Source organism: Diuraphis noxia, unplaced genomic scaffold (assembly GCF_037042655.1).
Source record: "Diuraphis noxia isolate RWA-SAM2 unplaced genomic scaffold, SU_Dnox_SAM2 contig0004, whole genome shotgun sequence".
Classification (NCBI taxonomy): domain Eukaryota; kingdom Metazoa; phylum Arthropoda; class Insecta; order Hemiptera; family Aphididae; genus Diuraphis; species Diuraphis noxia.
In genome coordinates this window covers 28447585-29024300 of record NW_028301714.1, presented here as the reverse complement: position 1 = coordinate 29024300, position 576716 = coordinate 28447585, and the positions used below count along the sequence as shown (strand labels likewise).

The 576716-nt window shown below is 27.9% G+C and overlaps 33 protein-coding genes, 2 long non-coding RNA genes, 1 other non-coding gene and 2 pseudogenes across 64 annotated transcripts in view; 20 read left to right on the top strand and 18 right to left on the bottom strand.

The window, feature by feature from the left end:
• The window catches only part of Hacl (2-hydroxyacyl-CoA lyase), a 5614-nt gene extending 438 nt beyond the window's left edge, over positions 1 to 5176 (bottom strand). Inside the window, exons 1-11 of the mRNA XM_015511247.2 lie at positions 4770 to 5176; positions 4465 to 4691; positions 4214 to 4395; positions 3978 to 4154; positions 3463 to 3887; positions 2869 to 2944; positions 1632 to 1721; positions 1421 to 1568; positions 646 to 753; positions 449 to 572; positions 1 to 10 (exon numbers count right to left, since the gene is read on the bottom strand). The exon at positions 1 to 10 is cut by the window's left edge and continues 438 nt beyond it. Of these exons, the coding sequence (XP_015366733.2) occupies positions 1 to 10; positions 449 to 572; positions 646 to 753; positions 1421 to 1568; positions 1632 to 1721; positions 2869 to 2944; positions 3463 to 3887; positions 3978 to 4154; positions 4214 to 4395; positions 4465 to 4691; positions 4770 to 4832 (1630 nt within the window). The 5' untranslated portion in view covers positions 4833 to 5176. The remainder of the gene's footprint in view (positions 11 to 448; positions 573 to 645; positions 754 to 1420; positions 1569 to 1631; positions 1722 to 2868; positions 2945 to 3462; positions 3888 to 3977; positions 4155 to 4213; positions 4396 to 4464; positions 4692 to 4769) is intronic.
• Positions 5177 to 89594: 84418 nt separating this feature from the next.
• On the top strand, positions 89595 to 275730 carry LOC107173168 (uncharacterized). Of its 4 annotated transcripts, XM_089227487.1 has the most exons (26): positions 89595 to 89861; positions 122720 to 122749; positions 219002 to 219029; positions 246812 to 246915; positions 259480 to 259671; positions 259906 to 260178; positions 260643 to 260779; positions 262851 to 263011; positions 263122 to 263263; positions 265785 to 265995; positions 266392 to 266559; positions 267912 to 268241; positions 268460 to 268545; positions 268806 to 268901; positions 269267 to 269337; positions 269401 to 269456; positions 269524 to 269657; positions 269712 to 270239; positions 270297 to 270475; positions 270585 to 270740; positions 270801 to 271222; positions 271288 to 271476; positions 271874 to 272057; positions 272139 to 272277; positions 272370 to 272467; positions 274399 to 275730. In XM_089227487.1, the coding sequence occupies exons 2-25, from the start codon at positions 122720 to 122722 to the stop codon at positions 272419 to 272421; spliced, it is 4068 nt and encodes a 1355-aa protein (XP_089083613.1). In that variant the 5' UTR covers positions 89595 to 89861; the 3' UTR covers positions 272422 to 272467; positions 274399 to 275730. The 4 variants fall into 4 exon arrangements, with proteins under 4 accessions (XP_089083613.1, XP_089083614.1, XP_089083611.1 ...); XM_089227488.1 differs by lacking the exon at positions 268806 to 268901; XM_089227485.1 differs by having other exon boundaries at positions 269267 to 269456.
• On the bottom strand, positions 153706 to 154374 carry LOC149055927 (uncharacterized). Its single transcript, XM_089227196.1, has one exon. It carries the CDS (start codon positions 154303 to 154305, stop codon positions 153757 to 153759), a length of 549 nt encoding a protein of 182 aa, XP_089083322.1. The 5' UTR covers positions 154306 to 154374; the 3' UTR covers positions 153706 to 153756.
• On the bottom strand, positions 233138 to 234870 carry LOC149055926 (uncharacterized; annotated as a pseudogene).
• On the top strand, positions 263375 to 265778 carry LOC149055925 (uncharacterized; annotated as a pseudogene).
• Positions 275731 to 276379: 649 nt separating the features above from the next.
• Positions 276380 to 280592, bottom strand: LOC107173135 (uncharacterized). 3 transcript variants are annotated; one of them, XM_015523532.2, is made up of 3 exons: positions 280238 to 280592; positions 279908 to 280165; positions 276380 to 278312 (listed from the first exon to the last, which is right to left on the bottom strand). In XM_015523532.2, the coding sequence occupies exons 2-3, from the start codon at positions 280088 to 280090 to the stop codon at positions 278139 to 278141; spliced, it is 357 nt and encodes a 118-aa protein (XP_015379018.1). In that variant the 5' UTR covers positions 280091 to 280165; positions 280238 to 280592; the 3' UTR covers positions 276380 to 278138. The 3 variants fall into 3 exon arrangements, with proteins under 3 accessions (XP_015379018.1, XP_015379020.1, XP_015379019.1); XM_015523534.2 differs by having other exon boundaries at positions 279908 to 280233; positions 280386 to 280592; XM_015523533.2 differs by having other exon boundaries at positions 280386 to 280592.
• An 85-nt stretch (positions 280593 to 280677) lies between these two features.
• Positions 280678 to 281959, top strand: mRpL18 (mitochondrial ribosomal protein L18). The gene is made up of 4 exons (XM_015523531.2): positions 280678 to 281030; positions 281096 to 281209; positions 281532 to 281643; positions 281720 to 281959. The coding sequence occupies exons 1-4, from the start codon at positions 280828 to 280830 to the stop codon at positions 281837 to 281839; spliced, it is 549 nt and encodes a 182-aa protein (XP_015379017.1). The 5' UTR covers positions 280678 to 280827; the 3' UTR covers positions 281840 to 281959.
• Positions 281960 to 284670: 2711 nt separating this feature from the next.
• Positions 284671 to 286961, bottom strand: Ak6 (adenylate kinase isoenzyme 6). Its single transcript, XM_015523537.2, has 4 exons — positions 286461 to 286961; positions 286184 to 286338; positions 285971 to 286116; positions 284671 to 284954 (listed from the first exon to the last, which is right to left on the bottom strand). The coding sequence occupies exons 1-4, from the start codon at positions 286489 to 286491 to the stop codon at positions 284759 to 284761; spliced, it is 528 nt and encodes a 175-aa protein (XP_015379023.1). The 5' UTR covers positions 286492 to 286961; the 3' UTR covers positions 284671 to 284758.
• A 3515-nt stretch (positions 286962 to 290476) lies between these two features.
• LOC107173128 (uncharacterized) lies at positions 290477 to 295817 on the top strand. The gene is made up of 4 exons (XM_015523523.2): positions 290477 to 290631; positions 291917 to 292880; positions 292957 to 293600; positions 294755 to 295817. Exons 2-4 carry the CDS (start codon positions 291932 to 291934, stop codon positions 295655 to 295657), a joined length of 2496 nt encoding a protein of 831 aa, XP_015379009.2. The 5' UTR covers positions 290477 to 290631; positions 291917 to 291931; the 3' UTR covers positions 295658 to 295817.
• An 8450-nt stretch (positions 295818 to 304267) lies between these two features.
• On the top strand, positions 304268 to 345077 carry LOC107173157 (protein diaphanous homolog 3-like). Of its 2 annotated transcripts, none has more exons than XM_089225141.1 (24): positions 304268 to 304452; positions 311795 to 311930; positions 323486 to 323601; positions 325606 to 325780; positions 331573 to 331606; positions 334206 to 334356; positions 336138 to 336758; positions 337872 to 338072; positions 338198 to 338259; positions 338353 to 338541; positions 338636 to 338736; positions 338810 to 338880; positions 338944 to 339051; positions 339125 to 339195; positions 340082 to 340208; positions 340292 to 340544; positions 340630 to 340736; positions 340795 to 340927; positions 341011 to 341157; positions 341687 to 341855; positions 341922 to 342193; positions 342254 to 342399; positions 342476 to 343302; positions 343393 to 345077. In XM_089225141.1, exons 2-24 carry the CDS (start codon positions 311864 to 311866, stop codon positions 344174 to 344176), a joined length of 4932 nt encoding a protein of 1643 aa, XP_089081267.1. In that variant the 5' UTR covers positions 304268 to 304452; positions 311795 to 311863; the 3' UTR covers positions 344177 to 345077. The 2 variants fall into 2 exon arrangements, with proteins under 2 accessions (XP_089081267.1, XP_089081266.1); XM_089225140.1 differs by having other exon boundaries at positions 304270 to 304452; positions 342251 to 342399.
• A 913-nt stretch (positions 345078 to 345990) lies between these two features.
• On the bottom strand, positions 345991 to 357659 carry LOC107173162 (hypoxia-inducible factor 1-alpha inhibitor-like). 3 transcript variants are annotated; one of them, XM_089225143.1, is made up of 7 exons: positions 357114 to 357460; positions 356202 to 356446; positions 350347 to 350495; positions 349800 to 349945; positions 349569 to 349739; positions 348134 to 348241; positions 345991 to 347443 (listed from the first exon to the last, which is right to left on the bottom strand). In XM_089225143.1, exons 1-7 carry the CDS (start codon positions 357219 to 357221, stop codon positions 347396 to 347398), a joined length of 975 nt encoding a protein of 324 aa, XP_089081269.1. In that variant the 5' UTR covers positions 357222 to 357460; the 3' UTR covers positions 345991 to 347395. The 3 variants fall into 3 exon arrangements, with proteins under 3 accessions (XP_089081269.1, XP_015379068.1, XP_015379067.1); XM_015523582.2 differs by lacking the exon at positions 357114 to 357460 and adding an exon at positions 357501 to 357659 and having other exon boundaries at positions 345991 to 348241; XM_015523581.2 differs by having other exon boundaries at positions 345991 to 348241; positions 357114 to 357457.
• On the top strand, positions 350721 to 356188 carry LOC107173163 (adenylate kinase 7-like). The gene is made up of 16 exons (XM_015523583.2): positions 350721 to 350933; positions 351805 to 352206; positions 352265 to 352409; positions 352477 to 352598; positions 352665 to 352769; positions 352837 to 353003; positions 353062 to 353236; positions 353427 to 353579; positions 353839 to 353961; positions 354092 to 354342; positions 354425 to 354588; positions 354651 to 354840; positions 354897 to 355072; positions 355131 to 355249; positions 355547 to 355705; positions 355770 to 356188. Exons 1-16 carry the CDS (start codon positions 350721 to 350723, stop codon positions 355878 to 355880), a joined length of 2775 nt encoding a protein of 924 aa, XP_015379069.2. The 3' UTR covers positions 355881 to 356188.
• Positions 357660 to 357997: 338 nt separating the features above from the next.
• Positions 357998 to 368364, top strand: aux (cyclin-G-associated kinase). Its single transcript, XM_015523592.2, has 22 exons — positions 357998 to 358315; positions 358384 to 358445; positions 358750 to 358809; positions 358873 to 358987; positions 359047 to 359186; positions 359803 to 359928; positions 360120 to 360345; positions 360402 to 360594; positions 360667 to 360783; positions 360871 to 361045; positions 361117 to 361242; positions 361305 to 361438; positions 361602 to 361700; positions 366062 to 366167; positions 366221 to 366396; positions 366482 to 366710; positions 366768 to 367052; positions 367111 to 367207; positions 367279 to 367395; positions 367453 to 367679; positions 367740 to 367910; positions 367998 to 368364. The coding sequence occupies exons 1-22, from the start codon at positions 358186 to 358188 to the stop codon at positions 368085 to 368087; spliced, it is 3201 nt and encodes a 1066-aa protein (XP_015379078.2). The 5' UTR covers positions 357998 to 358185; the 3' UTR covers positions 368088 to 368364.
• On the bottom strand, positions 362649 to 365738 carry LOC149055924 (uncharacterized). 2 transcript variants are annotated; one of them, XR_016191302.1, is made up of 4 exons: positions 365218 to 365738; positions 364310 to 365142; positions 364005 to 364242; positions 362649 to 363929 (listed from the first exon to the last, which is right to left on the bottom strand). It is a non-coding gene; the product is annotated as an uncharacterized LOC149055924 (long non-coding RNA). The 2 variants fall into 2 exon arrangements; XR_016191303.1 differs by having other exon boundaries at positions 362649 to 364242.
• An 839-nt stretch (positions 368365 to 369203) lies between the features above and the next one.
• On the bottom strand, positions 369204 to 376225 carry LOC107173169 (uncharacterized). Of its 2 annotated transcripts, XM_089225144.1 has the most exons (3): positions 375868 to 376225; positions 375710 to 375740; positions 369204 to 371833 (listed from the first exon to the last, which is right to left on the bottom strand). In XM_089225144.1, the coding sequence occupies exon 3, from the start codon at positions 371795 to 371797 to the stop codon at positions 371258 to 371260; it is 540 nt and encodes a 179-aa protein (XP_089081270.1). In that variant the 5' UTR covers positions 371798 to 371833; positions 375710 to 375740; positions 375868 to 376225; the 3' UTR covers positions 369204 to 371257. The 2 variants fall into 2 exon arrangements, with proteins under 2 accessions (XP_089081270.1, XP_015379075.1); XM_015523589.2 differs by lacking the exon at positions 375710 to 375740 and having other exon boundaries at positions 375868 to 376224.
• A 1584-nt stretch (positions 376226 to 377809) lies between these two features.
• On the bottom strand, positions 377810 to 402270 carry LOC107173150 (uncharacterized). 5 transcript variants are annotated; one of them, XM_089225142.1, is made up of 14 exons: positions 400025 to 400435; positions 399258 to 399965; positions 399026 to 399150; positions 388080 to 388162; positions 387852 to 387940; positions 385957 to 386352; positions 385594 to 385744; positions 383150 to 383266; positions 382987 to 383067; positions 382591 to 382698; positions 382343 to 382399; positions 382144 to 382278; positions 379227 to 380512; positions 377810 to 378102 (listed from the first exon to the last, which is right to left on the bottom strand). In XM_089225142.1, the coding sequence occupies exons 1-13, from the start codon at positions 400130 to 400132 to the stop codon at positions 379308 to 379310; spliced, it is 3363 nt and encodes a 1120-aa protein (XP_089081268.1). In that variant the 5' UTR covers positions 400133 to 400435; the 3' UTR covers positions 377810 to 378102; positions 379227 to 379307. The 5 variants fall into 5 exon arrangements, with proteins under 5 accessions (XP_089081268.1, XP_015379040.1, XP_015379039.1 ...); XM_015523554.2 differs by lacking the exon at positions 382591 to 382698 and having other exon boundaries at positions 382144 to 382275; positions 400025 to 402270; XM_015523553.2 differs by lacking the exon at positions 382591 to 382698 and having other exon boundaries at positions 400025 to 400439.
• Positions 402271 to 402403: 133 nt separating this feature from the next.
• On the bottom strand, positions 402404 to 407719 carry LOC107173131 (leucine-rich melanocyte differentiation-associated protein-like). Of its 3 annotated transcripts, none has more exons than XM_015523528.2 (7): positions 407658 to 407719; positions 407207 to 407357; positions 404469 to 404696; positions 404257 to 404396; positions 404049 to 404172; positions 403144 to 403267; positions 402404 to 403062 (listed from the first exon to the last, which is right to left on the bottom strand). In XM_015523528.2, exons 1-7 carry the CDS (start codon positions 407702 to 407704, stop codon positions 402983 to 402985), a joined length of 894 nt encoding a protein of 297 aa, XP_015379014.2. In that variant the 5' UTR covers positions 407705 to 407719; the 3' UTR covers positions 402404 to 402982. The 3 variants fall into 3 exon arrangements, with proteins under 3 accessions (XP_015379014.2, XP_015379011.2, XP_015379012.2); XM_015523525.2 differs by lacking the exons at positions 407207 to 407357; positions 407658 to 407719 and adding exons at positions 405554 to 405654; positions 405722 to 406093; XM_015523526.2 differs by lacking the exons at positions 407207 to 407357; positions 407658 to 407719 and adding exons at positions 405554 to 405654; positions 405722 to 406058 and having other exon boundaries at positions 404058 to 404172.
• Positions 407720 to 413034: 5315 nt separating this feature from the next.
• ND-75 (NADH dehydrogenase (ubiquinone) 75 kDa subunit) lies at positions 413035 to 417296 on the top strand. Of its 2 annotated transcripts, none has more exons than XM_089225971.1 (14): positions 413035 to 413049; positions 413373 to 413549; positions 413610 to 413717; positions 413783 to 414006; positions 414062 to 414203; positions 414298 to 414519; positions 414577 to 414747; positions 414800 to 414965; positions 415022 to 415173; positions 415382 to 415561; positions 415623 to 415803; positions 416425 to 416600; positions 416669 to 416803; positions 416871 to 417296. In XM_089225971.1, exons 2-14 carry the CDS (start codon positions 413388 to 413390, stop codon positions 417033 to 417035), a joined length of 2184 nt encoding a protein of 727 aa, XP_089082097.1. In that variant the 5' UTR covers positions 413035 to 413049; positions 413373 to 413387; the 3' UTR covers positions 417036 to 417296. The 2 variants fall into 2 exon arrangements, with proteins under 2 accessions (XP_089082097.1, XP_015379006.1); XM_015523520.2 differs by lacking the exon at positions 413035 to 413049 and adding an exon at positions 413144 to 413268.
• Positions 417172 to 420929, bottom strand: LOC107173136 (uncharacterized). Its single transcript, XM_015523535.2, has 6 exons — positions 420652 to 420929; positions 419796 to 420307; positions 419425 to 419729; positions 419180 to 419368; positions 417699 to 417927; positions 417172 to 417626 (listed from the first exon to the last, which is right to left on the bottom strand). Exons 1-6 carry the CDS (start codon positions 420805 to 420807, stop codon positions 417563 to 417565), a joined length of 1455 nt encoding a protein of 484 aa, XP_015379021.1. The 5' UTR covers positions 420808 to 420929; the 3' UTR covers positions 417172 to 417562.
• A 69-nt stretch (positions 420930 to 420998) lies between these two features.
• On the top strand, positions 420999 to 426363 carry LOC149055923 (uncharacterized). Its single transcript, XR_016191440.1, has 2 exons — positions 420999 to 421642; positions 425119 to 426363. It is a non-coding gene; the product is annotated as an uncharacterized LOC149055923 (long non-coding RNA).
• A 404-nt stretch (positions 426364 to 426767) lies between these two features.
• On the bottom strand, positions 426768 to 433823 carry Polr1A (RNA polymerase I subunit RpI1). 2 transcript variants are annotated; one of them, XM_015523577.2, is made up of 9 exons: positions 432793 to 433766; positions 430010 to 432687; positions 429560 to 429679; positions 429219 to 429494; positions 428802 to 429150; positions 428614 to 428711; positions 427728 to 427955; positions 427339 to 427669; positions 426768 to 427257 (listed from the first exon to the last, which is right to left on the bottom strand). In XM_015523577.2, exons 1-9 carry the CDS (start codon positions 433384 to 433386, stop codon positions 426991 to 426993), a joined length of 4941 nt encoding a protein of 1646 aa, XP_015379063.1. In that variant the 5' UTR covers positions 433387 to 433766; the 3' UTR covers positions 426768 to 426990. The 2 variants fall into 2 exon arrangements, with proteins under 2 accessions (XP_015379063.1, XP_089082096.1); XM_089225970.1 differs by lacking the exon at positions 426768 to 427257 and having other exon boundaries at positions 427405 to 427669; positions 427780 to 427955; positions 432793 to 433823.
• Positions 433824 to 434065: 242 nt separating this feature from the next.
• On the top strand, positions 434066 to 437225 carry CCT1 (chaperonin containing TCP1 subunit 1). The gene is made up of 3 exons (XM_015523521.2): positions 434066 to 434403; positions 434472 to 434600; positions 435602 to 437225. Exons 1-3 carry the CDS (start codon positions 434251 to 434253, stop codon positions 436982 to 436984), a joined length of 1665 nt encoding a protein of 554 aa, XP_015379007.1. The 5' UTR covers positions 434066 to 434250; the 3' UTR covers positions 436985 to 437225.
• A 1202-nt stretch (positions 437226 to 438427) lies between these two features.
• babo (TGF-beta receptor type-1 babo) lies at positions 438428 to 448199 on the bottom strand. 2 transcript variants are annotated; one of them, XM_015523549.2, is made up of 9 exons: positions 447716 to 448199; positions 447527 to 447638; positions 443997 to 444148; positions 441918 to 442169; positions 441621 to 441851; positions 441389 to 441556; positions 441148 to 441320; positions 440832 to 441071; positions 438428 to 440760 (listed from the first exon to the last, which is right to left on the bottom strand). In XM_015523549.2, the coding sequence occupies exons 1-9, from the start codon at positions 447783 to 447785 to the stop codon at positions 440623 to 440625; spliced, it is 1536 nt and encodes a 511-aa protein (XP_015379035.1). In that variant the 5' UTR covers positions 447786 to 448199; the 3' UTR covers positions 438428 to 440622. The 2 variants fall into 2 exon arrangements, with proteins under 2 accessions (XP_015379035.1, XP_015379034.1); XM_015523548.2 differs by lacking the exon at positions 443997 to 444148 and adding an exon at positions 443573 to 443724 and having other exon boundaries at positions 447716 to 448195.
• A 1129-nt stretch (positions 448200 to 449328) lies between these two features.
• Spg7 (SPG7 matrix AAA peptidase subunit, paraplegin) lies at positions 449329 to 453833 on the bottom strand. 2 transcript variants are annotated; one of them, XM_015523530.2, is made up of 11 exons: positions 453579 to 453833; positions 453253 to 453456; positions 453030 to 453167; positions 452687 to 452923; positions 451437 to 451753; positions 451137 to 451353; positions 450873 to 451032; positions 450496 to 450806; positions 450221 to 450340; positions 449965 to 450150; positions 449329 to 449500 (listed from the first exon to the last, which is right to left on the bottom strand). In XM_015523530.2, the coding sequence occupies exons 1-11, from the start codon at positions 453732 to 453734 to the stop codon at positions 449348 to 449350; spliced, it is 2199 nt and encodes a 732-aa protein (XP_015379016.1). In that variant the 5' UTR covers positions 453735 to 453833; the 3' UTR covers positions 449329 to 449347. The 2 variants fall into 2 exon arrangements, with proteins under 2 accessions (XP_015379016.1, XP_089083909.1); XM_089227783.1 differs by lacking the exon at positions 453579 to 453833 and having other exon boundaries at positions 453285 to 453419.
• Positions 453834 to 455238: 1405 nt separating this feature from the next.
• On the top strand, positions 455239 to 459658 carry LOC107173140 (protein Cryzl2-like). The gene is made up of 6 exons (XM_015523538.2): positions 455239 to 455995; positions 456063 to 456305; positions 456361 to 456552; positions 456618 to 456802; positions 456876 to 457025; positions 459204 to 459658. Exons 1-6 carry the CDS (start codon positions 455840 to 455842, stop codon positions 459355 to 459357), a joined length of 1080 nt encoding a protein of 359 aa, XP_015379024.2. The 5' UTR covers positions 455239 to 455839; the 3' UTR covers positions 459358 to 459658.
• Positions 459659 to 459807: 149 nt separating this feature from the next.
• On the top strand, positions 459808 to 461219 carry LOC149055922 (uncharacterized). 2 transcript variants are annotated; one of them, XM_089227786.1, is made up of 4 exons: positions 459808 to 459991; positions 460237 to 460436; positions 460631 to 460810; positions 460874 to 461219. In XM_089227786.1, exons 2-4 carry the CDS (start codon positions 460238 to 460240, stop codon positions 461011 to 461013), a joined length of 519 nt encoding a protein of 172 aa, XP_089083912.1. In that variant the 5' UTR covers positions 459808 to 459991; position 460237; the 3' UTR covers positions 461014 to 461219. The 2 variants fall into 2 exon arrangements, with proteins under 2 accessions (XP_089083912.1, XP_089083911.1); XM_089227785.1 differs by having other exon boundaries at positions 459808 to 460436.
• A 7469-nt stretch (positions 461220 to 468688) lies between these two features.
• LOC107173167 (uncharacterized) lies at positions 468689 to 498957 on the top strand. 2 transcript variants are annotated; one of them, XM_089227784.1, is made up of 6 exons: positions 468689 to 469057; positions 485150 to 485201; positions 493794 to 493862; positions 496225 to 496360; positions 496423 to 496576; positions 498367 to 498957. In XM_089227784.1, the coding sequence occupies exons 1-6, from the start codon at positions 468758 to 468760 to the stop codon at positions 498463 to 498465; spliced, it is 810 nt and encodes a 269-aa protein (XP_089083910.1). In that variant the 5' UTR covers positions 468689 to 468757; the 3' UTR covers positions 498466 to 498957. The 2 variants fall into 2 exon arrangements, with proteins under 2 accessions (XP_089083910.1, XP_015379072.1); XM_015523586.2 differs by lacking the exon at positions 493794 to 493862 and having other exon boundaries at positions 468691 to 469057.
• Positions 498958 to 501290: 2333 nt separating this feature from the next.
• Positions 501291 to 501402, top strand: LOC149055921 (U6atac minor spliceosomal RNA). The gene has a single exon (XR_016191838.1). It is a non-coding gene; the product is annotated as a U6atac minor spliceosomal RNA (small nuclear RNA).
• Positions 501403 to 501444: 42 nt separating this feature from the next.
• Positions 501445 to 533468, bottom strand: spg (dedicator of cytokinesis spg). Of its 3 annotated transcripts, XM_089227933.1 has the most exons (29): positions 533158 to 533468; positions 533009 to 533092; positions 532893 to 532933; positions 532758 to 532813; positions 532599 to 532695; positions 532046 to 532194; positions 512374 to 512458; positions 512258 to 512293; positions 512021 to 512169; positions 511856 to 511937; positions 510977 to 511727; positions 509012 to 509293; positions 508404 to 508695; positions 507822 to 508065; positions 507554 to 507743; positions 507138 to 507388; positions 506612 to 507047; positions 506321 to 506555; positions 506217 to 506234; positions 505737 to 506148; positions 505482 to 505676; positions 505264 to 505405; positions 504682 to 505205; positions 504473 to 504615; positions 504165 to 504386; positions 503974 to 504101; positions 503853 to 503911; positions 503603 to 503774; positions 501445 to 503527 (listed from the first exon to the last, which is right to left on the bottom strand). In XM_089227933.1, exons 1-29 carry the CDS (start codon positions 533192 to 533194, stop codon positions 503463 to 503465), a joined length of 5577 nt encoding a protein of 1858 aa, XP_089084059.1. In that variant the 5' UTR covers positions 533195 to 533468; the 3' UTR covers positions 501445 to 503462. The 3 variants fall into 3 exon arrangements, with proteins under 3 accessions (XP_089084059.1, XP_089084060.1, XP_089084061.1); XM_089227934.1 differs by lacking the exon at positions 506217 to 506234; XM_089227935.1 differs by lacking the exons at positions 532046 to 532194; positions 532599 to 532695; positions 532758 to 532813; ... (1 more) ...; positions 533009 to 533092; positions 533158 to 533468 and adding an exon at positions 513156 to 513225.
• Positions 521574 to 526015, top strand: Inx3 (innexin 3). Of its 2 annotated transcripts, none has more exons than XM_015523545.2 (5): positions 521574 to 521780; positions 523322 to 523522; positions 523983 to 524392; positions 524453 to 524869; positions 525081 to 526015. In XM_015523545.2, the coding sequence occupies exons 2-5, from the start codon at positions 523360 to 523362 to the stop codon at positions 525267 to 525269; spliced, it is 1179 nt and encodes a 392-aa protein (XP_015379031.1). In that variant the 5' UTR covers positions 521574 to 521780; positions 523322 to 523359; the 3' UTR covers positions 525270 to 526015. The 2 variants fall into 2 exon arrangements, with proteins under 2 accessions (XP_015379031.1, XP_015379032.1); XM_015523546.2 differs by lacking the exon at positions 521574 to 521780 and adding an exon at positions 523092 to 523251.
• A 1014-nt stretch (positions 533469 to 534482) lies between the features above and the next one.
• On the bottom strand, positions 534483 to 540691 carry Pex19 (peroxisomal biogenesis factor 19). Of its 2 annotated transcripts, XM_089226864.1 has the most exons (3): positions 540559 to 540691; positions 535746 to 536295; positions 534483 to 535661 (listed from the first exon to the last, which is right to left on the bottom strand). In XM_089226864.1, exons 2-3 carry the CDS (start codon positions 536276 to 536278, stop codon positions 535445 to 535447), a joined length of 750 nt encoding a protein of 249 aa, XP_089082990.1. In that variant the 5' UTR covers positions 536279 to 536295; positions 540559 to 540691; the 3' UTR covers positions 534483 to 535444. The 2 variants fall into 2 exon arrangements, with proteins under 2 accessions (XP_089082990.1, XP_015379026.2); XM_015523540.2 differs by lacking the exon at positions 540559 to 540691 and having other exon boundaries at positions 535746 to 536456.
• On the top strand, positions 536622 to 538551 carry LOC107173121 (E3 ubiquitin-protein ligase RNF181-like). The gene is made up of 4 exons (XM_089226865.1): positions 536622 to 536865; positions 536939 to 537145; positions 537793 to 537902; positions 537965 to 538551. The coding sequence occupies exons 2-4, from the start codon at positions 536941 to 536943 to the stop codon at positions 538097 to 538099; spliced, it is 450 nt and encodes a 149-aa protein (XP_089082991.1). The 5' UTR covers positions 536622 to 536865; positions 536939 to 536940; the 3' UTR covers positions 538100 to 538551.
• Positions 540692 to 543242: 2551 nt separating the features above from the next.
• Positions 543243 to 546429, top strand: LOC107173164 (protein interacting with PRKCA 1). 3 transcript variants are annotated; one of them, XM_089227873.1, is made up of 9 exons: positions 543243 to 543411; positions 543922 to 544048; positions 544109 to 544223; positions 544288 to 544416; positions 544500 to 544773; positions 545270 to 545403; positions 545462 to 545655; positions 545818 to 546112; positions 546200 to 546429. In XM_089227873.1, exons 1-9 carry the CDS (start codon positions 543306 to 543308, stop codon positions 546380 to 546382), a joined length of 1557 nt encoding a protein of 518 aa, XP_089083999.1. In that variant the 5' UTR covers positions 543243 to 543305; the 3' UTR covers positions 546383 to 546429. The 3 variants fall into 3 exon arrangements, with proteins under 3 accessions (XP_089083999.1, XP_015379070.2, XP_089084000.1); XM_015523584.2 differs by having other exon boundaries at positions 543258 to 543497; XM_089227874.1 differs by having other exon boundaries at positions 543268 to 543411; positions 543545 to 544048.
• A 755-nt stretch (positions 546430 to 547184) lies between these two features.
• Positions 547185 to 548714, bottom strand: nclb (PWP1 homolog no child left behind). Its single transcript, XM_015523585.2, has 2 exons — positions 547978 to 548714; positions 547185 to 547876 (listed from the first exon to the last, which is right to left on the bottom strand). The coding sequence occupies exons 1-2, from the start codon at positions 548496 to 548498 to the stop codon at positions 547213 to 547215; spliced, it is 1185 nt and encodes a 394-aa protein (XP_015379071.2). The 5' UTR covers positions 548499 to 548714; the 3' UTR covers positions 547185 to 547212.
• Positions 548715 to 551652: 2938 nt separating this feature from the next.
• Positions 551653 to 561839, top strand: Neurl4 (neuralized E3 ubiquitin protein ligase 4). Its single transcript, XM_015523570.2, has 18 exons — positions 551653 to 552136; positions 552212 to 552412; positions 552512 to 552740; positions 553061 to 553148; positions 553205 to 553657; positions 553721 to 553923; positions 553986 to 554397; positions 554462 to 554733; positions 554793 to 554959; positions 559458 to 559600; positions 559679 to 559772; positions 559830 to 559976; positions 560059 to 560223; positions 560301 to 560480; positions 560548 to 561001; positions 561066 to 561290; positions 561355 to 561430; positions 561489 to 561839. Exons 1-18 carry the CDS (start codon positions 551972 to 551974, stop codon positions 561694 to 561696), a joined length of 3882 nt encoding a protein of 1293 aa, XP_015379056.2. The 5' UTR covers positions 551653 to 551971; the 3' UTR covers positions 561697 to 561839.
• Positions 561748 to 563973, bottom strand: LOC107173156 (polynucleotide 5'-hydroxyl-kinase NOL9). Its single transcript, XM_015523571.2, has 8 exons — positions 563532 to 563973; positions 563284 to 563472; positions 562996 to 563212; positions 562757 to 562896; positions 562461 to 562659; positions 562299 to 562400; positions 562103 to 562242; positions 561748 to 562034 (listed from the first exon to the last, which is right to left on the bottom strand). The coding sequence occupies exons 1-8, from the start codon at positions 563845 to 563847 to the stop codon at positions 561820 to 561822; spliced, it is 1518 nt and encodes a 505-aa protein (XP_015379057.2). The 5' UTR covers positions 563848 to 563973; the 3' UTR covers positions 561748 to 561819.
• A 3174-nt stretch (positions 563974 to 567147) lies between these two features.
• Positions 567148 to 569281, top strand: LOC149055920 (THAP domain-containing protein 3-like). Its single transcript, XM_089226475.1, has 2 exons — positions 567148 to 567674; positions 568438 to 569281. Exons 1-2 carry the CDS (start codon positions 567592 to 567594, stop codon positions 568679 to 568681), a joined length of 327 nt encoding a protein of 108 aa, XP_089082601.1. The 5' UTR covers positions 567148 to 567591; the 3' UTR covers positions 568682 to 569281.
• Positions 569282 to 569523: 242 nt separating this feature from the next.
• Positions 569524 to 574774, top strand: LOC107173130 (uncharacterized). The gene is made up of 3 exons (XM_089227136.1): positions 569524 to 569965; positions 570849 to 570936; positions 572688 to 574774. The coding sequence occupies exon 3, from the start codon at positions 572860 to 572862 to the stop codon at positions 574189 to 574191; it is 1332 nt and encodes a 443-aa protein (XP_089083262.1). The 5' UTR covers positions 569524 to 569965; positions 570849 to 570936; positions 572688 to 572859; the 3' UTR covers positions 574192 to 574774.
• The last annotated feature ends 1942 nt before the right edge of the window (positions 574775 to 576716 follow it).

Below are 576716 nucleotides of genomic sequence, written 5' to 3'. Positions count from 1 at the left end.
CACTCGTATCCTATTAAAAACAATTAATCATATCAGTGTGCTGCACAATTCAAGTATGTATAGTATGATTATGATATTCAAGGGTTATTAAATATATTAGCAGTTAGCTTTCATAATAAGGCTTATAATATTAATATATACTCAGTTATTTCAATAAGTACAATCTGTGTTAAGATCTTTATTATTATTATAATTAAACAATTTTTTCCTATTTAATATTAAGAATATATTTACCTATCAATAAATTTAAATAAAATATCATGTTCAGCTATTAAATATTTTACAATATTTTAATACTAAAGCAAATTATAAGATTATTTAAGTGTTGTTAGGTAATTAAATACTATACTATTTTGATTATGTAATAAAAGACAAGGAGAACAAATCTGTCTGTATGGTCATTTAGCCATTATTTTTTTTTTTTTTTAAACAAGTTAAATATATTTACCATAAAAGCTTTTTTTACTGCATTGGAAACTTGTTCAACAGTTGTGCAAAAATATCCTTTGCGACCAAATAAAGTCAACATATTTTCATAATGTATGTTTACAGATAGGCAATTTGGGGGAATACTAAAAATTAAAAATCACCAAAAACAAAATATAAGTTAAAATATATAACATATTATATTATCTGTATACATACACTCCAGCTAAGTTATCAGAATCTTGCACCAAAGACCAAGTGGACTCATCAACACCTCCATATATGCCATTATTGTTGACAACGATGATGACAATTGGTAATTTATACCTAAAATTATGATATCAAAAACTTAAAGTATAATAATATTTATTAAAATCATTAAAACGATAGTTGATTTTTAAATTTAAATTAATAATTAGCATCTATCTAAATTTTATAGAATTCAATTTTATGAAAAAAATAATTTTTTATTTATTCAAGGGTAGAAAACTCAATTACAAAAAATTTAAAAATTGTGTACACAAGTATATAAGCACGAAAACAAATAAAATTAGAATACCTAATAGTCATAGAGTACACATGAAATAATGATACAATAACAAATAAAAATTAAGCTCAATATTTATATTTTATTTAAAAAACATTAAATAATTTAATAAAACAAGAATTAGAGTTAAAAAATTATATTTTTACATCATTAACAATGGACATAATTATATTTATAGGGCTCATAGAAGCAGGCGAGTGGTTAAAGCATAATTTGTTTTGTATGAGTAAATATAAAATGTAAATTAAAGTACTTAGTTTTAAAATAAGTAATACAGAAATTTAAAAAATAAAAATAACTGGACAGACTACAAAATCCAATAAAAAGTTTAAACAAAAATCATAGGTTGTCTAACATCCTTCTAATTTCAACATATTAGAAAAAATTAGCTACTTAACATTTTAGTATATAGCTAAATTTTAAAAAAAACTTATTTTTTTGACTAACCTGACCATTGTTTCCACTTCCATTCCAGAAAATCCAAACGCTGAATCACCTTCAACACACAAGACTCGTTTTCCAGGTTCATACTTTTGACACCATAAGGCTGCAGCAATAGCAAATCCTAATCCAACTCCCATTGTACCAAATGTTCCTAAAAATGAAATTATTCATATTAAATATTGATAACATTGTTATCAACTAGTATTTATCTTACCAGCATCAAGTCTATGTCTAGGTAAATTGTTTAATAATACAGCTCTACCAATGTCCATTGTATTTGCTCCTTCGCTTACAATCATACAATCTATAGATAAATAAATTTCTTGATTTTTAGTTTTGTAATTTGTATCAGAATAAGGATGTATCACTAATTTGGTGGTTAATTTTTTTCAAGTTCATCATGTTATTTTTTTCTCACATACTCTTGTACTAAAATATAGAAGTGTTACTTATAAAAATGTTTAATAAATAAAATTTTATCTCAAAGAAAGAGTAATTAATATCTTTTTACTAGGCTTACATATTAACGGAGTTTATGCCATATAAAAGCATACATTTTAAATTTTTGTTCCCATATTATGTAATTAATAAATGAATGAAGAAGTATTAAAATAATTACTAGATAAAGAAAAATTTGAACTCAGTTTTTTAATTCAACTTATTGGGCATAATATGTATAAACTACTTTAATAATACAGTAGTCTTTATAACTCAAATTTTTTTTTGTCCCTAGGAAATTCCTATACACTCAATACAATATTTGTCACGATAAGTTAAATGCAAAATTAGTTGAGCATAGATAACTCAGTCATATCTTAAATTTTATCATTAGAATCCAACATTTGTTTTAAAAGCAGAAAATTGTTCAGAAGAAAAAACAGCAAAGAAAGAGCAACAGTTTTTTTAGGATCAGATACGACTGGTACAAATAAAATTAAACCACTATTAATTAATTAATAAATGCATTTTATACAGGAAATTAATTTTGAAATGTAATCTAGTAATTGCAGTTTATAAATATACATATGATACATGTATAACTCGAATTAGTTCATATCTTAAGAAAAATTTGAATTATATAACTTTAAAAATATATAAGTCGAATTAATTTTTATCTCCCTTGAAATTCGAGTTATCGAGACTCAACTGTATTAATCAGTATGTGGAAATAATAACTATAACATTTTAACATTTAAAATTGTATAGTTTTGCTTGAAAAATATTATTTCATTATTTTTTTTACAAAAGTTGAATTTTATGTTTCAAACATTTAATACCATTATGTAAAAAAAAAATATATATATGTAAATTACTAAATCTCTGTATTATAAATACTTCTTAATAGTTAATATTATTGTATTATTATTAATTTTTTTAACTATTAATACATTAATAATGAATTTATACACCACAGGTTTCAAAAAGTTATAAATATATGAAATAAAACCAACCTTTTGGAATATTATCATATATATGTTGAAAAACTGTGTAGTAGTTTAATGGTATAGATGTGTCTTTCATCATTGACTGAAAATAAAAATAAGCTTTATTTTTTACACACAATTTGGTATTTATGAAAATATAAAATTTGTACTTTGTATTTATACTTAGTGTAGTTAATAAAGTGATATAATGATGATTGTAAAAACTTTTGAAGAGTATATGATACCGATAAAAAAACTATAAGAATTATCTATTGAACCAAGTTCCTATGAATAATGGAATTGAAATGCTAAACATAAAAACTTGAGTGGCTTGGTCGTACGCTCTATCTACGGAAACGCACTGAACGTATGTACCGGCCGCAGTTGCTAGCTCCCGCATGGGTGACCACCCGGGATTTTTAGCAACATATCCTTGCCACACATACACAAACACGTGTTACAACCCTACCCACTTAAAAACCTACAAACAAATATACAAAAATAACCCCTACCGTACCACCCCACACCCAATGCCCTATGTTGCCACGGGTTCTCCTTACAAAAAAAATAAAAATAATAAGAACTTGACTTAAACTAATGTTTATTTATATAATGTCTTACCTTTACATATTTTTTATTTGACAAACATTTTTCTTTAAGTTTATCTAACCATTCGCTTCTTGTATTTTGCCATTTTTTTTTAGATAAACAAACATTCAAAGCATTAACTGCAGCATGCATATCTGCTTGAATTGCTACACTAGCTTGTTGGCTATTATGCAATTCTTCTGCACTTATATCTATCTGAATGAACTTTACATCTGCATTAAACCGTGGTGGTTTACCAAAATGTAGAATCCAATTTAATCGAGCACCAAGCAACAGTATAACATCAGCATTTAGCAAGGCATAAGTACGTGCAGATGCTACACTCATAACATGATCATCAGGCACTACACCTTTACCCATTGGTGTGGCTAAAAACGGTAAGCCAAATTGTCCGATGAAATTTCTTATAGCATATTCTGCATGTCCATAAGCAGCACCTAAATACATAATATAAATTATATATATATATATATATATATATATATATATATATACTAATATTATATTTTTTAGTATAATTTGATTACCTTTGCCTATAATAACAAGAGGACGTTCAGCATTTATTAACAGTTCAGCGGCAGATTCAATATTTCGAAGATCAGGAAAAATTACTGGAGGTTGTGAGATCATTGGTTTGTTTATAACCCTATCTACAGAAATTCGAGCTGATAAAAGATTGGCAGGAAAATCTAAATACGCAGCACCTATAAACAAAATTTAAGTAATTATGGATTTTCTTAAAAAAAATTATAATTGTTATCACCTGGTCTACCATAAGTAGTATAACGTATAGCTTTCTCAACATGAACAGGTATAAGAGCAGCATTTGGGGGCCTTGCACTGTACTTGCAATAAGGTCTGCTGAGTTCGACTTGGTTACATTCTTGAAACCCACCGATTCCTTCATGATCTTCGGCACAAGAGCCGCCAATTACTAATAAAGGCCTAAACCATAATTATTTTTATGAAACAATTTTTACATCACATATTATTAGAGAATTCTAAGTAACAGACCAACAGTTTATTTGTGCATTGGCCATTCCGGCAGTGACATGAAGCAATCCGGGGCCAGACACCACTAGACATACACCTGGTGTACGAGTAAGATATCCGATTGCTTGGGCTGCGTATACTGCAGATTGTTCATTGCGCATTCCTATATATTTTATACCGACTTGTTGCAGGGCCATGCTAAATTCAATGACTGGAATACCAACAATGCCAAAAACATATTGGATATCCTATACATTTGGAAACAAAACCGTTTATTTAGCTAGAAGCTATCCTGGCATACAAAATATCATGAATAAAAGACTAACTTGATGTTTTAATGCTTGTGCAAGAATGTTGTTGCCATCAATATCTTCCACATCGTTTGACATATTTTTGATATTGGATTTTGAAGGATAATATAGCAAAAAAAGAACGACTACAATATTATACTAATAAACTACCATTAAATTAAAGGTATGAGGGAAAATATAATAATCCAATTACTAAGAACTAAATATGGTAGTAATGAATAAGCAATTATTATAATTTAGATTTTAGAAGAACAGGAAATAATTATAATAATTGTTATGATTATTATTATTGTTCTATTGTAGTGAATACTGAATTACTGAATACTGATTGTAGTGATAGTACGCGATTACTGGACAGTGGACACAATTGACAATTGATAACACTAATGAGCAACAGTACTCGCTGTATTTTTTCTGACATTTCTGTAGTTATCGGCACATTGCTAACGTTAGCAGACTGAAAATTGACATTGACGTATTACAATTAATGTAATTATAATTATTATTTATCATAACAGGTTAATGGAAAATCTAGTTTAAAATTTTTTCCAAGGTCGTTCGATTTAATAGTATATTGTACCTATAATAACATTGGTAGGTACTGATTACTAGGTACATAATACCAATTACCAGGGTTGTCTTAGCTAATAGATACAGTGCCTAGGGCCTACCTTAGACACAGACTTCTATATTATATATTATTCTATATTATTCTATATTATATAGAAGTCTGTGACCCTAAATCATAATATATGATCTAAGGGGCCTACGAAAATGTGCTACGATTTTTAGTAATATTTTTTTTATATTATATAATAAAAATATTTATACCGTAAAATATTATGTATAAGTAGGTATAAGAATTTACGCTGAAAAAATAATAATATTACATCGTATATTTACATTTTACCCCCAATGTTGCTTACCTATAGGCTAAAGACTATCATAATTCGTAATAACCTAAAGAGCTAAAGAAATCAGATCGGATAAACCATAAAAACCAATAAATTGAACTGCATGACAAATTAAACCCCAATTACTGTTAACAGTATTTCAGAAAATATTTCTCAACTCATATACATTTTATCTTATTAATTTGATTGAAATCGTAGAGTACTAGAGTATAATTATTATACTATTATATAGTTTTTATAGTCAACATTATTTCGTATTATAAGTTATAACATTTCATTATTCTAAATCCTTGTCAGTTGTTCGTATAATATCGTTTATCCCCGATATCGAAAATTTTGAATAGTTAACATTACAAGGAATAATTTAAAATTAGATATTTTAAAATTAAAATTAAAACATATATTTTATGTTAGAATTGCTAGATGTATTAAATAATTACATATTACCATACTATATTATTTTTATACAAATATTAGTATGAGGTACGTACGTCGTGTCTCAATATTTTAAATGATGAATAATTGTTTTTTTTTTTTTTTTTTGACAAAAATATTACACGTAAAAAAAACTTAATCCCTGAGTCCCTCACTGTGGACTCTTCCAAATCCATCCCGTCATATGCTACTACTACTTCTGGTTCTAAACCGAATTTTAAGCCACAACATTTTAATTTTAATTTAGCTCTTTCAAAATTCCTCTCCTATTTAACCTCAATTATAAATTTCTTTCATTTAGTCATATTAAATAACAAATCTGCATCTATTCCAATCATTTTTGTATTACATAATAATGTTTACACTAATATTGTGTCTTTTCTTATCTGACTTATTTATCATAGGTATTTAATATTATATAATTGCCTCATTACCATTTATTATTCACTGTTTCAGTGGCGCACACGTAGGGTACCAAGTGGTGCAATTGCACTGGTTTCTCGTAGGTCCCGCGGGGCCTACATACATTCGGTGGCCCCACTCTGCAGGTCTCTTGATTAGACACTATAAATACATAACATCTGGTCCATCTGAATATTTAGATCGTTGAATAAAGCGTAAAGAGTTGGTAGTGCCAAATATGCAAACAAATAAATTTGGGGGCCCTATAGTTATAACTGCACTGGTTCGTGGAAAACCTGTGGGCGCCACTGCACTGTTTTATACAATTGTACCACTGTTATAATTTTAATTGTTGAACTATTATAATAGTTATTACTGAAAGTTCAAAATAATAATAAAAAAAAAAATTAACAAGACCGATAAAAAAAAATGAATAGGTAAGACATATTTAACGTTCAGTGCTAAATATTTTTGTAAAAATAGTTATTGTTTGTCGTCTACTACATAATCTACATCCACGATCCACCCCGAAAATATTATAATTAATAAATTCCTCCTCATAATATGTGATACTATGATTTAATATATTTAATATAATATAATATACGACGGAGCGCGTGTGGTATATATTATCATTATTTATTTGCGAGGACAATACGGAACGTGCGTTTACTTGCATCTATATATTATAAATTATGGTCTCGGTGGCATGACTAATATTTTTGGGGTAGCGAAGATTTTCAGACCAACCACGCCCCATCTCTAATTTAGCGGTAATACCACAAAATCTTAATACTCGCCTATAACACAAACCCTCCCTTCTTACAGACCACAGAATTATCGACCGAATACCATTTAAAAATTATATTTTTTGTCTTTAAATAAATAACTGTACTATGTATTAAACATTTTAATTTACTTAACTAAATTAAACTTTTATTAAACAATCGTTGATAATGTGTATTGGTTAAACTTTATTTGAGTAGTAAATAATAATATATATTATAAAATTCTATTGACAATGTTTTGTATTTCATTGTTTTGAATCGTTCAATTGTATTTGTATAATATTCAGGCAGCTAATCCACGAGTCATGTCATGTACGATATACTTACCGCATATTTTATGTCATAGTTTTTGGTTAAAATGGTTAAATAAACAAAAAAAAGTTACTACAGATTGTTTTGGTAGACAACTCTGAGTATGCTCAGTGCTCACCCTAATTATTACTTTAATAATTAATTCATTAAAACTCTGATTTTTTTAATTTTCAAGAATAAGTCACCATAAGTATTTTTAAATATTTAATTTTTTTTAAAGATTTTTTTGATGATACTAAATTATTATTTTCAAATGATGGAATCAATTTTTTTTTTGTATTAAATATTGTTAACCTAATGAATTTTCGAAAATGCTGATAAATAAATAAATGAATAAATAAATCTGTAAAATTCAAACTAGAAGGTTTTGAATTATTTGACTTTGTGTAATGTATTGATAATAATTAATGATTAATGATTTTAGAACATTTGGAAGCTAAAATTATATAATAATTACAGTAATAAATGTTAATCTAGTAATTTTTTTTTATTTATTAAATTTTCTTTATATGTACAATAAATCTTTTAAATAAAGAAATATATCTACTCCTTTAAGCCTAAGTTTGCGATGGAGTAGAGAGTTAACAATAGAAATAACAGTAATTTAAATAGCAACATTAGAATAAACAAAAAAGATTTGGATAGGTACATCCTATCGCAAAAAGAAAAAAAATTCTCAATAATTATGTATAAAATAAGAATAAAATATGAATACAAAATCAGTCATACTAGACTAACCAGTTAAAGTTTACAACACAATACAGTTCAATAATATATATGAGAAACAAAACAACATCATAAAATATATAAGAGAGAAACGTGGCAAGATTCAAAATATTCGTTTTTTTCTTTTAAATTTATAGTGAATATTAATAATATTAATAAACAAAACAGATTAAAATAAAAAATCATTATCACTGAAATCACTGAAATGGCGTACTCTTATTTAAGGAGTAATTAATTCTGCAAATAGCCATTTATATAGACGATTTTTACACATTAACTAGACCTTCATGAATATTTTTTTTGTATAATGTCAGCATCTGATTAAAATTAGTAGAACCTATAAATAGTTAACAAAAGATTGATCAAAGACCAATAATATATTATAAAAAATAATATTATATATAACTAAATTATAATGATAAATCCTATATATTGTATTACTTATATTATTTTATATTTTTATAAGACCTTCCGATTTTTAAGGTTTCATCCTTAGTTTATTGTTTAAATAACTCAAAAACTAGGTAGGTAATTGTCTGAAGTTTGAACTATAGATACATCACAGTTATTGACAAAAATCAAATATGCTAAAAATGTATTGTAAAAAAAAAGGTTGATTCTCATTTGAAAAAAAGAAGGTTGTATCGCCACAGGAAAATTCTTCATATAAAATCATAAAAAATTGAAAATACAGTCCTTAAGTATATAGTATACTTAAAAATTCCAAAACTTAGAATTTAAATAAGTTAATTATTAAAGAAATAAATAGAGGTGAGCTAAGTGAAACACTCCAAATATTTTTATTTATTTAAAAAATTTACTTATTTTTAATAAAGTTTTAAAATTCAATGTTAGTAAGTTATAAACAAGTACCCAAGATTTAAGTATCTAAAAAAAGCTTATAATATGTTTTCACACTAGGTATTTATTGCTATTAGAGATCGCATAATATTATTGCATTTTTTAATTTTTGCTCCTATTGCTCTAGTAATCTAATATGATGCTAGATTACCTATGTATATATTACCTATTTAGTTTCTTAACGTTTTGGTCGATTTACAACATTTTATTTTGGTTTAGGTTTACTAGTATTTTTAATGCTTCTGTCTATTTTGAAATTATTTTGCAACTGTTTTTCATTTTTAATATTAATTATTATATCTTAATGTCTATATGGGATGAATTGAAATAATTTAACTACCTAATTGCAATTTTAATTTGTCAATATTATATGGTTAAGAATAATTATAAATATTGAAGACTTGTAGTAGGTGGTACAAACAAGTACAATTAGACGTATATAGTAGTATTAAATCAACAATAATTTTTTTGTGTATATGTGTAATATACCAAAAAAGTGTAATTGATCTTACAACTTATTTCTTTGTTAGCTTTAGTATAACAATCAAACTATTTAAAAGTTATATAAAAAAAAAAATTAAAAATCAGACAAATTCTAAATAAAAAACCTATTACTAGTTATCCATTTATATTATAATAGTAAATAATATTTTTTATATTATCAATGAGATCGAAGTCGTGGTGTATAGGCAATTCTGGTATTCTGGTGTGTAGGTAGCTTCCAAACGGTATCCCGTCGATAAACGAATTTAATAATTTAGGAAATCCATGGGATTATATATTAAGTTGTGATGTCAGCAACTTTCCAATACAATCCATTTGAATACGCTTGACTTTGCACTATTTTAGATTTCATAATAAAACAAATAGACAATAACGATGTTGTAATTCAGTTTATTTACCTTATAAGAAATGCCATTTCGACGTTGAATGAATTGTAATAAAAAATGTAAATTATTTAATCATATGATAATTGAATTCCTATTTTATTATTAGTTTTTTTATTGTCTCCGATCAATTCATTTATTTTAGTTTTATTTATATTGACAAAAAAAATAAAATAAAATAACAAAACAAAAAGTATTTTTTTCATTATATATGATAATATTTTTTTATGCGTGTATAAATATTTTGGGTAGTGAACGATACTAAGCATTTCGTTTCACAATAATAATAATAATATACAACCTATGCAATCTATACAATATATATTATATGTTTATCACTAGAGCTTAGATATTTTAAAATTAAACACTCATTATGTAATTCAAATTCATTAAATACATTAAAATTATTTTTAAAAAAACTAACAGTTTTCGAGGTAGGTAATAAATAAATAAATCAATGTTTATTGTTTAAAAAAAACGCCAGCTTAAGAAGCATCTATTTTTGTAGTGATGAGTGTAAAATGTTCGTTATTTTCTTTTAATTTTTGAGTTATATTCATGTAATCAAAAAAAATATGATCATATAAAAATATATTATGTGTATATTAAATATATTATGTACTTATATTTTCTCGTAACGCCCAGCTTAACCATACACAATAATCAATAATCCCACATTATCTACCCATCATATATTAATAATAATAATGATATATTATATTATAAGAGCTGTGAAAATATTAAAATAATCATTGTAAATAAATGTTTAATTTAAAATTATTTGTTATAGTTATATATATACAATTAAAACATTTTGATATTTAAAAATAATTACTATTTTCAGTAATTAAATTTGATTTTCAGGCAAACAATATCTTTTTTAATATATACTCGTGTGAATTTACCAGCTCTACTTATTTTTTTTCCTGTAGAGACGGTTATTTAATTCAGGCTTTCACATAATTCTACGGAGATAGGTATCACAGATACTGAGTAGAGGTACAAAAATAATTTAATTTAAAAAAAATTAAATTTACCTACCCAAGATCTGCGAGCTTAAAGTCTTGCCGTACACAAAATATATTTTTATAGAGATTGTTTGATATCTACCAAAGTATCAAATTTACTTAATGTACCTATTGCTGTATAAAGCATAAGATATTATATACAGAGTAATTCGCTAAGAACGCTCACCTCAATGTAGAAGATATATCATAATATAAAAAAAAAAAATGTATGATAAAATATGATGAAGAAGCGGCTTAATTAAAGATAAAATAATGTTTAAAATGTTATATTGTGTTTATCCAGTAGCCAATTAGTTATTTTCTTATTTAAACTTTTAAAGGATTAATATTTTTGATGTCCAACGGTAACATATTATATACTTATATACTTTTGGTCCAATATACAAGTAAGTAAATTATATTAGTTTTCTGTACATTAAAGATTAACCAATATCAGAAAATTGTGTTGTGCTATATCCATGTTTAATACCGGTAATTGGTTTATAATGTGTATACATAATAATTACTGACGCTTTATAGAACAGTTTTTTATTTGTGGTACCTACATTAAATTCTTTGCATAGATATTCCATGTGACATAAATGATTCTCTTTTAAAATAATTTTTATTATTCTGTTTTATTTTCTCATGGATTAGTGTTGTACTATCGTAGGCACTTCCCCTAATAGTGATACTTATATAGTAAATTATAGATTCTAGTGATTCTACTAATGCTTAATGTACAATTTTAATTTTCTTAATTTCTTGTAAATTGACTAATTTTTTGAAATCATATATTATTTTTCTTAGTTTTATTTTTTATTGTTGTCAATAATAATTATTGTTAATAAGTCATCTTGTACGTATGAAAAAAACCATGTCACTAGAGTTAACCTCGACAAACAAAACAATGTGATCAGCATAACAGACTAGTTTACCATCTACCTTATGTCATTTATTTTGTTTATTTGAATATTAGTTAGGGTGGTAGAAAGGTTGGTACCATGAGGCACTCCATACAGTATTCATGTTTCTTGACTTAAGGAATTATTTATTTGAATTCTTTGTTTCTTATATATTTTTAAATGTCACTTTATGTCTTCATATATGAATTTATAATGGGTATAACATAAATATAAAATAATTTACGTTATAATATAATCGTATAATGTGTGAAGTATACAGCATAGAAGTTAGGTCTAAAAACCCCGTGGTCATCTTACATAATATAATATTATTATAAAAAAAATGAATTATAGATTCATTTTAAGGAGAGCTGAACTTAATGTGCATTAATAGTATTCATAAGATATAACTTCAGAAGCCTCTTACCTGAATATTACGAACATGTCGATCTAGAAATTGATCAATATGCTAAATAATTTTGCAGTTTTATATTATTCGATTTAGACTTAATGTAATGTCGAAATATTAATAGTTATTTACAGTATAAGCTAATGACTACCATGTAGTTATTTCAATAATAATAATATATATATATGATGCGTTTTTTAGACTTTTAGTATTACTAATGTATACGTTATATCTATTATTACTGTTAATTATAAATCAATATTTATATACTTCTGGAAAAAGGTTTTTTTTTTAAAGGAAAATGTTATTAGTTTGTTTGATGTCTTGGGATTTTATGTATATATTAGGTGCTACAACATATAATGTTTATTATTTTCCCTATGTATAATATTGGATTTTATCGCTACTGCGGAAGAGTATTGTTTATGATCTTAGCTTATAAAAAAGTTCTTAAGTCGCAATAACGTTTTTTAATTCAGATTTTGAAATCGCAAAATTTTCCGTAAATCGTCTAATACATCGTTCCGTTAGAAACAAATATCATCAACACCAAGCCCGGTATATTAAAGTCATTAAAAAACCGATCCGCCTTAAGAGGCCTTCGGTTATCGGCCAATATATATTATATGTTATACTATTTTATTAAAGTATCTAAACTGCTGTTACACGATCGTAAACCACCGCTATTTTTATTAATGGTAAATTTCTCCCTCTCTCTCACACACACATACTTATATATATATATTCATATTATAAAGCTTAATTTTTAAAAATATTCACATCACATAGTACATAGTAGTTAACGGGTGAGAAGGAATATTTTAAACGAGTTACGATGGTTGATTTATTTTTTAAACGAAATAAAAAACTTATTTGCGCTGTAAACAATTCTTTGTTCCAAAATTTGTTTATACACATAATATTTTATTATCTACTCATCAATGTATACCTACGTAGTGTTTGCGAGCGTGAAACATGGATCATCTGTAGATTACCTGTATGTGTATTTATTGAATCTGCCTTTAATTTTGTGATAAGCGTTTACTCTCGTCTTAAGTTTTTTTTATGTTTGTTGTAAATTTTTATATACCTACTTTAATTATAGAGTGTTAAGTCAAACCAGCAAAATGTTTGATGTCTAAAGTAATATAAAATATGTATAACTCATTGTATAATTATAACATAGATGTTGACATTTGAGAATCAATAATTTATACAAAATTCAGTAAAAATAAAGGTAAAACCATGATCACAATAACAGCATAAAATTTGAAATAATCTTCAATTTTATAAATTTAAAAAAAAACAAGCCAACTTAATACCTTCTGAAATAATATTTTTTAGGTGAAAAATAATCACTTTGTCAGCATTATATAGTCTGGATAAAGGTATTAACTGACTTTAAAATGTATAGGTACTTGAATAGTTCTAGTGTGGTTGAGAATAAGATCAAAGTAATTTTGTTTAAATTAATAAATATTCATTGGTATCTATATGATTAAATGCAATACAATCGAGGCAGTCAAAACAATGGAGTTGATTTGATTAGGTGCAATAATGAGCATATTATTATAGGAGAAATTGTATGGAGAGAAATAATAATTTCGTTTGATATGGTTGGTATTTATAATAGTGACTAATTTATTCACAAATTATTTAAGTCACAAAGTTTGATATATTATAATATAATATTATTAATGTGAAATAAGTCATCATTAAAAACATTCTTTTGATTGATGTAGATTCTGCACCAAGGAAATTATGCATGAAAACTGAAAAGCTGGAAATCAAATGAAAATATTTTGTAATTAATTCAATCCTAAACCATTAGTTATTAAAAATAGACTTAGTTTCAATAACGTCAATTTAAATTATATTTTGAATACGCAGTTATTTTTATACAGTCAAATCAATTTAATTGGTAAGACGCTATACGGCTATACAATAGCATTTGTTTTCTTCGTCTTACAAATGCATAAAAAAGCAAATTTACGTTCAACAGATCACGTTTAGCTCCGTTAGTTAAAAAATTTGATTGAATTGTCCTATTATGAAACTTGATGGTAAGAACATTATCAGTATTTGTATTTGGATTTTCTACAATAGTTCAAGTTTTGCGCACCTACCTATATATCGTAGCATAAATTAAAAATTCTAATAATTCATTTAAAAAATAATTATAATTTTATTGTAATTTTTGCGAATTGTCGTTAAAAAAAAACCCACATACAAACACAGATAATATTTTTACCATCAAGGTCTAAATGACACCACTGTTCAGATCAAATTGATTCTAAAATATTTTCACACCAGAAAAATTATAATTAAAAAAAGCAGGTAAGTCGTGGATGTTGCTTTGTTGTACAGTAGGTTACAAGTGGGTTACATTAATGGATGGAATTAAATTTGAATCCAATGATGTTATATTATCATTGTATATGAAAAACGATTCTGAGCGAAGACGGTTTATCTGTCTAGGATATATTATAGATGATAAAAAAATTTCAAATCTTAGATTTAAAAATACATATTTTTATGAATTTTTAACTTAAAATAATTTACGAATTTTCACGATTTTTACGTATTTTGTCAAAATTTGAACTTAAATGTTATAAAAAAAATGTGTGACTATGAATTTATTTTATTTTTCAACTGCTATTGTAAAAATATGTTAGGAACCTTGTATTAGATTTTCAAGCTTTTCTACCCAACAAATAAATTTATCTATATTAATTAAAAAAAAAACTGATAATAATCGAAAATTGCATATGCCTATGAATAGTTCAACTCAAGTCAAACATTTTTTAAAATTGCATGGTGCATAGAATATAGTTATATTATAAAGATTCGGTGAAAATTTCATGTATCTGTGGCCATTTGTTTTAAAGTTACATCAAAAACCAAAATCGATTTTGTCGAAAACTGATTGTACGTAAAATTTCCCGTTTTTCCGTTAATTTTTAGTTTGTTTATCCCGATTATTTAGAAAAATATTGGAATAATTTTTTACTTTTGACCCCCCCCCCCCCCAAAGTACCAACTAGATTCACTTTCTGATCGAACGAGGTACTGAAGTCAAAAATTGAAGCACTTTTACTGCCCCAAAACGTGATGATAGACACACAAAAAAAACACACATCATGGTAAAATCAATACATTCCTCGTTCCGCTCAGAATCTAAAAAAAAACCATCAAAGTATTTGTAAATAGAAATAATTTATACTATTAAGTATTAAGCATAATATAATTTTATAAATACATATTTTTTATTGTATTTTAACTCTTAAGGAACAAGGACAAGCCTGTAAAAATATTTATATATTATAATAGATAATACGTATAAGGTGGGGACGAATAGTAAAAGTAAACAATAAGACTGCAGAAGCCATGACGTAAGTGGGGTTCCAATGACTCTAATGCATAATTCTAGGCTGTTTTAAGTTTTTAAATATTTATTTTTATTTTTGAGTAAGTCCCTATGCCAATTACGCTTAAGACGGCATAGTAGGTTAGCAGAAGTGTAAGGGAGGACATTTTTAAAATTAGGGGATTTGAATTATTGAATGTTTTTTTGTGAAATGGCTTATAATTTGGCTAGTGAATGAATGGATATTAATTAGGTACCTATGTTTTGATTGCATAAATATTATGGTACACTTCAAACCACGGATAGTACTTTATTTTTATTTATATAACATTGCGTGTTGTGAACAGTTTCCGCAGAAAAATGATCCTCTCAAGGTTTATGTTTTGTAATTTGGCTCTTTTGAGGAAATTTCATTAAAGTTTAATTTAATCTCTATTATTTTATTCAGTCAAAGGGTTTTCCTAAACCGTAATTATACGTCACTAAAAAAATGAGAATTATCCTTACTGGAAAATAGGACTACATATAAAATGTTATATTTAAAAAAAAAAACTTTTACCAGAACTCTTTGGTATTCATGCTGGCACTGCAATGGTTACGTATAAAATTTAACGTAATAAAAACGTGAAATAAAACGAATGAAAATCGATAATTTTTAATAAGAAACGATATCAATAACTTCGAAATTGATTGTGTATAAAAATGTTCACGTGGATGCATCACAATTGTATTACTATTGTACAATGTAGTATAAAATAAAATATGCAATCTATATGATAGGAAGGTTTCGACGTTTCGCATTGTTGGATTCTTAACAAAAAAATTTTATGTTTTCGATAAGTTCTAATAAGCCATCGTGAATCGTCAGATAAATATGTAAAAAAATATGATATTTTTATTTATCAGCATTCAACATATTTTATTTTATAATCTGTGAATGAGATGGTTAAAACAGCGAGAATCAAGAATGTCTCGTCGTTGTCGACGGTTAACTAATTTCAGCTACGCTTGGTAAAGACGAAGCTTGACAAGAGGCTATTATCAAAAAAAAAAAAACCTAATAAATTAAGGATTTTACACTCAATATGACAGATTGCGTAAAAAGAAAAGAGGAAAAAAGGAGGGGTAAATATGATAGCCTAATATCAAAAAAAAAAAAAACTGTTTGATATTCGATATGGATAGTTCCAAAAAGTATTTTGTTCTTAAGTATTAAAATAAAAATAAATATTGGAGTTTGAATATCAAGAGTTGATAGAGAATTTATTAACAGACATGAGTAAACATAATAAAATAAAAAGTTAAATAATCTTAAATTTTGTAAATTTAAAAAAAAGCCTACGCATTTTATTGACTAGACTCAAACCAGATTATTAATAAGAAGAAAATCTAATAAAATACTTCGAAGGTTAATACACCTTACCTCACAATAGCAGATCGCACAAACAGTGGTGGGGAGGAGGGGATTATAACGATGATACAAAATCAGTACAATAATACGAAGTTTAGTAGGTCATCGTTTTATTTTGAGCGTTATTCAATGAATTTGATGCAAACAGAAATTTATATATCTGGATGGCGTTGACGTATACCTTAAATTTAAATTTAATGTATTCGTAATGACACTACATGTCTGCTGTATAAATACGCCGGTGTAAATTGTATTCATTTTCGTAGGGTTAGTTAGGGTTTTCTGTTTCTAATTTAAATTAAGACTTGATCCAATTATATATTCTATTTATGTTTTCTCGTTAATACGTAGAGACATAGATTGAATTTCGACAACATAATAAGCCTCGCATGTACGTACTGTGCACTTCCACAGAACTAGGAATTATTAATATGGGACAAAAGATCCCTAGGTTTAGGTAGCTAGGTCGATATATATATGCATTTTCATGAAAAAATATTTGACAAACGTTATGATATAATATTATATTGTGATAGAATCATATTACGTTTATTTTATGATTGTTTTATTTTTTTATTTTTTTACGAACTATTATGATATTATTATTATCTACCTATCAATTGTGTTATTATTTTAAAATTATTTTATAACTATAATTGTATTTGCTTTATTTCAAGTTTATTTAAAAGTTAAAACATAGGTAGGTGAAAATTATGTAGATGATTATTACCATTAGGTCATTCAGTTTTCCATTGTTATAATCTTGGTGATCTGTGGTAATTACTAACAATTCAGAAATTTGGAAATTTTATAAGTACCTATTATGGCTAAAATTTGAGAGAACTTGAATTCGGAATGACAAATATTTAAGCAGGTATAATTCTTTTATTTATTTAAGTAATATACCTAGGGATTTAATTATCTTGTATTTTTTATAAGCAAGGAATTCAATTTTATCTGCTAGGTAAATTTAGTCTATGGTTTTAATTTAATAAATATAAGTTAAAAATTAAAACCATTATAATTAATTTACGAATATTACCAAATATTGGTCTTTCGTGAACTGAATATATTGTACGAGCTGCGCTTCAACTACATAATATATCTGTTGGAAAATGTTATAACTGGTTCCGAAATATACTCTAAATGTACTTTAAATAAAATCATATAACTGTTGGAAAAGTGGTCCCCAAGATAATTAGCATAAAAAATTTCCATATTTTTTCTATTTTCATATAAATTATACATTTAGTTTTATAATTTTTTGTTTTATTTTAAATAATAAAAAATAGCACGAGACATAAAAAAATCAAGTTATACATTATACTTATTTAGAAGACATGTAAATGTACGCACGTTATAGTAGTTCTCTTATTGTATTCCTTTATAATTTTAACTATATTTTATGTTTAAACAGTAGGCAGATACCAATTAAACATTTTAGCAAATTCTTTTTAAAGTCTTTTAGTAAATATTCAATTATTTAGTAATATGGTTTATGATTTTCTATACCTATAATATATTCCGTACATTTTATAATAATATACACTAATGGTTTGACAGTAAAATGGTTGAATGATTACTTAAAGAACCGTGTTCAGTATGGTTGGTGTCACTGTGTCAGTAAACAAAGTGCTGTTCCATGATTCTCGATGTATTTACACTTCCACTATAACATCTCAATATATTTTCTTAGAAACTATTATTTTCGACTCTAGTGTTGATTATTTTATTATATTTTTCAATTAAATTCTTGGTTATTATAAATTTAAATGTAAATTTTACGATTATATTTACCTCGGACATTCACAAAAACAAAAACAAATTCAATTATTATTTTAGTATAAGTACCTAACCGATGTTAAGCAAACTAATTGAAGAAATTATCTATTTTTTAACTTAATTTATATAATGTATTATTATTATTATTTTTTTTTATTGGGGTTGAGGCATCTACTGCAAAGATCATTAGCCTGTGGAACTGTGGGGGGAGGGAACTGTTGGTTTGAACACGTGGATGTTTGGCAGAATTTAGAATGGACACCCGTAGGTTTCTGCCATGCCCGATGGGGTGGGGAGGGGGGAGGTGGCGGCCTCTCTTTCCAGACAGCGTGAACTGACCGGAAAGCGATGATGCCCATGACCGAGATTCGAACCCGCGACGGCGCGTGTCGCAACCGACGCCTTATCAGCCCGGTCACTTACACCCCCTATGTAACGTATTTATTTTTATTTTTATGAGCAAAAACGAAAATTACTTTTCTTTAAATTTGTATTTGATTTATCAATAATGATAAAAGTGTTATATTTTATGTGTTGTATCAAAGAGAGTTGTCTAAAAATAATTTATCATGAATATCGCCAAAAAAATATGATACGTGAGCTATTCAGTGTTTAAATTGTATATTTTTAATATATCGTTTTAAAACCCCGTCACTGGGCAGTTTAATTGTGTGGTTATACATGAACAAAACGTTTTTAATGTAGTTTAAACCACAACTCGTAAAAAGTGGGGTCGTGATGCGCAAAATACTTTTCTAGCCTCTAGCGGTGACGACAATCCTAACAATAGCAACAATAACAAAAATATTCTTGTTTATTCTTATAGATACCTACGATATGCGTTAATACTTATTACCTTACATATTTCGATCTAATGTAAAAAAAATCTATATTCGACTGTAACTGCGCCGCCGGCAAGTAACTTAAACATAATATATAAAACACATAAACAAAATACATTAACCAAACATGTTTATCTCTATATTTTTATTTTAAAATACATTTTGATTCTTAGAATTTTCAAGTATACTTAAAGGCCATACTTTTAAATACATATATTTTGCCTCAAAATGATAAATATTTAAGCGGTTGATTTTTTTTTAAATATTGGTGCATCTAAATATTTTAAATTGTAATTTGAACGAGTAGTTTCTATGTTATTTACCATTAAATACTTGGGAATCCATAATATGATAAATTAACGATTAGAGATGTTTGAAGGATATGAAGTTACGAAAATTATATTCATTTTTAAACCTTTAAAGATTTATTATTTGAAAAAAATAAGTTTGTGCCTACCAGCGTATGATACCTACTCCTTAAGCGGTAATATTATCTTTCAATATTAAAAAAAAAGGCGGGTAAGTCGTGGATGTCACTCTGCCGTACAGTAGGTTACAAGTGGGTTACTGTAATGGATGGAATTAAATTTGAATCCAATGATATTATATCATTGTTTACGAAAAACGATTCTGAGCGAAGACGGTTTATCTGTCTAGGATATATTATAGATTTTATTAAAAATTTTCAAATCTTAGATTTAAAAAGAAAATTTTTTATGAATTTCTAATTTAAAATAATTTGCGAATTTTCGTGATTTTCGTGATTTTTACACATGTTGTCAAAATTCAAACTTTGAATGCTTGTAAAAAAAAATTGTGACCATGAATTTATTTTATATTTGAACTGCTATTGTTAAAATGTGTTAGAAGCTTTGTATTAAATTTTTAAGCTTTACTACCGAACAAATAAATTGTTATCAATATTAATTTAAAAAAAATTTCAAATCCCTATGAATAGTTCAACTTAAGTCGAAATTTTTTGAAAATTGCATGGTGGATAGAATATACTTATATAAACATTCGGTGAAAATTTCATGTATATATGGTCATTTGTTTTAAAATTACATCAAAAACTAAAGATTTTGTCGAAAAATGAGTGTGCGTAAAATTTCCCATTTTTCCCTTAATTTTTAGTTTGTTTTTCTCGATTATTTAGAAAAGTATTAAGGATTTTTCACTTTTGACCCCCCAAAGTACCAACTAGATTCACTTTCTAATCGAACGAGGTACTGAAGTCAAAAATCAAAGCACTTTTACTGCCTCAAAACGTGATGACAGACACAAAAAAAAAAAAAACACACACATCATGGTAAAATCAATACATTCATCGCTCCGCTCTGAATCTAAAAATATACTTAAATAAGAATTAAAAAAAAAAAAAAATACATTATTTAATGATAGAATTGGAGTAAGCTAGATTGGTGAATTTTTCTGATAATGTGATCGTAAACTCGTGTACGAATTTTATATATTTACTAACTGCTTTATGTAAAATAAACTGTTATCATATATTTACAGTTTAACAGTGCGTATGGTACAAGATAGTGAATTTGTGTGTGTGTAAGAGAGAGAGAGGGAGAGAGAAAGAGAGAGACATGTGACAAAAATCTAACCGGTAACAAATTATCTGATTAAGCCCGTCTGACCTGCAAGCTACAAAAGTTCAGATCGGTCGTAACAGATTATTATTTACACACCTATACTATACTACATTATATCAGTGGATCGCAACCTTGTATGAAATAATATCCCTAAGTTAATTTACTGTCAACCACTCAACACAATTATGTACTTACATATAATATTATTCATGTGTTACACATAATGTGTATCATATTTGTATTTGTTTACTTTATAAATAAACTTTAAGGGCTTGTAAATATTTTTTTTCATAAGTTATTCTTTACCCAGTAATAGGGTTACATTTTGGTACTCTCAAGCTATTCAATATGTATTAAATGAATACGTTGGTAAATTACGTCTATACGTAGGTATACATTTTAAAATCTATATCGACTTACAAATTTGAAATTATAATTAATTAATCTATATTATGTTACTAGTAAACAAATTTTTTAAATCTATTCCTACCTATAAATAAATTAAATTTTTTATATACATTAATTATAAATTAATGCACGTTTGTATGGGATTTTTTTTTTTTATCCCGCGGCAACTAAGGCCATTGGGAAGGGGGTAGTACTGTAGGTTCTTATGGAACTGTAGGTTGGTTTTACACGTGGGTGAGAGTTGTGGCAGAATTTCTATTGGGGCACCCGTAGGTTTCTGCCATGCCCCGGAATGGGGGATGGCGGCACTTGTTCTCCGGACACCGTGACTTGCCCGGAGAAAAATGCCGCCCGATGGTCGAGGATCGAACCCGGTCCGGCTGAGCCACAGCCGACGCGGTAGACCACTCGGCCACCTCGTCCCCCTGTATGGGATTTATACACCTGCTGGAAACTAATGAACTAGTCTACACTAAATATTGAACACATAATATTCCATGTGACTAAGATAGTGTTTATAATTTAATTTTTCAACCCCTTTATATTATGTTCAGCGAGAGAACATGCTAACCCTATCGAAATCGATTCTCCTATATGTTAGAAGTTATTGATAGAGTACCTATACGTATTATAAATATAACTTTTTTTTATTACTATAGTAGATTATTTAGTATATTTTATAAACTAATACTTGACTTAACACTTATAAAATTAATTCAGACTGAATTGGCTTTTCATTTTTGTTGTTGACTATCCTTTCAATACCTACTAGTACTCTCTGACTCTTTTGGTAATATTTTATACGCTACAGTATGCGTCAAGAAAACGTGCCACCTTACCTATAGTGTGCTGAATGGTGGTTTTTCCATAAACCAGCGAGTTTCAATATATTTTCCACGTGAAAGCTGACGCCTAAGATGCATGTTACTATAAAAAAATGACTTGGTTTACCGACCACAAATGGGAAATCGCCATCACCTTCGCGTTTTCGTGACGCATAACGTCGAGCGCCGTCTACCCAGTTCACCGAGATTATTATTAAACTATAAATTAAACACACATTAATTCGATTTTTTGTTACATTTTGTAATTTTGTAATTTTGTATAAACTTGTTTTCGGTTAAGATGCATATTGACTATAAAAAAATAATCGTTTTCATGGTCACAATATACTTAAACCTACCTTCATCGTCAATTAAAACGCTATATGATTACTTACTAGGACTATACTAGGACTAATGAATTCCAAGGACAAGTCGCAGTCACCATCTCTTGGAAAGTTGGAAACGTATTCAAGTGAATCACTAGCACCATAGAAAATGTAAACTTCTACGACTTTTTGCTACATCAATAACAGGAAATACTGAGTTTTACGATCAGGATGATCATCCATATCTTCTTATTTTCTCATAAAATTTTCACAATACAATTTTTGCCTAATTGTTTCATGGCTCCTCATCTTAAATTGATTTTGCTGCAAGGTTGGCTTACAGGGGTATACTAATGCAACCCCAATAGTCAAAAAATGATTTGTTCGAGATCAATATTATAGTTGCAAACCAATTAAAATGGTATTATCTTTCAAATATTTTGTAGTGACAATAGATTTTTTTCAATAATGGTCAGAACACATACAGAATATGAAAAACAAAATGAGGAGAATAACCTTTTACAAAATTCGATTTCTTAATAAATCAATTATAAGACAAATTTATATGGCACTGTGTAATTCGATTCTATTATGCGGCATAACATGTTGGGGAGTCACTAACAGAACAGATATCATCACATTTCATATTACACAAAAAAAATTATTCTAAAAGTAGCAAACTCCCTACAAATAAAATACCCATCAGAGGAATTATTCAACCACACTAATATATTATCTGTTTATAAATCATGCATTAGGCAAATTTTAGTTAAATCCATACAAAACCATTCACTCAAAGCTACAGAAATAATAGATAAAAGAACAGGAAAATACATTAAACCGTCATATACGTTATTGACTAATTCTAGGAACTCTCCCAATTACACGGGGAAAACTATTTTCAACGATTTAAATAATGAAGTAAAGAGTCTAATAAAAAGTTTATGTGAAAGTCAATCCAATAACACCAATGATTTGATTAATAAAATCAAAAAGTCAATAAATAAAATAGTTAGTGATGTTGATGAGAATGTGTGTATCAATAAAATCATAAAAAGTCCTTATTTCAGCATATTAGATTGACGGTAATTTCAAGTATTTCAATACCAGGTGTACCATGGTAGTATGTATGTTCGCAGTATGTTCTTTTCACCGCCACGATGATACCATGAACAAGCGCAAATGTCCCGCTCAAAGGACGTCCATTACTACATTATTATAATTGTTCACCAACTATAATTTCCCCCCACACAATAATATTCACTGCATTGCGTTTTACAGGAAAATTTCACAGTTTTAGTGAAACCATACCAAATTCCCGTTTTTTTTTTCTCTAAGATTCTACATTATACAGTGCGGGTAAGTAATAAGTATAATAAGTCGCAAATAGGTAGCCTATATTATACCTACTACTATATGGAGCAAGGTGGATTGATATATATACCTATATTGATATATCAATCCACCTTGATATGGAGAATCTCAGAAAAAAAGTGGATTTGGTACGGTTTCATTAAAGTTCAAAAGGTCGAATACAGCATTATGACAAACCAAAACGACGAAAAGACTTAGGTATAGTACATGCCTGACATTAATTTTATTTCTCAGTTAAATTTACAAGCGGTTCAATGATATACTTATGTGTGTCTGAAACCATTTAAATCAATGTTATGCATTTTAGAAGCGTCGATATTGTTCTTATATTATATTCATTAGGGAAATATCGTCAACAGTATTTATAAAGAATAAGAGAATAGAGAATACTAAAATATAAGCGTTGATCGTGATGATCAGTATCACGCCGTTTTAATAAGCTCCAAAAACGACGATCATCATTGACACGAAAATAGCCTATAGGTACAATGCGTTTCGCGTGTGACGAACAGATCCGAGTAAGAACTATTTATTATATCCATCGTCACGTCATGTCAAGTTGTCGTGCGTTGGCAAACAAATTATTATTATTATTATTTTCACATTACGTGTTGCGTTGACAGATTGAGCGCGTTACGATAAAACCGAACGGTATTCAAATGGGACCCTGGAAATCATTGTCGTCATCGAAACCATGAACATTTTAATGTGGAAATCCACAATGTGTAGATTTTGTTTCAAGACAGGTACGTCGTATATAAACATTTGGTAAATTGCATACGCTATCGGCAAGTTTTTATCGTTGCCGTTCAGCAGTTATCACCGGTCGGAGTTTGCCTGCAACATGAACTGCCCGCGTTTAGCGACGTTTAATAATTTGAAAAACTTTTTCAGCGCAACATTAAGTTAAAAGTTCCATTTGTAACGATTGAATAAAGATAAAAAATAAAACACTATTCACGTATTAAAAATAAAACGTTCGGGATGTATATAACATAAGGTGCTTTCGTTGTTATTTGAACACGGAAATTACGTGATATAATGTTGTACCTACGGTCTGCAGATATAGGGATTAAATATATTACATAGACCAACGTTTAAGTAGGTATGCAATTAATTTCAAAAATATACGTTTTATAAAATTGTTCAAGTACCTATCCCTACTTTTTAACATAAAAAATTTGTAAAAAAATGATATTATTAATTTTAATTATAATAAATTATAAATATATAAAATAAAATATTTAATGTTAAAAAAAGCGGATTAGTAAGTGCAGGATATATCGCTCTGCAGTACAGTAGGTTACAAGTGGGTTACTGTAATGGATGGTATTAATATCATTGTATAAGAAAAATGACAGTTTATCAGTTTAGGATATGTTATAATATATTAATTATATTGTTATAATTTCGAAAAAAAAAAACGTCGTCTGTAATTATTTAATATTATAAAATCATAAAATCGTACGTTTTTTCTTTTTTAACTGCTTTTATTTCGAGTACCGTTTCGAAAATCGAAAAATGACCTCTCTAAGTACCAACTCAAGAACATTGCCTTTCAGAAAAAATGCTACACTTGATACTTTTGAGCAAGTTTAGAAGGAGAAAAGTGTTTAAAGAATAAAAAAAAAAGAAATAAACATCATTGTAAAACCAATACATTCCTCGCTCCGCTCAGAATCTAAAATAAGTGGTAAAGGCAAAGTTTGCCTTATAGTATAAACAATAACTAATTCGAATTTCAACTCTGTAGTACTATGATAATAATCCTTAAAATATTTCACATAGTATATTACTACGAACATTAATAGTGCTGACTTTTTATTTTATTTTTTATCAACGCGTTAAACTAGTATTTGGGTGTATTATTGGTTCGTACATTAATTGTTTTTAAACTGTATACATTTCAGCTGTCCAAATTTAGATTAATAACAATATTATGTTTTCAAATTATTAGCACAATATACGTCCATTAGTTATCGGTACAGACGTACAGTGAATTTATTATTTATTCATAAAAATAAGAATTTTAGAGGTAGAATATATACCTAAGTAAAATGTTATGCACAAAAATCAACTTAGAAGATAAGAAATGGAATCCGCAAATGTTTTTAAACTAAAATTAACATTTATAAGTACTTCTTATTTCATATATATGAATAAAATATTTTAAATACTAATTAAATTTTAAATGCACTTATACTTTACAGTCTTTATCTTTATTTATATTAATATATTCATATATTATTAAAACGTGAGACGATTTCTTATGACAGTTATATTTGTAGTTCTTCTGGGCTTATTTTCATGATTTCTTTTTCTAAGCCATCAAAAGAGTTAAGTCCAAAAAATTAATTATTTAATTAGTTATTACTTATTAAAATTATAAAGTTTACCGTATTGTTACATAGTGACGGGCATTGCTTGCCCACCGCGCTCATACATCTTTACAACTTCCCACACCTCCTACTTCTGCTGAAATATTTCTGTGTCGTCGTCGACAGTCGCGACGTGAATTACTGCAGCCTGGTGTATACGTTATATTGTTTATACGTTTGTATTGTGGCATTGTGCAATAACAGTTGAAATCGCTAAATAATATATTAATATTATATATAATTTTGTTTTCAATTTTTATGACAGCATTTGAACATAATGTCTATATTATAACATACGGCTCCGAACTTGGCGCATGGTGATAGACAGACTAACTAATATTACCTACAATTATTACAAGATATTAAAATAATAATAAAAAAACGGTTACATAAAACATAATAATAATTTATTATTTTTATTTTACAATTTGAAATACACATTCTGTACAACATCGCACAATAAGTATATATGATAAACGTTATTATACTATTATATATCACTAGTTATTATAAACGAGCTAAGAATCAGAAACTCTAGTGAGTCTAAATATCTCGGTCCCTAATTAACATTTTGAATTGATTTTTTTTATATGTCTGTTATCAATTTATCATATTATAATTCTATCAATTTATACAAATATATAATGTGAGTGTAACGACATTTTTTTAATAAGTAATTTTATTTGATATTGAATACTTTTGTTTTGCCCCTCCCTCCACAATAATTTGAATTACTTCTGATTCGCTGTTTTTAGGGGGAGACGATATGTATGTGTGGCAAGAATTTGTTGCTAAAACCAGAGGGGTCAACCAAGGTGCTAACAACACCGGCCGGTACGTACACTCAAAGTGTTTCCGCAGTTGGGTGTACGACCGTGCCATCCCAAGCCATATATTTATTCATCGGTGGCGTATTTAGAATTTTGTCAAATGGAGGATATATGTTAGCAAAAATTTAATTTCCTTAAGAGGAGGGAGTAGTTCAGTTACCATCGAGATCAAAATATTATACTTTAAATAATTAACAAATAAGAGACCAAGGTAGAATATATTATTCCCCTATTTCCTCCGTAAATATGCCACTGTTATATGCATAATTATTCAATAATCTTATTTTTTTTTTAAATACTTTAACCCGAGATTGACGGATAATACAGCTTTTATTTTAACCGTTATCTATCTACATGTATACAAATACACTGCTAGCATAGTCATAGGAAATGAATTTGACACACATTTTGAGGCATATGAGAGGCAAGATTTTTAACGGTCTACGAAGTGCACGGGTGCAGCTAGTACTATATAATATTCTATACTATTTAAAAGTTGTTATAATAAAATAAATATTGTTAGTAAAATATTTTGAATACCTAGAATATTCATTAACTTTTTGCACAGTTGATTAACTTGACAATATAATACAAGGTCTTATAAGTTATTCTTAGTGCAATTTAAAAAAAGTTGAGTGTAAATTCACAGTATATTTTTATGAGCATAATATGAATTTTCATCATACCTAATCATTATAAAATGTGCAAATTAAATGATTTTTTTTTTATATCAAGGATTCAAAAATTTAATTCAAGATACCTCAAAAAACTAACTTAAAAAAAAAAGTTTATCAGATAATCAAATTGTACATTTTATATTTTCAAATATTAATTCATTAACTTTTTATAATAATTTGGTGTTCGAAATTGAACGAAATTAGATATTACCTAATCAATCGTTTAATTAAATATTTTAATAGTCAATTCGTCATAATAAACGTAAGTACATTCAAAAATTATATATGGTTTTTAAAACTCATTATAATAACTCTTACGTATCTAATTTTTTTGCCTAGGTTACATAATTTAAATAATTAGTTTATTTTCCTGATTACAATCTTCCCCGTGTTATTTAATTTTTATATAATTTAAATAATCACATTAAAAAACGATTAAGACAGTTTTCAACCTTTTTAAATAGCCTAGTTAAATAGATTTTACTTTTTTAAACTTATGATTGTTTATAATAACATCTTCTTTATGAAAAGGACATCAGATTTTTTCATATATTTGTCATTTTTTATATTTATATTCGATACATAACTAAGCAATTATTTTTTAATAACATTGAAAATAATGACTGTTTTTATTATTTAATCATATATTGACACGTGTCCTACGATGTTTTTTCCTTCTTAATTTTTTTCTTTTCAAAATCACCCTGTATATAAAATAAATGTAACTGTGTGATGTATTGTTTTTCTGCAGTTTAGGTATGTGTGCTTTGGTAATGCCTTACCTGATCCCGGTTTTAGCGTGAAACCATCCAAACGATACCAATCGTATCCTTTTTTTGTGGCAGAAATTACAGAAAGACATCACAGCCGGACGTCCATTGTTCAACACACGTAGTTGTGGAGGATTGGCGTGTTCTGTGTGCCGACGACAACGTATACAATATGAAGGGCGAATAAGGACATCTTCGCTGGCACCAGGATGTCTGCAATGGGGTGAAAGTCCAAATTCCATTATGGTTATGTTCGATGTCGTGATTAAATATTTAAAAAGTTTAAAACAGTCGTGCCTAATCGTCTTTAAATATTATGTTAAAAATTGAATTATTTTATATAAATTAATTTATTTACCTGATAACATGTTATCAGGTAAATAAACTAATTACTTAAGTAAAGTAACCTAGGTGAAGACATATATAACACTTTTTAATTTAACATTAAAACTAATGAAACGGAGAAAGAACCTATTCACCTTATACTTTTTTCTGTAACTTCATTATTTTTCATTCAATTGAGCTAACTTCACGATTAAAAGCTCTCGAGACTAATAAAATAAATGGGGAAAAAAAAACTAAAATCCCATTAAAAACCTTTATTTCTAGATTCATATGGTTCATATAATCATATAGCGCATTTCATAGAAAAAATATTAGAATGAGCGTCATTATAACCACGTTAGTCCTAAATATTTTGAGTTGGTACCTATTTAATTTTTGGTTAGAATAAAATATATATATATTAATTTCATGATAGGATAACTGTTTTATCAGTTTAAACTTTTAGCCATGATCTATTTGAACATTAACGTTATTAAAATCTTAGATTCAATCAAATAACGTTATGGGCATCGTTAATTTATTGTTGAATATTTTAAGTATCTTGTTACTCTAAAATTAGTTACTCAACTTGAATATTAAGTATATTTACTATTTACCTATGACCTCGGAAACGTTTGACAAACTACTAAAAACATTTTTATGATAATGATGAACACAACACACTATTCACCATAATTTGATAAGCTGATTTTAATTTCACAATATTTGGTTATATTACTACTACTACTACTAAGATCCTTTTGGTCTTACGGCATCGAATTATTAATGAGACTCAGCCAAAATGTCCAATACCAATTATATTCCTTACGAATCTAATAAATTATCTTCGTCCAAAAATATCCACTTTTATCAAACTAGCAAAGCTTCATTTTGACTATGATAGTAATTACTATAAACTTACTTAATATTCCAGCACGTTCTTAACGCCCAAGGGGCGTCACAACAGTCTATGTAAATGAGCGTAACATGACCAACGGTTACATATTAAATTAAGTGTTAGTTACAAATTACAATTCGCAAGTTATTGAGTATTATTCCGAAATAATTATAATTTATTATAATATTTTCGATTACATTATATTGTTTTCTTATCCTTAGGTCTTTGTATTTTTGAAAAAAAATTGTACTTGTGTATTTTATTATTATTTAAGCGCCTATTACTGTATAGGGTGGGAACATAAATTAATATTACGCACAGCTGGTCATCAAAATACTTCGTACGCTGCTACCACTGCACTGACCGAATTTAATTATTGGGGGTGTGTGGTGTGTAATCAGCAGTGGTCGAGATTGTTGGACAAATATTGATGAGCTCTGTGTGTATGCTGCGGGTGTGTTTGTTGTGTGTATTATAATATTATCATAATAGATGATTAACTTATCGAGTAAACAACAAGAAAACCACGTATATTCTGTAATATAAATTGTAAATACAATTGTGAGCAAGCTAGTAATTGGTCTTAGCTGCTGATGTTATTTGGATAGAAAAAAAAAGGAAAAAAAGGAAAAAAAGAACGATCAAGTTCTATTTATTTATTTTTATTTTATCGTGGATTTCACCAAATAAAGTTTTTTTGGGTTTATTTTTAAAAACACACCGTGCGTGTAGCTTGTTTGTAACACATGATAAACCAATGGATTTATTTTAAAGAGAATATAATATAATTTTGATATAGGTACAGTTTCTAATCATTAATTTTTAATTTTTATCATGACCAACAAATAAAAAAAAAAACAAATTTACTTAGGTATATCGAGTATTAATTTATTGTTGAAACTAAAACATCTCAATTTGTATAGTTATATACTTCTGTTATATTCTTAAACACTGTTCAATTGTTTATACTTTCGAATGTTTTATTGTAATTCTGGATTTTTTTTTCTATAAATAATCTTTATTGAAATTGAATTAGAATAACAATTGGTTTTATAAATCTTAAGCATGGCATACGCGTGACATTTTTTTAAATAAAAATAACCACCTCCTCCCCCCCCCCCCCAAAAAAAAAAAAAAAATAAATAAATAATTAGAAATGTAATTTCACAAGCATATAGTCTAGTGATGTGCTCGCAAGAGGAAAATACGAACTATACTATTTTATATTTATAATATACATAAGCACTGACAAAAAAATAGTTTGAAAATTTAATTCTGAGTAGATATTATATCTATCTAAGATCTTCAACGGTACACAACTTGAACGCTTTGTGTATCAATTTATTTAAAATAAATCGTGTTTATGCATGTAATATTTACTTGAATTATTATAATGCCTACATGAAAACAACGCTTGTCTGCCTTAAAGTAGTGGTCCAGTTAATAGTTTTATGTTTATCGTGATTGTCACAAGCAGTGAACTATAACATCATGCAAATTAAATCAGCCACCATCACAGGGCTGTTTCATTTTGTATATTTATTTATAACTTATACAGTATATACGCACGTTAATTCGTTATATTATATCCGGTCATGGATACTACCCTCAGTTTTTTATTCGAATTTTCTCGAGTATGGTGTAGTTATAATTAATAATTTCCGGTACAAATACCACGTATAATGTAATTCCTGCGTATATTATAAAATTAGAGAATAGCAATATATGAATAATTATTTCAAATCGATTGATTTAAGTGTCTGTTGATTGTTTCAATAGTATATTATTATAATGTGCTATGATCCATGATTAACCATTATATTATAATATATTAATATTATACATGGTCGTTTTCATTATATTATTTCTAATTAATTTCGCTGTTTTAATTCAATCAACAAAATTCAATCAATCTAAAGATATATATAACCATTTATTATGAATACTATTTTTAATCAATGATAATATAACGCTTAAGATTACAGAAGAATTATAAACTAAACGGGTAATAAGCAATTGTTTTGATTTGCTCACATACGTAAAAGTAAGAGTGGTATATATTGTTGTTATTGATTATGCATTTTAGTAAAATATGATAGATCAGTATGTTTTTAAAAATCGATGCTGAAATGAGATCGGTGATGACCTAAATATTTCGGGATATAAATGTATAATAATTGAAATTTTTTCGTTAAACTTTTGTGATTAAAAAATTCAAAATTCATAATTTTGAATCTTTTAGTGTTCTATCCATTTATTTAAATAAAAAATTTAAAAAAGAGCTAACATTATTTACTATTACATTGATTACCACATACGTATGTTTAATAGCATACAATTTTTTTGATTTTGATAAGTTAAGATTTTAAATGCTTACTAATAGTGTAAAAATACATAATATAATATTAATTAATCCACCAACAATGTTATGTTAATTTTGACAGTTTTTTCTAGTTCAGCGAATTAGTATACATTTTATTATTTTAATATTTTAATAAGTCATTCTTAAACATTATATAAAATACACTGACATAAAATATTGCTAAAAAACGTAGTAAGTACCTATATATATATATATATAGTTTATGAATCCAAGCAAATAAATAACAAGAATTTAAGTACCCACCAAGTATTTTTCTCGCACCAGGCTTTGAAAATTCTTTTTCTCGGTCATGTGGGTGCTTTTTATGATTTATTCGTTTTGTCAACATGTTTTTTATATTATAGGTACACATAATTTCTTTTTTTAATCTTTTCCTTTTCCTACTTCGGAATTGAAACAATTACAGGTTTTATATGAATATTTTGTATTGCCAAAAATATTATTTTATATCATAAAATAAAATTTTAATCTTCATTAATAACTAATTTGCAATAAATATTGATCATACGACTTAGATGTATTAGTTTATCTGAAAAAAAAAATGTTCATGTATGGTATAAAAAGTGTACCTACTTATATATTCTATTTAAAATAATTAAATATAATATTGATTTTGAGCGGGAAAAGGGTTGTTCATAATACTTATTTGGATTTAAAATAATGAGGAAATTGAATTTTAACTTTTAAATTACTCAGCCCATACTTAATACATTTTAACTATAATCCAGTTCCAGTATGTTGTGCTTAAACACACAGTATGGTTAAATATTATTTATTTTATTTGGTTAATGCGTATAGTTGGTTATCCCCATTACCGAATCGAACGACGCTTCTGCAGGAAGCTTAAAAACTTATATAATATATGCTTCCTAACTAGTAACTTTCCAGTTATTATCAGCCAATGTCATTATTTGGAGTGCCTATCTCACATTCTCACAGTAACAGTAAACGAAGAAACATATTACTTCCATCCGGTTTTAAGGGATAAAATTAGTTTCTACAAGTAATTTTCTTTAATAGATTTGTATAATATTTAGATTAATATGTTATTATTAAGTATTATTTTAAAATTTTTCATTCAAATTAGTTTTATAATGATTTTTTATAAAGTGATTTCTCTATCCAAAATTACTTAAAAACATATTTGGGCGATAAAAAAATATTAAATCATAAAATTCATACATGGTTAAAATTTACTACCTATAATATTTCAGTAAAATTCTGTCCTCTAAACAGGTAATGCCTGTATTAATACGGCCACAACAATTTTCTCCATTAATTACAAAGATATCAACAACAAATTTTAACAAAACATTAAATCATAACAAAAATAATATCACATAAAACAAAATCATTCAACTAACTAGTCTGTCATCATTTAAAACAAAAACTATTGCCGATATACACCCTACCGGCCTACCATCATGACAAAAAAAACATTGTTGTCGTGAATAATTTGGTACTGATTTCAACATATTCTGAAATTTTGAGGTCTCTACACAGTCTACACTCTATACGACTATAGTCTTCTTTCGTGAGTTAATTATGCCATTCTATAATTTGTGTAAAATATAAATAAATATATATATAATTAATTTTATAATATTTTATTTTTACACATATGTGTAAAAATGATGTCAAAAATAAACTCCAAATTTTTCTAATTTAATATCACACATTTACAGATTATAAGTATATTAATTGTCCATAACAATCATAAAAAAGTATATTTCAATTATGATAATAAATATTAAATATAGTAAAATTTGATCGGAGTATTTGACTGTTTCATGTTTGTATGATTCATATTAATTGTATGAACATCTTCGTAATAATAATTGTCTTATTAATATTATTACGGGTTCTAGCTATTACAATAATAATGAATAAGTATAATAATATTATGTTGGTTTGACAACTATCTCGTCATATATATGATTAGCAACAGTATAATACTGTTAAACTAACATAGCTTTTTTTTCAATATGACCTAGATTTACAAGTTTATGGTAGGTTTGAAGCTAGTTCTGATAAATTCAGACTTGAATGATTTAAATATTCAATATAATGCATAGGTATTTATAACAAAAGTATTTTTCGGTATTTATCACAAATAATAGGTATAATTCCAATCATAATAATATGGTGTTATTATAGTATTTTTTTTCCACATAATAATTTGTATGTATTTTAATAATATGATAAATAATAGTAACAATACAATATCGGTAACTTGTTATATTAGATCTCTGAATATTATATTAAACCTAGCTACGGCTAATTTTTCTAACCGTGATATTTAGCGCACCGCAAAGTGGTTAACCGAGTTTCATCTTGCAGGTATAATAGCAGTTAAGACCACATAAGTATTATATTATGGTTAAGTTAGGTTAGAAATATAATCCTTCGTGAAAATGTATTTCCACAAAGTGACCTTCTCCTCTATAATATCAGCGTAGAGTGTACTTTCGGTAAAACTATTATTAGCACTACCAGCTCCAAACTAAAATCCCGTGTGCGCTATTGGCCTCGATATTATGACATAATACACCCTCATTTAAAATAAATAGTTTGCTCACGATTTTGTTAGTAAATGTGGAGATTTTTTTCCAATGCGATTTGAATAATCTCGACGTGTATAATAATTGGTCATGGATTTTGTCGACCTTATCGGATCGGCTTTACATATAATGTACCTACATTACATGTAGATTTAATGTAAATAGGTCATTTAATAATATAGCTCTCTAGCGAGGGGAGAAGTATTCGCCGTCGTTTTGTGTTGATAAAATATCTTCGTCCACCCAACGGTACAACTTATGACCAAGAGTTAGGTCGGAAGCGTTAGAATTATTGCGCAGCACTCGGTTCCGCCACCCATCATGTTAGTCCGGTCCATATATTTTGCAGTACTTACTCGATGATTATTATAGAGAAAATGCCGTTTTTGTGTTTGAACAAAAAGTCGTTTTTTTTTTAATCCAGCTCTGGAATTGGTTTTACGGTATTGTATTACCATCATGTTAGTTATTATATTTTCAATTTAAATGATTTGGCCAATGGTCGTGACTTGTTACGCAATCGGGATTTTACGGGACCGAGGTAAAATACATTTATGACCTTTGAATTCCATCTTTAAAATAATAATTATTGCACATGTGTCTACCGTGCGGCATCACCAACATTGTATCCAGAAGGGAAGATATTGAAACTACCCTCACCCACTCGCTCACCATCGCATACAATTAAAACATGCCTAGGTATGTTTAAATTTTTTTTTTTAGTTATAAATTTAATATTCAGTTCGTGTTCGACTCCCGTCCGAGCAACACGTATGTTAACGCTTAGTACGCCTTTATAGCTTCGATAGCGTAAAGACCAGTCTTCTTCGATACAGGTAATATGATATTATCCTCCCGTTATTTCAGCCCGTAATTTCTAACACACACTCAACTGCCGCACTACCTAGTATACGGCCGCCGACCGCGCGCGGTCGTTACCGGCCCAAGGCCACCCGACACCGCTCAGCTTATCAGTTTTCGTAATGAGTTCAACATCTAAAACTAACTCCGCTGCCACAAAACCGGTGGAGTACGATTGCGCGCGTTTTACCTTTTTAGGCATACGATTGCGCGCGGTGCCGGAATAACAAAGAACATGCTTTTGACTATTCAAAAGCGTACGATTGCGCGTGAAATTGGATGCGTCGTTGCCAATTTATTATTAAAATTTAAAATTATTATTATTATTAAAAAAATTTGTTATTTGTCGTATATGTTGTTATTGTATTTATTTCTAATAACATTATAAACGTGGCATCGAAAAATAATCAAAAATAGTACAAAAAGTTACAAATAGTACAAATAGTTACAAAAAATAACAGATACTTTATATTCACACTTATAGTTTACCTAAAAAGTTCGGATATTTACCATGCACGATGCACCTATAATCTGTATATTTGGCAACTTTGCTTAGAAGCAAAAATAATTTATCACGCGCAATCGTACACCTAAAAAGGTACCGTTGATAAGCACCGTGCGCAATCGTATTGCAGCCCACAAAACATACCAATAAACCTCTATCACCGTTAATTCTCGTTTAAACTATAATATCACAAACAAGCAATAAGTCATACGACGACTTTTCCGACAGCGATGATATCTGGCAAACAGTAGACTCAAATAAACGAACCAGATCACCGCTTACCAAATCTCCTCCACACAAAAAAGCAAACTCAAACTTATTCATCACAAGAAACCGATATGCACCGATATCTCCCACTACCGAAAATGAACCAATGGACAGTACGAATGAACAGCCCACTGATAATGCCGCCGAAATCAACACCAATAAAATTAATCTTCCTCCTCCAATATTCATTCAACCTCAGCTAAACTTCAACACATTCTGTATCAAATTAAAAGAAATTAACGACTCCACAAGTTTTGAATACAAAACTACAACCAAAGGTGTCAAATTACAAACCTTCAGTCCGGATTCATACAGATCTGTCATTAAATTTCTAAAAAAAATTTCCTCTCCGTCTACCTCTCTTCATTTGTAAATGAGCTAAAATCATTAATCAATCCACTAATCTCACTCGTCACGACCCTCATAGAAAAACTCGTACTCAATGATGGCCGCCGTTAATAACTCCAGTCTCCCACTCTTAATCTTATTGTGGAACGCTAACGGAATACTAAATAACACCAACGAATTTCAATTCACCATCAATGAAAACAGAATCGATATCGCAAAGATATCAGAAACTCATCTCACCCAGAAAAACTTCCTCAACATCCAAGGCTACGAAGCACTTAGAGCAGATCACCCGGATGGCTCCGCTCATGGAGGAACTGTTCTACTTATCTCGCGCAGAATATCTCATGTTCCCTTCTCCCCTCATACTTCAGACAAACTTCAAATCATTGCTTCTTCCATAGTTCTTAACTCAATTACAATCTCATTTGCTTCTGCTTACCTTCCTCCAGGATGCCAATTTCCTGAAAACGAACTATCAACCTTCATACTCTCCCTAAATCACACATTCGTCATTGGAGCCGATTTCAACGCTAAGCACCTAAATTGGGGATCCAGATATACCAACACAAGAGGCCGTTCTCTTCTCAGGGTCATGTCCTTCTCACACGCCAAAACTATCACTACGGATGCTCCTACATACTGGCCTACGCATGCCAACAGACACCCGGAAATCCTTGACTTTTTTCTGTCAAACCCGCCAAACCACCTCAAAACTCAAACAACCAACCTAAATGATCCTGCTTCAGACCATACTCCAGTTCTATTGCAAATTAATACCCAAGCCCCGAGCAAGCCCAGTTTTAAACAAATAAACTGGCCCAAATTCCGTAATATCTTATCAAAAAACACTAACCTAAACATAAAATTAAAAAAAAAAGAAGATATTAGTATAGCAATCACTTCTCTTACCGAAAACATTCTTCTTGCAAAAAACAATTCACTTCCCTTACATTAAATAGGAAAAGCTAATATCATATAACACTTGAAATAAGTCAACTCATTATTGAAAAACGTCGAGCCCGCAACAAAATATGGCAGCACTCCCACTATCCAGACGATCAGCATATTTATAACTTGTAACGAGTACAAAACTCACGACGCGCCATCAAGTGGCAAAGTGGAAACAACAGTGTAAATATCGCTCTACGTACCGCTACCACGGCCGACAGAGAGCGTAGACGGTCGATCCGTAACATACAATAAGCCGGTACCTACGACCGTTAGTATATATTCTAGCCCCAACTTCTACCCCGGACCAGATACTGTAGAAGTCGATATAACCAGCGAAGCGCAATAGCAAAAGTGTCATTTTCATTTACCGACTACTCGGCTCCTAGATAACTGGCTAGTGTCGGATCGTTTTCTCGGCCACCTGTAATAGGAAGGCTAGAAGGCGATCTGACATTCGGACTATGTCTATAGAGTAAAGTAGTGAGTTTGGAAGAATAGTGCAGTCATAAATAGTTTCGTCGTGTAGTAAATAGTGTCGTTGTGTAGTGATAGTGCCGTCGTTTCTCCTTCGTTTGTGTTGTCTTCGGCCACCTGTAATAGGTAGGCTAAGACCGCACCGCCGCCGCAAGTGTTAGCGAGTTCTCGGCCGCCGATAATTCGGCAGGCTAGAACAGCGCCGCCGCTGCACACGCCGTCGTGTATACGGCCACCGTTATTTGTGTTAACTTCGGACGAGATCAGTGCATCATCAATTCCACACAGGTGTGTACCATTGAAGAAAGACTTCGTGGAGATCAACTGATACAATATAACCGTAAGTCATTAATATAATGTTCTTGGTGGGAATGTGAGTAATAATTATAACATAGATGTGTATGTCATAACATTTCGTTTATTCTTGATAAGACACTGTCGTGCAGTACGTAATATCGTTATAGATTGTATTACGCGTCCAACTCATATCTATATTTTACCCGACCGCGTTGTATTCATTGTCACGCGGCCGATTATTGTTTATTTTCATTCTACGCGTACAACTCATATTTATATTATATTCTACGCGAACACTAAGTATATTCATACTACACGTACAACTCATATTTATATTATATTCTACGCGAACACTAAGTATATTCATACTACGCGTACAACTCATATTTATATTATATTCTACGCGAACACTAAGTATTTTCATCTTACGCGTCTAACTCATATTTGTATTTTACGTGAACGCGTCGTATTTATTGTTACTCGGCCGACTATTATATATTGTATTACGCGCCCACCGCAGATGTGAATTCTATTGTATTTTTTTTTTTACAGTAATTATATATTTATTAATGATCAAATAATATTAATGTTGTTATCAAATTGTATAATTTAATATTGTTCGAAATAAAAAAATATTACAATTATTAAAGAACAATTTCTGAATTTTTGTAAGAACCGTAGATAACCATCAGCGTATAAAATCTACCTATTACAAACTCACTTTCAAACAAACTTAAAAAGCTTCTCAAGAAACATAAAAATGTTCTTTACGATTCACACTTATCATCACTATCGCCAAATAATGGTTCCCTATGGAGAAAAACAAAATCCTTACTTAGACACAAGACAATTTTCCCTCCTCTTCAACGTCGAAACTGCAACCTAGCTGTCTCCGCTCAAGAAAGGCTGAATTATTAGCTCAACATTTTTCCAACGTTTTCAAACCACACTCTATCCTTCCAGACAACTCTAGATCAAGTGAACAAATTTATCAATTAACCACTCCCTATGTCCCTATCCGCCAAATACACCACCCCATATGAGATTTATTCAATTATAAAAACACTCAAAATCAACAAATCACCAGGCCACGATCAGATAAGTGATAAAATTGTCAAAAATATCCCAGCCAAAACAATTATACAACTTACACATATTTACAATGCCACCCTTCGTCTATCATACTTTCCTTCAACCTGGAAGTCAGCAGTTATTATTCCAATACTTAAACCCAGCAAGCCTCCTGATAAACCTGACTCATATAGGCCAATTAGCCTGCTACCAGTGTTCAGAAAAATCTTGGGAAAACTACTCCTCAAGAGACTATTAAAAATCTCTAACGAACAAAATGCGTTACCAGATTTCCAATTTGGTTTCCGCCCAAACCATGCCACTTATCACCAACTACATCGTGTTGTCGATTTAATTGCCTACTCCCTCGAAACGAAAAAATAATGTTCCGCAGTATTCCTTGACATCGCCCAAGCATTCAACTCGGCATGGCACGCCGGCCTGCTATGCAAATTAAAAAAATCTATCCTGCGCCAAACTATCTCTTACTTAAGTCATATATCGAAAACAGATCATTCAATGTTAAAATAGATTCCACTTTCTCCGACTCTTACGATATACTTGCTGGCGTACCTCAAGGAAGTGACATTGCTCCGTTTTTGTACATCATATTTACAGCTGACAATTGACATTCCTACCACCGAAAACACTACTATGGGTACATATGCAGACGACACTGCCATTCTCGCCGCTGACTCCGATCCAGACTATGCATCCTTTGCTCCCATCATCTCCAAAACCATCTCAACATGCTTTCAAAGTGGCGCAACACATGGAAAATCAAAGTAAACGAACTCAAATCTACACATATCACCTTCACCCTCAGACCTAAGGACTGTCCTGTAGTTTATTTTAACAATTCAGTAATCCCTCATGCTAGAGAAGCAAAATACCTTGACCTGCTACTCGATCGGAGACTCACCTGGGGTCCTCATCTCAAAAACAAAAGGAAACAGCTCAACTCCCGCCTAAACGTCATCAGACCTCTCCTCAAATCAAACATGAACCTGTCATATCGTTTACTTTTATACAAAAGCCTCCTTCAACCAATATGGTCATACGGTATCGCCCTTTGGGGCACTGCCAAACCATCAAACCTTCGGACAATCCAAGCTTTCCAATCGATATGTCTTCGCATGGTCACAAAAGCACCTTGGTATGTCACTAATGCCGCTTTACATCAAGATCTCAAAGTCCAATCCATCAACCAAACAGCAATTTCATTCAACTCAAGACTTCACTGCAAAATTCAAGGCCATCCAAACAAATTAATATCTTAATTAATATCTAATCTTCGCTCAAAACACCTTCCCGGCAACCTTACTCACTGACTAAACAGAAATTGGCCCAGAGATCTTATTTAAATCTAATAATTCCATTATATTCCATTATATATTCTAACTAGATTTAAGAATCATTAAAAGGTAGCTCAACTGTGAGCTTCCCTCCACTGCCCCATCATTGTCATCCCTCCCTCCAATTTACTCATTGTACAAAAATTGTATAGATTGTAAATTTTTCAATAAACGCTATTTAATAATAAAAAAAAATTTAATATTGATATTATTTTACAATATCAACTAACATTAATGTAACAACCAACAGGTCATCAATGTTATTATATTATGTTGTAATATTTAATTAATTAACCTATTATTTCCTATAATTTAAAAACCTACCCTTTTCATATATTATAATATTCTATATACATTTTAAAAGATTGTAACAATAGTTTTACAGATTTATAAAACAGGTTAGAACATATATTTATTTACCTGTACATAGATATAGTTTGTTAAATGTATATAAAAAATCACGTTAAAGCATGTTGAATTTAAAAACTTCAATAATCCTTAAATGCTCTAACTTACCTTAAAATTTAAAATCGTCAAAAAATACAAATTAATAACTTCTTATTTTTATTCATAAATATGTATACTTTATACTTGTAAAACGAACTACAGGTTTAAGAACCCATGCAAAGTGCATCTCATTAATATAGTATTATTTAATACATACAAAAATACAGCACGTTTTGTTACCTATTTGCTGGATTTGTTGGATAGTAATTCAGTAAAATATACCAACATACGAGTATAACTTATATTACTTATTCAATAATGGTTGTTAAGTAAAAAAATATTTTTACACCCTAATAAAATCAATGATTATGCCTATACCAACCCACTTAAAATTGTTTGGGTGGAAATTTCCTCCAAAAAGTATTGTAAACATCCGTTAACTTGGGGATATGGCGTCATGGGTCTATGCGGTCGGGTTTAGTGGTAGAGCAATCGCCCGGCAAGCGAGAGATCCGAGTTCGATTCTCGGTCAGGTGGCTAGATTTTTGACGTTATTTCCCCGGGAGAAGTTAACAGTATGTTTGTGACGTCACTGATGAGTGCCAGCTATAATATTTGATTGGACTTAACCGTGTACAGGACACTGACGGTTAATTGTGCGACACTGCAAATGTGCAAATGTGCAATGGCTGTAATTGTAAGAGCGTTTGAAATAATAATAATTACGTAGGTAGTGTGTTCGACAACCATCGATTAGAAATTGCAGTGCTGAAATTGGATTCGATGTATCCAAAAGCGGGTATGATTAAAAGACGATTTATGTTCTAGGTGAAGTGGATTTAAATTTTATGAGTGTTTAGATAATATTGTTTAATGTGGTACGCGTGAGGATTCGCATCGGATTCAAATATGTCAACACGGTAACCATCACATACCCGACCAAAAGGTCACAGCCACTCTGACCGCGTGACCTTAACTCCATTTTCGGCATCTACCTACCTACGCACGTAATCATAATATCATGTAGATGAACCTAAAATTACATATATTTTATAATGTTTATAACTATTTATATCCGTGGATCATTTAGACGTGATAATAATACATTATTAATTGTAATCACGAGTGATGAGAAGAAAACATATCTTCTTTGATTTCAGCAGAATATAATATAATAATAATATTATTATTATTATTTGTATGGTAGGTAGGTATGATTTTCGTGGTTGTGTACATGATAGGCGCTTAAAGTTTGATTGAAGCAGTGAAGCAACTTCGAAGTATTTCCGCTTGTGTTGCGGTTTATTGGATTATAATATTACAATATTATTTTGCGTATAATATGTAACTCGCGGCGATAGTTGCAAAGTCTTGTAAGACTTTCCGTTAACACGTGTGCGTGGCATGTGGTTAGTGTACTGCCACTTAACTCATATATATTTTAATGTGTATTATAATTTATAATACAGTTAATATTAGTACCTATCGTAGACAGATTTTTTTCTTCCAAAAACGTACAGACGAAACGTAAAAGACTATTGCAATAGCGTAGTTTAAAAGAGGGGGCGTGGTGAGTTGATCGCTCTATCGTTTTCTTTAATGAATTTATAATTGTATCTATAATATTATAAAATAGTTAGTATTCATAATACTGACGGGTGCGTTACGATTGCGTATGGATCTTTTTCATTATTACGATTGTGTTCATTCTACCTACCAATACTTAGTGCAACGTTGCCGTTGTTCAAAATCGTGAAAATTTGTAATATAACTTATTTTAGGAAACGATTGCTTATACTCGTATTTCGATGATGTCCCGGCAAAAGGGTCTAAGCGACATAATTCATAGTTTTCAGGAGAGCAAAAAAACTTTATTTTGTGATTTTATGTTTTTTTTTTTCTAAATAAGCAATAACTTTTTACCAGTAACAATACGGCATTTTTTCGTAGAATACTTTTTTTTTGTTTTTATGTCCTTAAAATGTATACATATTTTTAATTAGCTTCTGATTATTATTTACAAGTTAACGGCAATTTTAATAAGTTTGTTTATTAATATTGGCGCTTATGCCCTAATTTTTTTTTTTACTCAATTTATCTACGGCGCTTATGCCCTATTTGTTTTACTTTATTTATACCCATTATATAATTATATTGTTTAGTGATAATTATTTTGATTTGAGACCAATAAAATAATTTTACTTCACATGTTTTTCTACAAAGAAGATGTAAGTACACAATACACAAATATTTTCTGAAAACAAAAAATATGAAACTTTATTAAAATATTATTATGATAAAAATGACGTAAAAAAAATGTTTATCCTTTAAAATAATAACATAAAAAGTTACTTTTTCTCACATGAGACTTGATATTGATTGTACTTAAATACTATTAAACAATGGTTAAAAAATAAAATAACATAAAACAACTTAAGTTTTTAATGAATAACATAAACAAATACTAATCCCTTGTAATAACTTGGGTAAAAATTGTATAAATAAAATAAATAACTTAAGATAAGAATATTATTATAAATCGATGTCGGTTGTACTACAATCTTATCATATGTTTAGAAATATTAGCTGTACAAATGTTCGGGTATAAGCACCACGTAATTTCCATAAACGTCGCCGCTTGTCCCCTAAAAAATTATGCTAATGCGTTTATTCCCTATTATTGGCGTTTAGACCCTATATTTTAGAAGACAAAATATAAAGTGTCGTTTAGACCCCAAACTTAAAATTCTAATTGTCATGATTATAAATGTCACAGCTGTTTTCGCGCACGCGCAATGGACGTAAAATATATTTTTCTATCCAATGGTATAAGCCTTGTCGCTTAGACCCAAAATGTCGCTTAGACCCAAAATGTCGCTTAGACCCTTTTGCCGTGTCACCATCGATTTGATACAATCGCATAAACGTTACCGAGACTATTATTTCCAGGCTATGTATTAAATAATTATATACAACCTAATTGTATATTTCCAACTAATATATGGGCTGAAGAACCTTCAATAAATAAAAGGTATCATATTTTTATAAATTATAAAAAAAGTTTAGAAGTATTCTTGTACAATATAACTTTAAAGTTTATGTTCTGATACATAAAAATAAAGTGTCATAAAATATTTAGATTATTATTAATTCCGTAATTTTTACGTATTTTAATGTCAGAACAACAAATGGTCCAGAGAGTTTCCACAGAAATTTTGACGCTGAATTCTATAACTCACATCCACCAATATACTTTGTGCTTGAGGCATTGAAAGAAATGCAGGCTGAAACCAATATAAAAAAAATATATCCAAAGCTATTCCACCTCAAGATATGCAAAAAATTAACCACGCAATAAAATTATACGACCAATTTAAAATAGATGGTAATATATAAAAAATTTTATCAGGAACTGGTTATCGATACCAACGTTTTAATTTATAGCTTATGAGTATTATTATTGTATTTTATATGCCTAAATATTTTATATTGTTTTTAATTGACTATAATATTATAATAATGATTTTTTTTTAATTATATTATTTTTATTTTTAATTAAATTTAATTTAATAGTACATGTTGGCAACGTTGCACTAATTTTCGTACGCAATCGTAATGTTTTAGAGTCCTAGGTAGAGAAATCATACGTAATCGTAAAAACGTAAGCAATCGTTTTACTAAAAGGGACAATCGTACGCAATCGTATATCACCGAAACTGACATTTGTCAAAATCGTAAATATTTTGCTAATAACTTCACGTTGAAAATGTGTAAAATTGTTATTGCATAAGTATTGAGAATTCGAAACAAGATTGCACGTTAGTAGTTATTTCTGTAACCAAATAATATATAAAAACAGGTTTTTTTATGAACTTTTTAAGTTAAAATTTGGATAAAATTAAATATTTTAACGAAGAATAACGATTTTAGTTGTTTCATTGAAATTTAAAAATATTATTCTTAGTTATTGAAACATTCTACGTACCTTTATTATTATATTTTACACAAACAATGACATTTCGAATACAATGTTTTTGACAAAAATTAATTCAATCTACTAAAAAATAAAAATAAATTATTGTAATACCAATATAAATATATCATACTTACATTCCTACAGTATACTTATATAGATTGACAAATCATTTTCACTCAGAATCGTTTTTCGTATACCAACAACGCTTACAACCATGGTAGGTACACATAATATTCATTACAGTGACCCACACCACCCACTTTCTCACATTTCTTTCTTTCTTGTAATTGTATTCTTGTGTTTATTGGTGAATATTTGATTTTAAAATAAGAAATTATATTTTTGAGATCAAATAGTTTAATATAATAAATATCAATTATTTAATCTCTAGTTGGTAATTTTTTTACTATATAATTAATTTAAAACTACACGTGGAAAGAGTCAAGAGATTTGCTGTGCATCCAACTGCAATGAACTACACCACTCATTTAAAATTTAAATGAATATCATAAAAAATAAATATAGTATAATATAATATATACGGTTTTTATAATAAAAATATATAATTTTATAGATTATAAAATAAAAAATATTTGAAGATAAAAAGGAATACAATATTAGAGTAATATGATTCGAAAAGAAAATGTACAAAACGTCAACAATTTTCGAAAAAGTGAGTTGCAGTAATAACTGATATAAAAAGATGTTAAAACTTTTCTATTAATATTCGTTTCAAAACTCAACGAGTTCAAAGTTTTTCGGGGAAATGCTTTCAAAAACTGTTTGATTAGGCAGACATGCATATTATTTCTATTGAAGCTGATTACACTAACTGTGAAATTGAAATTCATATATTTTCTAAAAACACGTGGTGAATTATTATTAAAGTGAATTCAATTATGGAGCACTTGTACCGTATTATGATTGGACGGTGAGTCATATTTCGAAGATATAATCTTAAACTCAAATAATTTATATATTATGTTACATACAATGTAGTTGTACAAAGTAACTAGATTGTACAAGTTTCATTATTCAATTCGCGATGTGTACAATAATTACTGTACAAATTGCGAAATGTACCTTCATTGTTCAAATCACAAGATTACTGCTAGTTTTAAAATCTTAATTATTATTAACAAATAAATAGAAATACTCGATATTTTGATATAAAGTTATATAATTTACAATATAATTAGTGGTATGTTTTAAAAGTATTTTCTTAACAAATATTACATATAAGTATATCATATAAAAAAAAAATTTTAAATTAATATTATTTTCAAATTCACTCATTTTGCCCGATTGTATAATACCACAGAATAGATAATATATAATAATATATGATAATACTATAATCACACTAATTTAAGTTGAATATTGCAGCAGTTCCGATTACAATGCACTAGTCCGTATTAAAATCTGTCTAGTCGTTTATATAAACTTTATCATTTTTATTGCATTATACCTTTACTAATATGTTAGATTCCACATAACGTGGGAAAAACAACTCATACGACTATACGAGATGAAATTATACATCTTATTATAGATTCACGTATTTTATTTCATATCACAATGTGTACTGTGTATTGTGTACAGCAGTGTTTCCCAAACTTTTTTATCTTACCGCCCACTTCCAAAAAAAATCCGACAAATGTCCCCTTAAAAAAAAATTTGTTACAAAAGTATGCAATGAAAAAATGAAATTTATTGTTTATAAATATATATTATGTATAAGTGAAATATAAAGTATAAATAGTATGAAGTATAAATGAAAAAAAAATATCTTAATGAGATGGATGTGGTTATGTTAGGTTTGCTTCATTTGAAAATACTTTTTAGCAAATGAGACACATTGTGTAATATTTGTAGGCAATTGAATAAAATCGTTCTTCAAATATTCAATATTATACTGCCTAAATTTTTACTTTGATTCAGCCATCATGTGATAAAACGTTTAAAATTTAAATAAAATAATACACAACAAATACGAAAATTATTATAAAAACGACAACTAATAAGGTCCGCATTCGCGAGTGTACTAAATACAAAAATAATTTAGATAATGTAGATCACGTACGTTGTTTCTGTTATCGCTATAACGACAGATTATCAAAGAATATTGATAGACGACGAACGATTAATCTAAAAATACAAAATACACAATTCAGATAATTTAGATTACGCCCCCCTTTTGTAATGAAGTGCCCCCCAATTAAGCTTGTAACTTCCATTGCCCCCCTGGATATCTCTAGCGCCCCCGAGGGGGCGAAATCACCCACTTTGGGAAACACTGTTGTACAGTAATATATGTAGTTTTATACTTACGATTTGTAATTTTTATATGTTTTTAAATTTTGTGATTTGTTCGATGATTGTAATATACTAATACGTAAAGACCAAAGGTGTATCTAATTATATAATATATGATATACTAATATGTAATATTTGTTAAGAAAATACTTTGAAAATATATCAGTTAATTATTATATTGTAATTTATGTTTTTAAATTTTTTGTTTTTACAATGAAGGTACATTTCGCAATTTGTACAGTGATTATTGTACACATCGCGAATTGTATAATGAAACTTGTACAATCTAGTTACTTTTTGTACAGCAACATTGTACAATATTCGCGATGTGTACAAAAATCACTGTACAAATTGCGAAATGTACAATTCCGGACATTTTATGTAACATATATACATATATTACATCTTGTTGTTCATCCAAAGCATAAGGATTATTTAACAAAATTAATTTTATAAAGTAAAAGATAGGTTATGTGTTTTCATGTGGAAAAGTCAATATAACTGATTATTGATTATGATTTATTATGGTTCTGATCCTAAATAACATATTACGTACGACAACGTCTCGTTCAAAATATATATTTTATACCACTCTAATATTGATAAATTATTTATACATAGTACATAGAAATAACCATTATACTGATATAAATTCAAATCGAAAGAGAATATTAAGTTCTATAGGAAATAAAGTACCTTTGAGAATATTCATTCAGTCTGCAGACGTTCAATTTAGAGATATTTTGTGGGTTTAGGTAATTTGGGTGGCTGTTTAGTGGTGTCCGAGAGTGATAATAATTGTCGAATAATATTGTTGTTTCGGGAGAGTGTTTACTCTCCTCTTTGGTCGTTCCCTAGATGACTGTATTGTTGATTTTTAACATAAGAATATCACATGGTGACAATAGAAAAATAGTTTTATGTTTTAACAGTAAAGTACATTTCTATGTAATGATTTTAATTATAGTTTTTCCTTGGTCTCTTATGTTTTGGTTGTTTAGCCATAATTGGTAAATTTTAACTATTATGGTTTATATTTATAATACTGTACATAGTATGAGGAAAAACAAAATATTAACGTTATAAGCCAAATCGCGCATATGTAGATGGAAATCATTTAAAATGAATACACACATTCGTTAGATACTATTATGAAAATAAGAATAATAAATGAAATAACAATAAATGAAATAATTCTGTTTTTTCAAACATTTATCACTTTGATCATTCACATCCAAAATAGGTATCTTTAATGATGTTTCATTTTTAGAAATATTATATACTTTTTACATGGTTAGTGATTTCAGAAACAAGACGCTTTTCAACATAATATGATGATTGATTATCAGTCACTGACAATCAATATTGTTGATTGACACTTTCAATAGTTGCTTGACTATTTAATATTTTTTTGATGTTATTAATTTCTCTAGAAGCAAGAATTTGCATTATTGTGATAGACTTGAACAGAGATGTGGTAACATGTAAATCATAAATTGATTTTTTTGTTTTTTATTCATGGTACAGCTTCAACTGCTAAATTTATTAGCTTGAAACAAAAATGAAGGTATTTAGTTACATATAAATGATACAATAGTTTCTTAAGTTAGTTTTGTTTATAAATTATTTTTTTGTTACATACAAATGTACAATAGCTCATTAAATTAGGTTGTACATATCAATTTGTTTAAGAAATGAAATTATTTTGTTGGTATTGTTATAGGTTGGACTAAGGGCTTTGAAGAGTTTATCAGGCATGTCTAGTCTTTTTCTGATATCTATATGGTTAAGACATTGGACATGGTGGTGCTTGACTGTGAGAGGTTCTACGTAGATTTGGCACATTGCAGGTTCTTCTATGAGCATTAGATGTACATGGGACATCTTTGAAAATTGAATTTTGTTATGTAAAACGAATTTAAGAAACAATCGTATCATTTATATGTAACTAAACACCTTTATTTTTGTTAAGCTAATAACCTTAGCAGTTGAAGCTGTAACATGAATAAAAATAAAAAAAAGAATAATAAAATATTCACTAAGCTCTGCAGTTTGTTGAAGTTAGCACTTTGTCAAGACCAGTGATTTATGATTATCAACCCGCAAGAAAAACCTGATAAATAATTTTGTTCTAAATACAAGTAATATTTCTTCAAACAGTGAAAAGCCATATTAGTATTGGTTTTATTTTTACAATAAATGTACGCTCCTAATTCATTCGTTTTTAGTGAAAAACGGGTGGGTTACTAATTTTACTGCGTCGTACATGTAAAAGCACGTTAGAAAACGGTGCCGTAGATTTTCGTATTATGCACAAATGTACAGCGTCATCAATAAAGAAATCTACTGAAATGGGCAGCTCGAAACGTATATAAATGAAAACGTCGACATGGTCGAAGAAAGACGTCATAAAGTACTTTCCGCCGGTCATATGCAGAACTCGACGAACGTCCGGCTATTGAAATGGAACCGGAGCAAGTTTTTTTTACACATTTCAAAAAATGTATTCAAAACAAAATTATTCTTGTATAACGCACCGGGAAAATCGTGAAAAGAACTAATGGAAAATGTATGAGCGTCGAGAACAACAATGAATAGAAGAAGAAGACGAAGAAGGAAATGTTTTAAAATGCCAATATTCACACAGGGAATGAGAATCATCGTATATGTATCGCGTTAGATGAGACCCATCTCTCAGACTTTCCATCAGCGCATTCGTATATATGTATGTCAGAAGAAATATGTGTACGGTGGCTGCAGGGAAGGGTGAACGAGGGAAATGAAGGATACAACAAGGCTTACAAGGTTTAGATTATTGCCATGAATTCGGGTGTTTGAACATATATACCTATTCAATATTCATAGTCTGTATAATAACATATTCACACGTTAATATTTTTACACCGGTGTCATCGATAACCAATGATATTAATATATAATATTTTTATAGTGAGATTCTAACGTTATGTATAACAATAACGGAACTGTAACAGTTGTAATAAGTGTATAATAACTGGAGCGTAGCTCTAAAAATATAGCTTCACCTTAAAAATGAATGATTTATACATTTTTAACTACAAAATAATTTGTGAATTTGCATGGTTTTCATATATTTTGTGAAAACTTGAAACGTATTATGCAAATATTTTAGTTTATTAAATAATGTCATAACCATGTGCTGAAAATAGATTTTTTTTAACAGGAGTATCTATATTTCATAAATATTTCAATTTTTCGGAATTTGATGTAAGTTTTTCCTCTTGTGCTCAAATAAGTTAAAATCAAATCAAAAAATTACCATAAATAACCAAGTATATATATGTTTTGAAAACGAAATACATAAAACATTTATAAGATTACTCTACTAAAAATCATTAAAATAACATTATTCTAAAAACAACACATTTATTGGTTAAAAATAAACCTAAAATTAATGTTGCATAATATATAAATAATGTTATTTTGAATAAAGAATCTTTCATTCTAACAATTTTTACGTAGATTATTAAATTTGATTTCCGTTAGAGGGAAAAAACTCAAAAAACAATACTTTTAAGAATTCACTTTATTACTGTACGCCTATACTATAACAACATTGTTCATATACATAATAATTTACAGCTGTACATCCATCAGTTTATTACTATACAGTAGAATAATTCAGTAACGTACCTAATTCTATTAATTTTATTATATTTAAAATGTTTTTTTTCCATTTATAATTTTAAGTAAAAAAAATATTCTAATAACTTATCAAGTTGTTATTTATAAAAAAATTAAATTTTAAGGTAATGAATGAAAATATAGTTAGTGTATTCCTGCGTAGGGTTAACACTCGCTGAAATTCCCAGTGGATTACAGGAATGGGATCGAAACACATTAAAACATTTATTTTTGTGTTATTTCCATGGTACCTACTTTATAATTTTATATTAAAATTTAATGATATTAAAGATTTTTTTGTAAGTAACTCTAATAAAGAACACGATATCTATGCCTGAGTAAATAATGTCTAACAAATAAATAGTAGATATGAATCGTTCCAATATTATATACTTTACTAGGTAATTTAACCATTATTGATTTTCAACTAAAATACTTAAGTAAATAGGTAAACAATTTCATACAAATATTGTGTCTTTTTCCCTCCTTTAACCGAGAGCAGGAAAGACTGTTTGAACAATACTAAGTACTCAAGTATTATGTCTTGGATATTATAGATTCAATCACATTAAAAAAAAAAAAAAAATGTAGTATTGGTTCTTTGATCAGTCTTAACAGTAAGACCAATATTTTGAAGTCTACAAATATTAGAGAAAATTATTGTTTTTAAATATATGCCGGTACGCCAAAATACTAAATAAGACGCAAATCGTTGCTTCTAGATTAAATGAATAATTCTTATTATAAAGTCAATTTTTAATAAATTGCAAGTGTATACGTTTCATATGCAATTAATTGTTTTAAACTATTTGTATGGGTTTTTAGAAACACTGAAGAAGTTTGAAGAAAGAGAACAGTTTTGTATTTTTTTTATACTGTTTCCCATTTTTTTTGTTAACTTCATATTACAATTTATTTTTCACAAAAATTAATAGAGATGACATTTAATATTTGAAGCAAATAAATACGTAATAAAACTAAACCTTAAGTATAAATGGTACCCATTGTTTTTAAGTGTTGAAGTGGGGCAGTAAAATATTTACTATCATATCCGTTAAAAGTAATACTGCTATTTCAGTATTGTATTTTTTAGCAATTTATAATCTACCGATGTACGGACATAAACTTTTGAAACTACTGCTATAGCAGTGACGGCACACGTGTACGTGTCTGTGTTATTTTTCATATTATAAAACCGTAATAATAATACATTACATCATGGAAAATCAGTGCTCGAATTGGAAATATAATAGAAGGGGTGCTAAAGGACTTATAAAAATTTAGCGTTCCACTCAATGATTTAAACCAAACTAACCCGTGGGGGGCTTCGCCCCCCACACCCCCCATGTAGTATTTTCAACACAAGTCAAACAATCATTAAAATTAAACAAAGGTTACACTACAACAATAAATAAATATTATTAAATTACAAACAAATCTTTTATTTTATTTTAACATATTTTATACATTATTTAAATTTTTAAATTTTTAATATAGTTACTAGTAAGTATACAGTATACTATAGTAAGTACAATAATTTATTAAACACATGTCATAAATTAACCAACGTTTATTATCTTGTGGATGGCAGTGCAGTCATAGATTTTATCATGAATACAAGAATATTCTAGTCTTCGTAGATCTTATATATTATTCCATAATATATATTTTCCAGGAAAATACTATTGTTTGAAACATTATATGTAAATAAGTATTTATCTCATAATAAATATTTTTCACATACAATGACTGATGATACTTTACTATAATATGATTTCATATTCATAATTCATGCTAAATTATTTAATATGATTGACATAATATTAGAAATTTTTTTATTATTTGGATATCCATAACAAATTATTTATTTATTTTATTTCCGAATAAATTTAATTATAACTTTATTGAGAATTAACATCAACTAGGCACATAGTTACATATACTAGGCACATATTTTATTTTCACATTTATTTGAAGTGTTAGTGTTTTGAAATGATAAACTTATAGAGCAAAAAAAAATTATTATATATATATATATATATATATTTATGGTAGATTGCGGTTTTCTGAACAAAATGTTTTAGAACAATGACAATAGGATGACAGTTGTATTTTATAAAAATTGAGTAGGTTTATGATGTGCATTTAGAAACGGATATACTTTCATAATGGATCCTTCATAGCTACAAACAATTATATTTTAGTTGTGACAACAATATGAGAAGAGAGTAGGTACAATATAAAAACGAGGTCCTTAGTCTGATTGATTTGTAAACGTCAAAATGTCAATAATACTTAAAACTAAAAAATGTGGAGAACTTTTACTTAATATTTAATGCAATTTTTTTTCGGCCAATAATAAAAATAAGAAGTTCTATCGAGCTTATCTCATTGATTGACTTCATAAAAGTTGACTTGACATAATAATTTTTGAATTTTGTTTATTTGCTGTCAGTATAATAATTGTGGTTATACCCATAAAAATACGAAGGAGCAAAATGAATAATACATTGAATTATTTATCACTACTTTATGTGCATAAATGTTAATATTTTAGACTCCGAGCGTAGTATGATATGTGATTACTTCATAATGTTATTGTAATTACAGTTTAATCATAGTGATGACGATGATTTATTAGCTACGGCTTTAGTATACATTGTATTGGTAAATGGTAATCATCTATACTGCGTTGATGTGAATATTATTTTAATTTTTGTTAAATATATTTCAATATCGTCTATGAAAAAACATTTTATTTTTGATTCATTAATGTAAATAATTTGATTATTATATGGGTTAATGTTTTGTTAGTAACTTAATTACATTATAAATACTATAAACTAGGTAAATAAGAAATAAAGTTAAATTTATATTACCAACCTTTCACCAATAAGAATTTTGCCATAGTTATATTAGTTATATGGCACTTTATTTATTATTATTGCACAACTATCACTAGATCGACCGTAAATGTCTTATATATGTCCACAATAAATAAATACAGTAAATATTATTTAATTTACTATGATTTTTTGCAATATTTATACCACGGCTAATAAATAATCAATAAAATCAATTGATTTCTAAAAGATTCTTTGATCGTTGTTTATTGATAATCTCTTCTTAATATATTTATTTAATTTTTATTTATTGATTAAATTGAATATCAGTACTATATTATATTATAGTGAATACTCATAAATATTAATTTTTAACGATACTCTTAAATAACATTTATACCTATATGCATTTGACAGTATATTTACAATTTCGTATCACTTATACAGCATGAAACTAGATAATTTTCAATAGAGTATAGAATAATAATTAAATTTAAGATAAATATAAGATACTGATAAGTGATAATAAATAAAATGTTTGAATCAGAATTCGTAAAAAAAAAAAATATCTCAAAATAATAGAATATAATGATATTACCTATGTCTTTAGAAAGATTTCGTACCCATATGTATTGACTATGTCGTTATTGCATATAACATAGCAGATTTTACGTTAAGAAGAATGTATTATATTCTGATATCTTTAATAATTGAATGAATCATTAAATTTAAGGATGAGAATATAGTTCAGGGCTCCACGAAGTTTTTTGTTGATATTTTTAGTATGAATCAAAATATAAGCATTTTAAAATTTACATAGAGTTTATAACTTTAAAAAGTTTATAATCAGCTGAAAAATTTAAATCATAAAAGCCATGTTTTGGCTTGGATAATATTCTTACTAAAATATTTTCTAATTGGTAAATTTATTATAATGTTTAAAAAAAAACAAAGTAAAATGAGGTCTTCTGATCGTAAAATTTGATGTTTTATGCATTAATAACATGTAGAAAATACTTGTGCGTGTATTTCGCCCTCTCAATTTCTAACCGATGAAATTGTGATAAATTATTTGACGAGTTCACAATAATTATTCACAATGACTTATTATTATAATACTGCACATAACACGGATGCATCGATTTCACCTATTCGGTGCGCCGTCATAAGCAATTTTTGTAATAATACGTCATATTATTTGAAAATATTTAAATGCATTATTCAATATTACTTTTTACTTTAACTAACATTCATATTATATATTTTAAAACCAGTTATTACGAGGTCATAGTAAAATGCATGACGACGAGACAGCTAAAAACTATATAACAATTCCGCATCTAAAAATGGAGACATACCAGATACAATGGAAATAAAATATAATAAGACAAATGGTTGATGAACGCAATATTACGCAAATATTAAGTCCTTCGTCGCACTGTGGGATTATGACTTACTCTCTAACCGGACACATAGTCATATTTCATGGAAGCCGTCAAATAGACCATACAATAATTATTACACACACACACACACACACACAAATTTTGGTAGTTATATTATTAAAATATGTTTATTTTTATCCGAATAAATGTATGGAAAATAAAAATAATTGTAATATAATATCGATGTACCTACCATATTGATATTAAATATTATTCCCGTTTAATGATGCACAGTGATTCATTCAAGTTTTTATGGTGTGTAAAATATATTTCCTAAGGCACTAAGCTGTTGTCAAGACGCTGATGTGTTTGTCTCTTCGTCTCTAGAGAATTTATCAAACATTTGTCTACGTTAACTGAATTATTAACTATACAACATGCAACAATTACGATTGCTGACAAATTTGCTATACATATTATATCGGTAGTAGAGTTTAATGAGGCATCGCGTAGGGTTTGCCCTCAACTAAAGCATATTATTACCAAAGTTAACTACATATGGGGCTTTGAATCCATACTCCGTTTAAATATTCATAAATACTGTTAGAAATATATTTTTTAGATAGGTAGATACTTAAATCGTTTTAAATAAAATATGAAGAACGAAAATCCACAAACGTAAACACGGTATGCGCTGTATTTATGGTGGTGGTAAACGACTGGTGATGAAGGGTGCGTGAAATTTAAATCGTAAACGTCATATTGCACTCACCCATGAGAGAGAAAAAAATTATAAAAGTGCTTTCTTTACAAAGAGTAACTCAATATACCTTTATTTTATTACCGTTTACAGTCACGAAATACATTATACCTAGTGTACGATCTTCTTAAATTAACTTTATGTTATTCTCGTTTTCATAAAAATAAATAAATCAAAGAAAATTATAGGCAGCTGTAATTATTAAACATGAGATAAAGTATTACATATGTATCTGTATAGTGTGATTTAATTACATTTTTATAGATGATCGCATTTGTAGTTTACGTCTCTCAAATAACTATTTCATAATTTTTTTATTCATTCGTTTTTAAACGGCCATAAGTGTATCTTGATTAAAATAAATAGTGTTCTTATAATTTAAAATAAATTCTTAGTAGGTGACAATAATTATAATTAAAATAGTTCCATATAAATTAACAAAAATCTTTGTTAATGACATAACTTTCAAGCATCAACATTATTTACTCCTTCTATTATGTAATTCTAAAAAAAGTTTTGATAAATTAATTGTTTATTTTTGTTTTTTGTTTCCTGTAATTTTTGGGATAGTAGTAAATATTTTGCCATGTAGTTTTTAACTTAAAACAGGCTCAACAGAGTAAAATTAAAAAATAAATGGAAACGTTTCAATAAAAAAAGAACGCCATCTTATTGTTAAACTTAAAGTGATTTTTACTAATTTATTTCCGACAATGATAAATGGATGTTTGTGAAACGATGATCGAATAATTTTTGGCAAGTACTATAAATTACAGTTTGGTGTAAGTACATTTAAAATTTATCACGGTTTGATTATCCATACATAAATCTATAGGTAAAGTCAGTTTAAATTTAAACTATTTTGTAATGATTATTTCCGACTCTATACATGATATTATTATGCGTTCAGTGCTTACAATAGAGAAAGTTGTTGTGTTTGCGATGAAGAAACATTAAAAATTAAAAATTATTTCAAGACTACTATTTGTATACAATAAGAAAGACACCGATGGCAAGATAAGAAAAGCGCGTGATAGGGTGTTTTACTAATAGGGTTTTGTAAATGGATAAATTTTGAGTAAATGAAAAAGCTTAATCAATTCGAGTTAAAGCTTCCCGTAGACGTTATATAATTATACACATAAATAGTAGCACGAGTAATGTTGTAGGATTTATTAACGATTCTTGCCAAATGAACCGTGTCAAGAGCACTTAAAACATCTTTTATGAAAATTTGGCTTTTGTCTCATTATTCATGTTCGGTCATTGAGATATCGTCGTCAAGCGTGCGACACATCGGCTGGTAACTATGGTTACCACGAAAAGGAATTGGTCGCTACCTAAAACACTAGCCGAGCTAAAGATGTCTAATACAATTATGGACCACTAACCAGGCAAGGCAATGATATCGTCGTCTTTATTTTTACTCTTTATTAAAAACGATAACTGTTGCTACCAATGTTTTTAACGAAGATCTAAATCCAGCGTGGTATCCATATTCGCAATAAACGTATAGCTAAACTTTATACATTTCAGACAATACATAATACTTTCATTTACCAACCTGTTACCACCATCACCAACATGACCATACATGTGCCAAAAGATTCATGATTCGGTGTGATAATGCAGTTAGAAACTATTTTTTCCATATTAACTATTGCTTTACAAAAAAATCAGCCAGTAACAAAAACGTGAATTCAGCCCAATTCGTATTTATTAAATATTTTTTTTATTTACTTTAATACGATTTTTCAAGCAACCTACTTTAAAGTGCTTCACTTTTCAACAATTATAGAAATACAGGAGCGTCCTTGGAAATCCAATTATAACAGTTTGTTTATTCTTAAGCATTAAAATTTACAAATTACTATTATAATAAAATACAATATATATTATAACCTATTAGAAGTACCAATTTACAATAATGGAGAGATTTTAAAACTTTTCAAAGATGCTGACATGTTAAAAATATTCAAACTCAACGTTAATTATTTGGACATGTCTTAATTTCGAGTCCCGCACGTCATCGTACCTCGGAGAACCCCATTTCACATACTTACTCATAATTATGTAAATTACTTATAATTATATTACACTCTTATGCTTATAAGAGTATATGCTCTTAAGCTGTTATGCTTTCGCTAAACACAGAACATGGAACTAGAGAATAAAAATAGTATGATGTATAACGCTATAGATGATAAGTTCACCTTTCGCCTTCAATCTTAAATGACAATATTCTAAAATAGATGGTATCAACCATAGACTATGAATTAATAAACATTACAGCAATATCGTTAATCATTATTGTTCAAAAGGTGATTGAATCATAATCCTGTTTAACAAAATTTAAAATGGTCAAGCTCAAAGACTGTATTGACTTAACTATATACTGTCAAGTTAACATCAAATCGTCATGACATTAAATTTTAGCACATTTAATGCAATTATTGTGATGTTCATCGTATTGTAAGCAGTATATATGTATAGCATGATATGTCGATATTATATTATAACCTATATACGTGAAAGTGTAAGAAACGCTTGACAACTCAAATTAGAACACATTAGGTCTGTAACATTGATAGATAGGTACATGTTGAATGTACGTGATTGCGTGTACTATATGATTTAGAGTTAGACGATCCAAGTATGCCATTATAATATAATAATGTTAAAATTGTATTATTTTGAAATTGATGATTTAGTTTTATTTATATATTAATGTAATCATTGTTTCGTAAGTAAAATTATAAATGTGATATTTAATCAAACATTAAAAATGTTCAATAGGTAACTTCTTTTTTATTGAAATAATTATGTACAATAGCTAGTAAAATCGATTAGAACTATGGATAGTATAGTTAAACATTTTGACAAAACAAAAAATGTTATTCATAATTTACTACCCTAACCATTTAATTTAAACTAAACATTTTTAATGATTTCTATCAAATATTAACATGTTATCTGTGTCCAAATTCAACACAAATTGTTATCAACCTAAGCTACATCGCTGTAAGTTTAATTTTTCAAAAACTTATGCTTATGAACTGAGTTTAAGCGCCATCTGCACCATGTTGGATTACATATTATTAACTACATTTTTCCATGATTATGTTCTGAAACATTATATCTGTTAACTCTAAAATACAACAATTGTCATTTATAATGATATTAGATAATATTGTGAGTAATGTCTGACGCAGTCTAAAATTCTAAATTACAAAATTGTGAACGTCAAATATGTTTAATATTTCTGTTGTCAGTTGTCCAGCCATCTGTCAGTGGTAGGTAACTAAAAAATTGAAAACAAATTAAATTATGTTGGTAAATGTCAATTACTACGAAATATAAGTGCCTGTTATTTAATTTAATTTTAGTCATTGTTTATTATTGTCTAAATTTTTAGTAGGTATAAGTAACAGATTATCTCGAAAACATTTTTTTTTTTTTAATTATCCTAATATTTCGATTACCTAAATTACTTAATTATACTTAACTCAGATACCATTATTTAATTATAGTTATTTTTAATTAAAATTATCATTAGTTACTTATTTAATTAATTAATTACATTATGGCAATATTACATGATTTACATTTTACAGTCATAAAATAAATTTACATTACTTAAAAAAGAAAATTTTGATGAATATTTATAATATTGGAGTTTAGACAAATTTCTCATCTTGAAAAAATGGAATCATATAGGTAAAGTATTAGGTATTAAGTATAGTGTATATCTAATATATGTTTTCATTAAACTCAATAATCAATTAATCCATACGAAAAACGATGGGAGACATTGAGTGGTAATATTTCAAACGATTTTTCATGACTAATTTACAAACAAGATTCTATAGTAATTTGTTTTAGTAAATACGGTACGTTGAATTAATTTTTGTCAAAAATGTTACGTATCATTTATAATAATATGAATAGATTCGTGGTTTAAGTAGATTAAATATTTAAAAAAAATTTATTATATAAACTGTCTAGAAAATAATAGTCAGTAATAAAAAAAAAGTGAGTAAGTGGATATCGCTCTGCTGTAAGTAGTTACAAGTGGGTTACTGTAATGGATGGTATTAAATTTGAATTCAATGATATAATATCATTGTATACGAAAAATAATTCTGATCAGAGACGGTTTGTCTGTTTAGGATATTTTATAGTTTTATACTATATTAATCATGTTATTATTATTTCAAAAAAAAAATGTAGGTACCCAACCATGAAATAAACTCCAAATTAATCAAATCAGATTCGTTATGTACCAGATTCACCCAGTCATTCATAGTATTTACAATTTATTTTAAAGCATAAACATAAGTAATTAACGGCATCAACTATTAATATTAGAATATAAAAAAGTATACTCTAGCCCTTTATGTGCCCACGAATCATGTTTTTAAATTAAAATAATATAACTAAAATTGTTATTGATGGTTATTGATATTTCAAATGTCTATAAATAACTTAAAATTTTTGAAATATTTTGAAAATATTATCAAGTATAGGAATAATTAAAATAAACAAATGGTGTAAATTTCAAGTTTCTAGTTATTCGTTTTTGAATAACAACAAAATATGAATATCTTTACAAGAGAAATTGAGTGAATTTCCGATAAAAATTTTTTATTTGATAAAAGTAGATAAACCCATAATGAATCTTGTATTGAATTTTAAAATCTTAGATTTTAAAAGATACATTTTTATGAATTTCTTACTCCAATTAAATTGCAAATTTTCGCGATTTTTACGTATTTTGTCAAAATTTGAACTTTCAGTGCGTATTAATAAAAATTGTAACTATGTATTTTTAAAATTTTATAACTACAATTGTTAGCATAGTGATAGTATATTAGGAGCCTTGTATTAAATTTTGAAGCTTTTTTACCCAATGAATAAATTTTATTGTCATTTATAAAAAAAAAAACTAAAGAGATTAAAATTTTCAAATGTCTACAAATAACTTAAAAAGATTTATAATATTTTGAAAATTTTATCATATATATATATATAAAATGACATTATAAACATTCAGTGAAAATTCCATGTGCCTACGGTAATTTGTTTTAAAATTACACCAATATCTAAAGTCAATTTTCTCAAAACTTTATTTTACGTAAAATTTTTTTTAAAAATAACTGGAAATTTCAAAATTTCACCTTTCCAAATGCACCAACTAAATACACTTTTCAAGCGGAAAAGCTACTGAAGTTGAAAATCGAAGCACTATTTTGACAACTTATCATGTACACAGATAAACAAATAAAAAAGAACACACATCATTGTAAAATCAATACATTAACTGCTTCACTCAGAATCCAAGAAATGTATGTATAGAAATAAATTATATAAAATATCCATTTAAATCACAATACTGCTTGCCATTTTGTTTAATTCATTAAAATCCATTAATATTTCCCTCAACATTTCCTCCATCCTCAACTTCAATTCTGAATATTATGTCGTCAATATTACTATCAATTTTATACTGGATGCTGGATTTATCATATAATTTTTAAGATAATTGTTTTAGATTCTGAGTGGAGAGAGGAATGTATTGATTTTACCATGATGTGTGTTTTATTTTGTGTGTCTGTCATCACGTTTTGGGGCAGTAAAAGTGCTTTGATATTTGACTTCAGTATCTCGTTCGTTCAGAAAGTAATTCTAGTTGGTACTTTGGGGGTCAAAAGTAAAACATTATTCCAATATTTTTCTAAATAGGTAATCGGGATAAATAAACTAAAAATTAAGGGAAAAACGGGAAATTTTACGCACAATCAATTTTCGACAAATTCGATGTATTGGTATTTGATGTACTTTTTATTTACTTTTTTTTTTTTTTTTTTTTTACTTTTTTTTTTATCTGTTGGGTAGAAAAGCTTGAAAATTTAATTCAAGGCTCTTAACATATTGTTACAATAGTAGTTGAAAAATAAAATAAATTCATGGTCGCAATTTTTTTTTACAAGCATTCAAATTTTAATTTTAACAACATACGTAAATATCACGAAAATTTGCAAATTATTTTAAGCTAGAAATTCATAAAAAAATTTCTTTTTAAATCTAAAATTCGAAAATTTTAATAATATATAATAAATCTTAGACAGATAGTCCGTCTCCGCTCAGAATCGTTTTTCATATACAATGGTATAATATAATTGAATTCAAATTTGATTCCATACATTATAGTAAACCACTTGTAACCTACAGTACAGCGAAGCAACATCCATGACTTACCCACTTTAAAAAAAAATGTTTGTACTTATCTAATACAATATTTTATTGTTAAATTAACGTTATGTGGTATACATAATTTTTGAACTGTAATATTATTGCTAAAAGTTAATATATAAAAACAAAAAAAAATACAATACAATGTTTTTGCTAAGAATATTTTTTGGTATATTATAATCAATTATCATTGATTTAAGATTATCGCATTAATTCTAGTGAACTACACAATACCTACATTACGAGATACACTTGGAATACAATTCTAAAATGATTTGCTCGGTTTTTTATGTTATATTGTTATACGCAAATCACATTATAATATATAGAATATATGTTATATGAAAAGATAATTATTTTTTATACAACCAAAAGTTACTAATTATAAGATTTATTAAAGGTATGCTATTTACTTCTATTCTTTTTGGCTATTTATTTGTTGAGAATAAATTACAATTAAAATGTATTTTTATTATTACATTTATCATTTTGTTAAACAATATTTTATATTATTAAAGAATAAATTATTTAAATAAGTTTTCTTTACTTATCAATAAATAAACTGAGTTGTTTAATCAGGAATAAGTAATTCCAACTAACAATTTATGTACAGTGACCCAGTTTTCAAGAACACGGGTGTATTATACCATAATAATATATACTTATATATTTATGACTATTTGTGAATAAATAAATAAAAACATGCAACTATAATCAGATTTAAAATACAATAGTTATGATAAATAAAGATAGGGAAAGGGTATTGGTTGTTGAGTACCTCTTCTTGGTAAATCAACCCTTTAAGTGGGACAGATATTGCAATAAATTAAAATTTGTGAAAGTAAATGATTTTTGAAGTGGTTAAAGTTAACAGATCTAGAAACCAAGAACTGTTTGGGAACTCTGATAAGTTATCCAATTATAGAAACGAGGTTTTCTCCTTATTTTCATAACATTTTCAAGTTATAAACATTGAATAATTTTTCTACATATATTTTTTTACGATTGCTATTGTTTTCAGCATATTGTGTGGAAATTATTCTGATGAGAAGGTCTTATGAATGTGTTAGATACCTATTATTTACTATTAAATGTATGAATCATGAACGAAATAATTAGTTTCTAGATATTAAAATGGCAATCATCAAGTTTTTTTTTTCATTTTTTATATTGATTGAATTTGTGTGGTATTGTAGATTAAAATGTTAGTTATGAATCTTAAAAATATTTTAATGTAGGTATTGTATAAATCATAAACTCATAAAGCAAATGCATAACTATCAGAAATATGCAATTAAAAAAAAATATATATATATAAGATTTATTAATGAGTCTTTTACAAGTATCTTTTTGTTTGTAAAATGAATGAATAATATAAAACTTATTGTTACAATTTTTTTTTTTGTTCTCTATATAATGGATCAAATTTTAATGATAGAATATATATTACCTTTATATTATGAGTAGGAACTTTAAAACAATAATACATTTCTTTGTTTATTATAAATATTATGATTGATAATTTTATTTTTAAAATTGTATCTTAGTATTAAATATTTGTATTGACAATTTTTTATTACAAGTTCATATAAATATAAATACAATAAATTACCTGTATTATAAAAATATCTGTGTTTAAAACAACATTATACGTATTTGAGAACAAAGACTTTTATGCACCAAAATTTATTGAATATGGATTAAAAAATATTATGCATTTAGTTATACCTACACCAAAAACTTTAAAAATCACATTTTAAATTTACACTACAAATTACATTTTTTCTTTGAATCTTTATTGAGATAGTATACTATAGTTAAATATGTGTCAATATTAAAATATGAAATATTTTATTTATTTTAGTTATTTTACTTAATTATATTATATTATTATTTCTATAATATTATATTATGTACACACGACACACAATGAAAAAGATAATAATAATAATAACACAGCCAAATACATCTCATTCTTCATTCAAATATAATATAAATATTGACCTTTATTCATAAAAAATATTTCGAAATGCTAGATTTTCGATAAACTATCAAAATACGCGCTAAAAACTTTGAGTATTTAATCACAGACGTTATGAAATATATTGTGTGCTTACTAAGCACACCATGCAGTTAATCGGAAAAAATATGCAAATGCATAAAAATCCTTGCTCTAGTTAAAATGTATTAATAATATTCCAAAATAGCTGTATAAGCTATATTTCAATGTTATTATATTAGGAATTTTGAAGAATATTATATTAAACAGTGTTCAAATATAAAATACTGTACATTTACAGTACAAAACATTTTATATAAAAAGAATTAAAATATTACAAAATAATTTCGTCGTATTGATTAATATTTATCAGTAACTATCAGGTACTACAAGCAGCCAGACATTTTATTACATCAAATAAGTTTAAATATTTGATTAGATTAGATGATAAGCTTTTTGACAGTGACCGTTAAAAACAGACACGGCCCAAATGCTATCGGAAAAACAATGCATTTTATGGGCTGCCGAAAATATATATAAATGATATAATAGAAAATTCACCAGATTCTACAGTGGGGGGGGGGGGGCATTGCCACTTGGCCCCACTCCCTTGGATCCACGTCTGCGATGATTGATGTAAATTTAAATTTAATAATTAATAATAAGCGGATATAATAATAGTTTAAATGTCAAGTCGTGGAAGGAATTAAAAATTACAAGATAATAAAATACGTGAATATAACTTAGGTTAAAAAAATCGGATAGTGTTTTAATTTATTCAGCTATCTTTTTCATTTATAGTGCATTATACATTTTGTTATTTTAAGAAATATTTTATTTTTTGTTAGTCCAAAATGAAACTAAATAATCTTATTTTCATTTATTTCTTTAAAAGTAATATCTTTTACTTCTTCTACAATTATTATAATATTATATTTACAAAATATAAAATGTATATGAGCTTATATAATAATATATACTTATTGAGTGAATTTGAAAATTACATCAATAATATTCACTTTTATTAGACAATACATTGAATAAGTTTATGAAGATTTTTTATAAATGCAGTTATTTTTAAATGTTAAAATATATTAGTTGTTTTCATATTATGAAAATTAGGAAAGTTCGAAGGTAAATACTTCTTTTTATTTTTCCTCGAAAAAGGAAATTGATGGAAGTCATCACCCGCTTTCTTTATGACTCGACATTTTTTGTAGGTACATACTACATAGTATAATCATCCACGAGCTCTGCTCGGGATTGATTTTCGGATTGAAAAGTAATTAGCATTGCTTTCAAAGTTGAAAACACTTATCCGAATTTCCTACATATACTTATAATTGCGCTGTTATAAACTTTTTTAAGTTTCTCCGACGAGTTTTTATAAGATACCTATTGAATTTAGAAAGTTCGCTACCTATACCTTCTCATCAATTCAACACGGTAAAGCTAAACTTCTAGTAACGCCCTCGTCCAACTGTGCGGTTTTACGCCGACCAGGATAGGTTACGATATCAACATAAACCTTAATGTATACATACCCATACTTTCTGTTATATACATATATATATATATATATATATATATTGTATGAATACGGTTATCGTGTCGTAAGTTCACTTCTTCTATGCGACGTCTTTGACTTTATACCTACTGCTCAGATGTTTGCTAGTACTTGTTTGGGCACGTCTTCCCTCCGAGCCAGCCGAGGGCAGGCTAGAAAATAATTGATGTTCGACGGACTAAATATACTATATGGACGCAGTGGCGTCATCGCGAATGTCATACCAATCATCTGCGCGTGTGTCTGTTTGCATTCATTATATACCTAATACATACGCATTATTATAGTCCCGCCGACGCCACCGATCGACAGTGGCGGCACAGCGACCGCGGAGGGAGAGCAGGTTAAATCGTTCGCATTGATTGCCGCCGCCACTCTGCCGCCGCTGTCACCGTTAGTGAACTGTGAGGACGGACGTATATATTATTATATACGCGTAGACTGCGGCGGACGAAGGACCAGCAGCGGTAGATGAATGCGTCGTGTGACGAGACGTCACGCTGCGGGCGGTTTTGGAACTTTTCACTTAATCCCGCACAACCCACCCACCGGCGTGCAGTGTGTGCTGCTGTACTGAGTGGGCTGTCGTGAACAACGTTTCCCGAAAAAAAAAAAAAAAAATGGGTCGCACGGCCGAAACGCGTTTAACGCACACAAAACGCACGTGTGAGCACGTATACAGAGTGATGCGCATTTAACGTAAACGCCGTGTTTTGCCCCGAGTCGATCCAACAATAACATTATAATTATTTCCTATGGGTTTGTACATGAGCTATGGCGTTGCATCGATAAGTCACTGAAAGAAATTAATTAGCGATATATTGTTCTATTATAGGGGGTTGTTCTTCGTTTAAAGCGATTGCAAACGGACAATCCTTAAGGGGTATAGGCAATATTATTGCTGTTTACGATCGGGTCTTATATCAATAAGTGTATACATCTTCTCTACCAATCATTCACATTATACGTAATCGACGTACACAGGATGCACATGCCATTTTAGATTAAAATATTCAAAACCGATTTATGAATGTGAAATAGCTTATAGCTAATACCTACAAGTTTGCTTTGGATATATCTGTTATATTGCTGTTAGTACAACAAATGGATAGGAGAGTTTCTTTAGAACATATAATAATGTCCAGTTCCATAGTTCAAATCCTTCTATTTATTTGGTCAAATCAGTTATAAAGGAAACACAAAAGAGATTTGCACGAAAATAGATCAGCATCTAACGCGGACGTTTCAATCAAATGGCCTCAGCGAACAAACGACGTTTTGATAACAAAATAAACAAATGTAATACAAAATATAATAAAAAAGTTGTCAAGTATTTGTATAACAAGTACCAAGATATCAAATTATAATTGTATTATACAATTTATAATAATTTTTATATGACTTTTTAAGTCCAAAAACTTTTTTAAACGAATTGTCAGTGATAAATAATCAATGACAACGTTTCACAGAAAATCGTATGTAATCGTATTGTTTTTGGGGTCATTTTGACAATCCATTGTTTGATCGAAATCGAACAAAGTCGAGTTCTCGAGATAGTAAAACGCACGGAATTGTTCTTTACTGGTTATTAAAATATAAAAATTATTATTATATTGTTATAAAAATAAGTTTTGACTAACGCAAAGTTAACTTGTTAAATTGTTTATGAATTCAAACATCTTTAAATATTGTTTAAAATAGAACCGTTATAAGTACTTTCTTTAGTTTTTGTCTTTTTTAGATTCTCATTCGATATAAAAACGAAGGTAGGTATCGAATGCGAGTATTCACCACTATTTAGCGTATTATTTAAAATCATTCAAATTTTATACCTGTATTGTACACGGTTTTAACAGGAATAGTTAAGTTAGTTGCTGCTGTTGTAGAAGATGCGGTATACCGCGAAATCGTGTTACCAGATAGTTATGTACTTAGATTATCTAACCTTTAAAAACTTATAAATTATTAGAAACTATTTACTATTAAATATTAATTCGCCGACGTTCTGCGAAGAAGGAATTATTACGGACTGTATTCTGTAATTCGTCGCCAAAAATAAAACAACCGAGAAATCGGAATTACACTTTCAATATATTTTGTTGTTTCAAATAAACTATATACGGATAATACAACATAAAGTGACAACGAGATATGAGTGAAGCACGTAAAATATGAATCACCGTGTACACGCAATATATAAAATATACAGACGAATACAAAAACAGTATATGTTCGTTTCATTTTTTTATAAACATCAGATTGGCCATTTCACCGTTTTTCGTGACAAGGTTGACCGAATTATTTAACTGGAAAAAAGAAGAGATGACAACCGACGGGCGACGAAGCAAAAACATTTACGATGATATTGCAACGTCGGTATATTTGTAAAATGTTGTTGTTGGTTTTGGTACCCGACGAGATTTTAACGCTAAATGTCTAAACAGATATTAGATTGTATGCAATTACCTGCTACGCTTCACTCACATTATAATAGTAATAATAATTTTTCCTGGCGTCTGGTCTGCAGATATATCTATCGTAGTGCCGTAGTGTTGTATTGTACATTATGGTGTAATAATTCCTTCTGTCTCTTTCCTCGTTCAATTATATTGTTAGGAATCTCACTACAGTAATGTGTCCCCATATAATAATAATTAAACTCGTACCGAACATAATACCCACACCGTACTTACATCTATGCATAATATGACTTCAACTGAAAGATTATTATTATTATTATTAAATTATCGTGCAATGTAATACGTGTATGCGTGACGCGCGTGGTGACTCTTGTGTGCAACGAACAATATTATTTAAACACTGGCCATGAAGTTAATATTCAATTAAAACTATGATAATAAATTAATAACACACTCACGTACACACACACACACACACACACACACACACACACACACACACACACACACACACACACACACACACACACACACACACACACACACACACACACACACACACACACACACACACACACACACACACACACACACACACACACACACACACACACACACACACACACACACACACACACACACACACACACACACACACACACACACACACACACACACACACACACACACACACACACACACACACACACACACACACACACACACACACACACACACACCTGTGTAAAATATAGTTGATCCGACAGATATACTTTGTATGCTGATCCGTAGTAGTTGGAAGTTGGACGAGGCGAAAAGAGACTTGAATTTCTGGAAACTTTACACTTGACTATACTTTTATGTCGCACTACTAATAAAAGAAAAAAAGAAAAAGCACCTATGGGTAGGTAAGTGTAGGCATTCGTTATGAGCTCTGTAACGCGTGTAGTGCGTGGCAGTGTAATTGATTCCGACACGACTCGTAATGCGTGCCGCACATTTTTTATATTTATTTAGTGTTTGTATTTTTCTAAAAACACTTACGTATGTGTCATAAATCAAACGGATTCATACAGAAAAAGTGAGCGCAAATGCACTGTGTACAGGGTGATACGCGTGTTGACCCAACGGTTCAAATAAAGTGTAAAACGGACATTTTCAAAGGAGACAAAAATCTGTAATTTTTTTTCAGTTCCCTTGATTTTTCATTAGAACATTTTTCAAATGGCTCCCGTCTTGCGAGATATCGTAAACAGTATTTTAAATAATATAATATAATAATTATAATTAATATATTTTTAAAACAATCACCTATCTGATTTGTGTATGTAATAAAGTAACGCATTAGTCCGCCAGCATCGTCAGTTTTTTTTCAACACTCACTGCAGTATTAAAGCAGCATTTGGGGGGGGGGGGAATGATAGCGAATGTTGCAAAATATTGTAAGGAAATTAGGTATATAGATATATAGGTACATGTAAACTGTTAAAAGTATAATAATATATTATATAGATATTCGCAATGAAAACCCTGGAAATAGATTTTTTTCTAGTTTTTTTTAATGATACGGTTAAATAGACTACAGTTAATTATACCGTTTTGTTTGGAATAAATATAGTTATTTTATCTGATCCGGTACATCCATAGGCTTCTAATAAATAAAACACAATTCTAAAAATTAACATAACAATTATGAAGAACCATTCTATTTAATTACATTGGAATATAAAAAACAAAATTGAATATAGTTCCAATAATAGAGTTCATCTGGAATTATATTATACAAATATGTGAAAATTGTATTTTTAGGAAAATTTGAAATAAAATACAAACTTTTCATTATAAATGCAACATTTCGATGAGAAATTTAATAAAACTGTCTAAAAATGTCATTAAAAAAAACGCGAAGAAACTAGATCTAAAGTGGGTGGTAGTTTATGCGATTTATTTGTCTGTGTGAAACGTGATAGAATTTAAGAACCCAGTCACGACTAAATTGATTATGATTTTACTCTGTAACATCTTAAATAGATGTGTAAATATTTTTTTATTTATTTTTTGATAAACGTGACATTTTCTTCGATTAAAAACAGTTCGGGTAAAATTCTACAATGTACTCGTAATAGCTTAATAGAGTTTTCCATTAATTTTAAATGTATGCAGCTAATTACAATATATTCAATTGCAACATTCAACTTTTCAACTTGAGGAAATTCTTAACAAAGTTCTGTCGAGCCTTAAGCCTATAAGATGGGTTATAACTTTGTAGTTAAATCACAAACGAAAATTTGTATTATTATCATTTATTGAAAGATCAAGGGGTACAAGATGATTGTTGTTCGAAATATAATTTTTCTTATCGATATTATTCATTCACAATAAATTATGATTATGAAACAACTAATAACATGATATTTTTTTTCTAGTTACTTTCCTGTTTTAATCCAATAAAGCATCCTTAATGTTGCATCATCTATATATTGAATACCTACCTATATATTGAATTCAGTAAAAAATTGAATTTAGTTTTTTAGCTTAAATTAAAATAATTTAATGCAGGAGTCCCTCAAGGTGAAGCCATTGCTATTTTTTTTTAAACTATTTTTGTAACTACCTAACCCACGTTATTTATAGTTTTCTTTTTGGAGAATTTCCTGACGACAAAGCTCTAATATAGAGATGACCCAAACTTGCTTTCTCAAAAAATGGTACGATGAATTGGAAGTGTTGTATGCGCCAACCAGTTTGGTGCACACAAAAGTAAAATAAAATAATAATAATATAAGACTGTCAAATAGACAGTATTTTATTTGTATCATAGGCCAATGAAGAAATTGAGCTGAGACATTACATTGTAAATAATATTTAAGGATATGAGCACCGTGCTAAAATGGCAATGCGGTTTTCAAGTGATGCATTTTTAAAGCTTTGATAGTAGATATATATGTATTAAATATAGCTGTATTACCTGACTTCACGCGTATTAAAATGTGATATTACACATTTCTATCGTTTTCCGTTTTGTTCCAGTTAATAAATATAAGCTACGAGCTATTAAAAAAATAAACGTAACATAATATTTCTACTAATATTATAATATTACCAATCGAATCTGTAACCAATGGCAAACGTATAGACAAAAAAAAATACGATTTTAATGAACTAAAACTATAAATTCATACATAATCCAGGGAGGATTCAGCATGAAGCAACACATAGGAAACAGGGGTTGATAAAATAACCTTCTAAAGCTTTCTAAGTCTCAAGGAATCTATTAATAACATTTTGATTGGTGTTGATTCACTGACATTCTGCTGATTTAGACTGCCAAACATTCCTCTAGCTTATCCTGCACGGCCGCGGCAGTGGAGTTGCCCATTTAATGTTGAATTAAACATTGTCAATATTTCAGATTAAAATTATTATGTTGATTTATTATTTTTTAGACATTGGGCGCTTTTGTGACAGCCATTTTTAAATTTTGAAAATAGAAGATTGGTAATTACTAATTAGTAATTACTTAAAGACAGCTGTCACAAAATAAGTTCATTATTATTATTTTTATCTATACGAACAAAAGGAAATAATTATTGTAATATGTAAGTCTATATGTATGTGATACACAACAAAATCTACCACACATGGTTAAGACGTTTTGTGTATAAGATTTGATTTAATAATAATATACAGATCAGCCATTATATTGTTAATAATGGCAATGGCTAATTGCATTCAGCCGTTAGACGTCGCTTTATTCGATTGCATTCAAGAGGGGTAAACATAGGATGAGTGCTGTTTTGCTATACCTACAATAGCCGGTGATGTTCTATTTTTAGTAATTTTATTTTGACTGTTGATACATTTTTATCGGACGACAAAAACAACAATGTTTTGAATAATTGAGTGGCTACTATACGTAGTGTGACAATGTAATAAATTTTGAAGTATAGAAATATTATCATTGATTTTGTATAAAATATTAATTTTATTATTATTCTAAAGTTATAAAGCTGTTCCACATTCACATTTACAAACACGACAACACCAGTAGTTATAATGTCTGTTAATATCTGTCACCATGTGAATTGCAACAAATCGAAAATAATTTTCCAACATTGAAAATGTTTCGATTTCCGAGAGATGAATCTAAATTAGACACATGGACATTAATTTAGGTTAGAATATTTTGAATCTCTGAATATTATGTAAAGATGATTTTATAAACTAAATTAGTTGATTTAAAAAAATCAGTGTTTTGATTGTATATTATAAAATCAATGGTATAACTGTATAAGTAATCCTGGAGATGTGCACATCCAAGCTAAAATATATTAAAATTTTGTATTTTAAAAAAGCGCTAACACTTACATTTGATGGTTCACAAAACAAATATTTGCTTATATATTATTAAGTTGAAATTGGTTATAGAAAATGAAATATTTACTATAAATTATAATATAAATTGTTATAATTTTAAACCAGTAATGGCAGAAATTTACTTTTGGTCAAAACCACTCAAAAGTCTGCATTAAAAATATAATATGTAGTTTTCATTTAACAGAGTTTAAGATAGAGTAAAAAATATTAAGATAATTAAATTTTTATATTTATATTATTAATTTTTGATCACTTTATATCTAACTTTTAAATTATATTTTTCTTTTGTATAGGTAGTCAATATTATTTTATGCACATACAAATAGCAATTCTATTTCTACATTTATATATCTTAAAGTATTGAAGTGGAGGTTAAACTTTACTATTCCTCATTTCACATAACATTTACATTTGTATAAATATATAATATCATATTATATTGTTAAGGATGTAGGTAACTACTAACTATATACAAACACACAGATATAATTAAAATGTCTATGTTGTTCAGTATTATTTATGTTATGGATAGAAATATAGAAATCATAATAGGTAAGTTTCTTAAAAGAAGTATATATTTAGAGGTAATATTAATATTTTATGCAGTTATAAAATGAAATTATATATATATTTGTACAGTTACAGTGCCAATATTAACGAGAACAAGATCAATAATCAGGTGGTAGATTTAATAATTTTTATCTTATCAAAGAAATAATAAAAATAAAATAGAAACCTATAAAGAAATCGTATATAGAAGAGTATTTGGAGTGGTGAACAATGTAAAAGAATTATTTTGAGTGACACGTTCAATAATATATAATGGCCACTTTACTTCAATGATTTTTCTTGTCATACGGTTGATATGGGTAATATACAGTCAGCGAGATGCCGTTTGAGTTTAAACAATTAGAGACTACTGCTCAGAACTGTGAAACTAGAGGTAATATATTTGCCAGATTTATCAGCTTATAAATCCTTACGGAACGACACTATTAATGTGAGCGCTCTATGGGTCGTATTCATTCAGTCCGCGAATCACACATCCTCGACCCCAGTCAAAGTAATGATTAATATTTTCCCAGATATCTACCCTGAAAAAATATTACTAAATTGGAGTCAGTGTAAAATATATCTCAGAATGTCGAACACGCATTTGTGCTCATAAGATACGAGTAATAATATAACTGAAATACGGAAAGTCTGTATTGAGAAAAAGTACTATATACATAACTATATATATTTTTTTTGTTAGTTTGGATATAATAATATAGAAAATATATTCTTGTATTACGTTCAGTTAAAAAAAAAAAAAAACATTAAAAACATTATAGCTAAAAATAAGTTACAACTATATGATACGTTTTCAATGAAATCATAATTTTGTTGTATTTTACTACGTATTTCATTGTGTTCTGAATGTGATTGACCTATTTTTAAAAATACGCAAATACAAATCATAATTTAATTTAAAAATGAGAGTAGATGCTGAGTTATGTCGATGTCATGAAATTTCAAGAGTTTCATTTTATTCAAGTATAGTTCAATCATTTAAAACTATGTTATATTAATAGAATATATTTTGTTTATTTTTATTTTATTTTTATTTAGAAATATGCCTCAGCTGCCAGGGTTATTGGCGTTTTAGATATACATAGTATAATTTAATTTCAATTTACATAAGGATTATAAAGCATAATAAAGAAAAACAAAAAAGATGTATATAAGATAATTAATATGATACAAATATATATAGATAATAATATGAATTGTATGTGGTATGTTAAGTATTCATGTTATATTTTTTGCAGCAGGTTCATATTTTGTTTATATTATGATATAAAATTACTTAAATCCACGAAGGTTAAAATATTTTACAATATCATATAGATTCAAACCAATGGTGGATTAGGCTGTTAGGATGAAGCAATATTATTTCTAATTTCTAATACGAGTATTATTCATTTCGTCTAATTTTGAGGAAAATATGTATTTTATTTTAACGGTATTGGACATTATCTAAAAACGTACACCATCTACTCAGAATTGTTTTTCTAGTATAAAGATAAATACCTATATATCATTCAATCATTGCATTAAAATTTAACAAATCCATTTCTGTAAACTGCTGCAGTGACTCACTCGTTGTGTTGTATTGTAATGTACTAAAAAAGTATTTGGAGAAGAGTATTTGAATACTTTTTAAGTACTCAAATATGATTTTATATTTCTTTTTAAAAGTATCCACATTTAAAATAAAATTGTAATTTTTAATTACTTAATACATTTTTTAGTTTATGTATTTTCTATTTTAATGTTGATCACGTAAAATAAAAATAAAAGTCGAATACTTGAAAAAACATCAGATATTTTGATAAATAACAGTTGAGTATTTTTAAGTTCCACCAAATGATACGACGTAAAATCTATTCTATTTATATTAAATTAACGTAAAATATTTAACTCGGTTCAGTCGATTTATAAGGTAAAAAATAATTATTTTATAAAAAAAATGTAAAGTATCTTTTACAATACTGGGTTGAAGGTATAATTAAAATACAGCATTAATATGATAAATGATAATGATTATCATGAAATGATAAAACTGAACAATATTTTCAATATCGTGCACGGACTATAAAAACAAATGCGTATCTACCATAATTATTATCTACCTGTTAAAATTATATTAAAGTATAACTTATTAACTTGTTTTGTAATGGAATCGCCAAGCACCAACTGATTTTTGGTCATAAAGAAATTTTTGTTCAGGGAGATTAAAAATGTAAACGGATTATTTGTTTTACGAGACTTAGTTATTTTACGCTGTAAAGAGATTTCCGTCTCTTGGAGTGTATTTTATACAATGGTTGGGGGAGGGAGGTTATGTAATTATCTACCTTGTTAATATAACAAATTATATTTTATATGTTTCCATATATACTATATATTATGTAAGCGAAAAGGAAAGTTGATTTTCATTTATTAGATACACAATATATATATTTTATTTAAAATGTAAAGGCATCACGGAAATATTATCTTCATTAATATATTATTATTGTGTGCTTATTCATAGCATATTCATACTTTTTATACTTGATACATTTTAAGCTTAGAAAGATATTTAAAATATATATTTAATACAATTAATTTATTATTAATTAAATTAATATTTACATATATTATAAGTAAGAGCATTTAATGTAATGTACCTAATGCATGTATTTGGCGTGACAAAATGCATATTCTTTAATTTTTACACCACCACGGGGAATTACAACTTTATAGGGGTAGGTAAATAATGATGTAGTCGATAAGATGCTCTCTCTTTTTAAGTGTGTGGGTATAATGATCTGTTGAAATGTTACAGAAGACGTTGCCTGCAACTGACATTCGTATACTTTGTCGCAAGTGTTCCAATAATACTATATCGATGGGTATACATATACGTACTAATATTATTAGACTGTCATGGATATGTTATTATTATAAGAATATTACCTACGTGTTTCGGAAAGTGTTGAAATTGCATATTGTGGTTAATATTTTTATTGATTAATTATAATAATAAAACCCTATAACTGTAACAACAATTTTTCAGTATTGACTTTAATATAGAGCCTGAAAATCGTACTTATTGTGTGCATAGTTACATGCGCATAAATAAAATCATATTCGCCGTTGTCATCTGCCGGTTTTATGTGTCACAAATTGATATGGTATACCTAATATGCATTTCTTGTGTATACAGCATGCACATTATAGCGACAGTTTCTCGCGACTACAACAATATTACTATGAATACTATGTACTTAATGGCTGCTCTATAGACTAGCGTTGCCAAACATTTATATTTTATAATATAATATTATATTATAAGCATATTTATTTATGTACATGCACAGCAGTGACGGTACGGTAATAATAATATTATTTCCGAGTGTTGTCAGTGATGACGACCATTACAAAGGTACATAATATACCTACCTACCGGATAAGGAGACGTCGCTACTTTTGTCTTGCAATCGGTTTGATTTCTATACGCCGTTGATGCGCGCTCATTAATGTTATTATTATTATTATTAGAGTAGGTATCTCTACCTACCTACTTGTATTTAGATGAAACATGAAAACTGATGCAGCGAAGCATTATGCTCGCTTGTCTGGAAACGTATATTATTAAAGTCAAAATGGATACCTATATATGCGGTGCAGTCTTTATGCTGGTCATTTTCGTATAATTGTATAAATCATTTGTCTCGACGACGTTCCTATATCACAAAATACAATGTGGTTATCAATGTTATCACTCGTCACACACGAACGAAATGGACAAATTGCGCTGCCGTTTTCAAAGCGTGTCTGTGTACAAAAGATCTTCAGTAGTGTCGTCTACCCGTACAATCGGTAGAAACGTAGCTATTGTTATTTAATTTTTTTTCGTTTAGCTTTGAACGATGACATAATATAAGGATGAGGATGATGGTTGGCTGTGATTTTCTCAGATAGTTAAAGTAAAAGGTTGCAATTGTTTCCGAACACGTGCGCCAAATATCTAATAAGAGTTCAACTTGAAATGCTTCAATAATAATAATAACGATAAGTTACCCGCCTGTCCATTCTTAACCATTTGTGTATATTGCACGGGTGAAATAGCTGCATGGATAGTTCAGTTGCGTCTAAAACAACATTTTTGTTTTAGTAATTATTAGTAAGTCAATTATTGTGATTATTTTTTAGTTTTTCGTATAAAAAACTATGGTTTTGTCCAACTTGATTCTATCAACTGAACTGTCATACGACATGAAATATATTATAATATTACATATTACAATATTATATTATAATAGTGTATACACAATAAAATAAAAAACTTAATTTTCTGTTTTCCAATTGAAATAATATTTTTGTATTAAAAAACTAAAATGCTTATCATACACTGGGTATGAATTTGAGTGGGTACCTATTAAATATGAATAAAAGTTTTTATTATCGCAAGCTATATTTATCTGCCAGTAGTCTAATCGGTAGGTACGTCGCACCGCACTGTTTGGTATAACATGAGGTAACATAATGATGAAAATATTACCTACTATACGTAATGATACTTTCATATTTTCAATAATTGTAGTTTATTTTTATAATATTATGGTTTTTATTGTTGTATATTTGTATTTAATTTAAATTACATCTGTACTGAATAAAAATAATATCAATATTAGGTAAATTTTTTTTAATTTAAAGCACTAATTACTGTTATTTAACGCTTTATAAAGCTTATTATTGTTATTTGTCAACCCTAAAAATAACGCACGCAACTCCTGGTTTATCGGCATTAAATATTTTGTGAGAAATTTGGTAACGAGAATGTCATTTTAAACGTAAAACGACTTGCTATTTCGTCAATATTTTTCATATTTTATCAGAAACTGTGGACGGTTAAAGAATATTTTCTCAAAAATATAATGTTTTCCTTCTAATTTTGATTTATAAATAAATAGTATAATATTTTTTCACTGCACGAGAAACGAAAAGAAAAAAAATCAAATAACATTATAGTGGACATGATATTACGCCAATTAACTAGGTAGGTATGTTCTATTTTTCCTTAAATCTAATTGATAAATTTACGCATTTTCCAGAAACCAATTATGTCTAGTGTAAAAAAATTGTTTGTTTCTTTTACTTATAGCAATAAAAAGTAATATAAGTAATAAACAGAGAATCCTTTGCTTCTTTTAAAAATCGTTAATACGCTTTAAAACTATTGAAGCTTTGATAGAAAATAAAATTTGTCTTTTAATTATTTATTTTGGTTTAAGTTTACGATTTACAATGAATTATCATTAAAAAATATTATATGACATAACTATTACTTACACAAAAATATTTTTAATTATTCTTCAAAATTATTTTGTTTTACACAAAATATAATAATATAATAGTATAGTAATATCATTAATTATTATAACATAGAATTGATAGTCATAGAATTTAAGATAAGTATAAATAAATAATAATTAGTTATAACTGTAAGATGAAATATACGGTTTAAAAGCTTGAAGCTAATAAGATTGTTCGTTCGGAAAATAGGTATCCTTGATATCCTAACCTTGCATATCAGAAATTTAAGTCTAGCATAAAAGTAAATATTATAATTATTTATTCAATACCTAAATTCCATTAAAGTAATACAGAATATTTCATATATCTTACTTATCATAATATACACATTATCCCTCTATTTTAAACCAAAAATATCATATAAATAATTGAATACACAATGGAGATTAATAATAGTTATCAATTAAAAATATTTTAATAACTTACTTAGCTCCATAAATTAAATAATTCAGATTTCAAAAATACCCAAAATAAAATAAATTACCATTATATTTTATATTTTTTACGTTTGGAAAACCAAAAAATACATTTAATTATAATATTATACAAGGTAAATTATCTAAGCGTGATAATATTTTTTTTAAAGTTTTATTATATCAATAATTTAAAGAAAAACTACGGTAAAATGAATTAAAACTTTATAGAATAGGTACTTATTATTATTATTTTTTTTTTTATTACTTTAAAGCCTCAACAACTAAGGTTATTAGCTTATCTTATTATTTTATATCACCTTATAACTAAATCATTGAGCTGTATATATCTATTATATAAATGTGAAAATAAAAACCTTTGAGGCCTATGTTCTCGGAAACTACTGAACCGATCGTTATAATTTTTGTTTTTAAATTGAAGAGCTCATTGTGGAGGTTTATGGCATTTGATTGATTCTCTAACTTAATAAACAAAGGAGTTATCAATTATTATATATAATGATTAATGGCCTGTTACGTAGACTTGGCAACATGGCAAGCATTCTGGCCACAATCACAACAATTCGATCCTCCCTGACCACCGGCCGACGGTTATGCTTATGATGCTAGGGTTTCATTTTTTTTTAAATTCATTAAATCCATCCGGTCACCCCCCCCCCCCCACACAAACTTGATTTCAAAATTGGTGCGAATTCTCATCCGAAATTTTAATGCTCCCAAATTGTGCAATGGAACAAGATTAAAAATATTGTCTTTGAAAAAAATCTTATTGAAGCTGAAATTCTTACCAGCTCAGCAAGTGGTCAAATTGTATATATCCCAAGAATACCAATAATAACAAACGAGTATCCCTTCGAATTTAAACGTGTCCAATTTCCTATTAAACTTTGTTTTCTTATGTCAATTAATAAGACACAAGAACAGATAATAAAATTTGCAGGAATTGACATCAGCGATCTCTCTTTCACTCATGGACAATTTTATGTTGCCTGCTCCCGTGTGAGCTCAGAAAAAAACTTATACACATTTGCCCCTGATGAAAAAACTAATAATATTGTTTATAAAGAAATATTGGTTAATTGGTAGTTATGTAGCATTTTTCCAAAATAATAAAAATTACTTTTCAAAAAACGTAGTTTTTTTTTTAAGTTTAGTATAAAACGCGAGGTATGAGTTTTATTAGTTGTCAGCCTATTTCAATTTAGATATCAAGTTGTATTCACCGCTTTCTTTTGTCGTATTTTTTATTTTAATGCGCATGCGTTAGCTAAATTTTTATATGCATCAGACAGAGACAGTTGTCATCTACAAATGCGTATTAGCATTATCAAAATGGAAAATTCGACGAAAGAAAGTGACTATAACTTACAGTTAAATCACTATTTTTTCCCGCACAACACCGGGTAATTCAGCTATCTATTTATATGTATAAAAATATACTGCTAGTATAATCAAGGATTTAGTATTAATTGATTATATTAATTCGCCGTTAGTGGAATTAAATAAAAATGACAAACTTGGTATAACTTTAATACTTTAGACTTGAGTTTAGAGTTAAGTACACTTACCTACGTATAAACGCACAAGGTCCGCGATCTATCGCAGGTAGATTGCCTACCTGATAATATTATACTTCTGGGAATCATAATTTTTATTCCAGGTAACGGAAAAGTTAAGATAAGTTTTGAACACCATGCACTGATTATTAAATAACGAATTAAACAAAGTTTGAGTCATATAGAGTTAGTAAATTTAACGGGAAACGAAGTGATTAGAAATTTAAAAATTAATTAAAAGTATTTTCTAAAAGCAGGGGAGTGGAATGGCACAAAATAATTGTTTATTACAAATTAAATAAATTGTCTCATACGTTCTAATTTTGTAAGACGGCTATCTTTCATTTTAGTTGAAAAACGATCATAACCGACTGCAGTTGAAAATAAATAACATATTTATTTTAATTTTTGCTTAATTATTATAAGTATTTTATTTTATCTCATTTCCATAAATTATATGATGATTCAATGATTGTAGTTTTTGTGTTAACAATAAACTAATAACTACTAACAATGGATGCGAATCTTTAATTTCAATGTAAATAATATTGTAAATATAATTATTGTAGTCTGCTATTAAAGAATTATTCCTATTAAGTATTTTTTTTTTTTATTAAAAGAAACTTTGTAAACAATTAGCTTCGACAATTATGATTATAAATATTACATATGAAAGCAAGATTAACAACAAAAATAATATTACAGATAAGTTAAATTTTTAAACCAGTCTGGTTGAAGATATTAAGTATTTTAAGGAAACAATTTTTAAATTTTTGGAATAGCTTCCATGAGAACTTATCTTGTTATCGGCCTGTTGTCGAAGAACTAAGGAAATATTCAAGAAATCTAGGTTTTGATAGAGCAGAGCTCATAATTTTTGCTGATCTTTAATTTAAAATTTAACATCGAAATTCTCAATACAAGTATAATACACACTCACTTTATATTATTGTTATGCCTTTACATCTCTTGAGTCAGACGACTCAAACATCCGTGATAAACAGTGAACCCTATGTATAAAATGTATTGTAAGTATCAATAATAATATTATAATTAAAAAGACTTTGTGAGTTTTATCCCAATAAATCAATTTATAATCATAATATATACCATATTTATTATTGTATAATTACTTTGACAAAGGCTAACATTAAATAAACAATTGTCTTCCTGTTATTATTATAATTAAAAATTTATTAAAACAAGCCATCTTTACAGTAATGAACAATAGGTAACTGCGATGTACTTTATTTTAAATAGAGATTAAAATAACAAAGATACTAAATTATAACATCAACATTCATCATCAACACACAAAGGGAATATTAGATATTCAATACTTCATAGTATTCGTGAAGGTAATGTACCTATAAACTATTTGTTAACCACCAAATGGTTAAGTATTTTATTTATTTCTAATTTGAAAATATACACTATAAAAATATCTAAAGTAAAATTAATCATTTAATGGCAATAACTTGAGAGTTGTTACTTAATTTTAATCCATTTTATAATAATAAATAGATATAACTTTTCTTTCATAAATAAAGGTTATATAATAATATTATTATAGACTCACAACAATTAAAGAAACTTATTAACTATAATTAAAAGAAGAGAGTTGTAATCAGAGATAAATTAATTTATAAAAATAAAAAAGTAGTTTTAGTTATATTGTTATTAAAAATATGGTGCATTTTGAATTCTGTTATGGTAAAATACTACTTTAGTATCAATTTTTATTCAATATAAGTGCATTCACACAAGTATATAATTTATGTTACTTATAGTATATTATTTGAATTCTCATAAAAATTATAAAGAATAATCAATAAATATATTAATAAATGATTAAATAAATTGTAGTGATATATTTCTAGACTTAAATATTATTAAATGTTGTCTTTGACGTACTTTTTCATATTTCAAACAAGTTTCTATAGAAACGTCAAGATATGGGATGGAAATTATTACTGTAGTTGGCTAGCTATACAAAATAATATATCATCGTTTGTTTTGTATTTTGGTATTTATCATCACCATGCCTTCTGTATAAACCTAGATTTATAAAGACTTACCTCAGTGTCATAAAATTGTTAACAAGCCGACATAATTAATTAAATATTATTGTATTGTCAATTTTTCACTGTAATGGAGATTATTATCATTAATAAATCTGATGTATTTATGGCTATACAAAACGTGTTGTTAAATAATATATATATATATAAGCCCAGCTTATGGTATTTTCATTAATTACAGTAATTTGAATTGAATCATCGGAATTTATTTAGTGCTTTTAAACATTTTCAAATCTTCACAGATTTCTTGATTATTATTATTTATGAAAAATGGTTAAATATAATTAAATGAATATAAAAAAATCTAATATTTGGTAATTATTTCAATTATTACTTTTTCAAAATTACAGTATGGAAAATTAAAACCTGATTAAACCATAGAATAATATTACTCAATGGATTAAACGTCATACCAACCAAGACGGGTCAGTGCAAATTTCCACAAAATAATGGACATTTACCATATATTATCCTGAGTAAATAATACGAGTATAACTACAGATTACACACTATGCCATGGAGAACATTTCTAATACGCATTTTGTTTTTTTTTTCATATATCATCTAACACACGTTCAAATATTGTCAAGTACTCAAATTGAAGTATACCTAATTTTACTGACAAAGATGAATATTTTATAAGAAATTATTAATAACGACTGACACTATCAAACAATTTTGAATAATGAATAATTTACGAGCATAAACGTTGACGTATACTTGTAGTGAATGTGCTAATAAATCATACAAATCGTAATACAATATTTATGAATAATTTAAAAAAGTATGCACATAATATAATCGATTTATTTTAACAACGTTAGATTTATTAAAAAAATATTTTTTCGTGACTGAAAATGTGGATCTACGAGTAATAGAATAAAACACATTTATAAATTATAGGGAAATATCTTACGTAACACATATGCTTATACTAAAAGTATCTTCACAGATTGAATATTTTCAAACAATTATTTTTTTTTTCAAGACATAATCTTTAATTATTATTTTACAATAAGCATATATCATCATGCAGCAGGTAACATGACTTGAAATATTGGAGATTAAGAGCCATACATTGGAAGAACTTAAGGATAGAAGTTTGTTTTTGGAGCATTTGTAAGATAGAATGAGATTGAGTAGGAAGGAGAAGGAGAGAAGTATAATCATTACTTAGCAGATCACGACACCAGGTACGTTTAAGTTGCCTTCTGGGATCATCGCGGGAATGGCTTTGTTGGATAGTTCGGAAATCAAAGAATTGCGATGATAATGAAATTTGAAGTGAAAGTGTTTGAAGAAAGTTTTTGCAACGTTTTAGACAGTTGGTATGGGCGTATGGCTAGGTCTAAATGATTAATGAAAATAAAATATATCATACATATCTAAACAGCTGGTTAACTGTTTAAATAGTTTTGAGTTTTAAAAGTAAAAAGCATTGATACGTGAAATTATTGTAGTTGCATGTAATTATCATAAGGTTTATTTTACATATAACAAAATAAGTAATTTTTAAATTTGTATGTATTATATAATTTTAATCAAATTAATTGTATTGTTTATTAAAAGTGTATATCATTTATTATATGCAATGTTTATAAAAAAACGAAATTTTTTTAAGTAAGCCGATATGTATATATATTTTTTTAATTTAAGTAGAAAACCTCGATTATGTGACCATTGATTTGTTTTACATATAATGTGTACTTAAATAATTTAAATTAAATTTTACAATTTGATATTCTTCAGAAATAATAATTAAAACTTTTAAATCATTATAATAGTAAATTATATCAACATCCCTTTAACAAAATATGATAAATCGTTAATTTAAAATAATTATAACAAAATTAATATACGATTTTTCAACATAGGTACTGTTTTATTAAGCTGTCCTATTTTTTTATTTTAACATGGTGATTAAGAGGACGTTATACCTGTATGTGTTGTTTCCGTCTTACAAGTGCGTAACATAACAAATTTTACGCTTAGTAAATCACGTTTAGTTGAGTTTAAAATTTAGAGTTAATAAGAAAAATTAAAGGTAACATTACCATCGAGAGCTTCTCATAGAATTGTTATCATATTTTAATTTTAGAGCGAGTTATGAGTATTTTAAGGTATACAATAATTTACAATTTTAAAATACTTATAACTCGTTTTAAAATAAAAATATAATAACAATCCTATGAGAAGCCCTCGATAATACACACACGCACATACAAAATTAGATATAAGGAGCTCCATCTTTAGTTACTGGGCCAGACGTGTTGTCATCGTTCTTTTGGTATAAACGATCATAAGCGAGTGTAAAAGATCGTTTATACAGAAAGACGTAATATTGTTAAAGTTGAAAATATATATAAAATATTATGTGTATTAAAAATAAATTAATAAGTTAATTAAAAGTATGTGTTTATGTGCATTAGAAATACATTGAATAAAAGTAATATTAATAGACCAAAGAAAAAGGTTTTATTATTTTAAAATACAAATCGGTTACCTCACCTTGTATCTCAGACGCTAACCACGGTTTCAATTGGGAAGTCAATTTAAGAATTGAAAAGGTAATATAATATTTATAATAACCCCATCTTTTTCAATCATTATTCATTACACTGTTATACTTTTAATTGTCAAAGTTTTGTGACTAACTAATCATAAAATAAAAGAACATTGATTTTTTTTTTTAATTTTTATTAAAATTCAACTTATTTGTTCTCTAGCCATCAAAACCTTTGCGTACGACAGTAATATGAATGACCCATTTTTGCTATACTTTTCATTGCATGATTTCTTATGTAGAAAAATCAAGTAACACATTCCTTTCCTTTTTTTTTTTTTAAATTTTATTTATTATTAAAGAATTTATATTAAGAAATGTATTTATTTAAAAAAAAAATCAAAATACCAATAAATCAAATAAAGTGTATCCGTATAATATGTTGTTATCGAATGTAATATAACATAAAATATTATCCACTGAATTGTCTACCTTTAAAACATTTACAGTTTATTAAGTTAGGTATTTTTACAGGTATCAACCAATAATATTTTTTTAACTTTATTGGATACGACAACTGGTATTAAAATTAACAATTCCTACGTAAAGACAAAAAATTTATATTTAAGAAGTTTTTTGACTCACTAATTTTTGTACTATTTAGTATGTAAATGAAGTACTTTCAAAAGAGAAGAATATTGAATTAAAAATTTAAGAAAAGATTATGAGATAAGTAAAGTTAGATTTTTAAATATAAGTTTTATCACTATGTTATTTTGTTTTTACTCCTTTAAACTTTTTACAAAATATACGATTTATAAATTGTACCGATTCATTGTTTCTTATAACAAATAATAGTTATTATTAGATTATTACAATTGTATAATATTTTAATACATAATAATTAGGCGCAACAACATTTTAATATTTTTTATAATAATATTATATTGTAGAATTATGATATGAAATCGCGGCGATTTCTCAATGTACACTACAATAATGAGATTTTTGTCATTTTTAAGTGGAGTAATCTGGTATAATTCCGATTGTGTATGTACGTGACTATTTGAGATTTATCCTTTTTCAAAAAAAGCTATTTTGGAAAAAAACGTACATCGTTGTAAACCAATGATTGCACGGATCAGCTATATAACGATTTCAAACGATATTTCTTGTGCGATTGCAATATTATTACGCCCGTTGTGTTCAAGTTATTGGTATATATATTATTATTATTATACACCTCGAACTGTCATTAACATGCCACTTAAGCTTACTGTGTTATTGTTGATTAATTAAAACTCCATTAATGTTTCTGAAGCGTGACTAATCCTTTGGAAAAGTTCTAACATCTAGAACTTATGATGTCGTATACTGTTAAATTTCATTGGCCAACTGGAGTTTTTTAAATCAAACAATATACGATATTATAATTATTATACAATATAATAATGTATTTATAAACGTGCACGTTATTTATGGAATATTATTATTATCATTATCATACATACCTAAAGTAAGTTGATTTCAAAAAAATACTATTGTTTTACCTACACATATGGATCCACCAACCAGTGAAATAATGGATTACTTTTTTTTATTTACTATTCGTCTACCTATAATGTTATCGTTATTGAATGGTATCGTAAAAAATAATGAGAAACCGATGTATGATGACCGTCTGTGGCGTTGGGTTTGTAGTTTTTACGATGTATATTTTCAATCAAACTGTATCTCATAACAATAATATGGCTTTGGTGCAGGTTTGATACGGACTTTACGTTATTTATTATGACATTACGTCGTCGTCAAAATTATCACGTAAGGTGGGTTTGAAAGCGGTTTGAACTGTGCAACGGCACAGGGTCCCACTCAATTCAAAGGCTCCAAAACTGTACAAAAATAAATCATATGATCCGTACCTATAGTTATCATTAGATCCAGATTCGTCGATATGCTTAAAATCAGACCGTCTTTGAGGTTTAAAGTAGCGTCCGACATTTACTAAATAGGTTCAGCAAGAAAATTTCGCATTTGGACCTATCATTTACCAAACCAACCTACGACCCTGTGAACCTGTGATACATATTATATCATACAGGGGTGGCGAACCTTTTTCTGGTCACGTGCCTACATTTTTAAATCAAAGTTTTTAAAAGTTGTACGTAATTCTTATTATAAATTTTATATCTCTAGATGATGGGATTTTTCAAAAATTCAATAAACATTTTTTAATATCGGGTTGGTCTAACGCCTTATTCAAACACGATCGAAAAAATGAGCTTCATCCATCCATGCATAATATTATTTTTTAGTGCGAACAGTACACACCCTTGTATATTATAATATATTGTGCAGCGGTTGACAGTATGCTATTTCCGATTTCCGGACACGCGACTACCAACACTATGATTCGTTTGTGTCGGTATAATGTATTTATCCAGCCGCTATAACTACCTACGCGTAACGGGCTAATAATACATATCGTTACATAGTTGTAAATTACAGTTGTAATAACAATTATTGTACGTGTTCGTCGTCGTTGATGTCGACTCTGGATTCGGAAATCCTGCAGGTCGAGATATTTGACGAACGCGTGATTTCAAAGTTTTCTCGTAGGACAACTATTATATAGCTACGGAGGGAATGCGACAGTAAATTATTATTACTACTTCTGTTGCTGGTGTTGTTGTTGTTGTTATTATTATTATTCGCACGGAGAAACCTTTGAAATGCGTGAGTGAGCTTGTCAACGTGCTCATCACACCGGAAGTCTTACGCACCTAATTATTTGTTGGGTTTATATTACTCGTCATATACACACGTATTATGATGATATATCTACTCGGCTTTTATTATATTACGGGATATGATATATATATATATATAACATTATTTATAGATGGTTTTTAGTGGTTGGAGGAGGTCAAAAGTCACTGATTTAAAATGCAACGTCAATACCATAATGCAGTGATGCTACAATGGCATCAGTGCACTTACGTAAATGCAGGCAAATATATTATTCTTTATGGACAACTTTTTTTAAACTTCTTAGTTGGAAAAGCAATACCTATTACAACAAAAGCCCTAAATCCCAAGCACTACAAATGTTCAAATTTCCAATGTTCACTGTATAACATATTTCACATTTCTTAGAGCACGAGTTAGGAATACCACAATATAATATATTAGCAATTTCAAAGTTTTGTTGCGTGATGTGTAAAACTATATTGGTGAAATGTATACCTACCTAATAAATTTATATTATTATTATACTGGCTAGGAAATAAAATAAACTATTTTCTTAGCTATAAAATGTTAATTCTTATAAAAAATAAAGTGTCCGAGAAATTGAAAATCGCGTTGTTTACAATGGAAAATCGTAACGTCGTCGGTCACGCCTAACGGCACACTACACATGCGAAGAAAAAGCAAATAGCGACCACTGATTATTATTATTATTGAGGTTATATACCTTGTAGACGGCAGTTCACGAGTATTTGATGTATAGGCCATACGTGTATGATATATATAGCGAGAGAGGGGAGATTGAGGGGGTACGGAGGAGAGAGTCAGGCGGACAGAAGGAGACACACATGAGCGCATATACATACATATAGTATGGTTCGGGTGGCGAAGATCGGGGAAAGACTGCAGTGCGGGGGATCAACCGTGGTGAGGTCGGACCGACGGGGGTGGCGGTGAGACTTTTGGCCGGGGGTGCGTGGCGTCGCGCTTGCGTCCCTCCGCCGCAGAATCTCACCGCGCGCGCCAGCCGTTTCCCGCACGCACCGATGAGGAGAGTCAGTCGTCCGGCGTCCTGCGCCGTGAGATATCTCGCGAGCGCACCGGTCCGCTCGATACACTGCTCCAAAGTTGCCGCCGCCGCGAGTTCAGCAGATACGCGTGTGTATAAAATATATCGCTACGGCCGCCGCCGCCGCGGAAGACGTTAGAAAACGGACCGGACGTAGTATACGGTATACCAAGTGTTTGCAATCGAACCACATACTCGGTCGCAGCTATTGTGCAGTCCGATTACGTCTCACACGCACCCACCGCCGTCGATTCCCGCGAGTATACCCAGGTATGATATTATGATAGCACATTTTTGTCGCCGACGAAACGAACCGAAAATTAGAATAATAAAAAAAAAAATAGTAAAAATCTACAGCAAAAGAAATCCTATTCTAATGCGGTCGTGTGCCTTACCCCTCATCCTGCAGTCACCGTGTCGTCGTCGCCGAAGGTTGCTTTTAAAAACACATTACGTGCGCTATATAATTACGACAACGACGCCACGGCAGGTGTCGGCAGGGCGGATGTGACTATAGAAGGACAGTGACTAATTGACACCCACGAGTTTGAGGGGTTTATAATATACCAATATTATCATCATCATTAAGTGTATTTTCAGTGGTTTATTTGTATTCCAACCGTTTTTTTTTTTAAATTTTTGTTCTTAACTAGGTTACGTTTTTTCGCTCCTTCGTCCGAACCGATCGCAGTATGAAACCACTTATATGAGTTTAGTTTTTGCATACAAAGAGCTCCCCACCTTGAAGTATTATTAATACACGCGTGCTCCAAATATTAATATACGAGTACGTCGATATACTTACCTATTAGAGTACACAACAAATTAATTAATAAATACCTACGCCTACTTATACGCACACTTTGAGCGTTGCGCAATATTTGACATCACAAGGTTCGCAATGATTTCCGCAACAAAAAATGCAGACCAGTAAGTTGTCGTATATACTTATAGATAAGTGAATAATGCTTATATCTACCTACGCCGCCTAATAATAACAATAATAATTATAATAATATTATAAATACGAAACGTGGTGTACTTGTACAACAGCAGCGATACGAAGGGGCGTTCCACATATGTACATCATGCACTAGCTTGTATAGAATAATATGGCCAAAGTCCAATTTTCTCGCTTCCGAAAATCGTTTTTGGGGTCGAAAAGTCGAATTGTATACCACTCAGTTCTTGCCAACGGAGATGGTCGCAGCTAGTCGAGTCAAAATATAACTAATAAGAGAGGCGATGTAGCTTGTAGTAGGTCGAATCTTATTGTCTATTTGTCTATCTTATTGTATATTGATACACGTTATTATTATATTTTAACGCAATGACAATTTTTCCAATCGTATTATGATGATGATAATAACAACAAACACATACGTCATACTTATATTAATATTACGTGTTCGGAGTTTCGTTACCGGTCACGATATACACGTGGGCGAATAATAACAATATTATTATTATACATTTATACATCACCATATATGTTTATGTTATTGAAAAATATTCTTATTAACTCTGTTGTAATGTTTAAATATTAATTTTTCTTGCGTCGTTTTCTCGCCTCTTGACTTACTCCCAATAGGTTCAACAAAGTAGTCTCCACCCATAACTAGTTTTTTCCGGATTCTTAAGTACGGTCGAGTATTTAAGTTTAATCAAGCGTAATACGAATTAATAACGGTACGAATAATATTTTTTATTTTATTAATATTATGCTACATTATAAGTTGTTTTTACAATGCCTTATTCCGAAAACATTACTGATTGAAACGGTCAGAAAATTCGACTTTAACGCATTTGGTATGAAAAAATGAAATACTATAATTTCGGTAATATTTATATAATATATATATTTTTTATTAAAATGTGTAATATAAAACTATTGTGTATAATAATATACAATTATATGTAAAGTGTAAAAATTGAACATGTGAAATCATTAAAATACTGATTTAATTGTCCTTTTTACTGTATGAATATAAGTATTTTTAATAATATTTAGAATTTTGCTTATTTAAATATTCCCCATAATTTGTATTCATCAATTACTATGCAATATATAATATTATGCATAAATGTATAAATATTATAAAAATAGTATGAATTTTATCACAGCATGATATCTTAGAGTATATAATTCAACAATAAAATTGTATATCAAAATGTCTTTATTCATTATCAGAATAATTGTAAAATATTTAAAAAAGTATAGGTAGGTATAGGCAGGTGTACTTATAATCATTAGTTTTTTGATAGGATCTAAAATTTCAGCTTTAAAAGATTTACGTTATAGTAAAATACTTTCTAAAGCTGTAAGATGATATCTACGGAATATGAAAAACAAATTATCCATGGAAAGTATAATGTTTTTCACAAAACCAGATAAATATACAAAAAACATTATTGTTTTTATTTTTGCAAAATTCTTGTGAGAATTGACTTTTTAAAGAAGAGACGAACATTTTTTTCGTATTTTATCACAGAAATATCAAAATGTGGATCTTTTTTATTCCATTTCCATGCGTTAAATAAACACAATGGTTAATTATTTTTTTTAAATGTAAAAATTTACGGAAAATTATTCCATTATCCTTTCCACAAAATATACCTACTTATAACTTATATGCAAATACTTTATATAAAAATGTATATCTACAAAAAGTTTCATTCCAAATTACTTCATCATCCAAATCCTCTGATTGCAAATCAACATTCAGCCACAATTCCAAGTAACCCCTCTCGTCGCCTCAAAAGACGTTGGTGTGTCGCGACCTCCTAAACTGAAACACCACTCCATGTCCTAAACGTCTCAACTCAAAAGGGTCCTATCACTGGATAGCTTCCCTTCTCATGTATCCAAAGCAGTGGCGGACTGGGAGAAAACCACAGCCCGGAAAAATCATAATTGTAGAGGCCCTCAATATACTAACGGCCTTTTAAATATATAATATATTTTTTATACGTCATGTGGATGTTATAACAGTCTATACAATACCTAATAACTATTTTAAATTTTAAGCGGAGCGATGAATGTACTCGTAATGTTTTTATAATGATGTGTGTTTTTTAATTTTTTTTTGTGTCTATCATCACCTTTTAGGACGGTAAAAATGCTTAGATTTTTTTCAACATTATCTTTTCTAATAGGAAAGTAGTGAATCTAGTTGGTAGTTTTTCCAGTAGCTTTCAAAAGTGCCGTGAAAAACAAAAGAAAAATTATTTTTATTTTTTGATGTAACTCTAAAACAAATGACCATAGATAGATGCAATTTTCACTGAATGTTTATATTAGCATTTTGTATACACCAAAACATTTTCAAAATATTTTGACTTGTTTTGAACTGTTTACGGCAATTTAAAATTTCATGTTTTTTCTATAAATATCAATAAAATTGTATTTGTTGTCCCAAAGTGCGTGAAAAGGTAATGAGAAAGACTCCTCATATATTGTTACTATAGCGGTTGAAAAATATTAAAAATGCATAGGGACAAATTTTTTTATAATCATTTAAAGTTTGAACTTTGACAAAATGTATCAAAATCTTGAAAATTATCAATCATTGTAATTAAAAAATTATGAAATGTTCAGTTTTTATAACTAAGGATTAAAAATTAAAAATATAGATTCTCATAAATTGTTCTTATTATGGCCAACAAATCTAAAAAATATATAAACACAGTTATTTCTAATAGACATTTTAAATTCAAATTGTGAATTTTTATTTCTTTATTTTAAATAAAATTAAATGTTTTAATTACATCTAGATTAGTATTCTTGCTCTACGATAATAGGTATTACCTCAGTGTATAGAGCAAATTATAGCATATGTTAACCATACACTTTGTTCACATTTATCAACTACTTGCAATAAATAAATTTATTATTATTAAACAAAAATTTGGACGAAATTACATATTAAATCCAATAATATCGATTTTGGTTATTTTGTTGTAATTTAAAAATAAATACCTATTATTCATGGATATAAGAAACTTTTAAGAATATATTGACATATTATTGTATTTTATACACACAATGACATTTTCAAATGTATTTTTTTGGGGGGAAATGAATTTAACCTACTGTAGAAGATACTAATGCCTAATACTAAAATTAATTACTTTAATCACAATAATATTATAAAATATGCCTATTGCCTACCTATAGTAATATTATAAACATACCGTCTCAAAATCTCGTTTTTCATACACAATAATATTATATCATTGAATTCAAATTTAATACCATTCATTACAGTGACCTACTATTATTGTAACCTACTGTAAGCCTGGTCTGGCGAACACAAGCCAGTCCCGCATTTTAAAATACCTAATCAGAAAGCTAGGTTTTTATGTTTAATAATATTTGATATTACATAGGTACTTATTAGTTATTAGATAATATTTTAATTTATTATTTCACCATTATAATATTAATAAATATATATTTTATACCAGCAGAGGCCCACCGGGAAATTTCCCGGTATCCCGGTCGTCCAGTCCGCCACTGATCCAAAGTCACTATTATAATTGTAAACATATTTGCTTATTGTATTTTATTATGTACAGATTGTAAATGTTATTTTGTTAATAATAAAAAAAAAAAAATGTATAATACATATATTATATATGAAAGTATGTAGACTTGGAATTAGAAATCTAAATGAAGTACTCGTAAAGCTTTTCAAGTATTTTTAACACTTTTATAGTATTAAAATAAAATGTTTAGTTACAATATTTATTTTTATGTTGTGAATTAAAAGTTGTCACAGTTAAGTTATATAAAATATAAATGCAGTATATTTAATTATATTTTATCATTAACCATAATATCATTTTTTTAATATTTAAAACAAAAAATATCTTAAATACTTTTATAGTATCTTATGGTATATTGAAATCTATATTCGTTATACTATATTTCATAAGTATCTGAGTATTTATTCCAAATACTTTTTTTAATTTTTTTTTTTTTTATCTCAAGTCTGTAAATATATACAGCAATGTCGAGATTTTGAATGATATTTATTAAAATCATTGTATATAGTAATACTTGTCTCTTTGTAAACATCCTTATAAACGTATTAAGTATTATATTATTATAAAATATTTAATGTTCTTTATTTAAATATCTATTTTTTTTTATAGTATATTTTTCAAATTGATTTTGTTGTGGCACAACTGAAAGAAAAAAATCATTTGACGTCTAACGAACAATTCAGCTCAGGAGGTGCATTATACGTCACTGAATTAGTGATTGTTTAGATTTGACTTGGTAACCTAAGTTTTGAAGGTAGTAATAATTATAAAGTAAATACTTTTTTCAATTTTTTTTTAACCTAGTTCTCTTCTATTAGTTTCACGATTTTGGTATTTTTCTTTTTTTAAATAATGAATCTATTATTTTCTTTTATCGTATATTAGAGGAAAATTTTTCTTGCATTTTAGTAATATTATGCTGCATTAGTTAGAATTTTTTTTCCTTTATGACAAAAACATGCAATCAACGTGGTTCAAGTTATGTTTACTTGGATAATTAAATACGGTAGTCATAAATTATTTACATATCATTTTTATTCTATACTTTGCCACTATACTTCATAAACGATATTTGAATAATGAAAAATATGTTGCTAATTTAAACAATGGAAATATTAACACCAATAACTTATTTAGATGCGCACTCAGTTTTATTATGTTGTATTTTCTATTCTCCTTTTTTTTTTTTTTAATAAAGTATAGTTAATTGTGATGATTATAATATATTTCGTCCCATAGCAGCGTGTAAATAATACCTATAAGTGACCTAAATAAACAAACTAAATGTGTAAGATAAGAAAACCCTGTATCTAGGCTAGCTTATAAAAGGATTTATATTATGAAGTAGGTATATGATACTTGGTTAATTTATATATTTAGGTTACCTTAGCTGTAATATGTATAATAACACTAATCTGTTTTCAAAACGTTAATATTATGTGAAAAAAAAGGATTTGCAATTTTATATTGCGCAAACAAGATTTATTTTAAAATGTTTTATATTTCATTTAAAATAGATTTAAATGTATTTTGGAAACAGTATTTAAATAATATTAGTTTATTTACTATCGATAAAAAAAATATGTATATACATGGACTATAAAAACACATAAACATTAAAATACTTAATGTTAAATATAATATTATCTTTAAATATTATAGTTGACTAGATATTAAAAAGGCCACGCATAGGCGCAACTAGATCTCTAAAGCGAAATCTGTAAATACGTCACAGAGCCGTGGGGAGCAAAGCCTCCCCACACCCCCTACACATAGACCAACATTAATCGATACATCAAAACTTTAAAATATATATTAAGACTTTTTACAAAATTAAAAAAAATTAACAATATTTATAATACTCTTTTTTTAATACAATATCAAAAACATATTGAAACATTTTAATTTCATAATCCTGTTTAAATAAATAATAATTTATACATTTGAAATCATGCAATATTTATTCAAAATAGTTTCAGTGTTTATCTGATTGATTAAATCTTTTTCAATATTCAACAAAGATAAATAACGAATTATATTATACGACCAAACAGTTATATATTTTTTTCAGGAAATGTCTAATAATTTAAAAACATAAAATTCATAGTATTATGTTTATAATAATAATTATATATAAAAAACAAGAGATGCTAAATTTTAACTTGGGTGTGCTAAAGACCTTTTTGCACTCGCCTCCCCTTGTTGCGCCACTAAGATCACGTGATTTAAATATTATTAATGTTGAAATACATATTTTTATTAATTGTTAGTTATAACTTTATTGTTAATAATTGGGTATCGAGCAAGTCAAACAAATACATATATTTATACACAAATTATAATGATAATTTTATAAGCTTAGTACCTAGATGGATTATTGTAAAAATTAGATATTAACATATTTATCAGATTAGTAAATTAATAAAGTGTTATGTGAAATAAATAATAATAAAAAATATGTTATGGTAGCTGAAAACCGATAATTATATTTTTTAAATGCCGGTAAACGATGGAGTATTTCTCGAGCTTTGAATTCAAATTAACGTAATAATATTATATGGGTAAGCTAGGTTAAAAGGTCAACTATTAAATATCGATTACAAGACGATTAACTATGTTATCATATTTATAATGAATTATGATGTACCTATATTTTATAGATAAAAACATTTTTTTTTATTAATATAAATAGATTCATGATTATAGTCAGGGATGCCTGTTGTAGCACATTAAATTATATTTTTGCTCTTTGACTTTTTATTTATTAAAATTTAATAAATGATTAAAAGGTAGTTTTAAATGAATACCTGCATTATTCGAAAAACTGTTGTAGATAAAAAAAAAAAAAAAATTTAAGTTTTTTTTAGATTTTATCATGTTACACGTCTTTTAGATTCATCTTAATAGCTTTTAGTTTCCATCTTCACTTACTTTTATATTACCTATCTTTAAATTTTGTATTGTTATTTCAAAATTAACAACCATGGCTAATTTAACAAGCAGAGTTTTAAAATACGTAATCATTATAAGAATTTTGTTCACTGGATTTATTGGTAAATGATAAATGTTTTGTTAAGAAAAAGATTTTCTAATAATTCGTTTACAATTTTAATTGAATTAATTTATTATTTTAAATTAGAATACTAATTTTTTTTTATACGATACTTTGAAAACTACTTCGATATTATTTATGTTTACTTAAATAAATATCAATACATCATGAATTAGAGTAAAATTTACTCATATAATTTTTAGTTGAGTATTAGGAGATTAATCGGATGAATAAAAAATGTATTATTATTTATTATCATATAAGTTAAAAATTACAATTGCTTAGCGGTTGTCGCACCTGTTTTCCTAATTGTTTAAATGTTTAAAATTGTAGTTGACAACATTGTGATCAATAGTCAATACAACCGTTACAATAGTTCTCTACGTTCACCGTAAATGTCTAAGTTTAACGGGAACGAAGGAAAACCACAGAATTGGTTTCGTTTAAATGTGGATTACTATCAGTGAGTCACATATTCAGCATTCTCATCTATCTTCGGGTGGTCATGGTTGGTCTACATAATTTAAATTCATAAACATTTGTTTAGTTCATAAATTATTTCGTGATGACGAAATAGCGTTATTATACTGATATAGATAACGGATTACGCTGAAATTTATAATTTTAATATTGTTTATACTAAGTTATTGTGATTCATGGTTTGTTAATTAATTAAGTATAAAAATCGCATATTCCTTACTTCCCTAGGCTGAAAATATATTTGAGTTTATTGCCTTGAAAGAACGACATGTACGATATTTTACAATATGTTTTTGAATAATAAACAAGATATCACCAATCAATACCTAACTAAACCTAATTAGGCATCGCTACAAAGTTTAAATATATTATAATAATCAATTAGAGTTATTTCAACTCGTTTAAAATAATATAACTTTTTATTTTATTGGCATGTTTTACAATGTATTCCATGAAAAGTTGTATGAAAGTGCCTATACATTAAAATTAAATATAAATTATGTTTGTTGTTACAGAAAAGATATTCACTAACAATAAAGAATTATTCTGTAATAGGAATAGACCGAAAAAATATGTATAGAAATACAAAAATAAGCATTTCAATAACATATCGTTTATTGCCCTGTTTCACATAACTTATAAAAAATAAAAATAAATATTTTTCAAGCTATAGGTAGGAGTAAAAAAGTTTTTAAAATTAGACCACGAAGACATGTATTAATTTATTGTACACAATACACATTATCACTTATGTATGCAGTTAAAAAAGGTTTTAAATGAACCATTTATAATAAGAAATACACGAAATATGGATATTATTATTATACATTTATTGTGTATTTGAAATGTTTTAAGTTTTGTTAAAATTATGTTCATTTCACATCTTTTTCTTGGGCTTATGATTGTCAAACGGTTAAATATAATAGCATTATACACATATTATTATAATGTGTTGTGTAGTTTGTATTTTATAAATTATTTTTCATAGATGTAATGCATACAATTATTCAGATAAAAGTTGAACAATATAATGTACTCTCGAAAATAACGGCATCCATTAAACATTCAAGAGTCACTATTGCTTGCCTTGGCCATTTATAAATCGAGAGAGTTGTGTTATAAACTCTTGTATAGTTTCCAGAAAAGCATAGTTGATGGACAAGTTTTTAAAGTTTGATCTCATTTTACCATTTTATCCATTGATTTTTTTTCTTATTGGTATATCTTGAAGGGATTTATTTGCAAAGATTTTTTTCCCAAAATTCAGTATCAAAATTATGATTGCTAATGGTATGACTAAACCAATACTTAGTGAGTCGTTGAAATACAAGTAAAAATTTTTTTTTCCATCTTTGAATTGCTGGATTTGGAGAAAAACTGTCGTTGTTTTGCTATCTTTTTTACATTCGACCCTTAGTGAAGGCGAAGAAGATAGCATTAGGTCGAGATCAAAATGGAGCCGCGAAACCAGAAAAAGTAATAAGTGAAATGTTGAATAGTAAGTGGAAGAGGGAAGTTATCGGTTAATAATATATAGATTCAGTGTTGATTACAAGTGAAGAGGGAAAATAACGACAGAGAGGTAACCAGTAAATTAGGAATATATGGCAATAGAAATGGGAAAACGTATGTCATATAATCATATTAATGTTAAACATGATTTGTGATAACATGTTTTCTTTTTTATGCATTTGCGGGGAAAGAACTGCTCAATAAGGAAAAGTTTCCCCAGTGTTTGCGATTTAAACTCACACAAAAATCTAGTGTAGAAGGAGTAGTAAAAATAGTATAATAGTAATAATAACATTAACAGTAGAAGCGGAAGCATGCTCATGGGAGGATAGTGCCATATCCCCATTTCGCCTTAGTTTTCTTGTCATATAAAATATATGATAAAGCAATGAAAGCATATTTAGCGCTAAATAGCGTGTAGTGTGAAAATAGTCAAAAATTCATATTTATTCTTTAAAAAAGCTGAGCACGCCACTGAGTAAAGTATTTGTAGTGGTAGCAATAACAATCTTCCCATGTGCTTGCAACAACGATTCACGATAAAAAAAAAATGAAAAAAGTCTGACATAGTATAATACATATAATAAATATTATTAATATCGGTCGGGGCGATACGTGGCATTTTCCTACGCTTCCCATACGCCGTACATTATTCCCATAATATAGTAAAAAATAAAAATAATATCTATATTAGACAGTAGTAGCGGCAGTAAAAATAATAGTTATATCGGTGAATATTCCATTAATAATAATTACTTTTGCCGTGTCATTGTTTTCATTTAACCAGAAGAGTGATAAAATATTTACTTTCAACCTTGTCGGCGTACGTTGTATTATGTAATCGTATGATTATAATGTAGACTATATAATATAGTATGCTGTAAGGTACACCATTGTTTAAACACATACCGTATTTTATTATTTATACTACACACCGATAAACACATAGGTAATAAAGGCGAAACGAATCAAAATTCCTTCGCCACACGATATGTCTTAAAATTATTGTGATAACTACATACCTAATTAAACATAAAATACCGTTGCTAAAATGAATTACCTATAATATAGAACCCGTGTAACCACAAAGGTTAAATAATTGTAATATGTTTTGGCTGAACCGAAATAAAACAACTAGGTATATTACTATATTTTACCATTGACTAACGAGTATGTATACATTTATTTAATAAATTCTTTTAGTTTTAAATGTATGTAGGTATCAATGCTATTCTTATGTATTATTATGGCATATAAAAATTTTTACTTATCAGTTACCATTTAATTATATTATTATCATGGATAAAAAGAACCTATTTGTATCCGACATTATATGTATACATATATAGAGTCACAGTTAGTTATTACATCTATAATTTGAAATTAAAATTACTATTTTTTTTTTTTTTTGATACAATATCCACTTAGGTTATAGCTATTATAAAACGTATAAAAATATTGTGTATAATGAATAATTGTATAATTATAATGTCCCGTGTTTATTTTTGGAAAATTTTTGAATCATAAATTATTATCATTGTAATTTCACATTTGACTTTGTTCATCGCCAAAATATGTAAATTGTATTATCGACTGCTTCAGATGCTAGTATTTTAAGCGTTATAATAATATCAATCGACGAACAAATATTTTCTCGTAATGCAAAAAAATATTTTTTAAAAAAAGGCCAAGTCCATCATATCACCACCAATCTTCTCTTCCCACAACCCGCAAATGTGACACTGGCAAACTGAGTTTATATAATGATATGATTTATGAAATCCAATAAATAGTTGGTTGAAATGTTTTTATTTTATACGTAACAACAATGATACGTTTAACGAATCCATATAGCGCTTACAAAATTAGTAACCTAATTTGAAGAGTTCCTAGTTTGGGGGAGGAGGGTCCATGATATATACTATATCAATATACCAGTACTTCATTTAAGTGTTTATAACCATCATTGGTATATTATTATTATTTAAATTTTTTATTGAAAGACATAAAAACTTCGGAAACTGTTGCCAATGATTTGGCAAACTAAAAATTATTGAATTATGGAATTATATATATTATTACCATGATACATAGGTTATACTTTTTTTGGATACATATTTTATTCTTAAAGATAATTAAGTTATGAATAGCGTCGGAGCAATTGAATTGGCTCCCCAATACAGGTAGGTAGTCAATATTTTACCCTTACTAAGTACCTTTGAATTGGCTCCCAAGAATTTACTGTTGAATTGGCTCCCTACCGTTTTTTTTTCAAAAATGTATTGATTGCCAATATGTTAATAATTTAATTTTTTTTATTTTTAAATCCAATTAACAATTTTCAAAACAAAAGAAAATATGAATAAAATAATATCCTTTTTATTTTATCCATGTTACCTCGTATACCTTATAGGCAACGTTAATATTTGTATAGCACAGGTATACCTACTTATAATAAAATACCGAACAATAGTGTACAATAGCACAAATGCGAAATATGTACGTGTATCCATTTACAACGTAGGCATTTAAGTATTAGACTTTTATCCTTATTCCTTAGTATTTCAAGTAGAATAACTCTGGAAGTTTTCGTTCGAATTTTGATTGCAATATGTCAAAATTTTCAGAAAAATTAACTGAATCACATATTGCTTTAAAATATATAGGTTGTCGTTTGAAAAACCAAAGTTAGTATCGCTACAGGATACTCCTTAAAAGTTGTGAAAAATCCAAGTACTCAAAAATATCGCCTTTAACTACACTTAAATATTCCAAAAATCAGAATTTGAATATATGCATAATTTAAGCATAAAAATGGGGCGAGCATACTTAAAAAATCACCCTGTATATAGTTACGACTGATGTGGAAGTCAATATATATACGTACATTACATTATAATATTATTTAGTATGTAAAGGTGTAAATTCTCGCACATTTTATTGTAGGCAGATGGTGAGTGAGAGCAACACGAATTTATGCTGAAAAAGTATGAAAAATTAATATCGTTCCGATTCCCGGGGATGGATCCTTCTATGGACGTGTTATCCGAACTCGACGCGGCACCCCGTTGTTTTATATAATATACATAATTTATAATATTACGGTCACTGTATGTCTGCTGTAGTATAATGAAATGTAAACAATATAGGGGATGTCGGATATTTGCTTTTAATTAACCCTTCCCGGAACAAAGGGAACCCTAATACGGTTTAAGTTATTGGACTTTTGGTGTTTGGGTTTTTTAAAATTTTTTTTTTCTATTTTGTTCTCTCTCGTCTCGTTTGTAAACATGATGTGGTTAGCTAACGGTAAATATTGTATAATGTGTATGCGTGTATATCGATACGCAATAACTCAATGGATTCCTAACGGATATTACACTATAATAGTATAATAACCTACTTATTTTAAGTTATGGGTACCTACGCCGTTTTAAATTATAAATTATAGTAAAAGGACGATCGACTGTGGCAAAAAATGTCACCCAATCTAACTGTAAATGAAAAAAAAAAACGAAGTATAGCGTATTCTTATGTAAAGCCGATTAAAGTCGGAATACGAATCGATCGTCGACGTGAACAGTATAGGTCGTATAGGAGCTATACGCCTGTACACAATACTACTCAACAACGGCTGACTCCAATAAACGAATATTATAATGACCTACTCTTTTTTGGTGTACTTGTGCTTTTTTAAATAACAATATCAACACGAAGATTGCAACAAACTAAATGGAAAAAAATAAATAAATTTGCGCGTTCTTGCTAAACGGCCGATTAAAATTGGAAAACACATCATTCGTCAAAAGTGAGCAGGCAATACAATTGCAGGTGTGTAATAATATATCAAGAAATTTTAGCTCTTTAAAACTTTTAATATCAATGAAAGTACGACAACTTAACTTTTCACTACTCATCTGTGTATGTCGCATAAATTGTTAATGGGAATTTATTACTTCATGTTGAGTTTGATTTTTTTTTCAGTCTTGTGTACAAAAAAAAACTTACTTCCATCACACAAACGTACCCATTTATTCATCGATATATTATATGGAAACGTCCGTTGGTATAACTTTGTGTTTATTATATTTTATCAATTAAGTACGTTGTATTATTTTTCTTATACTTACTATAATAATATTATATTGATTTTAGATCTATATCTTGTACTAAGTCAATATATATATATTTTTTTTAATTAGTTTTTTATAATATTAAGTATGTGATTTAAATTATATAATACATAAGTTACATGGTTTAAAAAACAATTTGACCTACGACTTTTATTGTTTAAATAAAATACTTACCTATGATACATTCGAAAATCTCATTATAATATAATAATTTGTTAAATAAACTTATATTATAAAACATATATTCAAAATATCAAAAACAGCTGCAGTTTATAACAATCAAAATATATATAATTTTATGATTTATGTTTGACTGTCAAAGTTTAAAAACAAATCGAATTTATAGAGTAGGTATTATTTATATACGATTTAAATTGAAATAAGTTCACACATTATAAACAAAAACCGGGTGTTCGAATTTTGTCTTGATTTTTTTTTAAATGGCATGTACCTCACATTCAATAAACGATTTTAAATGAACCCCGTAAAAGTGCATTTTCGGTTATTGTTTTAAAACTTTGTATATTATTTTCATTTTTCCCAACATTTTACGCGTTTGTCAGTAGTTTTTTTTTTTTTTTTGATAAACAAAAAAAAGGACCGAAAAAATGTTCAATGAAGAAAAAAGTAAATAAAACATCACTCCAAAACCGATACATTATACTCACATTACAAAATCTAAAATACGAGTAGATAGTGAAACTTTTAGATATCTGCAGTATCAATGTTTCTGGAAATAATATTAAATTGTTATTGCTTATAAAATATATTTAATTATTATTGTTCTTATGTTCTGTAATAATAAATAATTTGAATAAATTATATTAAAATATAATGAAATTGATTTAGTATCAAAATAATTGATATTAAAGTATTAAATACTATTGCGTTAAAAGTAATATTTAAAATAGTTAAAATAATCAAAATATAAACTAATCGCTTAGTAAAATGTAACTATAGATTATAAAATGAATCATCATTTAAATTTTTATATATAATATTATATACTTTTAGTTTGATAATATTATTTACTAAAATATATCATTACAGTTTTACTTTAACACTATTATTAATTAGTTTCAACAAATATAATCAAATTAACTTAGATACCATTTGGGAGTAAAATATATAAGAAGGTACTTACATACAGTAAACTTATTACTTTTATACAAAGGTATACTTTGGACGGTCGACACAGAATTATTTAAAAAGTCTGAGAATTTGTTTATATATCTTAAATACTTTTTAATAAATAGTAGTGATCCAGCAAAATAGCAAGTTTGGATAACATTGTGTGTATATACATTGTTGTTTACATTGTTTGAATCATTGACAACTGATGAGAATCAGGAATGAATTTTGGATCTATTACTTACTCAAATATTCAGCAATATTCCTAAAATAACACTAACAATATAACAGCAACAATAAAAATACCCCGGATTGACTTATAATACAATCAAATTATATTAGTGAAAAATTACGGGACTTTTTCAGACATAACTTAAACATAAGTTTATGGAAAATATTACTTATTAATGGTACCTATGTATATAGAGCAAAGACCGAAAATTGAACTATCAACATTTGTTCAATTAAATTTCAAATCTAATCCATGATTAGGCGATCTGTATTATTGTGTTGTCGCTGGTAAGTAAAAATAACTAACTATATTATAAATTATAAATTGTAACAACCATATTTACTTTAACTGCCAATCGATTGTAAATTCTATTATCAGTCATTAATCAAATTATTACCGATTGAATACACATGATTGTATTTTAGGTTAAATTTACGATTTTCATAAATGTAAGTAGCTAGAAGATAGGTAAATTTATTTTAATGTAAATAAAAATAAGTATATGGTTCATGATAATTTACCTTTATTTATTAAAGAAGTATTATAGAATAAATACCCATAAAAATATTAAAATATAGTGAAGCATATCCATTTATTTATCTCTTCGAATTTAAATACTGGTTTAAAAATCTATATTATGTTTCGGTCTATAGAAATATTTAAAAGAAAACTTCTTTTATTTTTTCTATTTTCGTGGTATACAATATTAAGATAAAAAGTGTCATTAGACAGATAGGGCTGTCTTTTTCTTTTAACCCGTTTAGTCTGTCAATCCATTTTCCAAAGTGACTGTTTCGCTATCGATCAAACGGTGAATCTGAAGATAAAAAAAAGGCTTGAAGCTTTTTCTATGGAAATCGACATAAGACGATGATTGATGAGTCGTTTTCACAAGACAACTAGTTGGTAGTCCCTAACTTTTCCTTTCATTTTCACCTTGCATAGTTAAATGTATAGAACAGTTATTAAAAATTGTTTGCCAAAATTAAATAATGTTCTGGAAAATTCTATTTATTTTTTTTTAAATATAAACAATAACAATTTTTATTCATTACAATTCAAAGTTCATTAAAGTTCGTATTTTATTTTAATGATGTAAGATATTTACCGTTATTATATTAATATATTGTTAGCTGATGACTTCGATTTATTTTATTTTGAATTTAATTTGTGTAAGGTATGTAATTATAAATAAATTAGGGTTATTTTTTTTATTCTAAAAAATTTTGTGCTGACAGGTAGATTATGTAACGAATGAGATGGGTTTACTTCAGAGTTTTCTATTTTCATTCAACTTTTATTTTATATTGTAAAACCAACAACATTTTATATTTTACTCTTCAATAGGCTTAAATGTAATAAAATATTTTGTAGTAAACATTATTTAAAATATACTTATTTAATTTTGATTTTTAGCAAAAATGTGAAGAAAAAATTTCATTGTTTGTGATGCACAAATGTATATTGTAAATTATTTTGCAGTAATTTGAGCAAATTCGATTCAGAATAGATTCCAGTAGTCTCATAAAACCATTACTAGTAATGATATCTTAACATTTACATATTATTTATTTCATATTTATATATATTTTGCATATTATATGAAATCAGAAGTATGTAAAAAAATTACGCAGAACCAATTCACCAAAACGCAATAAAGTGTTTTAAATTTAGTATAACTTCATGATTATTTCACCCAAGAAGTGCCATTTCTAAAAAAATAGGAAACCTTTTGTAACAATAGCATTATACTGCATACATTTTTATTAGTAGTACTGTGTGTACAGGGTAGTATTTTATTATATGTTTAAATTAATTCTACTGTCAAAACTATTGACTCGAATGATTAAATTATTGAAAAAAAAAAAATTTAATTGCTCACTTTTTTTTATAGCAATTATCAGCTCCTTTTATTTATGATTTAGTGTTTTAATTTATACTTCCATTGTATCATAGTTGGTTTTCATTATTTATCTTCACTTTGATATTTCAGAAGAAAAATATAATTAAAAAAGTTAGTATCCATCCAGTTTTATTAACGATAAGGGTTGTCGGTTTCTGTTGAGATTTTTGTTACTAATCGTTGCTGTTTTTCTTCTTTAGCCACCACGTCATCTTGTACTTTATTTGTTATGGTTAGTAATTTATTTTACGTTGAATTCATTCCGGTATTTGAGATAATTAATTGGAGTTACGATTCCTAAGTTTAAAGTGTGTCGTTTTCGTGAATTAATGCATTTAATATTTATAAGGAATAATGTTTGAAAATTGAAGAATCACTGTTCCTCAAACACTCAACATTTCCTACGTCGTGACTTGTGAACAAACCATTGAAAGATTTTAAAAAAATTAAATGTATTGTATTTGTAAAAATATTTAGTGTCAATTAGTTGGTCAAGACAAACAAAATAAAGTAAAATAGACGATGGTAAAAATTAACTATACTACAGTATTTTATATTTTTTTTAGCGATATCTTCCTATTTTGCTCATCAAAGGGTCGAATGCGACTTGAGAAAAATTCAGTATTATATGATGATAATAGTTATTCATAACAATTAATATTATATTATTATATGAAATTTGATATAAAACAACTATAAGAAGAATATAAAGTATCTTATTCGATTTACTTGGTTTAGTATACATACCTAATCTACCTATATAAAATATATAATTTGCCTATGTAATTGATAATAATCTCAGTACGTTTTCTTGACAAAATGCAGAACAGCATTTAATTAGAAACGTTTTGTCCATTTATTAAACATTCGAAATGTCTTAAAGAAATATATAAATGTTTTAAGCAATGGAAAATAAATAAGTACCAATGAAATATTAATTGAAACTCTAACTAACTCTTAATTTAGGTAATTTTTAAAGAAATCAAGTTTATGTTTGCATCCAAAAATAAAATGTCAAAAATATTTCCCTTATATTATAAAATAATTTATATTGTATAGGTATGTAAAAAAAAAACTTAACTTTATTCCAAATTACATAATTATTATGCCGTTATTTCTTGAATTGTTTACAGTGTTATAAATGTAGTTACAGTCGCTCGTTGTTACAAAATATGACGCAGTAGTGAAATCATCTCATGGCAGTGGCGGCTTGAACTTTTTTTCCCTCGAATCACGTTTAATATTTTTACACCACCCACCCTAAAATATAGTTATTAGTTATTACTTATTATTGTACATTATCTGCTGAGTACACATATTATATTTATTATTTATAATTTAATATTTAAATACCAACCTGCAAAAATGGTCCAATCTACCTTTTCCAACCATAAGACCTACCCACCCAACCACCCATTAATATATTTGTGAATCACGTGATTCAAATATACTCCCTTCGAACCGCCACTGTCTCATGGTATTATAATAATATATTTCTACAACTTGCGGCACGTACCTATCAGTTAAACACATTATGACTGAATGTCTATCATATACCGATGCAAGACTGGAATCAAATCTTCCTGAACACCTGGCAGAATCACTCGGTCACAACAACTCTTCACTCGCAGTCACATTCAACTTTATTTCTTTGGCAGAACTTCAAAACAAAATTTAAAGAAACAAAGTACACTTATTCAAATGTAAATATTGTAAATTTTAGATGTAAATAACGGAATTCCATTGTTCCCAATGGCCGATGTCGCCGAGGGTTCTTAATAAAAAAAAAAAAAAAAAAAAATATATATATTTCTATAATATTTTTCATCGTGAAAAAGTCGAAAAGGTTGAGTTAAAAATATATGCCATAATCACAATGTGTATAGTTGAGTAAAATACTACGGAGCACTATCATATATTTCATACAGATGATGATGATTCAACATGCATGTTCAATACCATTTTTATTTTTATAATGAATTTATTCAAATTCTGATTTTTAGAATTTTCGACATACTTAAGGACAATTTTTTCAAGTAAGTAGGTATTTTTTGTTGAAATTAATGACTGCTTTGTGGTTTTCCCAACTTATTTCTGCAAATAAAAATCACCCTTTTCTGTCAATTATTGATTGGAAATGCATTTTTGGAAAATATTAATGTACTTAAATCAGAAGTTCTTAAGTTAATTAACTTTGTGCACTTAGAAAATATGCCCAAAATAATAGATTTGGAAAAAATGAGATCATATATTATAATTTTATTAATACTAAACTATCAAAATTACATTGTTTGCAAAAGTAGTCTGAAAATAATAATTACTAATAATTACTACTAATTTTACTTCTATAAAAACTTTATAAATATTAATTCATTTTTAAATCATGAAATCATTTTTACGGACTATATTTATCCTAATATTCTTAATGTATATATTTTAATAACAAAGAAAATACTAGTCAATATTTTTAATTTATATAATAAATATATTTAAAATTACTAAATTATATATAAAAAAAATATTTGATAGTTAATTTACAGTAAAAAGAGTAGTTTTGGTCTGAATTAATAAATCGGTATCCCAAGACATTTTTTAAATGAAAAAAAGTCTAAGTAGTATCAGTACTTTAGTGTAACATGGATCTTAAAAGTTTTTTTTAGCTTCCGAAAACCAGAATTGGAATGAATTTATTATTAAAGGAAAACACGGGAGTGAGCATGATTGGTGAACCATTCCGTATAGCGACACACCGGGTCACAACTACTACAATATTTAATATCGCCCAACACTCGGCAAAAGCCAGAAAATAAAAACAGTTATAGCACAATATTATAGCTCTGTTTTATTATCCTATATTATTCATAGTGCTTTCAGTTTTTTTTTTATTCATCAGATACAATGCGAGCAAAATCTTATTTTTAGCCAACAATGATTATTTGCTATCCTTTTTTTTTTTTGCTCTTCAAAGTTGTGAGGATTTTATAATTTTGCAATAATGTGGATATTATACAGATTATAGTCAATTTATGACCCAGATAATATCCTAACTGCAAGCACAGTTTATATGTAAAATTAATTTTACAGACTCATAGTTTTGGGTGATGTGTATGTCAGAAAATCTTTTAGTCAATAGGTAACATTGTGAGCAAAATCGTGTGTTGACGGTTAAAGCAACATTTCTTTTTTAAAATTTAAAAAACGGATGGTACATTTAAAAACATCCAGTTTAATCATAATCCAAAGTGGTGAACTAAAAATGAATTATAATATTTATTTGAGATTTATGAATGTTTAAACAGAATATTCGGTATAATAATATAATATTATTAGCCGGGTAATGCACTTCATTGAGCTTCATTTTTTTTTTAATCATACTCACCACAAAACAGTACTTATATTCCCATATTTTACATATAATATATTATATATATATTGTAATAATTGAGTTAATAATAAAATGAAGGTGCAGATATAGTGAATTTATGAAAAACGAGTTATCAGAAAATGGTTAAAATTTGTTCAACGTAACATTACGGAACAATAATAACACATTGTCGAGTAATATCAATCGTATAATATTCACAGATATAGTTATCTATTTGTGGAGAATAATATTTAAATTTAAAGATTCTTGGTTGATATTTCATTATGCTTCTTTTCATACATCTCATACTTAATTATAAGAATAAAAATCCTGCTTGTTGTCTAAAATTTGATGTTTACAATATAGCATAGTTAAACAATGCATTTAAAAACTATGAATCCTTTAGAAGTGGAACAATTATATCATTATTATATAATATTTTATTGTAACCGGTGCATCAGCTCATTAATTAAAATGTATATTGAAATAAAATGTCCAAAGGGTAAACCTTTCAACTGAGTTCTATTGCCCGTGCAATAACCGTATTTCATGCTTCAAATGTTTTAAAAAAAAAATTAAACAACCATTTTTATTATTCATTAAATTTAATTATTATAGTTAATACACTTTACACTGTAAACAATTTCACTTTTGTAATAATTTGCCGTTTTTTTTTTAAGCCTTGATTAATGGTTATTCAGATACGTTGCATATGTATTATTGATTTAGAGTTGTGTGTATTCTAAAAATGACGTTAATGATAAAAAATTAGTTATACTGAAAATCGTCTGAAAAAACACTTGACACCTGTTGGAAGACTGTCTCGTTTTTTAAACTTTATATTATTAAAATAACATAACTGTCAACTAATAGTCACTCGATAACATGCCAGTGATTGATAGTGATTAGATGTTATGCCTATATAAATTTGAATGTTTGTATACTATTACATATTAATTGATTGGATGATGAAGAGTATGATGTGCAGAGAACTATTAATTGAATAAATTAAATTAGCTTGATCATAATAATATTAGTATAATAGAGAGGATATTAATTTTGTGTATGGTTTAAACATTGCGCAAATCTGATAACATTTTAATTAAGCTTTGAACACGCTTAAAAATATCTGAATTTTACGATTGGAAAGGTTATGACTATAATTATATGTTAGTTCTCAATTTCATATTATGGAAAAGAATACGACTTAATAAATCCAAACAAACTTTTAAATTGAAGTTAATTTCTACAATTGATTGTGAATTTTAACTCTCTCTCACTCTCTCTCTCTATATATATATAATATATATATAAATAATACAAAGTAATACCTATTTCAGTTTTTCTTTTACAAACATTTTTATACACTATTTAAATGCATTTTTCTAACTAGTCAATTAATTTTTTGTATATTATTTTAATTTCTCATATGGTATGATCAAATAAACTGATTAAAATTAAATTAGAAAAGTACACCATATAGATACTAATGACTAGCATATAGTTTAATTGTTATGAATGAAAATATATATTTTTTTGAAATGTTAACAAAAATAATTGTGCCCGTATTTAATAACATTATTATGTTCACCGTAATATCATACTATAAATTAGGTAAAAAAGGCAATCAGATTTACATTATATTAAGTTAAAATGAGTACTTAATACGTTACATTAAATACGTTTTATTTAAGTTAATTTACTTGGCCATCATTTTTTGAAAAATAATAGGCATGAACAATCATATTTTATCCAACTAGAATAAAATTAAAAATAACATACTATACCGATAAAAACATTGATAACTGTTTTTGAAGAAGAGAGAATGTAGAAACTTTGGAGATCGATATTACCTAATACCTATAAGTAATTTTTTTATTTTTCTCATTAGTTGTTTTGATAACGCAAGGAATAAAATAACAGTCAAGTTACAATTTGAAACTGAATACAAATACAATTTAAATCGAACTTTATATCTCAGACTTATTTTATTGAATCATAAAATGCATCATTGCCTTCAAATTGAATACTGCAGCCCACTACACCTTGTACCCAAGTGAGAGGAGTAAGATGATTGACCGATTGTTACATCATGGTTTGTATCCAGTTTTTACTTTAGTTAAGTTTATTTTTTAAATATTGATTATTATCCTAATTTAAAAACCATAAGGATATTACCCAAACTAAATTAATTTAATCGTTAATTTGATGTTAATTGTTTGTACTGAATAAACTAGTAATTTTATCATATTTTCTAAAATGTCCTTTAAACAGTTTAAACCAAATATTTTATTTTATTATAATTCAAGTTTAACAAAATAAATATGGACATTGTTCACGTCTCACGTTCTTTAAATCGTTTCATTTGCTGGACATTAAACATTTTTTTTTAACTGACCGATAATAGTATAATTTCATGATGAGATAAAATTTTCAGTTTACTTTCATATTTAAATGTAGAAGTTTTTATAAACCTTACTACTTAGAAACATTAATCATACAATTTAATAATAGTTTTGGCCATTGACTTTTTAAATTTCAAAATGACGTAATATTATAAACATAATAGAAATTTCAAAACTGTATAAAATGAAATACTAAGTTCATTATTTTTATTTTTTAGATAATTCTAGTATAAATGTAGAATATAATAGAAAAACACTAATTTGTTTTTTCGTTCTTTTAAAAAACCCTGATTGAACTTTTACCTAATAACCGAAAAGGTTCGTAAACATGTTTTTGAAACATCCTTCAAATCATATCTTCACTTTCAACGCTACAAGCTTAATTACATCGAAGTCGAAAATTGCTTTGAACGATCGGTGAAAGTCCAAAGTTTGTATAGTTGACCGAAATAGAAGTTTTCAAACGGATTAATTTAAATTTCTTGAAGTAGAGATGTTTGGACTGGAAATGACTCCAGAGTCTTGTTGGTAATATTATCCATTTATAACATTTAATAGGAAATCATCTACAGCTATGGTGAGAATTCTAATAAACCAATTGCAAATGTAATATTCTATGAAATCGTACATTTATATTGCATATTTTAGATTTAATTTCAGATAGAAATAACTGTTTATTTTATTTATATAGACCTATAAAAGGTTAAAAAAATATTGCAGTCAATACTAATACATATTAAAATAAGTATACACATATCATCATGCATTAGGGCTTATTACACAAGAAAGGTAACAAAAGCAACGTGTATGCTCTGTAACTCTGTATATTAAACAAAATATATTATTTATTTATAGCCCTAAAGGTTTTTGAAATTATATGAATTATTATTTTCTATGTACAGTGAAATTTTCAAAATATTTAGGTATAATTTTAAGCTAATTATACCACAAAACTGCTCACATAATAAACCACATGACACCGTAACATCCACATTAACATTGCATGACACCCCGATTCATAGAGAATATCAATATAATCCGTAATCGTAATTTTGTAATTTTGATAGATACAATAAAGATATCTTATAACGTTATAAGTTATAACTTATATTGTATTTTGTCCAGCCTTTTCGTTTCAATAAAAACGTATTGATATTTTGAACAGTTCTAGTTTTAGCCTTAAGCATTAATTATTGTGTGATCAGTAATGAATTTGAGCGGAATCAGAAAAACTATTTGAGAACCTCTGATCCAGTTAGTTAGTTAGATAGATATTGCTAAAATTAGGATAAAGTTTTTCCAAACAATTTTTGAACAATTTTTTTATATGAACAAAACGCTGCTCTGTATTTTACTGTATAGATTTTTTTTCAAATACTGCCTGTACATTTTTTGAATTATTTATTTCTATTATTCCTCTTGTTTTGTTGATTCCTATAAATAATAACAATATCGAAAACAAATCAAGAATATTATAGTGTTTTGATTAATTACTAGGATACAAGAAATATCTAATTCAATTTGATATAATTTTTTTTTTTTTTTTTAATTATCCCGCGGCCACTAAGGCCATTGGGAATATTTGACATAATATATTTTATTTTATAGCATTTTTAATCTTTTAATCGTGATTGATTTTCTTTATGTGTATAAATTAATAAATGATAGCAAACAGAATTTTAAAGATTTTAGTAGCTTATGCAAACAACACTTTTTTCTCAGGAATTTTATTCGATCAACGCGCTTTAAATAATTCAGATATGTTTTGCTCATAGAGTTATCTCAAAAGCATATTTTTTTAAGATTTTATCACTGCAAAGATTTGCTTTTTCATATTTGTTTTGTTTTTTTTTTTTATCAAAATAACTAGAAGATTGTTCAAATATTATTTCGTTCGATTATTATTTATTATGTTATTATAAAAATCTATTGGTGTCTCGTAATTCCCATTGACTATAATATAACGTATGTTTACAGTTTCATTGTAAAAAAAACAAAATTAAATTATAAGAATACCCCTCTAGCCCTTTTGTGGGCTTCTTTTCGCGCCTTTGTATTATATTCCAGTTGTAAGATCAAATTTATTTATTGTAAACAGAATATAGATTATAAATAAATAATTTAAATAGAGAGAGAATATTCTTAAGTATTTTTGTATTCACTATGTACACTGAACATCTTATAGTTAGTTATTAAAACAAACAACGACGTTTGTTGTACAGAAATTGATTTTAAATATTATTGAATCATCATGTTTGTTGATTAGTGGTCTATTAATAAATTTATTTTTATTTACTATTAAAAACAAGTCAATTCATATTCTATATACACATAATTGAACAACAAGCATATGTGATAATTAATAGACCAGAAAACATTGAATGAATGTCACAATGTGGAAATCACGCATTTGTAATACCTCTTAGTCGTTAATAATTGGTCTCTATGCTATATTTGCGTTTTGAACTGAGTGGTCGATTTTGTTGATTTAGTATGGATTTTACAATAAATTAGTTATATTTGTGTTAAGGCTTTGTCGAATACTGAATTACATGATAAGTGGGCTTATACTCGTAATAACTTACTTGATGAGTTTATTTATGAATTAGGAAATTTAATTTATCCAATTCAGTACTCACGGTTTTTTCGATAGTTAGAAATCTTGCACGGCTTAAGAATAATACAATTTTTGCATAATTGTTTTAGTATTTTGAGTTTTATGTTCAGAAGAATTACCAGCTAATGCAGTGGTTTAACAGGTTTTCATGTAATTTAGAACAACGGCTAAAGAAACCATATAAGTATGAAGTTATCCAGTTGTTTTTAGTTGTATTGACGAGACAGATTAGTATTGGATAGAAGATGAATCGGGAGAGGTGTTGAGACTTTTAGATGTTACTCAGTGAGTCCGGATGTAATCATCATTATTACGTTTGTGTACACAATTATATTAGTTCATGGGGTAAGGGTTACTCTTGAGACAGAGTTCCCAGTTCCCATTAGTAATTTTTAATGGATGTATCGCTGAATGCACATCAGATTTGTTGATTGTCGTCAGGATCTATATCAATACGTAGAATGATTCAATTTAATATAACGACGTAGTTAAATGAAGCAATAAAAAAAAAATATTAAGTCTTACTTAAAGGCCACCAGACCACCGTTGAAGACGTTCAGAAAATGTTTTGAATTTGTGGTTTTTTCTCACTTGAACGATAATATACATAATTTAAAAATATAAGATGTTGGCAACCTAGAAATAAAAGTAATATGACCGTAATAAATAAACGTAAGTGGAAGATAAGTTGACGTGGAAATTGTTTAGTATTAGTTTCCACAATTATTATTTTTCAAATAAAAAAATAATTGCTACCTATATTTGAATAAAAATCGAATAAGACACAATATGCATAATATACAATTTTAATTTAAAAAATAATATATATATATATATATATATATATATATAATGTAAAGTAGTTACACGAAAAAAAAGTTAAAGTTTTACTAAAAAAGTCGAAAAAGCAATCCAAGTATATCATAAGAAGAATAAGTGGTTTCACTTAGATAACCGAATACATATATAAACTATAAAAGTGCGTTTGTATTTATTGTACATTAAACGCTTATATATGATTTAATATTAAATGCATCGATTACCGGTCACTGGAGAATTATATTTATGGTCATATCTGCTGTAATTTGTTGCTTTATACACATAAAATGTTTTATATAGTTATTTAATTATTGTATTACTATCATTATTATTTAAGTTTCAGTGCACTTATATTTTACAAATGTATATCATATATATATTGTTTAACGATTTTAGTAGTTTTATAAAATATCCGGGAATTCAATTTTAACACATTTGTGGTACCATCGTAATATAATTTATTATCAACATGCATATTAATAAATTGATATTGCATAGAATTTTGAAATTGAAATAGACGAATCAAGTATTTTACATAAAAAATATGCAAGAATAATTTAAAAAAAAAAATCGCTCATTATTATTTTATTCAATGGCTTCCGATGTAATTACGCTACTAAATTATTATATGTAATATAGATATTTTTCATAATACCGATTTGTTATGTATCTAGATCGTTCTTATTTAAGATCTTACTTTCTTTAAACGATTGATATTTTTATAATTAAATACAACTAAGTAAAATATCTTATGAAAACAATGATGTATAAATTAAGAATATTTATCCGATGTTGTTTTATTTTTATAAGCAAGCATTTTTACATATTTTAAGAAAGGTGTGAATCGGTAAATGATATCTATTATTGTACTTTATACTGATCACATGTATAATTTATCATACAACGAAATGTTGAATACAAAACCGTATTTAGCATAAAAAAGAAATATTAAATTATTAAAATATTCTTTCTGCAAGTCCTCTTAGAAAATCTAGTGGAGATTATGATCGTTATTGAATATTGATTTAATAAAAACAATTTCCACCCCCGTCGGTTTATAAACCAAGAAATGTCATATTCAGTGTTTGTATAACATAATCGAATGTAACGATGGGTTTTAAAATCACAATAGTCTTGTAGGTATTTGAAAGGTTGCCATTTCGTAAGACACTTAAACATAAAAAGATAGTGATATCCAATTTGTTTGTGGAATGCATTTTCGGAATAAATGGAATATACTTTTTTCACTCGAAATCAAATTTTAAGTACCTTATAATGATTGGTGTTCTATTAGCGTTTTGACTTTTTTTTTTTTTTTTTTTTAAAGTAATTGTTCTGATTAATAACTTAAACTACAATACAATCTTCAATTGTTTTAAATTAATATTAAACCCATTAAATTCTAAACCTAATAGATAGTTTAGTTACCTATACATTACTATGATAATATATAAACCGAGTACAAGTACAATAAATACACACAATTAGGTACATACGTAGTTCTATAATGTTTAATGACTTCAATAATTGATCATTCGAAACCTTATTGAATCTATTCATTCACACAAATTTCATTTTCTTATGAAAATATTAATTATTATTTTATAACTCACTATACTTCATTGGGATAATTTTAAATTATTATTTTTATTTTTATATAATTTGCTTGTGCAGGTGGTATGATAAGTTTTTCTTAAACCTATACAACAAAAATGTTGACTATGTCTTTCTCAAACCAATTTTTAAGCAAAACATATTTTTGTTAGTTGTAATCTTATGGATAGTTATTGTTATTATTGTTTAAACCTATGCAATTTATCAACTATTAATTATAAAACAAAACATATCAAAATATATTAACGCTCAATACAGCAAATAAATTGTAAATAAATTCTATTTTTTTTTTTTAATTTCTATATTATAACTAAATCTAAAGGAAAAATTTCATAAAGAGATACCTTTTTATTATTTTAGTGCTGAAATGTAAATGTGGTAAAATTATTCCAATGAAGTACTTCATTAAAATGAAACTGCTATATATATAGGGCTTAAAGTATCAAGCATCACATTTCTATATTTAAAAAAAATATGGTTGGTTGGTATAGATTATAGCCATAATATTATATCGCTCGTATTTTATATAATAAATGCGTTGAAATAATCAGTCGAAATTTCTTAATAAATTTTTTGTTTTTATGCACAAACATATATTTTAGATCATATTATACTATATTTTTAACTTTTTCATTATTTATTCTCCATATACTATTTAAATTTTGTGATTTCTTACATTATTTATTGCTAAAAGTATGCACTTAGTTTTGAACAATTTAATAATTTACTTTAGCTTATATATATTACTTATTTTAATACTCAATACTATTTTGACATTATTATTGCACATTGTAGATAATTGAGTCATATTTTAATATGACTATTATGTACCAACTAATACATAAAATGTTTACTAAAGTAATATTACATATAGTATCAAAAACATTGAACACAAATATAATGCTATGATAAGGACTACAAAGCAAATAATATTAAAAACAAATATGTTTTTGCATTGAGTTAATGCCATATATCCTAGCATAAGCATGTTTTGCAACGATATTGTAACTTTAATTTAAATAAAAGAAATGTTAGATACCTAATATAATAAAGTAGGTATTTTATTTGGATTTTATTATAAAAAAATGTTAGCCCATATTACTTAAAAATCGAGGTTAAACTTTTTTGTTGATATTATTAAGAAAACAGGATAGGGTTCAATCCATATACTGTATACGAATAAATAAATAAAACTGTGTAATAAAACAGTGATTTTCTTATTGAATAATCAAATAGTATTCAATTCAGATTTTATTAGCTGATATGTAATACTACTGCTGTAACTTCTTATAATCAAAATGTAATACTTTTTTGTAATAAATACGGATTTATTATCAAACCTGAATAACTAAGAAATCATTTTTAAATTTATATTTTTAAGTACTCTATGTTTACTTTAATTAAGTTGTAAATGAGGTGTATGTGCTATTATAATTGCTATGATTTCAACTTATAATAATGGATCTATACACTTACTATATTATGTTTATGTTCAAAATCATTGAAAGCGCTTAAATTTATAGTATTAAGACTAATAAATGCAAGTTTTTTTTTTTCATTTAAATTCATATTCATTTTTGTACAGTCAAAGTTGAAATGATATAAATTAAAATGTATGAATCAAATAACTCATTAAATAAAATTGTCAACGAAAAACTATGAAATTCACTTTATAAAAAATATGAGTGGACTCATAATATAGGCTAAAAACATATGTTGGAGGTAACAATTCTGATGACAGCTATAATTGTGCGACATATAAAAATTGCGACGAATAAGTGTTAAGCGTTAAGTGTAATATAAAAGCTGGATATCTTTTCATTTTAAAGCAATATAACCCGTTGTTATTGTAACTGGAGATCAATGTTGCTACCAAAAAATTTCAAGACTATGAGAACTGATGTTTTAGATTCTGAACGAAGTGATGAATGTATTGATTTTACAATGACGTGTGTTTTTTTTTGTGTATCTGTGTACAGCATAACTAGTCGACATAATGCTTCGATTTCAAACTTTGGGGGTGGTTTCCGATGTAAAATTGAAGATCCTTGGTGCATTATAAAGGTCAAAAGTAAACATTTTCCAACAGTTTTCAAAAAAATAGAGAAAAACAAAAAAAAAACGACAGAAAAACGGGAATTTTTACTCAAAACCAGTTTTTGACCAAATCGATTTTTTTATATGGTTGTAATTCAAAAACTAATCACTGCAAATACTTGAAATTATCACCAAATGTTTATGTTAGTGTTATCTATATACAGTTTTTTTGAGTTATTTATAGACCACTGAAATTTTCGATTTTTTTGAGAATTTTTTTTAAGTGTCGGTAAAAAAATGTTGGACGACCAAAAAAACTTGAAAATTTAATACAAGGTTCCTTATGATTTGTTCTTATTGTAGCTAAAAAAAATTAAAAATCGTAAGTCACAATTTTTTATAATAAGCGTTTATAGTTCAAAATTTTACGAAAACGCGAAAATTTGCAAGTAATTTTGAAATTGAAAAATCATAAAATTTTTTGCTTTTACAACTAAGTATTAAAAATACAACACTAAGTTTTCCATAAGTTTTCCTTCTAGTAGCTATAGAGAAAACTCGAAGCATTATTAAAGGAAAAATTTTAAGTGCGTTTGAATTTAAATTTTTACGAAATAGCGTAACGATAACGATTTACCCTGAAACGATTTTAAAATATTTGTTATTATTCAAAAAGTATAAGTCGTAGATACTTGAAAATTTTATCAGTTATTAAGATTGGAATTTTCTTTACATGATTTAATTTTCAAAATATTTTGATATTTTTTGAGATATTTATAGACGACTGAAATTTTCAATTTGTCTGAAAATTTTTTTTGAAGTGTCGATAAAATTTTTATAGCCCTATCAAAATACTTGAAAATTTAATACAAAGTTCCTCATAAGTTATTCTTATAGCTAGTGATTTAAAAATTATAAAAATACATAGGCACGATTTTTTTTTATTAGCATTTGAAGTTCAAATATTGACTTAATACTTAAAAATTACGGAAATTTTCAAATTATCTTAGATTGAAATTCATAAAAGTTTTTCTTGTTAATTCTAAGATTTGAGAATTTAATACAAGGCTCATAATATAGTTTTGCAATAGCAGTTTAAAAATAAAAGAAATATATAGCCACATTTTTTTTTTTACATGCATTCAAATTTTAATTTTGACAACATACGTAAAAATCACGAAAATTCGCAAATTATTATAAGCTAGAAATTCATAAAAAATTTTCTTTTTAAATCTAAGATTTGAAAATTTAATACAAGATTCCTTACAAATTCGTCAATCTTTATCACAAAAAAAAATGTCCACCGGAAATTCAAATTAAATTAGCATTTGAATTTCAAATATTGACAAAAATTCGTCAAAACCATGAATATTTGCAAATTATTTTGTAGTTCAAAATTCATAATATTGTTTGTATTTATATCTAAGGTTATAAAATTTAACACCAAGTTTTCTATAAGTTTTGCTTCAAATAGCTATAGAGAAAATTTGAAGCGTCATTATAGGAAAAATGTTTTGAGCGTTTGAGTTTTAAATTTTTATGAAATCGCGTAATGATAACGGTTTATCCTCAAACCAGGTATTCGTATATATATGATAATATAAGGTATTATAAATTATGATAACTACATGATAACTATACTAATTGATTAACCATGCCTTATGCAAAATGCGTCTTAATTGAAAAATAAAATATTTGTTTCAAAATAGAATATATGACAATATTTAAATATAATATATCCTAAACTGACAAATCATCTCCGTTCAGAACCGTTTTTCGTATACAATGATACCTATCATTGCATTCAAATTTAATCCCATCCATTACAGTAACCTACTGTACAGCAGAGCGACATCCACGATTTACCCGCTTTTTCTTACATTGCTTTCATATTTTAACAGCTTTCTAGAAAACTATTGGAGAATTCTAAAAATGACTTGTTTGTAAAGTGCAATCAATGTTTAACACCCCATATAAAGCAATGGTACTAAATAAAACTTATTGAGGTATTTTACTCCCTTAAATAGTCCTAGATACTTGAAAAAAATATGACATCATTGTAAAATCAATAACTTACTTAGTGTGCTTCTGAAAAAAACATGCTATTTATTGGCAATACATAAGACTCAATAAATATTTATGTATATTATAATATAATATAATATAATATAAGACGTACATACATTATAAATGTTAATTGTGTATATTATAATAATATATTATATATATATTGGTATAAGTATACACACAATATTATGTCCCTTCGAATGTATATTTTATTTTTATTATGTTTAGCTTTTGCTGATAACAGTTAACGTACCTATATAATTATCTCAACCATGGTAAAAATCATTAATTCGCTTAACTTACTATTATTAGTATAACAAATGAACGTAAAAAAGTAATTTTTTTATCTACGTTTTAATATAATCATAAATCAAATGATTTCATTTTATTATTTACCGTCTTGTAGTTAAATTCAAACACACAATATATTAAGTATAATCAACGTATCACAGTTTTTTTAATCTGAGGTAAAATAAATTGTATTTTAAAAATAATTAATTTGAAGCGAAAGAATGATGTCGTAGAAATCACTTGTTTTAGAAATGCAATATTGATCTCCAAAGTTGATCTTTTTTAAATTCATATAAGTACATAGTTCGCATAATTTTTTTATTCATTGACTTAAGAGGATGCTACACAACCATTTGTTGTCTCCATCTTACAAGTGCATAACATAGTAAATTTACGCTCAGAAAATCACGTTTAGCTCCGTTAGTTTATAAATTAGAATGAATCGATCTATTATGAAACTTTATATTAAGAACATTATCAGACATTCTGTGTTTATATGTGGATTTTTTTCGATAGTTCAATATTCTAGCAAGTTATATAATAAGTGTAAATTAAAAATGATCATTACTCACTCAAAAATTAAGTTATTTAAAAAAACCCACATAAAAACACAGATAATTTCCTTACCATCAAATTTTTTTATAGGTCAATTTGCTCTAATTTTTAAACTAACGGAATTAAACATGATATGCTAAGCGGCGTAAATTTGTTATGTTACCTACTCAATTGTAAGACGGAGACAGCAAATATGTGTTAAGCGTCTTCTTAATCGGACTGTTAACTTCAATCTATTTTCTGCGCATTACTCTGCATAATTTTTGGTTTTTATTTCTCTAACTCAATTTCTTTATTTTTTATGACGTACATTTAATGTAAGCTGAATCATTTTATAATATTAATGATTTATTTATTTTTGATTTCAGATGACGACGCCTGTTTTTGTCTCGTCGAGGGTATGTATTTTTATTATTTAACATAATATAAAATTTTTGTTAATTTTTAGTCTGTCATATTCATTTTTATAATATATTATATGTTTTATCGGAAATGAAGATTAAACTGCAGCTATTGAATTAACTGATCACGATACCATTACGATCATTTAAATTTTTGTATTATCAGTGACGAATGTGAAGGATTACAAATAGTAATATTTCTCTAGCCCTTATTTAGTCATCAAACGTGTATTACAAACAATAAAGCAACAAGTATTTAAGTCATTCTATTTCATAATAATACTGATATAGTGATATATAATCATTCGTTATTTTAATATTATAATTATAACCTATTATAGTGGTTAACTAGAATCTATTTACTAGGTCCTTCAAACATCAGTATATAACTGTGCTGGGAAATTTACCAAAACCACATTAATTATTGTTTCACTATATAAAGTGTATATTATAAACGAAACAAAACTATAATTTGATATTCAACACCGTTCGGAAGAAATCATATTTTTGTTACATTGAACTTGTTATACACATGTTTATTGTATATATTACCGTGTGTATAACGATGAGTCATTTATATTTATATATATATATATATAATATAAGAATCTTTTATATATATATGGAAAGCATTCAACGGCACTAACACACAAAATACAATCACGCACAGTCATCAGTGGGTAGAAACAACAAAGCCATAATAATATAAATAATACTGGATCGATTTTTGAAGTTATATTAGAATCTACATTGTTCTATAATAATAATAATAATAATAAAAAAGCATTCGGTCCATTATCGAGTGCATAAAATAGGTCTTTGTGCGTTATGAATGCCAACAAATAATGAAAATTCGCGTGTGAATGAACAGTAGTTTGTATTGTAATTTAAGTGCTACTTAAAAGGCGGTGGTGTAATTTTTTATGAATTAATTATAATACCACAACGTATGTTCAGTATTGTGTTGTAATTTCTAAATGATTTTTAGTGTGGCCTAGTGTAATGTGTAAAGTTGAACTATTTTAGAAGACCCTAAAATACATTGACAGAAATATTTATGGTTATGCAATCAAATTAATCATCGTTGGTTTCCGGTAAATTATTATTTTTATATTAAACATTTTGAATGATATTTGATTATGATTGATTCTGAAATAATTAATTTTATAAAATGAGTGAAAATTTATGCAAGATATTATGTAAAATTAAAAACTCGAAAAACAAAACTTTAAGTCTCTTATAAATTCCTGTTATTATACAATATTATATTTATTAGTATATTACCTAACTATTATTCTTCTATTATTCTTATCACATTGTAATGATGTTATATTCATTAATATCTTTTCACTTCACTTCTTATTTCATGCTTTTTTTCGTTAGTAAAATAATACATTTTGTCCTGGTTATTCTGTATTTCCGTTTTCTTTCAGTTGAAACATATAGTACAATCACAATTACAAAGATTAATATTATGATTTTCCACTTCTCAATACTTGACATATTTTTTTTATGTTAACACATCAAAATTAATACTCCAACGAATAGTTAAAACTCGACGTAAATTCAATATTATTAAGGTTGATATTCATCCTTATGTATTTAAATCAGATATAGATTTTCTAGAATATTAATAAATAAAATCATAAAAGTAATGGGTGTAGCTGTGTACATGAATATTTGATACAAGTATGAAATGAGAATGCGCTTTTAATATTTTTTTAGTTCATTTATAGCTGTAATTATTTGTCGACATCTGTACGTCATTATGACAAGTATTGTAAACTTATCAGTCTGTTGAGTGTTATACCTAACTTAAATGTATAAAATGAGAAACGTCTAAAACACTTTCAAAATGTCATATTTGTGTAAACGACAACGATAATTAGATTTCGCAAGTTATGAATCTGATTTTAGTCTAAAAGCAGGCACATACAATATTAAAAATTATTAAGTCTAATAAATTAATTAACAAAGTCTTATAAGCCAACGCTTATAAGTATTATATTATTATTTTTAATGATTTTTTTACTAGCCAATTGAATGTTAATATTTCATATTATAGGCACTTCATTTCACACCTTAACGCTTATCTATGAAACAATCTCCCTGAATAGAAAATGGATTTTGAAAATTACATCGATAATATTGGTGAACCGTATTTATTTTCTTTATGGAATGAACGTTATATAACTTTTCAATACATAAGTCCTCTGCATCTTATCAATCGTAGTTCACAGTTTTTTCTTAAACGATAAGTGCTTTTATACGATATATAACATGAGTCGAATTCAGTCATTTAGTAACGCAAAAATACTAAGTTTGTTGGTGGATAAAGTTACCAAAACGGACTGTACCATGACTTTATTAAAAAAAATCGTTAACATAATTTTAATATTTTTTCAAATAAAACTTAATTCAAAGACTAGAGATTAAAATAAATAAAGAAAGAAAGAGAGTAATAAGGGATTGTGCACAATATTTCCAAACTTAATAAAAAAATCCAATATTTAATTACGTATACATATATTATAGTTATGATAATATTATAAAAACTATATTATGTGAAAACTACTTGATTTACTCTAACATAATATAACCTGTGTTATTTGACACAAAAAATCACAATATATTTAAGCTTTTGAGATTGATTTTAGATTTAATTTGTTTATATTTTTGTTCTGATAAATATTATCTATTACATTATTGAATCTCCAAAAAATATTTGGTCAGGAATAATTTAATTGTCATTTTCATATAAGATTGTCGCATTTTGCAGAAACTGTGATAGTTATATTGATATAACCTATATAACTTTTTTTTACATTAGGTACCAAGGGCTGGGGCTGGCACTGACTTCAGTCCTTTCACCCCCCAGTCACCATCGTTTATTGAAAAAAACAATTTTATAATTTAGGTGGTCGCGCGCAAGGACAAGACCCTTGATAAACGAACCGAATACACATAAACTTGCTAATTTTTTTAATGCCGTTATATACTTCCGAGTTAACTCACCCTGGCTCTATGTACGTTGGTTAAATATAAATCTTTCATTCGCTACAAGATGACGTGGTGAATATATTTCTTTCAATTTGAACACCGATTCTTCGTATGATTTTGATTATGAATCATCTGGCAAACAAACATCTTTTAACTGACTGTATTATGCTTCCGATCCAATGTATGCGATCAAATAAGATTTTTTGCCCGCATCTTTAACTTTTAGAATGACCAACTGAGCGTTTAAACGGTATAAATAGGTATTAAATGATCCCGAACCCAATATGTGTTGAGATATAAAATTAAACATTACAATTTTTGTTCACAAAACAAAAATAAATAAATACATTTTTTCACTCCATTTTTTCGTCGCCAAATGTTACGTATTTCACTTATGACTGATGGGGACACATATCACACGCATTGACAAAGTACGACTGATTTATTGATATTAACGCACGACGGTGGAACAAATAATTATGTTATAAATATATATACAAGTAATCATCACTGATAACATATAGTGCTCACCGATAGCGTATTGTACAATGTATATACATAACACTTTCATTAAATTATGAGACTGAATCTCAGACCTTTAGTTCAACTACGTGATAGAAATGTGTATATGCACCCGTGCCGATCAGCCGTGCAGGTTTTAAGTCGATTAGTTGTGGAATTAGTTATTTAGTTAATGACATATTCACGCGGGTGAATAACTTAATTAATCTATTGAATCTGATCTAAAGTTGAATTTAATTAGACTTAAAACTATCAATAAGGTACAAGTATGATACCTCGAATTGGATATTAAGTTAAAGATATGTGCAATAATATTTATAAAACGTTTTAAAACCATTATTTTTCAATTTTAATGTTAATGTATTTCCGTAGATTTAAAAAAATTGCAAGAGAATTCCTCAAGTTTTGTTTGTTTTTTGCATTAATACAAAATTATGTTATGTTTAATGTATTATCTAAATGTAACATTTGGAACGAAATATATTGAAATTAAAACTGTTTGAAAAAAAAAAACGTCCACAGTAATTTAATAATATAGATTAAAAAATTAAAAATATCACATTATGATATTTGCACTTAATCACATTTTTTTAAATATTGATACTTAAAAGTAAACATACTTGTTTAAACAAACAATTAAAGGGAGTGCATTTTTTAAAATCATCTCATTTCTCCAAAAATCTGGGTTTGACAAAATTAAAAAAAAATGTATTATCTTGAATTGATAATATGAAACAATTTTAGCACATCTACGTATACAACTTTTAAATATCAAATTTATTTAAGATTAGGTAGTTAAATCTTAAAATTAGTTAAAATATATATCATGGTCCTTGAATTCAGCAATATGTATTTTTACATCTAATAACTAAAATTATATTTATAAAACTATTAATACAACATAATTTTAATAGATTTAAAATATAGTTAATATCCATAATAATGAATTTATACGATTTTCAACACAAGCAATATGCAAAAAAATTTACATTGTTGTTTAATTTTCTGTTAAATGTAAATAAAAGCACTTAAAAATATTAATTTTAATATAGGTATGAAAAGAAATTCATTTAGTACATAATATTATGCATTATGACTTTTTATTACAATAATCATCACATCGAATTTTTCATAAATTTTTTTTAGCTAATTTACTATTTGTATATAGCTGAAGCATAACATAAATATTAATTTTATTTTCGTGCATTGTGGACAAAAAAAATATGGGGTTAAATGTACAGAGATATTTTCAATAAAGCTCGAGTAGAATTTTATTTTATTAGGAATATAAAATATATCGTGTTAGCAATAATCTACTCAACCATTTCACAATACCTACTCCAGAGAAAAATATTTCCTTACAAAATATATAATTTCAATAAATACCAAATCAGAGTATAATATTATATTAATTTACTGTAATATTGTTTAGTCTCTAAAATTCAGACTAATTAATGATTATCACTAGGAATTAATGTATGTTACTGAAATAAACCACAGATGAGAAACTGGAAATCAAAATTTTGTATTTTGAACACAACTGGATATAATTATGTACAGTATATACTTCATATAATAATTGTATATGACATATTTTTAGAATGAATATAAAACAGATATGTACGCAAAGCACCGCATTCTCGCATTTGACACGATTCTGCTATATTGTTCAAATAAACATCGTCTATGTGTTAAGTTTGACTGGATTTCAGTCGATTCACGGCCCATAAGACTTATCCTGACACCCACTACGACCAAGAAAATTACTTAGAATTAACATTAAAAGCGCTTATGTCAATTTTTTTTCAACAGTGAGTTTAGTACTTACTAAACTTTTGCTATAGTTGTATATACTTTTTTTTAAATCGAATATTAAGTACATTTAAATGAGTTTCTATTAAGTACAATAAGGATAACACGGCGTGTTGGATAGGCAAACTAGCTACATGATCATAATAATTATTACATCAGTTTTCGGCTGTTTATTCTTATTTTTGACTGTCTTGTGTTTAATTTGAGTAATATGTATAGACTAATAGGTTGCTAACACTAATAATAATAAATCAACAAATTTGGCCAGATAATATAAATTAAATAGACTGTGTTATAATATTTCCTCACACGACATAACAATAACATGAATTTAATACAAATAGATTATAAATAATAATATTAATCACATATTCACATAGGGGTGTAGGCGCCCACCTACTATATAGTATGAATATTGGACCAATCACTTATCATTCAAAAATAATAATAATAAAATAATAAGACCGTGACTATAATGATACAATAAACCCCACAAAGGCCACAACAATATTGATATAATGTCAAAACCAAGTATCTATACAAATAACAATGGGATAATATGGAATATAGATTAAAACCACGTATCAAGCATTATGATACTGCGTTACCGATCATTGTCGACCACTCGATCGCCCATATGACTTCATATAAATGTATATCGAAGATCACCCCGACGTCTGCTCGCCTCGTTCAGGTCCCGCGACCCACACGTTGATTGCTGCCCGAATGTCCGACGTCCTTTTGATAACCGATTGGATTGCACCCACGCACGATCACTATTGAATCGCTGGTCACTCCTTACGTGCACGTTTTTTAACACTCGTTGCACCCACGAAATAAAAACCACATGCCACCGACGACAACTAACTCCAATTTAATAGCGATTTTATTGTGCGGCAATGCGATGCGTAAATATATTACGTATACAAATACTGCGACAACAACAATGGATCGGTAAAATTGTATTTAGGTAGCACGACGACAGACTCGACAAATGACGACTGAATACTACTAAGATATGTAACGTACTAGTGACCCGAGGCGATAGACCTTTGTTCTGGTGGTGGGACCTGGTTCTGCACGGAACGGGAGAAGGGAGTGAGGTTCTTTTTTAGAAGATTCTGTCCTCTAATGGCGGAGACCCATGACCAAATAACTATTGTCACTGCTAGAGTCGGTACCGAACACTTATATCAGATATAGCAGGGATGGGCAACTCAAAGTAACTAGCGGGCCACTTTTAAATACTTTAAAATCTAGCGGGCCGCAGGAGAAATCAAAAAAAAATTAAAATTTTATTTTTTATTTTTATTTATTTATATTTACAATTATTATTTAATGTGATACTTGAGGATGAGGTTTTTCAATAGACAATTTAGTAAAATCCACTTCTATTTCTGTAGCGCGGGCCAGATAAAAAAGGTACGCGGGCCGCATGCGGCCCGCGGGCCGCCAGTTGCCCATCCCTGAGATATAGGACGTACTTATATTATTATTTTTGTCTTTTACTATAAAGTTCCAATAAAATTAATATAAATTAAGAATATATTATGATGATATAATATATTTACAAAGATTGTAGGAATAAGAAAAAATTACATTTAATTCATATTTAATTAATTCTATTTTACAGCTTACACTGTAATACACGTGTAACTTAAGTTAAAAATATAGTGGTACCTATTATATTCCAAATTATGATTTAAACTATTCGATAAAATGTGGATATTTAAAAAATATCTAATTAATAAAAAATAAATAATTATTATTGTATAGTATTCAAAATGTAACTTTAAACCTATTAACAGACAGCTTGAATCACTCTTCCTTTTTTTCTTATTCCACTGTATAATATTGTGCTGAAAATATAATAGTGGGAGTTAAGCGCTGCCGAATTAACTATTGTATTTTTAATAGAGTTAGAAACTTTATCTGGTTGTACAATTTTATATTATTTTTAATAAATGGTACATGAATACCATAAAAAAAACTTGTTAACTGGGTACGTTTGTAGTGATGAAATATTATCAAGATGCCATCTGAAGTGTAGTATAATAATTATTATACCGAAATATTAGTTTATTATAATAAAATCTGTGTTAATAAAAGTTCATACCTACTAGCTAAAATGTAATAATAATTCGAACTTATAAATATAAGAACATTTTTATAATTGTTTACAAGCATTTACAAGAAACTTAGAAACTAAATCGTACTACCTGATATAGAAATGAACAATTATAAATGCACAATTTAAAAAATCAACGTTCAGTGTTGGTATTAGCTATTTAAAGTCTTATTGATATTGATTTGATAATAAAATAATATAACACATTTATCAAGTGTTTAAAAAAAAATCTATATGTACAATATGTACATAAACTCAACACACAACGCAATAAAAAAAAAAATTGTGAATAGTCAATAGATGCATTATATTTAAATTGGTTGGTTACATAAAAAAAAAAAAAAAAAAAAAAAAAAACACTTCAAAAATAAATAACCATAATAAAATGCCAATTGCAGATAAATATATTAAAAAACAACAATAAATAATGCATAATATGATTTTTGTTTAAATCAATATATATACACTTTAAGAAGATTACACTAATACTGCGAAATATTATCGGAATTATGTTTCAAAGGAGTATATATTTCGTGAACGTATATACATTATTTATATATACGGTACAAAACTTTATATTATAAGCGTCAAAAGCAGATGCAAAAAATTGTAAAATCTTTAAAGGAAATGCAAAACCAAATAAAATAGAACAAATAAAGGAACAACAATATAAAGGTAGTAACACACGACGTTGAACATAATATAAGTATTACCTATACATAAACGATTCCCGTAACTTGTAAGTCATATTATTAAAAAATATTGCTGGGGATATTTGTGAATAAAGTAGATTAGATTCGTCTATAAATTATATGAAATAGATTATCTACTGTAGATAAATATAATAAATTATATGATCATTGTACGTAAGACGTAAGTCTCAAATGGTTGAAATGCCACGAGTACGCACATGACGGAATAAATGGATTCACTATGGGAGAAGGATAATGTGTCGAATACGTTATTTGATTTGGACTGTTTGATAAAAATATCATTAACGTGTTTGAATTTTTAAGGGTTCTGTGCTTTTAAAAGTTTTTGATTTTTTGAAACATTATAACTTTATTGAAGATGATTTATTCTCTAAAAAAATTTCGACTTTGGATCAATTATTGTTAATATAATATTATAATCTAAGTATACAGTATACTTTTTTTTTTTATTTCCACAATAATATTGTTGTTCTGCAGTACATTATATTATATTTATTAATGGTAGATAGTATAGCTATCAGAAATGTTATTTTTTATTTTATCATAGGTATATAATATGAGATAATAATATATCGTCATATCAAATCAATTATTTACCCCACCAAATATATTTTTTGATTTTTCTATAAATGTTGTGGAATCTCGATAATACACGGAAATTGGGAACATTATTTTTTTCAATTATTTTCAAAACTGTATAAAAAATAAGTTAAAAATAATAACTAAATATATTATCATTGAAGTTATTTTATAATATACATAAAACATAAACAAAAAGGTCTCGAAAATATAAGTAGGTCACACACTCTATTAGGTACAAAAATACCGTTGGCAGGTATCCAAATTAACAATCTTCCATTTATAAGCAACCATCAGATCATAATGGAAATTTTAGCATGTTTTGGTAAACAACATTTACCTAGAGAAATAATAAAATGCGTTATCAAAAACCAGCATTCATACTCCATCATCATATGTCGAATTGTTTGTTTTCTGAAAATGTGTCCCAGAGCCCAATCACAGAAGACCACTATTATATTGATCCTATTATACTATGAACTACAGACTAAAATCTTAAAGGATTATACAACCAGCACAAATACCGCTTAAAATCTGCAGCGACTTCGCTCTGGATTTAGATATCTAATTTTGAAGGGAAATATTTTTTCGACAAAAAATAAATGATATAGTTGGTCTTATAAAATTTACCAAAAATTTCAAAAACAATACAATTTTATCAAGCCTTTTGTTGAAAAAATACACAATGACATTGTTAGTAAATAGCATGTACAACATACTCACTGATGTCTATATTTACAATAATTATGGTAAACGTCATACGTTAATATAACTTATTAAAGTATTATTATATTAATTAGTTTGGTAAATGCTAATACACTATTCGATGCTAAATACGTAATATATTAAACAAATTAAAATGTATGTATATATTTGTACTTAGAATTTTTTGGAGGATTAATAAATTTAATTTATTATTATTATTTAAAAAAATAAAAATAAAAGAAGAGATGTTTTACAAAATATTATAATATTATTAAATATGCGTATCATGTAGTACTATATCAAGATCTATTTCAGAAATTAAATGTTCCACATGGCTAATTATTGCTATCTTATCTCAATTTTATTTACTTTTGTAAAGTAATCAAATATATTGATGAGGTGGCTGTAGTCCCTTTGTAAATATTCAATGTGACGATGACGTTTCATTTGGTCACACACTACCTTTGCTACCAATCGATGTTAATGACATTTATTTAAATTTTAAATATATCATATTATATCTATATATCTTAAATACTTTTAAGTTCCAATTATAACAATTTACGAGGAAACATTATGTAGAAGGTGGCCACGCAGTAATTAATTTCGGAAAAAATTGTTTAACGTACAAATATATTAGAATAAATAAACTACTAGAACTAATTAAAACGAGTATGCAGTGTACAGATAGAGGAATCAAATTAAAAGCATTATTTATATTTTATCAATTTACCTGTGGCGAGGATATGCTTGGCTGAGTGGAATCGATGTGCCGATCACAGGTATGAAAGTAAAACCGGTGGACTTAACGTAGTCATTATAATTTTTTTTTTCAAAACAGTTTTTTTGTAGTTTACAACTGTCCATTTTATCGTTATACCTTATACTACAGCAGCTCCATAATAAATAATATTTTTTTAGGTACTTAAAATTGTATACGCATATTGATTTTTGCTCAAAGTAGGAACTTTTTTATTCGATTGGGGTAATTAAAAATATAAAAACTTTACGACCCATATCTTCGAGTATATGGTAATAAAAATAAACAATTGAACATTTTTTAAAAAAAGGAAGTTTTATGCACTTCATGAAAATCCATAATATTAAAACATTTTTTTTTCAAATCTCAAAATTTGACTCACAAAATCAGACTAGCTACGTGACGGATATAGACTGATCGTCATCTTTTGTTTAGCGCTCATCCGTGGCAGAGGCACTCACCCCATAATAATGGTTATCATTTTTTATTTCTTCTCGAATGAGGAGCTTATTTATTTACCTAGAATATTTAAAAATATAAAACCAAAGAACCCTACAAATGATGAAAAAAACAATTTTAGTTCTTAAAAAAATTAAATGTTATAGGTACCTAGTAATATAATAACGTTTCATTCCATATTAAAACGTTATTTTTTCCAAATGCCAAAAAAATCGCCTCGGAAAGTAATAATTTGTCTAGCCGCAACCCGTGACATGTGAACAGATCTCTAAACCACCTCATTTGTTCTTCTTTTTCGTCTTCGTCTTATCATTATCATTATTATTATTGTTGACATTATCATCTCAACTGTATAGAACCGTTGCCGGACCGAAGGCGCCTGCGTTAAAAGCCGGGACAGCTTTGTTCGACGCTCATCCGCAGCGGAGGTGCTAGTCCTGCGTATAATGGACGCGTTGTTCTCGTCCATTGCCGCCGCGTGTATAATAACATTAATAATCGGTGAAATGGGTCACGTTCGGAGTCGCTTGCTATATTGCCCTTGGCGAGACGACAGTGGTGGTGCCACAATCATAATAATATACGTATAATATATTATTATATACGCGCATACGACCATTATATTATTATTATTATTATTATTATATATAAATGTACGGGTCCTACCTTTAGCCCCGCACTGAGAACGCGCCTGGGGTCGGGAGGCTGACAAAAGGCGCTCGCTCAAATTTATAATCGCTTTCCTCAACCGCCACCGTCGTCGTCTTCTCCCCGGCGACCCTAACGACAAACGACCCAACAGAAACGTCAAATCTATATATACGTAATATATAATAACAATATCATACTTCGCCACGGCTATGTGAAAAATGATGCACCAGGATTTCGACTTTTGACGATTACGTCTACCGGTTGTATATTATACGTATATAGGAGCAATTGTGTGCGATATCATCCGACTAATAATATAATATCGTAAGACGGTATATTTTGTATAGTGAGAAAAATATGACGGCAGATGGCCGATGGGTGTTATAATATATCACACAGCAGGCACGGGCAATAACTGTAATTTTTAAAACGCAAAAAATCATCTGATTTCCACATGCCATTAATTCGAAGGACACAATAATTTAATTATTTATCATTATTATGTTGTACGTCGTATTATTAACACATTGATTTTTGCGCATCTAACATCACAGTTGTGCTTTGTTTTACTTATTTATTTTGTTTGTTTTTTAATACTTAACTCAAAAACACTTTGAAACAGTTAATCGATTTAGAGGTTCATATTAAAATAATTTTTCTAAAAATGTTTTAATAAATAACGCGGCATAAAAATATAACGCATTATTATTATTTATTATTATTTATAATATTTTAAACCATTTTAAAAAAAATATATAATCCAGCATTATGCTTTATTATGAAAGAAATTATAAAATTAAATAATGAACAAAAAAGGTAGACTGCTGGCACATGAAGTGAACGCCACGCTTTGTCTGTCTCGGTGGTTTTCTACGTAAACAGACGACGGTGGCGTGCTTTTACGACGAATCGTTACACAGTATGTCATTATGAGCTTTTCTTGAATTTTTTTACGTTTTTTATTGCACTACTGCTATAATATTTCGCATACATATTGCATTATATACTAGGTGAACATGTGTACTGCAGGTACGATATACAGCTGGCCTTTCTAGATTCATGTATAAGAACACGTTAAATCCTATAGTACTTCCGGTACGCATGGTGCACCGACCGAATCACGTCGTGGAGATTTATGGATGCATTGTTGACATTTTTTGATGGCCAAGATATTTTCTCATTTCCCCGGGGCGAAACCCCCACGATGGCATCCTTTAGTCTTGTATTTTATTTATATTTTTTTTAGTCTTTTTTTCATGTCCCACAACGGCTAAGAATAGCGTGCTGATGACGGTTAAAAAATATATATATATATTTAAAGTTATTCCGCGGCAAGTCAATCCTTTTAAAAGAAAAAAGAGTATTGTTTTTAACAGTAGAGGCCACCATACTACAACGTCTTAAACTTTACTCCCATGTTACGTAAAAAGGTTAATTATACGCGCACTTCGCTATTAGTGTTTTTTAAAAATGAAAATTATTTACGTCGTGAGTTGGCCTTGTCAAATATACCATAAACGCAAAGTACTTTCAAAATAATTTTTAAAGTATAAAGAGGTTCACGTGAACCTTTTTAAGTTTATCCTAATAGTATTAATAAAATATGATATTTTGTTGAGCAACGAAGAAATATGGCAGAGTTATATGTTATATCCCTCATAATAATAATATTATTATAAAAAATTTATATCACACATTTGTGCATGGTAGCAGTTCTTCATACGCTGAAATTAACATAACGTCCTTATTATTATGGGACTGGTCCAGTTGGTTCATACTAAAGTATCTAGTGCCTGTATAAAGTAGGACGCACACATTTTTTTAAAAAATACAATAACAACTGCATTGGTTATCGCATAGGTAGGCACAGAAGATTACTACGAAATTGATGCGTGTGTGTGCACAGGACATTATATTGCACCGAGAGGAGAGGCTGGTGGTGTGTGTGGCTAGGGTCAAACGAGAGGGATGATTGGAGTGGAAAAGGGGACGACCGAAATCAATACACGAACACATTTTGTAGGGGCCAAAGGTGGTTCCGTGTGGTTTGCAATATTTTTCTACGACATTCGAAGGATGTCTACATGGATGCATACGAGAAAAACGAGAGGAGAGACGTATAAAAAATAATATACTGTTTAACGATACCGAGAAACATTCATATATCGAGCACGAACGAGATCAACCAAACACGATATAATATAACTATCGTCTCGAAGATTTTTTTTTTGTGAGATAATGAAAATCGTGAATAATAAGGCTGCGTATGAGTTGATCCCCGGATACCTGTTTACCTGCACCGATACCGTTGAGTTGATTCCCGGGTGATTAAAAGCTACGTACGAGTTGATTACCGGGTGATTATATATTTTTTTCAATGTTTAGTAAAATATTTAGCCTATTAGCATAACCCAAGAAACACTACCAGAAGGTTGGCTGACAAGTTTCTCAAAAATGTTGTTTTTTTTAGTTTTTTCATATTTTGAAAATCATTCAATTTTTATTTATTAATTATTTTTTGTATTATATTATATTATATTTATAATTTATTAAAAAAAATATTTAAAAAATTTAGTAATTAGGTGAAAAAATACAAAAAAGTTTAGTAATTTAGCAAAAAAATATAAAAAAAATTAGTAATTTGGTAAAAATGCCTATCACATTGTTCTTATAAATTGCAGGTAGGTATCTACAGATAATGAGATTGTATAACAATAGGGCATCAACTCATACCTACCTCTTAATGACCCGAAAATCAACTCGCACATACCTAATAATGACCCGAGAATCAACTATTACATAAAAAAAGGTCTCGGGAATCAACTCACCTATCGTGAATAATAATATTCATGATGTTACGGTTTAAGATATACACTTCATGTAATAGTACGATTAAAAATAATTTAAAAATATTAATATAGATCATCTGTGATTGTAATTCCCTGCAAATGATAAGTATCACTGCGCCGAGGTTTACACTGTATTTTTTATTCACGTGCATAATAATGCATTAACTATTTTGGTTCATTTATTTATAACGAGTACAATTTGATCCTCGTGCATCGGAATTTCTATGCTTAAAAATAACCGAACTAATAAAACATCAATTATTGTTATTGTACACGGCTAACGACCGTGTACGATCGCGATGTGCCAATGGTGTTTGTTTTTCTCCGCATTGCAGTTGAACACATAGGTATATGTATACTGTATAAATTGTAAACACACGAGCTTATACGTTTTAAAACCAACTACTGGGCTAAATCAACGACTCAAATAATTATTTAACTTATTATTATTTTTAACAATACTATATTATACCATCTTCCCCCTCGAATAATATAAATGATAGATTATGTCTGTATATATGGAAAAATCAATAACATGGATATTAATTTATACCACGCATTTTATATTCGGCAATAAATTGTGAATTCCATTAAGCGAATATAATATTTCTTTTTAATATAATGACATCGTCGCATTGTATGCGTCTATAAAATATTTAATATTTTCTAACAGCTATCTGCAATCACTAACAATTTTAAATGAAATATATCTACGTACTTAGTTAATTTAAACCCCATTGTTATGTTATAAACTATATATATTATTACTTGAATTTGAATTTATTATTATTATTTAATATAACGTTATATCTATTTTGTTTTTTTTTTTAGATTTTTGACTAACCATACAGACGAGATAAGAAAATATGTTTTCATCATCATTATTTTAGCATCAAATTTTACGTATTATATTGAAAAGTTGTAGGTGTCTTTGAATAGTATTTCATAACACGCGAGGATAAGGCGTAGACAAATCATGCTATTATATTAATAATGTAAAGCGTACATTGTACATAGCAATATACCGTAAATCGCACGCTTCCGATGTAAGTTGTGTGCAATACATTATTGACGCGTGCATTGTTTTCATATTTCGTGTGCGATGTAACATAATCATTATTGTCATACGTCACACACTACATATGACTACATGATACCAGTATACCTATCATCCAACACCATCCATTACAAGCTGGTTTAATCAATAATCATCTGTCCCGATCGATTGCACTCTTTCGAAGGCCACCCATCACACGTCATCGGCCCGATATTTCGTATTCGAACGCGGCACTTATACACTACAACAACTATAACTCAACGATATTTTACTTTTTGTTTAGAGTACGATAGGGGCCGTGATCGCAATACATCAGGAGGGGAAAGAACCCCCGCTAACAATCCACTTGGGTTCTCGATTCACGGACGGATGTGTGTATATTTCGTTAACCCAAAAACCGCAGATTCCTATACTCGTTTATAATATATACTTTGCACGTAACTTTCGTGCACGCGTTGTACGACTTAGCCACATGCGAATTTGTGATTTCTGAATCGAGACTGTATTATGATTGCACGATGCGTAGAACACTATTAATTAATAAAATATTATAAAAAATGTTATTTATATAGCTAACGAGCGGAGAAATAAAAACTAATTTCAGAATTTTTTGTCGTAATATAATGATTCATTGTAAAAATTATGATAATAACACTCATATATGACGTGCTTGAAGTTAGCACCCTAAATTTGAGCAATCGACTTCAATCCGGTGCCAATATTTTGCAACAGATTTGAAACGATTTACATCTCAATTTAGAAATGTTCAACATAACTCATTCTCCGGGAAAATCCGATTTATAGATGGGAGTTCGAATTCCACGTAGCATCTACTTATTTTGAGCTATTGACTTAAGACCAGTGCCAATATTTTCAACAAATTGCAACACTACATTTCTTTTCTTTTTTCTAATTTTTTGTAACTTTTAACCCTGATTTTAAAGTTTTATAATAATGAGCTCCGCCGAACAATTTGGTATAAGATTCCAAAATAAATATCAATACATACCTAATACAAATTTTGATTAAAATAGAAATAATATGCCCATGTCATAACACTTATAACCATGTAAGTAACACACAACTTAACTTGATATTTCCTTATATAAATAGTACGGAAATTTACCATCGTTAATACCTTAAGTTAAAAGACTTAGAAAACACTCGTCAGATCCATCAAAACGTAAAAACAAATCATTTTAAACAATGATGTTTTCACCGAAATTGCTTAAATGACCAAAAAAAAAAAAACAACCTTGATGACTACTCGAAAATATGAAAGGTAATCACATATTAAATTTATGAAATTCCAAAAATAAGAAATTAAATATTTTTTAATTCCAAATGTGGCTAAACGTATTTGATGAATCATTTTACATTGGCAATACAGTTCATATGAGACTTGCTTATAATAGGTGTAACAGAAAATCATTCTATATGTTGATGATAATAAGCTGTTTAATTTTTTTTTATAAACGTACCTAACCTTGGTAATTATAATATTTATTAAATGACTACGGCAGTCCATCAATTTACATAAATCGATCGGAAAAAATAAATGGTTTTGCTACCTAGAAGTAAGAATCATCTGATTGTTGATGGGTTCTTAAATTATACATGAACATGTGATCTATGATTATTTTAAAACGAATTTCAGAAGTAATTTTTGTATGTTAAAAATAAATACTATATACGAATAACATCGTAATCACATTCCAGCAACGATAAAATACTATTCTAAATAATAATGTTGATAAATTGTTTTTAAAAATATTAAGAATTAGGTATGCACGTGTACAACTAAACATACAACTTTATTTTGGTAAATAGTTATACACCAACGGTAGAACATATCTAATTAAATCTAATTGTATGAACTGGTAAACGTAGTTAACGTTTTATCAATTAATACTTACAGCACGAACTATTCACATATTTAGCGATTCTATACAAATGTAAATGACTTATTTAAAACACAGTTAGTACTATTATAGCCAATCGACGATTTGCCTGTATAAACGTCATGGAATATATTATATGATTGTACACGAATACTTGTTTAATATACACATAATCCTCAATATAACTTTAATTACGTTTTTTTTTTTTTTTTTTTTTTTTTTTTTTTTGTAAGGAGAACCCGCGGCAACATAGACCATTGGGTGCGGGGTGGTACGGTAGGGATTATTTTTGTATGTTTATGTGTAGGTTTTTAAGTGGGTAGGGTTGTAACACACGTGTTTGTGTATGTGTGGCAAGGATAAAAATCCCGGGTGGTCACCCATCCGGGAGCTAGCAACTGCAGCCGGTACGTACGCTCAGTGCGTTTCCGCAGATTGAGCGTACGACTGCGCCTTACCAAGCCACTTTAATTACGGTTATGTATACCTATGACTGTAATAAACGAAAATTGTATTACTACGATATATGTTCAATTTAATTAAATATTTATAAAATGACGTATAGAGAATCAGGTAGGTAACAAAATGTCAAAATAATATATGAACTACTCTAAATATTTAGTAACCGACGAATGATACAATTCAACGGTATTGTTTCTGATTTGAAATAAATAGGTGCAATGACGATTATTAAACTCAAAATTTTTTAATAAAATACTGAATGAGTAGAAATGATAAAGTTACTTTTTTTTTAAAACAGTAGATAGAGTTATATAATGAATTACCATTATAAAAAATCCTATTTATTATCTAATTAATGTAATAATAATATAGGATATATTTTTTTTAAATTGAAATATGCTTAAAAAGTTCAGGACTATAGGTATTTCGTAGTTTTTTGATTTCAGAAGTTTTTATTGTGAACGTTCGAAAGATTTTCAGTAGAACAAAACTGTGTATAAAATATAAGTAGATTCAAAACTTTTACAATTTCTATAAAATATATTCAAATTGTATAAATCCAGTTTTTTCTTTATGAAGTCTTATGGAATCTTCATATTCAGCCATAAAAAGTTTAAATTATTTATATAACTTAGTTTGTTCAAGTTAGTTTGATAAAAAGTTTAAAGAATATGTTATATAATCCATACACAATTATACTATTTCTAGCCATTTTGAAAATAAAATCGTTGCATTGACAAAAATCCAAAGTTTAAATACTTCAATTTAAGATCATCAAAATAAATTGGTAAAAATAAAACCATTTCAGAAAAATGACATTGATTTTGATTGTAAAATCTTTTTTTATTTATTAAATTTACTAACTTCTCAACACTACAGTCAAAACACTATTGTAAATAATTTATTGGTATTACACAATAAATTATGGAACATAATATACTCTCTGGCAAACTAAATCTATAGTATTTTTATGATTAAATGATCGGATTATCGCTCACTAAGTTTCCCTTGTTAACAAGATTCAAAGCTTTTAGTTCAGATACTAGATTTGGGTTAGTGGATTTTAATATATAGATTATTCACAGTGGGAATAAATGCAAATTTATTTAAAAATATTTATTTTTTTCTTAATTAAATATTAATTAGTAATTACAACACTATTGTTACCATGTACTGCACAGATACCGTTCCTTAACCTACGATGTTACTACTTTATCATGGTTACGTGTTTCCATACTTGCATATCACTGACTGTTACAAATTTCCCCGTACCTGTCATTAAAACTATTTCCTTAATTCTTATGTCATAATTAATATTGTACTATCACCATCACAGCTATTTGATGTATTCGAACTTCAGAGGTTCTTATACACATTTTAATTTGTACATTTTTTTTTTTTTTAATTTTAAAGACATCTTACTTCATTACACCACTGAATTTTACAAATAAAAATTTGATTTTCCTATAGTGCGTGTGCCTTAGAGATAATTACGAGTATTATGAATTTCGTATTTTATTTTAAAGAATTTATTATTTTTGGTTGCCCGTTTTTGAGTAAAATCCTGTACTCTATACCAGCTGTGCACTAAGCTATGCAGTCTTACAGGCTGATATGGACTTAGTGTAATATATTTTAAAATGTTTACTTTATAACACTAAATTCTCAAGAAAATATGTGTTATATATATATACCACAGATTTGTAAACAAGTTTCTTAAATTATTAATTATAGTGAAAATTTATTTTTCAACGATAGTATTATTATTTGAAAGTAATCTTTAGTTTTAGATTTTTTAGAAAAATCTTTAATTTAAAAAAAAATTAATTATTATTAATTTATATACAATTATATGCATTAAAATATATATATATATATATATTTATTATAATATTATAATAATGTTAGGTTCGATTTTAAAATTGGTAATTTATAATATTACTACGTTTTAGTATAATGTAAATTATATTCTAAAGTGTTACTCTAAATTTTTTTTATTAATTTTTTTTTTAGAATAAATGTTAATTTTTATATAGCAGATGTATGTAATTGGATTCCTTGTCATTTTATCTGATTCTTTAAAATCATTATTACTACAAAACATTATTTAGTTTTTTAATTTATTTTAAGAAATTATATACTATGAATCATATATTATGTTTTTCTTTTAGTTTCATCATAACTAAACCGTGTATTACGTGAAAATCATGTAAATTCTATTATATATTTATAACTTTATATTATTATGTATACTAAAACGTAGTTAAACTATTATATAAATATATAATATTATATATATAACATATTATGTCATGAAAATAAAACAAAGTATATGCATTAAAATTACATTCTAGCAAAATGTATCATCATAAAAAGAATAACTTTATTCTTAGAAGTTATTTTTAATAATAATCATAAGTTGTATTCGAGTATTACATAATAGATTTTAAGTATAGAAAATTATATTTATTAAAACTCTATTTTCAATCTGTAAGTCTATAGCTGCTGTAGACATTGCTTTGGAATGTATGTAAATAATTGAAAGTAAAAAACTTGCATAGCCGTAAAATTAAAAAAAACAAAAATTAAAACTATGAAATTGTAAACTCAATACTGTGTACATAATTTGAATTAAAATTGTTTAAAAGTTTAAAATTATTAATTTGTTAAAAGTTATACCAATAAAATTCCTTGATAGAACAAAACAGTAAAAAAGTTTTCGTAGGTAGTATAAGAAATACAATAAAAATAATTGATTTGAAATCAAAAATTTACTAAGTATACAACCAAGGTTTTAACATTAGATATTCAGTAAACAATACACTTTTAAAAACCAAATTTAATCGAACACTGGTGTATTTTTATTGAACTTGAAAATTTTAAAATTTCTATATAGGTACCTACTCACTTTTTATTTAACTTTAAAACTTTAGTGTATGTTTAATTAGGATTAAAATGTTAACAGAAAAAACAATGTAAATTATAATATTTTCAATAACAAACTATTTACAAAAAAAAAAAAAAACTGTTTGAACCAAAAAATAATTCTATTGAATGATTTTTTATATTCCTAACATCAATTTTATAAAAAGACAATGATAGCTGTAAACTAGCATAACATAATAAAACTATAGTAATGACACCCTACCAATCAATAGATCAATGTTGAAAATATGTATGAAATCTAATAAACTACAGAAACGCTGTTTTACTATTTTATACTGCTTAGATTCTTCATAAATGCTCTTAGTTAAGTAATTTTTGTTTTATCACAGTAATATTCTTCTTTGTGATTAATTTTTTTATTAGGTATTTTATATTTTTTTTTTGAAATTCGTGTTATTATGAAATAGATACTGTACAACGTACATAAATTATTTATTTAAACTATAAGCATTTAACTTCTAAGCCTAAGTTTATTTTATTTTTAGTGTCATCTATCTTATAATCTGAGATCCAATAATGTTCTGATTTCTGATTTCTTGATATCATTATAAAATAATTATTAATTTTCATCAGACAAATTTATTTTGTTCGATCTGTAGGCTAGTAGAGTATGTAGGTAGTATATTATTTATATAACGTACAATAATATAGTAGACAAGCATTGACATACGATGACAAATATGTTGAAATACCCGTTATACGCCCTTTATACTATGCATTTATGCGTAAAGCAACTAGGATACTCGCCAAAAAGAAAATTTAAAGTTTGTGAAAATAATATTTTTTGAATGAAAATTGTTCTGAAAGTGAAATATATAGGATCTTCAAAATGCATCAAGGCCATAAATTGTTTCAGTAAAGAAGAGCAGGAGTATGTTTTTGATACGAGAATTATTTTTAAGGCCAAGGCATTCTTTTATCTTGATCAATTAAACGCAGTTACAGCCGTAAATTTTTGCACGCAATAGAGGGTCTTCGTTATTATAATATATGTTTTTTTTCTTTTCATGTCCGTTCTGAAAACCCCTGGTAACTATTATAATCATTCACGAAAAGACTTCAAACATAAAATGCTAAAAAATAAATTAATACCGAGCCCACACTTTTATTTAAATTTTCTTTAGATACCCACTTATAACACTTGAAGTTTCTTTTTTCACATTTCGAAATTATCCCATCGACGCGCGATGTTGTATAATACAGCGTATACATGTATAATATCACACCTGCGTGAAACTTGCAATAACAATTTATCTTTACGAATGAAAATTGCCAAGTATAATATAGTGCGCTCTGTAAATATTTAATTTCACAGAAACCCCGATTATCTTGTTATCCCATTAAGTAGGTATTTCGGGCGCGAACAGTCTTTTTGAGTGCGCAAAAATATACTTAGTCTATAGTGCAGCAGGTATACGTCTATAAAAACGCACACATGCGCACAAAAACGGAGGAGATACAATGGAAAAGTGAAAAAAATATATAAAACGATAACAAAGGGGCGAGTAATTAAGTTTACAGTCAAACTTGTATCTATATAGCAAGTATTATGTGGTGAAAAGAAAACGTTACAAACGTTCCAAACCAGATATTATCCGCAGGCATATAATATGTTTGTGAGTTTGTTGCAGTGTTATGTGTGTGTGTGTGTGTCTTAGAGTGAGTGTAACTCTTTAAATAATATATTGTATGTATTATAGTAGGTATGTTCTACTCCGGTTCTAGAGATTTTAGCTTGCACTTTATAAGAATGACCTCGTGGTTTTATAATCTCTACAGTGATTTGTATCAAAAACCTATTTTGCGTTTTCCAATATAAAATTGACAGTTGTCATTGTATTTATGGTAAATTTAACTGGGTACTTACTTAATTATTGTTAAGTGCTCTCTAATTGTTAGAAAATATTAATGAAAAGTAAATTCTCCTAAGCAAATTTTCGCCCACTCTCCACCTTCCTCACCCCCCCCCCCCCCCACTCATCGTCGTCAGAGAGGATTTGCGGGACGAAAACACTCGTGGCGTCTATAATACATAGGATCGTATGGTATTATATCGATGTTTATTTGAAATTAAATAGTATGGCCGTCGTAAATGAGCTTAGATATCCCGCATTTATATAAAGTAAATCGTAAATGGATTTTGGGTTCTATTTACGGTAACTGCAAGCGAGATCGTTCTCAATGTCTGTGTAAAAAAAAATACCGGAAACACCTTGTACGACCGTAAGAAAACCAAACGTACGAAACTATATTATTAATATAATAGCTTCGGGGAAAAAGGCAACCGATGAACACAACGCGGTAGGTATATTATTGAATTTGTACAACTTTCTGTGGATATTCGTCTACTGTGACCTAAGCTATGACGGCGACCACGAATAATATTATACCACATCAGCGAAAACTGAGGCACACACCACAACTGTTTTACGAGACCGTCTGTTTTCTTCCTCGTCTTCTTCGTTTTCTTCTTCGTTTTCTTCTTCTACTTCGTCTTCTACTTCTCATGGCTGTATAATAATTTATGTGCACCGTGTATGTTTTTTAAGTACCCCTCCCCCGCCGTCGCGAACATTGTCCGTGAAACTTAGAAATCGTTAAATTTTATATTTACATTATATTTGCGTTTTTATACACACGCGCCTGAATTTATTATGCACGTATAACAATTTAAATATATGCAGATGGTAGAGATGGTTGAGTGGGTGGGTGCGTATACCTATGACCGCGAACGTATCGTTTTCTTTGTTTAGCATTTTATCCAACATAATCCTGCGACAGATAATATAACATAACAAACACAGAACACGTATTATAGATACTCACGGTGGATATTTTTTCTTTTTTTTTACTCTTTCTTTTTATATAAATTTTTACGATGCTTGAAAATTTAAAAAAAACATTATGACGTGGGTATATGCGTCGTCAAATTAACTATATACATACGTTCATTGTATAGCCTCCGGCTTGTACACACGTATAAGTATTTAGCATAATATATCGTTATAGTAAATGTGCATTCCTTATTTCCAATATGGTTTAGGTGTTATTTTATTGGAGTTATAAATATTTATCTATAATCGAATTTCTAGTTAATGACTCCACATGCATCCAGCACTCCATCGTGCGGACTTTTTCATTATTTCAACCTTAATGTGAACTACAAGTGAACGCAAATATAATAATAATATGATTCTCTAAAATGAAATGCCCAAAACATATTAAAGTCCAAATGGATGGAAAAAACATACTAAAAAATGTAGTCGAAATTCTCGGCTTGCATTTTGACACAAAAATGAACTTGATCCAGCATCTAAAATACTTAAAACGGATATAAATCAAAGATTGAATTTAATAAAAATTATAAGCCACGTCCAATGGGACGGGAAGAACAATCATTAATCGGTACATATAGACAACTTATCAGGGCAAAAATAGACTACGGATCAATCTTATATCAAACAACCAATCACACACATCTAAAAATAATAGACAGCGTATTAAACTCTATCATAAAATTATGCATTGGTGCTTTCAAATCTAGCCCTATAGAAAGCATAAGAAACATAGCCCAAGAAGCATCTCCCGAGTTAAGAAAAGCAGAGAAAACACTACTCTACGCAGCCAGTATCATTAGAAATACAGGTAACCCTGCCAACAAACACATAGTTGAATCATAAATTAATGTACCAATGAAGATAAAATTCAACTGGGATCTATAGTCGAAACAAAACCTTACAGCTTCTCACCATGGTCTACCAAATTGTATTTTATTTTCTCAAATCAAAATTGTTTACCCAATTATAATTGAAAATGCTATGTGACTACAAACATATTTAACACTCTGAAAGTCATGGGAAACGTAGATAAGTTGAGGGAACAAGTTATTCATCATAAAGCTAAATTATGGAATAATTTATTTAAATATTCAATTAAAAAAAACTTAAAATCTCAATGTTCAAAAATAAATACGTACCTATGATGAAATCAAACAATATCGAAGTAATATAATTTAAACTAATAAATGATACGATATGAATTTATACCAAATTATTATTTTTATTTTTTGCTTCAACTCGTATTCTTCTCTCAATTTTTATTGCATAAGATATTATTAAAATGTAAATGTATATACAATTAATGTAATGCTAATGGTAATAGAAGTAAAAGTAAAAATTTATGATTCCGATTCCAGACCAATAATTAAAAAAAAAAAAAAAAATACATAAAATAGGTAGATTAAAATATCTTTCATGGATTCGTCATGATTAATTAGAATTCTGTTCACATTATTGTTTTTATCTGGCGAATAGAGAAAATAAATGAGGAGCTTACCTACTAAAAATTTAAGAAAAATGTATTTGATATTTTGTGTTATATTTTCCTCATTCCTCTCAGGATTTAAAAACGACTTAAAATGGTTTCTTTAATAGTTGAGTAGTATTATAATATATACCATATTATAGTCATAAACATAAATTCTGAAAAAAAATATTATTTTTTTAACCCGCTAAATATGATTAACTGTATACCTAATAATGAATAACTATACATAAAGTAGGATTTTATAATTCGTTTTAAAAATATTTAAATACCTAAGTATTAATAGTTTTAGACGAGTCACGAGTACAACTGTGTAAAAATACGTAAAAGTAACGCATGTACGTAACTCTCCCAATAAAAATAAATAAAACTATTTTAATTTTTGGCAGTTTTATAAGTTTGCTTGAGAATTCCCGAGATCGAGAAAATTCTTATTCAGGATCGTCACAGAAATTTCCGCGAGTGCTAACCTTTTAAGGATTAAGTACTTACATATTATTCTAAGTATTACTATTATAAGTGATTTAATTACTTATGCGATATTATAAACTGTAACAGTTACTTTAATTGCACTATACTGTCTATATGTCTATACTGCGCTATACTATAACTGCAGCAGTTAAAGTTAGGTAAAATAATTTATAAATTTGTTTAGACGTTATAAATAATAATCCGTTACTAGGGTTAAAATATTTGAATAAAGTAGATAGCTGTATCTGTAATAAATTAAATATAATAAGCCACAAAATACAGTATTGTTCCATATAATTAAATTATCGTATATTAATTATAAGATATAAGAAATAGTAAAAATATTTTGTTATATAATATTATTATGATAATTACCTGCGTATTTATTTACAAGAACAAAAAATAATAAAATTTTTTCTTTCAATATATTATGTATTTCTATGTAACCTAAATTTATTTATTTTATTGCCGTATGCCGATCCAATAAAACATGTAATCATTACAGTTGATCTATTTTAAATCATAATAATCAAACCTTAACGATCAACTTATTCTTATTATCCACATTGTGGGTCAATCTAGAGCTTACCTTATAAATAAGCTGTGAAATAATGTATTCTATAATAGTTTCAGAAATAGTGTACCTCTAAACATTACAAACTTTTCATATTATTTTATGCATTTAAAAAAAAAAAGTAAATGCAATTTTTGTCATGAAATATACATAATAGTAAAAAAGCACATTCTTCACATCAAACCGTTCAAAAACTAACATTTTCGTCTGGTTGTTGTTTTTACAATATTTGTTTAAAACACTTTTTGTTATCTCGCGATAGTGGAAGAAAATATTTAATATATAATTTTCTGAAAGTTGAAGTGAAATTACAAGTTCTAATGCTTCACAATCATAAAAAAATTAATACAAAACACAAAATATTATCCACAAGTTATTTACATTTTAAAATAGGGTTTACTTTTACTGTGTTAGTTTTTGACAAAATTGTATATTTATTTTTACCATAGTCTATTTAATTTACAGTATAACCCAAATTTCTTTTTAGATTTTTTTTAAATACTTTTAATTTTAATTTTAAAAATTAGAAATACAATGTAAAATTATTCCAACCTATCAATTAGTATTATATTTTTATCGTTTATGACAAAATCTCACCTGAATGTTAGGATTCTTACACCATAAATAATAAAATACTTTTAAATTCAAACATCGACTGGACGACGCTCCCACGATAACAAATAATGCCATTGTGCTATTATGCATTTTTATGTAAACCCTCTAGATTCTCGTCCATTCTCTCTCGTCAATATTAATAATGATACCATTATATTATTAAGTAGATACTATCAAACGTATAATATTTTTAGTTAAATACGTAAATTATATCAATAGTATTAGCCAACCCATAGGATTATCTATTATTATTTAGACAACGTTATACAAATATATAATATTATTTACATACATACAAATATATAATATAATTTACATACGTATAAAAATGAGTTTTAAATAATATTATTGTTAGAGAGTGATATCCGCACTTTATTTCAAATGTTTTTCTTTATTGTAAATATTTTAAACTATACAAATTTATAGTATTTTTCTATTCTACTTTCTTTTACATAGAAGCATTTAAATTTATTTCGCTAATTTAAAAAATGTGAAGTAGATATGTTCTTTATAATTTGTTTTTGTTCATTCCACAAATGGTTTATAACATTTAAAAAATGTCTCGTAACTACGATATATTATTATCTGTAATCATTTATTGATTACTGAAAATTAGGTCAATTGAATTAAAAACAAAACATATAAGTAATAATGAAGATAAATAAAAAGAAAAGTTAAACCTAAAATAAAGATAAAAAGGTTGCACTGTTGTAAACTCGCCATGCAGTGAAAAGTATCCTTATTATGGTCCATTTGGGACTTATTTATGGGTGCAATACTTCTTGTTATTTCAACCCTTCTACGTGGCTAATAAAATAATATCCAAGAAGAAATGTGACCAAAAACAAATAAATACATACCTAATAATAAATAAGCTATTTAAGTTGATGTTATTATGATACCTTATCCAAAGAATGCGTTTCCATTTCGAACACTAAAATGAAAGTACCTGCCCGTGTATCAAAAGATAATTTATTTGAATGCATAAAAATGAAATGTTAGAAGAAGGCGTGAGGAATGGGTTTACGGTTCACAGGTGTTCCAATTTGTAATAGAAATTCAATCGTTTACGAACAAACAATATAAAAACAGATATATCTTTGATCGTTTTACAATAAAAAAGAAACGAAGATTCAAGTTGATTTTTTTTCTCGTCTGAAATAAAATCAATTTTAGGTAAAGCGATTCTGAAAATGATATTCGAATCTTCTTTAAACGAAGGTGGCTTATAACTTGAAATTATTGTTGGTTGAATCGAATAGTTTAATGTTATGTAAAAATAATAACTTTAAATTATGTGCTATAATTTTTTTTTTTTATTTATTTATTAAAGCCGCAACAACTTAGGTTATTGGCATATTGTACAATGTAAGAATTAAATTAGGTCCTAAATAACTTTATGAATATTAAGTATAATGCAGATTATTTGTAATAAAGGTATAACGTTAAAATATATAAATACAGCATTGGTAGTGAGGAAAGATACAAATAAAAAATAAAATACAAATGTCAGATAAGGATATACAATAATTTGGTTATTTTAAGAAACTTTATGATTTTGATAGTGTTTTCGTGATCGGGTCCAAGTGCTTCATATAGATGCTCAGGTATACCTAAGGCTGTTCTGGTGTCTGCGTAGTTTCAACAGTATAGGAGGATATGTTTAACAGTTAAAGCTTCCCCACAAGTTGTACATAGGTCTGGGTCTTCTCGTCTCATGAGGTGACGATGTGTAAGCCAGGTGTGTCTAATTTTTATTCTTGTTAAAAATTATAATCCATATAAACCCATATACATAATATAATGTAAAATGAAATGTATACTATTCATAATACATAGTTTAAGACTATTAATAAAATACAAAATGTAGCTATGAAGAGATATATAAAATAATAGCTTAATCATTTATCATAAATTATAAACTCAATTACATTTTTTTTTTACGGGAATGTTTAAAAATAGAATACCACTTTTATTTTGAAGAAATAGTAATACTTTAAATTCGTATGATTTTACATAGTTTCTATAATAATTTATGATTTTTTTTTTTAATGCTTTTTTCAATCTTATACTCTAATATAACTTCAAATCTCAATTTTGACTTACTTATTATAGCATAGAAGGATTATATAAATATTTTAAATTAAAAGTCTATAGTATAAAATGTTTAAGTTACAATATTGAAATGGCGCATTGTCTGTTAGGTCAGTAATTTTCTTTAATGTATTTAAAGTGATTAAATTGCATGACAAAACCTCAACCGTTAAGCATTCCCATTTAAATAAGACTTCGCAGACATTTATTTTGTTAACTATAATTAATGCATAATTGAAGAAATTTAAAGGTATGTCTCGTTCACAATAATAAATTTATTTTAAAATGGAATTTTATAATGTAATCATTATTTTACTATGAATAATATGTAGATAATATTAAGCTTTAGCGTATATAATTAGATTACATCGAATGAACATATTTTATACTGAGAATTTATCTTACCAAATATATTGTAAATTTTTTTTTAAATTTGTATATACCCTAAACAAACTAGTAAATCTGCCGTTTTTCTGTTTAATTCTAAAGAATAATACATGTACATTAAATTTATGGTTGTATTTTTTTAACACGTTAGATGCCATTGTTGATTAACTATGGACAACAATAGCCTGGACACAATTGTTTAACAAAATCAACATTTTTCTTGAGATTGTAACTTGTAATTAGATTTCAATTCAAAAACAAACAATATTAATTGTGATTCTGATAACATGATAAAAATATTATTATCAGAGTACACATTTCATTTAAACTCATTTCCTCAGTTTCATTTAGTGCATTAATGAAAATTTCGAAACAATGAATTATTCTTGAGAACTTAAGGTCTATGTAGGAGCACTTTCATTACATTTAATTGGCAACATTGTGGTCTGTTTCGATTTCACTGAATTAAAGACTATTACTTGGCTTTTTATATACCTTAGTTCAACAGACAACAATCACTGTTGGTCATTGGTCCCATATTTTTAATTATAGATCAAAAATTTCCGAAAAAAAAAAAAACAGTTTTTTGGAAAAAATTTAGAAAGTTTAGTTGCATTTAAAATTTTCAGAAAAAAATGTGTTTCAGAAAAAATTTGAGTATTTGATTAAAAACATAGTGTTTTGGAAAAAACGAAATTCTTAAGAATTGGAAAAGTGTAAAGAAAATGATAATGCATTCATGCATCATAATTTACAGTGAATGAATCTTAATAATTCATAACTTTCAGATTATATTAAAATATTATGTAAGTATTTTATTTAATAATTTTCATAATTTAGTATTTATAATATTAAATGTTAAGTATTTAATATTTTACAAGTTTACACAGTAACTACTTATTAGTAATTATTCACTGAGTTTAAAAATATTTAAACTACCTATTAAATACTTACATTTGGTATCTGTTTATCTTATTTATATTTCTTGTTATCAATAAAGTATCTTAAATGGTCGTTTAAAACATAAAAATAAATGTATTCTAACTTCTGATGATGATTATCTAATGTTTTGCAGAAAATTACGAACTTCACACATTATGACATGTATACATAAAAATTAAAAGGTACCTAATGTTATTTTAAGAAAAAATATCTATATTAATGTTATACCGATTGGCGATTACCGATTGTAAGCACTAAACCGTATCCATGAACTGTTCCGTTTAATGATAATACCGTTGGATCGTTGAATGTTCAATCACAGATTAAATTTATGGTTTAATACTTAAAATAATTTTAAGTATAACTAATTAAGTAAATACAAATTTTTAATTTTCTGAAAAATCTTTTCTTTACTTTTAATTTACAGAAAAATTTGTGTTTTTTTTTTAAAATATATTAATTTAATAGTCTCCAATATCTAAAAACCTGAAAATTTCGTGAAACGATGATTCCTTATATTTTATTAGTTAAAATCCAATAGAATATATAATATATATAATTAATACAGATTACATAATAAGATACACTTCAAAATTTCTATAGACATATTATTATTATTTTGTGACAAATATACCTAATATTTTTTTTTACTACGTTTGTCATGGATATAAGGTTCTTCAATCAGTGTTTTTGCGGTCTAGGACATTTCGGCGTGGCCATTTCGGCGTGGCCATTTCGGCGTGGCTGTTTCGGCGTACGGCTGTTTCGGCGTACGGCTGTTTCGGCGTAAGGCCGTTTAAGCGTAGAGCCATTCAAGAAATTAGGTAGGTCACCATAAAATATAAATAAATAAATAATTTTGTATAAAAAACTGTATATAATAATTAGGTATATTTAAGTATAATAAAACAAATTTAATTAAAATAATTAGAATGCTAAAAAAATTGTATTAAATATATAAATAATTTTTGTATAAAAAACTGTATATAATAATATTAAAATATTAAAAATATAAAAATAAGGAGAATGCTATTAAAATCATGAATAAAAATATTCAGGTCATCATACTTAAATTATGTGCTATCCCTCTTAAAAAGCTCATAATATTACGATTATCATAATCGCAGACTAATTTTAAAATACGTTTATCGACGTCGATGTATTTTTTTTTCTTTTTTGGTGGACTTTTGCCTGTTTCTAATTGGCAAAAGAAGGTGTCTCGGCCACTTTGTATTCTCCTTAAACATGATATAAATGCCCATAGTGTCGGATGGTCAACTGCCATTTGTAGATTAAGACGACGATTTGCCGCTTCTGCATGATTATTTGTTCGATCGTCTTTATTAAGTACGCGATCATGAACGTTCCAAATTATAGGGGGGAAAAGTGGGTTTCGACGACGGTTTCTTACAACTGTACCGATGTAGTTTTCTTCAAACCATTCCAAGAGAGGAAATATTTCTTCAGGCAGTTCATCATATAATAAGTTTACACTATTGTAAATGTCGTCAATTTTAACAAAAGCTAAAGCCAAAATCATTTTAATATAAATTGAAAATTCTGCATTGTTTTTATACTTCGAAAATAATTCTAGGTCACCCATTTTAAGTCTAAAATTTTTTGTCAAATGAAATAGACATCCGTGAATTTGAACTTCAGGAAAATTGTTTTTAATTGCTTTGATCGCAGCTTGCTCAAAATCGCAAGCAATTGATTTTGGTTTTAACCCTGGTTTTAATTCAATTAATATTTTAAATAGCCGTTCATACGTTTGGTTTTTTTTATCGGGTAAAAGAGCATAAATAAGTCAAAATCAAAATCATTTTATGAAAAATTACTACGCCGAAATCGACCCACGTCGAAAAGGCTGTACGCCGAAACGGCAACGCCGAAACGGCCACGCCGAAATGGCCACGCCGAGATGGCCACGCCGAAATGTCCGGATCCGGTGTTTTTGACACTGAAACAATGACTTAGCTACCTAACTGTATTCATACGCGTTGTTCTTAAATAATAATGATACATTTTATTTAGTCGAAATAAAAGTGCACAGTATCATACTATCATTAAAATTAATTTTAGTCGTACACGGTTTTTAATGAAAGAAAAAGCAGAAAATAGCTCAACAGAGTTCGTAGCGCCGCATGGTATGGAAACAGCTGTTTTATTTCTCGTAATTGATTTTACGTAATAAAAAGGAATATAGTAGACTTGGAAGTAACAGCCTAAAAATAAAATTGGATGCATACTAATTTTATCTTAATAACATTGAATCATGTTTAAAACATTATATTTTTTACGGTTAAATGTGTATAATTGTATAAGATTTATGTTTAATGACAAAACTTGCAGATGTAACAATCGGCGTTTAAGCGACTCGTCTTTCTGCTACAAATTTGGATGATATTTTGTAAAAAAAATAAAAAAAATAAAATAACTTTCCTTAACCAAACCCTATTATTATAATACTCAGGGAAATTACTTTTATTTCGGGCATGTAACACCGAACAACACTTACATTATGCATTTATGCGAATACGAGTAAAATAAATGGAATATAATATATTATACGTATATACACATTCATCATTACTCTCGGACTTCACATGCAGTCTCAAATCTCATTATTTTTTTTTTTATCGATAATAACAATTGAACCCTGAATGATTAATAATATATTCGTTTGAATACAGTTTTAGAATAATAATGGCATGTTTAAATTGATTGCATTTTTTTTTGTGTGTTACAATACTGACAATGAAACATTTACTTTAATGCACATATCGTTAAATACTTTATTTTCGTATATGTTTAAATATTGTATACGTTCATAATTTTATCATGCTTAAAATTTGATCCCTAACGAATAATGATTATCCGATTATGATTTTTTTTTTTAATTTTATTCTTTTTTAAATTAATTGTTCATCGATTGTCAAGATCGAATCAACATTTTTGGGCCTGACCATGTCAAATAATGCTATTTGGATCAACAAAATTTGAACATACCAAAACGTCAATAATATAAACAACAAAATATTGAACCAGTAAGTACGTGTTTAACTCTCGTAGACGACCCACGTGTGTTTACCATTTCAGTCGCTTATCGTGTGCACGCATTTGTAATGCTTCAGAAATTGTATTGCAGCAACAATCTATGAGAACAAGGTATGAGCCTTTTAACTATTTTATGTGTACCTAAAATCTTCGACAAAAGGAAAAAAATTATTTCTCCATTAATATCTCCCAAAGAGGTAACCCAAAAACAAATTGTGAACTCTCGAACCACACAATCACCTAAAACACCAATTAAAACTACCACTATACATTAACTAACCACGAAATCACTAAAATATCTTCTATGAAATCAAAAATCACCCAAAACACGATACAATCGAACAATATTAATTTGAAATCATCAAATCCAATAAACGAAACGGTTAAAGAGAATAATAAGCCAACTCCAAACGAATCAACCACGAAAAGCACTACAAATCATCCAGAAATAGCACAGACCTTTGCCACAGCCACAGCGACAGCGAAAAACAATATAAAAAAAAAAACCAAGCAATAGTCAAAACGCATACACAATTTCGCAAAAAAATTACACAATGGCTATAGCTAAATAAATATTTTACCAAAAAATATATGCGTTATTAAAACTATATGTGTTCTTTTTATTTAGATCTTATATTTTGTTTTTCTTTGTATGATATTAAATGTAATGGTAATGGCCTTTGTGTTGAAGCAGAAATTATTAATTAATTTCAAGACCAATGAGAAAAAAAATATCGAACATTTCATGAATCTAGTTTAAGTGTAGAATTTAAAACCCATTAAACTCTTAAAACACCGTACTTGAATTGTAAATTAATGGAATTAATCAGATAATAATATATTACATGAATAAAAACATCAACTAGTTTAGTGTTTTATAATTAAATTTGCATTTATAAATTCAACGAATACAAATATTTTTGTCAACTGTATTTCAAATAGATTAAAAAATACGGAAGTGCTTTATCCATATTAGGTATATATTTATTTATTGTTCTTTAATTGTTTATTTTTCAATATAAAAGTAATAAAATGATAAAATAATATATAGGTACGTTTCAACATTTGTATTTAATTTTTCTCTTTGTTAAATAATAATTTGGATTATATGTAATATTTTTTAACAAGAGGATGCTCATACAAATACATTTTAGAACAATTTTCTTTTAACAAAAAAATTTGACTTACAGAGAATCACTATATCATTGTATACTTTTTTATATGCAATGACGGTTGTAATTTATATATATTACGATTCATAAATAAGATAGACATCTATTCGAAATCTAATTAAATATTATTACTATGCAATGTATATAAGATATTATATCCATTATCAGCGAGGGTGCACATCTTCTAAATTTAATAAAAATAAATAAATAATTAATATTGTTTGGACGTTATATATTATATTTTTATTATTGAAAATAAATATGACATTAAAAATAATTATTACCTCGTTTTGTATTTTAAAATTAATATTTAGCGAAAAAATATGTACCTAATATTGTGACAGTCGTAAGAAATATCAGTACTTTTTAATACGATGATTAAACAAATAAGATGAGCCCCTGTATTATATCATTATAGTAACAGTCGAATGAAGTGTGCTATAACATTCAAAATAATTAATATGTGTGTTCCGATGTAGAAAAATACAAGATTCATAATTTCAAAATTGTTATCATATTTAATTGTTTAATTTATAACTTCAAATTTATGTAAGAAGCGTTTTATTCTCAGTTTTCCGAAAAAATCATTTCTTCTCTCATAGTTTATTCTAAAACAACTAATGTAGGTACGGTAGTGGGAATATCTTGGAAAGAATAATGACTCACTTGAAATTCCTTTAGGACTATCCTAAAATGATGAAACTGTGGCAAAATGTTTCTTAAAGTATGAACAAATGTCTCTATGGATAGCATAAACGCCATAAACAAATATTATTTTAAGGATTGAATGAAAATTACCTATTTAAATTAACTACTTAGAATAACATGAAAGTGTTGTATTTGAATTTCTATATTTCTATGTTTTAAATTATATTCAATAATTGTTTTAACTAACTGTATAAACAAAGTTAAAAAAAAAAAAAAAAAAAAATTATGATAAAATTTATCACGCATACTATCAAACCAATTTTTTTTTGATAATAAATAACAAATTGAGATTTTATCACGTGTAGACGAACAATCGATAAAAAACAACAACTAGTTTTTCATAATACATATTCCACGGTAAATAATTATGAACAAAAATCATAAATTAAAAATAAACAACTTAAAGTGATATGGTACAAATCAAAGCAAAGGTGTACACTTTTTTAAAACAATTACGAGCCAATTCAAATTCATTAATGTGAAATAAAAGGGGGTGATAAAGATAAACGCTCTTCTGTACGATAGTAGCTGCCTAATGCATCTCGTCATTGATCAAGTCACAGTAATTTATGTGTTAAATTTTGAATTCAATGATAAATCATTGGATACGACAAACAATTTTGACCGAGACGGTCTGTGAGTTTATGCATAGTTGATTTATGTGGTCATTTAATACATAATTATATAATTTAGTTTTAACATTTTTGATTGTACAGTGACATTTATATAGCAACTAACAAAATATACCTAACCTAAACTTCTTTTTTTTTATAATTATGTTATATATATATATAGTATACCACCACTCCCTTCTTCACCAGTAGGACCATAAGTGATGCATAAATATATTATTTTTTTATCTGCTATCAATATTTAATTTTAAGTCTATTTTATGATGTACTTAATTGTATCTCATAATATCGAAACAATAACAAACACCAACAAGATCACCCTTTAGGTAAAGTCCTCAAACATAATGTGTAAAAGCTGGAAAACTAAAATCAATGATTTAAGAAACAGTTGTCATATTTAGGCTGCATCACTTTCCACTTCACTACCTCTACAATTTTAAATAAGTCCATATACATTGGCAACCATCTGTTGAACACTTCAGTACTACATTAGACAAGATGCTAGCCTGATGACCTTATATGTTCAAATATTCTTACTAAATCTCAGCAAGCACATCATCACCAGTGCTTCTCGATGTTATTTCCAATAGCAAACAGAAAATGAGTTATACACAGACAATTGTTGAATATTAAAAAATATAAGCAACTACTTACGACTACTTACTCGTATTACACGTTCAATGCTCCACCACCATCTCTGTCACATATACTCTTGTCTTATCTAGGATAACTGTTCAACTACGTACAAAATAAATAATTAAAATTTTCAAAACAAACACCACTATTCATACAAAACCAAACCAAAAACCTTACACAATAAGGCCTCCAAATAAAAAAATAAGAAAAATAATAACAAGATAAGTACTCTGACTGTAAATGTCAATAGTTCACTATACTCATAGATCAACAGGCTTAATCAATTTTAATTTATGTAATACGTTTACAAAATCAAAGACGCATTGACGCTGTCGTCCATATTATGATATTATTAGCTATTCATTTATATTCTATTATATTTACAATAATGTGAATAGTATAAACGTACAGTATATTATACGTCATGCACAAAAAGTAAAATAAAAATTGTATATATATATAATATATGTATATATATATAATGATGGTGGTAGGTCAATAATAAAGGTAAAATTGTCCTACTCAGTGAGTATAATGTTTCAACTGATAACCGTGAAATAATGAGTACTAAATATGCTTGCACTTGTGCGCTATAAAAAGTACAACATTTTTTTACCCACAATTTTAATAAATAGAATTATATTTTTATTTTATGCTTCTTACTAATAAACAGTGTCCGTCAACAAAGGATTTTAAAAATATAATTATACCTAATAAAAACCTCAAAACTCTAAAAGTAAAATTATTTTAATGTACTTATTATTCTTTATTGTCAAATCATCAAATTTGTTTATAAAATTATCATAAATTATGAAATATGCTCTTAAAAGTACAAAATCACTATATTATATGCAAAAATATGCACTATAAACTTTTACGATTATATTCGTATTGTTGGGAAAATCGAATTCAAGCTTACTTAGTAATAAATCTAATAGCCCTAAAAAAACATGAAATGCAACATGGATTGTAAACTTCGAAATGTCGAATCAGATTTAATCATCCGACATCACAATACTTAATTTAAAGTTATCAGTGATCATTTTCACTGCACTTGTATAAAGTACTGTATTACAGGCGTTTAATATTGCATGTGAAATAAGCGTATATTATAGGAATGAAAAATTAATTACAGAATTTTTACATCACTGTATATTTATGTATCTAAATTACATTTTTTATCTCTACACTATTATTTGTATATTATATACAATGTAAAATTAAATGTATTTTTATTGTTATAATATTAATTTAATTATGTAAATATTCATTAATTTTAAAAATTGATTTAATGATGATTTATTTCCAGAATCTTTAATTTTGCTCGTTCAACAAAACTTTACAAGTTTTTCTGTCACAAACAAAATGTTTTTATCAAAAATGAACTTATATTGACTGTAGCTTAAAAAAGTTAAATACTAAAAAAGTATTCATTAAAATTAATTTCAATAATGCTCAAATCTCATTTCATTCGCTTATAATAGATATTATTGTGAACACGATGTTTTTAATCGTACCTACTTACTAGTAGTTGTAAATAAAACTAGGTTTCGAATTTTTATATTTATAGTATACCTACTATCGGTTCCTAACTAATCGAGTTTATATTAACTATTAATTGTTTTAATAGATACTTAATTTTAAATCAAAGAAATATTATCTTACATTTTCTGTCAAATATGAACTTCATAAATACCCGATTAATTTTAATCCAGCAAAAATATTATATTAAATACAATAAATGTATACAATAGTACATTGATACAGTTTCAAAATTTATATTGAATAATAATGAGCTTGTGTTTAAATTGTAAAATAACGCTATTTTAACATAACAACATTTATAATTTACAGAAAGATCGTTTGTTCAATAATATCCGATTAAAAATACTGAGCTTTTTATGAACTTAAACATTTAGTTTATTAATATTTTACATAAATAGGAAGTGTTTACTAACAAAATGGGTCAAAACGAGAAGATCAATACTTAAACTAAATGAAACCAACTTATTACTTACACAGTAAAATATATCTTTTGTAAAACTGATTTTCGTGGCATAATAGACAACCATAGATACTTGTTTATCTTTGAAAATTAAAATTTATCAACCCAAATGCAGAGGGATAAAACAACATTTTATATAAAATATCAAAGTAACTGCATGCAATTGGGTTTTGTACAATTTGTAACAATAAAACGACGGTTTATTAAAAATAACCTGAATTACAACTTACAGTGGAAAATGTATAAGATTTGAAAATTTTACAAAACTTAGAATTTAAATTAAGTAGATACTGATTATGTAAGTATGTAGATTGATTATTTATTCAATTTATACGCTTAAACTTTCCCAACATATTTAATTAAGACACGACATACATTGTGAGCACAAGTAAGTCTTAGGTAATTTTATTTATTATTCTTACATCAGACAAAAAAGTAAATATTTTATTATTTTAATATGAAAAACTATAGGATTATTTATTTATTAACACCTGTTACACAAAATTCCTTTGTTCTATATGTTATAAATTACAATTATATAACACAATCACATTACTAAAATATAATTAAAAATTCAGTACCTGATATATATATGTTATTTATAAATTTTTTAATTAAAAAAGATTCTTTTGTGGAATAATAAGAATAAAGGTTGAATGTTTTTTAGTTATCACCATGGCTCACATGGCTACATATACATTTTGAGTGTTATTTAATGAACGTGTTCACAGCAATGAATTTTGTTATTTATAGTTAAACTTTAAATTATTAGAATCACCTTTGTGGTAATGAAAATATACTTGTGTTAGGTCCTTTCTCACATATTAAATGTCTGGTATTTTTATCGTTTGAATACTTAAATTGTCCTTGCAAAGTTTTCCTCTATTAACTAAGCCCCTAACACTATATTCGGACGCTATACATATAAGTTATCACAGTAGTCAGTAATTTAATATAATATAAATCATTCAACTACACTTATTAGAATATATGCAATCGTTATTTAAGCTGATCTTAATTTAAAATTATTATATTACTTTAGTGTTGTTTTGGGCTGTGTGGAAACGACTCCTAAGACTATAACTCCTAGGCTATGTATCATTATTTTGCAGTAGTCACCAGCTTCAACTGCTGTCCAGTATTGATTCCTATCAGGATTCTAGTGGCTATCAATAAAACTACTTCTTATTCCATTATTAATTTCATTGTCACCGCAGTTTTATCTACATTAAAACGAAAAATTAACCATAAGAATTAATGCGATATTATCTATGTATACAATTATTACTTATTAGTTATTATCTTGCCCCCAATTATTAAAACAATTTTAATCATAATTATTGTTCTTATACACATGTATTTGTAATTTGAATTCTTGTACGATTGACAAAAACTGTTCTTTCAAAGTTAATACTATCAAATACAATATTACTAATTATTTTCAATCTATCAAGTAGGAAAATCATATTATATATTACTTTAAATAAATGTATTTACACTTTCTTAGATTTCATTCACTGTAATTTTTATTTTTTATCAAAAATTAAAGCTTTGACGGCTTGGTCATTAGCTTACGTTTACATTAATATCAATTATATACTTAGATAAACTATTTGAAATTTGGATCATTGTTATAAGTATAATTTACGATGAAAAAGAACAATCTTAAATCTAAATTATTCACTGAAGCAACACTGTGGTAGTTCTGAGTTTTTTGTCCTTAGATATAAAACAAAAATCAATATCAGTATTACCTACCTACAAAAGAAAGTTTAACAATGAGGGTGATAATTATAATAAACAAATTAATGCTATTCTTTTTTATACACATTTATTTCAGGTGTAAAAATATAATTTTAAATTTTTTTATATCATCCGATATTTATTATAAAGATTAAATTTAAGTGTATTTAATATTTTAACCTGAGTTTATATCTATATTTATTTTATTTAAGCTTACAAATTACAATCTAAAAGACATTATTTTCCCCTATATTTAATATTTTATGAATTTGATTTATACCTAAATATTTTAATCAATTTTCGATATTTCAAACTTTAATGTACACGGTTCGATATAACATTTGTGTTTTGTTAGTGAAGTATGGTAAAACAACAAAAGGTAACCACGTGTAGAATATTTTAATGCATTTATTATTGATACTATTTTATCTTGATTTGCGAGAATATATAACCAGTACAGAGCAAAAATAATAAAAAGGGCAAACAAGATCAATTGAGTACTGATTTTTGAGAATACAAATTGCATTAGGTATCATGACCTAACAATACCTACCTAGTATAATGTACCTAACATGTAAATAAATAAATATTAAAACCTTTATAGGAAATAAAAAACTTTATAGGGACTAGACTACGCACAACAACACATAATATTTATCTATAAAATAATATTTACCTATTATAAATAGTTAAAAAGATTAAGCTAAAAGAAAAAATGATGAATTTATGGAAACCAAATTAAAAAAGGTATAATAACATAGTAGGATATTGGAACAAATATTTGTAACAAGCTATTTTTATTCATGAATATTTATACTGCGGATAAAATTAATTTGGCATATTTTTACTGAAGGTATTATATAAACACAGACTATATAGCCTACAGCTTATGATACTTATAGAATAATCTATTGATCGAATTTTCCTTCCCATACAAATTTACTAAATTTGGACCAAATGTTTTCTTTGTTTTGCATTTTTTGTGTTATTTGTTAATTAACAGTAAAGTATAATACTATGACCTATTGGCTGTTAGTAACAAAAATCCAAACTATGAAATACTATTAAACACGATATATAGTAAATTCAATTTTATTTATACATAATTCAAATAAGTACTTATAACAAATAACCTGTAGCATTTTTTCAATTAATATTATCAAATAGATATCACATTACAACAGTGTATTAAATATAATTTAATGGAATTTGCGTAACAAATTTAATAACATTTTCTTAAATATATTATTATAACAAGAAGTTATTGTATACAAATTATATTAGCATTGTTGTATAAAATGATGTTGTATATAAAATTCCACAATATTAATTCAAAGGGCTTTATTCACAAACAGTAAAAAGTAAAAACAAAATTTGAATAGTACTTATATGGTGTAAATAACGAATAAAATAAAATACCAAAGACTTTTGTATGCTTGCAAATCTCATGTTACACGACTATTGAGTTTGAGCATTTATGCACTATTTATGCACTTAATTAATTATCTGATTTTTTAGATCTACTATAAGCATGTAGTGGTTTCTGTTCATATATTATTATAGGACACATGTAAAAAACAATTCTCATCGCATTTAGCTACACTCTAATATAATATTATTATGTGCATTTAACCAAATAACTGCCAAGTTTTTTTTTTTGGTATATACAAATTTATCGACGACAGAGTTCTCTCATTTAATCCCTTGGTTGCCCTCGTACAATCGATTGAGCCGGTGTCAACTTGGCAAGATTTACGATGGTTATAATATACATATATTTGTATTTCACATAAATGCAGTTGAAAAAATGTCTGAATCAGTATCCCATGATACAACTTAATTTAATGGGATCAAATATATGTACTGAAATCTCTAACGCATTTACGACAACTCGATTGATATTGTATGCCAAATAATTAATGATGCCATAATACGTATGTGGAAGAATTAACACCATTAAACTTATCTGACTGTTTAAATTTTAACCTAGACAATGATACACAATGCACTAATTCCGTATTTTGAATTTAATGCATTTCATAAAAAAAAACCATGGATTAATACTTTTTTACTTAATTTAAAATATTTTATACTATTTTAAACCAATTTGTTCGTATCAGGCTTAGTTATAATCATCGCATACAATAATTGTGTGTCTATGTTTTATATAATTTCCACGTCAGATGGGTGTCATTCTGTGCTAGGATACACCAGAGGTGCAGCAAGTCCATATGCATTCACGTGTCTGATGATGCATATCTAAGATATCTTGACATACAAAAGTATACCTTTTAGTGTATTCTGTTTAGTCATGCAGCATACATCTTAGATATGTGACCGCACTCTTGAAGCGGAGTTCAATAAATTGCGTGGCTATAATACATCACCCAAACGGCCACACAATATGTCAATATCAGTGGCGTGTCGAAGGGGATAATTGAAACTTCTCAGTTTCTTAAAGAGTGGTTTGTGACTAATGGCCAATAGGTGATAATCTAGTATTATCCATACTGTTTTAGTATTAACATAACAAGTAGTTACAACTTACAATTAATATGACAGTGAATGCCTTTTTCTTGTTTTTGGCATTCTGGGTTAGATGAAATATTAGACTAGACCCTGAAAAATGTAAATTGCATCACACACCCATATGCAATATAATAAAGCGTTGTATTTCAATCTTAGTTGTACACAGTTTACCATAAAAAATATTCCAAGGATGTATTAAGGGATGTATAAGGTGTGGACAATTGTAATCATCTGTTTATTTTAACTGGTTGTAAAATTCCCTAGACCAATAAAATCTTTGAATGATTTATTCTATCCTATTCTGTATTAATAGGTTTATTATGAGCCTAGGATATTATTACCAAAAGAGAAAGGGTAAAATAAACATAGTCTATCTTTACGGGGTTAAAAATATACCGTGTATTAGAAATCGATGACACCATGACATCATATTATTAAACCTTAATCATTTTAGTTCATCTTAAACTAAAACTGCAACTTTTATGTTTTTGAAAAAAGTGTAGTTTTTGGTTTTGACAAATTTTATATTTATTTAATTATCTTATCGTGTATATTTTAAAATTATCTGTTTTTCGACTTAAAACGTGTTATTTATCCGAGATTTTGCATATTTTTTTTACCAGTAAAGATAAATTTTTTAAATAATGATTTAATATAACTCCCTATTTTTTGATATACATGCATAATCAGGTGGCTATCAGTTAGTGTTATGTAGTTAGTAAACTAACTTGGGTTCATATTCAAGTTCATATAACATAATATATATAATTATATGTCCGTCCAAATGAGCCAAGCTAAAGAGTCAGTGAATTATTTACATGAAATTAAATCTGGTTTAATGCATCAGGTGAAATAATGCAGAAATCTACCTTAAACTAATCCATTGTAAAAAATAATTATATCATAATATGCATAAAACAATATACTAGTCTACCATCTTTTTTATTAAATAGGGTGATAATTTTATAAATGAAATGGAGCCATTCATTTTTTCAAAAATCAATAAATTAAATAGCAAATTTATTTTAGAAAATATATTTAAGATTCATATATTATTTTAGAATTTGTACTTCCCTTAATTTATCAGTGAAGACAGTATCATTGTCAATTTTATGGAGTAATATATAGCAACTTGTATTTTAAATATGATAATTTTAAATATTTTTAAAATAATGTTGCAATATCTATTACATAATACCAACAAATAGACGAATCATTTTAATTTAGAAACATTTAATAACTATATGAATGGATAGTGTATTATAAATATTAAAGTAAGCCCCTTCTTACTACACTTCTCCATCTAAACGTTAATAGTTAAAAAATATCTCCAATCATTCTATTATTTAATAATATTGGTATATTATTTTATCATCAACGTTTTTTAAAAAATATTTCTAAAATATAATAATAAACAATATAGTGTAAGTATATATTATAATCAGATAACTTATATAAAACATAATTTTAATATGATTAAAAATATAGGTCACAGTTTTCAAATAATTAAAACTAAGCGTGATAGAAAATCATGGTATTATGGCAGCAGAATAAGAATATTTCAATTTGTCAAGAAGAAATAATTTTTGTATAAGTAATTAGTTTCAGAATTAATAATTTAATTAGTTTTATGTCAAAAATATTATTATAACCATATTGCGTTTTCTATAATTTCTTATGATTATAAGTAAGTAAACATTGGTAGATTATTGAATTTATAATATTATATCAATCACTGTTTGAGCAATACACGAAGTGAATTTCTTTTTGATATTAAATTGCAATTAATATTTAATTAACTCAGGATTTTGTGTTTGAAATATATTATTTCATTATTTACACATAGTAATCAGAAGATTAAATGCATATTTAAAATGTAAAAGTATTTGTAGGTAAGGATAGGAATACAATAAATATAGATTATTATTCCTATGAGAATTTCCAGAGTTTTCAATTTCGAGCTGTTGTTTTATTTTAAATAGGTATAAAGAAGTCGTGATATTTTCATTTCGAGAAAGATGTCATGTTTTAAATAAGTACTTACATAGTTATATGGTTATAGTTTATGGGAATATCGAATATCCGATAGTAATATAGTAATAGCTTAGGTACTTTTGTGTTAAATACTTGGAGTACTGGTATTACAACGATTTATGTTTTTGTGGGTCAGATAGGTACTCAAAGTCATATTTCAGAACAGTAAGTTTTTTTTACCTTCAAAATAGAAGGAATTTTTGGGTATCTAATTTGATCTAGTTGGAATTTCGGGTGTCAAAAGTATTAAAGCAAGAAAATGGGAATATTCAACGGAACGCCATTTAGTTTTCGATTACATCGATTTGTTTTTCTCGATGCGATGCAGAATTTAATAACTGTAGAGAATTGATTTCTATTTATATCGACATTTTATATACAGAAAATGTAATTTTAAAAATATTTGGACAAATCTTTATAGATATTTATAATATGAACCTATCGACATTATTATTATACGTATCACAGTATAATATTGAATTATTATTAATTATAATATGCAATATTTTCGGCAAATTTTTAATTAAGCTAAATCTTATTAAAAAACGACAAATTAGATAATAACAATAATATGATAATTATATATTGTTAACTATCCGTGGAAATAAATAAATAATATATTATATACCTACAATATCCTTTGCCTGAATCCCAAAATCGTTTTTTCTTGTACTACAATGGTTTGTCATTGAACTCAAAGTATGTTACATATCCAGCGACCTAATCAAATTCTAATATAAAATTAAACGAGATTTGTAGTTTTGGTTAATTTTTTACAACAAAATTCACATTCGTCTACATATGTACCTAAACTGCTTTAAACTTTAAATGGTTTATCAAAATAATGAATGCAAACTGCGTGAGATCAATGTTATCTTCAACAAATTATATTAAGTTACATCAGTGTCGACAACTATTTTTATCCTATAAAAGTTATAAAATTGAAAACTATAAAAAAAAAAAAAATTAGAGAGATGTCTAATACTATATTTTCAAGAGTTTTCGACTACATGCGGTAAGAGTAATTGTTTTATAGCATGCAGGTAGTGAAAACATAAAGAAAAAATGGGTGAAAAAATGTTTAATTACTAAAATTTCAATTCCAGGCGACCGGAACGCAATCCAATTATTTCCGGTTTTAACTCACGGTGTTGCGGAAATTGTTTTCTCTCCATCATTAATATGATAGTATTACGTGGGTCGAATATATTACAATAACACGTGTAATTTTTTATTTTTATTTTTTGGATTAATGCGATTTAATTTCATTTTACTTATGAAACACCTTTGTATATTATTATACGCACACTGTCGTATATCAACACTGTAATGTAATTGAATATTTAAATGATGGTAGATAAAATATATTAGGTATTATATATGAAATCACAGAAAATACAATTTTCATGCGATTGCTAATAATAATAATAATAATAATCTAAACGGACTACTTTACGTGCCTATGTATGCTTAACATAATAAATATTAATCTCACTTATTTTGTATACTGATCCGGTTATAATTGAAGGATTAAACAGGTCCTCTTCTTTTACTAATACAAATCGTGCAGAATGAGATCATCACTAGTACGCGTAGTAGCATGCTAAAAGAACGGCTTCAGAAAACTTTGAAAAGAAAAAAGTTAAGTGGGTAGTTAAACTCAAGTCTTAACCTACCCAAAATTTTGTACTGTTCTTGTTGGTTTGGATATTACAATAAACGCACGCAATAGTAGATAAAAAATAAAATTTCAAATGCTTTTCCATCAGCTAGGTATAAATACATAATATTTTATATTATTCAGGTACACATCAAATTAAATCATCCAAACTCAACTTAAAAACAAAAAATTCTATTTTTACTCTCTTCTTAAAACCTATCTTGACTTATGGTGTCCAGTTCTAGGATTCTGCTAAAAAATAGAATAAAAATAAGATTTAAGATATAACTAGTTTTCTACCACTTTAACATAGTTCATGAGATTTCAGCCTTCTATTTCTTTTCTTGTTATTTATTGCATATTTTATCCATTCTACCAATATCAATATCATTAAGCACAGAATAGTCAAAGTTACAGTCATAAGCAAAGTTATATTAAAAAATTTGTGCGGCCTGCGAGTGCTATTCGTTATTGATCGTGTATTTTGTTCAGCTATCAGCGGGAATGTTTATTATGTTTATTATTAATGTTTATAATGTTTTTTTTTTGATTCTCTAGCTTGGTTTCATTCAACGATTACCTACTCGTCGAGTTGCCAATCTAAGCATATTTTTATCTGCTGTTTCATTTCTGTGCAAAAGTAGTAGCTTTTTTGGTGTAGCAGACTACTGAGAATGCTGAGTTCTCTTTCTAGGCATAATACAAACGTTGAAAGAACCAGCGAAACAATACCCAATAGAAAATTATTATAAAATCGGATAATGTATTGTTTAATTCAGCTTGAATGTGGACAACAACATAAATAAAAACAATAATATTATTACGAATACGTTGTATTAATATTATTTCGTTCGTTGCCAAGTTATTAAAATTCTATGATAAGTATTTTGTATTCTTCTATTCTTGGCCGTGGTATAGTTTTCTTTTTTTTTTTTTTAATAGTGCAAAAAACTTAGACCAGCGAAACTGGATCAAACACGAGTACATTAATCCTACTGAAATTCCATTGTATCATAGAATTTTCGATACGCGGTAATCATTTTACGGCTTTTTAAACACCAAATTCATAAATTTCCTATAAATTCTTAAGTTCTTACTTAACCTGTGGACTATCTAAAAATGTTATATATTCCTATAGTTTTCCTCAATAAAAGGACAATCTAAAAAAAAAAAATTTTTAAATTCAAACGAGTAGTTCCTGAAATTAGTGCGTTCAAACCTAATTGGAAATCCGCTTCTATCTGAAGGTGCTATCTTCACCTAATATATTATGTAGTATGTACACGGTACACCGCACCCATCTTCTTATTGTTACTATATGTAACAGATTTTTGATTGATCTAAAGTAAAAATATATATTTTTTTAAAGGCACATACTATAAGCAATGTATTATTATTATTATTATGTACTAGTGTAACGACTATCAACGATTTATCAATACACAAAATATAGATAATTACGGATAGGTCACACATGGGTGACCCGTAAACACCTTATGAACAGATCAGAACCTGACCAATGTCAAACTTGCGGTGAAGCTTCCACGGTTGAACATCTAATATGCCACTGCCGTAAATTCACCGACATCAGAACCAAGCTCAATAGATATAAGACAATCTGGAAGAAGCCTTAAGTCCCCAGTCAAGCAACATTGAAAAATTAATCAGTTATTTAAAACAAACTAAACTATATCAAATTATTTAACCTAGATATATCTCAATCTTTTTTTGTTCATACTATTACCTTTGTTTTGTATATTATTATTGTTAATGATTCATTCTTGTGTAAAAAAATATTAACGTTAAAGGCCAATAACCTTTGTTGTTGAGAGTCATTTAAAATTAAACAAAAAAAAAATATATATATAGAGATAAATATTATAAAAATTTGGTAACAGAAACTTTGAATCTATACCTCTCTGTCTCCCCTCTCCTATTCAATTTATATTTTGGCCACACCCAAAACGTTGACCAATTTTTTTCTTAGTTATGATACATTATTAGTCATGATACGTCACAATACTTTATTAATTCTGAATAATGTAATACTATTTATTATTATATACCTACATCTAAATTTCACGAACCAAAATATGTACTAGAATAACTATGTTGATTAATGCATCTAAGACTTTTATTTGTTATTAAAAAATGACGTACATGTGTAAGCACTATATTATTTGTAATATGCTTTTACCAACGCTTTCCATTGCCGAGCAAAATACATCATACCTCAGTACCTCACATAAGAATAGTATGATATTGGACAGATTTATAAAAATATATACCTAGCCTAATTCCGCACACAACAATAGTATGATATCTACCGTATTCCACAAATTTAAGTGCAACAATAATATAAAGAATTAGATTCAGAATTTCAGATTTTATAAAATCAAAATACACAATTCATACTAAAAATCAAAAATGTGTATGTTTGATAAAAATAATTGAAAATAGAATCTATAAATATAGTTGATGAACATACGTCGCGATGTTCGTAAATCTATCACATTTTTCCTGGGAGATAATTTCCACAATACTAAAATGTTCCTCTTTCAGAAGGTATAGACCGAGAATTAACGAAAATAAAAAAATGAATGAATAAAAATATTGATGCAGCTTACTGAGGAGTACGGACCAGATATAATAGGGCTACAGTATACCTACCTAAAACCAGATTTCTAGAACTAATATCTGCTATCTAAAGCGTTTTGTAGTTACGTGTGGCTAACCTATACCAATAAAAGTTTATTTCTTAAAAAAAGTTCAAACAGTTTTAAAGAATTTCTTCGAATGTCTAAATCCATTATTATGGTTTTTTTTCTTACCATAAAAAATACACTACTAAATCTGTGTGTGGTAAATAGGATGTCCATTATTTTAAGATCTGTGAGGTTCTATCCAATGCGTATTTTGCACATTTATTAGGTAATGGATGACGACCGCTTTTACCTGTGACCTACCGACATTTTGACGAATTCAAGTGATCCTTGGCGCGTAACACAACGATATTATTGTTTGACGCAATTGAGCGTATTTACGCTGTATGTAGTTCGTTTACTTTATTCGTGGTTTAAAGAAAACAAAACGCGCCGAACAATAACTTTTCACGTTTTGATGCATATATATATATATATATATATTTATTTTTTTTTGAAACAGACAGATGGAAAAAGATTCGTCGCGTGTATGCTTTCAGCGCACAAGTGACTACTTATATGTGCACAACGAAACACGTGTACGATGTGTTTACGCCAAAGTATTTATTTAACAGTCTTCGTTATTTTCTTAAGAACGCAGCTATTAGCATATATATATATATATATATATATATGTATACACATGCTTTATACAACGCGTTCGTAATTGAGTAAATCATTTACAAAAACATAAGTAAATTCATATCGAAAAAATCGTTACGGCTGAAAAAAAAACATTTTTAAGGAGTAATACAATTTAGATAAGGCTATACTTGTATTTTTAATTCGGGTAACTTGTCGAAAATATTAAATTACTGTAGATAGAATTTGAGCTCAAAGTATAAATTTATAATATATATTTACAATTTTTTAATATTTTATTATTCAAGAAAATTGGAAATGTTTCATTTCTGCTGCAGATAAGTTATATAAATACTAACATTGGATATTGGAAGTTGTATACAGTTGAATTTTTAAGAATATATATTTATATATTTTTTTTTTTATTATTTATTAATTTAATCGTGTCAATACACCAAGTATTTTTACAATGTTTTACAATTTGTAATAATATGTTTATATTAGAAAAAGAATCCAGAGAAATCGTTCTTCAAAAAATGTTTAGCCAAAAATATCGCATTTATCTAATTTATAAGTCAATACTGACTAGAATGGTGTGGATTGGATTAAAATTGTCAACAATGTTTCACTGCTATAAGAACATCACTATAAACTTATGATGAACATTACATAAATGTTCGAATATTTTGATCGAAAACCCAAAAATGTAGAACATAAGGTTTTAATCTTTTTATAAATAGTTAAACAAAACAAAAATATTTTGAAAACTGTTTCATGTCTAAAAAATGCAAAATATATCTATTGAACATTTTAAATTTCAACAATCAAATGAAAATTGTTACGTTTTTGAAATGAACAGAGATAAGAGTATTTTAATGTTTATTGAACTGTTCATTTAAAATTATATGGCAAATGGTGAAAAACAAAAAATACGTCCAATGACTTAATATTTGAAAAAGTTAGATAGAATTTATATTTTTAGAAGCATTTAAAACATTTTCCAGTTTGAAACAAAATAGTTGTGCTATTGTTTAAAATTATTAATTAATACAATTGTTCAATATAGGTGCATAAATAATGTGTTTCTTCTGTATTAAAAATATATCATACCTAGTTTAAAATGCTTGAAAATTGGACTAGAATTTATTTTTCAGATCAATTTATTATTATAATATATTAGATATGATGAGTTTTTGCAAATAAGTATTACGATTGGATAAAAACATTATTAAAATATTAAATACAAATTATTATAGAAACAGTTATACATCGACATAGCTAATGTTTACAATTGGATAGTAAATTATAAATTAATTAATGATTATAAAATAAAAAGAGGAACAAAAAATATAGTTAAAACATAGAAATTAAGCATTAAGAAAAATGTGTTTTTAGAACTATTTGTAGAAGGTCTATAATGATTATGCAGACTGATACAATTTAATTCATAAATAAATTGAGATAGATAATATTATAAGAAATAGATGCAGTAAAATTGCCAGTAATGGCCTTATTAGTATTTCATAAATTATTTATGGTGAATAATTTGATAGCATTATATTTCAATCATTATTTAATAAAAAAAACCCATTTCTTGCAAATTAGTTTTTAAATAAAAACATATTTTGAGTTTATACTTGAAATACTAGGTAATTTCATTATTATTAAATGTTGAAATATCCTTGACGGTTAAAGCTCTTCTGCATTTTATTTTTCAATTAATTTCAGTCACTGATGCATTTAGTCAACATATAGTTTAATGAGAAACATTGATAGTTGAATACTTTTGTATCTCCAATATAAATGGACAAATGGTACTATATGTATAGGTATATGTGGTATTCTAAAGTATCGATATTTAAACATTAGTATTTACATTTGAAGGAATTGTTTCTGATTGGTTTGAAGGTATATGGAAATAAAAAACTATTAGAGTGGAATTCGTCTCGTTGTAAAACAAAATAAACATTAACTAAATTATTCACAGATCGAATAAATACTAAATGTATGTAGAATTGTAGATGTATCGTATATGCTTATGTCGTACCTATTAAAATATAACACGACATCTACATCTTTACAGTATTTGTAACATAATAAAATAATTTCAAGATAGGAGGTTTTACATATACATCGACGGTTTTGAATTAGGCGTCATTTTTTTCTGTGACAGTTAGAATCCTTTACCATCACACCATGGTTCATAGTGGTACTATATATTCTAGAAGATATGTTATTACGGATGTTGACAATTTGCGGTTCAAACAAGATGATGTAACCTGTCACACAACCCGTGAGACTATTGCTTTACTGCACGAATAATTTCCTGAACGAGTCATCTCTTTGTAACACCACCCGGAGAACTCAGATAATGGATACAATTGTCCATGCATATATCGGAGATGTTATTCTGAAAACAGTTCTAATAAATTATTTCAATTTTCATTGAAATCTGTCAGTTTAATTGAATTTTTAAACCGTATTCTAAACTCTTACTATATCAGCTGGTTTTCAAACAAGTGTCACAAACTCACAACTAAAATCATTCATTCTAATTTGTTTGGATGATTTCTATAATCTTGTACCTAATCTATATTCTATGGCCTATACAATATATAATATAGTAATATAATTTATACATATGTATATTTATAAGTGCGAATGTACGTCTGTTTGTTTGTCCTTCCTACATTTCTATATTATTCTCCGACCCCCACAAAACTTCCGTGGTGGCCTTTAGGCACCTCAAGAAAGGTTTCCAAACTATTACGAACAAAAAGGTATCCATCACATCATAAATGTGTACGTATAATAATATTTCATGATGAGCTTAAGACAACTAAGATTTTTAATGTATCGTGTGTTACCCATATAAACGCTGTACTTAAACGGAGACAATTTATTTTAAAATCTGATGTATATTCAATTTGACGTGATATCGGTAAACGACTTATTACTTATATTATTATATTATATAATATGTAATTGCGTTTGATGATAATTGTAATGGAGATTCATAAATCAAAATGTTTGAGCGTCCTAAAAATATATTATTAAAGTCAATAAAATGGCACGTGAAATATTTAATTGAAACGAAATGATATTCCTTTTTTTTATATATATATATATATATAATTTTATTAGCAATTGTTTTCAGAAAACTTATATTTGCGTAAACGTTTATAAATGCAAAGGATATATAAAGTTTTTCTTGATCTACCTATATTACTTTTTGAGTTATGTATAATGTATACTATAGTATAGTGAAATTGCATCATTTTGTTGACACATTTCACGTTAGGTACTTACCAATTTTTATTTTTTGTTCAATGACTTCAATAACTTTTTGTTCATAATCAAAACTGAAAGTCACACAAGCGTTATATCAAGATTTGTAAGAAAAAAAAAGTAAGTCACTTACTTTGATAGTAATAATGTATCTGCTAAACATTATTTAGTCGAGAATATGTACGACAAAAAATGTTAAAACAAAATATAAGTTACGGCTTTATTTAAGATAGCTAAGACCCACTCACGATTAATGAAAGAAAATTAATATATTAAATTAATTTAACACAATCCTACTATATACATCAGCTGATATATTACTAAAGAACGACGTCTGATGAATGACGTTACGACGATAAACAGTTTATAGTATTTGGTTGATAACTTTTTGACATCTTGGTGATCTTTAACCTTTTGTCACCTTTGTACTCTTATAATCTCAATCATCATAATTATTTTCACTTTCCAAGAAGAAAATCACTTAACATAATAATATATCTGCATAACGACGTTTACGAGTCGAATAACTACAAGTATATCAACCTCCGACACTGACCAAAAACAAATAACAGTTTGAAACTACAGTTTCATCAATATGGCAAAGATCCAATTAGAATTGATGTAAGAAAATGATATGTTGAACATATTTAACACAATCCTATCACATACTTAAATACTTTAGCTGATATCACTGACAAAGCGACGACTAACGATACGACGTTACAGTTCTTTGGTTGTATGATAATCTCAATTTTCATAATAATTTTCTCTTTGTGATTTAACGAGTAGGTATATACTTGTGCATGCTGCTATTGCTTTGTACGTAAAATAATTGCTTTCTCATGAAACCCCAAGAACCTATCCAATGCGCTATCTGTGTAGAAGCACTAACTGTTAAACTTATGAGCTTCTACACCACCGCAATTATGCAGACATCAGAACCTTATTAAACATACCTGGCCATCTATACTGAACACTTTGCTCCGATCATAAAAATTCCAACAAAATTTTGATTTTTCTAAAAAAACCAACCTGTTGGGTACACAATCAATTTTTTGTATTTTTGCGCGATTGTGTGCGATACGTCCATATCGCAATGTTGTCACCCTGCAGCTCCGCCGCCGGACACTGTGCAAGCGGACTTTGTACCCCCGGGGAGGGGACGGTACCGTCGCGGTCTAGCCGTCAGTCACCGGCACCAGCCGATACACTTGATAGTTGATATACGTTCGTTATTGTCGCGAAGTCGTGTCGTCATTTTTTTGTGCCTTTCAGGCCAGTCGTAAAACCACATGTTTTACTGTCGCGAGCAACGCGAAACCGATGTGCTGTCGCCGCCGTACGCCATCAGTGTTTTAGTCTAATACACCTGAGCCTCGCTGCTCATTAACCCGTCGCGCACGTTTTTGTGTTCAGCGATTCGGGTTTGTCGGTCACCCGTGCCGATACCACGACTTATTGTCGTCGTCGCCCGCGCGTCATATATACGCCGTGCGATTAAGCCGTGTTCCCCACGTGTTCGCGCGCTTTGTCGTTTCCGTCCGTCGTATTCGTCCATCGAATCCTGTCGGATCCGTCGTTGTGTGCGTCGTGTTTACGCCGCGCCGCCACCGAAGTACCTTGTACGGTCCCGCGATCAGATCATCGCTACCGTCTCTCGTCAGCTCGCCTAGCTGCGCAGGACGAGAAGTCAACTTAAGTCCATATCCGTGACACCGGACGTTTATACGCGTCGGCTCGCAACATTACGTGGTCGTCGTCAGTTTTTCGATCTCGCGTTGTTAAAATCGCCAACCACGCCGTTCATCACGCGGTAAGTCACGGGGTCGTTGGCCAACGGTCGAAATCGCCCAAATCGACGTTCGATGTTTCGTCGCAGTCCGTTTTTAATCTCCGTCAGCTGATTGCCGTTCCGGGCCAGCAGTATCAACCCGCCGTCTCATCTCTAATCAGGTCCATTATCAGGTCGTACACCACCTTTTGTTATTGTTCCTTTTTGTTATCATTCGCAACACGCGAAACGTTATTATTAATTGTTGTCGAATTATACATTAGTTTATTGATCTGCCGATCGTATTGTGATCGCGCATTATTATTTTACTAACCCTAGCTGTTAAGCCGTATTATCTGCAGAACGTCACAAATAAATTGTTCTGCCATTATTTGTATAAATATTATTGTTGTCGTAAGTCATAATCTTTCACCCTTCATACCTAAACTCAAATACTAGAACCAACCCAATATACAGTCCACTCTCTCCCTCCTACAGGGTTCCCGACGGTACGAAGTAAGTATTCACACGACCGACGCGTGTCGTGTTTGGCCGCCGCCAGTGCGCACACACACACAGACGCACACGCGTCACCCGGCTAGATGTGCAGCCGCATCGCACATTGTTTGGTCCATCGGGCCGGATAGTGTTTTTGTGTGTTTACTTCATTGCAATCATTCACTATTAAAAGCTCACACATTTGTTTTGTATTGCTGTCGTCATGCCACCAAAAAAGGAGGAGGATCCAGAAATTGCTTTGACACGAGCTCGCGCCAAACGCGATGTCGTATTGAAAGCAATTAAACGTATGCACGCTACAGCGTTAGAGGCACGCGCTGATTGCGACAAAGTACCATCACTTATTACTCACGCCGATGAGTTGGGTAATCTTGTCAAACAATTTCAACATCAACAAGATGTTATTATTGATGCATTACTCAGCCTGGACCGTTTTAACGAATTTGAACAGGATGACTCGGTTTTTACGTTTATGGATTCCATGCGTCTTGAAATCAAAACAATTGTCGCGAGTGCCGCGAGTGCCGCTCCCCCGAGTGTTTCCGGAATAAAATCGTCGTTCTTCGCGCCCTCGCCACAACAATTCGTTCCGTTACCGAAAATCCAGTTACCTACCTTCGCTGGTAGTTTATTGGAATGGCGATCGTTTCGCGACATCTACGTGTCTCTCGTACACGACAACACGAACATCGGCGACGCGGAACGATTTCATTATTTATTGTCGTGCATGTCGGGTGACGCTCTCGCTGTTGTCAAATCAATACCGTTGTCCGCAAATAACTATGCACTCGCTTGGGAAGCATTGTCCGCGCGGTTTGATAATAAGCGCTTGTTAGCTTCGGCACATTTAGACAAATTATTTGCATTCAAACCTATTGCTCATCAGTCTTTACCAGCTTTGACATCGTTTATTAATACGTTCAAAGAAAATGTAGCTGTAATCAAGGCGCTCGGTGTCAATGACCTCTCAAGTTTTTTATTGTTCCATATGGGTTCCCGTGTTCTCGATCCGACGACAATTCAATTATTCGAATCTAATGCGTCGAGTTCTATTATTCCGACATTTGAGGAGTTACTAAATTTTGTACAACAGCGGTGCAGAGTATTAGAAAACATAAAAAATTCTAGTAAACCTGACAGTACCGTAAAACCGTATGAAAAATCTAAGCTGCCGTTTCACAAGACGGTTGTACCAAGAAAATCAGTTTTTGCCGCTACCACGTCTACGTCGACCAAGTCAAGATCGAAAAATTGCCTGTCATGCAATAAAACTGACCACAGTATTTATCAATGTCCAAGGTTTCTCGAGATGACCGTTGAGAAGCGACGAGAATTCGTTTTGTCGCGAAAATTATGTTTCGCGTGCATGAGTCCGAATCACGTGTTGGACACGTGTCCGTCGACAAAGGGGTGCCGCATCTGTAGTAACAAGCGTCATAATTCCTTACTACATCTTAACCACGATCAAACATCGGCCGCGGTCAAAGCCATTCAAGGTAGCAAGGCGGTTGCCAGCTCAGGCCCTTCCGTCGACCAATCGAGTTCGTTTGCGGGTGCTGCGCGCACCAACTCCACAGTCGTACTCGGTACGGCTATAGTTCATATCAGGGACGCTTGGGATCAAGTTCATTCTGTTCGAGTGCTACTCGACAGTGGTTCCCAAATTTCGGCCATGACAACCGACTGTTTCGCTCGGCTAGGGTTACCCAAACGTCAGTTTAAATCCAATATTGTGGGTCTTGCTCAAAGTCCAGTTGCTCAAGTACAAGGTGTCACAAATTGTCAATTTTCATCGCATTTTAAGCATGATTTATTCCCGTCGGTTGACTTAGTCATTCTCACCCAGATAACCGCTGCCATGCCATCCACACGGTTGCCGGCGAGCGTACGCGAAAGGTACCGACACCTTTGTCTCGCCGACAATGATTTTGACATTCCGTCGCGCGTTGACGTGTTATTCGGCGCCGATATTTTACCAAGTCTTGTTCGCCCACACGCGGGCATCGAACATCACCCCGGCCTACCATCGGCATTAGAAACTCAACTTGGTTGGATAGTCTTCGGATCATTTGCTACACCAAACTCGTCATCTGTATCCGCGTTGACCACCACCGTCAGTCCGCCGTCCATTGCGGAATTATTACAAAGGTTTTGGTTGGTCGAAGAACCCACCGCACCATCGTTGCCCACTACGGAGGACCAATGGTGTGAAGAATATTTCAAGGATACTACCACTCGCGATTCGACAGGTCGATTTTGTGTCGCTCTACCATTTCGTCATTTATTTACCGACTCAACTCCAGGTCAGGATACATTATGTCACGGTCTCGGAGATTCGCGCTCCATAGCGTTGAAACGATTTTACAATCTGGAACAACGGTTGGCCAAGGATTCCGTTTTGTACTCGGCTTATCGAAAGTTCATGTCCACATATCAAGCATTAGGACATATGGTTCCAGCCCCGGCACCTGGCACATATTTCATCCCGCATCACGCCGTGCTCAAGGCCGACGGTGACATGTCCAAAATACGCGTCGTGTTCGACGCTTCGTCTGCGTCGTCATCCGGTCGCTCCTTGAACGATGTATTGTGCACCGGACCGAAGTTACAAGTTGATTTACGCGATATCTTACTTCGTTGCCGCATGCACAGGTACATTTTGTCCGCTGACATCGTCAAAATGTATCGACAAATTTTAATTCGTCCACAAGATCGGACATATCAACATATATTTTGGCGTAACTCGCCTAGCGACGAACTCGTCGAGTTTCAATTATGCACCGTCACGTACGGTCTCAATTGCGCGCCCTATCTAGCCATACGCTGTCTGCACGAGCTCGACAGCCAGGACGGTCATTGTTTTCCGCTAGCAAAACATGTCCTCACTCGAGCTACTTATGTCGACGACATCGTTATTGGCGCCGACACAGAAGAACTCCTGTTACGTCGAAAAGGGGACATCGTCGGATTACTGCACAGCGGCGCTTGTGCACTCAGCAAGTGGACTAGCAACAGTGCAACCGTCCTCGAATCTGTTCCCACCGAGGACCGTGTACAGTCCATGTCATTCGATCCGCGTGAGGAACACGGCGTCAAGGTGCTCGGCTTGCATTGGGACACAGACACAGACCAATTCGTATATCATACCAGTATACAACAAATCTCGTCCACGAAACGGCAGGTGTTGTCCATCATCGCGCGTTTGTTCGATCCCATCGGTGCTCTGGGCCCGATGTTGTTGTGGGCAAAGTGCTTCATGCAGTCCTTGTGGTGCAATAAACTCGGATGGGACGATGTTATGTCTGACGAGCTGCGAACTATGTGGCAACAGTTCTGCACGGAGTTGCCTCTTCTGTTCGATTTAAGTCTACCGCGTCACATCGACGCCACCAGTTATCAGGACATCCAGCTGATTGGCTTCGCGGATGCATCCGTCAAAGGATACGCGGCTACCATTTATCTCCGTTTTGTCCACGCGCCCGACGACATAGCCGTTAAGTTCGTCACTTGTAAGACCAAAGTTGCCCCGTTAAAAGGTTCCACCGTCAACGAGGAGCTTTCCATACCCCGACTGGAGTTGTGCGGGGCTCTGCTATTGGCCCAGACGCTCAACCACATACACTCCGTGTTGTCATGTGAAATTTCGATATCCCGTTTGCGAGCATGGTCAGACTCATCGGTTGTTTTGTCATGGTTGACGTCGGATCAAAAACGTTTTAAGATTTTTGTAACCAACCGGGTCGCCAAAATACATCATCTGCTACCGGACTGTGTTTGGAACTACGTAGCAACGAGCGACAATCCTGCAGATCCAGCTTCCCGTGGGCTTTTGCCAAAATCAATGCTGTCATCATCTATCTACTGGAACGGTCCTGACTTCTTACGACTTCCTGAAGATCAGTGGCCCCAATCGAAATTTGTTCCGCTCGCTCCGGAACAGCTGCCAGAGACCCGGCCGAATGTCATCACGACGTTGGTCGTCAATGTTTGTCCACCATCGCTAGAATTTATTGCTCGATTTTCGTCGTTCGCCAAAATGCTGCGCGTATTGTCTTACATTTCGCGCTATTTGTGTCATCGTTTACGTCGGGAACCTGTTCGTGTCGGTCCAATTACGTTTCCCGAACGGGAAAATGCTTTATCAATCGCCGTGCAACGCACGCAACAACATTACCTTGCGGACTTATTCAAGATGTTAAAAACCAAATCCATAATTTCACCGCCGTCCCTGGCGCAATTGGCACCCTACGTCGACGAAAAGGGTATCATCCGAGTCGGAGGCCGTCTGCGTTACTCCAATGTCAGTCATGACGCCAAACATCCGATTTTGTTGCCGCGATCTTCGCATTTAACCGACCTGATCATTCGTCATTACCACCTGTCGTTTTTGCACGGTGGCTCAAAAATGATATTGTCCATGTTACGTCAAAAATATTGGATTTTATCGGGTCGCGTGGCAGTTCGTCGTGTCATTTTTTCATGTGTGCCGTGCACACGCCATAAGGCTGTCCGCCCTCAACCAATGATGGCTGACTTACCATCCTACCGGGTCCAGCCCCATCGACCGTTTTCACATGTCGGAACGGATTACGGAGGACCGTTCCTCGTAAAAGAACACCGTCGTCGAAACGCGCAGTCGGTCAAGGTCTACCTCGCGCTATTCATTTGCATGTCTGTTAAGGCGGTCCACCTTGAAATCGTGTCGGACCTCAGTACTGAAGCCTTCCTCGCCGCCTTAGACCGTTTTGTCGCAAGGCGAGGGATTCCATCCCACATGTACTCAGACTGCGGCACCAATTACGTCGGGGCCGCGCGCCAGCTAAAAACGTTGTTATGTGACGACAAGGCCCGAGACCGTCTGTCGTCGCATTTAGCTTGCACGTGGCATTTCAATCCGCCTGCAGCGCCACACTTCGGCGGAATTTGGGAGGCTGGCATCAAAAGTGTTAAGTTCCACCTCAAACATGTCATTGGTCATCAGGTGTTGACATACGAAGAATTCTATACATTGATCACACGCATTGAGGGTATTTTAAACTCGCGTCCGATCACGCCGATCTCATCCGACCCCCATGACTTGACCGCATTAACGCCAGGACATTTTTTGATTGGACAGCCGATTCACGCCATGCCCGAACCAGACATCACCGATGTCAAGATCAACCGGCTGAACAGATGGCAACTCATCCGTCAGTGCCATCAATCGTACTGGAGGAGGTGGTCACGCGAATATCTGTCCACGCTACAAGGCCGCCAAAAATGGTTCAAGACGTCCACAAACCTCTCAATCGGCGACATGGTCATCGTCGAAGCCCCAACCCGTCCACCTACCGAGTGGCGTCTCGGCCGTGTCACAGATGTCCATCCAGGTGCCGACGATGTCGTTCGCGTGGTGTCGGTTCGTACTCAGGACGGCGTGTACAAACGCCCGGTCGTGAAACTCGTGCGTCTACCGGTCGGGCCCTGAATCCCGTCCTTATGTCCTTATATTCTATGCCCTCATTGTGTAAATTATTTATTTACTTCTTTTTTTTTTTTTTTTTTTTTGTTGTTATGTCTATTATTATTTTTTTGCGCCTCAGTAGCTCTCTGGCCTATTTTATTCATGTTAATCATTTAGTTGGGCAGATGTTAACGTGCTAAGCCTTTGTACTTTGTTTTGTATTCATATTTTTTTTTTATTATTATGTACGATCTGATTGGTCTGCTACGTCGATCTTCATGTGATGGTTTCTTGAAAGACACCTGGGTCTTTCAACGCGGGGAGGAAATGTTGGGTACACAATCAATTTTTTGTATTTTTGCGCGATTGTGTGCGATACGTCCATATCGCAATGTTGTCACCCTGCAGCTCCGCCGCCGGACACTGTGCAAGCGGACTTTGTACCCCCGGGGAGGGGACGGTACCGTCGCGGTCTAGCCGTCAGTCACCGGCACCAGCCGATACACTTGATAGTTGATATACGTTCGTTATTGTCGCGAAGTCGTGTCGTCATTTTTTTGTGCCTTTCAGGCCAGTCGTAAAACCACATGTTTTACTGTCGCGAGCAACGCGAAACCGATGTGCTGTCGCCGCCGTACGCCATCAGTGTTTTAGTCTAATACACCTGAGCCTCGCTGCTCATTAACCCGTCGCGCACGTTTTTGTGTTCAGCGATTCGGGTTTGTCGGTCACCCGTGCCGATACCACGACTTATTGTCGTCGTCGCCCGCGCGTCATATATACGCCGTGCGATTAAGCCGTGTTCCCCACGTGTTCGCGCGCTTTGTCGTTTCCGTCCGTCGTATTCGTCCATCGAATCCTGTCGGATCCGTCGTTGTGTGCGTCGTGTTTACGCCGCGCCGCCACCGAAGTACCTTGTACGGTCCCGCGATCAGATCATCGCTACCGTCTCTCGTCAGCTCGCCTAGCTGCGCAGGACGAGAAGTCAACTTAAGTCCATATCCGTGACACCGGACGTTTATACGCGTCGGCTCGCAACATTACGTGGTCGTCGTCAGTTTTTCGATCTCGCGTTGTTAAAATCGCCAACCACGCCGTTCATCACGCGGTAAGTCACGGGGTCGTTGGCCAACGGTCGAAATCGCCCAAATCGACGTTCGATGTTTCGTCGCAGTCCGTTTTTAATCTCCGTCAGCTGATTGCCGTTCCGGGCCAGCAGTATCAACCCGCCGTCTCATCTCTAATCAGGTCCATTATCAGGTCGTACACCACCTTTTGTTATTGTTCCTTTTTGTTATCATTCGCAACACGCGAAACGTTATTATTAATTGTTGTCGAATTATACATTAGTTTATTGATCTGCCGATCGTATTGTGATCGCGCATTATTATTTTACTAACCCTAGCTGTTAAGCCGTATTATCTGCAGAACGTCACAAATAAATTGTTCTGCCATTATTTGTATAAATATTATTGTTGTCGTAAGTCATAATCTTTCACCCTTCATACCTAAACTCAAATACTAGAACCAACCCAATATACAGTCCACTCTCTCCCTCCTACAGGGTTCCCGACGGTACGAAGTAAGTATTCACACGACCGACGCGTGTCGTGTTTGGCCGCCGCCAGTGCGCACACACACACAGACGCACACGCGTCACCCGGCTAGATGTGCAGCCGCATCGCACACAACCCTAATAACCTTATATAATTTTACAAGTCTTTTTTGCTTTTTTTCTATATTCTATCTACATACTAAGTTTAATCATATTCTAATATTGTATATAGCGTCTAAATTTATAAGTAGGTACCTATATAGTAATATTGTAAATGTAAGCTAATAACCTTAGATGTTAGGCTTTAAAGTACCTAATAAAAATTAATAATAGTAATAATAATTACAGGCTGATAATATGACATACGTACTGGTGTACTCGTGAAATATTTTGTCCGCGTCTTCTTATTGATCGATCTTGCCGCCTATAATGCATCAAAACAATAAAATGATTAACATACATTTTCCGTTCGTGAATTGAAGTAGTAAGTCGATTCATTACATTAATGTCAATAAAAGTTCATCACATAAGAATATCTAATGTGACAAAATAAACTGATGACTATCCAATTTCTTTACAATGTCAACTATCATGGCAATTGGCAGTGTTATTTTGTAATCGTTTTATTTGCAATGAAAATATACGGTAAAATAACGGTCTTAATATTCGTTGTAATAAGTTTGCATACACAAAGCGCCGTTTTATAAAACATATTAGTATTGTTATGAACATCCATATTATTGTTATTTAGCTGACAATGTAGGTTATATATTATGTGATATTATACTAGCTTACCTATTATTTATTATTTATAGATCATTTAGTAGTTTATTATTTTGTATAACTCACATCGTTTGGCTGTATTATTAAAAATAATCAGCATACCAGTCAATGGAATCTTTTTAGAGCTTATAAGTATATTGCTATTGATGGCATGTGTGTACCATAATTGTATACCTAGTGAACAAACAAGACAACATAATCACTGCTGACCTATTTGTATGATGCTTTAATCTTAACCTCGTAGTGTAATTAAAAATATTGGTTATCCCTCTCAATCTAATATCTAACATTGAACGAGTTCTACTATAGGAATCATTATATCTGTTTCTAATAACGCTCTAGCTTATATCATACATAATAACATTATTATTATTTGTGATATATATAATATATTATACAGTTTTCCTGTTCCTAAATCCTAAATGATTGAAGTAAAATGCATAGTCAATAATAATATATTATAACATAAATACATTGTATACTTACATATAATAGGTACCTCTAAACTCTATACATGTCTTTGAGAAGTCTATTGACTGTGCATCATTGATATTTTAAAGATCATATAGTTATGATGAAAAGTAATTATATTTAATATTGTATATACGATTATGTTTTTTTCCAATTTCTTAATAATTAAAATAATAATAAACATTTGTCAATAGTTGATTAAATGCAGTTATATACAAAAAAAATGGATAATATTATAAATTATAATACGCCATACATTGATACAATATAATTATTATGATAAAAATAAATCAAACGATCTATGAACTTTACGTATTTTTATGGCTACCAATCCAAATAACGTACCTAGATACTATTTTCGTGGTAGTGAAAAAATAATATACCAAAAATCTCTTCGCAGTCACGTAGGGTGTGAAATTACAGTGGGAAAAAACAAATTAACATTTTTTACACGAAGTGTTACAATACTATATCCCGACGAAGAGCACTTGGGCAGATAAACAAAATACATTTTTTGAATTCCTATATGTAATATGGTATACCTAATTTATTATAGGATTTACTGGATGCCCCTGCATTATGCTGAAAAAATAAATAAGTATTTGAGATCTGTTAAGGTTTTTGTTATTTTCTTTCTCAAGTGTCAACAGTGGTTGTACGACAATGATATAAAGTCGTTTGAGTTTGTTTCAAATTTTCGATAAGTGCTGCGTAATTCTTAACACATCCAAAAGCAATTTATTAGACTCACTTTTTGGACGACGGCCCGCTGCTTCTGGTTTACATCTTCTCGCCCCGAACTATTGAGGTATCGATAGCGAACTCACTATTCAGCTTTGCTTTAAATAATATGTCCTATATTTGTATTGTGTAATTAAATCGTTACCTTGCAGAGAGTTTTAAGTACCTATACAGAAAGTATAATATGTTGACTCTACCGATGACATACATATTACATACATACATACATACACAGATTGGTACATAGTATAGTATATACGTACATAAATACATATTAATATTATATACACAGAGTAATATTCTGGTACGGTTATCTTGAATTGCTTTTTTCACACGATTTAATGTCATTACAAACACAACTTACATTTAGCAGACCTATCTATTACCATTGTTAGTTTAATTATTTATTTATTATTATTATTATTATAATTAATTTATAATTACTAATATGAGATTATCAAAACATTCATAACTTATGTTTCATGACTCCAATTGGAGGCATATTTACTCTAACCTTGATAATCAGCAATTAAGATTATTGTTCGTATCTGACAATATTTAATTAGCTATCTGTAATAGATGGTCTTTAAAAAAAATAGCTTTAAGGAGAATATCTTCAAAACACTTGACTATAGCAAGAAAATAACCATTTAGTGACAAAACAATAAACAACGTAGTGTCTGCTGAATTTCATGCAAATCTTATACAATAAATAATATTCTTACACTAACGATGACGTTAATATTCAGGAAATTGCCACATCAACGCCATGTCATGACACGTATCATGTAACGGAGTTCAGCTATAATAATATGTAAACGCGATTACTAAATGTATCTAGGTCTTAAAAAAATCAATAATTTTAATATTTTGAACGATCCGAGTTAATAAATATGTAAGACGCGAATTATTAATCACAATATATTTTTATCTAAAACTTGTTTTTATTCGCCTTGTTCGCAAAAAAAAAAAAACAGAAGTTCTTTCAATTCATCATAAACCAAAAGATGCTAAATGTATGAAATTTAATTAAGTTATCTAGTTATATCTTTTTGATTAGCGTTGAGAAGTTATAGTTATTGAATAAAGAAAAATGATTGGTTTATTGGAAGACATGTGACTTCCAATTTAAAAGTTTTCAACTATTATGGGTACTATAGAGACATTACAGATTGGCTCATCAATTTGTTTCTATCGAAAATGACCAAAAACTTTTAAACACCTCGCCGTATTGTAGACCCAGTTTTGTGCAACACTCGAGAATTAATTTTTTTTTTTATATCAACCAAAATTTACCATTTAAAGAACAATGTCCCAAAAGCATATTATTAAACTACTAATTAATATGACAATTAACTTTAAAAAATAATTATTATTTAAATATGGTCAATGGAACTAACATAATACAAATTAATTCTTAAAGTAAATTATAAACAAATAACATGGTTTAAAATTGTCTATGGTATTTTACTTTGAAAACCAATCCAAAAATCTGACATTAATACTTATAGGTAAACGCAAAAGGCACTAGGTTGAATTATAAATAATCAATATTTCTTATTTTTAGTGGTCTTATTCTCTCATTAATGATATATAAGCATTTATTATATAATTCTTATTCATCTTGTTAAACAATTAATAATAATTTTTCCAATCTTTATTATACTTAACTTTTCAGTTTAGTTTTAATATAAATAATACTTTTTTAAATATACTAATTATTATCATAATGTTTGTTTAGTTTAGTTTAAGCTATCTGATTTTTTTTTTTATCATTATTGATAATTCACCTCAAGAACAATAATTATTAACGTGAAGTTTACTTGCATTTTTTTAAACAATTTTTATCTCTGTTAGGTACTAAACTATAGTTTACAGTTTACCTAGGTATATAATTCTGATGTTCTAAAAAAAAAAAATGTGGTATTGTAATAATTTTTTACACGGGTAGTAAGAATAAAAGTTTTTTTTCAAAATACAATCAAATTAGTACCTATGTAAATAGTTTTAAAAAAAGAAATCGTAAACATTGCTGAATAATTATATTTATATAGTTTGTTAATTATAAGTGGTTTGACACAATTATTGTAATATGTATTTTTCATTTAAAAATTATGTAGTTACACGGTGAAATTTTAAATCAAGAAATGAAACTATATGCTGAAGTAGTTAAATATTTTACGACTACTTTATTAGTATTAGGTACATTTTATGAGTAAAAACAAAAAACCTATTCACATTTTATGTAATGGGTATACTAAAAAAATATATATTTGTGAAATATTTTTACAGTCATATAATTGTATATATAAATATATGTATACAACACCTATATATTTATTGTGGACATATTAAGCAATAAAATATGTGAATTAAAATTGCAATCAATGTTTATCTTTACATCCAAGTAAGAGACCATACCAAAGAAATTAAGTCATGTAAACCAACTGTTAAAATTAAAATTAGATTAAATTAAAATCATAAATGATTTATACATTATTTAAATGTATTTCAAAGAATAAAAATACTATAAAATTAACCTAAAGTTAAAACAAATAAATATTTATTTATTTATCATATTAATAATAAGATAGTATAAACACATTATATAGTAAGTATGTTAATCCAATTATATGGCGTTGTATACACAATCAGCTAGTAATTATATTCAAAACTAATGATAAATATTGAAATGGTTTTATTGAGTTTTCATTTTATGATAAAGCTAGTTAGTTTCGTTACTAAATGTAGTAAATTATGTGAGTAATATTATTATATATTTTAATATTCTATAATTTCTGTAAGGGAATGTCTCTTGAGTCTAGCAATCTTAAATCTATGTTCAATGAGTTTGGAAAGGTGGAATTATACACTAATCTCAAACAGGCAAGGCGGCATAGTTCTATCATTAAAATCCTGAATGCTTTATACTTGTTGGAATATAAGATGCTGTGTATCTATCCCAGTTCTTTTTTGTACAATTGTGAGTAGTAGAACCTACTGATTAATTGTTGTACACTTGTTTATGGAATAAAGAACAAATAAGAACAAAAGAAATAAATTTAAATTACATGTCAATCAACTAAAGTAAACAACAGATTTCTGTATTTATACAATATATTATGTATAATGTTAAGATATGTAGCATTGTGAATACTATTTCAACAATCGAAAAAATAATGACCATAAATTATTTCAGTAAAATCAAAGATGACTATGCTATCATGGATAAATCAACAATATAGAGTATTGTATAAATAACTAAAGCCAGCAGAAGATAATAATAATAAAAACAATCGCCTTGTCCTATTTGTTTTTTTTTTTTTAAGAGAACCACTCGCCTTGTGAATAAAATATATATTTCCATCAAACAATGTTTTTTTCTTCCGTATTTTGAATACACGCATACGCGTAACACAAATCGTAATGGAACAATAACCATTAAAGCCCAAAGTCATTGCAGAATACTGCAACTGATAAACGAGTTATAAATTATAATAATATTGAAATACTCTGCGATTATTCTACCATCGAAAATATAGCAATACATTTACATTGAGGATATTATTATCGTCTGATTAATACTTGTACGTATCTTAACTATAACCGATACTATACTAGCCAGTCCACAAGGATGGTGAAGTAAACTATTTTTTTTCTAACTCGTTAAGTTAAATTAACACTAAAAGTTAATCTTAAAGTTAAAAGTTCCTTTTTCTAACTTGTAAAAGTCAATAGGTAACTATAGAAATAAAAGTAACTTAACTTAGTTTTTTCAGTTACTTTTTTTTGTATAAAATTAAAAATTATATTTATTTTTAAAGCTAACAAATAACAATAATTAAATAGAGGTTATCCGAACTAAACTTAATTTTTTTTAAACTCTATTTAGCCATTTCTTGCTACAAGGGACATTATAATAATTGTTTGCATAACATAGATGCACAACATAATTTACATGATGCATAGAATTATATAATATGTACAGGATCATTTTCACGGCTGGTGTGGAGGTGGATGGACTAGAGCAGTGGTCGGGAACTTGAGGGCTCTTTAACATGTAATCTGTGGCTTTTTGAAAAATACATCAATATATCAAGATCCATAAAATATAAATTTTATTTTAAAAAATTTAAAAATTCTATAATAACTACTAAAAAAAAAGTTTGGTTCATGGACGGAATAACCTGTGCAGCTCGCTGGACATCATAGTTTAGTGACTTTTAAAAAGAATGACTGTCTTACAAAAAGTTCCTTGGCCCCTAGACTAGAGGGTGTCATAATTTGTCTTATTTTTGTTGTATAAAATATATGATAAAGCAATAAAAATAAGTATATATTTATCACCATTTAACGTGGTCTGAGGGATGGTCGAGGATCACAATGGAACAACAACCATCAATAAATCAATAGAAAAAATAAAATGACAGAATGCTGTAGCTCATATTATGCAATTTATAAATTATAAAAATATTATAGAAATTCATTAGGATTATTCTACCATGGAAAGTATGACAATACATTTATTGCATTGTGGGTATTATATTGTCGTCTCGCGCATATCTTGACTTAAACCGATGCTATAATATATAATCATAATTGTTTGCATTGCGTACATAATATCATTTACATGACGCATACGATGTTACAATACTAAATTTTTGTGCACTACAAAATTATAGTATGCACTATGACCACTCTTCCGGTCTGTCAGTTTCCTGATTGATATATAAAGGTACGTAAAATTGTGTAATGTGTACATTAGGATACTATATGTAATATGTATAGTAATTAAAAAATAATAAAAATAAGACCAACAAGATACGTGACAACAGTACACTCTAAACAATGGCGAACTATACGTTTCTCATGAGTATAAATGTTACTCAATTGATTTAAGTGTACGATGACAAATTAGTTCATATTTGTTTCAATATCATATCACCATAGTGAGCTATTTATTTATATAAAACAGGATCATTTTAAGTGCAGGTAATTCGCTAGTGACAAATATTGTACTTCTCAAATTATATTTTTTAAGGTATTAATCAATATTAAGTATTATATTGTCATATTTGTGGCGAAAATTAAAGTCTATAAAATATATAACATTATACATTCAATATAAGAATCAACTACTAAGCATATTATTATTCATCTTACAGAAGTTATGTATATTTTTAGCAAATTGTAAATCTAACACAACTTAACAATAATAAGCACAGAAAAAAATTTGTATTGATATTAAAAATAACATATTTTTTTTATTAAAATCCATCTGCCGCTATTCGATTCAGTCAATTATTTGAATATATATATTTTGATAAGTAATAAATAGTAGGATTTATTTTTTAATCATTTGTTAATGTGTACCTACTGTTAGAGTGAAAAAAAATTGTTTGTATTCATTACCAAATTATTCACTCTTATATAACTCATATTAAGTATTGTAGATATAAACACAATTTATAGACCTAATTTTTTTTTATTGTTATTTAATATGTTCAAAATTATTTGGTTAAAATTATTATAGCTTTAGGCACTGATTTTTTTTTTGTAATCATCCTACAACCTAATTGTACAACGTAAGAACCAATTATTATTTATTATTGTATCGATTGAAAGTTTTATTTTTTTCTTATTTTTAAAAACGTCAAAACTTTTTCAAAATGTTTTTAATGAAACATTTGTGCAAAATCATTTATGAAAAGTTGAAATATTGACAACTAAAAGCTAATAATTGATGAGTAAAGAGAGCAGTAATAAATAATAATAACAATTTAATAATTTGATCTATAATCTCTCACGATAATTGATAATGTATCAGACATAATATTATTTTATATAATATATAAATCGAATGATTTTTAAAAACAGAACGTTAATAAATTATATTCTATAAATAAAAACAAATTTTATTTAATCGTAGAAATTAAGTAGATACATTTTATAATCCATATTGATTTAAATCCCTGATTTAAATTCTAAAACACAAAATATTATGCATAGTACCTATAAAATATAATCATGAGCTTTATAAATAAAATTGATAGGCACCCTTTAAATTATTTATAAAGTGATAGGTGTATTTAAAAATTATATTCATATTAAATTGCGTATTAATAATATATATTTAATTTTGTTTTGTTTTGTTTTTATAAAACATTCGATCCTTAGATTATAGAAAATAATAAGTCAGTAAAATTGTCAGGTTAGTACTTAATGCATTCCCAGCTCAGCAGTTATTAGGTTTTTGTTGATTTCAAAAACAAATAAGATAGTTATTAGAATATACAATTTTATGTTTTTAGTTATGCAAGAAGATTTTATTTTATTAATGTTAGTTTTTAAATACAAAAATAGATTTAAAAAAATGTATTTATTATATTTTATTTTTTCGAGATTAATATTTAAACGGAGTACCTATTACGATTTTTCTCTTCTATGTAATATACACAACTAGCAATAACTTTTTAATAATCCATTTTAATCATCTATTTATTTTATTAGACTGTCGGAGTACCTACGAAGTGAGTGCGTCTATTCTAGGTAGTAAGATTACAAGTTCACAACATCATAAGTGTTGAAATTTTTAAATCACAGTGGAGATAAATATTTTTGATAGACAAGGATCAGACAAATTTTGCAAAGGCAAATTGATTGAGATGACTGAATTTATTATTCTTAAACTACAAGGTTTGGTAGAGCTAAAGCTATATCTGTGTACTATAGAGTATGGAGTATAGGACCAATGGTAGAGCTTTATAAATTTAGAGTTTATACCTGATGGAAATCTTGAATTGGAGGAGTGGATGGAGCAGGTGTAGTCTGATGTTGACTTAATTTGGGATGTTGACGAGTTTTTAAGTTTTTTTGAGAAAATAATAATATCATGTTATTGCTACTTCTAATTTATTTATTGTATTATTTTGGGATTTTATTTACACACCTATACTGCATAGTATATGGAAATTAATATTCAAAAATCCACACTAATCTAAGATAAAAACAATGTATTTTTTTCAAAACTGTATTAAACACACTAATCGTAGACTTTTTTTATCTGTATATTAAGCAGTCATAACATAATATAAGTAATAATAAATATACTATCTATAATAAAATTACATAAATCGAATAAAATATTATAATAAGCTTTGCATAGAATATAAGTATTCCAATAATAACAATTGATAATATTTTGTAAACCTTCCAACTCATATAAAATAACACCAGACGCTAATATTATAATCAAATGAAATGTATAAATAAATATATCATTTATTTAAAAAAAAGTGATTCATCTCATTATTTTCGGGACAAGATGTTCTGCCAACATAATTCGGTTATTGTTTATTCCAAAAAGCAGAGGAAGTAAAATTCAATAACAGAATAGACATTTATTAAAAGATTGAAAGTAAGTTTGAACATTCATTCAAGATATTAATAAATAATAACGTAAATAAAAAAATATGCCAATTACTATTTTATGTGTTATAGAGAAAAATTTTCATATGTTTATAAATAGTGAATTATATCAAACGATATTGAATAATCCCTATTGAATACACAAAGCTGGTGTAGATACGTCATTTTGAGAATTACAGAATCACTGGCTCTACCACTCTATTGAACTTATACCTGGGTCAGTTATTTCAAAAATATTTACAACAGTATTTTTTTTCTCTTTATACTTCAACTTAGATGATATGAACTATATCATACATTCATACATTGAGTATGACATGTATAATAATATTATGATGAACAATATATCCAGACACTCAGACAGCGTATTTTTATCCGTATTAAATGCATTAAATGCAGCCTGACATTTTATTTGAAGAACGAAATTTTTTAAATTTCTTTTTACTGTAGTTGTATTACTATAAATCCTTATAATTTATAGATATCATTCATAAATAACGTATAATAATTATTATTTTCATATAAAATCAAGTTTTTGATACAACTTACAATGCTTTAGTTATTAAAATTATAAATATTAAGCAAATATTATATATATAAGTATACCTAATTCTTACGAATAAATGAATAATTTAAGTATATATTATCATTGGATATTAAATGTTTCCTCAACGAAATGTTGATGTGTTTCACTAATTTCCTGATTGAAAGCTCTAAAAGCTAAAAAACTAATTAAAATGCGATTTTTAAAATATAATACTATAAAAGGTACCCGTACCTATTATATATTTTATGAAACAGCGCAGTAATATTATATTATTTACGTATTCATAATTGATTTAGTTGATTCTTAAATAATAAAGACATTAAATCATTAATATACTTACTAATATTATTTTAATATATAATTTTAAAAGTCAGTAATTTTATAAAATATTTTAGTTATTTTTTATATAATTTAAAAATAATCAAATTAATGTTTTATTCCTCTAGCGTTTATATTTCGTAAAAAAGATAAAATGTTTACAATTACATCAGCTACGTCATTTCGTCTGTGGCTTTCAATTTTGGAACTTCCGTTTCAGAAGTCCCTGCAGACAATTTCATGTCAATTAGCCCAGTAGGTACTCAAAATCTGAAATTGAAAAGAACAAAAAAATTATGAATTATGTTCAAGAACCGTGAAACATAAATATGTTTTGAAACACGTAAATTAAGGAACTAAGTAAAAAATGCCGTGAATCTGAATGGAAAGTTTTGAAGGCATATCTATAAATTCTCTTAAGCTTTTGGTTATTGAAGTTAAACAGAGTTTAGTTGCACTGTATACAGCAACATTTTTCATGTAGGTATTTATGACACGTAGTAATGGCAAACTTTACAAAATATATTATTATATATTAAATTATATATATATATATATATATATATAATTAAATATTTTACTTATATTTCAAACACATACGTTTATGCATCTCATAGCATGCACATATACTGCATAAGTGGATTTATTCAATAACTATAGGAATTTAAAATATGCTTAATATTTATAATATTATGACCTACAATTTTCATATTGACATTCATAATTGTCACTGCTTCTTTACTTTAAATCTACGGCATAAGACGTCTGTATAAAACATTCAAAATTCAAATATAATTTTCCATTCACTTTTATCCCTAAGTTATTTATTATTTTCAATAATTTTTAATAAATTAAATGCATAATAATTAATTTTTATTCACATTAATATTATATAGTTATATCAGTTATATGAAAATTAAAGACAGTTTACTAAACTATATCATAATATTTTGTCGGCTCCAAAACTTTTAAAAATTATATAAATGTTCACTGAATAATTTAATTTTTAATTCAATCATCAACCTAGGCATTTCATATTATCAAAATTGTACTGTTTTTTAATATGTATTAACAGTGCAAATAAATTAAATCTTCTGAAATCTTATCAAAGCCTTACACACAAATAATTTGAATTTTTATGATAAAAATGAAGCATAGATATCCGATAAATCGATGCATTTCAACACTGCAGCATTATTCACTAGAACGTCAACAAATTTCAGTATTTTTGTTTTTTAAAGGCTATTTTTTCAGGCGGAATTCACAATACATTGTTCTAAAAAATAACGGAGTCTCCGTTCAATTATAATACACAATGTTATATATTCTTTATTTGATTCCTAAAAACACTTAATTCAAATGATTTACTAATTCAGACATTCTATCATATAATATTTTAATAATATTTTTAAATAAAACAAAATACTTCATTGAGTCGTCTTATAATCTATAACAATTTCTATTGTACCTAACCACTAACCAGCAATGTACTTGTTGCGGTTCCAACTCTAAATGCAGTTTCTGTGACTGCAGCAACTTTCCCTATCCAGTCTTTCATTTCGTAATAGAATATTGTTTCTGTTGAGTACACAGTTTTAGTCTGCAATAAGAAACTTATAACTCACTATAGAAATGTTTATATTCGTAACAAATTGTATGGTAAAATAAATCTATAAAGACAATTTGAAAAATCTATTTACTTGTTTTCATTCTATAATTTAACTAGAATAAGAAACATAGTTGTGAAATAAAAATAGAATATATTTTTTACTGTTGAATTCTTTGATCATTAAATAAATTACTGATAAAATGTATTCTTATAATTTTTTTTAAGAAAAACATAATAAACCCTTAAAGTTTTAAATAACAAAAGAAAAATAATTACCAATCTATTACGATGAGTTGTATACATATAGGTACTTAAATAATTTAAATACATAGATATATGTCTAAGTTATTTATACCTAAGATACTTATACCTATTTAAACATGGTAAACAAATTAAAATATGAAATATTGAATCATAGGATAAATTAATTTTTACCAAAGTTATTGCAGATCGTCGTAAATTACACTTGGTTCAATAAACATACATGCATAAAACTACCTACCTTCCACAAATCTCTTAACATAATTATAGTTTTAAGCGAGAATAAATTATGATTGTGTTTTTTTTTTAAATTCATATAGACATAAAGCTAATATGCTAACGATGTTTAACTACGATAGTAGTAGTTCCATAGTTTAGAGGGATCCCAATCAATGTGTGGTAACATTAGTTATGGATGTCGGGTGCCCCAGATGTATTGAATATTTATTTTATAGAGCAAAGTAAGTCCACAACTTTTATTACGGACTGCATTTTCTGTTTACGCTTTAATAATAGATAAGTTTGTTAAAAGTTATATTCTTGGTTGAATTCAAAATATTCATTAAAACTTCAGATTCTCAGTACTTAATTAGTGGTCGATCCTAGTCCAGTGTGTGTATAGTGCTTATTGAATATTTAGATGTCGATATGTCATATCGTGCTCTCAATAATCACTGTGTTATTTTACTGATAGAAATTAAACGTACCGTTGTTTATAGGTATTTCTAGTGACCGTCTTAAAATATTAGCTAGAAAGTAGCCAGGGAAAAAAATTAACTTCCTATAGTTAAACATTAAAGTTATACGTCATTTAAAACATAAATCAACATATTTAATAATTTAACAATAAATTATATTACCCGTTATTGTACAATAACAGTTAGGCTACATATGTACCTATTTATATATTTATTTATTTTAACCATATTATTCAACTGAGTAGGTATTATATAGGTACATTTGCGAACAATATATTGGGTTTTTTTTTTCTTGCATATAATATAATATTTACAACATTAATTTAACAAAGTAAAATATGTATGTAATTGCAATAATGTGTATTATTTATAAATATAATGACCAAGTCATGTAAGTGAAATAAATATAAATTTGAAAAAACAATCAAGCAATTCAATTCTGAAATATTCATACAGGTATTTATATTTCACATAAAAATACAGTACACAATATACAATTCTACATAATTGAATTTATATGGTGTTATAACATTATGTTATTGCATGTATAACATTTTATAATATATGCTGATATGTTTAAGATTCAGAATAAACAGAAGAACATGACAGTTTAAATGATTAACAGAAAAATATTTCTTGTTCTATTCTTGGGGTAGATGAAGAATTTACCTATTATGAAATTTCTAACCTTCTTTTTAACAAATAGCTATACATTTTTTTCACACACAATTTCACATATGTTCACTTAATATTAGGTACCTGCACATATTGATTATGTTATGGTTTATCTATATATTATAAAACTAATGCTATATACTTAGTATATTTCTAACGTAAATATTAACTTTATTCTTTCTTTTGTTTTGCACAAATTTGTCTCAAAATTATTTTAACAAACTGCAAAAAGGCAAATCTTTTTAATAAATATGTTTATATGTATTTATATCATGTTATATACGAGTAATATATTCATACATTATTGGCATATAAATAATAGTATATCACTAATTTTACTAATTATAATTATTATGAGGTACACACCTTGTTAACGAAACATTGTTTCAAGCATAAGCAACCCAATTTTGAAACCAAAGAAAAATATTATTAGAGAAATACATGGCTATATCAAATAATAATTTTAAAAATATGTGTAATAATAACTATTATCAATAAATAGTAAAAAGTACACGGTTTCCTCAAAAATAGTCAAATATTTAATAATTTCAGACTTACGTAGACGCGTTTAAGTTCTTTCAATACAATATACAAAATGGCGTCAACAATGGTTGATTCATGAGTTTTGGTTCATGAGCTGGTCATGTAACAATGATGTTTATTATTTTTAATACAGCTAGAGAACTGTAGTGCTTGCATAAAATATAAAATATATTTTTGATCTAAAAAGGGAAGTAATAACCTAATTTTTCAAATAAATATTCAGTCAAAAAATGTAGTTACATCTATAAATTTCCTAAAAATGGTTAGGTTCATTTCGGAAAATTGGCAAAACGAGTGTTAAGTAAACTCATAAATTATTCAAGAAAAGTGTTTCTTTAAACGTTATAATAATATATCTCTAGTAACACATCCTATCTAAAAGATAGTTACGGAAAAATTTACATAGTTGATAACAATTGTAACCAACGCATAAAATACATAATACACAATTTTATATGTAATAATAATTATTAATCATAGAAATGACAGTAAATAATTATTGACATACAGTGGCTCTATGGTGGAATTACAATTAGAGTTATCATAAAGTAGGTACTTAAATTTTAATAATATAAATACAATATCTGACAGATTATTATACAAATCTTTTATAAATCTATGATGAACTGTTTTATATAGTTATAAAACCATTAAACTAGGGACATAATTACGTTCATAAAATAGAATAGCGAGTAAAATATCATACGACATACAAATAAACTGAGTGTGTTAAATTTTGATGTATGACAAAATTTTCAAAATTAAGACCAATTTTATCCGGATTTCAAATATTGCTTTATACAATTTAAAAATAATTTTCTGTCGAATAATGGACAGTGAATTAAAACGATACAGTTATACAAATATAAATTCTTATTTTTTTTTTTAAATTCTAACCTTATCCTTTATTTTGAGTTGCATATTATATTTTTTATAAAATAATAATAATATTTACATTCAATTTTTTTAATGTTTACATACATTATTAAATATGAAACTAACGCTCTAGATTTATATATTAATATATCCAATATCCATATTGATATTATATTGTTTGTATAGGTTTAAAAATACCTACCCAGCTAATGTTTCCGGGCTCAATAACAATAAAAAAAAACCCTACTTATATGTTGACATTATAATAATGTAATCATGTAATCATTGATTACTAATCAATATTTACGAATGTTAACATTAATAAATCAATTATAAAAGAAAATATATTATACTAAGATACTACTGCAAACAGACAAATATTAGTAACTAAGGTCTCCCAGTCAAAATGTGACAACTAAAACAAGATTATTAATTTTTAGATTTAACTGCAATTTATTTTAATGGATATACCAACCTTATTATTCAACAGTATTATTATTTTTTTTAAATTGGATCTCCAATCGAAATTATATTTGAACATTTAAAAACCATAAATTACGTGTAGTGACCATTAAAAAAATCTCAACCTCAATTTTTCTACACTAAAAATATAATATACCTATCACTAAAGAATAAGATATCAATGTAAAACATATGGAATTTGGCTCTAAACCAAATAGTTTCAGAGGCAATTTATTTCTCAATATCATCTTAAATTATCACTTCTCCTTCATTTCACATAGATACCCGAATACAACGATCACAGTAATAACCATTTGAACGCACTAGATACTTTATCACTTTATTTCCAAATCATTGACACGTAACTATTGAAAGATTTGTTAAAAGGTTGTTCTTCCAGTTTCTTTCCTAATATATGATAAACACTTAATCAAACGCAATAGTCACAAATCTTTAACTCCTAGTCAAGTATCACTATGATGTATACAAGCGAACAAACGAACATTATTTCAGACAAAAACAATCAGTCTAACAAACAATATTTCTTTCAACAAAATGTTGACATTATCAAAATAATTGAAAAATTTCAAAATAACTTAGTATTAATAAATAATAATGTGAGTAACTAACTTACTTATCAGAAATGGATGTTAAATGCTTATATTTACTTCACAAAATTAAATAGTTTTTAAAAGTAAAATAATTCTTAAAAGAATCATATTTTTATTCCTATACAAATACTAATAAAAGTTTCAGTTTGAGTATTGCAAACCACTACTATATGGTCTATATGGATTTTATATTATTTTAAAAACGAAGATATAATTCCCACAAGACATTACATAAATGTACACAAAATCTAAAGAATTCGTTAAAATGGTCAAAATGTATATTTAAGAATTCTAAAAATCAGATTTTGAATAACTGCATTATTGAAGATAAAAATGGGTGAGAATGCTTGGCGAATCACCCTATAATATTACATACATGCACCAGATATTTAAAAACGAATTTGATGGTAAAAAAATCTTTAAAAAATATCAATTGACCAATATTTAATAGGGCTATAAACTAGAGCATACAACACTAATAGCAGTACCAGACGCTTGGTAAACAATGTTGAAATGGGAATAGCAATTAATGTACCTACTAGACTTATGTCAAGCACATATGCAAACTATAACAGGTGTCTAATATAAAATGGATGTACTTAATGTTTGAGGGACCAACTGAACTAACCTCCTCTTTACACACTAAATTGTGGATTTACGCCGTTATATAAGTTATTTAATAATCACTACCAATATCGGTACAATTTAATACAAACACAAATGCATTTATAACTTTTAGATTTTGGGTAGGGTAATGAATGTATTGGTTTGAATGCAATGTAGGTGTGTTCGCTTTTTTTGTGTCTGAAGACAATTTTTCTATTAGGAAAAATGTTCCGATTATAAACTTCAACTGAGATCTTTGGTAGGAAATTCGATCCATATAGCTTATATATTTTAAGAGGTTAAATGTAAAAAGCTCCTAATCTTATAATGTTGAAAAACAAAAAAAAATTGGGAATTTTATTTAAAATTGTTATGTTTTTATTATTTAATTGTTTGTTAACCATGGTTACCAAAAAAGTCAGAAGTCTGTGCACAGAATCGTTTTTTCATTGTACCTATACAATGATTTATCTAAATAGCTATTTTAAATACTTTTTTTTAAATGTTATATTCAATTTTTTTTTAAATGTAAAAATTAAAGCATTTTTATAAACTATAAATATAGATATTTATACAATTGCATTGGTTTTTTTGTGCCTGCCTTTAAAACTTATACATGTAATTTCATGTATTTTTTTTTTAATATCCTAGCTGATCGTAACGTATAAATCAGCGTATTAGGTACTGCATGTTCATAGGTATCTGATTATATTTGTTTTTATAATATTAAAATTAGTTATGTCTCTTAGAATATGGAGATCTACACGAATATTTATCTCTGAACACACTCCTATTTAAATGTTACTCAATGAAAATAATATTTATGAGCCCATTTTGGCATTCAAATTATTACCTACCCAGATATCATAGTACCTAGCCGAAAGCTTGCTATAATAAAGAAAAAAGTTCAACCCATCTTGAATGTATCTCTTTTTTTTTATCCGTATATATCCTTTTTTATATTTTTATTATTATTAGATGTTTACAATATAAAACAATATATAATATGCATATGTTTATTCTTTGATCGTCCATAGATACACCGTATTTCGTAAGAATATAAGATACCAAGAGCAATTTAGAGCAAATTGTTTGAAATGCTTAACTAAGTTTTCTTTTCTTATCTTATACGAGTATAAAGTTACAGTTACCCTCCAGGCAATTCGAGTTGTTATTTTGACGTTTAGTGACTTGATATCCTGTTTCACAGCATAAGTGTCTGCATCTGAATACAACAAATTCTAAGATAATATCACGTTGAAATGTTGAATTCATAATTTGTTCACTCGTTAACATCTCTCAAGAGCAACTCTCATCACTCTCATATGGAAAAAAAATTTTAATGAAAATAAAAAATAGAAAATAATTAAGTTTTAAGAGAGAAAAATAGTTTAGTTCTTCAGAAATTATAATCAACTTACCACTTAAATTATGTATACTTGAATTTTAGGTGTATTTATAACTATATAAAATACCATGTATGTAACTAATTAAACTAAGTAACACAAATTGAAAAATCTAAATTTTATTTTGACATTACAATATATCAATATGTCATAAGTCTTGTGAGTATTAGTTTCGTAAATTAACAAAATAAATGTTCTTGATCTAAAGTTTATTACAATCCTGAATGCACTACTGAATACACCTTATACTACTTTTAGTAGTGTAAAGTGTATAATAAATGAACTCCAATTACCTATTATTAAAGTGACATAATATTACAAATCATACATTTCAATTGCTACAATTTGAATAAATACTGTGTACGATGTCGTATAATATATATGTAGCAGAAAATCAATATGTATTATATAGACACAAACTATACTTATAATATAACTTTTCTACGTCATATTTGCTTTAAAAAAATCATTATCATTTTCACCTAACCGTTGTTTATTAATTTTGGTATTAACTAGTTGCAGTCGTAATCAAAAATTAGTTATTACATACCTATGAGTTGCGGTCATTCTTCAACATACTCTTTGCGGTCACTCAACAAAAACGTTCATTCTCATTTAATAATTATAGTTATTAATGTTACTATATAATTATAATATCTTATGCTATTTTATTTGGAAAAATATTGTACTAATCGACATGTCTCTTCCTATTTATATCGAAAAGAAAACATACTTAGGACTGTCTACACTTTTATTTATTGTGTAGGTATAAATAAAAATGTTGATACTTATTGGTTTTTGTTTTTTTTTTTAAAGTAGTTTGACTTCTGTCAGATAATATTTTATAATACTGTAAGACTTATAGCGTTTTCCGCCATGCCGCACTATTGCACCAAGATTAGGTTAGGTTAGGTTTATAAAATCTATACTTATCACTGATATATAAAGATAATAAAATGTTTAATGGGTATTGTGGTACTTATCAATGCACAGGGTGCAAAAAACTGCCGTAGTGCATTGAGGTAAAACATAAAAAAGTTCATCCTGTGCACATTAATCTTGCCCATGGAACATAAACTATGTACTGGTGCAGTCAGTGCAGTGTGGTGGAAAACGCTATTAGGTACCTTGGTAAACTGAAAGCAATATTCGAAACTACTATCGGAATCGGAACTATACAATTTTATATTTTTATAATATATAAACTTAAAAGATAAGTAGTGGTGTTCCCACATATTCACACTGTGCATATTATTATGTCACAAAATATGTTTACCGCATAATATCAATTGTACCTTGAATACTGGCACTTAAATGCCGCGACCGCAACTCAGATATTACCTACAATTAGCGTGACCACAACTGTTGTATCAGCTTTTCTTATCTCAAAAATCGTCGTGACCGCAACTAGTATGCAACTGTTTATTGGTAAAGTTTATTAATTCGTTTGTAACACCATTAGTAAGGATAAAAAAAAAAAAAGACGGATGATAAAAAAAATTATGGTGAGTGTGTAATTAAAAAAAAAAAAAAAAAATAATAATTCACATTTTAATCGAAAAAAAGATATTATGATACTAATGTGATTAAAATTGACATATACATGATAAGTTGTTGTGATATTTGTATGATTTGAACTAAATCAAAGGTAAGTTATGTGCATTTTTGGAAACCCATCATCGAATACCTGCTAATATACTGTTAACATTATTCTAATCAATAATCATTAAATTTCAGTGACCAATTGAACCCGTATATTAAATAAATAACCTATTAATATACTTCAATATGTTAACTCTAATTTATTCAGTTATACGTAACTTTTTTTTTTTTTACGTAACTACGTAAGTATATTTTCATAACATTTATTTTCATTTTCCTGAATTTATATAAATAATTATAGACTTAATATGTACTTAAAACAGATCATGAAGTACTTACCACCATTTATAAACTATTTTAGGATTATTAATTCATACAATTCTATATTTTAAAGGTTTCTCAAGGTTTGAAAAATTAATACAAGATTTTTCTCATAACAAACTTGTAGTAACAGCTATTTATTTTGAATAACCAGAACTAAATTCAATTTAAATTATACCTAACTAATAATTTAAACGCCAATAAGCACATAAAAAGATAATTTAATGTAAAAACCCTGATATTTTAATTATTCCAAACAAATTATTACTTTTGTAACAATTTTACCTACTTCAATAATGTATATCAGAGATATTCAAATTTATTTTCATTCTACGGCTCCTTTTGGTCTTCACAATGTTAATTGACGGCTCTCAGACTATTAGTGACGTTTTAATCAACGATAGTGGTTGAGCGATACAATTCAGACAATAAATGATAGTAATAACGACTTTAGTACTATAGAAATTCAACTTTAAATTTTCATAATTGCTATAGTGAATAAAAATAATATTTGTATATTATATAAATTTTGGTCTCCAGTTATTTTTTGCTGCTTTGCCCTTATCCAACTACCTCAACGCCCATGTCATCTGCGACGCTTAGATTAAATAACTCTTATCAGTTATCAAATATAAATTACCATTTATATTTAATTTTTGTTTGTAGGCAATCTGTATCGACATGAGCACTTGTAATAATTAAATATATTCATCAACAACAAATAATGAGAACCATTAGTATTGGTCTTGTATCAAGACCAAAACCAAAACGGTACTGCGGGTATTACCACAGCTGAGATTAAGATTGAGTATACAAAACTTTAAGACCAAAACAAGACATTGAAAGATTTGTAAATTAGCTTATTTAAAAGAAAAAAATTTCTCTGGAAAAAAACCCCGTTTAGAGTAACTTAAATTCATTTATTTATAACAAACTATAAATAATTGGAAAAATTTTATAGTTATACGATATAATTATTTTATTTTCCCGAAATCGATTTTGACGTTAAAATCCATCAAAGCAGAATGACATTATAATTAAGCACCCATTTACCAGAATCGCTAGTACAAATTATTTTTGTTCGTAAATACATCTTTAATTAAATCATTCTATTGATAGTTAATGAAAATCAATTGGTTGAAAGTTTTTATTTTATGTCATTCGATTGATATTGCTGAGTTTTATTGACGTGTATATTATATAAGTGTCGTAATATATTGTTAGATAGTAGTGCACCATAATATTATACACCAACACCAATATTTAATTTTTTGGTAGGTAGGAATACTTCTAGTATATTTTAAAATCTGGAAGTAAAATTGTACATAATAAAAAAAGCTTAAGAAATACTAGCCAAGTTATATTTTTATGGGTTACGTGAATAAAGCAAAACAACAAGACCAAATACCAAGATTTGTATAGTCTTGGGCCTTGGCCTTGGTTTTGGTTTTATCACTCAAATATTCCCGGCATTCCCACTTCCATTCCCCGTATTTAAGTCTAAAACAGCGAATAAGTACCATATTGGCATTATATGTTATTAACACAATATTTTATTTGATCAATTGTTGCGCCAGATACCATTATTATTTTGTTCTCATTTCACCAATATCAGATTGTTTCAAAAAATACCCATAGCAATATTATTTTACGTTATATATATTATAAGTACTCGTATATGTTTAATATGTATTATGTAAACCATACAAATAAATGGGAAGGTACTTATCTACGTACAAATACTACCAAGAGATCGGTGACGAAAAGAATTGTATGTGGTGACGGTAATGGTTCAACACCCATACCAACCTATTGCAATTGCTACACTGTTGTCTGTACCAGGGTCCTTCTCTTTGGTAATTACAGCGTGGTGTGAGTTTCCTTTAGTATCATCATTTTTTAGATAAATAGTTCCTCAAATTAATTCAAGAACAAAAACGGGCATTTAACTACTATAGCCTATATACCAGAGATACCATGGAGAGTAGTGGCAGAAAATAGAGATAGATGGAGAGAAATTTGTTTGGCGGTATGGTCTCAATGACCGAAAACCAAAAAAAAAAAAAAGTATGTATGCAGGTAAGTAGATAGGTATAGGTTACCTAATTATAGATGCCCAAGAGTTGAAGGATCATAAAAGTCTATCTACGCGTTTGCAGAAAGTCATTTTTAAAAGATCGGTGGTGGTGTGTCAAATAGAGTAGAAGGGATAAATTATAATGGCGTGTTGACTACCGAGATCAAAGTTTGCGGAAAATTGATGAAGGTTCGGAAAACTCCATGTGGTTAAAACGATCGCCATAATGGTTGAAACAATGAAGCATCAACAACGATAAGCCAATATAACTACTAAAAACTAATTACGATATTAGATATATCAACTGTCAGTGCAAAAATAGTAATAATTGTCGATTCCATTTTTCGAGCCAAATCGATAAAATATAAAATTCGCCAACAGACGTTGTCATTATTTGTTCCACGTGTTAATTATTTCTCTTAGCTAAAACTTTTTGACATATTTTTATTATAAACGAGCCAAGAAGTAGAAACACTAGTGAGTAGCGAGTCTAAATATCTCGGTCCCTAATTAACATTTTGAATTGATTTTTTTTATATGTCTGTTATCAATTTATCATATTATAATTCTATCAATTTATACAGGGTGATTGATTTATCAAACAACACTCATTATTTAAAAAAGTATTGACTTTTTTCAAAATATTTTTTTACATAGTTTTAAGTTGTTAAAAAACCAACGCTTTTATTAAAAACATATTTTTTTATCCTTATCATTTTTTAAGTTTTTTACTTTTTGAATGACAACATAGTTTTTTAATTTCATATTCCCAAACAGAATATTTTTCTAAGTATTTTGATTCATAAAAATCGAATTTAGGACGAGTATTTTATGAGTTATAAGTATTTTAAGTTTTGACAAGCGGAGTAGTGGACAGCAAACATTTTGCGGGGTAACCTCGTAACACTCCACTCTGCCAATCTTAACTTTAAATACCTATAACTCATAAACTACTAACGCTAAATTCGATTTTTATGAATCAAAATACTTAGAAATATATTCTGCTTGGGAATATGAAATTAAAAAACTATGTTGTCATTCAAAAAAGTAAAAAACTTAAAAAATGATAAGGATAAAAATATTTTTTTAAATAAAAACGTCGGTTTTTCAACAACTTAAAACTATGTAAAAAAATATTTTGAAAAAAGTCAATACTTTTTTAAATAATGAGTCTTGTTTGATAAATCAATCACCCTGTATATTATATGATGAACAATTTACGCTATCAGTAAAAACTTACAAAAACAATAAGACAACTAAAAATAGATCAATTGTAAAATACGTTATATACTTATAATAATAAATATATATTATTATACAAACGAAATGTAATACGTTAAACATTATGTTACATAATAAATTAATAACACAATTTTGTTATTGTAGTCACTAGTCATCCACATTCTACACACTACATACACTATAACTATAATATATTATAAACAATCGAAAAACGTAACCATCGCTTCGTATTAACTATTTGTATGAGTAATGTTATCGCGTAAGTATTATAGTAATCAAACATTTTTGAACATTTCCGTTGTAACTAAGATTGTTAAAGATGTGAACGTACCTATATCACATTAAATAATCTTCAAATTATACAAGTTTAACACGGTTTCTTCATTTTTTTTTGACCAAGTGTAATGATTTCATAGTGAAAACTTGTTAGTTATTATTCATTATTCAATAGTATTTTAATACTTTTATATAAGATATTTATTTCCATTTCCCAAGTATACCTATGTCTTATTTTTTTAACATTTCCAAATAATTTTTAATCGTATAATCTACAATATACTCATTTCTTGGTTATTAATTTGGGTTAAATAATAATTAATAACGTACATAAGATTATTAAAATCCATACTTCATCAGGGGATTATTACTATATTTATTATTATTATTATTATTATTATTATATTAGTATATCTCAGTGATGCCCAACCTTTTTTCCTCGGCGGGCCACTTTCGTAAACATTTGTAATCGAGCGGGCCACCAAATATAAAAGTACTCATAATCTCAATCTTAATATAATTTAGTTACACATCGTAGGTTGCAATATAATATGGAGGTACACGTTGGACTGATTTTCTTATCTTTTTTATTGACTATAGCACAGATTACAAATTGAGGTACACGTTGTAGGTACACATTAACTTGATCAGTACGCTCTTTATAGTGCACGGGTGATATCGATTTTAAATCATAAAATTTCTATTTTAAAATGTCCGACAGAAAAAAGCGCAAATACAATGATGATTACCGAATTTTTAACGAAAAATGGTCAATAAGTTACTTTTTCATTGAAATTAATAGAAAAGCTGTTATATTTTGTTTTATTTTAATAATTTGTAACGGGCCACATGGAATACCTTGGCGGGCCACATGTGGCCCGCGGGCCGCGGGTTGGGCATGACTGGTATATCTCATAACTTACACTGTCATACTTATGTTCATTTATCACATTTACTTATTATTTTTTTTAAACATACATTCATACAATCATACGGACACATTAACCATTTAACCGTACCTAGGTACCTATAATGTACCTATCGTATACAATTTGTAATTACCCGTACGTATCATGTAGCATTCACATTTCAGTCAACTTATGATAATAATTACAAAATGATTAAAAATTAACAAATAGTAGGTTGGGTACAAAATATAATAGTAACTATAGTTACATTTTTTAATTGATTTATTGTGGTAAAGAAAAAAAGTGTTTGAAATATTTGATGCTAAATTGTATTTTAAAATAAATATTTTACTACAATAAGTATGACGTGTCCAATGTTTTTACATAATATTTACGTTGTTTAATGATACGTTATTAGTTAATTATATAAATTGATATGACTCCTATTCAATTTTTTAATGAAATAAAATCAATAGTAAAAGTGAGAAAAACTATAGTTTAATAAATGTTGATTTAGTTGCATATCTACCACCAACAGTTGATCGTTATTTCTATAATTATTCAAACACTAATTAGGTTTTTGAACTCATTAAATATGCAAATATGAAACAAATTTAACTTACTGAAATATCACTAATTAATAGAATTGATATTGATTAGGTATATATTTTAAAATAAATAATCAACTCAAAATATAGATTAGGGTCCAAGGTGACAGGCTAACTATATTTATACAAATTTAGAAATAATATAAAATATAATAATCTTATTCTACCTATGTTGATTAATTTTGAAAATGCCCGAAACGAAATACGTCTATGAACTTATATATATATATATTATATATAAGTAATGACTAACTATTACAGTATTTTAGAATATTTCAAAATTTTAAATTAATTTATCATATATTATTTTCTCATTTCAGTTATTCCTTCACTCGCCAAATAATCCTTAATATTATTTTCTCTTAAATTGGGTATCAGAATATTTTATAATACCTAGGTATTTACAGCTTGAGTATTACTTACTACAGATATAAATATACAATTCTATATATATTATCATTCAAATATGAGTTGAAATATATTAAGGGTAAAATAATATTTTATTATTAATTCTTAAAATAATTAAGTTCAAACTTTATTCAAATACATTTTTGTCACGCACACTATGAATTTAATATTGCATCGATGATTAATTTTCGTTATCGTTAGACATTTAAGGGCAATTAAACAGAAACTTTTATCCCAAAGTTACAAAGTAAGGAGATAGTATTTTAACCCTTTTAAGAGAAAGTGGAAATTATGGCGTGTCATGCAGTTTTACTTGGATACCTAAAATATTTTCACGTGAATTTAAGAGGAAAATATAGAAATTCACTTTGAACTAACTATTGTAAAAGCATAGGTACACACGAGGACGTGTATATCTACTACTTAACGTACAGTTATCATTAATGGAATTTCGTAAAGATAATTCGTAAAGTAAATTAGAAAATGTACAGTCGCGATGGGTTAAGTAAATAGTTAGTAAACCATGGAACCGAGGAACAATGCTTGTTGTTATACTTAAAATATCACAGCAATGCTCTGAATTATATCTATATACTTAAAATATGTAATTTGGATTCCAAAAATGAATTCCACATATTTGCATTACTAGTTTAAATTGTTTTCCTTAAAAATGTTCTTCAATATAATTCAAACAAACGTGACCAAAATTAATAGCATTTAGATCATGAAAGAAAATTCAATCACAATAGTTGCGAAATTAAATAATAACGTATCAATATACCTATATCAAAGAACAAACCCTATATTAATGAAAGAAAAATATTTTTCAGTTTGAGTATAAAATATCGCTAGCGAAAAATATTTCTGCACTTATAACGATAAACATTGTAATTTAAAAATGATTCGAATATCATATTCACGTTATGTGCAAAATGGAATTTCCCATCTAACATTCAATTCCCAATCACATTTGTAATCTTTGTGAATGATCTATAAGTTATATGGAAATCGTTTTATCAAGTTTTCTAACGCTATGTGTTTTTGATATTTACCACGTTTCTATATCAACAACATTTTTTAGTTACATTCAACGTATTATATATCTGAAAAAACATTTTAATTGATATTTGATGGAACACTGCAATGTATTACAGCTAAAAATATTTTCAGGAATCCGTTCAAAATGTTGCCAAGTTCATACAAAGGCATTATGCATTTACGCATTATTGATAAACAATGGTTGACCTTTAACCCTCTTTTACATTGGCAATATTTATTTTAGACGACTGCCGTTAATACATCTTGATAAAATAAGAACACAGCCACGCTATTGCAAGGAAAATTAAGAATCATGGATATGTTTTTTTTTTTTAAATATTTATTTGCTTTAAATTTTATTATTGGCGCTTAACAAAGGCTTACCCAAATCTGGTGCGAAAAAAAAGTTTTTTTCAGTCAAAAAAACATACCTATCTATGTTGATAAATAACTTAATAAAAAATACTAGTATAAATATTTTAAACATTTTCAAATGTTACCCAGTTAACTCTTATTACTTATCAAAACTTTGATTGTGAACACAAACTTCTACAATATAGAATATAGAATAATATATATAAATCTGTGATTCTGAATAATTTTTCATATCATTGCAATGATGTATAGATAGTGAACTATACGACCACGGTTAATTGACTAGCATTATGGTTTTTCAGTTATACATATCATATGAGCCTACTTTATGTCAATTATTTTACGAAAAGTTTAAGCCTAAGTATAATAAATGTTTAAAGGAATTTTTTTTTGATAGGTTAAGTCCCCACCCTATAAAGAGCATGGCTACCCACTATATACCAATCGTGTTCTCAAATAAACTTAATAATAAAAAATCACAGATGTCTGACTTTATTAAAATCGATGTTCAATGACGTATAATATTTACATTTTAGATTTAATACCATATTCAAACTTAACTCGAGATTAACCACCCCTACTATAACCATTTGAACCATTTCAAAAATTAAATAAAAATACAACACTTTAAGCAGACATGAGTATAAATGCAATCAATGCATACAAATTAATCAAGTATAATTTATAATTCATAATGAAATACATTTTTCAAATGTAATTAACAATTGAAAATAATCCGCAATTTTATATTTTTTATAAACCACCGAAATATTATTATTTATCGTTTCGTATTGTTTTCTGGAGCATAAAAAAAATTAGTTAAATGAATACCTAAGTGTTTAATTATAGGTAACAATAAAATTATTTATAATTTCTTAAAGAATCATTTGTTTGTTTAAATTAATTAAATTCCCTGTATAATACAAACCCTTGCTCGTCAATGGACTACTACAATTGATTGATTATATAATTATAAGACTTTACAATTTATAACAGCAAAAAAAACTTAATACCGCTGTCCACTGATCTATACTAAGTACTCATAAAGTAATTATAATTAATAATTTAACCATCACCGATCACCGTTTTATTTTTTAAATACCTTAATAAATAAATAAAATTTATATTTATTGTTAATTGATGATATTTTTTTTTATACTGAACATTTTAAAATAATAATTTACAAAAAATCAATAATTTAATATTCTATATCTGAAATAAAATATACCTATTTATATAGGCATCTACTTAGCTATATACATGTAAAAAAATTCTATTGTTCCTACCTATATATTACAATATTTTGTGTATAATATAATATTATTATATATCTTTATTTTTGTATTTAGTATATGAGATACTCGTCACGTTATTAACCTACTTGCTTAAAAACATTAGAAAATAAATAGAAAACATATTTAGAGCAGTATTTCGAATAAAAATCACATATTTCATTGCAAAAATAGAAAAGAAATACATTTATGTATATAATAAAAAACTTCTCGATTTACAACCTATTATATAAGTCAACTTAAAAATAAAATATATCCATGGAAAGTTGATGTAAAAACAAACAGCATGACTAGTATTCTAAGTTTTGAAAAACGGTATTACAAAATGAAATGTAAAACAAACAACTATACATTCCACATAGCAGACAGACTGTGTAACTCAAAGTGCCATTAAAGTTTACTCTGTGAATATAAGTCACATTGGTATAAAATATTGGACTATTATATTAATAAATGTGAGAACAAAATATATGCAAGCATTATTATGAACATAGTAAACGACTCTGCAGAGTTCATATTTTAGTTCCAAACCTCAAAAACAATAACAACAATAACTAGATGTTTTTGATATTTAAAGGTTTTAAAATTATATCGTACATTTCGAAATTAAAAATGTAATTATTTAATTATTAAAATATACCTGTCCGTTTTACCTATTATGTTATTATTTTTCTGTGTGTTTTTGACGTTTGAACTTGTATAGTTATAATTTACAACGGACGTACAAAAACTTAATCCAATTACCAATAACAGTTCCAGTATATCAAACTGAATGGTATTTTAACTATAGTTGAAAACAATAAATACTAATTATTACTTACCCATTACTTTTCATTATCATGTTACCTAATTGATATATTTATGTGCCCGTTATAGATTTAAAATTCAATTCTAAAACCTCCTACACATAAAGTTTTGAAAACACAATCATTGCTATTAAAATAATCTAATTAAATTATTAGACTTTCGAAGTAATAGGAGCAATCGAGAATAAATTATGAAGGATTGTTATAGTTATAATAAATCAACATTTATCGACTTGCTCTAGCTGATATCAATTTAAGTAGTATAATACACAAACAATTTTAAATATATATATAATATATGATATCATTTATTCATTTTCCTTTGTATATAAATAAAAACTATTCTTAGGTATAAAAATAAATTAATAATTCAATAGTATCTATATAATGTTATAACATTATAATTATGTATAAATACCAACTGGCAACTAGGTATTTTTCATAAAGTTACTTATGAATAAAACCACTATTTATGATTCATAGATTTCCCTTGCATAAAAAAAAATTGAGTAACGTGTTATAGTTTTTTTTTAAATGTTTTAATACAATAACCAATTAATATTTCTATTATAAGCTGGTCATTTTTTCCCGTCGAATCTTTTTTTCTTTTAGGGATTGTTAAGTATTTAAAGCTAACTCATACTATGTAAAATAATATTATTTAATTAAGTTGGTAGGTTCTTCAAAGTACCAATATTACAAATAAAGATGACTAGTATAAATATATTTGTAATGTGAACTAATAATATTAGTCTAATTTATTATAATATGACAATAGGTGCCTCAAAAAGTTATATAATACCCTGTGAAAGCATTTTACTTTTGTTTCACTAGATTCTTATCATTCAGAATACGATATTATAATTTATTTTTTATAATATAAAACGGTATTAACTAAAATTACACTATACTCACAAGTCACGAGTAATATTATTTCATGTTAACGTACCTATTTTTTTCCAAAATTGTTATTACAATATTTAAAATTTTGTTTGTAATGTGATAATACCAAGTATATCATGTTAATAGACTAGTGTGCAGTTGTGTTAAATATACATTTCGTATTATGTATAGATGTATCACAATTGAAATACATTTGAACACTTTGCTACATTATAGTATGTATAATACAGTATAATAAACATAATAATATTGACTTGTAAGTATTATTTATTTTTAAAAAGATTTTTTAATTTTTATCCAGGCGTAATCTACATACGTACATACTACATATATACCTCATGTATATCGTTTTATATGAAAGTTGTCTGGGATTGGTAGAAATATTAAAAAAGTAACTCCGTTGTCATGCTATTTGAAATCCATAATATATCTAGTGCATCGACAGTACAGTAAAACCTAGATAAATATATACGAAAAATATCAATTGCATCCAGCACGTTGGTAAAATAGCAGGCAAGTTTTCCATTAAAATAATTTAGAGTCCAAAAACAGATTGGAATTTATTATACAGCTCAAATCCCACATAATATACCAATGGTTATAAAATAATTTTATCGCCTGAATCTCATCCTTTACTAAATAATGACAGAGTATTATTAAATATATCAAAAATAACTGTGGACTGTGGTTTTCTAAACAAATGCCTGATATGACACGTATTGGATGTTTTTGAGTTAAGACACTATTTTTTAATCGGGGTCAGCAATAATATTAAGCTAACTGAAGGAATCTAATATAATATATCACTTTTGATTTGGTTCTAGTAACAAAATTCTGTAGTCTATATACAGTACATTTAATCCAGAAATGAGTCAGTAAAATCTCCAAAATAAAAACATTTCTGTACGGCGGTAGTCGTAAGTATGTATTTTTACTTCTTTGGAGCACACAGTACCGTAGAAACCCCACGGTGTAGGTGATTCATATAACCGGGGCCCCACGTTTCAATTTCTAATATTTCTATAAAGAGTAGAGATTATATTAACATTTATACAATTTTAACTTTATTATCATTTATTAGTTATTAACTTGTTTATACAAGTATTGAATTAATATAATCAATCAAAGTTTTAATTAATTATATTTATATTGTAATTAAAAAGAAAAAATTTAAAACCATTTCAATGCAGTTTATTATATTATTAGGGGGTGTGAACTGTGGGAGGTTAAGCTCCTCGTGGATCTGTGTAACATCAATTATTTCAGCACCCCCTATATTCACACCCAATGTGCGCCTATATGTAAAGTGCACACAGATTAAATTTGCACCGGGACAATCTAGTTCTAGCTACGGCACTAGAATCACTGCGATTTAATCACGTCCGACTTCATACCTATGGGTAATTCTTATACCCAAACACACTATCATGTCATATAGTCATACATTTACAACTCACTGTAAGCTTACTCTAAATTACAGATTGTAAAATAATAAACATCTTAAAAAAATATCAATAAAAAATAATTTTAATGTACAGGCTTTTTTTTTATATAATATTAAGATCCACATTATTTAAATTTCATAAGTATATTCATAGTATTTATATTTATTTTAATAAAAATGTTACAAAATTATCACTGATATCAATGAATTTCTGTAAATGGGAATATAATAGGTACAAAATATGTTTTATGAAATTATTTGAACTATTTCAGCTTGGAATTTATATGAACGTACTTTTATTTAAAACAGAATTATTTATACACAAATTGAATATTTTTACAGTTTGTGCTATGTGCTCGCTGTGATCCCTCCTCCTTTAATAAATATTACACAATTAAAATATACAAACTGTAAAGGTGTGGCTTGGCGTGGCACGTTGGCTGCAACCAATCACGGAATGCGACTGGAAGTAAGTAACGGCCACAGCTACTAGCTCCCAGATGGGTGACCACGCTGGTTCATAGTAGTTAAAAACCTTGCCACACATTCACGTGTTTGCTACCTACCATGACAACCGTAAAAACAACCTACCAAACCAAAACCTTCCCCCTACCACATTTCATAACCCCTACAACAGCTAATGGCCATAGTCGCCGTGCTTAAGATTAATAAAAAAACTGTAAAGGCCATATTACATTGTACATGATCAATAAATTTATTTACAGTGTTTCTATTACATTATGGTCATAAATATAAATTTTTTAAATTCCACTGTATATACGTACTATACTGCACCATCATTCTAGTCCTAACCTATATGATCTGTAATTAAAATTGTAATAGATTTTTACGAAATCATTTTATTATTATCAAATGCGAATCAAAAATGTTTGTATAAAACAGTTATGACCATTCGTCATTTCACATATACCTATTGTACACATACTGCAATTTTGTACTAAAACTATTTATATCATATTGTCTCATAAAATTAACAATTTAACATTGAAAACAATTATTTCATTAAGTTTGTATATGACCAACACATGAAACATAATACATATTTAAAGTTTTTATGGGCAAATTTATTTATCAGGTGTATTTTTAGTGAGTGAACCCAAGATCATCAAGGGCTAAAATCTAAAATCACCTACATAATCATGATTAACGGTTTAATCATAGGTATATATAATAAAATAAAATATGTTATATTATTGTAATAAATAATTTTTATTATTGTTTAATGAAAATATGCCTACCTAGTACCTATGTATAGTATATTGATACATGAGTCATTAAACTTTACATGAGGTAACCTGTTGGATAATCAATAATACAGGTACTTAAATACATTCCATAATGAACCTACCTATCTAAACCCTCGTAATATGTGATTACCGCAAACTAAAAATATGAACGCATCACATTATGAATCTCATTATTGAAGAACGTTCTCGTAAAGCATTATACGGCGTTTAAATAATTACCTATAAACATTATAGATCCTGCAACCCCTGCACAATAGTGCACATCCACACACCTGCCCAAAATTTCATTATGAATTTCAGTTAATAGTTTTCTACTATATCTAATATAATAGACACTTGTTGTTGACGTTGTTGTGATAGTATAGCATCAACGATTTGTTTTTGATGTGATATTACAATCAAAATACTGCATCAATTCTTTCACCTTCACAAAATTATAATATATAACATTAAAACATATTATATTAATTTATCAGTAAAAATGGGTGGTTGTATTTCAACCGTTAGTAATTATTACTATTATTACTTTTTATTATTATAAATATTCGTGATCATTATTAAACCGCATTGTGATGAAAATAACTTTGGAATTCGAGATTAAAATATTTCGTATACAGCTAAATTAATAATCCTGCAGATGGAATTTTTTAGTATCATCAGTTTGATATTGCTGTTTATGTAGTGTATATGTCACACTTCTCTCTACAATGGATTTTTATTACTGCCTTATAATACAAGCAGGAGTTTAAATGGAAAAAACAGTAAAAACAAAACATATATTATCACTAGGTATGTATTTATTAAATGGTTTTTGTAATATTTTCCATGTGTGATAAATTTATGAAAACACCTTAGCCAGCTTAATAATAAATTTACAACCTTTAACTTCAACGAGTTATGTTTTATCAACGTTGTCGTATATAATCATCACTGAATCAAAATATTTGCTAATGTTTGGAGAAATTTCTTACAGAACTCAAAAACAATGAATATCATAAAATTTGTAGTATATAGTTCACGTATCATGAATAATATGCACTTATTTGATAGTATAATACAATAATAACAATATTATTATAATATAATTTGTGAATTAATTTTTGAGCATTAATTATAACATAACATTATAATATTTTACTAACAATTAAAAATCAATAGAATTATAATAACATATGACGGGTAATAAAATTGAATTATAATATTTCGTTTTATATAAATGAGATAAAATGTATATTTAAAATTGTGTACATAAATTAGTACATACTAATTCCTACTATATTTAGTAACGAAAATATTATTCCTCGTTGAAAAGACGTATTGTATCATGAAAATGTCTTTTCAATTTCATATAAATACTAATTATAATCATATTATATTTTATTTATGCGTTCGTAGAAGTAAAAAATTACGACAAGTGAAGACACCATCGCAACTCATAACATCATCATATACAATGTATTAAAATTTTAATCATAGGTACATTATTTACGTGTTCGTCGTAATAACAAAATACGCTGTTGTCGTAACAAATTTGCAACAAGTATACAAAGAAGCATCTTACACTCTTCTAATAGACCTATATAGCTAATACATAAAATAATTATACATGTAAAAAAAAAATTCAGTTACATAATATTAATAATGGTATATTTTGTTGCAGGTAAGGGAAAACACATCGAATAATAACGGTGAGTTAAATGAATTTTACTACTTATTATTAACATATGAATTATATTATATTACTTACAATATCCTATGGGAATAAAGTTTAGATCAAAAATTAGAACATAAAAATAATCTCAAAACTAGTAGAGTATACCTAAAGGAATATTGCTACTAAAAACTATTATGTTAAATAGGTGAACACAATATTGTAAGCATAATAAATATAATATATTGATTTAAAAACTACTAAGTCTTTCACACTTAAGTCAAATATTATTCATTTTTTTTATCGTGTTAAATGAATTGTCACAAATCATTATACTATCACATATTATTATATTATGACTATACAGTTTTTCATTTTATTTTTTAAGTTTAGCGTTTCTACACCAGTACTTCCCGGAAATCCAACCAGACGACTCAAGCGGAACTGGTGCCGCGACTTAAAAATTTTATAAATTGCTTAAATTAAATGTCATTGTAATAAATTGTAAATATTATTGTAAAGCCACTAGGTGTCTCTAATGTGAGATTTCCTAACATGTTATCTTTAGTTTATAGTTTTTCTTTCTTTTCACCGTAATTATTACTTATTGTACATCCCTATATAGATCGTAATATTTCACAATAAAGTCATATTTAAAAAAAAAAAAAAAAAAAGTTTAGCGTTTATATTTAATAAGTTATTAAATGTAAAAGAAAAAGAAAAATATACAATATACAATATTCAATAGGTAATCTTTATTTATAATAACTTTTAATTGTTTAGACTTTAATTTTTAATTATTCGTAGGGTTAGAATGTAATGCAATTTGTTTAATTATATATAGTTCAGACTCATATTATATTATAGTATACCTGCATGACACAGTTCTACAAATCAGGATATATTCTAAAATTAAATTATTTGAACACTATATCTTTCAAATCGAAAACCACGCAGATGAAAATCATGAATACATTCACTATAATTAATTTTGTCTTTCTGATGTCTACCTCACATTTGACGCTAAGCTCAACAATATTAAATTATATTTACAAACGTTAAAATATACTTGTCATTGTGTGTGTAATGAGATATTACTATCAATTATTTGAATTCAAACGATGCAAGTATTTTTTTATTTAGTGTAAGTACTAGTACGGAATTTCTTATGTCCTATACTCAATAATATTATAATTAATTGTTTGTTTGTCATCTGGATAGTACTTACCCATGTCAATTATTTACATATAATTTTTAAAAACAATACATTATATTAGGTATTTCATATTTCATCACAGTTTTTATTTAATAGAACATAATATTATAAGCAATAAAATAACATCTATGAAACATGAAATATCTAATAACAATAATTATAGTTTAGGAACCTATTATTTTATGTAAGTTTATTATTTAGCTATTTCAAATAACACATTCAGAGAAAATATGCATTATGAATTATGATACTAAATGACTACTATTGACAATGTTTTAATGGACATAATTTTGTAGTCCAAAATACAATACGATATTCAAATTAAGTTGTTTTTACGATTATTGTACTGGCGTGACAATATGATGGGTATTATCATTTATCATACTAAAATAATAAAATATATCCTATGTGGTTCGTATTGATTATATAGCTTTGGTATAATAATATACACTGACTAATGTGATGCCAATTTATTACATTTAGGTACTCGGAATAATATGCTTCTATGCCCTATGGTCTTTTATTCCACTATTTAATTCAACGAAATTCACAACGGAAAAAATATCCTAGACATAAACACAAGATTTATTATGATTAGATAGTTACCCATCAAATTTATTTTTATAGTATTGTTTAAAACTACATAAACTCTATAGGCCATAAAGGCATAACATTTAAACTGTCATTTATTATGCCTTGTTCATAATATATAGTAATATTTATATTTATTGGTCATTGATTAATATAAGTAGGTATAAACTATTAATACAATGTATAATCGTTTTTATGATATTATGTCATATAAATTATATCAAGTGAATTTGCTAACTTTAGTCTGTGATTTAAAATTTGAATTACATTTATTTAAAAAAAAAAATCATTATAATAGGTATACAATACTTTTATGTTTGTTTTTTACAATATTTATCTCTTCGTCAATAGCGTTTCACTCCCGTTTTTAAAATTTTTTTGAATTACTGATTTTATTTTATTTTAAATTCTTATCAAAATACATCATATTTCAAACTTTTTACAAATTACTCAAATGGTTCAAATACTTTTTCTATAATCTTATAATATTCACTATTTTATAAATTGTTGTATTTTACAATTACTCACAAGATCAGAATAAATTGTTCTTCAATTTACCTACTTCAACAAGTCGAATCTTGAATTGTAATTTACTTGCCTATTTTATTCACTTGAACTTATATGTTTAATATGTGTAACAGTTCTGATTTTAATGAAAGCAGCAACTCAAAAGTTTTTTTTTTATCTACAAGCTTCATTAACGAACACTACATTGAGCTTCTAGCATGGGTTGGGTAAAGACCGAACTATTTTAAAATCTTAATTTATCTCTGACCCTTGCAGATAATTTAATACCTGAACTAGTATTTTCGAATAACTGTACGCGGTCGGTAATAAATGATTTTCAACGATTTTCCTACATTCTCTTAAACCATTTATTTGTTTGGTAGCATATGACTCGCTAATTTTTGGAAACTTTTCATCGCAATAACACCTTTATCTTTCTGCTACGAGTAATTGGTGAAAATAACAACAAAAACTCCAAAAGGTATCTTTTGTTCTTATAGTTATCCACATTCAACCCTGAAAAAAGGTTATCTTAGATGTAACTGAATTAATTAAATGTATATATTTTTCTAAAAAAAAACTTTTTAAGATCCCAGAGTTTTTTAATGATTGTTCTTTTTTTTAAATGTGTGTTTTCTTATGCTAAAATGTAAGGTAGGAACTGAAAAATAAGTTTGTTATTACATTTTGAGTACTACCTAGAAAATTACAGCTAGGTAATTTGATAAACGTATTTATTTGAAAATTGAAATCACATTTTTTCAAACTTCACATTCTGGCATAAATACTATAGCTATAGCTAAGCAAAAACATGTATTTGTAATGAATAAATATATTTATACCTCAAATAATGGTTGATGAATGGTGAGTAAATGGAAGTAATTTTATATTAGGTATATTATCATTTTCTAAACACAAATATACAAATAAATACTTGATATACTTATTTTAAGCTATTTATAACACAATAATAATATTCATAAGGTACGAGGATATTGATAATATATAAGTTAATAATAATAAGTATATTAACTGTATGCGTATATTATATATTGTGCGTTATTTTTACGTAAATAAGTTTAACCATAGAGCCAAATTAAATAAAGTTAATTTAAACTTGGTTAATACATAATCTTATAAACTCAACAACTAATATTCAAATAAATTGCGTATAATCATATAAACATATTATAAAATGTCCTTATAAATAAATGCAAGTGCAGCATTTTTACTCAATTTATCATTAAATTCAAATTTTACCCATCCGTTACAGACAACTTTACCTAATCTACGACTCAAAAGCCGTATCTACTAAACTAGAGATTTACTTCCCTGGTGTTTTTTTCCAAAACTTTTTTATATGTTTCCATGAGATAAACAAATCAAATATCAAATACCAGCTGTGGATATAAATAAAAGGTCAGCGTATTTTAAATCTTGCCAAGTCCTTCATAGTCCCGTGAGTCTTAGTAAAAAGTAATATTTGGAAATATATTTGCTATCCCATAGGTATTATGTACCACTATTTTTTTTTGTTCAAAAACATTCTTAAGCCAAGATTTATACCATTATTATTGAAGTATAAAAAAATTTAATCAAATGAAATCCACCATACTTAAATGCCATATTAATGTAACTAATATATTATGTTAACATTGAATTCAGTTTTGCAACTTTCTGCATAGGCGGGGATACTTACCTACTTAACGAGACTTAATTGTCTAACCTTACTTCTACTTATAAGCAATGTCTACCTCTAACTTCTCATTTTAATAATAGATGTAAGTAAATTTTAGCACTAATTATTACACGCAACAAAAAGTATTTTTCAGGTGTCGGAAATAAAACACATCATTGTAAAATGTTGGTAAACTCCTCCGAGTCAGTTATATTAAGTCTATTATGTGAATGATGTGAATGGATATGATCTATGATATATACACCTATATATACACCTAAGAATATTTGCTTATAACTATTAATCAAAATTTATGATTCGTATGAAAATAAAATTTGATTGTAATGAAAATCAACAAATTTAAAATAAGTAAATAAATTTCACAAGACGTAAATTTAAAATGAATGTGTCATATAGGACTTTTTTATAAATTATACTTAATAAAATTCAACACACATTAATTAAAAATAAAATAAAATTTCCAATGCGTTTTTTGTTCAACTAAATCCTGCTGTTCTCAATATTTCACGGTGTTCCAGGCAAATACCTACTTCCATGTAATTTTTTTATATCGATTTAATCAATTCAATAAACAAAAAGCTGGTTAAAAAAAAAAAAATCATTTTACAAGAATTAATACATAATGAGCATGCCAAATAAATAACCATAAATTACATAAATAGAATATGAAAATAAAAAAGCGGAGAATGTGGATGTCGCTCTGCTGTACAGTAGGTTACAAGTGGGTTACTGTAATGGATATAATTAAATTTGAATCCAATGATATTTTAACATTGTATACGAAAAACGATTCTGAGCGGAGACGATTAATCTGTCTAGGATATATTATAAATTATTAAAAAATTTCAAATCTTAGATTTTAAAAAAAAATTATGAATTTCTAGCTTAAAATAATTTGCGAATTTTCGTGACTTTTACGTATGCTGTCAAAATTCAAACTTTGAATGCTTGTAAAAAAAATTGTGACTATGTATTTCTTTTATTTTTCAATTTCTATTGTAAAAATATGTTAGGAGCCTTGTATTAAATTTTCAAATCTTAGATATAAAAGGAAATTTTTTTACGAATTTCTAGCATAAAATAATTTGAACATTGCTGTAATTTTTACGTATTTAGTAAAAATTTGAAATTTAAATACTTATAAAAAAAAAAGTGTCAATTTATTTTTAATATTTTTCAACTAGGTACTATTGTTACAATGTGTTAGAAGCCTTGTATTAAATTTTCAAGCTTTTCTACCAAACAAATACATTTTTATCGATATTTATAGAAAAAAAAAAAAAAACCAAAAAAGGTGAAAAATAAAAATGTCAGTAAACAGCTTAAAACCAATCTAAATATTTTGAAAATTATATCAAATATATAAAATGCCTATATAAACATTAAGTGAAAATTTCAAGTACCTGCGATCATTTTTTTTAGAGTTACACCAAAATAAGAAATATGAAATCCAGTGAAAATCAAATGTTGTAAAAATTTAAATTTCAAATGCTCATAAAAATTTAATTTGAATTTACAGTGGACATATTTTTGGTGATAAAGATTGAAAACTTGTAAGGAATCTTATATTAAATTTTCAAATCTTAGATTTAAAATGAAATTTTTTTATGAATTTCTAGCTTAAAATAATTAGTGAATTTTTGTGATTTTTACGTATTTTGTCAAAATTCAAACTTTGAATGCTTATAATATTGTGGCTACGAATTTCTTTTATTTTTCAACTGCTATTGTAACCAGTAGCGTATATAGAAATAATTTTTGGGGTGGGCTATAATATATATAGCGACTAACAATAATTATCTAGCACCTAGAGACTACAATATAGTTAACAGTTAAGACTGTAATTTCGGGAGGGGCTGCAGCCCACTAGGCCCCCCCCTTATATACGCCACTGATTGTAACAATATGTTAAGAGCCTTGTATTAAATTTTCAAGCTTTTATACCCAACATATACATTTTTATCGATATTTATTTTAAAAAAAATTAATAATGATTGAAAATTGCAAATACCTATGAATAGTTTAACTTAAGTCAAACATTTTCGAAAATTTCATGGTGGATAGAATATACTTATATAAAAATTCGATGAAAATTTCATGTATCAATGGTCATTTTTTTTTAAAGTTACATCAAAAACCAAAATCGATTTTGTTGACAACAGATTGTGCGTAAAATTTCCCGTTGTTCCCTTAATTTTTAGTTTTTTTATCCCGATTATTTAGAAAAATATTAAGAATTTTTAACCTTTGAGCCCCCAAAGTATCAACTAGATTCACTTTCTGATCGAACGAGGTACTGAAGTCAAAAATCGAAGCACTTTTACTGCCCCAAAACGTGATGACAGACACAAAAAAAAACACACACATCATGGTAAAATCAATACATTCATCGCTCCGCTCAGAATCTAATTAATTTAGTTTAATTCCAATACATAAATATGAACAAATAAGTTAAAATCACTAGGTTCGGATGATGATTAAAATATAACCATTTTGTGGTATGGTAATAGTAGGCATAGTCTCTGACGGCTATTTCTCGTTTTTTATTTTCCAATTTTGTTGTATAGAGCTATATAACTTAACATTTTTGATTCGAGTTTAGTATACAATTGCTTGATTTGTTTTTTTTTATTCAATTGGCAGTATATGTGATATTCCGAAATCATTTTTGAAGCCAATGGGCTTTTCTATAAGTAATATATTTTGTTTTGTTTGCAGTTTGAGGTACGGCAACCTACTTTGGAATACATTAGGAGTTTTATGATTTATGCGTATAGAGTACTAGTACTGGACATATAATCTACATTAACGAGCTAAAGTTTACCAGTGGATACAATATTTTCAATCACGTATATTATAATATAGGCTTGGTTGTGTTTATTGATACGTATTTTTCAAGATTTTCCTCAAGGATGACTATGATAAATATTTAGTAACTGGCTAGTAGTTATTGTTTCACCGAATTAGTTGATCAATGATTTTTGATAAAGTTTAAGAGTATATGAAGGGCTCTGTGCAATAACCAGATAGCTCCATTTTTGACGAAAATCGTATTATCATGAATTCAAATAGAAAAAATTATTATCAGATTTTCTCTGCAAGAACGAGATAAATCCGACTATCCGTATAGAAATTATAATGGTTTTGGAGCTACCTGGTTTTTTGTTTTCCGTCGAAAAACCAGACAACTCGGGAGCTGTCTTGGTTTTGCCGTGAATGTTGTCTATACTGTATTTAACACGTGCTATTGTATAATATTATACTATCATCATTTTTTTGTTTTGATAACAATAATATTGTTAAATTTAAATTATTTACCTGTTTGAATAATTACTAGTAATGTTGTCTATAAGGTTGTAGACTAGGTAGACTCTGGTCAGATCTTAGTTGTTTGTTTTATATTTATTTCATTTTATTATATAAAATATATAGAGTAAGTTTAACATGTACGCTACAAGTAGAAAACTTATATATGCTGGACTTGATGAGTCGTTTGATTCAGAATCAGAATTTGCCGACGATAATATAGATCCCGATTTTGTTATTGAGAAACAGACACTAGGTGCCAATAATTTAGAGTCTAAATGTCTACATTTTAGACGGTATTCTTGCTTTTGAAACTAACTCAGAGTGTGAGCAAGTTAAGGATAATATGGATGGTCCTAATACTATAAATTTCATATTATTTATTACCTATGTAGTTAAATGTGTTTACATTCTACTATGACTAATATTATTACCTATCTTTAAGGCATGATAGCCAGTTTTTATGTAAACTGAAATGAATAACAATTTAATTTTTCAGTTGACATAAAACTAAGTGGTTAAAGTAGAAATATTACTGAAAAATAAACAAAATTCATAAATAATATATTTTAACTATATATAGCTGAATATTATTATTGGAAAAACTTATGACTTCTATACACTTACTAAGCTTGTTTTAATATATTTATTTGCATATTTATCAGAGTTCAAACTAAAAACAATAATTAATTCTTGGAGTTATCTTGTTTATTGTCCAGAAATTATAATTATTTTTTTGATTATTTTTAAAAGCATGTACATGTTTAGTTTTTTTTTTTCTTAAAACTCAAGTATGCCGTTTTATAGTATAAGTACATGGTAATTATTAACTCAGTTAAATAAAAAAAACAAATTCTTAGTAAGCTTTTTTAGCTTTTAATATTATAGAAAAAAAAAGGATCTAATAACTCCGAGCAATAAACAAAACAACTCCTAGAAAAATTTCTTATTTGTGGCAAAAAATGTAAAAAATATTCATGTATCAACTTAATTATGGGTACCACAGTTTTATCATTATTAAGTGTACAAAATAATTTTTCTTTTTATTATTCTTCACTTATGTATATATATTAAACATTAAATATGTGCTTCCTTAAAAAAATGATAAAACGGAGCTGTCTGGTTATTGCACAGAGCCCTTCATTTGAGAGAGATCAGATTCTATTCGTACATCAAAGTTATGTTTTAGTATAAATTAATTAAATCTATAGTAAATATATATTGGTAGATTTAATTTGTATAGTTTATTTAGTAGTCCTAGATTAAAAACTTTATCAAAGGCTTGTTTCTTCCATGAAAGTCATGGTTATGTATAATTTATCTTAAAATCCATTTTTTATTATTATTATTATTATTATTATTATTATTTTTTTTTTAGAAAGTTACATTTGATGACATAAATAACAGAGAGGTTTAGAGCCAAAATGATGAAACTGACGAGGTGGGATAATTTTTTAGGGTTTCATTATATAAAACCCTTTATTTTATGTATTTTAATCGTCCTCTAAATCCAATTTTTTCATAGAAATAAAAATCCATGAGTTGTGACGTTTGCGCATATTTTTCTACAGTATAATAATAATTGTATTATTATATTATTTTATTTTATTATTTAAAAATCATGAATCAAAAAAATTAAATTTAAAAATAATATTTAATAAGTAGATAAATAAAAATAGTATAAAATCAATCATTTGTTGACTTGGTTATGATTTCAGTGCAAGGTAAATAAAGAATGACAAAATTAACTAAAATTAATGTTATGTCCACATTTTTAAAGTAATTTATTCCAAATATCATACTTCATAAATTATTCTCACTTGTAATAGCACTATATTATGTGCTGAAACATTTTAAGATTATAATTTAAAAAAAAAAATTATTCTCCCTACTCACAATAAGTTTCCGAGCACATTATTAATTAATTAAAATGTACAGCACTCATGTGGCATGTATGAAATCATTTTATTCACATACATATTTTAATTAGATTTAGAGATTTTTAAATTGAAACAAATATTCAAGTTTGAATCCATATAGTTTTATAGATTAGTGATTAATGATTAAAATATATATTAATCACTCGATTAAAGTTTAGAATAGGATTTTGGAATATAAAACGTTACAAATATCTAAAATTTAATTGTTAAACTTGTCGTATACAAATAGAATATATAAAGTAGTATATAATATTCGATGTAAAACCATTTAACCGTGAATTAAAGGCATAAATTAACGTTAATTTTTCAAGAAATTTCTAGCGTTATCAATATTTTTCTTTGAAATGACTGATAATTTAATGTATATGATAAACTTAACTCCGATCACTGATTGATTTGATATGCTGTATTTACGGTTTTATAAACTTTTAGTTTTTTTCAGTAACCTTCATACAAATTACATTTTTAACTCTTGGTCTTAAGCAGTAGATTCGGAGAAAACTGAAAACATTTTTTTTTTAATTTTCATGAAATATTGGAAATAGCTGAAACTCCTCTCAGCATTCCCTATGCCTTTTCTACTGATTCATAGTGAAATCTTAACATTAAATTAATATTGGAATCCTCGCAATTTACATTATTAACAGTGTCAAAAAGTTTTGTGTTTAAAGTTGTTTTTTTATATTCTAGCGTTCATTTCTATTATAGGATCATTTTATTGTGCTAAACACTTGAAATTTTTTACTAACCTTGTTAATAGACAAGTTTATGACGTTTTATATAAATTAATATCTTGAATAGTGCCCCCAAATAATGACAACAAACGAAAAACAATTATTGTAAAATCAATACATACATTGCTCCACTCAAAATCTTAAGTCAAATGTATTGTAAGTTATGAAATTGATTGATTTTACTTTCATTAAACCCTCCTAAGACATTTAAATTCGTTTAAATTTGGTGCTTGAAAATTGGTATATAGGTAGTTATTTTTAAAAATTTTATGAGAATAAATGTTTGGTGTAATCATACTGCCTGTTGTTTCACCAGTCACCACCATCACCACGATGGTATTTTCGTGTATTTCATTTTTTGTACCTTAAAGTTTTTAATGTGAGTTTTGGACCATGACACTATAAGAACAAACTTTTTTGAACCAAACACTACATCAGATTTTTATATCCATTTGAAATTAAGTTTTTATACTGTATTTTCACAAGGCTTTCAAAGTTAAAATTTAAAAATATAGTCGCCTTCTTTTATTAAAATAGTTGTGTTTGAATTTGTGATATAATTGTGATGATATTTTTTTCAATTTCGATCTCAGCAATGACTCAACTCTAAATTATACAGGGTGATTGATTTATCAAACAACACTCATTTTTTCAAAAAGTATTGACTTTTTTCAATTTTTTTTTTCAAAATTATAGGTTTACACTCTTCTTGAATTGTATATTTTTTTTATTTTTAACCCTTATATTTATTAGGTAAACCACTATCAACTTTTGATTTTCAAATGGTAACCTATACTTAAAATTTCATAAATTAATAAAGCTATTTTTTTTATTAATTATTACGTTAAGATTTCGAATTTAGCGCTAGTAGTTTATGAGTTATAGGTATTTAAATTTAAATTGGTGGAGGGGAGTGGTACGGGGTTACCCCCCAAAATGTTTGTCCACTACTCCGCTTGTCTAAACTTAAAATTCTTATAACTCATAAACTACTCGTCTTAAATTTGATTTTTATGAATCAAAATACTTAGAAAAATATTCTGCTCTGGAATATGAAATTAAAAAACCCCGTAAAAAACTATGTTATTATTCAAAAAAATAAAAAACTTAAAAAATGATAAAGATGAAAAATATTTATAAATAAAATTTTTAATAAAAGCGTTGGTTTTTTAACAACTTGAAACTATGTAAAAAAATATTTTGAAAAAAGTCAATACTTTTTTAAATAATGAGTGTTGCTTGATAAAAGAATCACCCTGTATAGCATAAATTAAACGCAAGAATTTTTTTGTAGTCAAAATAACTCCACCTGTATAAATTTAGAAAAGGAAAAATAGATATATTATTGGAAAGGTATTGTTGAGTAATGTCGCACAAAAAGGAAACTTGAAATATATTTGTTTTAACTTTTATTTGAAATACAAAATCTATAAAATGTTATTTACAATAACCATAATATTTTATGTAGGTAGTTACTAGTTAGATATAAATGATAATAAAGGACACTTTATGATCTTTAAGTGGCCAGTATGTATGATACGGTGCGTCCGGTTGGACGACCCGCGTCGTGAATAAAAAGACTGTTGTAATCAGTAATTAGTTGTTTCTATTGCTATGTATAAAATAATTATGTTTACAATTTATAGGGTCGAGAAAAGTGTCGATTTGTGTCGACCAGACTTAATTAAGTGAGTCGACACAATCGGAGGCACTTAGGCGTATGGTCGGGCTAATGCCGGACCCTATCTTTACAATATTAGGAATGTCAATATGCGGTTAACATAACATGTGTAGGCTAGGGAGTCGGCCGTCGTCGGTGCAGACTTAAATCAAAGCGGCACTCCGACGGCGAACCTGGCTCGGGTCGGACAACTTAATTAAGTGCCGATGTAATCCAGTGATGGCCCTGAAAAGGGCCCTTTTAATAATCGCGTTAGCGGAACGGCGATGTTGTCGACGTCCGATGCTTGAGCGACGCCGTGTAGCAGCGGTTCGTCAGTCTTCGGCGATTGGACGATGTTAAATGCCGTGTGGCGGCGTAGTATTCGGTCCGCGGCGGCTGGGCGATGCTAATTGCCGTGGAGCGGCGTAGTGATCGTTCTTCGGCGGCCGGTTGTTGATAATTGCCGTGTGGCGGCGTAGTTGTCGGTTCTCGGCGGCGGACGATGACAATTGTCGTCGATCGTCGGCGGTCGGTGGTCTGGTCTTGGTCCTTCTTCTATCTTGTTGTGCTTGATGGATGTTGATAGTTTGAAGGTTTGGAAAAGACTGACTAAGTTATCGAAATCGTCCGGTATATATACCCATTTCGATAACTTAGTCCGTCGCTGATTGGCCCGAGCCTCTGTTATGACAGATGAAAATCACACCGTTGTGCTGCCGTTCGCCTTTACTTGGTGTGGTTTTCATCTGTCAAACCGATTCGTTTTTGGTCAATTAGTGGTCTTGATAAAGACCTTTTTATGTCTCGGTTTATTCCGTAACATGTATTATAGCTAGTAATACTTTAGGCGTGACATCCTAAAGACAAAATAAAATACGAAAATAGAAATACACTAGTAGTACCATCTTATCATTAAATTATTAATATATATATTTAACTTTTATCAAGCAAAGTTATACATACTAACAAAATATCAAATATTATGTGAAATAATTTAACATATAATTATACCAATCAATGTACCTACATCAAAAGGTAATGATCGAATGTTTTTAGCTTACAGAGGCTTGAACAAAAAAGTACAAAATACCTGAAATTCCATAATAAAACATTCATTAGTATTTCGAATAAAGGAGAATCTCAAATACCGATACAGACTCGAGTGTGAGATAAGAAATGCAATATTTTAGGCCGAGTTAATTGTACAATTCAAACGATTTTATGGTTAAATTTCAACCAAAGGATAATACTAATATAAATAAATAAGTAAATATTCGATTCCAATGCTATTTGTAAGAATATTATCTATAGAAAACTATAATACACCCCGAAAATAATTTATTTTTGTTACTACGTTCGTACTGTTCTTAGTTTATTAAATTGTTCATTTATTATTATTATATATATGTTAATTGTATGAGTGTATAGCTAAAAACAAGGTTCGGGACTTATAGCATTTGCATCATTTTTTTATTTATTGTAAAATGTAGCAGAGTACAAAATAAAATTCATTTCTCATTACAAAATCTAAAATTTGAATGTGCATATTTCATACATTTTGCAGGAAAGTGCTTATTTTTACGTTATTAATTATTATACTTATTTTGCATATTTTGGAAAATTACCCAAAATTTTAACAGATTTAAAAAAGAAAATAGTAATGTTCCCTATTTACTATAGTTTAGTACTATACTATATAGTATAGTTACCATCATTATATAGTTGACGAATAAAATTCAAAAAACTCGGAAATTCAAGAAACAATCAGCTCGTTTTTTTCAATTTTTTTATGTGACACTAATTGTAATTAACAATTAGGTATTAATAAAATAATAAAATAATTAAATGCATTTTTTTTTGTGTGCATATTCTAGGGTTTTTAAGTGCATATTTTAGCACTTATTATTGTGTTTTTAAGCGCTATAAGTCCTGAACCCTGCTTATAAATAATAAGTAACAACAAAGTGATATCTGAATAAAAGCCATCCTATATTTTTAATATTTTTAATACAATAATATTATTTTCAGTTTTGTAAAACTAAGTTAATGCATAATTGGTAATTACAATTAAAAAGTATTTAAATCGTCATACGAACGTTTGTAATACATCTAAGATACATAACATATCTTAATTTGTGTACTAAATTATTTCAATTAACTTTAACCCTATTAGAAAACAATATTAAATAGAAATATGAAATCTTTTAAAAAACTTTTCAGAATTTTAAAAATTATAATTATTTTTCATATTCTAAAAAAACAAAACTGTTAAATAAAAAACCACGTGAACTATAATATACAGAAACCACTTATTGTTATAATTAGTATTTAGTACGTTATAAATTTATTTCTAAAAGCAACGATAAATCATTGTGTTCAAAAGGATAATTACTTACAAGTGGAGCTTAGTTTATAACGCACTTGATGATACTATAGTATATTTTTTTATTAATTAAAGGCTTCAAATACAAAGGTTTATTAGCCTACAATGGTTTACATGTTTAATTTATAAATATAATGAAGATTTGATAGTTGTAATGTGCTGTCTTTGGTTCTTGTCTTATATGTTGGTTGTGAGGTCGGCCATCTTGATGAAGTTTACTATGTTTTTTTCTTGTCCTGGTCCGAGTGCGTCTTTGAGTGAGGAGGTGTTTATGTTCGCTTTTGATCTGGCGTTATGGTAAGTGGGGCATTATAGGAATATATGATTAACGGTGAGTTCACAGTTGTATGTTTCACACCTGGGTTTGGGCTCTCTACGCATAAGATAGGAGTGGGTGATTCTAGTATGTCCGATGCGTACTCTGGCGATCATGGTCTCTTCATGTCGTGTAAACTTGACTGGAGGGTCCGGCCATTTTTTGGTTAATGGTTTTATTTGTCTGAGTTTATTGTTTTGGTTGGATTGTTTTTCCCATTGATTCTGCCAGAGGGTGTATAATTCCGTTTTGAGGGCGCGGATTACATCGTCGTATGTTACATGCAGATACATTATACATTTTGGTGTCCGGGGAGCTAGCAGCTTTCATCGCCAGTTCGTCAGCGAGTTCATTACTGGGGATGCCGATGTGAGATGGAACCCACATGAGTTTGATGGATTTGTCGGTTGAGAGGATTATGTTTTGAATGCTTTGGGCGAGGTTGCATTTTGTATGTACGTTGGCTATTGAGGTGACCGCGCTCATAGAGTCACTTAAGATGAGAACTTTAACGTGGTTTGAGGAGAGTGCGGTTAATGTGGCTTGTTAATGTGGCGAATGTTTCTGCTGAGTATATGCTGGAGAGAGGGTCTAATTTATGGAGACTATTTTCATCCCTGTGGGTAATGGCGAAACCGGTTTCATTCGTTGTTTTGGAGGCGTCTGTATAGAAGTGGTAGAAAGTTTTGAATTTGGTGTTTATTACTTCGTAGAACGTATTGATGATAAGACTATGCGGTGTGTTGTTTTTGTTGAATTTGGTAAGTTCTGTGTTGGCTTCTATGTAATTCGTGTTCCATGGAGGGATTTTTGGGAACGTTTCTTTTGGTTTTATGTTGCTGATGTTGAAGGATATCTCTTCAAGGATGTCGTGAAGCTTTATATAAAGCGGTTTGAGGAGGTGTTCGTGATAGGGTTCTGAGATTGTCCTTATTAAGCCAGTTTGGGGAGTAGACATCTTTTTGGCTGCGAACTTTGTAATTAGGTACTTTTGTCTGATATTCAATGGTAGACAGTGAGCTTCGCACATCATACTGTCGATTGGACTTGATTTGAAAGCTCCGATGGCCATCCTGATGCCGGCGTTTTGTACGATGTTGAGTGTTTTCAGAGTATTTTGGTTGGTGAGGCTGTAAATGATTGATCCGTAGTCTAATATCGATTGTATCAAAGAGTTGTATAGGATTAAGAGTGTTTTGCGGTCAGCACCCCATTTAAAATGACTCACGGATTTAATTATGTTTAGTTTTTTGGATGACGTTGCTTTCAATTTTTTAATGTGTTCTTTCCAGTTAAGTTTGTAATCGGATGTTAATCCTAGAAGGCGTAGGCTTTTTGTGTTGGGAAGGGTATTTCCTTGCATTTTCATCTCGAGAATTTGGGTTTTCTTCTGTCGATTGAATAAAATGGATTGGCACTTTGAGGGGGAGAAAATGAATCCTGTCTCTGAGGACCATCGGCTGATGCTGTCGATTGATTTTTGCATGAGTGAGCTGGTAGTTTTGATGTTTGATCCAGAGAGATACAGGCTGCAGTCATCGGCATATACTCGTAATATAGTTTTCACGGGTGCTTTCATGTATTTGCTAATATCGTTGATAGCTATTAAGAAAAGAGTTACACTTAATGAAGATCCTTGTGGCAATCCATTTTCTGTTCCGAATGTCCATGAAAGAGTATGTCTGAATTTGACCTTAAACGTTCTGTCGGCTAGGAAGTTGTTTATAAAATTGATTATTTTTCCTTTGAAATTCCATTTGTAGAGCGTAGAAAGTACCCTATGTACCTATACAGTGTCGTAAGCTTTTGCGATGTCTAGGGATACCATTAATAAGTAGTTTTTTTTTCAAGCGCCTTGCATATGCTGGTGTGGATGATTGTCAGAGGATCTGGGGTGGATCGGTTTTTGCGGAAGCCGAATTGATGTGGTGAAAGGAGGTTAAGGGTTTTTAGATGCCATGTAAGTCTGGAGTTAATCATGCTTTCGAGCGTTTTACTCATTGTATTTAGAAGGGATATTGGTCTATAGTTATTGATTTCGAAAGGACATTTGCCAGGTTTAGGGATTGGGATTATATGAGATGTTCTCCATTGTTTTGGAAAGATGCAGTTGATCCAGATGTTGTTGAATATTTTGAGTAGAATGTTAATTGAGGATAGTGACAGGTTTTGGAGGAAAGAAAATGGTATTCCGTCTGGGCCGGTGCTTTTACTGGTTTTTTTTCAGAGAGGTTTATAGTTCAATGATCGTGAGAGGAGAGTTGATTGGGTTGTCCGGGTCATCTGCTTCAAAATTGATCGGGGAGTTAACTTCGACTGTAGTTTTTTGGGTAACAAAGTCTTTATTATAGTTTTCATTGCTGTTGTTCGTTGGAAGAAGGTCCCAAAGGCGTCTGAGATTTCTTTTTTATCAGTAATAGTTTTGTTGTTGGAATTTATAGTCTTTGTATGGATCCGGTTATTGCCTTTCATGCTGCTGATCTTGGACCACATGAGACTAGAAGCTGTTCTATAGTTAATGCTGGTTGTGAAACTTTTCCATGATTCGGTTTTGCTGATGTTAATTATTGTTTGTCGAGAGATTGCTCTGCGTTTTTTGAGTTCTATATGATCTGATTGGAGTTTGGTTTTCTTGAAACGGTTAAGTGCTTTTTTGTAGTTTTTTATCGCAGTTTCACAATTTTCATTCCACCAGGGGACTTTTTTTTTTTTTGAAAAAATGGTTTGCTATTGCCTATTGTGTATTCAGCGGCTTCGTTGATAATACTTGAGAAAGTTTCGACTATGTTGTCTATGTCTAATGATGGATTTGGTTGGAGAAGGGTTTCGAATTGTTTGGTTGTTAATAAGTTATCGACTTTTTTCGCGAAGGAGGGCCAGTCGGGGTTTCGTAGGAGCCATTTGGAGGTTGATTTTTCTGTTGGTTGTGATTTAAGAAGTCGTAATGTTATAAGCCAGTGATCATTACTATTGTATGCCGTTTGTACAGACCAATCTCTCCTAACGATGAATGTGTAATTGATAGGTCGATAGCAGAGAAACTGTTGTGGGTTACATTATGTCTTGTATAATTTCCATCGTTGAGGAGGACTATTGAGTCGTCTTCTAAAAGTTTTTCGATAGTTTTCCCTCGCCTGTCCGTGAAGTTGGATCCCCATGAAGTATTTCTGCTATTGAAATCGCCGAGTAACATGTAGGGACGTGGTAGTTGTTTGATGAGGTTCTCAAGGTCTGAGAGATTGGGGTCTGTGCTATCCGGGGCATATATGTTGAATAAGCTGATTTTTTGATTGCTGTTTGAAGTTATTTTAATGGCAATTGCTTCTAATGGAGTATTAAGGGGAATGCTTTCATGTTCTGATGATGTTGAGGCAAAGATGCATACCCCTCCACTGGCTCTGGCGTGGTTTATGCGGTTCTTGAAATATCCTTTGTAGTTTTTGAGGGAGGGATTTTTTTTATTATGATTTAGGTTGGTTTCTTGTAGGCAGAGGGCTAATGGTTGGAAGTCTACAACTATTCTGTAGAAGTCTGGTAGTTTCTTAAAATAACTATTTATGTTCCATTGGACTATTGTTTCTAATTATGCTTGGTTGTTGTAGGGGGAGAAATAATTGAAGTATATTATATTGTTTTTTTATGTCATTTTTATTTATTTTTTTTTTTTAAAAAGCGGCGGTTGTATGATTGTGTGATTGAATGACGTGGTTTTATTTGTATGATCATGCTTCTGATTCGTTAGAATCATAGAATTCAGCATTTAGAATTTTTGTGAAGCGGGTAATTCTGTTTTTGATACTGTTGTCTCGCAGACTTGGTTTGATTTTCGAAATGATATCTAATAATTCTTCTTTTGAAATATTGTATTCTTTATAGATTGATACGGGATCGAAGGGACCTTGGTTATTTTCTAAAATATGTTTAAAGGTGTCGTAGTTGATTTTGAAACTGTATTGGTCGTTGAACAAATGTTGTGTAGGTTCTAAATAAGTATCGATATTTTCTAAGAATTTTTTTAAGGATGCGGATTTAGTTTTCTTATTCTTTTTTTTCTGTTGTTTTACTTTGGTGGGTTTCACAGTTTGAAGGAGCAAACATTTCGTTTGTTTCTTGAGCTATATCCATCGGAGACGAGGGAGCGGATTGGGTATAAAACGAATCTGACAGTGATCTTTTGATGCCGCTTGGTTGTTCAAGTTCCATTTCTATTATGTCAGTGTTTGGATTTGATTCGAGATCTAGGAGTTCTGGTAGGGTTAATGTTGAGGTAGAAGCTGGTGGATTGTTTTGGGGAGGGGCTCATAAAGGATCTTTAGTGGCTCTAGTAGAGGTCTTGAGGGTAATGTTTGGGGGTGTACTTCTGTGGGTGTATTTTCTATATTTAGAATATCATCTGTTCTTGAAGCCAAGTTTGGGTTGGGTATGACATTATTTTCCTTTGTAATTTTACTATTTGAAAAATTTTGATTTGTGCATTGGGATGCAATATGTCCTTGGGACTGGCATATGTAGCAGTTTAGGGAGTCTTCGGATAGAAAAATCCTATAGTTAGTGTCTTCGTAATTGATGAGAATTGATGTAGGAATTTTAGTGAGGTCTTCGTGTTTAATGAACGTTTGGCGACGGAAGCTTAGAATATGTGTAAAATCTTCGACTTGTATGCCAGCCTTTAGAAAATTTATCGAGCTGCATCGATCCGACACCCCAGTTCGCCGACTCTCAATTCGCTGACACCCCATTTCGCTGACTATTTTTTACATTTTTTAAAACTGGTATATTTGTCTGCGAACTGAGTTGTCAGCAAATTGGGATACGGCAAAGTGGGTATGAACCATTTGCAACAGTAGAAGCAAATGATTGTTTACAATTATCCACGTTAATTGGGGTTTCTGGGTGTCAATGAGTGATTATCAATGAGTGTCTTTGTAGAGGTAGATTGTTGTTGAGGTCGTATCCTATTTCACCGCCGTTTCATTTCGCCGCTGTACCATTTCGCTGCCAAATTAATCCCATTTTTCCGCCGACTCATTTCGCCGCAAAAAATTATTTTTGTCTTAAAACATGGTTATGAATTTGTGATTTGAAAAGTGATAAATAGACACAGAGAAATATGTATCGTTTGAAATGATCTAAGTAAAATACTATCTCAATTCTGAAGTTATCGATTGATAAATCCCCAATAATTTTATAAATAAAATAGAATGAATAGTGTGTCGTCGCAGCGATAACTGTAAAGTCAACTGCAATTTACTGATTAATTTTTGAAAATTAATTACTAATTACTACTATTTTACATAAATACATATTACATAAACATAACTAATTAGTATGTAATTTTTAATCTTAAGTTTACTTAAAAGAGTTACTTAAAAAATTAATTCGGCAAAATGGAACTGCGAAAAATTAAAGTCGGCGAAATGGTACCGCGGCAAAATGAAACGGCGGCGAAATGGGAGCTGACCGTTGTTGAAGCTTAAGGTCTGATGCAAATTTGGGTGAAATGGGTTTAGCGATGATTTTTGTTGTATTGGTTGGAGAGGTTTTTATTTTAGGTTTTTGAACAATGTTAGTTTGTACTGTTCTACGGATTGAAGGGCTTTTCAAAGCCGATGGTTTTGAAGTTTGCATTTTGGTGGTTGGGCCTTGCGCTCGGGGAGTTTATTGTGTATTAGCTAATAGTGTAATTAACGAGCATGTTACCTAAGATACGGCGAGTGTAGGTTGTATGCTGTACTGCTATCGCAAGCTATTAAATACGGTACTCGTGAGATTCGATAAGGTACGTGTTGACTGTGCTGTGTCTAACGACGAACTATATAGTATATTATATTTCTTAAAAATTACAATATTTTTGATGATATTTATTTACGTTCAAAAAAACTAATGAAAAATTAACTCCTCAAACTTTCACATAAATTTGATTTTTGATTTAAAATACTTAGGGTACTAAAAACTATACGAACACTTCTTTTTTGTATTAAACTTAAATACATAAATCATAAATTCATTATCTGTAATGATATAAATATTATAAAATTTTCAATAAAAAAATATTCTTTGAGGAAATATTAAATAATGACTTATTATTGTAAAAACACGTAATAAAACGTTTTTAGTAATGCTTATAAAATTAATAACTTATGTATGAATTTCGTAGGTATTTAAAATTGTATATTATTCCATATTAAAAACTATAATTCTGAAAGATAATAATAAGTTTACAGATGAAAATAATAAAATAAATATATTTGAAAATAAATGTCTATTTTTAAAATAGAAAATTCTATTAAAATGCATAAACAATTTTAATTTTGCGATTTTTTTTTTTTTATTTAAAAACTTATTATTTGGTATAATTATATTATGCTAATAAGCATAATTTATATTAACGCTTTATTTTAATTACAATTGTTGTCTATATTTATTAGACAAAATACATCGTATGCCATACAAAATTCCTTTTAAATATTTTTAATCGAGTAAATAAATAAAAGTATTATATTTATTACATTCGTAAGCCATTCCCGCCACATAAAGGAATGTTAATATATTCCAAATTAAGATAAATATAGATTGAATTATAGCTTATAAATATTTAACAAATGTGGAGGTAACTTATTATACCTAATGAAAGTTTTATTAACATTTCTTGAACATAACAATTATTATTAAAAGGCAATCGTTTAGTTACTTAGCTACTGATAATAATATAATATCACTTGACTGTTGGATAATATTATATATTCTACATTTAAAGGATATAGGTATATGTTTTGGGAAATTAAAATTAAAAAACTACGTGTGAGGCTTATATTATAAACTCTTAAAAATATAAACAAACGTTAGTATTTAAAAATAAGAATTAGTAGATAGGTAGCTAAAAAATATATTTATTTATTTAAAAAAATCCATGCTGAATTTATAATATGTCGCTGAAAGTACATTGGTACCTAAATTTAACCTAAATTGTAAAACAGTCATTATTTCAGAAAACACCTACGTTTTTGAAATTAATTTTAAGGTTACTAAAAAAACAAAATTTCTCTAATAGATTATAATTTTTATAGCTATTATTTTGTAAATTTTTCCTTATTCCAAAGTGGAATCATTTTTTAAGTTTATATATAAGTAAAAAATCATAATTTGGAGGAATTGGCAGTTTATTAATTATAAGTAGATATTTAATATTTTTATGGGCGAGTTACGCTGCAAAATGTTGGTTCACAGTTCACACACCGCTTGTCTAACTTTAAATACTTATAAGTTATAACCAATACTTCTTCAATAATTTATTTTTATAGAAAAAAGTACTCCAAATAATAAACTGCTTCAGTATATTAAATTGAAATGGATTTTGGAATTTAAAAGAGTAAAAACACTTAGAAATTATAATGATACAAAATATAGTTTTTTTCAATAAATATTGTTTTGTAATAACTTAAAATTATGTACAAAAATATTTTCTTAAACACTGTTGTTTTCTAATTTATTGCTGTTTATCATTAAATGGATCACCCCTTATTGTAAACATTGTTTTAAATCGTCCACAATTTTAAAACTAAAAGTTATACACGCAATTTACAAATTGTATATTTAATCCAATACTGGCCAACATGGTTTAATAATTTCTTTTTTTCTTCACAAGATTATGTTAGTTTTCAAGTCTTAAAAGCTTTTATATTTTCCTGAATTATTATAAAATATAATATTATCTTATTCCTGAATACATTTTTATTTTTATTGTTTTGTTAATAATAAATAATACATATATACCTACTTACATTTACAATTGATCTGTAGAAATGACTATGTAAAATATCATTAAATTTAGAATCGTCCATTTTTAATCATATAAGATGTAAGATATAAGATACAAAATAGAAACACTACATTGTTAAATTAATTTATTTTCTTTGTTCAGAATCTAAAATGTTTGTGAAATAAACTAATATTAGCTTTTCAAGTAATAATAAGTATTTTATTTTGTCGTTATGATAAATATTATTTAATATGCGACTTATGAAGAAAGTTTAATAAAATGAAGAAGAAAGGGTTGCAAATACTGGAATTCGCATATTTTCATAAATCCAATAAAAGTTTTTACAATACATTAAGGGAGAGCAAAAATAAATTATAACAGCTTCAGATGTAAGTAACTCGTTGAATGCTAAAATGTAACACCTTAATATTTTAATTTATTGCCAAAATGTTTGAGAAACTTAGATTATTTATTAAATAATTGGAAATTAAAATGTATCGACCATATTTGATACGCTCGTTTTAACCAATTATATCATCATACACATAGGTAGATAATATCTACTAGATATACAACATTTAATAATAGAATAAAATTAGAATATTTATGAATTTAAATAAAAAGAGTCTTCTAATGGTGACATCATCACATTAATTTAAATTACAAAACATTAATCAGTAATTAAAATAGATTACAACAATACAACCCTTCAACTTTCAAGTCGCCTTCTAGGGACATTTAATAGAAAGTTGATTAAAAGATTTAAGTTAAGAAATTATATATTACATACCTAGGTTTGAAATATTTCTCCTTTATAAATGGTTTTGTACAACTCAATTTAATTGCAATATGACAAAATACTAAAGATGTAAACATGCTCATGAGCATTATTTACGTCAAAAAATCTTACCATTATTTAATTTGAATAAAGTAATTAAATATTAAATTTATATAATTTTTATCAATAAATAGTTCACGTTACTGTAATGTAGTTATACATATATATATACTCGTACACCATGTATGTAGTTTTTTAATAGTTTTTTTGTCTGATACATAATATAATTATAGAATATGTTTTTAGTTTAAAACAATAATTATTAAGTATATGGTATACGAGAATAATTTTATGAATTAGTTAAGTACCTACTCTGAGTACTCCGTATTCAATCTGGTATTTAATTCAGTTCATTTTTGACCAATTCCCATATTACAATATTTTATAAATGTATTGTATCCTTTGTTTGTTTAAGAAAGATATCGGTTTAGTATTGCTATATAATTTTGTATATGATTTAGTTACAAAATAATTTTAATGTAGAGTACGTTTAATAAGTCTTCTGTATCTTGACAATTAATGTGCCTAAATATGGTGTGTCTAAAGTCAAATCAAAGAAAACTAAACTAAAGTACATATTGAGACACTTTGAGCACTTATAATTGGATCGGACTTTAATGTATAGGTTAGTTATCTAACTTAGGTTATAACATAGATACAAAAAACTCGTATTTTATTTCACCGGTGACTTGTGTTACGAACGCCAAAATCCAATCCATTCTATACGTACAGTCATACACAGAAACCATGATAATGACTTTTACTAGTATCGGCCATATAAGTAGATACTTGTCGAGTGGTGTTAATTCATTATGTTGTCACTAGAAAATTTCAAAATTTAATATAGCTATAGATTTAGTAAGTTAATATTGAATGAATTATTTTTATATACGGAAATTATTATTATAATAATATAATATGAACTGTTGTAAGCAGTAACTTCAATAAATATTGCAATAATACGATTTCTTCGTTTTTAGTTATGCGATAAGTATTTGACTTATTGTATTTTTAATTTTTTTAGCTGTGCTAAATTTCTATTGAATACGTTGATAGGAAAACATTTTCTCAATTAATATAAAACAACAACATTTTACATTGCAAACTTTTAAATTATTTAAATTTTTTAAAGCATTTAAATTACTTAAGTGGATATAACTGCAAATTTGAGAAAATCATTCTTAAGTCGATTTCAGAGTTTTTAAAATCATATATAATTTCATATGTATTCACTGAAAATAGAACACGAACATATTTCTTCATCAGAAAACTTAAGTAACCTGTATCTAATTCCAATAACATAAAATAAATGAAATAAAACAAAATATAAATTTAATTAAAACATGAAATTATTATGTTGCATTATTAGGGTACACATTTTTAATGAAGATTTTATTTTAATTTAAGAGAAAATTTAACATTATATGGAAATATTATTATTGAATAAGGTGGTTTAACGTACACTACCTTATACCTTCACATTATCATTAACTATAACGGTATAATATGATATTTCCAGTGATAATAATATTAATATCCTAAACTATAATTATAGACGCCTGCAACTGTAAATCCATAGCCTATATAGGTAGGTACTTTAGTTAATTTCATATAGATCTCTTATTGTTTATTTAATTTGAATAAAATGGTTGTTAAACAAAATTTGTTTTAATAATTAAATTTTTAACAAACCATTCTAAATTTCAAACATATATTTAAGCTTTATACTTTGGACCATTTACAAAATGAAAAAATTCAAATTTAATCACAAAATTATGGAACGGTATTTTAATTTTTAATAAAATATTCTATCATCAACTTACTATAATATAGTTTGTACATGAACACTTTGACATATTATGAATAGTTTTCATTTAGTTAACATTCGCGTGTTATATCACACTGATTTCACATTATTTTATCGCTACAATTATGTTTGCTACTGAGCTAACTCGTTAATTAATTCTTCTGACGCGCCGACGCCGTGGTGACCAGCTGCAGCAGTTGAAAAACGAGCGTTAGGATATCAATTTCAACCCAGAATCGTGACTGTGGGTTTGTATAGGTTGGTGGTGTGGTTTATATGTCATTATACAGGAATTCACCACAAAACAACGGGTTAATTTGGGTTCGTATGGAAATGAAAGCAAAAAGGATCGATACATGGAAGGACCTTTACCAGATATGGAGGGTAGGCGCCGAATGTCTATGAAAAAAACTCTTTTTTAGGCACTAACCATACCCTTATATTTAATTAAAATACTCAGCACATTTTTTTGTTTATGTTCAAGGCATATCAAACTGACATAATGAGGATCTAATATGTCTTAAATATAGTTTTTTGTCTACATTACCATTATACATTTTCATTCAGATTAAAAAACTTTACAAACAAATCATAAATGATTGTCTTTAAAAAATGTATTATTAAAAATAGTGACGAAATAAATATGAAAATCGTTGAAATGTTTAATTTGACAATAACGGTTGAATGGAATAGTTAGTATCAAATGTCCATGAAGTGTATAAATTAACTGACAACTTACTGTGGAATGTGTGTTTCAAAATCAAATGTATTTTTTTAATCTGTTATTCTGAATCCAAGGAATAGTTATTTTAAATCAGAATAATTTCCGAGTTTTTAATTCTAGATTCCACGAAAAGTGAAGATTTTATTGATTTAACAATTATGTAGCTTCCTTTTTTTTCTGTGGATGCTTTTCCAAGTAATAAAAACTGTACAAAAGTTCCATGTATATCGGTTACCTATCTATCTATATAGGTATTTAAAATTGAGTCAATAGTTTGTTCTTGCTTAACGGTGGTTATCTTTTATACTGTCAGTAAATTATCTAGAAAAACTGATTTAAAATTCACCCCTCAATATCAATATAAAAAGGAAAAATAATCAACTATTTACTGTATCAAAAAATTATAACTCTAAAGTTATAAAAATAATATAATAATTTCAATTTATAATAATTAATTACAAAATTAATATCAGAAGAAACGACCTAAATTTATTAAAATATATGTATGTTGTGAAGTCAATACATTCTGCATTCGCTCAAAATGTAAAATGTACTTAAATAGAACAATTTGAAAAATTATAAAAATACAATAATACAGATTCTAAGTATTGTGATCAGTATTATTATTATGTATATGTATATTATAATAGTACCTATTTAATTTCTCAAACATTTATTAATCATTTTATAAAATACACGACGAAAATAATTATATAAATTATATTATCATGTTTTCTACTTTTTATAATTATCTACACATTTTTATTTTTTATAAAATTTTAATGTCAAAGGTCTTAGAACCGTTTAAATATTAATAATTTTTAAAACCATAGGTAATATTATTATTTTTCAGCTTAATTCTGTATTTTAAATAACTCTGCCCAAAAAAAAATCATTAAAAAGTCTATTCAATATATTTTAATCAATAAATTTCGATGACATCATAGTTTGAACTAAAAAAAGAAAAAAGATATATCTTATTTTTTTATTTTTTTTTGAACAAAATAATAAATATTATAAAATTTTATTACAGAGAATAATGAATTGATGACATCATTCACGTTTTCGCATTAATATTTAATTTAAAATCAATTTAAAAAAGAGTGAAAGTCTAGGTGACCATAACTTTGCCTGTATATAGCTGGCGTCGAGTGTACCACGTTATGGAGTAAATCACCCTAATGTGAATACTTTGAATTGAATGATAAATCATTTCATACAAAAGACTATCTGATCTCTCAGCTAGCCTATATAATTACTATGAATATTTGATGAAATAGTAATATAATTTACCATCGATGTATAATTTATGTAATTAGTATAATATTAAAATAATTTTAGACAAAAATAGTGTATTTATTATATAATTAATATTTAATTATTATTATAAAGGTATAATATGAAATACTTGTATAATGTATATTATAATATATTATGTGATTATAAACTTTTTGATTTAATATCTATTTACTTTAGAATGCAGGTGTGAATAGGTTCGTGATATAAATAGGCAATATCATAAAATGTACCTAGCCTCTAAACTTTCTGAAAAATAATTTCGTATAATATAAGATATAATAACGTAAAGGTCTCAAATCCACAGGACATACATTATTCATTTCAAATTTTGTTCAAATTTAAACAAAATGTCAAGGAAAAAGTTTTATTGATATTTTTTTTGGGGGGGGAGGGGGGGGGGTATTTTTTTCGTTCCAATATTAATCACTTTTAAGAAACCTTGTATTAAGCTTTCAAAATTTAACTATAAAAATTGGATGTTTAATAAAAAAAAATAGGAATTTTTTTTTCCCTCTTAAATATATTAAATTATTAATACTAGCTCCAATTTGTTACTAGTCCCAAAGTTGAATTGAAGCATTTTTTTTACCACAGATCGTGTGCAGGTACGCTATAAGCATTTACAAAAAAAAAAAAAAAACATCATTGTAACACCAATACATTCATTATTTCACATAAACATAGAATCTAAAAACGTAATATATGTTTGTGTAGTTATTAATTTAAAATAGGAATTAAAAGTTTAGACAAGATGGGTAGGTAGCAGTAGACCAACATATTTCGGAATGTCCTTGCATGCAACTCTATACCACTCCATTAAATAATATTACCTAACTTTAAAATATATAACATCACTAATTAATTAGGTATATACGTCGCTATTATCAGCCTACAGTCGTAGGTATATTGTCGAATATTTGACACGAATCTAATGAAAAACGGACGAAATTTGCGCAGCTATTGTATGATAACTATACGACAATTATTATTCTAATGTTATAATGTAATGCTATACATCGTCACATTCATGTTTACAGGGCAATTCAATCGTGCGTCTCAGCGGATATACATCACACCGGCGGCAGCAACGGCACCGGATACTACCAGTACCAAAGGGAAGACTAATCATGCGACAACTCAGGTAATAAACAATAATATTGCAGTTGGACGATGGTTTAAATCGGTCGTGACGATGCCATTCTCCCGTCTGAGCGAATTGAGTGGATTAGTTTTGAGCGCATGGTTACACTATTATTATATACGTAGACCTCGCACTCGTCCATCGATCCTTATCCCACGCCTATTCCGGTAATGTGTCTGTTCTTCTCCGCCAACGCATCCGTGTGTCATCGCGATAAAATTTACCGGTGGAACTAAAAAAAATAGGGCCGGGTGAAAATAGCGAAAAACTTTTTTGAAGCCTAAGAGGAAACGACTACGGCGGAAAAACTGTTTTATGCTTTTATCGTCCAATCGGAATAAATGTTAACGCTGTTTTGAATTCATCAGTGTAGGTATATTATACGACTTTATAATATATAGTCCATGTAACTTTTATACCCGTTTAAATTCGTATTTTAATAAATAAATATATTTATATGCAATATACATAGAAGGTATATACATAAACAATTTGTTAAAAAAAAAAAATTAGGTACCTAGAACAAAGCTGTTTGTTCCGATCTCTTGTCTGTCGTTATAGAAATTACTTTCATTATTCTTTTATTCGGTTATTTGATACCCATTAACATGCAACAATACACGCTAATAATACACCTGATGAAAAAAAATGATGATTCACGTTGTCATAAATGTCCAGCGATAATTATTAATAAAATACTTCTCTAATTATATGAATTATTTTATTTTCTTATACAAAAACTCTGATACACATTTAAATTTGACGCCTTTAGCTAGTTTACCTACTAATTAAGTCTTTTCGAAAAATGTTAAATTTAAATTTACTTACAAATTGTGTGATATATAGGCAGGTACTAGACTAATTAACGCTACAATATCCTTTAGTCATGTATAAATAATAAGGTTACGTACTAAACTTATGATAAAGCATACGAAAACTTTAAGTTCAAACTTACATTCCTATTTAAACAAATAAGTAAAAATAAGTTTTTCAGACTTAATATCATAATACACAGTACATACTACACATCATATAGATATACCTAAGTATATAATATTATATTTATGAAATATTTTAATTAAGCTGTTATTATTAGAATTGTAAAATGTTAATTAATTAATACTACTTGTTCAACCGTGCAAGTATTTATCTTTTTATGGGTAAAAACTGGATGATAATTAAATAGCAAATAGTAATTTTTACTAAAAATAGAAGCACGAGATTATTCAAAAGGTTTTATAGAAGTAGAATTTTATATAGATACCGCTATATAGCCTATAGATATAAAGATGAAAATCTAATGAGAATTGAAAAAAGTATATACTACATATTATACAATATAATGTTTAATTCTTTAATTATTATACAATTTAAAATAATATTAGGAAAGAAGTAAAGCCAATGAACGCCTTCGGGCTTCGAGGTCGTTCCCATTCATAAAATTTGTTCTCAGTTATTCCATATGTTCAGAGGGGTGCCCAGATTTTTCTTTTGAAGGTGGTTTTAATTTTTTAAATATAATAAATGTTTTTTATTTTATAAGAAAAATAAGGTTATAAAAATTAAAAAATTCAATATGAGGGTTTTGTTTGAACTCTCAAAACCACCCATGGACACACCTCTACATAGGTTATATATGAATATTGGTTTCCGAGTGGTTTACAGAACCACATATAGGACATAGTTACCACTTATAATAAGGTAACTTACGAGTTACGAGATGGTTCCAATAAACTTTTATTATAATAATAAATGTATGTTAATATTAACTTTTACAACTAAAATTTTAACTGACAGTGTTTAGAATAATAGTTATTCTATATAGTACTAATAAATAATAATAACGAATTAGTAGGCATAAAAATATTTTGACCCAATATCGAAAATATCTAATTTCATTCAAATAAATAATAATGAAAAAATGAATGTGGTAGAGATTCGCAACATAAAATATTTATGATTTATCTATAAGCTCATATTTGGCAATCGTTCAATGTTTTCATTTGTTCACCATTTTACCGAAAAACTTTTATTTTTCAGCTATTTTTCTTGACTTAAATTGTGTATTTCTTTATTTTAGATATATTTCTCGATCGATAAAAACACATTTGTTTGAGAGTGATAAAATTCTGAATTAAGTTTTCCATCAAACGAAACGCAATAATTGTTTGTTATAGTAGATTAAAATTCTATCCACATTTTTGGTGGCCTATGACAATCATATTGGAACCAATATTTGAACAGTATTGATGATAAATAATTTTTTCAGGAACTGATTTGTACAATTTATTTTGACCCTAAAACGAATTCCGTGTGTCCCAAGCGGATAGTACCTATTTGAAAGGATATTATATGATATAAAGACTGTGTGGTGAGGTAAAGATAAGAACACAATGGTAGTAATGCGTTTTTACAAATAATTACAACGAACCGGCTTGTGTGTAGTAAGGTTATGGTCGCACAGTGGGGTGGTTTTCTAACCTTTTGTTTATTTATCGGTCACTACGACTTCTATTTAGACCTCTGATTGTTTATACAAGACGTTTATCAACGACTATTTATTGTATGAATATAATATAAATGCACTTATACGAGCATATCACGTATGATAATGTGTGTATACTTACTATACTTACATGTATTTATGTTAGTTCGCTAGGGCTCATTCTATGACCTTGTGTGATTGTTCAAGTACATGAGTAAAAAAAGATTCAATGGCCGATAGATACCTGTCTAAAATTATTATAAAGATTGTGAGACATAATTTTTGTATCATTTTGTTGTTTTGTGATAACCTTTGAATACTACAATATCATTTGAACCTATTGCATTGATATAATATGTATGATACACATGAGTAAACTAAGCAACTCTCCTACAAAAGAAACATTTTGTAACGAACTGTGATTCTTTTTAGATTTTGTGTGGTTCTTTTTACGTCTGTACTTACAATATAAATAGAAAAAAAATAGAAAACTTTGAGGACGATCTCTGATAGAATATTCGAAATTGAATATTGCGTTTGCATGATTACAAATAAAACATTACAAACAATTTCAATTGAAAAAATGTCAATTCGATTTTAAAGAAAAATATTCAAAAAACAATAATAATTACTTTTCTAGGTTTCGATGAATATCAAAATTAATAGTTATTTCTTTATAATCTTCATTTGTATAAATTCTTCACGCAACCATTATATTATATTATTCGAAAAATTACGCTACGTGTTACTAAATATATTCATTAATAACAATCAAAAGACTTGATAAAACATTTAAGGAGACGATTTAAGTTAATAATCCATTTGTCATTAGGTAGTACTAACCAAACCTAACGTAAAATATTATTAACTAACGAGATAATAATGTCATTATTTAAAAGAATGGAAAAATGATGAAGTGCCAATTTCTTATTAAATAATACATCAAAGTCTAAAGCAAAGCTTTTCTTATTGTTATATTTCTTGGATGCGAAATTATATTTTCCAATAATCGTCTCTTTTTGTAGATTTATTCATTTTTTTTATGCAAACATGTCAATTAATTTATAATCCAGCGACACGGTAGTGTCGCGAGCTAAGTAAAAAAAAAAGGAAGGCGAAGCACTCGACCGTGTATATATACAGAAACCTAAACATTCCCATTTAATACGTGTTAATATTTTGGTATTCTTTATTAAAGGCTGTAGGTCTAATAAATGAACCAAATAGTTAGAATGAGATATCAATCGATCGAGAAAATCATAGGCTACGTGCTTTTATAATTTTAAATAGAATCGGTTGAATAGTATTTTAGTTATGATCAAAAAACTGTGGATATTTAAGTGATCATTTTATATTACTTTAGCCGCCGGCTGCCGTATTAAACGCGTCATGTTGACGGGACGAGTGAGAGGATTCTTGCGACGGCGGCGTGTGTCTCCCACTACTATTGCTTCCCCCCACCGCTAGACACATACAACATACTAACACGCGAACATGGTCCACAATCGCTTATCAGTTATCGGTATCGGTGCATTCTGTTTTCGTAATTTGAAATTTCGTTCTTTCGTCTCGCGTCCTGCGTACGAGCTTGTTGTCGGCGTTATTGTCTCGTGTCCATAATATTATTATTCAATGCACGTGGTATCACCAAACCTAATCGTATCGACTATCTATCATTTTCCATTGAGCATTTTATTGTTAAATAATATATAGTCGTTATAATAATAATTATTATTATAACAGTCTTTATTATAATTTATAATACTTTATTGTGACTGTCTTCATATTTGTGTCGAATTGTGTCTACATTAAAAATGGTAACTTAACTCCAAAAGGCGCGAGATATGAGGAAAAAAAATATCAGGAGTCTACTCAATCTAAAATCGTAGTTGAAAGTTATAATAGTACTACTATTAAACAGTGCAGTATTAACACGGTACATGAAGTACCACTAAAAAGAAAGAATCCAAAATCCAAACAGTTATTTCCATTTTATTAAATATTGAAAAATGTACCAATAGATCAATTGGTAAATTAAAAATGCCTCTGGTTCAAGGTAGGTGTACTGCAGATAGAGTATTAAAATGGGTGCTGAAGTATAGGAAACAAAATGTACTTTTGTACAGAACGATATGTTTAAACATCTTAAAAAAATTATAAATAAGACATTACATCATAATAATGGAAAAAAAAATAAAAAATATCTTGACCCTAATAAAAACTAATGATATCTCAACAAAAACACTACGTCAACTCCGTGTAAAAAAACGCTAAGTAAAAAAAAAAAAATATATAAATGCAATAAAATGTGTGATATAAGGTGGAATCTAAGTAAATAGTTTAATGAATAAAATGTATGTATAAATAATTAATTCAAATTTAATAAAAATTGGTTATTTATATTAATTTATAATATGAATTATTTTAACTCAAATTGATCCAATTTTGGTTTACTTGGCCGGAAGATTCAGTCTAAAAAATGTATAGCCAAGTACTAATAGTTTATGTAATAAATAATGAAAGCACCATTACAATAAATAAATTGTTTCCGGCTAAGTAAACCAAAATTGGATCAATTTGAGTTAAAATAATTCATATTATAAATTAATATAAATAACCAATTTTTATTAAATTTGAATTAATTATTTATACATACATTTTATTCATTAAACTATTTACTTAGATTCCACCTTATATCACACATTTTATTGCATTTATATATTTTTTTTTTTTTACTTAGCGTTTTTTTACACGGAGTTGACGTAGTGTTTTTGTTGAGATAAACTATACATTTTAAAATATGAAATAGCAGCAATATAAATTACAATGTTTTAATATTACAGTTTTAAACTATAATATAAAAATATGTAATTGTCAAAGCTCAAATATTCCAGTTTTTTTTTTCTTTTGTTCCCGACGCTTTTGAAAACTATTGGAAAATTTTTACTTTTGAACCCTCAAAGTATCAACTAGCTTCACTTTTTTACCAAAAAAGGTGCTACAATAAAAAAAAACCCCCATATAATTGTAAAATCATTACATTTATCGCTTCATTCAAAATCTAAAATATTTTGAAACGATAAAAACATAAAAATATATACAAATCAAATAGGTAGATGTGAATTAAAATATTCAGAATTTATAAAATCCGTATAAAAAAAAAACTGCTTATCTATATATTGGCATTAATGGCGATTATTGCTACAGTACATCTACTATTACTATACGATCTTCGCGATTTTATTCCCTAATTTGAAAGCACTATTGTATACATGTAGTATTATTTGGCACGCAATGTATTGCTTGAAAATTAAAGTATTTGGTTTTCAAACTTTTTCTGTAGGTTAGGTTAGGAATTCAACATTTTTGGCAAAAACGAGCTCTGGTGAAAACGGACGACGTATGTTATTATAATGTTATTTTGGTATAAATAGGTATCTTTTTTACTTTATTTTTTTTTTTTTAAGGCATATCTACATGGTTATTAGCTGGCGTTACGTTTTTAAACTACATTAATTGCTTACATTACATTGCTTAATTACTACTCATTATCTATATTTACAAATGTACATTTTAATCTTAAGTTCGAAATATTTAAACCAGTTGACGCAGTTCTGTTGAGTTGACGACATTCTTTTCGAAATTCTTTCGAATATACTTGACTGTAATGATTATTCCGCTCGTCAGACATGATGGAGGGTCTTCTCTGGCCATGAGATATCCGTGAATCATGCGGGAATGGCCTATTCGTAGGCGGACAAGAATTGCCTCGTCCCTTCTGGACATCTTAAATGGTTTAAATGGGTATCATATGTATTTTTTCATTATAAATCTACCTGCAATCATCTTTGAACAGGCCATCGTATTATGCTTACTGTCTCGTAATAAATTTGTGATAGGTATTAATTGGAGATGGTATTTTGCGCCACTTTCATTACTTGTAATTTGCGCCACGAATAGGTACATTTAAGTACGTATGTAATTTGCGCCACATAATATACTAATTCATTTTGGTATTTTGCGCCACTAAAGAAAACAAAAGTTATTTATATTATTATAAAATAAGTGGCACAAATTACAATTTTAATAAGGTGAACAATGGCGCAAGTTACAATTTTAGTAGGTACTCTAGGGCACAGATTACATAATTCCTTTTATTTAATTTTATTTGGCACAAATTACAAATTTAAAAAGTGGCGCAAATTACCAAAATACATTTTTAGAAGTGGCGCAAATTAAATTTTTTTTTTTTTGGTTGATTTTGGCGCTAATTACATACGTCCGTATTAATAAAAGAATAACGAATCGTTTGATCAGTTCACAAGAATGGATATTCCCAGTATATGCATTAGGCGAATAACTTACCTAAATTAAAAATTAACCAATACATTATTTTAATTTTACGAAACACAAATCCATATGTTTGTTAACATACTCAAGAACTTTTTAAAAAGCCCTTTTGTATAATTTAATAAATACATACGCTTTTAACATCATCAAAACTTTGAAATATTTTTAATGTAAATAATTGCATTATATGTTATGTTATAAACATTAAACAATAACTTAAAGTTTAACCTAGCAAAATGTATTTTATGTACCTAGAGGTAAATTAGAAACTTTCTTCGTTGATCAAACATAAGAGTTCAGTATTTAAATTTATATAAAACACTGGAACATATTACATAAAAACTGTTCATGATTTAATGCAGTTTAATTCTCCTCAATATTTGTAATGTTTATTTTATAGTTACATGTTCTATGGCTTATTATGCCCCAAACGATATAGATTTTCAGAAAGAAAATTTTAATTAATTAATAAAATATTTATGAAAAAAAAAACAGAAATATTTTAAGGATATATTTTTAACTCGACAATTATTTATGTACGTTAACAACCAGTATGTTAATAGTACTAATACTAATGTTGAGACTATTTTTTAAATGTTTAACACGTAATATTTAAATTACAATCTGTGAAAAATTATTTATCTATTGACTGCTATATTTTAAACGATTAAACATCATATTTTATTTAGCTACTACAGTATCTGCTGCACATCCACCCCCTTTCCAAGCTTATATATAATAATGTATACTCCTGTGCTAATATTCCAAACCTTACGCTCCTCCTATACATATGCTCCTGACTATATTATAGTCTGATCCAAAGTCAAACTCCAACCCTTCTATATCCTATTCTGTCATTATACTTATAGGCGTCACTAAGGGGTATCGAGAGGTATTTTTACTACCCCAGAATTTTGTTTGGGGTAGCAAGGGTATCATTTTACTACCCTCAAAAAAGTCTTATATTTTAAAAATACATTCGATGTTAATTATTCAAATGTGTACGAAAATAGACTATTTATATTTTAATTGTGATTTGTGACCATAATAATTATAATATTTTGTGACAAGTTCAATACAGATGATTATACAGTATTTACAGTGTATTCAGTGCATACACTATACGTCATACATCATACTATGTATAATCAATGCCCAATGGTCATACCAAGATGACTGCAAGATATAATTCTATAAGAATAAGAAGAAGAGGTTGACTTCCTTTATTTAAATATTAATATTAAGATGATTGTAAATAACTTGTAAACATGTTTTTCCGGCTAATGACTTTATTGTTGAAGCCTTATCATTAATAAAAAAAAAAAAAAAAAAAAAAAGAGGTTGACAGTAAACGCTTTCCGAACACGGGTAAACAAGGATCTAATTCATGTTGGTTTCGAGTTTCTATTCTATATTAGTCCGTGATCATAACTAATAACTGATAAATATTTTACACAAAGATATAGAGGTAGGTAAATTAAAATGCAGTTTATATCGACGAGTTTTGTGATGAAAACAAACGCCGACTTAATTTAAAATAATAAATATTTTAGCACTCATAAATTAAATCATTTATATAGGTATCAATGTTGTCTTAATGTATATTTGTTCTTACTAAATATTTTGATAAGTTCAGTTAAAATTTTAACTATTCCTACATATGCATTTTTATTATACAAAATAATAATTAAACATATAAAAATTATTTTTTTACTTTCTAAAAATAAACTTGACTACCCCAGAATTTGGACTCTAGTGACGCCCATGATTAAACTGGACCTCATAAAACTTACTCTGAGTTTTGCAAACCCCTTTTTAAATTCTCCACCATTTTGTACTTTTGTACACTCAGGGCCCAGCTCATACACTTTTTATCGAATCTGTATTCATATGTTATCACGTCTAACTATTAAACTTTATTGGTATATTTAAGAATATAGAATATAAATTCTTCCTAAAATTCACCTTCTCCTCCAAAATCAATTTTGGTTCTAGGTCACCTCAACGGCCCAACTAATCATACGGTTTAATTGAACATAGGCACTTGAGGCTCTAGAGAAATATAATGTTCATCGACAATCAGTAGTGTAGCTAACATTAACGAAATAAAAGAAGGTGCAACCGTCGTTTTCGATGTCACGTATCGATATGAACCTTGACTACCAAGAGCGTCCCGACGGCGTATTAGGAAACCCAGGACGCCACAGCGCGGCTCTTTAATATCGTGTTCTCATTGCTTCAATTCAAATTTCGCGTGTTTTAATATTATCAGCAATCAGCATTATCCATTATCAATAAACTATTACAATAATATTATTATTTAAATAATATAATACATGTAGGTACCTACCTACCAATTATAATACGTAATATATTATTATTTATGTACTTGTATTGTTACAAGAATATTATATTTTATTATTATTTAAATATAATACAAGTCCTAATATACCTACCTATTATAATACGTAATACGTTATTATGTAATAAAATATTAAATTAAATTAAAATACATATTATTATGACAAAAATAATGTCGCCGTTGCCCAAGTCGATGTCACGCGAGCTTTTATCGTTGTTTCGCACCTAAAAGAGCTCTATAATAATACGCGTACCTACGGTTTTTTCTCGGGTTTTTGTTATGCCTGGGCGGAGTCAAAATAATTCCATTCGATTTTATATTATGTAAGTACCTACTCAATTTAAATATTTTAGTCGTCGTCTGACGCCTTTTTCTATACATAAAAACGTTTATGTTTAAACTTTTAACTCAGGAGTCAGAAGTAATGGTACATTTCCATATATTATATAGGTACCTTTACATTCATTATACATTAGTAATAAATTATTATAATAAACTTACCAATAACCAATTCGAAAAACATTGATTTCGCGTATGGCAATAACGTCCAATGAGATTTTTTCATCTTCATGACAATTGACAACTATTTCATATAGACAGTTAACTTTTGTTAACATTTCTGTATAGTATACTTATTGAATTTCTACCTAATTTAATGCAGTATATATTATAATATTATTTAGTTTTAATTTATAATGAGTGAAATATAATATTATAATATTGAGACATTGTAATATTGTATTATTGTGGACTTTGGGTCTACAGAGTCATTAAATAACTATGCGTATAAATAATTAATTAGAACCAGCCCAATAGACAGCATCCTTTGCAACGCAGGTGTACCACCACTTCAGTTTATCCGTGACATCAATACCATTAAATATATGATCAAGATGTTAAACCTGCCAAACCATATTTCCGCCTCCAACTTCCATCATCCCTTTCCAAACTACAGATCAAGAACACCCAACACGATCTTCGAAAACTTTAACCGAATCAAGGAAAATATCAATCTGGATATAGATACAATCAACAAAATCCCCATCTCCTCGTGTGCACCTTGGACTTGGTCCCCTAATATAAATACCGAACTTCTCAAGTTCAATAAAAACTCAACTGAAAACTCAATCATTGTATCTCATTTTCACGAATTAATCGATTTATACTACTACGACGACGTGCTCATTTATACTGACGCTTCAAAAAGTTTAAACGGAACTGGCTTTGCAATAGTAGATGGTACTGAAGTCATAAAATTCCGACTTCCGTCATTCACTAGCATATATACGGCGGAATTATATACGATATACACGTCAGTAAAATATGTAGCCACTTCCCACATCTCCTCCTCCTTCATAATAAGCGATTTTTCAGTGCACTCACATCACTTCAAGAACAATACCCTCAGAACGAACTTATTCAACTCACCAAAGAATGTATCGCATCATCGAAAATCAAAATCAACTTCATGTGGGTCCCATCACACGTAGGTATCCCTGGGAACGAGAAAGCGGACACAATGGCCGATGAATCGATCACCTCACCATCTACCTCCTTCATTACCAAAAGCACCTCCAGTGACCAAATAAACGAAGCTCAAAAACGTATACTCACATCATGGCAAACCCACTGGGACGACACTCCAACCAGTAACAAACTAAGGAACATCAAAAAGACAATTACAAAATGGCCATACCCTGAAAATGCATCTAGGAGAGAACAAATAATTATCAACAGAGCTAGAATAGGCCACTCCAATATCACCCACTCCTACTTAATCACCAAGGAACCTAAACCAATGTGCGACTCATGCAACACCCACCTTACAATTGAACACATCGTTATGGATTGCCCCACATTTTCAACCGCACGTTTTATTCTCAATAATCCAAGGTCAATCGAAGAAGCTCTCAATCAACATAATTCCGTCAACATTTTTAAATTTTTCAAACAAATAGATATAGGTAGATAAAAAAACTGTAAATATTAGGATATTTTACATTATATCATAATAATAATAATATAATCTATAAAGACAATGTCAACTTTTATATTGTATAACTATCATTTTGTAATTATAGGCTAATAATCCTAGTAATATTGAAGCCTTTATGTTAATAAAAAAAAAAAAAAATTAATTAATATTCTTTAGAAAACAGATATTAAAACATTTTGTATAGAAATAAAATACAAATATAAGTTTGGAATTTTCAGTTAATATCTCAATTGATAGTTAATAAATATGCATAAGTTACCTATAAACGTTTTTTTTTTCCTGTTAGAACCGACAGTAGAGGAGGATCTGTTTTGTACAACACTACTCCTGACCTATATACGTTTTAATTTAATTTGTTTTCTAAAAATTAATAATTTTACATTCCTATATTTTCTTATCCACAGTAAATTTATTGTTACCACTACCATTTTCTTACTGTCAGTACGGGGCAGCCAAAAAAACGATAATCCTATACAATATTTAGATAAAAAAATCGCCCTTTTCACTGCTTCATCCTGTATTATTTCTGTAGTTCATATGTATATTAAATTTTTTTTTTAACATAGATTAGAACAAGTTATTTTTATTTAATTTATCAGATCTCTGTAGGACACCCTATAAAAACAAATAGTAGAATCAACGTTGATAATTAATGATCTATTAATTCTATATAAACTATAGTTAACCAAGTTTCACTTTTTTGGTAAAAAAAATTAAATATTTATAACTTGATATTTTTATTGATTTTATTATTTCATATTGATTTTTAATAGAAGTTCGAAACATTTAAATTTATAAATAACCTGAATATCAAATTTTATATATGGTAACATTTTATATTTATTTAAAAAAAAAATACATTTGTTAATTTAAAATTAATGCTGTGAGATAAAGTTTTGACTAACTATCTACTATTTTATTTTACTTCTGTCAACCACTTTAACATAAATAATAAATATACCATACATAAATATACATAAAACATAACAATAAAGTTAGATACATGGTTGCACGACTCCCCTTTCAAAAGCATAATGCTAAAAGGAAGAATTATAATTCATAAATAATTTTTACATTCTCTACTTATATGAAAAAGGTATATCAGTATATCACAAACAATTCTTTATCACTAAACAAAAAATTGAAAAATTAAAATATTTTACTCTTCTTTTACAAATTTCTTTTGAAGTCACTGCTTCCATCCAATATTTTTTTCTACACTTTTATCTAATTGATGAATTGTTTGAATAAATACAACCACATTAGTCTGTTTTGTTTTGAAATCTAACTGAGATCAACTAACTACCAACTTATATTATATTATGACATTATATTGGCAATGATAAAATTAATATGGTGTTTATAATTTAGGCTAACATGAACTCGGTCGATTCAATGGAGTCAGACGAGAATAAAAAACTAGGGCCAAAAAGTCGTCGGAGCCAGCAATTCTATTCCAAACAAGATATTGTGGAACAGTACTGCCTAAGCGATAAGCAATTACAAGTATTAAACAGGGTTAGACAGCCTCCAGCATTGTTTGGATGCATATCTAGTCACAGAGTAAGAAAATTGAGAATAGTAACTTCTATAAACACATTTTTTTTATGATTATGGAATTAGTATTAAAATATGATTCTTATTCCAAAAATTAAAACATTTTAATTTCAGTGGAATTTATTATTTATTAATTTATTTCTAATTTAATTCTATAATTTTTAAATTAATTTCTTAATTTAGTGTAACCTATTTATTTTAATAATTTGTGTATTTTTTTTACATTTATACATTTTCCAGGAATCGTCTTCTTGTGGAGCAAGGAGCTCACCAAATCTGTTGACAGCATGCGTTCGGCGACGAATACCAAGTGATGAGAACCTCCACGACCTGTACAAGCGACTGCCGACCGACTGTGCTCCATATTCACGGTGGTCTAGATACCATCACTGCCATCCTGACGCATTTCACATGCATCACTGCCACCAAACAGACTTGGCCGAACCACCGCCACCATCATGTCAACGATCGCCGGCTACCAGGCTTCACAAATGTTGGCCCCCCGAAGACGAAGTAATCACATGATAATATTATTGTTACCTTATTTGTGAGATGATACCTGATAGTGATATAGAAAACATTATGAGTCATATTGCAATATGCTTACTCGATTTTAGATATAGCCGATATAGGTATAAAGTTAAAAAATATAACGATAACATAGAATATCATAGATCCACATAGCTAATCACTGGTCATTTAATAGTAGTTTGTACCCTAAAAAAAAAAACCCACTGTATACCTTATTTCTGATTGCATTAATTCACTTCCGTTCAAAATTTGTAATGCACTACAATAATGAAAGTTTGATATCGAAAAACAACCAAAAACATCAAAGATAATAATTAGGTTAAGACTTATTACATAACCGCAAGGAAACAGTTCACAGTTTTTTATGATATGTTCACATATAGATATAAGAGTATTATTGAAATAATGGGAATCTCAGTTTTAAATAAAATATGGCATTTTTTTAGGGTTGTCAACAGAGAACGTGTCATCCAACTTGCCACGGACGGGTAGCTGGATTCGATTGCCCCGAATTCCATATATGTACGCCTCACTATTTACCTCCTCCTCCCCCTCCACCGCAATCGCAGCAATCGACTTCCAGGTAATAATGCTTACAATTTCAACAGTAAGTTAAAATTATCTAACTTTAAATCAAAAAAGTACCAACTAAATCAAAACCTATAAGGCTATAACTTTTTATAGTATTAGGAAAAGAGTCTAAGACAATCAACTCAAAAGACAACTAATCAATAAGTAAAACGTTAAAGTGTAGGTATAGTGGCTGTTCTAGTATTAATTTTATTATGAGGTTATACATATTAATTACCTAATTATACTAAATAGCATTTATAAAAATTGAAAACAGCATCATTAACTATAACTCTATATGCTGCAAGTGAAAACTTACCTTTAGGGTCGAGGGGGTAAATTGTGTTAAATTGGAGCAATCATAAAAAATGTTTAAAATATTATATGTTTAATTTGGATATATGTATTATTATATTATGCTATAATATACTCCTAATTTAAACGCACCATACTGAATACATATAGTTTGTAAAATTTAAATAAAACCTTAATAAAATATTACCATCATCATCAAGGCATTACGTCATGTCGTTTAGTTTAGTCTATAAAAATTACAAAAAAATCAGCATTTGAATAAATGCATAGTTTTAACATAAACAATGGGTTAGAAAATCACCCTGTTCAATTATTTATGCATATGGATCAGATATATATGGTAAGTAAACTAGGCACTAGGTGGCATTTTTAATATTTGCATTCATAAATTTTATTATACCATTAATATTTTAATATTGTTATATATCGCGATTAATGGATTAATCAATCATTTATAGAAAGTACCAAAAAAATATTGTATTCAAATTTTACGGGTCCATGTTTTTTATTTTTATTTGTATGGTAACGTAATTATTTTTACAACATACATTAAATTTATGATATCTTTTTCAAAATCGTAATATTTATATCTATGTTCAGAATTTGCCATAATTGTATAAATTTACTTACCTAGGTTATAACCTAATATAGTGATCACGTCGCCTACAGGTATCAGTAGCCAAGGATGATGTTTGGAAGGTGACTCTTAAGTTAATTACACAACGTAGAATTCTTCTTAATTAGATTAATTGTTTATTTATTGTGGTAAAACATATATTTATTTATAACATGAAAGCTGAATGTAAGTTAAGTATTCTGAATGATAGAATAAATTCGGTTTGACTCGAATATTTTCTAAGTTCAAAATATTGTTTATAAGAAATTTTCTAAGTCCAATGAATTAAATTAAACAACAGACTGGCGTGAAGGTGCTCTGGCTAGTCTGGTCAAGTCGCGTCTGAATACAGGCTGTTTCGGGGTCCCTTATATAGTGCTACCCTCTACTCCCCATAGTCTACTTGCTCTTGTCGCTGTTCTCACGGATGTGGTATAATCATCTAAACTGACGGAAATGCCACCCACCCACATATGAGATCAGTACACATCCCGTGCAGCTGCATGCTTGATAATACTGTATCTATTATTATGACAGTATATTCCTAATTTGGGTATCGTTTCTTGGAATTCTTATCCCATAGTCGTGTCTAACGTTCTGAGGACATGGAACGCCTATCTAAATGTTCAGTTAATCCCCCATTGTTACATAATGTTATTTGGTGTCCACGCCTAACTTTTACCTTTAGTAGTCTCTTATTATTTTAATAATCCATGGCCACTCCCTTGGAATTGTTACCCTCTCAGGTGGTGTCTACATAATTATTACCTAGTTGACCGTGAACTAAGCAATGCGGGACGCTAGTCCATAGCACTAATTATTTGACGTATAGTACAAATACTTAAGTTACCCATATTTTATGTTTTATTCATTCAGTATAAACGCCAATATTAACACAAAAATATTATAAATTCTAACACCCAACAGGCTTTAATGCAGACCCATTAAACCCATTCCACACTCTGATAATTTTTTTGTTAGGTAATTCAATATTTAAAAGTGTACAGCCTAATTGAAATTAAAAACAAACAATTATTTACATAAAATAAATGTGTATGTATGTATATTACTTTAAATACTCACCTCAATGAAAATATTTGATATTAACATTTATATACAAATGTAAGCTATATTATATTATGTATATTTTCAGAATGAGACATGTCAGTTTTGCCAGGTCACACACTGTAACTTCATTTGACAATGTTTCTTTAAAATCAGCCAACAGTAGCAAATCGTTAGAAAGATTAATTGATGGAAGAAAAACTCCAGAGCCAGTTTCTTCCGTCGAATCCCCGAAAATTATTGTATTAGGTATTTACACGCATTAACATGACAATTTAAAAAACCCAAACATTTTAGCAATTATTATTATTAATATTGATATCATTTAAATAATATTATAGTAAGTTTTCATGTTACAGAAAAGATAAAAAGAGCACAAAAAGTACAAGCTACACAAACAGACGGAGCAAGAGATACAAGTCCAGCAACGCCACATAGAATTAAATCAGTAATGAGAAAAAATTCACAGCAGAATAATGAGATACAAAAATCAATTATCAAGTAAAATACATCGCTAATATTTTTATTAATATTAATTATAATATTAATCATCGATATTTTGAACTTCTTTTTTTTTTTATTGATCTTTATAGCTTCGGCGACATGGACCATTAGCTTTATACATAATTTACATTATACTATTCTTAAAACTATATTTATTCTAATTAAATGTATTTATGACAAAAACGCATGATTTGATATTATATGGGTTGAATAAAGTTAGATTACATATACCTAGTCAAATACAAATATTATAATAATGAAATAATATATACTAAACACAATTTTACAAATTGTAATTGATAATTTTAAATTTAGCAAAGCGTATGAAAGAATAAATAAAGTGCGTTGAAGATGTATAAACAAATTATGTGATGTTAAAGTAAAGTATATACAAAAACAAATTTCGACACTGAAGTATTTTACACGGAAAATTAACACCATCACGAAGCTGTAAATGAAAATACCATAAATCGGCAAATTGTTAATACCTCATGCAAAAGGAAAACGCTAGAAGACATAAGTATACAAGACCAAAAAAATCATTTTACAAGAATTAATACATAATGAGCGTGCCAAATAAATAACCATAAATTACATAAATAGAATATGAAAAAATGTGTATGAAAAGAGACGCAAAACCGACCCGGCAAATCCAAAATCCATTACTGAAGTAAACCAATCTTTAAATGTTTTAAATATTGAAACAAAACAAAAAAAACATTTTTTGCTATTTAATAATGAAAAGGAAAATATTTTTTTCATGTTACACAAATTTAAAATTTATGACTTATAGATAGATAGATATTATTTATATGGATGGGACATTTGATTATTGTACTCGTTTTTTTTATGCAAATGTGTACTATCCATGGATTCCAAAATGGCCACAATGTTCAACTTATATTTTGCTTACTACCAAATAAACTAACATCAACCTATGTGTTTGCACATCGTTCTATTTGTCGAAAATGCAAAGATATGAATTTGATTTTTTCCCCTGAAAATGTGACTATTGATTACGAAAAAGCTTTTATAAATACAGTTACTGAAGTTTGAGTCAAACTGTTAGACCAAAAAGTAATATAATTGGTTGTAAATTTCATCTGACTAAATTTATGGTGGAAGAAAATACAATCTCTTGGTTTATCAAATGAATATAAAGAAAAAAATTCCGAAATCGGCAAATGGTTACGACACACATTTTTGGTCTTTTGTTTCTTGATGCGCAGGATGTCTCAGATTGTTTTACATATGATTTTATGAGTGATCATCCAGTTAATGAACTATTAACAAAATACTCCGACTATTTAGTAGATAATTACTTAGGAGACGATTGTACTTACTCTCCATCACTATGGGCTGCATTATCGGCAAGTTTAATTAGGACAACGAATGCGTGTGAATCATTTTACTCTGTATTCCTGTATTCAAAGATCATTTTTATAAGCGAACAGCACATATAATACCATGCATTACTGTACTTATAGAAAATATTCAAACTAACGTCTATGTTACTTTAAAGAGTATTAATGAATGCAAAACGCCAAGAAAATATATGAAAGATAAACGTAAACAAAATGAAGAATTAATTTCAATATACTAACGAGATGAAATCAGTAGATATGAATTCGTAAAACTGATATCAAACCATTATGCTTAATAAGGTTTGAATAAAGTATTTTATATATTTAATTTTATTACAAATATGTTTCAGTTTTTTACAATGTGATTACAATTTCAAGTTTCATATAAATGTAAACTAAAAATAAAATAAACCAAGCTATTGACAAATTGTTATCAAAACAATGCAAATATAACTATACAGTATTCATAATGTAACTATGTATAACTTACTGTCTTGGCAGTTTTTTTAATACTTATACATATATTATACCTAATAAGTGTTATGATAAAATTATATTTTTTACTTATTTTGTTGAACAGAACACTAATATCAAAAATTGTATTATTTAACTCTATAGTGTGCATAGTGTGTAACAATATAAAATATAATAGTTACTTAAAAAAATATATTAAATTATTAAATCTTTACACAAGGGTTCCCAAACTTTAAAATTCTATAATTTATAATTGGCGGAAAAAGGAATGACGTATTTTCTAATTTGGCGGAAAACGGAAAGGTCACTTTTGGCGGAAACCGATGACACCCAATTATGGTGTCTTATTAATCATTAGCCCTTATTGTCTGTGACCACTTCATGTTTGACATGATTTTTCTTTGTACGTCAACCACGCCCGTTTACAATAATATGAAATTATATATTCCAAATTATAAACCATACTTAACCTAATATAAAATTATAAACGTTTTGATAGAAGTGAATTAATTTTTAAGCTTATGCTTATTTCAAAATTGTATATAACAATATTTAAACCCTGATTTCATGCATATACCTACACAGAAAGTTTTCGATGTTCATATGAAGATTAGATATTATAATATTATAATATACTTATCAGTACCTAATTAAACATCCATTAATATACTATATCACAGGCCATCGGAACATTTCAGTAATGAGATACTAATTGACTTTGAGCCCAAAGACCCTCCTTATCGGAAGCAAAACAAAACGATCTTACATAAAACAGTGTCAGACGGTGAAATTTTAATCGGTGAGATGGCAAGATGCAGAAGTCGAGAGGATGTAGAGGCATCAGTGTCTGATGGTGAACAATGCTATAAAAATTTAGTGGCTGCGTCTTGCGTGAGTATAACTAAATACCTACCTACTATTTTATTTAATAAAAATAATAATTGCTTACCCAATATTTATAAGTCATTAGTTCATTACATTTATAATTGTCTTCGATAAACGTTGATAGCTATGAAATAATAAAAATTACCTATATCATTACTATTAACTAGTTATTATATATTATAGATTATATATTTAAAACACAACTATGATATTTTTGTTTAAAATCATTTCTATTTTATTTCCCTCCAACATTTTCATAAATCACCAAATTAAACACATTTACACATTATATGTATTGTAAGTACCATACATAATCAAGTATGATTAAATTAATTTAAATCAACCTATGGAAAAATAGTTTTTATTCCTTATTTTACATTGATAGCCGAAATGTATTTTTAGACTGTTGAAGGTTCTTTGGAAAATTTTCACGAAAACGAAAGCATTCTTTGTGAAGGAATTTATAAGTCTAAGAGTAGTGTTTGTTTATCTGAGTCACCAAACAAATGTAGAACAAAAACGCCATCGTCTTCAAATGAACAAGAACCAAGTGATCTATCTCAAACTACTGTAAGTAGAATTTAGTATTTACACCATAAAATAAGTGTTAATAAAAATCGAGGAACTTGCTCTCTTTGTATAGTATAGTTAACAGTTGTTGAGTATACCTCGTCGTTGGTCATTAATATGTACGTGTTATATTAGTATTCTTCTACTATTTGAACTAACTAAACACGCTTAATTCGCATCGCTCTACTCTGAACCTAAAATGACTAGTATAATACTATACTATAACAGTATAACCATATTATGATAAGTTTATTATTTTGAGATTATCAGATTACTATGGTTATTTATTAAAAGAAAACATTTTTTTTTTTAAATTTAACTAATGGTAAGTATGTTTAAAGTTTGAAGTATACACGGTTCTTTTAAATCTATATTATTAGTTAACAAACATAATACAATTATATTATACAAACTACTAACTGATCCGGAAATGTTACGTTATTACTAGATTCAGTGGTACCTATATGGTATATATAAATTTAATGAACTCGATATTGAATGTTTGACATAAATTATTGTACCTATTTCATCAAAATTACCTATAAATATTGTTTACAAATACACTATTTTATTTTTAGGTTTGTATTATTATAAGTAATATTATTATGCCAAAGGGACGTTACTGCGTCACCGTTCATAACTCGTTATGATAATATTTGATTTGATTTATATGAATAATTTTTTTGTAAGTTTTTGTCCATTTTTTCGAAAACAATATTTGTATACATAAAGATATTGTAAATAATTTGTATTGCTGTAATATTTACTATCTATGTTTTAAAAAAAATATGTAATAACAAATTAATTAAATAATAAAATTAATAAAATCTTAGTCGATCCTATCTCTACAAACAATATAAAATACTACGTAAATTCACTCGTTTTTAATAAACCTAGTGTAAACACTAAAAACCAAACAGTTGCATGCAGTAAACATAAAAATTGTGCTCATATAATAGTCTAACTTTCCATAGGTAGCCAACAAATATGTTGATTGAAAATTTCATCAAATTAAAAAAAAGTACTAGTTGCCTAAGTACGTTTGATAACATTTTTTGTTTGGTTATTTAATTGTACTATTAGTAGTTACGTATAAATTATAATAATATAACAATATAACTATCAAAAGCTTTAACGATATTAATGATTAATAAATATTAAGCAATGTGACTTTAGTAAAAATAAAATACTTAAAATGTATAAATACTAACCTACCTGATAAGTGTTTGAGTGTTGCTAGTATTTAATTAGAAAATGTCCAATAATATTTATTGTTTTCTATTAATCTAAAATAGTCGTATTAAATGTAATTCTGAATTCACTTCATAAAATACTAATATATAATTATATAGGTCTTACAGTTTGAAAGTTCATCCAAGAAAACAAAACTAAAAGAAGATAACTTGAGTGACGTAGTACAAAAAAAGATAATAAGATACACTGATCTGCCATTGAAATCTTCAGACCTCATTGAACAAGGAAATAGTCTAAACCTTTTAGGAACTAATTGCCAATCGGCAATGGAGCCGTCTGAAGTATCAACTTCTACTGAAGATTATGTAACAGCTACAGATAGTGCTTCTTACACCACTACTCCAACTCAAGGTCCGTCAGTTACAAGCAGTTCATTTGACAGTGAATCTTCTAAATACAGTTTACCTCATCCTATGTTTGATCACGATGTAAGTAAATCAAAGAATCAAAAATAAATACAAATAAAATGTTTTCAAGGGAATCCACCTCCCTTTTCCTAAAGAATTAATAATTGCATCATTTATTTATATCAAATAAAATACATGTGATATTAACTACTTTTAAATTTGTTATGACCACCCACTCCCGTCGAATTTTTTCCCTGTATATTTTTTTAGTTAAAAAAAAATATGGCTGTTATTTACAGACTACGATTGATCCAACTGACCCGATTGATGAAGAACTCGGAGACGGCGAAGACTCAAGTGATGACGAAAGCAGTACATCCGGAAGGTACCTATACAATTTTTGTTTCCATTATTTTAAAAAAGTATTGTTAATAATATTTCGATCTCTTACACGTATGACTCTAGGTTTTTTAACATTTTCTATAAATATGTCATTTTATTACTCAATCTATTGCATGCATGACAAGCACACGTTTTCTATACTTCACATAATTGATTCCATATTTGATAGTTTGATTTACTTTAAATCAATAAAAAATCAACACATAACATTTCGATAGTGAATAAAAACGATCACTATTTTAGTTACAGCGTGAAGTGCAGTATAGAGGATAATAGGAGTTGTGGTTCATCAGACGAGAATACAAGAATAAGACCGAAATCCATCTTAAAATTGGCTAAGTGAGCACATCAACGATAGGTTGTAATAAAGCAAAATTCTAGACAAGAAAATAGAGCTTATTAGGGTCCGCTCGATGCAGGTCGTTAAGCATAGAATAATTATTACCTTAGGTCGCGATTTGAGGTTAAAGAATAATATAAATTCCGGGTTTTTATATATATATATATATATATATATTATGTATTGTGCATATACAATAATATAAAAAAAAATCCCATGGAAATGCATGTGTATAACTTAGACAATTTCAAAAACAATTATCGCTTACTATGCACTATACTCTATTGCTTTTATTTACTTACTATCTTATACGTCCATTATAGAGAAACAAATTTATTTTCGTATAATTAATTTATAATTTTAGGTCCATACCAAAGAACAAATCAAAACCTTTAGAAGAATCAAATAAATTGAATAATCCGGATCTAATATCAAGTAATGACGAATATATTTTATTTCATTTTTTTTTAAGTACTACAAAATATGAATATTTTACAGGTAACCGTATAACAGCTAAATGTCATACAGATGATACTAATCCCAATTTAATTAAGGCAATTACTTTTTAATTATTTATATTATGCGTTAAGTAAAGTATGTTTAAAAAAAGTTATATTTTAGAAGTTGATGGGCAATGGTTTTGCGACTAAAATATCAATACCTGTCTATTCTTCCGATGAGTCTTCAAAAGCACCAGAACGACGCAGAAGGCCAAGTCCTAGAAGAAAAAGTATAGGAGCTGTGACATCAATTAAGTAAGTCAAATAATAAAACATTTATAATGTATTAATACTAAAATGTATTTGCAGCTCTACTGATAAGAAACCTACGGTAGTAAATAAACCGGAAAAACGGAGGGAATCACTTCCCGAAATTCATAGAAAACCACAAATAAATCTAGATACTATGGAAAAATCAAAAACTGAATTTCACATAGAAGACAAGCCAAATTGTGCATTACAAACAAATTCGTCCCAAATAAATTATTTATCTCAAATAAATAATTTGAACCTGAAGACAGTAAGCGCAGAGTCTCTACGTTCTATTAGTCCAGGAAGCGATTCAGTTTTTTACAGTGATCCGTGTAGTAGGGTGTCATTATTATCTAGATGTACACTATGCAATACCGAAGACTATACTAGTAATACAAATAGCGATGTAATAAATATCGTTAAGCCACCTGAAGGTTTTGGGGATTCTCCAGAAGAACCACCTACTACGCCTATAAAACGATTGACAAAACGATATCGTTCAGAAGATAGAGGAAGAAACACTAGGTCAGAGCAAACTCGAGCTAAATCTGAAGAAAGGGTAAAACATGTAAAAGAAAAAGGAAGGTAGGTAAAAGATAAAATGTTGTAAAATATGTTGCCATAATATGTACTTATTCCTAGGCCAATGACTAGATCTACCAATGTAAGTATGGAAAGATTAAATGGAAGTAGTTCTAGCCTTCATTCAGATGATGATGATTGGTCAGGTGTCTATACAACACCGTTTACATCTTTCTCATGGGTATATATAGACGAAATAGAAGAGTTCTATGTATGGAAAAAGCCTTCAGATTTGCCAGGTATTGTCAGATATGCCATGCGTCTATATTAATTATTTTATTATTATTATTATTATTATTATTAGTATTAAAATTTTATTAATACGTTTTATATTATTTTTTTATCCAGATATTAAATGTTCGCCTGAGTTAAAACGAAGAGATTCCATTGAATCTACATGTTCAGAACACGAGTTCCGAGTAAAATATCAAACAATCACGCACAGAATGGTACACAGAAAATCGAGTTTAGAAATGTTCAAAAGAATCGCTTCAAAATCTTTCGGTATGCTGTAAAATATTTGAATATTAAAACAATATTAACAAGTCGTTTAAATATGTATAGATAGCGATGAACGTTTAATGGTAAAACGCGAATCTGGAGAATTCGGTTTTCGTATTCACGGGGCTAAACCGGTCGTAGTATCCGCAATTGAAACGGGAACAGCTGCAGAAAACTCTGGTCTCCAAGTGGGCGACATAATTATAAGCATCAATGACATGTGTGTTCTCGATGCATCACATTCGGAATTTGTCAATGTCGCACATAGTGGTTCTGACGTCTTGGAATTGGAAGTCGCCAGAACCTGTGATATCTTAACACCAGTAATCGAACCATCCACAATTGAAAATCGCATTATCATAGCCAGTAAACTATGGAAATTTAGCATTGGAACGAAAAAAATGAAAAACTGTTGGCAGCCCAGATATTTTTGTCTCAAGACTGATAATTGTCTCTACTACTATAAGTCTGCGTCTTTGAAGAGAGTACGTTCTTGCAGTCACCCGTTGTATTTATTTCTGTAGGTATTAATGAATTGTTATGACTTTAGGACAGACATCCTTTAGGAGCACTAAATCTTAAAGGTTTCACCGTAATGCAGACATCGGACACGGGAAGAATGTACAGCTTTCGACTGGAAAGGAAAGACCACAAGAAAACAAGATTGCACATAGCAGCAAACAGTGCAGAAAACGCGGACCGGTGGATCGGAGCGCTCAGCGAAGCTACCAAATGTCCAGTAAGTGCAGTTGACAGTTGTCTACAGTTGTGTTTGATCTGAGAAAACGAAAAAAAAAACAAACAAAATACAAATATTAGGTACTATATCACCTATATTACTGATACAAAATTCAAAGATTAAAATACAGTAGGTACCTAACAAATAATATTGTTATATATTTATTTAACACACCAAAAATATAGCATTATTAAATTATTTAAAAATAGCGTCTTAAATGGATTATTATCGTACCCAATTAATCCTAATTGTCCCAACGTCCTTGGCCTAATGGTCGCGTTCATTGATATATACTCTCAATTTGTTTCCATGTCAGCGACAGTCAAATATAATATAATATATACCTATTTATAAATGAGTTCAATTGTTCGAGTTTAATTTTTTACGCTTCTTACAGTCGATGGAATGGCTAGCCGAGGATAACTTAAAATCTGTGGTCACCATTGATCCACAATCGGACTGCCAGGGTTTCCTCTCCACGTTGGTGCACCACTGTGGAAAATCGTGGAAAAAATACTACTGCGTTCTTAAAGGTGCTAGGCTGTATTTTTTCGTGGACAGCGTAACCCGATTTGCTAACGGTAACTATTATTCATTTATTTATTTATTTATTTAAAATATTTTTAAGTCGTTAGAAGTGATTGTATTTCTTAAACTCACAGGAATGGCTTGTCTCCACGGTTACAAAGTGCAAAGTTCCGTTAACGCTAGTGTAAGGAAATTCGCGTTCGAGCTTATACCTCCAGACTTGTCATTTAGATATTTCTATTTTTATACAGACACTGAAATAGACAAAAGAAGGTGTGGACAAAAATCACGTTGTGATAATTGGATTACTAATTAAAATGCATTAGGAATTAATAATGATTGTAAATTTAATTGATTTTTATTAGATGGATAGCTGCTCTAGAGTATAGCATAGATCGCTGGATAAACGTTTCATGATAATATAACGGATTCAACAAGTGTTTGTCAGATCAATTCCAATAATGTAAGTTTTTCTCATGGCATTATACATTAGGTATTAAGTATTATATTTATCGTACAAAATTAGTAAAATAGTCTTTAGGTTAAATTTATTATTACCTACCATCAATATTTTATAATTTAACATTTAATTTTCTATCGTTGTATATATACTATTACTTTAAAAATGTGTATGGGCAGGTGGGTATTGTTGTATCCCCCCCCTAAAAGGTTGTAACTTGAGTGTCGGGACACATCCTGAGTTTTTTTTAAATATAACTTTTTTCGATGTATCATATATGGGCTTGTTGTATTAAGAATAATTTTAAATTTTCGTTAAAACAGTAATAGCGAGCATAAATATTTATATTTTGGAAGTAAACATAATAAGTGAGAAATCCATATTATATTAACAATTTTTTTTAGATAACATTTCTGAATATCTATCTTTTTCACACACGATCAAACATGGACTATGGTTCGAGTTAATATTTTATGAACGTAAATAAAAAGAAAAAAAAATATTCTTACTAGGTACTCAACTTCTCAACACCATAGACTAAATTTGTGTAATACCTAATTGGTACATAGATTTGCACTGCAATACATTTTCTAGATAGGTACTATGATCCGTAATTTTGTATAAGTATAGAGTTTGGATAATTGACATAATATTTCTCCATTCTTTTCTATCCAAAACTTCCACCTCTTTTTATTCTCTATAATATGAATATTTTCTAATATCTGATATAATTTGTTTTATATGTACTACCTTCATAGGTTTTCCTTTTCCTGGCATCCATTCAATTTGGATGCAGTGGCGCAACTAGGGGGGTGCATAAAGGTCTTTAGCACCCCCAAGTTAAAATTTAGCACCCCTTGTTTTTTATATATAATTATTATTATATACTTATAGTATAATTATGAATTTTATGTTTTTAAATAATAGGAAATTTACTGAAAAAATGTTTAACTGTTTGGTCGTAGGTATAATGTAATTTGTTATTCATCTTTGTAGAATATTGAAAAAGATTTATTCAACCAGATAAACACCGAAACTATTTTGAATAAATATTGCATGAAACCCATAAAAATTATGCTGATTTCAAATGTATAAATTAGGTATTTATTTTACAGGATTATGAAATTAAAATGTTTTAATATGTTTCTGATATTGTAGTAAAAAAAGAGTATTATAAATGTTGTTCAGTTTTTTATTTTTGTAAAAAGTCTTAATATATTTTTTAAAGTTTTTATGTATCGATTAAAGTTGGTCTATGTTTAGAGGGTGTGGGGGGCTTTGCCCCCCCCACGGCCCTGTGATGTATTCACAGATTTAGCACCCCTCGTTTTAGAGATCTAGTCGCGCATATGTATCCATGTATGTATTATGTAATCATATAATATGATAATATTAAATTATAAAAATAAAATAAATATATAATAAAAATAATCATAAATTGATATAAGTTCTAAATTATTTGACTGTAATGCTAAAGAAAAATCATTAATTTCTTAAGTAATTCCTTATAATCTAAATAATAATATTGAGTAATAAACTTATTATTACCTATACCTAACTAATAACTTTCTTATATTTGTAATTATCAAATAATACGATAATTATTGGATTAGATTGTGCCATAATAGTCAATATCTATTATATTTAATTTTTAACAATAAACCAAAAATAAGGCGGAAAGTACATTTTTTTAAATAGTACTGTTATATAAATTATAAGTTTAAATGGTTAGAACAAATTATGTATTAAGACTTGTATGATATAGGTAGGTTAGGTGGTAAATTTATTTTAAATAAAATATACAATATCTAAACATATTATCTATATACTTAGTACTTAGTTTAGTTCTATAATTTATAGTGTATAGTACATACCTAACTACTAAAACTATAATAGGTAGGTAGGTAATTGTTTATTGATTTATATTTTTCCAGGGCAGAAATATGAAGCTAGCTTGTGATATCATTCTTACATTAATATTTGGACCATTACAACAACATAAACAGCGTAAAAAGATTTACTTTTAAATATTTCAATATTTAAGTCTATATATTCTTTATTTTTAGTTTATGACTATTATTTTATCTATATTTTATAGTTATGTTTACGATTATAGACAAAATGTTGTTAAAATAATTTTTAATTTTACAACGGAAAGTTAAAAGTCATAGCAATTTTTAATTTTCAACTGTATTAATTATCACAAAACAGCCTACTACATTATATTCTAACACAATATTTGTATAATCTAGAGTCTGTTATAAATATATTTTGTGAGAAATTAAAAAGAGTTAGTACCTACCTATATGCGTTAATTATGAATATTCACTTTGATTAATTTACTTTGTATTATTAGAAGTTATTACTTATTATTATGTGTACATAGACTAGAGAATAGCAATGTTGAGTGTTTACATTTATTGTTCATTTGTGTTTTCTTAGGACATAATAACTATTATTTATTGTGAGGATGTTGATAATTTTTCATGAGTAGTATTTAGCATTCACTCTTGAGTCTTGATTGATTTTTAATTTAGAAAATCGAAATATGTAACCGTACCAGGGGACAAAAAAATAACGGCATATATTTATTTTTTCAATTAGGGTCTCATTGGTTGTTCCTAATTTGAAATAATTTGTCAATTTTCAAGTAAGATTACTACACTTAGCGTTTTATTATCATGTATTGTACTTATGTATTATGAATTAAACACATTTAAACTTAGAACTTTACAAGTACCTACCATGTATTTAGGTTATTACTTGGACAACTTGTATTATTCTATACTTTGTCCACAGGGTGATCCAAAAATCAGTCTTTATTATACTTGTTCAAATCTTATGTATTTTTAGTGGCTAAATTTACTGTTATTACTATCTTAGAGGAAATCTGATTTGCCAATGGTAGTTCAATTGCATCAATAAGAATGATAGTACAATTACTTACAAGTATTTGTATATTTGGTCATTAAAATACTACCGATTTCTCCAACAAAATAAATTATATTTTATCGATTCTCTACTTTCAACTCGTGTGTATACCTATATCTTTTGACTATTTTATACAAGTCATTATTTTTAGTTACCCACCTAGTATTTTTAATCAAAAAAATTGACTGAACGGTAAATCAATGTTTTAAACATAAATTTATTTTATGTTATTATTATTTAATTATTATAATATTATTACTATTACTACTTATTATTATAATTATTGTATAATGTTATATTTATCTTTATTATTGTAATATAATTTATTTATTAACTATTAGTTTAAAAAATAATTTAATAGATACAAATGTTTCACTACCTATTCATTTTATTCATATTTGTCTCCAAGATTTTTAATAAAATTGCTCAATAACAACAAAAAATGTGTACACCCATTGGACAGTTGTAATTTCATAGTGAAGAAACTTATCAACAATAGGTTTAACTTTTCCAACCTATAGTTAAATAAAAAGAACTGTTTGCTAAAACTAAATAAGTACAAATTGTATATTGACTTAAGAAATATTCAGTAGGGGCATAGCAAGAATCAGTAACACTTTTGGCATAAAATCAAATTTGCGCCCCCTATCCAATTAAGCTGAAAATAAACAAGTTTTTTTTTGTAAATTGTCATATTTAGATTGAGAATGCCATTCGATGAAATAACACCTTTTGTATAACTGCGCCCCAGGCAAATGCCCTCTTACCAGTTACCAGTGCCTATAGCTACCGCCCAGATATGCAGGTAAGTGTTAACATACATATATAATATATATTCTGGCTTCCTTCAATCTCCGCCTAACATAGTATTACATACTTTATCTTCTGATTAATAATTATTATACTGTATTGTAAAATTTCATTTGGCATATATACATTTTTTAAGCAAAATAAATTACAAGAACATTATAAATTTCAAACAAATTGGTTAATCAAAGTTTACATCACTGTATTAAGAGGACGTCTAACCGGCATGTGTTGTCTTCGTCTTACACACGTACGACCTAGCAAATTATCTTTTGCTAGTTTCAATAGGGTATTGTCGGTTTTGATATTAGAGTGTACCCACCTATTATCAAGCCTGGACATAAACACGTTAAAAAGTTAAAAGTTAAGTTAATTTTAACTTTTAACTTAACTTTTTAAAATTTAATTTTCATAAACTTAATTTTTAACTTGACTTATTTTAATTGATATAAACTCAATAAATAACGAGTTACTTTTAATCAAATTCGAGTTAAGTTAATTTATAAATAATTAAATAATAAATATAATGAAGTATATAGTTGGCTATATTCTCAAACAGTTTTAGACTTTTAGTTTCCTGAAAAAGTATTCAGAGTACATTCTTAAATACCATGTTATTTTTATTTAATAATTTAAAAAAAATGTATAATACTTGTCAGTTGTCTGTATTAGTGTGTTAATAAATCAAAAGATTGTATTTGTTTCGGCATTTTCAATTTTGTATTTTTTTCATACTTACTACATAATTATATTAATTCAATACCTATATATAGAAAAGCTATTGGCTATTTCCTGTGGTCAATAATATTTAGGATTTTTATTATTTATATAGATATTATATATATAAAAAAATAAAAAAAATAACTTAACTTAAGTTAATAAGTTAATTGAAAATGTTCATATAACTTTTAACTTAACTGAGTTAAAAAAAGAATTAGATTAACTATTAACTTTAAACTTTTTAAAATGTTTTCCATTAACTTAATTTAACTCAGTTAAAAATTATCATTAACTTGCCCAGGCTTGCCTATTATCAAACTTTTAGATAGCAACATTATCTGTGTTCTCTTGTTGGTTTTTTTACGATATTTTAATTTTTAAGTGAGTTATGGGTATGTAAATTATGAATATTTTAAAATGTTCATAACTCACTGTAAAAAACAAACGAGAGAACACAGATAATGTTGCTACCTAAAAGTTTAATAATAGGTGGATTCACTCTAATATCAAAACTGACAATACCCTATTGAAACTAGCGAACGAACATTTCCTATGTCGTACATGTGTAAGACGGATACAACACATGCGGGTGCGACATCCTCATAAAAATATTGATGTACAACATTTTAATTCAAGTCATTACTAATTATAATTATTAGGGAGAATACATTACATAATAGGGAGAATACAATATTATTGATAAACAGTAAGCATAATATTATGCTAAATATAAATCAAGATTAAAATAATATGTTTCTTATCATATTTTATAATTTATAATATAGTAACTGATGTACAGAAATTAAATTATCTGTTTTTTTTTTGTATGTTAACTCCATTATGACACTTTTTTGTAATATTATAGCTTTAATTGTAAAAATTTTTGAACTAAATAAATATAATGCAATTTAAAAAAAAAAAAAAAAAAACATTATATCCAACTAACTACTAAGTGGATAAAAGAAGCACAACACTTATAACAAAATAAAACAAATATGGTGTATGCAATAAGTGTGTAATGGAAAAAGTGTAGTGACCTAAAAGATAAATGATGTGTTGAAAGTCACAAATTACTTTTGTTAAAATATTTACAAATAATATATATAAAAAAAAACAGATAATATAAACAAAATTATTTAAATTACGCTGTAGTCTTGTAGGAGTTCAAATTAAAAATATCAAATTTAGTACTCTAAACTGTAAAAAAATAATTAGATTATTGTGCATTATCTTTTTTTGTCATTTCTAAACATTTACGAGTAGAACCAACATATTGTAAAACAGTTCCACATCTATTATCATACAGAGGATCAATTTTTTTTACTTCGTTTTTTCGCTCAAAAAACATAGCAGTTCCAGGTATATATTTCCATTCATTAAAATGAAATATCTAAAAACAGAAATCAACAATATTGAGTTTTTAATAATTTTATTTTCTTATTAATTTTAAGAAAAATCTGTGTCCTTGGGTACAGTAAGAATATTTGATAAGTACAGAATTTATTAACATGAGACTAAGGAAAAAGACATCCAGTGAAAGGACAACCTATTTTTTTTTTTATTTTTTTTTTAATTATTCATTATTTAAATCACGACACCAATTTCTTTTCTAACTCTGTGGGAGATTCCCAGAGTTGTTCGAGTAGATGGATCTAATATAAGGGGATTGCGATGCAAGGGCGTGCTCACAGGGGGGATGAGGGTGTCATATCCTCCCCAAGAACTTTTGTTATGCGTAATTTATAATTCTTCGATAGTTTTGGTTTACTCAGAAAAAAAATGTAGTGTGTAATGTGTAGGTACCTACCTAATTAGTTTTAATTAAATTAAATTTTTTAGTTATGTTAAATATTATCATACATATTATCATGACAAAATAAACAATTATTTTGTCATGCATATTATTATAAAGTATATATAATTCATAGACCTAGATACTAGTATACTAAGGCACTAGTATAAGGTCTATAATTATGTTTAGTAACATTTTATAAAATATTAATTTTGAATAATATGTTACCTGTATTATTTATATAACATTGTGATTTGTACCTCATTACCCATTCCTAATTGCTAAACGGAGTGTTAGATGAGATGGCCAAGAAGCCAAGCAAAATAGAAATTGTCCTTTAGTTAATAAAAATTATATAGTTAATATACAGTAAATATAATATAGTAAACTATAAAGTTAAAATAATATATTAAACTTACATGTATATTATGTATTTACGAATGGGAAACAATTATTTATTAATATTTCAATTTGAAAGTCTAAATTTATTAAAAAGTTTGAAGTTTAAAGTTGAAGGTTAAAATGGTTATTCTAAGTTGTTCCGGGGGATAACGTTAATTAAAATATAAATCCAGTGGAAGGGGATGTGGGGGGGGCAAAGTCCCCCACGGGTATGTGACAAGTCAAAACTGAATATTCCCCTCCTTTCGAAAAAGCTGAGCACGCCGCTGTTGCGATGGGAGGGAAGTCAATTATAAAATCGTTTGCAGAACAGCTTCAGCATGAACTGTTTTTATATTTAAATCTGTGTGCACAAGATATATAGTGGAGAATTACTCATTAATGATTAAGTTTTTTAATGGTTTGAATTTCACATAAGATTTGTTTTGTTCCTTAGTTGTAGGCCATCAGTCTACATTGGCTTTATATTAAATATTAAATAACTATTAAATTATATACCTATATATTAATTAATCTTGTTTAAAATATGTCATATAATGTTTTTAGTCATAGATCTAATCTACTAGGTTGGTATAGAATGGTTATTTTACAAAATACTAGTTCTTAGGGCCTATTCTAGGACAATCAGTTAAATTTTTTTGTGGAATATTTCCAAGTAAAATAAATTTTATCCATTTATATTTGAAATATAAATGTATTCTTCATTTTTTTAACGACTTTATCAAATAGTAATCAATTTGATATGAAAACTTACTGCCAAATTTAAAAAAATGAAGTAAACATCTAAGTACCTTGTTTTCAATTTGTAATGCTGGAGAATCAGAGTCAATGGCTATCACTCGGACGTTGCTATTTGGGTTCAAAATAGACATTTCATCAGCATTATCCACGACAACATGAATCAAGGTTTCCTCAACAATTTCTTCACAATCCTGTGAGTCTGTTGGATCGTTGTCAGAATTGTCAGATTGCATAATAACACAGTGGTATTAATATATTGCAGTATTTTTCATACAATAAATAATCTCGTAGTCCTGGACATGTAAAACCTATGTAACATCGGTATTAATAGATTCAAGATTTCTAGCCAAAGATTTAAACTTCTAATTTGAAGTACCTACCAACAAACCAATTACCAAAATATCGTTATTCATTCTAGTTAGTTGTCATTACACAATACAAGTTACCAATCACCATTAGGCAAGTGGTAACTCAGAAATGCATAATATAAGTTGAAACTATAAATATTAATGTAAGATTTTCAATTACCGAATTCCGTTGAGCGTTAAGCTTCCATAAAGCTCAAATAATCAAATTACCAACAGAGCACAAACGCCACGAACCTCGATTATTTACTATTTACCACAATCCTCAGTAAACATTAACAAATAACAAAGTAATAAAAATTATAAATTGCCGGTGAAAAGTAAGCAGTAACTTTTGTCTTTTTTTACCATGCCGAGTGTTATCACCTTATATTCTTCTCTACATCGTGGTCTGTCGTTTGTGTTGTTGTTATCAATCTTATCATATAACTATGATATTTACAAATTTACAATTAGTATTTACGTTTAACCAATTAACCATGAATCATGATATTTAGAACATTTGAGAACACCCGGATTTATATTTTATGAAGAATTTTCAATTCAAATTTCAAAAGTCTAGCACTAACTATTTCGTTTATTAAGTAAAGAAAAAAAATTTAAACATGTTAGTCGGTCGGCAATCAAAAAACATTTTATCTAGTGTAACGAATACAAACATAAAAAGGTGTCTTAGCACAGCATCTAAAGACCCAGGCCACGCTCCATTTGTATATAATCGGAACCCTAGAAATCTAGAGAAATTACGAATCGCTTACAAACCAGCCGGTTACCATCTCGAAAAACCTGGTCGTGAATTTTGGCATAAGTAAGTGCACAAGATGCTAACATTTTGTCGGTTATCATATTTGTGTTATGAATTTTTTTTCTCAGACTACAAGTAACAACTAGTAAAAGACATGTGACTGCTAGTGTTTTGCACCATACAGGTATGGTTCCCGTAATGGCAACCACTGCAGAATGGGCTATACGCAAACAGCTTTTCAGGTTTGTGTACTTTTCTAATAGGTGCCTGTGTAAATTCAATGTTAAAATATGTGGTAAATATTTTATTTTTTCCTTATAAATACCTACTTTCTAAACATTGTTTATTGGCGATTGTACTCGTAACAAATTAACCATACACATTTTTTAATATCAATTTTTCATATCATTCTACTATTTCTACTACTACTACTGACTTTTTAATTGCTTTTTTTAACTATTCATATTATTTAATAAAATATGAAAATATCTATAAGTAGCTATGTAAAATTTGATTATTTGTGGTTTATTTAGTTCTGATTATCTATTTTATATTATTATGCAGCACTTTAGATAAAATGGCATACATAACTATTGGCAAAGTGTTAGCACAACGTTGTTTAGAATGTGGTATTTCTGATATGATAAATTCCTATGAAGTTTTGCCGAATAGTAAAGTAAGTCTCATTTTACAGCATTAGATAGTTTTATTTAGTTAGAATCAATGATTATATTTATACATTTTAATTACAGCTTGAGGCATTATTAGAAAATTTATTAAAGAATGGTATAAGGTTAGAAGAAGATCCAAGATACAAATCACCAAATCCTTGGGATCAAGAAAGACCAGAAAAACCGTGGGAACATTATTAAATTAAATTAAATTTTTAACATATATTGTGTATTATGCATATTTTGTATTTTTTACTAATGTTTTAAACAAAACTATATATTTAAGGTAGAAGTATATAAATAAACAAAAGTAGAAATTAATTTTTGTTTTGAGTAAAATAATGCATATTTAATAATAAGTGAAAAAATAGAGCTAAGAATCAATAGATTTTATAATAGGCATTAACAGCTTTTATGACATATCCACAAATATTTTAAAATTAAAATATATCTACTATCTAGATAAAAGATACATTCAACAATTTTTAAAAATATACTAGATAGTAAATACTTTACTTTCTTATTTTATTTATAGATACAAGTTACTAAATAGGTACTATTTAAAGATACAAGAATTTTTATTTTTATTTTAAATAATCATTTTAGTTTTTAAAATGTATGATCTGTAAAATGAGTTCTTCAATAATATTAATTTATCGTTACTTACCAACTTATAATACTTCAGCGTACACAAAAAACTGATCATTATAAAATATATAGGTGATTTAACTATTCCATTTAGATTTACCTGTAAATCTAATAAATACTCATGGAACGATTTTCTTATTTTGTTATTATTCAAAAACTATTAAGATTAACTATAAGTACTTGAAATTTTTGTCTATACGTGCTAAAATATTTTGACTTGTTTTGAAGTTACGATTTTTTTTTTCTATAAAAATGTCAAAAAAAAAAAATATTGTATGGTCGAATTACTTGAAAATTGAATACAAGGTTCTTCATAAATAGTTATATTAGCAGTTGAGAAGTATTAAATATCCACTGCCCAATAACTATTCTAAGTTTTTAAAACTACGATTTAGAAAATTAGAAAATTAAACGAAGAATAATACAATTTAAGTTATTTTTTTTGTATTTTAAACTTATTATTCAAAAGTAATTGAAACTTTTAGAGCATATTATATTTTATAAATTTATACACAAAATGCCATTTTCAAATTCAATATTTTCAGCAAAAATGAATTTAACCTGCTGTCAGTGACATACTAATAGTGGGATACCCCTCTTGCGGATATTTTAGAATGAATTTTTTAGTATAAGAAAACTGAAATTTAGGGTGAAATGTCAATTGAATATAATAAAACAAATACATTCTCGATATTTTTTGCTATGTTCAGGTGTCAGGGCATCCAATATGAAAAAAAAAATGTATTTGATCCCCCCACCCAAAATTCCGGTCTAAGTATGTCACTGCCAACTGTAGTACCAAATACCAATGCCTAATAGTAAAATAAATTACTTATATCACAATAATATATTAATATCATGATCATAAAAATATATAACCACTTTAAATTAAAAGCTGACCACCTTTGTCCCAAATGAATTTATTATATTTACATAGAGATTAAGCAATTGGCTTGCATCGGTTAAAATGTCAAATGCCGTTAATGATCTTCACATTTCACATGTAAAAGTAATTGGTGATGCTCTGCTGTGCATAAGGTGTCTAGAAAAGTCACTGTAATGTGTGTGTTAAATGTGAATTCAATGTTGTAAAATAATTGCAAACGAAAAACTATTATAAGCGAAGACAGTCTGATATCCTTTTTTTTTTTCATGTTTTTGTATCGAAACGACCCCAAAGTCTTCATCGACGTCTGGTTTCACTTTGGGAGGGGTAGAGTGCACGTGAGTATGTGACTCTTGTACCACCTTCTCTAAGAAGAGAATATACACGTGTGTGGACATTACTCCCAGTGGAGTGGGTCCGGTGGGGGGCAGTATAGCCAACCAGAACGACGGCAGGGGAGAGACTACAGAAAACTCTACAGAATATTTTTTGCACTAAGCCGGGTATGAACTGGTGACTGCGCACATCGTGGCCAACTTGTGTGACCACTGCCCCTTAAAAGTCTGATATCCTAGGTATATTTTATTATGTTACATTTATATTCCAGTGTTTTTGATTTTTAATTTTGAAATTCCGAATGCAACAACCAAAATCACTTACCTACTGGAAAATATACTGATGTTAAAAATCAAAGCATTATTTTAATGTATACAGACATAAAATAAAAATTCAAAAACATACATCATTGTTGTAAAATCAAAACATTCATCACTCCACTCAGAATTTAAAGTTTAAAGCTGAAAACTGTAATTAAGTGTTTAGCAAATCAGTAATCTTAATTTAAAATCTATAAACATTTGATTTAGTCAAATACAGATCGCGGACAACATGCAATAACATATCAAGTAAAGAGGATCGAGGCAAAAAAAGTTACACTTCATTACAAAATTCAAATTATCTTTCATGAATCCATTGTATCAATAAATAGTATTGTAATTTATATTTGGTCATTACTATACATGACTGAATGTCTGCATGAGTATTAAACTTGTAGGTGAACATAAATAATATAAGAAAATAGTAAAATACTACAAAATTAATTTCTTTACACTGCCTGTGTTCTAGTTGAAAGAAAGAAAATTTGTATTTTTTACTAACCATAACATAATTAATAACAGTAACACCTAGGAATAATATGTTTTCAAACATAAGGACATATTATTTTATACTTTTCTGTTATGTCAACAAAATATTATTATACAAGCACAATAGTCATATTACATATTAAGTTAAAGTAAAGCAAGAATAATAATTATTCCCTATATCTATCACCTCTGATTGTCTAAAAAACAATTTATATTATTTAAAATGTATGTATTTGTTTAATCAACACAATATTTTAGTTACTAAAATATTAAAACATTTGGTGATTGATTTTTTTTCCAATTTCAATATTAACGTAATAAAATAAGAATTAAAAGAAAATATCAAAATTAAATTATTTATCAAATAACAGTTTAATAGGTATGTCAATTTAGAAAGAATTTTTGTTTTTAGCATGAACAAGTAAACACATATACTTAATTCTATTTATCAACATTGTCTTTAATCCATTGGTTTACCCAAGCATTTATTTGAGTGATATTGCGTTCCATATCTGCATAGGTTTCATTGCGTAACTCATTTACAATGTTGTTATCATATGATTCCATAGCTTCTTCAAGTAAAGTTTGGAATATTTCACATTCTATATTATTTTGAAGCTTTTTACTTGAGTATCCTCTAAAATTAAAATTAAAATAAGAAATAATCAATTGATTTTTTAATTTATTTATTAGAGTAATATAAACTGAGTTAGTAACAGTCTAGTCGAAATTAGTTAATCTGGCCTCATCAGTTATCAGCAAAATATATACTTAGGCCAACAAGAGAACACGCTGATTCTGGAAATTCTCACGCAAACGTCACTTTGCAGGGTTCAAACGTAAATGAACTGAAAATCTGATTTTTGTCAACCTACTGTATGTTCTCTAGCTGGACAGAATATAGTAGTGTTTCCATATATTAGGCAGGACTATCAAACGAATATTGATAATTATATTTAAGCTTAAGAAGACATCACACAGCTTTTAAAGGTACTTTTAATGAACTACATAGGTACTGAGAAAAACTAAACATTTTAAGCCATTAATATATTTAAATACTAATTTAAAGTTTCAACCATTATAGGCGTGAAAAATACCATTCAGTCTATATTCATACTATTTGGGCCAGTTATACCGTCTCTGATTAAAGTTAACCGGAGTTTAATTGGCCGAATTTGCACGGTTAAATATCTGTTATTAGCTGATTAAGCGTGATCGAAGTTTAACCGTAGACGGTACAACTGGCCCTTAAGAAACCAAATTTGTATACAGTACAAAAGACAATATTGTATTCTATGTTACAGGATTTTATTTCTTTTGATATCATTAATACAACACAATACAAAAATAAGTTATATAAAACATACAATCAATGGATATTAAAATTAGATTATAATGTATGTATTGATGAAATTAAAATAATGCAGAGAAAATTTTGTCTTCAGTATCTTATATAAATTAGGTTTCTTATCAACACTTAAAACTTAAATTATTCTTTTTTCCTACTTGTAATAACTACAGAGAGCATAGATCATCAAATGAATGTTTTCTAGTATGATTTACTTTATCATGGATATAATAATTAATATTTTCTCATATAATCCAAGTTTTCAAATTCTATGTTAATGACCTACTTTAATCTACGTTACCAACCTTTTTTCAAGACGATCATATAATAATGTATTATTAGTTCTCAATACAAATACTACATCAAACCATCTTTCAGGAAAGAAATCACAACCATGGTAATCAATTATTTTACCTCCTTCTTCCATTCTTGATTCTAACTCGTCCAATACCTTAAAATTTTAAAATAATTAAGTGCATACAAATCAACAATACAATAAACACTCTATTAATAGTTACTTTATCTTCATTAAGGATGTGGCATTCCAATTCCTCATCATATCCAGAATAACAATTACACTGCTTAGCTACTTGACCAACTTCAATCCATTCCATATCTAATCCATTTCGAATTAATTCTTCACACAGTTTCGATTTCCCTACACCAGGTGTACCTAAACGGAACAAATATTCAAACAGCTTAAATTACAATGTAAATAACCAAATTATTTATCAGAATTTGTTGAGTAATTTAGTAAACTTCAACAAAACTTAAAACCTAACCATAATAACATACCAGTAATGAGAATATTTGGTTTTCTTCTCATCTTTAAAAAATTTTAAATTATTTCGTAGACAAATCTAAAGTAATAAGTAATAACTAATAACTTTTAATTGTATATTTGTATTATTCGCGTGTTCGCTACACTGAAGTACTGAATAATGTGGTTAAAATAAAATTCGAGATAAAGAGTTTGCTTTTCATAATAAACTATTATTATTTAGAATCCTAATCATAAATAATATTACTTGAAACTTTGAAATTTGATAAAGAAGAATTTATTAAAAAAATACTTATTTATTATACCCAAATATTATTAAGTTACACGGTAACACTTTAAAACATGATACATTAAATAGGTATGTCAGCAATTTACCGGTTTTGAGACTAATCGCGCACCCACCCTCCGCCCATCCATGTACTGTAATTATCATGCTTTAAAATACAAATCATTTTTATTTACAAATTAGATTTGAGAATGAACCATAGACATATTATAAATCATATGTCATATATGTTTTATATGATCTAAGGAATGAACAATGAAATTATCTCTCGTATCTTTCATGATATCTTATCAATGGTACAATATTGACGCAAAATATCACGGCAGTTTGGTAGTTCAGTATTGATCACCAGAGTACGCTACCATTCGCACGAAGGCCGATTTTTATACGAGTCCTAATGTAGATTATTTATAATTTTATATTTAAAATTAAAATTGTATAAGTCTTAAGTGTATAAATTGTTATTCAAATGTAAATAATGTGCATACCAACATAATACATAATAGTTTATGTTATATTGTATTGATTATTAAAATACACAATTGTTGTGGAATCGTGTACAAATTATTATGTAAAAATTGTAATAATAGTATATGGTATTTAGCCATATCGCACAAATATATTGATTTAAATAAAATGTATATTTATATATTCATTTATTAATTGATATATATACGTAGAAAATAGAATTAGTAAATAAGTACAATTTAGTGCAATAGGTATAAGATACTGGTACTAGTTCAAACTGCTAATAAAAGCTCAAATATACCGCTACTACCTACTATCCCAAGTCCCAAATATAGGTACACCCAAATACCCAAACAAAAAATCTTAATTATATTTATGTAGGTATCCATATAATAAAATGAGAAAAAAAATTAAATATAAAGTATGATGTAGAGAACATAGATCTACAATAGAGAATTGAATATATTATCAATTAAAATAATAATATACACATAATAATAATTAATAATACTTATAATTTGATAATATTCTATTTTTAATTCTTATTTAGGTACCTAATTGTCTGTTTTTATAAGTCTTATGACTTACTATTAATTGTCTGTAGATTGTTAAATTGTATTATGTACAACGTTAAAATGCCTGACAAATATTTTATGCCAGGATGCAAAACTGGCTATGCCAGTTTTAATAAAAAGTTAAAACTAAAAAATAAAAAACCACCTATTTTATTTCGTGCACCAAAGGTAAGTCATAATTCTTAATACCTACTATTGATTTATTTGAGGAAAAAATGTATATAATTTTCTTTTCTACCAAAGAACCTCCGAATGAGCATTATCAAATGAATATGAAAATATGTTAAGCCAAGCATGCGGTGAGCAGAAGCTTAAACTGTAATGACTAGTGTATTATTATTATGCTACCGGTATCAATTCTATAACTTTCATTGACATCATAAAAAATGCAAAAACTTGAATTTGTGCCTAACTAAAATATCAATAATAGCATAATAAATAATTTAATATTAATCTCCTCATTCCACTTTTGGTAAGTGTTATACACACATTTTAATAATAAAATATAATATTATTACATTAGTAATAAATGTAACATGTATGGAGGGCAAAGCCCCCATGTAATTTACTTAATATTTTAAAAATACTAAGGCTGAAGCCCCCCTAACTTAGAAGTCTAGTTACACCTATGCTCATTTCAATCCTAAATTTGTTCTTTTAAAATATGTGGTAAATATAATTGTATAGTTATATACATAATATAAATAGGCTGAATTTTTTATATTCTAAAATAAATAAATTCTGACCTAAAAAAAGTGAATACTGTTTACTATTAAATAAAAACAACTTAGTTGATTTTATATTTAGTATTTACAAGGACCATAATTCAATTAATAAAAAAGATAAATGATTAAGTTTCTATAACTGCAAAACTCAATAAATATATATATATATATATTACAATTAAGTTTTCAAATTATTTAATTTTACTTTAGGATAAACAATCTCTGGCGGTTTGGAACAAACATATTCCCCGTGATGATAAATTATTAAGTGAAAAAGATTATGTTTGTGAAATACACTTTGAGGCCAATAGCATGATTAATATTATGAGTTCAAAATTACTGAAGAAGTTAAAGAAAAACTAGAAAGAACTACTCCAACCTTAAAAAGAGAGGCAGAGACAATCCCTACAATTTTTCCAAGTCTTTCCGAAGTATTTAACTAAAGCAATAAAAAAATGTCCAGCACCAAAATCACGTTTGATAAATCCTACAAAAAAAGAAAAAAATGATGAGAATATTGTATTAGATTATGAATATATCTCAATAGATATAAGTGAAACTGAATAAAACATCAGAATTTTGCACCGAGAGGCCTCTACTATTCCTCTTCCAGGCACCGTGGGGGATTCACTTCTCCAGGAAAAACTATACTTGCTCATTTAAATTTGAAATTAAATAAAACTGTGATAAAACTATATTATTTACTAAAAATTGTATACCTATAGTACATATTTCAAAAAAGCTAGTCGTATTTCCAGAAATTAAATGTAACTTAGATCTCCAAAAACTAGTACAAAATATTGATGAATTAATTCCTTGCGCTGTATATACTGATAACGGCCTTCTATCTCCTAAATGTATTGGTTATGTAAAACAAAATCTGTCATTGCCAATGAATTCCAAAAGAAAGATAAGGTTTATTAATTGTAGGGAATTAAGAAGAAAAAATCAAAGAAAATATACAAAAAAAACCAAGAGTAAAAATTATTGCTTCTTATCTAAAAATGAAAAGTGACCTAAATAGAAGACTACACAGAAAAGTTAGTATTTTAAAAGTTAGTAGTTTCCAGGTCTTCCAAAATATTTACAATCAAGAATGTTTTTTGTATGTGATGCAGAAAACGCAAAACTAGAAAAAAATAAAAAACAAAAAAATTTAGCAAAGCAGTCCAAACTCTTGTACCTAATTGTGTACCTACATAACATTGTTAAAATATATAACTATATAATAAAACTTCCCAGAAAACTTCCTTAATCGATACTATTTTAAATGTTACCTAATTGAATAGAATAATTACTTTAAAATAATTCTTACGTGGTTATTGTTTAAAATATTGAAATAATAATATAAAAAACGACAAAATGTTTATAATTTTTGATATTTTACATTAAAAACAATGTATTCACAAATTCACAATATAAAAACCGGCCTTCGGGCGAATGGTGGCGCAACCTGCCGGAGACACCAAACTGCCGAGATAATTTGCTTATTTGCGACCGGAATTTACAAGTGGTGTCTTCTCTACATCGTGGTTGTAAAGAAGATGAGAAGAGTAAAACCAAAGTTAAAATCAAAGTAAAACCAAGTTCTGTGGTAAAACATGCCAAATGTTGTCAGGAATGTTACACCATGTTGTGTGCCCCAGTTGATCATGAAGTACAAGACAGAGAAAAATTACTGGAACTGAAAAATTGTGGTTATTTACTTGTATCATCTAAAGAACTCTATGAAATTATTTACCAAGTAATATATTATAACTCCAATCCATTTAAGTAAAGCACATAAGACTTTTTTTACTTCTCCGAAGTTTTTTTTTGGACATAAGGTATATCTTAAATTGTGGTCGTTACCATTTACACTATCTGGTCACCCTGACGGGCATACAGCCATATTATCATAGAACAGTATGTGATATTATGTACAATTATTAATAAATGCCGGTCGGCCGTTAGTCGTCACGGCGTCACTAGCCACTGCTACTGCTGTCACTACTCAGTACTCACTCGAGTACTCGACCCTCCAGTCTCCACAGTCCACAGTCGACACTCGACAGCTGGGGAGCATAGATGATAGATTCGTTCGGTTTGATTCAGTCACGACTCGCGACCATCACAGTTCTATAATTAAGAAGTAAGTTTATTTTCCTCAAGAATAATAATTGATAGCTGAACATGGAATTTATATTACAATAATATAGATAGTTCGAATGTAATTTATAATTATTGATACTATTAACTATTAAGTCTGTTACTGCTTAATTATAATTTGTAAGTTATTCATTTATATCTTATAATATTGTGAGCGTTACTGCCTTGCTTAAACTACGTGATTTAATATTGTCGCCGATTGGGATCTAATAACCCTACTGTATATTTTACTGTAAGGCTTTGTAGGGTATTTAGATCCTACAGTTTAAATTTATATCTAGGCCGTGTAGGGTTCTGACAATACATTGTCAATTCTGGCCTCCTTGGAATTTCTATGAAATTAAATATAGTCCGAGCAAATTTTTTTGTAAAACTTACATTTTTTTTTTAAATCAAAAATCAAAATATAAGAATTCATGGAAATGATGACCGCAATCTCGTCAACGTCTATGTTGGGTTAATTCACCCTACACGGCAGTCAATCTGTTATTTTAATTAATAATAATAATATTTAACTTCATAATGCATTTTAATTATTCATAAAGATAAATTAATGAAAATAAACTGCATTGTCGTGCATTGTTCAGTGGAGTTCGATCAGAGATTCCCAACAAGAATGCCATCAACTTAAATTGAGGGTGCTGCAAAATTAAGCCATAGGGTGCCTCCAGATTTTTAGTAAATAACTAAGGCTGAATTTTTTTCTAACTATTTAAAGAATGCTTTTGTGGAAATAACTGCTGTATAGGAGATTTTTCCTTATCCTAGTCATTAAGTAGATTTATAAAGAAATTGTGACTATGTGCTTGTTTTTGATATTTTTCAATTACTGTAAGAATAATCCCAGAATAACTTATATCTGAAGACATTTTATCATAGCCATTATAGATTCTAAATGGAGTGATGAATGTAATAATTTTATAATGATGTATTTATTTTGTTCTTTTTTTTTGTGTGTGTATACAAAATGTTTAGTATAAAAACACTGATTTTCAACTTTAATATCTTTTCTGATAGGAAAGTAAATCTTGTTAGTTAAGAAATCAACATTCAAATCTACAGTACTTTTCTAAATAATTGAGAAAAATAACACTATTTAGGAAAACAGGAAATTTTAAACAAAACTGATTTTTGACTAAATTGATTTTCTTAGATTAATCTAATAAAAAATTAACAGATAATCCCCAAATGTCTATACATATAGTTTATACAGTAGATATATTTTATTTTTGATTAATTTAACTTGTTTAACTGTTTTTATTTTTTAGTTATACCAATTCAAGATGAACAACCAAACAAGTTCAACTGATTCAACATTTAAAATGCCGATGGCACCTCCAATTTATCCCTCTCAATCAGAAGCATTGCTTTTTCAAGACATTATAGAGGAGAAAACTATTGCACTTCACAGTATATTGAATGATTTTTTGAAGGTGCATCCTTATCGTAAATTTGATATTGAATTTAATATGTTTTTAAAACGTGTAAAACGTATTATAATTGATGGGCATCGTACTGGTTCTAATGTCTCTCGGATTGCCAATTCATCACATATTGCTCCACTTTACTCTAGGCCATCAGCAAGTTTCAATTACAGGCCATCTACAAGTTTTAATTATAGACCACCAACAACTATGTCTATGGTTAGCTCTAACGACCATAGTGCACTGAGGTTACCAGAAAACAATTTTCATTCCATTGAACCTATCGAACATTCAAATCCATTTAAACCACCAGATTGTATTCAACCTAGAGTGGTATTATCTTGTATTGAACAGTCAAATTGTATATCTCATGAGTCACCTTCTACAAGTTCCACAGTTATTAAAGTAAGCGAAAATAATAATGTTACTGTTGAAAAAGATGATACTCATAAAATTCCTCAACAATCTAAATCTTTATCAATAAATCAACCAACTGCTCGTAATACATATTCTGATGTAACATTTGAAGAAAATAATTCAATATCTGAATCGCATAAAAATGAAAACAAAAATGATGATAATAATTCAATAGAATCACTTCTTGAAGGTGTTGGATTCAAAATTATTGTTGGATTAACAGAAAATAAAAATGAGACCGCACAAAAGAGTAATGCAAGTCAACATCATGATAATCAATTATGTGTATTAGAAAATGTTGAAAAATTCTTATCCATGTGGTCTTTAAATATGAAACTAATCAAATCATCTGAACAATCAAATATTTCAAAATATGTTTTAATTCTAACTGGTAATTTAATATATTATTTTATTAGCTGTATTTATAATTTCTTAATATAATTTAACCAAAATTATTTGTATTTTAGGAAATTTGTTGGATGAAGATAAGCAGACAGTTGTAGAAAAGCGTCATGATGCTGGCATTTTAGAAGGCAGAAAAGAAAATAGCTTAGTCAAAACCAAAAATGGACTATACCGTTTGGTTGGCAATATCATTGGTGGATCACCTAACGAACTATATCAAACATGCTTATCTAACAATGGCATTCCACGGACATGGAGAAAAATTGTGAAACAACTAACTGGGGTTGAAAATAAAACAAAACAAATGTTTGATTTTTCAATAAGTTCCCCCGCAGGTCCAATTGGCAGATCAATAAAACCTGCTGTAAATCTTGATGCAAGTATGACCAGAAAAGGAACAACTTATAGTAAAAATATGACTCTTGCAAATCACAATACAAATATAAAAAGAAAATTGTCAGAATATGGAGAAACTGAACATAAAAAAATTAAACATCGTAGATTCTGTGAACATACACCATTGTTACTAGCATCCACACCAAAAAAACCCAAAAAACAACCCACTATGTTTGAAACTCCAAGTGAAATTTTGAGAAAGAAGATAAGTCAGAATCTAAGCAATAATCCAAACAAACGGCTAAAGCTGAATAATATTAACGATTCTATCCATATAAACAAAAAAAGACAATCTCAGTCAAAAGAACAGGTATAATTATACTAATACATTTATATAACATACATCAATTAAGTTTCTGTAATAGCAACAGCATAACAACATAAATAGTTACCGCAGTATTAATCTTTTTACTGAATTAATCATGAGTCCCCGCCACATTTAACTAGTTTTTATAACTAAATAAAATGTATAATAATGTTTTAATAATTTATGGTTCACTAGTTATATGTGTACTGCTGATGTATTCCTCTAATGCTACTTGCAAGGTAGCTTGTTGTCATTAACTCAAAATCTTATTCCTGTCAATTATTGGCAAAATCAAATATATTATGTAACAGATTGTACAAACAAACATTAATGTTAATAAAATATATATTTTAATGTACAACAACTTTTTTTTAAATTTTAAATTTGCATCTATCATCTTGAATTTCAAAAACATTGTGTGAGTATCTTTTTAAAATGCAGTTTTTAAAATCCATTTCTTAGTGCATCTTTATGTTGTGATATAAAGGCACCTGATCAATTTTAAGTTAAGCTTAAGGTTTAAAAAACAACAATTAATATTACATTATGTTAATCAAAAGCATGCATATAATTATTTTACATTTTCTAAAAACAAAATGTTTAAAGATTATAAATATCACCCCAATTGAAAATAATGGTTCAATAGTATATAAAAAAACGTAAGGCACAAAACTGATGGTTGTAACCTGTTGAATATGTAAGAATGAATATAATTGTAGGGGCGAGAACCATTTTGACAAAAGCCATTTCAGTTGTTTTAAAATTAGGTTTGGCTATGGTTTAAATAATATACCATTTTTAATAGACTGTAAAGTCAGCAAAAGTTTTTAAAAATACACATTAAATACAGTTATAATATAATATTTAAAATTATCATTATATGTCATTAATTTTTATTTTTATTCTGGACAAAAAATATGAAACGTCTTAGACAAAGGTTATCATAGACATTTGTACTAGAGTACTAAGATTTGAGCTATGTATTTTTCTGTGGCCATCCCTCAATTGAATGTTTCAAATATATTATTGATATTTGGGTAAATAAATCTTATTTTATAAATCCCTATTTAATTATTTCTAGTCAAAACAACTACTATTTGTCTAACACATTTTTAATAGTTTTGTTCACTAATTATTCCATTATTTTAAAATTACAGACAAACCTATTTTTGAAGCCGAAAATACCTGAAAAAACATTGATAAGTAATAACAGTACAAAACATACCAACCAAACCTCAATAAATAACACAAAAAATAGTAATGAAAACAGTTATAGTAGCAGTGGTACAAAATCAAAAAATAATACACTAGAAAACTTATCTGTGACAAAAAATGATACCAATCAACAACCTAAAATAAACTCTACCAATAATAGTGCAGACAAATCTATACTTAAAACAAGTTTACTTTCCAAATCTAAAGAAAATTTTAAAGCCATAAAACAAACAACACCACAAGTACCTAAAAATAAAACTGTTACAAAACATGTAAGCATCGTTAAAGAAATTAAAAAAAAAAAAATATCAGCTTCAGAAATTTCACTCAATAAAAGCAAAAACAAAAGCATAAGTACAATCAGATCCAAGACAAAAAAATGTGATAAAGGTTTGAATAGTGTTGTACATAAAAAGTTGGAAGAAGATAAATCTAAAACAAAACAAGTGCATTGCCCAAACAGCTCATCGACAGAAGTGGACCTTTTTGGTTGTGTAGACCATGCTGATTATGGCAATGTAAGTGATTATAATGTTATGGCATCTCCGGGCAAATTAAGTGTAGTGTCAGGTAATGATCAATCTAGGAGTGTGACGCCTCCATTGTTCAGTTATCAATGGAATTCAACAGCCAAATCTCTAGCCATTAGTGAACCACCAACTCCACTGAGTAAATCAATTGAGGCCAAAGCTTTAAAAAGAGTCAAACCTCCCAAAATTACACTGGAAGATGAAATGAAATTCAACAAAAAACAAAATAAAAAACAATCAATTGATTTCAAAACAGCTTCAAATAAAATAAACAAAATGTTAGAATTTGGAAATGATGAAGATGAAGAAGATTAACTACTGTTTTTTGTATTTTTTTAAACATTTCTTTTTATTTACTAATTTTCATAATCATTTATTAATTACATTCATTGTCCTTATTAAGAATACCTAATTTATACATTTTTTAGAGATTTTATGCCTTGTTATTTAAATACATTTGTATTATTCCCTTTCATTATTTTGTCATGAAAAATATTTTTAGAATAATTTTGTTCCTAAGTGGTGGTAGGAATATCAAGTTGTGATGTGTTTTCTTATAATATAAGAGATCTAAACAAACATCTATGTACAATTTTTGGGATTTAATCGTTAATTTACTTAGGGTTTAGTCTTTAGTATAATACTTCAATTGGTGAACATATCTAATATTTTTTGTATTTAGTTTATCACTTATTACTAGGGCTCGGATGTTGTTACACTAAAAATGTTATAAAATTTATTACATTATTGCTGTGAAAAAAACCCAAAATTGCAATAAAAAAATATTTTGTACCAAAAAAATTTAAAAAAATATATTAACAAATTATTTTATGAAATGGATTAAGTCATTTTATTAAGTAATATTATAAAGTTTTATTAGATAGGTTTTAAACGAGTAGTTAATAAAAAAGATTCAAATTCAAATTCTCATTAGTTGTCATTAAAAATTTGGTAAATTGTGCGGTCTTTTTATTTTTTCAGAAATCTACAAATATTTTTATCAAAATTTAAAACTTTTTATTTAAACTATTTTTGATTTGATTTTTAAGAAAACCTTACCTTACCTTAAAAATTATTGCACTGTATAATCTAACAAAAAAAAGTGAAAACATAAAAAAATATATAAAATTGTATTGAAAATGACGACAATCAACAAAATTGAAAAAAGGTCAAAAAGTTGCACTTAAATTTTTTATATATTAATTGGTACTCGTTTGAAATAAATTTATAAATTACTTAGCAACGAATCCGAACAATAGAAAAAAAATTGCAAATTCAACAACAGCCGACCCCTACTCATTACCTTCCAATGTTTTTAATTTTCATAATTGACATATTTTTGTGGACTTGGACATTTTTAATTCATATCCCATCTTTTGAGTAAAGAAGTGCATCCATATTTCATGCCTTTTAATGCATAAATTCACAGCCCTCTTACTGGGTGAAATAGCTGGTTTGGACATGGTGGTTAAGATTAATTTAATGTTATGATAGTATGTATGGTCCAGTGGCCTATTTATTTATATATATTTTTTTTTAAATATATTTATTAGAGTATTAGGAAGAGGATAACAATCGTGAAAATAAATTAACTTATATACAATATTAAGTAGGTACCTAGTTTAGAAGTTAGTAGTTATTATCTATGTTCTCGATATATAAATGTATTGATAATATGTCTTATAACTCAAATATTTTATAAAGGTATATACCAATAGCGAGATATGTTAGTAAAATCAAATTATCTAAATATTTCTATTCATTGTTTAAATTATGGAGTTATGCAATCAGGGGGGTTAGGTCCTAACTCAAGGAGGGGGGTTGAACCTCCCCATGACCTCACTAACCTATGTAGTCTTGTGTGTTCGTGCTTATATATATAACTCACTGGAGCAATTTTCTAAAAAAATTTTTTTTTTTTTGTTAAGACTTCGACAACTGAGGTCATTAGCCCGGGGGAACTGTAGGGGAAGGTACTGTAGGTTTTAAACACGTGGGTATTTTTTGGCAGAATTTTGAATGGGCACCCGTAGGTTTCTGCCATGCCTGGTTGGGGCGCCGCGGCCTCTCTCTCCAGACACCGCAAAATGCCCAAAGGGCGATGCCGCCCGTGACCAAGGTTCGAACCGGCGACTGCGTGCATGGCAACAGACGCCTTAGTCCGCTCGGCCACTCCACCCCCCTTTAAATTATTGTATGTCTACATGCAGTATACAACGATTGCATACATTATCTGTTAAGATTTAAGAACTGTAAGATTAGATAGGTAAGTAAGGTAAGTAAGATTCAAGGTTTATAGATTATACAGGTTGCCTCAAAGTCGTGTATATATTGCCTACCCTCCGCAGCTCCATCATACCGTGTGACGTCATTGTCGTACAGATTTTGATGTATACTGTATCAGGGCGGTTGTACCTATAGTTTTAGTAGTTTACTTTCCATAAATTATTTGTTTATTATTTTAATTTTTTGTGTTTAATAAAACAGAACAGGGAAAGAGGTATTTATATTATTTAAAAGGTGTATTTAATAATATAGGTAATAGAAAATAAATAACTAATTATTGTTTTTAGGAAAAAAAAAATATAATCAAAAATATATTGTAAAATCACCACTCACTATCTAAATAAACAAATATGTTCAAATAGTATAAATAATATACCTAATATAATATAATAATATGATATACATAATACAAAATATACACTAAATAATATCGAAATGTTATAGGAATATACAAATTTATTGAATACTAGTGGTTTGTTCAATACATCATACTACATAATTATTTAAAAAAATAAATGTATAATTATGTTATTGTCTTTCTTAGTTTATTTTGTCTTTGTAACTTTATTTTAAATTTTTTTATTTTTCGCATATAAATTAAATTTTGATTAAGATATTTCATTCGTATGATTATTTTTTGTTTTATATATGTTTGAATTATAATTTTATATTTTTGTTCCATTATTACTCTATTATAAATTGTATTCGTCAAATATTTTACAAATTTACAATGTATCGTCCTTTGGGAATTTGTCCTTTCCTAAATTTTATAAATAATTTTTCACAACGTAGTATTAGCTTTTTGAAATCAATGCTTGGAACTATTAATCCGCCATAAGATAAATGCTGTACACATGTTGACAGTGTATAATCATTACAGGTACTTATAGTACGTATCTAGTTTCGTATTAGTTTCGATTTGTACGCGAGTGTTTAACATGGAACTTGTAAAAATCAAGTAAAGAAAATGATAAAATTGCATTACACGAGTATACTTTTACTATATTATACAATGAATGCTAAAGTATAATTCGATAAAAATGTTCAAAAAGTTCATCAATGCAATGTGCAGCAATATTAATTACCGATTTGAACTGTAAGAAAACCATACGTTTTGAACAAAAACATTGTCGTGCTGCTAATAAATGTTAAAGAGGCGCCATGAAAATCAAGCAAATTATTAAGGATAGGTAGGTCATAAGGAAGAGATCCTTTATAACTGATTAACTGAATAAATACATTTTTATATTTTTTAAATAATATTATTATATAAGATATTCATTTTTTTAAATTTTTAGAAAATTTATTATGATGTTCGATTAAACGCCTTATGTCAACGTTTTGATGAAGATAAATCTGCAGATATTCCTAATTTTTTAAAATAAATACGTCAAAATATAAGAAAGAATTCATTTATAACTGAATAAATACATTTTTATATTTTTTAAATAATATTATTGTATAAGATTTACTTTTTTATAAAATTTTTAATAAATTTGTTATATGAAGTTCCCATTGATTCACTTGTGTCAACGTTTTTATCAAAATAAATCTGCAGATCAATTAATTTATTATAATTTTATATTTTACATATTTTTATATAATATGTAACTGATTTTTTTTATCGGGGACTTTTTTCATAATATTGTGTGTAATCTGTATTTTGGTATTTGGTAATGTGTAATGTGACAAAGTCTCAGTGATAAAAAACAAAATGTTCAACCCCCCTCCCCCCACCATTGAAAACTCCCGAGTACGCCTCTGTATGCAATATGGAAACAGTTTAATTATATCAATACCAAAGTTAATAATAATTGATAAGTAACCCCATTTATGGATCAAAATTTTCTTTGTGTTAGTAATACCTACCAAATATTCTTATAAATAAGTGTTATGGCTTAATCAAAATAAATATTTGATTTCCCTGCCAGCAATAAATTTGTAATACATTAAAAATGTGAATGTAGGAAAAAAAAGAATGGAAGAAAAATCCACGGAAAAAAAGCCAAAAAAAAAATCCAGGGATAAAAAGTCACGGGAAAAATAATCCACTGAAAAAAAAGCCATGGGAAAAATAATTTAATATATATCAATTAAAATTAAAGTATTAAATTAGGTATTATTTAAAATTTTTTTACACATTATTGGTCATATTTTATACATATATATATATATATATATAATTATTGAATTTTTAATTAGAAATTAGGGTTTACCAGTAGTGATCATTGCGCGATGGAACGCATATGATATATGAACTATGAAGACGTGAGTGGGTTCACCATACGGCGAGTTATGGTACGTGGCGCGCTCGAGCACCTCAATATATAATTATTAATACACAGGTTATAATATGTTATTATTTATTATTCATAGTAATAAATATATTTTACATTCTAGACAGCAATGAATGTATTGATTTTATTAAACAAAAAGTTTTATTTATTTATTTTTTTATTAATTCACAAATTGGGTTTTTTATTCCATTACAGTGTACCTACTTAATGTAACGGACATAATATGCACAATTTATTTTATATACATTTCAAGTTAAAATTGTTATGATTATATAGATCATAAATTTATTTTAACATTTTTTTTAAGGCATTCTATACGTGTTTATAAATTATTTTTAAAATCCACCAAGCATCAACAATAATTAGTGACTACTAATTATGAAGTATTAGTAGTTGTTTTTTAAGTAAAGGAAAGTATTAATTTTAATATGTCCCGGTTACAATATTTCCATTTGTATGAGTGTATGACCCTTCATCAATAATCATTAATCAATATTGTTTAGTACCTACAAATTTTTATGTTCTTATAAAAATATATTTTGAATTTTACAAACTCGTTTAAGCTGCACTGTAGAATTTTTAATACTTACTATAGGCATGTATATTATTATAGTTGTATAGTAGGTATCTAAGTATATACAAAATAATATTATCATTATGTTCGGTACCTATATAGTAGCTGCGTAGCACAGTAGCTGGAATAGTAGTATTGTAACTTGTGTTATCATCACGAACTAATAGACATTATATTATTATATCTCAGTTCTTGGTTATTATACTAATAAGTTATTTTAAGTATTTTAACAACGTTCATATTTTTAAGTCATAAATTATTTAGTCATAAGCAGTAAAAAATTATAAAGAATCAAGTAGGTTAGGTATTATCCACTGACAGTGTAAGCGTAGTGTGTAAAGAGAGAAATATTTTTAAATTTCAAATGAACAACAAAATATTACGTAGGCACTAATTTTTAAGTAAACTTGGAATCTAAAACCCATTTTTTAAAAGTATTTTTTATGAAATTTAAGAACTTCGCAATTACGAAATTATTCTATTATGGATTTATTCAGATTTTACAAATGTTTAAACAAGATTTTTAGGGATTTAACCCCCATTTTTTATAGGTGCATTATTCTGAATGTTTAAGGCATAATATTCCCAGACCTCAGCTATACTGATTAGTCACGCAAATACACAATATTGTATATTTGTATACAGGATTCGTTTTACCGGAATTTTATCGCAAAGGAAAATCTCGTCATTATACCCGCTCGAGAGTAACTTAAACTATTAATGGTTGGAGATGGCATTGAGCCTTCGACCATAGTGTATGAATTTGGTGGGCCACGGTTCACATTTGTATACGGTAACGCTGTTACAGTATATATTTTTAAAGTAGATAAGAGATAGCCGTGATTCTTACCATCGTCATGTCTCATGTGCGATGTGCCTGCCGTTATCTTAAAAAACGCAGTCATCACCGGACTTTTCCTCCGCGTCCGTCGTACACATGTCGGTGAATTATCGATCAAAACCATCTTTGCTTTATCGACAATATTGTCGTTATAGAGGCAAATACGTATATTAATTTAGGTATATTATAATTTATAGTAGAATTGATTATACAACAATTTCACTTATGGTGGTTCATTCCTCCCCTAGATACGATTATGGTTTTTGATTTTTAGAAGGTATCAAGTGGCAAAGGAAATATCAAATATGTACTTATGATTTATGAAAACAATAAAATAATATGGTAGACAGGGGGTTAGTTTCGTTCATATGCTCCCTTCAGAGTATGCCCCTTCCTGGGTAAACATTAAAATAATAATAACGTTTTAGCATACTTTTAAATATTGTGGATCATCTCAACTCTTTGATTTAAATAGTTCATTATTTTTCAAATAATATGTTTTCTTCGTTTTGTATTATACTTACATGGAATTTATCAATTAATGTATACATTGTATACTGTATGAACATTGAACATAATATCGTGTATAATTTATACAATATATAGTAATAAAATATGTAACTGTTTCCAAGATATTCGATTATCTTTATATGTTCCTACCTAATATATAATATATTACACTCTTGAGTCTTGACTTAATTACATTTAATACGCTACTCAGTAAAATTTACTGTGTATATCAGAGCATAGGTAATAGGTATGCAGTAAACACTAAACAGTAACATATATAATAATTAATAAGTAATAACTATTATTTTATAATCATTTTAAGTTAACGTACAAATAAATTAGTTAGATTAAAATTTAGTCATTAAAATCATCAAACTGTAGTAAGTATTATAATAATAAGCAGAAATAAACTTAATTTTTAACTTCTTAATTCGTACTAATGGACCATATAGCTAGATAATAACACTAAGGTGTAGGTGTTAGGTATCATATTATTGTATTACTCCACAATACAGTCTACTATGTCTATTTGTTCTTTGAATCTTCTACAAAAACAATAATAGTACCATACATTTCCATTTTTATAATACCTAGTTATACACGAAATATTAGCTAATTTACTATATTGTTATATACATACTTATTATATATTATGTGCATAGATTTATAACAGAATATTTTATTATTTATTAAGATATAATACCTACCTATGTTATCCTACTTTTAGTTGTTACTGACATACCTAATCAATTCTAATTATATTTTAACCTTGATCTGTCTTTACTCAAAAATGGACAAGTTGAACACCTGCGCAACACGTGTCAACTAATTCGATGAATAATCACTATTTTTAAATGGTATTCAAATTGTTTTGGGCTTGAAAATATGAATTGATTTTATTTGTCGGTAAATTGATTACGAACAAATTTTTAATTTATATCGTCTGATGAATTGGCCTAATGTGGAATGTGTTAGGTATAAATATATATATACATATATACATACCCTATTTGTAAAATTTTGGACTGCATATTTAAGTTAATTGCTTTAAACGGAAATTGTATTCTCGCAACTGTCTTAGAAAGAGCAATGTCTTACATTATTATGTATAATTTTATATAATTTTGTATATAATAATAATTTAATAATGCAGTTAAATAAAACAACAAAATTCAGGAAATATTCTCATAACTCCTATTAATTGGTTAGCTGGTATATTATTTATTTTTTGTTTTGTAGACGGTATAGTTCCACACTTGTACATTCGTGACGGTGCACATAAAATTAGAGCCTATATATATATAGATACTATATATTTGGACATATGGTATCTATATACTTCCTCAGAAAATCAAACTATTCTTATCATTTATCACACATTTATTTCAATTGGAACTTAGAGTAATATTATCTATTATACATTTAAAACAATAGTTCGTATATTCGTATACCTATATAAATTAGCTATTTACATCGTGATATGATTTTAAAAGCATTGGATATATATATATATATATGTTGTCATCAAAGAATAATAAATAATTTATCACAGTGAATCATATAGGTACATAATCGTACACGATGACCCAGATGCCGATTCTTCAATGTTCTTTGAGTCCTTGAATTACCATATGGTTGCTTGCACGTTTTGGATACGTAAATTTCAATGCATCTTGGCCTAATTATACATAATAAATATAATTTGGTTTTATATAGAGAATTTAAAAGTTTGAGGGTTAAAATTTGAGTAGGTATGTGGATTTGGTAGTTCAAACATTATAGTTTATACTTTAGCTAACAGTGCTAACACCTATTTTATATTATTATAATAGTTAATAGTTATCAATTATCAATATTCAGTAAGTATCCAAAGTGAGTAAAGTTACTAATTTTAAAATAATGATTGTATGAAAATGATGATGATAAAAAGGATACTAAGAATACTAAGATTATAACCACAATATAATCATTAGAAAAATTAAAACATTTGAAATGTATAAATCCATTATTTTATAATGTAATTTTTAAGAATAGTCTGTAGGCACTAACTAGTTTTTAATCATTTTTTTCTGTGATATCTAATAAAAATTATTACTTTAATCTTAAAATCCCCCATAGAATATTCTACTTAGTTACACATTATTTCTGCAAAATATATAAATATTACAAATTATAACTAAAGTATTTAATATAATTAATATTAAGTACCTACGTGTAACATATCACAAAATATTTTATATTAAACGCACACTCTTGCACGTTGTTAATTATTTTTCCAATAAATGAAAACATTCGTAACTAGTATATTGTGGAAAGGGAACAGTTGTATACTTGAACAATATCAAGGAACACATGTAGGTGTCTTCTTGGATGGCGCCTTAGCAACAGTTTGTTTCTTATACCGATCCGATCAACACGTTCGTTTTTTATTTAACCTGTTCCTCGCATACAAGTTTATATTCATTTAGCTACGTGAATTAATATTATTCATTTTTTTTTTTTTTTTTTTTTTTGTGAGCAAATATTTTGATATTATCTTTGTTGTTTCTTAGAAAAAGTGTAGTGATTATCTAAACGATTAATAAATTCAGAAATTTCTATGGTATGTACCTAACTATTTGTTATTTTTAATGAACTATAATAAAATACATTATTTTAAAATACCACGTTATTTGATCATTTGTTTATAAAAATTATAACTCAATTAATGGTGAAATGTTGAGTACTTATACCGTTATACCTACCTAAATTTATCAATTTATTAAATGTGGTAATTTATTATATAACTACTTAAAATGGTATACGTATGAGAACTATATTTTAACTCTTTAGTTATTATAAAAATAATAAAGATACTTATCTATCTACTTGGAGCTATGTCTTACTTTTTTTCTTGTTCTTAAATGTCTTGCTAAAATACTGGTTATTGTGATAAAGAATTTTATCCTTAGTACAAAACCACATACACAGCTATTTATCTTTATCTGAACATGTTTTGTGTTACTTTTTTATTTTTAACAAAATGCAAATTTACATATTTATACATACAATATGTATATTTCTATCATACATAATAGTTGATATAATATCCTAGAACTTAAAAAATATAATTTGTGGTTAAGTAAAAATATTTTTTGTATGTATTTTAAGAATATTTAAACAAATTAAATATTAAGTTCTTGATTTATTTAATATTATAAGAATATTTATTCATAATTTAAGGAATAATTAACTGAAATAAATCACAAACAGTAAGGATTAAGTATAGCCGGTAAAGGTACTAATATGTCGTATGAAGTCTTGATTATTGTTAATATTAATTTCATTAGAATTATTATCTAATGTATTTATTTAATACATTTTTTGAGTATCTATTTTAAATTGTTTTTATAACAAACAATTATCACAATAATATTAATGTACTCAAATATTTAATAGTTCAGAAAATTTAATGAAAAGTAGATTTTTATAATTATTGAGGGATTTTATTTTTCTAAATTTATATATTATTTAAAGAAAGCAATAATTAGCATAATAATAATTATATAAATAATAATAATAAGTGATTTGTACTATTTGGTTGTTATTTCTTTATAATAATTAAGACCAACAAAATGTACTTTTAGATGATAATTATATTATACACTTTTTTCTTTATGGTTATGTTTTTCTGTACAAATTTACAATGAAAGCTATTATTTTGTTACCAATAAGTGGATTGATTAATAAAAAAATTACTCAACAAGTCAGTTGATTGTATTTGTATAACATAATTGGTATAATGTATTATGAGTATACGAACGATAGGCAAGAACGTTTTATAATATACATAAATAGAAATTATGTAGATCTGAAATGCCCGTAGGATACATGTATTGAATTCAGTATTTACGTAGGTTTGACTATACTAACTCAATATTATGTGTACTGAACGTAAACTGTGTACTGTGATTTGTATGCTTATAGGTAGCTAATGTTGATTATAAAAAGGTTTTATATTGCTATTTAATGTTCTTTTATAATAAGTTTAAACTGTTCTTTTCTTTGAAATCCCAACAAGCCGAATTATAAGCTGACAGACTGACAGTGTAAACGACCGGACATCAAGAGTAAAAAGGGGCCCGTCAAACTATATTATCAAGACACACCCTCTACCAACACTATTTTTATTATTTTATTAAATTTGTAACTCGTCATTGAGTTATTAGCGAGTAAAAACTGGTTATTATATACACTTCCTTAGTGTAATTTTTTTCATACAGAATTACACTTTTTAACTTAATACAATGTTTTTATAAACGTTTTACGCCTTTGCGTCATATATTTTTAGTTTTCGTTATTCATATTACCTTTTAGTTAAATTATTAATTCAATTATATTCCATAGATAAAAAATCATTCAATTCAAAATTCTGTCAACATCAACAAATTTACTATTAAAATCAAAGTTATTGATTTACCATACGTTTTGATATGTTAGGGGAGGGTTACATAAGGTATTACGTAGGCAGAACTTACCATATTAATTTAAAAAAATTCTAGATAATTATTATTACTCAAGAATAGATTTTATATTAACAAACTGGATATAAAAATAATAAAATTACTAAAAACAGTTTTTAATTATTAAAATTATCCAAATGATTTTTATATCAAGTATTTAATATTTATGTATTATTTAAAAATGTATGCAAAATTACATTTTAAAAGGAGTAGGTGCCTATTAAAATATATAATTTCCAAATTCTCAATCTGAACATACCTACTTATAAACTAAAATACCAAAGTTCTAACCCAACATAAACTTTATTTACTATTTTTCAAATCACTGTTTTATGAAATTAGTTGAAACTAATAAATGGTTATACACTTATACAATATTATATTGTATGAAGTATTTAAAAAATCGTAAATTTCAATTTTGAATATTGGAAAATCTATTAATCAATCTATTAATTGTCCAAACTTAATATTTAAAAAGTAATTATGATTATAATATGTAATAAAAAAAATCGTAATATATCAATAAAATAAATAAAATTTGTATTAAAGTTTAGGTAAAATAAAATATGACTTCATCCTGTTTCCTGTACTTGAATTTCAAAATAAACCTACTTATATTACATCTATTTGAATGTCATATTAATCTTATCATGACGTTACAAACGCATAGATATAATCAAAGCGAATGAAATAAATATTTTTCAAATACTTGGAATACTCAAAAATAAAAATTATATCTTAAAATATAATATCAATGTAATAAAATATAATATAATTATTGGAGTTTTATTGATTCTCTTTAGATCTCCACTTTTATTATACGACTTCCTGTGTTAATACCAATAATATAGCATTAAGTTGAACATTTTAAGCATATTTGATTAATGAAGATGACTAATACTAGCCATTTGTGTTGGGGGCAAGGTTGGCGTTATAATAACAATATTAAAGGACGGGACGAACAGACGGCCAGTTTCCAAATAAGGGCTCCTCTGGCTCGCCTACTACCACTCACCGCCACTAACAACTGTCGTTCGACCTTACTATTTTGTATTTGACACAAATCCAACATAGAACATTGCGATATCCTAAACAAAATTCTATATTAGAATTATATATATTATATATGTTTTCAATTCAATGACTATTTGACACACATGTTGGCAAGTTACTAACTGTAGATAATTTTAAAATATATATTGATCATTATCATTTTTCATTTTTGCAATAGTAAACTTACAAAAATTAAAAACACTATACTTGTATAGTTATATAGCTTAATAACTATACGAATATACCTAGTATTATAATTACATTATTTAAATAATAACTTATAAGAGTTTCATTTATTTATTTGAATAAAAAATGATATCTATTTCGATTACAGTTAGTATACCTAAACGTCCTAAACAATTTTAAACTTTTGTTTATTATGTCTATATGACTATACCTATATACTTATATATTTATTCATCGTATTATATAAATTGTACTGTATATTGTACAATATTTATAATTATATCATTGCATAAAAATAATGTACTCTTGACTCTGGTATTATTTATTATTTTTATTATACTGTTTATTTACTCATAATAAACAAAAACGTTTCAATTTTTGTTTTTGTTTTCAAGTACCTATATAATAGGTTGTTCTCTGAAAAGAAATCATTAAAAATAACTTGTTGATAGAAACAATCACCTCATCATTTTACCACTTGAAATTATTAAATCTTCGTTGAATATTTTACTCAATAAATATCCAGCAGTAAATATTTTAAAAGTATTATTTGTGTATTATGTGCTTGTTAATAACATAAAATAATACATAATTACTAATTAGGTACAAATGATTTCAGTTAAACAATACTTTTTAAAAACCAACTTCAAAATCCATAACAATAATGGTAAATAATGGTTATTTAGTTTTATTACTTTTATAGTATTTACAACTCGTAAAATAATTCAAAATATATGTTACTATATTATAATATGTATTTACTAATACTATACATGTACATCTGGTATTTGACTTCAATGGAGTTTCTTGAAAAGGGATCCGTAAGATTGTCAGAAGTACGTGATGGTGCATTTAGAACTATAAGTTGTCTTTCACGATAGAAATCAAGGAATATAAATGACTTAATTAATATTAAGAGTAGAAGCATATAATATTATGATAAACGAATACTAAAATAGTAAAATAACATTATACGAGTGTATTACTTAATGATTAATGCATACTAGCTGTATACAATATGGGATACATGTAGACACATAATATAATAGGTATATTTATTTTTGTTCAATGTAAATTGTGTATATGCTAATTAATTGTGCAGTTATTGTTATTGGAAGTTTCCAAAAAGATTAGAACAGTCGATAATGTTTATGTAAAATTATAACTTTCAAAAGAAGGTTGAATACATTTCCAAGCAATTATTGAGTTAAATAACTTTCTGATTTTAATATTTATATGTAAAATAATTTACTATCCATCGTATATGTTTGGTAGTTACAATAAAGTTATTATGATTCATTTTCACTAGATATTAATTCACTTAATTAGTAACTTATATTATGGCAAGAATGTTTTACCATAATTTTATTTTGTGTAAGCTCATTAGATATATTATTTTATAATAAGAAGAGATGAGAATTAAACTAGAAAAATCAAGGGAACTAATTATTAATAATATTCAAATAATGTATTGATTGTTATTCATATTAATAATAGCTGTACGTATGTATATATTTTTGGGAAAAATCGTTTTCTAAGCCAATAAAGAAAATTCACTGAGTAGGGGATAGGCACTGCATTTAATAATATATTATTTTCATTGTTTCTCATCTTGTGGACGTCATAAACTTCCTGTTTCGTTGACGTGAACGGTCGAAAACAATGGCCAATTTGTCATTTCTGCATTGCGTATCAGGAATATTAAAACAATATTTTATATTTTAACAATAATATATCAGAAACAGTTACGTGGCTAATAAACCGAAAAGAGATACCTCGACTTCCTGAACTATAGTAACGTTCAGTATAATAAGTATAAAATGTCGAATAATAATTAGGTGTCCATTGAACCTTATAGTCCATCGACTTTATGCATCTACTTCATTCACCCTCGTTTAAATCACTGGCTACCTAATATGTCACGTACACATTACATACAATAAAAGTGCACTGGGTTCTCGGGACCAATACTGCATTTAATTTCAGCAGCTAAGCTACTTGAAAATTTATTCATTGTTTATTGTCTTAAGATTTCTCTCCCGATTCGGCCGTAAAATGTTTACAATTGAATATACCAATATCACAATCACATACATATATTTGGCTTAAGTAGGGTAAATGCTCCAAGCCTTGTTACTCTAAAAGTAATGGTTGAAAATAGTAAAAGGTGGATATATTTCACCTATTGAGCTCATTGGTCACAACTTTAAGTCTTGTATATATTGCAGGCAATAGGTGCTATACCTATTTATATCCTTGAAAGAAAGTATATTTAAAATCTCTGTGGTGTTTATAATATTTGTTTTATAACTTAACACTTCGATAGTATTCTTTATAATCACTTTTGTGAAATGTATATTAGCATATTGTAGGTAGTGCACAGGACAATACCCCAAATATATTACTTTATAGTATTTCGCTAATCTTTATAGACTATACAAGTAGAAAAATCGATGTATAAACGTACAATTGTTAAAGAACAAATATTGCATTATACATTTATTCATTATCATTTTGTGGTCGTGAACGATCAAAATCTGTAGGAAGGTAGTATAAAGATTACATTTTTATAGGTGTCAAAATATTTTACTCAAAAGACAAGACACGTGTAATGAGAAAATATGTGGGTGTTGTGGTCGGCCGAAACACTTAACTGTTTACTATCCATCTATCACTTTGTGTGTAGTGCTGTAGTCCACTTCAATAGATTTCTTCGATTATAATGTTACTGTATTAATTTATGCGGTACTTATAGTATTGCTATAAATTTTAAAGAGAAATTATATTATCATAAAGCCTATAATTATTGAATGGCAATATTATATTTTACAAGTGCATATTCACGATTAATGACCATTTTATTTAGACGTATATATATGCATACCTATTTAAAATTATTTAAAGAATATGTTTTTAAATTATATTATACCAGAGATTACTCAATTCTACTGTATGTAATAATATCATTAGATTATTTCTATACACATTTCTAACGACTGTTCGTTCTTCTATAGCTCTCAATGATGACTTCACAATTACATAGCCACTCCTTTTGGTCGTTGGAAGACACCCACTCTTTCGCATACAGATTTTTCTTACAGTCTGTCTCGAATTTGCAACTACAGATACTGCATGTATATTCGTATTACAAAAACACTATAATTCTGCAAACCTACGTACTCATATTATTAATTTCCTTAGAGTTATTTAAAAGTAATTTTGATGACCATCTCAACGATTTAAAAATCAATGTCTGTACAATTTATTTATTGTTTATATAACTTATAAGTACTCATATTATTTCAAATTCAATTGTTGACTTTTCCGGTACCTTATAGTAAATAATCTTTTTTTGAAATATGTCATGCCAAATCTCATATAAACAATCATATAATATATAAATGGATACGGTTGCGTCCTTGACGAAGATTGACACGAAAAAAAGAAGTTGCAACACGCATGATGATAATATTATTCCAGTAACTACCATGTCTGGTCATGAGGCTTAGTCGTGTTTTAGTGTCGTTCAATGCCACTCGGGAAAGAGAGAATTTACGCACAAATCATTTGACCGATAATATGTTTATTACATATAAACGCTTAAAGCATTTAAATTTGATCAAACGAACAAAATAAAAGACTATCGTAGAAGCACGTATACGTGCATTATGCAGTCGGATGTGAATAATCATTTAATTTGATAACATCGCATGTATTCTTTAGCACATTTATACGCATGCGAGTAACATATTGTTAAAATCTTATATTATATCCAATTATTAGTTTATATAAATAAAAATGTTTTATTGATTCGGTACATGTGATGTTAGTATATCGTATATAGCTATATCTTAATCGTTTTAATGTAATTGTAAATTAAAACTAATTATGTTCTAGCATTATACAGTACCTAGCTAACTGTGACTAGATTATATATGGTACGTTAGCTAAATTTTACGGACGTGTAAAGATATATTCTGTTTCTAAAAAATAATTCTTTGGTAATTTTGTAGTGGTGTTGATCTTCAAAATCGCTGAATATTGTCACTTTCACTTCACGCTTATATAGGTTTACTGCTTACCACGTTGTTATAGACATTTAACTAATGTCAAGTGTTTATATAGGCCAGTCTGTGTAGTATCTATGAATGAAATTTTAATATTTTAAACACTGAATGTTTTTTTCTTGTATTTGTTTTGTAGACAACTATTTGCAGTAATAACAAAAGGATTATTTGGAATGGCTGCTCGAAAGAGTATTAGAATCTAGACATGGAGTCTAGAATAGGACTTGATTACATCGTTGAAAACCCAGAGTACACAGCGAAACTAGCTACAGGTAATTAATTTTTTTTTTAAACACGGATAAGTATCAACATTTAACTATACACTAAGTTAGTTTAAAGCATTGCACATGTATTTAGTATTTATATGATATAACATCTACCATGCAATAATGAATGGTTAAGTGACCATTTATATTATAATATACTCTTGTACAGGTATAATGTAATCTGTATAATATAATATAGGTACATTTTTTTTGCATATATTTTTTTTTTTTTTGGAAGGTTAGGTTACGTAGGAATACCTTCCTACTTATAAAATGAAAACGTCGAAAATAATCGAAATTAGTTTATTTCATAATTACTAGTAGATACGTCACTGAAGCAGAGTAGGTATCTGAGCAGGTTTTTACCTGATATAATAAAATTATTATACCTACTACTGTCGTATGTTACGAGTAACATTTCTCAAACCTATCATGTTGATAAAGTAAAAGATTATAAGACACGCCAGGGAAATATTCTGCAGGGTTGCGTGTTAAGTAGCAAATCCTATACCTTTGGGCATTATTGGTATTAATTGACACAAATTATGTTTATTGTTTGTCGAATAAAACCGTACAGTGTACACTGCAGTGTACCTTCATAGGTATAGAAAACTATTAACAAGGACTAAAAATATAAATTTTGCGTATTATATTTCGTTTACAAATTCAATGCTTGCGGCCTAAAAGATAATGTCAACTATTTTTTAACATTCATTCAGATATGATTCATCTTGAAGAAAAACCCTTTAAGGTTTGTTTTTTTTGTATTAAGAAATTTCAGTATAAAACTATTATAGTTCAATGATTACAGATTGATACTATGAGAATACATATAACTCACCCTTTAAGGTTATACTTACATGTGATGTAGTTTAAAATGATACATTTTTATCGAGTTTCTTGGATGAATATTAGTAACATTAATAATTATACACCTTAAAAATTAAGAATTTAAGATCACAATTAGATTTAAACTTATTTTATCCAATTAATAACTGTTTGAAAAAAAAATGATCTCTGCACAAAAATATGATCTTTACATAAAATAAACAATAACATTTCGTAATACCTACAACGACTACAACATATAATGATGATTTACAACCGTGATAATAATATAAAATATTTAATCAATTAAATTTCTAGTTTATTGTATTATTTGATGGAAGTGGATTATATCTATAATATCAGTGGTTTACCAAATCTGTTATAATTCTACTTTATTAGTAAATTCTGATAAGACTGTAATGTCTTTTAATAATTAATCATCCCAAAAATGTAATTTAATAAATTATGGAATTTTTAAATGTATTTATATTTTGTTTTCAAAAATTTTAAATTATCCACCTTGAATCAAAAATTGTACTGAACATTTTAAGGCCAAGAAAGGGAAACTCGTTTGTTATAAACCGATCTAATTATGTCTATTACACTGACGTAATTTAATAAGGAGTTTTTACATAAAAACGCCAGCAGCTTGATTTAAACAAAATAAACCTACAAACACGTTCTCGTTTCTAAAATATAGACTATTGTAGTTTGTAACGATTAGGAACTAATATTTATACTTTATATAAAATAATATAATTTAATTTATTCAACTAAAAAAAAAAATTAAAACAATAAAAGTAATTAAGATAAAGTTCTTACGCGATAATTTATAATTTTATAAGCAATATAATAGTTATGTAAATTAAATATAGGTAAGTATATAGATAAGATTTTGAAGTCTTACAATGTTTGTAATTTTTCGTTTTTTACATTTTTGGTGAAAGTAATCCATGAATATTTTGATCAATAGATTCAGAGATGGCATTAAAAGATACAATTCATTTTTTTTAAACAAAATAACATAATAATTATCGCCTATCGGGTATTGAAACACGGTTTTACAACTATTATAATTCAAAACTGACCATTAAGAATATTGACCCATGAACCCGATGCCACTATAAGGTATAACAAACTCCTAAATATTATAATGTTTTAAATGCATTTACCGAATATAGCTGTTGTTTGAACCACTATTTATGCTTCAAGCTAACACGGAATAAAATCATATAACAGTACAGGAAAAATAGTTTAAAAACGTTATTTATCATCGTTATATAAATATTTCTCTACAGACAAAATTATTTACTTATATTTAAGATTAATATGGTATATTCTTTGATGTCATTAGGCAGATGGAGAGTGATCAAAATTCAAAAAAACAATTTTCTCAAGTGCAACATTTTGAAGTCATTTTTAGACTAATAAAATAGTGGTGGAAGGCATAATTGCCAAACCGTTTTATGAAATAATTAAATCATATCATACAAAAATGCAAATATTCTAAATAGTTATCTTTTGCCTTTAGGCTGCGTGTTTCATTCCAGGAATTAAAAATAGAAATAAATCTTTAAAACATAGCAAATATTAATTGACAAATATATTATCTGATAACGATAAAACGTTTAAATTATTGTGTTACCTACCTATAAAGCTATAACATTATATTCTAAGTAACTAAATACTTCGTGTCATCTATGCCGTATTGGAAATTAAGTTAACAAAACTACCTATTACGAACAATTATTGCGTTTTATTTTTATGCATTTTGTGAACAAAAATAAAAATTTGTAGGATTATAATATTATGGGTTATTTTTGATTTTATATATTTTGAAATAAATAAAATATTAATATTGAAGCAATTATAATTTCTTCTTTAAAATTTTCTTTGATGCTTATGTCACAGGTTTACAATGTTGTGTTTTAAAAAAAATATTCTTTAAATACTTTTATTAAGTCAAAATGCTTCAATATTCAACTTCGATTGTAGTTTCTGGTGAAAAATTGTATCTTGTTGGTACTGCGGGTATTAAAAGACTAAACATTTTCACCAAATGTGTACATAACCATTATCAGGACATGGTGTAATAATTATCAAATAAAATGTTTTGAGTAATTTGAAATATGTACTTATATTATTTTAAATCTTTTTGATTTATGTATGATAAAATTATTTTTGTGAGTAAAAAGTGTGTGTTATTACATAGATATATTTTTTTAAATGATTTTTGATCAAATTTTGACGACATCTAGATCAAATACATTCTCTTTTAAAATTTTTTTATTTTTTTTATTTTTTTTTGTTATGGTTCTATAAATATTATTAGTAGGGACCTAAAGTTGTCACCGCTGCAGCCTTACGTATATTATGATTTATGATTAACTAATTATAATTTTCAAAGTATTTAGACTGACTTTAAGCTTTATGTCTTATAGTTTATATAATAATCTTATTCTTTCCGTTCTTTGGTCGGCACTTACTAATAAAGTTATAACTTACAACTTATGTATTAAAAACAGCTAGTAATATTGTATGAAATAATATTATAATATATGCGATTTTACTTTTGGAAAAAATTAGTTTAACCACCATATTACTAATAGAAATAGAAATTACTTTTAGCAGCATACATTTTTTCATAGATATTATAATATAGGCAATAGGCCAATGACAATGAAAACTCAAACCTATTTTTGTAAACAATAATTTATCATTGATTTTAAATTCCACTCGTTCAACACCTCATAATTTATAAGCATTTGAAGTCCAAATATTAACAAAAATCATAGATGTTTGTAAATTATTTTTTAGTTAAATATTCATTATATTTTCAATTTTATTTCCTAAGGTTTTAAAATTGTTATTTTTATAATATAATAATTTGATTCTGATATAGATCAATAAAATGCTCTGCTTTAAATGTAGTCGTGTTCACTACGTGTTTTGTTTAAAAAAATTAGTCTTGCACAAATCAATAAATTGTCTCACTTATTAAGCACATAAGTAATATTCTTCTTTAATTATTTATCTAGTAATAAATTGTTGTGATAACATAATAGAACTACAGCTTCTGCCGTATTCATTATTTATTCATTCATGTAAATCCTGTTTCCGCACTACAAACTACGTGTAATATCCTCTTAATATCGAGTTTCTTATAAGTTTTTCTTACAGCAATTTGAAAACATTAACAATTTCATCATAAGATGGCTTGTGTGGTAAACGAAACAACTATTTTAAATTTTGAGTGGAGCCATGACTATTTTTCAGGAAAAAATCGGGTGAGAAATGAGCATATGTTTCATGAATTACCCTGTATAAAATTAACATTCACTAGTTAATTCAAATATTATTTCAATTGGAGTAATATTTTATTCGTTTAAATAATAAAAAAAGAGTTGAAATATTTCTATATTCCAAGTAAGATTTTATTAATTTTCGCTTATGTTTGTTAAGTTTGGTCAATATTACAATATTATGCACTATTAAAAAATTATATTGATTTGTAATATAAAATAAGAAAAGTTTCTATTAGGATAATTTATATTTTTATATATTAGTCTAAACTGTTTAACGTATTACAACAAAACATTATCAATCAACTTTTTTATTTACTGTATGAAGTATTAATGTTTAATTTTTGAAAATTTTTATTAATAACACTGAATTTAACTGAATAAGTCTATAGCAGATTTTTTTTTTTGAAATTTGTTTAACAATTTATATAATATTTATCATGATCATTGGACGATTAATAATACTTTTAGTTAAAATTACAATTAGTTTATATCTTAAGCACTAATAGTATTATATACATTATATTATTATTATATTATACACAACATCGAACTGATTAAAAAACATTGATCATTCGATTAAATATTTATATTATGACGTGCTCTAACGTTATTGACTTGTTAAATCTTTTGAGATGATATCCATAATTTAATTTTTTTTTATTATTATTAAATTTATAAATTATCATGACTAAACTGTAGTACATAATAATTTACAAATAAATAGTTAGATATTTAGAAATATTAATAAATTGATATAGGGTTCTAAAAGTGTAGGTAGATTAATTTTATGAATTCATCAATGAAATTACGTTTCAAGAAAATTAAAGTTATGCGATTGCTATAAAATAATTACTTTTCTTACTAATACTGATTAGAAATATCAATGACACCGTGTGTATATAATATGAGGTAGCTGGACTTCATTGTGTGACGTCACGCAGATCATGCTTGGCAAAAAAAACCAGTTTTAACACCTACAGACCCATAGACTGAACTGTTCCAACTCTTGCCATGTATATTTTCTTCAGTGTAGCCTATATTTTTATGTAATCTCCCAACGAATTGTAAACGTTTTGTTTTATTGTTTCATCTCCATATTCATAATATTCAAACAGCCGTTACAGTTGCTTAACAATTTCAAATTTCAGTAAAATTATTTTTCAGTATTTAAAGTAATCATTAAACTCCCCACGCTAAAATTTAATAGACAAAAAAAAATCAGTACAATATAGATTTGTATCCAAATCATTTTATGTATTCATTTTGTTACAATTTATTTATTAGCACTCTTATTAGATATACCTAGTTCATATAATTTATAATACTATGTAGTATACATAATATGAGTATATAAAAATATACCTACCTGCTTGAGCTTATAGTTACACATTTTTTGTTTCTTAACATTATTCCATTTAAGGTAAATCATTTTAACATGCCGATATGTTGTTATGGTTGTTGAGTAAATACGAATTTAACGTCACTAATTGACATTTTTGCGCAATATAATCAAAATATCTACTAGGTCACTTACCTATATAACTATCTACGTATAAATGTTAAGAAATAATGTAACCTATATACAATATATCTTCCACTTAGGTATGGGATTTGTTCTATAAATTTCATGGATACACAGTGATTTTTACTTCTTGCGCCATTCGGTACTTTGAACTTTTGAATAGTATTCACAATATTCATGGAAATTTTTTTTTTGGAATTCATCAACTTGCAATTTCAATCTTATACTTTCCATTTCATAATCTGAATTAGATCATTTTCCAAATTATTATTATGTAGGTATCCAATATTTAAAAAAATATTTTTATATTTTAAATTTTATCTTTATGTATATTTACTATTTAGATAAAAGAATCATCTACTCAGTTACCCTTACCGAAAATCTAGCTTCTTACAACTTACCACTCCACTCTTCTTATCTAAAATTTTAACCAAGTTATAAAAAAAAAAAACTATTTCTTCAATAATTTATACCTATTAATTTACTTAATTAATTTAATTAATATATCTTAGTAATATATTATAAAGTAAAATTGTCAAATCAAAAATTAATGGCTCCAATGCATTATTTAAAATTTTAAAATTAAATTTGATATATTTAAGTTGTCACTTTAATTACAATACTTTTCCACTATAATCTACTGTCCATACCTATTTAGAGGTGGGGAGTGGTACGCTATAATATATTAATATAATTTATAAATAACTTCACAATAAAAATTCTCAAGCCTTGTAGAGTTATCGGATTTAGAAAAAATTTTTTTCTATTTGAAAGAAGAAGAATTTCTTGAGCCTACATTTAACTTCGATTTTAATTTTATTCCAAATAATAGTAATACAACTAATTTGCAAAAAAAGTTCATCTTTTTCAAAGACATAATATTATAAAGTTTGAAATTGTGTGATTACTAGTTAATTAACCGTTAAGAAATGTATATTTTCTATAGCCAAAAAGATACAGTTAAAGTTATACACATAATTATCTGCAGGATATTTAGTACAACTTGATATGTTTTTACTAATCTTACATTTCTAAAAAACTTCAAGGACTGCTGTAAATTATAGTTGATAGTGTTTACACAGTAGGTATGTAATAAATATCTACATACTTATTATTGGTTGATTATTCATAGGGTAAAGGGCGTAACCTCTTTCAAATAATATTTTTAGACACAATAGATAAAAAATATTTATTATATATTTTATTATATTGCTATAACCAACCCCCTCCCAAAAAAAAAATAAATAAATAAAAAAATAAAAATATATTGCAACATTTGCTACTGATATATATGACTAATATATATTTTCATATAATGATAAACCCAAATACTTTATTATTTTATAATACCTATAAAAAACAATTAATAAGAAACGAAATACTATTTTCTGATAAACCTTTATAAATACTACTATAGGTTGGTACTTATATTGAAGTACAATTGATTTAAACATTAATCCAGTGCGTCCATTTACTGTTAAAGAAGAAAAAACAAATCTGAGAGTAGGACATTTATGTGCTGTGTTTGAATAGTTTAAAAAAAGTATAATGTATCACCAAAAAAGCTAATTGCCTCATTTGTTTTAAATATAAATGAATAATAATCATATACAACCATGTGGGTCTGATTATAATCCATTGTTTTCCTGCGTGTGTACTTGATAATTTAAAAAAACGATGTCTGTTGGAGGCAAGAGACCATGTTTTATAATCTCATCATACACTATAGTTCATTAGAAATGAACGACACTCTCTTCTTAAGTGGGCGATGTTCTCATATATACGACTATTTCTATATTATAATATTATATTCATTGAACTAATAAAACCGTAGGTAACTATTTATTAATCTTTCTCTCGCAGTTTTTTGGGCGAGGTGGGCCTTCGTTAAAGATGTATTGGCCAAGGTTCTGGCTGTAAATCTTAAATACGTCACAATATTTTTAAATAATCGTCAAAATGTATCAAAGTAATTTAAAAAGACATATTTCTTAACAAAAAAAAATATATTTATAGTAGGTAATATTATTAGTATCAGCAATTTAAAATGTGTAATATATTGATATAACGCTTAATATTATAATCAAATTCATTATTAGAAGCTTATAGTTTTAGTAGTTTTAAATTACGTATAATGTAGGTAGAAGGCAACATAAGGTTATATTCTTATATATATAAATGTTGTAAATTTTAGCAATTATTATAATTTTCTTTAATAAATAAGTAAAAAAAAACAAGTGTTGACATTGATGATCAATTTTGTTTTTTTCGTGCAAATCAAAAACGAATAATCGCAGATTCTTGAAATTTTTAATCAATATATATAATATAATTCTGTGTAAATTTGAAGTTAGATACCTAGGTAAATATAAGCGACGTTTTTGGTGAAAATTAGCTTAACCTAATTTGGTACTGTCCTATCAATAATTAAAAGAACAATAGCAATATTAATAATATACCCAGTTATAACAAACAAAATATAATTATCATAAGAAATGGTAGGAACCTAGACACTGAATGCTGAAGATCCATCAGTCTCTTTTGCTTAAAATTGTTTATTCGTAGATATACAATTATTTATCATAGATTATAATAACACATCATTACTATAGTAACTCTTACTATAGTACTAAGTAATAGGTACTCAATGATGAAGTACACTCACAACTTACAATACAGTTGAACGAGTTCTCCGGCTTTATTATTTTAAACTTCAATAAATATTTAAACAGCATCTCCTAATTTTAACTTCTTATTTCAAATATTTGTATTAAAACATATATACGAAACGGAATAAGGTATCAAATATAATACTTAGGTAGCAGAAAAATTATATTATGTAGAAAAAAAATATCATTTTAATATTATAGTTATTAGTTATTATTTATTATACAACCTGCTCTAAATTTTTAGTTAAATGAAACAAAGAAATACGATTAAAGTGCTGTCTAATCCCTACAGTTCAGTTTTTTAGATTTATGTAAATATTTACCGATAACTATAGATATCCATAAAAGTCTACGGTCCTCTACACTAACCATAAAATCATTGAATCTCACAAATTACATGGATGGGCAGTTTCAGGTTCATTTACTCAAGACAATTAGCTTAATTGATAATTAAGTATTGTCTTTATTTATCATTTCGCAAACTTGATTACTTTATTACAATTTACACTCAGCAAAACCAACCCTAGTTACTTTTAATGCTGCAGTAAATTTACCTATTAGATATCAACATTTAAGTTAAGAACATTACCTATTTCACTAAGTTGGCTATTAAACTTTTATTATTTTTTTATTATTATTATTATTATTAAAACGAAATATATCCTCTGCGACATAGCCACATAGGCCATTGGGTTACAAAATCGTATAAACTAATTATTATTAAGATATTGTAATGTGTATGTAAGTTTTGAGTATGCAAAATATAACAATTTAAAAATGCTTGCACATTGCATAAATATTAAAATAGGTATCGTAAAAAATTCAACGTAGTGACACGATTAATATTTTTAGCTTAATATTTTATAATAGGTGAATTTACTCTAATATTAATTAATGTTATAAATAAAAGCAGAGAATTGGTTCTGCTAGACGTATATTTGCAATATTGCGCACGAGTTTGAAGAAACAAATGGTGCACTGACATTCCCTTAAAAAATGTAACGGCTTTTTTCATGTGTTGATCATAAAGAAAAAAAATTATTAAAAATATCTGCATATGTGTGTAATATATATTATTAAATCATGTTAAGACTTAAAATATTAATAGCACATTTTATATATTATTGTAATTGTGAATTGTAGAAACCTATATATATATATAATATAGCCATTTATATAGGTAGGTATCTTGGTAAGTATTTATGAAATAGGAAATTAGAACTTATTGGTTATCTATAAATATATGGACAATGTTTATCCTCCAAGCAATTTAAACAATAAATTACGAAACTATTTCAAATTTCCAACACAATTTTTGCCTCCTTAGGTAATTTAGTCATTATGTAAATAAAATGATAGTCATATTTTTTTCTTTAAGGTGCTTAAAAGGATATATCCTTTTATATATGTATATATACATTTATTTTTAATCTGTAAATGTTAAATTGGTTATGATTCATGGTAGACACAGCATAATAAGAAAGTACAAGCAAATCATAACTACATGTAATACTTACTAATTAAGTAAACATATAAGGTTATTTGACCTTCGTTTGGCTCCAATTGATCATCACGACCAGAATAAATGAGTCTGTTATTGAAAGATAAACTAAATATTATATTTTCTGTATTTGAATTATTTCTTAATTTAGACAAGAGTGGGTAGGTAGTTACTTATACTTTTCACAGTATATATATATATATATAATATTATAATATCAGATTCTATTTTTGTAATATTTTTCTAGTGTTATCAACTTTAATATTTAAACTTAATTACTATTATAGGTATCTAAGTTATAACTTATAAGTTATAAGTACAGTTTTATAAATAATACATATAAAAAGTAATCAGCAGCCTTTTAGGTTCCTACCTAATCAATATAATATTGTATCTAATTTATAATTTCTGGATTGGTTTCTTTAAAATTATAAATGTTGGTTACTAAAAAAATGGCAAATATCATTAATGTGTAATTGGATACTTATTAGCTTTAAAAAAATCAATGCTATTTTAATTGTCCACTATATGTAACACAACGTATTTCCTTCTTAAATAAAACTGCCTTACTTAAATTATATATTTTTAATTTAAATTACAATAATTTTAGTCACTACTAGGTCTTCAATAGAGAACATTTTTTATTATAACTTAAATACCTATCATTTATATTTCCTCCATCTTACAGACGTTGAAATGTACGACATATAGTACTACATTTCCGTTCTTTAGTTTCAATTGTGTGCAGTTAGTTTTTATAGATATTAGAATGAATTAACTTATTAAACTTATAAGTATAAGAAGATTAACGGTGCTTAAGCTTTGTCAATTTGTTCGATATTCTAATTTTTAAGCAAGTTATTGTGGGTACATAATATGTGAAATATCATAAATCAAATAGTCATATTTCACTTGAAATTAAAAAAATTGAATAAATTTCAACGTTTAAGCTCAAATAATGTTCTTACATTAAAAGTGTTATGATAATTCAATTCAATCTAATATCTAAACTAAAATAACACTATTAAAACCAGTGAATGAAAATGTACTATATCATACGCGTGTATAAGACGAGGACAAAAAAATGCAAGATAATAGCGTTCTCTTAAGTCTAACTCAAAAAAATTAAGAATCCCTATACTATAGTCAAAAAATGATTAATAACATTTAGTGAGCAATCCAAATAATCCAAAAAAATTTGTTGCTGTCCAGAACATTTCAAAATATTTATATTACTTACTTATAAATTATAGTTATTTTAAAAGTTACGAGCATATTTCTATATGATTTAAAATTAATTTTTGTCTAATTAATTTAAAAAAATCTCCTATATTAATAGTGAAGAAACATTGGTTTTGAACATTTAATGCATGTTAAAAAAATGTAAATCTGTCAACTGTCACTTATTATTATTGGTTTATCCTATTATGGAAAGCAATCAATACCAAAACGAAATATCACGTTTTCAAATAGCATAGGAATGTAACTGCCAATTTGAAGTGTTTAGTTGTTTATTATTCGTGAAATTAATAAGGCTCATAAATTTTAAGATTACTTGAAGTCATCCTACATAATTAAAAATACCATTAATCTTTAATTGATAGGAATCATCATAACAATATAGATTGCAATGTAGGTACGTCTACCCTACCTATCAAATAAACATGAACAAATTTAAATTATCAAATTTCAAATATCGATATTTATTTTGTATCGTGTAATAATTTCTTTTACAGCTCTTGACACTAACAATGTTACTGTGAAAAAGCAAGTATTGGAGTTGCTGTCTGCATTATGTGTATATAATTTAGAAGGCCATGCCAGAGCACTTGATACCCTTCAACATTACAAGGCAAGTAAACCACAATTATTATCCTTGCTTAACTAAAGTATCGATGTTTCAGTTCTTAATGGCTAATTTATTAATGGATATGTGTATTAATCAATCATATTAAGATAATCTTAAAATTTAATGCATATCACTCACGATTATATATATATAATATATAATTAACCATTTAGCTACTGTTGTTTATATAATATTAAATATAGTAAATTTATATGATTATAATTTATAGTTAGATACCTATACTAATACCTACTTAACTTTGTTAAACATTATTTAGTATAATTATTAATTATAAATAAGTATCTGCATATTAAGCTAATTTCCTTATATATATGTGAATATATATTACTAGCTGACCCCCGCACCCGTGCACATTTACACCCATTAAAAATACTAGCTCTATACATATAATTTAAAATATGTGTTCAATTCGTAATTTAATACCTCGACGTAGCGATGTTCTTCAAAGCTTCCCTTGACAAATTCTCGTGGATTCACTTCATTTTAATATCCGTTAAAGAGCGATATACATATAAAATACAGTTCAAAAATTATATTCTATCATAATGACTATTTTTTGCTCGCAATTTTAACTTTGCAGTATATGTGACGTTTTTAAAATTGGTACTTCATAAAGTAATAACCAACTGCTAATCTCTTCTTTATAATATAAATTAAAGTATAAAAACATTTAAATTATTTATTCATTAACAAAATTATGAAACGTTAGCGCTTGATGTTATATCTAATAATTTAGTGTTAGCGATTGTGGCTAGACTCATTTTGATGGTTTTGATCAAATAATATAAAATACACGCCTGAAATAATAATTAATCATGATAATTATTTTATTTTTTGTGACCAATAGCAAACATATAATAAACAATAATAATTATTATTATTTGTTCATGTTCTATAACACATTCTTTAAGTTTCAATAAAAAAAAATGAAGGGCCACTTGTCGAGAGTAGGTATATAATGACATATAGATCCTTGAAATAGCTTTCTGATTGTAAAAAAAATGTTTTAAATCGGCTCTTATAAAGTTCTCTTGTACTCGTAATTTTAAATAATATAAATACTAATAAGTAATAATAGTTTTATTGCCCAACCAACAGTTGCCTACCCCACAGTTCCACAGGTTAATGACCCTTGTTGTCGATGTATCAACCCCAATATATATATATAAAAAAAGTAAATATTTTTATTGCACACGATAATATAATATGTATAGCCTGGATGTTGTAAATTTCTAAAATATAATAAGTTACTTATAGATAAGTACTTTTATGAACATTTTTTTTCAAACTGACGTCTTAAATATTATTTTGTACATAAAAAATCATTATTTAAATGGCTAATGGGTGTATCAACTCATTTGTGTATAATGCCTACCTACCTACTTTGTTACAATTTAAACATTCATTAAAAATCATCAGTTATTGATGCTTTGAAACTAAGAATTGAGACTCATTTAAATTACTAACAAGACTCTTGAAGTGCAGTAATACATTTTACAATAAACTTGTTTTCGTTATCCCATTAATGTAGTTTAATTCTATATTTGGTTGCCTGTAAATATATATATATATATATATATTAATGATTATTATTATTATTATTATAGTAGCATTAATGCATTATGCACAACTACTGCATATTTGCGATGTAGCACTGAGTAATCAAGTCAAAACTGTTAAATATAATAGACTATAGAAACTGATAATTATTGCAACCATTACCTTGATCAAAGTATTTAATAATCGTTTAATATTATTTATTAAAATTTCTATATAATTATATTTTCTGCCATTATTCCTCTTTGTAATTATAAGTATGTACTCCTAAGATATCATATAAAATCATATATTTTTCAATTTTATAAACCTATACCTATATATTTTTTATAATATAAATGTGTACTTGTGCACAAGAATACAAGATAATAAACTTAATTATAATTTCATTGTTGAAAACGTTATTTAAAAACAATTTTCACTTTACAGGACCAGAAAAATGAAAGGTACAGATTACAAATCGTCGTTCGTGAATTGCAATGGGCTTTATCCAAAGGCCAAGAAACAGCAGACTATCAAACAGCTATTGTGGCGTTTATCAACTGCCTCATTATATCAACGCCTCAGCTTCGAGACCGGATAAGAATCAGGAACGAATTTATTGGTAAGCCATAAGAATTAAACTATTTAATTATTTCGTGATTTTTTCATGAATTGTTTTATTAACTATCTGAAAATCGATAAGTTATTTTATAAAACTACAACAAATAAGTAATGATTATTATTGTAATTAATTCTATGATTTTATGAAAATATAATAAATACTGGGAGTATTAATACTTATATATTACCTACCTATATTGACTCTAGAGTATACTTATATGCTACTAAATATTACTTTATAATTTTGAATATAAGATTATGGATTTGAGCACTGATTCAATTCAAAAAGCATTGAAAACTACTGGTTTAAAATCTTTAATTGCTAAGGCATTAAAAAAAAAGTAAACAATTGATATTGAACAATTAAACGTAAGTTAAATTAGGTTTGACTGGAAATTAAACTTTATAGAAAATTAACTGATTCTTCATATAGTTAAAACTTATAATGCAATTAACATTTTAGATTTTGAGCGGAGCAATGAATGTATTGATTTTACCATGATGTGTGTTTTTATTTTTTTTTTGTGTCTGCAGACATGTCATCACGTTTGGGGGCAGTAAAAGTGCTTCGATTTTTGACTTCAGTACCTCGTTCGTTTAGAAAGTGAATCTAGTTGGTACTTAAGGGGGGGGGGGGGTCAAAAGTAAAAAATTCTCAATATTTTTCTAAATAATCGGGATAAACAAATTAAAAAAGCGGGTAAGTTGTGGATGTCGCTCTGCTGTACAGTAGGTTACAAGTGGGTTACCTATTGTAATGGATGAAATTAAATTTGAATCCAATGATATTATATCATTGTATACGAAAAATGATTCTGAGCACAGACGGTTTATCTGTCTAGGATATATTATAGATTATTAAAAATTTTCAAATCTTGGATTTAAAACGAAAATGTTGTATGCATTTCTATAGCTTAAAATAATTTACAAATTATCATGATTTTTACGTATGTTGTCAAAATTCAAACTTTGAATGCTTATAAAAAAAAATTGTGACTATATATTTATTTTATTTTTCAATTGCTATTGTAAAAATATGTTAGGAGCCTTGTATTTAATTTTCCAATCTTAGATCAAAAAAAAAAAAACTTTTATGAATTTCTATCTAAGATCATTTGAACATTGCCGTAATTTTTTGGGTATGAAGTCAATATTTCAACTTCAAATGCTAATAATATAAAAAATTGTGCCTATGTGTTCTTATAATTTTGTTAATCACTATAAGAATAACTTATGAGGAACTTTGTATTACATTTTCAGAAAAATTGAAAATTTCAGTTATATAAATATAAAATATAAATATCTCAAAAAAGTCAAAATATTTTGAAAATTAAATCATGTAAAGAAAATGCCGATCTAAAAAACTGGTAAAATTTTCATGTGTCTACGACTTATACTTTTTGAATAATAACAAATATTTAAAATTGTTTCAGGATAAATCGTTAGCGTTACGCTATTTCGTAAAAATTTAAAATTCAAACGCACTTAAAATTTTTCCTATAATGAAGCTTCGAGTTTTCTCTATAGCTACTTGAAGGAAAACTTAGAGTTCTATTTTTAATCCTTAGTTATAAACACAAACAAATTTATGATTTTTCAACTTCAAAATTACTTGCAAATATTCGCGTTTTCGACAGATTTCGTAAAAATTTGAACTTATAAACGCTTATAAAAAAAAATTGTGAGTAACGATTTTTAATTTTTTTTACCTGCAATAAGAACAACTCATAAGGAACCTTATATTAAATTTCCAAGTTTTTTGGTCATCTACAATATTTTTATCGACACTTCAAAAAAAAAATTCTCATAAAAATCGAAAATTTCAGTAGTCTATAAATAACTCAAAAAAAGTTGAAAATTAAACTGTATATATATAACACTAACATAAACATTTGGTGAAAATTTCAAATATTTACAGTGATTAGTTTTTGAATTACACCCGTATTAATAAATCGATTTTTTTGAAAACTGTTGGAAAATGTTTACTTTTAACCTCTATAATGCACCAAGGATATTCACTTTTACATCAGAAACCAACTCCAAAGTTTGAAATTGAAGCATTATTTCGACTAGTTATGCTGTACACAGATACAAAAAAACACACATCATTGTAAAATCAATACATTCATCACTTCAAGCGATTCATCACGCACAATCAGTTTTCGACAAAATCGATTTTGGTTTTTGATGTAACTTTAAAAAAAATGACCATAGATACATGAATTTTTCACCGAATGTTTATGTAAGTATATTCTATCCACCGTGCAATTTTCAAAAAATTTCGACTTATTTGAACTATTCATAAGTATTTGCAATTTTCAATCATTATTAATTTTTTTTAATAAATATCGATAAAAATTTATTTGTTAGGTAGAAAAGCTTGAAAATTTAATAAAAGGCTCTTAACATATTGTTACAATAGTAGTTGAAAAATAAAAGAAATTCATAGTCACAATATTTTTATAAGCATTCAAAGTTTGAATTTTGAATTTTGACAAAATACGTAAAAATCACGAAAATTCACAAATTACTTTAAGTTAGAAATTCATAAAAAATTTTCTTTTTAAATCTAAGATTTGAATATTTAATACAAGATTTATTATAAGTTTTTCAATCTTTATCAAAAAAAAATGTCCACCGGAAATTCAAATTAAATTGTTATGAGCATTTGAAATTTAAATTTTTATAACATTGGATTTTCACTGGATTTCACATTTAGCGATTTTCTTATTTTGGTGTAACTCTAAAACAAATGACCGCAGATACTTGAAATTTTCACTGAATGTTTATATAGGCATTTTCTATATTTAATACAATTTTAAAAATATTTATATTTGTTTTGAGCTGTTTAATGACATTTTAATTTTTCAACTTTTTTGGTGTTTTTTTCTATAAATATCGATAAAATTTTATTGTTGGGTAGAAAAGCTTGATAATTTAATACAAGGTTTCCAACACATTGTAACAATAGTAGATAAAAAATATTAAAAATACATAGACACGATTTTTTTTTTGGAAGCATTTAAAATTCAAATTTGACCAAATACGTGAAAATTACGGCAATGTTCAAATATGCTTATTATTATAATATATTTAATGATAAAAATTCATAAAAGTTTTTCTTTTCAAATCAAAGATTTTAAAATTTAATACAAAGCTCGTAACAGATTTTTACAATAGCAGTTGAAGAATAAAAGAAATGAATAGTCACAATTTTTTTACAAGCATTCAAAGTTTGAATTTTTACAACATACGTAAAAATCACGAAAATTCGCAAATTATTTTAAGCTAGAAATTAATAAAAAAATTTCTTTTGAAATCTAACATTTGAAAATTTTTAATAATCTATTATATATCCTAGACAGATAACCCGTCTCCGTTCAGAATCGTTTTTCGTATACAATAATACCTATCATTGCATTCAAATTTAAACTACCATATAGTCAGAAGTCCACCCCACCCCTAATGTACAGCAGAGTGATACCCACTTACCCGCTTTTTAGATTCTGAACGAAGTGATGAATGTATTGATTTTACAATTATGTATGTTTTTTTTTTTTTTTTTATGTTTGTTTTTGTGTCTGTGTACAGCATTACTAGTCGAAATAATGCTTCGATTTACAACTTTGGGGGTGGTTTCCGATGTAAAAGTGAAGATCCTTGGTGCATTATAGAGGTCAAAAGTAAACATTTTCCAACAGTTTTCAAAAAAATCGAGAAAAACAAAAAAAAAATGACAGAAAAACGGGAATTTTTACGCAAAATCAGTTTTCGACCAAATCGATTTTTTTATATGGTTATAATTCAAAAATTAATCACTTTAAATACTTGACATTTTCACCAAATGTTAATGTTAGTGATATCTATATATAGTTTAATTTTCAAAAATGTTTGACTTTTTTTGAGTTATTTATAGACCACTGAAATTTTTTTGAGAATTTTTTTGAAGATTCGGTAAAAAAATGTTGGACGACCAAAAAAACTTTAAAATTTAATACAAGGTTCCTTATGAATTGTTCTTATAGTAGCTAAAAAAAATTAGAAATCGTTAGTCACAATTTTTTTTTATAAGCATTTATAGTTCAAATTTTTACGAAATCTGTCGAAAACGCGAATATTTGCAAGTAATTTTGAAGTTGAAAAATCATAAAATTTTTTGTGTTTATAACTAAGAATTAAAAATATAACACTAAGTTTTCCATAAGTTTTCCTTCAAATAGCTATAGGGAAAACTTGAAGCTTCATTATAGGAAAAATGTTAAGTGCGTTTGAATTTTAAATTTTTTCGAAATAGCGTAACGATAACGATCTATCCTCAAACGAATTTAAATATTTGTTATTATTCAAAAAGTATAAGTCGTAGACACATGAAAATTTTACCAGTTATTTAGATTGGCATTTTCTTTACATGATTTAATTTTCAAAATATTTTGACTTTTTTGAGATATTTATGGACAACTGAAATTTTCAATTTTTCAAAAATTTTTTTTTTGAAGTGTCGATAAAAATTTTTTGGCCCTATCAAAATACTTGAAAATTTAATACAGAATTTGTCATAAACTCATAAGTTAGTCTTATAGTGATTAAAAAATTATAAAAATAAATAGGCACAATTTTTTGTGTTTTTTTTGTGTTTGTCATTACGTTATGGGGCAGTAAAAGTGCTTCGATTTTTGACTTCAGTACCTTGTTAAATCAGAAAGTGAATCTAGTTGATACTTTGGGGGATCTAAAGTAAAAAATTCTTAATATTTTTCTAAATAATCGGGATAAACAAACTAAAAATTTTACATACAATCAGTTTTCGACATAATCGATTTTGATTTTTTATGTAACTTTAAAACGAATGACCATTGATACATGAAATTGTCACCGAATGTTAATAAAATTGCTATTAACATATTATTACAATAGTAGTTGAAAAATAAAATAAATTCATAGTTACCTTTTTTTTTATAAGCATTCAAAGTTTGAATTTAGACAAAATACGTAAAAATCACAAAAATTCATAAATTATTTTAAGCTAGAAATCAATAAAAAATTTTCTTTTTTAAACTAAGATTTAAAAATTTAATATAAGATTCCTTACAAGTTTTTCAATCTTTATCACAAAAAAATGTCCACCGGAAATGCAAATTAAATTTTTATTAGCATTTGAATTTCAAATATTGACAAAAATTCGTTAAAACCATGAATATTTGCGAATTGTTTTGTAGATCAAAATTCATAATATTGTTTGTATTTTTATCTAAGGTTATAAAATTCAACACTAAGTTTTTTATAAGTTTTGCTTCAAATAGCTATAGAGAAAATTTGAAGCGTCATTATAGGAAAAATGTTTTGAGCGTTTGAGTTTTAAATTTTTATGAAATCGCGTAATGATAACGATTTATCCTCTAACCAGCTAGGTATATCTATAATGTATATCTATGATATAAGGTATTATGAATTATGATAACTACATGATAACTACACTAATTGATTAACCATGCCTTATGCAAAATGCATCTTAATTGAAAAATCAAATATTTGTTTCAAAATGGAATATATGACAATATTTAAATATAATATATCCTAGACTGACAAATCATCTCCGTTCAGAATCGTTTTTCGTATACAATGCATACCTATCATTGCATTCAATCCCATCCATTACAGTAACCTACTGTACAGCAGAGCGACATCCACGACTTACCCGCTTTTTTTTTTTAAATTTAATTGTATACATAAATTAATGAAACATAAATGATATTTGTTTTACCTATTGTAATTTTAAAATAATATTTTTTTCAGGTCTCAAACTCCTTCCGATATTAAATGAACTGAGGTAAATAATTTAATTATATTTAATTCATATAAATTTAAGCCCTAACCTAATGTCTAACATATTACCACGTTTTATTCTTACCAAGATAATTTGGAAATGTTCATATTTTTTAAAGCAATTTTTGTCCGGTTTTCTTTTGGTAAAAGCATTGCGTTTAATCTTATGACTTAAACGAATGATGCCAACAATTTTTGGTTGAGGAATTAATGTCCAATTAGTACTTTGTTTTTAATTGACCATACCATTATTTCGGTTTCCGATTATTATACGTACATGATAATAAATAAAAACATCAATATTAACAAAAATATGGAAATTTGAGTAATAAATACGAGTATTACGAATTATAATATTAACCTATCTACAAAATTATGGTTTGTATAAATTCTGCATTTATAAGTACAGTTTTTAGTTCAATAGTTAACAGATGCTCAACCTAATATGCTATATCTAAGAATTTAAGATTTATAATAAATGGATACTGTTAAATATTAATTATGTGAACCAATATTAGAAAGTTCAGTCACAATATTTTTTATAAGTTTATTATTGTTTTCAAATAAAATGTTGATAAATTTCTACAAAATCATAAAAATGTTCTAGTCACTTTGTTATAATAACAATGTAAATAAATTTTAATATTTATAGATTTGAAAAATGTAATATAAGGGTTTTCACAAGTTATTATTACTAGAATTAATAAAAAAATTGTGCTTGATTTCACAAATATTTTTTAGGAAAATCTAAAGATTACATTTTATTTAAATTGGATGATCACATAAAAAATCGATTTCTCTTCATATAATTTTTTTATTTTTCTGTTATTCAAAAATAAAAAGAATATCTGTAAATACTTAAATTGTTAACTAAAAGTTTGTATTAGGACTTTCTATACACGATATATTTTTTAATATTGTAATTCTCTTTAAATTGTTAGTAAATATTTTCAATTTTCCATTCTCGGTGTTTTTAATTTTTTTTCTGTAAATTTCTATAAAAAAAATGTTGATAGGTCAATGAACTTAAAAATGTAATATAAGATTCCTAATTTATGTTATTATTATAGCTATTTAAAAATACTAAAATATTATAAAATCTAAAAAAAAATTGTGTACATTAATTGTGACTAATGACCTAACCTTTGCTGCTGATGTCAAATATGATCAATAAAAAAAATACTAAAGATACATAGGTGAAATTTTTGTTATAATTAGACATTGAACTTCAAATTTGCATGAATGAATTTCATTTTAAACAAAGAATAACGATTTTAGTAAATTTTTTTATAATTTTGTAGTAGTATACGCAGTTAAATTTCAAAATATTTAGACTAATTTTAATTCTATTTATACTGCATATAACGCCTGACATATTAATTTATTATAATAATAGGCACGTAAAATAAATAAATTTAACATATATATTAAAATATATTACAAAATATACTTGGGAATATCATATAAAGAACTGACAGACAATCTTCGCTTAGAATCATTATTCGTATACAAAGAAAATACAAACTTTGGAAATATCGTTATAATATCGCTGTGATATTTAGAAAAAAAATATTAATGTTTTATAATAAGTGTTATAATATATGTTATAATAAATGTAAAGTAATTAATGCTGTCTAGTAAAGGCACGTATAGAGCTTCAGAACGCATATTTAAACTGAAAATAAGAATTTAAACCTTTAGGAATGGTGCCAATGGAGTTTCGATTACGCTCTTACGTTAGCGAAGTAAAGCAATTTTCATGAAATTTATTAGATGTCTTTTCGAAATATTCAGCGGTTTCCAAGTACCATCTAAAAACAACCATTCGAAGTCTTATAGATATTTATAGATGCATACATGAATGCACAATAATTAACAACAATATAATACAACTAAATGCATAATTATGTTATTACTATTTAAATCTGTTAATTTAAAATTGCATTGTAGCTATTAATTATTTTTATTCATCTCCTGATCATAAATTAATTACATCTATATTCCTAAAATTATTAAAATGGTAGTAAAAATAAATTATTAAATATATAACATTACAAAAATGATGTATTAATAAAATTGACATGTATGAACAATTGCCAGATATTGATTATATACACTCTGCATAACCTATTTATAACAATTTAAATGTACCTATAAAGTTTCAAATTATATATTTTTTAATAATAAACTAATTAGAAAATTTTAGCTAAATAAATTTTACACCTAAACACATAATCAACTAGTTTATTAGAACTTAGAAGTTTTGTCTATCATTATTTCTTATATCATTTGGACTTGACATTCATTATGATATTATTTTATTTTAACGTCTCCGACCCAAAGACGGGCTGTGTGCCAAATAATGGTTATAAACTAGCAGCGGGCCACAGGCACTGGAGTCCAGAATTAAATATACAAGAATAGTACACCGAGCTCGTCGGTGAGAAAAAAATGAACTTCCGTAGTCACTGAATAAAAACGATTGCTATTTCCAGCATCAGTCGTTCTTAAGCAATTACCGAAGCTATAGTCTATATAGTTTACTATAGTCTCTAAATACATAATAGTTTTTGGACATTTTTTGTATGTTTCATTTATTTAAGGAAAGGATCAATACATTATGCAGATCTTGGGGTACAATTAGATGTTTTTGACGAACAACGAGAAAATGATGAATCACAAATTCTAGATGTACCTTTTCGCGGTGTCGATATAAACTCTCATGTGGATGTATTTTACGCTATTTTAAAACAGGTTAGTAAACATTTTAAATTAATAAGCTACTGTAACCAAAAACATACAAAATAAAAAAAATTGTTTAGATAGAATAAACTAAGTAGGTATACCCATCAAATATAAATAATTGGTAAATGTTAAACATTTATTTAATTTTCATAATTTTTGTACCTAATAATGTTTATTAAACACTTCTAGGAAAGAAGAACGTTGTTAAGTAATTATTAAAATATGTGATTAGTAAATAGGGTATAATATTTTATAGGCTAAAAATAATATCATGCAATACCCTATTTTTTTAGCATCAACAACGAAGTGATTAGCCGTACAATATAATTATTATATTATGATATTAACTACAAATTGATTGAATATTATACTTACGTACAACATAATAAAATTAATACCAATTATTTCTTACTGCACTATGCCTATGCTATTTACAGATATCTCTGTAAATTATGAAATTTGTTTGAAAATGTTCATGTACCCCATTTAAAATTCAAACGAGTAGTGTTTTAATTATTAAAATGTTTATACGATGAGGATAATAGGTAGTTCTTAAAATGTTTTCACAAAAATATAAAATAAATGTAAAATTGGATCTAGTGTTTATTATATACTTCGGACATTTTTACGAATTATATAAAAAGGTTGATAGATTAATATTTATTATTAAAATTATCAAACAACCATATTTCCCATACTATTTTCAAGCCCAATTGTCATAATATGGAATTATTAGTTATTATCCTTAATAGTTATACATATACAAGTCAAAAACTACTCGAAAGGATTTTCATTTTGATACCTACTTCGGAATTTTCTCTAAAATTTTTCTGTAAAATGATTTACTTAAGAAAATGGTGGCTTTCATTTGAAAACAGAAACTTATATATCCACAAAATACTCTTCAAATACTAAAAAAAAATTCAATATATTGAAAATATGTAAATTTAAAAATGCTAAACATTAGATTTTAGAGGACCAGCCGCTTATTAACGAAAAAAACGGCGAGTTGTGAACATGCTTAGTGGAGTTTTTGGAGTTTAGACATTAATGAATGCATTTACATGTATACTCATAATTACACACTTATTATAAATTTATTATTATTATTTCGAATCTATGTTACTTATTTACTGTAGACAGTAGGCTATATCCTATGGCTATGGGTACAGGCAAACGTAGTATTGCATAGATGTTGGCAATACTAAATAAATTCATAATGTCGATTTACATAGTAATATATATTAAATACTATAAACATTATATTAAAATTCATGTTATAAATAACTAACAAGCTAACAATGACAGTCTTAACGGTTAACTTTGTATATGTATACCTATGTAAAACTCCCACTGTGAATACAATTGTGTAGTGACTCAAGATTGACGATTTTGAGTGTATATATTTTCTTAAGTAACAATATCATTATTTACAATTCCATAGTGTAGGTACTAGGTATAATGTTATAGTGGAAAAATTGAATGTATTAAACTTTATAATAAAGGATCACATAAAGATATATTTAAAATACCTATTAAAAACTCGATTTTCTCAAAATGTTTAATTTTCATTTATACCTACTTCATTAATGTACCTACCTACTCGGCTACTCGTTATACTCACAATGCATTAGATGAATACTACATAATTATAAATAATTATAATATACATTTATACATGCGCATCATTGTTGAATAGTCAATACCAATGACCAACTAAAAAATTATGATAAACGTTAATTATTTATAACCAAGACCAAATGCGTGACTGTTTGTTGTGTATAATGCAGGTAGCAGACACGCCACAAGAAATACCATTCTTGAGCATCCTCCAGCACCTGCTCAGGATCGATCCCAAAGAAGCCGTCAGCGATATCGTCTGGGATACGGCTGAAACGTTGGTACACCGTTCGACGTTGCTCGAAAACCGACAGGACGCATCGCGCCTGTTGCGCTCACCAAGCGTTCTCGGCCAAAGTCAGCCCAGGGATGTGGGTTTGCGGGTGTGCTGTTGTGGGCGCAAGCCGTCGTTGGGCCCGTCGAACGTGACTTCACCCACGTCGGTCACACCTCCACCGCCACCTCCTCCACCGCCACCACCTCCTCAGCAGTCCTCCGAGAATCCACCGCCACCACCACCACCTCCGCCACCGTTGATGGGCGTACCGCCGCCACCGGTACCCCCAGCGCCTTTCTTTCCTCAAAATCAGCAGCCTACCGCTGTCGAATTAGCGCAACACACCGGAAAACGGTTCCTCGCGATGGGCAACAGCGGTTCGGCCACCGCCGTGGACGCACCTCCACCTCCACCCACGGTATCGGCGGTCGCTAAACTTTTACCTCAACAAGAAACCCCTACGCCTAAAGCCAAAATGAAAACTATTAATTGGAACAAAATCCCTGACAACAAAGTGAGTTTTTGTTTTGTTTTGTCGCTGTTGTGCGTATGTCTTCGTCATTGTCTATGGAAAACGTAAAAATAATAAATAGCATAAATTGTATGTACCTATAAAAAAATTATAAAAATGCTTATAAAATCAATCACTGTTAGGTTACCGTGGATCAGAGAAGATGACGTTTTGAAATAAGAACAATAGGTTATAATTATTAAAACATTTACATAGAAATTATACTATAATTGGTACGCGCACGATTTATATAATAATGTAATCTATTAAAATATTAAATATTATTGACTTAATTTGAAACTATTTTAAGTATTCTTTATTTATGATATATTTTCATGTATTTTTTATTTAATATTAACTTTTGCTTTTCTCCAATTATCACAAATTCACAATAATCTTTTTTGTACCTATTCATTTTTTAAATATTTATTATAATCAATACCTATTACAGTATTATACCTACTACCTACTCTTGAAGAGTACCGAGTTGTAAATAGTAATACATTTTATGAAATAATTTATTATTTATCGAATAAATTATTAATCGTGAAGGATAGAGCTGTATTTATTTTATTAGTTATCTCCTAAAATTTAAAACATAAACATACTATTCTAATCTAAATACCTAGCAGACAGACAACAGCATAGACATTAGACAATAGACAGCAATAGGTATCAATTAAGTATAATTTGTCAAAACAACATAATTACCTATACATGCATAAAGATTAAAGTCATAATTTCATATTTGTATGAGATGTATTAAAATTAGTGGTGACGTGACGTTATCATAGGGCAATTCGAGGACCAGAGGCCCCAAAGCTCAAGGTACGACCATTTGTTGCACAATATTACGTGTAATTTTTAAATTTTCATAAATATAATATTAGTTGAGCTTAGAGAGGCTAGTTTATTTACTGTTTCGAGCCCATTTTCCATTAAGCTAAGCCAATGACCAAAAAAATAAGAAAATAAAACATTATTAGGATTATTCATTAATTATGGCTGTACGAATAATTATCAATTATACAGTTAGATAATCATTTGTTGTCTTTAAATTAGTGTACTGAAGTTTAATGTTTGTATTTGTGTAATCTAATCAATCTAAAAAATTAGGTCGTTGGACGCCATAATATTTGGTCACTTGTGGCCAGAAGCCATCAAAATTCACCCATGCCAGATCTTGATTGGTCAGAAATGGAAGGTTTGTTTTGTCAACAAGCCCCTACAGCACCAACTAATCAAAGTGGAGTGTTGAACTTCAGATTAGGCCAAGATATTACTGAATGTGACAGAAAACGAAAAGAACCAACAGAAGTAAATTAATAATTATTTTTAAGCTTTAACAGCACAATTTAATAACATTTTATTCAAAAAAATGTTTATGATTATATTATTGATTGTTATTGGAAATATATATTTTAATTATTTTTGAATTATAGATTGTTTTATTAGATGGAAAACGAAGTTTAAACGTTAATATATTTTTGAAACAATTCCGTAGGTTTGTAGAGTTTGTACTAAATAATATCTACGGTTAACCACCCATATATCTATACAATGATTACATAATATGGTTCGTGTTTTCACATTTCAGTTCAAATGAAGATATCATACAATTGATACGTGATGGTGATCATGATGATATAGGGGCAGAAAAACTGCGTGGCTTATTAAAAATCTTACCAGAATTAGATGAATTAGAAATGCTTAGGGCTTTTGAAGGAGATAAGACCAAATTGGGAAATGCCGAGAAATTTTTGTTACAACTAATTGACATTCCCAAGTAAGAAAAAACTACGCGATTAACCTTCTATAATGATTTTTACCTTTATGCCATGTAACACAATTATAGTGTTTTTGTGAATTTTTATTTCTAGTTACAAGTTACGCATTGAAAGTATGTTATTAAAAGAGGAATTCGCGTCAAATATGAGTTACCTCGAGCCAAGCATTAATTCAATGATTGTCGCTGGTGAAGGTAATAAAAACACTTAATATTTTTAATGAAATTCATTATACAAAATTATGATACATGAAACAATTCAATTTAGATTTAATGACGAACAAACGATTCCAAGAAGTACTCTATATGGTGATTTGTGCTGGGAATTTTTTGAATTTTGTAAGTGAAAACATTTAAAAATTGCTTATATGAAAAAATTAAAACATAGCATTAAAAATTTAGGGTGGCTATGCAGGAAAAGCTGCTGGGGTGAAATTAAGTTCCTTACAAAAACTCACTGATATAAGAGCTAATAAACCTGGTATGAATCTTATCCATTATGTAGCACTGGTAAGTACTGCAAATAAATATTCAGTTAAATTATCAAATGGTCAGGGGAAATAATGTTATTCAATTTTTACAGCAAGCAGAAAAAAATAGAAAAGATTTACTTAAATTTCCTGAGGAGATGTCTGTATTAGAAGAAGCTACCAAGTAAAATATTTTAATATATGCTATTAGTTCATAAAAATATTTTATTGATTATATAAATAAATTTATAATAACTAATATATATTAGAATAGGTGCAGGTTCATTTTTTTTTCATTTAAGTACTTAACAAATATCCATAATAACTAATAAAAAATATTTCCTCATATTTAAAATATACTCTCCAGTCAACCAGTCCACATAACGATAATATTAAACATTTGATTTTTAAATACTAGGTAATCAATTGTTATAATTTAAAATTCTAGTACATAAATATGCCATTTAATTGAATTTATTTGTATAATAATGTAGAATAAGTCACTACAAATCCTAAATTTGAAACTATTGTGTACAATATGCATTAATTATGAAAGGTTATTACTAATTTTACAGCTAAATACTTAATACTTGATGATGTTGTACCCAAATGATGTGTTGACTTTATCATATTAATATATATTAATATATAGCAGAAAAATTTAAGTTGACATTTTTGATTTATTAGATTATTAGAGCGAATTAACCTATTATTAAAATTTGAAACATTAATATTATCCACATAGGTTTCTTAAATAATTTATAATTTAAAAATGCTTATAACTTGATTCACAATTAAAACATCTTAAAAAAATAAACGCGGGGCACTCGATAATAATATCTTTTTTAATAATTGGACAATTTTCTTTAATATTAAAATAACAGATAAAAATGGATTTCTCTCAGTGTAATATTTGATATGATATATACTTATATGTATTAGTTAGATGGGCCAATGCATACATATACAACGTCCTTTATTAAATAACCTTTATAGGTTTAAAGTGTTTAAACAATATTTTTACTAATTGATTCATTACGTTAATTAATTTAAAAAATATATATTTTTAGGACTACTGTAGAACAGTTGCAAAATGAAATAAATGCTTTAGATTCAAGGTTCAAAGTTGTGCGAAAACAAATTGAATTTCCCAATACTGAACAAGATATTAAAAATCAAATGATAGAATTTTTAAAGGTTTCAAAATAAACAATTAATATTATTTTAAAACTAAAAAATGGCTATTATTGTTTATAAAGTTAAAATTTAAAATTTAATAGGTTGCTGAAAGACAAGTTGGAGGCTTACAAAGTGATATAGCTGAGTTGGAATCCATGAGAAAAACGTTGGCCGATTTCTTTTGCGAGGATATCAACACATTCAAATTAGAAGAATGTTTCCGAATTGTTCATAGTTTTTGTATGAAATTTAGATTAGCAGTGGCTGAAAACGAACGGAGAAAAGTACAAGAAGAACAAGCTTTAGTTCGAAGAAAACTGAGAGAAGAACAGTTAGCTGTGAAAAAACGTTTATGTAAAATCATGAATTATTTATATGATATTATGGTTTTTAATTTAATAACTATATAACATTTTTATATGTATTATACACTTGACAGTGACCAATGATCTACAAGGCAATGGCTCTGATGTTGAAAGTAATTTAGTTGATTCAATTTTATATGATATTCGTTCAGGATTTCCTCATAAAAAGAGTTTTGATAAGGTATGTATAATTTAATTTAATTAACGTTTTTGAGTATTCTATTTTTATTTATTTCCAGGGTAAAAGACCACATAATGCGACAATTGTGGCTTCAGAAGATGATAATGTATCAATATCTGGTTCACCGGCTGTGATTAGACGAAGACTTGGCGTTGTTGATAATCCTAATAAAGAAGATAATCTATCCCCAGGTAATTATTATGTACCATATTATGTAATGTATAGTGATTAATTTTGACATTTTTAAAAATGTTATAAATTAATTATTTCTAAGATATTACCCCAAATGGAAGTTTGCGTCGTAGAAGAAGTAGAGTGCCATCAGAAGAAGATGAAGTAACATTAATGGATTTTTTACGAACATCTAATCAAGATGCTCCGCCTGTGTCAAATATTCAAAGAAAATCATGGGGTAGTTTAGGTAATGAATATTATTTTATTAAATTTAAAAAAATAAATAATATTATGCAATTTATTTATTAATTAATCAAATTATTTTTGTTATGTTAAATAATCGATTAATATTATTAAAATTCTATGAATTAAATATTATCTACTAAAATACCTACCTACTATGATATATCTAATAAAGAAAGTTATAAATAAGTATTAAATAAGTATTAAATATAATATATAAAAAAAATAATTTTTTAATTTTTCCGACCAATAAATGAAAAATATAACTAACATAAATCAAAAATTAAACTATAAACGTAAAAGTTTTAAATGTCTATAAATAGCTAAGTTATTCTTAAGATTTTAAAAACTTATCTGCTATAAAAATAATAATGTAACTAAAAGTCAAAAGTTTTAAGTCTCCATATTTAATATTCTATACACTACAAAAAACAGTTTAATTGTTACTTAATAATAGAAATATTTGGTGAAATGTCAGTTCTTTAAAAAATGTTGTTGTGATCAATATTTACCATATCCTATTCATTTAATAGACCGTTCGTGGGCAAGGAGATTCAGAGGTAGTGGTAAAAAAAGACCTGACTTATTAAGTGCTGATTTCAGCGCTGATAGAGAGCGAGCAAATTCACCATCACCCGTTGTTGAAACAAAGTCAATTGTATCTACTGCAGCATCAACTCCTGAAGAAGAATCTAAGCCAAAGTATAATAAAAATAAAATACAAATTATGTTTAAGAACAAATAAATTATTGTTATGTTTATTTATAGAGCATGGAGACAAAAGATTGAAGCATGGCTGCAAGAGAATGAAAAAGAAGATAAAGATTCTGACGATTTACGGCGAAAGACTCAACGAATACAAAATAATAGACGATCATTAGAAAATGACTCTGAGAGTGATGGTCGTAGTAGCATTTTGGATACATTACCTGAAGGAAAATTAGCTGATGCTAACAAAGATGGATATAAAAGAGTATATGCTGATTGGAGACCTACTATTGATAAAACTGATGTTGTTGGTGTTATGGAAGCAATTGCTGGTAAGAAAAATCTTTGAATTAGCCAAGAACTAAAATATTAACTCTAAATTGTTTTAGAAGCTCAACCTCCGGTCAAAGATAAATCTCAATGGCGTAAATCTAACTTAAATGTACCAAATACATCAGAAGAAACTGATACTAATCTGAAACGAAGTAAAAAACCAACCTCTCTAACTAATTTTGATAATCATAGCAAACCCTTACACGTAAGTGCATATTTTTAATATTCATTATTTAAACTAAAAACTTAGTTTAATATTATTATTTATAACTCAAACTTAGGCTATCAAAGAAGAAGACAGGAGAAAGGGTTTTATTGAAAAATTAGGACAAAATGTATCAAATCAAGATCGTTTAACAGTTTATATTCGAGGAACAGATCAGCCTGGAATAAAATCTAATATAAGAAGTCCTTCCTTATTAAGAAAACAATTACCCTGTCCGGATTCACCAGAAGAAAAATTATTACCACCATTTGCCCCCAGACGGAAAACTTCAGATTCTACTAATCCAGGGGATGTAACTGATAAAATTGACATTGATTCAGATAATATAGAAACACCTCCAACATCTCGTAGACAAATTGTAAAACCCCAGTCAATTCCATTAAAAATTCAAACTGTTGAAGAAGAAAATCTAGGAGATGGTCAATTTGATAGATTTTCAGCAGCTAGGCGTACCCGGAGATATAGAAAAACTCCAGAAGATGATTTAGGACGAAAATTAGAAGGATATGAATCACCAAATGCCAACGAGGAAACAGATGTTCGGTTGAAAAAGTGGAAAGATAAACTAATGTACAAAACATCTGATGATGATAATACGGACTTTTCTAGAAACCGACTATACTCGTCTATGCCTAGGACAACCAGAAACCAAAGTGTTGTAGATCATGGTGATATTATGAAAGCTGTGAAAATTTATGGACAGCTTACCCCTGAAAAAAGTGTTATCGAACCAAAAGCTCTGGACAGAGTAACTAAGATAAATCTTCACGATAATGATGAATCATCAATAAATTTGAAAAGTGAGTTCATACCAGAGATCAGAGTGCAAGCTTTAACACCACCTATAAAAACTAGAACTGAACATGACTTAAATGATGAAGGGTAAATAAAACCATTACTATTTCCTTATTTTATTCTTTTACATTAAGCCTATTATTATTAACTTTTTTTTGTTTTTGTTTTTATTTTCAGTTTTGAAGAATCTGTAAGTTTGATGTCAGCTGAGTCACTAAGTCAGGAGACTTCTTCAGGTAATTTTGAAACCGAAAAACCAACACCAAAGACGATAACTAGAGCTGACAGTAGTGGAAGTAATGATACTAATAGCAGTAATGGGCCCGCTGCGCCTAATCTAAGAAAGACAAATTCGCTCAAGTCATCTATTAAACCTATAGTAATAAGAAAAACTGAGTTGCCAAAACGAACAAGTAGTTTCAAAACTCCACTAACTGTTCAGAAACCAGTGGTAAAAGTTATTCCATCGATTAAGCCTGTAATAAAACCAACAGCTGCCAAAAAGCCAATTATAGCTAGAACCACAAGTGCACCAAAACCTGTTGAAAGATCAAGTTCTAAAAGTAGCTTGCGTAGTTCTAGGAGTTCGCTAAATAGCTCAAACTCTGTCAGCACAGTCAAAAAGATACCTGGTATTGCAACCTATACACGTGCTATCAATGACTTGACAACAGATTTGAAATCCAAAAAACCACTGAATGCATTGCAACTTCACAACCGTGATACACCTATGGCTAGCAGAAGTAGTAGCAGTGGCAGTAGCATTGCAATTCCTGTTAACAAACCAAAGCCAAAACCATTGAGCACTAGCTTCAAAGAAAACCAAGGCAGATCCGGTATGACGGGAATGTCACCATCCAGAAAATCATTGGGATTCATGAGACCGACTGCTGCTAGTACCGCAAAAGACTTGGTTGACAGCGGCAAACCAATGCCTCTAGTCAAAAAAAATTTTAAGTAAATATTTTAAATATGAATAATAATATGTTTAAGTTGTCAATTGTCACCACATGAGATACAATACCTAATAAACTTTTGACGGTATATTAGATATGCATGTGGTATTAATATACATTTTGTACCTATGCTCATTACTGTTTTTGCAATTATTTGATGCAACTTTTTTATTAAAAAGTTTGAATAACAGTGATGCCTGTTAATAGTCAAATCAACAAATTGCTTGGTTAAACACTTAATTAGTTTGAGTCTTTGTGATACATTTACAGTATTGATTATAAACATATATTTACACATTTAATAGTATGAAACTATTGGCTCAATAAATATATTTAAAGACAGCCTGAAAAAAATAATGTTCTGAGAATCTGAGATAAAACTCTGAACAAAAATATTAATTTCAAATTTTGAATATATGTTAACATAATTTCTACTATACATACAACTGTAAAACTATTTATTCAATTTTGATTAGAAATTAATTTTTAAAAATAAAATGAAATGTTTGACAGATCTACATTGAATAATCATTTATTAAAAGTAAAACTTCAATAATTTACTTTAGTTATATATATATATATATATACATAAATTTAAGATTATATTAGTTTTGTTGTATACATTTTTTTTTACTAATTTAGCTTTATTCTATATCTATAATTTATATATATCTGGTATCTAGTCAGAACATGTTGCTAAACAATCAAAATGGTGCCTTTTGTAAATGCATTAGTAATAAAATAATAAAATTGTATTTTTTTTTTTTTGAAAATTATTATATATTTTTAAACCAATTTATTTTTGAAATTGCTAACGAGACTTTATTTTTCTAAAAATTTGCTAAATTGTATTTAATCATTATAAAAAAATATATATACTTATATAATTATACCATGTACTCATCATTTACGATTTACTAAGTTTTATATCTGTCTTACTAACAATTCTTTTATTATAATAAATTATTATTGTTTGTAATGATCCAATTTCAGTTGAATATTTTATTACAGTAATACATTCATCATTATTCATTAATAATCCTAAATGAGCCGTAGTTTTAGCCTAACATATTTTATACATTTATATGCATTCATAAAATATGCGCCTATATTGGTTGTTCTTGACAATAAATATATACTTTAGATGGATATTCCAAAAGAGTGGGAAAAAAGCATGTAAATTGATTCTTCTGGTAAACCCTGTACCATAAATAGAGTGCAGTGCACCACTTGTATATAAGCATTACTAGGGAATGCTTAACTCACATTTTAGAGATGATGGTGCCATAACCGCTGTGATTCCATGAAAAATTAACTTACTAAAATTATAAAATTTACCTAAATAACTAAATACTTCTGTTAGTACAAAGGGTATATAGATGGGCTTCCTTTATATGTTATATGTGTTATTTTTACTATATATTTTGCTTGTATTTATTGATTTATTTTAAGTTTGGATTGTAAGTATTCAGTTTTAAAAAATTAAACTTTAAACTTTAAACTTTTCAACTTTCAACTTACATTTTTCCAATATAAACTTAACTTAAAGAGTGAAAAAATGTTGCTCAGCATAGCATAATACCTTTCAAGTAGTCTATTTAGAAAACGGGGATTTTTTATATTGGCTCTTTCAAAGAAATTGCCTATTGTTAAGAAAAAATTTGCTTTTTAAATATTTTTATTAGTGCTATTGTATGCCTATTAGTTAGGTCACCTATCCTCAAATAAAAATTTAAATAAAATACCTTTTTAGTTTTTATTTATATTCAATTAAAACACAGTTGTATATATTATGTAATACCAGCTTTTAACAAAAATAAGTACTTTAAAAATTATTTTATTATGTAATAAGTTAAAATATTACAAGAAGACTAGCAAACAGCAAAATAATATTAAAATCACAATGAAATCACATTTAAATTAAAATTATACATAAAATGATGTTTCAATATTATAATTTAGGAACTAAAAATAATAGGTTAAAATATATACTAAAAAGTATTTAAAATTTACAAATGTTAAATAACACACATAAGTCAATAAAATGTTATAATAGAATCATAAAATAAGAAATTGCATATAATTGAACATTAATACTCTGCATTTGGCACTTATGTTCAATACAAGTTCAAGAAAATAATAATTTCATAGAATATTAATGTTCAATATAATACATATTGAGAAAAAAAATCAATTCAATATTAGAAAATTTAAAATATATATAAATTAGTTATAAATAAAATTAATATAATTATTTAACTTCTGTACTCCAAATAGTAAATAGTTTATTTCATTAAACTATTATTCATCTATTAAACTTATATGTATGTCCATTAGGTTCTTTTTTAAAATCAGCCTTGAAATTATTTTTTAAAACTAAACGGTTTGTACAAACCATGTAAAAAATGAAGTATAAATATTATCAAATATTTTTTTTCTCTGTATTTATTCATTGGAATGACCTTATAATCAACAAGATACTACCTCTCTTCTCCAAGAGGAGACATGTACGGTCTAAGTGGGACCTAGTTGGAAACCGAATGACGAGAAATTGATAATCGCGTAAAAACACACAATTTTTTGCACTTTGCTATGAATCGAACTAATGACTGGGTGAGTCGCAATCAACTGCGTGACCATTGCGCCACTCTGGCCCCGATCAAATATTAAGGGTTATATACATGTTATGATTGCTATAATATGGTTCACAAATTATACAATGTGAGTTTGAATTTACACACCCTACTATAATATAAATACAAGAAAATAACAATAATAAAAAAAAGAAGATTATTGCAATCATAGTAGAGCATAAATGACTAATAAAAATGTATTATATTTAACATGTATTTACAGTAGATTGATCATATACAATGGATAGAACTATAGCACATACCATTAATCGGAACCACATGTGAAATATAGAGAAGTGGTACCAGTGGCATATTTAGAGGGCAGCACCATCCATGTAGTACATATAACAGTATAACACAATACTACTCATATTATACTTTATAATGTATGATTAAATAATGATTTGTTATATGAAATTAATAAAAATAAAAATTTTAAATCAAATATTGTTTTGCAATACTGAAATAGATATCAAAAAGTTCTCAATTTTCTTCACAGAGAAAAAGATAAGATCAATGACAAATTATTGTGTCTAGACTAAACTGATACTTGTTTTGATGACAATAAGTTGATACTGCACACGTTACTGTTCAATTGCCGATCGGTTGCCATTTGCCAATAAAACGCATAGTGTGATCCTAGTATAATCGTGAAGTTGTGAATATAGCGATATTTGTGCATACTTAAATATAGGTGCTTAAATTGCTATATTTTAATAATATATTAAATGTAATATACTAAAATATATAATTTTGGTGTTATAACTAGTGGGCTCCTCCCTTGGGAGATTTCTGGGTATGTCACTGAGTGGTACCACAATTAGTTGATTCTATTTGCATTAGACGTGAAATTTAAACAAATTTTTAAACTGAATAGAACTGTTAAGCAAAATCTAAATAATATATTGGTGCGCTACTTGATATTTAGGCATAATAAAGTTATATATGTATTGCAGTTAGTATGCCTCGTGTTATAATAATAGTCTATATATCCAGTGTATATGATCCAAGGCTTTAATATACACAAACAATAAGTCTAAGTAGCATCTATTGATTACTGTTAAAGCTTAACAATTTAAACCATGCCTGAAATTACTAAAAATCATATTAAAAATAAAAATAAATTAATGTTAAAATTAGAAGAACATATTGAAATTTATGTTATTCTATATAAACTAAAAGTATTAAATAACCTCATTGTTTGGATGATTATTATTCAATCAGATCTTTTTTTAAAGTTAAAAATTAAAATACATATTTAATTGGGAACTATTAATTAGTGTCAGACGTGTATCGACCTAAAACAATTGTATTCAGCATATTACCAACCTCATTTGGATCATGTAATGCTTCTGCTAACATTTTTTCCACATTTCTCATGATAACCATTTTCTGGTGGTCTAGCAAAGGATACTCAATTTTTTCAACAGGTCCTGCCTAAAAAAATTGTAATGGTAATTTTCTTTACGAATAATTCTTTTTCTAAATTTATCTTTCTTTACACTTCCAACTACATAGAGTCGACTATCCTTGTCCTATATCTCATTAGTGTTTGATCTCCTATCTCTTGTTTATTAGCAAAAACTTTTTTTTTTGATCATTCTATTCCATCTAGACATCGCTTTTCATAGGCGCCCGCAGGGGCTGCAAGCTGGGGCATTTGCCCCCCCCCCCCTAGGCTTTTTCAAAATATTTTTTTTAATTGAATGTTTTAAAATAAATTACTATATACTATACAACAAATTTAAAGTATAAAATAAGTTGTAATATAATAAAATATAATATATTGTACACGAGTATAATAAAAAAGTTTATTATTTTAAAACACCTAGTAAAATTATAATATTAATCCTCAAATCCTAACATTGCTCCCCCCCCCCCACCCAAGAAAAATGTCTGCGGGTGCCTATGTCGCTTTTTGATCTTACTCTGCCTCTCCTTTATTTGATATTCATTTTCATAACAACTCACATTACCTCTGAATAATATCTCTCATAAGACTAAATTTCTTAACCTATTCCCATCATGGTAATTTTGTTCACAATCTATGCGCATCATAACCTAGACAAATCCATCTTAAATTCGTAACATTTTCATATTCTGTTCCATTATCTTGTATACTACCCTACATTATAATCCATACATATGATTGGCCCCACTTCTATCTTAGAAATATATTATTGTTATTCTCTAAGCACATTATGCAATGGCGCTTCTCTTCACTTTATCCATCTACACTTGATCATAATTTTTAAGCCCTCCACTGACCTTCTTTGTACTACCAATCTTAAGTATTGAATACATTATATATAATATTGTGTCACTTTATATCAATTCCCAGATAACTTCAGCCAAAATGATATATGGTTGCCACAAACTAATCAATAGTCCATTCTCTTCAAGCACTGGTCATCACTTGTCTTGTGTTTTATTCAATTCTTCGAGGCTTTCCCCAACTAATATTACATATTTTGCAAACATTGTGCATCATGGGCCATCCTCAACTTGTATATCTATTGTAATTTTACTAAAATGTATAAAGGTTAAGTTAGGTTTTGAACCTGGATTTATGAAGTATATCATCATAAACCCCTTCCCAAGGTTGTTTTCTGCAATTCTACTTAATTTCCTGTACACAATAAAAATTCACCTTTCGTTTATTCAATACTTACACTAACTACCTACCCCCTGTTCATTGTTAATGTTTCTATATTTCACATACATATTATGTTCTTTACATATAATTTAAATTAAATTAATTTACTTTGAACCAAAAGTTTACTGAAATTGTACAGCCACCATGCATCAATGATTCAACATGATGGAACCAATACATGGGTATATATAAGACATCTTCAGGGCCAACTACAACTTCATATCCACAAGCTTCTTTGAATTTTGGAAATTTTTTGTAATCTGGATTATCAAAGTCCACCTAAAGAAAACCATGTAAAATTATATATGTGTTATTTTCAAATGAATAATCTAGCATTACTTGACTTTGCCTATCATAAGGATGATGAACTGGATGTGGATATAAACACTCAAATTTGCTAGGTGGAAATAAAATGAATCTCTTATATCCTCGAATGCTAGCAAACATATTTTGTTGCTCGTCATAATGACATGGAGTAACATTACCTACAGCCAAATATATTAGTTTCTATGATAAATTGTATTGTTATATTTATACCAAACAACATTGGATTAAATCAATCGAATAATACAAGCTATAATAATTCAGAATGTAATGCATATTTTTTATTCATTTTTATTGTTACAAAAATCTTACCAAAGTTTTATAAGCATAAATACGAATTAATGTCAAATAATTATTTTTTAAGAAACATATTTTGAGTAAATACTAAATAGAAAAAGATGTTTGAAAATTCTGATAAATAAAAAACAATTAAAATACTTCATTAATAATGACATACTATATAAAATAAAATTTCAAAGAAATTATAACCCAAGTTATTTGGAAATACTTGACACTGAATTAAACACTATTATTAATATATATATTATTTATTTATTTATACCTTCTTGTGCAATTAAAAGAAGATTAGATGTCAGAGAACCCCATTTACATGCTTTTTGTTTTGAAATGATCCAATCCCAATTGAACATAACAAAGTCACTAACAATATGTTGGCTAATTGAGTTATTCAATACTTGTTGCATGTATAATCTGAAAACCACAATACAATATTATTTGTTATAACAGCACCAAAATATTATGATATGCATAATTATTTATTTTTTATTCACCGTGTTCCTATAGAAACAAAATAAAGTAGAGGTAATTTTTTTTTCTAATGTTTCAATCAAAAATATTACACATTATTCATTATAAAAACAGTACATGATTTACATTTTATGTGATTAGTTTGGTTAATATTTGATAAAATAAAATATGACTAATAATGAAGATGAAATTATCAACAATATTGATTTATCAGAATTTGAAGAAAAAAATGATTTTTTTGGTTTTGAAGCATCTAAAAGAAAGGTTCATATCATCCGAGAAGATAACCGAATTGCTGATTTAGAAACTCATATTATGTATGCTGCAAACAGGGTATTTGTAAACAATGGTGATTCTTATCATGGCAAATACATTATACAGGTAAATTAATTTAGCTTTGATAGTAAATCTGTAAGCATATATTTATAGTAAAATGTAATTAGAAATTAAACTATACAAATGCATTTAATTTCACTAACTCAATAAAATATTTACTGAAATAATTTATTGTTAGTAAATTGCAGATTTATTAGTAATAACTAATAATATTATAAAGAATAGAAAAAGAAAAAGTTAGTTTTTATGTTAATTAATTGTGAGTACAATACAAAACTATATGATAACAGGTAATGGAAAATAGGAAAATAACAATGGATACATATCAATAAATCATAAACTGTTTCAAAACTAGAAAATATTGAAACATTTAATATTAAGATTAAATTAGATATGCTTAGTTTACATTAATTTAGTACACTTTAGGTATTTTATGTAGCTTCAAAATTAAATTTAAAAATAAACTTAATAAATTTGCTGCTACATTACATTGAATACCTCTAAAGTTATATCGGTATTAAATAATTACCACCAGTCATCATTATTGTTAATAGGTAATAATATTTAAAAAAGTCCAAAAAAAATTAATTAAATAATTAACTAGGATGGAAAAAACTTATATTCTAATTAACCTAAAAGACTGACATTGACCATGTAGAAATACTTACAGCATCTAAATATTAATTATTTTATACAAATGTTAAAATTGTTGTGCATAAATAGCATACTCTTGTCCAAAAAAGTATAACTGTACCTATAATGTTGAATGCAGATTGCATCTTGGACGAATACCGAAATTAAATTCATAATAGTACAAATAGTACATTAATTTCATAAGGTTTAAAATTAGTAATAATAAAAATCTAAAACATTTAAGAATGGTATTGTCTTTATATCAAGTTTAATTATAATATAGGAAATCAATCAAGCACTATTTACGGACATTGAGTTCATAAATTTAGATATTGAACAAACTGAAAAAATTATACCCAATGAAAAATATAAAGCACAATCATTTCACAAGACTCAGTCACAAAAGAGTCAAAATTCAATATTAAATAAAAAAACAAACAGTGTTAAATCAGTATCTGATAAAAGAGATGTTCAAGAAAACAAAGTCTCAGATAAAACATATATGAATGAGGAGGTTGTTGATGATACTTTAGAAATGCAATTCCAATACATAAAAAACATTGACAATCTACCGTTTTATAGTATACATAAACCTACTATAAAACTGAATAAAAATAATAATGAATTAATAAAATATAATATAGTGACTACAGTCAAAAATAAATTGATCATCAATAATGAAAGGGTATAAAAAAAATTTTAATTAAAATTTCTTGATATAGAATAACTAATTTTAATTTTAGTATAAATACCTGAAAAATGTAAAAAAATTAATTATTTCAAATAACAAACTATTATTAATGAAAGAAATACAAAAATGTGCAGTAGTTGTGTATGATATATCGTTGGCTAAAAATCAAATAACTGAAGCTAGTATGGCATTACAAAGTAAAATAATTCATTCAAACATTATAAAATTAATTCAAAATTACATTTAATATTTTACTTTTTTTAGGTATAATAGAAGAAATTAAATATATAAAATGTCATCCAAAAAGTGTTGTTGCAAAAGAAAGTGGAATTAGAGTATTTATACTTATATCAAGTATACAAACATGGGCTTTAACTAAAAACAAAGTAACCATATACATTGTATACTATTCAATAATAAATAATTTAAGCTTCTATTAATTTTTAAACAAGTATGAAAGTCCATTTACTCAAGATGATTATAAGGATCGTATTTGTCATCCAAATTTTCAGTCATTTTATGAAATGGAAAATTGTATATTATCACTAAATGATGAAGTACACAAGATAACCACAAGCATTTAAAATATTTTATACATATACATGTCTAATTTATATTTTACAGTACAGTGGATATTTTTATGGAATAATCTTAGCACCGGGTTTAGTTTATGGTCAAGGTGAAAACATGTTAAAATACATATATAAAATGATTTTTAGTGACACGGAACAAATATTGGTGCCAAAAGAGGATAATAATTTACCTATTATACATGTAGAAAATCTTGCAAAGTTAAATATAACTTTCACAATAATTTAGATTGTTTTCAATATAATTTATATATTCTAGAATTGTTAAAAACTTGGTTTTGTATTATGATAAAGTAACCAAACCATATATAGTCGGCATTGAAACCGCGACAATTAGTCTACGGAGTATAACCAAGTGTATAATTAAGCAATTTCAAAAAAAAAGTTATGTATACTGTGATTACATAAGTTTATGCCTAAATAAATGGGTTACCGTAAGTTTCTTTTATAACACTTAATTGAGAAAATATATATAATATTATAAATAAATTTGAAATAAAATGTGATAAATAATAACACACTTAATGGTATACTTGATAGATTTCTAACATTATACTATCAATATATAAGAACTGAGTGATAATTCATTTCATTATAAAATTTTCAATTAAGTTTTTTTCATAGCAAACTGTCTATGACATGATAACTATGTCAATTCAAATAGTTCCTGTTATTGATAATTATATAACACAATTTATGGGATTGGACAAATCTATTCCACGGATTTTTACTGAAACCAAAACATTAGTCTTTGAATATTACGAAAAAAATTTTAAAGTAAGTTAATACAAAACTAAATTTATGGTAAGACATAGTAAATCAAAACCATAAAAACACTTATAATTTGAAGCAATACATTTTTAATAACTCTTCCTTAGATAGTTAGATTTGTATTTTATTCTATCATGTATACAAACTTTATGTATACAAATTTTACAGTAGTTTAAATGATTAAAAGTAATAACAATTAATTAACTAGAATGGATATTTATTTAATAAAAACCTAAATTCAGTTAAAATGTATATTTATTTCTAGAAGAAAAACATTATCATCAATGGACCATATGAAATAATACATTTTGCCAAGAAATTAGCATATTTGTATAATCTTTACTTTGTTGATCTAGTGACAATCAGTGAAGAATTTTTCAAAATATTAGTAAAATATATATTATATTTTAAGCTAACCTAACGCATATAATTTTAATTTAAATTTTTAAATCAAAATATAAAATAATATTTATTATTTTATAACCTAACATATTATAAAATTGTATCACGCATTTTAGGAAAATAGTGTCTATGATATTGATTCATATTGGTTACAAAATATAACTAATAATAAATTAGTTGACCAAAAACTTTCAACAATTAACAATACATCACAGCAAAAATTAGATACACAATATCATGAGTCTATTAACGGATTTAAAGAAAATAATTTAAATAATCTACCAACACTTGGTAACAAACAATTATTGGAAGAGCAAAAAAAATATTTTAAAGACAATGGTAAAATTAGCGATAAATATTTATTACCGTAAGTTAAAACTGATCAGTCTACATGATAAACTAAGAATGTTAACTAAAATATAAAAGTTTAAACATTATAATTACTATAGAATTATAAAAAATAAGATATTACAAAATAGAATGAATAAATGCGGTTATATAATTTGTAATTTTCTTGAAAATACTGAACAAGCTCAAAAACTTTTTGATTTGGAACAATTTGAATTCAATAAAAAAAACGACTTAACATGTTTTGAAGATGAAATACATCCAAGTACCTACCTATGAAATATGAAAGTATACATAGAAAAAAAATTAATTCTTATACAAATTTAGCAATCATTATTGATGTAATTATGGTTGGAAATAATATTATGAAGAAAGTGAAGTATAATTCGGAAGTAGAACAATCAAATTTAAATCCAAGAATAGTATGTGATGATCCATTAGAAAAATTACTCGATTGGCCTTCGTTAGACTCTAAATATACTGAAAGCGAAATCATGAACCATATTTTGGAAAACGAGTAAGATTAACTAGTTAAATACTATAATATGATAATTTTCTGACAAACATTTTTAGTAATATAGAAATAAGAAAAAATCGTGATTTAATTGATTACTTAGAAGTTTTGTTTAAACCAAAAATGTTTAAAGAGTACTTCTTAATAACTAAAAGTAATTTCATATTTGTTGATTATGGAGAATTTGATAGACTGTTTAATTCACTTTTAATAAGTATGCCAGTAAAAGTAAAAGGTCAGGACTACAATTTACGTGTATTCAATAATAAATGTAACTTATAAACATTAATTAGATAATGAAGCTGAAAACAAAGTTAGTGACATAAAAGCTGTGATCAATAAAATATACAACACTCATCCAACAATTATTGAAAATGATGATTTAGCAATAGAAGATATTTATGAAAAAAATGTAAATATACTATACTTTGTACAGTGAGAGAACTCGTCAGGGGCTGATCAAAATTGATTCTTCTTTGTATCCCCTTGCAACACCCTATCCCTGCCAAAAGGAACCTTTTTTTTATAGTTTCAATAGTAGGGTGGCACAAGGCAATGTAAAGAATTAATGAATTATCTCACTGAATAGAGTACATAATTATTAACATCATTAATATAAATAGCATTGTTTAATATTTGTTATTGATATTAATTATACACATATTATGAATGTTATGTGTTGGTAAAATTTTGTATTATGTTGATATAGCTAGCTCAATTGTTGAAAGAACCCACAGTTAAAAAAGAACACTTTTCACTAGAAAATATTAAAATAGTAAATTTTTTAATCAAATGTGTAAATCCTATATTGATAAATGGAGTATTGGAAATTATGAAAAATACACCCAAGGATCCTATTGATTTTTTGGTTAACCATACAATAATATTTATCAGTTTTTGATTTATACTTACTGATTCAAATAAAATTTTAGGTAGAATATATTTATAAGCATAATGATAATATGTACAATCCATGTGTTTCTTCACCACCATCGAATAAAAAACCAAAAGTAGCTAACAGCCTCAACAAACACCTGTTGTGATTTACAAAATATCAATAAATTTGTATGTGTTTATTAATTGGTTAATTATGTTCATGTGCATAATATGAAAAAGAAGATTGTTAACATTAACATACATACAAAACTTATCATGCTATGATTAAGATGAATGATATGTAATTTTTAATATTCCTAGTAATATTTTTAAGTTTATTTTTTATTTACATAACACTATGACTTAAAAATTGAAGCGACTTTAGATTTATTTCTTAAATACAACTGATTTTATTTTATATCACATAAAACTAGTAAACTATATTTTAAACAAAAATGTTGAGCATTTCTTTGTTTATAAAATATTACCTGGCGTCTCCTTTTTTCCAATCTTTTATTTTTGCAGCAAATTCAGAAAATATCATAGGGCTTGGTCGACTGATTGGTTTGAATGTCATATTAGGGGTGATTTTTTTTTGATCATAATACTTGAACTCATGATTTTTCGATACCAATACATTACAGCATATGGAATTCATGTGTTCTGTTAAATATTCCAAATCCCATTTTAGCACTTGAGAAACTAATTTGGATCCTTTGATTAGTACTGGTTTCTAAATAATTAATTTAAAAAAGAGGATTAAAAATGTTTTAGAACATTATTGATTATTAAAAATAAAAATGTCATTTAAAAGGTCAAATAAATAAAAGAACTACCCATTTTGCGTCCATCAGTTCAATTGATATAGTAAAGTGATTAATGTTATAAAAACAATTTGAATTCAGCAAGAGATGTAAATGAGATCAATCAGCCACTTTTAAAAATACACACCCTACTTTCAAAAAATTTGATTTCAAAGTTTAAAATTAAAATATTTGTTTAAAAAAATAACTTAAATGAAGTTAAAAAAGTAACTGTTCTATCTCATACACACATTGAAATAATGTATAGTTTTTACTATGATTTATGTGAGAAAGATAGAGACAACAAATATCAGTACCAAACCCCCTAAAGTTAAATAATATACTGTATGTAATCTTAAATTAGGTATAATTATTGAAATTGTTATGATTTCATGATAAGTACAATAATTATGAAGTCCCCGATGTGAAATAATACTATTCATAAGTGTACAAAAATATGAGTGTACACTATTATACAAGGTACCTATCCGACGTGAATGATATTATTATTTAACAATCATATTATGATCCCATTGCTTGGGACTTGCATTGTGTTACTCTAATATAAAAATTAAATTATTACACTAAGTTCCTTACGTTGTTTTTAAGAAGTGAGTCTACTTTTGGATCATCATACTGTAGGGTAGGTATTTTTTCCATTTTTATGTTATACTTCCGAAACTGACTTTCGTTCCACTCAGCCATAATTGTAACTCTTAGTGAACAAGGGATAGGGAAGGGTAATAGGGTAAATTTAGCAAACAAATTTAAAACAACAAAAGCGGACAATGTTATCGCATTTACGGACAAACAAAAAAATATGATTTTAAATTTGACTGAAACGTTTAAAGACAATCACAAAAACACGTCTGTTATGAAGATGACAATATTATGACATTGTTATTTATTATCATTATTCATTAATGTTTATATTTTATTATTTGGACTACGACGTGCTAACACTTATATAAACATTTTGTTTACCAATGTGATGTTCGAGTCAACAACCGGATACGTCTCTTCGATAGTTATCTAAACATCAGCTGTAGTTGTTGTTCCTACGTTATGGCCATAGTCATATTATCATCACACTACGAGTCTACGACTGCAGCTTTACGTTCATGGTTGTGACTGTTGAAAGTAAAGTTTGTGACCACGACCACGAGTCCACAACATACAGTCCATAATTTAGTATTAGAATCGTATATGTTTATAAATGTGACTGTGTGAGTGTGGTTCCACATGATTCCTCGGTAAATCCACCGAGCACGGATCTACCCGGAAAACGATAAAGGTCTTGAACCTAGAATCTTTCAAGAACCTAGGTAGTCGAAAACCATAGACCTTGTACTATGTCGAAAACAAAGAAAACTACTTGATAACACTATCAAGATAGAAAACAACTAGGAAGAAAAAAACAAGTTTTTTATAAATAAATAGTCTCTAAAACTTATAAAAAACAAATTCATTACAAATAATTGAAATTATGTTTTAATCATGTCTTACTTTTGTTGTTATTCATTAACTGTTTATTGTTATTATATTTGTAAATATACTGTTGAAATTTAAAATCTGGTGCAATACATTTTATTTACAATGAATTAGTTTTAGTTTTTAATAAAGTTACATGTAATTTAATATTCGTAACGTTTTTATTTATTAGTAAAATATGTCTGATATTTTCAAATCTGCTCTCGACTACTTTAGTAGTAGTTTCTCGGCCGAAAACAATGATTATGTTGGTTCTAACATAGAATTGGGCAATGTTAAACTAAAGATAAAAAGACTTATAGCCGAAGGTGAGAACTAAAATAGTGGTTGATTAGGTGTAGGTACATTTTATTTAATATTTTGCAATATGGTTCAGGTGGATCAGGTATGGTGTTTGTAGCCCAAGCTCAAGATACTGGTAAAGAATATGCATTAAAGGTGAGATGTTTTACCTTCTTGTTTTATGTTTAAATAATGAAGTACACATAACTTGTATGATAATATTATTATTGGGGGCGGTTTTATTAATTGTTACATAACTTTAATACATATCTTAAATATATAAACTTTTAATCCTTTAACCATATTTTTAATACTTATAAATTTTTTTTTTTATAATTTTTATATTATTATTAAATATTTCTGTGAATTTTTTAAACAATATTTAACTTTATTGTTTCTTTCTGTAATACCTATATAAGTAGTGGCTAGTGAATAATACTATATTCATTTTTATTTTTAGAAATTACTTGCTGCAGATGATGCAGCTGATAAAGTTATTCTTAATGAAATCGATGTACTTGTAAGTAGATTATATTTGAGAATTATTTTATCATAGGTTTAAGCATAATTTACAATTGTTTAGAAAAAGCTATGTGGTCATCCAAACATAATACATTTTATGTCAGCAGCGTTTACTAGTAAAATTGATTCACCTAGAGGAACAAACGAGTATCTTATTTTAACAGAATTCTGTCCAGGTCGGTTTACATAAAATATCTACTTTGTTGTTACTAAATTATATTAATATATTGTTTAGGAGGAAATGTTGCAGAGTTATTATCAGCTAGAGAAAAACCTTTGCATACAAATATTGTTACTTCAGTATTTTACCAAATGTGTTCAGCTACACGACATATGCACTGTCAAAGTCCACCTCTCATTCATAGAGATCTAAAGGTCTGTGTTATGTGACAAACTTCTGTAATCAAATAATATTTAACAAAACTTATAGTGTTCAGACTCTGATACTGTAAACCTGTTGCCTTTCTGCCCTTCATAGAAAGATATTTTATTTCACCCATATGACTAATTTAAGTTTTTGATTGACAGAATCTAATTAGTAGTTATATCTGTTGTGATGTACAGTATTCATTACTGACATTGAGTTGATAATTTTAATTTTATATCAATTCTATTTGTCTCCAAATAAATATATTAAATTACAATAAAATCTCTCCTAATAGACACTTTTCAATAAAGGAAGTTTTCTTGGAAACCAACTAAAAACTTTCGACAATCTGAATCCTCTGAATAGTGGACAAAATTTCTGCAACCGAGAGTGACTGTTTCCTATTTAGGGTTTCAACATATTTCTTACATAATGATTTACATTGTTAATTTTTACCCAATTACCTGAACTATACCTAGTCCAAAAAATGTTGCCTTTTGCTTTCCATTATGTATATTATATATTTAAAATCTTTGTATTCTTTAATGGGCCTAAATGTATTAATAATTCCAGAGTATATTATATAATCAATACTAACAGTTTTTTATCTTTTTTAAATATTAGGTTGAAAACTTTTTGATCAGTGATGATGGTAAAATTAAATTATGCGATTTTGGAAGTTGTACAACAAAAGTTTATAAGCCAGATGAGAATTGGACATCACAGCAACGAGCTGTCTTAGAAGATAAAGTAAATTCATTAAAAATTATGTATAATATACATTAGATATTTTCTGAAGAGATTCTAAAATTAATATGAATACTTTTAATATTTAATTTTTTTCCTGAGTGATAGTTATAATAAAAATGTATTCTATTTGTACAAGAAATTTTTTACTAGAATTTAAAATTTTTGAAAATTTTTTTTGTTTTATTTTTTAGCTTAATCAATGTACAACTCCAATGTACCGTGCTCCTGAAATGATTGATACTTGGTCTAATCATGAAATTGGTACAGCTGTTGATGTGTGGGCTTTAGGTTGTATTTGTTATGCTTTATGTTGTAATCGGCATCCATTTGAAGATTCTAATAAACTAGCAATATTAAATGCAAGATTTTCACTGTCACAAATAGAAAGTTCATACTCTGATTTTATCACTATAATAAGTATGTAAATTTTATTTTAATATCCTTAATATTAATATTTTATTTTTTATTTTTAGAGGGATGTTTACAACCAGATCCTTCATTAAGAATGTCAGTTTTTGAATCATTAAAACTTATTGAGCGCATTAAAGAAATGTATCAAGTTAAAATTGATTCATTGGATATCAACAAATTGAAATGTGAAGGAAAACCATTGGAATCTATTGGATCTACTATTCCTAGTATTCCACAGCAACCAGTAGCAGCGAAGTAATTTACAATGCATAAATAAGGTTTACATAATTTGAACCGAAATAATGTTTGTGATTAAATAATTTGCAGACCATTACCAGTAACTATGCCTAATTCAGGTTTATTTTCTCAAATACGTGGTGGAGCAGGGAGTTTCTTAAAAAATCTAAAAGACACATCTAACCGAGTAATGCAAACAGTTCAATCGTGAGTACTTATGTATTACAACAGGGGAAATAGAATATATTGTATTATCTCATAGACAACTTCTTATACTTTGCTATCTGTAATTAGATCAGTCAATGTGAAATCTGGTATAGACATGGTGTTTATAACATCAAAACTAGCTGTGTTAACTGTTCCTCAAGACACAAACTCAGAAAATATTGCTTCGTGTTTAGACAACAGACAATGTCGATTATACAACATGACAGGACATTCATATCCTCGGGCCATTGGACGTTCAGTTGTATGTCAATGCATAATTATATTTAATATTAGTTAATTTAGTATTCTGAATTGTGTTTTTTAAATGTTAAGGTGATAGAAGTTCATCCAAAAGCAATAACATGTCCTACTTTACATGAGATATATGCAGTTTGCGATGACATGTATAGTTTTCTAACTAATAATTCCACAAATCTTTGTGTTATTGTCCAATCAACAGTAATATTTTTTAAAACTAAACTTTATCTTATTTATTTTTTAATTACTATTTTTGGTTTTAGGAAAACACTGGTACTTCTGCATTAATAGTTTGCGCATTTTTATTGTATACAAATGCATCAGATACTGCTGAAAATGTTTGTACAATATATGCTGTCAAAAAGTCTGCCCCTAATTTTCAGCCCTCAGAAAATAGGTAATTTAAAAGTTTATTTGGATTTTTCTGGTTTTATGTGCACATGGTAAACCATTATTTTCTATATTACCAATATGGAAAACATTGGGACTTAGCCAAGTACTTGCTTAGTCAATTATTTTATTACTGATATAATATTATTAAAATGATTTATTTTCAATAGGTATTTAAATTATATTGCGACTGAGCACACACATAATATTGACTCAATAAATATAAGAAGACTCACTATGGAACCAGTTCCTCTTTTTAATAAAAATCGGTATGAATATTTTATTTTATTATATAGGTGTATGCAGAGTGTCCTGCGAGGATTTACCCATTGCGATATCTCACGGAATAATGGAGATATCAAAATTCTGGTTTTATAATAAGATTCATTGGGATAAAAACTATAATTATTTCATTTTTTAATTTATTTAATTGTTTTAGTAAAAAATTTAAAATATATTTTTTATTTAATTATTTCCAAAAAAATTAATGATAGCCATTTTATAGAATTTATTTTTCAGAAAATATTGACGTTTCAAAATTTTATTTTCATTAATTTCTTGATTTTTAATACTTTTTCTAGTTTCAAAGAAATAAAATATGATTATAAATTTATAACTATTAGGAACACGGAAAGTATTCGGCCAGCCGTATGGGAATGTGCTCGACATGGTGGGTCATATGTTTGATAACATTATAGTGTTAAATAATTCGCAATTTTTCTCGAACTAAAAAAAATTTTAAAAATCAGAAAATTAATGAAAATAAAATTTTGAAACGTTAATATTTTCAGAAAAATAAACTCTACAAAACGGCTATCTTTAACATTTTTGGAAATAATTAAATATAAAAATATATTTTTTAACTTTTTTACCAAAACATTAAAATAAATTAAAATATGAAATAATTGTAGTTCTTATCCTTGTGAGTCTTATTACAAAACCAGAATTTCGATATCACCATTATTTTGGGAGATATCACAATGGATAAATTCTCACGGGACACCTGTATAGTCAGTGTTGGGCAAGATACTCAAAAACGAGTATCGAGATACTTGATACATTTTAATAAAATTAGTCACTGGATTTTTAAAAATTATGAGGATGGGCACTTCATTAAGTAATTAGAATGACAAATAAAAAAAATTAAAATTTACACTTATTCAGTAACAATTATACATTAGTAATAAAACAAATCAATTCGACATTACCTACATAATCTTATTATTGTCAATGATGCTACCAAAAATAACTACAATATGATTACATTAAAATTAAATAATTATAAATTAAAAATTGTATTTACTTGATATAGTCATATTGAATTATATAAATAAAAATAATTTTAGTATAATAAAAAAAATGTTTAATACATTATAAATATTATAAATTATGATATATAATACAATGTATAATAATATAAGTCAGTTGACAGTCCGGATTTAATTTAAATAGTACATTGTACCTAACATCATTAATTTATTAATTTATCTTTGTTTCCTTTTAAAAATTCAAGTTTTTCAAAGGTAATATTGGATAATTTATTTCTGGTAGGATTATTAATAAATCCTGCCATGGAAAACATTCGTTCTACTGGTGCTAAAGAGCACAAGCTGGTATTAAATCTAATAAAAAGTTTTTTTATAATTGAATAATAATTGTTTAGGATATTTAATGATTTACTTTTTTAGTAACTACTTCCAAGTCAGCTTTTTTAATGATTTTAGCTTCTGGTTGCGATGAAAAAACAATAAAATTTTTGTCATCTTGATTGCTAGAATTTGAGTTATTACTAACATCATTATTAAAAATATTTTTTGCAGCATTTGTACATAGGTTTTGAATTCTATTTTTTTCATGGCAACTGAAGATAATTTGAAAAAATCGCTAAATCATTTTACTAAGAATTAACCATATTAATCATATTAGTTAAATGACGAAAATTTTTTTCTTTTAACATTTCTAGTCTAGTTTTAAGTGAATATAATGTGGATAAAAACTGACCTTATAGTAACATTGATTTTCATTCTGCAAAAGTCTAAGGCACCAGCAATAGGCTTTAATAACGCAGCTAATTCCTCTAAGTATTCAAAATCTATATCTTTTAAACTGTACTTAACATTTAATTTGTTTAACACTAAATTTAATTTGTCTTTGTATTTCAAAAGCTATGTAATACCGTCATAAAGAGAGTTCTACCGAGTAGGACATGGATATTTCAGCGAACGATTTAATATAGTATGGATGATTTCCGAAGATTTTGGTCTTCGTGACAAATTCCAGAGTATTGTACATTTACCCATAACAGAATTTGATTCTAGATGCTGGAGTCCTTTTTAGAATTTTGTTAAAATCTGTAATACGACTCAATGTGTGACTTGCACAGCGTAAATGATGAGGTAAAAAAATTGCAGTGTATTGTGTCATGATGTTAACTACTTCGATACTTTCAAATGTAGCCATATCACTACATTCTTCTTCGTCTGAATTTTCTCTATCATCTACAAATTCAAAATAATTTAATTAAAACAAAAACCATAGGTGCATGGTGTACCTATTTATATATTTTTTCATACCATTGAATTCTAAATCATCAGTTTGAAAATTCCATTCTAATCCTCAACCAAATTCTTTAAATGCTTTGACAAAATTTGAACCATTGTCGGTAACAGTTGAAATCAACTGTTCTCTTTCAATTAAAAACTCGCATTTTATTTCATGTAGCAATTCAGCAATTTTATCATAAGTGTGAGAGCCACAAAATCACCTACAGGCTAATACACAACTTAGACTAGTTAATGTGTTTTCATCAATCTGAAATAAATTATAAATATTAAAGTTAATGTATTAGTTTATATACTAAAATAAAAATAAAATGTACCCAATGCGCTGTGACTCCCATAAATGATTTGTAGTTTATTGACCAAATATAAGCTGTTGTAAATATACTAGGCCTTGAATCAGATTCAAAAACATTTTTTAATTTTTCACAAATAAATGTGTAGTTTCCTAGAACGTGACAGCTTAATGTTCTTCCCAAAAATATTTTTAAAGTACCATCAATATCTATTAAGTCATTAGAAAGAGACATTAAGTTATGCGTTATAGGTTTAATACGTAATTTCTCGTATGGCGTTTAGTATTATATACTATAATATACAATATATTAAATATGCATTTTTATTTTTAATAATTATAATAAAAAATAGTTTTATATATTAGTATAAAAAAATAATAAATAATGAAACGAAACGGTCATTACACTAATTTGGACTAGTACACGTAACGTCGTAACAGTAATATGATATATGTAATTAATGAGGTGATTAAATATTTTACCAAATAAATATGCAATAGAGTTATGTTATTATTGTTTATCAGTATCAGTCACAATATTAGTCTTATGAAAATTTGTATGTTTACAAATACAATATGTCAATACTCAATATAATAACCGTTAATCATCTTTATACAATGTTCGTCTTCAACCGTTGATAATAGCTTCATGCTACACACAACATAATTTATAATATTTGTATCAAACGTTTTTTGTTTGGACTCGTTATTTTGATGATCGTTTAAATACAAATTTAATTTCTGTTGTTTATGTGTGTTTGAGTTTGAATCATTTAATTTTCCTTTTGTACCACTATGTTCGTTAACAGTATGTTTAATATAATTCTCAAATTCTTCTAGAACATTACTGTGAATTCTCTGAAATTTAAAACAACATTAAAATAATTAATTAATAAATAATAAATAACAAATAATAATAATTAATAAATTTACCTTAATATGAATACGAAAATTTGAAATGGATCTTAATGTGCCGCTATATTCTTTTTGTCATCTTTGCAGAAAACATATTCTGCTTTGAGGTTTTCATTTTCCATCTCTGGTAATTTTTTTATTTAGAAATATTTTCCATCCAACATGAGAGGAATATACAAATCATTTTTCATTTCAGACATACTAATATATTACATACAATCTGAGTCAGTATAGTAAAGGCAAACATTCGTCACATAGTGACTCACAGAACATCTGTGTAGCCGGCAGTGCTTGTGTAAAAATAGTATCTATTAATTTTATCGTGTTTATTACCTACTTTATCGCGAAAGGTACACTATAACGTAGTAACTATTAGGTACACTATTATACAAAATTACAGATATCTAATAAGGTACAGACATAAAGTCCAATTCAATGTGCCTGTGTCACAGATATAATATATATATACACAATATACATCACATATATAACTATATTTTATGATTTATCAGTACTGGGTTGAAAAATTATTTCCAACAACCTATAATATTAAATAAAAATATTAATTTTTTGATTATTTATTATTATTATTATTAATTATTACTTTGATAATAAAATCAGAATTGTATCTTGTATCACATCATAAATTATTTTATGAAATACTATAATATAATACTATTATAGATACATTGACTAAAAATGTATCGCGATACAAGTTATTTGATACTTCATATAATTGTATCGAGATACAAGATACAAGATGCAATTGTATTTAAGATACTGCCCAACCCTGTAATAGTGTGTAATTCAACTAAATGTTTTTATTTTATTTATTCTAAATTTATTTTTGCAACTGATTTAGCGATGGCTGTCGTCCGTTTGTTGAAATTTTTGAAGGTTACAATAAAGTTTTAACTACAGAACTGGAATATGAGCGATTGTCATCATATGATATTTCCCATGGAAAAGTAATTATTAATTTATCATGCATTGTATAGATTAAAAAAAATTTCTCTTATAGGTATCACTTGCCTTGAAATTATTACCTGCTGGAATTCGAAATGACATAACACTCATTGTATACCATTCTAGACAAGTTCTTGGACGAACAGTGCCCATTAAAATATTTCAACTACAGTTTCATTCTGATTTTTTGATGTTTCCTGATGGTGAAGATATTGTTTTAGATTTTACTAAGTAAGTATAATGTTCTGACATAATTTTCATGATATGAAAATAAAAAATTTAAGCTTAATTATAAGTATAAAACATTTTATTTTAGGAGTGAATTAGATTTCTTAGCGAGTTCTGAACACTATCAGAGTAATATGTTTCATGTGAAAATTGAAATAGAACAACATAAAAATGGGATCTCGTTACAATGCAAAACAAGAGATAACAGTAAGAAACCTGATTTACTATTCTCAACTTCCATTGAGAATACTCAGTTCCATGATTTGTTTCCCCAGGGAAATAAAAAAATTAAGACATCACCAGTTGTTCAACCAAAAGTATAAAGCATTTCCACTATTCATGACAAGTATTTTAACTTTTATTCTTTGTTGTAGGAACCAGCAAATGTTCCTATTCGAGTACCACCACCAAGACCACATTTACCTCCAAAAACTCAAGTTCCATTAAATAAACCAAATGAAGGCCTATTATTAAATTTTTCATCAGTTTCATTAGAGGATGAACCAGTTCAGACATCAAAACCGGATAATTTATTTGATTTATTAGGACCTGAGTCTGAAAATACTGAATCTAAAGATTTATTTGGAGGATTTGTAAACGCTTCAAATACAAATAATGATATTTTATTTGATCCATTTGTTTCAAAAACAAATTCAAATGTAAGCACTAAATTTATATCATCAAATTAGAAATACATTTACATTTTTTTATAAATAGGGTGGCGATTTGTTAAATTTAAATGCTCCTAGCAAAAATAAAACAAATAATTCTTGGGTTAACCAATCAGTTCCACAGGACATAAAGATACCTAATTGTAAGTGATTGTAATCTTAAACAGTTTATAAGATTTTAAATACTTATCAATACTTTTTTTATGCATTGTAGCTGTGAATGGAAGAAATGTTTCAAATGGCAGTTTTACTTCTACAAAATCCAATGTTGATGATTTTGATTTTTTGAAAACTGATAATTGGATGAATTTTTCAAGCCATTCACAAACAAGTTATTTTATTCTGTCTTAAAAAATCTATTTTATATTTTAATATTTTGTAACTTTAGATAGCCCTACAAAGTCAGCTAGGACACCTGCTGAACCTAATTACAGCGGTATAAACATTGAATCAGAAACAACAAAAGCTCCTCCAAAATCTGGTGGGGATATTTTTGGAGATCTTTTAGGTAGCCAAGGGTACACATTCAGTTCAAAACTAAATCCTGGTCCAAAAACAATAAATGAAATGCGTCGAGAAGATTTGGTCAAGGAAATCGACCCAGAAAAACTAAAAGTAAACATTATTAAAATGTTAATTATTAATGCTTCTCATTATTACATTTTATTTTTTAAGGTTATGGAATGGGTTGAAGGAAAAAAAGGAAATATTAGAGCTTTACTCGGTACGCTACATACAGTGTTATGGGAAGGATCTGGGTGGAATTGCAATCTCAGTAATTTGGTAACCTATGCTGATGTAAAAAAAGCATATAGAAAAGCATGTCTTGCTGTTCATCCTGATAAGGTAAAACATTTGATTCAACCAAATATTAATGAATATAACAAAAATAAATATATTAAGGAGTTATTACATTTTAACTTATTATTTTAGCAAACCGGAACTTGTAATGAAAATATTGCAAAACTAATTTTTGTGGAACTGAACAATGCTTGGTCAGAATTTGATGCTAAATCAAGTTAGTGAAGATTTTTTTCTTTAAATAATCAACAAGAATAATTTTTATTCATGTCCAAATATTAGTATAATATTATGTAAAAAAAATTATTATTTATTTATTTTCCCATATTTCTGAAACTTTAATTTTTAACCAAACAAAACATTATTTTGTTTATTATTATATCATTGGACTATAATTTACCATTATAAAAAAACTGCCTGTTTCACCAATTACTTTTTTCTAGTCTTAAATTCAATAGAAAATATTTAATAATTCACTATATTCACAGAGAGGTTATCAGTATTTTGATAACATTTACATGACATTTTTTTAAGTACTTGTCTAAAAAATTGACTATGTGATTGTTTTTTTTTTTTTTTTTTTGTAAGTTTCATATTTAAATGTAATTAAATAATGAATTTTAAAACTCCAGTTTGTTATTTTTTTGTCGGCTTCCATTAGCATAATTTTACTATTGTAAAATGAATATTTTTGGAGTAGTTAAATTGCATTCCCTATTCAAATTAAAATACTGTGAGCATTTATGACGAAAAATTATATTCATATTATTGAGGCTCTTTTAAAATTTCATTATATCTTTATACAATACAATTTAATTTTACTTTTGTGAAGAAATTATGCATTAATAATCATTTGACCCTCGTTAATTATATATTATTATTAGATGTTTAATATTATTATTCATTATTTATTTTTCATAAATTATTTTACACAGAAGAATATATGTTGAAAATAATGTTATTATTGTCATTATATTATTTAATGTTTATGTTTCCTATTTAAATTTAAATTATAAATTACAGATGAAAAAATTCTATAGTATTATTATTTTAACACTGAATATATTAAATTATGTATTATTGTAAAGTAAATATATCACTATGTCAAGATGTTAAATTTTCTTAATGGTTTAAGTTTATTTTTTTTTTTAGTTCTACTACTTTTCCAATGATGAATAGTTCAACTATTGTGTTCATCCCTGTTAAATTACATATTAACAAATAAAAAAAACATTTATTTTGTTTTTATTAATTTCATATCTTCATTATATTTCATTATTAAATATTCTAAATAAAAATAAAATCACCATCCTAGCTTCATGAGACAGACCAGTGAAATATTAAATACAAAAACTTTTGAAATTTATTAATGAAAAAAATCAACATTACTAATAATTTATCCTAACCTGACATAGTGACATGAAACATGACGTATAAACTTAACAAAAAACCAGAAAATAAGCTTAAAATGTACAAAATCGTAAATAAACCATAAACATTAGTCCATACATATTAGTCCATACATATTAATTCATACTTCAGCGTAATTGTATTCTCTTTAATTATAAAACTGTAAAATTAAAATAATATAATATTAACAATTTCACTATCATAAGTTAGATTACAATTAAATCATTAAAGAAATTCATACCTACCTTATTATTTTATTTACAGTCAATTTGCACAATATGTGTTAGTACTTAAACTTAATAAAACATGATTTATTAAAATAACACCTACTGATAACACTAATAAAGGTGGTAATTTACTAGTTACATTTTGTTTTGAAGTTACACTTTAACTAGTAAGTTAGTTTTCTAATAACTAAATTGCTGGATCAGCAGATTCCCTCTTGAGTGTCTGGTCCTGTAGTCACATACGCCAGTATAGGTACATATCATATTACTCTAATACAACTACATGCTAAGCGTACATATATCACTGTTGTGGGTATGCAGAAATAATTTTTAACAACATTGTTTTAAAAAAAAAAATTATTGAGATATTATTGTAAATAACTATGTGACATCCCAAGTAATAATTTAAAAAAAAATTGCAACTAAATTTTTTCACCGAGTTAAGTTAATTATCTTCTATGTTAACTTCAAACATAAAGAGTTAAATATATTATTTGTTAACTTTTAATTTGTACATAGATTACCTAAACTAAACTTAAATTAGTTTATATCTTTATAATTTGTATGGCTTAAGGATTTGATAACTACTTATTGATTATTTCCTAAATCTGTGCTGTCTTAAACTCTCAACATATATTTTGTATTATTGTACTTAATATAACTATTTATTATGTGTAAGTAAATAATTATTTACAATTTACAATAGCTACTTAAGAACAATCATGACTTTAGTTTAGTAAAAACTGTATTATTTAAATTGTAACTACAACGTACAACTTATAGGCTATAAGGTATGCCTTTTAAACTCTATTATTACAATTTACAAATGGGAATATGCCGAATATGGTCGTAGACCGTAGGTAAGGTACTGAGATGCCTATTTTGATGTGTCGAAAATTTCATTTGTGCACTCGTTGGCGTAAAATCGGCCACAAGCCGTTTGACCGTTGTAGTTATCATGCCTTGCTCTAACTCCTAAACAGTTTTCCACATATTAGGTACAGCCTCAAACAATTAAGCCAGATGTTTATGTCCGCGATACTAAAGGCAAGTATGGAGTTCGTAAGGGGTGGGGGTAGTTTTTTATAGGTAGGTATGTGGATTCAAGCCTGTCGCCCAAGACCCAAGGTGGACATTTTAACGCCGTGCTCCTTTACCAATATTTATTTAATTTTACCGCCTTCGAATTTCTTTAAAATCGTATTCCACCATAAAAAAAATCATAACGATTGTTATGCATCGAGGTATGTCTAGATTATAAGATCAAAAATTAGATTTATTATTTTCCGATAAGTATCATCTGTTATATGCATAAGAAAATAGAATGGCATTGAATATAGCTGAAATCCAGAGAATGTTGAAATTTAAAAACTTTCCCGTTAGATACTCGTGGTAACGGGAAGTGCAGCAGGCTCTGTCACAAAAATCTTAAAATTATACAGGTCGGGTGTAGATCAAAAAAATATATATTATGCAGGTAAATTATGATTATTTTATTCCTACGGGGCAATCCATTATATTGTTAAGTCCACGTTATGGGTACCTATATACATATGGGTGGACATAATTCTAATGAAAAAAATTAAAAAATTTAATAGGTTCCTTTAAAGTATATCGCATTATACAATAAATTAATATAATCAATGAAACATGAATTAGTTCCACTTGTTCTTGATTCCTATTATGTACATATAGGTACCTATATATCAATGACGTGACCGAATTGAATCGCCGATAATGATGTACCCACGTCGCCTAGAACAAGCGGTATAGCGGCCTTACAAAGTTACGGCGGAACTGTCTGGCATATCTGTTCCAGTTGGCCGCGTAATTTCGGTTTCCGCCATCTTCTGACTCTTCCGTCACTGGAGCAGGCCCCAGCGAACCGAGCGCCGAGCCCAGTGAGCCTAACGGTGAGCCCAACGAGCCCAGCGGACCGTGACTGTTGTCATCGCCAAACATTTGCATGCATCCGCTGTGGTGTGACTGTTGCTGCTGATGGCCGCCGCCACCGCCGCCAGAACCCACGTTCACGTTGGTGCTCTGCAATACTACCGGAAGAAAGAAGCGACCGGAAGCCTCGGACGTGTCACGCCGCCGTCGGCCGTGCCCCAACAAACACTGTACCAACAGCTTTTTCTTGAGCTTCTTCAATTTGTGCTTTACGTGATGGGTGCGCGCCAACTCTTCCTCTCTTTCTGGCGCCGCCACGCTGTATCCGGCTCCGTAGTAAGAATAGTCGTTGCCGTACAGGGAAGGTTGCCTCTGATCATCAAACTCCACCATCGAGGCCATCGTACACGTGGCCACCAAAAATACCGTAAACAGACACTGTGAAAATGATTACTTTTATTATTATTTAAATTGATCGGTCTGATAAGAAAAAAAATCCGACTCGTATAAGGTTTGCTTTTCAAATGATTCGAATAATTTAATAGGTATGCGATGCGATACAACCTATATCATTAATAAATGCAACGAGTCTATGGCATAAATATATAAAGATCAATATCAAAATGGCGCGGCGTCTCATTTTTTTTTTTTTTTTTTTTGGGGGGGGGGGCAAAATTAATTTAAAAACTAAATGAAGACTTTTTATACATTTAATGCGTATTGCTTACATTTTAAAAGTAAATTCATGTTTACTGAATTGGTGCGTTACAGATAATGCTTTCGGAAATAAATTTTAAGGGGAATCGTAAGTTCCTACACGAGAGTAACAGGTAGACAATTACATACGTTAATTCCTAAATATGTGATGTGTAAGTTCCTACACGAAAAAAAAAGGTTCGAATGTTAGTTCCTACACGGCGGTAGACAGATATCTATGTTAGTTTCTACGTAGTGTATAATATATTATACATATACACAATATATTATAAATTATCAATATACGTTTATAAAATACTATCATACATTTTAACCCTTTATTCTATATAAAATATAAGTATAATGTATTCTATATAAAATATAATAATAATTCATAATTGTAAGAACATAATAGTGTTATTACTTATTATACTACAATTATTGTTTTTAAAATTATCAAATATTATAAAGAATGCATTTCTTATAATGTTTTTTACAATTATAAATTATTATTAAATTTCAATTTATTAAATTGATAATATTTATTAGGTTAATTATTAAATATTATAAAGAATTATATATTATATAGAATAAACGGTTAAAATGTATGACAGTATAGATTGGTAACTTATAACATACGTACCTAGTGTAGGAACTTACACGTGTACCTTTTTTACGGTCAAAGGTGATTTTCTATCGTGTGTATAATGTTTTATTTCCAAAATTTGCCAATCATCGATCAAATTAAACGTTAAAGAGTTTGAAAACACAATATGTTGTGATCCTATTGAGTATTGACCACTCCTAGGTGGCTGGGTAGTGAAAAACACATTTGACTTTCAAAATATTGTTATTCAAAAAAAATCGACTGTTACAACAACCAAATCCTGATTAGTAGGTATTATTACTAAGCATACGCAGAATTTTAGTTTGGTTAGAGTTTTACATGAGTAAATAATTTAAATAATAATAAACAATTTTAATAAATTTGCTTATTAGTTTTTATATAATTAGTTATAATAAATTATGATTAATAATAAATAATTTAATTTATATCTATTAAAAATTACCAAAAATTGATCGACTTGTGTATTCAAATAGTGGTAAAAAAGATTTTTTGTAAAATTTCAGAGGGGAGGGGTCAGAACCCTAGAACCCTACCCATGAATACTCCAATGGTAGGTAGTTGGAAATGTATCCAATCAGTTCTATCTTATAAAAGCTATAAAAACAGTTTTCTCAAAGCTAAGATTAATTGGATTTACTTTTGATAAATCCAACTTGTTTTAAAAACTTAAATAAATGTAAAACAAATAATTAAGTAATTTAGGGAAAATCAGTTGATTTGTTATCATTTAATCGAAATCAAGTCACGATTAAATTGGCTACCTATTACAAATCTGAAACTTGTTGTTTTGATGTTCTAACATCTGGGGGGAGGGAGTTTATAATAAATAGCAATTAACATACATATGAACATAAAATTAAAATTAAAAGGCCAAGTTAGGAGATACTTTGAGGGGCATCAAGAATTTTAGTGGCAGCTCCAATTTACGTAAATAATACCTATTAATGTTCAACGCGTCAACAGTCATCAGTCATCACACATTCACACCAATCTGCAGTTACCTATATAATTGTATTTTGTTTTTTAAATTACCTATTTTTTATCGTTAGCTTCTAAATATGAGTTAATTTATTGATTTGATAAACTAAAACTCATAAATAAATTAATAGCTTTTACATATTTTGAACAAGAAGTATGTAACTGGTTATGGTATGGGAGGGGGGGGGGTGTAGTGGCCGTGTGGATTTTGGCGTCGGTTGCGAACTTGCAGCGACGCACACCGTCGCCTGTTTGAATCCCGGTCATGCGTGGCATGGCTTTCCGTACAGTTCACAATGTCTGGAAACAGAGGCTGCCGCCCCCCACACAGGTATGGCAAAAACCTACGGGTGCCCACTAGAAATTCTGCTAAAAGCACACACATACGTGAACCAAAAACTTACCCAAATTAAAATCCTACAGAACCTTCCCTACACCCAATGGCCAATGGCCTATGTTGCCGTGGGTTAACTAAAAAAAAAAATTATGATAACTGGTTAGTAGACGGTGGTTAATACCTAATGGATGTTGCATAATTTATTGGGACATATCTTAGGAGTTATGACGAAGAGTGACTACTTTTTAATGCTTATTTTTTATTTATTTGTTTAATTTTTTTTTAATATGTAAAATAATACGTTAAACGTAGATATACCTATTATATTATATTATATAACCTCATCTGAGTAAAAGTTTGAATTTTTTCCCGAGCGTGTGAATAGTGTATTCTAGTATTTTACCTCTTGTGTTTCATAATGATTACCAATGTTTTTTTTTTTTTTTATTGAGTTCGTCGTTTGGACGAAAACAAACAAAACAACAATATTAGTATAATATGTATAATATAGAGTAGAGACTAGAGAAGATACTCATCGTATAAAATTATTATTAAAAAATATAGCTACAATATTGCTCATAAATTAGAATTTTATCGTGTAAGTACACATATACCTCCTATGACATGTTTGTAATTTGCAGCATAACATTTTAAAATTACATATTATCGTATAATATTTCATTATGTATGCATATTATAAAATCATAAAGTGTAACGAATGATTTGTACCAATTAATTATTAATTACATATATATATATAACGTATATATAAATGGGTTACTGAAATCTTTGAGACACTCGTGTCATCATCCTGTAGCTTTCCATAATTTAATTTCCGATTTCAGGCAATATATTATTAATTTATTATAATAATAATTTTTATTATCATTATTATTATTATTGTTGTCAGTTGATACAGGTATTGTATATTCGGATTATACCACAAATGCATACATTTTACCACAAAAAGCTTATATTCCCCCGATTCACTGAGTCAATAAAATTGAATTATTTGTTGGTTTTGCATTTTTATCATAATAAGTGTACATACATAGCTATTAGTTGATCATACAATTATAATATCTAAATGCCTAAATTTTATATAAAATAGATAAACTGTACAGTATGTTAATACCTATGCATTGACGCATTGTACATGTAGGTATATAAACGAAGTTAATAGCTTCGAACAAAGTCTGAGTATGTAAGTAATACTCGTACCTACTAGTAATAGTCAATAAGTATTTGCACAACTGTTAAACGAACATACAATATATACTACACAACTACACATTACTATATATACATATTATGAATATTATTAACCATTATATTATATTTATATAGAATTGACCCAATAAGCGATAACACGTTTAGTCCATAGGGTCATATATTTGTCAATAAACTGCACATCTCGTTGTTTTTCTATCTCTTTCTCTTAACGCCTAACTCACTATTTATTTTATTGTTGTAAAATAATGATTAAATCTGAACAACTTATTATGATATAGGTCAGTCGCTGAAGTTGACTTGATTTACTTCTATATTTTGTATTACTATTATGGCGTTATACCTAATGTCGTACAAGTAGATATTTTCGCAGAAATTCAGAAAAAATTATGTTGGCTTTGGTTTTCTACGAACCTATATAATATAAATAATAATTATTACATACAATTTCTTCAATATATTAAGATACTCGTGATCTGTTGAGAAAGTCAATTGTCCCGTGATTCAGTCATCGCATAGGTATGAATCATACACAGACATAATTAAATATTAATAAAAACAATATGTCATATTATTACACTCGTAAAATTATACAATATTTACCGTGTTTCTCATCTTTGTGTGGCAGCTTCGCGATGAATCGATCCGTTATTAAAGGCGCGCCAGCTTTATGAAACAACAGTTTAATCGTGTGTGGAACAACAATAACTGCTGCAAGTATTTACGGGTTACGGCGGTCGAAAGATTTAAAGACGGGTTCGTAAACATTTTTTACGCGCGCCAAAGAAAAATCAAATTCGATTTTGGCGAACTTTCATACTCATAGCGATATTTTCCGGCGAATTATTTACTATTATTATATCGCGTCTGTTATTATAGACGATACCTATTCACAAACACATTGACAACTGCGCGGCAGCGTGGCACCAAGTCGACTCTTCGTTCCACGCGTTCTGCGGCTGTCTTTTAACGCTTTCAATGAGTCGTCGTCGCCATTGTTATGCAAGTCTGCCCCAATGGGTATATAGACATTAGACAATGTATAATACCTGTTCGGCCCACGCCATGTGGAGCGAAATACTTGACCCAGTGACTTCGGCGAATGCGTGACGTCTATTATGCGTATATGTGTGTATTCTCAGGTCTAATAATTTTGAATGTATACACGTGTGTACAATATTTTTATGTACAGCATTGCATGTCTGCATCGTATATTATAATGTACAGGGTGGTTCACCAACCATACTTACCAGTTACCCTAATTTATCTTTTGATAATAAATTTATTCAATTTGAATGAATGTGTCATAGACCATACATTTTAAAATTGTTGAGATTCTTTGGTATTATATAAAGACTGTTCTATGAATAAAACCTCCTTTTCTAATTTAAATTGATAAAAGAGAATAAGTTTTTGGAAAATTCGAATTAGTTTCTGAGATATTAAAAAACGTTTATAATAAAGATAAAAGCCCTTAATTTGCACGGTTTTATAAAAATACAAAATAGATTATGTAATATTGGATCCTAGTATTTATTATTCTCGAGCAATTTTTTTTATAAATTGATTATAATAATTTATAAATATATTAGATATTAAAATTATTTACATTTTAAAATCACCATAGCCACTAAATCTTCCAATTCTCATTTTCGTGGATGAACTTTCTGTATTCTGTCTAGTACAAAAAGTTACTCAAAAACGACTCGTTAAAATTTTTATTTTGATATAGTTATAATTTTACCAGAAAAATTATCCATTTAATAAATTACAGTAGAAAATTGAGTTTCTCATTTGAAAAAATAAGTTTGTATAACCACAGTTCTTATTTTAGAAAAAAAGTGTGATTTGTAGAAACACCTGGTAATATACCTACATATATATTAACATAATTTAGAATTTAGTTGATGTTGCGATTGTATTACCTAATAATTGTAGTGGGTAAAGTAATATTGTTGTTGTCTAGTCGGCGAATTGAAACAAAACATTAATTTCGACTCCTTATAATCATTTCAATCGTTGCAAATAGTTTGGATAGCAATATTTTATTATTAAATGGGTTAAAGCGGGTTTACCGCGGGCGTGTTTACGATGGCGCTTACTAAAGTCAGCTATCATTCGTGCGTGTTCTTTAACTCTTTGAGCAACACATCAGAATTTTCTATTGGGTATCAGGTGGGCATATAATGTGATTATTTAAATGGCGATTTGCTAATAATGGAAACAAATACCATGTTAAACACCCGCCGACACATAAAATGATTTCGTTCACGATAGTTTACTAATTACACGTTTTTCTACCTACTAATACATTTTACTGTGTTTAGAAGACGCTATAACTGTGCGAGATTTACATAATATGCGTCATGCGATATCAACCCACTCAACGCCGAATCGTCTTGCGTGCCCATCGGTCTGCGTCTTACAGCGATGAATGACCTAATAGTGATGACGGTGTGTAAATCGATTTCAGATTTTAATTGAATTTTGCAAATCAACGGGGTTCGTTGAACAACCATCATATCACAAACGAAACACCCTTAAGTACAACTGTGAAGACCGTTTTTTATTCATGGTTTTGAACTTATCCATTTTTATTACAATTATTCTTTTTATAATATAGACATTAGACAACATAAATATTATATATTAAGCTAGAATTATGTGTTAATGTAACTTCAGTTTACCTACAATACTAAATAGTTAAAATTATTTATACAAATATGAATATAGCAAAAAATGTGTAAACCATCATACAAATATAAATCATTTAATGTAAAAGCAGTTTGATTGTGGTTACCGTCATTCCAAATCAGAAGTCAGATTCACCTAAATTACCTGTGAAAAGAAAAAAGTCTTAATAAAAAAAAATAGTAAATTAATTGCAAAAAATCAAAGCGTCCCAAACGTTCCCGGTGACGAAGTATATATAATATAATTATAGTTATATAGTTTATATTATTAGTTTGAAAAGTCGTTCGAAAATTTAGTGTGGAACTTCTGATTAACCAACATCTACCGGGAATTTGGAATACTGTCTGCATGTAAAACATATAGCAACAACTGTATACAGCACACAAAAACTTCGAAAACAAAATACAAAAAAAAACTACACCTTTTGTTTCGTATATTATGACGGTAAATTATTTAGTTTATGTAATAGATTAAAACTAAATCTAAATATACATCCGTTAAATGTATATTATTTTGCTATTATATTCCAATGAAACAAAGACGTTCAAATATTTGATACTTTAGACCAACGACTGTGTATAAATATAATTAAATATTTACACATAAAAAAATGAAAACACGTATACGTTTTGTAACTGTATATTCCAAAAGGTGGAGTTATATAATAAAATAATAATAATAATGTTATTCCCAACTGTGAAGAAGTTAACGCAGCACAGAACTAAGAAGAAGGGATATGTTCAGGGAGCTTATAACATCTTACAAAGTCACGGACACATAATTGATGTCTGTGATTTGGACTACATTATAGAAAAATATACAAGTATATAACGTATAATATTATTCAATAGTATAATATATACATATAATTTCAGCGCACCTCAACCGACTCAACCTCGTTTATATGTATATTTGCACGTCGCCGCGGAGCACCCACATGAGTGGGGTGGTTTTTTGAGTGTACAGCATGCAGCAGCAGTCAGTGCTATGTATTTTGTTGTGTGTAAATAGTGTGCCAATATTTAGGTACTTATAGGTTCCTTGATTTTTTCACATGTGCGAGCAGTTATGAATGTATATTGCATATTGTACGTATTTTTGGTGAATGCAGTGCGCTGCACATGTGTGTAGATAAACGAGGTTGACGGTAAAAGTAATGATAAATGTGTATAGAGAGTATTCGCAAGACAGAGATAGAATGAGATTAACTGCAGAGAGAAAACAACAACCGTTCACAGACTCCAAACAACGCGTATACTATATAATACCTTAAAAAATCGTAAAAAAAAACCCAAACGAGAGAAATGAAAAGTGCTTGGGTAAGGGATGGTGACGGGGAAGAGACGAGTTTAAGATCCGTCTTCTCCGGCAGGAATTTTGGGACACTTGAACCTGGTGGTGATGGTGCCTGCAGCAGTAGTCGTCGGGGACTTGCAGGTCGCCACGGGACCGTCGCTGTTCTGAAGCCGTGTCGCGATGGTCTTAAACGCCTTAGACGGCAGTATGTCGTATCCAAAGTACGGGCAAGCGTACTCCCAGCTCTTGTAGTAACTGTCATACTCTGTCCGGGCCAAGTCCGATTCGTAAGTCCGACTTCTGCCTACCACGGACGGCGTGGACGGCGTGGTGGCCGCCGAAGAGTAACCGGAAGTACACGACTGCGGCGGCTTGTTTCTCATGTCCGAAATAACGTTGCTGGAATCTGCGCCGTCATCGTCGTAGGCGTCGTCGTCATCATCGCGCTGCAAAAAGTCGAAGAGTCGCGAGTGCGTGCACGTTCTTTGGTATTTCTTTGAACCGACGCTGACGCCTCCACTTCTACCACCACCGATCACGTCTTTGTCGAAAGATGGTCGACTCGTCATGTCTGCCGACGATGTAGTAGTAATGCCCGAATCGGCGTCGTCGTCTTCGCGATCCGTCGACTGCAGGTCACCGACCGCCTGGTCGTCCGGCGGACAAGCGGCCCCCGACGGCTTCTGCAGCAGACTCTCCGTCTGACAAACGACGGCCGATGGCTCTTCGTGATCCGAACACTCATTGACGTTGTCCGACGTAGACGTGTCGGCCGGACCTCCTGCACCGTCGTTGATTTGTTGCCAAAAGTCCACCGGCGAACTAGTCGACACCTGTTCTTCCTGTTCCATCGTCTCGATGACAACTTTCTTCAGTGGCAACGTCACCGTCACCGTAACTTCGCATTCACTCGTGTCGGTATCGCCATCGAACGGTGAGGAAACGTTCTCGTCGTTAGCGGGTTCTTCTTCGGCAATGGTATTCAACACGTGGCCGGCATACGCCGCGTTGATGGAGTCTGCAGCCGACGCGACACCGGTCTGTACCAATTGTTGTTGTTGATATTGATGGTGGTGTTGTTGTTTTTGTTGGTGCTGGTATTGTTGCTGATCTGTCACAGACGCAGAACCAGCGCAGTGTAAGTCGTGAAATTCCTTTAGATAATTGTAATGTTGCCAAAATTCGGGACATAGAAAAGGATAAGGGGTGTGCGATTGCAGGTTTAATAAGTCATTTTGTTGTTGTTCTTCTTCTTCTTCTACAAAAAAAAAAAAAAAAAAAATAACGGCCAAGCTTGCTAATCGCAATTCACTGTAGTACTATAGAACGTCGTCCTTGGTGCGAATTCCACAATTCTACTTTCTTTTTTTTTTTTTGCACAATTTACTATAACTATTGCAGACATTTGATGATCAACGCATAAACTACATTTCATTATTTAACGATGAATGTTAAATGTATGCTGTATGTATATTAAACTGTATAATGTCCATCGCAGCTCCGCCCACGAGCACACATAATATGAATTCGGGATTATGCAAATATCGTTAAAAAATATTACGTAAAAAATATTTTAATGACACAATACGGAAAATATAACATTGTAGTTAGACATAACTATACGATATACTATGGTCTATTGTTTTCGTTGAAGTTATAATAGTTTTTTGTTACTTAAGAAGATAATTAGTTAATTATTAGACAGCGTTAAATTTGAAAAGGGGTAACTGTGTATATTCTAGTTTAACTTAATCAAAAACACAAAAACAAAAACAAACATATAGTCAAAATTAAAATAAAAAATAAACTTTATAGACATAACTATGTAAGTATACTTTAATGCATTAGGACAAATACTATCCAAAATAAAAAACAATTAAATACTAAAACAAATTCATACAGCTAAAAAAAAATGTTTAAATAATATTTTTATCTTTCAGTAATAAAATTACTAATCTATTTTTACAACAAATGTTTTTAAAAAGGTTAATATATATTTTTATTTTAATAACAAACGCATTTAAAAGCAAATTAAAAAAAATTAATATGAACTTATAACTGAAAAGTTTTATTCAGTTCAATTAAGTATAAACCACAAGACTTAATTTTGGACGTTACACTAGATTCCTATACCTCATTAAATCTTTGTAAATACGCCAATATAGTTCTAAATTTAATTTTGTACGATTCCTCAGCATATTAAATAAAATATAACATAACTATAATAATATACAAAGTAATCACATAAAAATTGAAAAATGAATATAATTGTTAAAATATTAGATACATTATTAAAATATTCATATAATGAAAAATTTTAATTGAACTATATATTTTTGAGACAGAAAACCATTTATGCGTACACTAAAAATTAAAATATATTATAGTATATTATAGTTATTTTTCAGTGTTTGTATTACTTAACGAAGCATATGAATAGATAGTGTCAAATGTATATATATAAGACGTACGAAGTATTTTACATCTACGAGATTACATAATTATAACTCAATAATTATTATCAAATATTAACTCGGTGCATCGAATGAAATTAGTGTCACATAAAAACATTAAAAATGATACACAAATTAGTAATTAGTAATTACCAATATAAAGGTGTAAATGCTTTCATAATAACAAAAAATAAAAATAATACGATGAAACTGAAGAAAGAGCTATTAATTAAAAATTATATAAGAAAGCAATCGCTCCCATAAACGCCGCATAAGTTGGCAAATATAATTATAATTAATTATATCTCATAAATATATCACATGGAATTAAAATATTACTTGTATATAACATTTGTATCATATATTTGATCGCCTGATTTCATTAATACTATAAGTCTTAGTTATAAATATAAAATTTTGAACTATAAAATGTTACCGTTATTTTGGCCAGTCATAGCTTGTAATATTCTGAATGATCTGGATGGTATAGAGCCACCGGTATACTTATGCGGTTCTGAGACGACAGGTCTCTCTGACGGTGGTACATAAATTTTGGATTCTATAGGTTCTACTAGAAATTTATCCGTTAGATAGTATAATATTATGTTAACATAACTCGTTAAATGCATTTTTACCTGATACGTAATTGTTTATCGGTGCCGATTGTTTGTAGTTGCTGTTATCCATCGGTACTGCAAAATCAATAATCCAATATAAAATTTACGAAATCAATCAAAGAATGTACAAACTAAAGCGAAGCTCAAAGCATAGCAATATAATATACTAACGCATAGCCTAAATCTATCACGGCAATAATATTTCGTTAGCAGACAAATTGTTGACAATCACATATAAAGAGATTTGATTTAATATTTTTTTTTACCAGGTGCAGAGTTCGTTAATGTTTGCAACATTCGAAAACTTCTAGACGGAATCGACGCACCTTTGTAACGAGGGTCCGTTTCGTTGTGTAAAAATTTATCATCGTCAACTGATAAAATATATAATATACAAAAATAATTCCCTTAATTATTATATTGCTAACCGCTTAATTTTAAATACATACATTAAATTAAATAAATAAATAAAAAATTATTAGTTGAATGAGTAGGTACTGAGTAGGAACCTAAGTATATAATTTCATGTACTTTATTCTTTTTTATTAAGTCTGAAATTAAACCAATTCTAAAATGTGCCAAAAAAAAAAAAGCGAGCGTGTAGCAGAGTACCTATAATACCAGGTATATTACCACCACCGATTAATAACATAAATGTTTACCACTATTTTCCAAAACTTTGAATATCTTGGAAGGTATAGAGCCACCTCTATATCTTGGGTTTTCTGTGTCTAGATTATTAGCTATAACGATTAGATATTGAGATATTCTGCGATATTAATTACTTATTGGATTCCTAGATTAAGTTTTTTTAAGAATACAAACCTTGAGATTTAACTCTATTCATGAAAGATCGGTCGTCATCACTTAACTGCAACTTTCTGAGTTCAGATAAGGGTAATGATTGGCTGTTATAGGGCTGAGTACCATCATATAGCACGCCTGTAAAATAAAAAATGATTACTTGAAAATAATGAATAGTAGAAATTAAAAAAAAATTATGTTAAATGATAAAGATTGTATATTACTTGTGAACAAAAAAAAATTATGTTAAATGAAATATACTAGCTGATAAATAATATACGAGATGTGTTTATAAAACTCATTTAATATATTAGGTACCTAAATAATATTCTGCTTTATGATTTTATATAGTATATGATGTTATTATTTTAGAATGTATAGTTAAGTGTCTAAAGACAAATGTATTATACTATATTGAATGCAAGTATACGTAGTCATTTAAATGTAGAATCTATATTTTATAAAATGTTAATTATTTATAATAGGTATAAAGGTGTTTAATGAATGTACACATTTTGACATTTTGTTCAAAGCTTCAGTTTTTAAAATAATTTAGTTCTATATTAAAACACATTTATACACTGTGTTATGCATAGGTATACCTAATACTTTTTAATTGGGTACTTATAATTTATTAAAAGTACTTAAGTAAAAGGCATCGTTATATTATGTATGTAATAAAATGTCACTTCTAATGATAAAAAAACCTGTCTGTAGTATAGTAGGTTTCAAATCTAAGGAGTTCATTGTATTGGAAGAGTTAAATTTGAATTCAATGATAAATAATTTCATACGAAAAACTAATCTTAGCGGAAACGATGCGCCAGCACCCATTTCTAAGTAGTTTAAACATAAAAAAGATAATGCTATATTAGTAATTAGTAATTTATTTTCCACATATAGTACGGTACGTTGAACTATTTTTTGGCAAAAACATTGAATATATTAATTTGTATCATTAATTATATTCCATTATAATACTATAAATAGGTAAATTATTGTTATTAACTTAAATGTCATTACTGCGTGGTGCGTACCATATATAGAATATATATCAATGCTTAAAATTATTCCAAATATTTTTTAAATTCCATTGTGTATAATAATCATAACAATATATAAGATTTTCAGTTTTTACAACAGAGGCTTGAATATTTAATACAAGATTCCTCGTAAATAGTTCATATTGAAACCAAAAAATCTAAAAAATCTAATATATGCAATATGCACATTTTTTTCTTTAAAAAACATTTGACGTTCAAATTTGGTCAAAATTACATATTTAAACGAAGAATAGCGACGTTAGTTATTTTGTTGCAATTCAAAAACATTTTACGTTTAAGGACCTTGAAACATTTAGGTAAATTATTCACTTTACATTAAAAAATATTTGGATTAGACTTAAAATATTATTACCTATTTAGAAATTATAATATGAACCTATTCACCAGTGGCGTATTTAGGATTTTTCTGCCCTGGGTACACACGTTTTTATGCCCACTTCCTCTCACCGGTTTTTTATAGAGGCAATTTTTCTTACCTTAAAAAGCTTACAATACATCATATGATATAGTAATAGTATCATGTAGTTTAAAAATCTATCTAGTGCTTTAAAATGTTATATATCGTAGGTACTCTCAGTAGTATCCATGATAGCAAAATAATCTAAGCAAATTGTAAAATTGATTAATTTATTTTATTATCTATTTACGATTATTTTTTTTTTTACAAGTGCTTAAATCATTTTAAATTTGTTAAAAAAAAGCTTCCAGTTAAGTTTGCTGCACCCAAAAAAGTGCTGCCCGAGGCAATTGCCTCCTTGCCACCCTAAATACGCCACTGCTATTCACACTGTTTTATGATAAGGTGGTATTAACTAAAGGTTATTAACAATCTTGTATAATATAAAATAATATAAATATACACTCTTATAAATAATTAAATATTAACAACATTATAATAAATATAGGTAGTAAGCTAATTACTTTAATAGTAATATCATAAAACATATTTTGATGAAATATACTTGAAACTTGAAATAGGCTGAAGACCGTCTTCGCCCTGTCGTACTGTACTTATAGATACAATAATATTATATTTAATTAAATTTTAACACATCGATTATAATAGTGACCAACTCGACAACTACAGAGTAGCAGATCAGTAACCACTTGTCTAACTTTTTTTGACTTTTGACTTCTAAAGTACTAATTAGATACAATTTGTAATCAGGTAATCATCCATCATCCTAAAAGTTAAAGAATGAAGCATTTTTACTATCCCAAATAAAAAACACAAAAAAATACACATTCCAAAACCAATGCGTTCATAGTTCCGTTCAGAATCAAAAATAATAATCAAATCGTAACGAATAATTTTAATAATAATTTAGCTTCAGAGATAGTTTTAATTACTAAAAATAATATAATCACATATTATATCATAATTCAATTTAACATAGTCACCTTTTGGCTCAGTAATTTGTTGAAGCACTTTAAATGAACGTCCTTGTATCGGTTCAGAATCATACGAGTGGTTTATATTATTCTTCAACGGTTGTGTTGGTTTATTAATTTCAACTCGTACGGGTATAACTCGTTCTTCTGTTTTATCAACCTAAACAATTATTTATGACAGTTAAATTAAAAGTATATACGAAATAAATAACAATGAATGTTTATTAATATGCATTTTTTTTTAAACCAAGACATTTTTGATATTTGATTTCTTTTCTATAAAGCACATACCTAATATATTTTCAATTGTACTTGCATTTAAATTGAGCACGACGAATAATATGTTAAGGGTAGGTTCTTAAAAACAATTACCTGATCAACATATTCTTTTTTGTTTTGGGTCCATGGAGCTAGGGAGGGTTGAATTTGCGCAGCCTTTTGCATCCAAGGAGTAGGCGACTTATTCAGCAATGGTTGATGTTGAACTTGGGGCAACAGACATACTCTTTCCGAGGCAGAGCGCACGTTACAAACTGGTTTTTGTTCACAGTTTGGTTTCATCTCTTGTTGTTGCTGATAGTCTGGAGATTTTTGAGGTACTTCTTCCGGGCTAGGCGGAGTCTGGGCATTTCTTTCTAAGCGCCTTTGCATTCGAGGACTTCTAATCTCACTCAAATCTAATCCACCTGGAAGATAAGTAAATGGTTTTTTGTCTTTGGTAGCCATTGCATTTTGTATGGTTGATGGTATTTCTCTAGGTTCATTCAGCTACAAAAAAATCATTATCTTTGTTAATTGATATATTTATTAAGGTGTACAGGCAGGCGTAATCTGGGGGGGGAGGCAAGAGGGGGCAACTGTCACTCCATATATTTTATTGAAGGGGCAATAGTATCATTTTGCCCCCCTTTAAAAGTTATAATTTATAATTCAATTTCTATATTAACATAGAAAAATTAAACAGCATAATGGATTGTATAATCATTAATAATAATAGATTTATCGTTTTGACTTTTTGAGCGCCTCAGTTTATTATTTATTAATAGTATCATAAATCGAGCGCCTTCATATCGTAATATGAGGAATTGCAGAGAGATGACACTGATGACAGTGATGGCATGGCGAGTTATTACCACAATAGCACAATGCGAACTAAGATTATTATCGTGTTTATTTTTACCATTTTTAAGTGTAAAGGCCAATTTTATTGTACCAGTTATTAAGTGACTACAATCAAATTTGCATAAATAAGTATAATTTTTAATAATTTTGTCGAGTTTTATATTTTTTTATCAGTTTTATAATGTAAAATAAAAAAAAAATGAGTTGTAAGTTTTTTTTTATTTATTAATTTTTACTGACGAAATTTTAGTTTTATTACTAATTGCCCCCCCCTCCCCAGGATTGACTCCAAGTTACGCGCCCTTACGCCACTGTGTACAGGGTTGTATTATAATATGTATTAATAAAATAAATTGTATTTATAATAAATATCTACAATTTGAATATTATGTTTAATGCTTTATGAAGGTTTAAATTTTGTAATTATAAAATAACCAATTTTCTTTATGACTAATTATATAGTACAATAAAACTTTGAGTTCTTCGCTTTAATTTTCTTCCTATTAAACAGAATAATTGAGAATAATTATTAAAAGAAAAAGTATCAATGATTAAAAATTTTAAATAGTGATAATTTGAGTTATGAAATATGATTTATGAATATAGGTAGTTAAAAGTGGTTTGTAAATTCTTCATACACGTAAATTTATTATTGTTCTGACTTAAAAGTTGACCATATGGTTAAAACGTATTAAAAAGTGTTAACAATTGAATCATATATTATTATAATCATAAACGCGTTACACATAAATGCAATTAAAAGCATTTTATCCAAGTTTGAATGGCACTTTACACTCATGATTTGTCTATGCTATAAAATATAATGCTACAAACAATAGTTTGTTAAATGATACAAGATATAAATATACAATAAACAACCTATAAATAATTTTATTCTTACGTAAGCAGAGCACTTAATGATATTTTACTTTGAATTGAAATGACTGATGTTTATTTTAATTTTTAGCGTTTATAATTTTAAATTTACTACAATCTATAAATTTACTAATTTATTTTAATATTTAAATAGTTAACAGTTATTTTGAATTTAGCTTTTCACAAATTTTCAACAATTTGTTTTGATTATAACGATGGTATAAAAAGTATATAAGTACAAAAAAATATAAACAATAATAATAATTTACCTCAGTTTTTATTCTAATAGCTGGAATGTGTCCACTATGCAACATTGGTGGAGGTGGTGGTGGGGGCGGACCACCTTGAATTGTACCTCCTGTAAACAAATAACATCAATTTATGTACCGCTTAATTAAACATTTTCTAAACAAAGCCTAATAAACGTCGTTCACACGACGAAAGAGCCATATTGTGTACAATGGATATATTTAATAAACTTGATTTATTATAATTACCAGAATATGGCAGTGGTGGAGGTGCTGGTGGGGGTGGTGCGGACATATCTCCAGCAGCTAAGTCTTTCGCTCCTATTTGATGCCTAAATAATATAACAACAAATAGTAATACTTATTTATTGATATAATAAATACATTTCATGTAAAATGCAATTTGATGAGCTTACGCATATAGTGAGCAGGAAATAAATCTAATAATATTTAAATAGGTAAATTATAATATCTACATGGAAAGTTTTTCATGATCATATCTTACATATAATTACGGCAAACTACATAATAATAGTAACTATTATACCTATATATTATTAAATATGGGTAGGTACACATTTTAAAGTCTGGAGCGAATACAGATCATAATCTACAAATTGATGTTTTTTAAGTGAGTTTATTATTTACTATACATACGATGTCTATATGTTATATTGTGTATCGAGTGGTTTAATAATAGCATGCGAGTATATTATATATTATGCACTCGTGTTTAAAATTGTCATTGTGGGGGACAAGCTACCATATTTGGACCGAAATCAGCAATATTATATTTACGCTACTCAAGAGCCGTTCGACCGTCTGCTACTATATACATTATACACGAGTAATCTGTATAGTATCTGGGCATGTTGTATATAGGTACGTGTAACGTTTTGCAGGGTCAGCCTTGCCAGTATGCCCTTGAACAGGCGCCGCTGTTTAGTTTTTTACTCTTCAAACAGAAAACACATAATATGTATTTTACAACCTTGCTTATTCTCACGTTAAATTTTTTAGCTGGTTTATCTTCTGTATTTACGATTATTGTGCGTCGTTAAGGTCAACGGTAATTTGATTAGATTATTATACGTCTATGCTTTACATAATATATAACATTATGACTATTGCTCCGGAAAACGGAAACTGCACCGACGTACGCGGAAATATGAGATTTAAATTATGTTCACCAAACGACAATAAAAAGAATTGATCGTGCTAAACTAAACTCTATAGAATAATAAGCCAATAATAAAATATAATATATTATTTTATAAATTATAAACGAAAACGATACTTGCAAGACATACATGATTGTGTACTAGTGTACTTATTCTATTTCTATACCTATTAACTTGAGAGCCTGTAGATGTCTCAAACTATATATCTTCATTACATATGTTTTATCTCCTTATAATACTACACAATTCTTTATCATGAAATATTAACATTTACATATCTAATAGTCAATAGATCTGATATTAGACAATTATTATTTAAAATAAAATATAAATTCAAAAATTGTATACCTATCAGATTTATATCATAATTCAAGCCTAATTAGGAATTTTGGAATATTTATAATACTCGAGTAGTCAAGTTCAAAAACCTTTATATAAACAAAACAAATCGTTGGTAAAACATTTTGAGAATATTGGGAAGTAATGTGGCATTAAGATCAAAAAGACTTTTATAATAAATATGTGATATGTGAAATATTTATAAGATATATAATAGGTATATAATTATTATAAATTAAACCCCATTATTTATATACCTACACAATATATATATATTCGTAATCGTAACTCGTAATTAATTGTAATTTTACGATTAGCGATTACTATACAGGTACACCCACACAATCAACTCTAAATAAGTACCTATAAAATGTTTGATATTTAATGGAAGAGGTATATCGTTCACTCCCATCACTTAACTTAATTTCAATTTAAGGCAAAGAAATTCAATTAGAAAATTGACTGTCACGATGGCTTTCATTATAATATTATATAGCATCAGTGGCGTATGCGGGGGGCTAATTGCGAGAAGACCCCAACCCATTTCCCGTATTATTAATACTTTGAAAAAAAATATTTATCAAGTTTTAACTGTCGACTACTAAAAAGCAAGACGTAATTATATATATAGGTACCTAAGTATAGGTTGAATTCATTTATTTATACTTTCCCGATTATTTTGAAAAGTACTAAACATTTTCAATTTTACCTACCCAAAAGTACCAACTAGGTCCAATTTGCTTCAAAAACCTCCATCGAAGTTTATGATTAGAGTATATTTTCTACAAGAAAAGTTGAGAAATTTAAGTTATATAAAAATTTTAAAGCACCTCCCTTAAACATATACAATTATTAGACTGAACAAAATAATAATGTAATAAATTTTCAAGATCCCCTCCTTCCCATTGAAAAATTTTGAGAGCTCTATAGTATAGCATAATTATAGATTTTTATTTTTTTAACAAATACTTTAATACAAGTATAAAAATAATTAAATATTTTCATTATGTATATCAAATAATTTCTTTTCAATGGGTGTTGAAAAAGTAACATCCGGCTATACATTTCAAGTTTTCTCGATATTTTTGTAAATAATATTATATTGATTAATCATACATGATATACATATATACATCATTAAGATTATTTATATGAATAAAATATATTATATACTATTCTGTTATACAACAGTCAAAAATAGTATTATATTATTATCAAAAAAATCTAAAAGAAAATCCACTTTCTTAATAATATGATCTCATACTACATCTTTCACTATCCTTGATAAATTAAAAACAAAAACTTATGATAGCTTGTGCGCCAAACAATATTGTGACTCATATGTACATTGAATGTTGTGTAGTTATAATATGTCTTATTAGTGAATCAAGATTCAAGATTAAAAATTGTTTACGAACATCTCGATCTCAAATTAAAATAATTAAATCTAAAAATGTGATATCAGAAATCGTGCTACATAAAATGATATAAGTACTGGCATTATAAAATATTCCTGATGCCTATTCAAAACAATTTAAAAAATATTATACTTTTTTAATCGATATTAATAATGAAATATTGTACATGTACTTTATAATGACATAATCTACTCGTGATGCATGATATAGTAATAATAGCAATATTTAAATTTACATTTAAGAACCAATTGTATAAATATAAATGTAGATATCTATTAGGTAAATTTACATTTCACCAATATTACATTATTTCAGATAGTAATTGATTTATGTTAAAATTAAAATGATATTTCAATATAGACTCTATTGAACAATAATCCTAGAGACTCTGCAGTTTACTGTATTATGAAATACAATTTTAAATTGTATTTAGAAACGTTATTCTTAACGTCGGATATCGATTTCAAAATTATAAACATGATAGGTACTTCCATTTAAAATATAACTATAGTTTTCGAAACCAAAGCAAATATTTTTAATCCGAACAAAGAAAAATTTATATCAGAAAACCTATCTAAAAAATAAGATTCATTAATCTATGTATCCACATTATAATATTATATAACTTATTAATTAAATACACGTGATCTGTTGATCGAAGAGAAGTATATGATGATGTCATCATATTGAGATCTTAAATAGAATAACAAATAAATAATACAAAACTTGGCTACGGATCATATTATCTGAGTTGCTGCAGTATATGGTATGAACAAAATTATCAAATAAAACTCAGAAAATGAAAATAAAGCGCCAAGAGAAAAATATTTCCTATGCCTACAAATATAATAATTTCTAAAATGGGTAAAGAAAACCTATAGAGAAAATTATAGCAAATTGCGTATTAATTATCCATGTATAGATAAACGGATTTTTTTTTTCATAATTTATATTAATATTTATATGTATTGACATCCAGTTGCAGGCACTTGCTCAGACTTACAAAATACTGGAGAGCTGTCGATCGATCCCTTGATCTTGAGTCACTTGGCGTTCAGGCAATGCGTCCAATATAGCATTGGCTTTATCGTTATAATTCCCCAAAACGTTTCTGTACATGTTGTACACGAGTTTTCGCACTCTGGGATCAGTGCGGTCTAATTTTGACGCTTCGACGGCTGCTGTGGTCGTCATGATTGAGGAAATCGAGAGAAAATTATATGAAATAAATAAGTACGGTGACGAATAAATTAAAACGAAGAACGGGGTCCACCGATGATAAAAATATAATATAATATAGATTAAACAACCATAAATTGTACGCGTTTGTGACAACGGTGACGATATTTAATTTTATAAAAACAAATACAAAATGTTAGGTAATAAATAATAATAATAATAGACATGTGCACTCTGAGGCGACGCGACGCTGAATGCGAGTTAGATGCAACGACGACTGTCGTCTGCAATTTGTCCGCTCTCCAGAATATAATAACGAACCGGTCACTCGGATAGGTATTCTAATTCTACACTATACAAGTATATGAGTGATAGTGTTTTTTTTTTTTTTTATTGACGCACTAAACGCGATTACGCACAAATATTATGTTATGGGACAAATTTCATTTCATTTCGTATTAACACGTCATGTGTGCGTGCATGCGTGCTTCCAAACAGTAGAAATCAGTTACTTATATGACTTTACATTTTCTATATTAAAGGAGATTTTTTAAGTACGTCAATTTGAAACACAAACAATTAAGTGGTAATAATAATAATAATAATAATAACAATAATAGGTAATACTTATACATGGAGTCATGGACTACAGAGATTATTACAACTAGGAATGTCCCATATATAGGTTCTGCTTAGTGTTAGTTGTTTCAATTCATAGTTAGGAAATATTTAAACTATTTTGACAATTGTTACTACGAATAATTGCATAATATTTATTCATTAATTGCAGCATATTTGTTCGTCGTTGTCCTATATACAATATATTTAAATATATTATATATTCTACATCTATAGTAACAATGCACTACGGCACCGAGAACGACATACCTATATTATATATTACCTATAAGTTTAGAATATAAATATTAACTTCCTTGTTATTATTATTACTTAAGCTTTAAAAATAACCCAATAACCAGAAAAATACTTTTTCATCAAAATAAATGAATCGATAAAAAAAATGCTAGAACAGATTACAATCAAATATCAAAATTAAATTGATATAAATTATATAACTATTATTATTTTACTAATATTGAAAATATTGTACATGATGTACATACCTAATTATGAAATAACTTTAATTAAGTTAGTTTAAAACTTTACTATACTATCTACAGTTTCTAGTGTTAATTTTTTATATAATATATAAACCTAAACTCGTATGTAAAAATAAAATGTGTAAGTTCCTTTGAAAAATACAACAGTTATAAACTGATACTGCTTACCTACCGGTCGCCGCTTGTAGTAAACAATACTAATATTTTTATTCTTTACAATACAATAATTAATAGATTAATAAGTGCATATCGTATATTCGTATTCATATAGTAAAATAGTTTAATATACCTAGGCTTACAATATTATAAATCAAGTATTATATTCAACTTAAAATTAAGTAGTTAGGTATGCTGCAGCACTTAGTGTACGTCTTACACAAAACATAGAATTTAATGCCTATTGAAAAAAATCGCTGAAATTCTTTGATAATCGTTTGTATTCGCTTATATTTTTTAGCATTATAATAACTTATTTTACGAAAATATATTATATTTAAATTAATTATTTCTAAACTGTTAAAACGTCTTGAAATTTTGTATGTTTATAGCATTAAATAAAACGTGTTATTAGTGAAAAATGAGAAAACATTCTACTCACAATTAATGCAATAAACATAAAACATTACGGATTTATGATGAATATGTTATTTCAATAGTAACTTTAATAATAAATATTAAATAAATCGTTTACTTAATTATTTGTCTTGTTTATTAGTAGGTACTTATTACTTGTTAGTTTATTACTTATATTATGGGATAACTTTTACAGAACAAGAGTAACTATACAAAATTATGAATTATAATTAGTAAATTTGGCTTTACCATATTAAATTATACATAAGCTTTACCCCCATACCAAATGTCTCACAAAGATTCCACACGTCTACATTCCGTTTTATGGAGCAAACTAGACCTACACATCCCATCGTACTGATTTGATTGAGTTTTACTATCCGATAATAAGCTTAAAACATATTCAAATTTATCATGCACTCTATTTTTAATCTTTGAGTTAGAATTAAATAAAATTATTAAACTATATTTTTTCCCGTTGAAATTTTTAAAACTACTAGAATTTTTTTCTTTTTAAGCATAATAAATTTAAAATTTGCACGAAAGATCCGAGTTGATCAACAAAAAAATAAAATCTATTTTATAAACTATTATTATGTAAAACTCACGTTGGAACTCACTTAGTCTTTGTGTATAGCCGACAGCCGTATAGGTATAATTTACAAAATTTCGCCATGAAGTAATTTCGATTTTAGGCATTTTGTGATACTTGTATATGCTTATGAAATAAAAATTGTATTTTGTTTAAATACCTTCATCAAATTTTGAGTATAAATAATATGACTGTGTCGGTATGAAAAAAAAACAAGATACAACTTCTGCGTGTAATTTATAAGTATGTAGGTATATACTTAATAGTATACATTTTAGTATTTATAATCAATGATACATCACATAATACTTACAAAAACATTTACGGTTACTTTATGAATATAATATATTAATATTTTAATATATTTTAATTTTTAATGTATACACCTAATATATATACAAATTTAATGATTAATAATATTTTAATATTATGTAATTATATGATAAAACCTAAAACAATATATAATTAGATATACTCTTATAATTTTGAGAATAGAAACTTCTTCAATTTCCAGTTATAACATAATTTAGTACCCATATATACTTGAAACATAAACTTAACATCAAATATTTATTATTATTTATTAGCATACTAAAAAGTAAAAACTAATTATAATCGCTGAGATTCAATAGTTCAAAACATGTGAGAGTAATATTATGCTCGTATAGGAGACTATAAAATATTACAAAACACAATGTAATGCTATCAAGCAATTAAAAACATAATATAATCTGATGACTGATTTACGTAACATATAATATTATAGTATACCAAGTATAACATAATATGTTTAAATATTTTAGTCCAACACCCTCAACATACCACTAATTTTATAAAATTCCAATTAAAAATTAAAATGCACCTACAAGTAAAATTACATTATTTTAAGTATCGGCATTACATGTTTGAATTGCTTTGACATTTTTAGTCAAAAGTATTGTCAAGTGCTTATCAACATAAAATATCAAGACGATTTATTTTTTATTTATACATATAATACACGATAAAAAAACAAATGTTAAATTCCAAGATCTTATCTTATACTGCCAATATAACACATAATATAGCAATATGATATTGAAAAAATAAACGAATCGTAGCCTAAAATTAATCGGTTATTGACGAAAACAAAACCGTTATACAATAAGTATCGATGGGGGAAAGGATTTAAGTACCTATACATTACAATAAAGGTAAATTCCAACGAAAACGAAGTGACAAAAACCTGTTTCTTTATTTAGTAAGTATATTATTTTAATATTTTAATATATACCTTCTATCGGTTTAGAGTCAGTCCAGAACAGCTGTTATGTAAGAGTTATTTATTAGGATGTTTACGCATAGGAATGTGGGAGGGTCATGAATATGATATGTACCCATGAAGTTCATACGACGATGACTCATTGGAGCATTTCTTTTGATTTTCTTTATATCTTTCACCGGTCATTTCATATCACCCAGAATATTACGAATAAAATATATTCTTAAGGCATAATTATCGATATTATTATAATAATTCACATACTTTAATGATACATTAAATAACAATAAACTATATAAAATATTATAATTTTAAATGTCTAAATTACGTCGAAAACGTAGTTAGAAATTGTATTGTTATACCTATTAAATGTATTTTTCACTGAGTTTTACATATCCGTTACATTTACATAATATTACGTCAAATTTTAAAATGTATGACAGTAGCTTCCTCATAACTTTTTCTACCATTGGCAAAAAAAAAAAAGGTAGCCAGAAAGTATACGTAAAACGATTCTGAGCAAACGGTCTGTCACTTTATAATATTATAATAAGTAGCTTAGGTATATATTTTATGATATTATTGAGATTAAAGTATTTTATTTTACTATTAGGCATTAGTACTAACTACTAATTACTATCAAATTCATTTTTGTCGAAAAAATTGTTACAAACTTATTATAACGTAAAGCGAGCCTCCAAAAATTGTTCATTTACCCCTCCTGTTAAAATTAAAACCAATAATTATCGCCACTTGTGTAGCAATTATGTGTGTCATAATAATCTTAATTTGCTGCAATTTACAACCGTCAAAAACTGAAAAAAATTACATTTTGTAAACATTTTTCTATTAATACTTCACAACATTAAAAATCAGCATTTAAATATTTGCATAAATCATAAAGCAAACAATCTAATATAGAATCAGTAAGATCTAGAGATTTATTAAATTAACCTAAATATATTAGTTGTAGGTATATTGTGTAATATTATAATCAGATTTAAATGTCTTTACAGAATATTCTTTTTTAATAAAATTTTTAGCATAACATTGTTTGACGAGTATATAAATTGAATAAATTGTTTTTACACAATTAAAATAAATAATAATTACCAACTAAAAAACTGAAAATTACTTTCGGCTACCCCTATTTGTTTCTGCCGAGAACATTTTTATTTATTAATCATTATTCATTACAATCATGGCGTGTTTGTATAATATATATTATATTATGTATAATATTTATGTTATGTGGAAAGCTAATACTGTGTTTTTTTTGTTTAAAGATATTGTGTTTTATAATTCATAAATAGAATGCCGATATTCAAGGTTTCTTTTTCGTAATTTTGTAACTATTATATTTATACTTAATTTTAAATGTTTAATAAAGTATATTTACTCAAATATACCTGACTACCTATACTACGACTTATAGGCTTTAGTAGGTATAGAAACAGTGGACACCTAGGTAGTAGGTATATCTATAATATTTTAATTTTATGCATAAGCGATTCTGCAAAAGTTTTTAGTCATGCTACTGATTAGCATAAAACTTAATTTTCGAATATAAATTTAAAACGTACTAATAATTATTAAATATTCAACATGTTTAAGCAAAAAAATACACTATATGAAATTGATTTTTTTATCAAATGAATTTGCAAATAATTCAATATTTCTATCTGAACTTATAAAGTTCCAGATTCCAAATTCCAGATTTGAATTACTAACTTAAAAAACATATAATTAATGCATACTACAGTTATACATATAATATATAAACATTATAAACACAATACTTAAATATAGTATAACTAATCCGCTAATATTGCAACATTATAATATTAACTATAGATATAATTTATGTTTATACGACTTATTTTATAAATTGTGTTTTTTAATTTTTATTTCTATCCTATATAGTATCCTATAAAACGTTTTTGCACAGTTATTTTAAATATCAATTTTTGTTAATAGAGTCAACTTAAATGTGGATGAAATAAAATATAAACTTGGCACAATCTCACATGTGATGTGAACAAAGTATATTGTAAAAATAGAACTGAACTATCACAATTACAGTTTATAGATACACCATGATTGAATTATTAAAGTATACATCCAGTATTGTGATATCCTTCCAAAAACTAAATATGTTAACAACGATTAAATCATAAATCTATTAACGTATTTATTTAAAATGTATTTTATATATTGTATGTATTAAATTATTAAAATTAAATGCTTGAGCAAAATCACGCGTGTGTGGTATATCGTATACCTATACATCGTTTTAGTATTTAACACACAAATACAAAACATATTAATTTCTTGTATAATTATTATGTACTATACATAGTACTATACATGAATTATAAAACAACAAACTTGAAAACTTGCAGAGCATAAGGCATCGTAGATATATGTACAATTACCCACACGACATTCTTTATGTACACATCATTACATAATATATAGTACCTATAGATTAACTTTAATTTAATCCATAGCGATCGCACAAAATTTCGTTAGGAATTTGTTATTATTAGTAAAAAAATTATAATTACAATTTAATATTGATTAAGTATAAAAAATGTAGTTTAAAACACAAACAAACTTTATATATACCTCCAGGGAACGGAGACTCCCAAACTCATGTCTAATAGGACAAACAAATTTAAACTAAATTAACACTGAACATATTCTTTCTTCTCATTTTTTTTTTTTTTTTTTTTTTAATAAAAATGACTAATCTTGCAACTGGACATTGAAGATATAGCCAAAATGGACCACCACCTCCACTACAATTCCCACTACTAGGCGGTTGTGTATTTAAAAGCGTTATTTTTAACATATTCATTTTGGCCCTGATACCGTAGTTTTTGCAACGCTATTTTCGGACAACAGACACAAGACAATTTGTTTATACCAAAAATTAAAATATATAAATTTTATATTTCTATAAAATAAATATCACTTTAATATACATTTTTACTCTATTTATCTTATTCCAAAATGTCAAATTAAATATGTGCCTACGAGGACTATATACTTTATTATATACTAGTTTAAAAATAGTCTATGATATACAAAATTATAAGTTTGTAAAGAATATTTAACTTCTATACATGTTCACTTGAGAGAGAAAGGCAGGATAGTATAAAGAATAAAGATATCTATTTTGTAATAATAAATTTAAAAACAATTATTAATCATTACGTTCGAAAAAGATTTTTATTACATTCTGGTACCTGATGCGATTAATTCTTCTTTTATAAATATTATTCATATAAAATATTATGACAAAAACAAGGACACGTATACTGAACAAATTATTTCTATGAGGTACATATTTTTTTAAAGTTTAAATCAATGGATATGCTTGACTTAAATTTATATTTTAAACAAATTCATAAAAACTACATTTGTTGTATATATTCATATACTTATAGGTGGGTACTGTATAGATATCTAGCCTATATACAGATTATATGTATAATATTTAGAGTTATTGATTTTAAAAAAACTCACTGTTCTTCCTGACGGGAACTGTTGTATATTTTATTGAATTCTTCATCAACTCTTGACCCAGGAGATAAATCTGGTAAATCCATTTGCAAATAATTTCTCTCCAACAACACGTTACTAAAAGTCACCTTGTAAGCATATAATCAATATTTGAGATACAATTAATTGTAAGTAAATTATAATAATTTATTTCGCAGTAAAAAAAAATTGGTTGGATTTAATTCATATGAATTACCTTTTTTCTTGCTGAAACTATTTCAGCTTTTGACTGAACAATAGGTTCGGGTGTTTTAGAATAGAATGCCACACTCGCTGGTCTTACTGGACTTGGAGTGCGACGGACACTCAAATCTTCCATTGAACATTTTTCTAATTTTTTCCAAAAACTTTTACAGTCACTAGGTGGTCCAGTGACCGACGTTTCCACATTTGTTTTCCAGAATTGCGGTGAACTCGACCGACTTCTGAGAAACACGAGTTCACCGTCTTTTTGTAACGAATTCCTTCGAGGTTTGAAGTTAGAAAACTGTAATACCTCATTTTCATTTTTTATTGGTAGCGAGGTAAATTCTTTGTTGGGTTCTTCAAAACATCGTTTTAGGCATTTATTATCTGATTCTTCAAATTCTCGAAATTGGTTTTCTGAATTAGCAGAGATTTCTATATTATTATTGATAATTTGGTGGCGTGGAGAACACGGTTCTGATATACTCTGATGTTTTGGAAAGACAAAATTTTGTAAAGCTTTACAACTGGACGACCTTTTGGGTGGTACGACGTTTTCACCCCGTCGTTTTAATATCAAAAGTTCAATTGAATTACTTGGCCTACGTAGAAAACTGATTGCCTGAGATTCGGTTAATGAATAACAGTCTATGCCATCGATCTCTAAGACTCGATCACCGACACTTAAATAGTTGTAGGCTAAAGTGCCATTTTGCACCTAAATAATGTATGTAATATAGTATGTTTTAAAATCAAATAGGATTTTTTTTTACTTACATTTCTCACGGTCAATGGTCGCCAACTGTCTCTTCCGCCACATACTTGAAAACCCCACGAGGAGTAAAGGTCGTTCTTCTTAAACGAAATATTCAACAACTGAGCCATTAATAATAAATTGTCATGCTACTCCGAAAATTATACCTAAGTGTGTTTGGGCAACTAACTGGCATTTGACTGTGCGTGTCCTAGTTTTATCTGCCAACAAAGGGCGCTCTAATCAGCGTTCTTAATTAAATTGTTGACAAGTGACCGGAAACACGATACATAAACTTTGGACATAGTAATTAAAACATGATTTAAAATGAGGATAAGTATTACATATACAACATTTGAATATTATAAACAATTATATAGACGTAAAGTAGATATAAACATTATTAATTATAAGTGTTTATATCCAAGTGACTATAGGTACAAATTTAATTAATATCTAATTATCTAAGCCATGTAGGTGCCCGTGTAGATTCAATTCAAGGTACAATTTCAAATAATTAGTGTACAAAATGTCAAGATTTAATTTGTAAGTGTTATATAGGTACCTATATATGATGACTCAGGGCCGGCTCTAACTTTTTCAGCGTCCAGTGCAAGTATTATTTCAGCGCCTTTCACATTCTTTTTAAACATTATTTAAACAGGCAACCGCGAGACCCTTGATTTTGACACCCCTGTGCTGTGGCACTCGTCGATCGTATCTTAAGCCGGCAAATTATGTTTATATGTTTCACCAAGCCTGCCTCCAACTTTTTTTCTATAATGACACAGTTTTTGAAAATTTGATTTTTAGCATTTTTATACATACAGAGGGTGGCACCTCTCCTTCCTTTGTTCAATATTTTTATTTTGAAATGTTCAATTATAGGAAATTATTGAATGCACCGCCTCCCTCTAAAATATACAAATCAAAATTATGTGTATGCTACTACTCTGTGGTGATAAAACTTCTTTTTTTAAATGAGAAATTTCCCCTTTTCTTCATACATTTTTTAAGCAAATATTTCTTATTAAAAATCGAACGAGTTTTAGAGTTATTTAACTTTGTGTAGCTACTAGTTACTAAGGATAATAATATGTCCATGATAATGGGTTTGGAAAATATGGTGGCTATAGCCTTTAGTGATCTCAAAATTTTAATAATTAATATTAATATGCCACTATTTATATTTTTTAAAAATAATCCTAATATAATGAATACTAGATTCAATATTAGGTACATCTAGATCTAATTTATATTTTTGTAAAATCGGTTTAAAGGACTGTATCTCTACTATAAACATAAATAACTGACAAACTACCTGTTCAATTTTTGAATTATGTACATTAAAATGTTTAAAATAGTTATCTACCAAATAATTTTCTGTAAAAAAGGAGGGTTTTCATTTAAAAAACAGAAGTTTGTATTTGAATTGCCACGATATACTTCAGATATAATATGAAAATCTTAATAATGTAAAAATATTTTCTTCAAGTACCTATATATTATATTTGAATAAAAGATATAGGAGTGAGTATGCTTGGTGAATCATCCTCCTGTATAGTAAAGATGTATAATTATATCCCTACAAAAAATGTAGAAATTGACTAAGTACCTACCTACCTACTAGGAATTAGTTTTAATTTTGTGACTTGTGTGATCACAATCAGTAATAAGTAATAACTAATCATCTTAATTATTAATTTTAAAAAATTTCATGAACCTTGTTCATAATCTTGAATGCCACTCGCTAGTTTTGTCCACAATCAATTTACACTTAATATTAGATTACCTACACACCTAGGTATCTTTATTCCTATTCCATAAACAACTATGTAACTATGTTAACAGTTAACAAACTTAATTTAGTCAAAATTGACTAGTTATAAAATATGGCATCCTTATGTTTCTGTTTTATTTGATGCTGCATCGAGTTTAAAATATTAACTTTTAGAGGATGCCACATCCATATTTGTTGTCTCAGTTTTACAAACACTTAATAGTAAATTTACGCTCAGCAGCTCAAGTTTTATTCCGTTAGCTTAAAAATTAGAGTGAATAAACCTGTTATGAAACTTGATGGTAAGAACATTATCTGTGTTTTTTTGTAAGTATCTTTATTCTTTACGATAATTCAGTTTTTAAGTGAGTTATGCTCATATAATAAAATGTAAAATAAAAATGCTCTTAACTCACTTCAAACCTAAAATGTACTATGTTAAGCATTTTTAAGATTGAGACAACAAATATGGGTGTGGTGTCCTCTAAAGTAATTTTCCCAAAGTACCAACTAGATTCAATTTGCTACCCAAAATCACATTTTAATAATTTAAGCATTTTTCTGTTTCACTATGTGATAATACATACACAAAAAAAAAACACATAATTGTAAAACCAATTAATTCATTGCTTCTTCTAGAATCTAAGATTAGATATTTTATTATATATATTTAAATAAAAATATTACAGATCAATTACATAGATTATTCTTAGGTAAAAAATGTATTATAAAAGATAAAAATAACCACAACAAAACAATTAATTGTGAATAATGAACATATATCATACATATATCTACTATTGAAATATTATACATGGCATATAGACTATAAAGAAAGAATACTTCAGTTTTTGCAGTTCTAATAAATTCGATCTCATGTTTACTAACATTTTACATAAAATATTATTAATTAAACTCTCATGGATACCAAACAGATAGTTCTGTAGAAATATAATAATTATTAAAGGCTCAGTCAAACAGAGAGCGGGTTTCCGTATCTAATGGGTACTCATTGTACACAGACCGCGGCAGACAGTGATCCGGTTGTATTATTTTACAGAGACCGCGCAGGCAGCCCGCTTTATGTTTTAAAGTGTCTTAAGGTTATAAATGTCTTGAAAGTCAATAACTTAATATTATTTATGTTAATATTTAATATCTTTGATCTTGTAAGTTGTAATTATGATTTAATTAACATTATTTATAAATCTCTATTTAAAATAAAACGGTTGCCCTCTGAATGTTTTCCAGCATAACGGTATCGACGTCGACCATATGCAGCTAATTAAAATGTAAATAAAATATATTGCAATTGTACTTCATATAAATAGATGAAGCATAAAAATGTCATTAGTAAAATACCTTGATGATGTATTTCTTGTGTTGGTGATACAGCAAGTGGGGGGAAAATATTTGAAGTATCTGCACGAGATTGAGATCCAAGAGATGATTTCCAATCAAATCGAAGTGGTCCATTACCAAAACTCTAAAATAAAATAAAATAATATATTACTGTGTAATATAATATTACAATATACTTTTTTATTAATTTTAAACTTTTATTTTTTATTTGTATTATAATTATTTACAATCTAAACAATTAAATTAGTTTAATAAGTAAATTTGGTGGTTAATAATGGTTACTGGTTAGTGACAGGAGATTCGTTTGACAGCCACTTAGCGATGCCACCTAAACTGGTACTCTTAAGGTAACATTGTATATATACATTAGTAGGTATCTAGGTCACAAACTTTTGAGTATTTTATGTACATTACCAGGAGGTGAGATGGAGGATAGTTGTTTGATTAATGGATGGATAACTGTGAGAGTTTAAGTTAACATAAAATTTAAAATAATATAATTTTTCTAATTGACTAGGGTAGGAATTTTTAAGTTTTTTAACAGATTATTAACTATTGTTTCTGAACTACCAAGGAGAAGGCATTACTAGTCGTAGGCAGATAGATTGAAATGCCTAAAGCGTTTTGGTATTGGAAGGCTTTGCAGAGCACCATAACTACATTTTATAGTTAAGAATTTTAAATTAAGATGCATGTACAACTTTAGTATTTGAAACACCAGCTTTAAATTACATAATAGGATATGTATATTAGTAATTATGTCTACATAATATAAATAATTTGAAAATCTATAATCGGATGTTTTGTATATTCATTAATTTTCATACTTATCATAAAATACCTATTTATATGTATAAGACCGAAATGTAAAATTAGCAATTACTAGGAGTATTTTCTCTATTTACCATACTTACTGGGCGTATAATTTTGGTGAATTCGCCTTTAGTTAATGCAGTATCAAGTTCTTCATCAGTAACTGGTCTTGAATCAAGAAATCTCAGTTCTGGCAAATAATGTAAAACAAAATACCTAAAGAAAAAATAAATAATGACTATACCAATTATGGATCAACCTGTTATCTACTTTATCATAACAAATAAAATATTTTTAAACCTATATCTTTTATAATCGTTTTCATCTTTTTCAAAATCTATTAGCTGTGTTGGGCAAGCTTTGTTTCCAATCAAACTGAGAAATCTTAAAGAAGGCATATTATATTTTATTTGGGTAACCAAGTTTTCTAAGACCGTTATCTAAACAAGCATAATTATTTTTATTTTAATACTCAGTACACTATTTAAATTATGTAAAAATTGAAATATTACTTTATTATTGTTCATTGAGAGTATATGTAAATGTGGTAAATAAGGTAATTTAACAGTATCATCTAGATTATTGTTATCTAAAACGAGCTCTTCTAAATCAGGAAATAGCTCTGAATGATTCAGAGTAGTCAAACTATTGAAGCTCAGATCCAAAGACCTAACTTTGGATCCATACATTTTACCCAGTATTTCTGGAATACTTGTAACATCTTGGCCAACATAACATAACTGAAACAAAATCACAATTGGACTATTAGCACTGGAGTCATTTTAATTTAGTTTTGTTTGAATATTACATACATTGAGTCTTGTAAATATTTAATATCAGAATAACAAAATTTATGTTATATATTACTATACCTTTATATATTATAGAAGAAAGGTAGTATGAATAATTAATATAATACCTAGCTTACATTTAGCCCATTTCCATAGCAGTTAGCAGGAAAATGAGCACGAAAGCAGGCAGCACGAGTATGTTAACATGTCACTCGCGCTGACCGTGCTCCTAGTATTCTCCCTATCTGTTGTTCGTGTCAAGAGCAGTAAATTGGGCAACGCAATCAGCAGCCTAAACACTGCACACAATTCTCAATTATCAAGAAAATGTAAACTCTCACTGCCTACAAAGATGCCACTGAATCATTTTGGGAACTAATAAAAGCACTGCAGGGAGCTGCAGCAATTGCTGAATGTAAATGAGTTATAAAATGTTAGTATGGAGGTAGTCAATCCTCAATTTCATATAGCTTGGGAACTGGACTAGTAAATAAATATGTTATTAATAAGGCATAGAAAAACAAGCTATTAAATCACTTACTACTTGAATGTCTTATCTCTACAATATATTGTAATTGTTAGTTGCATATTAATTAAAGTATAATTTTAGATAATTTTAACTCCTAAAATATTTCAAATAAAGCAATATTTCTAAATTGTATAGATAAATATAGCAAAAATAAATGAATTCAGTATAGGTATACATTCTAAATATTAAATCTATATTTCTATAAATTACTAACGTAAGTATCTTGATCAATCTTAATTGTTGAATATTTAGATAATGTACTAATTACTCAAGTTACCTGTGATTTGAACTTTGTGAAATCTCTATTAACAGCATAATAAAGATGAGAATATTTGTATGATTTGTCTTCATTAGATCTTTCATCATGAACACCTCCACCTGAGTATTATAAGAAGGAAAACCCAATTTTCACTAACAAGACATCTTTAAATATTTTTATTCTTACTAATTGATAGAACATTAGTTTCATGCACAGTTGTGACAGTCAAAGCATATGAAAATTTACATCGCTTTTGTGTAAAAAAGTGTAATTTGAGGAATTCCATTAAAATGTCAGCCTTAAGTTACATTAAAATAGAGTGTCCAAGTAATTTGATCAGTGTTAAACTAAAAGGTTTCATAGAGTAAGTTATAACTAGTATATGTATGAACCCTTTCAAGTGTCAAGTGGTTTACTTTTAGTTTTTACTAATATGTTGGTATATGGTTAACATTATTTAAGAAAATCAATAACTCATAAATCCATAACTTTAAACTTAAGTCGGAACTTAAGTAATTTACAGAAAGAAAAATCAAATGGAAAAAACATAATTAAATAATTAATAACTAAAAATTGATTATGAAACAATTTACTAAGAGCACAACTAAGATCTAGTTTACATTGGGTGGTTGGATTTGTTATACTGTAATTATATCAGTGATGGGAAAGTTCTTTTAAAAAATGAACTAGTTCAAATTTTAGTTTATAGTTTTTTTAATCAACAAGAATTATAAAAAGTTACTAAAGAAAATGTTAAAAAAAAATAAAAATTGCAATTTATGTCTGTGCAATAGAATTATAACTACAAATAAAAAGTTTAAAGAATGTTATAGATTATAATACTATTTAGTATTTATTCATAGTGGTATAATAAAATATACTGAACATTTTTAGTTAGATACTAAGATGGAAACAACTTAATCCATGGGAAACATTTAATTGCAAACAAAAATAAATTATGTCTTTTGATTCTTGAGAAGGAACCCTGATCGCCAACAAAACATTTCAAAACATTATTTCATCGCCTGAAAAATTATAAGCTATCAAAGTGAACATAATATTGTCGGCTACCTATCGACCATGGCATAGAACGTATTTTAATAATATTAAATTAAAATTAAAATGTAAAAATAGAAATATCCATTTATATGGACATGCGGTTTGTCCGGTAGATGGTAAAACAGTAAAAACTAAAAATTATTTCTCCCATATCCATATTAAAATAGGTAAGCGCAAGGGGGAGGAGTCAGAAGTACCATGTTACTGGAGCCCGGCGTTCATGCAAATAATTACTTCAATATAGATAAAAAATTGTTTCTAAATTAATTCTTATTTAAGAGGAGCCCAGATTTAGTTCTGTATCAGGGCCAAAAATATGATGTGGGGAGCCTGGGTAAGTATAGTACATACATGTATAGAAATCTCTATAGACTATAATAAATCTATAACACATGTCATGCAAAAATTATAATTTAGAAAAAAATGTATAAATATTAGGTAGTAACACATTTTGATATCATACAAATAACTTATTAGGTATTTTCTAGCTTTAAATTTAAATTATATTAAAATTATAAATACATGTAGGTACAAACATGTCTGAAATGAATGTTTAACTACTTATTAATTTTACAAATTATAGATTATAGATTATAATAATAAAATTATTACCCGGTTGTTTTGAAAGTTAATTTTTCGTGGGTCTGTAAAATCTTCATGATCCATGGCAAATAATGTAACAATTAAATAGTAAATCAAAACAAAAAATCTTTTACTTCTACTGTCTTTGAGAGACTTAAAATAAGTTTCACCGTATCGGTAACTATACGATTTGACAAAATATTATTTTTTTGTTAGCGATATATTCAATATTATATTAGATAATGTGAAATATAAATTGTAATTTGTAAAATATAAATTATTATTTGTCGACAAACATTAAGAAAAAATATTGCAATGCATAACAGTTCTGTGGCTAATTTGAAATTATGACTGTACTATATAGTAATAGTAATAGTATACTAGTATCACATAGATTGTACAAAAATCTATGGTAGACGGTAATACACTAATACCTATGTAAACATGTAGTTGATAGTTTAATAATTAGTTACCAACTTACTGGCTAATCTTAGATCTAAGTATATGATCTAAGTGGCTAATAATCATTTTTGATTAATGATTAAAAATGTTATTGTGTTATCTAAATTTTATCATTGATAATAAATACAATCTTTGTAATTATAAAAAAAAAACTAGTATTATCATGATTCATAATTCATGAAGAACCTAAAGAACTAAGTTCATGCTTAGAATATTTTAATATTACCTATGGCTTAATGAATGTTAAATAATTGATAAAATAAAATAATTGTTTATTATACGTTTACAAAAATTTGAACATAAACATTTGTTTTGTCTTGATGACTTGATCACAAAGAGCTGGGTAATTACTTGTAACTCGTTAGCGACTGGACGAAACAAAATGATCGAATCAATTAAGTACTAAATCGCGAATGATGTCCACAAATCATACGGTCAAATAGGTTTTAAAGTCTTTTGACGATCTTGAATAAACTGTTCTTTGCCACAAATTAGTATATCAGTAACTGAGGTCTGAGACTTGGTTTATTATATAAAAAGAGCGAAAAATATCAATTTTTCTTTGACATAAACATTAATACATTAAACTGATTAAACAGAGGACGCCGAAGGCCAATTGATAAAAAAAAAAACTGGTTCGGTATCCGGTGTTCTTGCATCTGTCAAAACAGAATGCATTCCGAACAGTTAGAAGTAAAGAGTGATGTCGTTTTTAAATGTTAAGGTAATTTACCGTTAGACTTTATTGATTTTTATTATAATTATCTAAATGTTGATATTTGCGAATGTCTATGAGAAAATATTCTTTTAACATCAGATTTTCCAAGATCAAATCCGAATGTTTATATTTCCAAAAAGGTGAGCAAGCGTTGTACAGACAGTACATAGCTATCAAATACTTCGATTCTCGATTATTCGAGTAGGTCACTGTAATGAATGTACCTTTATATTATGATTTGAATTCAATAATAAATCATTATCCATTGCTCATCTCATTGTATACGAAAAATAATTCTGAGGAGAGATCCGATTAACAAATTGATATTTAAGTTATGAAAAACAAAAAAAAATTATATATTCAATCTTGGATAAGAAATAATGTAAAGAAAACTAATACGATAACTAAGGGTAACTACCAACAAGTTCCTATGTTATGATTTAAAAAAAAAATGATCTTAAATTCAATCTAACTGATGGACAAAGTCATTGAATTGTTCGCTGCATTTAGGTCTTTAGGAACACACATAACGACCTGTTGACGAAATAAGATTTCGTTTTGGGAACACACAGAATATGTCTATTTCAATATTATGTTCATTATTATTAATTATTTTAGTCATTAGTCATTGCTCACTCATTGTCTAAAGTCTTAAGTCTAAGTCCGCCAAGTCCGGTGTATTCCTACTGTTACGGGAGATCGGGAGAATGATAATTTTCTACATTCCTTTAGTCCTTTGTTTGAAAAATTTTGTTGAGAAATTGGTTTAGTTTTACTAAGTATTCATTGCGATATCAACGTGGATGTTAATGATCTTATTTATAGATTGACTTGTTAAAAAATCAAAACGAAAAATGAATGATACCTATACATCTATATAATAATTTAAAAAATATAGATTTCAACTTTTAAAATCGGCGCTGTAAAATGGCAATAAAATGTTTAATGTATGTTTAAAATAAAAACAAACAAAATTCAAAACAATTAATTGGTTACATATTTTTTACCTAACCTGCCATAAGGACAAAAACCCCGATAATTCGACAGTTAAATTATGTGATCACTGAACAGCTATAACGAGTGAACACTGCAAGACTAAATTTATTTATTAAATTATGATCACGGACTAATATATAATAGACTTCTATGGAGGAAGAATAGCCACCTAATTACTAAATTAATTATTACCAAAAGGTTCCTCAAACAAGAGACTGAATGTTTTCATAAGGTGTTTCACGACTAAATATATAGTAGGATACATTATTTATTTATTTAGAATTTAATGGAGCCCTTCCACAATAAATATTGTAGTATAAAGACTAATTAAATAAAGAACATTATAGAATAAATGTACAACACTAAATAATATTAAAACTTTATAAATATATTAAAAAGATACAGATTAACAAGGGCTAACTAAAATTATAATTTTTTTTTTAAAATAATATTTACTTACCTAAGTGTAATAAGTATCAAGAGTTGTGTTAAAAAAAATCTGATGCAGTGGAGACTAATTTCAAAGCTCTTCCAAAAGCCAAAAAGGAGTCATTAGTTGATTGTTGATTTGAACTTAAAGAATAAGCTGGCAAAATTTTAATTTTTCGTATTGTAGGAGGGAATACCTATGGAAATTAGCCTGAGTTACAACCTTAGGGCATACTGTATAATAATTTAACAAGTCATGTACATTGTACGAACATAAAATCAAACATCTATCGACTGTCGTCTTAGGTAGAGAGAGTCTAAGTTAAATAAATTTTGAACTCGGATTATTATAGTCTTTACATATGGGAAGGTTGTTTGTGTACATAGGCGTACGCAAGGAGCGATTCGGGCAAGCCCAGGCTCGATCAAAACCTTTTTGGGAGCTTAGTAAAATACTAAATAGCCATAGTAAAATGTGTATATATATTTTAATATATTCGTGGAAATCATTAAAATTCGGTGGCTCCAAATTAGTGGCGCAACAAGGGTTAAAATTCTAGGAGGGGGAACAAAGGCCCTCAAACCAAACCATAAACTCCACAGTCCCAGTTTAAAAACAGATATTTTTGCGTCAATATATTTTATCAAAGATAATCATTATCTCTATATATAGAGCTCAGATGTTGATTAGTATCAACAAAATATCATTCAAATGTGCATTTAAAAAAGTCAAAATATGCAATTATATGCCATAAACTATATTAAATATACCTATTTCTTTAATAAATGTATGCAAAAAAAGGGTTACTATTAATTTTTAAAAAAATATGTACTCTTTTATTTATTTATTTATTTTATTTATTTACTCTTTTATTTAAAATTACTTTATTACAAAATACACAGCTATAAAATATGAAAAAAAAATGATAAATTAATTTCCGATCTATTTATAAGTTACATTTTAGTATTTTACAAAGGTTTAGTACTTTAAGTATCAGGATTACATTATAGTCCGAACGCCAACGAACAGGAGTGAATCTTACCGAATATTCAGTAGTGTAAAGTAAACGATTTGCCGAACGCCATCGAATTGGCGCCGAACGATTCGTTCGCGTTCGGTGACGCTCGCTCGGGTGGTTTTACAATAATATTTACAATTTATTACAATGACATTTAATTTAAGCAATTTATAAAACTTTTAAGTCGCGGCACCAGTTCCGCTTGAGTCGTCTGGTTGGATTTCCGGGAAGTGCTGGTGTAGCAAGGTCCTTGATGAGCTGGTTGGGGTTGGATTGAAGTTTTGCGTGGAAGCGTTTGTAATATAGAGTGGCTTTATACGTGATTTTTACGTATATTGTCAAAATTAAAATTTTAATGCTTGTAAAAAAAATTGTGACTATATATTTCTTTTACTTTTCAATTGCTATTGTAAAAATATATTAGGAGCCTTGTGCCCTTGTATTCAATTTTCAAATCTCAGGTATAAACGGAAATAAAAGGATTTTTTATGAATTTCTATCTAAGATAATTTGAACATTGCCATAATTTTTACGTATTTAGTCAAAATTTGAACTTTAAATGCTTATAAAAAAAATCGTGCCCATATATTTTTAATATTTTTCAATTGCTATTGTAACAATGTGTTACTAACAATGTAACTGAAGTCGAAAATCAAAGCACTTTAACTGACCTAAAACGTGATGACAGACACAAAAAAAAACACACATCATGGTAAAATCAATAATATTCCTCGCTTCGCTAAGAATCTAAAATGAAGACAAAATGCAAAATTTTTAATATTATATTTATAATTTGTAATATATATGCTAAATAATAATCTAGAAATAATCAATATACCTACGCATTTATATACTCAAAAATGACAATTATGCAAACTAAGTTTATATATTAGTAATCTAGACTTCATGAATCGAATTTATAGTTACAAGTTACAATTAATCGCGATTAATAATCATGATTACTGTTACTACGATTAAAGCATAATATTTGGTGAAATCGGCCCTAAAACTATTTAAGTATTAAGACTTATAATATCTATGCTTACAAGTTACAACGCCATCTGTATAAATATAGGCTGAGAAATGAGATACAAAATGTGCCACTAAATAAAACCACTGTTAGCGCTGAAAACATTCAATGTACACTCAGTGGCGTCATTTGGGGGGGGGGGGGTGGCAAGGTGGGCATTTGCGCCCCCTTGTCATTAGCGGGCTACTATCGGGCCGGTCGACTTGGCCGGCCCGGGCCGGGTATATGGTGCTAGTTTTGGGCCACAAGCCCGCAAAAATGATTCATAACATTCATGTCATTGCTAAATAGAATATAACCATGATTCGTGGGTGATAGTAGCTAATAGCATTGAGCATATATTAATTATTCAATGCTAAATACTAATAGGTAATATAGGGTATCCCAGTGTTTCTCAACCTTTTTACTGTGGCGACCCCTTTTTTAAATTTAAATTTTTTAGCTACCCCTACATATATATTTTTACATACTCGCTTAGATTATCATTATAAATAATCTAGAGTCTATAGTTACTACAAGTACTGTACACGAGAAATACAAAAGATACATATTATAATATTATATTTATTTAAAATTTAAAAAAACGTACATTAAATATTTCATTTTATTAGATAAATATATTTTATTTTTTTATTATTTGAGCTTTTAATTTTCGCATTGATTTAAATCATTCGATTGCGACCCTAAATAATAAGTTGGCGACCCCCAGGTTGAGAAACACTGGGGTATCCCTCTACATATTATATTTTATAATATACCTATGTATTAATTAGTCATTGTTATCTTTCAAAAAAAAAAAAGTGTTATTTATGCCTAAAGTAACCACAGTTATCACAGATAACTAACTAGTATGTATATAATTATTAATTGTGTAAGATGTAAGAAGACTGTTTGTACTGAGATAAAAATGTAATTGTTAGCGAGTGGTTTTTTTTTTAATTATGGCCTATGGGCCGGTCAAAATTTTTGCCCCCCCCCTTTTCAAAACCTGAAATGACGCCACTGTGTACACTGTACAGTGTCACGACTACGGAGTAAAATATAGTTTGTGATGGTGTTGATAGTTGATGATAATGATTCATTGATACAAAAGAATCAAAAGATCCTTTTTCAGGCCGTAACCCACGACTCATTGGTCACCATTTCATCTCCAGTCAAAATTATATCTGTACGTGATATACACGGTCTTCTATGCTAAAACCGTGGACTTAAATTATAGGTACATGCATTATCCATTTTAGATCATGGTGTTTCGTAACCAGTTTATCTTCAACTGCGGTCAATGTATTATAGTTTGGTATAAAATGGTATCAAAATATCATATGATTATTATCATTTGAACTTGGTTTGGTTTCTATGTTCTATCAAATTATTTTATTTCTCCATATTATATGCTGATGATATTATAATATTATATTATTAAAGACATATTATTATAGTTAGTATATACTACACATATTATTTGTGCAAAAGTGCATAATTATTATTTTATGTAAAGTAAAATTGGACACTTATTTAAATTTTTTTTAAACTGTTTGTTAGATACCATTCATTAAAATGTTTCGGACAACACTTCAGCGTACTGTGCCTTGTATTCGTTTGGTAGTCACACCTGGGCAATTTCGACTAAATTCTAATACACCGGCTCCACCATCCAAGCTTGAAGTATTCATAGATGATAAAAAAGTCCTTGTAGATCCTGGAACCACAGTATTACAAGTAAAAATTATTTGAAAAATTATTTAAAAATGAAAAGATTTAACAAATCTGGTTGTGTAGGCTGCTGCCCTTGCTGGTGTAGAAATTCCACGTTTCTGTTATCATGAACGTTTAGCTGTAGCTGGCAACTGTAGGATGTGTTTGGTTGAAGTTGAGAGGTCGCCTAAGGTATGTTCAACTATTGTACTATATGTTTAATAAACAATAACTTATCTTATAATTATTTAATGTAGCCAGTTGCTGCATGTGCTATGCCAGTGATGAATGGATGGAAAATTAAAACAAACTCTGAATTGACCCGCAAAGCTCGTGAAGGTGTTATGGAATTTTTATTGATGAACCACCCTCTTGATTGTCCTATTTGTGATCAGGGAGGTGAATGTGATTTACAAGATCAGAGTATGGCATTTGGCAGTGATAGATCCCGTTTTGTTGATATAGATTTTAGTGGCAAAAGGTATTTCATTATTTTAAACTTAATTAAATAGATTTTAATAATAAATAATTTTCAGGGCTGTTGAAGATAAAGATATTGGACCACTTGTTAAAACTATTATGACACGTTGTATACACTGTACCAGATGTATTCGCTTTGCATCAGAAGTAGCTGGTGTTGATGATCTAGGAACAACTGGTCGAGGTTCAGATATGCAGGTACACTATCTTCAGATATTTATTATTACTTATATGTTGCTTGAATCTGATTCAATATTTTTAAACCATTTGTTTATTTATTTTTATTACTTAGGTCGGAACTTATATAGAGAAAATGTTCTTGTCTGAACTCAGTGGTAATGTAATAGATTTGTGTCCGGTTGGAGCATTAACCAGTAAACCATATTCATTCTCTGCACGTCCTTGGGAGACTAGAAAAACTGATAGTGTAGATGTTTTGGATGCATTAGGAAGCAATATTGTTGTTTCCACTAGAGCTGGTGATGTTATGAGAATTTTGCCACGATTAAATGAAGTAATTTACAACAATACCAATATTATTTCATTGCTTCATATAATTTTGTTATTTTAGGATATCAATGAAGAATGGCTATCAGATAAATCACGTTTCTCATATGATGGACTTAAACGCCAAAGATTGATCACTCCATTAGTTAAGGACAACAAAGGAAATTTAGTACCAGTTGAATGGGAAGATGCATTAGTAGAAACATCTAGAGCATTAATTAATGCAAATGGAAATGTAATAGTAAATTATAGTTAAATGTACACTTGATTTATTCTTGTTATTTTAGATTGTGGGTGTGAGTGGTGGTTTATCAGATGCTGAATCTATGATAGCATTGAAAGATTTGCTTAACAGATTAGGAAGTGAAGAATTATATACAGAAGAACCATTCCCAATGACTGGTTCTGGTACTGACTTCAGATCTTCATATATATTAAATAGCAGCATTTCTGGTATGATGTATGATATTTAAGCTAATTTTATATACTTAATTTATATTTATTTTTAGGATTGGAGCAAGCTGACCTGGTGTTGTTAATTGGAACCAACCCACGATATGAAGCTCCTTTGTTAAACACTCGTATCCGTAAATCTTATGTTCATAATGAACTAGAAATAGCATTATTAGGACCTAAAGTTGACCTATCTTATGATTATGAGGTAAGCTTGTTTTTAATATTGTTAACTTTTCTCGGGGACATAACGTAAAAAATCTAGTCACCGAATGGAACCCAGGTCTCTCCCTTGCTGGGCGAATGCTCTATCACTAAGCTATTCATTGCGTAGACCCATTACGCTATTATCCCCAAGTTAACAGATATTTACAACATTATATTATATTTTTCTCATTATCTAATTGTATGATTAGTATTTAGGTGAATCCCCTGCAATACTCAAGGATTTAGCAGAAAAAAGACATGCATTCTATGCTAAGCTGTCTAAAGCTAAGCGTCCAGTTATAATTTTAGGAGCCCAGCAATTTGAACGAGAAGATGGTGGTATACTTTTGGCTCAGGCCCAGCAACTTTCTCAAGAACTAAATAAAAATGTAATTTTTATATTCAATATTTTATTATTATTATTAGTTATTTACAAATAATAACATTTAGGCTGAAAAAGGATGGAAAATTCTTAATGTATTGCAACAAGTTGCTGGACAAGTAGCTGCATTAGACTTGGGTTTTAAGCCTTATAATAATCTACCTGCTGCCAAAGTACTTTATTTATTAGGAGCTGACAATGAATCATTAACTAAGTGCAAGCCAGCTGGAACTACAGTTATATATCAAGGTAAATATAATTTTAATAGCATTATTTTTTGTGATATCTTGTATTTAATTGAAAATCTCTTATCATCATGATATCTTGTATTTATGTGAAAAACTTTTATCATCATGAAATAAAATAAAATAAATCACAACATACACAGAATATCTATCACTTATTACTTAACTAAATAAAATTTATATTTAAACTCACCAAACTTTTATTTATTTATTTTATTAGGTTTCTAGTACTTAAAACTTTTAATTAATAAATAATATTACAAAATACATACATAATTTATATAGGTAGATTAGCAATACAATCACAATATTTATTTTGATGTTAGATTGCTTTAAGTAAATTTCAACCATTTTAATTAATTATTGTATTGTTTGTTACATGATATATATTATACACAAAAAAGTTGTCTGTGTTATTATTGTTACAAGTGATTACCACTTGTTGATTCCTTTTTCATTTTAATTGATAGGACCCATAAAAAATTGTATAAGTTTTTTCTTAAAGAAACAATGTTAAACATTTTTTGCTATTCAATGACATACATTTTAAAGAAAATATTATTTAAAAATTATAAGTTATTATTTTTAAAATAAAAAATTCTAAATTAAGTTATTTCTCATGTAGGTCATCACGGAGATGCTGGAGCAGCTATTGCCGATATTGTTCTTCCAGGAGCTGCGTACACAGAAAAACAAGCTACCTATGTAAACACTGAAGGTCGTGCACAACAAACATTGATGGCTGTACAGCCACCAGGAATGGCACGTTCAGACTGGAAAATTATAAGAGCAATTTCTGAAGTAAGATTTTATCATGTTCAATAATGTATTTTAATTTATGTATTTAATGGATTTGATCTGATCATCAGTTTGTGGGTGTAAAACTTCCCTACGACACTTTAAATGAGGTGCGTGACCGTTTAACTGATGTTTGTCCAAGCATGACTAGATATGGAGACCTAGAACAAGCAAATTACTTAGTTCAAGCATCAGATTTAGCTAAAGTAATTTATATTGTATTAATAGTGAATCAATGTAACTATTTGATTACATTAATATTTTTTGTTGTAGGATTTATCATCCCAGACTATCAGTACACCTTTAAATGTTAAACAGATTGCTTTAGAAGACTTTTATATGACCGATTCTATTAGTAGATCTTCACCAACTATGGCTAAATGTATACAGGCTGTTAGAAAACAAAAAGAATCGAAATATTATGAAAGCCGAGCTTAAATGAAAAATAATATTGGGCTTGTGTTAATAAGTTCCAAGTTGTTTATGTAAGCAAATTAAGGTAATAATTTTAGAATTTAGAATGTTATAAATTTTGATTTCTTAGCCTTGCAAAAATATTGATAAAACAAAAATATTGTTTGTTTTTATCACCTGAACTTTATTTGTATTTGTGTTAATAAAGTATTTTAAATTTCAAACATAATGTTATAATAATTATTAATTAATGTTTACAATAAATTTATCTAATAATAATATAAATATGTTTTGATTATAGTAAATTCACAACAAGATTTAATTGAATAATACAGTGAAACCTCTAAATACCGGACACTCTCAGTCGCTTAAACGTCGTCCACTATTAACAGGGGAAATATAGTGAGTACACATTTTACCGTTCCCAAAATTCCGTCCGTTATTTGGAGGTGTCCGCTATTGAGAGGTGTCCGTTAAAGGAGGTTTTACTGTACTGTTTTTTTTATATAAAATAACATTTTTTCTATGAATATTCGATATTGGTTAAATGTTCAAATATCTCTCCAGGCCATAACAATCTTTTGAAATGGGACGAATTGTCCATTATTGATTCCACTGAAAACATAAAAATATATATTAAATCAGCAATCACAAAATAAAATAAAATTTAACTTTAGTTAAACTTACCACTCAAAATATCTGATCCCATTCAAAGATCCATCACAGTCACCAATCTTTTGATCAAATTGTACTCCTACTAGTGGCTCTGTCATAGTCGCTACATGACCTATATATCGCAGACGCCCACCAACGACTTTACCAAAACTAGTAATAACTTTGACATAGGCATTCAATTGAAGATCATAAATGGACTTTGGTAAATATGGCTTGCCATGCACTTTCATTGAACAACCGTCTAAAATTATACATATTTATTTTCTTCACTAATTTAGTACAAGGGTTTTTCTAAATAATAAAAATTGTTTTTAGTAATAGTTCTGTTGGTGACCTACCAGACCATGTGATCTACTTGTGTTTGAAACAGTGCTGTATTAGGTACTAAGAAGTACTCATGGCTAACTTTTTTTTTAGAATATCTATGTATCATAATGACATAATGGTAGGAATTAGTTTTTTTATTTTGTGATTAAATTGTATGTTTTACTTAAAATTTAAGAACTAATTTTTTTGAATTAAATACTTATAATTATTACCATGTTATTATTGATATTTCATTAATTTTGCTATACACAATTAACCACCAGTAAACACCACTTAACACATACTAATAATTAATAAATGTTGATAATGTGCATGATAAGTAATAAACTAATAACATTATTATCACAGACTAGCTATATGACAATTTACTTTTTTTTTTATTAAATATAACATGTAGAAGTATTGGCTGATATTGGAATTCTTGCTATATTTGTATGATTATTAACATTATTAAATTGTAGTTTACATTAGTTAATAATAAATATAATTATTGTTTATATATGTAAACATCTGTTAACTTGGGGATGTAGCGTCATGGGTCTATGCAGTCGGGTAGCTTAGTGGTAGAGTAATCGCCCGGCAAGCGAGAGACCAGAGTTCGATTCTCAGTCTGGCGGCTAGATTTTTGACGTTATTTCCCCGGGAGAAGTTAACATATATATATAGACATTTATTATATGTATGACGGTGTTATATTTGAAAATTTACTTTTTTTGATATATTCTAAATTATACTATCATCATATAGTCTTTGATATTAATGGCAAATAGAATAAGGTAGGATGACAGTTAAGAGTAGGTAAGCACCAGTAATTATATGATGAAAATATAAAAATGAGTAAGTATATATTTCCATGACCCATGCATGATAAATATAACTATTGTCACTATGTATATTGTATACCTAAGTCTTATATTGGTAGAACACGTCATTTTAAATCCAATTATACAGGTAGATCACATAGTGAACGAACACCCTATTTTTAATTAATGTGAACTGTGTACACATATTTGAATTTCATTCAAATTGTTATTTATTTATAAAATATATTGTAGGGTGTAACCTCCCCCCTGCCCTATTAAAAATAAAATATTTTAATATCAAAAAGAAATTTTTTATAATTACATTTGCTTGAATTTAGATAAATAATAAAATTGTGTTCTAACCTATGTTCATGTGATACGGTTCAGAATAACGTCTGTGCTTTTTGCATTCCTTGAAACTTGTGGAACATCCAGTTATGAGACAGTCTATAGCATTACGAACAACACATTCAGATTCTTCTATAAGTGAATCGGTTGAGTCTCCTTCTGATTTTCTTAAATCAGGCATTGACAATCGCATTTTCCCTGATTCTAAATCATTTTTAAAATAATTATTTTTATATAACTTCGATAAATAATAATCTGACCTTTAAATGATACTCTGTTTTTGATTTTCTTCGGCACTTCATCTTCTGCTTTTAATGTGGCAGTAGATGAGTACTTGACATCTTGTAATGATGCACATGGTTCACATGGAACACTTAAAGATCGCCGGCATTTAGTAGGAGAAGATGGTACTGACGACCATGATGCATTGTGCCGTGCTTCCAATGACATAACTGATGGTCTTACTTGACATCGGTAACATGATGAATGCACGGAAAATACTGAACCAAAATCATATCGTGAAGATGATGAACCAACAGAAAAATAACCAGGACTTCGTGGAAATCTGTACAAAGATAGATAATAATTATTAGTGTACTTTAATACTAAAATAGTATTGTAGGTATTATACTTTGATCTTGATGGTTCACGAGTGAGTGGTCCTGGTTGCCTACACAAATGATCAACACTCCTTGACAATTCTGGCACCATACTTGTAAAATTTATATCTGATAACATGACCCTTCTTGATTCAGTAGTTTTTTTAGATACACGCAAACATTGTTTACGCGTATTCTTGTCAACTGGTACAATAAATTTGGATGGTAATGTTGTGTTTGGTGATGTAGTCTTTGCCTGATTAATTAGAAATCCTTCAGAACGCCATTGTAGAGGCAAAGCAGTGATATCTGTTTGTGCTTCAACTTCTTGAGTTTTTAGTGTAATATCCTTTAAAATAGGTCGTAATGGACTGAGATATTTAGAATTTGGCATTTCTTTGGAATTCGCTCCACACTTTGATATATCAGTTTCCAAAACATTATCTATAGATACGAGATCTTCATTAGGTGATACATTCATATTGTCATCTGTTGTAAATATTAACTCAATCTCGTCGGTTTCTTCAGAGTTTTGACACACAATCTATATATATATAAAATATGATAAAACAATTATTTATTGGGATAACAAAATACTTGAATAATGAGACTTGTAACAAAAATTGGTTTAAACTACAGCTCTTAGGTCTGAGAAAAAATAAATAATCTATATTATATACCTATACTTCAATAAAATAAATAAATCGCCACCTATAATTTTATTTTATAACACAATTTTTCAATTGTCACATCTTTTAAATTAATCAACTATAATATTTTGAGGGGGCATAGCTTTAATGCATTATTTGATATAACTCATAAAAAATAAATTGGATTTAATTGAATTTAATTAAATAATCCACGAAAATTTCGAATGTCTGTGGATACCTTTTTATCATCCATGGCGCCACAAGATTTCTTGACCAATTCGAGTTCCGCTTTCGATCGTTCAAGAGCAGTTCTCAGAGCAATTACTGTCTTATGTAATGACCGCACTGTGTCCAAATCAAAAAGACTTCCTTCCTCGCCACCGTTAGTAGCCATTTACACGACTCGGTCATTATTAAATGAGTATCATAATATTAAGCGCTCGAGGGTCGGGAACGGTCAAAACAAAAACATCAGAAAACAGTACGCTACGTACTGAGAACTGTGGGCTGCAGCGCACGTCCGAAGTATTGATTTAATTTTAGTCATACAACGACGTCATGGAGATCGCACAGGTACATACGTTTTTATTCCATGACAGTACGTCAAGTCTGTCCAAGTTTAACTACATCACACATTATATATATTATAGTACATAACACAATCCCTCCAAAAGATGAACTCCCAGCGAATTAACCCATTTATTAATATACAATACATATAACACATAACACTTACCTTGACATTAAAAATTAGAAGAGTATTGTAATATCCCATCTATTTTTTTGTTCGTAAATTAAATCTATTTTGCCCCTATTTTGTTAGCCCTCAGAGAGAATATTTTTTTAATATTTAATAAATAATCATTTAGTGTGTTAACTTTTTACATTATTTAATCAATATATTTTATTTTTTTTTGAACAGAAATCAATAATATTATTTAATTTGAATAAGTAATTAATAAAATAATATTTTAAAACTTTCTGAACACATTACACATTGGATTCATAGGTATATTGACACTTTTTGGATACAAAATATGAATAAAAAGTTAAGCAGTAAAAACAAATAAACATTTTATATAATATACATTTTATATACGAATCTTGTTTTTTAGACTTAAAATCTTAACCGTCCAAAATCCGAATGATCTAAACAATACCAACGATAAATTCACGACTTTTCAACTTTTAGTATCCACAGAAGGCACGGATACAATCTTATAAATAAAGTACTTAATTATTTTTGCACCTACCATCCTACCTAAACCTAATCACTTATAGTCTGTAGACAATATAGTCTTAAAACTCAAGCGTGTTATCTCCGTGGTGGACCGGGAAACCATGGAAATTCCTGATGGACCACTGTAATTTGTATTTGAAAATATCATAATGTGCTACATTCAAAAATATGAATAGGTACCAATAGGCTACAATCTTGTAGAAAAAAATTGTATACATTTTTTATTGATTTAATAAAAAATTTTAATTTACGGGGTGAATGTCATATAAATTTAAGCTTGAAATTCTTAAAAAAAATTAAAATGTATTTGACTTTCCAGTTAACCTTGTTTTTATAAACGCAGAAAATTTTATATGGAAACTGTATTATATTTTAAATCTTAGGTACAAATATAAAAATGTTCTTCAATTTCTAACTAAAAATAATTTGCAAATTTTCGTGATCTTGACGAAATTTTTCAACAGTTTAACTTCAGAGTTTCATAGAAACTACTATGATTTTATTAGGTAATTATCATTTTTTTTCAAATTAAACTAATGGCAATATATAAGAGACCTTGTTTTAAATTAATCAAAAGACCAAAAATCAAAAATTTATTTAGTGTTGTAAAGTACCTACAATGTTCCGGGTTAAATGCCTTAAATCTTAATATATGTCCCATCATCTTGCTTCTTCTTGATTGAATACTTTTCTATATTCGTCGTTGTTCCTTTTTTTATCTAGTACTTCCTTATTCTTTACCCTCTCGATCCATGGTATTTTAAGCATTTTCCTGAAGCACCACATCTCAAATAAGGCTTCTAACCTATTTTGTCCATTGAGTTTATCGTCCTTGTTTCGGATCCAGAGAGCGCTACACTCCGTGTATAACTTTTTAGGAATGCCTTTCTTATCTCCAGGCTTATGTTATATAATTTAAAATTGTTGTATACATTAAGATTTAAGACCATATAAATCATGCACTCACCGGAACAATTCTACTTTAGCTCCCAACCGTTTTTTTGAAATATTTATTTTGCAAAATGTGTTTTTGTATACATTTTGTAATGGCACTTTAAAAAAAAGTCGCTCAAGCTTCTAATGGAAGTTATGTACAAAAAACTTTAAAATACTCGATTTTTCATAAAATCGTGTTTTTGAATTAATAATACCAAAACATTGTATTTTTGGAATTTTTTTTTTGTATTGTTAGTATTTGTATGCTTAATGTTTTATCGTTTTAATCTAAATTGATCTATCGTAGGTACTTACTTTTTATGTTAAACTTAAAAATGCTCAATTTTTCCAAAAATCGCGTTTTTTAGTTAAAAATATCAATACCTAAACATTTTAGAAATTTTTATTTTTCATTCGATGTGTAATGACATAAAGAAGATTTTATTGTAATGGGGTCTAACAGTTAGATTTTAACTAATAACATAGCTTTGTGTAATATAAATATAATAATATATTAAAAATTATTTTTTTATTTAAAATAATATAAAATATTAAAATCAATTATTAGTTGAACTCATTTTCCGAATCATCTGAATTTGAACTATCAGAATGTTCAGCAACTACAATCTCCTGCAACATTTGTCCGGAAGCGGGAAGGGTCGTACACTATACGAGCAAGTTGAAAAAATTCCGATAAAGGATCTAACCCTGATGTTCGGCATGACTTCACTACTTCAGGAACATATATTTGGCCAGATAACCTGCATAGAAGTGCTTTTTTCTAGAATATTGCGTCATTGACGCTTTTGCATGACGCCACATTCCCTCAACATTGTGTGTGCGCCAGTTTCAGGATTTTAAAATTGTATTGAGTGATTTACCGTCAAATGTTGATATCCATTATCTTTCAAACAATCGTAGCTCTGAATTTAAATTACATGTTAAATAACCTGATTTAATTAGATTTTATAATATCGTAAACTTATACTTTCCAAAAATCACTAATTATCGTAGTTCCTGGCATAATCCAATCCGTTATTGCCATGCAATGTTGAATCCAGACAATTTTTCTCGGGGGGGCTCACTTTTTTTTTCATTGGTGAATGGTAGGTAATACGTCATTTTAGTATTATGAATTATATCTATTAATAGGTAGTTATTTTTTTTACAATTTATAATTTAGACATTTCAAATTTATATAAAACTACAAAACAAATTTTTTTTTTTTTTTTTTAAATCAAATCTAAGGTTGTCACACATTATAAATCGTATTACCTATTATTATTATTTATTGCAATTCAGAAATTATAAATATTTAAAATGTTATAAAACAAATTATTAATTTTTAAATTATTAAATCAATCTAAGGTCGTCACATATTATAAATTGTATTATTATAATTTATTACAATTCAGAAATTATAAATATTGAAAAAATTACAAAATAAATTAGAAACCTATTAATTATTTATATTTAAATTAGTATTGTGCATTTAATAAATAAGTAGGTACATTTTGTTGAAAGTCAGAAAGTTGTATTTGTCAGGGGGGCGAATGCTCCCCCCTGAAGTATACCTGGATTCAACACTGGTTATTGCCGACAACAACGTATCTTTGTCCCGGCGTTCAACAGGAACTAAGAAATATCTCCCAGTTTCACGTTCCACGCCACCAAACCAGGCGCGGATCCAGGAATATTTTTTTGGATGGGCCCATAAATTTAACCACAAAAGATAATACAGTAAAATTAAGATTTAATCAAGAATAATTTTCATTTAGTTATATAAATATAAATAAATTAATAGGTTAGATAGTTTTTGGTAAAAACCAAAGCTGTGTTGTACTGCTAAATTGAAACCGAATTATTATTTATTTTTAAACGCAATAGACCACGATATTTCAATATCTTATTTTCAACATAATTAAATTCGCCGTAACTTCGAAACTAAGTCCGACCAACAAATTTTGATAACACTAAAAACTTCTTAATATCATTACACACTGAATGAAAAATAAAAATGTCCAAAATGTTTAAGTATTGATATTTTTAACTCGAAAACACGATTTTTGGAAAAATTGAGTATTTCTAAGTTTAACATAAAAAGTAAGTATGATTGATCAATTTTGATTTTACCAAAACATCAAGCATACAAATACTAACAATACAAAAATACAATTTTTTGGTATTATTAATTCAAAAACACGATTTTTTGAAAAATCGAGTATTTTGAAGTTTTTTGAACATAACATCCATTAGAAGTTTGAGCGACTTTTTTTTTAAGTGCCATTACAAAAAGCATACAAAAACACAAATTTTGCAAAAAAAATAAAATATTCAAAAAATCGCTTGGTAGCTAAACTAGAATTATGCCCACTCACCTACATAATGCTGTTATAAAGTGGTAGGGGGAGATGCTTCGTCGAAATAAATTAATTTAAAGGCGTGGAACGGTGGAACAAAAATAATGCACACCGCTGCATTACATAAATGATTATAGGGTAATTACTAATTAGTAATATTACATTATAGGTGGCGTTCAGGAAAGCAGTGTCGGACGAACACAACGATGTAATATTCTATCCAAAGGTGGTTAATCTGCAATAATGGCTTTCGAGTTTCGGATAAGGATCCGGGATCAGACATGATCGAACGAAGGGCATCACATGAAAATTATGCTACCATCGGATAATGAGAAATTTTGGAAATGTTACGATGAACGATTGTGGGAATTGGATAAAGAACAAATGGCACCTACCTACCATCTAATCAGCAGGAAATATAGGCATTTTACAATCTTCTGAGCAGATTCGCACAAAAAATTCCATCATCCGCGGTCGAGGGCATAATCCAACTGTGTTCAGCAATCTGTTGTATAAGAAAAAAATTCAGCCATCGTTAAACGGGAAAATTTTTTTAGCATTGTTCTAGGAGTTTTTTTTGCCATTACCAATGGTCTGGGACGTTGATGAGGAAACATTTAATTAATGTACGCCGAAACTATTGGTAATGAAGAAATAGATTGTATATGTATTGGTTGAAGCAATCAAGCCGTGACAGAAGTCGCAATTCTTAGACGTAGGTCGTTTTTGTTATAACTGGTAAGGTGAATTCTGACATATGTACATAATAATATAGATAATTTTTTTGGTTTCAAGCTTATATTATTATTCTTTATCATTAACTATAAGTTTTTTTTGTATTTTCAGTATTATCTATGTTGTTATTTATTATATAATAATATATTGTGTATTTATATTAGATAATTTTACTTAAATTCAGAAAGACAGAAACGAAAATGATTTTTACTACTTATATGTCATATTTTAATTTTATTGTATTTGTTTATGCATACAATTAGTATTTTGTATATATTTTAAACTTTTTCACATCATTTTTACATATTTCATTTTATTATCTTTCGCTAATTGAAAATTTACATTTTTATTTATGTTTTATTTTGAGAAAAATTAGGCATTAATCAAGTAGATTTTTACCTCACTGTTAAAATTTGTTTTTTACCTACCTATATTTAATGGTTTTGTAAATTGGGTAATATCCAATGATAGCATTTGTACTCAGTAGATACTTTAAAAGTTACACGTTGATTACCATAAGCGAAATTTAAGAAGGGCCACATAATGTTAGTAGTGTTGCTTTAATGCGTCATCCGTTTTTGTCAGTTCTCAGTTCAGCATGGAAATTTTTATATTTTTAATATTAAGTCACTTACGTTTTTTTAATCAAAAAAATAAATGTATTGATTGAAATTGTTAAGTTCAACTTATTCAATAACCTATTTAATATATATATATATAAAGTATAATTCATTTATAATGATTGGAAAACTATGTCGAATTCTGATGGGGATTGCTACTGTTTTTACATATTTTTAAAATACCCATATAAATAATTATTTTGGTTTATACTTCATAGTTTATATAAAATAAATATTTTGAAAATCATTAGGCATACGTAAATATTAAATATTATTTTTGTACAAATGATATTGCAAAATCAGAATATTTTAATAGGTACTTAACTAGATATCAAATATCTAACTATCTTGTAGTTAGATAGTTTTTATAACAAATAAAATATTTATTATTAAATGATAAAAGATTTTGGTATAATTTTTTTTTGTGTCTATTACTTTAAATCATGTTAAGCCGACATGCAGATTTATGCTTAAACATTTTTTAACTTTATTTTGTATTAGCGTAAGTGAAAAATGATTTATATAATATCAGTGTTTTCTGAATAATTGTATAATTATAGATATTTCTTATCTCGAAATAACTAAAAAGTAATACCAACAAGAATTAAAAATACATACATTATTTAAATTCTTAAAATAACAAAATAAAAATATAAGTTATTACAAATTAGTGAAACATATTTACATTATTGCCATAACAATTTAACAAGACCACTTCCTATTTGGGCTTGTTGGCCAATAATAAGAGTACTTGAAGGTGAAACTAAATTATCTTTTAATCCTCTAACTGTAGATTTTTTCAAATAATTAAGAGTAGATTCAAACGACATTTGTTGCAATGGTGATGGACAGCCGTTCATACCAACTCTGTTTAATGCCTTATACTTGCCATCATAAGTCATATAATCAGCTATTAATGATAAATGTCGGGTATCTACATTAATACCATAAACCTACATAAAAAATATTATTCTATGAGTACAAACATTGTATAGCACAATATTCTAATAACAATATTATAATAAGATACAAACCTTAAATACATTCTTAACTTCCTTAATAATAACCCTGTTAGCAGCTTCTATGCCATATGTGTTCAACATCATTTGTATATCATTACAGTATAATGAATTTAAATCTAAAATATTCGCAAACCTAAAAAGCTCAGCTACACCACGTGAACCCTCGGTTTTTAATACTATTTTATCTTCTTCTTCAGTTAAAATAGCTCTATTAATACCAGGTATTTCGTGAATTATTACTCGACCCATCAAATCTTTAAGTAATCCTGTTAAGTCAATTCTCTTGAATTCTAAAGGTATTGATACTTGAATATTTGCAAACGTATATGGTTTCTTATCACATCTATAAAAGTTTAAAATTGATTAATTTTTTTTTTTTTTTTATCAAAGTACAATCTTACCTAACATCGATTACAATTTGAGAATAATCTTTTTTATTAACAAAATCCTCACTATTTTCATCTTCTATGTTGATTTCACTATCAGATGTATTATGATTGCTTTTAATAGGTTGACCTTCTGTACTAGTTAAGTTATCACATTCACTTTGTTTTTCACTAATTTCAGCTTCTTCATCACTCTCTGGATCGTCTTCATCCTTTTCATAATCATACTCTTCTGTTTGAGCTCTAAAAACATTATTGTTTCAAAGTAAGAAAATTATTTTCAAATTAATATAAATTCAATAAAAGTTATTTATTACATACAAAACTTTTCAAACAATTATTTGATATATTACTACCATATTTATTATTGATTTCATTAAATTCACATAAATAAAATTTATGTTCAAAAATATTCCAAGATAAACACACAAAATACAGTAAATTTTAAGTTAAAAGTCAATGGCTAAGAAAGCAAAATTTATAAAATTTTGAGAAAAAAATATATTGATTTAATTATTTCAATAATATATAATGAATATGTATATTAGACGCAAAAGCGTGCACACAGTATAGTCAGGGTAGGTACTTGAATACTCTGCAAACTTTTCCCTCCCAATATTCAATATCATCATAATATCTAAGCAATAATATTAGGAGGTATACTTTAAAAATAAATTAGTTTTTACAACTTAGAGGCAAATAAGAATACAATTATTATATTATATTAATATGTTATGTATGACTACTCTGGCAAGATCTGAGCACGCTTATGATTAGCCTGATTGGGTGTATCCAAAACATTATACTACAAAATATATTTGACAACTATTAGATCAATTTTGTCCATAGATTTGATCATCATTGCTCATTATAATTAATTGTATAAATATTAAATAATCACTTTCTCTTCATGGCTGCCGAATCAAATTCACCAGCCTCTGATTCACTATCTGAATCAACTTGATTTTTAGTTTTGGTTTCTTGGGGTTCACTTTTGTCCTAAAATATTATTATTAATTATTTGTTACAAATAATAACAATAATTAACTTTTAATTATATTTGGAGTATAAATTAACAATTATACATACTAATAATGCATCTTCATCATTGTCATTGTTTTTTTCTCTACTCATTTTAAAAGCAGTCTTAGTTTGTTCAGATATTAATTCTCCACTAAAATTGTTTGACAAATTTTTAATGAACATTTTTTTGAGACTTTCTGAAAATGTGTTTTTAATGAATCTCATAACAGCTTTAGGTGTTACATGGGTCATGGATTTGTAGCAGCGATGTGGTAATAAATATAATGTTAAATCATAACACATACGTCTAACTGGATTTAACATTACTTTTTCTTGCACTTTTACTTTAGATAAAACATCTTTTAATGATATTTTAGTCATTAATTTCCTTAAAAAGTCTGCTTCATTTTGAACACTAAACAGAAATATAATTTAAACATTTTAAGTAATAAAATAAAAAAATTAAAACTAATTAAAATTTACTTTTCAGACTGAAAGAATGGTATTTCCATGGATGGAGTTTTAATAGTTTTTGTAGCCATCATTAATATCTCACGTAGTCTAGGAATACCTAGGGTAACATTCATCTCACCGCGGCCAGCAAAGTGAAAAGTATTCAATGTCATTTGTGTAGATGGTTCACCAACAGATTGGGCAGCAATACAACCTACTGGTTCACCAGCTGCAGCTGTTGCAGCCATAGCTTTGAGACGTATTGATTCTTTTGCAATTTGTTTGTCATTATCATTCAATCCATTACTTAAAAAGTTGATGATAACATTTTTAATAATATATTTTCAAACGAACATATTATAACTACTTACTTTGTATCAAAATATCTATTAATTGATGAATCCATTTTCTCTGATAATAAACCATAGTGTCCTCCAGGATGAAAAGATGCACCCACTGGATCAGGTACTCTTCTTATTGTTTCAGTATAACTATTAATGAAAAATGAAGTTAAAAGTTAATGTAATTCGGGATGTAATTCCATATTAAGCAATACAAAAATTCAGAAGTATTTGTTAATATAGTCAACTCTCGATAAATTAAACCTCAAATAAATTTTTTTTTTGCTCTTTGGCCCTAGAAATGATATGATAAAATACATTAATCAAATTTATTTTTATTCCTCTCGAGATGGAAGTTGTCGAGTGTCCAAGTTAAGTTATTTAAAACTATTTTATACAAATTCAACTAGTTTGGTTATCAATTTTTAATAAAAACAAATATTTATCCTTTAAATGGATGGTTTAAATTTTAGTACTTACGACATTTTTACATCTTTATCCATTTCATACCATTTATTGCACATTTTTAAGTCTTGCACATAACGACCGTTTTTAATTTTTGGATGTTTTTTGTTTTTAACTTTAGAAGTTTGTTTACACCAACTCAAAAATTCACTTTCACGTCTATTTTTTTTTTTGTTTTCCACTGTGGACTTGATCTCTTCCAACTTGTCATCAAGTTCTTTGTAGCATTCATCATTTCTTATTTTTTTAAGAGCTTTAAAAGAATTTACATTGCCAGCTAAGAAATCAAATTGCTTTTCTTTGAAAAAACTGCTTTTGGTAACTTCTAAGCCATCCTCGCCATACAAATACTGTACAATACTTCCATTGCTATCTCTAACAGTCATATCATAATTGACAATAAGACTTTCAAGATGTTTAACCAAACAACGTTGTAAATAACCACTTCTACTTGTTTTAACAGCAGTATCAATAAGACCTTCACGTCCTGCCATGCAATGGAAAAAAAATTCTTGAGGTTGGATGCCTGTCATAAATCTACTGCCTATAAATCCTCCAGCTTTAGGTAGTGTATCAAATGGTGGGAAACTTGGTAAAGTACGGCCAGATATCATCATAGGGGGTCTTTTACCTTCTAACTCAATTTGCCCTAAACAACAAGATATCTGTATAGTGTTTACAGTAGATCCTTTTGCTCCCGATTGAACCATAAGCTGTAAATTATTATTTGGAAATGGTTGAAGTAAACCTTTTGGAATACAAGCTCTTGTTATTTTATTAGTAAATGGCTGTAGATGTTTTTTGTAATTTCTATCAACTACTACAGGAAAATGGCTACTTTTGCTGTATGACTCAGCTAATTTAATGTTCATTGCATCTTCGTCCATATATTCAATACCAAGAGATTCCTGAGCAGCTAATGTTCCAGCAGTTTTAGATTCATCAATAGCAATTTGACGTAGATGATCAGCTTTTTCAGTCACTAATATGTCTTCTACACCTAAAGTAAAGGCGTCGCATTGTAAATATACAGTAAATAATTTACTAAATGCACTTAGTAATTGTGCTGAATACTTTCCACCATAAAGTTCATAAAAACAATGTACCAAACTGTAAGTAGAAGCCCCTATATGATTTTTGTCAAGAATTCCTGATAATAAATTGCCATTTTGTACTATAAAATTGAATTCCGATAATAAATCTGGATATTCATAATTATTTGGATTTCTCCAAAATTTTTGTTCAAGTTTAGATTTGGACTTTAGGTTTATGTATGTTTTTTGATTAAGAGGAGTCAAGTTAATTATCAATGTTGAAATAATTTGTTTACCAGACCATAACATTACTGGTTTGATGATTGCTGGAGGAACAGTCTTAATGGCACAATCAAATGAACTTAATGCTTGGTATACAAAATGCATATACTCTCTTCGAGTAAAAAAATGTCCTCTAACAGTCATCCTTACACTCGATATTATATGATCTTGTATAAGTCCACTTAATGGAGTACCATCACGAGGTACTAAATATTGGTAAACAGCACTAGCTAATTCTTTAGCTTCACATTTTGCTAATTCACTTTGAGGTAAATGAGCATTCATTTCATCACCATCAAAATCAGCATTATATGCCTTACAATTAGCATAATGTAATCTTAATGTTTTTTCTCCTTTCAAAACCTTAACTCTATGTGCCATAATACTAGGTTTGTGTAAAGATGGTTGTCGATTAACAAGCATCATATCCCCATCAATAACATGTCTATGAACAATTTGAGGACCTCTAGAATTTGGACCTTTGTAAAAAAGAGTTTTTGATAATGCTTCTCTGCGTGATTTATTTGTAGCAGACAACCATTTTACTATTCCTTCATCTGTTTCAATCATATTTGCGCCTGGATAATGATTTGGGCCATTCAATACAACTCCATGTAATCCCTTATTGTTCCAGTCAGTAACAGCAACAGGATAAGTTAATTTTTTAGCAAATTCCACAGGTATACCAATTTCATCAGTATCTAAATAAGGATCGGGTGTAATAACAGATCGTGCAAAATAATCAACACGTTTACCCATCATATTCTGACGAATAATACCAGATTTTTTTTCTAATAATTGTTTCAATCCGATTCTAGTTGATTGATCTTTACTATTATAAGATTTAAATAAATTTCCATCCAGAAGAGCATCAACACACATTTGTAAATTATGCATACCAATTTGGACTTTTTCTATGCTATCTTTTCCTTGACTTTCATTGACAAGTTCAGTAATTTCTGATGAAATTTCTTGACCTTCTTTTTGATCCTGTAATAACCATATATATTGTATAACTTTAGCTTCTCGTAAAATAGATTTGTAAGTTGAATTCCTAGGACTCTCAACTAGTTTTCCTTTAACCATTAAGTTAGGACGAATATTAGAAGGGGTAACAAGTATTTCTGACATAAAACAAACATCTGTAGGGTGTTCAATTTTCAAACCAGCCAAGACTGGCAATAAAGCACTAATAAAATGTTTTTCTTTGATCCACAGTTGTCTCATATGTTCTCTTATGTCTGCTGGAAACAAATATTCTTTACTTTTCTTTTCTTTTTTTGATTTAACCGCATGAGAAATAGTTATCGTTGAGTATGATTTAGAAATAGTTGAAAGGGGTTGTTTACAGTGCATACAACCACTCCGCCGAGCAACCTATACAAAATGCATAGTATTGAGAAATAGGTTTAAAGGTAATAGAATTTTTAATGAAATACATAGGTAGGTTATTAATTTAAAAAACAATTTAAATTTACTCACTAGATTAAGAGTTTCAGCAATGAAAGTTTGTCGAATTTCATCAGCACTTTTCACATAAGATCCATTATTCTCTTGTAAACGTTCTTTTAAATATAAATTGATAAATGTTTCTAGTTCATCAACAGACAATTTTCTTTCGTCATCTTCACATAGCCCATTTATTTCAGTAGCCAAGTCATAGGCATAGGTCAATTGACCATTATCAATGAGCTTTAATTGTGCAGCCAACAATATTGTGGTTTCTCGGGGTAACAATACGCAGTAGCACGATAAACAACTTATCTTGAGAATGTGAATGACTGCTGTGTTGAATATTGGATTGATCACTGGACATGGCAACTCGATGTGACCAAAATGGCCAGAACATGAAACGGAATTTTGATTACAAGTCGTGCACTTTCCACTGTTCATGTGAATCGGCCCGAGACGGGGATCATACAACCCTCCCTGCACAGGTTCGCCCAAAGGAGTAAACGATATGAGAGAATCTATACGTGCTACTGATAGCTTTTTTACTTCTTCTGACGAAAACATATTAAATTCCATACTGGTCGGCTTGAAAGGGTCCACATTGTAAAAATCGTGGTAAAACATTTTGAAGAATATAGATCCAACAATAATCTGCTTTGCAAAAATCAGTACAAATCTCGAACCAACCACGAAGTAGATTAACTAAACACTAAAGAAGGCCGTTGAAGGATAATTCGGTACATAAAACAAGTTCATTGATTTCAGAATAATATGTTTGTCGACATGTCGTTATTTACTATATTATAAGTATTTGGATTGCTTTTTGAAAATCACGTGCGTGAGGCCCGTGAGCCGCAAGTTGTAGATAAGAGATTTCACGATTTCATCGTGAATTTTGTATTCCATGATCTATAAATTAAAATTATTATAAAAACCTATAATAGAAAATCTCTTTTATATACTAGTCTAAAAAAACAAAATCCAAAAATAATATTTATCATAAGTACAAACGTAGATGGAAGAACTACTCAAAAAATCGTTGCCAATGATTCATGAGTTACTTTGAGAGTGATTCAAATTCAAATATTCAATAGAACAGACTATAGGATATAATTTATAAAGAAAAAAGAAATACCTTTATCTGTCCGATACTCTGATCATAGAATAATCCGATCGTGATTCGTGGGCAATGTTGGAACTACGGCCTTAGAAGAAAAAATAAGATACGAATAATGAATTGTATAATAACATGGTAAATGGTAACTCATTTTAAAGACCATAACCTAAAATCCCAATACTGTGCAGTTAGAATTAATGCACAGAACACAGAAGACAGGACGTCTGTAGTTTGTATGGTTATACACTTTTAGTTGTAATTGCAGGCTAACACTAAAAAGGTGTAGAACTGTAGAATAAATATAGGCATAAACAAAAGCGAGTCTTCTTGCTTATTCATTTAATTTGTAGTGTGAAAAGTGAAAAAAAGTCATGTCTGTTAGTGCGTTGACGGTGGCCGGTTCTAGGACGTCTGGAACACCCATCCGTACTCAAAATGTAATGGCAGCAAATGCTATTGCAAATATTGTTAAAAGCTCATTGGGACCGGTTGGCCTGGATAAAATGTTGGTCGATGACATTGGAGTGAGTAAAATATTTGTTTAGTACCTATTAAGAAATATTTTGTGAAAAACTTATGTTTATTGATATAGGATGTCACAGTAACCAACGATGGTGCTACTATTCTGAAGTTGTTGGATGTTGAACATCCAGCTGCTCGAGTTCTAGTTGAATTAGCTCAATTACAAGATGAAGAAGTTGGTGATGGCACGACATCAGTTGTAAGTATATTATGGATCACATAGAAGTTATTTTTTTGTCTGCTTTAGTTAGCAACTGAAAATACTTATTATTGTTTATAGTGAATTTATATTTTTTTATTTAATTTTTTTTTCTTATTAGAATTATCAAAACTTTTCTTGGAACAAATGGACCTAATCACGCCCTTCATTAATTTCCAATTTTCTCTTAAAAGATGTAATTTTCAACCGAGTTTTCAACGCTGATTTTGAAGCTGTTAGAATTTTTTTGTGGAAACCATTATTTTGGAATTTTTCTATTGTTCCTTTACACATAAATCAACACAGTCAATACAATTAACATATAATAATATTTATATTAATAACAATATTATCAGTTTGTTCATCATCATTTGTCCCATTAAATTAAAGCAACATAAGTATTTATAATGAATCGCTTAAAGGCTCCGGTTGCCAAACTCGAGGTCTTCTTTATTTGTTGTTGGATGGGGGCTCTGCCCCCAGAACTCTAGTGCTCCAACAACCAGCCTGAGTGTGAGGGGGGCGACCCCTTTGTGGTCGTGGGGAAGGACAACCATCCCTGCTCTTTGGGCAAATGGATCATCCTACAAATAAATTAACCTTGTTAGTTAAAGTAACACAAGTATAGTGAAACTCTTCGTCTACCAGTTCCGGGTGGTAGACTACCAAACAGTCTGAGTAAACACTCTCCTTGTATAGATAATTTAAGTAAATGGTATTAATTTTTATGATTATTTATAAAACGTGATTTTATTGTTCATCCTTTTTAAATAACTGACAATTCCAATTACTTAATATTTCATAACTAAACAACACTCATGTAATGAACATGGTTTTTAAATTCTTTTACTAGAGTCTGGAGTACCTTCTTAATAAAAACTAACAACATAATTAATATAAGTCAACAATTATAATTTTAAGAAACTGCTCATTCAATGCTGTAAAATTTTTTGATTTTTCCAATAGATATTAGTGTAACATATATTTTGTTTATTGTTTAGGTTATAATAGCAGCAGAATTACTAAAAAATGCAGATGAGTTGGTTAAACAAAAAATACATCCGACATCTATTATAAGTGGATATCGTTTAGCATGTAAAGAGTCTTGTAAATATATACAGAATAATTTAACTGTAAATGTTGATGATTTACGTCGTGATTGGTTGGAAAACGCTGCTACTACTTCTATGTCTAGCAAATTAATCATGGCTGATTCAGAATTCTTTTCAAAAATGGTGGTAGATGCTTGCATGCTTGTGAAGCGACCATCTGATAAACGTGGTGGAGTATCTGTTCCTATTAAAACCATCAATGTACTTAAAGCTCATGGTAAAAGTGCACGAGAAAGTTTACTCATTCAAGGATATGCTTTGAATTGTACTGTTGCTTCTGAAGCAATGCAAAAAAAAATCATAAATGCCAAAATTGCCTGTTTAGATTTTTCTCTTCAAAAAACTAAAATGAAATTAGGTGTACAGGTTTTGGTTAATGATGTTGATCAATTGGAAGCGATACGTCAACGTGAGTCTGATATAACTAAAGAACGAGTTCAAAAAATTTTAGCAACTGGAGCTAATGTTATATTATGTACGGGTGGTATTGATGACATTTGCTTGAAGTATTTCATTGAAGCAAAAGCTTTGGCTGTACGTCGTGTCAAGAAGGTTGATTTAAAAAGAATCGCAAAAGCTACAGGTGCGGCTTTTTTGACTTCTTTAACAAATATGGAAGGAGAAGAGACTTTTGAAAGTTCTAGTCTTGGTGAAGCTGCTGAAGTTGTACAAGATCAAATATCTGACGATGAATTAATAATTGTTAAAGGACCAAAAGCTCAAAGTGCTGCATCCATTATACTGCGTGGACCAAATGATTTCTATTGTGATGAAATGGAACGTTCCATTCATGATGCTCTGTGTGCAGTTCAGCGAGTACTTGAATCCAAATCAGCTGTAGCTGGTGGTGGAGCAGTTGAAGCTGCTTTATCTATTTATTTAGAAAATTTTGCTACATCTTTGAGTTCCCGGGAGCAACTAGCTATTGCAGAATTTGCACGCTCTTTGTTGGTTATCCCTAAAACCTTGGCCATTAATGCTGCACAAGATGCTACAGAGTTAGTAGCTAAACTCAGATCTTACCATAATGAAAGCCAAACAAGTAGTGAAAATGACGTTTATAAATGGTATGGATTGGATTTGGAAGAAGGTGAAATACGGGATAATCTTAAAGCTGGTGTCCTGGAACCTGCCATATCAAAAGTTAAGTCATTAAAGTTTGCGACAGAGGCCGCAATAACTATTCTTAGAATAGATGATATGATTAAATTGGATCCTGAACAAAAAGCTGGACGTGGATATCAACAAGCATATGATGCTGGAGAACTTTAACTAATACATATTGTTCATCAAAAAATTAACTCTAGGTTACTAATATTTTTTAATACGTTTCATATGCAATGTGCAAAGAATGATGCATATTTTATTTTGTTATTATTTAAACTATTTTCATGCATTGTAAGCTTACATAATAATAATAATAACATTCACTTTCAGATATTTATAAATGAAAAAGTATTAACTTTTTTTTTATACACACTTATGTTTAATAAAATTCATAATTTTTACTAAATTAGATTGTTGTCTGATATATCTAAAAAATTTGGATACTTGTTAATTCCTAGATAAGCTATTTATCTATTTACTTAATGCATGATATGTGTTGGAGGAGTTAAAAATTTTTAACTTTAATAAGTTTATAGTGATTCCTTATTGTTATTCTTAATAGTTGATAAGATGCCATACTCGCATTTGTTGTCTGTCTTTCAAATGTCTAACATAGAACATTTACGCTCAACAGCTCACACATCTTATTCCATTACCTTAAAAATTTGAGCAAATAGAAAGGTAATGTGTGAATAGTAAATTATAAAATGCTAAAACCTAATTATAAACTGAATTACTCTAAAAAAACTTCTCACAAAACAGATAATGTTCTTACCATCAGGTTTCATGATAGGTCTATTCACTCTAATATTTATGCTAACAGAATAAGACTTCAACTGCTGAGCATAAATTTATTATGTCACACTTTTGTAAGATAGAAAGAACAAATGCAGGTGTGGTATCCTCTAATGATTACCATTGATCATAAACACAAACTTATTAAATATAAGCCTGAATCTTTCTTTGGCTCTGTCATATATTTTATCTCCTGATGAACATGAATCAGAATAACTTCAGTCTCAGTGGCTGAAACTCAAATTTAAATTGCTATATATTAAAGAAAATTGTTCAGAATTGATTAACATTTTTTTGATTTGAATTGTATAGAATAGTTAACTAAATTATTTGCAATTATATGCATTTTTTTTTTTTTTTTAATTGCACTATAGCAACAGTTATAAAATGTTGGACAGTTCTTTCCATTGTTTGAAAAGTTGTGGAAGTTAATGGATTTTCTTCATTTTAAAAAGTACATTAACACAAAACCAAAATAAATTTAGTCTTTTGATAAACAAATACATTTTTATAATCTTGTGTTGGATAAGCTAAGAATATAATATTATGTAAAATAGGATGTTGAAGCACTGTTCATTTTTTCACTGGTTTAAGAGTGGCATAAACAAACTACATTTAAGCAGAATCTTTCTTTTTACCATTACTAAGGTAAAATTTCCCATATCAAAAATAATAATTCTGAGGGTATGCAAATTTACCATTAAGTTCTAAAAATTACCTGTTTGTTATTGTTCAAAATTGAATTTAGGGGGTATTAAACAAAATACATTGTTGTACATAGATCAGAATCTAAGATAATAAATGTGTATGCAATTGATTTTATTATGACTTATAATATGTAATAGAAATATATTTTTTATCGTAGTATACACATATCTTTAATGAAAAAAAAATATAAATTAAAACAAAACATTTTAACTCTTCAAAGCTTTCAGGCTAAAACAAGTTAAAAAATATATATTGTTGGTAGAGAGCAGTATAGTTATATGGTGGGGGTACAGTTATAACAAATACTTATTTAATAGATATATGAACTAATTTACAAAAACTAAAAATATATTAAAACAGCTTAGTGAGAAAAAAATTAAGCAATATCTTATTTATACACTTCAAAGATGTCAAAAAAAGTAAAATATATGTGTTTTGTTTAGTATAACTATCATAGACCTGTATAAAATAACATCTTGTCTATTGTTTTTTATAATTAAACAATTTATAATATCAGAAAATATTTCAAGTGCACAGCATTATGATGCCAACTTGACTTTAAGGAGTATACAAAAATTTAAAATTTATAAATTATGAGAATTATAACATCTTGACTATGGCAGACAAGTAGATACAATGATTGTATAAAATATTAACAAAAAAATAATTATCGTAAAAAAAAAAAAACTATGCAATACAAAATAATAAATAATTTATAATATTGTTATTTAAAAAATACTCTGTATAAAAAAGCTGCTTATGCATTTATGACTACAACTGTTAAAAGTCAATTCAAACATAATGCCTCCAAGATAAGAATAGCCATATATAAGTATCATTATATATGTTTAACATAATATATGTACAGTGGGTAGTATAAAATATTTAATGGTAAATTGTACTGTTATTAATCATCTAGGCTACTCTGTTTTTTTCATCTTAATTTGAGCACAAACAAAATTATTTCTGCACTCATAAGTATATAAATATTGTACACATCATCTAACAACTATCATCATTAAGCCTCACTTAACATTATTTAGGTAAATATACATACTATATATATACATTGTGTCTCAAAAATATTCAGATATTATTATATGCATTGTTACAAAAATGTATAAAAACAGTTGTCAGTTGGAAATTTAATTCATCATAATTATTCAAAGTAAAATGTATCAATAAATATTTTAAAAATAATGAATGAAATACTCGACTACAAGAAATTGAGACACTCAGTATATTTATGTACACTACTTATACTTAAATTAAACCTAATGTATATAAAATTATCTTGAATGTAGTTAAAAACTGTATGTAAGTAAACACAAAAAAAGAAAATACAAAATATTTTAACAGTTAACATAAACTCTAATTATGAGCAAATAATTATGACATTATTTTATAATTATATAAACTAGTCGTATTTAGACTCGAGTTTAATTTAACCAATAAAAACTGGAGCACAAATAAATATTTAATTCACAGTCGTATTACAAGGTTATTTTTAAAAATAAACTTAGTGCATTTTATTATCGTACATGATCAATACAAAATTTTTTTTATTTGTTATGTCAAACTCTAACTTTCAATTTTATAAAATAGTTATAATTTTTTAAATCAATTGTAAATAAGATTAAATTGGAAGTAAATACATTACGATAAACCATTTTTTATATTCATGTCATTTTACACAAAAAAAAAAATTCTTATACTAAAAAAAGGAGGGAATCAAAGTGTTTATTAGTAGTCATGTACTATGGAAAGCTACATTAATGAGATCCTAGTGGTGAACATAGGTTTTTCCAAAAAATTTAAAAAATTTCAATTTGAAAAAAAATTGGGAACAATATAAAAATATGGTTAATAACCACGCAAAAAATATTTATTTAATATAGTTTTTTATATGCAAATATAAAATATCTATTGTCCAGAATACATTTTTTTGTTTTATAGAAATTTCAATTTTGCAAAAATACCAATGCATTATTTTTAAAGTTATTTTAAACTGAAATAAATTATTGTACATAAAGTGATACAATTTGCAACACTCAAAAGTTTTGTTATGGTAACCAAGTATGATGATTACAAAAAAAAAGCATCGTTAATAAGTACGTATTAGTTATTAAATATAAAATAGTTCCTATACCATTACATTTTCGAAGAATAAAATGGCACATACAATGTTTTAGGAAACTTCATAAACTATAAAACTTAATTTACATATCCAGAAATTGTAAACATTATGTTTGTATTCTATTGGCAGCTAAAGGTTGATCTTTTATGAGGTCATTAAGTCTTTAAATATTAATATTAATATTATGACTTTGCATGGCACCCAAAGTGGCTAGAGTTTTTTTAATGCGTAATGCTGTAAGACGAGCAGATGCAGTATGGTACCAACATTCTTGCATTAATTTGCTCATTGTTTGTAAACACTAAAATAAAATAATAAAAACAAATATACAATTTTAATAAAGATAATCTTATAGTTATTTGTTTGTATTACCGGATATGCATTCCATCTCTGTGGTATAGGCGGTCGTTTCATTTCTAAACAAACAACTTTGCGCATTTCATCAATAGTAGGATCAGATGGTACACTATCATAATAAGGTAATTGATATTCTTCGTGTATATTATCAATATAACATCTTCGTGTGACTTCCCATAGTATTAAACCCAAAGCATAAATATCACCTCTTTTAAATGAATCAAAATGATTCATGTTGATTGTTTCTTCCAAAACCTTTATAATACAAAAAAAAAATAACATTAAACATCAAATTATAAATTGTGTGGATTAAAGTTTTCAAAACTATTACCTCTGGAGCCATGTATCGTTTAGTGCCTACTCTGTGGTTTAATGGTATATCTACTGTATCCATGGAAGTATCATATCGTACAGCAAGTCCTAAATCCCCAATAGCACAAGTTCCATTAGATTTGACTAAAATATTTTTCGATTTGAGATCTCGATGTGCAATAGCTGGTTTACCTAAATTTTATAAAATACAATTTGTTTAAACATACAACATAAAAAATGTTATGAAAAACGTATGTTACCTTGAGTGCCAACAATTTCCATATGTAAATGAGCAAGACCAGTTGCTATAGAGAGTGCTATACGAATCATTCCATTTGTATCTACTGTACTTCGGTTCAAAAAATCAAATAATGATCCATTTTCATGGTAATCAGTTATTAGCCATAATTGAGTCCAAGTGCCATTGTCTATAATTATGATTAATTATAATAAAAACAAATTGTATAATTATAAATATAATCAGTATTTCACCTTTATTATCAGCAGCAATAAATCCTAATATATTGTCATGTCTCAGCATCACTGTTTGGTATATCTCAGCTTCTCTAAACCATGACCTTTCTTCTCTAGATGAAAATATTTTTACAGCTACTTGTTCTCCTCGCCATTTTCCTTGCCATACTTCACCAAAACGACCTTTACCAATAGGAACGCCAAGTTGAATTTGACGAGCAATGCTTCTTTGAACCAAAAGTGGTAATCCTATAAAAATGGATACAAATTAAGCAATTTAAAATTCATGAAATGAATTATTTTGTGAATATTAACCTGATCCTGATCCACTAGTAGTCATTTCAATCATGTCTCTCAAAGAAACAGCTGCAGTTAAAATAGGTTGCTGATCAGCAGCAATGATTCGAGGAGTTCGCAGATATCTAATATTATGACGTTTATTTGATCCAGCCCAAAAATTCATTATAAGCATGACTACAAGGCATACAACACCTATTGGACCAGCTATTATAATAGCTAGTTCCCATTTGCCCAATCTCTCTTTTTTAGGGTCATTCAACGAATCATCTATATTTACACAACATTCATGTATGAATAATATCAATAATAATATTATATAGCAATGTATAATGCATAAAATATCAAGCTGAGGATTATGAATTATAAATAAGCATTATATAGTTATGTGCTTTGTTTATGTTAAACAATATGTAAAGTAATATGAATTATTTATTATCTTAAAAAAATAAAAAATAAATAAATACCTAACAATAGCAAATTTATGTTAAATTTAAATATTAAAAAAAAAAATTTTTTTCTAACCGAACCGTGACGTAATCAAAATTATTATTATTAAGAGGATGTCGCACCCACACGTATTGTTTCCATCTAATACACGTACTACATGGAAAATTTCCGTTCACTAGTTCCAATAGTGTGCTGTTAGTTTTGATATTAGAGACCCATTATCATACTTTTAGGTAAAAACATTATCTGCATTCTCTTGTTGGTTTTTACGATATTTTAATATTTAAATGAGTTATGAGTATGTAAAGTATGAATATTCGAAAATACACATAAACCTAAATTTGCCTTGTAGTATGTGTGCAAGAGGGAGATAACACATGCGGGTGCAATGTCCTCTTAAGTAATAAATTATTTACTGTTTATAAATAATTATTTCATTTTATTACTACACTTTATGAAATAACATAATTTAAACAAGTATTTTCAGGGAAAAAAATTCTAAATTACTATTTTATTTTTATTAACATTATTATAGATTTTTAATTACAATTTAATTTAAAGAAATTACATACATAAATTATTCAATAAATTGTTCAAAAGTCTCTTCATTGTGTAGAATCGTAAATATAGTTAAATTGACATTTGAACATTTATTTTATTTCTAATTCTATATGTTTTTCTTTCAATCAGAATTATAAATAGGTATCTATAAAAATAATAATGAGCATAGGTAGGTCTTTCTATGTTTGCTATTTACCTATTTATTGAACAGTTTATGTTTGTGATTGCTGTAAATTAAATATTAAATTGTTAACAAAAATCTATTGTATTGTTTAAAAAAATGTAAATAATAACTTAATAATAATAATTTTGATGACATCACAGTTAGGTTAGAAGAAATAATACAAGTTGATACATCAAAATGTCATGAAAAAATCGATCAATTCGAAAATGATATCTTAAATAGGGGTTGGCATATGAAAAATATAAAGTTTTGATGTATAAGCGCAAAATACATGAGTTAAAATAAATTTTAAGTCATAGGAATTTATGATCAATTATTCCAGTTTAATGTCCCGCAAACAGAATTGAAAGATATTTGCAGGGTAATGAGTGATAAAGCGTACCCTGTTTCTTGGGACTCACGGTATATATAAAGTATTAATTAAAATCTATGCAATAATTTAATATATTATTTTAAAAATTAAATAACATATTTCTACCTGGAAGCTTAACATGTAGTGTCGGCTTAAGATCTTTGTTACAAAAGTCATAATCTTTACAACACTCGGTTACAAATGAATCATTATGTTTTTTAGGGTAATGACATACCAAAGGTTTTTCTCGTGGGATCACTATGTTATTCTCCAAACACCTAAAACGAGCACAGTTATCAAAATACAAACACGTTAATTAACACACAGTGCCTAAATGTTAGCCTACAGTCATTATTAGTTTAGTTGACAAAAATTATTTTAAAATAACAATAATCAATTATTTAATTATTAAAAACACCCAAACAAATAAAAAAGTTAATGTTAAAATATTGATTTAAAAAGGAATTTCCATCTTTAAATATAATATTAGTTGGGAAAACCAAATACACTCAACAACAATTACAAAGGACACACAAAAGTATATATAGACCTGTAGGTTTAACTTCAACAAGTTTTGGGTATAGCCAACGATTGCAATAATCTTGATCTTGGCAACATGACACTGAAATTTGATCCAGAAACTTTCTTCGAAAACAAATATTTGGTCTTTCTGGTGGGAAAAACTGGTACTTGTGCAAACAACTTAAAGGCAATTCCCGATAAACATTATTTAAAATATACCCAATTACAAACATATTATAAGTACATTGAGTTTACATTGAGTTTTACATTTTAAATTGTGGTTTTAATGTTATACCATCTAAAACACTTAGTAGTGTAGGTTGTATTTTAATTAAGGCAACATTAATAAATTAAAAATTAAATTATGTTCCCTTGTTTTTTACACAGTATGGGTACTTAACTATACAGTGTATATGCCAGGCACGTACCTAATGGGGGTCCAGGATGTGCATGGTCCACCCCAATATGAATCTGGCCTACCCAAAGTATTCAGAGGGGCCCATTATTTTAAGTTTTCTAGGAAATACAACGGTTGCTCTTGTTATATAGTCATTTTTTTGCCTTTAGGTAAAACCATGACTAAATAGATAGGTATGATCACATCTTTACTGATACGCACATTCCCCTTCAGACCCAGTCTATTACTCAGCTCTCTGCTTCTCATTGGCTATCCATATTATCAAATTGTTCGACAGTATTCCACTTGACCTTTTTACTTCCACTGAGGCAATTTAAAAAGCAGCAAACCGGCATGTTTCAATATTTGAATTAAATTAATTAATATTAGCAAAGAAATTGTCAAATTGAATTAATAAGATGTAAACATTGTAGTATCGTAATGATATCATGTGACATGTAATAATTTCATATTATAAAATATTGGGACCAAAATTATAACGGGAAATGAAATAACGAGAACTAGTACTGATGTGATACCTATCTATTTAGTCATGGGTAAAACCTTGTGTCTTGCTTAGTTCACCCTTGTTTTTATTTTACATTGCTGTGGATCAGCGCTGGTATTTTTTAAATTTTTTTTTCATGGTTATATTATCTGGTAAGTAAGGTTAGGCGACTCCAATAATATTATTTTTTATTAGTATCAATTATCACTTTCACAGCAATCGTACAAACTTTGGCGCTTCACGCCGGTTGATCCAGCAGATGTGATTTTTTTCATGTGGTTCATGATATATTGAATGCATATTGGCTGTGGTGTTGTTTATAGTTTTGGTTACATAAGTTTTGAAAATTTTGTGAGCTGCAGCTCATGAAATTAATTTTATATATTTATGCATTCAAATTTATTATATAGTATTATTGTGGAAGCCATCTAGATTATAGGCCATTCAAATGTATTACATTGTATTATTATTGAAGCCTTCTGGACAATTAAAATTTATTATATTGTATTATTATTTAAGCCTTCTGAGACCATATATTTTGTATTGTATTAAATCCAGTTGCGGCCAAAAAATTGTTTATTATCACTTCCTTCTAAAGAATATACATATTTATGAGTGTGTATTTTTTTATTATCTTTTAGACCTTGAGGAATTATTTTTATTAAATAGATATTTTGTGGTTAATTATACTTGAATAGTTATTTTATACAGTGAAAGTTTTATAAAGTGGATAGCCATAAGGAATTGAAAAATGTCCACTATAAGGAGACGCCATAAAGAATTGGTTAGGTATACATTTACATTATACATACATTGAAATTTGTACATATTAATTTATTATTTATTATATACACAATATGTATTTATTTAAAAGAGAATATAAAAATATTTAATGTTTAAGAACAGTTAAAAATATCTATAAACTTTTTTTGAGTAATTTTTTCCTGCTCTTTGCAATGATATGAACAAGAATTGTGACAATTTATGAGAGGTAATTCTTAATTTTGGTACCAGTTTTTAGTATCCACGTCCAATATTAAGTGGTTATAACTTCTATTATGTGCATTCATTTTTGCAGGAGAATTTAAAAATGTCCTCTATTGGAAAGGGTGTTCTAGGTGTTCATTAATAAAGGTTTCATTATACACACTATATAATATAATATATAAGTTTTTTTTTGTTATTTATTGCTTTTAGAATATATTGTCAACCAGAGGGACAAGTATGCTATATAATATGTAAATAATTGAATAAACTATTAAAAACATGGCACGGTATACTAATGATTATAGTAGTGTAAACCACAACAAATTATTGAAAAAATTAATCTAAATTATTAAAGGGAATTTCATTTAAGAAAATATTTTGTGTTTGGATCATTATATTAAAAATGTAATGACTTATATTTATTTAATTATTATACAATGAAAATAAATATAAATTGTTCATAACAAAGTTACCAATCACCTATGTTCATATAGATATGAAATAGAAAAGCATGCAGATGAAAAACACAGCATAAGATAAAGTGACCATTTATTGGGCTATTGTCTCATCAAGCTTATGAAGGTCTATAATTTGAAGTATTATAGTTACAAATTTGTAAGCAATGAAAAGTTAGAACTTTAAAATCAAACTCAGTAAAAGATATATATTTTTAGAAAACTCATCAGCATGATTGGATTTCAGTATTTTTTAATTAATTTTAGGGTAACTATTCTATTATCTTTTATCACTTCATACAGGCAAATATAAACTCCCCTAAAATAAACATATTAGGGGAATTTACAAAATGTTAGGGGAGTTTACATGTGCCACTCCACACATACAGTCACACCTATGCATACAATATGACTGAATTTGTTACTGTTTTATTTCATTTATTACTTACCCTTTAATTTCAATGATATATAAATATCTGACACCTCTCTCCACCTCATCTACTTAGACATAATCCTCTTTCTCATACCATCCTCAAAACCACCAATCCTAAGTACTTGAGCTATTCATCGCATATACAATATCATCTCCTGCTTTCCCAAATAAACTTCTCGACTATTTTCTCCAAAATCTTATACAATTCTCTCTGTTTTGTTTCCACCTATCAATAGTCTTTTCTAGTACAGTTCTCCTATCTTTCAATCTGCCATTTATGTTTTTAGGTTTTCTCCAACTAACACAACATTATTTGCAACTACCTACCATAATATTCATAATTTTAAAAAAGGAATCAACCCGGGACTTATTGAGAATAATTGTTTTTCAGAAAAGTCCAAAAAGTGCCTTTAAATTGTACAGTCTTAGTTTTTTGATTCAAAACTTGTTTAAAATAAAAAAATGTATATGTTTTTATAGGTATGTTATTTAAAATTTTTAAGACAATAATCTCAGTCCTAGTTAATGTAATATAATATATTATGTATATTAAGTGTATATGATTTAATTGAATGACGAGCCAACATAAGAACAACTGGTAGTATAGAATATAGTGGCATAACTGTTAAGAATTTGAATGATTACATTATCTTTCCCTATTATGTTGTTCAGAGTTGAAAAATAACTTAAATTATTTATTACATAAATAATATAATAATATATATTGTACGACAAACATACTTCAGTATAAGTACAGATAATTAAAAATCAACCTTACCGAGATGAATGGCGAATAACGCTCGTATCTTTTGATATACTCGTGAAACAATACCCATCAGTAACACAAGTGTAGTTTGAATCAGCGCATATATCACAATAACAAGTTAAACCTGTAACAAATAATCATAATTCATTATAATAAGTATTAAGTGACAAGATTAATGACGATTATAAAAAATAATTATACCGTTTACAGAGTGACAGAATATAAATAGAAAGCCTACGGCAAGCAGCACACAAGTGTTTTTGGAAGACATTGAATATTAAATTCTTCACTGGTTTTGATTTTTAATCGTAGTTTTCAACTTGTGGTGTGATGATCGACTACAAGAGTAGGTACCTATATTGACTACATTTTCTTCTATTCCGATAAGGACACATGGTTTAAAAATTGTTCGGAAAACAACATATTTCGGATTGCATTAAAGTATATGGAGATAATCAATTTATGAAGTCGCAATATATATTATCAAAACTAAATTATTAAAAAAAACTTGTTTATAGAGAACGAAATACTATGTACACAACATACAGCACAGACCACACACTGTAGTACTGTATTCTATACAGCAAACGAGTGGCAGTGCACTAGATACTAGACAGTGCTTGAGCTTATGTGCTTGTGCTAAAGCTATACAAAAACAAAATGTTAATGAAGTTATTGAAATTAGAAATTAGGTACAAAACATACGACAGGAAATACTAAAAACCACAACCATACTATACCACATAATTGGTATATGTGGTTCGAAAAAATTCATGGAAGTAACCACTATTTTTATCTGTAGTTTACCAAGATAGTACTATCACAGAATTTTGTTCTAGTTATTCTTAATTATTTCTTATTCGACAGAATGCTCTATAGTCTATGCTCATAACTCACTTTTTTTAAGCATAACATACGTTTACTGAATGTATACAATCTATACTTATACTTCTACCTATATTGAGTATAATGAGTAAATTTGAGGGAGGAATAACAGTCAAGTGGTGATGAAAAGACTGAAAAGAGAGGCTCGCAGTCCGCAGTAGATCTACCATTAACTCCCTTAAAAATTTAAATATCGTAAGAAACAGATAATATTTTTACCTAAAAGTTTTATAATTGGTAAATTCACTTCTAAACCAATACTAACAGCATCTTTTTGTAATTATCAAACAGAAATTTGGTATGTTGTACTTCACGTGTGTAATTTGTAAGACGGGGACAACACATGTGGATGCGATGTCTTCTTAAAGCGCCTTCACGCACCCGGCACAGCGGTGCCTCAACCTCATACATATTATCATTGATTATAAATACTACTAGTATTTATAATCAATGATATACATTTAGGATGTCCCATGACAATATACGCATTAGCAATAGAGGGAGACGCCCGGATAAAAACCAGTTTAACAATTAACTTAAAAAAATCATGAGATTAATGGAAATAAAATGGGTATCTTTACTATCTTGATAAATTTAAAAAATAAAAAAATAAAATACATGTAGCTCTTGTCTATAGGCGTCTAATGAAAAAAAAAAACAATTTATGACATATTATCTCAGAAGATATTGCAAGAGGTGATTTGTTAAGTGTTAATTTTTTTGGTTACTTCATTTTATTTTTCATACTTGATTTCATATTTTTTTCACAATTAAATAGACACTTATTTAATTAAATGTACAAAAATACTAAATAATATTGACTAGTTTTTCTAGGTGAATAATATTAAAGAGCAATATTTTAAAATCATAATTCATAATTCATGGTTAAGGTTAGGTTAAATTTACACTAAAATCAATTAACAAAATACTTTAAATACAAAACAATCTTTAATTTTTTGAAGAATTAGTATTTTTTTTATCTACAGGTGAGTTAAACTCGTACATCTCTACAGCACGTTTTTCACCATTTGGTGGTGGACCTATTAGTTTTACCATTTCTTCATAATTTATTGATTCTTTTTTCAACAACTCTTCAGCAATCTAAAAAGTAAAAAATTAAGTGATCAATTTTAATCAATGAATAATATTAGGTATACTTAGAGAATAACATTTAAAATGTAAATTTCATGTTTTTGATACTGTTAACATCTAAATTATTCAATATTTATAGATAATTTTGAATTTTTAAATTAAAATAAAGATAAATAATTGTATTATGTTTAATGTCTTTAAGTGTTTAAAAAATTTAGGATTTAGTAAAATTTACAATCTATTTAGCTAAAAAAAAAAATAAAACATGTACATGCAGATGGAGGTCTAGCAGTATGGAACCCTTAGAATGTTATGACATTAGAACTCCGATTACCATAAAGTAACTATACATTTAAGACTTAGGTAATTATTGAACAACAACAATAAAATAAAATCATCACAATATCATTATTCATAATTTACATACTATTAATGAGCCCCTAATACTAAAAATTCATGAATAAAAGTAGTACCAATTCTAGTTTATTATAGTTTTCTTTTAGAAGTTTTTCTGTTTTGAAATAAGCATCAGAAACTAATCTGGATACTTCAGTTTCCATGAGTGCAGCAAGTTTGTTACTATATGGCCTTAAGCTGTTTTTTGTATCTTCAGGAAATGACAATAATCCAACATTATCATTCATACCATACTGACGTATCTTCAAAGTTAAAATTCAAAGATTATTTTTCCACATTAATACTTCTTCAAAATAATAATTTTAATATTACTTGAGAATTTGCAATTTTAGTAACTTTATCCAAATCGTTTTGAGCTCCAGTTGTTATACTGTTAAATACTATTGATTCAGCTACTCTGCCACCAAGTCCCAAACACATTTTTTCAAATAACTAAACAAAAATGTGGCATAAATTTGAGATTGAATAAGAAGCCATAAATATTTATTGGAACAACATATTTTATCATACTGTTAACTATGGTACTTTAAGCCTTTTAATTAATGTATTCAAACATTTAATAATATTTTTTATTGTATAATACTTACAGCTTGCTTTGAAAGTAGATATCGTTCTGTGGGTGTATACTGAGCAAATCCCAGAGCAGCATTAGTTCTAGGTACAATTGTGACTTTCAGGAGAGCATCCGTAGTAGGTAACAACCAACCTATTAATGCATGGCCAGCTTCATGGTAGGCAACAATTTTCTTTTCATCAGGTGAAATTGCATGAGATCGTTTTTCTGTTCCTCCAACTACTCGTTCAACTGCATAGTCTAAATCAGCTTCTAATACAACTTTTTGACTATTTCTAGCAGCATGTAATGCTGCTTCATTGCAAACATTCGCTATGTCAGCTCCTAGTTAATACACATAATAATTAATGAAATATGTTTGAATAGAATATGTATCATAAATTAATATACCACTGAACCCAGGAGTTAAATGAGCCATTTTTTGAGAATAATGTTTAGGCTCTTTATCAAGTTTGATTTTTAGGTGTTGTTCAAAAATCTCTTTTCGTTCTTCTAATGTTGGGAGATCAATTAGAATGTGACGATCAAAACGTCCTGGTCTTAAAAGAGCCTAGAATATCCATACATTTTTATATTATTTATAAATCTATAACATTAAACACGGTGAATAATAATTCACCACATATACAAGTATATAATGCAATTATTGTAAACCTTATCTAATATATCTGCTCTATTTGTTGAAGCTAACATTAAAACTCCTTCTTTGGATCCAATACCATCCATTTCAACCAATAATTGATTTAATGTTTGTTCTCCTTCATCACCACCACCTTCTGGACCGCTTGAAGATCTCTTACGACCAATAGCATCAATTTCATCAATATAAATTATACACGGAGATCGTTTTCTTCCTTCTTTAAATAAATCTCTATAATTTTCAATCACAAATTATAAATTGTTGAAAATTATCAAAACAATCTAAAATATAACTTATATAATAATCTAACTAACCGTACTCTGGCAGCTCCAAGCCCTCCAATCATTTCAATAAACTCAGAACCATTCATAGATAAAAAAGGAACATTTGATTCTGTTGCAACGGCTTTAGCTAACATTGTTTTACCACAACCAGGTGGTCCTAAAAGTAATGCGCCTTTAGGAACTTTTGCACCCAAATTTTTATAATGATCCGGTCTCTTTAAATAATCAACAAATTCCATAACTTCTTGTTTTGCTTCTTTAAGACCAGCAACATCTTTAAAGCGGACTCCTTTACCTTGACCAATCAATGGGTCAATTAATGTGTATTTTGCTCGTTTTATTTGAGACTAAAATAATTAAAATAGTAATTAGTTAATACCAATAACAGTTAAATTATAATATTACACATATAATGTTAGATTTAGTATTTATTATACTTGGATCATTTTTATAAATAAACAATAATTGCTAACTTTTTCAAATCGTCCAAGCCCCCTATTTGGCTATTCTTAATACATTACTATAGACCAGTGGCATCAAATCCCCTAATAAGTGTTGCTAAAACAATAGCTTATATTGGGTGGGTGGTCATACAGATTAGCCCCTAATGGTCATAAGGACCTTAAGGCTGCTCATATAAGATATATAGTATCATGAAGTAATATAATAGTATAATAATACCAACCTTCACATTTTTATACTTAAAATATAAAGTTATAAAGGTAAATAATAAATATAATGCAAAAACTACTAGCTTGAATTTTGATTTAAATACATCAAAATTCTCAAAAAAAAAAAAATCTGCTTCTATGTAAAGAATAAAAAAGGTAAGTTCCTATTTGAAAAACTGAAGTTTGTATTGTCACAAGATCATATCAATAGTGGTAAAAAAAATGTCAATGGTTCAAAAAATAGTTTTTAAGAATATTCCAAAAATCTGAATTTTAATATATGCATAATTTAACTATAAAAATAGGATTATCATGATTAATAAATCACGCTACATACAAATAAATTATCAGAGTATTTGAGTGTATATTGCTAGAGAAATCATGTTCATAAAACTGCTCTAAAATTTGCATGTATACCATTGATGCAAATAGCAATTGAGATTAGAGAGGGGGTTGAAATTGAATTAACTTAAACAAAATGTAAGAAAATTTGAGGATGCCCCTAATCCCCCCCTTTATTAATTTAATGATATAGTAAGGTCAGAGTAGGATTTTATATACCCCAAATCATTCTCCCCTTATGTATGCACCACTTTTTCTAATACTTACAAACATATCTAAGCTGATTGGAGATTTTGAACCTCCCTTTGAACGGCCAAAATATGCCAAAGCAAGGAGGCCAGTAAAAAATAAAAATAATATTAGTTCTGGTGCATTAAGAGAACGATCATACACTACAGGTACTCCATTGCCAGGTTTTATACCCAATTTTGTTTCTGCTTCTCTTAATTTTTGTTCAAATCTTTCTAAATCGGCAATATTCATATGATAAGTTCTTTGATCAATCTATAAAAATATTTTAATTGTTTCTAATTTAAAATAAAACTGAACTAAAAAGTACTAAAAGAAAATAATTAAACAAATTTTTTAAAACAGAATTGCAAATACTAACTTTTCGTCCTTTAATAATAGCACCTTCATATAATCTTACTGTTACAATATCTAAATCAGGACGAGCAATTATTTCTTCTACTTCACCTTTAGCTAACATTAAATGTACAAATTCATTCCAAGATATATAGCGCATATCCTACAAACATTATGAATTAAAATTTTTATAAATTATAAAAATATCTATTAAGTAAGAAAAATGTAAGCTGATTATTTATATTTACTTCAGGATTTGATGCATTAGGTAATAACATACTTATAATATATACTGTTATGTAAACAGTAAATATCGCCATCATGATTTTAATCATCATAGCATTTCTTGGATCATCAGCGTTTTTATCATCATTTTCATTTTTACGTGAATGTGTATATCTTAAGACAAGTTTATTAACTGCTGCTATTTCCTTGTGTACCGCTATATTATACTAAAAGTGAAAACATCAATATTCAAAATGTAAGTTTAGATATAATTATTTTGTTTAAGAAAATTACTAGAAATATTTCACTAACTGGATTTAAAATTGATTATATAAAATAAATGATTTACCTTTTTAGATGTGGCAATTGGTATTTTACGCAAATAGTTACTCATGTATCTTGTGCATCTAAATTCCTTATTCGTTCCAACATAATTACCTAGTAATTTTGGCTTAAGTATTCGAAAATTCGATTTTGAAATAATATTTAACAAACTTAAGCCCATTTCAAAATTTGAGAATTAAAATATTTTTCACAAAAACACAAATAAAACAAAACAAATTACAATGTTATTATTACACAACAGTTGTAATCGTTACTTGTCATTTATAACTTCATACTTTTGAGTTTAATTCATGATTAAGTAACATAATGATAAGCATAGATAATATTTATTATTTTGTAGAAGATCACCTAAATCCCCGTTCAACTAGATCCCCTTGTGTCTAATGGCACATCCAGGATGTCCATAGACCATAGGGCATAGGGAACTTAGTTAAGTCTTAAGTACACCGTACACGTCGCAATGTCGCATGTATTTAAATATATTTAATATTTATATATTATAAATTTAATTGGTTGATGTGGGTATTAAGATCTTTATGTGATCTAAATAGACTTTGGTATCACCACGATCACGGTTTAAGATATCTTAAATCGTGATCAAGATGTACCCTATTATCACAGAACAATGATATGGACCCATAGAGTAATACTCTATGTATGGACCACGGCTTAAGATAGAATGGTTGCACATCGGGCTATACTACGCAATGTTAGAAGGCGGTATACGAGAGTTCTTATCTAACAAACGAAAAAGTGAACTACTACTAACGCTCTTGGTGGTTGTTAATTGGTACTACAGTATTAAAATATTCCCATTTCCCGCCATAATATTAAATTATTGCATTTTCAATAATAAATATAATATAATTGAGTTAATAAGTAACTCAATTATTATAATCACGATTCACTGATCTCATACTCTATCTATATAATAATTAAATGACAATGTTATGTTTATGTATTATCTTTTAAACGAAATCTCATCACTGTAGTCTGTGTTTGATAATTGGTTTTGTGAATATTCAATTACGTTTATTGCCTTTTTGGTCATTATGCCTAATTATTGTGCAATTCACGAGTCACATTGTGCGTCCAAAACTCTTTTTGGCGTTCCTAAAGAGGACGAAATAAAAAAACTTTGGGAGGATGCTCTAGGTATTAAATTAAAAAAAAGTTTTAGAGTGTGCGCCTCACATTTTAAAGAATGTGATATTATTAGCACATGGGAGTCTGGTGAAGGACTTAATAAGTACACCATAAGTTTACTTCTTTATTGAGTTACATACAATAAGAATTTGTTGTATTATGAATGATATGATATTATTCAATACACTATGTACCTATGTGTTAAAATATGTTGTAGTCTGTAGGTATTATTTTAATTTATAGATATGCTTAAAAAAACACAAATTAAGAAAGGGAGCAATTCCATTAAAATTGTGTGAACCAGAAACTCCAGAACCCGCAGTGGACCCAGTGGATATTGGAGTAAATAGCAATTAAAATTTGCTGATAGATATTATATCTTTTACTAATAATATAGAGGCTATTACACACATTGCTATTTACCAAATAGTAAATTTTAAATTAGTGTTTATTTGTTTTGGGATATAAAGTTTTATTACATATGTGAAGCCACTATAAGCACCTTATTATTATTGATGAAATAATTTTTCATTTTATAATTTGATGAGTTTGAAACTTTAAAGGATTATCGGATTATCCATAAAATTTGTAAATTACTAATTAGTACTCTTTGAATACCACAATATAAAATAAGAATAGAATTTTGATGATGTATATGTAAGCAACTAGATAGCGGTGTAACGTAACTTTTAACAGATTTCTGATAAGAACAATTGGTGATCACAAAATAATGACTCGTTGTGCAACCATTCTATCTTAAGCCGTGGTACGGACCGCCGGCTTCATGATAATGTTTCATCAATGATAACAGTATAAACCAGCCATAGAGTAATAATTACTCTATGAAACCAGCAATACGATTAAAGATATACGTTTATGGTATATCTTAAATTCTTAATTCGTGCCAGCAACCTAGTAACTTACTCGCTATAAAGTATATAGAAGGTACTAAATAGTAAATACGAAATACCTATTGTAAAAAACCATACCTATTTTCTACAATTCTACATAAATATTCCATTCTCGTATCATAAATAATATATTAATTAAAAACTTGAGTTTTTGAATTATCATAAGACATTATAAGTTGTTGCTTACATAGTTACATTAAATTATATAATGAAATATATTACTCGTAATATTTATAAGCTTCACGTAAATCATGAAATGCGAAATGTTCGTTCTAAATTCACTAAAGCAGCCGTTCTAAAAACTGTTAAAGAACCGTTAGTACTTGAAGATTTTAAAATAGCAGATAAACTCAAAGAAGGCCAAGTAAATATTATTATATAGTTTTTATTTTTAATTATTGCCTTTTCTAATAAATTAATTATATTTCCAGCTCAGGATTGCTGTAAAGTATTGTGCTGTGAATATGTCTGATGCTTTAATTTGCTCTGGGTTATCTGAAATCAAACCATTTTTACCATATGTTCCTGGTTTTGAAATTGTTGGGGAAGTAATAGAATCCAAAGCTACAAATGCTGATGATGAAGAAGAGGATATATCAGTAGGCGATCGTGTGTTGGTTTTGAACAAAGAAACCATGGGTGGATTTGCTGAAGAATGTATTGTTGATGAAAAAGTATGCAATTATTATTTATTATAAGTAATAATTTTATAGTTTCCCTAATGTTTAGGATGTTTTTGGAATACCGTCAGAATTGTCTTATGCAACTGCTGTGTCAATTGGAGACAGTTATGCAACAGCGTTAATAGGATTAGCTCGCCGTGCAAACCTAAAAAAAGATAATACCATTTTAGTTACAGCAGCTGCTGGTGGTTTAGGTTTAGCTGCAGTTGATATAGCTGCCAATATGTGTAAAGCTAAGGTATAATAATTTATTGGTATGTCAAATATCATAAATAATAAGGTCCCCTATTTTTAAAATTTAAGGTTATTGGAGCTTGTCGTTTGGAAAAAAATACATCTATTGTAAGAGATAAAGGAGCTTTTATTTCATTTGAAATTAAGAGTCCTGAATCCTTGTGCAAAAGAGTGTTAAAAGAAACTGATGGCAAAGGAGTTGATGTGGTATTTGATGCGGTTGGTGGGGAAATTTTTCCATCTGCATTAGATTGGTACAGTGATAATTTTTTAACCAAATTTTAATGAAATTTATTATATCAGTTTATTACCCGGTTTTTATTTTAGTGTTGGCCATGAAGGTAAAGTAATAGTTGCAGGTTTTGCATCATTACAACTACCACAGTTAAATATTAATGAACTTCTACGTCGTCCTTCATTTAGTTTAATCGGGGTATCATTAAATAATTATCGTACACATTCAGTAAGGATATACAGGTAAATATTTATTTAAAAACAAAAAAAATTAATATCAATTTTGATAAATAAGATATTGAAAATTATATTCAGAACTGTGTTGTGGGGTAAACATATTTTTTTGAGTTACAGTCTACTTGCATTATGTTTTTATACATTGTATGATTTTGTAATAGTATATATTAGAGATCTGCACAGGCTGATAAACTACAGCCCGGTTCGGCCGGTAATATATTTTTGAATTTTTTTGAAAGCCTGGCTCTGGGATATTATTTGGTGAGCAAGCCCAGCCATGGGTTTTTTTTAAAATAAGGTATGAGTTACGTAAAATATTAAAGTATAAAAAAGTCGGAAAGTGGACGTCGCTCTGTTATACAGTAGGTTACTGTAATGAATGGAATTAAATTTGAATCCAATGATATTATATCATTGTATATGAAAAACGATTCTGAGTGAGACAGTTTATCTGTCGAGGATATATTATAGATTATTATAACTTAATAAAATATTCGACTTTCCAGTAGACAATCTTATAAGGAATCTTCAATTAAATTTTCAAATCTTAGATTTAAACAGAAAATTTCTTATGAATTTCTATCTAAGATAATTTGAGCATTGCCGTAATTTTCACGTATTTAGTAAAAATTTGAACTTAAAATGCTTACAAAAAAAAATCATACCTATGTATTTTTAATATTTTTCAACTGCTATTGTAACAATATGTTGGAAGCCTTATATTAAATTTTCAAGTTTTTTGACCCAACCAATAAAATTTTATTAACAATAATAGAAAAAAAAGTTGAAAAATTAAAATCTCAGTAAACAGCTCAAAACTAATCAAAATATTTTGAAAATTTTATTAAATATAGAAAATGCCTATATATAGTGAAAATTTCAAGTATTTGCGGTCATTTATTTAAGACTTACACCAAAATAAGAAAATCGCTAAATGAGAAATCTAGTGAAAATTCAATGTTGTAAAAATTTTAATTTCAAATGCTCATAAAAACTTCATTTGACTTTCTGGAAGATATTTTTTTTGTGATAAAGGTTTATAAACTTGTAAGAAATCTTGTTTTAAATTTTCAAATCTTAGTTTTAAAAAGAAAATTTTTTTGAATTTCTAACTTAAAATAATTTGCGAATTTTTGTGATTTTTACGTATTTTGTCAAAATTCAAACATTGAATGCTTATAAAAAAAAAATTGTGACAGAATTTCTTTTATTTTTCAACTGTTATTGTAGCAATATATTAAAAGCCTTTTATTAAATTTTCAAGTTTTTCTACACAACAAATAAATTTTTATTGATATTAATTTATAAAAAACTAATAATGATTGAAAATTGCATATACCTATGAATAGTTGAACTTAATTTGAACATTTTTGAAAATTTCATGTATCTATGGTCATTTGTTTTAAAATTCCATCAAAAACCAAAATCGATTTTGTCGAAAACTGATTGTGTGTGTAAATTCCCATTTTTTCCTTAATTTTTAATTTGTTTATGCAGATTATTAAGAAAAATATTGGGAATTTTTTACTTTTGACCCCCCCCCCCCCCAAGTATCAACTAGATTCACTTTCTGATCGAACTAGGTACTGAAGTCGAAAATCTTACCAGATACAAAAAAAAAAACAATATCGTTGTAAATCTACAAAATGAAAATATCATATAAAATCATGAGTGAAGGAATAATGTTCTTACCTTCAAGTTTGATTTTAGGTCAATACATTTTAAAATTAAAGCTAACAGTACAAAATGATTAGTCTTTTAAACCAAAATTGGTATGTTGTACATTTGTAACACTACAACAACATATGCATATGTTCCTCTTAACTGAATTGTTTTTTCTATAATATACTATACTACAGATATATAAAGTGAACAAGTATTGAATGCAAGTGTCTTATTGTAATTTGTAATACTTGACATTTTAATATAATATGAACTTGTGAAATAGTTTTATTTATCCAATGTATCCTATCTAGGATAAATTTAATAGAATAAAATATTTCCTAGTAACAATTTCATATTCTATAATTACTAGATATACAACATATATAAGTATAATATTTACAACATATTATGTATGTAGGTAAAATGTAGACTTAATTACTAAATACTTAACTTAATTTATAAATGTATATAAACACGTATAAAATGTTAATTTAACCATTAAAATGATATATTTTCCAGACAATCTATCAAAGATGTATTAACCATGTGTAAAATGGGTGTGATTACTCCAAATATTTCAGAAACATTAAAACTTGATCAAGTAAATGACGCACTAGAACATTTTTCAACTGACAAAAGCAGTGGTAAAATTCTATTGAAAATTGCTGATTAATTGGTAATAATATAGGAATTAAAGTTAAGTAGAATTTTCTGTTAAAAATACTAAAAAATTTGTTTTAAGGCATATTTTAATTTTAATTTATTGTCTACAAATACATGCTTTTTTTTTATTTGGTTTTTATATACACTGATATGTTTAGAATAATATTTATTTTTGTTGCAACAAATTCAATGAACATCTGGAGAGAGTGAATGGAAGTTATTATAATGTTGTATTGACCTTTGTTCTAACATATTAATATGACCTATAACCAATTGAAGTAGGAAGTGAAAGTAAAAGATTAATTTTTATATTTGTTTTGATTTTCAAATTGATTTCCTTTTTCCTTAAAGTTTTAAAACAAATGTATCGTGAGTTTTCTGTGTTTAAAATGTAGGGGAAGACGGGGTATTACCGTATGCGGGGCAAAATCGTATAATCGGAATGTTATCAATAATTGTTATCATGGAGGTAAAATGAATACACTGATTTGAAACGTTTTGTTTGTTTATTTATTGAATATGATAGTGCACGTGTTTTGATATCACGTTTTCGAAATAAATACGTTTTATGTTATTACATTCAATTATTAATATATTATCAACATTTCAAATAGTGAATTTTTATATGTGAAAAAACTGTACAGGTACGTCTTATATATCATTCAATAGCTAATTAAGTGTAATATAAATTTGTAGTTTGAATACATTCATTAATTAATTTAATGTTTAATATGAAGCTCAATAACTTGTAATAGTCTTATGGGGCAAAATCGTATGGGGCAAAATCGTACGGTTATACACTGTACGGTTTTACTACATTGATAATTTGATAATTGCTATGGTTGAATTTAAACAATTTAATAGTATTGAAATGTTTTATTTTTATTAGAATGGTTCGTAATTACACAAGAAAAACAAACCGACAGTCTTGGTCTGAAGATAATATGAAACTCGCTATATTGGCTGTGTTAGAAGGTACAACCTATGATGCAGCGTCTGTTCGTCATGAAGTTCCTCGTTCAACACTACAGGACCGAGTAAATAAAGTAAAAGAAGGAAAATTAAATGTTCAACAGTGTGGATTAAAAGGTAAATTTCATAATTACACAATATTATGGTAATTAGATTGATAGTTTGATTATAAGAGATAAATTCTTATTAAGAAAACCATTTTTTTTTTTTCTAATATCAGATTATATTTGGTTATAATAGGGCGATTATTGAAAAATTGTCAATCATGTGTTGAAATAATTGTTTCTAATTAAAAATGCGATTTGTTATAGGTTTGGGACATTATCAAAAAGTATTTTCAATCGAACAAGAAAATGTTCTTGTACAATATTTAAAAGACATGGAAAGTCGTTTGTTCGGTTTAACACAAAATCATTTTAGAAAACTGGCCTTTGAACTTGCCGAAAGAAACAATATTGCTCATAATTTTAATAAAACAAATGGTTTAGCAGGTAAATTTAGCAATGATTATTTTAAAGTTTATTGTTATTTTATCTTTTAATTTTTTTATGCAGGTCAAGATTGGTTAAAAGGCTTTTTATTAAGACATCCAGAGTTGTCAGTACGAATCCCAGAACCAACTTCGGCTGTGAGAGCTATGGGGTTCAATCGACCAGTGGTGAATAGCTTTTATGATTTGTTAAAAAAAAGTTAGGTTAGGTTATTAAAAGAAGATTTTGTTTTATTTCAATAAATGTATAGGTACTTGGGTAAGTTGTATTTGTTGTACTACTGCCAACAGGAGTAGGTTTTATCATATATTATATTGTGTTGTTATTGTTTTTAATTTGTTAACACTTTGAAGAATTAAAAACAATGTTTAGGTACATTTTTGACTAATAAAGATGAAAATATACATGATTTACTACCTACTGCTTAATATTAGTTAAACTTTACAAGTTAATCAAATAAAAGTTCAATACCAATTAATAATTTAGGTACCTACCAATGAATATACCTAATGTACTAAGTTTTTGTATATTAATTATCTTCATACGATTTTGCCCCACAGTACATACGGTTTTACCCCGCACCTGGGGTAAATCCGTATTTTTCCAAAAAAAAGTAAAAGACAAATTAAGCACATTTTTTTTAAAAAAATTTAAAAAAGTTTCAAATAAAAATTATAGGCCATAAGTTTATCTATATTAACCAATTTAAAAAATTTAATTTCGTTAACAATTGCATGATTTACAAGCCATGAAAGCTTAACCGTACGGTACTGCCCCGCCTTCCCCTATATCTTTTCATCGTTTTTAGTAATTCAATAGAAGGATAGTCACTAGACTTATTCCATGAGACTAGGGCAGAAAACAGATACAATGACTACAGGTCACTAGTTTGGTAGTCATATATTTCGACAAAAATGAGTGCAAACGAGATAAAGTGGACGATACTGACTAATCGATGTTTTAAAAAATTATAGTCATGAAAATACATAGCTGTATAACCAGGAGAGAACCTTCAACCTACATATGTTTTACCGCACTATGGCACTACCAAAATCTTGCAGTTTTAATGATAAATTTCCTAATTTTAGTAAATACACCAAGGTTCGTACAAAAATAATAATTAATATATAATGTGATTGCATCTTAAATTAAGTTAACTAGAAGAAAAAGGGACAGATGTTAGTCATTCTAATGTCATCATGAGTGATTAATTTTAAGATGTCTTCAATACTAATTTAATATTTTTACATGATTATCTTTTTGGGCTAGATACAACTTTTTTTCAAACAGATTTTTGAAACTCTGCTTATTGCCATAGAAACACATATCTACAATTTTAAAAGAACTTTACTTGACTTTTCCTTCATGATTTGCATAATATCTCCTCTACAGTGGAATTATGCTACTTCCAGAATACTGGTGACTGGTGTTGCGTGTGATAATTTTGCTTTATCAATCATTAGTTTATTATTCATTACCTAAATAATTACGTTAATCTTTAACTACACTAGCACAATTTATCTTTCTCTTATACACATGATCATATTTTAAGGTTTAAACCTCAAAAACAATCTGAGGATTATAATAAATATACCTATAGACTGCACGTTTTTAAACAAAAAACTTATATTGGCATTTCAAACAAATAAAATTTTTAAAAACGCTAATAAATAAATTTAAAAAAAATTTGTATAAACATGGAGATATTATATAAATGTTATAATGTAGCGTTGTTTTGATTTCAATCATTGAAAAATACGCTATCTGAAATAAACAAATTCAGTATTAAAATTGGCAAAGTAAGTAACCGTTCTACTGTAATGCGGTGCCTCGTTATTGAGTAAGTCACTGTTAAAATATTATGTGAATAGTCTGTCAACCATATTACTAATTATAATTAACTATAATGTATGATGTAGGTGTTTAATATTTATATTACTTTATGGACATACTATACAGGGTGATTCTTTTATCAAACAACACTCATTATTTCAAAAACTATTGACTTTTTTCAAAATTTTAGAACCATCTTGTTCTAGAACTATATATTTTTTAAATATTTTTACCCTTATATTTATCAGGTTAACCATTATCAACTTTTGATTTTCAAATGACAACCTATACTTAAAATGTCATAAACTAAATAAAAAGGCTATTTTTTCAATGAATTTTCAAGTTTAAATTTTCATTTTTCGTTAATTCGTTTACAAGATATAGCCTCCCAAAGTTGGGTGGTTTTGGGTGGTGTTTATGTCTTATAGGTGTATTCTGTCGACCAAAGAAAAGGGCGAACGCGAGGAAGAGGCCTTGCGAAGGGCACAGGGGAACGTGGGACCGCCCTGATGGAGAACGAAACATCCAGAGTGGTGGACTCCGGTCGGCCCGAGAAGGACAAGAAGAAGTCAAGTAAAACTTGTAATGCATAAAATTCAGATTGACCTTTGTTAATGTAAAATTTAATTGTTAAAGCAAAACTTAGAAATGCTTGAACGAGGTAAGTCGAGGAGCTGTCCCGTCTGCCTCCCACGTATGTATTAATATTTGATACTGTCAATAAACGATGGCGGCGCCGCGGAAGCAATGCGAAAGCAGATCCCGCGGCGTCGTCGGTTAATACGAAAAAAAAAAAAAAAAGGTGTATGTTAGGTGGTATTTACACACAAAAACCATATAAGTGTTGTTCGATAAAAGAATCACCCTGTATAGTGTGTTATAGTAACGTATAATTTTATTATCTTGTCTGCTTCGTCTCTTCATTCACGGCCGAATGCTATCCTAAAAGCTCTCACATGCATAAGTTTCCTCCCCTGCGGAGATTTCCTTATTGTCTCTGATCCTAATTCCTCAATCTAGCATTTTAGCAATCGTCAGCAACCCCTTCCTTTCTAAGTGCTCCCCCATAATTCTAAACATCCGTGCCCGTGCGTTACTATTATCCCTAAAAATCAAGTCATTCTCCATCTCCTTCCTATGTGCTTCAAGACATATAGGCATAAATTGTAATGAACACGCTGATTCGTGCTAGACTGATAGCTGGCTCTACCGTCAAAAAGTCTTACTCGGGCCCTCGGCGGTGTCCCTATACTGATTTAGTCACCATACATCGAACATCCATACAGGAGCTATGGAAGCTAGAAAGGGATCCCCTACCAGAGTCTTATGATTTTGGTTATAGGTCATTATTTAAAAACATCCCTATTCAACCATGGTTTTAATCCCTAAAGATGAGCCGCGGTGCCATAACTAAATTCACCAGATTACACACGGGTCACAGCCTACTACCATACCACTCTTTTAAATTGGGACTTAACAGCAGTGGTGTAGTTACGGGTGATTGGGGGAAATCTTTTTTGTTGCATTTTTCGATGATGGAATTAATACCAATTTGAAACAAAATAAAAATGACGTTTAGTTTAACTAATAACTTTTAATTTGTGTCATAAATACTGTCAATAAACGATGGCGGCGCTGCGGTAGCAATGCGAAAGCAGATCCCACGGCGTCGTCGGTTAAAACGGAAAAAAAAAAATTTGTGTCATAAATATATTTTAAACCCCCCAGAAAAAATCGTATCTATGCCGCTGCTCAACAGTAGCACGTATTGTCCCCTACCCAACTGTGATAGAGGTAGAGAATCCTGTGACTTCCAACACCTACTTACAAACTGTCCATCTCTCTCCAGTCTCCATCCAAAGATCTCAGCTAAAGAATCTCTGTTCCACCTCTGGTATTAATTTTTCCCTCATTGACGCTCTTTCAACCGATAATGTTAACATAATAAAACATACGCTAAATTTTATTCTGCAATCCGGCCTCCGAATTCAAGAGTGTGAGCTTTACCAATTATATAATTCCAGATTAATGTACATAATTGTCGAGATATCAGTATATCATAATATGATATTAAAATCTCATTAATAAAAAAAAAAAAAATTGTATTATCAATATAATACGGTATAATAGGCGGTGATGGATTTGAAGGGGGACGTTGTGGCGATTACCACTCCCTGTGGCTTTTTTTTTTACTTGAATTATGGTACTGTATGATAAAATGAATATGAAATTTATAAGTCATAACTATTAACTATATAACTTCAAACTTATAAATAAATTATACAAAAAAAGGTACTTTTTTAAATATTTATTTATTTATTTACATATATATATTTACGGGCAAAGCCCTTTACAACAATTTAACGCAAAACAATAAAAATTAATATACCATATGAAAGTTTAAACACGATAATAATTCAATAATAGTAATAATAATAGGCAATATAAAATAGTTATATAGTAAAGTAGAACAAAAAAAAAAATTCAATATTAAAATATATTATAATGATAAATGGTAGTCTTATTGACCAGCCGCATCATGTGATTAATAGGATTATTTCTGCCATAATTGGTAGTGTGCGTAGGAATTGAGAATGGGACATGCCGACATGGTGTCGAATATAGTGCGAGAAGGGACCTTGCAATTGACCAATACAAGAAGTGATGGAGCATCCAAGCAACCATCCACTAGTTTTTTCAAACTTATATGAAAATTAGAAATGTGTATTAATAGTTAAGTCTTTGTTGGTACCTATCTATCTATGCTACCAATTCGCCCGCTCCTCAAATGATCTTCTGATCCGCTACTGATAATAGGTACGGTACCGGTTGAATAGTATCTGTTAAAAAATTGCTTTTATTACATATTATATTTATATTTATAATAGTATAGTATTATACTAATAGTATATAATTAATATATATAATATAATATATAAATAAATATAAAATATATTTATACCAATAGATTATAATTTATAAAAGTATATATATTTTTTTTTTTTATTGATCTAAAGACATCGGCGACAACGGCCATTAGTCGTAAACGTTGATTACAAATAGTATATTCAATAGATATTTACGTACAATTGTTATTACCTTTTAAGCTAATCTACCGTTTTACTATTATCTATTTATAGAACAGTGTGTATATATAGGTTTATGTTTATGGAATAAATAGCTTTAAATATTCAAAACATCAAAATTTGAACTTCATAATAATATACTTATATAAAAAAAAATGTGTATGTATTTTTAATAATTCAATAAAACTCATTTCATTTAGTATAGAAAATAATAATTTAAATAACTGAGATGTTATAAGTTTCTACACACCTATACTTTTTGAATTACAAAAAAAAAAGAAATCGATTTTGTCGCAAACTGGTTTTGCGTTAAAATTCCAGTTTTTCTTGGTTTTTTTCGAATAGGTATGACTGTAAATGTTATACTTTTGAGTTTTTGACCTAACCTGATACCAACAAAGATCCAATTTAATATCATAAATCATCTTCAAAGTAGAAAATAAAAGCATTTTCATTGCTCCAATAGATGTTGATGAACTAAAAAATATAAAATGAAAAACTCATCAATACATCATTGTTAAATCAATACATTCATCGCCCAGAATCTAAAATGACGGAGCACTATACAGTTTCTTTGAAGTACATATACCATGTATGGAAGCTATGACGAATGGACCTGTGTTTTAACCCATTATCGACCTTTTAGTTTACTCCGAATTATTTGCTCTCTTTAGTTTTTACCGAAACTCAAAAAAGAGTGACTTGATTTTCGCCCACAAAAATGTATTAATCATTATAAATTAAAAAACATTTTGGATAGGTACCATACTGTGTGCGAGTACAAGTCATATGGAATAACGAAATGCTTTAGCTTAAATGGGAACAAAATCACCTTTTATCGTGGCGTGATGGATACTTGAATATTATTCTCAATGATGTTCAAACCAAAATATATGTTAGAATCAATAATAGTATTTTACATATAAAGTACATATTGCTAATAAATATATTATGTTATTATGTTTTAGAAATTTCGAAAGAATGCATATTATTGAAGTGACAAGAAATAAAACAATTAAGGCCATTAAGGGAATTATATTTATGTTTGAATATACAAATTGTTTGGAAAGTAGAATACTCAGATAAGTAAATAACGCCCCATTATTTAGTTTCGATATCTTTAAAATTATATAATTTATAAATGGGTACCTACTACCTACCACACATCACGATGTAGAAAATAATAAAAATATATTACCCTTGATAAATCGTTATATCATCGAGCAATAGAAAATAGGTATTCGTTAACAAAAATAACGCACTTATTTTTGCTTTAATTTAACATACAAGTTTATCCGCCTTCATTAAATTAAACGCTAATTAAAAATTTATGTGATTTGAACATGAACAGCCTCTTTTCACTCATAGATGAACGAAATTAAGTATACAATTCCAATTTTTATACTCATGTTTTTAAAGATTGTATTAGTTTCTCAAATTTAGTGTTAATATTGTATGATTATACTCCTATGAACTGTTTTGAGTTATGACTAAGTTTACCGGTGCGGAAAGACTGTGTCTGTTGTACAGTCACCATCATTGTTTACCCTCAATATTACAATAGGTAATGTGCACGCAACGAGTGACCGCTCTGTTTAATTACAAAATTCATAATTTATTACACGTACACAGGCAAATTACCGTATAAGGTCGTCTGAGCAGTATTTAGTAGTCAGTAGGTATATATAATAGGCACAACATATACATAATATTGCAATCACAATATTATAAAAACGACACAGTATAAAATGAAAATTATCCAAACAAACATCTCCGACTTCAGTACAGTAGCTGTCATCATCATCATAATATGACATAATTAAAAATATAAAAATACTTTGTATTCTTATATTTTTAATTATTTATTATATCATTACTCTTGACACATCTACGAATAATATAATAATATTCACGCATGACAGAAATATTTTATGTAATAATGTTATACATTGACGATGAACCAGAAATTCTGTTTATTATATTATTATAATCTTATATATATAGGGCCCGAGTTGCAATTCAATATGTATTATGTATTTTTTATTTGTTATTAAATATTAGGGCATTATAGGGCATTTAAATCTAGATCTTAATATAATCAGTAATCACCCATATGGTTATATCAAATATTCATTACTTATATATATGAAGACGCAATATATTGGTGCATAAATGCATTAGACCGGAACGTCCGGAACATATTTCACCATAAAAATGATATTTTGTTCCATTAAAGAAAACATACTATTATACATAGAACATAGTAACTATATTAGAAAAAAATTGGTCTAAAAAAAAATGTACTGGTATTGGCGTGTAAATATGTAATTCCAGCATATATATATATACCAGCTGAGAAGCACACGAACAAAATTTCCCTAAAATAATAGTTAACTATAGTTTAGACGCTACACAGGATATTAGCATATTATTATTATATAACCAAGTTGCTCCCTGCAGAGTACACATCGCCAGTGTATTGCAAAACCTCGCATTCATAACCAGCTGCACAATATTATAAGGGTCAACCACACGCAATAAGGGGGTCGTATACGACTCGTTACGTCTATTTGTCGTAAAACAAGCGCCGGTCGAACCGAGGGAGGAGTCCTGGACCGCAGTGTGGCCTGCTACCGAAAGATCACGAATAGGCTCAACGGAACTACCCCACTAACGGCTGAGCAGCGATTCGCGTTTAAACCGATATTAGTGATATACGGTTCACCGAGTATCAGAAAACTTCAGCAAGCGCTAACTCCCGATAACAATAAACCCGAAAAACTGCAGTAAAAAATGTGTCGTTGTTGACGGGTGATGGCCTATGGGGTAAATTATTGTGCTTACCGTTATTATAATCATAAAGATACGATAAAACACATATATCATGGTGTAACAATTGTGGTCACACTGTCAAAGTTGTTAGTAGCTCGCAGGGTTCGTCGCCGTGCTCCGTGGTCGCGGCTGTTCCCTGCTTGTCGCCTACTCGATTGCTTGTGACTCATTGCTGCGGCTGCCGGTTGCGCGCGCGATGTGTGACCGGTTGGCCGCTCTGGACGGCCTCGTGCCGCCCGCCGTGGTGGCCTGCAGGTCAACGCCGTCGTCTCCAAACGCGTATCGGGCCGTCATCCAACTGCAGCAACTGGAGAAGACCGCGTCCGTACCAGACCTGCAGCAGAAGAGGCATCATCACGGCGACGGGCCGGAGGCCGATCACCAAGCCGCTCCGGCGTCCGCGTGTCCAGACTCCAAATCCGATGGCTGTCTGACCGACTCCGGACGGGCGCCAGTCACCAGCCTGAGCGGCACTTTTCTCACGCCTCTCTGCAAGGTAAGCCGCGCCTTTATTTCGTAATAATATTATATAATCTGTAGTGACGTGACTATGGAGCTTTTTTATGGACGGCCGTCACCTTAAGATTATATAGTTATAAATTATCTATACAGTCAATATTGTCAATATTGTATGCCGTGGTTTGCATTAATATAGTAAAATTTTAATTATTAATTAAACATAATATTTTTTAATCTAAATGTTTGCGCCTATTGGTATTTTTATAGGTAGGTATTATTTTTTTGGTAGCACCCTGTAAAATATGAACAACTCGCGCGGCGCTTTCGATTATAATATTACAATAATACATATTATTGTAATTCATTACTGCGATAGTTTAATAATAATAATAATATTATAGTAGCTATAAGGACGTGTAGGTGCAGTAAAAAAGGGAGGTGTCATAATATTATTATTGCCGTGCCCCGGGGTGTTACTCTCCCGCATCTTTTGTAAAGCCACTGTGGATTGATGCATTATTGTAATAGGTATGCCACTAACGATTTCCGTCAATTATTCGGCATCTCGCAGTGTGCTATAATTTATGATTATATATCTACCTAAATAAATTAATATATAGGGCAGAGGACTTGTAGCTCTAAAAAAGCTCTAAATATCCAAGCACTTATGCACTTAAAAACCCCATAATATGCACATAAAAATTTTTTTAACACAAATGTACATTCCGCAGAACTGACTGAGACTAAATACTAAAATATTGATTATTGTCATGTCTAGAAAAGTTTTATAAATAAATCTTAATCGAATAAAAGCCCGCGTGGTGCGCACAAAGCTGTGGTGGTGATGTCGTAGGTATTGTCTACGACGTTAGATTGTTATCGCTTCTACCAAAAATGCGTTCCCGTGCACACTCAACAACCATATTATACGACAAAAATTAATAGTAAATAAATTTTTATCCAAAAATGTTGACTGTATTGTTTGAAATAAAAATGCCACAGTGGAAAAATCGATTTAAGTTAAATATGTCTCAAAAATTTTAAAATAGCGTATAAAAGTGCGTAAAATATGTCTTTAAAACCAAAAAACCGCAAAATATGCATTTATATGCATAATGAAATTTCAAAACTAGCTTTGTAAAAGCATGAAATGAATTTGTATCGTACACTGCTATTCTTGTGACTGTGCAAAACAAATATGCAAATGCTTCAAGTCCTCGGATCTAATAATATAGGACCGATATGTAATATTATCGGTGTTATAGAATATAAAATCACTTACTATTATATAATGTAGTTACATTTTTAATATCATGCACTTGAAAAAATCCGCCGTTCTCGTGTATTGTTCAAACGTTCTCATCAATTTTAAAATTGAAAAATTCTAGTAGCCCGGAAAGTTATGGTGTCATAACCAAACAGCTGCAGCAGTTAGGTAAACATGTTCACTGTGAATAATATGTGTAATATACATATTAGATAAAATATTGAAATATAATTATTTATACATACACAAATTAGTTATATATTATGTAAAGTAGGGAAAATGTTTATTTGCGCGAAATAAAAGTACAGTTATTATAGATATTTAGATATTATTATAACGTTATAATCACTAATAGACTAGTTAGGTACTTAGGTATCATAATTACACTTGCCGATTTATTCATAAAATAAATCATAATGCATTTAAATACTTTCACTTTCATCACGATTTTATTATTACACAACAAGGATAGTATACCTTAACTTAACTTATTTATTTCTATGACTAAATAATAGATGGTCGTTTCTAAAAATGCTAATAGACACATTAATATTTATGACATAATTTAATTTAAGTATGTACGTAGATAAATTTATAAAATATGCCTTATCAGCAATCATTAATATTGTTCTATTTACGTAATTGTATATAATATCCTCTGTATTTATTATTTAATACTTGTGTATTTTAATATTTATAAAGGTTATAATTTTTACCGTCAAATTTCGAGATATGCCGATATAATTTAGTACCTGAACCTATATGTTGTATGACTTTGGCATGAACTATGAATAGTAATGACTAATGAATATATTGTATATGAACTAATTACTACAATCTGCGGTTTTTATAAAATACCTATTCATTCAAACATTAAATAAAAATTAGTAAATCTAAAGCATATGTAAAAGTTATTATGATTATTTATATAAATATAATTATTATTATTAATTGATATTAAAAATTAATCTTATATATATAAATATATAATATTATTATATAAATATAGTTGATACTTGATAGTTATACCTAATTGTTATTGGTAATATACAGGTGAATATATTTTAACTTATTCTTCAGTTTCTCAAATAATAAAATATAGGTACCTAGTGTACTACTCTACTATTAATTATACTTAAGATCATTATTTTACAATTGCAATAAGGCAATAAGACTCTAAGAGTTATAAACTATAGAGGCTGTACTGCGTATAGTTATTTAATTCAGCAAGCCTTGGTCAAGTAAAATACTTACGCTTGCATATAGAAAAAAGGTTTATAAATATTAATCTATATAAATTATAAATGTGGAGTTATAATACTTATAGTAGCTACCCACAATTTATAATATATATTATGTAAAACTATATAAGTGAAAAATGCTTTATAGAACATTTCGTGGGGGGGATCCCCGATGCCCCAACGCTCCACACCCTGTGTATAATATATTCTATAGTACTGTGACATAGATGAATTGTCTCGTTGGGATTCTATACATAATATTATAAATTATAGTCACATAAATGCTCTATATTTTTTTTTGAACTGTAGATTATATTATATTAAAAAATAGTAAATTAAAAAAAAAAACGTTGTGTATAATAAACTGCATACCTTTACGAGTTAATCAATCGACTAACATCACATATACACGTATCCATAATTTATTTACAATTAATTTATTTATAATATATTAAACATTAATTCTTGTACCTTCGTGGCATTGTGTTTAAAATATGTATCGACATAAAATTGTTATTATTCGTCTATACCTAATTTAGTATACATGATAGTATTACTTACAAACTTCAAACATTGAAATATTTCATGGTTATCGACGTTATCGTACATGGCATAATGGCATATTGACATACTTTTAGTTATATTTATTTAAATTTAACATTATTTTTTCAATAATATGGACATATTTATGATATCGGCATTAACTCGAATACATTTTCTTGAAAACCGTTTAAAATTGATTAGTTTTGGTAGAAAGAATCATTTTATAAAAAATGTAACGTTATTAATATAATTGATAAATATGCATACGAAGTTAATGGTTTGACGCCTAATTTTATTGTATTGAAGTGTTTAATTTCCTTTTAATGAATCATTGTAAATATTTCTAATGTTATCGTATACGCTATATAGCTATATTATACTGCTATACTAGTTTAATATCATGGCCTGCACAACTCATCAGTGATTGATGATTATAATAAGGCCAACAAACTTGAGTAGGTATAGCATTCATGCACCATGTGGTATCTACACTATACCTGCTGGCTGCTAATATTTCTTCATACTCAAAATAAACTTTTAAAAAAAGGTTTTTTTTTATGAATAAAGATAAATAATTTAAATATAGGCACATTTAATACTAATTTAATGGGTGATTAAAAAAATAACTGCATGGTTGGTATACATTAATACCTATCTTTTTTGTAGATTAAAATATTAGGGCATCAATAATGATTAGTTACAGCAGAAATCGCTGCGGATTTTCTTAACGCTATAACTATATTAGGTCTAAATAAAATATATACCTTACCCATATTATATTATAATGTTTATAATATTGGCGTAATAAAATAATTCGATTTTTAGATATGGTAGAAATGTATTAAATAATAATTTTAATGTTTTCAAAGAACGACAAATCTACAATTGTATATACATTTTTAATTATTGTATTAAAATATTAAAATTAGGTAGGACTTTTTATAATATAATATTGTGTTATAAATATGTCATATTAAAAATTAAATTCTATAGACCTATAACATCTAACAACTATAGGTTTAAATTATGAATGTCTAGAAAATTTTAAATATTAAAAAAAAATTATATATATATTATACTAAGTACATGCCCGATCTTTTATTAAAAATAATTTTATTAAATTCATATTGCCCAAAGGATTCTGTCGATTCTGGACAGAGTAAATTTTTTTCGATCAATTCCTTACAATTTCTAGGTGTTTTTGGAAATATCGGGGTTTTAAATTTACCATTTTCACATAGTCAAATTCATAAAAAATGCCTGAACTTTCTACTTTTTTTTAAATACAGTGAAACTTCTAAATACCGGACACTCTCGGTCGCTTAAATGTCATCCGTTATTAAGAGGGGAAATGCAGAGAGTACACATTTCTCCGTTCCCAAATTCCGTCCATTATTTGGAGTTGCCCGTTATAGGAAGTTTTACTGTACATATATATTATTTCATATCATTCAGGAAAAGTGCACTATTATTATATTATCTAAGTTTATAATTTATAGTTTTTACATAAAATGTTTTGGTACATAATAAATATATAATACTTCTTTATTTTGTTTACTTTGTTAAAATTTAAATTAATTAATTAATGCTCCTATATTTTTGGACCTTGGTTTTTACTTTTTAGTATAACCTTTACAATTTTACATTATTCTAAAAATAACTTTTACAATAAGTATGGCATTGACGTTTTGATGATAGTTTAAATAAAGAGTTAATGGTATAAATATTTATCTAATTGTGTATCTGCCTTCAGTCAAAATGTATGATCGCAATTGATTTTATTTAACAGGAAATTCAATGATTATGTTTTGTTTAGATTGAATCATATACAATGAAAACCGTTAACGGTAAAATAAACAAGGAATTTGATTTATTTTAAGGTCCTTTTTCATAGGATGAAATATATAAACAATGAATAAGGCATATTATCTTTCATTAGTTTCCTATTCATAAATTACCAATTATATTCTTTAATTCTTATGAGTTATAAATTATATATCTAAGTGCTCACTAAACTAGGGTGACCATACGTCCTGTTTTAAAAGTTGCGTAATTCAAACTATAATACAAGGAATATTAGTATTCATCTCAAAATAGCATTAAACTGTTAAAAAAAAAATTTGAATTACTGAATAATGTATATGGGTATTGGGGATAATTTAAATTTTAAACGAATTTTATCAAATTTCAAATTAAAAAAAAAAACTTCAAATATATACTTGTATAATTTTCACTAACCACTATCATATATTTTGCTTATTGGGGAAGTTAATTTTGGTGTAATATTTATGTGTAGTATTTTGTTAAGAGGACGCTACACCCGCTATGCTGTCTTCGTCTTACAAACGCATAATATAGCAAATTGCATGCTCAGCAGATCACGTATAGCTCCGTTAGTTTAAAATTTAGAGTAAATTGACCTCTTGCAAAAATTAAAGGTAACATTATTATCGAGGGCATCTCGTAGGCTTTTTATTATATTTTAATTTTAAAGTGTATTTTAAAATTGTAAATTGTTTGTACATCTTAAAATACTCATAACCCACTTTAAAATAAAAATATAATAAAAAGTCAAACAAATTATAGTTACCTAATCGCATTTCTGCATACAGTTTAGGTGTCCAGCGTATACATTCAGTAGGTCACTGTAAATATAATTATAGTTTGAAATTGATGTATACAATTTAAATTCAATGATAAATCATTGTATAAATAGTAAATACGATGAAAAGCATTCTGAGCGAAGAATAGCTGTTACGTTGTTGGTGATTAAGATTACAAAATAATTATTTAGAATAATATTAAGATTTTAATTTTTAACAATTAAATTAATGTTCATGTTTGTTTTATGTAATTCCAAATTATTTAAAGGAACTGAAAAATTCAAACTTTTGACCCAAAATGTAAACTATACCCAGCTTTCTATACCAGAAACCACTACTAAATTTGAAAATGTTATCATTTTTTCTTTTATACGTAATGGTGACTTAAGGATAAAAAAACACATTATTATAAAATCAATACATTCATCGCCCGTTCAGAATCTAAAATATACACAGCGAAGTTTAAATTAAATTATAAATTAACTTATTGTATAAAATGTATAAGCTAAAACGAAACCCTTGAACAGCTTGAACTACAGGACTTATATTATTAGATTATTATGTTTTATGTAGTATCCCGGTAAGACAAAAGCATGATAAAACATAACCAACAGCAAATAAATGTCATAACAAACTGAGCTATTTGAAAACAAATATATAATGCTCCTACATATATAATTTGCTTTTAATTGGTTTGATGTTTAAACATTTTCAATCAACACATATTTTCTATCTAATTACAATCGGAATTCTAGGTTCAGTTAGTATGGTTTGTATTAATTGTGGTCGGTAGTTGAATTATTTTTATGTAACATTTAATTAAATTATTCTATACTAAAAAAATAAAACTACTTTCTTATATATATATATATATATATATATATATATATATAAATATGCGTTTAGAAGATTATTATGTTGTTAAATTATTTGGAAAATTATATGAATTTTTTTTATATCTGAATCAAAAAGGTATTTAATTTGTAAATTTGTTTATTAAAATGTAATTGTAATGATTCACAATAATTATTTGTTATTCTATTTCTATATTAGCTACTTACTAATGGAAACGATAATTTAAAAAGAAAATAGATTTTGGTGGAATTAAAAGTCAAACCTATTTTAATGTAGGAGAAAACGAATTTATATTCCGATACATAATAATTGTGTTGTTACTTGTTATAATTCATTGTGATTTCTATTAAAATAAATAAACTAATATTATTTACAAATAATGAGCTTTTATTGTTAAGCTTAGTACTTATAGTGTAATGTTTCATTTTTAATCTGTTTATTAAAGTGATTAATACAGAAGTATATTTTTTAGTTAAGTTTGTATTTGACATTGACTTTGACCCTTTTCCTGCAGGGAGCTTATTTATTTTCATAAATAACGTTGTATACAAAATATTCTTATTTTTAAATATGCAATGATCATATTCAGAATAACTCATAAATTTAAAATCTAATTTAATTTAATTTAAAAAACAATAATTAATTAAATGTATTATAGTTTCAACTAAATATTTGTTAATGTCTATAATAATTTCTCCATATATTATTGTTAATTTATTAGTAATTATACAATTATAATTAATTATTAACTTACATAATACAAATATACCTATTAAATTTAAATAAACTATGTATATTGGACAAAAAAAAAAAGATTTAATTATGTCAAAAAAATTAAAAACACTGCAGATCATAAAATGTTTGATAAAACCTCCAATATAGTTAAATATATTGTCCATAATACTGCCATAATTATTCTTACAATAATTTGGCTGCAATGCGGTTGCATTTTAGATTTTTTGAGAAATAATTATTGTTTTGTTTTTACAATAGTATCACTGCAGGCCCTATGTTTTAGTGAACCCCGACACAAAGTGTGTAATCCGAAATTGAAAGTGTGCACTATGGATTCGAGAAGTGTGTACCTAATATCTATACTAAATACTAATAAATAAGACTACTTGTTATAGATTATAGTATTAGTTAGTACAGAATACCTACATTATACACATTTTTAAAAAATAACATTTTTTTAGCCCCCCACGGTTCTGTATTATTTCATGGTACCTACATTAAAAGATGTGTTGTACGAATTTTTGTGAAAAATAGGGGTGGATAGTATGTGTTTGTCTTCTGTATATTTTGATGTTACAATATTAAGAGAAATAAAAATAACTCAAATTTTAAACTCTGAGGATGATTTCTAGTAATATATATTGTATCTATTTGTAGTCAGTAAAAAGGAATCAAATTTTCTAAATTTATCAAGATAATCGTGAAAACAAAAAAAAAACAAAATAAATACGAAAAAATGGAAATTTTTAAGCAATAAGTTTTTAACTAACCAGATTTTGTTTATTCCAGATTTATTCCTACTTCATATTTAATATTTATTTAATAATTTCAAATCGTCAACGTTTTGTAGTTATTTTTTGATTAATATTTTCTAAAGCAAAAAGCTTGAAAATGTAATATCCAATAGGTAAATGGCCCATAAAGCATTCGGATTTTCTTAAAGAATTATCGAAAACACATAAGTATTCACCTACATAATTTTATTTTATTATTGTGAATTTAAATTCTTAATAATTAGTCAAAAATACATTGATTTGTCAATTGTTTTACAGTCGAAAATTTATAATTATGAAATTTTCAACATATTTAGATTAATTTTATATTTTTAGATCGAGCCTATTATCTGTTCTGTAAGGAAGTTCAACGGTATATATGTCTTATAAGTTAATAACATAAATATTTAGATTTTTTGAGGAAAAAATTGTTCATCTTATTTAATATTTATACTAAATTACTAATAGTAATATAAATAAATTATAAACCAGCTTTCAAAATTGAGGCATTCATCACTATCTCCCCTCAGTATATCGTTTTTTCGTATTAGTAGGTACTTAGATATAATTTATGCATATATAGCAGAGGTATTCAAACTTTTTCAGCACGTGGCTCCTTTGGGTGGTCACAATATTTTTACGGCTCCCAAATTATTATGATAAAATTGAAACAGCATCACGGATACAATATGGGAAATATGCTATATGGGTGATAATAACAGTGACTAGAAATAAGACTTCAAATGGTCGAATCGTAAAGTGTGTTGGACTATATATTATATAGTAAACAATTATTGAATTCAAATTAAACATTTCTGAGTTAATTACAGCATACAGACTATTTGATAACGAGGTTATATATATATAATATATTCTAGAATTCTATTTTACAGCAGATAACTTCCCCGATTTTTGTTTTTATCATTGTGTTATCACTAATTAACACTTAATTAATTATAAAGTATTCAAGTATTTTAACTATATGTTTTTCAAATTATTGAAATTATCAGCATGAATAACTCATTTAAAAATGTTTTTCACGACTTATTATTTGATTATAAATTATTATAAAATCATTATTATATTAAATATTAATACACTTATTATTATCTATTCATACAGTTACTTAATTACGTCTACTACCTACAACTATTCATTCGTTTATTTTATTTTTTTAGCAATAATATTTGAAAATCATATTTCACAGGTTAGGTATAAACCTATTTTAATTTTTAATAAACGAAAGTAAATGTTTTTTTTTTTTTAATGTATTAATGATACTGTAGAAATATATAGTATATATAGTAATATATTCTACATTTTAACCTAACTAATGTTGCAAATGTGTGGTTGATACCTAGATCTTTTTTGTGGGTGGAATTAAATATTATTAAATTCGTGCTGAATTCTTTGATAATCCAAAAACCGACCCTTTGGCTTGGGTACTAACGAAACGGATTCAGATAGATTTATATTTTTGTTTGACCTACACAAAAAAAACTTCAAACCGGCCCTATTAAATTCAATTATTATACCATATAAGTATGATAAAAAAGTTGGAGATAAAAAAACACAGTATGGAATATATTATCTACACTCTAAGAATTGCATTACTATTTTATAAAATTCCGAGTTACGGCGTGACGTTATGAACGCTTATCGAACAAACAATATTTCCGCCAACATTTCGGACGGTATAGACCATAGACGCCTACCGTCTTCATGATTCGGCTTTATTAATAATTAAACTGACAGTCATTGTACCCTGTGGGTAGTAAATGAGTAATGACGTAGCACATACAGTGTCACATCTAAAATAAAGTTCGAGTACACAGTATTATTTTCGTTCAATAAACGAACGAAATCTTGACACGCCGCCGCTGTTGTGGGCGCGTCCGTGCGGCTCGACTTGGTGCACGCTCGGCACTGTTGAGGTCGCCGGCGTCGTCGGTGAGCAGCGGCGTGGGAATTCGGCGAAAAGGGATGACTGACACACATAACAAAATAATGTTATTTATACAAAAGAGCGGGGGTGGGTGGGACCGCGTTTCCTGGGCGCACCACTTGCCGTCCCTTTCAAGGTCGCCCCCACCGACTGGTCTCCCGCCGTCGCCGACCGCTCAACACCGACGCACGGATATCGGTGCAGTTTCCCGCAAACGGTCGGCAGATGGCACAGTGATCGTTCAGGTCTCGTGTTGTACAGTCGTATACCGTAGACTGTAGTCGTTCGGTTGCTCTTGCTCTCCGTCTCGATCTCCCGTTAACCTCCTTGTCGAAGTGTGTTATTACGTCCGCCGGCGGCTCGCATTCGACAAGTCAATTTTGACAGACCTTTGCTCCATTCAGAGGAGCATCGTCGTTTGGGTATATCCCAACTCCACCAGTGCCCGCTTCACCAATCCCTCAAGTCTGGAGAAAACGACGGTGATCGTTACCCCCGGACCAACCACCGGCTTGATATTATTATTGTTATTGTTGTGATTATCCAGTACCCACAGACCAGTGTGCATAAACCGGTTTTCACTCGTTACTAACAGAATTCCACGACATACACTGCTCGCCACACTTGGGGGGCAGGTGTAATCACAACGATATTCGTAAGTAAATATTATACTTCTATACTAAAATAATTCCACGATATCATTATGGTTTACCTTTGAGACGTCAGACGTGTATCGTACTCCAAATATTATGTTATCAAATGCCAAGTGTGATTTGATGAAAAAAAAACCTAACCGTTTCGGTGTCGTAAAGATTATGATATTGCACGTGGACGAATAAATAGTAAATACAAATTGTACAATACCTTATCCGTCTATTTGATCTAAAGACCTGTACCGTACCGCGTGGAAACGAGTGATGATCAGAAATGTCCTTATGTGGTGTTACATAATCGTTGGGATAATGAAAATAATAGTCTTTATAGTGTTTAAAAATATATTTATTTCTAATCTAAATTCCTTGAATTCTTATACGTCCATAGTTCCACACTACCTATTATAGTCCTATAATAATATTCCAAACAGTTTTTTTTTTTTTATCTCAAACGCGAGTATGTATTATTGTTTTTCATCTTATTAACTATTATTGCCATGATGTACCTCTACCCACCCGTATTATTGTTACATTAGAACACTTCAAAATGTATATTATTATTTAATTGTTGGTAATTGAAATTACTAATGGGTGTTAATTGTTTTTACGACGTTGTCGGGCGATTCGTGGTGGCAAGGCTAGTGGAAATAATATAGCCTATAGGTAATGTTGGGCTTTTTTTTCGTTTGGTACAAATTAACAATCATGTCTACCTATTTTCTTATTGTTTGAAATTTTGATAAAACATTTTTAACTATTACAATATGTAGAAATAGGTTGGTATCAACCTTTTCATTTTCGACCTTTTAGAAAATGATTTAGTCTTCGTCGTTAAATATTTGCAACAGTACCTACACAAAATTAGTTTCGTCACAATTATGTGCCCTTTACTCCTTACGACATAATATATACATTTTTTACACCACGATAACCTTTTTTTAATTGACCAACGTTAATCATTATTATTATTGCCACACTATACTCTAAATCCAAATAAAATATATTGTTATTTGTTATATAATATGTAGATTGTAGAGAGTTTAATATGGTAGTATTATGTCGCAGTGATCGTTTGGATAAGTTTTTTCATGTCATATATATATATATCAAGGCATTTTATCTGCTAGTCGCTAGAACAATTATGCATCATATATTGCGGTAGTTTGTTTGTTTTTAATTTTTTATACGGTTGAAGTGATGTTTACTTATGTTGAAAACATGTGGGTGTGACTTCGATAATACACAGCAACCTTGAAAAAGCTGTAAAATTGCATCGTAATAATTATGGGAAACACATTTCAAAATGTATTTGCCATAGGACTCATAGGAGTAGTGCTACACGCACGAGTCGCGGGACCCGTGAACCACTTAAATTATTTTCCTGTTTGGTTTATTATCAACACTTAATACTCAAAATACCATAATTATGGCATTTATATTTTTTTTTTTATTAAATCGTTTATAGGTACTAGGCATTACTACTTAATATTTTATTTATATTTACAACGTATTAAGAGGTATACGGAAATGGTAAGTTTTTTAATGTTAATGATCATCCTTTAATCATTCATATTATATTGTTAATTGACCATTGTCCATAACTACTTTTTACTACGTAAAATCATTAAATGATTTTTTAAATTTAAATACTTATTAGGTAAATAATTTGTATTTGGGTATCCGGTAATGAAATATGTTAAATATGATTTTCTATTTTTTAAGTTATACGAACAAAAAATACATAAGTATCCGATAAAACGAGTTTTTTTTAAATTAAATTAAGTAGGTAGACACTCTGCACTATCCATAGATACTCTATAATTTTGTTTTTAGAAATCTGAGTATTAACTATTAACTCTAATTTGTATTCAATATAGATTGTATATTATTAGGCCTGTCAGTTTGTAGGATCTGTGGGATGTATGGTATGCCTTAGAATTTTTTAATTTTAGGCACTTGTAATGTCGTCCGTCGATCATGCGTATTAAATCGGATAGGTAAGAACCATTTTTTGCCTCTTGAAGTTGAACACTATAAAATTTGCCAACATTAAACAAAATTGCAAAAAATTAAATTAATTTAATATACAGAATCGTATCATGAAAAAGGCGTTACCGATAAGCACTGTACTTATAATCGTATTCTATCCAAATAATTATGATCACAACTTGCATTATATTATTCAATTTTTTTTAACGAAATATATGGTAGTATAATATCAGTCATATTACATATTATTTATAAACGCGCGAGTTAAAACAAAGTGTCATCTGACCATTTCTTTGATAATAAATAATTTAGTTACATATAATATAGAAGATATGCAAGCGAGATTGCAAGTGATTATGTATGTGTATGTATACGATTGTTATCCCCGTTGTTATCCAATCTTCGTGAGCAGTAAATAATTCGCTGCATATGCACGAACATAATATTATATTATTATTATAATTTTAATATCCGGTTTTTCTCCCCTACTACATTACTGTTACTTTTGTTATTGAACTTATCACTACAGGCAACGGATGTTATGGTTTTTTCCCCTTCATCGTGTGTGATTTTGTTTAGAGCTAGATGTATAAAAAAAATTTCAATCTGTAATGAAACGGGTTTCAGACAATAAAAAGTGTTTTAAGTCTTGCGTATATGGAGTTTGCCCCTCTTTTTTTTATTCGTTATTTACAATTTAATCACTTGCCCTGAATGGTACCGCATTAAAACCCGGATGAACCGGTACTATCAAATAACGTTCAACTGACAACTTTCAAATTTTTAATTTTTAATTTCGACTATTATTTTTGTATAGTATAATATTATTTCTTATATTACCTAATCGCTATCATACAGTCTAATACCTACATAACACTCTTAATCTAATAATAATGCCATTAATTGCCAATATAAAATTATATGTATTACTATTTTGTATTGTATTATTATGATAATATTATTAATATTACCTTTATATTAAAGCTTCATTTTAATAACATTTATATTTCGTATTACATATACTCTATCCTTCCTAGGCACTTGTTTCTATATAATATGGATACGAAATACGATATTTTTTATTGATTACGAATATTTTCTTGTTATACCATTCATACAATTTTATAAGATTTTATATGATAATATACTAATATAATTATCATGGAGAAGGAAATAATTCACTAGCGGGAAATAGCACTTCAGAATTTAATTTTTATATTTATAATTTATAAATAAATTAAAAAAATAGCAATTCATTGTTTAGTTGGGTAAAATAAAAATTATTTTCAAAACAACATAAATTAGATTAATTAAAGTATGTTAAGTTAATCAGTTATTTACGGAATAAATCCAATTACAATAGTAATATATAGTGTTGCAGTAAAACAAAATATATGATGAGCATTTAGTTTAGTAAAGTTCTATATATTCTTCCAATTAAAAAATTAAAACAAACCTATTGTTATAACAGCTAAATTCAATAATTTAATATTTAATATTGTACGTATTTTATTTTATTTATTAATTCATGTATAGACAGAGATTATACTTTTTTACAGATAAAATACAGATATAATATATATATATATATATATAGGACATAGGTCTATAAGTAAATAAATGACAATCCTGCACAAAATTATGAAAATCAATTTATGACTTTATGAGTTATATGTTCTCGTAAAAACTGGCAGATAACAAAATTATCTCATTAAAAATAACATAATAATACAATAAATTGCAAGCTAATACACAATTTATGTTTTTGTTATTTAATTTACAGTTTTGAATTGTTCTGAATGATTATTCGTACATCAATAAAAAATAATAATATTATAATTGCTTTTTTTCCTAGTAAGGAATTATCTAGATACATTTTAGACATAAGAATATACATGTAAACTTGTCCCTATCATTCATAATAATTATTATTTAGTAAATTAATTACTATTTATATTTTTAAAAAGAGTAATATTGTTTTGCATTTACAAATGTTATGACATTAGAGTCATAAAGGTTTAAATTAAAAACATGAGTAAAAGAAAAATTTGAAAATTGTATTTTATTATAAGATTATTAAATATTCAACGTAACGTATGCATTTTTGTATTTTATAAGTTATAACTTCTAACGTAAATACCTTTATCAACACATGCCAAGAAATCTCTATTACTACAGTATAATGTAATATAATGGGAGATATAATATTATTCATGAATAAAATCACTGCTAAATCCTGAATACATTCCTTAAAATTACCCCCCTCCCCCTTAATAAAAAAAAACGGTCATACAAAATTAGATAAACGTATAATTTGTGCATGGATTTTTTATTAATAATTATTTAGTTTCTTTAAATCGTGAAATATATATTTTCAGATATATTTTAATGGCTATTCTTATTTGTATCATGATTCATGATATTTATTAGCTCAACGGCTAAATACTTATCGAAAAATTTAATTTAATTTAAATTTATATTAATATTTTAATGTATTTTATGAATTGTTTTTTGATACTTTTAAAATACCTTTATTCATTGTACACTATGATCTTCAAATTCATACGGCTTTAGTAATAACTAATTAATTATCCACATCACTGTACTATAGTCTAAAAGAAATTTAAACATATATACTATTTTGAAAAACCAACAATATCTTACTTACCATAAAGTTATATTCCAAGTAACTCCTCTGGGTGACTTAAAATGGCAAATATGATGCTTTATAGTGAAAATAAAATTAAAAACTAATAACTTTAAGTTATAATTATACAAACTAATAACGAAGATGTTTTAATACAGAAGGTGCCCCATCCTATGACTTATAATTATTGTTTTTTATGTTTTAAAAGTATAAGCAAGATTAAATATGATACCAGAAATCTCTTTGAAATTGAATACCTATCATTATTTCTACTAGAAAGTAGCGTCACTGATGCCGCATCAGATACAAAAATAAAAATAAAAACAGTAACAGTTCATTGTAAAATAAATAGGGTAGAATTTAAGCTTGTGTAAAATAATTTAACTCCCCCCCCCACAACTAAGTCAAATATGCCACTGTTTTCAAATAAATTAAAACTGCTATTATAATATATCAAATATTAATATTGTTTGAATTTAACAAAAATTATATGTCAATAGTTCATCTGTTACATCGAAATATATTATTATTACAAGATAATTAATTAATATTAATATTTATTACTTACATATATAATAATTGATAACCATCGTCTAGTATCTAAAACTATAATCCAAGGAGATTAATGAATGTAATTAAAAAATAAATTTATTTTTATTTTTAATTATATACTTGGTTGCTAATGAAATATCAAACTAAATTATTTAATTAAGTCAAAATTAATAAACTAATAAAATTACATTTATACATTATATTTTTAAAAATACAGTACATTTTATGAATACAACTACACATTGGGTACCTATAGTACATATATTTCTCGTACTTAATTTAACCCAAATGAGTTTTTTAATTTTTTATGAATATATTTTTTTCAGACAGATAACAAGACTCTCGATGGGCAAAAACATCAACTCAATCAATTAAATAGTAAGTATACAAAATACAATACTTATAGTTATTAACTTCTAGTTAAAATTTAAAGACAATAAATTGTTTTAAATTTATTTTGTAAATAAAATTATCGTAAAGCAAATAAATGGTAAGAATAATATAAATGTTTTTGCGTATTTAATGCAATAATCATTGAGTTATTGAATCAAGTAAATAAATAAAAAAAAAATATTTTATTTATTCTGTAATTTTAATAACTAATATCACTCATCGAAATAATTCATTCAAAATGATTATTATAACCGCGATATTATTACTTATTAATTATTATGCTATTAACCACTACTTATTTTATTTTACTTTGTGTTCTGTATAGTGTATTAAATTACATTCTCATTGAGATCATGTTTTCTTAAGAAACCTTAGTCAATATTTTATACTTTATAGTTTTTAAAGGTATTTACTAAAATTATTCAATGATGCATTTTAATTTTAGTTATGAGTGATGTTCACATATTTATAAATTGCCGTATCCGTCTCTTTCTATTGAGGGGTTAAGTATTTAGAGAATTTTTTAAGGCTATAAATGATAATTATTGATAGTTACAGCAACGTATAAGAACAGTGTGTATTAGTTAAACATCTAATCAGATTTATCATTAAATTATATTTATATTTAAGTATTCTCAGTTCTCACACTAATTTCAACAAAAAACGACTACACTCTACCCTACTGTTTAGTTACTAAACTTTAGTAAACAAATTTTAATCTACGACAGTCGACAGTAGTCAACTTTCATATTCTTCAATAAATGCATGGTATAATTTATGACACCATCGTCCATTACTAAACCATGCAGGCTTTTTTTATATACCTATAAATCGTTAGTCTTATCTCAAGAGTATGTTTAGTTTTGTTTTTTACAAATACCACTATTACTTTTCAACTTAGTTGCAAATTATTTTTTATATTATACTATTCCGATATAGATATAAATATATAATACATAAATATATTGTATAAGTACCTAGTTCCAAAATTTAATACTATTTAATAGTAATAATACCTCTTAATATAATATAATATTAATAAATATAGTACGAGTGTGTAAATCTATAGTATAGAAAATGGTATGTCCTCTGCTGCTGAGAATTATTTTAAATTCAATCAAAATATAATTTTTGTTTTATGATTCATACGAGAAGAGTTCATAGTGTGTGTTCATACTAATGTATTCCTTTTCGTTATTTTAAAAATTATGTTTGAAATACTTATATTTAATTGATGACACATTCTTAAAATATTTATGGTTTGTAAATAAGAAAGAAACGTTGATAATATAAAATAAAAAAATCACGAAAAATCTTAAGACCGTACCTATGATTTTTAAATGTTATTATTTTATTATATATATAATAATCGTGACCTAAGTGAAAGACTTTCCAATATACATGTTTATATTATATTATATACAATTAAATGTATAATACAAACGTGAGTTGTGCATAAAGTCTACTCCATTTGCTTGCATGGATGAATAAACGCGTTTTAGCTTCTATACTTACTGTTTTTTCTGCTGATAGAATATGAGCTAGTAGTAAATATTTATTCATTAATTTAATATAGTATGAATCGGATTATTATACTATTGTATAGTATGCCAATTGGTTTAGTTTCCGGTTTCTCTGCGTGTAATTCATCGGTAAATCGTAAACGAAACCCATTTGTTGCGCCGATTTATTTCGATGCCCCTTATAATAGGAATACCCGAATACCGAATAGGACATATTATATATTATGTGTTATATATTTATTAATAGTATAGATGGATAGGCCTTATACCATATAATATACATAGAATAGACGTGCCGAACAATGAAAAATCTACAATAAAGGTATAATAATGTAAACACGTTATCTTTGACACTAGGACGGCCGCAATTGTAGGTCACTCGGACGATCGTGACCAACTTGTGTCCGTGCCACTATGATAATATTGTACTAACGCGTACGCGATCGAACAAACGTTTATTTTCATAAAAAATGAATAGATACCGCCGCGATGTTGAGTTGCGTATCGTAGGTTACGATTGCCGCTTATTATAAGATATTAGTGTATGTATAATGCCATCGCAAATTGAATATAAACACGTGAGAATTGCACGTACGCGTTTGAAACAATAACCGAGACGAATGATATTCTGATCGATAGCGGGTTGTGACGAGCGTATATACAGCCGTGTTGCATTTGTGAGAAAACTTCCTATATAGTACCTATATCACAGAATGTAATAATTGATAGTATTTTGTGTTCGAAAGGTATAATACACGTATAGATTATAGATAGGTAACCTATGTATAAATTGGATTTCAGAAGAACGGGTTTCTTGACCTCGCGCGATCTGACCCCTAGGTCGTTCCAAGGCCGGGGGGATGTCAACTATAATGGCGATTGGCGGTTATTACGACGCGTATTCTCTTTTGCAGGAGACGTCGGTATTATATATATATTGTAATACTTGCTTTCTACATTATACTTAATCAGCAATATTGCATTATTATTTATTGCGTGTGTTTTTTTCCGAACACTGATCGCATGTTGGTGTAGACGATTTTTTTCACCGGAAACACGTGAGTGAAATTTACGTATATTCACAAAATACATAGGTCAATTTATATTATATCCGTTTGCATTAACTTAATAACACATCTTAGCCTGCGGTAGAATGCATTACGATATTATGGCCATATATTCGTTTATCGGTAGATTCATTATCGACTGTCAAACAATAATAATATGCTATAATGATATACACGTAACAGTCGTAACATAACAACAATAGCTATTTTTACCAACTTTTCGTACTGCTCAAGTTTGAAGCAACCGTCACTCACCAGCCTTTCACTGGACACAGTATTATGATACGGAAGAATACCCTCTTTAAGGGTCAAGTGTAATCATTAAAAATTCGAATTGAGTGTATGGTACTATCATATTTGTAGAAAAGGAATTATTATTAAAAATATGTATAGATGTAAATAATTATATATAAGCGTGAGTGTATATATTTAAAAAGGTAATTACATTTTAGATTTTGAGCGGAGCGATGAATGTATTAATATTTTAATGCTATGTGTTTTTTTTTGTATGTGTAGTTGTCGAAATATTGTTTCGATTCTCAATTTCAGTTGCTTTTCTGGTTGGAAAGTGAATTTAGTTGGTGCATTGGTAGGAACGTCAAATTTTGAAAGCACCGGGAAAATCCAAAAAAAAAAAATTTAGGAAAAACGGTAAAATTGATTTTAGACATTGGTGAAACTCTAATAGAAAATATCGTAGAAACATGAATTTTTACTGAACTTTAAATTGGTATTTTTTATACTTGATTAAATTTTCAAAATCTTCTTAAGTTATCTATAGACATTTGAAATTTTCAATCTTTTTATTTATTTTTTATAAATTACGATAACATTTTATTCGTTGGTTAAAAATGCTTCAAAATCTAATACAAGGCTCTTAAATCTTAATATATTGTCACAATGGTAGTTAAACATTTTTAAAAATAAAGTCACAATTATTTTCAATAAGCATTGAAAGTTTGAATTTTGACAAAACTCGTGAAATCACAAAAATTTGCTATTTATTTAGAGTTAGAAATTCAATAAAATTTATCTTTTTAATTCTAAGATTTAAAAATAATACAATTCAAGATTCTTAATGAGTTTGTATACTTGTATACTTTTATCAAATAAAAAATGTCTACCGGAAAGATAAATTAAATTTTTATGAACATTTGAATTACCTACAACATTGGATATTCACTCAACTTAATATGTTGTACCGATATTCTTATTTTGTTTTTATTTAAAAACGAATAACTGTAGAAACTTGAAATTTTCACATATTTTTATTTTATTAATTCTTATACTTATGAATTTTAAACAAATCTAATTATATTACTCTATATAACTATGTATAATGTATATATCATTATAATTTATATATTTATTCATTTGTTGTATAATATCCGACGGGCTTATGCTCTTTTACAAAATGTAATGTAATATGCAATATAATCTGTATAAATTAATGATACCTACATCAAAATAATATATTTTAAAGATATATTTATGAATACAAAATGCGATATTTTATCATACTTTGTATAAAGCTTATTTACTAATAAAATTATTTATATGAGTGATTAAATTATTTGAAAAAAAAAATATGGAATATGCGCCTAATATAACTTATTATTTATTCTTTGTAAATTATTCACAATAATCATTATTAGTATATATTATTGATTATATTATTTATTCAACATCTTCTAATTGTTACTTTAATTATTTAAATAGCTGCGTGTTGTCGTAATACCTATTACCCGATTATAATTTCCACTCGAATTCTAACAGAAGTGTTTATATTTTATGATTGTTTTTTATTTCGTGAGAGAGGAGTGGCCGCATAGTTTAAACCGTTATTATTCTTTCGTGTCGCGCCCGTCCATATAAATTTCAGACACATCTTAGCCTAGAAAATGAAAATCTTGTAGTATTTGTACCCTCTTATATTTACAGTATTTACTATTCATATACACATATTATATGTATAATAAATAATAGCCTTAGGCATAGATAAGGACATACACATAAATACATAATATACGTGTGCACAATACTTCATGGGTTAGCACGGTTAGGTATATGTCTATGTGACTATGTGTACGTGATTTGTATAATTTGTGCTATCTCGATAAGAATACTGCAAAGTATTTCCACCATTTCTTAAAATGACAGTCTTGCGTATCAGCTGTATATACCAGCCGAACAGCAACAAGTAGTGCACGATGAAGGTATCAATCTACACCGTTATTGTTCTTACTATAAATCTTCGGAACGACATAAATGTGTTTGTGCTACTTAAACCTTATAGTTATAATAGTGACTATAGAAAGAGAAAATGTGTCATACTATTACATATAAGTATTATTGATATCAACCAGGATCGGCCTGGGTACCTGAGGGGCCATGCAGGAATTTTTTTCTGGAGCCCAATAATTTTAAAAATTAAACCAAATATAAAAATAAGGAGAGGAAAGTATTATCACAGAATATATGAAAATTTCATATATTCTGTGGTATTATCATAAACATTTTGATATCATTTTGACTAGCATTAATGGAGTAAGAAGATTTCGAAAACGTGTTGATTTGAGTCTATTTTTAATAATTTTCAATTTCGAAAAAACTCTTTCACGTGTTACTTGACGTGTTTATGATGATAATATTTAAAGCACATTTGAAAACAATATAATGTAAATTATTGAATAGGCCGGCCTGTTTTGATTATTCTTCTATTACAATAAATGGATTCATATTAAAGTTAACTTTTCTGATTCAGATTTTAAATATTATATTTTCATTTTTGACACTAATATAGAATAGAAAATTTACTCAAAATATTATAATACGATTATGTTTTATTTAATAAAATATAATTTTTTAAGTATTGATTTATTTAACTATGTTAGTGTATTTTGGGGTAACACAGTTCAATGGCCGAGGAACTATAATACGGCAAGGGCCCAGACAGGAGTCCTGGCTTTTCGGCCCTGGCCAAGATACCCTGATATCAACAAATGCCTTTTTAAAATTTCTTTATTAATTGTTATTATGTGGTAAGTTTATTTAGTACCAAAACTATATTATACACGGTATATCGAATAGTAGAGACAGAAGTCTTAAAAAGCTATTTGCTATTTGGTGCGTATTTTCATTTTAACTACTAAATAATAGTAGTTTGGTAAAAAAATTTTAGAACGGGATCGAGAATTAAACGTCAAAAAAATAATATGTTGAATTTTATATGAAATAAACACTATAATAATATACCTATTTTTCATTGAATTTTATTGTTGTTTACATTGATATTAATTATTATTCTGTACTTTAGCCAACTTCAATTTTTACAAATTAAATCTCAGGATTAAGTATTCGTAATTTTTGGATTTGTGTCACTTTCGATTGGGTGCTTTGTCACGTCATGCAGATTTGGTCCTTAAATAATTATCCGTGTTCTATAACCATTTGCTTATTATTTCGTAATATTGAACACATTTTACTATTATATTAAAATACAAAAATAACATTTAAATTAATTAAATATGTACCTAGGTTTTATTATTTTTTTTACAACTTATTTTAGATTATCATTATTCTATGTATAAAATTATTTTATTAATTCATTCAAAAATTCTAGAACCTTCTTAAATTTGGTATGCTGATGCCGTGATCATATAATTTTAGACTTTTGCAGCAACATTTATGTACAAATTACAATTTTAATATAACATAAATATATAAGTTATACCTAATACGTATACACAGAACACTGAAAGCAATTTTAAGTTTTTCTGACGTTTTGAAGAGGGTTGCTGCCCCCTTAGTACTCTCTGAAGGATATACAACTAAAATATATTTACATAAGTTTTTTTTGTAAAATAAACAATATTTTACTTGTGTATTAAAATTATCACCATCACCGTCGTCGTGTTTTTATAATAAATGGCTTATTTTTTTAATAGCCTCATACGTATAATTTTATTTTACAATTGTACAGTTCACGTATCACTAATTCTTATAATTTATAAATTATATCAACACTTAACAATGTAATAATTACTATTGTATATATTATAATATATTACTACTATAAATATAACTATGTCAATACTATTATTCATATAATATAAGGAAACTATATAAGCACTTATAATATAAATGGTAAATTGATATTAGGTACTAATATTATAAATTATAACACAATAATAACTTCTAAACTTTAAATCAAAACAGTCTGAAAAATTATTCTTGACTCTCTCTAAAAAAAAGTGAAATGCTTAACTTATTAGTTAAAAATATATATATATATGTATAACAAATTAAAAATGTAAACTTAATAACTACAAAATACTACTCTTATAAATCGTGATGTCATTTAATTCTCATCTAAATGTGTTTTCATTTTGTTGAAATTATCGTTATTTTTTTTTCAAAGTTATTACTAGATTGGCTTTTTTTATCATTTCAAATTTCTATACAAACCAGAAACGTGTCTGTTCTACACGTTGTGAATCTCGATGAATTATTTGAAACAAAAGGTCGTACTGCTGTAGTCAGCTTTTATACAAGTGCCAACTTAAAGTGATGTTCTTATCATCCATGGCCCTATGGTAGATCTCAAAATATACTCAAAAAATAAGAACGAATATTCGAAGTGGCATGCTAGCGTTGTCATAATAAAACGTTAACACGAGCAGAAGATTGTAAATAATTAATTGACAAAATGCTAAATATTACTATAAATGAATATAATATTATTAGAATGACGCTATATTGTTATTGTATACCAATAAGTTTTATATTAATAAAAATTGTTTACCCGAGTTACGTCCAGAAAAATTAATTTAATTAACTCAATGGTATAGAATGTAAAATTAAACATTTGAAATGTACTTAGGTTGGTACATTTTGTATTCTGAGCAGGTACAAGCTAGAGAGCTATTGATTTTAGAACTGTATTTTTTAGTATAAAAAAAACTAGGTTAATGTGTTCTAAAAATAATATTAATCACATAATTGACACGCAGATTAATTACAAATTAATTCAAAATGTAGGTAATATCAAAGTAGGTATGTGTTAGTATTTTTTTGTTAGCAAGTCTATTTAAACTATAATTAATTCATTAAAACTAATTGCGTGCATAATTATATTATTAAAACTTTAAAATTAAATTTACCTATTTAACATAATATTGTTAACTTCATTAGACTTGTTGATTTTATGGTTTTCAAGGATGACGTTTTTTCCCCTACAATAGGTTCTAAAAAGAAGATAAACATAATTGCTAGACTATTGTCACTTAATTGTCACACCGCCTCTCAGTTTTTGAACCTATAACCTCGCAGAAGATGAAAAAATCAATTTCTGCTATAATTTGACAAAAATGTGTGACAAGTGATTTTGCTTTCTGAAGGTGGCGATGATAATTAATCATTATTCATAAATTACTCAATAATCAATATTATAATTTAATATATCACATTGTGCTTATTTATTATCAATTCAAAGCGGTTGAGTAACGCAGAAATATGCTCGATTTTTAAATGAAGTGTAAACATTTTATACATTTGTACGTGGAATGGTGATGAATGATGAATGATATGCTGATATTAAAAGTTAAACTTTGTATAATAGGGTTAGCGAATTAATTGAGTTGTAAAATATGATAATCTACATAAATTAATTTAATACATAAAATTTATTAGGGTTTTTCAAAATTTATATTTTTTTAATTTGCCATAAATCGATACTTTGTCAATATATCTGTACGTCCTGTAGGATTTATCTTTCATAGTAACCATGTTATTTTTTTCTAAATAATTAATAAGTATTTTGACAATAATTATATTATACTAGCTGATCCCGTGCACTTCGTTGCCCGTTAAATGTACCAAATCTATATGACTCAACTTTGTTCAATTCGTTATTTAAAAATCGGTGTATGGTGTTCAAAACTTATCTTAACTTTTCCATTACCTGGAATAAAAATTCTGATTCGCAGAAGTATATTATCACTTCATCAGGTTGGCAATCTACCTGCGGCAGATCGCGGACCTCGTGCTGTTTGTACGTAAGTGTATGATTTAACTCTTAAGTATTAAAGTTTCACCAAGTTTGTCATTTTTAGTTAATTCCACTAACGGTGGATTAATATAATCAATTTAAACAAAAACCTTGATTATTCTAGCAGTATATTTTTATACCTATAAATAGATAGCTGAATTACCCAGCTTTGTTCGGTGAAAAAATAGTGATTTATACTGTAAGTGATTGCCGCTTTCTTTCGTCGAATTTTTCATTTTGATAATGCTAATATGCATATGCAGATGACAACTCTCTCTGTCTGATGCATATAAAAATTTAGATAACGCGTGCGTATTAAAATAAAAAATACGACAAGAAAGCGATGAATACAACATATCTAAATTGAAATAGGCTGACAACTATTAAAACTCATAATTCACGTTTTATACTAAACTTTAAAAAAACTACGGTTTTTGAAAAGTAATTTTAATTATTTTGGAAAAATGCTACATAACTATCGATTAACCAATATTTCTTTATAAACAATATTATTAGTTTTTTTACCGGTGGCATATATGTATAAGTTTTTTTCTGAGCTTACATGGGAGCAGGCAACAGAAAATTGTCCATGAGTGAAGCAGGGATTGCTGATGTCAATTCCTGCCAGTAGCGGATCCAAAGGTCACCCAGGGGGGAGAGCATTTTCAAAAATTTAAGATCTTTTTTTATATAATCTGTAGTTTATTAGAGGCTAAAATTATTTGCATTATTTCACCTATAAAACTATATATAAATATGAAGTTAATAAACAATATACTGTTAACTCATATGATTTTATCATACAATCAATACAATATTACATATTAATATCTATAAAATCATATTGATACATCCTTTTTTCTCCTTGAAAAATCTGTCAATAATATCTTCCACCCACATTTAGTTGTATGTCCCTGTGAATATGTAAAAGCGTTCTTCCACCATTCGAGACCTCAACCAGGTTTTTAATCTAATACAATTTAAAGCAACGAGGAAACAATGTAATATATAGCTACATAATAACTATTTATTAATTAGAATCTTTAAACTGTAAAATATAAATATATTTAATATTATATAACTTAGTATATAGATCAATAGATCATGCATTCATGTTATTACATGCATTGTAAAACATATTTTATTTCATTTGAAAATTATTGAAAATAAGCTAACCTACGAAGCGTAGAGAAGCTCCTCTCTGCAGTGGCAACACCTACAGACAAAGTATAAATAGTTATAAGAAATTGTTTAACAGTTGGGTAAATATCACTAGATTTTAAGATTTGTTGTACTCAATTGGTGTACTTGAAACAGTCGAAACACTGTTGATCTTTTTTTTGAATAAATGTGTCTATTTTGGACCAGATCTTTCTTTACGTTTCATTTTAATTGTAAGAAAATGAACTTAAAACTAAAAAGCAACTAGTAACGGTAATAACGTGTTGTAGATATTTGTCGTTAGTCGATAAATTAATAGGTATTTACTATTTAGCATAATCACATAGAAAACTAATAAAAAATACCTAAATAAAAATAAATTATTATAATTGGTATAATCGGCACAACCCATTTCAAATTGTTATAAGATGACGATGACGATGGCGATAAGTTGATAACAACACCAGCAGCGCGCGTTTGAGAAGTGCCGTTTCTACATTATTATGAACATTAAACAGGCCAGGAAGAATCATAACGGAGAAAAGGAAAAAAAAATGGGAAATAGTTTAACGGAGGCGTCACAGGCCCATCATAAATCATAACTAATGCTTTATGTGTAATTATTAGTAGGTAGTATCAAAAAAAATAAAAATATCTGTTTTCAGCCCAATTTTATAACATAAAAATAACGTAAAAAATACTACCCATTGGGGTTAGGTTAGGTTAGGTTAGGTTAGGTCGTCTTCGCCACTAGTGTTGAATCCAGGTATACTTCAGGGGGGGGGGGGCGAATGCCCTTCATTCATTAGATTTATTGGAAAGATGAGAATTTTTTTAAGATGTTTTTAAAAAAAATTTTAAGTGTCGGCCATCGGACACGCTGGGTGGTCGGAAAGGATCGAATTGTAGTGATTATGGAAACCCAGAATGCTTGCCATGTTGCCAAGTCTACGTAATAGGCCATTATGTATAATAATTGATAACTTCTTTGTTTATTAAGTTAGGGAATCGATCAAATGCCATTAACCTTCTCCGCAATGAGCTCTTCAATTTAAAAAAAAAAATCAGCGATCGGTTCAGTAGTTTCCGAAAACATAGACTTCAAAAGTTTTCATTTTCACATTTATATAATAGATAATGCTGTAAAAATAAATTTTGCCATTGTTTTATTAGTTATTAATTATGGCCATGTGTGTTGTATTATTCAGATATGACAATGGCGACTGATTGCACAAGAGACATGCACCAGGATGGACTAATCCTACCACGGAAGCCGACCAACCCATGCCTGACCTCCGCTGACCATCAAAACCTTCATCGAGAACTCCTATTCAATCAAAAAATGTATATTTCAGGCGTTTAAATTTTTATTTTTATTTTTTTATATAATTTGATTTACATTTTAGCGGAAAAAATGTTTTGGGACAAAAATCAGAACTGCAAAAAGCGCTGGAAAAACATAAACGAACGCAAAATCAGAAGGAGATCGAACAACAAAAGAACTCTTGCCGTACACCATTCGAACGAATGATTGAAGAACGGGCCAAAAAAATCGAAACGGTATTTTATCATTTTATTTTATTTACAACAACCGCGATATTTTACATTACCTTCCTATACTAAGGTTTAACGTTTAAAATAAATGTATAATATAATGCGCATAAAAATATGATGGTTGATGATAATTATTTTCGGAACAATTTGGAACAAGCACAGTAATATTATCTTATGTAATTCTTCGTATTTTGTATATATTATGTCACACCTGCGACCTGGGCGATATGCAGCATTTGAAACCATACTGTTCACTTACTATTCAATAGTTTTTAATTATACCTATTTATTATATTTCAAACAGGTAATTATAATAACAACAATGACACTACTCTTAACTAGAAGTTTGATTTTGTATTAGTAGTTATTCCAAATTCTATATTATGACCACTCCACGACGAGCCTGCTATATAACTTTGTACACAAACCGTAACGAACTCATAAGCTCAATAAATAGACATACCACTTCACTTTTAAGTACCTTTCAACACTTTAAATACACGTACATCAATTTGTGTGTATATTATTACACTACCTATCATTATAATTTAAATACGTTTTAACATAATGACGATAAATTATTATAATTTGTTGTTTGCGACGTTTGTGTACCTACTAAAATTTAAATTCAATAATATTGATAATATTATATCTTATTCTGTGTCTCTGTTATGTATCTACCTATTAAATTCTCTTCAATATAGGTACATTATGTTTAGAACCTATATTGTTTTTATATTATACAATATGTACAAACCAAAAATATAAAATATTAATTTATCTAAAGAAACCGAGGACCCAATTAAAATATGTACATTTCACCACTTTGGTATTCGATATATTTACGGATATTTTAAATATATACGTAAAATATTTCATCAGTATTTTAGGTTGGCAATAGAAAATTGATGGTGTCATTTTTGTGTTCATCGGTGCCGAACCGTATAGAAAAAAAAAATAGAGAAAATAAAAGATGCATTCATATTATTGGCGGAAAAAGAACGTTATATTTTCCAACGTTTTCGATATTAAAAAATCGTCGATTGTGCAGCCGAATAGCTGTTATATCTATAGTATTATATTTATATTCATTATTGAACGAAGAACACAGGAAATAGATCAGTAGAAAAATTTCTCAAGAGGGAAAGAGTACATAATATTGGTGTATATATAATACATATATAATTTGTGTATATCCATAGACATATTTTTAAATCTAGTATAGATACACAAACCGCGAGAATCTTTAAATAATAATAATGATTTGACCCGCGTTGCGCATTGCTTTAGAAATTCGATATACACCACTTAACATCTAGGCTTAACCGCAAATTATATTGCAATATGTATAATATTATTATTTATTATACCTACAGATAATTTTGTATCGATTGATATTTTCTCTCAAAAAATCTTATCAAGAATTCGAGATTACGTCTCTTATCCCTATGAGACAATAATTAATTTTTTTTTTTTTGTACCGAGTAATAACCTAGCTATGTCGTGTGAAATTTATCTAAGTTAGGTTTTTATGTATAACCTGAAGGCTAAGTAGACATTTTTTAAGTTATGTTTGTGGTGAATAAATATATATCAATCAAATATCCGCAGTGGGGTACATATTATTATTAATATAATGAAGCTAAGTAAATAATATGTAAAGCATAATAAATTATAAATTACATGTACGACTTTAAATTTCAAAACAAAAATTCAATATTCAATCATTTTACTCAAGTATTTCAGCGGTAGGAATATTTTATGACACTAATATTATGTTTAATGTTAATTTGTAGCAAATGGAAAAATCTGATGCAAAAGAAAAAGACGAAGATAAACCAGAATTCCTTCAGGTCCATGCTAAATTGCGAGCCAAAATGGCCAAAACAGACTGATACTAATCACTGCAAAAATATATAAACAACCCATTGATATACGGGGTTAATAGATTATTATTGAATTAAGTGTTCATTGATTATGTACATTCTATTTTTTGAGTATATTATATTAAAAATTTTATCATTTGTATAAGCGTAAGTGTATGATTATTAGGACTATTGATTTGTAATTATTACAATTAATTTCCTTTATAGAAGTGTATAGAAACATTTATATGTATAAAATATTTTAATTATAACTATATATTATTGTATAATTTTTTTTTGTTTTAGACCAATTTATGAGTATATTGTTTACCTACTTTTTCTGGCAATTGCATTTAACCCAACATTGTACAATGCCTGCAAAATTAGTCAATTTTCGAATTTGAAAAAAAAATTATTTCTAGGGTACACGGGATATTGTTAAAAAAGAAAAGTTTACAGCAATAACTTGATGTTTATTTCAGCCTCTAATATCTCGACTAATTAAAAAATAATAAAATATTATGCATTGTGTTTTTTTTTTATTCAACTGCAAAAAAGTCAAGTTTAATATATCGTCTTGACTAATAATCTAAGTATATAGAATTTAGTATTGTGATGGACATTTCCCACCCATTCCTGTTTTTTGAACAGGAAAAAAAAGTTATAAAGAATTAAAAATATTATTTCATATCAATGGATGGAGTTGATTTAACTAATTAATCATGTATATAATTTATTGAACAATGTTTCATAAATATTACAAATCCATCACATTAGGTATATTGATTTTATTCAGTATTTGGTTTAAACTTTAAAAATTAAGGCAGTAGTACATAAAAATATGTAAAATGATAGGTTATCTATCACTCATTACCTATAGTTATTAAATAGTTATTGAAATTTAATAAATCTATTAATAGTTTTATATTTTTATAAATATTTTAAGCAATTATTTAAATTAATTTTTTATGGTTAATTCATGAACTATTGTATCTCAAAAGATTTATATTTATGCAAGTATATTGTAAACTTAACAAAATTAATATACGTAAGGGGAACAATATATTACGAATTTTCAATAAAATAATGTCACTAAAAAGTACCATTAAAAAAAAAAAAAAAACGAAAATCACTTTTTGGCAATAAAGTAAAATTTGATTTTTTCTTTGTACTGATTGGTTAATCATAGAACTTAAATACAAAAAATAATTATTCATAATGTAGGTCTTAATTATTTCAATTATCGTATTAATCAAAACATTTTTATCATCCTTAATATTATAACACCTATTTTGTGCATTGATTATGATTATTATTATTTTTAATTAATACAATATTATCAGTTACTAAAATATATAATGATATTATAAATCAAATCAGCTTATTATTGAAGTGTGCTCTTTTTGTGCAGAGCTTTGGTGATAGATTATTCACTTTAGTTCACTTATATGTTTTAAAACAACAAAATGCATATTGCGTGCTCATAGTTCATTATTTTTTAATTTCTACGTATGGAATCCTGACCCATACACTGAATAATCTATTCTGAGAATACTAAAATAAATGTAAGCACAATAAAATAATAGAAAATTCGCCAGAAAAATATTTAAAAAAATTAAATGAAAATCATGCAGGTACACTGCACCTCAGTTATTGTAAAATAATAATTTTAAACATTAAGTCTACTGTAGAACACTATAGAACATTTAGAAAATTAACTTATCATTTTAAAACCAAAAAAAACCAGGTATTCTCTCAGACCGGGCGCTACCACCATCGCACAGGTTCTTAAATTCTTAAAAAAAATCCAATCTGTATAATGTATAAAAAAAACAAATTGTGCATATTACTTGTATAGCTAATGGACTTTGCTGTTGATGTCAAATATGTCCAATATAAAAAAAAACGAAATTATTTTTGGTATAAAACTCGTGCCAGTATGTTTGGAATTCTTTTAGATCTGATCTACAACATTTCGCCGTGAAATAATTTCGATTTTACACCAAATAGTGCCAGCTTACTGTGTGCAATTTGTATTTCATAAGCTTCTTTTTACAGTCGAATTTTCGTAACTAATTCTCAAATAACAATAATTGGTGTAGGATGGTTGTGGTCAACCTAAATCAATGTTAAGTAAATTGTATTGCTATTGGTGGGTATCTGTATACCAGGCTAGTATACAGGGTGGGGGGGGATTTAGGGTTTCACCCCCCCCCCCCCCCCCCCCGAAATTTTTAAAGTAGTTATAAATTTATAATATGTTATCGAAATTTTCTCGGAAGACTAACTTAAAATATTTTAACCCCCCCTCGAAAATTGATCCTGGATACGTGGCCGCTGTATACACCATATAAGCATTATAGAGCTATCGATCTCTGAGTTGGTAAGCTTTGTTAATATTAATATGAATATTATTTATTATTAGCTTTCTACGTGGAGGATACAACTAAAATAATATTAACGTATCAAGTTTTCGAAATAATATTCAACACACACGAGAATGTCAAGAATTACTGGCAACTGCTTCATGTTCCAGCTTGCGAATCGGACGAAAATAGGTATTGACTAAGAGACACTAAAAGTAAAAACAAATATTCAATAATTGAATGATAACGAGATCTACATAAATAGAATGTGAAATTCTAATTATGGTTTGTTCAAATTCGGTACCGACGAAAAAACATGATTTTTTTTCATATATTATATACAACGCTATCTAGAATTTAACGAAAACATTGCATGTGAAATACGTACTAGTCACATAGAGCGATCTGACAAACCTTTTACCGTTCTCACTTGTCATGGTTATTGACACAATTGATAGTATATATACCGAAGAACTACCCACAACGTTCGTGTTGTATAAAAGGAGAGACGGTTAGCACTCCCCTAGACAAGGATGGAATTACACACATATATGGTCATGGGCACTGCTGTGTTGCGCACAGCACATGACCACGTTTTTTTTGTCAATTTTTTTTCCACATAATTCAAAATAAAACCAACTCATTTTTGACTTTTGAACATCGATTATTTATTTGTGTATTATAATAGTTGATAATCTATTTTTCATCGTAAATAAATAATGAGCATCATAAAATTGGATTACGAGGATATAAATTATAATTATGTAGCTAATGATTTAATGTAAATAAAATAAAAATATAATTAATATAGTCATGGAAGACTGGAATGTATAATAATAATAATAATAATAATAATAATATAAAATTGACACACACGTTTAAATAACACACAAAATAAATTATTGAGCAGGAGAACTAAAACATTAAATTATGGATTAAAAGCCAGTCCTGCACATAGTATACAGATTTGGTAACATCAGTCATATGATAGGAGTAATTAGTAAACTACATTGTTCTTTAAAATAATATGCTAATGGGCTGAAATACAAGTAGTTCAAAATTATAATATAATGAAAAAACAAAAATATTTTAAATAAACATATTCTACAAGAGTATTACTATTGAGAATAGATATACAATGGATATGGTATATACTATCTATACTCAATGGTAATACTTGACAATAATACAATATAATGTATATTGTGATACATTGTTTTAAGAGGATGTCACCCATGCATGTGTTGTCTCTGTCTTACAAACATTCTTCCACGATTGTTTTGAGATAAAATTAGACAAAAAAAAAAAATAATAATTTTGTATTCTAATAAATTACCACATTAAAAAATGTATTGGAGAAAAATGTTCTATGACACCATATATTTCTGGGAAGAAATTGTCCACGATTCCTAACAAACTATAAAAATTTTAGTTCAGCAGTTTCAATTTTGTATTGTTATTAATATAAGAATGATTTAAACTTTTATACAATTTTTTTTTTTTTTTTTTGACGAAACATTATATTTACAATCTGTATTTACAGTTATACAATAAGTAAAAGCGATGGTGATTGATTGGCAGGAAGGGGAAGTCACCCAGTGACAACACCCCGTGGAAAATGAATTGAGGAGAGAGTAGGTCCATACACCAGTTCCTTTTCAGATGCCTGGGTGGATAACCTGGGATTTGATTGGATGATAGTTGGATGATTATAGGATTAGAGTGAGTACTGAATGTATTATGTGTTTTTTCGTAGGTGATTTTGGCAAGGCTTTTACACAATTTAAAGACAAAAAGTAAGAACATTGTCTGAGTTCTCACAATGTTTTTTACAATATTTTAATTTTTAATAATTAAGAGCAATGATTATTTTTAATTTTAACATTTTACATAATCATAACTTGAATAAAAATTAAGTAAAATATTCTATGAGAGACTACAGATAATGCTCTTAGATTCTAACCTTTAAGTTTTATAATAGATCAGTTCACTCTAATGTGTTATATGCTAACAACACAAAATTGGAACTACGTATATGGTACATTGTAGTACCTATATTAAGTTGGACGTAGACAATGTATGATGGACTTCCTCTAAAACCGTTGTATAATAATATTATAAAAATATTTTAGGTCAACAGTTAAATTTTAAGAACTAAAAATTTTAATTTTTAGAAGTTAATAAAAATAATGTATACATTAAAATTAAATATGAGTAATGAGAATTAATATTTAAAAATGGAAAAAAAACCATACATGTTCTATATATTATTAAAAAAGATGAAAAATATTGTCCTTCTGATGGTCATCCAGTAAATACTAAATACCATATAGAATAAAATATGTAATTGTTAGGTATATGAAAAATGAAAATGGCTAATCGGACAGGATTGATAGGAATAAATAGTAATGCTCATTGCTCATTACTTAATGCTCATACACACGCATCATAACACTGATCAAATTACAGTCTAATTTTTAACTTTAGTCACAAAAAGAACTTATAAAATACATACTATGATAAAATTAAAAATCACAAACACACTCATTAATGCAATAATGCAGTATAAAAATAATTTAAGAATAACTTAATTCATATTAACTAATAGTTACAGTTATGCATATAATGGCACCAGTTCTAAAATAAGAGTCTTGTATTTGACTAGGGGCTGGATTCTAAGCGTCTCATTGTTCCAGGCACAGAGTAATTTTCCAAAATCGGGAGTTCTGAAATATAAATATATTAAACAAAATTTATAAGAAAGGTACATCATTTAAAGAGTTTAGATATTTATTTTATACCATTTGGCTCAGAATTAAGTTGAGATTGTGTATTTTTGGGCGGTAATGGAGGTGGGGTTTTATGCTTATCGATTGTAGGTAACACAAATTCTTCATATGATGCTGAATGTAAAGATTCTGAGTAGCCTGAATCACGCAACACTGGAGTATCTAAATCAGTAATTTCAGAATCCTAAAATGAAAAATAATATTATCAAATAATAAAAGTGTAAACATTTTTAACTAAATTTACAATAGAAACATTACATACATGGCGCAAAGGTAATCTTCTTGGTAATGGAGGTGCATCACTGATTCTTCTTTCTGGGGCTAAAAATGAATAAATGAATAATTGAATAATTGAATGATTGAACACTTTATAAAAATATTACCTCTTGGAGGTAATGGTGGTGGAGAACTATCTTCTAGTGGCCATGAATTTCTCACACTGCTGTCTATAGAGTGCCTTTGTAAATTGGGACTTCCTGGTTTCCAAGAAGTATTCGATTTTGGATCAGTTCTAAATAACCACAATAATTTACAGTAATTTGATGAAAAAAATATCATATTTTGAATTATTTACTTCATTTTATTGTTTGGTAAGGATCCTTCAGATTTAATTCGATTTTCTCGATGTGGAACTACTGGAGCACATGCATCTGGTAGATCAAATGTTTTGCTATATATATCTTCGTATTCATCACGTCGTTCATCAAAGTAAGTTACGGTATTAGTATACTCTTCAGTAGAACGGAATGGGAAATTATTATCAATTGGAATACATGGTATTGGTGGTAATGGAGTACTAAAACAATTATTATAAATTAGTTATACTGTTATTTTTTATTTGTATTTTTGTATAATTAATTTAATGTTATTAGTTATTCATACTTAATTATGCTTTCTGGTGGAGGTGGGGCTCTCAAGTTCTGTTTCAGTTGTATCATCCGCTCCACTAAACGATGATGAAGAGGCTGTACTTCAGGCGGTGCCAATTGACCATGAATTAACAGCCCATTTTCTACTATTTCAATCTAGAAAAATTAACGAGTTAAATATAATTGCATACATTAAATTTGAGGGGAAATGTATTATCCTACTTGATGATTTATGGATGAGCTTAAATGTAAAACGTGTGAATAATATTGAGGATTATTTTGAACAAAGTCTTGAGAAAAGAATGCTGACTGGTATTTAGATATGCCACCCATAACATTTGCATCAATTGTTCCTTGAAGTCTCATACTTAATGGATTAATGTTTCTTTTAGGTTCGTTTGTGTATTGATTAATTATGAGTTTTAAGTTTTTGTTAACAGAATCTATAGTTTCGCAAGCAAATTTAATTGGTGGCACTTCCTCGGTTGTTGTACTTATAACTTCAAACCATCTTAGTATACCAGGCAGACGTTCACTGGTAATCAAAATAGTACGTTCCAGCCAAAGACTTTTGAATTCATTATCTCGATCTACCAGACCTTTGTGCATAGGTCTGTCCAATTGAAAAGTACATACATCATTAACTTCATAAAAACGTGCAACTTTTTCAGGAATCATAGCTAAAGGTTTGTCGGAAGAAGGCGGACCAATATCTGGAAATGGTTTTACATTGCAAATCTGGATATCTGAAATGTAAATTTAAATTTAAATCTTTATAATTTATTAACAATAAATATAACATACATTGAGCATCAGACTGTAAAATTGTCTGCGATGGAGGACTATTTTTTGTTAAAAGTTGGGCAGTTGGAAATTCAGTTTGTAATCGTTGAGTAAAAGCTTCCATGCGTTCATATTCTAAACCTCGATAAACAAAGACTTTGTTCTGCAAAAGAATCATTTGCAATTAATATGAAAATATTTAAGATGTTTAAATATTAATAAATAAATTAAAAATGTACCCGAACAAAAAGAGGAAACCCTTGTCCATAAAATCCAACTTTAAAATATTCTGGTTCAGGTCGCAATTGAGTAAGAATATTGTCACAGAATTTGGCTTGTGTTTTCAATACTGCACTTAATCTAGTATAATCAAATAATCGTTTTTCATAGAAATCTGATAACTCTTTTAATAAAGGTAATCCTTTTTCCCAACACTGTAACAATAATTATATAAAATAAAATAGTTTAATTTTTGATGTTTTTACACAACTTACTTTTCCTTTATCAAAGTATTGTATGATTTCATGATATAGCTGTTCTTTTCTTTGCCATTGACAAATTGAAGTTGCTGGATCACCTTGTAATACTGGCCCATCTGACCAAGTCAGTTGATCAGCGTAAAGTTTAAGTGTAAAACCAGCCTCAGTAAAATTATCAGCAGAAACGTGCAAATCATGAAGTTTGTAAATATATCTTAGGTACATTTCTTTTCTATCAAATTCGTTTTTGTAGAAATTCAACAAGTTCACTGTACAGGACATACGTTTGTCACGATTATCATCACCACGCATTACACTCCTATAATCTAATAGTCTTTCTAATAAACGTGTAACAGAATGAATGAACACTGAACCCGTTTCTTGCCAACTACCATCCTGTTCTTCTTGATGTACTCTTTCTAATAGACTATAAAATCATACAAAAAACAAAATGTAGATAAGTTTGTTTTTTTTATTAAGTTTCATTAAACTTACACTATACTCAAATTTTCCCTATATGCAGCATAATATACAAAAACATTGTCTATAATATCAATTAATTTACTTTGATAACATTTTTAAAAACCATAAAAACTTACATAGTATTAAAAAGTTGTCTGTACTCATCGTCACCTTTGTTTTCACTAATCAAATAATCTAATTTGTCAATCAGTTCTGATTCGACTTCTTTGAAATTTCCTCGAGCTCGTTGTTCACATTCCATCATATCAAAAAATATGTGAAGTGTTGCCTTACGCAATTCAGCTTCTGGTACCAAAGTCACTTTTAGAAATGGTCCCACCATGGATGGTATGAAATTTATCTTGTGGTCGCCTATTAAATTATAATTTAGTTTATTGGAGTTTTTTTTAATCAAAATTATATTTTACCAAGTTTAGACCATACAGACAGTATTTGATATCCCATCAGTACTCTCATATCACCATATTTCTCAATAATCTTTGTTCGTTTTACAATGGTGAATGTTTCTAACTGAAGAGCTGGTTGAGTAAGAAATGCTACAGCTAATTTAAAATAAGTGGACCACACTTGGTAATCAAAATGGGGCCAGGTCTCTAAAAAACAAAATACTAGTGGCTTGGCTAATTGTTGTAGAGCTGCTAAAATTACATTGTTAGTAGTCATTTTTATAACCATCCAATCAGTTGGAAATACATCATGTTTGATTAAATGTCTAAACAATAAAAATGCTCTTAATAGGAAATCTTTTAATGGTTTACGATCACCCAATTCTTCCCAAAGTCGTTTGTAATGATAGTCATCAAGCAGTTGTAATAAAGAAACTAAACATGCAACCATGTTAGCCTAAAAATAGAATTGTACAGTTTATTTAAATTAAACAATTCTAAAATAGTATTTAATATTAATTTGTAATAACAGCTAAAAACAACTTACCAATACAGAAACCATTCTATCAATTACAATAAGACATGTTTCAATTAACATATCTAATGTACTAAGACTCAATATTTCTAAATCGCGTCGAAAACATATGTTGACCTTGCTACTGTCATTAGACCGATTTAAGTGGAATAGAAATGTTAAAATTTCTCCCAGGATATCTGTACAAAGTTGAATTTCTTCTCTGGCACTAATATGATGTCTTAGATGTTTACATATTGTAATCAACAATAAATTTCTTGCTTCTACAATGTAATATATAAAACAAAAAAAACAATATAATATGCAAAATCTAATCAAACATCTTTAAATAAAAAAAATATTGTTTATAAGACGTATCAAAATAAGAATGTATACCTGATAACTATTAATTTAAATTTAATTTAAAGTAATATTTTAAAATATATTACCATCATCTTTGAACACCTTTCCAGCTATCAAATCTTTAATAGCGCCTAATTTAGCTTGAGTCAATGGTGTAGGTAGATCTCGAGATGGCAAGCAATCTAACATGGAAACTCCAAGTTTAGCTACCTCGATGACTGGTAATACTTGAACTAATTGATCAAATACAGCACTTGCACTTTGTAATAATGCAATCTATAAGGAAGAACAATAGTATCCAGCAACATATTATACATTAATTTAAATAATTATAAATAATAATTTTTTGTTTACCTGAGTAGGTAAAATCATTTCAAAAGATGAACATAACATTTTGTCCAATGAAGCAAATACACGATGTACATCATAACGAAAACTATCTTCAAACTGGCCACCAGTTGCACGAGAAAATAATAGACGAGACTGAATAACGAATTTGAAAATATATTCTAATGAGCGAAAACATTTTTGTATCGGCTCTTGGCGGTCTGTTGACATAACCAGTTCAGCACAATGTTGGACACTGCTTAATAATCCTCTAAACATAAAATAGGCAAAAAATGTTATTATATATTAATAATTGTATAAAATATAAATTTTGTTTTTCAATTTAATCAATCAAACAATTTTTTCACAAAATGATATTCATTACAAGCATCATTGGCGCAACTAGGGGGGTGAAAAAGGTCTTTAGCACCCCTTGATATTTTAGATCTAACTATTATAATTATAATGAAATAACATCAATTGTATGTTTTTAATAGTATAGCACCCCACGTTTTAGAGGTCTAGTTGCGCCTATGACAAGCATATTATATTATGTATGTGGCATCAATATGACATAATTGACATTTATTGTATAATAAGACAATTTACTTGTATACTAAAGCCGCAGCAAAATGTTCTTTGATGTAAGCGTTCATTACTGGCTTAAAGTGTTCAAATTTGCTGTCATAGAGTAAACTAAAAATGCTGACTAGAACGTGAAATACAAGTCCTGAGTGGATGGTTGAATTACCATCGTCAGTGGAAAACATTGAGAAGAGAGCGTCTAATATGTCTTGTAAGAACTTTACAAGTTCTTCTCCATCCAGACGTAAAGCTCGCGTAAGGGCTTCTTGAATCCGATGAGGATGTTCTTTCCATTGCAACAATGACAACAAGTCAACTGAAAACACAAACATTGCAATACATATCGTTTATTTATGAAGCAAAACAAAAACCGATGAAATATTTCGATTTACGACATCGTCTAAACGGATATATTCGAATAACACGTTGTGACTAAGCCTAACCAGTCTCTATATTTGTGTGCGCAACACGGATTCGGGATTTGTAATATGCAGTTTCGAATTTTTCTGACGCGCTTTTAACTATAAGCTGCAATAGGCTAGATGAAACAATCAGTCATTTATTGTCATTTATATAAAGGGAAAAGGGCTTGATGTCCGTGTACCTAGAAATAAAATAATGCTTATAGGTACCGTTTTGAGTCAATTTTGTCGAACACAACATCGTGCGAATCGTCATTATCTCTTTATGGCTGCACGAGAACACAGAACCCGGTTCTGGTGAACTGGTCCAAGTAGACGATTCGTGTACGCTGGCAGCTAGACCCAAGTAATCGACCGGATGAGGTTTCGTGCGCTCGTCGCAGCGGTAGACAAACAATTCGTGTACGCCGTCTTGTAGGGTAGCCTCTTCGGGTTCCATCAGCCGAGCAAATGATATGCCAAAAAGTTTCTTATTATCCGCTTTGTCACGAGCTGTTAACATAAACGCCAAATCGACGTGATAAGTTATATGTATTATATGTATAGCAATCTGTACAGTTTAAATATAATGCATAGCATCATATAGCCCATAGGTATACGACAAGGAAAGAAATTTTCATGATTAACATTTTTAAACATTAAATCATTAATATAAAAACCTCAAATTTCAATAAATTTACATTATTTGAATTTTTGAATTCCTTTATAATATTATGGGCCAGTAAAGTATAATAATAAATAATAATGAAAAACATTAATAAAAGTAAAACTAAGTAAAATTAATCAAGGACAATGATTGCACTTTTAACTATGGAATACCTATGATTAATAATAAATTAACGTTACGTAAAATTGTATTTATTTTAACATCATATTAGTCCAGTGTTTCCCAACCTTTTTCCCTCACGACACACTCGTCTTAAGTCCTAACTTGTATTTAGTCGTAGCACACTTGAAAGTTGAAATTGGCTTATATATGTTTAATAAATATATACATATATTATATATATATTAATATTAGTGCATTAGGAGGTTCATTCTTTCATCATATATTAATACAAAAAGTTGCATATCAGTAAATTACTAGAAAATAATTTAAAATAGTGTGTTTATTTAGGTTAGAAAAATTCATGTAAAATCAAATTTTAATTTATCAAAATATACGAAAATATTTATTGATATGGAAAAAACAGAGATATTGCATTACGATTATGTTATGTTTATGTTGGATAAACAAATTTAGTCCTAGTGATAAATTTGGGACTGGCTTCTCTTTATTTTAAGTTTTCTATGAAGTCGAATAGGTGACAAGCACACTCTCATATCGTTAAAAATATTTTAATTTTACCTCGAAATTATAAATAATCATATAAATCAGGATACTTCACAGCACACCTATTGAGGCTTTACGGCATACCAATCTTGGACTTAATCCTTAGCCCATGCCCCATTGACTGTAAAATAACTAATTGTAATAATATTGACTAAATTAATCTATTAAAGCAGATTAGTTTTAAATGCTGATGTGTAATGCTTACAAATTTTAATCAATCAATTTTTAGGTAGCTATTTATTTTTCAGTTGAAAACTATAATAAATTATATACAATTATTAAGCTCGTACATAGTACAATCAATCAAGAGATACGCTGAACATGATCAATAAATCGATCATTTAGTAGGTACTTACTATTTTTTATAACTTGTATTGAATTAAATATGAAGTATAATAATATTATAAAATTGTAGCCCTATATATTACTAAGAAATATCTGTCAAAATTGTAATAATATATTATAATATGTGTACATTTTTTAAATTATATTATTTTAAATGATCGGCATCATTTATAAATAAATAATAATTATAATAGGTAGTAGGTATTACATTATATAAATTACATTTTATCTGATATTTCTCAGTAGGTATAATAGTCTTAATTTTTTTTTTATTTCAAAATAAAGTGACTACTAAAATATACTAAATTATTGATTTATTGATCATGTATCTCTTAATTATATGAGCGGTTTCGCTTGACGAGGTGATAATTTTCCAACAGCCAGTGGCCAGATAATTGGCGACAACAGACTAGTAAGTAGTAATCATCATGATATATGATTATGTTTAGATTATTTTTAAACGATTAAAACGTGCATCGTGGCGCGCGACAACTTACTAGAACAGTGCCTGTACTCGAAACGTATGTGCGCGATATTGTACTTCTCGATGGGTACGGCCAGCCGGATGGTCTCCATCCAGCACGGGGCATTATGGTGGTAGATGATCATCGAACGGTATTCGGCGGACGAGTCCGTTCCCGACGCGCCCCATATGCAGTCCGGGACCACGTTGCCCTCGTAGTCGAGGACGACAATGGATACTTCAATGTTCTTGCCGGTCGACTTGCCACCCTTCTCGAACTCGCCTCTCTCCAGGGTCAGGTACAGGTCATTCCTCACGTGCCCCGGCATTATCACGTCCGGAAAACCCATCTTCTTCGTGGTCGATACATTTTTGAACGCCAGCGGGTTCTCCTCGCGCACCTGTCGCAGGTCGCCGTCAAGCATCCGCAGCGATATGACGATACCGTAATTAGGGTGGCTGGACAGCGGGCTGTACTTGCTGTTCTGTTTCCGGATCAGCGTATCGTGTAACTGACAGAAGTCTTTCTCGTCCGCCTGAAACACGCGGAATGTGAACTCCCGCTCGTCACCGCCGCCACTGTTCGAGGTCAGCATTTCACCGATGTTTAGGACGGCAACTCCCAGAGGACGTTTGAAGTAGGACGCCTGTGCCTGTGTCGACGATGACGATGACGACGACGATAGCGACACTTTTTTAGACGACTCAGAGTACACCATTTTTCCGATGCGCATCACGTGAGCAACGATGTAAAGGTCACGAGACAAGTCTTGCAATCCGAGTTCCTATGATACAAACGAAATATAATCAGGTGCATACATATATATATATTGTATATATATTATGTTATTATATAACAGTCAAATCGATAAATCATTTATTCGTATTTAGTATCGATAAATTCAAAACTTACGGTAAAAATCGTACAATTATTGTGTAATTTTTCTATATAATTAGAAAAGCCTTCTTTAGATATTTTCACTAAAAATCGTTCACTGGAAATGTTAAAAACAATGGGATTAATATAAAGCGATTAAAATTAATTAAAATATGTTCATAACAAATATAAAATACTTGCCTGATAAATTTAAAGTTCTTGGCATCGTAGAGTGAAAAATATACTTCGGTTTCTTCCCCGATATGGTAACCAAAGTCTCGCATACACATAAACATATGACGTGTTTGGATTTTAGACGTATCCCTAGACCTTCTTAACGTCCCTCGCGCCTAAAATTGTTAGAAAATCGTTTTTAATATATTTTATAATTCTATGTATAATATAATAATTAATAATATAGTAGGACATAATACCAACCGATACACCTTGAATGTTTTCCGAACTTTGAACATGCTAAAAATCATAAAAAAAAGTTATACGGCTACAAATGATTTAATATTATAGGTAATTTATAAATAATTAAATATGCATACGACTTTGTAAAGCTCTACGGCACTCATTGTAGCCGGATCAACCATCTCGGCACCACACCTAGGAACTAAATCCAGTCCCAGTTTTCTAAAAAAAAGACAATATATTTAACATTTTATTTAAAAACTATATATTTATGTTATTTTAAAGTTCAGAGCAAAGAAATTGTTTTTATAAAAACAGGGACCAGCACATCCCGCACTATGATATTTGTAAATGTTAAATTGTTTTATTCTTTTCAATGTTCTTTATTTAGGTGAATAAAACATTTGACAATTGACAGTTACTACTACTACAGTCTACAGGATACGATAGTAATAATTAACTATTTAGAGTATTATTGTATCGACTTTTTTTTGGAAGTTTTATAATACTAACAGTTATAGATTTAAAATATTAAACTACATAATATTGTTTTTTTTTAACAAATTTAATTTGGATTTTTTCTTAAAGTATAAACAGAATATTATATTTTTAGAGTAAAATTAATTTTTATTTTAACATAAATTTAGATTTATTTATTATATTGGATAAAAAAAAATATGAAATTTGAGATTTAGCGTCCATTTATAGTTACCCGTAACTTAAAATCTCCTACCCCACATATTTTTACATACCACTGCTGTGTTTTAATTTTAATCCGTATAGTACATGTTGTACCATTTGCTATGGCCTATGATAGCTGTTTCAACTCTTCACTAAACAGTAAACACTTTACACAAGATATCTATAGAATAATATCAATATATTGTAATAATCAGTATATTATATTACATATTATTACCTATCACATATTATATATTCCGTATAGCATCGCCATCCGCTCATGTTGACAATCTATGTGAATACTAAATAGTGAATGTAAAATTACATTAATTATTAAGATTATGCAAATAATTATTTTTTTTTCTCATCTTATAATATTTCTTCTATAATCGGTGAATAATTATAGTTAACAGCTTAATTAAATACTTAATTATAATTTATAGTTATTGGATAAACACGAAGAAAATAAACGATTAAAGATTAAATACCTAGTTGAAAACGAAGAATCTGTCACTATTTTACTAATCGTGTAATATTTTTAATATACTTTTTTTATACATTTAAATTATTATTATTTTTTTTTTATATAGTTTTAGTTCGCAGATGGATTTGGATTTGGAAATTTTGTTATTTTTAGCTATTATTTATAAACTTTTAAGGTTAAAATAACTAAAAACCGTGGAAACTCTGCAGATCGTGTGTAAAAGATATTGAGTATACGTATACACAGTAAATTACCTCACTTTTTGAATTACGAACAATTAACTAAAATCGTTTAAATATCAAAATTTGAAAAGGAAAAATAAAATGAACAATAAATCAATTAGGTAGAAAATTTAAAATACCAATTAGGTAAGTATTAGGTTTTGAATATTTCATTGAATATATAGATGTTTATTTAAGTAACAATGGAAAGTTTTAAATCTATATGATAAAATATAAATTATGTGTTTGAACAATAAAAAAATAATCAAAAATCGTGTTTTAACATGCAATGTCGTCAAAATTTAAATTTCAATCGATCAAAAAGAAATTAATGTTGATATGTCATATTAGTTAAACTATATTCTAAATGTAAGGAAAAACTTATTAAATAAACTTTACATTACATTTTCTCTAAAATCTGGTTTCTCTGACTGCATATCACGATTTAAGATGGTACATCGTGTTGCAAATAGAAAGAGGTATAGCCAAATTCCTAATTTTTAGCATGTAAGTGTTTAACACGGCGGAGACCGTGGTATAATAAAATTACTAAAATTTGTAGTCAGTATTTTATTTTATTTTTTTTTTATGATCATTTACAACTTCGGCAACAAAGGCCATTAGTTATTTTATTTTTTACATTACGTTTGCCAAGTATTTTATTATTATCAACCTTATATAAGGTAATACATATCCAACAATTACTGTTAGTAATGGTAAGAAAACATAACAGTATTTTGATAAAAAAAATTGACTTTATTATTTTTTGGTAAAAGATGGCTCGAAATTTTAAAATACTGACTGGACTTTCGACTACCAAGTCCGCCCCTAGATTTTATATATTACATTATGTACATGTTTATTTAATGTTTAGGAATTATATTATTATATACTTCAACATTGTGAATTCGACAGTTGTGTACTAGACTACCTATAGTACTCATGTTTTACATTTAGATAATAATACGCATCTTAATATTAATCGTTGTTGTTATGTATCTATACACCATACGGTATGACAGTGTAAAGTAGATGTGCATAAAACCTAAAACCATAACTTGGTAAAATAATACAGGGTGTTTTACAAGGAATGAACTTATTTCGAATATTTATATATTATTAATTGTAAGAGATATTATAATTTATAAAAAAGAATATAGCATCATATAATATTACAAAAAGATTTTTTCAAAAAAATTCAATGACAGAGAATTTATTGAATTTATAATTTTTTTTTTTTTTGAGGGCGGGGGCTTTAATCTTCTACCATAAAATAATCTTGTTAATAAAATCGATTCTTATCAGTTACTTTTATTGAGCCATCTGTTGGCATTTGTATCTTGTATGAATATCCGAGATGACGAAATAGGAATATTTATACACTGAAAAAGTTAAAGCTGTTTCAGTTTTAAAATATTAATCACCAATAAAGCCGGTTAATTAATTAAGGAAAGTTCTGTATATTATGCTAATTATTTATAGGTCAAAATATGAGGTTTTGATTTTACTGAACTCAAAAGTTAATATTCCCAGAAGTAATAAAAATAGACAATTAACAAAAAAGTTAATACCTAACACACTATATAACAACACTTATTAAATAGGTATTAATCAGCATTACAGCTTAGGCCTTAACTAATGATATGTATAATCGCATATTAAGATAACAGAAGAAATATACCTATACCAAATAAAAAATTCATTCAACAAGATAAAATAAAGTCTAGTATACTTATTAGTTATCCAATAACTAGTTAGATACATATTACGGTATTAATAAACTAAATTAATTTAATGGACATATTACAAAAAATAAATGAATTTAATATCAAATTATACCTATACCTGCCTAAACGGCTATATTTGTTTGTAAGTAAATATAAATAATAGAGGTTTACCCTTGGTTATTGTCATCCACTATGGATGAGGTTAAAATTCCTTTATATTTCCTCGAATTTTAATATACACTAAATTCAATCTGACATTCATTTTCAGACAAAATTAACCGTAAGATCATTGATTTAAGATAAATTATTATAAGTTATGGCATATTATGCATAGTAAACATGGCATTTCACGACCTATATCAAGTACCTATAGCATGTTGCATATGCATTCGTATTCAATATTAACATATTATTAAGTAGTATATAACCAAATAGGTACTACAATTTGAAATAGTAATATAACACATTCCCGTTTTTGTATCTAAGAAATAATTACTCGAATACTGTAGGTCTGTAGATAGTTTACATTTTTTTTTTTACTTGCACACGAAACCAATCAACTATTGTGAAAAGGATTATTAATTATACAGTCAATTATAGTGTTAATAAACATAGTACCTAATAACATCACAAATAAATATCAATCAAACAACATTTTGAATAATATTAAATATATTTAAAAAGGATCAATAATTTTATATCATGTAAAATATTTCTAAGGCACGAATGTATTGAATATTGATACATTATTCGTACACACGTACTTAATTAATCAATCTTCATATTTAATACTAATAATAAGAATTACAATTATTGTATATGTTTTAACTAATATAGTGGAATATATAAGAATAAATTAAATACCTTACTAAAACAATGGTGTTTAAATTTGAAGATTTGTTATTATTATTAGAATTCAATGAACTGTACTGTGATTTTGTAAATTATAACAATGTTTTTTTTGTATATATATATTTACAAAAAAAAAAACATTCATAATATTTTGACCGCATGTGCAAATTTTATCGTTACCAATACTTAATATGTTTCAAATAAAATGGTAATGTTCAATGACATTGATGAAAGTAAGTCGGTACTAATAATAATAATGTATAACATATTATACGAGATATTATATTATATTGAAACTACAGGAGCTACCAATAATGAATATAAGATCAGTTCACTACAGCATTATATTAACGACCCAAGTACCCAGCACGAAAGATTTAAAACAAGTTCAACGACTGTTTAATTTGCACACACACGAAATACCAACAGCCAATATATTATGTAAATTGAATCGTTAAAATTAATACGAAATACAACATATTTTAATAATACAACGTCTAACAACTTTACAAGCAAAAAATGAGTATAATACATGAATACATCTACTTTTTAGTTTTGATTACATTTACATAGGTACATATTATAAAGTTAAGGTATTAATTATACTATATAATAAATTAAAAAATTACAATCTCATAGTTCACTAATTATCGATAGTTATTATTTTTTATGACCTATATATTATGATACAGTGGATACCATTAGTGTATATTATGTATATATGCCTGTAAAATATACGTATGTCGTATATTATGTATTTAAACATGCCCTTGATGTATAAATGAACGTAATATCCTAACTACTAATAATATTAGTTGTTAATACCATAAATAACAAGTAACAAAATCAAAAAGGTATGATGTATTTAAAATATGAGGGTACAAATGTATTAGAAAAGAAAATATAGGTATTTAACAATAGTGATTACAAAATTAAATTTAAGAATTATGGTAAACGGTTATTATTTTGTCTGATTTTATTAAAATTATATAACTGTATTAATTTATGATTTTTTTTATTCTAATTTCTATCTAACATAATTTGAACATTGCCGTAATTTTTACGTATTTAGTCAAAATTAGAATTTTAAATACTTATAAAAAAAATTTGTGACTATGTATTTATTTTATTTTTCAACTGCTATTGTAAAAATATGTTAGGCGCCTTGCATTAAATTTTCAAATTTTAGATCTAAAAAGAAAAACTTTTATGAATTTCTATCTAAGATAATTTGAAAATTGCCGTAATTTTTACGTATTAAGTCAATATTTGAACTTCAAATGCTAATAAAAAAAAATTGTGCCTATGTATTTTTATAATTTTTTAATTACTATAAGAATAACTAATGAGGAACTTTGTATTAAATTTTCAAGTATTTTATAGGGCCAAAAAAATTGTATCGACACTTCAAAAGAAAATTTTCAGAAAAATTGAAAATTTCAGTTGTCTATAAATATCTCAAAAAAGTCAAAGTATTTTGAAAATTAAATTATGTAAAGAACATGCCAATGTAAATAACTTGTGAAATTTTCAAGTATCTACGACTTATACTTTTTGAATAATTACAAATATTTAAAATCGTTTGAGGATAAATCGTTATCGTTACGCTTTTTCGTAAAAATTTAAAATTCAAACGCACTTAAAATTTTTCCTATAATGATGTTTCGAGTTTTATTTATAGCTACTTGAAGGAAAACTAATAGAAAACTTAGTGTTATATTTTTAATCCTTAGTTGAAAACACAAAAAATTTTATGATTTTTCAACTTAAAAATTACTTGCAAATTTTCGCGTTTTCGACAGATTTCGTAAAAATTTGAACTATAAACGCTTATAAAAAAAAATTGTGACTTACGATTTTTAATTTTTTTTAGCTACAATAAGAACAACTCATAAGGAACCTTATATTAAATTTTTAAGTTTTTTTGGTCGTCCAACATTTTTTTTACCAGCACTTCAAAAAAAAGTTCTCAAAATATTGAAAATTTCAGTGGTCTATAAATATCTCAAAAAAAGCCAAAAATTTGTGAAAATTAAACTGTATATAGATAACACTAACATAAACATTTGGTAAAAATTTCAAGTATTTACAATTATTAGTTTTTGAATTACAACTATATAAAAAAATCGATTTGGTCGAAAACTGTTTTTGCGTAAAACTTCCCGTTTTTCTGTCATTTTTTTTTTTTGTTTTTCTCGATTTTTTTGAAAACTGTTAGAAAATGTTTACTTTTGATCTCTATAATGCACCAAGGATATTCACTTTTACATCGGAAAACACCCCCAAAGTTTGAAATTGAAGCATTATTTCGACTAGTTATGCTGTACACAGACACACACATCATTGTAAAATCAATACATTCATCACTTCGTTCAGAATCTAAAAACTTTTGGTTTCAATATAAGACATAGGTGCCTCTCTTTCCTCCACTACACACTATAAATACTAATATTTACACATCAATGATTAGTATAATAAAATAAAACTTATTTTGGTTAGCTAAAAATTATACTGCATGCAGTATAATGTATAATAGTCACTAGTTTATTTATCACAATACAATGTGTACGCAATATAGGTACACTATTACAGAATCAAATATCAAACGTTTCAAGTTTCAATCACTCAAGCTCAACCAGGATGAACAAAATAGATTATTTTCATAATAATTTATAATATAGTATCTCATAGAACGTTTATCTATTTTATTATGATACCAACGTTCGTAAAATAAAAATTGAAATTGCATGGTATTTTCGTTCTTCTATACAACTGTAATTATGTCAATACCAGAATACAACATTTTATAGAAATTTCAATGTTTTTGGTATAATCATGGAAATAAATCAACAAAGAGAGAATTTTTATATTTCGTTATTTATTAGAAAAGTCCATAAATTAAAATAATGTTTTCGTGATAGAGGTGAGTCTCTGTCGCACAATAAACGTTCTTATGTTGTGTTTTTAGTTCTACTATAAAATTTGAATCTCATATTTTTGGAATCACAAACAAGGGCTTTTAATGTTAAATAAATAATAGTAGTATTATAATTTATAACCATACGTCTGTACAGGATCTGCAGTATATAGGTTCAAACTCCAAAATGCGCCGTTGTTTATTAAATGCTTACATAGATTTTTGATTATAAAGTTCACGTAATAGACAGTCAATAGTATTTAGGGCTTGTCAGATACTCAGATATTATTAATTATTTTATGAAACAATAAAAGGCGATATAAAATACTATCGAATTGACAAACTCAATTTAAATGTATTGAGTATAAATACTTTATCAAGTGAGTAAATCTAATTGCTAAACTTTAATATCAATATGGGCTATGGCTAAAGCATCATGAATAACATATACCTTAGGTACAAGAGCAAATCCAAGGGGGTACCAATGGCAAGCGCCACCCCTGTAGGAAAAAAATAATATTTAAAATATTAGTATTAAAATCTTACGTTCCCTAACTGTAAATACATGTTGGATCCGACCTTTCTAAGGTAGTACTTATATTAAATATGTATTGCAAATTTGTGTACAGCAGTGGAGGGGGCGGATTATGGCGGTTAGTTTTATTAAATTATACTCAATTAATGGAGTATCATATTAAAATAAAAATATTAAAGTTATTATATGTATTATCTACAATTTAAAACATACTGATAAACCTATCGATCGTTTTAGTATCATCAAATTTTAACTATACTATCTATAAAATTAGTAAACTAAAAATAATATACAATACTATATAATATTTAAGTTGGTATTTCTAAATTATTAAAAAATAAAATTATTCAAGGGACTATAAACGACGAGATGATTGATTTATTGGATAATAATATTAATTTGATGGTTGCAGTAATGCAGTTTTTTCTAAATGGTGATTCATAGGCGCAAAGTGGGGACTTGGCCCGTAACAAAATTTAGGACTTAAAATTTTCAAACCTACAACTGGACTGAAACAATTTGATTTGTATTGATCGTACGTATAATATATTACATTATGGAAAATGTGTTTGGTTTTTTAGAATACAATTTAATCAAAGATGTGTGTGGATGCCTTCACATGGTTTGCTTCGTCAACCCCTCAATGTAAAACTCAGTTTGCGCCTATGAAATAATTGTTACTGATTTACAGACAAAAAATTTAAGGTTATGTACTCGTGTTATCTATGTATAATTTATATAATACAAAATATTCCTAAGTACCTCAGAATTATAAAGTATATTTTTCAATGTTAATCATGATTTTGTGTATAATTATATTATAATTTAAAGTATATGGTTTTTATAGAAATGTTAGGTTTTGAAGCATTGTTGCCTATCAGAAACCAGTTTTTCAGATATTAAAAAAATTCCTGCAACTAAAAGAAGATGGAAAATTGTATAATTGTCTTGAAGCAGTAGGTTTCGAGGAGAAACAGCAAATAACGATCTATTTTTTTATAGTATGATAAGCGTATAGTAAGATCGGTTTCTACTGTAAATGTTAATCATTTTTAGGTAAACCTAAAGTATAGAATTTCGGGGACGTATAAATCGCATCTTACTCTTAATCGTGTCATGAAACAAATATAGTACTTTATTCTCGGTTCCCACCGCGAGAACAATACAATTTATTATACAGTGCACGGAAATCCGTTGTTTACTTTATATAATATTATCATATTATATACACCTTAACGAATTCTCACCGCGTCTAAACTTTCTATTTTCACAACGGGAGTACATAATATGCCGACTGTCGAGTGGCGTCTTCCAATGTTACCGCTGTGCATGTTTTAAGACGATTATTTGTAACATTTTACTCTTTTTAGCAACAAAATCAACAAGTAACAACGACTTAAATTTGTAGATTACTGATTTGCCCACTAGGCATCTCGAGGAAATGCAAAATACAATAATCTTATGGCAACGGCCTGTTGCTTATTATCATAAATCATAAATAGGTATACATAAATTTGATAAATATTATAGGTATAGTTAAAAATGGAAAAAACGTGAGTTATTCGACTAAAACTGTCGGGGGGGGGGGGGGTGGCGCCACACTGGCCCGAACTGGTGGCGTGTTTCCGTAAGATGTAGACTAACGCGGTCGACAAGAGAGCGTTTCCACATTTTCACAAATCTTAGAGCCTATTTCGACCGTAAATCCATCGTAATAACTATAATCACAAAATATATTATTACGACTCGATCGGAAATTCCCTCCACGCACGCGCCTCACCGTGGTCTGCCCGATGAACACCGGCTCGGCGTGTAACGCGGTGGTGAACACGTAATATCGTCAAGCGTGCGGCGGATACCGGTTCCGAGCGCTCTGCGTTCCAGCGGCGACGACCAACCCGTGCGCCGCGGTGCGCGTTCGTCCACAGCGACAGCACCGGTTCGATACAGTCGACGAACGACGAACGACTAGTAACGGTGACTGCATCGACTGGGTGCGGACCATCGCCGACCGATACGTGAAACACGCGAAGTAACGACACCGACGACGATAAAATAATAATAATATCACGATTCAAGATCGGCGGCAACACACGATATTTCGCCGAGGCATTGCTGACGAGTCCGGTTAGTTTCACACGATTTTAATATGATTTTTTTCCCCCGTAATATATTGCGCTTTAAAAACAAAATTAATTAATCGTCGTTTACATATTGTACGATACATTTAACAACGACTGCGATAGTGTTAGATACGGTTTGCCGCACGAGGTTCTCGCCGTGTTGTAGCGGCTCCGAGGTTTTGTTTTGCTTGTTCGACATTATTATAATTAATATTATTCATGCATTTCATTTCATGCAATAATATTTTGCGAGACGAATGTTTCGACCTACGCCGTCGCTAACACCTGACGTCTACTGAATGACGTCTGGCGCGTCGCCGCTTTCCATTGTTTGCCATCATACGGTGTGTAAACGTGCTGTTTGTTTTTACATGGGTATTATTGTATAGTTGCCTACCGAATGATAATTTCGTTTTGTGTGTACATATTATTATAATATGTATGTAACACGCGTGTATTACATTGATAGGTAAACAGGTGTGATACTATAATGTGCGCACGCATCATCATCGTGTTTGGTTCTCGTGCTTCTATTTTAATTGGGGAATAAAGTAGGTGGTATCATAGATTATTCCGGGGGATCTTTTGAGGGAAAAATTATTTTAATTCATAATATTATAACTATTAACCCAAAGATACACAGTATATCTTTATTCCTCGTGATAACGTGCATTTTATAAAAACACGACTGATGACGATGGCGGTATATCTCGAACATCTGCCTCACTGCAACGAAATGGTCGGGGGACTGCACTACTGCAGGAGTGAAATGAATCATTATTACAATTTATTTACAACTAATAAAACGTTGTGCAACAAAATATTGTTTGAGTCACACGTCATTGTTGTTGGTGTGATGGTGTGCGCGCAGTGTTATAGTCAATATATGAACGAGGAAAATTCGAAGAATGGTCGGTGCATAGCATAGTATTGTAGTAATGGGTACATGACTACATGAGTCACTAGGCGGCGTACCTTCACAGCGTACGATTTATTTCACCCGAAGACATACCATATATATATATATATATTATATATATATATAGATATTAACAACAATAATATATTATACAGTATACACGTCGGAATTATTATTACGGGTATGCGTGTGCGTATGTGATATTATTATGTGTGCGTGCGATCAGGTCGAAAAACCAGTTTTGAGCATAATAATAGACAACGGCAACCGTCTGAGAACTCTGGTGCATTCGAGGATCAGTGGCGGGGGGGGAGGGAGGACCGTAGCAAGTTAGTGGCACAGCACAGCACGGGAGGCTGTTGACATCAGACAACAGATACCTGTTACTGCGGGTCTGCGTGTCTATAATATATCTATACAAGCGCACGGCATACCTCCGCCGATGTCCGGTGGCATGCCAGAGGACGGTGTGGATTTTCGTTGTTATTTTTCTACACACCCCCCGCCCACTGCTTAGCCGGCTGCGGTTTTTCAATTTTCGCGCGATTTGTACGACGTATGGACGTCCAACAATACTCAGGAAATCGTTGTTGAATAAAAACTAATCGTCGTGTGCCCCGATTTAGATTCGATCATTGTGTTGTAACGCATAAAAGACGACAATATGGCCATATTCCCGATGCTGTCGGCTGTGGCCGGCTTCATTAAGGTGCGTTACGTGGTGGACAAGGCCAACATCGACAACGCCGTGTTCAGAGCGCACTACCGGCTCACCACAGCGATACTCTTTGGATGTTGTATACTGGTCACGGCTAACAATCTAATTGGTGAGTGTGAAATTTTACAATAGTTTTTCCAACACGAACTCTAAAATTGAAACTTATTCGGAGAACAACAACTCGCAACGGGTGAACGCTGCTTTATTATTGTTTGTAATAAAGCAAGCAATTTCTTTCAATTGACCCTGGACCTATATAAATAATAAGCAAGTGAATGGGTTGTTAGAAGAGTAGATTGTTAATCATAAAAAAAATTAACATGACAAAGTGACGCATTTGTTGGACCAGGATATAAATTCCTTTTGTCACCTCCAAAAAAAAATTAAATTATATAGATTTTTAAATTGTTAAATAGATTTGTATGCTTCCTGCGAATTTTTTTTTTTCAGAATCTTCGATCTGTTGTTTCTAATTCTTAACTGTTATTGTTACTTTTATTGTCGAGGCCAAAAACAAATTTTAAAATTTATCTCACTGATGAGTCACATTGGATTTTTTTGATTTTTAGGTGATCCTATAGCTTGTATAACTGACGGTGGTATCCCAGAGCATGTCATCAACACGTTTTGTTGGATCACTCATACGTTTACATTACCGGATAAACATTTTGGTGTTGGTAAACATGTTGCTCACCCTGGTGTATCAGATTATGTTGATGGCACCGATCAAGTACGATACCATGCCTATTACCAATGGGTACCATTCATGCTATTTTTCCAAGGCATCCTTTTCTATGTACCACATTGGTTATGGAAAAATTGGGAAGAAGGTAAAGTTCGCATGATCACAGATGGCGTACGTGGTGCTTCTATTGGACAAAACGAAGACAGACAAAGTCGTCAAAAACAATTGGTTCAATACCTAATTGATACTTTACATATGCACAATGTTTATGCTTCTGGATATTTCTTATGCGAAGTAAATATTTGATTAAAGCTTTGATTTTATATTTCTTTTAATGTTTGTTGTAATTCTTAGGTATTCAATTTTTTGAATGTGATTGGAAACATGTTCCTTATTGACAGTTTCTTGGGAGGTGAATTTTTCACATATGGTTTTAAAGTTTTAGAACTCAGTCAAAAGGATCAAGAAAACAGAATTGATCCCATGGTATCTGTTTTCCCTAGAGTAACTAAATGCACATTCCACAAGTTTGGTCCATCTGGATCGTTGCAGACACATGATGCACTTTGTGTTTTGGCATTGAATATCTTGAATGAAAAAATCTACATATTTTTGTGGTTTTGGTTCATTATATTAGCAATCATATCTGGAATGGCGTTGGCATACAGTATTGCTGTTGTAACATTGCCTTCAATTAGAGAAACAATTTTACTACGCCGTTTTAAATTTGGTACACCTCAATCCGTTTCAGCGCTTATCAGGAAAACACAGGTAGGCCTTCAAAAAGAATTTTAAATTGTTTTTTTGTTTGACTAAAAATCAGTGACTATATAAATAACTTCATTTTTATATTTTTATTTCGCTAGTTCAACGACACTAGTTTCAAAATAAAATGATAAAAAAAGACCTCAATTTTAATTTTTAAAACCATTATACTTAATTATACATTTACCAAATGTCTTTAAAATAAGTCTTATTTCAGGTTGGAGATTTCTTATTATTACATTTTTTGGGCCAAAATATGAATATGGCACAGTTTACCGAAGTATTAGATGATCTCAGTGCACGATTACATCTGGGAAACAATTTACCAACTGCTCCTTCGACCATGGAATTAGCACCAATATATCCTATGGATAAATTGAAACTTCACAAAGAAACTGAGGCTTAGACTTGATGAACAATAAGAATCGATCATTGTCTGTATTTTTTTACCTAATAAGAAAAACATTTGGAGTTGAAAATTTTTAATCTCAAACTGTGTTCAATACTTAAAATACATTCCATTTACATAACATTAAGAACATTAAGTAATTTAAATGTTATTAAAATTTTAGACTAGTAATCAATAATTATTTCTAAGACCAAATTTTTTCAACTGTATATCTTATTTTCATACATTTTTAGACATCTTCCATGTTAAACAATTGGTAACCTAACTATTCCTACATATAAATAAATGTGTCGTGTTCTTTTATATTTAAATGATTGACTAGCAGTCATGATAAATCTTGGCGCTAATTAGTATAAACAATTATTTTAGTTGTATTTAATAAGTTATTTTGATTTTAAATAGAAGTTCTAACTTCTATTAAAATTATAATTAATTGTGATAAGATATTGTGAACTGTAAATTTTAAAATTAATTTAGTTGATTTGTTTTAACAAAATATTGTATAAAAAGTCTCCTAATATTGGTATTGATGATTTGGTTTTAATTATTAAATTTAAATGACTAATTATGTATTAAATAATAATTTTACATAAAACATGAATGAACCTGACAATTATACATTTTATACAAACTATGAATTTTTTAATGATTTTACGCATTAATCAATTATTTATATGTTATACTACACTTATTAAGAATTATATATGTATTATTATTTTAATATAATCTTATTATATCACTTATATTTTATTCCTTTTGTGTTAAAATAACACCATTATATATTTGTAAAAATTATAAGAACTCTAGGATACCACAACTAGATTTGATCAACAGACTCGAGCTATTGTCAATTTGGAATTTTTCCCTAATCAAATAATTTACTATATTATAATTAAGACCATGTAAAGGATTGGTCATAGGTGATCATACAGTGGGCTCTTGCGTGAGTCAAGAACAAACACATTAAAGATCATATGAATAAAGTTACAAATTAATACTTAAGAAAAAAAAATTGATTGATTTCCATGGCTTATTTTAATTAAAAGTTTATATGAAGAAATATTTTCAATATAAAAAGAAAATTTGAAAACCATTCAAGGATGGAAGTTTCAATTATCTCCCAAACTGTACGCTATTGCATAATATACTCTATGACCAAGGTTTCCAAACCCCAAATTGACATTGATGAAAGTGCTAAGTACTTGACCGCTAGTTTTTGTAGTTTGAGAAGAAAAACAAACTGAATTCAGAATTGTCTGTATTATTAGGTAGTAATACTTTACGTCATCTAAAATTTAGCAACTAGATTCTGCCACAAAATATAACAAGGTTACATTATGTGCAAGACAGTGTTAAGGCCCCGCAACCAAAGAGGTAATTTGCCCCGGGAACCTCTAGCTTGAAAAACCCGATTGTAAGTCTTAACCTAACCTATTGGAGACTCCTCAACTTATATTAGTGTCCTTAGGTGCCACTAAACTTAATATGGCCCTGATTATGTAATGACAAACAATAAAATATTTTGTATTGTAGTTATACATTTTAAACCATAAGAAAATGATATAATTTTATAAAGTTAAAATATTTACTGATTATTAATATATAATTCATAGTAAATCCTGTATTTAGAAAGTACTTACACTTTGTGTTGAACAAATTGTGACTATTGCTTATTTTTATCAATTAGATATTAGAAGTATAGGATAAATGAATACAATTTTTTTCGTCATTAGACTGGATTGTTTTAAATATTTTTTAATACATTTCCTGTTTTTGTTGAATGAATGTAATTATAATCTGTTTTGGTTCTGCATACAAATTGGAGATTTTCTTAAAATCCATTTGACAATGGAAAACATTGTGACAGAAGAGTACTACAAGCTTTTCACTTTTCTTCAAAAACATACTGCTGAAGTTCTGAATTATGTATTGAATAAAATAATTGGTGAATAAATTATATAGTAAAAAGGACAGTGAAAGTTATTTAATTAGATAAAGTTCCATGAAATAAACTTAAGAAAATATGTGTTAGCTAAATCTACCTAACTAGAAAACAGTTAAGCCTTACTTAAAAATGAGCACACCTTAGCCATTTTTTTATGTATATATTTTGAAATATATTATATAGCTTTAGAAAAATATAAAATAAACCTACAATGGACAAATTAAATGAACTATTTATTAAATTTTAATAATAATAATGAAGTATTTTGTTTTATCTGGTCAGACCTTCTTTTCTAAACCTTAGCAGCAGTCAAACCATTGCTATATGTGAGCATTTGATAGTACTATGTTAATGTATTTTATAAATATTTTTTTAAAGCACTTATATGATAATTATTTACAATTTTTATAAAATTATATAAATTATCAATAGGAATTTACTTTGATCAATAACTAAGTTAGGTTGAAATTAATTATAATCATAAATAATCAAATTAATATATTAAAAAATTCATTCTTTAACTAGTTAAGTTATTGGTAAAAGTAACATTTGACTTATTTACTATATTCTGTCCAGCGATAGAATACACCAATTTTGTGCATCCCCCCCCCGCACCACACTGCTATTGAAACCGGTTCCCCTAAGGCAGGATATTGCGCAGGGGATCAAGTTTTGGTTGGTGCGTGGCGCGTTCTCAAGCTGGATAGAGTATAGATACTGCCCAGCTTTGAATTAGCTCATATAGCTAATAGTTTCTACTCCCAAGGAATATATTTAAAAAAATACTAATGAATATTCGTATTTACATAATGAAATATATGGCATGATTAGTAGTAAGCATTTAAAAATAATTACAACAAATGAAATGATTTTTTGAAAAGCGAATCTAACCGTGTTCAACCAATGGATTTTGTGAATTTGAAGATGTTCATTTTTTACAATGAACATCCAACAATGAACAAATTTATTTTTTTCTATGAGCTTTGAGAAATTGTGAAAATATGCTATTCACATCATGTTTCATTTTTTAGTTATACTTTTCAAATAAGGTAACTTTAATATGCTGTACACAAATTACTAAGAAAGTGGAAAACTATGAATACTTATAACAAGTTAATATTAATTAATTGTAAGTACAATTGGTTATAAGTTATAAGTTACAATCATTGGTTATAAACACTAAATTAGCGAATTAGGGATTCATAATTAATGATACAACACTTATAATTTATAACTATTAAAACATTTTTAGTATTGAACAAAGATGATGGAGCACAAGTTATTGATCTTCAAACGAAGAAAAATATATTATTTGTACATGTTTAACCACAGATAATATTTTCTTAATATTTAGTTATTAATATAATTTAAATATAAATCCAACTGACATTTTTTTTTATCCTATATTAAACAGCAGAACATTTTATATTTTACTCACATATTGTATAAAAATGGAAACAAATATTTTTGTTTTAGATATATACTACTATATTATAGTATGCATAATATGCATATGTATATTAATGCTATTTTACTATTTGATATATTTTTTTTTTATAAATTAACCAATTTTTAATAAAACATGTGCCAGGTATATCAGACTTTTTACATTTTCATACAAATTTCTTGTTCAACTTTTCACAGATATTAAAAATTCTAACTAATCTTTAATATTTATACTTGCTATTTAAATGTTATATATTTTGAATTGTTTGTCATCTCTGGAATTCTGAATTTATATTATAATTATAATTATAAGATGCCCTAGATAATACTTTTACCTTCAAATTATAATAAGAGGTCACTTCACTAATTATAGAAATTATTATGATTACAATCATTATTGTAAAAGTACAATTTGCTATGCTATGTGTGGGTTAGAGAAAAAATTGTACTGACATTCTCTTAAGAGTAGGGATCAGCAACCCGATAGCCACACATAGTCCTCATAGTAATATCAGCGCAATATTGTTTTCTCTCTTAGATCCAAATTATAGAAAATAATATTTTTGAGGGCTTGATGTAACAGTTTATATTTTATTATTATTTGAAATTCAAAATAAAAATAAAAATAACTGTAAACATAAATTAAAGCAATATTTTGACAAATCGATAAGTCATACCCTCACAAACATTTTCTATGACCTAAAAAAAATTTTAAATCTACAATTTATGAAAATTTTGGATTATATTAATGATGGTGAACTTCAATCAATACCTCATTATTGGAATATTACGGTGTTAAGAATTACACAACTATTAAGTGATAAAAATAACTGCAGTGATGTTGTTTATGAATATTATATAAAAATACCCCTGTATGCCGAGTAGCATAAAAATTAATAAATTTGATAAGCTTCTAAACTACTTATAAGTAACCATTAATTCACAATAGATTCTTTAAATATTTAGCGATTTATGTAACACCACATAAGCATTTCATAATGCAATGAAAAAAATATAACTTAATACAAGCAAATTAATAGCTTTAATATTTGTCTTTGCATTCTATTAACAATATTCAGAGGCGGATTTCTCATCAGGCACTGTAGACAGCTGCCTATGGCAGAACATTTTTTATTGTGTAATTAAAAACATCAAATGTATACAAAAAAATTGGAAAATCAATTATTTTATATTTATGAAAAATAATTAATAATATGCGTATTTTTTATATTTTATATTTTTGTACATTGTGTTATGGTATACGGTCAGTGTTGGGTAAATTACTTTTAAAAAGTTTTAAAGTTACTTTATTCGTTACTCAAATAAAATTGTAATGAAATTACTTTACTTTTCAAATTGAAAAGTAACTCATTACTTTCTTGTTACAAAAAAAATAAATTTTTTTTTTATATTTCTTAACAATATTATCATTGTGCCTGGCAATAATGTTACTAGGTAATGTATTTCTAGTATACATTACCTATAGTAAATAGATATAATTTGAAAAAGAAATCAATATAATACAATATTATAATTTTATATTTATTTATGTTTTAAATTAACTTTACACAATAGTGTTTCTTCAAAGTTTTTGTCACTCATATGCGACCTGTTTTTAGAAAAAATGTTCCCTGAAACACTAAATAATCGCTCTACAGAAGCACTGGATGGTAAAGCTATGTTGTATTTAATAAAAATATTCTTAACTAATGTCATTGAATTCAAAATAGTGAGATCAGCTGTATAAGGAGCTTTAATAAATATATATATATAGTATATTAATATACTAGATTGGTAAACATAATAATACCCGCATTATAGACATATTATTTTTTTCAATTCGCAAAAGGTAGGTACTTAATAATTCAAAACTGTAACGCGTTATTCAATAGAAATTAATTATCAAAAGTAATTTCCATTACATTTTCGTTACTTGGAAATAATTCTAATGAAATGATGTAACAAGTTACAAGCAAAGTAACGCGTTACTTTCGTTACGTTACTACCCAACACACACTGTATACGGTATACCTATCCATTGTGGTTCATTATAATTTATAGTTGTCATTAATCGTTATAAATATGGTTAACATCTGTATATTAAACAGTTTTTGATAATACTATATTTAATGACACGTTGGTATAGTCCACCCAGAGCCCTTGTTGCCTAAAAGTTAAGTTAGATGTTAAGTTAAACATCTGTTATGTATGTCTTTTAATTTGTATTATAGAAACTAAGATTTTATCATAAAAATTATTGTAAATTGTAGTGTTTTATTAAATGTTCCTAATAATGGTGATAATTTTGCTTTATTATTGATGGCTTATAATTAGAGGTCGGATTTATATTCTCTTAAAATCCTTAAAATATGATGTTTTATGTCCTTAAATATGCAAAATATTCTTTTAATATTAAAAAAAAATTATTCATTTTAAATTTATTTTAACTAACAAAATAACCTACGTACTATTGCATCGATAAGGAATACCTGGAGATTAATTTTTATTAAAACCAAAAAATTAATTATTTATAAATAGAATTATTTAATGAACATTATACCTATCAAAGTGCTGATATACGTGAAATATATTCATTATATGCCGATGTTACAAAAATATTCTCAAATATTCTCTAACTCATAAAATATGCTTTTTTATGCAAAATAAATTTTTTTCTAGGGGGTGGATTGGTCGAACGGACTTAGGCGTCGGTTGCGACGCACACAGTCGCCGGTTTGAATCTCGATCACGGGCAGCATCACTCTTTGGGCATTTTGCAGTGTCTGGAGAGAGGCCGCCGGCTCCCAACTGGGCATGGCAGAAACCCACGGGTGCCCATTCAAAATTTTGCCAAAAACCCACATGTTAAAACCTACAGTACCTTCCCCTACAGTTCTCCAGGCTAATGACCTCAGTTGTCGAGGCCCTAACCCTAAAAAAAAAAAAAATGTTTTCCTATGAATTCTGTGTTTAATGAATCGTAAAGATTTCTCACTCCCATTTAACTGCATAGACTAAAAACAAATATGTAAAATCATAAAAAACCGACCTCTTCTTATAATTAATGAAAATTATCATTGTATATTTTTATTAAAATTCAGTGGACATCCATTGACATTTTTTCAAAGTAGCATAAATAAATATAGGCAAAAATATAGTCTAAAAATTCAAATGGATGTGCACTACTATTGTTTACATATTATTTAATATTTAGTATAGGTATTTTGGATGAGGTATAGTAACTTGTTCTCCTATTTAAGGGGCGGCACATTTATGGTGCCTATAGCTGTGAAAAGGATAAATCCGCCTTTGACAATATCAATAATCCTGCTTTAAATAGCAATAGAATAAAACAATCAACATGCAATATTTCCGTATTTACCTGTTTCCCCAATCAATTTTTGCAGTTATTTTTAACTTCAATTCTCTTGTCTGATCTTGAGTTAATGTTCCAGTTAATAATTGTTTTCTCCATTCCAGTAACTCTCGCATTACTTTTCGTAACGTAATAAACTTGTATGTTTCCCGTTCCTACAAATAGTATATTAATGCATTTAATTAATTCATATTAAATAAATTCATAAATATTATGAAAGAAGATAAATAAAGATTCCATATTATATAAAATTGTTATAATTAGCTAATATAGTAATAATATACTTAAATAATTAACTATAAATATTTATTTAAAATTGTTGAATTGCAGTGGAAAGAACTAGAGCTCAACATAATCACTAATCAGGTTAACTATTGTTAAAATATCATTATATTAATCAGAGTTTGTCAGGATCTATTCTTACTATTTCTACTTATATGTATACCTTTATAATGTACCTACCTAAATGTAAAAGTATATTCATTATATTATTATAAAACTATTCTTTGTGCATTATTCTTTTATAATTCATAAACATGAAAATATATTTTTTACATACCACATATAATGACTTCCAAATACAATTCCAATCACGCAAAACCAATGATACTTCTCGGACAACCATATCTTCCAATGGTATAGCTGTTTCAAAAGTTCTGAAATTTTAAATTGAAATAAACTTTGAAAAATAGAAAATACATAAATTTGTTAAATTTACCCTTCATTTTCAATACGACACGGCTTCAAATGGATGTATGTAGATGGAAATATACCCTAACATAAAAAGAGATATGATATCAATATCAAAAGAGTGCTAACCAATGCTAAAAAAATAATGGTAGAAATGTCTCACCTTAACAGATCGATTTTTAGTGATAAATCCTCTGTACCAACCTGTATGACACACAAAACAGCTTTAAAATACATTCAAATGCATAATTAATAATTAAAAATTATATTCATACTAACCACAACATTGTTCAAGGATTTGGACAGTGTCCCCGATTTCAAGATGTAGCCCATATGGATTATCTCCATGCCAGTTGTATATTACTAAACCGAGATATAAGTTAATACTTATACATTTTAAATAATCTGAAATCCAAAATATAACTCACCAACTCCATATTTGTTTGTTTTTGTTGGAGTCCACATGACTATTATTGTGGGAGTGTAATAGGACAGGATTGAAGTCTTCTTCCACTCATATTTTGACTTTTTACCCAAATCGGCAATTCAAATGATTTTCAGAGAATTGAAAAACTCATACCATGACTAGGAATTTTATTTATTTTCTGTAAAATCAATTGTTTTTATTTTGTTTACATTTCAGTTTTAATTGCTATCATACGCGGGGGTGGAGCTGCAGAGATAAGATATCATAATAGTTCGAATGCAACCATTTTCACAGTTAGGATAATCAACAATAGAATAAAAATTATAGTACTTAAATATTTTACGCGTGAACTAAGATATATATATATATCTTAGTTATATTATGATATTATGTATTGAATTATTATCTTTATCTGTGATAATATTTTTAGATTTACACAGTTAACCATGATAGTATGATACAGATAAAGTAAAATACTTAATACTTTAGCAATAATTCAAAATGAATTTCCTATTTACCATTATATTACGGTAAACTAACTTTACCTGTTCGATATTGAAAATTGTAATATGAAATCTCAAAATCATTAATCAATTAAGAACTATTTACTATATTAGGTCAGAAATCACGATGTTTCACTAAAAAACATCTAGTGTAGGCTCATGTTATATAATACATTATTATTATTATTATTATTATTATATTTATAGTTCACGGACTCATTGTTTATTATTATATAAAAATTAAAAGAGTTGACTTTATTATTATTCTGAATGAATAGAAAATATTGATATTTTAATATGCTACTTAGCAGAAAATAAAATTAATTCATGATTCATAACATTTCCTTACTTTACAGTTATTATACCAGGGGCGTCATTTCAGGTTTTTTTTCGGGTGTGCGAAGTTTCAAGCAGGCCATTTTGAAATTTCACCAGACCATATAAAAATAGATATATATACGTATATGATTATTATCCTGCATTCAATTATTTCCATACATTATATTTGATTTAAATCATATAAATAATTGTGCATTCGTGGCTCATGCATTATTTTAGGCTTCATCAAGGCGCAGGTCAATTGTAAAATTCTAAAAGTAAGGAGTGCAACCGCACACCCTGCCACCCCCCAAATGACGCCCTTGTATTATACATGTGTACACCAAAAGGGAAACAATTTTGAAAATTAGCCCAGAATGTGTATATTTTTTTTCTCTCTTTCTTGAAATTTCTGATTTCAATCTGCCATTCAGATGAAATATTTATTGTAACTGTATATGAATAATAAATTAATTATGAATAGGTAATAGCAGGATAATACAACTAATTATTATTTTGATTTTATTACACATTATAAATACAATAATCATAATGTCTACACAATAATGTAAGCACCAAGCTCCACATTACATTTTTAAAATATCTATGTATACAATGTTTTTAAATCTAAATATTAATATTCAATTGAATAAAGTATACAATTTAACAAAGTAAAAAAAAACCCTGTCTGAAGATTAATTTTTAACAAATATAATGTCAATGATAATTATATAATAAAATTAAAAGTATCTTTTTATCATAACAAATATGACATAGAATCCACTAATTGAGACATTTCGATTTATCCTACTCAAATAATAATTATTTAATTTAATCAATTATCCCAATCCAATAAAAAAGTTTTAAAGAAATATTGTTATTAAATGTAGCAGATTAATTCCTTAAAATTGATTGGCCATAATATTTATCTTAGAGAGTAACATAAATGAAAATATATGACATAAATTCCTAAGTATTAAATTACATTTATAAATTTGCAATTATTATTTTGTACATACTTTCATTATTAATATAAGTAAAAATACAAACATTTCAAATAAATGTAAACAGTATGTTAAATAATTGTATTTTAATTACAAAAAAGCCAGATTTAATTTTGATAAATTACAATATAATACAATACATTATGTATGTATATAAGTAATAACATATAAAAATTGTGTATTTCATATTAGATTAAAAAACTAACCATGAAATGATTGATCTACTATTTGAATCAATAATATTTAGTAAGTTAAAAATTTAACTAATAAACAAATCTGAAAAAATAAAATATTTAGAAAATGTCAATATGAGGAATTTTATCTTTGGAAGTTTAAAATTCACATTAGTGAAATCTGCTACCCTTTTACCTATACCCTATATTTATTCAGTCTTCATTTATCAAACTCACAATAAATAAACAAACAAGACTCAATAAAAATAATACTTCAAGATAAATATATGCTACATAAGAGTGCATTGGCCAACATTGTCCGGTATTGGATTGCCATCGGCTACATCTCTCATTAATTCCTCTGGTGGTTGGCCACATTCTTGCATTTTTTTCAATAACTCCATGAGTTCTTTGAATTTCCTAGTCTTAGTGACATCATCATCAGTATCCTGTTGATTTTCTAAATGATCTCGGACTTCTTTCATACAACTAAACATTTGTGTATACCTAAAATGTTAAGGAAAACTTATATAAGATATAATAACTTATTAATAATTATTTATCTAACTATTAACTATATTAAAAATTTACTGTTCAAATTCTTCTTTATCAGATGTTGGTTCATGATCCTCAAGCCATTTTGGATATTTATCACACAGATCTTTAATAGATGGATAAAGTACTTCTTTGCTCAGCAGTGGCTGCATAAATTGCATTAACATTGGCAGCATATCTTCATCTAAATTGATGTCATCTTGAATACCCATATTTGCGAACATTGAAGTCATATCACTTCCCTCTGGCAGATTTTGTTTTGCTTCTGATAAGTTTTTTAATGATTCTTGAATAACTGTTTGTAAATTACATCCTTCATCTCCTAACATTAGTTCTTGTAGGCCAGCGGCTAATTCTGCTTGATCATTATTCATAAACGATTTCATTGTTTCTTCAAGACTCTCTTTTACAAAATTATCACTTGCACTAAAATTAGTAACTTCAGATGTATCCGATGCATCAGCTGATGCATTTGATTCTTTAGGTTCTTCAAAATCTTTTAGAGCATCATCTAACAATTCAGATAATGCGTTTTGTGTGTTCTCATCTTTTGGTTGATTTTCAGACATATTTTAAAGAATTGACACTAAAAAATAAATAGATATAAATTTGTTAATACCTAGAATTTTTATTATAATTATTATCATCAATTATTTTCAATCTAAAAATTCCACACTTTGAATAAATCGGTTTTTAAAATATTATCTAAAGTATATGAACATAATATGACATGATGAAATAGTGAGTACTGACCTTAATGGCTAAAAAACTAAAATACATAATAGTGATATACAGAATTCCACATTTCAGATGGATGACTAGAATAAACTGATAACTAAACAGATGTTTTTAAATTGATAAGAAATAAGAATATTCATCATTTCATAAAGTATAAATTATTATTATTATTGGAAATAAACTGAACAAAGCCAAAAGAGGTTAATCGTGATTCGTAATTCATTATTCATAATATTCAATATTCATATCATTGACTATTGAGTCCATCTCAAACACGACTTAATGTTTATTTAATTGAATTAAAAATTCTTTACTGCGTAACTTCTTATACCATACCTCCTTATTTTGTTATTGTTTTATTCGTATTGTCAATTTTATAAAATATATTAAAAATTTTAAACTTTTTTAACAATTCAAGGTATGTAATGTAGTTTAATTGGTAGGTATCTTTTTGTAAATATCATTTGGTATACTTATATTATAAAATTTAGTTATGGCGAGCTATTTTGATGAACTCCATGTCGAAGAAGATGAAATGCCTACTGTTCGTATAGAACGCTTAACAAGAGAAACATTTAGAATGTTGTTCGACCACGATCCAGCACGATATGGTGACATTATCAATTTTCAAAACACACCTCCTGCATCAAAATTAGAAATAGAAAAACTAAAAGCACCTTCATTCGAAGAGTTAATAGGTAAACATTTTATCTCAAAATTAGGTACTTTTCGGTTATGACAACAACCAATCATAGTGCATACTTCATATTATATACCTGATAAAATCCACACTCACTATGCTTGCTTAGATAATTTAAATCAAAAAGATCCCTTGATTTGCTTTAATATAAAACCATCTTGGGTATTGTCATAGGGAAACAGTTCTTAAACTGTGCACTCCAAGCACTTTCAAGGGAACCATGGTCTATTGCTAAAATAAATAATTTAAAATGTTATTGATATCCTGTGTTTCATGGTATTCATAGCAAGACACCTTGGCTATATTTGATCTAAAAAAGAGTTTAGGAACTGCTGTCATAGGGTAATCTAATCTAGAACTACCCAAAGTGGTTTTACTTCCTGTCGAGTTAAGGGATGTTTTCGATTTAAATGTCTGAACAAGTAAATAATCACGCTGAGTGCTAGGTTTATAATATGTGCTTTTAAAAACTTTACTTTTACTCCTAGAGTAAACCAGTGTGGTTTCACATACCAAATCGAGAGATATTATCGATTTAAATTATGCAAACAATTTTTCCCTCCAAGTTTATACGTACTATGGTTGGAAGTCACAATGACTAAAAAGTATAATATTTATTGAATATACATTTATATTATCTATTAGATGAACAATGTCGAATCTGTTTATGTCAATATCAACCGAATGATGAAGCATTAAACATGCCATGCAATCATATATTTCATGAAAACTGTTTAAAAACTTGGCTGGAAAAAGTAATGAAACAATTTATTTTGATAATTAATTATAAATTTTTATAATTTTTATTTGTTTTCAGAGTAATTTTTGTCCGCTTTGTAAGTTTGAATTGAAGACAGACAATGAAATGTATGAACTGTATAAGCAAGAGTTGAAAAATCGACAATCAAGAGAAGACAACATCGCTCAACTTCATGATTCTATGTTCTCATAAAAATTAAAAAATATAAACAATAACCATTCATAGTGTGTACTACATAGGTACTTGCTTACTTATTACAGTTAATACAGATGTCTTACATTTAGTTATGGGATTAAAATTGGGATTTTGTGATTAATATAGGGACATAAAAATCTAATTTGTTTATCATTACCTATTATAAACTTTATATTACAATATTCCAGTTTATCATAAGTCATAATTATTAATAACTTTTTTTAGAAAAGAAAATCTCATTTCAAATTAAATTTAGTTTTAAGTATTTTATTTTATTTTTTAATTAAGAACTGTATTTCATTATATAAATTTGTTTCCATATTATTTTAATTTTTTTTTAATCTACTTATTACCTATACCTATATTATCTATATGTATATAAAAAACAACTTGCATTCACCATTGTTCTGAATAATTGTGCTAAAAATCATAATTGAAATTGAAATGTCTTTTGTTTACTGTTCAATTATTTCCATTTTTAAAATGAAAATTTAGTCTAGGTACATATGTGTTAAACTGTTAATTATTTTATCAATAGAGAACGGATTCATATGCATTTTGCATATTATTTTAGTTACTCTAAAAGATTGCTAAATGAGATAGAAATCCGTTTCATATACTGGTGATTAAAATGCACTACTCTATTTTGAATATTTGGGCATTTTTATTAATAAATGCATATTATAATATTTTAATATTTTTAGGTCATATTATTGCAAATATAACAATTTAAATTCTTTTTTACTTCTTTAGAAGTAAAAACAAACGTTTTTTTATATTGTCAGTCCTATTTTTTCTTGTCAATAAAAATTGCTAATATTTTATTACCTTTATTGACTATCGGGAAAAAAACTATATACATTATAATTTATAAGTACATATTTTAATTTTTAATTAATTTTTTTTTACTTTAGTATATTTCTGTACTCATGTTTTAAATAAATTATAATAAATATAAATGTGCAAATTTTAAAGCATATTTATGTTATAAATGCATATTTTATGATTTTGTTTTTAAATACATTAACATTATTAAGTGCATTAATGCATACTTGCATATTTTTAAGAGCATATTTAATGGTTTTTTAGGGCATATAAATCTGTTCCCTAGTTATAAATATAATATAATGTCATTTTAATAGTGTATCAAATTAAAAAATCTGTGACACTTAACACACCTGTGGCATAATTAGGGGGGTTTGGAGTATCGCTTCCCCCATACATTTTTTTTGAACTGGCAAACCATATTTAAATACTTATTTAACTATACTCCGGCCCACGAGAGATCAGTACTGTCACGCGCATGCAGAATAACCGGCTGCGACAGAATTTCTCTCATGTTCCATAATCGTGGCACTCTACGTGGGGGATGTACAGAATCACGCGAGTTTTGGTCGTATAGCATATTGTAGCGGTAATGATCTCTCGTGGATAGAAATATTTAAATACTATTACTTATAACTTTATAAGTATTCGGTATACTAACCTTACTATACTTACTTACAGGTATAATACATAAAATCCTTACTCCCTTATACTAGCTGTATATAACGGGATTCTACCTTAGTCCGGTAAAAAAAAGTTGGATGCGTAAAAGTCCGGTTTATTTATTATACATATTTATTTATAAGTATCTATACATTTTTTAACTTCAATCAATATTAGCTACAATAAAAGTAAAAGTATGACAATATAATAATTTTTTATCGATAGAATTATAATTAACCCTTTCCGTCATATATTTATATTTAAAGAAAATAGAATAACGCAGATTAATACTAAAAATTCAGCCAATGAAGATAATAATAGGCGAAGCAACCGGGCAAATAAGAAATATATACTTGTCCTCTGGAGAGTACACTATGACTGAACAGTGAACACAGTTCCATATTATATTTGTCTATAAAGTTTATGGAAATCAAGTGTCCTTTATAGAGGACAGGGTGACGGAAAGGATGAAAAAAAAAAATGACGAAAAAAAACTCCCTTGTTTTAGTAAGTTTAATGTGCACTGTATACTACTAAAGAAGTTGAAATATGATTTGTCAAACTTAAAAATAAATGTTTTATCATACCCTAAATCTTTTTTTAGTACCGGATCCCAACCTCTTCTATTATATATATGTATATCATATAAACAAGCCATAGAGTAATTTATTACTAGTAATTCATTACTCTATGAAACAAGCACAGATCCAAAGGTCTGTTTTCGGTGGGCTGATAAAATACATTGCCTCAGTGGCGCCGAACCCATGTATTAGGTGTGGCAGTCGCCACACCTTTTTAAGGGGGTGGGTGGTCCGAGGACTGGGAACTTTAAAGTTAAAACTTTAGTTCTGTGATAGAAAACCAGTCTTGGAACAGTAGAAGAGTAGTCATTGTATAGTTATCAAGATAGAGCAAAGAGTTAATCAATTCATCAATTTATATTGCATTATGTATATGTTTAACTTTACCGGTTTCAAGTTCTTCTCCTGAAAGAGCCTTTTCTAAATTGAAGCTAATCAAAAGTAGATTGAGAAGTACTATGGGAGAAGATCGATTAGAATCACTTATGCTTATATCATGTGAAAAAGATATTACATTGATAATGAAGAGGTAATAAAAACCCTTACAACGTATAGTACTGTTCTTAAAAATCTATTATAAAAGACAATTATTTAACGGTTTTTTTTTTTTTTAATTTTATAATGTATATATTAATTATATTTTATTATTACACTTTTGTTAAATTATATAATTAATTGTTATTTGTACCAATATAATCTTTTTTTGCAAATATAAAATGTATGAATGTTGATTATAAAATAAAAATTGATTGCTGTAAAAGGGGGGGGGGGTAGCTCTGAGCAATGATTGCCTCGTCGATTGGATAACATTTTATCCAAGATGGCCTCCTCCCCGTAGATCTATTCTGGATCCGCGCCTGCATATAAAACTATTGAAGTATAATATTGTGTACTTAAACATATAATTATTAAATTATAACTTATAAATGAATATATTATATAAATAAACTGGACATTTATTCTAGGGACTTTTTTTTACCGGACTTTTATTGCAGTGTAACGTGGTCGGGGGAACGACCAGTTAAATATAAGATATCCAGTGAGAGTCGTAGGACTCTATAGATATAATTACCGTAGTATTTAGGTATCATGTAACATATTATAATTGTTACAGCAGTTTAACTACCAAGTCCCGAGCAATTTTTGGAAATTAATTCAAGTACTGTCAACCAGGCCAACTTGGGGCAGTTTTGAAATTCTATTATAAATAACTTTAAGTTTAATTATTCTAGAGGTATTTTAAATATAACATTTTTTTTTTAGTTAAGGTTTGATTTATTAATTTCTGTTGCATTTAAACCATACAAATTATTCCATCTATATGTGTTTTTTTTATTTTTCTGCTTGCCCCATGTTGTATCGAATATTGACAACATGGGGCAATCATGTTTTTCTTATGAAAAATCTATTTTATAATTTACTTGAACCAACTTGGGGCACTATTTTAAATTTAAAAAAAATACTAGATAATTTTCTGAATTTAAAAAATATATTTTGTACCTGGTGAGTGTATATTAACATATACAAAAAAATAAAAACATTCTTGTTCTTATAATTTTCACCAATTTTTCTTCGACATTCACCCATCCGTACAAAGTTAAAAATATAACCGTAGGTACTATTCAGACTAAATTGTATTAAGGTTAGTCTTGTTTAAATGGAATTAACTTGTTTAAATTTATCCTAATTATAAATTTGACCATGGATGAATAATAGTGGCCCAAGATGGACTAAATAAGTAAAACGCAATTTACAGATACATATGCAGGATTATAATAATTTATTATGTAGATTAGAAAATTTAACACACATCTGAACATATTTTTTATTATCAATTTTTATGTAAAACGTTTCATTCAATGAGTATAAGTGTAAGTTTTCGGACCTTTTCAAAACGATAGATATTAGTAAAAAAAAGAATTAATAAAAATTAATACTTACGTTGAAAATTTGATGCTGCGACACTTGCAAAATGGTTTTAAATATTTCTAAGATAACAACAGAATACTTGTCTCACATTAATTAATTGAGAAGAGACCGTTATGGAGGTAAAACTAAAGGATAATATTTTTGCCCCAAGTTGGCCCGGTTGACGGGGTATTTTTAAGATTATAAATTCTGAGGGGAGTGATGAATGTATTTATTTTACTATGATATGTTTTTTTAAAAATATTTTATTATTTGTGTCTGTATACACATGATAAGTACTAAGTGGCCGAAATATTGCTTGGATTTTCAACTTCAGTACATCTTTCTTGGTGGTAGAATAAATCTGTAGTTGCTAGTTGATGCTTTTGAGAGATCAAAATTTAAAATGCACAATAGTTTTCGAAAGCGGTCGGAAAACAAATTTAAGGAAAACACGCATTTTGACGCTAAACCAGTTTTTGACAAAAGTAAGTTTTTTTTGTGTGTGGGTGACGTGTGTTACTTAAAAATATAAAAAGTAACTGTTATTTGTTTAAGTTTCCTAAATATTTTCCTTTTTTTTTTTTTGCAATTTATAGGCATAAGAAATTATTGGTTTTAAAATTATCGTCGATAAATAATTGTTCGCTCTGCCTACGATGTAAAAAACTAGAGAAGATAATATATCTTCTTTACATCGTGACTTTACCAAAAAACTTGAGCATCTAATGCAAGGTTCCACAGAAATTAAGATATAATATGAACACCAAACGAGCTATGATCAAATTGTCGTTGGACGTTAATTTGTGACAACCGTTTCGACTCACAAGCTACAGAATAGCGTCACAAGCATAATCTTAATTCGTGGACACGGTTAAGGATAGTTAAAGCCACAATTTAAGATATATAAGGTATGTCTAAAATCGTGGTTATAGGCTTATAGCATAGTCCTTTTACTCCATTTATTCTCGGTAAATAATGTTTATGGCTAGATGGATATTATATATTATGTCCACTTGGTCTGTCAATCCGCCTTGGGTTATACGGTTATACCATAAATTATAGCTGTATTGCCGTAATCATAGGTGATATTTTGTTCTGTAATGATATCCACCAGCAGGCTTGATAAGATAAGGGACAAAAGACAATGTTATTTAATATTTTATCATTCATGTCAAGATACTAGATTCACACGATACAATAAAATATTCATTAGCTGATGCTGAATGCGGATTGACAATGTGAAGGACAATATTCGCTATTTATACATTCAATACTCGATAGTCGATACTCAGACAGTAGCTCATAGTGACTGCCGACTGGTTACTAGTGGTTAGTACCTGACTTATGCTAGAAATTAGCGTGTCACCAGTCACAACTCTCACGACTGGGTGGTCATGTCAGTCGAGAACGTTTAAGTAATTATTATTTAAAATAAAAATATTAAATATTGATACTGTTTAAGCTCCAGATTCTATTTTGGAAATTGACTACCAGTGATTGAATTTCTGCATTTGACTGGATTTTTAGTACATACGTCGGACATTTGGCACTGATATTTGTTTGCAATCAAATTGAAATTCTGTTATAAATTGCTGATTCCATAGAATTGCAAGTTTCTTAATAATATGGCGTTTAAATATTAAAAAATATTTTACATTTCAATATGTTATATTTTTTTTATAAATTTGTATAATCTAATGTTGAAAGTTTTAACTTTAATTATATATTATTTCCAGCTGTTTATATCAATTCACTATTTATTAAATCTAAATGTGTCTTAATTATTATTATTTGTACATCATATTTTCAAATGTTTATATAGTATATGAACATTTTCAGAATATTATAAAATATATACTTACAATTTTGTGAAGGAAAAAAAGCTATTCTTTGGCGTACAAATAATTTTCTTATTTACAATGTACGATTATGAATATGGCGATCTATGTTTTGATGAAGATAAAATGTAAGTTTCAATTATTACTTCATTGTGATATATTTACCTCAACTTGTATAATTTGTTTAGGGGTATGAAAGTAACCTCTGGAGTTGTAACAATTAATAAGGACACGACAACCAACCTTATAGGAATAACAATAGGTGGAGGACCACCTCACTGCCCTTGTATATATGTTATACAGGTATGAATTACTTTTTAAAAATATTGGTTTTTTCATATATTAAATACTTATGATATTATCATAGGTATCTGATAATTCACCGGCTGCATTAGATGGTACATTAGAAAGTGGTGATGAGCTTTTAGCTATTAATAATGAATGTGTCCGTGGACATACAAAATTACAAGTAGCGCAAATGATACAATCGAGTGTTGTGAGTTTAAAAGTTTTAGTTTTTTGTGTAATACTGAACTTTTTTAAAATCATATTTAAACTATATATTTATTTGTTTGTAAGGGTCGAGTTATTTTGAAATACAACAAATTACATGCTGATGCTCGTCAAGGCAAAACTTTGGATATTGTATTAAAAAAAGTTAAACATAGGTTAGTTGAACGTATGTCAGCCACCACTGCAGACTCTTTGGGTATGTCTCGTGCAATACTAGTCAATGATAGTCTTGTTAAACGGTTACAACAGTTGGATGACATGGAACAATCATATCGTCACTTGGTTGATCATACAGAACGTGTACTTCGTGCATTTTATGCTCTGACCCAATGTTTTAAAGGTGCTTTCCAGTCACAATATGTTTAAGAGGATATCAGTGCACTATTTGTTTTCTCTCTCTGGCCCACACTCAACATAGACAAAAAGCATTTACACAGAATAATTTTTCTATGTTTTTAAGTAATCTTAGAGTAAAATTTCCATTACAAAAAAGATAGAGAATAATATTTTTGAGGGAATGACATAAATTTGTCTAAATATTGTCTCAAAACAATTTAAACACCATTCAAATTTACAACATTGTTTTGTTTATATTGATAATCTAATACAAAATCAAATAACAATAAAATATAATATTGATATGTCATTCCCTCAAAAATATTATTTTACTCTTAGATAACTTAAAAAAATAGAAAAAATAATTCTGTGTAAATACATTTTGTTTAAGTTTACTGCATATATCAGAAAGAAAACAAATAGTGCGCTGAAATCTTCTTAAAGTGGTTTGACAATATTGTATGAATTATTTAATCATTATCTGTATACATTTGTTGCAGAGTTTGGGGACACATTTGCTGAAATAGGTGCTAGAGAACCACAACCTAGAGCTAGTGAAGCTTTAGTGCGCTTTGCTGAATATCACAGACGAATGGAGCGTCAAGGACTTATGCTAATTAAAGCTCTAAAACCGGTAAATATAAAAATAATTTACATTGTTATTTCAAATATAATTTATAGTTCTGGAATAGATATCTAGATCATTTGGTACATATCTGAATAAAGCTATTCCTGACACCAAGCAAACAATACGCAAGTATGCAGATGTGAAATTTGAATATTTATCTTATTGTTTAAAAGTCAAAGAGTTAGATGACGAAGAAATAACTTATTGTTCAGCAGACGAACCTTTATATCGTATTGAAACAGGAAATTATGAATACAGGTATACCAATTTAATGAAAAAAATATAAGCATGAAAGTACTTAAGAGTACTATATAGTTTACTATATTAGTGTACTTTAGATAGAGACATGTTTATTTATTGATAAAACATATTGGCCTAAACATTTTTCGTTAAATATGTGTTTGTTTTTTTTTTGTATAGGCTTGTTCTGAGATGCCGGCAGTTAGCAAGAAAACGATTTGCTGCACTCAGAGAAGATGTTTTGGCCAAAATTGAACTATTAGAAAATAAGCATGTGCATGATGTTGTAGGCCAATTGCATGCAATCGCTTCACAAATGGCTAATTACAATCGTGAAATAAGTTGGATGATGCTTGGAGGTAACAATGTTAGTGAACCACCACTCTTTCCTATTGAGATGGATTTGACTTGTAATGCATTTCAATATAAGTCTGTTCAACCAGTTAGCGAACTTAACCAACATGATCTTAATGATGTAAGCAAAAATATTTATGTATTATATTTAATCAACTAATTTACTATAGATATTTACTAATTAATTAATTAATAATTGATATAATAGGAAAGTTTACATAATTCAGTGGACAATCCAAGAGTGTACAGAGATTTTCCACCACTACATAAAAAGAATGATTCTGTTTCTAATTTAACAGAATTATCACAATTAAGCTTGGATACTGATGAAACAGATAATGAAAACCAAGCTATAACAGCAACTTCTCCATTGCTTTTAGACTTAAAATAATGTTATTTTAATATATTATTAAATAAATATAATATTTTTATTTATTATCCATTCCTACTCGTTTGTATGCATAAAATACGCGTTGTAGTTTGTTCTAGTCATTTTTAATGTATACAAAATTAAAATTTATCATGCTTATCTAAACTAAATGACACAATTAAAAACATCTAGTTTTTTTTAATTATTATCACTAGGTTTGGGTTATATCTATATTTAGAGTATTATTTTTAATACTTTAAGTTTTACAACAATGTAGTAGGTAAAAGTTTTTCTGTAATAAAAATGAATTTTACATGGTACATTATTATTTGTTTAACTTTGTTTTCCAAATGAAATACTTAGGTAATCTAGTAAATGAGTGGTCATATCAGAAAAGTTAGACAGAACTATAGATATGAAGCACACATTGTAAACTTATAACTTACTTATGGATAGCCAAGGTTGTGACATTTTCATTAGAATCATAAAAATAAGAATAAAATTCTTAGTAATACTTAACTAATAATGAATCTCTGTTATTATTTAAAAAAAGAATAAGGACAAGAAATAAATGTGTTGTCAGATAATGGAACTAGTTTTTCAGTTCCATGTTTACAGTTTAGTATTAGCACATATCAGTACATCTGTGGTATTAGCATAGAATATAATTATGTTCTATGGTATTAGCTAGATTACAATCTATATAACTATCTATGCTAGATAAGCAAATGGATTATGAGATTATGACCAATTTGTATCATTGCCCGGAGACAACATAAGAAGCAATCAAACAATTTTTAATTAATGAACAACATTGACAAAATTCATTAGAAAAATGTAGTTTATTAAAATTAACATGTTTTTAAACTAAAATCATTAATATCAAATAATTGAAACTTAGATGTACCACTTCCACCAACAGCCACTAAAGATGGGTTATCAGTACTTCCATCTAAACTATGCAAAGCACCAGAAAATTCTCTAATTTTAATTAAGTGTTTACTTTCTCTATCCCATACCTTTAAGGTTTCGTCTGTTGACGAACTAACAATAAATTTCTCCCAGACATAAATTCCAGTGACTTCATTCTCATGACCTTTATACTTCCATAGAGGTTTTTTAGCTCGACAATCATAGCAAATGAGTTGGCCTCTATCAGTACCAATGTAACACAAGAATCCATTGGATGGATCCCAATGAACTTTTTCTACTTTACCTTTGACATTCCAATTTTTATAAGTATCATAAGTGCGACAATCATAAACATAGAAATTTGAAGACCCAACAGCAAGTGTCTGTGATTCAAATGGATGCCATTTAATTGATTGAACGTGATCTCCAAAATTTTCCATTCTTGTATGAGGTTCATTTGTTTCTAAATCCCAAAGTAACGTTGTCTCGTCTACTGAACCACTGGCAAGTATATGAGGTAGATGTTCATTCCATGATATATCTAAGATAGCATCAGTATGACCGTAATTTTTTTCAGGATTTTTTTTCTTTTTTCTACCCAATCTGCAAATGCAAATGAAACACTTCTATTATTTTAACTCATTCTAAATGCAAATCAAATGTTAAATATTTTATTTTGTTTAGTTATGTGTTTTAATAGTTACCTATATGTGGGTTCCAAACATCCAATCAAATCTAAATCCCATACTTCTATCATGGCAGACATGGATCCCAAAGCACAGAAATTTCCAACGGAACCAAACCATTCCAAGCATAAAGGTGGATGTTTCAAAATAATGTCGTGATGAATATAAAAATCTTTGTCATTATCGTTATAAACATAAACTTCTAGCGAGCATTCTGTTTTTTTAACATTTCCTACTAATACAAGATTGTCATCGGGTTTGAGTATTTCATCGAGCTTGTCACTGTCGGTATCGGAATCATTAAAATCATTGTTATTATATACGGCCAAACCACCAATGGACATGGCTCCAGACATATCCATTTCTTCTTCGTCATAATCTTCTAAACCATAGTCTTTTTTGTCGCTCTTGCTTAACTGTTTTTCTTTGGGTTTGGTTTCTGTTAGTTCTTTTAATTCTTGTTGAGATAATTTTATCGTGTTTTGATGTAACGATACACCTTGTTTCACCCATTTAACACATGGAATAAAACTCGACATTGCTCAAATGATTAAATAAATTTATATTTAGATAAATGTTAAAAATTCAAATAATGAAATAATCATATAATATACTTATTAATTTATTTAATTAGCATTGGCGATAACAGTTTAATACAAACACTGAAATCTAAAACACGTGTTGACCAAATATGACTATAGAAATATAAGGACATCAGCTATATTATTTATTATGTCTATCACCATGATAATATAAACAACCACTGTATTTCAAACACATTTAACCGTATAATAAGATGATAATATTTTTATTAATTTCTTATCTTTAACTACTGTCCTGTTCAGTCTGTGCCATAGAAAAGAGATTAAATAGAAAGGCGACTCCCGTGAAACGTTTTGATACTAAGTTCGATACTAGCGCTCCCGACGGTTGTCTTAATTACTAAACAATCGATTGTCAACCATCGATATTACTGATAGAATATCGATATTTATACTATTGTATCGATATAATTGCTATCGAAATTATTTTAAAAATTAAGAATAAAATTTTCAAATATTCTAAATAAAATAAAATAATATACTCAATTCATTATGTCAATAAATATTTATTAAGTCATAAAACATAAAATGTATACAATTATTTACATAGTACAAACATAATTTTTGTCATAAAATATTAGAATATATACAATTATTTACAAAGTACAAACATAATTTTTGTCAGGGTTATAGATTTATACATAATAATATCTACGTAAATATTTAATTAAAAACATCAAAATATTAGTTCAAAATACAACTAATTATTTACTATTTTTTTACATTGTGTCATTGTTATCATAAAATACAATTAATTTAATACAGAGGTATTTGCTAAAGGTAAATTAATGCAATAATTTTGTCTATACATAATTAACATTTTGCCGTAACAAAACCCTTTTTTTTTTTGAATATTTATCATGATAAGAAATAGCAGCAAGTTTTATAGGATCAGAAGTGCAGTTGTTTTTTTCTCCTTTACTCAAAATACGATTTATATGGTTTACATAGGAATAAATTAATAGTTTACAAGCTGTTTTGAGAAAAATTTTAAATAAATCATGTTCACTGCAAACTAAATTTTGGATAGGCACATTCTGAGAAACAAATGAATACAATTCACCAAATGCATTATTTTTATATACATACTTATGGAAATTAGAATTAAACAGATTTATTATCAAACTGTACACATCTATTGTTTCTTTATCCGGGTAAAATAAGTGACATTGTGAATATTGGCGTTCTTGAATTAAAAAATGTTCATCCAAAGGATAAGTAGCACAAAGTTTTGAAATGCAGGTAGAACAATTTTTAGTCAATTGCTTTACTTTTTTAATAATCCACCCACTAACATAAGCTCTACTGCCAGAGGTTATAATATTATCGTTATTGGGTGGCATTGACACTAAAGTAGTTTGTAATTGGTCATTACAATCAGCTTCTTCAACAACAGATTCAATTGGTATTTCATTGAATAAAAATTCTTTTAAATTATCTAAGACTCCATCGCAGTCGTCGTCTTCACAGTTTGCACCAACGGAATGATTAGATGTAAAATTATTAATAACAAGAGCTTTAAAAGAAGAAATGAAGTTCGCAGGGGTTGGGTTAATATTTCGTATTCCATGACTTCTTATTGAACCAAAAAAGTTTTCAATAGGGTCCTGGTTGAAATTTCTAAGTAAAACATACTTGAAACCATCTTTCAATAGTCTTTTACAAATTAACTGCATTCCTTTAATAGTTCTTGTCCAATTTGAAACTGATGGAATTGATTTATTTGTTTCATACTTCATGGTACTTAGGACATCAAGACATTTTGGCCAAAACTTCCAATGAGGTGAATTTAATGTTACTGCACTACTAAGCTCTTTACCTGGGCTAGGCTTGATCACATTTCCGTTGGCACTGTCAAAAAGGTTGTCAATAAATAGGCATAATTGGCCAGTATCTTCTGCCCCAGAGTCAATGCCTTTGTATTCTATAACAATTAATAAAAACTATAAGTACTGTATAAAATGAAAAATAACATTAATTGTTCAAGCAATAACATAAGTTGAAAATAATATTGTTTCATGTTTTTAAATGGTTTGTTACAAATATATATATAGCTTACCAGTGAAGTTAGAGTTGTTTGTCATTATGGCCATTCTCTTCATGATTGCTCCAACACGCTGACTGAAGACTTGGGCTGCAATTGATACCTTCATTTTTTTAATTTTTATACTTGATTTCAACCGTTTGATTAAAACTGATGTCAAGTATTGGCTATATGCACCCAATACGTAGATATCTTATTATCTTAAGTTATAGGAATAACTAAGAAGTAAGAACATTTAGGCTGACAAAACATATATCACTATAGAACATATAAACAAAAAAACAAATATTACAAAATATTGAAAATTTCAACATATTATATAAACTTAAAATAATATATTTACCTGGTAAATTCAGAGTTGGCAATGAATTAGTAATCAACTTTTTAAATCCAGGACTTTTACAAGTTTCTTCAAAATGCTTATCACACATAACAAAAGATTTATAAACTATGTCAATTGGTTTATTTAATAATTTGTTATTTCCTGATCTCTTCACCCAAGCGTCAAATGTGTTTTTTTCTTTTGGAAACCTATGACGAAGAACAGTTTTGTCAGTGTATTTGGTGTCACAACCAATCACAACACAACTATTTGACGGCATGGCGAAACAGTAACAATTATTCACCAAAACTATTAATTTAACAATTAAAAACAAAAGCAAGTTAAATTGAAAATCGTTAAAACGGAACAGTTTTGAAAAATTAGTAAAACACTAAAACCGTTATGGCGTTGCGTTATGTGGTTATGTCGATACTCGATGACGCGTCACTAGATGTAAACAAAATTACTGCCGAGTGCTGGAACGGCAAAAACAGAGTGACCCGTCACGCAAATATTTATAATTGTACGCGACATATATTACGTTGGTATGGCGCGTGTCTTAAAAGTGTATATCAGACCCACCGTATAGAGTTATACCCCCCTGGTCTGTGCTCTCGTCACAGTCTATCACAGATAAATATAATCCTAATATAATATAAGCACAATCAGCTGTGCTACTATCTTAACCTCGGGAATCGGGATTTATATTACTGATAATATGATAGTCGCCATTCGCCAAGTGCCGAGTGCCGACGATAGTCGATAATGCTATGAGTGCTATGACGGTCGGGTGGTGAACTTTTGTTTTGTTTTCATCTTTCAAGTTTTAACCACCTAAATATCTAAACCGAATACCAATTTACCAACAATTTTTTATTGTTTCCACAATCCGTAGACAAATGTATAATCCTTTGTTTTCATTCAATTATGGTTGATTGATGATATTGATCCGTCTATTTAGTGTACGTCATGAAACCCTGCTCCGCATATAAAATTGTTGGTTGAACATTTGGCTCATGAAATTAAATTTGAAAAAATCTAACCATGCAGTCTGATTCGGATGACCGCTTAAGATTTCACGTACGTTGCGGCACGTTAGTAAAACTTTCACCGAACAATAGATCAGCCAAGCGGCTGCGAGCATATGATGAATTTAATAATGGTGTTGTCATGACCAATAGAAATATATTTGACGATGAACTATTCGAGGTAAAGAAGATATATATTCTGTCAACCCAAAAATGAAATACCCACTTTTTAACGAGCTTGATTCTTATTTTGTAGATTCGCATTGATAAACTAGTTGATAAATGGAGCGGTAGTGTTGAGGTGGGTGTGACTATTCACGATCCAGGAGCTATTCCGATACCATCAACAATGACTAATTTGAGAACTGGTACTTCAATGATGTCTGGCCGTGGTATATTGGCTAACGGTAAAGGAATTAGACGCGAATATGGGAATTTCAATCTGGATGATTTGAAGGTATTTATACCTAAAACTGTATTTTTCATTATATAATATTATATTTATGATAATTAAATAATTCCATTAATTGATTCTAAATTTGTTATACCATTTAAGGTTGGTGATCGTATTGGTCTGATGAGAAAGAGAAATGGTGATCTACATTATTACATCAATGGTCTTGATCAAGGAGTAGCTGTTTCTAATTTACCATCTAAAGTATGGGGTGTAGTTGATATGTATGGCAGAACGGTTAAAGTTACTATTGTTGATCGCGATGTTAATGAAGAAAAAAATTTGCTAACAAGGCTAAGCAATTCATTAACCTTATCTAATGAAAATCAACGTAAGTTTGATTGATTGAAACAAATTAAGCATCCTTTTTATCTATACTTCACTGCATTTTTTTATGTTGTAAACAATGATACAATCAAAATTTACTTGTCTTGTTTTTAAATTATATATTTTTTATTACTGATATTCAAATAATTAGATCTTTGTACACCTCTTATGTGATAAATAAAATTCATTTTTAAAAATGTATAATCAATAGAAAAAACAATAGTTTTAGATTATAATAAAGATTGAGAAAATTTAACATTAATTATTTGACATATTATACCATGTTTTGTTTAATAGACATTAAAACTGTTAATTTTGTTTCAGTGGTAAATGAAGATTTACTTGAATTCCATCCTATGTGTGGCGCACATACTCTAGTCATTAATAATAATACTGTTGCTTACAGGCCAAAGTATGAAGAATATGAGTATTTATAAGATTCTTATTTATTAGTTATTTTTATTTTAGTGCATTAGATGATTTTAATAACGGTGTTGTGTTAACTAAGCGTCCTCTGCGTTCAAATGAATTATTTGAAGTACGATTGGACCGTCTAGTCACTAAATGGGCTGGTTCAATAGAAATTGGTGTAACAACACATCGTCCAGGAGATATTGACTATCCTTTAACTATGACAAATGTACATTCTGGTACTTGGATGATGACTGGTGTAGGAATTATGCATAATGGCATTACAGTTGTCAATCAATATGGAGTGAATTTAGATACATTAAGGGTAGGAGACCGTGTTGGTACTATGGTCAAATCAAATGGCTCTTTACACTTCTTTGTGAATGGCATAGACCAAGGAGAGGCAGCTAAAAATATTCCAACAGGGGTATATGGTGTTGTCGATCTTTATGGACAGGCAGCACAAATTACTTTATGTCGTGATAATGTTGATCAAATTTCTCCATATAAGTGAGTAATATTTTACAAATTATTTCAATAATCCATATTAATTATTTTTATTTCATATCAAAGAAATAATGTTAGATTCTTCCCTAATCATGGAAAAAATGCACGTATAGTTCCTGGATCACGTGGCCGTACATCTGACAGGTTGTATTGTGAATATGAATTTAGTCAGTCAATTGTTCTAGTCAATCAAATGTTACAAGATGGTGAATTATTTTCTGTTAGTGTGGATAAACTTAATGATCGGTGGTCAGGCTCAATAGAAGTTGGTAAGTATATCACTGAATTAATAGATAATATAAAATAAAATTTAATATAAAATCTTTTCTAGGTGTTACTACTATTCCTCCAAATATTCTATCTGCTGATCTACCAAATACCATGACAGATTTAGATCATGATACTTGGGTTTTATCTGGATGTACGGTTATGAAAGATGGGTTAGCAATTAAGTACAATTATTCACTGGACTTGGATAAAGTTAAAGTTGGTTCTGTGGTTGGAGTAATGAGACATAGCAATGGTTATTTGCATTATTTTTTGGACGGACATGATCAAGGGGTAGCTTGTACCAATGTACCTTCAAATCTATATCCAGTTATTGATATATATGGTCGATGTACTCAAGTTACCATCCAAAGTCCACCTGAAATCAAATGTGATGATAGTGATTCAGATACAAGTTGCTGCTCACAGGATGATGCAATATCTGTTCAGACTGAAACTGGAGTTAGAGGACAAAAGTACTTAAAGTTGATTTAGTTGCAATATGGATAAATAATGTTATGATTTTGTTCTATATTTTAGAGATATTAATTTAATTGAATATCTGTACGGAGAAAACATAATACTAATTGACGATAATAGAACAGCAACTAGAGTAAAATCTTTTAAAGGAGGTCTCTTAATATGTGACAATAAAATGCAGCCTAACGAATTATTTCAAATACTAATAGTAAAATGTAATACAAGTTATGCAGGAAGTATGCGAATTGGTGTTGTTAGTGCTCTGCCAGAAACTCCATTGCCATCTAATATCAAAGATTTAAATATTAAAGATGATGTATGGTATTTTGCTGGTATGTTGTTTAATTTTATTGTTTTAATTATGCAATTGAAATCATGAATTTTTATCTAGGCAACCAAGTATGGTACAATCAATCATTAGTCATGAACAACTATTGTCCAAGCTTGGATAGGCTGAGAGAGGGCGATAGAGTTGGTATTAAGTACACAGCAGAACGAACATTACATTTGTTTGTGAATGGCTATGATCAAGGAACTGCGGTATATAATTTACCTGAGGTAGTTTTTAAAGTTCTTATACTATATTTAATGCTGAATAATATTCCCTAATATTGTTAAGGTCATTTCAACAATAACATAATGGATTTAAAAATTGATAGACAAATATTTACTAACATCCGCCTCCTTATTATCACTACGACCACTCACTGACAGCTTAAACTTATCCTCAAATAATTGTCTCTTTCATATAAGTATATCACATCACCCCTTGACACCCAGCCACCACCCCTTAACCTTTAAAATATCAGAGGCAGCCACCCCTCAAATACCTCTTTACCACACAATATATAAGGGCTTTGTATTTTATATCAAAAGTCACAAGTACATTAATTTCTTATTATTTTGGGTATAATCTGATTGCAAAAAAAAATTTTTTTTTTATATAACACGATTGCAAACGCTATTTTTTAGCCTATGTTGCCAAATTTACAATTTCAAAATATATTATATATTAATAATACAATTTTCTTTATAACTATGATACAAAGTGAAATAAAATGATACAAAATAATAGATATTGTTTAAAATGTTGATTGATCAAAAATTTGATATGAATACTGATAATATTGTTGAATAATGTTCAATAACAAATAAGTTACAAGCAAATAAATAGAAAAATAAAAATGGTTTTAAAAATGTTTTTTCTACATTTTTCCCTTGGAAAAAATTTTCAGTTTTTTGTAAATATATAATTAAATTCTTATGGATTTTATAATCATTGTAATTTTTAATTTTGATTCAATTTTTAGATTTATCTTTTTTGACCATAAGATTATGTACCTACACTGTTTTTAATAGAATTTATTATTTTCAAAGTTGCCTTGATTGTATTAATACTGAAATCACTGCATGTGATGGAGATTGAGAATTATAAAATTAACCATTGTATCTCCTATGAAAGCTCTGTGGCCTATTAGTAGTTCTAAAAAATAGTTATGAAAACTTAGAAATGTTTTATTTACTAGTAAAATTTAGAGTTGCTAATTACATCTTACATCTATAGCCATCTTACTACAGCCTCTTAGCTTCTAAAACCAGTTCTCCCCATACATCTCTTGCATAGGCTAAATCTAAGTTTCCATTCCAGTCCGGCTTCAACTCCTCTATATCTCTTCTAACTGCATCTAGCCATCTTTGCCTTGGGCGTCCCCTAGGTCTTTTCAGATCTATTTGATTCACCATAACCATCTTTATGAGGGACCCATCAGCTGTCCACGCATGCCCAGCCCAAGAAAGTCTTGAACTCCTTACGAACTGTACTATGTCCTCTTTTGAATATAGATTCTTCAGATCCTCATTTGACCTCCTTAGTCATTTTTGCTCAATGTCATCGAAAACCGGTCCATACATTTTTCTCAGAATTTTTCTCTCAAAGACTAGGAGCTTTTTGTAGTCCCCTCCAGTTGTGGCCCATGCATTACAACCATAAGTAGCAATTGGTCTTAGATATATTGTGTACAGTTTCTCTTTGGTCTTTCTAGATAATAACCTAGATTTAAACAATGACAACATAGCAAAGTATGCTTTGTTAGCAGACTGTAGGCGTAGTTTGATTTCCTCGTGCATGTCATTTGTATTATTTACATTAACGCCTAAATATTTAAAAGAGCTAACTTGTTGAAAGGTGAGACCATCCACTTCCAAGTCTTTCAAGTCCTCTTCGCTTTTCGTCTTCCTTGATAGAAACATGTATTTGGTTTTTTCTTGGTTAACTGACAGACCCATCTGCTTACTAGCCTTCATTAGATCAATTAGTGTCTGAATTACATCTTGTCTAGTGTCTCCAAGAAGAACCAGGTCATCTGCATAAGCTAGGCATATATACCCCTCATTCACTTCCATTCTTTGTCCTCTAGGTCAGTGGCGTAGACATGATTTCTGAAAGGGGGGGGGGATCAAAAAAAAAAAACGACAACTAAATGGGAGGTGAAAATTGGAAAACCCCCCACCCTCTCAAAATTTTTTTCTAAGGTACCTAGTTTAATGTTTATGGTATTCATGTTTAGCATGATTATTTAAAGTCTAATAAAATTAATAAAAAATAAATTTTAAATATTTATAATATTGAAAAATTCAAAATGTGTAAACATAACTTTATAGACATAGGTCATACATATTATATATATAATATCAGTGGCATATTTAAGGTTTTTCCGCCTCTAGGCACTTTCCAATTCGCCACCTTCCTCCCACCTCCATCCTTCCTACAATTATTTCTAAGACGTATTTAAATATACAATTTATTATATTATAATATTATATTAAAAAAGATACATTGAGATATATGTAGATATACTAGTATGATTAATTTTGAGCAAACAAAAATTAGTTGAGTTTGATTTCATCAAATGAAAAATACTTTTTCTAATTTTGTAAAAAAAAATTGTTGAAATTTGCTGCCCTCCAATGTTGCCGCTCTAGACCCGGGCCTATAGGGCCTGTGCCTAAATACGCCTCTGTATAATATACTATATATTGTTGTCTCTATAAATAATAAGATATTAAGCTATAATAAAGCATAATCGTAGTCGTCAATCGTCATCGACCATTTTGACCAAATAAATATTACTGTTTACTTTGCTAATTTGCTATAAATAAACGAAAATAAAATTATAATGGTATTCAGTAATCAGTATATTGAAAAAACTGTCAAAATTCAATAGCTCGATAGATCACAATTCACAATATGAAAAAATATTACATTATAGTGCATACTACATAATGTAAGCAAAAATAAAAAATAAAGCTATGGGGGGATCTGACCCCTACGCCCCCCCCCTTGTCTACGCCACTGCTCTAGGTATACTCCTTATGATTTTTTCCAAAGCAAGGTTGAACAATACCGGCGAGAGGGCGTCTCCTTGTCTAAGGCCGTTTTAACTATAAAAGGTTCCGAAATTTCTCCCTTTATCCAAACAACATTTTGGGTATTATTATTGCACATTTTAATTAATCTTACGAGTTTTTCAGGGATTCCAAATTTCTTCAAAGCAGTCCACAATTTGCTACGGTTTATACTATCGTAAGCTTGTTTAAAGTCCACGAATACTAAATGAATATCTTTGTTATACTCATGATGTTTTTCTAGGATCTGTCTTATAGCAAAAATATGATCCGTGGTTGATTTTCCCTTCCTAAAACCACTCTGGTAGCTGCCAATAATTTCTTCTGCATACTTTTGTAACCTTCCTAGTAAGAGAGACGACAGAACTTTGTATCCTACATCCAGTAAGGATATTCCTCTATAATTAACTACTTGTTTTGGGTCATTTTTTTTAAATATCGGACAAATGGTTGCCGTTTCCCATTCTTTTGGAATTTGTTCTTTTTGCCATATTAACAGGACTAATCTATATATCTTTTCTCTGAGTTGTTGACCTCCAATTTATAAAAATTCTCCGAAAATCCCATCTTCTCCAGCTGCTTTGTTGTTTTTTAGTGAAAGGATAATTAAATCTATTTCTGTACTACTAGGTTGTAATTCAGTGGACTCTTCAGCGCTGTGTATGATGATTTCCTCTTCTTCTTGACTATCTCCTTGGACTATTTCAGATTTGTTATAATTTAACAACTTGTTGAAATAATTTTTGAATTCTTCTGCAATGTCTTTGCTATTCATGATCAGATCTTCCTTCTCATTTGTTAAAGAGCAAATCGTAGGTTTGTAGCCATTCTTCAAACTTTTACATCGTCTGAAAAATTCTTTTGGGTTGTGTCTATATTTTTCCATTTTTTTTATTTTTTCCTTTTCAGCTGTCTTATAATTTTTGTGGCCTCTTTCTTTTTTAACTCATATATCTCAATATTAGCTTGCGTAGGGAATTGTAACATTTTCAACCTCGTCTGATTTCGGTTTTTAATTATATCTTCACACTTTTGATTAAACCAAGGTTTTATTTTATCTTTGCGCTGACGTTGTATAGTTTCGTCCGCCACATTTAATATAGAGTTTTTAATTCACTTCCATGCGTCATCAACGTTTTCATCCAAATTTGGATTATACTGATTTAGTTAGTTGAGAGAGAATTAATACAAATAATATAAAATCTATTTATTATAGAAATATAGTTGACTAACACCGAATCTGGCAACATTGCACAGAAAACGGCTAGTAAAAACTTTGTAATCGTGATATGAAAAAAGATCCGTTCACAATTGTATATGTATTCGTCACTCATTATTTATTTTGATATTCAATATCTCAGTCTATATTGAAATCTCCTTGATTTTATTATTACATCAATATTGGGTTGCATGAAAAATGTATTAATATATTGTAATGGCCACTAAATCATGTTTTAAGGACCATTAGCTAATTTTGATTTTTTTTTTAAATGTTTAGTGATCGTTCACTGAACCTAGAATTTGACTCCATATCTTGAAATTTTTGGCATTTCAACCTTTTTTTCTGTTTCCCATAAGATTTGACTTAACAAAAATTTACTAAAATGTATAAATATTTCATCATTATTTAATTATACAACCTTGTTATTAGGTTATTTATGGTGTGATTGATTTGTACGGTTGTCATGTTTCGGTTAAAGTTATACATACAGATCAAGATTCTAAAACAAATGTGCAAATGATTTCTTCACAGTGTAGTGAAAATACATCAGATATATCTGAATCAGTTAAAGTGTAAGTATTTAATTATCCTCAAAAATGTAGATCTAAATTTGTTCTTCTACTTTAAATTAATTGATTATTTTATTTTAGAGACACAACAATTAATGTTTTGAAAAGAATGACTGTACTAGATGAAGATATGAGTGAATGCTGTTCATCTGAAATTAGTTATTTTATAGATGAGGTAAAATTGTATTAAATTGAATATATTAAAATAAATAAATGTTGTTATTGTTAACAGTCTACATATAAACTAATGAGATTTAATGACTGGCGAGGTCGCAATGTACGCTTATCACGAGATGGCCGAACAGCAACTAGAACAGAAAGTTATCATTATGGAATAACAATGACATCAGATATTTTAGTACCAAACTCTTTATTTCAGGTATATACATTTAAAATTTCAAAATTTCTAACTACTAATAATTAATTATATTAATATATAATATGATTGGTATGGTTTACAGGTTGAAATTCAAACATTAAATAAAAAGTGGGAATCATCGATAATGATTGGTGTATCCAAGATAACATGTACAAATAGTTCTGCCCCTGCAACAGCGTTATCTTTAAAGGGATATGATAGCACATGGATAATTTCTGGTGATTCTGTATACTTTGATGGCCTTAAAGTAAATATCTTCTACACGAATTTTAAATACTTATATATATATATATATTATAAATGTGTTTATTTATTTTTTGTTAGATTAAAAGTAATTACGGTCCAGATTTGAATTATTGTTTGCCAGGAGACATCATTGGAATCATGATTGATGGAGAAAATCGCTTAAAATTGTTTGTTAATCGTATAGATTTTGGAGTAGCTGCAATTAACATGCCAGCTGATTGTTATGGTATTGTTGATTTATATGGTCAATGTGAACAGGTAAATAGTACATATGCATATTATTATTGATTTAAATTCTACTTAAAAATTATACCAATCTTCATAGGTGTCCATAGTAAATCCCTTTATTGATTTATCGCCTGTTGATCCTATCCCAAACATGCCTTTGGAATGTGACTTATTACCTGAAGACTCAAGTCAACCTATCCCATCTGAAGAGAAAGCTGACTTTGAAGGTGACGAAAAACAAAGTCCGGCATGTGAAGAAACTGAATTGGCAGATTTAACTTGGATGAAAACAGACAAGACCAATGAGAATGTTTTGGTGGCAAGTGGCCATGATGTTAGGTCTCGTTCAGCTGAATTGGCTGGCTGGATAGATGAGGAAGCAGGTACGTCTACAATGAGAATGTCAAAAATTCGTGCAGGGAAAACCTCTGGTTATTATACTCCAGATACAAGAGAACGAAAACAAAACGAAATATTAAAATCCCTTCGCCTCAAACAGTGTCAATATTTTAATTTATCATCAAAAATCAGAGCTTATCTCAGTATTCCAGGTTAGTTGTAGAACAATGGGAATGAACAGTTAAAAAATGAATTTTAACTATTCATTTTTTTCAGATGTATTTTTCTTAGAAAAAGGTCATACATGCTATTGTGATGGTTGTAACTTGTATACATGTGATGAGAATAAGTTATCTATTGAAACGGGTTGGTGCAAATTTTTACTCCGCAAACATCCCAAGTTCAATAACTTACTTTTGGATAAATGGCGATCAGTATATGTAGGAAGACCATTTGACATGATCCGCAATTGTTTGGATAATGGAATTTTAACTGTTCTAGGTACAATTAGTATAATCTGTTTTTAAAAGTAATATTTTAGTTTATATTTCATTATATGATTTAGATACTGAACCGGACAACATTATACTTTACCCATACTTAAAACGGACAGTGTGTTGTCAAAACATAAAACCTTTTAGGTAAGTTAAATATTTTTTACAATTATTAAAAGTTACTATAAAATCATTGTTTTATCAGGTATTATGATACTGAAACCAATAACCAGTATAAATGCCATGCAGCTTTTGAGTTGATGATTGAACAAGGTTCATTTGAAATTGGCGAATTGTTGCCAAAATCTAGCAGAACTGATTTTCATCAAATTTCATCACTAGTCATTCCTAAAATTGGTACCCAAACCGTACTCACAGCTCTTTATTTTAGATTTGATAGAGATATAAATTAAAATAAACTAGAGAAGTATTAATTTTAAGAACTTACAAGACATTGATCTCACTTATTTTTGTTATTTTTTTTTTAATTATTATTTTCAATATTTGATAAAGAACAATTATTATGAAATCATTAATTACATCACTTTATAATGTCTGGCGACTTTCTCATTTAATATGTTGTCCTGCTTTACACTAACATATTTAGGGTTTTCTGTACCTTCTGTATAAAATGTGTATGGCAAATTAACATTACCAAGTCTTAACTGATTGACATGTCTCAATATATCTGGCGATACAGGAGTAGTTATAAATATGTCACCAGTAGATTTATTTACAATACGAACAACTCCTAAAATTAAATAAATAATTAGATTCAGCTTTTATAAATTATTGGAGTAAATAACATAAAATACACACCAAATCCAACACATTCACATACATTTGTTTTGTTGGCCACACACAGGGCTACCACATTAGCATTTATAATTTCTAAAGATTCGTCTTGGGTTAATTCATCAATATCCTTTATTTCAACATTAATATTTCGGATGTTTATTCTGTAAATTAAATATTGTTATTCTATGTTAATTATCAATGTTTTAATAATTTATACCTATATGGGATCACATCATTAAAATAAATATCTGTACTTTCCAAACATTTACTGAAATAGGATGATGTTACCAATTGTTGCCTTATGTGTTTATCAACGTTTCTATAAATACACATAAATGTTAATAAAAATTTAAAAAATGACTTCTTTGAATAGGCTTACGGTGAATAAGGAGCTTTAGCAAACTTATTTTTAACAGCTGAAGTAAAATACCAAAGGTTATATGACAAAGAAGATTTTATACTGTCATTTATAATTTCTGAATGCAAATTTAATTCTTGGTTGTCATTGAATTTAATCTGTAATACATCAGATGGTTTAGTTTCAGATATTAGATTATGTAAGATCTTAAGGCCTCCTCCTAAAAGTAAAAAAAAAAAATCGTTAAGTTTATTAATTTATGTTTTTTTTTATACATTACTATTATTATTTATTTTTAATTAAAATGAAAATATTACCTTCAACAAATCCCATGGTGTTAATAAAACATGGAATTTGTTTCAACTCATCAGTATTGGTATCGTCAACTATTTTTTTAACAATTTCATTGTAAAGTGTTACATTGGTCATAACATCATTACTCTCAAAAAAATATGATCTAAAACATGTGAAATAAAATCCTATTGTAATTATTGTATGAGCATAAAGAGGTTCATCAAATTATAAAAAAAAAAAATTGAGCATTAATTAAGATTACTTTAAAGGTTGCATTAAATGAGTATAATTTGGTCCAAGTAATGGTCTATCAACAATAAATGCAGAGATACATCCAGGTATAAAAAATTCACTTTGGCCAATATCAAAGTCCAATACTAATATTCTATCCCACTTCTTAAGGCATTTATTAATAAAATAACGCATCAATGTAGACTTCCCTGAATTTTTGTACCCAGCCAACAAAACTCGGATTGATCCTATAATCAAACATTTTCAATTATAAACATATAAACGAGATGTGAATAGTGTTCTACAACATAAAACTAACCAGTAGGTGAACCAATAGGACGCTTGAGAAGTTCATCACAGAAACCTTCAAATTGTTCATTCACCACAAGTCTTTGATTTGACATTGGAGTCTTGCTTAGATCAAACCAGCAACCTAATTGTTCTTCAAGTTCTAATAAACGTTTGGGTGGAGTCAATCTAGTTCCATTTGCGTCAAACATGTTGAAACCTAAAAAATCATATGACAGATTAATACTGCTATAATTTTTAGTTAAACTTTTAGCGTACTGGGAACATAAATTTTCATAAAAGATTTCCATTTACTGGATTGACTGCTCTTCTCTAGCATGACAACTGCTTTCTGTCCGTTAGCTGAAGCAATAGAAATCAATCCATGCAATCCTGAAGAGTACAATGTGGTCTTTGGACTATCCACGGTCATAGTATAACCCCATGGTTCTATAGTTCCTTCCAACACCTGGACATCAACAGCTCCGATGATGTACAAAATTTCTTCGCCTTTGAACTCGATTAACACTTTTTCGGATGAATCAGATTCAAAGAATACAGGTAAAGTATCAGGTAATTGATATATTTCTTTCATTTTGATGCTTAAATCTAACTTTACATCGAGAAATTCGAAATATTCAACGAGCAAAACTTCATTAGCAAGACTGAACGACTGAAGAGTAAATAGTAAGTTGTACAAACTAAAATGATGTACATATTGTTATCACAGATTCAAAATACATTATCATCAAATATTCCTCGTGGTCGTTAGGTAGAGATGGTATCAGTTTCACGATTATTTACCTTGTCCGTGATAAAACAAGATCGTATTTCACGTTTCACAATCATATCTATGTTCACAATACATGTTTGTTCCGTTGAAATAACCATAGACATAATAATATTATGTCTATGGAAATCAAGGTTTATAGATAATATATATAATTATTATAACTATAACTATTAAACTATTACTATAATATAACTATTATCTATAAACCATGTATGGAAATAATATAATAATATATCATAAATTATTATAATATTATAATATCACAGAATAGATTAAATAATTTATAAATCAAGGTTATATATTATATAAAACCATTAAATCTAATTATAATAAAATATAATATTATAATTTATAATGAAAATGATGCTATTGTATTGTCAATGTTATATCACATTTTGATAGCTGCAAAAAAGGGGTTAAATGTAGGCAATATTATATACGGACACAAAACACTTTTCCTGCGAAAAGCCATTCGTGTATTATCTATTATTATATTATATTATGATTTATATCATGTCTATGGAACAAACGGACAATTTTGAGATTCTTCTAAGTTCGGTATATACACCTTGATTTGAATGAAAAAATATTAAGAAATTAATAGACGCAAGACATATTTTGTGCGATCGAATGGAATTAACTAAAATATACTTCGATAATAATATGAAAAATACATGAAATAGTTTTCGGATAACATTTGAACATTTATAAATAATTATTATGCATAATATTATAAATTCTAAATAGAATAGCACAAGCGAAGAGAGTCTTCCAGATTAAAAAAAGCGGGTAACTCGTGGATGTCGCTCTTCTGTACAGTATATTACAACTGGATGGTGGATGGAATTAAAGTTGAATCCAATGATATTATATCATTGTATACGAAAAACGATTCTGAGCGAAGACGGTTTATCTGTCTAGGATATATTATATAGATTGTTAAAAATTTTCAAATCTTAGATTTAAAAAGAAAATTTTTTATGAATTTCTAGGGTAAAATAATTTACGAATTTTCGTGATTTTTTCGTATGTTGTCAAAATTCAAACTTTGAATGCTTGTAAAAAAAAATTGTGACTATGCATTTCTATCTAAGATAATTTGAACATTGCCGTAATTTTTACGTATTTAGTTAAAATTTGAACTTTAAATGCTTATAAAAAAAAATCGTGTGTATGTATTTTTAATATTTTTCAACTGCTATTGTTACAACGTGTTAGAAGCTTTGTATTACATTTTCAAGCTTTTCTACTCAACAAATAAATATTAATCGATATTAGTTTAAAAAAAACTAATAATGATTGAAAATTGCAAATACCTATGAATAGTTCAACTTAAGCTGAAAATTTTTGAAAATTGCATGGTGGATAGAATATACTTATATAAACATTCGGTGAAAATTTCATGTATTTATGGTCATTTGTTTTAAAGTTACATCAAAAACCAAAATCGATTTTGTCGAAAACTGATTGTGCGTAAAATTACCCGTTTTCCACTTAATTTTTAGTTTGTTTATCCCGATTATTTAGAAAAAGTTTCACTTTCTGATCGAATGAGGTACTGAAGTCAAAAATCGAAGCATTTCTACTGCCCCAAAACGTGATGACAGACACAAAAAAAAACACACATTATGGTAAAATCAATACATTCATCGCTCCGCTCAGAATCTAAAACCCTTATTAACCACCAATAATATGACCTTAGAGGTAAAGAAAAGGTTTTTAAAAATATATGTATAGAGTATAGCCTTGTATGGCTGTGAAACTTGGACAATCAGTGCAATATAGAAAAGAAAACTAGAGGCCTTTGAAATGTGGTGATATCGTATAATGTAAAGAACTAAATGGATTTATAGAATAATGAATGAAGCACAAGCATTAATAATAGAATAAATGAAAAGAAAGTACTATGGCATACCATAAAAGTCGGAAGAGCTAAAATGATAGAACATATACTACGTTATGCAAGTCTAACGAAAAGCGTCATAGAAGGCGACGTTGAAGGCCATATAGGAAGAGGAAGACTGAGGATATGAAGCAAATCATAATCGACATAAGGAAGAATAGTTATAAGGAACTAAAGGAATTGAGTAACGATAAGGACGCCTGGAGAACTGCAGCAAACCAATCCCAGGATTAAAGACTGAAGTGGAAGAGAGAGAAAGAATTAACATTTCCCTGGAACACGTGCACCAAACGTTACTAGCCGACTGCTATTATTATTTTAATAGGTAATAAATTGTTCCTACAGTTTGTGTAAGTTCGTAAATAATATAATCAATGTTAATCGTCTCGGGATTTAACACTTGAATAATTTTTCAATTGGCAATTTCTGAAAATAATATCGTAATTTGTGATTAACAATAATCAATTTAAACAGCTGAAAATTGAATTGCCTATTTTATTTTTTACATTAATGGAGTATTAAGTTGTTCTTTGTATCACTTCATCAGTATTGTAAATAACCAAATAAGTACCTACAGTGGTGTATCTAGATTTTTCTATGGAGGGGGGGGGGAGAATTAGAAAAAATATAACATTAAATTGTTTTGAATTTTGTGTTTTTTTATTATTATCAATAATCATACATTAAAACATTTTCGGGAGGTTACAACCCCTTAACCCCCTCCTGGATATGCCACTAGGCACCTATTTAAGTCAAAGCAATATTTAGGTCGGATGGGTGACCACCCGGGATTTTTAGCAACATATCCTTGTCACATATACACAAACACGTGATATAACCCTACCCTCTTAAAAACCTACAAACAAATATACAAAAATAACCCTTACCGTACCACCCCACACCCAATGGCCTGTTGCTGTGGGTTCCCCTTAAAAAAAAAAAAAATTAATTTGTATGATTGATACCTCTACTCTGTCTCACGAAAGAACGGGACCCTGTCTCGACCAAAATCGGTCATTCTTGCGCATCTCCACGCCGCACCGCACCACAGCACTACAACGACGACGACGGTCGTCGCTGGTGGTTGCCGGCGGTCGTGGTGAGGAGTAAACAGTGAGCTCTTTCTACATGCGCGAAACGGCCCCGTTCTTTCGCGAGACATACTATATATGATCATAGAATATTATAGAAGCGACACTCGCCCCTCCACTTTAATAATTTTTATTTCGTGGCGGACTGATTGATGTTGTAAGCTTGGCGGTAGGACATGATGTTAGGAACGCTTTTATCGCTGAAACGGACCGCTCGAGACCAGGCCGCCAAAATTTAAAAAAAAGGTCACTGCAACTACCTAAGATCTTATTTTGATATAGTTCTCTGATATTTTTTCTTCTAAGGGGGGGGCACTCAAAATCGTCTACCAGGAGAGCCACAAATACTGCCCATCTTTTTATGTTTATGGGTCACACTGTTACTAAAAAATTTAATGGTTTGTTTTGTCAACATTGCGGATTTCCGATGCGGTTTCTATGACATACGTTTTGTACTCTGATCTGAACGGTTGTCTTTTACGCCTTTTGATTATATACACGTGTTTTTTTGCAATTTTTTCTAAACTCGTTTTTTTTTTGTAATTTTGCAAAATGCCCAACATTTGTATTATTTGCAAAAAGAAGGAAGGACTACACCAGGTGACTTTTCATCGTTTTCCTAAAGATGAAAACCTGTAAGTATTTTTAAATTAGTTTAACTATTAGTCTTCATAAATGCAAGATACTTCCAGAGCTCGTTCTAATTATTGATGTAATTTTAAAATTTATTTTTTATTTTGGCATAATTGTAGTTTAGCTCTCAAGCGTTTTTTTGAATTTTTTTTTTTTGCAAAATGTGTGTTTTTGTATGCTCTTTGTAATGGCACTTTAAAAAAAGTCACTCAAACTTCTTATGGAAGTTATGTTCAAAATACTCGATTTTTCAAAAAAAATCGTGTTTTTGAATTAATGATACTAAAAAATTGTATTTTTGAATTTTTTTGTTTTGGTATTTTGTATGCTTAATGTTTTGGTAAAATCAAAATTGATCTATCGTACTAACTTTTTATGTTAAACTTAAAAATGCTCAATTTTTCCAAAAATCGTGTTTATGAATTAAAAATATCAATACCTAAACATTTTGGAAATTTTTATTTTTCATTCGGTGTGTAATGACATAAAGAAATGTTTAGTGTTAAGTAGAATATTGTTTCTTTTTATAAGATTTTCACTCGTTTTCTTATATGTAGCGATTTTGTTATTATGTTGTAATTCAAAAACGAACACTGTAGATACACGAACATTTCACTGAATGTTTATACTGGCATTTTCTAAACATGATTATTATTTTGTAGTTAAAAAATGAATCAAACAACAAGCATGGGAGCATGCCACTTGCTCTAGTTATACTTATTATATTATGTTATTTTATTTCTAATTAAATGTTTTAAAATTTAGGTGTAATATTTGGATTCAAAATATTGGTTTAAATGATACATTTAGACTTTCTCAAAAAAGAATCTGCTCTGATCATTTTGACTCTGATTGTTATTTACTTAATACAAATCGATTAAAATTAAATGCAGCTCCAAAAATGGCAAATTCTGTTGAAATGAACAGTAAATTGATTGAGGTACCAAAATGTGCTACTCCTCAGCCTTTTGAACATATATCTGATCCTGATGTTACAAACAGTAAGTAATGTAGTTAGTAATTTTGTATAAGAACATGGTCTAAAAATAAAATAATGTAAAATGTACTTACTGTTATTAACTGGTTATACTATTATGTTAAAATTTGTTGTTATATAATTTCATTATCTAGTTTGTATAATTTGTATTTAAGTAAATTGTAATTCTCTATTTCCAACCATAGAACATTAATGTTCTAAGCTTTAACACAAGCTTGTCTCATACCTTTATAGCAGGTAGTTGATTTGTAAAAATTTGTAATAAATTGTATGTATTAAATAAGACGTACTACCTATTATAGGTACATTAATAAATAAATATCTGAAAAAAAAAACTGCTTACAATATTATTGAATAAAAATCTTTAAAAATATACTATCCGTGATCCGTCCTATATACTTATAACTCATATCGTACAATTCGTACATCATTAAAAAAAATTGATGTAATATTATAATTTATAATACTCTTGTCGCACAATTATCAACAATAATGATTTGTCGCACAATTATCAACAGGAATGATGTTGTAAGCTTGGCGGTAGAACAAGAAGTTACGAACAATTTCAAGGTCAAGAAATATTCTAGACCCATTAACATTGGCCGCCCGAGAGTGTCGCTTCTATAATATTCTATGATATGATACTCGATAATAAATCGGACTATACTCAAAATAGGTACCTAGGTATACTTCTTTGGCCTCAATTGTATCCCTTAATTCCCACTGATATGACCGTTATGGGCGTTATGTCCTATCCAAGGTGGTCGGTGGATACATATCCATATATATCCACATTGGTCCTATCCATATCTTTATTATCCATGATTTACATAAATATTTATCAATTTTTCATTTTCAGTTATCAGACAAGAAACGGTATTACCACAGATTAAATATTTGTCATAGACATATTTATAAATATTTATATGTCTATGATATTTGTGATATTATTAATAAGAACCACGGACGATGATAAGAACCATGGTATTCTCGATTCGTAATCGACTGTCGCTCGTCACCATAATATTCTTATCTAATCTGTACTAGTCGCCGACTCACCGTTGCTTTTACAATATTTTTCTTTTATTCCCGGTTGCTCTTATTACACATTTAGTTTATACTGCATTATTCGTAACTATGTTTATGGACACATCTAGAGATTTGTCTTCTCTAACAATAATCAAAATACTTGGTTTGGTCCCGAACGAAGAAACTTCCGTCGCGGTCCACAAGTTCATCATATTTCATCATCCAACGAGTGCTTCGTTCCGACTAACCATTCTCGATAATATAGAAGTAAGTTTATTTTTAACAGACGCAAAATTTTATCGTTGACATGATACCAAATTAACACTACAAAATATCTATTATAACTAACTAAGTTATATCCAAATCCAACAGTTAAAATATCCACGGACAAGAGATCAGATTTTATTCGTTTTTACAAAAATTAGTAGATTACCTATAACTTGTTATAAACTACAGGATTCATATTAGAATGTACCTGTATTAGATATATTTAGTTGCAGCACCATAATATTGTGTTTGATAAAGCTATTTTTTTACAAGCATTATTTGTAAATACTAAATAGTAAGCTAGACTAATTTGGTGTTAAGTTCCTCCTCATTGTCACTTTTACATGTAAGCTATCAACAAACAATTTAAACTAGTTAGATGCACATTTTGTTATATTATGCTTCAATAAGACCAACATGATGTCCTCTTAACAAATTTTCATTGAACATTGAATACCCATTACTGTATTTTGTACATAAATATATTATATTGTGTTTAGAAAAATTATGTTCATATATCAATGTATAAAAATAGAAATGTTTTACAAGAATGGAAAATTATTATTGTTGACATTATTCATTGGTGGGACTGTAAGAAATATGGCTAAATAACAAAAAAAAGTATGTAGTTAATGAGATGTGTAACTAGGAATTCTATTTTTTATCATAATTTATTCTTTACAATATACTTTATAACTAGTATACATTGATCTATGTACTTACTGATTCAATATTCAGTTTTAATACATTTCAGTGTTTTCATTTTATTTATGGCTGTCAAAATAAATATGTGCAAAAGCCCACCTTCTAAACCCTTCTTACGACCAAATGAAAAGTTTTACATTAAAGATACCTACTTAATTCCAATGTTTCATGTTCACAGTCACAATTGAAAAACAAATAAAAAAGAATACATAATTTAATATGGAACCATGAAGAACAACTACTGATGATTGAGCAATTAATTCCAAGTGAGCAAAAATATTAAAATTATTGTGATATTAAACATACAATTTAAACCTACATTTTGAAAGAATTTTACTGTATACAATTTGTTGTTTTAATAATTTATAAATTGTTAAATCTATTCATTGTATCCAATTTAAAGTTTATACATTAGTAACCTATTAGTACCTCATAATTTTTTTTTGCAATTTCTTTTGGGTATACTTAATCATATGATATACGCAGTTCTAGATTGGTGCCATTCCCTCTTAATGTGATATGTTGTGATCAGAATTAAATAAAAATATTAATCAAGAATTTATTAATGATAAAGTATTTAATGGAATTAGTAAAGAGAAATTTATTGAAAAATCAGACTAAAACAATGATAGTCAGTTAATTTAAATATCATAGCATAATATTAAATTTGATGATATCAAAAATTTCTATAATTTTAAATCTATAATGAAGAGAGTTTAAAAATTAAGAGGAAGCTACACCTGCATGTGTTGTTTCTGTCTTACAAATGTAAAACATTGCGAAAACTGTTTTGTGTGGAAAGAACCATTTAAGCTGTAATTTAAGCTAAGCAACCAAATTTGTACACTATTAAGAGGAGAATATTTACTGTGCAAGGTTGTTTTTAATTTTTCGATATCACTAATACAAAGAAAGTTCTTATTGTTTATGAATTTGTTATTTTTGAGTTTTCAAACTTAAATAACTTTTTTTAGTTCTGATATCGAAAAAAATAAAACAATGTTGCATTGTAAATATTCTCTTGTTTAAAGTGTGAAGATTTGGTTGCTTAGTTTAAATTACAACTTGAGTGGTTAATTTCCTCGCAAAACAGTTTTTACAATATTTTACATTTGTAAGACGGAGACAACACATGCGAGTGTAACATCTTCCTAAATACATTTTATATTTATTGTAAATTAAAATGTTTCAGCACATAACATGCTATTACTAGTATTTTCTTTTGTACAATTTTGAAAGTGTTAATTTTATAAATAATAATTTCTATAACAGGATATAGATAGGTAATATTGGTAATTTTGATAATTAAGATAAAAATGCGAGCTAATGAATACAGTTTAAAAATTCCAGTTAGAGTTATTGAGGGTATGCAACCAAATTTTTTTGTGGTGCACTTTACATCACATATACCCTACTCCCCCAATCGATTTGATGCAGAAATTTGTCGATTATGTTGAATTTATCAACTTGTAAAATTTCTTTATTGTATCGATAGGTACTATAATATTAGATAGTATGATTAGATCAGATAGAAAATATTGGAAATCTGCATTACTAACATTCATCAATATTGTTACATAAATTTCGACATTCACTAGTGAATGTTAACAAACAGTACACATTTAATAAATATGCCAACAACCACTAAAGATATTTGGTGTACGATGACATTAACCAGTGACCGTCAACACTCACCAATTGCAGACGTACGCAATAACATATATACACACCCAAAACAATATTCTAGAAATATTGTAATTAATATTTTAATATTGTATTTAATACATTTGAACATATTATGTAGATAGGCATACAATTAAAAATGTATTTATAAAAGTTTTAGTTCATAATATGTTTGTTTGATATAATATATTTTAGAATATATAAATTGGTTTATGAGCTATAATTCTCAAATGTTTTATTAAAATCTACATAGTATGTGATGTAATTATATTTATTTTCCTTTAATTGGAAAAGGTCTTAAAATAATTAATTTCTTTTTTTTTTTTTTTTGTAGAAATAAAACTAAAGAAAAAGAAAATAAAAATTTAATTAAATTTTACTGATAATTGTGAATTTAAAGAAACAATTTTATGAAAGCAACTTCAGAATTCATTACTCAAATGAAGATAAGACATTTAACTGCTTAAGGATAAATTCGGAAAATCTATTGATTGCTATCTGTGATAATGTCTACATCGTCATATTTAACAAAGCATACAAGAACATATACGGGAGAAAAATTGTATCAATGTGATATCTGTGATAAAAAGTTTTCTACATCATCAGATTTAACAAAACATACAAGGACACATACCGGAGAAAAACCATATAAATGTGGTATCTGTGATCAAGCTTTTACTCGGAATACAAGCTTAAAAAATCATACAAGAACGCATACCGGAGAAAAGCCATATAAATGTGATATATGTGAACAAGCTTTTGCTCAAGCACGTTCATTAAAAAGCCATAAAAGGACACATACCAGTGAAATTCCGTATAAATGTGATATCTGTGATAAATCCTTTTCTCAACCATATAATTTAACAAGGCATACAATGATACACACCGGGAAAAGGCCATATAAGTGTGATATCTGTGATCAATCCTTTTATCAAGCAAATCATTTAACAAGGCATATAAGAACACATACCGGAGAAAAGCCATATAAATGTGATATCTGTGATAAAAAGTTTTATACATCATTAGAAGTAGTAAGACATACAATCATACATACTGGCGAAAAGCCGTATAAATGTAATATCTGTGAACAAGCATTTTCTCAAGCACATCATTTAACGGGGCATACAAGGACACATACCGGGGAAAAACCGTATAAATGTGATATTTGTGATAAAGATTTTTTTACATCATCAGTTTTAAGAACCCATAAAATGACACATAACGAAGAAAAGCTGTACAAATGTGATATCTGTAATCAAGCCTTTTCTCGTTCATATCAATTAGTAAAGCATACAAGGATACATACCGGTGAAAAGCCTTATAAATGTGATATTTGTGATAAGAGATGTTCTACATCATCAGATTTAACAAAACATACAAGGACACATACCGGAGAAAAGTCGTATAAATGTAATATCTGTGATAAAAAGTTTTATACATCATTAGAAGTAGTAAGACATACAATCACACATACTGGTGAAAAGCCGTATAAATGTAATATCTGTGAACAGGCATTTTCTCAAGCACATCATTTAACGGGGCATACAAGGACACATACCGGAGAAAAACCGTATAAATGTGATATTTGTGATAAAGATTTTTTTACATCCTCAGTTTTAAGAACCCATAAAATGACACATAACGAAGAAAAGCTGTACAAATGTGATATCTGTAATCAAGCCTTTTCTCGTTCATATCAATTAGTAAGGCATACAAGGATACATACCAGTGAAAAGCCTTATAAATGTGATATGTGTGATAAGAGATGTTCTACATCATCAGATTTAACAAAACATACAATGACACATACCGGAGAAAAACTGTATAAATGTGATTAATGTGAATATGTGATTAGAGGTTTTGTACATCATTAGATTTAACAATGCATACAACTATACAATGACACATACCAGAGAAAAGCCATTTAAATGTGATACCTGTATTCAAGTCTTTTCTCGAGCACATCATCTAACTGGGCATGCAAGGACACATACTGGTGTAAAACCGTAAAATTGTGAAATCTGTGTTCAAACCTTTTCTCATTCATATCAATTAATAAGGCATAAAAGGACACATACCGGTGAAAAGCCGTATAAATATGATATGTGTGATCAAACTTTTTCTCAATCACATACTTTAAAATACCATATAATGTCACATACCGGATAAAAGGCTTATAAATGTAATATCTGCAATAAGAGTTTCTGTACTTCTTTAGATTTAACAAGACATATAAAGACACATACCGGTGTTAAGCCGTATAAATGTGATGTCTGTGACAAAGCCTTTCCTCAAGCACATCATTTAACTAGGCATACAAGAACACATATCGGAGAAAAACATTATAATTATATTGGTTTTAAATGTCTGTATAATAGCTTTGTAAGTTTTTAAAATTAAATCTATCGATCGGTCATGATATGTCTATCGTGTATTAGAAAAATGTTTCAGGCGGTGAGAACGTTCCTTTGGATAATATTTAATTTGTAAATTGACAAACTACCTACATTATTACCAAAACAGTCTTGTACCTGAATATTTTGGCTTGGCAAGAATCACAGACAAGATTAAGGCTATTAATATAAAAATTTTATATTAATAGCCCAATTTCTTTACATTTTTTAAAATGTATTATAATATTAATAATTTTTATCAACAAGCATGATAAATTAGGTAGTAATAAATAAGTAGGTACCTACTTATATCGTGTAAAAATTGCCAAATTATTATAAATATTATTTTATTTAACTGTATTCAATTTTTTTAATTTTAATCAATCTAATATAAAATATAAAAGTAAGTACACATTTTTTTTAATTTTCCTATAAATCTATATACCTATAGGTAGATACATAAAGTATATAATATACATATACGTATATTTATATAATAAACTATATATAGGTACCTAACTGATTTTAATGTGAATGCTTTTCAAGTAAGTACACCAAACTCCATTAGAATATTATATTAGGTATAAGTACCTATTTCATATTAATAATTACGGCATGGATTCGCATGTAATAAAAAAGTCGAAATATGTATATGTTTATGTTCTTACTTTTATCAAAATATGTTTTCAAAAACGTGAAATATTTACCAAATAAATCGGTATTTTACAATAATTTTCAATTACTATAATTATAATAATTATTCATCTTAATTCATAGGCGGGTCCAGACCTCATCGCAGGTCATGCACAACAGTGGCATATCTAGGGGATGGGGTAACTGCCAATCCTCCCCACTCAAAAAAAAAATAAAAAAATAAAAAGGTCTGTTAGGGTTTGGGGATATGACCTTGAATTATACACGTGATGAAAAACAAAAAATTTAATATGAAAATAGAAATTGAGAAAAAAAGGTTCATATTATGCATCAAAATGTACTATGTAAGTTTGATCAAATTTACAGGTCATGCCTGTGCATGACAGGCATGACCCGTGGACACGCCTATATGTCTTAATTATTGTTTCTTTCGAAACAATAGAATTAAACGTGCATTTGGAGATTTTCAATTATGAATGTACGATGGCTAGGTTTCAAATCCGAACGTTTAACGTCAACCAACTTAAACGGGATATATTTCATATTCATACTTCATTCTACATATTATGTCAGATATAGTGCGAATTCAATATAATTTGACGTATTTTCATTATTATTCAGAAGAATATCTCTAACAGTTTTAATAATGATTGTACATTTTAGTTTTTACCGAGTACGTAGTTTAGTTTATTTTTAATTATAACTCAGATTTTCTTTGAACTTCATTTAATTTGTTTTCAGCATTTTTCAATTATCGTTAGGTTTGATGTTTCTATTTTAGATTCTGAGAGGAGCGATGAATGTATTGATTTTACCATGATGTGTGTTTTTATTTTATTTTTTTTATTTTAGATTCTGAACGAAGTGATGAATGTATTGATTTTAAAATGATCTGTTTTTTTTTTGTGTTTTTTAAATTAACATTTTCAAATTTTGATAAATCAGATATGTATTTAAACTTTAAAGGCCATTATTTGCGATTAGATCTTTTGTAGATACCTACTACCGTGGATTATAAATACTATTAAGGGACCTCAATATGGCTACTATTTAAGGGGCAACATTTCAGTAATTTCTTAACTCACCATCACACCATCATGTTCGCCAATGTATTATAATTGAAAAACGATTATTAGTGGGAGTGAGATTTCAATACGATTATTAATATAAAAGTACAAAATCGTTCTTTTTAATACGAAAAATAAAAAACAAAATTTTACAATGTGTAAACAAAATATGTTTTATTGAACAATTTAACAAACAATGTGAACATAATAATTAATGTCTGCTTTAAAAATTTTAGCAGATTATGCCGA

What these genes read in the sequence shown, in the direction of transcription:
- LOC107173168 (XM_089227485.1), top strand. Translation starts at nt 122,720, where the DNA reads ATGACGACGCCTGTTTTTGTCTCGTCGAGG. An exon ending in CTAATCATGCGACAACTCAG is followed by an intron (nt 246,916 to 259,479) that starts GTAATAAACAAT and finishes TTTATAATTTAG; the next exon opens with GCTAACATGAACTCGGTCGA. An exon ending in ATCCTATGTTTGATCACGAT is followed by an intron (nt 268,242 to 268,459) that starts GTAAGTAAATCA and finishes TGTTATTTACAG; the next exon opens with ACTACGATTGATCCAACTGA.
- LOC149055927 (XM_089227196.1), bottom strand. Translation starts at nt 154,305, where the DNA reads ATGGGTGACCTAGAATTATTTTCGAAGTATAAAAACAATGCAGAATTT.
- LOC107173135 (XM_015523532.2), bottom strand. Translation starts at nt 280,090, where the DNA reads ATGCAATCTGACAATTCTGACAACGATCCAACAGACTCACAGGATTGT. An exon ending in CATTACAAATTGAAAACAAG is followed by an intron (nt 278,313 to 279,907) that starts GTACTTAGATGT and finishes TTCTGTTTTTAG; the next exon opens with ATATTTCATTTTAATGAATG.
- mRpL18 (XM_015523531.2), top strand. Translation starts at nt 280,828, where the DNA reads ATGTTAGTCGGTCGGCAATCAAAAAACATTTTATCTAGTGTAACGAAT. An exon ending in GGTCGTGAATTTTGGCATAA is followed by an intron (nt 281,031 to 281,095) that starts GTAAGTGCACAA and finishes TTTTTTTCTCAG; the next exon opens with ACTACAAGTAACAACTAGTA. An exon ending in ATACGCAAACAGCTTTTCAG is followed by an intron (nt 281,210 to 281,531) that starts GTTTGTGTACTT and finishes ATTATTATGCAG; the next exon opens with CACTTTAGATAAAATGGCAT.
- Ak6 (XM_015523537.2), bottom strand. Translation starts at nt 286,491, where the DNA reads ATGAGAAGAAAACCAAATATTCTCATTACTG. An exon ending in ACCAAATATTCTCATTACTG is followed by an intron (nt 286,339 to 286,460) that starts GTATGTTATTAT and finishes TGTTCCGTTTAG; the next exon opens with GTACACCTGGTGTAGGGAAA. An exon ending in ACATCCTTAATGAAGATAAA is followed by an intron (nt 286,117 to 286,183) that starts GTAACTATTAAT and finishes TAAAATTTTAAG; the next exon opens with GTATTGGACGAGTTAGAATC.
- LOC107173128 (XM_015523523.2), top strand. Translation starts at nt 291,932, where the DNA reads ATGAACAACCAAACAAGTTCAACTGATTCAACATTTAAAATGCCGATG. An exon ending in ATATGTTTTAATTCTAACTG is followed by an intron (nt 292,881 to 292,956) that starts GTAATTTAATAT and finishes TTTGTATTTTAG; the next exon opens with GAAATTTGTTGGATGAAGAT. An exon ending in AATCTCAGTCAAAAGAACAG is followed by an intron (nt 293,601 to 294,754) that starts GTATAATTATAC and finishes TTAAAATTACAG; the next exon opens with ACAAACCTATTTTTGAAGCC.
- LOC107173157 (XM_089225140.1), top strand. Translation starts at nt 311,864, where the DNA reads ATGGAGTCTAGAATAGGACTTGATTACATCGTTGAAAACCCAGAGTAC. An exon ending in CCGATATTAAATGAACTGAG is followed by an intron (nt 331,607 to 334,205) that starts GTAAATAATTTA and finishes CATTTATTTAAG; the next exon opens with GAAAGGATCAATACATTATG. An exon ending in AAATGATAGAATTTTTAAAG is followed by an intron (nt 340,209 to 340,291) that starts GTTTCAAAATAA and finishes AAAATTTAATAG; the next exon opens with GTTGCTGAAAGACAAGTTGG.
- LOC107173163 (XM_015523583.2), top strand. Translation starts at nt 350,721, where the DNA reads ATGACTAATAATGAAGATGAAATTATCAACAATATTGATTTATCAGAA. An exon ending in GCCTAAATAAATGGGTTACC is followed by an intron (nt 353,237 to 353,426) that starts GTAAGTTTCTTT and finishes TTTTTTTCATAG; the next exon opens with CAAACTGTCTATGACATGAT. An exon ending in ATTACGAAAAAAATTTTAAA is followed by an intron (nt 353,580 to 353,838) that starts GTAAGTTAATAC and finishes ATTTATTTCTAG; the next exon opens with AAGAAAAACATTATCATCAA.
- LOC107173162 (XM_015523581.2), bottom strand. Translation starts at nt 357,221, where the DNA reads ATGGCTGAGTGGAACGAAAGTCAGTTTCGGAAGTATAACATAAAAATG. An exon ending in ACTCACTTCTTAAAAACAAC is followed by an intron (nt 356,447 to 357,113) that starts GTAAGGAACTTA and finishes TTAATTATTTAG; the next exon opens with AAACCAGTACTAATCAAAGG. An exon ending in CTTATGATAGGCAAAGTCAA is followed by an intron (nt 349,740 to 349,799) that starts GTAATGCTAGAT and finishes GGTTTTCTTTAG; the next exon opens with GTGGACTTTGATAATCCAGA.
- aux (XM_015523592.2), top strand. Translation starts at nt 358,186, where the DNA reads ATGTCTGATATTTTCAAATCTGCTCTCGACTACTTTAGTAGTAGTTTC. An exon ending in GTAAAGAATATGCATTAAAG is followed by an intron (nt 358,446 to 358,749) that starts GTGAGATGTTTT and finishes TTTTATTTTTAG; the next exon opens with AAATTACTTGCTGCAGATGA. An exon ending in GGACATAAAGATACCTAATT is followed by an intron (nt 367,208 to 367,278) that starts GTAAGTGATTGT and finishes TATGCATTGTAG; the next exon opens with CTGTGAATGGAAGAAATGTT.
- LOC107173150 (XM_089225142.1), bottom strand. Translation starts at nt 400,132, where the DNA reads ATGGCTCAGTTGTTGAATATTTCGTTTAAGAAGAACGACCTTTACTCC. An exon ending in AGTTCCCGTCAGGAAGAACA is followed by an intron (nt 388,163 to 399,025) that starts GTGAGTTTTTTT and finishes TATATTATTTAG; the next exon opens with GCATCAAATAGGAGCGAAAG. An exon ending in AAAAAGAATATGTTGATCAG is followed by an intron (nt 385,745 to 385,956) that starts GTAATTGTTTTT and finishes ATAATTGTTTAG; the next exon opens with GTTGATAAAACAGAAGAACG.
- LOC107173131 (XM_015523525.2), bottom strand. Translation starts at nt 405,821, where the DNA reads ATGGAATTCCTCAAATTACACTTTTTTACACAAAAGCGATGTAAATTT. An exon ending in AACGATTATAAAAGATATAG is followed by an intron (nt 404,173 to 404,256) that starts GTTTAAAAATAT and finishes TTTTTTCTTTAG; the next exon opens with GTATTTTGTTTTACATTATT. An exon ending in ACAAGAAATACATCATCAAG is followed by an intron (nt 403,063 to 403,143) that starts GTATTTTACTAA and finishes CATTTTAATTAG; the next exon opens with CTGCATATGGTCGACGTCGA.
- ND-75 (XM_089225971.1), top strand. Translation starts at nt 413,388, where the DNA reads ATGTTTCGGACAACACTTCAGCGTACTGTGCCTTGTATTCGTTTGGTA. An exon ending in ATAGATTTTAGTGGCAAAAG is followed by an intron (nt 414,007 to 414,061) that starts GTATTTCATTAT and finishes AATAATTTTCAG; the next exon opens with GGCTGTTGAAGATAAAGATA. An exon ending in GTCGAGGTTCAGATATGCAG is followed by an intron (nt 414,204 to 414,297) that starts GTACACTATCTT and finishes TTTATTACTTAG; the next exon opens with GTCGGAACTTATATAGAGAA.
- LOC107173136 (XM_015523535.2), bottom strand. Translation starts at nt 420,807, where the DNA reads ATGGCTACTAACGGTGGCGAGGAAGGAAGTCTTTTTGATTTGGACACA. An exon ending in AAACAGAGTATCATTTAAAG is followed by an intron (nt 419,369 to 419,424) that starts GTCAGATTATTA and finishes AAAATGATTTAG; the next exon opens with AATCAGGGAAAATGCGATTG. An exon ending in GGGATCAGATATTTTGAGTG is followed by an intron (nt 417,627 to 417,698) that starts GTAAGTTTAACT and finishes TTATGTTTTCAG; the next exon opens with TGGAATCAATAATGGACAAT.
- Polr1A (XM_015523577.2), bottom strand. Translation starts at nt 433,386, where the DNA reads ATGTTTTACCACGATTTTTACAATGTGGACCCTTTCAAGCCGACCAGT. An exon ending in ATGATGAAGATGCATTATTA is followed by an intron (nt 428,712 to 428,801) that starts GTATGTATAATT and finishes ATAATATTTTAG; the next exon opens with GACAAAAGTGAACCCCAAGA. An exon ending in CAAATTGTAATCGATGTTAG is followed by an intron (nt 427,670 to 427,727) that starts GTAAGATTGTAC and finishes AAACTTTTATAG; the next exon opens with ATGTGATAAGAAACCATATA.
- CCT1 (XM_015523521.2), top strand. Translation starts at nt 434,251, where the DNA reads ATGTCTGTTAGTGCGTTGACGGTGGCCGGTTCTAGGACGTCTGGAACA. An exon ending in TGTTGGTCGATGACATTGGA is followed by an intron (nt 434,404 to 434,471) that starts GTGAGTAAAATA and finishes TTATTGATATAG; the next exon opens with GATGTCACAGTAACCAACGA. An exon ending in GTGATGGCACGACATCAGTT is followed by an intron (nt 434,601 to 435,601) that starts GTAAGTATATTA and finishes TTTATTGTTTAG; the next exon opens with GTTATAATAGCAGCAGAATT.
- babo (XM_015523549.2), bottom strand. Translation starts at nt 447,785, where the DNA reads ATGTCTTCCAAAAACACTTGTGTGCTGCTTGCCGTAGGCTTTCTATTT. An exon ending in TGTTGAAGTTAAACCTACAG is followed by an intron (nt 442,170 to 443,996) that starts GTCTATATATAC and finishes GTGTAAATATAG; the next exon opens with ATGATTCGTTGAATGACCCT. An exon ending in TATTGCTGCTGATAATAAAG is followed by an intron (nt 441,557 to 441,620) that starts GTGAAATACTGA and finishes TCATAATTATAG; the next exon opens with ACAATGGCACTTGGACTCAA.
- Spg7 (XM_015523530.2), bottom strand. Translation starts at nt 453,734, where the DNA reads ATGGGCTTAAGTTTGTTAAATATTATTTCAAAATCGAATTTTCGAATA. An exon ending in CAATCAGCTTAGATATGTTT is followed by an intron (nt 451,754 to 452,686) that starts GTAAGTATTAGA and finishes TAATTATTTTAG; the next exon opens with TCTCAAATAAAACGAGCAAA. An exon ending in TTTAACTCCTGGGTTCAGTG is followed by an intron (nt 450,807 to 450,872) that starts GTATATTAATTT and finishes TGTATTAACTAG; the next exon opens with GAGCTGACATAGCGAATGTT.
- LOC107173140 (XM_015523538.2), top strand. Translation starts at nt 455,840, where the DNA reads ATGAAATATATTACTCGTAATATTTATAAGCTTCACGTAAATCATGAA. An exon ending in ATAAACTCAAAGAAGGCCAA is followed by an intron (nt 455,996 to 456,062) that starts GTAAATATTATT and finishes TTATATTTCCAG; the next exon opens with CTCAGGATTGCTGTAAAGTA. An exon ending in CCAATATGTGTAAAGCTAAG is followed by an intron (nt 456,553 to 456,617) that starts GTATAATAATTT and finishes TTAAAATTTAAG; the next exon opens with GTTATTGGAGCTTGTCGTTT.
- LOC149055922 (XM_089227786.1), top strand. Translation starts at nt 460,238, where the DNA reads ATGGTTCGTAATTACACAAGAAAAACAAACCGACAGTCTTGGTCTGAA. An exon ending in TCAACAGTGTGGATTAAAAG is followed by an intron (nt 460,437 to 460,630) that starts GTAAATTTCATA and finishes GATTTGTTATAG; the next exon opens with GTTTGGGACATTATCAAAAA. An exon ending in TAAAACAAATGGTTTAGCAG is followed by an intron (nt 460,811 to 460,873) that starts GTAAATTTAGCA and finishes TTTTTTATGCAG; the next exon opens with GTCAAGATTGGTTAAAAGGC.
- LOC107173167 (XM_089227784.1), top strand. Translation starts at nt 468,758, where the DNA reads ATGTGTGACCGGTTGGCCGCTCTGGACGGCCTCGTGCCGCCCGCCGTG. An exon ending in GGACCTCGTGCTGTTTGTAC is followed by an intron (nt 493,863 to 496,224) that starts GTAAGTGTATGA and finishes TGTATTATTCAG; the next exon opens with ATATGACAATGGCGACTGAT. An exon ending in CTCCTATTCAATCAAAAAAT is followed by an intron (nt 496,361 to 496,422) that starts GTATATTTCAGG and finishes TTTACATTTTAG; the next exon opens with CGGAAAAAATGTTTTGGGAC.
- Inx3 (XM_015523545.2), top strand. Translation starts at nt 523,360, where the DNA reads ATGGCCATATTCCCGATGCTGTCGGCTGTGGCCGGCTTCATTAAGGTG. An exon ending in CACGGCTAACAATCTAATTG is followed by an intron (nt 523,523 to 523,982) that starts GTGAGTGTGAAA and finishes TTTGATTTTTAG; the next exon opens with GTGATCCTATAGCTTGTATA. An exon ending in CGCTTATCAGGAAAACACAG is followed by an intron (nt 524,870 to 525,080) that starts GTAGGCCTTCAA and finishes GTCTTATTTCAG; the next exon opens with GTTGGAGATTTCTTATTATT.
- spg (XM_089227933.1), bottom strand. Translation starts at nt 533,194, where the DNA reads ATGTGGACTCCAACAAAAACAAACAAATATGGAGTTG. An exon ending in TTTACAGTCTGATGCTCAAT is followed by an intron (nt 505,206 to 505,263) that starts GTATGTTATATT and finishes TTTACATTTCAG; the next exon opens with ATATCCAGATTTGCAATGTA. An exon ending in CCACCAGAAAGCATAATTAA is followed by an intron (nt 504,387 to 504,472) that starts GTATGAATAACT and finishes TAATTGTTTTAG; the next exon opens with TACTCCATTACCACCAATAC.
- Pex19 (XM_089226864.1), bottom strand. Translation starts at nt 536,278, where the DNA reads ATGTCTGAAAATCAACCAAAAGATGAGAACACACAAAACGCATTATCT. An exon ending in GATAAAGAAGAATTTGAACA is followed by an intron (nt 535,662 to 535,745) that starts GTAAATTTTTAA and finishes TTAACATTTTAG; the next exon opens with GTATACACAAATGTTTAGTT.
- LOC107173121 (XM_089226865.1), top strand. Translation starts at nt 536,941, where the DNA reads ATGGCGAGCTATTTTGATGAACTCCATGTCGAAGAAGATGAAATGCCT. An exon ending in TTCATTCGAAGAGTTAATAG is followed by an intron (nt 537,146 to 537,792) that starts GTAAACATTTTA and finishes ATTATCTATTAG; the next exon opens with ATGAACAATGTCGAATCTGT. An exon ending in TAAAAACTTGGCTGGAAAAA is followed by an intron (nt 537,903 to 537,964) that starts GTAATGAAACAA and finishes ATTTGTTTTCAG; the next exon opens with AGTAATTTTTGTCCGCTTTG.
- LOC107173164 (XM_089227873.1), top strand. Translation starts at nt 543,306, where the DNA reads ATGCGGATTGACAATGTGAAGGACAATATTCGCTATTTATACATTCAA. An exon ending in CTTGTATATATGTTATACAG is followed by an intron (nt 544,224 to 544,287) that starts GTATGAATTACT and finishes ATATTATCATAG; the next exon opens with GTATCTGATAATTCACCGGC. An exon ending in TAATTAAAGCTCTAAAACCG is followed by an intron (nt 545,404 to 545,461) that starts GTAAATATAAAA and finishes GTTCTGGAATAG; the next exon opens with ATATCTAGATCATTTGGTAC.
- nclb (XM_015523585.2), bottom strand. Translation starts at nt 548,498, where the DNA reads ATGTCGAGTTTTATTCCATGTGTTAAATGGGTGAAACAAGGTGTATCG. An exon ending in TGTTTGGAACCCACATATAG is followed by an intron (nt 547,877 to 547,977) that starts GTAACTATTAAA and finishes TTGCATTTGCAG; the next exon opens with ATTGGGTAGAAAAAAGAAAA.
- Neurl4 (XM_015523570.2), top strand. Translation starts at nt 551,972, where the DNA reads ATGCAGTCTGATTCGGATGACCGCTTAAGATTTCACGTACGTTGCGGC. An exon ending in ACTGTTGCTTACAGGCCAAA is followed by an intron (nt 553,149 to 553,204) that starts GTATGAAGAATA and finishes TTTTTATTTTAG; the next exon opens with TGCATTAGATGATTTTAATA. An exon ending in CGGTATATAATTTACCTGAG is followed by an intron (nt 554,960 to 559,457) that starts GTAGTTTTTAAA and finishes CCTTGTTATTAG; the next exon opens with GTTATTTATGGTGTGATTGA.
- LOC107173156 (XM_015523571.2), bottom strand. Translation starts at nt 563,847, where the DNA reads ATGAAAGAAATATATCAATTACCTGATACTTTACCTGTATTCTTTGAA. An exon ending in TATGAAAATTTATGTTCCCA is followed by an intron (nt 563,473 to 563,531) that starts GTACGCTAAAAG and finishes ATGATTTTTTAG; the next exon opens with GTTTCAACATGTTTGACGCA. An exon ending in ATGTGAATGTGTTGGATTTG is followed by an intron (nt 562,035 to 562,102) that starts GTGTGTATTTTA and finishes ATTTAATTTTAG; the next exon opens with GAGTTGTTCGTATTGTAAAT.
- LOC149055920 (XM_089226475.1), top strand. Translation starts at nt 567,592, where the DNA reads ATGCCCAACATTTGTATTATTTGCAAAAAGAAGGAAGGACTACACCAG. An exon ending in TTTCCTAAAGATGAAAACCT is followed by an intron (nt 567,675 to 568,437) that starts GTAAGTATTTTT and finishes TTTAAAATTTAG; the next exon opens with GTGTAATATTTGGATTCAAA.
- LOC107173130 (XM_089227136.1), top strand. Translation starts at nt 572,860, where the DNA reads ATGTCTACATCGTCATATTTAACAAAGCATACAAGAACATATACGGGA.